Raw genomic sequence first — 576716 nt, 5'->3', positions numbered from 1 at the left:
TGCATTTCCCACCCTTGGCTTATACTCGAGTCAATAGGTTTTCCCAGGTTTTTGTGGTAAAATTAGAGACCTCGGCTTATACTTGGGTCAGCTTATACTCGAGTATATACTGTAAATCCCTAGATAAATGCTATTATATCCGAATGTAAGTGTGAGAGTTTGTACTGTATATTTGCATTCTGAACCGATTCACTTCTGTTTACTCTTCAGAAGATGTAGCGCATCCGCCGCTTCAGTATAAAATTGTTTATTCAGCCATGAGAACATAAAAACACAATTTTGCTGATAAAATATAGGCAGGATGCTGCAGACATATTAGAAATAAATGATTTGATGTAGGATGGCTGAGTAGGACCATTATTTCTGGCAAATGTTCTGTCGAAATATATTTGTTTAGTTTACTGTGAAAACTTTAAGATAATTTCACTCCAACTTTGTGCCTCCCATAAATAACAGTCATAGCGATTCAACTAAGTTATCAACCCAGTGACCGCCTTGGTAGATTTCGATATCTTGTACAAGTGCAGATATAACATCTTACAAAGTCACGATTGTCCGCAACGTGCTGCACCTAGCGCTTTCATATGTATCTAATCTAAAATTCATACCTGCTAAATATATTTGGGTCAAATCTAAGTAAAAAAGATTCAGAGAAGTGCAAAAGCATGATGCGACTATTACCAAGCTACATATTTATAATCCCTTAAAGGAAATATACCACCAGGATGAAGGATTGTAAACCAAGCACACTGACATATTGGTGTGTCCCATATGGGAGGATCCGCTGTTCTTTGAGCTTCTTCTTTACCAAAAAAAAAAGGCTTCAGCCATTTTATGGGCAGGAATGTCTGACTGGAGGCTTCACTTTACATATCAAGAAAGTAGCTTACCCAATATCCTGCCCCCCACACTTTTACATTCATTACAAAAACCTGAGGTAAAGTGGCTAGCATCTTTAATGTGTTAAGTAATAGCTACACCATCTAAGGTTATTATGTACTCTTGATTTCCTTTTTTTTATAATTGTGTCCAAAAAGTTTATTTCCTTGTGTGTAGTTCAAGGTAAGGTTTTTGGTGGAAAACAATGTAAATAATCTTTTATGAAACAGCATTACGTTTTGGTCATTGTCAGTCCTGGATGATTAGGATATCATCTTTGTAGTGTATCAGAAGAAGAACAAGAATTCAATGTCTTTCCAATGTCTCTCTAAGGAACAGAGATTAAGGCAGGTCTGTTAGGGAGATTCGGGACTGTAAACCCTCAACAGGTCCATGTGGTTGAGTGTCCCAAGTTGCCTTATATCAGTGGTGGCAAACCTTTTAGCGGCCGAGTGCCTAAACTGCAACCCAAACCCTCCCTTATTGATCGCGAGGTGCCACCAAAAATTAAAGCAGTAACTTATTGGCCTCCTGAAGACACCAACACAGTAGAAAGATGGAACATTTGAATTATTCTAGCTTCTTTCCATTGTCCCTCTGTACACAGAGAATCGTTGGGGCCAGCAGGAGGTCCTCCAAAGATAATTTGGCCCAGTCTACTCATTCTCCCTCTTCCTACAGTCCCAAGTAGCGAAGTAAATATCACTTTAAGATTCTTTGAGTCCTGTCTGGTGTGCTGGGGCGATGACCCGGGTGCCCACAGAAAGGACTCAGAGTGCCACCTCTGGCACCCGTGCCATAGGTTCGCCACCACTACTTTATATCATTTCTGTACACAAAATGTGATCACTTATGCTATCCTTGGTGTGCAGATCCTGGAGGCTGTGCAGTCAGTGTGTAAAGCTGGTGTAGTACACAGCCTCTTCAGTGCGCATGCGCCATAGGTCCAGTGCTTACACAATGAAGCCGGGTGCACTTTGCCGACCGCATTGCACCAATGCACAGGTCCCAGAGATGGATCCAGTGTAGGGTTGGACTGATACCAGAATTTTGATACCGATATCTGGAGTAGGATCACGCTACTTTATACCAATACAATACTTTTCAAGAAAAAAAATACATAATCTATATTTAAAATTTTTACTCAACACACAAATATCAGAAACAGAAATCTGATTTCTTCTTTGCAAGTAAGTGACTTTTAAATAATTTACTAAGGTTCTATGCGCCAGTTATCTGTCGGAATTTGCACGTTCTTTAAGGTGCAAACTGCTTGCACAGGTATTTAAGAAATGTCAGCGCCACATTTGTGTCACACACATTTGTTTTGTGGCGCTGCTGCATTATTCTTCATGTAACACAAATTTCTGCACTGAAAGGACCATGTGCCAGAGGTGTGTCGCATGCCCCATGTTAAAGGTGCACTGAAAAAAAAGTGGTGCACTCTGTTGGGGCAGTGCAGGGGGCGCCAGATTCATGAAGAATGGGCACCAGAAATGCGAATCTGGCGCCCCCTGCACACTACACAAGCAAACTGCACATAGTACACACTGCACTGTTTTTAGTAAATGTGGTGTACCCACTTAACCTTAAATTACACATACAATGGGGGTCATTTGCTAAGGGCCCGATTCGCGGTTTCCCGACGTGTTACCCGAATATTTCCGATTTGCGGCGATTTTCCCTGTATTGCCCCGGGATTTTGGCGCACGCGATCGGATTGAGGAGCATCGGCGTCGGCATGCACGCAACGGAAATTGGGGGCGTGGCCAAACGAAAACCCGACGGATTCGGAAAAACTGCCGCATTAAAAAAAAAAAAAAGTATTGCGAAAATTGCACTTACCTTCACTCAGCCCGGCTCGGTGTATTCCAGTACGTTCCGATGCTCTTCAGCGCAGCAGCGCCACCTGGTGGACGTCGGAGGAACTACCTTAATAAATCCCGTCCGGACCCGAATCCACCGCACAGAACGCGCCACTGGATCGCGAATGGGCTGGGTTAGTAAATCTGCCCCATTATATAACCTATATTGTAGGGATTTGGCAACATACTAGTTTTAACCTCTTAAGGACATAGCCCTTTTTCCTTTTTTGCAATTCCATATTTCACTCCCCACTTTCAAAAATCCATAACTTTTTTATTTTTTGCATGCACAGAGCTGTGTGCGGACTTGTTTTCTGCATAACATAATATTGCATAACAAAACAAATAATCCATGCCATGTACTTGGAAGCTAGAAAAAAATTCCAAATACTGTGAAACTGAAGAAAAAGCACATTTTCTCAATTTTCTTTTGGGACCCGTTATTACACCTTTCATTAAGTGTTCCAAATGACCCCTCTGCTTTATTCTTTGGGTCAGTGCAATCATGGAGTGCAAATTTGTGTAGTTTTTATTAAGTTTTAGTCAATTTTTTTTTTTAAATGTAAATCCTTTTGTGCCATATTCTGAGGCCAATATCTTTTTCTAATGACGATGTGTAAGCTGTGTAAGGTGTCATTTTTTGCTGGACCTAATTACATTACATTTACATTAATACCATTTTGGGGACTATATGACCTTTTGATTGCTTTTCATAAAAAATTTTATGTGTTGCAAAATAGCAAAAAAAAATGGCATTTCAGACATTTGGGCACTATTTTCTGTTATCGGTTCACCAACTGGAATAACATTTTTATATATAGATAGATCTGGACTTTTGGACACGACAATGCCTAAAATGTTAATGATTTTTATTGTTTATTTATTTTTATATCCGTTCAAGGGAAAGGGGGGTAATTAGAACTTTTAGGTTTTTTTATTTTTTTAATTTTTTTTACTATTTTTTAGAAAAACCCCAGGCTCTCATGGACATGGATCATAGCTCCCCAATGAAGTCACAGGGAGTCACAATCCCAGCCAAGATGGCAACTGTTACATCCTGCCGGCAAAGCCAGCAGCGATTGCCAGTGTAAGCAATGTAACAGGAGTAGAAGGAGAGGTATGCTTAAATTCTTTTTTAAAGCCCCATCCAAGCCTTATTTTTAAAAAAAAAACAGATTCCCGGATAGCCCTTTTAAAGGTAACCTGTGTGTTAACTGACCCTCAAGTGCTTTATTTAAGTGTCATGCGCCATCATAGTCCACCGAGGTCTGGAACCAGAGCTTGGTTAAACTGATCAGGGGATCATTAAAAAGGCAGGGGCTCCAATAACTGCATTTATATATTTTTCCAACGTGAACCAACCTTCTGGACCCCCTTGAGCATGTACATGCAACCTGCACTAAGTTCCTTGTCTCTTATTGGTGGAGCTCCGTAAAAAAGAAAAGATCTGACTGTGCCAGAACTGATAAGGTACCGAACGTTAATGCATTATGCAACCCTAATCCAATGTCGTTTATTGTACCAATTTTTAGGCAAATGTTTTTTATTATGATGGTCAGGTACAGAAATAATATTGAGCGATTTGGGATAATAAACCTCTGCTCCATATGGTGTGTATCCCAGATTGCCCTGACAGGTCCACTTAAAGTTAACAAAACATCTAAAAGAATGATTTTCCTAAAGCTGAATGCAGAAATAATGGGAAAATGTCTTTGCACAGTTTTCTGCATCCTCCATCCTTTTTTATTATCTTAGGAAACATTAGCGGCTGCTGGAAAAAGAACAAGGAGATGGTGTTACATTAATTGCAGATGCAATTTCTTCTAGACCGTGGAAGGTACATTCTGTGAGCAGCATAACTATCTTCCGTCATACAAGCACCAGAACGGCTCCGAGATTCCCCTCCAAAATGTGAGCGTAGAATATGTACTAAAATATGTTCTGCTTTCATGCGATAAAGACTGAGAAAAAGGAGATACGAATAAAATACATAAAATAGGCAATCTACATTTATTATAGCATATTATGTATATTTCTCATGAGGATAATGGGATCCATGGTAAAATTCTATTATTTCTTACAAGTGCTTCATATATATCATACATAACAAGTACAGAGCTTATGGGCCTGGAAGTATTTCTGTATTCATGCAATATGGGATTATTTGGGAGATGGAAAGGCTCCATTCACACACAAGTGCCACCCTATTAACTTCTATGGTGCAGTAAAGCTGGGGGATAAGTGATAATGGCATGCTGTGTTTTTTGAACCAGTAAGACCTATTCCACACTTGTGAGTGTGATCCGATGAATTCGCATCATACTCACAACAAGTGCTGCCTGCAACTCCCATCCCGAACGCTGCAAACCTGGACTGAACTCAGCATGTCAGTTCAATTCTGGTTTGCAGTGTTCGGGCCGGGAGATGCAGGCAGCACGCGTTGCGAGTATGATGCAAGTTCATCGCATCACACTCACAAGTGTAGAGCGGGCCTTACACTTTCTCTATGTTCTCACCACATAGAGACTCCTCAGGGGCGGTTCAAAATCAGGACACACCCCTAGCAGCCTCTAAAAACGGTGGCTGTCTCTGGTTTATCACACACCATAAGGAATTGTATTAGATGATGGGACAACCATTTAAAATCATAGGAAGACATTTATAATATGGAAGACAAGGCATGAAAAAGTCACAGTTCCTGGCAACCAGCCAGTTATTATGACTTTTAGATGGTTTCCCGCACAACACTTGAGAGTTTGAGACTTTTGTGTGACTTTTGAATAAAAAGTTGCAAAAGCCATATAGGCACAGGAGCCTGATATATAAACCCTTAGATAAATCAAACAAGTTCAAAAGTCTGAAAAAACCAGAAAAGATACACACAAATGTCCCGACTAAAGATAAACGACCCCTGTTGATTTGTGAATTGCTAAAAATTAAGGCTTTTGTTCAAATGCCACAATAGTCACATGACAATGGCAGGTAAAGGCGATGAAGACCCATGCTCAAGAACAATATATGGGCCCTCCACCAGTGGTCATCTAGGGCCCAATGTACTAATAGCAATATCTTTCTGCAGCCAGAATAGCCCTCCTCACCTGTATTGGCCCTCCTTCATCCATGTCCTAGGCTTAGAAAGTGTGAACTGTACAAAATTTTAGATGCGTTCTGATACAGGTAATAAAGTAAGAGGAAGTGTGTAATGCTATTCCCATTGACTACACAACAGATTTAAACTTGGGATAACTCCTTTACCCATGGGCCTTTCCGTTATAATGACCAATCAATGATTCTCTATTCTTATTAACAGGAGCAATGTCTGGTCTCTTTGTGCCTTCAGAACCATGGACAGTTGATAAGTGTATCCGAGGAACTCATTTTTATTTTTTTAGCCATTATGCTTTCACCTTGGTTACCAAAACATGGAATTTTTTTGAGTGGATTTATCAAATTCTGAAATTTCTACTTACATTTCTATTGTGCTGCTGGAGAATCATAATAAATCAGGCACATCCTCTGTCTGTCTGTGGGGGATTGCAATAATTGCAATTATGTGTAAAACACCATTAATTGCAGTTATTTCCCCCTTTATGTCATCTCCACATCTGCACCCTAGTTACACCATGTACATGTTCACCTTGAACCTTTTATGGGTTAATGGTCCCTTTTTTGAGAAAATTTTGCCCAAAGACATTTTTTAAGCACATGGGACTTAGAAAACTTTAAACCCATGAACTTTGTTCCTGTGGTGAAGCCCACCGTCACGGGTATTACTAAGATCCATGTATCGGATCACAGTCACACCTGTGCCCCTCTCTGTGGCGGCACCTGAGCCCACTTACCTCTCCATGCTCCTGCTCCCATCTCGGCTGGCTACCTTGCTACCTAGGGCTTGCGCGCGACGGCACTCGCAGATTTAAAGGGCCAGCGTGCCACTGATTGCCGCTGGGAACTTATTGGTTTTATTTGTAAGCCGAATTCTCCCAGCAAACCCTACCGGATCTTAGTGCTACTTGCCGATGAGAAAGCTTCCTGGTTCCCGGACCTGACCTTGCTCCTTGCCAGCCTTGACCCCCTGCTCCGTTCCTGATTTTTCACCTTTGCCGCCTGTCCTGACTATCTGCCTGTCCCTGACCTCGAGCCTGCCTTGAGTTCCTCTACCTCAACCTTGGCTGCCACCGCGGACAAGTTGCACCTGTGGAACGACCTGGTGGTACCACGTAGCAACAAGACCATCCTGGTGGGCTCTGGAGAAGACCGGGTGCCACTTAGATTCCGGTCCCAGGTGTCGGCTGGTGTCATCGTCCACAGTGGTCCAGGGGGTTCACTGACACCCATATTTTTTTTGTGGAAAGACAACAGAAGAGCTGCGACCATTGAGTCCTCTGATTGGCTGCAGCAGCTACTGCATCCCCTGCACTTTCACTCCAGCCAAGAGCATATACACAGAGACCTGGATCCACAAGAACAGGAACATTTTTCATGTATATCTTTCACGTTTTTTAAGAGATTGGGGCACATTTACTTACCCGGTCCTGACGCGATCCAGCGGCGCTTTCTCCGTCGAGGATTCGGGTCTTCCGGCGATTCACTAAGGTTGTGCCCCCGATGTCCACCAGGTGTCGCTGCTGCGCCTAGGTCTGCCGAGGTCCGCCGGAGTTCACCTGGTTCTTCTCGGTGCATGTGAGTGCTTGATTTTGCGACACACTTCGTTTTTTAAATTCCGAGTTTTTTCCGAATCCGTCGGATTTTCCGTCAGCCACGCCCCCGATTTCTGTCACATGAAAGCCGCCGAAATCCGATCGCGTGCGCCAAAATCCAGGCGGAATTCGGCGCAAAGCGGAAAAAGTCGGGAAACCCGATGTAACTGCGGCCGCAGAGCCCTTAGTAAATGAGCCCATTGTCTCTGTAGGACAACCACTTCTTTTCCGCCCTGTCAACCAAAATTATAAAAAAAAATTGGTCTGTTTAACAGCTGGCAAATGTATGTAATAACAAAGGATTTGTTATATGGGCCCACATTTACTAAAAGCAGTGCAAACTGTACTATGTGCAGTTTGCCTGTGTAGTATGCAGAGGGCGCCAAACTCAGGATTTCTGGCGCATGTTCTGCATGAATCTGCACTGCCCCGACAGATTGCACCACTTTTTTTTGCATGATAAATGTGGCGCATGTGCGGAACACCCCTTTCAGTGCAGAAATTTGTGTCGCATGAAGAATAGTACAGCTGCGAAACATCTTTCGTGCAACACATATGTGCTGTGGACACTTCTTGCCCCTCAAAGAATGTGCAGAGTCTGACGGAAAACTGGTGCATCGCCCTTAGTAAATGTGGGCCATAGTTGGGAATAACACACTAAATGGGGTGTCCAACAAGACAACAGCTTTATGGGAATTTCTAAAGTCAATCTATTGGATAGGTGATGGATTGTTGGGTTGCAAAACTTGGAAACCCACTAATAGACACTATGGACAGAGGTGGAAGCAAACAGCTACACCAAGGTGGATAAGTGATTAACCGTTAAAAGACCCCTTTTTAAATTGAAAAAAGATATGCACATTAGTTACTTATGATGCACACAAACACAATCCCCGGATAGATTAGTCATACACACTGCATTGCTTAACCACATGTCTAGCAATTAGCTCTGAGAGATATCTTTTTCATGAAAAAACTTTAATTATTAGGGGGTGGAAACTCTTATAATATGGAAGGTAAATTTAGCCCAGACAACACAACAGCTTGTTATACTCTTATTTAATCAGTTTGTATATGACTAAGCGGCCTGTAAGAAGAACTGTCCTGGGTATTCCCACTAAGACAAGTTTCCTATATGTACTCAGGATAACAAAATAACACATTTCCTATTTCACGGTTATTAACAAAAGTGCAGCATTTCACAGATATAAGTCTCTATCAGTCCTGGTGTACACAATTTCAACTTCCCCAAGACACGACCCAGTAATTTCTCACTTGCACGGAGCTCGGAGACTCTCACTGATGGTGAGCAGAAAGAGAGGCTGCAAGCTACAAGTGACAAGGAGATAAGTGACCCGGGGCAGGGGGAAGCAGGCACATATCTGTGAGATGTAGCAGAGCTCACAGTGTAACACTGTAATGGTCTATCAGCCTCTGTGTAATCATCTCATGCATCTCTGATCTGTCTCATCTCTCCTTCACAACAGATGAAAGTGTATTTCCACCTGTGCCCTGATAATCTAACCACATTGGGGCCCTCCAGAACTAGATGGATAATACAGTAATGTGCCTAGTTAGAGAGGGCCTGCCCTCACCCTGGGATTTTATACTGAACAGCAGGAAGAGAGATAGGAGCTAAAACAGCAATAAAACTGAGTAAAATTGTAAAGGGGTTAAAATTATCTTTATTGTGTTAACATCACTAGGGGATTGAAATCTGAAAATTTTCTTTCGTGGGAAAAGTTATATGGACCATATTTATAATTTATATAGAGATAGTCGTATTTTTGGTGGAGGACACCCAAATGTCACACTGACTGTGATTTACATCAGGTGGGGGGGGGGGGGGATCCTGTTACTAATGTTACAATGGAGACCCGGGGCTTTAAATGGGTTTTCTGAGTTTAAAAATATATATATATATACATATATATATTGGTGAACCAAATGTCCAACTTCTTGACCCCTGGAGTAGATAACTGGGCCACCAGTCCCAGGTGCGATCAGCTCTGTCAGGGTTAAGGGTCTGTGGACCCTCTAGACCACAGCAGGAGATGGTACTAGCCAACACTTGGACCGGAGTCTAAGTGGCACCTGGTCTTCACCAGAGCCCGTCACAAGGTAGTACTGCAGGGAACAGTCCGAACTTGGATTGACAGCAGGAGAACAGCACTGGAAGGAACACTGGAACTCACAGCAGGAACACAGGCGCAGGCACACGGAACAGAAACACAGGGACGGACTGGCACATGGAACAGAATTGCAGGAACGGATGAGGGGAACACTGGAGACATGGGAACACAGGAAAAGGATAACGGGAACTCAGGAGACACTGGAGTTCCTTCACTTCACAGGATAAGGCTGAAGATCCGGGGGGGCATGATGGGAGCAGCCGGATTATATAGCAGAGTTGGATATGACCAGCGCCAATCACCAGGACGCTGGCCCTTCAAATCCTGTAGAGTCAACGGCCTAGTTGGATCCGGAGCAGGAGCGTGGAGAGGCAAGTCTGAGCCTAGGGACGGAGCAGCGGAGGCACCACGGAAAGGAGCACGGGTGGGCACACGTGACAAGCTCTACATCAGCTGCAGGCCTGTTGCAATCTTGGATATATACAAGTGAGAAATGGGATAAGGATTAAAAAAAAACATTTGGAGTACTCAAAAAAATTAACTCTATACATTGCATCTCTGGATAACAATACATGTCAAGATAATAAGTGAATGATCTCAATAGACTTCCTACACATTTTATATCCTCATCCAAACAGCTTTTCTTTCTATTGTGTGATTGTTTCGATGGGTCTCACTCCTGTATTTTTACCTTAGCTTCTCCCAGTTCCAAGAAATATCTTGACTTCCCAATCACAGACTGTCTACAGTACAGAACCATCTGATCAGATAGAATTACCAGGTGACCACTGACTGAATGCTGACATTCTCTCGTTTCTCATAACTAAGCCCCATCTGCTTTGATCAGATTAGAATCACTATAATTAATTCCTATTGTAGATTAAAAAAAAATTGTCTTCCAACATAGGACATAGTACCTGGATATAGACACTGGGGGTCATTTACTAAGGGCCCGATTCGCGTTTTCCAGACGTGTTCCCCGAATATTTCCGATTTGCGCTGATTTTCCCTGTATTGCCCCGGGTTTTTGGCGCACGCAATCGGATTGTGCTGCAACGGCGCCGGCATGCACCCGATGGAAATCGGGGGGCGTGGCCGAACGATAACCCGATGGATTCGGAGAAACCGCCACATTTTTAAAAAAAAAAAAGTGGCGCGGGACACGCGCTTACCTTCACCAAGTATAGGATGGTGCACTCTGGCGACCTCGGGGAACTTCAGCGCAGCAGCGACATCTGGTGGACGTAGGAGGAACTGCCTTAGTGAATCGCCGGAAGACCCGAATCCACCGCACAGAATGCGCCGCTGGATCGCGAATGGGCCGGGTAAGTAAATCTGCCCCACTACTTTCTGGTAAATGTATTTAAAGGGACAGTTCTTCTGTTCCCAAATTTTCCCCACATATAAAATGTTTGGGTCCCCATAGCATTTCAGATAAACCTTTCCCCTCTCCCATTGATTTGTGCAAATGATTTTATTAGTGCAATTGAGGCATGACTATTTCTGCTTTCACACCAGTAGATATGTCCATACCCCTGATACATTCAAGAAGTTCATTTGCACACTAAATTTTCTTTAAATGTCAGATATCTGGAAAACAAAAAAAAATGTCTGGAAAACTGATAAAGTTCTCTAAAAAAAAGTAAAAAAAATTGCTGTGGTCACCCCAAGCTTTAAAATCTATCACTTTATTCAAGAAACACTAAAAACCGCACACAAAACTGGCGCAGTGGGTGAAAGTACCTGCAAAATCTCATGTGTTAACAATTAAAAAGCAACACCTGATCAAAAAAAGAGCACTTATTTACCCTGCTGCAACTACCACTTCCTTCTACACTCTGGTACTTCTGGTTTTAGAGCTTTTGCCCAACCGGAAATTATGTGTGGTGGGTCACTAGAGTGGCCTTCTCGGACACAGGATGCCAATTCTTATTTTTCCATAAGGACTTTGCTTCCTGGATTGTCCCCTGTTCGGAAGAACCCAGTCATTGAATGAAGCAAGTTCTGTGAACTTCCAATCATATGCAGGGCCATAAGTACCAGAGAAACCAGACCCAGGTAAGTATGTGTTCCTTTCTTGACCAGGCTGCATAAACATGGAAATACATTGATATCCCAGTATTGTGTCAAAAACACCATGTAGCTTGAAAAATATGTATGGAAGATCATTTTTGGAACTTATTTCATTAGGGGATGTGGAATTTTTTGTGAGAATCCTTCCTAAAGTGTCGTTACACAAGTACCTACCTCTAGTAGTGGGATTACTCGTTCCACACTACAAATGTATCTTGGTTCAGAATCAGTAAGTATTTCTGTATTATTTTTTAATTGCATTAGATTGTAAGCTATATGGTAGACAAAAGGTGATATACCCTTGTATTTTCACTCTTTTTGATATGTAACAATTTCTTTTTGGTTTTTACTAGAGATGAGCGAACATGCTCGTCCGAGCTTGATGCTCGTTCGAGCATTAGCGTACTCGAAACTGCTCGTTGCTCGGACGAATACTTCGCCCGCTCGAGAAAATGGCAGCTCCCGCCGTTTTGCTTTTTGGCGGCCAGAAACAGAGCCAATCACAAGCCAGGAGACTCTGCACTCCACCCAGCATGACGTGGTACCCTTACACGTCGATAGCAGTGGTTGGCTGGCCAGATCAGGTGACCCTGGGATAGACTAGCCGCTGCCCGCGCTGCTCGGATCATTCTGTGTCTGGATGCCGCTAGGGAGAGAGCTGCTGCTGGTCAGGGAAAGCGTTAGGGTGTTCTATTAGCTTACTGTTAGGCAGGAGTGATTCTCCAAGAACCCAACAGCCCTTCTTAGGGCTACAATAACGTTCTACTTTTTTTTTTTTTTATTTGCATCTAGTACCATTTTGTGAGGAATTAGCAGGGGGACTTGCTACCGTTGTGTTTAGCTCTTAGTGGCACACATATCCACCTCAAACACCAAAGTGGGAAATTTTAGTAGGGGTTGGATTTCAATTAGGCACAGTCTGCCATTTTTCCTTTTTTATTTTACGTTTATTTTGTTAATAACTCAGTGTCATCTCATCTGGCATAGTAGTGTGCTTTCATACTTGGCTAGAAAATAGCCATAGGAGAATCCAAATGGCTTACGCCTACAGTAGCGTTATATATTTGATTTCTGGTTGATCTGCTGGTGGCTGTACTTGCTGCAGTGCATCTACTAGCCAATTGTGAGCAATTTGTAGTGAGACTTGCGACCGCTGTGTTTTGCGCTTAGTGACGCACATATCCATTGCAAAGACCGAAGTGGGAAAATTTAGTAGGGGTTGGATTTCAATTAGGCACAGTCTGCCATTTGTCCTTTTTTATTTTACGTTTATTTTGTTTAATAACTCAGCGTCATCTCATCTGGCATAGTAGTGTGCTTTCATACTTGGCTAGAAAATAGCCATAGGAGAATCCAAACGGCTTACGCCTACAGTAGCGTTATATATTTGATTTCTGGTTGATCTGCTGGTGGCTGTACTTGCTGCAGTGCATCTACTAGCCAATTGTCAGCAATTTGTAGTGAGACTTGCGACCGCTGTGTTTTGCGCTTAGTGACGCACATATCCATTGCAAAGACCGAAGTGGGAAAATTTAGTAGGGGTTGGATTTCAATTAGGCACAGTCTGCCATTTGTCCTTTTTTATTTTACGTTTATTTTGTTTAATAACTCGGTGTCATCTCATCTGGCATAGTAGTGTGCTTTCATACTTGGCTAGAAAATAGCCATAGCAATAGGATAGCATTGTTTGGTTTTAAAAACTCAAAAACACAAAAAAAAAAAAAAAAACACAAAAAAAAGTTAAAAAAAAATTAATGCTATAACTCTCATTTTAAAAATGTTTAACCCGAGGGCTAGGGGTAGAGGACGAGGGCGGGGACGTGGGCGTCCAACTACTGCAGGGGTCAGAGGCCGTGGTCCTGGCCGGGGTGAGACACCACCTGCTTATGAGGGAGCAGGGGAACGCCGCAGAGCTACACTCCCTAGGTTCATGTCTGAAGTTACTGGGACTCGTGGTAGAGCACTGTTGAGGCCAGAACAGTGCGAACAGGTGATGTCGTGGATTGCTGACAATGCTTCGAGCAATTTGTCCACCAGTCAGTCTTCCACGCAGTCCACCCATGTCACCGAAATCGCCACTCCTCCAGCTCCTGCACCTCAGCCTCCTCCACCCCAGTCTGCCCCCTCCCAGGAAAATTTGGCATTTGAACCGGCATACTCTGAGGAACTGTTTTCTGGACCCTTCCCACAGTCACAAACCACTTGTCCGGTTGCTGCTGAGCAATTTTCCGATGCCCAGGTTTTCCACCAGTCACAGTCTGTGGGTGATGATGACCTTCTTGACGTAGTGGAAGTGTGTAAAGAGGTGTCCGACGATGAGGAGACACGGTTGTCAGACAGTGGGGAAGTTGTTGTCAGGGCAGGAAGTCCGAGGGGGGAGCAGACTGAGGGATCGGAGGATGATGAGGTGACAGACCCAAGCTGGGTTGAGAGGCCGGGTGAACACAGTGCTTCTGAGACGGAGGAGAGTCCTCGACCAGAACAGGTTGGAAGAGGCAGTGGTGGGGCCAGACGGAGAGGCAGGGCCAGAGCTGGTGCATCAGCGCCAAATGTGTCAACTAGTGAAGCTCCCGTGGCGAGGGCTCTTGCGGCGAGGGCTAGATCTTCAGAAGTCTGGAGGTTCTTTAAGGAAACACCGGATGACCGACGGACTGTGGTGTGCAACATTTGCCAAACCAGGCTCAGCAGGGGTTCCACCACTACTAGCTTAACTACCACCAGTATGCGCAGGCATATGAATGCTAAACACCCCACTCAGTGGCAACAAGCCCGTTCACCTCCGGCCGTGCACACCACTGCTCCTTCCCCTGTGTCAGCTGATAGTCAGCCCCCTGCCCAGGACCCTGCCACAAAAACCCCATCGTCGCCTCCACGATCCTCCACAGCATCCACCAGCGTTCAGCTCTCCATACCCCAGACGCTGGAGCGGAAACGCAAATATAGTGCAACCCACCCGCACGCCCAAGCCCTTAATGTGCACATCTCCAGATTGCTTAGCCTGGAGATGCTGCCCTATAGGCTAGTAGAGACCGAGGCCTTTCACAACCTCATGGCGGCCGCCGCCCCTCGGTATTCGGTCCCCAGCCGCCACTACTTTTCCCGATGTGCCGTCCCAGCCCTGCACCAGCACGTGTCAGACAACATCACCCGTGCCCTGACCAACGCCGTTTCTGACAAGGTCCACCTGACCACGGACACGTGGACGAGTGCTGCCGGGCAGGGCCACTATATATCGCTGACGGCACATTGGGTTAACTTGGTGGAGGCTGGGACCGAGTCTGACCCTGGGGCTGGTCATATACTGCCGACGCCGAGGATTGCGGGGCCTACCTCGGTCCAGGTGTTTCAGGCCTACTATGCCTCCTCCTCCTCCCACCCCTCCTCCACCTCCCCCTCCGAACTACCATCCGTGGGCACGGCGCCATCAGTCGGTAGCTCTAGGCACAGCAGCAGTGCCGTTGCTAAGCGACAGCAGGCGGTGCTCAAACTGCTGAGCCTAGGCGATAAAAGGCACACCGCCCAAGAGCTATTACAGGGCATCACGGCGCAGACTGATCTGTGGCTGGCACCGCTGAACCTGAAGCCAGGCATGGTTGTGTGTGACAACGGCCGTAACCTGGTGGCGGCTCTGCAACTCGGCAGACTGACACATGTGCCATGCCTGGCCCATGTGTTAAATCTGATAGTTCAGCGTTTCCTCAAGACATACCCCAATCTGTCAGATTTGCTCACGAAGGTGCGCCGCATCTGTGCGCATTTCAGGAAGTCCAGCACAGATGCTGCCACTCTCAGGGCAGCGCAGCGCCGCCTCCAACTGCCCGCTCACCGACTGTTGTGCGACGTGCCCACGAGGTGGAATTCAACACTGACCATGTTATCCAGAGTTTACCAGCAGCGCAGAGCGATTGTAGACTGCCAGATGTCAACTTCCACCAGAACTGGTAGTCAGGTCAGTCAGCTTCCTCAAGTCTACAATGAGGAGTGGACGTGGATGTCTGATATCTGTCAGGTGCTGAGTAACTTTGAGGAGTCAACACAGATGGTCAGTGGCGATGCCGCCATCATCAGCCTCACCATCCCGCTGCTTGGCCTGTTGAAAAACTCTCTGGTCAGCATGAAGTCGGAAGCTTTGCGCTCGTCACAAGAGACGGGGGAAGAATATTCCCTTGTTGATAGCCAAAGCACCCTGAGGTCTGTTTCTCAGCGCATATCGGAGGAGGTGGAGGTGGAGGAGGATGAGGAGGAAGAGGAGGAGAATGTTGGCGAGACACAAGAGGGGACCATTGTTGAGTCCTTTACTGTTCAGCGTGTATGGGCAGAAGAAGAGGAGTTGGAGGAGTTGGAGGAGGAGGAAATGGACAGTCAGGCCAGTGAGGGGAGTGAATTCTTACGCGTTGGTACTCTGGCGCATATGGCAGATTTCATGCTAGGCTGCCTATCCCGTGACCCTCGCGTTCAAAGAATTTATTCCAGCACCGATTACTGGGTGTTCACTCTCCTGGACCCACGGTACAAGCAAAATCTTTCCACTCTCATCCCTGCAGAGGAAAGGAGTGTGAGAATGCATGAATACCAGCAGGCCCTGGTGCACAAGCTGAAACAGTATTTCCCTTCTGACAGCGCTAGCGGCAGAGTGCGTAGTTCTGCGGGACAAGTAGCGAGGGAGAGTAGGCGAGCAGGCAGCTTGTCCAGCACTGGCAAGGGTACGCTTTACAAGGCTTTTGCCAGCTTTATGTCACCCCAGCAAGACACTGTCACCTGTCCCCAGTCTCGGCAGAGTAGGGCTGATCTTTACAGAAAGATGGTGAGGGAGTACGTAGCTGACCATACCATCGTCCTAAATGATCACACAGCTCCCTACAACTACTGGGTTTCAAAGCTGGACATGTGGCACGAACTGGCGCTGTACGCCTTGGAGGTTCTTGCCTGCCCTGCCGCTAGCGTCTTGTCCGAGCGGGTTTTCAGTGCAGCTGGTGGCATCATCACCGATAAGCGTACACGCCTGTCGACTGACAGCGCTGACAGGCTGACGCTTATTAAGATGAATAAAGCCTGGATTTCTCATAATTTCCAATCTCCACCAGGTGAAGGAAGCTCAACCTGAATAATTGATCCACTCCTCCTCCTCCTCATTTTCCTCCTTCTCCTCCTCTTTGTACAGTAAAGCAGAGGAAACTGGCTATTTTTTGACAGGGCCCACTGGCTCTTGCTATAGTACTTTATGCATTTAATTTTTCTGGAGGGCCACCGACCCGGTCCTCTGTTTTAAACAATTTTTGGGAGTGCCACATACAGGCACTCAATCTATTCAATTTTTCTGGAGGGCCACCGACCCGTTCCTCTGTTTTAAACAATTTTTGGGAGTGCCACATACAGGCACTCAATCTATTCTATTTTTCTGGAGGGCCACCTACCTGCTCCTCTGGTTTGAAAACTTTTTGGGACTGCCACATACAGGCACTCAATCAATTCCATTTTTCTGGAGGGCCACCTACCTGCTCCTCTGGTTTGAAAACTTTTTGGGACTGCCACATACAGGCACTCAATCTATTCAATTTTTCTAGAGGGCCACCTACCTGCTCCTCTGGTTTGAAAACTTTTTGGGACTGCCACATACAGGCACTCAATCTATTCTATTTTTCTGGAGGGCCACCTACCTGCTCCTCTGGTTTGAAAACTTTTTGGGACTGCCACATACAGGCACTCAATCTATTCAATTTTTCTGGAGGGCCACCTACCTGCTCCTCTGGTTTGAAAACTTTTTGGGACTGCCACATACAGGCACTCAATCTATTCAATTTTACTGGAGGGCCACCTACCTGCTCCTCTGGTTTGAAAACTTTTTGGGACTGCCACATACAGGCACTCAATCTATTCAATTTTTCTGGAGGGCCACCTACCTGCTCCTCTGGTTTGAAAACTTTTTGGGACTGCCACATACAGGCACTCAATCTATTCTATTTTTCTGGAGGGCCACCTACCTGCTCCTCTGGTTTGAAAAATTTTTGGGACTGCCACATACAGGCACTATCCAAATTAAATTGTCTCCATAGCAGCCTCCACACGTTGTCTCCATTGCTACCTCCAAAAGTCGTCCATATAGCTGCCTCCATACATCGTCCCTTTATCAAACGAGGTGTGTCAGGCAGAAATTTGGGTTGTTTTCATGGATTCCACATCAAAGTTGTTAACTTTGTCGCCACCCAGCTGTGTTATCCACAAAATATACTAATAAACTTTTATTATTTACCAATATTATTTCAGCGCTTCTTGCGCATCAGTTTACATTCCCCTCACCCGCCATATCCTAAACTTATAAGAACGCTACTACACTTGATCTTATACAAAAGGTTCTTAGAAGTGCTGTTTGGGGAGTAGCCTAGAGACAGGGGCTTGGATTGGCGAAAGCTCGCCTGGCAGCGGAGCGCCAACTCCATGCCAAGATCCAACTAACATAGTTTTAACTGCAGAACCTTTAATCTACTACTAGTTCACTGCCTCCATACATGGTCCCCTTATCAAACGAGCTGTGTCAGGCAGAATTTTGGGTTGTTTTCATGGCTTCCATGTTAACTTTGTCGCCACCCTGCTGTGTAATCCACAAAATATACTGGCAAACTTTTATCATGTACCGATATTATTTGAGCGCTTCTTGCTCACCTCCTTTGGTTCCTCTCTGCCACCCATTGGTTTGAAGCCTGAGTCCATTTAGGGTATGTCGCCATGCCACTCTCTAGCCTGCTGCCGCTGCCTCTGCATGCCGTCCCCTATAGTGTCAGGGTCAATTATTGCATGTTTTAGATGCTATCTAGCTTCATTCTGTCACTCTGTCATGGCCATGCTGTTGCCCATAATTTTGGCATAATGGTGCGATTAAGCAGCCTCAGAGGCATCCATGCATGCTGCCCCTGCTGTTTCCTGTCCATTTCCGTGGTGTTTCCATCCTTTTCTGAGGTTCCCAGGTGTTTGGCCAAGCTTCCCTGTGCAGAGCCTTGGCCCCCTTGAAAAATGCTCGAGTCTCCCATTGACTTCAATGGGGTTCGTTATTCGAGACGAGCACTCGAGCATCGGGAAAAGTTCGTCTCGAATAACGAGTACCCGAGCATTTTAGTGCTCGCTCATCTCTAGTTTTTACCCTTTTTAATGACTGGGTTGGTGAGTAATCCCTTTTCATCAATTTAAGTTTGGTGATATCAAGTTTTTTTTTATCCGGAACAAAATCACCTTAGGGGATGGTCCTCATAATATGCATTGGGTGACTGCTAGAAGAAGATACAGTAGAATAGAGTTTCCTGCCAATGGTTTGAAATACATAGTAGTTTCTATCCATTATCTACATTAGTTATGAGTTTTATGTCAAGAATTCGTCATCAGGGATGGTCTTTCAAATATAAATTAATTCAATTTAATTGGTATAATTTACAAAAAAATTCTCAATACAATGTTGGTTTTATGTGTGGCGTGGTTTGGGAGTTGGTCGGAGCATATAACATTTATAACTAATTAAAAATATATTACTCTTTCCTGTAATTATTTTCTGATAATAGATTTCTTAATTACATTTTTGTACATAATTATGGGGGAGGACACATGGCCTAAACTGCTGTTAACAGCAGTGAAATGCACAACGGACAGCGGTAGTCAGGAGATCTGTTTTAGACATGGACAGAGGTCATTGTTAAAGAGGAGGAGTGTGTTGACAACTTGGTGTTACATTGCTAGAAAAATAACAGTAAAATGTAATTTAGGGTGACTAGATGTAGTTACTAAATATTTAGGCACTGACACGGACAGAGGTATTAGCGAGGAACCTTGAGAAATGAAGGCAACACAGTGAATTGTACCTAGACCTTATATCAAACAAGCCTCTAAGGAAATAGACACCCAATTAAGTGCCGTGCAAGTATCCCTCACAAAGATCCCTATGAGTTTGAGGGAGCCCAGGAGGCTGGTGGTCTTTTAAGATTATACTGTATTATGCCAGTAGAGGCACTGAAGCATCTTCAGAGTTCAGAACTATGCTCCTTATACAATACTATACAATAGTAATTTATTGATTCCCTGGGAGGAAATTCTTTTGTACATATTGTCCCAGCAATTGTTACGTTCAGTTAGAGATAGGCTTCACATTACAGTTCCATATATACACTACAAGAGGCATGTTCTTACATGTTGCTAGTTCTATGTTTGCATACAAATATAGTTACAGGACATCGAGATACAGCACAATACTTGTTAACATGAGCACATTACATTACATATGGGGAAACGATTACGGTACAAAATACACTTGTGACAATAACAAAAAGACACAGGGCAGACAGACAATGAATAGGTGGTACTAGAGTAGGGGTGCAGGTGTGGTGCTAACCAGTGGCGTAACTACCGCCATCGCAGCCGTAGCAGGGCCCGTGAAGTTCAGGGGCACGGGGATGCACGCTCCCTGCAGTGCTTTGCCACGGCCTGGGGTAAGTGGTCCAGGGCTGCACTGCCGGGTGTCTGCCGGATCGTGCCCCCGGGCCCCTCCCTCTCTGTCCAGCTACCGCGCACATCTCTCCTTGCCCACCCACCTCTTTCTGGGATCGCCTGCCCGCTCATCTCCCTGACCCGCCCGCTCATCTCCCAGACCCTCTCCCACATCTCCCTATATGGCCCGCTCATCTCCCTGACCCGCCCCCACATCTCCCTTACCTGTCCGTTCATCTCCCTGACCAGCCCGCCAGCCACCTCGCTGACCCGCCCGCTGACTCCAGCGCGTCCAACGTATGCCTGCTATATTTTAAGGGGAAGGGGGGCCCCACACAGAAGTCTGCTATGGGGCCCAGCCTCTCCTAGTTACGCCCCTGGTGCTAACAGTGATTGTGGTGAAACAGTGGTGCGCTGCTGTTGGTTTTGCAGTAGAAATACTGCCCATAGCTCCATTATAATAAGAATAATAATTCTTTATTTATATAACGCACACAGATTCAACAGCGCTTGCCAAATCTCCATTTTTGCCAAGTAGTGGTGTTGAAGCTGCCTGGTGCTGGCTACCAATATAGCCTCGTTCCTCCTGACTTGTGGTAAGGCACTGGTTGCAATCACTTACATTTTAGGTGCTCCGATAAGGCCAGAACTGCGGCCTCGGACTGAGAACCTATAGCATTATCATAGTGTCAAATTCAGGGGAATAACCAAAGACTCACAGGCAGTAGGTCACACCTTTAGATTGGGTCCCCAAGCAATTCTTCATTATGCCCATCAGTACCTTTCACCAGATCTCATGACCCAGTGAGGCAGAACTAAGAAACAGGTTTATTGTCAGGACCTCAAAAAGTCAGGGCCAAAGGCCCATAGACATGCTTTTCATCTTCCTCCTCAAAATTCTACTTGTATTGTGAATATAGAATATCAATAAAACATACTTTCTAACAAGGCAGCTTAGATAAAGCATCTCAGCTCGGGGCAGCCGGCTGCGCAGCCAGCGACTTTTCACATATGAAAAGTCGCCTGCGGCAGCGAGTGCGCAGGCTCGGGGATAGTAACGCCCCACCCGGCCCACTCCCGGCCGGTCGCGCCCTCCGCACGGCCGGCCGCGCTGCCCCTGGCGGATCCGGGCAAATAATCGCAAGTGCTAGCAATAAGCGTAGCGCAGAGGTCCTGATAAATATGCCCCAGTGTCTCAGCTCCCTGTAAGGTGTATACTTATATAATGTCAGCTTATATACAGTGTTTAAGCTCTCTATAAGGTGGATACCTATATAATATTAGCTCAGATACAGTGTTTCAACTCTCTATAAGGATAATACCTATATAGTGTCTCAGCTCCCTGTAAAGTCGATACTTATATAATGTCAGCTTAGATACAGTTTCTTAGCTACAGTGTTTCAACTCTCTATAAGGTTAATTCCTATATAATGTCAGCTTAGATACAGTGTTTTGGCTCTCTATAAGGTGGGTACCTATATAATTTCAGCTTAGATAAAGCATTTAAGTTCTCTGTAAGGTGGATATCTATATAATTGCAGCTTAGATACAGCAGGCTCATTGTATGGTAGATACCTCTAGAATATTGTTGATATAACAGCTGTATGTGAAGAAATAAAAGGAGAAAACTGTAAGCAGTGAAGCTGCATATTTCTCTGTCGCTTCAGTTACTTGACTATATTCTGACTTTAAATGGTTTATGATGTCCTAATGGAATGTGGGGGGAATTACTAGCAGCATGTGCCATATATATTGGTGCACAGAGTGAGGTTGAAGGTTTACTGATGTTTACATTGCTAAAAGTCAAAGGAGATCAAAGTGTTGCATAGGGGCCTGTGTTTTCCCCTGGCTTATGGGCCCAGTTTCAATCCTTACCAGTGGGACCTGAATAGTTACACCACTGGTCATATTGGCTGTATAGGTATATAGGTATACCTGTATACCTAATCCAATACCTACATCCACTCCACCCTGTTGTATAACAACAGTTTTAACAGTGGCTTCATATTGTAGATGCATTTTCTTTTAGAGGTTAGAGGGTAAAGATGTTAAGGGGTCTATAGGGACTTTCCCTAACTTTCCCTATTGACTTGGTTCTTATTCAATAGATAATATTAGTAATCACACACCTGTAAATTGCAGTAATAGATATAATATTATTTCATTTTTTAAATTAATAACACCCACCAGATCCATCAATAATAAAGGAATTGCCTCACACTACAGAGAAATACCCAGAGGTCCTTGCAGGAAAATGACTACTCCATGCTTTCTAATTATACTGACTGTGAAGAGACTATTAAGATTTACGTTACAAGTTCTTCTCATGTCTCTGGTGTAAGCGGGAAGGATATTAGATTTTATGTTTAATGTATTTTGCAGAATAAGTAGACTTAGTAAGAATTTAGAAAGCTCTTACTTGTAAACAAATTGCTAAGACATCTCCAAATATTTATTTGGATTCTCAATTCCCAATAGTATTGTTGGGTGTTGGTAACACTATGCATACTATATATTTACATCTTTACATATCTATAGATGAATAAAGAGAGCAGCACAATTTGTTAAAAATCAATAACTCATGTTCCAGCCCAGAGCCCAAGCAAGGTTCACCCAACAACAGGCAAGCGGAAAACGGCAACACTCCGAGAATTTCAGGGGGAAAAGATTATACCTTCATACATAATTACATAATATGGGATGAAATAATGAAAAACAAATAAAACAAATAAAAACAAATTGAATGTACTTAATTTGGAAGAATTTAGGATGAATTGTTATCAGTTGCTTGCTCTACATAGCACCAATATACTCCAAAGTCAATGACTCCGTAAACCATCATTTTATATCCCTATCCCAAGTAAACATATAAAAACTAAAACCCATATTTCATAGAAACCAACTTGCATTTTTTATGGGTTTTTTATGATGGTGGAAGCCAAAGTACCTGGAGGAAATATATATTTCTTGGAAAGGGGGGTGATTTGAATTTTTATTTTTATTTTATTTATTTTACTTTTTTATTAAAATTATTATTTTTTTACTATTTTGCAGACCCCCTAGGGTACCATACTAGAGTATGACAGTATATGGTGATTTTACTAATCATCTATTACAATATGCCTTTGGCACACTTGTAAATAATGGCCAGAAAACATACAGCCTCACATCTTAAAAAGACCCGAGGTGGAGACACTTCTTGATTCTGTCTAGCCACAATTTCCGCCATTTTATTTCATGTGCTGCATCATATGACTGCAATCCATAAAATCTCTACGTGATTGTCTGTCAGGATCCAGTTTATTTGTTTGTCAAATCCAGCCCATTCCCACAATGACTACAGTAGTAAACCAGAAACCATGCCGCCAGCATGTCCCATAGTCTAGAGCCTTATATGATAAAAAAAGCTGTGTGTTCTTCTTTAACCCCTTAACGCTCTGCGCCGCAGCTCTACGGCGCAGAGGTACAGGGAATGTATGAAGAGGGCTCACGGGCTGAGTCCTTTTCATACAAGGGTGGGGGTTGTTGCATATTGCAGCAAACCCCCACCACTAATAACCGCGGTCGGTGCTTGCACCAATCGCGGCTATTAAACCTTTCAATGCCGGCGGCAAAGTCGGCGGCGGCATTTAAAAGACGGCAGCGCGTGGGCGCCGCCATCTTTATTACGATCGTCGCTCCCCCGAACGTCATCGGGGGGCGGCGATCAGTTGCCATGGTAGCCTCGGGTCTTCGTTTGACCCGAGGCTACATGGCTTCTGCAGATTCGTTACAATGAGCCAGTTGCTCATTGTATTGAATGAGCTGCAAAAATGCCATATATTGCAATACAGAAGTATTGCAGTATATGGTAGGAGCGATCTGACCATCTAGGATTAATGTACCCTAGATGGTCTAAGAAATAGTGGGGAAAAAAAGAAAAAAAAAGTTTAAAAAAGAAAAAAAATTAATAAAATATTAAAAATTCAAATCACCCCCCTTTCCCTAGAATTGATATAAAACATAATAAACAGCAAAAATCACAGACACATTAGGTATCGCCGCGTCCCAAAATGCCCGATCTATCAAAATATAAAAACGGTTACGGCCGGCGGTGACCTCCGAGACGGGAAATGGCGCCCAAATGTCCGAAATGCGACTTTTACACCTTTTTACATCACATAAAAAATTATCAAAATATCGCACAGACCTCAAAATGGTAGCAATGAAAACGTCGGCTCATTTTGCAAAAAATTACACCTCACACAGCTCCGTGCACCAAAGTATGAAAAAGTTATTATCGTCAGAATATGGCAAAAAAATTTTTTCTTTTTTGTACACATTTGTTTAATTTTTGAAAATGTATTAAAACACAATAAAACCTATATAAATTTGGTATCACCGCAATCGCACCGAACCAAAGAATAAAGCTGAGGTGTTATTTGGAGCGCACAGTCAAAGTTGTAAAAACTGAGCCCAAAATTTTTCCACATTTGGAATTTTTTTTCAGCTTCCCAGTACACGGCATGTTAAAATAAATAACATTACGGGAAATTAAAATTTGTTACGCACAAAATAAGCCCTCACACCGCTCTGTACACTTAAAAATGAAAAAGTTATGGATTTTTGAAGGTGGAGAGCGAGAAATGAGCGAAAAAACCCTGCGCCCTTAATGGGTTAAAGACGTTGACAGCTGTCAGAGCTTGTGTTTTGTTAGGAGCACCTAATAATTAGTGGCATAGCCACATAATAATAGTGTTACTACATGAAACCATTACAAGATGATGATCTCTACAGATGGAATTCACTGAATTCAAATAATCATTTCATTCAATAGAAAGATGATGTGACTGTCGCAATAAGTGCTGCTTGGTTGTCATATTATTATCATAGTAAGGAGAACTGGGAAAGAATTACAATGGCATTGAATTTGCAGGTGATTAAGCGAAAAAATTGAAAACTTGATGTACCGTATAACAAACTGAGGGCTAATGCAATATTCAGTATCTGACATTCTGGTGCGGCTATATTATTAAGTAGAAGACGTTACAGAACTTCTATTAAAGACTATTATTCATCACTACACGCACAGGCTCCACACTGCTCTACTTTACATTATCTTATTTCCAAAAATGCTAAAGCTTAAAGAGGACCTGCCACAGCCCCCAGGTCCTTATGTGTCCCTACCTAGAGATCACATGAGTAACATCAGACCCATCACTTGTGCTCCCCGTGCCTGAGTAGTAAAGCAATGAATTCGGAGCACTACACCCCGGCTTCATCGAGCAAGCACCGTAACCAAGTAAGTACGGTAGTAATGTTTTCTTTTTTAATAGCTGGAACCTGGGGACAGTCTAAAGGGCAATTTGGGACAATAAACCACCAGTCCATAGAGACCTTTGGGTGGTTTCGTTTACCAAATCGCTGTGACAGGTCCTCTTTAAAAGGATTACCCACGAATACCTTATGTCAAACAATTCCCTAATAGGATCCCCCATACTGTACTTACCCTTTAAATTTTTCCCCTTCTGGTTTTACGAGCTGTAGGTCAGATGATCCTGTGCAGTCGTCTGTAGACCATTGGTCTTCAACTAGGAACAATGTTATGATTAAGGACACTCAGTACTGGAACTTATCTACCTATTTTCTACTTGTACCTTGCACGTTGGCCCAAATTTGGTTCAGAGGCAAGAGGTTTACATGGGGATATATTGCTCTGTGGTGAGTTAATTTGGACTTTCTTCATTTTTCTACAATCACTATGAAATTGTATAATAACTACATTTTAGATTTTACTACTTTTGCACAAAAAAAGCACGTTGACTTTTATATAAATGTGTACCATATATACTCGAGTATAAGCCAAGTTTTTTTCAGCACAAAAATGTGCATGAAAAACACTATTATGTCAGCAAGCGGCTGACTTCAGTGTGTGTGCCAAAGACCGGACACCAACAGGAAGCAAGAAGAAGACCTGCAGGGGGCGTCGCAATGCGCTGGGCAGGGGCTGGCTGGCTTAATACTGGGTGGCAGCTGGCAGGATATGTATTTAGTGGCAATAGGCTTGCTATATACGGGGGGCTGGCTGGTTACATACTAGGGCAGGATGCAGGCTATATATATATTGAGCGGCAGTAGGCTTGCTATATACTAGGGACTAGCTACATACTAGGGAAGGATGCAGGCTATATACTGGGGCCGTGGACATGCTGTATACTGGAGGATGGTTGACTAGCTATATACTGGAGGAGTAGGCATGCTATATACTGGGGGGCAGGCTAAATACTGTGGGATAGCTGGCTATATACTGGTGGCAGGCAGCTATATTTTGGGGGGAAGGGGCTGGCAAGTTATATAATGTGGGGGAGACTGTGACAAATGCTTTTCCCACCCGAGTCTTATACTCCAGTCAATAGGTTTTCCCAATTTTTATGTGTTAAAATTAGGTACCTCGGTGTCACGGTTACACCCACGATCCTCGGTACGGATCACAGGTGCACCTGTGCCTGCTGCTGCTGTCCCCACTCCCTCTGGCCTTTACTTACCTCTCCGGGGTCCAGGCTGTGGTCTTCGGCCAGGCCGCACGCCTGTCTCATCTGGGCCGTGCGCTCCCGCTGTTAGGTTGCGCGTGCAACAACTCTTCTGGCATTCCCGGCTCTGCTACATAATCCAGCGGCTCCCAGCACGCCCGCCCAGATCTACAAGTCCTTCTACTGAAGTGAAAGCCTCCTGAGCATTTCCAGAGGCCTCCATGTTTCCAGTGGATTTTCAGACGCCTCCCTGTTTCCTGTGTTCCTGTGGTATTCCCCTGGTTCTGTGTTCCTGTGGCAGTCCTGTGTTCCTGTTGCAGTCCTGTGTTCCTGTGGCAGTCCTGTGTTCCTGTGGTCGTCCTGTGTTCCTGTGGTGATCCTGCATTCCTGTGGCTGTCCTGTGTTCCTGTGGGGGTCCTGTGTTCCTGTAGCGGTGCTGCGTCCCGGTGGCCATCCCAAGGCCCTGCCATCCCGAGGTCCTGCCTACCCAAGGTCCTGCCTACCTGAGGTCCAGGTTACCCGAGGTCTGCCTTCCCTGTGTCTCTACCTTGGCTGCCACCGCGCGCCTAGTCGCACCCGTGGAGCGACCTGGTGGCTCCCCGCCGCAGCAAGACCATCCCGCTTTGCAGTGGGCTCTGGCGGACGCTCCCGGTTAGTGGCTAGCACCATCATCCCCCGTGGTGGTCCAGGGTGTCCACTGACTTTAGCCTCAAGAGACTCTTCCCACACCTCCGGGTGACACTCGGCTTATACTTGGGTCGGTTTATATTTGAGTATATACGGAATATTTATTTTGCTGCTCCATTCCAGTACAAATTTTTTTTTTTTTAAATACTTAAAAAAACACAAGATCTGCCGTGATAACCAGGTAGCATCTTGCAATAAAATTGAGGAATCATGAGAGGTGTAGCAGAACCACTTTCCTCTGCCTAACCACTAAGGCTATCAGCACATAGTGAGTTTTCATGCAGATTTAATGTGGATTTGTCTATTTAGCATTTCTATGTCTGTGCTTTTTTCATGCAAAATTTCCGCATGTTTTTTTTCTTGTTTTGTTTCACATGATCTGATGTAATTTAAAGCAAATTTCTGTTTCAAATCCGCATTATGGTGCGTATGGGATGCAGATTTGTTGCAAATTTTCACTATCCCATTGACTTCAATGTAAAAGAATGCTTGCAAAAATCCTTGAGGACACACAAAAAAAGCAACGTGATTATTTTATTTTCCTCACTGAGCAACTATTTGTCTACATGACTTTTTTCCAAATCATATTCACTTTAATGCTACAGCATTACTCTGCTGATTTTCTGCACCAAAATCCACATATAGCGGATGATTTACTAAGGATCCGCGGACCCCACTATCGTCGGATATTCTGACGATTTCTGATTTGCAACGCATTTAACTGGGGATTTTGGAACATCTGCGCTGGCTTTCATGCGACACAAATCAGGGGGGGCGGCCTTCGGACAATGCGACTGATTCGGACTAAGCGCGGGATTTAATATTTTAATTGTGTCGCAAGCCAAGCACTTGCTTCTTGCACCGGGAAGAAGAAGGTGAACTCCGGCGGACCTGATCGGGGAAGCGACACATGCAGGACATCAGGTGCACGCTCATAGTGAATCGCGGCACAGTGTATTCTCATTGGGGAATGCACCTCCGGAATCGCGCAGGGAAAGGTAAGTAAATCAGCCCCATAAAATCTGCATGATAGCCCTAGATGCCTTGGTCCCTTATTTTCTTAATGCTCTATCCAGATATTGATCACAGTACAAATGTTTTGAAAATGGAGCCCAAATTCTGTTTTAAATATATATGTATACATTTATGTATGTACTGTACATTCCTGGATAATTTATCTGTGTCTACAGATTCTGTGCAGAACTATGTGTCTCTATAGTTACAGACTACAAAACTTGAGCTGTGTAATTTTAGGCTCAGTCTGGCATGTTCTGCCATTATAACAGAATTGTAAACTTTGGTACATGGAAGTCAACGGGGTACAAGAGGAGACCGAACACTTTCCTCTCACCTTCCAACTTCCACCTCAGCTAATGTTGACCAATCAGAGCTTGGCAGTTTTGTCATGTGACATAATAGCACTGCTTTGGATCTTTTGTTACTCATCAATAGTTGTGTGCAGTGAAAATGTGACCAAAGATGTCAAAACTATCTACAATTAGTCAGGTATCATACAGTGGAAAAGTTTCTTGACTATAGGGGGAATTATAACTTTCAAGGTGAACCCAAGGATTTTCTGAGCTGTTTACCTTCCACCACTTCTGTTGAATGTCTTATATATTTTAATGCTGTTTGGCTGAGCCTGATAAGTATAGATTGCCTATGATATTCACCTGGTGCCCTCACAATGAGTATAATCCAGCAATAGCATACTTCACAGGCACAGCGATGGCCTTTAATTAGGAATCAGATTTCGACAATACGTGCACACCGGGTGATGAATAGGATTACCTTCTAGACCAATGGTTATTTCATATACAACACGATGTTCTTTCTTAAGGCTAAGATTTCAAGGTGTCCTTATCCCAAGAATATCACAAACTGCTGGCAATGTCACAGAGAATAGTGGAGTAAAAACCATGTATTTAACCCATTCCCAACCATGTACTGTAAAAGATATGGCAGCCAGCAGTGTTCCATTTTGTAGAACTTCTATGTTTCTGAGATCCTTCTTTCCGCCAATGACAATAGTATTAATACAAGGAGTATCCAATTTGGCAGGTTCCATCAGCACAGCAGTGGCACGGTCTGACAGTAACTAAATGCAAATGTTCAGGTCTGGCTGCTGTCATCAGAACCTGAATCTATCAGGTCCCAATAGTGGCTCCCAACCAAAGAATTCTTGCAGCACAACTTTTGGCTATTTTCATCCATTTAAAGGGGTACTCCCACAAAGATAAGTTTCTTATATGTACTCAGGATAACAAAATAACACATTCTCTAATTCACGGTTATTAACAAAAATGCGTCATTTCACAGAAATTAGTCCAGCCTGTCTCTATCAGTTCTGGTGTACACAATTTCAGTTGCCCCTAGACACGACCCTATAACTTCTGACTTAGGGTCGGGTGGCCGCCATTTTGGATTTCTGTGTGAGATCGTGCAGATGAGATTTCTGTCTGTCTCAGCTCTGAGCCTGTAGCCCCGCCCCCTGCAAGGAGCTCAGAGACACTCACTCATCACTTCCTGCCAGCACATTGTGAGAAGAGAGGAGCTACAAAGAGATAAGTTATCCGGGGGAAGGGGGAGGCAGGCACATCTCTGTGAGATGTAGCAGAGCTCACAATGTAACAGTGTAAAAGTCTGTCAGCCTCTGTCTGTTAGCCTACATGTAATCTCATGCATCTCTGAACTGTCCCATCTCTTTCTATGTGTCAGTGTGTTAGTACAATGTCTGAAGCCAGATGAAAGTGTATATACACCTTTGTACCCTTGGATTTTGGACTGAGCAGCCGAGGGAGAGATAGGAGCTAAAACAGCAGTAAAACTGAGTAAAATTGTAAAGTAAGTGGTTTAAAATGATCTTTTTTGTGATAGAAATGTGAGAATTTTCTTTCGTAGGAAAACCCCCTTTAAAGCACTTCTGTTTTAGGCCTTCTTTCCCTGCATCTATTTCAAGATTGTTGCCTTTCTGCTGGAACCTCTGGTGCTGCATCTTTTAGCATTCATGGCCATCTTTAGGTTGCCTAAAGGGCCATCACACACCATTTTCCTCTCTTCCCAACCAACACTCAGCTACCCCTTGCTTCCTAAGAAGCCATACCTAATTGCTCGGTGCAAAGTGTCAACAGCTCCAGGAAGCACAAGAGCATAACACATGTAGCAAAGGAAGCCTATTAATATGACAGAAATCCAGTGAATGGTGGGATCATTTTAAATTTAAAGGGAGGGGGAGAAATTACAGGGTTCAAGCATGTGCAAGGGGAGGAACCAACAGTGATATAAACAGTGACACAAGGGGCAACAATTGCTGGAGATAAGAGAGCAGGCAAATTTTTAGGCCTGCTGTCCCCTAGAATGGTTGTACTCATAATGGTTAACATCATTTTGTATCTTTGTTGATAAAGACTTTAAAAAGAAAAAAATGACAAAAAAAATTGAGAAATAATAACTGTCGGGATTGAAAACACCTTGTTTTCCCACCAAGCAAGTTAAGCCCTATCCCAAGGATATGGCCTAAGTTGCTGATCGGTAGGGGTCTCCGCCAGACCCCTCATCACTCCCTGAGAGTAATGGAGGAGATGTCTGTTCTGCTCCATTCTCTATGGAGCTGAAGGAGATTTCCAAGCGTGGCACTCGGCAATCTCCATCAGCTCCATAGAGATGACTGGAGCAGAATGGTCATGCATGGCCATCTGCTCCACTCATCTCCGGGAGCAACAAGGCGTCTGATGGACATACCTGGGACCCCATCGGAAGGCAATGAGCAGTATTTAGCTAGAATATTTTTCAGGTACAGGGATGCATTTGCAAAGCGCCTGAGGTACCAGAACAGTGCAGATTTACAAGAAAAGGCCCCAGTTTGCAAACTACACCCGACATCAAAATATGAAAATTTTCACCTTACAGATGTTGAATATAATTGGGCCATACCAATAAAATATTCTCTTTTTAATTATCACTGTGAATTTCACACCTAGTTTGGAGACGTATTTAGCATTGACTTATACTTGAAGTTATAAAGGCTGTGAGATGAAGTAAAATAAATCCCTTAGTGAATGACCACATTTTTGAAATTACACCCTCATGTAATTTATCCAGGGGTATAGTGAACCTTTTACTGAATAAGTGCTTTTCAAAAATTAATGAGTAAGGGTTTATTTTCTATAATGGCCCCATTTCAGTACACAGCATGTCGCACACATCTAGTATTCATCAAGAGATGTAAGGGATATGTGGAAATAAAAAAACGTTGAGGGTTAGAGGGACACGGATGGCAATAAAACCGTGCATATCTCTGTGTGTTCCATTCTTGCAGCAGTTTTGTGGATAATGTTTATGCCCAGCAGGGTTAAAGGGTGTATAAAATGACTATCCACAAGACGTCCGGCATCTTCTGACTCATAGCTGACGGTGGGCTCAGGAGACTGAATTAAAATGTCCTCTACTATAGTTTCTAGAAATTGAAAATTAGACTCCTGACAGCTTACAGCACAGTGAATGCTGCCACTTGCAACAGGCAGACGGCCACCTTACCAGGTGTGGGATATTCTTTGCACCTGATATTGCTGCAGCGCCTGGTCAGCCAAATCGACTGCCCCCACTGAAATGTATTGTAGTCTGTGAAGTAGACCGGCTTCTTTTTGTCAGAGTGGGCGGAAGGTGGAAAGCAGAAAGACGTCCTTGTGGTCATTATATTTTATTGCAAGGATGTTGACACTGCTTTCACATTATTTGTAGACTTTAATTCCAGGTTTCACCCCTTTGGATGACTGACGAAATGACAGCCTACCTTTATAGCTCATGAAGGATTCGTCAACCGCAACATCTTGGTCAGGGATATAAGCCATCTTGAATGAATCCACCAGAAAATTTGTAAGGTATAACATATATTAAACAAGCGGTCATGACCAGGATCATTTGAGGGGGAAGGGGGCCTACTGGTTGTCATTGAAATGGAGAAAGCGCATAAGCTACTCAAATCTACCTCTGGGTGTTACAGCTGCAAAAGATGGTATGTGTAGGGATTGTTGCCAAGTAAAATCTTATTGAAGGCATCTTTTACCCAACCCATATTTAGTATAAATTTTTCATTTCTTTACTCCTTATGGTGGTCGAGTTTCGTGCCTACGTAGATGGGCGATTTTGGGACAGGAACTGATGAGTAATAGAGAGTTTAAGTAACAATATGTGTCCATTATGAATGTCTTTAAAAAATCAAGGTGGGCGGGTAGGGGGGAGATGGAATTTTCCCCATTTTTTCCAATAAGGGAATGGACTTATAATATACTTGGAATGCTGAAGTTTCTAAGTACTAACTGTAAGCCTAACCCTAACTGTAACCCTAGTTATAACCCTAACCCTAGCTGTTACCATAAAGCCAACTGTAACACTAGCTAGTCTAACTTGGGGCTAATTTGGTGTGGTTTTTTTCACAGTAGGCTCCACTTCAGCTTTCCTCAGGTCTCGTCTTTTCTCACACAAAGTAACAAATGTATGGAGAGACAGAGAGTTCAGGAAAGTTGAATCTTTGTAAACAAAGTTTCTGTAACCACTGTGATTGGTGGTCATGTCATCGGAGAACAATTCTGTTGGTCTCCGATCTGAGAACTGAATGCCAGAGGCAGGGTGTCAATGTGCAGCAGAGGGAGCGTGATCTCTGCACCCACTTATGCACTCCAGTTCATGTTTGACCAAAATGTCTAATGGGTTATACACCAGCATTGGAACACAGCCCAGCCATGGCCCTCGCAGGATGTGAGGTCCTGAAATCTTCTGAAGAAGAAGTACCCTTAATGACTAGAGATGAGCGAGCACTAAAATGCTCGGCTACTCGTTATTCGAGACGAACTTTTCCCGATGCTCGAGTGCTCATCTCGAATAACGAGCCCCATTGAAGTCAATGGGAGACTCAAGCATTTTTCAAGGGGACCAAGGCTCTGCACAGGGAAGCTTGGCCAAACACCTGGGAACCTCAGAAAAGGATGGAAACACCAACGAAATGGACAGGAAACAGCAGGGGCAGCATGCATGGATGCCTCTGAGGCTGCTTAATCGCACCATTATGCCAAAATTATGGGCAACAGCATGGCCATGACAGAGTGACAGAATGAAGCTAGATAGCATCTAAAACATCCAATAATTGACCCTGACACTATAGGGGACGGCATGCAGAGGCAGCGGCAGCAGCGGCAGGCTAGAGAGTGGCATGGCGACATACCCTAAATGGACTCAGGCTTCAAACCAATGGGTGGCAGAGAGGAACCAAAGGAGGTGAGCAAGAAGCGCTCAAATAATATCGGTACATGATAAAAGTTTGCCAGTATATTTTGTGGATTACACAGCAGGGTGGCGACAAAGTTAACATGGAAGCCATGAAAACAACCCAAAATTCTGCCTGACACAGCTCGTTTGATAAGGGGACCATGTATGGAGGCAGTGAACTAGTAGTAGATTAAAGGTACTGCAGTTAAAACTATGTTAGTTGGATCTTGGCATGGAGCTGGCGCTCCGCTGCCAGGCGAGCTTTCGCCAATCCAAGCCCCTGTCTCTAGGCTACTCCCCAAACAGCACTTCTAAGAACCTTTTGTATGAGATCAAGTGTAGTAGCGTTCTTATAAGTTTAGGATATGGCGGGTGAGGGGAATGTAAACAGATGCGCAAGAAGCGCTGAAATAATATTGGTAAATGATAAATGTTTGCCAGTATATTTTGTGGATTACACAGCAGGGTGGCGACAAAGTTAACAAGTTTGTTGTGGAAGCCATGAAAACAACCCAAAATTCTGCCTGACACAGCTCGTTTGATAAGGGGACCATGTATGCCTACAGTTCATGCCAGTCGCTGCACTGGCTGCCAGTCTCCTTTCGAATACAGTTTAAAATAATAACCCTCATCCATAAAGCTCTGTATAATGCTGCACCCCCCTACCTCTCCTCTCTTATCTCAGTCTATCACCCAACCCGTGCTCTTAGATCCGCCAGTGATCTTAGATTAACCTCTACCCTAGTGCGGACCTCCCACTCGCGTCTCCAAGACTTCTCTAGAGCTGCACCAATTCTATGGAATGCTCTGCCCCGGACTATCAGACTAATACCTAAGCTCTTAAAACCCATTTCTTTAGGCAAGCCTATAACACTCATTAACTGCATGAAGTTTTAACTCTTCTACTAACCCGTCCTGTGTCGTCCTCCCATCTGTTATCCAGCAACCAACAGGCACCAGACTTCTCTGCAGTCCCATTCACCCTGGACCTGGTATATAAGATGACGGCTGAGTGGTTCAAGCGACAGCAATTCCATTTATTATATTTTGTTCTATTCCCTAAGAAGAATGGCTTGACCATTAAATATTCTTTTACCTCGTGTTACCCCATCATCTTCATAAACCGTAAGCTCTGGCGAGCAGGTACCTCACTCCTGTTGTTCCATACAAATGTTGTGCTCTGTTACATTACATTTGTATTTGTTTCCTATGATTTGTAAAGCGCTACGGAATATGATGGCGCTATATAAATAAAGATTATTATTATTATTATTATTATTATGGAGGCAGTGAACTAGTAGTAGATTAAAGGTGCTGCAGTTTAAACTATGTTAGTTGGATCTTGGGATGGAGCTGGCGCTCCGCTTCCAGGCGAGCTTTCGCCAATCCAAGCCCCTGTCTCTAGGCTACTCCCCAAACAGCACTTCTAAGAACCTTTTGTATAAGATCAAGTGTAGTAGCGTTCTTATAAGTTTGGGATATGGCGGGTAAGGGAATGTAAACAGATGCGCAAGAAGCGCTGAAATAATATTGGTAAATGATAAAAGTTTGCCAGTATATTTTGTGGATTACACAGCAGGGTGGCGACAAAGTTAACAAGTTTGATGTGGAATGCCCTGTAATAGCTCTTGGGCGGTGTGCCTTTTATCGCCTAGGCTCAGCAGTTTGAGCACCGCCTGCTGTCGCTTAGCGACGGCACTGCTGCTGTGCCTAGAGCTACCGACTGATGGCGCCATGCCCACGGATGGTAATTCGGAGGAGGAGGAGGTGGAGGAGGGGTGGGAGGAGGAGGAGGTATAGTAGGCCTTTAAGACCAGGACCGAGGTAGGCCCCGCAATCCTCTGCGTCGGCAGTATATGACCAGCCCCAGGGTCAGACTCGGTCCCAGCCTGCACCAAGTTAAGTGTAGTAGCGTTCTTATAAGTTTGGGATATGGCGGGTGAGGGGAATGTAAACAGATGCGCAAGAAGCGCTGAAATAATATCCGTAAATGGTAAAAGTTTGCCAGTATATTTTGTGGATAACACAGCAGGGTGGCGACAAAGTTAACAACTTTGATGTGGAATCCATGAAAACAACCCAAATTTCTGCCTGACACACCTCGTTTGATAAGGGGACGATGTATGGAGGCAGCTATATGGACGACTTTTGGAGGTAGCAATGGAGACAACGTGTGGAGGCTGCTATGGAGACAATTTAATTTGGATAGTGCCTGTATGTGGCAGTCCAAAAAAGTTTTCAAACCAGAGGAGCAGGTAGGTGGCCCTCCAGAAAAATGAAATAGATTGAGTGCCTGTATGTGGCAGTCCAAAAAAGTTTTCAAACCAGAGGAGCAGGTAGGTGGCCCTCTAGAAAAATGAAATAGATTGAGTGCCTGTATGTGGCAGTCCAAAAAAGTTTTCAAACCAGAGGAGCAGGTAGGTGGCCCTCCAGAAAAATTGAATAGATTGAGTGCCTGTATGTGGCAGTCCAAAAAAGTTTTCAAACCAGAGGAGCAGGTAGGTGGCCCTCCAGAAAAATGAAATAGATTGAGTGCCTGTATGTGGCAGTCCAAAAAAGTTTTCAAACCAGAGGAGCAGGTAGGTGGCCCTCCAGAAAAATGAAATAGATTGAGTGCCTGTATGTGGCAGTCCAAAAAAGTTTTCAAACCAGAGGAGCAGGTAGGTGGCCCTCCAGAAAAATGAAATAGATTGAGTGCCTGTATGTGGCAGTCCAAAAAAGTTTTCAAACCAGAGGAGCAGGTAGGTAGTCCTCCAGAAAAATGAAATAGATTGAGTGCCTGTATGTGGCAGTCCAAAAAAGTTTTCAAACCAGAGGAGCAGGTAGGTGGCCCTCCAGAAAAATTGAATAGATTGAGTGCCTGTATGTGGCACTCCCAAAAATTGTTTAAAACAGAGGACCGGGTAGGTGGCCCTCCAGAAAAATTAAATGCATAAAGTACTATAGCTAGAGCCAGTGGGCCCTGTCAAAAAATAGCCAGTTTCCTCTGCTTTAGTGTACAAAGAGGAGGAGAAGGAGGAAAATGATGAGGAGGAGGAGTGCATAAATTATTCAGGTTGAGCTTCCTTCACCTGGTGGAGATTGGAAATTATGAGAAATCCAGGCTTTATTCATCTTAATAAGCGTCAGCCTGTCAGCGCTGTCAGTCGACAGGCGTGTACGCTTATCGGTGATGATGCCACCAGCTGCACTGAAAACCCGCTCGGACAACACGCTAGCGGCAGGGCAGGCAAGAACCTCCAAGGTGTACAGCGCCAGTTCGTGCCACATGTCCAGTTTGAAACCCAGTAGTTGTAGGGAGCTGTGTGATCATTTAGGACGATGGTATGGTCAGCTACGTACTCCCTCACCATCTTTCTGTAAAGATCAGCCCTACTCTGCCGAGACTGGGGACAGGTGACAGTGTCTTGCTAGGGTGACATAAAGCTGGCAAAAGCCTTGTAAAGCGTACCCTTGCCAGTGCTGGACAAGCTGCCTGCTCGCCTACTCTCCCTCGCTACTTGTCCCGCAGAACTACGCACTCTGCCGCTAGCGCTGTCAGAAGGGAAATACTGTTTCAGCTTGTGCACCAGGGCCTGCTGGTATTCATGCATTCTCACACTCCTTTCCTCTCCAGGGATGAGAGTGGAAAGATTTTGCTTGTACCGTGGGTCCAGGAGAGTGAATACCCAGTAATCAGTGCTGGAATAAATTCTTTGAACGCGAGGGTTACGGGATAGGCAGCCTAGCATGAAATCTGCCATATGCGCCAGAGTACCAACGCGTAAGAATTCACTCCCCTCACTGGCCTGACTGTCCATTTCCTCCAACTCCTCCAACTCCTCTTCTTCTGCCCATACACGCTGAACAGTGATCAGAGAGTTTTTCAACAGGCCAAGCAACGGGATGGTGAGGCTGATGATGGCGGCATCGCCACTGACCATCTGTGTTGACTCCTCGAAGTTACTCAGCACCTGACAGATATCAGACATCCACGTCCACTCCTCATTGTAGACTTGAGGAAGCTGACTGACCTGACTACCAGTTCTGGTGGAAGTTGACATCTGGCAGTCTACAATCGCTCTGCGCTGCTGGTAAACTCTGGATAACATGGTTAATGTTGAATTCCACCTCGTGGGCACGTCGCACAACAGTCGGTGAGCGGGCAGCTGGAGGCGGCGCTGCGCTGCCCTGAGAGTGGCAGCATCTGTGCTGGACTTCCTGAAATGCGCACAGATGCGGCGCACCTTCGTGAGCAAATCAGACAGATTGGGGTATGTCTTGAGGAAACGCTGAACTATCAGATTTAACACATGGGCCAGGCATGGCACATGTGTCAGTCTGCCGAGTTGCAGAGCCGCCACCAGGTTACGGCCGTTGTCACACACAACCATGCCTGGCTTCAGGTTCAGCGGTGCCAGCCACAGATCAGTCTGCGCCGTAATGCCCTGTAATAGTTCTTGGGCGGTGTGCCTTTTATCACCTAGGCTCAGCAGTTTGAGCACCGCCTGCTGTCGCTTAGCGACGGCACTGCTGCTGTGCTTAGAGCTAGCGACTGATGGCGCCATGCCCACGGATGGTAGTTCGGAGGAGGAGGTGGAGGAGGGGTGGGAGGAGGAGGAGGCATAGTATGCCTGAAAGACCTGGACCGAGGTAGGCCCCGCAATCCTCGGCGTCGGCAGTATATGACCAGCCGCAGGGTCAGACTCGGTCCCAGCCTCCACCAAGTTAACCCAATGTGCCGTCAGCGATACATAGTGGCCCTGCCCGGCAGCACTCGTCCACGTGTCCGTGGTCAGGTGGACCTTGTCAGAAACGGCGTTGGTCAGGGCACGGATGATGTTGTCTGACACGTGCTGGTGCAGGGCTGGGACGGCACATCGGGAAAAGTAGTGGCGGCTGGGGACCGAATACCGAGGGGCAGCCGCCGCCATGAGGTTGCGAAAGGCCTCGGTCTCTACTAGCCTATAGGGCAGCATCTCCAGGCTAAGCAATCTGGAGATGTGGACATTAAGGGCTTGGGCGTGCGGGTGGGTTGCACTATATTTGCGTTTCCGCTCCAGCGTCTGGGGTATGGAGAGCTGAACGCTGGTGGATGCTGTGGAGGATCGTGGAGGCGACGATGGGGTTTTTGTGCCAGGGTCCTGGGCAGGGGGCTGACTATCAGCTGACACAGGGGAAGGAGCAGTGGTGTGCACGGCCGGAGGTGAACGGGCTTGGTGCCACTGAGTGGGGTGTTTAGCATTCATATGCCTGCGCATACTGGTGGTAGTTAAGCTAGTAGTGGTGGAACCCCTGCTGATCCTGGTTTGGCAAAGGTTGCACACCACAGTCCGTCGGTCATCCGGTGTTTCCTTAAAGAACCTCCAGACTTCTGAAAATCTAGCCCTCGCCGCGGGAGCCCTCGCCACGGGAGCTTCACTACGTGACACATTTGGCCCTGATGCACCTGCTCTGGCCCTGCCTCTCCGTCTGGCCCCACCACTGCCTCTTCCAACCTGTTCTGGTCGAGGACTCTCCTCCGTCTCAGAAGCACTGTGTTCACCCGGCCTCTCAACCCAGCTTGGGTCTGTCACCTCATCATCCTCCGATCCCTCAGTCTGCTCCCCCCTCGGACTTCCTGCCCTGACAACAACTTCACCACTGTCTGACAACCGTGTCTCCTCATCGTCAGACACCTCTTTACACACTTCTTCCACTACGTCAAGAAGGTCATCATCACCCACAGACTGCGACTGGTGGAAAACCTGGGCATCGGAAAATTGCTCAGCAGCAACCGGACAAGTGGTTTGTGACTGTGGGAAGGGTCCAGAAAACAGTTCCTCAGAGTATGCCGGTTCAAATGCCAAATTTTCCTGGGAGGGGGCAGACTGGGGGGGAGGAGGCTGAGGTGCAGGAGCTGGAGGAGTGCCGATTTCGGTGACATGGGTGGACTGCGTGGAAGACTGACTGGTGGACAAATTGCTCGAAGCATTGTCGGCAATCCACGACATCACCTGTTCGCACTGTTCTGGCCTCAACAGTGCTCTACCACGAGTCCCAGTAACTTCAGACATGAACCTAGGGAGTGTAGCTCTGCGGCGTTCCCCTGCTCCCTCATCAGCAGGTGGTGTCTCACCCCGCCCAGGACCACGGCCTCTGACCCCTGCAGTAGTTGGACGCCCATGTCCCCGCCCTCGTCCTCTACCCCTAGCCCTCGGGTTAAACATTTTGAAAATGAAAGTTATAACTTTAATTTTTTTTTAACTTTTTTTTGTGTTTTTTTGTGTTTTTTTTTTTTTTTGTGTGTGTTTTTTAGTTTTTAAAACCAAACAATGCTATCCTATTGCTATGGCTATTTTCTAGCCAAGTATGAAAGCACACTGCTATGCCAAAAGAGATGACGCTGAGTTATGAAAAAATAAACGTAAAATAAAAAGAAAATGGCAGACTGTGCCTAATTGAAATCCAACCCCTAATAAATTTTCCCACTTCGGTCTTTGCGATGGATATGTGCGTCACTAAGCGCTAAACACAAAGGTCGCAAGTCTCACTACAAATTCCTCACAATTTGGTAGTAGATGCACTGCAGCAAGGACAGCCACCAGCAGATCAACCAGAAATAAAATATATATAACGCTATTGTAGGCGTAAGTAAGCCGTTTGGATTCTCCTATGGCTATTTTCTAGCCAAGTATGAAAGCACACTGCTATGCCAGATGAGATGACGCTGAGTTATTAAAAAAATAAACGTAAAATAAAAAGAAACTGGCAGACTGTGCCTAATTGAAATCCAACCCCTAATAAATTTTCCCACTTCGGTCTTTGCGATGGATATGTGCGTCACTATGCGCTAAACACAATGGTCGCAAGTCTCACTACAAATTCCTCACAATTTGGTACTAGATGCACTGCAGCAAGGACAGCCACCAGCAGATCAACCAGAAATAAAATATATATAACGCTATTGTAGGCGTAAGTAAGCCGTTTGGATTCTCCTTTGGCTATTTTCTAGCCAAGTATGAAAGCACACTGATGAGATGACGCTGAGTTATGAAAAAATAAACGTAAAATAAAAAGGAAATGGCAGACTGTGCCTAATTGAAATCCAACCCCTAATAAATTTTCCCACTTCGGTCTTTGCAATGGATATGTGCGTCACTAAACGCTAAACACAACAGTTGCAAGTCTCACTACAAATTCCTCACAATTTGGTAGTAGATGCACTGCAGCAAGGACAGCCACCAGCAGATCAACCAGAAATAAAATATATATAACGCTATTGTAGGCGTAAGTAAGCCGTTTGGATTCTCCTTTGGCTATTTTCTAGCCAAGTATGAAAGCACACTGCTATGCCAGATGAGATGACGCTGAGTTATGAAAAAATAAACGTAAAATAAAAAGGAAATGGCAGACTGTGCCTAATTGAAATCCAACCCCTAATAAATTTTCCCACTTTGGTGTTTGAGGTGGATATGTGTGTCACTAAGAGCTAAACACAACGGTAGTAAGTCCCCCTGCAAATTCCTCACAATATGGTACTAGCTGCAAATAAAAAAAAAAAAAAGTATAACGTTATTGTAGCCCTATGAAGGGCTGTTGGGTTCTTGTAGAATCACTCCTGCCTAACAGTAAGCTAATAGAACACCCTAACGCTTTACCTAACCAGCAGCAGCTCTCTCCCTAGCGGCATCCAGACACAGAATGATCCGAGCAGTGCAGGCAGGGGCTAGTCTATTCCAGGGTCACCTGATCTGGCCAGCCAACCACTGCTATCGACGTGTAAGGGTACCACGTCATGCTGGGTGGAGTGCAGAGTCTCCTGGCTTGTGATTGGCTCTGTTTCTGGCCGCCAAAAAGCAAAACGGCGGGAGCTGCCATTTTCTCGAGTGGGCGAAGTATTCGTCCGAGCAACGAGCAGTTTCGAGTACGCTAATGCTCGAACGAGCATCAAGCTCGGACGAGTATGATCGCTCATCTCTATTAATGACTGTTATGAAAACACGATACTGCGGCCATTAAGGGGTTAATGGGACAGCGATGCCAAGTTTGGAAGTAGTTAAGCTTGTTGTTCCTATTACTTTGTTTGCAGAATTGTACATGCCGTCACGGTGTTGGTAAGAGGAGTTGTTAAAGGCAATGGAGTTCTTTAAGAAGGGTGAACTGTTAAAGGGGTTGTTCAGTTATCTTAATTTAGTAGTTGCACTTTAACCATTGCACCCAGTGCATTGGTGGTATTCCTGTGAGCAAGGACCCCAGGATGGGTTTTAATTCTTCAAAGAAATGCCCATGGCTCTGCTGGTGAAATGCAGAGGGCAAAAGAGCACTGACAAATTGTTAAAGTTTATGTAAATCTTCATGACTTTAAGTCAATTTTTTAAGTTAATTTTGAATGTTATGTATGTTTTTGTTTATTCAATAAATGAAGGTCTCTGTGGCATTTTAACCACAAATTTTGTAGTGCCATTTAAGGGTAAGTGAGTGGCCATAATGAGATGGGTGGTGGTTACAGCACTACTATCTATGGAGTAATGCTGTGTGAAGGCTGTTAAAAGGCAATTCCCAAAGCACAGCATGAAAACAGTCTCTTTTTGAGATTCATGATATCTCAATGTTTCAGAAAACATTTCAACAAATTTGACCTAGGAATTGCAGAGTATCCAGTCTTCACATTTATGTTAACCATTCGTAGCAAATGTTTTCACCTTCGAGCATATGAAGCAACTTAAAGGCTGAGGTGTGTTCAAATACTGATTTGGAAAGCTCTATGCAGCGCTGCATAATTTGTGCTATATTAATAAAGGAATTATTATTATTATTATTATTACAGTTATTACAGAAACTAAAAATGACTCCCTGCTAAGAACAAAGCTTTACCTGACAAGTGTATAATCAGAGAATTTTACATCTACACAGTGTCAGCATAAACATGAGTGACACCAACTAATGAAGATTAATTTCTGGGGTTGCCTAATCCTGCCCTGTGGTGTCAGGTGTACAGGTTTTTGGCTACAAAGGTGATTGGGTTGGGTTGGCGCATGTGAATGGAGCCTTAGACTAATGACTGAACATGCAGCAACATGAGTACAAAGTACAAAGATAATTGATGTTCCCTTTGATCATTTTTTATGTGACTTAATGATATGATAATGATAAAGTCATTAAGAATATAAACATATTACATATTTTACAGTATGTGACTTGTATTTTAGGGTGTATAGATAATCCAAGCTAAGCTTCACTGATCGATGGCGCCAGGGGAGGGATAGGTTTGGGCACATTTACTTACCCGTCCGGAGGAGTTCACAGAAAGTGCATTGTCCGATGATAATGCACTCTGCCGCAATTCACTAAGATTGTGCGCCTAATGTCCTGTATGTGTCGCTTCCCAGCTCTGGTCCGCCGGAGTTCACCTTCCTCTTCCTGGTGCATTTAAGTGCTTGATCTTGCGACACAATTTGAAAAATAAATCCCATGCTCAGTTCGAATTAGTCGGATCATCTGATGGCCTTTCCCCCGATTTCTGTCGCATGAAAGCCACCACAGCTGCGCCAAAATCCGTTCACGTGCGACAATCCTCTGTTACACACCTGTCACAGTGGTGCAAAACCTGAAAACATTGGGAAGTCCAACGAAAGTGCAGCCACAGACCCTTAGTTAATAAGCCCCGTTGTCTCTGTTCTTATTGTGGTATTTTATAGGGTGCAACTAATTCTCTAAATGATGGACAATTATCGACCCATAAAATTTATACTTATATAAGAAAATACTGTGATTGATAATCAATGGGGTCCTGCTTGGTGCCCATAGTGGGCAAAAAGGCCGGATTATGGATGGTGATCGTTAGCTGGGTTACTTCCTTATAACAATGTAAGAGATGTTTGCAGGTTATATTAGTGTTTTGTGAGCCCTGATTGTCCAATTTGTCCAATCATGTGTGTAATGTATATGGTTTGAGTGCAGTGTGTTCCAACTTGTGTGTTACATGTGCAAATTTTCCAATGTATAGTGTTTATTGTGCCCCACGTGTTCATGACATGCATGTGTCTAGTGTGTGAGTGGTATGTATGAGACTCTTATCTAGAAGGTGAATGGTGTATTTGGAATTTGTCTAAACACAATAAAGGGGTTGCCCACTTTACATCATGTTTTTTGTAATGTATCTGTATGTAAGCGTGGAGTGGGTTAGGATATTAGGAAATTTACAAATGTACATCTTTTAAAAGTTCAGCACCACTTTCTTGATATGTAAAGTGAAGCCTCCTGTCTGTGAAACCTCATCAGCCAGACATTCCTGTACATAACATGGTCATTGATGGAGGGTCATGTGATCTTATTTGTCCATGAACTATCGCCACTTAGAGATCACATGACCCTCTATCTGCAGCCATTTTATGGACAGGAATCTGATGAGGTAAAAGACAGATTACCGTATTTTTCAGACTATAAGGCGCACAAAAAATCCTTTGATTTTCTCAGAAATCAAAGGTGCGCCTTATACTCCAGTGCACCTTATATATGAACCGTACTTACAGACAACAGCTGCCTTGAACTGTGCACAGGTCTGCCACCTGCTGGTCATTCATCCTTATAATCAGGTGCGCCTTATATATGAACCTTTTTTTATTATAAAGAGATGGACCAAATGTCACGGCAGGGATTTTTACTTGAAAGAATACAAAACTGCTACTGGCAGACAAAGATACAAAAACCAAAACATTTGTCAACCCGGCCAATGGAGAAACCATCACAATTAGGCGACTCATGAACTGCAAAAGCACGGCAGTTGTCTATGTGGCACAATGTACATGCCCACGCTTATACGTGGGCAAAACCGTACAACAATTACGGAGGCGCATCTCCAGCCACTTGAGTTCTATTACAACAAACAAAGACACTCCTATCTCCAGACATGTGCGGTTGCATCATGATGGCAAAGTAGACACTCTCAAATTTTGGGCTATTGACCAGGTCATAATGGGTCCTCGGCAGGTTAACATTGATCGTAGACTTCTACAGATGGAAGCCAGATGGATTCATAGACTCAAGTCTCTGAGCCCCATGGGCCTCAATGAAGGATTCACTTTTGCTGCATTCTTGTAAATGTTCATTCGAGTATACGAATCACTTCATTTACTCACACACCACTATATCTGACTTTTATTATAACCCTCTACTGTTGTGCTCTAATTATGGGAAGTAATTACCTCCCCCTCCCCTCTTCACTCATGCTCAAAATCTATTTTTGCATAACAATACTCACCGCTCTTCTATAACAATGATAGTTTTGTTCCTCTTAGTCCAACTCAGCTTACTCCTGACACTCTGTGGGAAGCCTTCTCGACGAAATATACATATACTTACCACCGATCCATGTAGTGATCTGTCCTTCTCACCCTATACTACGACGCCTCCTAAAGCTCATAAATACATACCATCTCTGCTTCCAACACTAAGTCCAGGAGCATGCGCGCTGCAATATACAGCCGCATGGAGTAAAACTCTTCACGATTCCTACACTAAGTCCAAGAGCATGCGCGGTGTGTATTAACACAGCCTATACCTTCTCGTCTATCATGCTAAGTCCGCGCGCATGCGCATACCGCAACACTCTATGGACACATCAGCTGACACGATCAGCTGACACTGTCACCTGACAGTGACGGTCACATGACCGTGATGTCGTAGCGCCCAAGACACCACCTCTTGGCGTGCTACGCCCTCACCCGGACCAATTACATGCTTAGCAGCGGTAGGTAGAACTAAGAATACTATTCCTATTGGCTTGAAGAGAGATTAGTGGGAGGGGCCACATCTTTAAATGCTTGGCGTGGAGGCGCCGCAAACACTAATAGCCCTACCCCTGATGAAGCCAGCTTGCTGGTGAAACATGTCGGGGGGCTAAAGTGCATCTTTTTTAATTTGCAGCTAGGTTAGGCTCTGAGCTAGTTCATACATTAGCAACCACGAATAATGATCTATCAGGGAGAGTGTAGCATTCTACCTAGATATTAAACTATTATTGTCCTTCTACGGTGTAGAGCTCTGGTCACAATATATGACCAATCAGTATCTGTCTCCAGAGGACTAACAACTACTATGGTCATACTCTGCAATTTTCTAGTGTTCCTCTAAGATACTCTGAGGGTATAAATACGCACCACTGTAGTGTCTGGCAACAGACAAACAGAGATACATTTACTACCATACCTCAGTAGGAGCTCTCACAGATATACAAAAATATCGCCAAATATAGTAGGGACACCAGTCCTTTGAGAACTACGATACTGATATCCTGGTCATTGTTCGTGGCCTATTCGTCGTTCATGGGAGTTTGGTCCACTACTCATGAACGCTACTTTTGTGACTCAATGAACCTACCCTACTGTGCTTTTAACACACCTTCCCTTTGAGCACTTGGTAGCTAATGCTACTACACAACATACTCTCTTAACTTTGAGACTAAATAAACGTTAAGTTTTATCATGTGTTAATAATATATCTATTGTCCGGATATGGGTATCTTTGTCTGCCAGTAGAAGTTTTGTATTCTTTCTTATATATGAACCTAGAACGTTTTAGCAGGCATTTATTGATGGTGCGCCTTATACTCCGGTGCGCCTTATAGTTCAAAAACAGTTTTTAAAACATACTGAATGATCAAAACTTTAGAAGGTCTACATCTCCATGAACTATATACTGAATGTACCGAACACAATATATGATTTATAGAAAAAAAGAAATGGCCATTAACTTCTGTAAGTCTATATATTACAGCTGCTATCAGTTGCCTCCATTTGTCATGACCCCACAGGCCACTGGCAAACGGAGACTAATCCATATACATCATCTTCAGGTCAACGCCCTGACAGAGGGATCGTTTTTCACTCTAACTTTCAGAAGACTGCCATTTCATGAGATAGTATTCATTTATGCTAATCTTTAGGAAGATTCTTGGTTATTTTCCACACTCTTGTCACTATTAGATGTTGATATATTAGGTATTAATGATAATGTCCCGACATTGCAGACATAAAACATCATTCATCTTTTGTTGTTATATTCAGCTTTTGAGTCATGGACTATACGAAGTACTAAAATTAAGTAATCACACCCTTTGCTCAATATTCAGTAGAAGAAGCTTTTGAGCTAGTACAGCCATGAGTTTTCTTGGGAATGTTGCAATAAGTGTTTGACACCTGGATTTATGGGGATCCTCTGCTATTGTTCCTGGCAGATCCCCCCCCTCCCCCCAGTTTCCTCAGGTTGGATGGTGAATGTTGGTGGTAGCCATTCTCAAGTCTCTCCAAAGATGTTCAATGCAGGCTCAAAAATTGTCAAAGAATAGTGAAGCCAATGTTTTTTTATTTTATCTGTGTCCATAGCGTAATTGTCTTGTTGGAAGGTGAACGTTCCGCCCACTCCGGAAGCGTTTTTCATCCAGGATATTTCTGTACTTGGTCGTATTTTTTTTCCCTTCAATTATAACCAGTTGTCCTGTCCCTGCAGCTGAAAAACTCCCCCATAGGATGTTGCTGCCACCACCATGTTTCATTTCTGGAATTGTATTTGGCAGGTGATGAGCAGTGCCCGGTTTTCTCAACACATACCACTTGCTCTGAGGAGAGGCTTCCGGTGGCACTCTCTGCCACAAGGCCCCAAACTAATGGGGAGCTGCAGTCCCCCATTGCCCTACTGCATCTCTGGTGCTCGGCCACAGTGATCTTCTTCTGTACTTCTCTCATCAATGCTCATCTCCCATGATTGCTTAGTTTGGCTGGACAGCCAGGTTGAGAAAGAATTGTGGTCATCCCAAACTTCATCCATTTAAGGTTTATGGAGGCCACTGTGCTTTTAGTGACCTTGAGTGCTGTAGAAATTCTTTAGTAATCATGGCCATTGGCCATAATCTGTGCATTGCCACAATTCTGTCTCTGAACTCCTTTGGCAGTTCCTTAAATCTCATGATTCTCATGTTCTCTGTGCAGTGTGAGCTGTGAAGTATAATATAGACAGGTGTTTGCCTTTCCTAATCAGGTCCAATCAGTTTAATTAAACACAGCTGGACTCCAATGATGGAGTAGAACCATCTCAAAATGCAACGGACAGCATGTTAGTTAAATATGAGTGTCACAGCAAAGGGTCTGAAAACTTATGACCATGTGATATTTGAGTTTTTTTGTTGAATAAGTTAGCAAAAATATCTACAATTCAGTTTTTTTCTCTCAAATGGGGTGCGGAGTGTACAATAAAGAGCAAAAAAAAGGACTTTTTTGATCTTACCAATTGGCTGCAATAAAACAAAGAGTGCAAAATTTAAGGGGAAAATTTCTGTACCCCTTTGTATAGAGCACTTCACAGGCCTTGTTTATTTAACAGTAGGCTGAAGACAACATTCCCTTGGATGACGCAAGAACACTAGGACTGGCCTTACTGCCCTAACATGTTCCCTACAGAGCCGAATAATGCTAACAATCTAATAATTCATGAAACTGCACCCAATTTTCATCGTGGTAAGGTGCTAAAAGTACATGCTCAGACAAAAAAATATCTAATCAGTAGATTGTCAATCTTGTGTAACTGCACATGATTCTTACCCCTAAGACCAAACCTGTAGGACGTGCTCCACGTTGGGCTATGTTAGCAGAGTACATCAGGTGGATGTCATAGTAATTATCCCAAACTCATTTGTTACTAATTTGCCAAAATTTCTGGTTTTCTAATACATTTTATTTGACATTCCTCCATAAACGCTCAACATACTTTTTTTCTCAGGAATGTATCCAAATTCTTAACTTTTAGGTTACTCAGATGTCTACTAGAATTTCTTCTTCAAAAGAGATTAAAATTTACAAAGGGTCCGTCGGACGCATTTTCGTCGGATTTCCCAACGATTTCCGTCTTGCGCTGAATTGCCCCGGGAACGGATTTTGGCGCACCAGTGCCGGCTTGCATGCAACAGAAATCGGGAGGGGCTGGCCGTCGGACGACCCGACGGATTCAGACTACGCACAGGATTTAACATTTAGCACTTACAAGCACAGAACGAAGAAGGTGAACTCCGGCAGACCTTGGCACAGAAGCGACAAATGCAGGGACTAGGGTGCACAAGCTTAGTGAATCACGGCAGACCCAAATCCTCGTCGGACAACGCACCACGGGATCATGACGGGATCAAGTCAAAGTTGCAACACCATTTCACTTGTTGGACGATTTTTCCTATGTTATCTAAACCAACTACAAGGAGTCACATTATGCATTGTCCGACTTTTAGGTAGTATTAGTCACCTGCCAGATTCTATCTATTGAGTTTGAGCTGTGGGGAAAACGTGACATGAATTAAAGAGAGGTAAATATTCTTTATTCCTTCTAGATTCAAATGAAGGGATAATAAACATATGGCATGACCCAATCTTCCCGAAAAAGGACAAAATTTCTTCCCCATCCAAACTTGTGATCATAATGAAGCCGCAATGTGGAACGCACTGTTTATTTTTCGCTCCTCATCATACAAGACAATATTACAGCCATACATAGACACTTGACAATGTAATACCATCTCAGTTTTGAAAATGATGGGTTTTTTTCCAGGTCACAACAGCACAATCTCAGACAGCCAAATGTTGAAGAGACAGACACACGCTGTGATTTTATCCTTTATATGGCTTTTGTGAAAGAGCAGAACATTGTGAAATAATGGGAAATACTATCGATATGATAGACGCTGCAAGATACAAAGTAAAGAGAAAAATTCCTGATCCTTCTCTCCAAGTCATATGAGTCCATAAAACATCCAAATAATTGGATATTGATTACCACAATAGGTCCTCAGTGTCAATTTGGTGGAAGTCTGGCACCTTGGACTCCACTTATTAGTGTAAATTCACAAAGAATTGGACACGTAGCAGATAGTTCCATTATCAGTGTAGTGGCCGAGCCAAGTAATTGCAGCTAATTTTCCTTTAAGGGGTTGTCCGCTTTCAGCAAACAATTGATATTGTTTTACCTAATGAAAAGTTTTTCAATCTTCCAATTTACTTTCTGTATCAATTTCTCATGGTTTTCTAGATCCCTGCTTGCTGCCATTCTCTAAAAAGTTTCTGTTTTTTACTTCCAATTGATAGAATCCAGTCCCTGGTGTGATGGACCTGCAGGTGCACGAGCTGTTATTATCACATAGAGTCACCAGATCTGTGTGATAATAACAGCTTGTGCATCTGTGTGATATCACATGACCATGAACAGGTTTCTATCCACTGGAAGTAAACATAGAAGCTTTCTATAACAGTAGAGCAAGCAGAGATCTAGAATTGATACAGAATGTATCTTGGAACATTACACAGCTTATTATTACACAAACAAGATCAATTATTTGCTGAAAGTGGACAACCCTTTAAAGTCAAGGGGAACATTTCTGCAATAACCAGGTCTGTCCACTACACAGAGAATGGAGGTGTCTGCTTCCTGTTTGATGCATTGTAATTCTCATTTAATTTTAATGAGATATTCTAAGGATAGATTGTCAATGTTTTTTGCCTGGAAGTCCCCTTAAAGGAAATCTACAATTTGTTTTTATGCATTGTGAATAAAAAATACCTTGAGAATGCTGTAGCTACACTGATGCAGAAGTATATCGTGTTTAATTAGTTTTGCTCAAAAAACAATTATAAAATTCAGGACCCTGGGAAAACTGGGTGCAGACTGGCTGCCGTACATAAAAGAGCTGCCTGAACTGTCCAAACACGACTAATCGGCCTGAGCTGGATGAATCGTACACAGCAGCTGGGGGATGGTGCTGATTGATTACTTATGCCTGTCAAGGACAACACAGTGATTACATCATTCTTTGAAGCAGTGGATAATTAGGGTAAGAGGAGAAGCGCCGAGCAGCAAAACCTCTTGTAAAGGTATTACACAAGATATGTTTCTGCATCAGTGTAGCTACAGCATTCTCAAGGTAAGTTTGCTTCAAAATGCATAAAAGCAAATGGTAGCATAAGTTAAACCTTCAATGAGACCATCACAAGCCATGTCGAAAGGTAATATGAGTCTTAAGAACTGAACATCTTTATAGCCCTTAGCTTTTTATTTCTAAATTACATTTCCTATCTGGACTGTGGTCTTAGCCTTTGGCTCATTGACTACCTGATACTCTGCTAAATGATAAAATCAATACATCTGCTCATATTTAGTTGGTCTTTCCTTAATACAGTTACTAGATTTTATTGATGCTTCTGAAGTGTTGCAGTCAGGTCGCCTTAGAAATATATTTCTTTCGAGGTCATAAGTGCTCCATTTTGTGTCGTTAAACTCTGAGCGCCATCTGCACTGTGTGCCTTTATTTCTATGGAGGCTGAGACGCAGTAATACAAAGTAAATCATCATTTCATAAGTAATATTCATGCTCCCTGCTTGTCCTATGCAGATCCTTCAAGACAGCGATATTTTCCAATGAACAGAGTTATAAGAAAAATTTCTTAGTAATGGGGTGTTATTATAGGAAGGGCACAGCTTTGAAGAGACCATACCTGAGACCTGAGGCCCAAGGAAGGTTCCATTAGTCCCTCTGTCTTATTCAGGTATCAGGAAATAGGGTCAAAGGAGCAATTCAATTATTTGCCTGAACACAATTTTGCTCATAAAGATTTAGGAGCTGTAGGAGATTTTAATGTATAGTACAGTTTTTGTAATCCACTTTTTGCTTTATGCTCAATAAATGCATCTAGCAACTTAAGGTTTAGAACACATCTGCAACATCTGTAGCTGTTAGGGTTCTGGAACATCCTCTGTCAGTGAAGTAAGGAAGAAGATGTGCTGTGAATTTTATTTTTGTACTAAGTTTGCAATCTGTCCTATGCTAGTCTGATCTCTGTTTTATTTCATTCCTGGGCTGTCTTTATTTATTTATTTCCAGCACACCCATCTGTCTCCTGTTGATTTTATTCTGGGCTGCAGTTACACTAGCTTTTGTGGGACAGATGCCTCCTCCAATCACTTTTCAGAAACAGATTCTGATTTAGGGAAGAGGGGACAATTAGATAAGGTCAGCTAGTAGGTCGTAGCTTTAGGGGTTTTCACACAAACGCAAGTTAGGCCCTATCCACATGCCTGTTAATGAGTGGGGGTCTCAGTGAAGAGACCCCCACAGATTACGAAAACCAGTTGGACCCCTCGTCGCTCCGTCAGACTAATGGAGCAGGCGGCTGTGCATGACCGTTCTGCTCATTTATCCTCTATGAGCTGGAGAAAATTGCTGGCGCCCCATGATATCCTTGCGATATCCGTCAGCTCCGTAGAGATTAACGGAGCAGAACGGTCATGTGCGGCCGTCTGCTCCATTAGTCTGACAGAGCAACAAGGGGTCCGACGGAGGTAATTGGGACCCCATCGGACCCCTTGTTTTCGTGATCTGTGGGGGTCTCATCACTGATCAGACAGGGCCAAACTTTGATTAATGGGAAAACCCCTTTAACCTGTAATTTGGTGCACATTTGTAGTGTGTCAGGTCCTCAGTCCTGTAGATTCTGCCATTAACAGGAACAGAGCTAATCATTTAATTATACAAATTACTTCAATAAACCTTTCAACACAACACCTTCCTGAGTGAACATTACTGAATATCTTAAATACGTAACTATAGCAATACAACGTCTAACAATTAGCAGGAGCAGGGCTATAATTATAGTCTAATGGATTCTATACCTTTTCTTACTAAAACAGACACTTGTGTAGGTCAAATCCATCAGATATTCCACATGAAATAATAGTTACTCCCCTTTTAAAGGGAATGTCACCTTTGGAATAGCAAGAGGAAGGAAGGGGGGTACTAAAACATTGCCACAGTCCTCCAAGCAATGCAAAATATTTTTCTATTCAATCCATTTTCACAGCCGTCACCACTTAAATTACCAGTTAATTTACGAACCATAGGAAATGACAGACATGAAACATGCTTTGGATTTTGAAATGATGAAGAATTGAAACATCAAATTCAGTAAATATTTTATGATTCACAAATAGGGTTTCACACAGATTCCAAAATTTTACAGAGTCGTAAATAACAACCATAAATCAACTGTACGTTTTGAAGTCTTTAAGTTCCCGTAGTGTTTGTCAGATATTGTGGGAATTCAATAGAAAAAAAAAGAATGTGTCATGTTAATTGCTTTTAATAATACAAAATAATTTTGTAGCACAGCACCATACATAGTATTTTATGGCAGCCTATGATTTTGTAGCACAAAGCCATAAAGACTAAGTGCAAATTCATACAGTGTCTACCGTACTTTGCATATCAGTTCTTTTAAAAATAAAACTATAAAACCCATGGGTATAACTACTAATATAGCAACCGTAATGGCTACTATTGAGACCAAGGTCTAAGGGGAGGCCTGGGTGACACAATAGTGATGAGGGAAGGATGTATACAGCACCTCCTCCACTCCACAATCCTCTTCTTTTTGCATAAACAAATTTTATTAGAGTGGTCAGGAAGGCAACATTAAAGTGTCCACCCTTGTGAATTTGCACTTTTGGCCAGCGTAAAGCAATGCTTTTATTGTTTATGTAGTGTATAGTATATAGTGTATACTGTCTGCCGAGATGTACTACACGTGGGCAGCGGTAGGTGACAAATAGACAAATTTTACCTGTGAGGAAATCAACAGCCTTTCGTATTCAAACCCCTGATAAAAACTCTTTAAAATTAAATTGTACAACAACGCTTCCACCATCTCCATATTCTTTCCTGTGGTCCTATTTCGTTCCATTTTAATTTTAATCACATTTTAGAATAGCTTTAGGGAGGTGTCACAACAGAGAAAGAGGTGCAGGCACTGAGCTAACCCCCAACCACAGTCCAAGCCTGCTTGCCAGGCACAGCGCTAACTTACAGGTGGAAACTGGTTGACGTTCCCTACTGTTAGTATGTGCTCAGAACAGATGTACAACAAGTATCAGGTGACCACCAGCACAAAATGGAGGGAGGAGTGAGTATGAATAGAGCTTCTGGATGCCTCCCCAGAACCTTACTGGTTCAGCCATCCATCACTCCAAATTACACCTGTGACACATCCCTAGCTCAGAAACAATATGTGATCACCCAGCTTTTCACAGAAAAAAACACCCAGCTTAACCAAAGGAACTTTGCAGAGCAAACTGTCAATCACAGCCTCAAACTGAACACTGTGTTAACATTCATTATACATTTATTTTTATTAATATACGTGATGCAAACCGGATGAACCTGAGAAATCTAAATCAAATAAATATTTGGAGTCACCACCATTTGCCTTCAAAAGTGCCACATTTCTACTTACTCTAACACATAGGACAGCTTGCACAAGTATTTATAAAGGTTAAAAATTATCTTTATCATGTTATCATCAGTAAGAGATTAACATTTGAGGACTTTTTTCAGGGGCAAACCCCTTTAACCCTGTTCCTCCAGCTTCCAAAGGATAGCTGCACAGCCAGTGAATTCACTAGAATTCACCGGAGAAATGCACCATAACCGGGGCCAGGAATCCAGGTTACACTGCCTATGTTAAAGATGCACCACAAAAAAGATGGCAAACTCTGTCGGACCATTGCGGGGAAGCGACAAATTTATGATTTCTATCCCGGAAACAGGGGTACCGCACTCCCAGTCGGGTACTCAGCCCCAATATACAGTGGAGAAGAACGTAACACACATCCTATGTTAATTTTTATGTTTTCATCTTTTAATTCATAATGTCAATATTTACAGCTCCACCAAAAAGTTTGCAAAAAATCATATAGAGAAACAACAGATCATAGATTGTCCTTAGCGACGTTTCGGTCTAAATCGACCTTTGTCCAGCCCGATCTGAAATTGATACAAAAGTAGAGCAAAATTAACATCCTAGTATATTGATGCATCCCAAATAATTATATCGGATCTCATGGATAAATACATTATAAGTAAGTATATCAATGTGCCAATAATCTACACCTCTTGGTCTACTAAGACCGCCTTCTTTACTTCATTGACCCTATTTGGACATACCAATATGTTACCATCATAGTAGACACATATCTCTTGTAGATTATTGGCACATTGATATACTTACCCACAATGTATTTATCCATGAGATCCGATATAATTATTTGGGATGCATCAATATACTAGGATGTTAATTTTGCTCTACTTTTGTATCAGTTTCAAATCGGGCTTGACAAAGGTCGATTTAGACCGAAACGTCGCTAAGGACAATTTATGATCTGTTGTTTCTCTATATGATTTTTTGCAAACTTTTTGGTGGAGCTGTAAATATTGACATTATGAATTAAAAGATGAAAACATAAAAATTTACATATGATGTGTGCTAAGTTCTTCTCCACCAAATTTATGATTTCTGGCGCACGATTTTGGTGATTCACCACACGCAAAATTATAGACAGACAATGCACTTTAGTGAACTTTTTTGTAAGTAAATGTGCCCCAAATTCTGAGATTATACTTAGCTAATTCCCACCCTTCTAGTCAACCAGCAGCCAAAGATGTGCTGGAAAGTGGAATACCAAATAATTATAAATGTGCAGCCAATGACGGTCTACTCAGGTTGTATTGATGAGAAATTTCCTTTTATTAGATTTTTTGCGTGTGAGAAGTGGATCATTCAGAGTCTTTAGAAGCTTGTAGGATGCCTAGTTCTGACCTGTGAGATACCAAGCTCTGGAAATCTAATATAAGGAAATTTCTCCTCAATGCAACCCAAGAAGACCATCATTGGCAGTACTTCTATACTTACCTGGTTTTCCACTTCATCTACAACACATCCTCTGGCCGCTTGCCCTCTGGGTGATGGCACACGTGGCGTTTTGAACAAATTTTTGGCTCGTTTTTAAGCAGTCCATTAAAAATTGCATGCGTTGAAAAACGCTTGCATTTTTTGATAACGCATCCGTTTTTGACTGGTTTGACAAATTATCTTAATTTAAACTGGTCAAAAACGCATGCGTTTTTTTACAGACTGCTTAGAAACGGGCTAAAAATGCGTTCAAAACGCCATGTGTGCCATCACCCTCACTGGAGGGGCAGGAGACAGAGCAGCCATCATCCTAACCCTTATTTTGCCCAAGTGCCTCTAGCACAACCTCTCAAGGTGAGCACCTTACTATTGCTGGCCATGCCATTGCCAAATATTACTACCCTACAGTGCGTCATGTGTTTCCACTTCTTATTAAACTCCCGGTGTTACCTTAAACTCATGAAAAAAGTATACTGAAGAATACTGAAAAACAATTAAGGAAAATATATATCTTAATTACTTTTGAGGTTTACTTTTTCCTAAAGTCAAATAAATGTCTTTAGAAAGGAAAGAAACCATATCCATAATCCATGAAGAAATGAGCGTTCATGTTACATTGCTTTCACACTGACTGGGTAAGATGAGGAAAACATTCACATAAGAATCACGGGGGTCCAGATGTTTGTTTTAAAATACTGCTGTTAAAATACGGCTATATTACAGGGTATTACAATGAAATTATAGACCGTATTTTGGGAGTTATTGTGTGTAGTTCGATACATTTATGCTATAAATCACATAAATTACATTGTGGTTGTAAAGCCAGTAAACTTATTATGGAGCTTAAAAAGTAAACTTTCAGGGAAAAACTAGGTAAAAATGTATTTATTTTAATTATTTTTTTCTTTGTGTCCAGAATTAGGATATAAATTCTACCATATCATTGTACTGCAGCGTAGGCATGCATTGTGTTCAGGCTCCTTACAATTTCACCGCTTCCTTGAGTGTATTCCAATTCTTCCATTTCCAAGTACACGGCCCAATTTATCTTTGTAAATGAGACAAGTCAAGATTATTATACTTGTAGAAGTTTCCGCTTTATGCTATTTCGTTTTTTTCTATGGTTCTTTGAACACATATACACCGTATATACCCGAGTATAAGCCCAGATTTTCAGCACAATTTTTTCATCCTCTTCTTCCCACAGAACCTCTTCTGGTTCCCAGCCGGGCCGGCAGATGCACGTCTAGTTGATCTGCCGGCACTTAGAGGCTGCTCTGTTGCCGCTTGCTGAAAGTTTGTGTGCCGACAGATCGCATAGATGTGCCTGGGGACCCAAAAAGCTAATGCAGGGAGAGGAGGGCGCTGGGGGTCTGAAATGGAGGGTAAGTATTAAGTTTATTTTTTCAAGTGGATATTATAATAATGGGGGCTCTCTGGTGGACATTATACTAATGGGGGCACTCTGCTGGATATTGTAATAATGAGGGTACTCTGCTGCACATTTTATAAATGGGGGCACTTTGCTGGATATATAATTGGGGGGCACTCTGCCAGACATTATATTAATGGGAGCACTCTTATGGACATTACATTTATAGGGGCACTCTGCTGGATATTATAATAATGGGAGCACTCTGCTGGACATTATATAAATATAATAATGGGGGCTCTCTGCTCTACACAATACTAATGGGGACAATCTGCTGGACATTATACTAATTGGGAACTCTGCTGGATATTATAATAATGGGGGGCACTCTACTGGATATTATAATAATGGGGGTACTCTGCTGGACATATTATTAATGGGGACACTCTGCTGGACATTATACTGGGGAGACTTTGCTGGATATTATTATAATGGGGGTACTCTGCTGGACATTAAATTTATGAGGGCATTCTGCTGCACATTATATTAATGGGAGCACTCTGCTGGACATTACATGTGTAGGGGCACTCTGCTGGATATTATAATGATGGGGCTCTCTGCTGGACATTATACTAATGGGGAAACTCTGCTGGACATTATACTGATGGGAAACTGTGCTGAATATTGTAATAATGGGGGCACTCTGCTGCACATGTTATAAATGGGGGCACTCTACTGGATATTATAATAATGGGGCATTCTGCTGGGCATATTATTAATGGGGCACTCTGCTGCACATTTTATTAATGAGGACACTCTGCTGGGCCTTTTATTAATGGGGAACTCTGCTGTACATTTTACTCTGCTGAATATTATAATAATGGGGACACTCCTCATTTCATTCATGAGGGGAGACTGCTGGACATTTTATTATAGCATAGCGTTTCCCACCCTAGGCTTATGCTCAAGTCAAATACCCAGTTTTTTGCTGTAAAATTAAGTACCTCAGCTTATACTTGAGTATATGCAGTACCTGCTTTCTTCTCTTTGTGTTATGGAAAGTTTTATACTATGTCACAAGTTGCCTATTAACTTTGTCATAGTCTGCATGGATAGATAACACAGCAGTGAGGCAGGGTGGATATTAAAATTAACTTTATTTGGATTATTCATAGAGTTTAAACACTGATATTACTCTGTAATGTACAAAAGGAACACTGTTTCTATCATTTTATAAGGAAATAATTACACAAGACGTTGCCTCATTTTCATGCATGGCAGAAGCAATTGTGGTAGCAATTACAGAACTTCTGTAAGTTTATTTCTATAATTCTCAGTAGTTTTGCATTGTTTTCCTTTGATATAATTGATCGATTTCCTTAAGTCTGGTTGGGATCATTTTCTGCATTTTAAATCGAGCTTAGGCTTTCGGCTTTAAGGGGAAACTGTTTGGAAATTTGTTTTCATATTTATTTAAAAAATTGAAAGTTGATAGATTGTTAGTTCAACAATAACTGATTATGGGGGGGGGGGGTGCTAACATTTACCCCCCACACAATAAGGTGTTCAGGGCTACCACAAAATAGTCCATGAAGCTGTATAGAGCATTGCTTTACTGTAGGGTGATTAGGATGTGCACTTACTTGCCGTTGGGATGTTCTATTTAGTTTTTTTTGGAGTGGATGATGCATTATGAGACTGGCCAACTCCCAACACCTGAAAGATTTTTTTTTCATTTACCCTCCTGACAGCTCAGATCGCTTGTAGTTGTTGTCTGCTTTTTGTTTTTGCATTTAGCATTTTGGCATCCCGCTGTCTGGAGAGAAGACCGAGGGTCCTTGCACGATCATGAACTTTTTGGGATTCTGGCTTGATTTGAATACCATAGTTTCACCTGGCCAGCAAAAAAATTGTAAAATTGTATCAGTTGTAATCGTTGTTGGGTTTATTGGCTTTTGTGTTCAAGATTAAAAACTTGGGCTGCTATTTTAATGGCATTTGTCGTTGGCTTCCCATGGGGCATCCAAGCCGAATCCCAACTTCACGATTACTGATTTCCTAAGTGTGGGTTTTCTTGTCGACTTACAATGGCTGGACTTGCTATCCCTCCCCTAAGCCTCCTAATAATGAGTTTATGTTTGCTAAAGCCACCAATTTAGAAGGTATTGGGGCAATTTTCAGCAATGCACTGCTCCTTTGCATGAGCATTGGTATGAGGAGGTCTTCGTAAAACATGACTCTTTTGGAGCTACCCCCTAGTGTTGTTGCATTTGAGCCCTGTTCACATAACTTTAGACTATTGTGAGATCGGATATTGAAAGGCTATCTGCTTTCTTTGATCATCTTCCTTTGGCCCTTACAGGGGGATCAGACTGTCCTTGCCTCCTGTGGAACTCAACTCCAACCTGAGGCCCTTGTTTATATGTGGCCCCATGTATCTGGTGTCTGTATGGTAAGGCTTGGGAGTATTGTTTTTCTTACATTGGTAATTGGGAAATTGCTACTGGTATTTCTGATAGGTTGGCGGTCATATGCCAGGCTTTTAGCGGTGATCGGGTATGCCGTTTCATTTTTAGCTTTTAGGTTGGCCAGAATGCACCGAAGGTTTCATAATCAGGCAAATCATAAAAGGTTAGAAGAGGAAAGTGGTTGTAATTCCAGAGGCCAGTCCATACCTTGTGGTATGTTCTTACTCTCATGAATTACTGTTACTGTCCCTGGTCTTGAACCTTTCCCTCTTCAGGGCTTTCCATATTGGAGAACTTTTTTTCATCAGCCGCTTCACAGACTAATTAGAACTATTGTAGTTTTGGCCTCCAATGTGATTAGGCTCCACCATTCTAACATAAATACTTATGGGTGAGGTCCATAGGTTAGATTTCAGGCCATATCTGGCGCTGCTTGTCCAGATGCCCTTTCTGGTACTTTCCTGTTCCTTCCCCTACTTGATGACTGTTTTTTTGTCCTTGATGGTAGCTCTCCTCTTACACAGTTTTGTTAGATTTTTCTCGTGTCTAGTGATGGCATCTGAATATGGCACACATTTCTTTTGTATTGTGGTTAAAAAGGAGGCTGTTCATGCTTGGCTTCCTAATATGGTGGTTATCTATATTGGGTGTTATAGTTCTTATTTTTTTTTATTTACCTTAATGATTTCCTTGGTTAACATTGTTCATATTTTAGCTCTTTATTGCCATTCCTACCCCTGTCCTCCAGGGACATTCTGATGTATTCTTGGAGAGAGCAAGGAGGTTCAGTGGGGTGGCAGGAACCTTGGTTTCTATGGTGTAAATGTATCCTGGTAAAGAATCCGAAATTTTTAGTAGATCATTATTTGTCATTGTCAGTTGGAGGCTGGTGATTTTTATTTGATGCTCTCTAACCATGTCCATGACATTGCTTAGCCATCGGCAGGCTATTAGATTTCAGTATCCATGGCAGGTCTACGAGACTCCATGATACTGTAGGCTACCATGGCAACTGACATCACAGGGGGCACCGATCGGCCATCCAAGATGGTAGAGCACAATGGTAGCACTGTTAGATGCTGCGGTCAGGTTCGACCTCGGCACTTGACAAGTTAATTGCCTCAATTGGTGCGTCAGTAAGAGCTGGGTGACTGCTGTATAATACAACTGAAACCTGCTATGTATGAAGAGAGCTCAGCTAGTGAGCTTTTTTCCATACACCCCTTGGTGTTATGTAGGTTGTGATGCATGAAGGAGTTAAGCATTAAGGAAGTGTCTCTTGATGTTATTTATGTTTCATGTGTTTCAAGTTTTTTCTTCCATCAATCTACTGATCTTTGTGGCCTCCGGGCGCTATTGTATCAGATGTGGCATAGGCAAATCCACGTCTGACTGTATAAATAATACATATGGCCCTTTTTATAAAAAAGTTAAGTGAGTGTGTGAAGCTAATATTAACCAAATGCTTAAGAAAACTTCAGAGATCAGAATAAAAAGCTTTTGTCATGTTGAACACAACAAAATTTCCCTTGATATATTTGTCTTTACACTCTCTTAGAATTCCATCAAATAATTTATTTCCTGTTATGTCAGACACACAGCCCATAATTCCCTCGGTTTGATTACAGTCTTTTTGAACAATAAGATCTCATCTGTTGCCTGTCAGTTCTCTGGTATTGATCTTATTATGTAGGTCTTATTAACCACAATAAAAATTGGCATAGCGGTTACAAGGCAGTGTTTTTTCATAACAGTGGTTTGGGTACCACATGGGCCATGAGGGTTATATATATTATTCCTGACTGAACTTTCTCCTCAGTTAGACATTATTGTACAGGAATTATATGCTTTGAAAGCTTTTTCCCAAGCAATTATATTTCCTTTGAGAAAGAGCGTGGGGCTCATTTACTAAGGGTCCGAATCGCGCATTTTGTCAGTTTTCCCGCCGATTTCCGATTTTCCCTGAATTGCCCTGGGATTTTGGCGCATCAGCGCTGGCTTTCACGCGACAGAATCCCAACGGATTCGGAAAAAAAGCGTAATTTAAAAAATAATTTGTGTCGCAAGATCGGCACTTACATGCATCGGGAAGAAGCAGGTGAACTCCGGCGGACCTCGGCGCATTGGTATTGGCTTGAAAGAGAACCTACGTCAAGATTTTCACTGATTAACCTAATGACAGCATAGGATTTTGCTAACTGTTGCCCACAATAGTATTAGCTAAAAATACATAGATCCTATCCCCAGAAAATGAACTTTGTAAGCCTACTTGGTACCCTGCCAGTAGGAACAGTGAGTCGCAAGTGGCAAGTATTATTTATAAGAATCACACTGAGACAAGCAATCTCCTTCTTCCCCCTTCCCATTGGCAGAGTAGAGGATGACATCAACCGGCGGAGATGGAAGAGGGTGATGGCGGAGATATGGGCTGAGCTACAATAGGGTAAATCAAATGTAGGAAGAGGGCAAACACTAATAAATAGTCTAAGAGACTAAGAGTATGATAGTTATACATCTTACTGATATTTTCTTCCTGGGACAGTTGCATGAAGTATAAGTGGGTGGCTCACTGACCACAGGGTTTGAATACCAGCCCAGGAATTGAGGTGCAGGGTGTGTATCGGCAAAAAAACTTCTTTGTGCGAGAGACGCTGCTTTGTAAGACAGATATACAGTGGTGTTGAAATACTGTAAAGGTCAAGGAGCCCACGCATGTGTGGTGATGATGCACCAAGACAAAGTATAAGGGAGAAAAAAAAAAGAAAGATATAATAATAATAATAATCTATATTTATATGTTGCCATCATATTTCGTAGTGCTTTACATATCATAAGGGACCGATACAAATATAATATTACATTACAGGGAACAAATAGTCATATGGGACAATAGGAGCCAGTACTCACAAGAGCTTACAGTCTATGAGGATGAAGGGGTGACACAAGAGCTTACAGTCTATGGAGATGAAGGGGGTGACACAAGAGCTTACAGTTTATGAGGATGAAGGGGGTGACACAAGAGCTTACAGTCTATGAGGATGAAGGGGGTGACACAAGAGCTTACAGTCTATGAGGATGAGGGGGTGACACAAGAGCTTACAGTTTATGAGGATGAAGGGGTGACACAAGAGCTTACAGTCTATGGAGATGAAGGGGGTGACACAAGAGCTTACAGTTTATGAGGATGAAGGGGGTGACACAAGAGCTTACAGTCTATGAGGATGAGGGGGTGACACAAGAGCTTACAGTTTATGAGGATGAAGGGGTGATACAAGAGCTTACAGTCTATGAGGATGAGGGGGTGACACAAGAGCTTACAGTCTATGAGGATGAGGGGGTGACACAACAGCTTACAGTCTATGAGGATGAAGGGGTGACACAAGAGCTTACAGTCTATGAGGATGAGGGGGTGACACAAGAGCTTACAGTCTATGAGGATGAGGGGGTGACAGAAGAGCTTACAGTCTATGAGGATGAAGGGGGTGACACAAGAGCTTACAGTATTTGATGCTGTCATGTAAATATTATTGAACCTGAAGAAGGGAACAGTGTAGTCCAATGATTTAACATATTTGACCATCACCCTCTGTCTTTTTTTTATGCTGGTAGCGCGACAAAACTCAATCTTGCTTTTGTACACAATATATACATACATACTTATACCATTACCCATTGGGACCCAGGAGACACAGCAACATAGTCCAGTTTAAAAAAAGCCATTGACATCCACAGTGTTTTATCCATAAGCATCTACCTGTACCATAAGATAGAGTGCCGTGCACCCATGCTAAAAAAAAGAGTCAATACACCTTAAAAAAGTCTAGGCAGGCTTTAGGAGGAACTGAAAGAAAGCAATTGAGCAGACCTGTATGAAACCAAGAAAAACCAAGAACAGACTGGGAAGAGAACTAGATTTCAAAGAGAGAAGAACTAGATTTCAAAGAGAGAAACTACACATGGATCAGTGGGTACGGAAGATACTGAGCTGGACTAAAAAGAGGACTGTGATTTAAAGGAACCTACAAACTTATCTAAATAAAAACAAATGAACTATAAACACCTGAAAATTTTAGAACATATGTAAGTCTAATAATAATAAAGGAAATCTGTCATCAGGAAGGAATTTTTTACATGATGATTTTAGACATGTTGATTAAAAAATTGCCTTTTTTGTGCATATATTCCACTGCTTTTTAATTATTTATTTAAATAAATATTTATTTAACATTATCTGGCTCCCTGACAGCAGTGTGTGGTGAGCCCTGGGGAACGGGGGTAGTTAAAAAGGCACTAGACATCTTCTCCTCAATGCCTTTCCCCTTCTCCTCACTCATTGCCTTCCCCATCCCTCAGCCTTTCTCCTGCTCCCTCCCATCTCTTATGTCAGCTCACCTCTACAAGCAATTGTGGTTTGAACTTCTTTCCACCACCCGCTGGTTGGAGTATCCTCAGTTCTCCCACAGATCCATCGTTCCTCTCTTTGAAATGATTGAAAAAAAATTTGTTGCATAGTTAATTTATTTTGAGTTTGATTTAATATGAAGGTTCCTTTAAATAACAATAAATACCAAAAGAGAATACCCAATACTAGGTGAAAGCTCCTATTACCAATCAAAATATTAATACCAATATAAGTATATAGGACCTGAGTATTCATAATAAATAAATCATACACATTACCACTAACTTCAATTAAATAATTATACACACTTGATTAACACAAAATATGGCCATCAAAAAATACCAAGTTAAAAACATACAATAAAATCCACAACAACAAAGATGTGCCGATGGTCTCCAGTTTTCAGATGAATAACAAGCATTTCACAATGCACAAGTTTACAATTATCAGAGTAACCAATTTTGGCAGTAAACAATCACATTACCCAGCCGGGTGTTGCACAATACCAAAATTCCAAAAAATAGTACAGGACCACCACCACAACACCCCGACGTACATTTCGCCATTGCTTCCCCCTGGAGGAGATAGAGTTGCCTGAAGTGACACTCCCCTTAAAACTTGCAAACTTGACTCATCTTGAGCAAAATATGAGCAAATTTTCTGCTCATTTTTACATGACTTCAGGGAAAATTTTATACAGGTGAACAGATGAGATTTCACATTCTAGAATGGTTATTTCATACCCTACCTGAAGGAGCTAGATTAATGGAGTCAAATCTGGTGGAAGTGTCGGAAAACTCATTTGATGTAAGAACGCCCCTGCATATGCCACCTTACAGTACATATGCATTAAACCCCAGCATATGACCCTCCATCATTTCACATAATGAAATATTTCTGCTTGTATTCCTGACCTTGGACATACATTGGGCTTGGATTTGCTTTAGTGGTTTTACTTATTCCAATACCGGAAAAAATGTTTATTTTATCTGACAGAAATGTTAATTTTTGGCCATTTGATGCATATGTTCCCTTTCCATTCTTCCATGAGATATTGTGGAAGTTATTGGAGTTCTTCACTACTGAAATGATGCACACAGCCAATTTTCCATACATGTTATAATGGGATACCACATTAGTATGAATGTTCAATAAATCATCTGGTAACCAGAAGCCAGCAGATGGACAGTGCAGGGGCAGCCAACTCTACTATCCAGCTCAGCGGCTGTAAATACAATTGTCCTGTGCTGATGGAGAAATCGACATGTCAAGGGGTTAAATGGCAGAAATATTGAAATATTTTACAGATTTAAGTTCCCAGAATTAATTGTCTGAATTTTTTTATTGTTAAAATGTAGAATTTAACATAAAAGTTTTGAAGCCTAACATAGATGCAGGAAAATAGCTGGGAAAGATGAAAAGACATGTTATTGCTAAGAGGTAGTCTATCAAACCCAAAATGTTTCCCAAGCCAATAGTTGTCTTATAGTAGTAAAACATAATTTGTGGCCACAAAGTGTTAGATCAACGCAGAGTTAACCACCATACTCTTGTTTGTAAATCATCATGTCAGATCACGTGGGGGTACTGGGAAGGATCAACAACTGTAGTGTGAACTTAAAAGTTTAACTTTTAGTTACATTATGACATACAGAAGCCACGACGCATGTGAACAGAGCAGGAGCCTGGAACCCAATATTTATTCCACTCAATGGTAGAAGTAGAGCTATTTTGTGTTGAAGGTACCCAAGAGGGACACCAATGAACGTGACAGCTCACCCCACATACAAGCACTCAGAAGTTATGACTATGACAATTGTCATGAAAGAGGTAAGACCGAAACTACCCACAACCTTCCTTCCTGACTACTTGCCAGGCCCTGCACTAAACCTCAGACAACTAGACTGGAAAGTCCCTACTCGTTATATGTGCACAAAACGGATGACAAAAAACAGAGAGGCAGACACAAGTGCAATCAGGCAAATGAGATCAAAACCAAGATGGCAGCAAGGTACAGAATCATCAGGCAAAGAATAGTCAATAACAAAACAAGGGTCATAAAACAAAGCAATAAGCACAAAAGAGAAAGTAGTACTTCAGGTAGCATAAGACTAGCGTAACCAGCACTGACTGGATTTTCTGGATGCAACCCTGTCTGGATTGGCTGTCCAAAACAAATGCCCAAATTTAAGATGTAACAAAGCCCTCTGAGGATTTAAAAATATGAGTGTGAACAAGTTATAAACAGAGTTATAGTTGCAGCAATTTAATTATAGTTTAATGAAGAAAAAAAATTAATAATTTTTTTTCAATTAGGAGTTTTAAAACAAAGCGAAATGTCCGGGGCTCCGGGCTGCTAATTATGCACGTCCCTGTCACCTCCCTCTACTACGCTGGGAGAGAGAGGTGACATCATGTGAGGGGTGTGAATTCACGCCTCTCGCATGACACCACCTTTCTCTCCCATCCTTTCAGCATGGGAGAAGGAGGTGCGAGGGTGTGCATAATTAGCAGCCCGGAGCACCGACACTCTGTGCTGCTTATTATAAGTTTGTTTTAGCTTAGAGAAAATCATAATTTGAGTGAAGATACTGCCCCACATTCAACAAGGTTTTTAAGGAAACCTACCACGAGGAGTCCACTAACTGAGGATTTCCCAATGGTAGATTCCTTTCTCTGTTCTAAACGCTTTATGAAATCTGTTGGCCCTATCTAACTAAATAAAAACTATATCTTTATTTTATGTAAATTAACTTCACAGGCTACTGGGATGAACTCCAGCAGAGAACCAGGAGCTAAGGTTCATCTCCCTGTGCATCCCTCTGAGCGCTCTTTAACCGGTGCCCATGCATGCACAATAACTTCTAGTTCACCACCTTCTCCTGTGGAGCATGGGCAGAGCTCCAGAAAAGAGAAGGAAGTTATTGTGCATGTGTGGGCACAGGATGAAGAACCAAAGAGCACTGTGGGGACGTGCCAATTGCTGAGAAAAGATTAGATAAGGAAAATGTAGGGCTTAGAACAGAGAAAGGAATCTACTACTAGGAATATTAAAGTTAGTGGATTCCTGATGGTTGGTTTCCTGTAAGAAAACTTTTAGACTTAGTATGACAACGGGCATATGACTGTTTAAAAGGGGCAGGGCTTAGAAAAAAAGTGACAATAGCCCCAAATTATGTGAATGCATCAGATATCAGTGGCCTTAATCACCCCTTCCTTTAGGAATTCTCTTCAGTGAGTCACACAGCAAGAGTCTCTCTCATTGCTGAGGGAGGGGGAAGAAGCTGGGGGCATGGCTGAGCAGGAAGGACATGAATATGCTGGATTCAAAGAAAAAATGATGAGATCACACGTGGTCATTTGCATAGATGGTGGGGTCATTTGCATACATTATGAAAGTACTGCAAAACTTTACGGGCATGGGAAGGAACAATATAGGGATAGTTGTACTGCAGTTATCAAAGATACATAAGTGTGGGTTAATTTAACAGAGGGGCTCTATTTAACCCCATTGTGTCCTGAAAGCTAAAATTGGTGTCACCCTTAGGGGTTAACATCACATCAGTAATGGTGTTAAGATATATAACGCTGTACTTTATGGTAAAACAAACTTGTGAAGTGGAATATAAAAACTCTCACCATTTCAATCATTATGTGAGTCATCTTTTTGTTCTTCCCCCGAAAGAGAAGGTTTAAATATAATATTTCTTTCAAGTATAATTTACACATATAAATCTGTGTGAATATTCCGCTCAAATATTTATATAAAGTTATATCAGTGCCTCACAATGTTAAAACATTATTCATAATAATTGCTTAAAGGAATTATTACAGTCTGCCGTACAGTCTGATGATATTACAGTCATGTCAGGGTATGTTCTGTTATGACTTCAATGAGTTGGGGGAATATTTTACATTTTGCACCAATTTTGCCTCTTTGCATGACACCAATGACCAAAGTGTGATCCAAGATATTACTATCAGGGGTTCAGAGATGGCTGCAATTGCATCTGGTTCAGGGAATCTGGGGGACCCAAAATGACTTTCTGCTATAGAGGAGACCAATGCTTTAGCTTATGGGTAATAACTCGGGTTCCTTTTCCCTGGAGCATTGGCAACAACCAGTCATCATGAAAATAATAGAGCTTATTTAATTAATAATAATAACAATGATTCCTTTATTTATATAGCGCAAATAGATTACACAGCGCTGCACAGAGTTTGATGGGGCTCACAATCTAATCTAATCTTATTTACTAAAGGTCTGCAGATGCACTCTCATCGGACTATCCAACGGGTTTTCAGCGGCCGTGACAGATATTTAAAAGGGGATTGTGTCGCACCCAATCGGATTTTGACGCAGTTGAGCTGGCTTTGATGCATCAAATCCGGCGGACCTGAGCGGGGAAGCGACACATGCAGGATATCGGGCGCACAATCTTAGTGAATCGCGGCAGGAACTTCGGACAGGTAAGTAAAAGTGCCCCTATGTATTGTAACCCCCACCAAATTGCTTCTTATGACCTATCATAAGGATAGGTCATCAATATTTGAAATGTTTTTTACTTAAATACTGAAAAACCTATTAAAGGTTAGAGACAAGTGGTATAAAGGATTCAGATATTCAGTAATACTTCCAACATTATTACTGAGCCAAAGGTGTTTCCTAATTATTTTTTTTACAAATTCCTAATTTATCCTCAATCCTTTAAATGTATGATTGAGGGTCTAACCACTAAAGCCCCTAATGAACGTACCACTGAGACCAGGAAGGAGGAGATATCTCCGAAACGTCACAGCACAACTAGTACGTTCATGGTCTCAGTGGAGCCAGGAGTGCAGTGTGAACTGTAAACAATGGATGATTACTTTCCAGGAAAAAGAAGACTGGTGATGTACTAATGTATTCATATTCTACTGCATTTGAAGAATATAAATGAACATTTTGCAAATATACTTCGGATGATCTTGATTGTTTGTATAATACTAAGGGACTATAGATCCTGCCATTTGTATACCATTTTTATACTTGCATTTAATTGCCAGAATCTTTAATCCCATTTTTGGAGGATTAGATCGTAAAAAAACTTTCTAAATTATAACAAGAGTTATCCAAAGACATATTCTGCAGGCTCCACATATACAAAAAAAGAAGACAATATTATGAATTACTTGAGAGGTTTTGGAAAGTCGAGGCTGAAGCGGCTTCAAACGCTTTCTACTTGAAAGATTTTACGTTCCTGACCCATTTCCATTTTGTATTTCTGCATCACAGCAATAAACCTTGTTAGTACAGACTCCGTGTGCACCAAGAGAAATAGAGATCTGTCGTGTGTGACATCATCCATTCTGCTTCTCATTTTTGCCAGATTGTATGCAATTATTCAAGGTCTCGAATGGAAATGGAAAACACAAGAAGGGTAAGTATCAGCTGCTTGTGATTTGTATGTTCCACTATACTTAAGAGGATGAGTAGAAAATGAATGTTTAATCTTATAATGACCATGTGGCGTTCATAGATGGGGCTTGGTCTTGGGCTTTAACCAGGGGAGTCGCTGGTCAAAAGATTCAGGGCCCGTGAGGGGGAGGCACATTAAGGGGGCTAGGTGGGGCACATTGCCGAGGGGCTGTGTGGGGAACATTGCTGGGGTGTCTCGAGCACATTACCGGATGGCTGTGGATGACATTACTGGGGGGCTGTGTGGACACATTGCTGGTGGGCTATGGTGGGCATTACTGGGGGGCTGTGTGGAGGACATAACTAGGGCCTGTGTGGAGGACATAATTGGGGGGCTGTGGGCACATTACTGGGGGCTGTGTGGGGGACATTACTGGGGGCTGTGTGGGGGACATTACTGGGGGCTGTGGGGAGGACATTACTGGGGGGCTGTATGGACTACTTTATTGAGGGGCTGTGGGTACATTGCTGGCGGCTGTGTGGGGGACATTACTGAGGGACTGTGTGGAGGACATAACAAGGGGCTGTGTGGAGGACATAATTGGGGGGCTGTGGGCACATTACTGGGTGCTTTGTGTGGTACATTACTGGGGGCTGTGTGGAGGATATTAATGGGGGTTGTGGGGAGGACATTGCTGGGGACTGTGTGAGGGACATTACTGGATGGCTGTGGGCACATTCCTGGGGGTTATGTGAGGGACATTACTGGGGGAATGTGTGTGGACAGTACTGGGGAGATGTGTGAGGGACATTACTGAGGGCTGTGTGAGGGACATTACTGGGGACTGTATGAAGTACATTACTGGGGGGCTGTGGAGGACGTTACTCAGGGTTTTGTGAGGGACATTACTGGGGGAATGTGTGTGGACAGTACTGGGGAGATGTGTGAGGGACATTACTGAGGGCTGTGTGAGGGACAATACTGGGGACTGTATGGAGGACATTACTGGGGGGCTGTGGAGGACATTACTGGGGGCCTGTGTGTGGACAGCACTGGGGAAATGTGTGAGGGACATTACTGGGGACTGTATGGAGGACATTACTGGGGGCTGTGTATGATACATTGTGGGGGATATGGAGGCCATTACTGGTGGCTGTGGGAACATTACTGGCAGCTGTGGGGGGGCATTACTATGGGGTGTGGGGGCAATTACTGAGGGCCTTGGGGGCCATTACTTCGGGCTTTGGGGATATTACTAGCAGCTGTGGGGGATATAACTGGGGCAGTGCAGACAAAACTGGTGGGTGTGGTGGACATTACTGGCAGCTATGGAGATATTACTGGCAGCTGTGGTGCACATTAATGCCGGCTGTGGTGCACATTAATGACATTGTCGACTGGGGTGAACATTAATGGTGTATGTGGGGACAAAACTTGGGGCTGTGGAGGACATAACTGTGGGCTGTGGGGACATTAATGGGGAAACAACTGTGGGCTTTGTGAGGACGTTAATGGAGAAAAATCTGAGGGCTGTGTGAGGACATTACTTGGGGCTGTGGGGGATATTAGGGGGCTTGTGGAGGATGCTAATGGAGGCTGTGGTGACATTTCTTAGGATGCATTCACATGTGGCACTAGCGTAGCGTTAACACAATTCTAGCACCCAGGGGCGGGCCTCGGCTTGATCCTATTTGAAATGTGAAATGCAGGCAAGCATGTGAGCGGTGAACGGTGAGCATCACCTGGTGTCTTGTTTAAACACAAGGCAAACATCACGTATGAGCGCAGCCTTACAGTATTTTGGTACAGTGTTAGGGGTAGCAGAAGGAGAATACTGTCAGGAATCCAAGATATAGGGACAATGAAGAACATAAGATGTCTGTGTGGTGAACTCCACAGAAAACACAAGTGGATGAAGAGGAGACAGGATGATGCTGGACCTAATGGAGACGATAGAGAACAACTACAGTCCGAGGACACATCATCTGCAGTCATTGGGTGTAACAAGTAGGGATTTCTCCTATGTTTTCTGTAGCTGCATAAAGTTGCACAGCCAAATGAGAGGGAATTATGTACAGGAGGGGGCATTACTGAAAGTGCGATACATATGCATTAGGGCCTGTGTCCCGGATAGTTTACCACCCTATCAATGCCCATATCATAGTGTTGTTCTGGTGTAAAGATCCAGTTCTGTAATCTAGGTGGAACAACTAGTGTCTCCGGTCCCAGAGACAGCCAAGATCCACTTTTAACTATGTTACACAAACAAATGGTGAGAATAGTGGAATTGGAAATGCCCATCACAAAATTGCTTGGTGTCTTGGAATGTAGAAGATCTATGCCCCAGTTGCCCTGAAATGCAGACAGCATTTAAAAAGTGAAGACCCATGGTTGGTGGCAGCAATGGTGTTTTAGGTGGGGGTTACAGTTTGGTACCCACCACTGAAATACATTTTTAGGTTCTTGGGGTAAACTTCTTTTGCTCTGCTCATCTCTATAGCAATCCATGATTGTACCACAAGGCTTAACATCAACCAGCACTGCTATCACCTAGCTTCTTACTCATCATTGACTCTGAATTTGAGGTTGGTAGTAACTGGGGGTAGGAGAAAAAACCCTGCACCATGATTAAAAGAGGTATGGAAACCATTACGAGTGGTCCCCGACTTAAGGATGCCGGACTTACAGATGACCCCTAGTTAAAGACGGACCCCTTTGGCCACTGTAACCTCCGGTGAAGCTCTGTGGATGTTACTATAATCCCAGGCTGCAATGATCAGCTGTAAAGTATCTGTAATGAAGCTTTATTGATAATCCTTGGTCCCATTAAAGCAAAAAAAAAAAAAAGTCTGGATCTACAATTATAAAATATACAGTTTCGACTTACATACAAATTCAACTTAAGAACAAACCTATGGACCCTATCTTGTATGTAATCGGGGGACTGTCTGTATAGTATTGGAGAATACGACAAATGTGTTATTTAACTAAACTGTAAGGATATGCTTCCATGATAAATGGGTGGCCCAATCTCACATGCTTCAGCAACAGCATGGACTTCAACAGGCAGCAAATCATCCTAAACTGTCAGATTTAAGGTAAATAGATCACCACTTTAAGTGCAAGTAAAAAAAAACTATTGTCTATAACAGCTTCTACAAAAATGGCATTACAACCAAGTAACTGCAATTCTTACCGATTTTTATAAAGTGAGCGGAATAAAATCACAACATAAAAATGATGGATGGGACACACCGCTGCTTGTTCAATTAACCGCAGGCTGGGCCAAAAAAGCTATTTTTTTTTTCTTTTACTATTTTGTTCAAATGGAATTTGGAAAGAATCTCAGTAACTTTATTTTTCCTCTTTATACCATAAAGAATTCTCCAAGACGTGGTGATGTATACGCATTATAGGAACAGTAAGTAAATACACCTTGAATGCTTTTGGTCATAACTCCTGGTGGTTAATGTGTATGTGCAGTGTCTGGTATTCATCATGACAAATATTTAATGCCACTGATTTGATTATTTTCTCTTCGGAGCTCAGAATTTTGCGCTACGATAATATTATTACTGCGTTTTCTGCATTTGATGATCTCACCCTAACATCTAGGTTACAAGTATTTCTGGCGTCATGTATTTATTCAACCCATTCTGTACTTTATATATTATATAGCAGTGGGAGTTTTTTTGTTTGAAGAATTACATAGACCTATATAATTTCATTGTTATTGCCTACGTAAGGACAAGTTGGCATGGAGACCTTGTGGCAGGGGCCTTACTACAATGGTAGCAGCCATAACAGCCGCTATGGGGCCCACAGTGTCAAGGGGGCCCCATCGTCCAACCTGACAATAAAGAATAGAGGATGTGCACCACTATATATATGTTGTACATCTGTATATGGCACTGTATGTGTGTATATGTGATGTGTATGTGTGTAAGAGTGTATAAATGTGTGCGTATGAACTGTATGTTTACGTATAATGGTATATAAATGTGTGTGTAGATATGTGAGTGTAATATGCAAAATTTAAAATGCAAAGGCGGGCCCCATTCAGAAGTCTGATATGGGGCCCTGTCTATCCTAGTTACGCCCCTGCCTTGGGGCAGTTGGAGGAGTGTAACCAGTGTGCCCATAAACTCATTACTATGAAGACTAGTGTTGCTTACATTAAAGGGAACTTGTCAGTAGATTCCTCCATATTCTCATCAAATAAAGAATTTACAGGTTTCTTTCTCTTTGTATATGAGGAGAAATCAATTAATTAACCTGGTTTGGGGAGAATCCGGAGGAAAACATGGAACATGGAAACACTTAGTGGTTAAACGTAGTTATAATGAGAAGCCCGTCTGTATTTCATTCAGCCCATGGGACGTACCACATGAATCTGCTGACAGGTTCCCTTCCGCTTTATCAATGACGTTACTATTATGAATTTATTTTATTATTTGTGTAGTGATTTTTTTCTTGTCCTGGCCCTGCAGACCCTCAGCTTTCCACACGTTTCCTCCTACTGGTTGATACTTTGCTGTGTATGCAGAAATACAGAAGTCACCACTGAGAAACGAAGGAGAAGGCGGTAAGTGGCAGGAGAGGTCCGTCACTCATGAATGCACTGTGATAATTATCATGTGTCCTGTGTACTCTTTAGTTGCTCCTATCAGCCAAACGGCACAATGTTTTTGTTACTTTACATTGGGCCATTTCAAAAGGGACACTATATGACATATTGGGGCTCATTTACTAAGGGTTGCGGATCTCACTTGTGTTAGACTTTGCACCATTTTCTGGATTTGCGCATCTACGACAGGTATTTAACAAGTGTCTGCGTTGGGATTGTGTTGCACGCAATCGGTTTTTGGTGCAGCTGCGCTGGCTTCCATGCGACAAAAATTAGGGGGCCGTGCCGTTGGACGATCTGACTGATTTGGACTGAGCGCGGGATTTAACTTTCAAATTGTGTCGCAAGCCCAAGCACTTACATGCACAACTAAAAAAATGGTGAACTCCATCGGACCTGAGCGGGGAAGCGACAGATGCAGGATATCGTACACACGATCTTAGTGAAGCGCGGCACAGTGCATTATCGTCAGACGTCGGTGAACTCCGTGGACTGGGTAAGTTAATGTGCCCTATAGTGTTAAATGAATTGTAATAGACATTACACATGTACAAGCAGACTGGTGTCCTAGTGACATTTTATGGTGTTTTAATTTCAATTATTTATACTTTTGTTATTTAGTATATGTGTTTTTTGTCATGTTATATAATGAATTGTCTGGTTAGAACATACAGTTTTTTTATTAAACAATATTAAACCCCCCAAAAAAACTCATTTGCCAAAAACTAAAATACTGTGTATGTAGGCCTTCTCACGTATTACTTTAGCCTTTTATATTTTGTAAGAGTTTGTGACCTTCCAGTAAACTATTAAAAAATGCCACAAAAAACTGCTTAACACAAGTAGTTAGAAGTTAGAATAGATTAACCATATAATACCTCTCTTTACTTCTGATGCAGGGTAAAAAAAATCGATCACATTAATTGACCGTTTGAGGTCACTTTACAGATCTTTATAGGCTTGTTTTGCAGCGGAAAATAGTATTAACCCCTTCCCCAAGATGCCCTTTTTTGTGTTTCCATTTTTGCTCCCCTTCTTTACAGAGCTTTGTAACATTTAAATTGGCCTTCACTATGTGCTACAAAAGACACCTCCACTTTAATCTTTGGGTCGGTGCGATTCCGGGGGTACCAAATTTATATAGGTTTTATTCAATTTAAACAATGAAAAACTTTTATACGAAAAAAAATTTCTTTATTTTGCCATATTCTGACACTAATAACTTTTTCATACATTAGTGGATAAAGCTGGTTAAGGTGTCATTTTTTGCAGAACATGACGTTTTTTGCAGAACATGACGTTTATTTTTCATTACGGGGTTCACCTTCGGGAATAACAGTTTTTATATTTTGAAAGATCTGGACTTTTGGGACGTGGCATTATGTAACATGTCTATGAATTTTATTGTCTATTTATTTTTAAATCAGTTCTAGGAAAAGGGGGGTGAACTTTAAAGTTTATACATTTTTTAAATTTTTTAAATATATTGCTTGCTATATTTCAGACCCCACCCCTAGGGTACATTACCCTAGGTTGTCTAATCAATCCTAGCAAATAGTGCCATACTACAGTATTGCTATATTAGGATTTTGCACATGATCTGTTACAAAGGGGCAGATTTACTTACCCGGCCCATTCGCGATCCAGCGGCACCTTCTCTGCGGTGGATTCGGGTCCGGCTGGGATTCACTAAGTTCCTCCGCCGTCCACCAGGTGGCGCTGCTGCGCTGAAGAGCATCGGAACGCACTTGAATACACCGAGGCCGGCTGAGTGAAGGTAAGTGCAAGCTCCGCGACACATTTTCCATTTTTAAATGTGGCGGTTTTTCCGAATACGTCAGGTTTTCGTTCGGCCACACCCCCCGATTTCCGTCGCGCGCATTGTGTTATTATTTTCATTTCTGTATAGTAGATCAATTTAAATAGTAACATGTTTCTATTACATTACATATGAAAGAACAGATATAAAATATTCATCTGTTTTTAATAACTAGATACAATTACCATCTACATATAATATTCAAAGTAGTGGAGTAAATGCGTTCTCCTGAAGAAGCTCCCTGGTAATATTCATTTATACTGGCTCGTTGCTTAGGAACATTTCATTAGCTTCTTAACTTGCCAACCCTTGAGACAGAACATAAAGCACAAGTCTTACAAGCCGCATTCAAACAGAAAGGTCTTGTAGACCTAGATTTAGAGGAGTCCTGTTCAACGACATATGGATTACCCCCCCCCCCCCCATATAGGAGATGTACTGTGCAACATATCATTACTGGCTGGTTAGCAACATACCTATTTATAGCTATGGAAGCATTATAATTGTGCATCATCATTAATACTGCCATATAGGGACAAAACATGTTAGCACATATTGAGAATTACAATGGTTGATGGTTAAAGTTAATATATTGCATACAGAGGCATGGCTATGATTTGTTGGAAAGCTTTATGATTTGTTGTAAACATCTTCTAGAAATGCACTGTGATCATAAAAATATCTTTGTTATGTCTGTCCATTATGTGATTCCTGAGAAATTCCCATTATAATCCATATGCTAATGAGGCAGTTGTTGCACTGAAGTGTGTCCTTAGCACCTAGAGCACTGCTATTCCTGCCTGGACAACTACCCTCTCAGATAAGTAAGACATTTGTTTTGATTTTGTTTGGTTTGAAGCATGAGGCAACACTGGAAGAAGAGGGAAGTGATTTAGGCACAAATAGCAGTGTTTTGGGTTATGAGCACATGCCCTGGATGCACCATCTGTCTCATTAGCAAACGGATAAAACTGGGAATATCTTGGAGATGGCACAGAAATAATTATAGTATGTTGGAAATCATAGTACCTATGCTTGATGGAGGTAGTAAACTACTATTAAGTTCTGCCTCTGGGCATATGAATATGCATAAGATTTATTTTATTAGTATTTATTATATGAATTAGAGAAGGGCAACTCACTTTCAACAAAAAATTTCTTACTATTCCTGTAGTTATGTTTGTGTATTAGATTGATAAAACCCATTCCCATCTCTGGTCTTATAAATTATGAAATCGCTACATAAATTAGCGAATGTGACAGATTATACAGAGACATGTATCAAATAGTAAATGTGCTCATTTTATTATAAAATGCTATATTTTTGCCATGGTCTGTACTGTACTAGTTGGAGAACAGATTTTCTAAATTGTATCTTTCTTAATACATGATAAAAAATGCTAAAACCTACAATCCCCACAGAGAGTTACACAAAAACTAATAATTAGTATTTTTATTTTATCGCATCTTTCAGATTTCAATCTGTTTAATACAATTTTATAGTTTGGGTTGCCTAGAAACTACTTGTTTTCCTATCCATTTAAATGCCAATTAAGTGCATTGATAAGTGTAATAAACGTTACTCTGAGTTCTAGAAGCTGAAAACATTTCTTTTTCCCTGTTTGTTGCTGATTGTGGGCTTGGGTTTTATAAGACAAGTTGTATGTTGTAATGATGTACATTCAAAGTACCCATAACTTCTTGACTGAATTTTATTAAATCCTTCTGGACAATAAAAAAATGAAAAATGCTCTGAAATTTTATTATTTATATATTTTTAATCTCTCCTTTACTATTACATAAATAACATTACTTTAAAGTATACCACAGTGGCTCAGTGGGTAGCACTACAGCATTGCAGTGCTGCTGGGATCCTGGGTTCAAGTTCCATCCAGATCAACACCTGCAAAGAGTTTTATGTTCTCTCTGTGTTTGCGTGGGTTTCCTCCAGTTTCCTCCCACACTCCAAAGCATACTGGTAGGTTGATCAGATTGTGAGCCCCATGGGGACAGGAACTGATCTGGCAAGAGCTGTGGAATCTCTGTGCGCTATATAAATAAAGGCATTAGGTCAGTACGATTTCAACAATCCCTAATTGATAGGTATATATATATATATATATATATATATATATATATATATATATATATATATATATATATGTGTGTGTGTGTGCACATATTGTTAATGTTATTGTAGCTATTCATTTTTCCACCACTGGAGAAAGTTTAGGACCTTTTTGCTTGAAAAGCTGTGATTTTCATTGGTACCTTTTACAGGTTTACGAAGCTTTTTGAAATTTTTGAGATGAGGTGACAAAAAAGGTGCCATTTTTACAGTTAGGGATTTATTTTATGTTGTTTGCTAAGCAGGTTGAGTAATGAATATATTTATAGATCTGGTTGGAGGACCCAGTAGTCGGATCTTCACCATTCAGCTAGTTATCCCCTATGCTGCTATCTTAGTGGCGAGGGGCCTCCTACAGTATATGTGGCTGCAATAGGGATAGGTAGGATTTGAGTTTCATGTTAGGTGCCAATCACATAAATTTGTCTCAAAGATAATTGACTAATGCCTAAAAGGAGTTCATTTCCCTTCCACTGTATCAAGCTAGAAGGACTAATAACTCTGTCACCTTTTACATTTGGGTAAGGTACCTTATCCTAGACATTGGAAAGCAAGATAAAGTTTCTCTCTCGTGCTTTACAAGGTTCCTAGGTCCTTTTGGTCTCTCAGGTTGTCCTACAGCCAAGCAATATCTAAATATTACTCATTCCTGAATGTGTTCCTGCCCATCTTTCCTGGGGGAGCTTTGACTCCCCTACTGTTAGCATCCTTAAATCTTTTCCTGTTGTAACTAACCTTGGCTTTGATCCTTGACCCAATCTCTTCTATGTTTAATGTTAACTAGCTGACTACTATTAATGACTTCCGCCTCGTTACGGACTATATTTAGTTTTTTTTTTTTGCTGCACTGCCACCGCCACTCTGAGACTAGTGAACATCAGGGGGACTCTCAGACTCCAAATTCCACTTTAGAATATCCAGATTCATCATTATTGTAAAAGCTTAGACTCAAGTAATTTTTGTGCTGAAAAAGCCCCACTTGGCTTATACTCAGGTATAATTTAAAAAAAAATATATATATATAAATAAATAAAAACGTATCATCATTCGGCCCTACCTCTCGGCATCCTTTTTTCCCCCAGCACCTCTTTGGGTTCCCGGTTGGGCCATTTCTATGCGAGGCTATGATGCTGCAGTGTCGCCGTCTGCTGACGTCATAGTTTGTGTGCTGGCAGATTGAATAGACGTGCATCTGCCAGCCCAGTTGGGAACCCAAAGATGTGTTGCGGGGAGAAGAGGATGCCAGGGGTCAGCGCCGGAGGATGAGTACTAATTTTAAGGGAGCACTCTGCTGGACATTATACTAATGGGGGCACTCGGCTGGACATTATACTAATGGGAGCACTCTTCTGCACATTATACTAATAGGAGCACTCTTCTGGACATTATACTAATAGGAGCACTCTTCTTGGACATTATACTAATAGGAGCACTCTTCTGGACATTATACTTATAGGAGCACTCTTCTTGGACATTATACTAATAGGAGCACTCTTCTGGACATTGTACTAATAGGAGCACTCTTCTGGACATTATACTAATAGGAGCACTCTTCTGGACATTATACTAATAGGAGCACTCTTCTGGGCATTATACTAATAGGAGCACTCTTCTGGACATTGTACTAATAGGAGCACTCTTCTGGATATTATTGGAGGGGCATTTGTAAACATTTCATTTATAAGAGGAGACTACTGGACATTTCATTGCAGCTGCATTTCCCACCCTAGGCTTATACTCGAGTCAATAGATTTTCCTAGTTTTTTGTGGTAAAATTAAGTGCCTGAGCTTATACTCGGGTCAGCTCATACCTGAGTATATACAATAGTTTAAACATGTACAATAATAAAAACTACATCGCTTGTATCGTTGTGTAGTTATACTCAGTGATAATAGCTTAAAGCAGCATTTCTGAGTGAAAAGTGTGGTTTTCAGGTGCGCTCTATAATTGCCAGTAGTTAGCAAACCTTGGTTGATCAATATGCAGAACATAGAAAAATATGCAAAAACATAAAAACATTTACTAATTCTTATCTCCTCAGGGGAGCCAAACAGAGACTTTCATCTGGATCCCATCCCAGAACCCTTTATATTCATTCCTATTATCCATGTCAGTATTGATAGTCAGCGTACTCACTACAGTAAATATCGAGAGTTGGAGAAAGAGGCTCTATCTGTACTTTTTGTAAATTGCAACTGCAGACAAGTGTTCAGAGATGGCACGGCTGTCGCCTTCGCTTAAACCACTGCTCCAACCTGTACCCCACTTGGCATACATGTCGGATGTATTTTATCTACAAATGAAATACAGGCAGTCCCCGGGTTACATACAAGATAGGGTCTGTAGGTTTGTTCTTAAGTTGAATTTGTATGCAAGTCGGAACTGTATATTTTATCATTGTAATCCCAGCCAGAACTTTTTTGGTCTCTGTGACAACTGGATTTTAAAAATGTTGGGTCGTCATAAGAATCAATATTAACACTAAAGCTTCATTACAGACACATTTGATAACTGTTATAGCTGATTATTGTAACCTAGGACTAAAGTACAATAAATTACCAATATCCAGAGATCCGTTTGTAACTAGGGGTCGTATGTAAGTCGAGTGTTCTTAAGTAGGGGACCACTTGTAAAGACAACATTTTTATGGGTGAGTGCCGATTTCCCTCTTATTTTTATTGCGTACTCACTACAGTACATGGATTGTTTTATGGAGGCTGATCATACTATACAGGCAGTCCCGTACTTAAGAACACCCGACTTACAGACGACCCCTTATTACAAATGGACCTCTGGATGTTGGTAATTTACTGTACTTTAGTCCCAGGCTAAAATAAACAGCTATAACAGTTATCACAGGCGTCTGTAATTAAGCTTTATTGTTAATCCTGGTTCTTATGACTGTGGTTACAATTATAGAATGTATAGTTCCGATTTACATACAAATTCAACTTAAGAACTTATGCAGAAGTTATGCAGAACTTATCTTGTACGTAATTTGGGTTTACTGCCTGTACTTCTCCAATCTCCAATCCCCAGTTTTAGATATCATAACAGTTTTCCATATTTATTAGTTACATGTTCTTTCTTTACAGAATTAGCGGATATATTACTTAAAACAGGACTTTTTTTAGTTTTTTGTTATTTTTCCCATTAAATTTTTTGAATTGATAGTAAAATTTAAACTTACAAAGTGTACATGTACTTCTGCTAACTAATTCCCCCTGTAACTCCTCCCTTCTACCTTAATAATAATAATTCTTCATTTATATAGCGCACACAGATTAAGCAGTGCTGCACAAAGCATGACAAATCAGTTCAGCAGAAAGACGAAAGAGGGCACACTTCAAATGTCTGGAAACACGGTTCTGGTGTCATGTTAAAGAGATTCATCTCCTCTTTTATACTGATGAGGATTGTGTTTTAAGGTGTCACAGAATCAAAGATATATACTGTTAAAGTTACTATAATCATAGGGACAAGGACAGGGAGCCCTGATACTGACCCCCCGCCATACTAGGACAGTGACATCACTGGGGGACACCCTATTCATCAGCAAAAACCAATCACTGGCGGGCAAATGCTGCCAATGTACACTCCTCCCCCTGCACTCAGGGGGGAGGGGGGTCCCCGGGTGATGTATACGTCAGTGCTATAAGTTGTAAGGACATGTCAATATCCTCCTAACGTATGTACAAAAACGTGGTGTGTACCAAACCTTACCGGTACAGGACAACTAAAAGACAGAATGTCCCTGCGCCAAAGTGCAAACATGTAACAGGACCAAAACACCAACAGAGAAGGATAGTCAACAAGTCGGGTCACAACAGAAACAGCATCTAAGTACAGAATCACAGAAGCAGAAGATTAGTCTAAATGGGAGCCAAGATTAAAATTTCGGCAAACAGTATCTATTTCACAAGGTACAGAGCAGCTCAAAATAAACTTTAACCAGCATCAAACTGAAAGTACCGTATATACTCGTGTATAAGCCGAGTTTTTCAGCACAAAAAATGTGCTGAAAAACCTCATCTCGGCTTATACACGAGTCAATAAAAAAAAATTAATACTCACCCTCCGGCTCCCGGTCCTCGGTGGCGGCTCCCGGTCCTCGGCGGCAGCTCCCGATCCTCTGCGGCGGCTTCTCTCTTCTATCTTCACGTGCCGGCAGTCCCATCTATGCGACTTGCCGGCGGGCACACAATATGATGTAGCGGTGTCGCCGCTGATGAAGTCATCAGCGGCGACACCGCCACATCGCACTGTGCGCCCGCCGGCAAGTCGCATGGGCGCGACTGCCGGCACGTGAAGATAGAAGAGAGAAGCCGCCGCAGAGGATCGGGAGCTGCCGCCGAGGAACAGGAGCCGCCGCCGAGGACCGGGAGCACCGCCGAGGACCGGGAGCCCGTGCCGAGGACCGGGAGCCGCCACTAAGCATCAAAGGTGAGTATCGTCGGAGGGTGAGTATTAAGTTTATTTTTTTATTATTCGCTAGGCATACTGAGGGCATGCTGTATACTTTTTGGGGCAGGCTGTATACTTTTTGGGGGCAGGCTGTATAGTTTTTGAAGGAAGGCTGTATACTTCATGGGGGCAGGCTATATAGTTCTTGGGGGCAGGCTGATTGTATACTACTTGGGACAGGCTGTATGCTACAGGGGCTGGCTGGTTGTATACTACAGGGGGCTAGCTGGCTGTATACTACACCCTCGGCTTATACTCGAGTCAATAGGTTTTCCCTTTTTTGTGGTAAAATTAGGGGTCTTGGCTTATACTCGGATCGGCTTATACTCGAGTATATACGGTAAGCTGAATATTTATGCCTCTGCCCTAAATGACTGAAGCACCGCTCTGTCCATCACAGCAGATTTACTAATTCTGGAACAGAACAGAGCTGCAGAGGAGATGCTTGTGGTGTAATTAACTCAATACAAACATCAAGGCAGATAAACCCGTGTTCACACACAGCATTATAATACTACCATTTTCCTGAAATGGTGGCTTTTGTGCTCCATTAAACACCAACCCCCAGTTGAAACTATTAGCTTTGCATGCTTTATATTATAGTTTTCAATAATCGCATTGGCTTTGAAGGAATCCGGACAAGGAGAGGTTAACATAATAATGAGTATTAATACCAAAAAGATGAGCTTGTCGCCGAGTAGGACTGTCCCTCCTCTCCTTGTCTGAACATTTCTCATAAAGCTATTGTAAATCACTCTCATTGTAACGGAGCTGGAAAGCTGTGATCTATTATCTGTTACAAAGACTCCCCTGACATGAGTTATTTGGCGCACAATTATACTCATCTACTTTATAAGATGATCAGAACAGTTAACTGCATATGACAACAGTCTAGATTTGTAGATGCACAATCGGCTGAATTCCTTGGGTAAACCCATTAGTTCATAAAAATTGCTGACATCACTTCCAATGAAGATTTTCAGCCATTGTCGTAAGCACAAAACTTCAGCAACAGGTAATGTTCACTCTAAATAACATGAATAGATTATCTTTGTAAGGAGGCCACTTATGAAGAATAAGGCAATGACATACTCCTGGTACATCAATGATGTGGAACTGGCAAAAAAATGATGAGACGTGAGACAGGCCTGAAGTGCGTCTGATTCTTTGCACTGCGTGTTCTTTCTTTGTCTTCAAGTTTACTGTTTTTGTATCTCTGACCTGAGAAATCTGAGAAAAAGGCAGAAGAAGACAATAGTTCTCTGGCTACCCTTTTATCTTTCACCTTTTGGTGACTTGACGTCAACATGATAAAGATACCCTATTCCCAGAGGATGGTGAGACAGAAGTCATCCATTCTAAGGTTTTGTATATTATGACTCTTCATGGAGCAAGAGCAGAAGTAACTTAAAAAGTACCAAACCTATAGAGAAACTTTGCAGGAATTAAAATTCCAGTGTGTTGTTTGAGGAGTATTACTGTTTCTGGTCATTATGTGATATTTAAACTATATTTATGAGCTGTTCTCGTCGCTGCCATTTGCATTTATATTTTGCTGTAAGCCATCCTACAGGTATCACCCACTGTGTATCTCTCTCACACCCTGTCCACAGAGGGGAGGGGAGGTGGAGGAAGAGTCTCATGCTACAGCTCCTCCTATTCAACAGAGCTCAGAAATGTAAAGAACGAAGCACAGAGGGTCTGCATACAGTACAAAAGTTAGTAGCACCAATGATGATAGTTGATTTAGTAAGGAAGGAGGCCATGGATAACAAATATAAGAATATTCTGTATCTCTCACCAAAGAAATCTGAGAAAAAGGCAGAAGAAGACAATAGTTCTCTGGCTACCATTTTATCTTTCACCTTTTGGTGACTTGATGTCAACATGATAAACATACCCTTTTTCCAGAGGATGGTGAGACAGAAGTCATCCATTCTAAGGTTTTGTATATTATGACTCTTCATGGAGTAATAGCAGGAGTAACTTAAAAAGTACCAAACCTATAGAGAAACTTTGCAAGAATCAAAATTCCAGTGTGTTGTTTGAGGAGTATTACTGTTTCTGGTCATTGTGTGATATTTCAATTATATTTATGAGCTGTTGTCTTTGCTGCCATTTGAATTTATAGTTTGCTGAAATATGCTGTTCTAGCAATGAGAAGCAATAAAAGTCTATGGGAAGGGGGAAGAAAGAATCTAACTTCTGTTACTCATTGCTCTAAAGAGTTAAAGGGGTGGGCCACAGGTATATGTACCTGTGTCTTTGAAAGCTTCAGCCTTTCTCTGTTCACACCATGCTTACCTGCAGCCCTATATATATACAACATCCTCTCTCACTACTGTAAGCAATCCTATAGGTGTCACCCACTGTGTCTCTCTCTCACACCCTGTCCACAGAGGGGAGGGGAGGTGGAGGATGAGTCATAACTCTCCTGCTACAGCTCCTCCTATTCAACAGAGCTCAGAAATGTAAAGAACGAAGCACAGAGAGTCTGCACACAGTACAAAAGTAAGTAGCAGGATTGATGATAATTGATTTAGTAAGAAAGGAGCCCATGGATAACAAATATAAGAATATTTATACAGTCACCTGTCTTGGTCTATGAGTGAGCATCAGTGGTAGTAATGGGCTGACACAAATGTGCAGCACAGACCTGAACATTGCAGGTTTGTGTCCCTTAACCAGGTCAGAAGAAAATGCCAGCACCGATCAAGAGTGTTCAAGATCGATACGGGTTTCGGTACCTGAACCGAACGCACCCAACCTCAATTGAGTCTGCTCATCCCTAGTCCCTGGTTTATCATGCTAAATTTTGATGATAGATGTCCTCTAATTAAAAAAAAAACCTTTGCAAACTGTAAATAGCGCCATGTAAGCCATAAGCCATAGTATTTTAGTGTGTTAAGGTGTAAAGTCTCCATTTAAATTTTGCTAAAACATAGCGTACAAAAATCACATCCATCATCATTACAGAGATTGCTAGGCAACAAGAAAGGATATATTAGGTAATTTAAATTTAGACTAAACAATAAACCAGAAAGACTGATGGCATAAATCCGACGTAAGTGTTTTCATCGTGACAGAGGCCCAATGTAATGTAACAATCTAGTACAAGAACAAAGACCATTAATCTCAATTGGGTTTTATACAATTAGAACAACAAAATATACAATGTGAAAACAACACTATCAATCACAGCTGCACATAGGTTCCTCCAGCTGCATTAATAGCACAAAGAAGGATGTTTTACATCAGCATGTTTTATTGCCAACATGAAAGAATCGGAAGTTTACAGAAAAGAACAAAATGATTTAGTAAAAATATAATTATTTAATTGTGATCAGCAGGAGGTCATATACATATCAAAATGTTGATGACATTGCAGTGGTGTGAACCTCATTTTCACCCTATACAGGTATCAGGATATTTGTACAGACCACAATGGGATACAATTAGAATCCAAAGTGAAAGATACCATTACAACTTACCCCCTTCTCAAAGTCTTGTGGCCATGCCCATGTGACTCCAGAGTATCCACCGATAATCCAAAGAGGAAGTGAAAGTCATCCAGCACTGTGTTAAAAGTTTCCAAACTTTCTTTCTTCAAATATTAAAATATTTTCGATACAAAAAAGCGTATTGCAGCTGACGCGTTTCAAGCCTTCACATGGCCCTTAGTCACCATGGAATATTTCTGAGTAGTTCAGTAGTTGAGTAGTGGTTCAAATCAGACAGATGGACGGAGGTGGAGCATTGCAATGAGAGTCAAATAGGAATAAAGTCACAGAAGGCGTAAAAGATTGTGAAAGGATAATAAACAGGTAGATGATGACAACACAAACTAAAACCAGTAAACACCTTAGCAATACACCTTAGCAACTTCTTGTAGAGGAAGCTGCCTTACATAGTCACATAGGCAGCAGATTAGTCTTCAGACTAATGGCCCAGTTCCCTGCAGGCAATAAAAAGAGCGGTTAACCCCCAGTCAGGAAGTACAATGCAGCAGGATAATACCAGCAAGCACAGCCAGAGCGCATCATACTCTTACTCAACAAGGGCCCCACAGCAGCTCTATGATCTGCTTCCATATTATTCTTGCCAGTGTTGAGTGATGAATACTGTTTATGTCAGAGTCACATTATACCTTGTTAATTAGCCAAGGGTATAACTAACAAGTTTAGCTTTGGGCTCCCATGGAAATTTTTCTAAAGCCCATAAGTACCTTTCAGCTGCTCACATGCTCCATTAATGCAGTTTAAAGGAAATCTACCATTTTTTATGCATTGGGAAGCAAACATACCTTGAGAATGCTGTAGTTACACTGATGCAGAAACTTATCTTGTTTAATCCCTAAACTGAGTGGTTTTCCTCAAAAAAGAATTATAAAATTCAGGACCTTGGGAAAGCTGGGTTCTCTGGCTGCCATTCACATTACTCCAAAAACACAGAAGCTTCCTAAACTGTCCAGACAGGACTAATCAACCTGAACTGGATGACTCATATACAGCAGCTGGGGGATGATTACTTCTGTCTGTCAGGGACAACACAATGATGATGTATGCTTATGCGGGGAAGGACAAGTTTAGAGCAGGGAATAATTAGGGTAAGCGCTGAGCCAGCCACAGGAGCGACAGAGCCGCATTATCATGATTTTATAATTGTTTTTTCAGTAAAACCACTCAGTTCATGGATTAAACAAGATATGTTCCCGCAGCAGTATTCAGGCTTATGCCTAAGCTGTTTTTATCACCAGAATTCATTCATGGCTTACATCATTAAATCAAGTTTAAATCTGTACCTGGCCCCTTAATAGCATATATTCCAGAGTCAAGTGTGTGTCTCTCTTATGCAGACGAGTCATGTAATCATTTGGAAACCTTTGTTGCCATTAGGTCAACTAACATTTTTTGATCTTTAAAGCCAAAATTTCCCTGGTTAAGGTATTAGATGTATAGCTCCTTCATATTAAATGAGTCAGGAGAAATTTAACATATCTTAATCATTTAATTGGAAACAGGTTTCTAAGGTCAAGATATTGATAGCCCTGGGTAATGGGGAAAATAAGGTGATAAGCCACTTCTCCAAGGTTTTTAAATATTAATCTAAGGTGTCAAACTACTTCATGACCAAGTTATTAAATTGTGGCCACATATTTTTACTAATATTGATAATTTTTCCTCATTTCTGCTGGTGTTTTCAAAGTTTGTGAGATCGTCTCATTAAACTTTTTAATTCTCTTCCAAAATTCTAATGTTTCAAGCCTCATTCTGTTTGAAATGAAGTATGGGAAATAGCAGGCATTGTCTTTAATTGCACATCTCACTTAGGTGCATTTTAATATTTCATGGTAACATTCCTGAAGATATAGACTTCTCAATTATAATATCAGTATTAAAGCTTATCAATAATACACTACACAATGCAAATGAAGGATAACTCAAAGCTACCGACCAAAAGTCAGCAATATCCAGAATATTGGCTTTGCCTTCATTTTTCAGTTATTAGCAACAATGAAAGTCAATATGCAGGAGAAGCCTTTAACTTAAATGGAGTCATAACAATCAGCAATCACTGGTGAAGTCGTGGGGGATGCTAATTGCCAACAATATGGCCACATCCATGTCATATTTATGTGAAATTAATGACTTTAACCACTGCAACTAACAGGTTAACTGCCACAACTATTGCTGCAGTTAGCCACATGACTCTACTGTATAATACAGCCTGTGAACCATCTTTGTACAGCCTTAACCTATTGAGGAAATACATGTATTATTTACAATCCTTAAAGATAATCTGTCATCACATTCGCACATATACAGCCGGTGACAGGTTCCTTTAGAGACATATTAACTAACTGACAGCCTTCTTTTAGCTGATAATTGTTTTGTTTACATCCACATATATCATAATTTATCTTATTTCCTGGCATCAGAGTGGGCGTGTCCTGCTCAGCTAGCCCCTCCCATCTACTCCTTCACATGCCTTATGTCTCCTTACTGGTTACAGTTCATGTCATGTGACCAGAGTGACATCATCTCAGGTCCTTTAGCCTCTTAAATATAGCAAACTGTACCACATGCATGTATGTGACCACATGAAGTCACAGCAGCCTCCATGTATTTCTTCTCCTCTCCAGCCTCCATGGAGATTGCTGTGATTTCAAGTAATCACATACATGGTGTATAGTTTGCTTTAGAAGGCTAAAGGACTTGTGATGATGTCACTCTGGTCACATGTCATGAATGTAACACAAGGCACCATGTAAAAAGATTGACACAATATTTCCTATCTGCACATGGAGCTTTATATGTCTGTAGTTGAATATTAGCAGATGGTCCCTAAGTACAAGGAGGCAGATCAGGGATTTGAAGAGACAGAGAGTCAGAATTCTGTCAGTCAGAATAATGGGGCGTGGTTCTCTGCCCACCTGGGAGAAGAGTCACATATACCAGACACGAGTCAGAAAAGATAATTTGCTTTACTTCTGTGATTAAGTTACAGGGCCCCACTGGCAGCTAATTTTAGGACTCGTAACCCTTTATCAGCAGGCATTGTCAGTCAGGGTGGTCAAAATCTGGTGACAGGTCCGTTTTAGGAGGTAAAACCGATATTTTTTTAAATCATATCATTTTTTATTGAATTGATCCAGTTATGTATTCAAAAACAAGGAGGGTATTATTCCACTTCAAGGTGTATTGGGTCTCTGACATTCCCTTTCATCTGGAATCAACTTGGGTATACAACTATAAAAATAGTTGTTTTAAGTCTAAAATACAACTTTCATCCGCAGCTAGAGGGAACATAAGACTCACTAACAAAATTGACAGTTTCAGTCCTCTGGAATCCACACCTATTTCAAAAACAATGGTCTTGTGGCCCTTGTTTCCCAGTTGAGAACAATAGAGCATTGGACGCACATGTGCGGCCACTCTTCATTAAAATACAATCAGTGGGGATGTGATAACTGGTGCTCTGAGCTGCTAATTATTCACACGTTTCGCACCTCCATCTCTGATACTTGGAGAGGGAGGTGACGTTGTGCAAGAGGTGTGAATAATTAGCAGCCCAGAGTGCTGGACATCTCATCCCCAAGCTCCGGGTTGCTCATCATAAGTCTTTTTTTCCCCGTGTGTCAAAATCAGAAAAGACAAGAGCCGTGATTGGAATGAAGAGGAGTGTAGGTGAGTATATATAGGTGTTTTTTTTTCCTTTTTTTAAATGGTAGATTTATTTGAAAGTCTGTGGGAGCTTTGACCTGATTAAATAAACTTGCCTATTTTCATACTTCCTATAAACCAGGATGCCAACCCTTTTGTATGTTATCCGAGCACAAAAGCTATTCAAATATTATATAAAAGTTTACATTTTGTGTCATTTGTTGAATTTTTTAAGAATCAAGTTTTCTGATTTTGTGTGAACACTGAAAATCTTTAATACAACACAGGCTGAGATGTAAGACATCAGTGAGGTGATCCAAGGATCTAAGGATCAGTAGAAATAAATCACGGCGTTGTATGAAAGCAGCAATGTATCCTCTACAGTAATGCAAGTCCTCAAAAAAAAAAAATTAAACTTGAATGTAGCAAAACCCTTTCTGACAGGTAATCAAAACCTATTAAATCTGTTTATTGATTCCGTTGCTTTCTATAAGTTAGATAAAAACTGAAAAACCGAACCCTCTGATGAAAACTATTTTCAAGCAAGATAAATTGTTCTTATGGCAAGAAAGAGTTTTACTACTGATTTCTGTCTTTTGATTAATAGCGACTGTCGTATAGTCACACATCCCTCCCGAAGCGCTGGTTTTATCTTTCTTCTTTAGGATTTGAAATACATTTGCAGAATGTAGCGAGGGATCGGTGGTATATTTAGCCTTAAAGGAGCCAAAGAATAAGCAGAGCAGAAAAGCCGCTTCTGTGCAACACAGCAAAGCAGATGGTTTATCTACTACAGAGAGAAAATGATATAATACATAATAAATTGCAATAATCATTACCAAATGTAGGAATTGTACCCCATAATGGTCCAAGAAATTAGGAAATATAGATCTCATACATACAACATCAAACAGATTTTATTTAATCCCTGAAATGCATGGTTTTACTCAAAAAAGGATTATAAAATTCAGGACTTTGGGAAAGACTGGCTGCTGTACATAAACATATTACTTCCACATACAGAGGAGCTTCCTGAACTGTCCAGACAGGACTTATCAACCTGAGCTGGATGACTCACACATAGCAGCTGGGGGATGGTGCAGCGATTGATTACTTCTGCCTGTAAGGGACAACACAGTGATGATGTATTTTTGGCTTGTTATGGACAAGGCTGGAGCATTGCATAATTACGGTAAAAGGAGAAGCCACAGGAGCGACAGAGCCTCATTATCATAATTTTATAATTGTTTTTTCAGCAAAACCACTCAGTTCAGGGACTAAACAAGATATGTTTCTTCATCAGTGTAGCTACAGCATTCTCAAGGTATGTTTGTTTCACAATGCATAAAAGCAAGTGGTAGATTTGATAAAAAAAATGCAATATATTATAATAAAAGAAACATACCAGCACTTCCAACCTTCATCTTTTCTTGGTTGTGTACTTTTAGGGCTAATGCACACGAAAGGAGGTACGATGCAGGAAGGAGGATAGGTGAATAATAAGGGAACTTCTTCTGCTACATTAGCTCAAAGTAACCACACAACATACTACACATACATCACATAAAAATTGCATAAAATCACATAAACATTTTAAAAATATACAATTATATCCCTAAAGTAACATATTGCTAATCCCTTATCAAATTTCTTGAATTTATCTGAGTAACAGCAGCTGGGATAAAAAGATCTCTAAAAATGTTCAGTCAACATCTGAAAAGAGTTTGTATGTTCTCTCTGTGTTTGCGTGGGTTTCCTCCAGATCCTCCGATTTCCTCCCACACTCCAAAACATACTGGTAGGTGGATTAGATTGTAAGCCCCACTGGGGACAGGGACTGATTTGACAAACTCTGTGCAGCGCTGCGTAATCTGTGTGCGCTATATAAAGGAATTATTATTAGTCTTACATCGTAAATGTTTGTAAACACTCTTTTAAGGGGAAATTATTATGTTGAAAAAAATTTACTCTACTTTATAATGACTCAAAAATACTTTTTGCTACCATCCTAAGAAGTAGAGTTTTTCTTTTTTTTTTTTTTTTTAAAAAGATTCCGAGAGAACCGTAACATCAAACCCATATATAAAAAAGCTGGAAGCAAGTGATCAATAAATGCAATTACTGTAAGTTTTACCACTTGAGCACGGAGTAGTCATATATATGCATGAACTGACTGCTCTTCTTAAGGGGAATTAGCTCCTTCTTTACTTTATTTGTTTTTAATGAGACGCCGTAAAGTCTCATTTAGTGTACTTGGATTATTTATGTAACTTTGTTGAAAGAGAAATCTTGTGAGTGCAGAGCTAAGTCCTGTTAAGAACTGATAAAGCTAGAAAGGAGCAGCTTCTGTGCCGAGGCAATGTGCTGTGTATAAAACATCCCCCACACGCTGGCACATTGCTGCTGGATACAAGACGCTGTAATAGGGAAAAACTTTTACTGACTAAATGACCTACACTCTGATTTTCCCTATATGTTTTCTGTTGTATTAACTGTTTGATAGTATTTGGAGGGCACAGGAATTCTGTGCAATATCGCAGAACCCCTTCCTCTGCTGTAAGTTTTTTTTTTTAATTAATGCTTTTGCTACAAAGGGGGACATGTGTCTTGGTTTTTTTTTCTTTTTTCTTTCTTTTTTGTGACTTTTAGTTTTTTTGTGACTTTTCACTGTGACTATTCACCTTGGTCTCCACCTTGAGCAGTCTGCCTTGTGTATCTTTTTTTCCCCAGATGTTCTGTGTGATTTTTCACTTGCGTATCATTTTTTTCTCAATTTTCTCGACTTTTCAGGCAGAAATCTGCACCCAGTCCAGGGCAGGTGCAAAGAAGGATTGTGTCCACGTGTATTATAAGTCTGACTTTTCTGCTGGTTAGATGTATCTTAGTGGTTTCTCCTTATTGATATATGTTTGATCTTTAGTGAAATTGTGACTTCACAGTATCATAGTTTAGACATGTCCATCAAGAACTGGGAGGTAGTGAACATTACCCATTTAACTCTACATTAAGGCATTTTATTTAGGATACTTAATCATACCCGTAACATTATCCCCATCAACCATTACTAACTAAACACAACTATAAGAAATGATCACACAAGATTTCATGTTGGGCAGAAAAGGTCACAGCTATTTATTGCTGATAAACTCAATTATTATTATTTTTAATATTCTCAAAATTAACCGTAATCTCTGTTCGTTTCTTCATTCATAGCTGCCTGAAGTGGTTTGCTCATCCAGACTCCCGGACCAGCACTTCGACTTCCGGGGATAATCCACATCAATATTCTTTTCCACCAGCTGTGACTTTAGATGATCACTGAAAAACAATTATTGTTCCTATAATAATTAAAAATTAACAACAATCTCAGTCCGTTTCTTCGGAAACCATAGCTGCCCAAAGCGGTTTGCTCAGCTGGACTCCCGAACCATCACTTCGACTTCTGGGCAAAATCCACATCAATTCTCATTTCCACCAGCTGAGACTTGAGGTGATCACCGAAAAACCGAAAACATCAAAACACCAAATCTAAGTAGCAGTAGGAAGAGAGGGACAGCTCAAAGATGGTACGGGCAAGAGGAGGCAAGAGGAGGTGCACACCCATTGCGTGCCCTACAAGGGCTCAGTTATGGGAGGAGTTGAGGAGCAGCAGGGTGGATAAAGGGAGCAAATACCACCCCTATTTAAAGTGCAAATGCTCCATGTAATAAATTGCAAAATCAGGAAACCCCCAGTATGTGGGCACCCTCCTTATACAGTCGGAAGGGATTGGATGAGGAAGGGATTTAGGGGAAACAATTCTATATAAAATAACCATCAAAGTTATTTAGGTATAAAAAGGCATCTAGATCCTTTTTGAAGATCTCTGCTGTCCCTGCTGTGACCAGCGCCTGAGGCAGACTATTCCCCAGATTGACAGTTCTCATAGTAAAAAAGCCCTGTCGCCTCTGGTTTAAAACAAAAGTCACAAAATGTCTCCCAAAAGTTGTAATCAGTTCTTAGCTGATTTCCATTTCTGGTTAGGTGCAGCCATAGATTTGAGCCAAAATGTAGGACTTTTTTGCTACTTTTTTAAAAAGTCGCAACTTTCACCTCTGGATTCAGGTGATAACTCTAGGGACACTGCAGAAATCTAGATAATGACGAACTTTAAAGGAGACTGTTTTAGGCTCAAAAATAGTCACAAATAAGCACAAGCACCATGAAAAGTCTTAAAAATTAAAGAAAAAGGCAAGCCAAAAGTTTGATACATGTGATCCAATGGCATAATACGGTGTATGGCAGGATGTGGAATGTTTTTTTTCTTGGGCCCTCTTTTGACATGTAAATTGGAATTATTTCACAGGCTTTAAATGTTTAAAATTATGCACATAAACCTACTGGGCATCAAAAGTTTGGGTTGTTTTTTTTTTCAAATTTATACATTTTTACTTTCACAGCAAATGTAGCTAACATTTTAACCTGCCTTTGGCTAGTTAGAAAGTATTTTTTCTTTATTTCTGTAAGAAGTGTAAGCAGTTGTGAACATGTTAACCAAGATGCTTACATTTCCAACAATTAAGAGAAACACTTTCACACCAACCAAATACAGTGTAAAATGTAAAACGCATGTGTTTTTGCAATGCTTTTAAAAACACCATGTGTGACCACAACCTTACATGTCGTCATCTCCTTTAGGTGTATGCTTAAAAATGCTGGCCACAGTCTCATATATTGTCAGTAGTGATGTAATGATGGGTCAGTTATATCTATATAGAGGTCATTGTACAGGGAGGGGGAGGAGATAAGCTGTGACATCATCTATTGTCAGTAGTGATGTAATGATGGGTCAGTGTTATCTATATAGAGGTCATTGTACAGGGAAAAGGAGGAGATAAGCTGTGACATCATCTATTGTCAGTAGTGATGTCATGATGGGTCAGTGTTATCTTTATAGAGGACATTGTACAGGGAGGGGGAGGAGATAAACTGTGACATCATCTATTGTCAGTAGTGATGTAATGATGGGTCAGTGTTATCTATATAGAGGTCATTGTACAGGGAGGGGGAGGAGATAAACTGTGACATCATCTATTATCAGTAGTGATGTAACGATGGGTCAGTGTTATCTATATAAAGGTCATTGTACAGGGAGGAGATAAGCTGTGACATCATCTACTGTCCGTAGTGATGTAAAGATGGTGTCATTTCCAACAGTTTTGGTGTGTGTGTTTTTTTAAATCATAAATATATTTTGATAAATAGTAACAAAGTTACAAGATGTAAAAAATAATTGAAAATCCTTATAAATTTCTTAAAAACAAATCTACCACTAGGAATGTATATTTTAGCTGGTTACAGCATGTGGTGAATCCCCGAGTGAGGAGGTTAGGGGTAGAGCAGCCTGTTTGTGTCAGTCTCCTCTCCTCCACACTCATGCAGATCCCTTTCCCCTCCCGACCTCCTGTCACATGCATCGAGCAGACATTGGAGAAGAGGGGATGGTGTGGAGGAGAGAAAGAATACAAGACTGGAGCTGCCCCTCCCCCATACCCGGGACTAACCACACTCTGCTGGCAGGGAGCCAGGTAATGTGAAATTATCCATTGACATTCCAGGTTGCATTAACATTATAAAATATATTACTGGTATACTATTAACGTAATAGTTTAAGAAACCTTCATAAAGAAACATTGTTAGTTCTGTACATAGGCTTTGTCTTGTGTTACTGATCATCCCAATTTTTATTTCAGTTTTGCAATAAATAACATAAGGTATTATCAATGGAACCTTTATGTTTGAATATGGAAGGCTTGAGGTGTTCACACCTTCTCCATCTAATTCTCTAGTATTCAAGATATTAATACCCCCGGGTTACATACAAGATAGGGTCCATAGGTTTGTTCTTAAGTTGAATTTGTATGTAAGTTGAAACTGTATATTTTCTAATTGTAGTTCTAGACAAAAAAAAAAAATTTCTCTCAGTGACAGTTACAGTTTCAAAATTTTTTCCTGTAATTGGACCAATGATTATCAATAAAGCTTCATTATAGACACCTTACAGCTGATCATTGCAGCTTGGGACTATAGTATAGCATTCAGAGGTCACAGTGGGCAGAGGGGTCTGTCTTTAACTAGGGGTCGTCTGTAACCCGGGTGTCCTTAAGTAGGGGACCGCCTGTACTTTTATTAGTGCTATTTTTCTGGTTATTATATCTACTTGTTTGTTAATACATTGATAAAAATTTGATTTGCTGTAACTAGTTTCAGAATATTTCTTGTAAAACCTATTAAACAGTCTAGATTGTAAATATGAAATATTCCTCAGTTTGCTAATAAGCTACATGGGAAATGCTCTGTATTTTTTTGTATAACTGTCCCCTCTTTTGGGCATGAGGATTGGAAATTTCATCCGAAGCGATTGATGTGTATTCTACATTGATTTATGATCTTATTTTGTTGCATTTCAGTTTATGTCCTGCTGATTCATGTGTGAGCTCTGCTCTAATGATGTCTTCAGGAAGATACCAGATAAAATATAGATTATTCAAAGTCACTACATCATTTTAATGTCATTGCTTTATTTATTAGATGAAGCCAGCTGGAATGGCCAGAAAGTAAACCACCCAGCAGCATGCCTACAATAAGACTAGTGTTCCCTTCCCCAAGGTGGAACCAAGAAGAACATGGTGATTATTACTTGCGGATTGGGAAATAAGGTGATGCCACAATGTGGGATTGTGAATTTTTTTTAATTAACAAAGATAAATTAAAAGTTAAGTGTGATCCTGAAATATTTTATATCACTCCACTGGGTCTAAAATATAAAAACAAATCAAATCAGCAATAGAAATCATGGAAATCTTATGGCCATGGCCATGTTCCACATGGTCAGTGTCTCTATTTTGTTTCCTCGCTTTGGTTTTATCAGTGCATCCCCTGGCTGAAGGTTGGTTAGTCACCACGTAGGTCATTAATAACAATCTTTATATATATATATATATATATATATATATATATATATATATATATATATAGTGTCGTAGCAGTTTACAAATCATAGGGGATATATACAAATAAAATACTACATTACACAATACAAAAAGTCAGGAATAATAGTAGTGAGGGTCCTGTCATTCTCCGGACACTAGTCAACAAGCCATTCTAAAGCAGTGGCCGAACGTCTGCATTGCCTTTAAGGGGTTGGCCACTTTACCTCATGTTTTTGTAATGTGTGTTTAAGTGTGAGGGGCAGGATATTAGATACCGTATTTTTCAGACTATAAGACGCACAAAAAATCCTTTAATTTTCTCAGAAATCAAAGGTGCGCCTTATAGTCCAGTGCGCCTTATATATGACCCATACTTACAGACAACAGCTGCCTTGTACTGTGCACAGGTCTGCCACCTGTTGGTCATTCATCCTTATAATCAGGTGCACTTTATATATGAACCTAGACGTTTTAGCAGGCATTTATTGATGGTGCGCCTTATAGTCTGAAAAAAAACTGTAATTTACCAATATATATCTAGTAATAGTTCTGCTCTGCTTTCTTGATATGTGAAGTGAAGCCTCCTGTCTTTTACCTCATCAGCCAGAGATTCCTGTCCATAAAATGGCGGCAGTGATGTGATCATGTGTCATGTGATCTCTAATAGTCCATGAGCAATCACCCTGCCAGGACAGTATGATAGTATTAATGAATATTAATGAATATAACATCAAGGTCCTTACCAGAGAGATTGCTCATGGACAGTTAGAGATCACATGATCCTCCATCTGCGGTCATTTTATGGACAGGAATGTCTGGATGATGACAGGAGGCTTCACTTTACATATCAAGAAAGCGGAGCAGAACTTTTAATTGATGTATATTGGTAAATTATCTAATTTCTTGCCCCCGCCCCACTCACACGCACAATATAAAAAACATGAGGTAAAGTGGCCTATATCTTTAATGCCGTCTTATTCGATTCATCTATTTATCTGTGCTGTTTTATACCCGGTATAAATAACTCTTAACCTACCAACATACTCGAAAAAGTATATGTTTTTCTGAACATTGAGCCTCATTTATTAAAACTGTCTGATAACAGAACTGTTCTAGCTGCTCATGGCAACCAGAGATTAGCCTTCATTTTAGAAGCAGCTGTGGTAAAATGAAAGCTGAGCTCTGATTGGTCGCCAAGAACAACTAGAACAGTTTTGCTCTCACTTTTGATAAATCTCCCCCATTAAAGGGGTATTCCAGGAATCAGCATATTTCATAAACAAATGGGTCCTTAACCCCTTAACGCTCTGCGTTAGAGGTATAAGGGATGTATGAAGAGGGCTCACGGGCTGAGTCCTCTTCATACAGAGGTGGGGGTTTTTGCATTTTGCACAAAACCCCCACCGCTAATAACCGCGGTCGGTGCTTGCACCGATCGCGGCTATTAACCCTCTAAACGCCGCCGTCTTTTTTTCGATCGCCACGCCCCCGAACGTCATCGGGGGGCGGCGATCGGTTACCATGGTAGCCTCGGGTCTTCTTTTGACACGAGGCTACATGGTTTATGCAGGTTCGTTACAATGAGCCAGTGGCTTATTGTAATGTATGACCTGCAAAAATGCCATATATTGCAATACTGTAGTATTGCAGTATATGGTAGGAGCGATCTGACCATCTAGGGTTAATGTACCCTAGATGGTCTAAAAGATTTTGAAAAAAAAAGAAAAAAAAAAGTTTAAAAAATAAAAAAAATTAATAAAATATTGAAAGTTCAAATCACCCCCCTTTCCCTAGAACGGATATAAAACATAACAAACAGTAAAAATCACAGACATATTAGGTATCGCCGCGTCCCAAAATGCCCGATCTATCAAAATATAAAAACGGTTACGGCCGGCGGTGACCTCCGAGGCGGGAAATGGCGCCCAAATGTCCGAAATGCGACTTTTACACCTTTTTACATAACATAAAAAATGAAATAAAAAATGATTAAAATGTCGCACAGACCTCAAAATGGTAGCATTGAAAACGTCGCCTCATTTCGCAAAAAATGACCCCTCACACATCTCCGTGCGCCAAAGTATGAAAAAGTTATTAGCGTCAGAAGATGGCAAAAAATTTTTTTTCTTTTTTGTACACATTCGTTTAATTTTTGAAAATGTATTAAAACACAATAAAACCTATATAAATTTGGTATCACCGCGATCGCACCGAACCAAAGAATAAAGTAGGTGTGTTATTTGGAGCGAAGAGTGAAAGTTGTAAAAACTGAGCCCACAAGAACGTGACGCACGTGCGGTTTTTTTTAAATTTTTCCACATTTGGAATTTTTTTTCAGCTTTGCAGTACATGGCATGTTAAAATAAATAACATTACGGGAAAGTAAAATTTGTTACCCACAAAATAAGCCCTCACACAGGTCTGTACACGTAAAAATGAAAAAGTTATGGATTTTTGAAGTTGGAGAGCGAGAAATTAGCCGAAAAAAACCTCCGTCCTTAAGGGGTTAAAATATAAGCTAATGTGTAATTAGTTGTTATTTAAAATTTTGCTCCCCTTAGCAGAAAATGCTGGTGACATAGACTGTAATGGAGAATTAAAATGCTACTGGCCCTTTAATCAGTCCGTTAATTTCCTCCGCGCGGTCTGTTGCAGAGCATACACAGGACAGAAGATGGCCGCTGGTCACATGTCCACATCACATGTCCTGCACCTGCCTGGGCAGGTCATGTGATCACTACTTGTTTGGCTGTAGTTGGTTGGTTGCAGTGCATCCAGTATGGCCAGTGTTGTGGTGATGGCAGTTACACATCATTACTATGGTAACAGAGCAAGAAAACCTGTTAGATCATCACTGGGAGTAGAGCATAAGAGGGAGGAGGAGTTACTGAGAACTAAAGGATCTTGGGACTTGTAGTTTTAAGTGGCAGCCATCTTGGTGATAACTTTAGAGAGGCCATAAAATTTTGTGAATCATAAAATCAAACTTTTTAAGCTCCATTTTGTGACTAATGACATTGAGTTTTGTTTCATTCATTTATTTATAGAATTATGTTTTTTTGTATCAGACGTTCATATTCCTGGAATATCCCTTTAAGTATAGTTTTAGGTGGTTAGACAGTTATTATTCTGACAGGTTAGAATATGGGATGTCCTCAGGTGAGTATCTTAACCTAATTGAAGTTAGCAGAAGTGATACATGGGGACACAAATATACCTAGAGTCCTGGCAATAAATAAATTATGATGTATGTGGGGATGGATATGATTTCTTATGCTCCGTTCAGCAAGGAGCCAGTATAGTTACCCTGTTTCCCCTAAAATAAGACATCCCCCGAAAGTAAGACCTAGTACAATTTTGTTCAGGCTTAGAAATATAAGGCCTCCCCTGAAAATAAGACCTAGCAGCAGTCATTGCAGCAGCTCCCCCAGCGCCATACATTAGTATTAGTAAATCTCGTAGATGCTGTAGAAGGTTGTGACATGTGAAAGATTCCATGGAAGTAAATCACTGGCTGTTGTGCTGCAAATGTGATACCAACAGCTACCAGAATAAGAAGGGTCATTTATGGAAAGGGCTTTTACTTAACATGAGAGATTGGGGCCCATGATTCTAATAGAAATGAGTCACAAGAAATACAGCACGAAATTCAGAGTTTGGAGAGTCATAAGGATGTTAGAAAAGTTGATTTTTTTGTTCAATGATAAATATAAATTCTTGTTCATGGAAAAATAAGACATCCCCTGAAAATAAGACCTAGTGCCTCTTTAGGAGCAAAAATTAATATAAGACACTGGGGCAAATTTACTTACCCGGCCCATTCGCGATCCAGCGGCGCGTTCTCTGCTCTGGATTCGGGTGCGGACGGGATTTAAGAAGGTAGCTCCTCCGCCGTCCACCAGGTGGCGCTGCTGCGCTGAAAGTCATCTCATCGCGCCGGAATGCACCACCTCGGACCAGGTGAAGGTAAGCGCTCCCCAAGCGACACTTTTTCGGTTTTTAAATGCGGCGGTTTTTCCGAATACGTCGGGTTTTCGTTTGGCCACGCCCCCCGATTTCCGTCGCGCGCATGCCGGCGCCGATGCGCCACAATCCGATCGCGTGCGCCACAATCCCGGGGCAATTCAGGTACAATCGGCGCAAATCGGAAATATTCGGGTAACACGTCAGGAAAACGCGAATCGGGCCCTTAGTAAATGACCCCCACTGTTTTATTTTCGAGGAAACAGGATATCGATACTTACCTCCATCTTTACTGCTGAATGAGAAGTCCTGTTTGAAAGGTCTCCTTGACAACCTAGTTAGCTTGAGGTCCATATGATCTAGCTAAACTCGGCCTAGACAGGTGGATCCGGAATAACGTCAATGATTCTGGTGATCCAGCCTTCCTGGAGGATGGACGTAGTGATGACATCCATCAAAACAGCTACTATGTAGCAGTCTCTTTGTTCCACAACAGGATTACATATTATTGTAATTTTAACACCTCTGATGAAGCATCTTGAGAATACAATAGCTGCAGAAACGTGTTAGGTCTTATATCACATAAAGCAGGCTGATGATTCCTTTCATCACTGCTCTCAATCCAGTTATGTGCCACTACTTAAACTGTGTCCTGACAAACTGAGGGCTTGTGAGGCTCATAGGTTAGGGATAGTGCATAGGCAATGCTGGCATACTTTATCCCAATATAACATTACTATTACTAGTCCACAAAGCTGGCCAATGCCTGTGAATTTAGAATTTTTCTAGTGACTAGTCATAACATTTTAAGGAAAAAAATAATAAAGTAAAATTCATAATTTTTAAACGTTTCTATCCAGGCAGATGTTTTTCTATATTTGATGTAAGAACCTTATTACCAATTGTGTGTTTTTCTTACATTAAGTTTAACCTCCCAAATAGGTTACTAACGAACATTAACCATATGTCTGCTTTATATTGACATCATTTTTTTAATGTTATTTAATTTTATTAGGATGTTAGGAGGCTTTTAAATCATACTGAAATTTTACAGATTTTCAATTAAACCTTAGATTCAATTATTTTAGAGGTCTATTCATATTTATAGTTGTTTTAAAAGTTCTATTTATTTGAAACTCCCCTCAAAGCACATTTTTAAATCACACCCCTTAAACTATTCAAAACAGCCCTTGTTAAGCTTGTTAACCCTTTAAGCATTGAAGGTGATGTAAAACAAAATGGGGGTTCTAAACAGAATTTTCAAATTTTGACAATAAAATGTTTAATTAGCCCTAAAATTTACATATTCACGCAGGACAAAATGAGTCTGGCAATACCCCACTTATGGATGTAAACCACTTTATGGGCCCATAACAGAGCACAGAAGGGAATAAGCGCCCTCACGCTTTTGGAGGGCAAATTTTGCTGAAACAAATTTCAGGTGCTATGTGACATTTGCTGAGTCTATAAGATAACAGAACAAGAGAAACTTAACCTCTCATGGAATACAGTAACACTGTATTTGGAGTGGTTATATCCCATTGATAACATTTAATGAACATTTTTGGCGGGGATGCGAAAAAAAAATTAATTCTTATATTGATTCTTTACTTTTATACACCATATAGATATAGGGGCTTATTTACTAAGGGTCCCACGGCCGCATTTCTGTCGGTTTTCCAAATTTTGGGTGATCGTGCCATCGCGACAGGTATTTAGAAGGGGATTGTGTCACACGCGATTGGATTTTGTCGCAATTGCGCCGGCTTTCATTTGACACAAATCGGGGGCCTGGCCGTTGGGCGATCCGATGGATTTGGACAAACCGCGGGATTTAACTTTAAAATTGTGAAGGTGAACTCCGGGGGACCTTAGAAGGGGAAGCGACACATGCAGGATATCGGGCGCACGCTCGTATTGAACCGCAGCACAATCGCAACGTGGACACGTAAGTAAATGTGCCCCATAATGTTATTTATATTCTATGGGTCAGTACTATCATGGCGATATCCCAATTATATTTTTTATAGCAGTTTTAATGGATAAAACCTGGTAAAAGTTTTAATTTAAACCATTTTGAAGACTTATCAGAATAATAATTATATTGGAATTTTACAATGTAGTACTACAATTTATACTTTTTACAAACTGCACTCAACCCAAATCTATGAAAAGCAAATAGAAAAGTAAAAAGCCAAAAAATAAAAGTATCACCGCAGGTGTAACTCATACACAGCTACAATGACATTTCAGTGAAGCAAAACTACATTTTTCCGTTCCAAAATTTGTTTGTTTTTGTTCACTTCTGTAAATGTCAACCCAACACTTTGATACGTTGAATATTCAAACAATTTCTGCATTTTAAAGATCAGAAAATTGAGATGTATCTAATCTAATATTCCCTTTGGAAATTCCAGGAAAAAGTAAGCCCATAATAGGTCCCAGATCAGCAGTCACAGACAGCCTGCAGGAGAGCGCGGGACGCCATCGCTGTCTGCTAGCGGAGATGAGAATTACACTGAATTCCCCTTGGCCACAGACAGGGAGCTACTACAAGACAATAATGACACTTGTGTAATTTCAGATGTAATGATATGCTAGACAAAGCCTCGCTCCAAAACGCTTTTTTATTTGCCTGAGAGAATTAGAAAACTTAAAAAGAATTAGAGGATCGTTTTAAACAAAGAAGACGCTGAATGAAGAATAAAGTGTTTTAATAAAATAAATTCAATTTGTCCTTTCATTTTCTTATTGCTCATATGGCGTTATTGTATTCCACAGCTCTATATAGTGATACTACTTATCTGCATCTGTCACTGTTATTTTCTTATCATACAGTCAGGTGAGTGAGGGCTGTGAGTGGTGTAAGCTCCATAATCTTAAAATTCATTGGATCCACTATAAAAAATTAATAAATAAAAAATACTCTTAAACTTTATGGATTACAATACAGCATATTGATACCTCACATTACAAAAAACAATAAGATTTATAGATCTCCACTAACCCAAAAGTAGCAGATCAAACACAAACAATAGGATTCTTTTTTGGTAAAAAGTATTAACCAATTTTTATTATATTTACCAATAATACAGGTGGTTTAGTGGCTATCCTTAACCCTTAATTATGTCTACTGGTGAGTATCAACATTAACAGTTACATGTATTGGCACATCCAGCGGGAGGTACCTCCACTGGTGTGCTGTGTTATTTAGGACATCTAAACTCACCTCCTATATATTTTATATATTTTTGTGACTACATAGTCTATATTTAGGTTACTATAGGGTTGGATATCAGAGGGGGCTTATGTATGTTGTGTAGCCTATTTCCATTCTGGGTTTCCTTGTCCCTGAGTAGGAACTGTCCCATTATTAATTTTATCTTTAATAAATTGGTGGATTGTAATATTGTATTGGTATATGGAATAAAAATGCGTTTTTTACTTTTTACGAACATAAACTCCTATTGTTGCTGTTTGGTCAACTTATTGATACTTCCCTTCCTTTTAAAATGGTTTTTAGTGCTCAAAAGAATGAGGTGATAACTAGAGATGAGCGAACATACTCGTCCGAGCTTGATGCTCAGTCGAGCATTAGCGTACTCGTAACTGCTCGTTGCTCGGACGAGTATTTCGCCCGCTCGAGAAAATGGCAGCTCCCGCCGTTTTGCTTTTTGGCGGCCAGAAACAGAGCCAATCACAAGCCAGGAGACTCTGCACTCCACCCAGCATGACGTGGTACCCTTACACGTCGATAGCAGTGGTTGGCTGGCCAGATCAGGTGACCCTGGGATAGACTAGCCGCTGCCCGCGCTGCTCGGATCATTCTCTGTTTGGATGCCGCTAGGGAGAGAGCTGCTGCTGGTCAGGGAAAGCGTTAGGGTGTTCTATTAGCTTACTGTTAGGCAGGAGTGATTCTACAACAACCCAACAGCCCTTCTTAGGGCTACAATAACGTTATACTTTTTTTTTTTGTTTGCTTGTGGCTGGGCTTGCTGGCACTAGTAGTGCAGCTAGTACCATATTGTGAGGAATTAGCAGGGGGACTTGCTACCGTTGTGTTTAGCTCTTAGTGACACACATATCCACCTCAAACACCAAAGTGGGAAAATTTATTAGGGGTTTGATTTCAATTAGGCACAGTCTGCCAGTTTCTTTTTATTTTACGTTTATTTTTTTAATAACTCAGTGTCATCTCATCTTGCATAGTAGTGTGCTTTAATACTTGGCTAGAAAATAGCCATAGGAGAATCCAAACGGCTTACTTACGCCTACAGTAGCGTTATATATATTTGATTTCTGGTTGATCTGCTGGTGGCTGTACTTGCTGCAGTGCATCTACTAGCAAATTGTGAGCAATTTGGAGTGAGACTTGCGACCACTGTGTTTTGCGCTTAGTGACGCACATATCCATCGCAAAGACCGAAGTGGGAAAATTTATTAGGGCCCGGGGTTGGATTTCAATTAGGCACAGTCTGCCATTTCCTTTTTTATTTTACGTTTATTTTTTTCATAACTCAGCGTCATCTCATCTGGCATAGTAGTGTGCTTTAATACTTGGCTAGAAAATAGCCATAGGAGAATCCAAACGGCTTACTTACGCCTACAGTAGCGTTATATATATTTGATTTCTGGTTGATCTGCTGATGGCTGTAGTTGCTGCAGTGCATCTACTAGCAAATTGTGAGCAATTTGGAGTGAGACTTGCGACCACTGTGTTTTGCGCTTAGTGACGCACATATCCATCGCAAAGACCGAAGTGGGAAAATTTATTAGGGCCCGGGGTTGGATTTCAATTAGGCACAGTCTGCCATTTCCTTTTTTATTTTACGTTTATTTTTTTCATAACTCAGCGTCATCTCATCTGGCATAGTAGTGTGCTTTAATACTTGGCTAGAAAATAGCCATAGGAGAATCCAAACGGCTTACTTACGCCTACAGTAGCGTTATATATATTTGATTTCTGGTTGATCTGCTGGTGGCTGTACTTGCTGCAGTGCATCTACTAGCAAATTGTGAGCAATTTGGAGTGAGACTTGCGACCACTGTGTTTTGCGCTTAGTGACGCACATATCCATCGCAAAGACCGAAGTGGGAAAATTTATTAGGGCCCGGGGTTGGATTTCAATTAGGCACAGTCTGCCATTTCCTTTTTTATTTTACGTTTATTTTTTTCATAACTCAGCGTCATCTCATCTGGCATAGTAGTGTGCTTTAATACTTGGCTAGAAAATAGCCATAGGAGAATCCAAACGGCTTACTTACGCCTACAGTAGTGTTATATATATTTGATTTCTGGTTGATCTAATGGCTAGGGGTAGAGGACGAGGGCGGGGACGTGGGCGTCCAACTACTGCAGGGGTCAGAGGCCGTGGTCCTGGGCGGGGTGAGACACCACCTGCTTATGAGGGAGCAGGGGAACGCCGCAGAGCTACACTCCCTAGGTTCATGTCTGAAGTTACTGGGACTCGTGGTAGCGCACTGTTGAGGCCAGAACAGTGCGAACAGGTGATGTCGTGGATTGCCGACAATGCTTCGAGCAATTTGTCCACCAGTCAGTCTTCCACGCAGTCCACCCATGTCACCGAAATCGGCACTCCTCCAGCTCCTGCACCTCAGCCTCCTCCCCCCCAGTCTGCCCCCTCCCAGCAAAATTTGCCATTTGAACCGGCATACTCTGAGGAACTGTTTTCTGGACCCTTCCCACAGTCACAAACCACTTGTCCGGTTTGCTGATGAGCAATTTTCCGATGCCCAGGTTTTCCACCAGTCGCAGTCTGTGGGTGATGATGACCTTGTTGACGTACTGGAAGAAGTGTGTAAAGAGGTGTCCGACGATGAGGAGACACGGTTGTCAGACAGTGGGGAAGTTGTTGTCAGGGCAGGAAGTCCGAGGGGGGAGCAGACTGAGGGATCGGAGGATGATGAGGTGACAGACCCAAGCTGGGTTGAGAGGCCGGGTGAACACAGTGCTTCTGAGACGGAGGAGAGTCCTCGACCAGAACAGGTTGGAAGAGGCAGTGGTGGGGCCAGACGGAGAGGCAGGGCCAGAGCTGGTGCATCAGCGCCAAATGTGTCAACTAGTGAAGCTCCCGTGGCGAGGGGCTCCTGCGACGAGGGCTAGATTTTCAGAAGTCTGGAGGTTCTTTAAGGAAACACCGGATGACCGACGGACTGTGGTGTGCCACATTTGCCAAACCAGGATCAGCAGGGGTTCCACCACTAATAGCTTAACTACCACCAGTATGCGCAGGCATATGAATGCTAAACACCCCACTCAGTGGCAACAAGCGCGTTCACCTCCGGCCGTGCACACCACTGCTCCTTCCCCTGTGTCAGCTGATAGTCAGCCCCCTGCCCAGGACCCTGCCACAAAAACCCCATCGTCGCCTCCACGATCCTCCACAGCATCCACCAGCGTTCAGCTCTCCATACCCCAGACGCTGGAGCGGAAACGCAAATATAGTGCAACCCACCCGCACACCCAAGCCCTTAATGTGCACATCTCCAGATTGCTAAGCCTGGAGATGCTGCCCTATAGGCTAGTAGAGACCGAGGCCTTTCGCAGCCTCATGGCGGCGGCCGCCCCTCGGTATTCGGTCCCCAGCCGCCACTACTTTTCCCGATGTGCCGTCCCAGCCCTGCACCAGCACGTGTCAGACAACATAATCCGTGCCCTGACCAACGCCGTTTCTGACAAGGTCCACCTGACCACGGACACGTGGACGAGTGCTGCCGGGCAGGGCCACTATATATCGCTGACGGCACATTGGGTTAACTTGGTGGAGGCTGGGACCGAGTCTGACCCTGGGGCTGGTCATATACTGCCGACGCCGAGGATTGCGGGGCCTACCTTGGTCCAGGTGTTTCAGGCCTACTATGCCTCCTCCTCCTCCCACCCCTCCTCCACCTCCTCCTCCTCCGAATTACCATCCGTGGGCATGGCGCCATCAGTCGGTAGCTCTAGGCACAGCAGCAGTGCCGTCGCTAAGCGTCAGCAGGCGGTGCTCAAACTGCTGAGCCTAGGCGATAAAAGGCACACCGCCCAAGAACTATTACAGGGCATCACGGCGCAGACTGATCTGTGGCTGGCACCGCTGAACCTGAAGCCAGGCATGGTTGTGTGTGACAACGGCCGTAACCTGGTGGCGGCTCTGCAACTCGGCAGACTGACACATGTGCCATGCCTGGCCCATGTGTTAAATCTGATAGTTCAGCGTTTCCTCAAGACATACCCCAATCTATCTGATTTGCTCACGAAGGTGCGCCGCATCTGTGCGCATTTCAGGAAGTCCAGCACAGATGCTGCTACTCTCAGGGCAGCGCAGCTCCGCCTCCAACTGCCCGCTCACCGACTGTTGTGCGACGTGCCCACGAGGTGGAATTCAACACTGACCATGTTATCCAGAGTTTACCAGCAGCGCCGAGCGATTGTAGACTGCCAGATGTCAACTTCCACCAGAACTGGTAGTCAGGTCAGTCAGCTTCCTCAAGTCTACAATGAGGAGTGGACGTGGATGTCTGATATCTGTCAGGTGCTGAGTAACTTTGAGGAGTCAACACAGATGGTCAGTGGCGATGCCGCCATCATCAGCCTCACCATCCCGCTGCTTGGCCTGTTGAAAAACTCTCTGATCAGCATGAAGTCGGAAGCTTTGCGCTCGTCACAAGAGACGGGGGAAGAAGATTCCCTTGTTGATAGCCAAAGCACCCTTAGGTCTGTTTCTCAGCGCATATCGGAGGAGGTGGAGGTGAAGGAGGATGAGGAGGAAGAGGAGGAGAATGTTGGCGAGACACAAGAGGGGACCATTGTTGAGTCCTTCACTGTTGAGCGTGTATGGGCAGAAGAAGAGAAGTTGGAGGAGATGGAGGAGGAGGAAATGGACAGTCAGGCCAGTGAGGGGAGTGAATTCTTACGCGTTGGTACTCTGGCGCATATGGCAGATTTCATGCTAGGCTGCCTATCCCGTGACCCTCGCGTTCAAAGAATTTATTCCAGCACCGATTACTGGGTGTTCACTCTCCTGGACCCACGGTACAAGCAAAATCTTTCCACTCTCATCCCTGGAGAGGAAAGGAGTGTGAGAATTCATGAATACCAGCAGGCCCTGGTGCACAAGCTGAAACAGTATTTCCCTTCTGACAGCGCTAGCGGCAGAGTGCGTAGTTCTGCGGGACAAGTAGCGAGGGAGAGTAGGCGAGCAGGCAGCTTGTCCAGCACTGGCAAGGGTACGCTTTACAAGGCTTTTGCCAGCTTTATGTCACCCCAGCAAGACACTGTCACCTGTACCCAGTCTCGGCAGAGTAGGGCTGATCTTTACAGAAAGATGGTGAGGGAGTACGTAGCTGACCATACCATCGTCCTAAATGATCACACAGCTCCCTACAACTACTGGGTTTCAAAGCTGGACATGTGGCACGAACTGGCACTGTACGCCTTGGAGGTTCTTGCCTGCCCTGCCGCTAGCGTCTTGTCCGAGCGGGTTTTCAGTGCAGCTGGTGGCATCATCACCGATAAGCGTACACGCCTGTCGACTGACAGCGCTGACAGGCTGACGCTTATTAAGATGAATAAAGCCTGGATTTCTCATAATTTCCAATCTCCACCAGGTGAAGGAAGCTCAACCTGAATAATTGATCCACTCCTCCTCCTCCTCATTTTCCTCCTTCTCCTCCTCTTTGTACAGTAAAGCAGAGGAAACTGGCTATTTTTTGACAGGGCCCACTGGCTCTAGCTATAGTATTTTATGCATTTAATTTTTATGGAGGGCCACCGACCCGGTCCTCTGTTTTAAACAATTTTTGGGAGTGCCACATACAGGCACTCAATCTATTCAATTTTTCTGGAGGGCCACCTACCTGCTCCTCTGGTTTGAAAACTTTTTTGGACTGCCACAAACAGGCACTCAATCTATTCCATTTTTCTGGAGGGCCACCTACCTGCTCCTCTGGTTTGAAAACTTTTTTGGACTGCCACATACAGGCACTCAATCTATTTCATTTTTTTGGAGGGCCACCTACCTGCTCCTCTGGTTTGAAAACTTTTTTGGACTGCCACATACAGGCACTCAATCTATTCCATTTTTCTGGAGGGCCACCTACCTGCTCCTCTGGTTTGAAAACTTTTTTGGACTGCCACATACAGGCACTCAATCTATTTCATTTTTCTGGAGGGCCACCTACCTGCTCCTCTGGTTTGAAAACTTTTTTGGACTGCCACATACAGGCACTCAATCTATTTCATTTTTCTGGAGGGCCACCTACCTGCTCCTCTGGTTTGAAAACTTTTTTGGACTGCCACATACAGGCACTCAATCTATTTCATTTTTCTGGAGGGCCACCTACCTGCTCCTCTGGTTTGAAAACTTTTTTGGACTGCCACATACAGGCACTCAATTTATTTCATTTTTCTGGAGGGCCACCTACCTGCTCCTCTTGTTTGAAAACTTTTTTGGACTGCCACATACAGGCACTCAATCTATTCCATTTTTCTGGAGGGCCACCTACCTGCTCCTCTGGTTTGAAAACTTTTTTGGACTGCCACATACAGGCACTCAATCTATTTCATTTTTCTGGAGGGCCACCTACCTGCTCCTCTGGTTTGAAAACTTTTTTGGACTGCCACATACAGGCACTCAATCTATTTCATTTTTCTGGAGGGCCACCTACCTGCTCCTCTGGTTTGAAAACTTTTTTGGACTGCCACATACAGGCACTCAATCTATTCCATTTTTCTGGAGGGCCACCTACCTGCTCCTCTGGTTAGAAAACTTTTTTGGACTGCCACATACAGGCACTCAATCTATTTCATTTTTCTGGAGGGCCACCTACCTGCTCCTCTGGTTTGAAAACTTTTTTGGACTGCCACATACAGGCACTATCCAAATTAAATTGTCTCCATAGCAGCCTCCACACGTTGTCTCCATTGCTACCTCCAAAAGTCGTCCATATAGCTGCCTCCATACATCGTCCCTTTATCAAACGAGGTGTGTCAGGCAGAAATTTGGGTTGTTTTCATGGATTCCACATCAAAGTTGTTAACTTTGTCGCCACCCAGCTGTGTTATCCACAAAATATACTGGCAAACTTTTATCATTTACCAATATTATTTCAGCGCTTCTTGCGCTTCTGTTTACATTCCCCTCACCCGCCATATCCTAAACTTATAAGAACGCTACTACACTTGATCTTATACAAAAGGTTCTTAGAAGTGCTGTTTGGGGAGTAGCCTAGAGACAGGGGCTTGGATTGGCGAAAGAAAGCCTGGCAGCGGAGCGCCAGCTCCATGCGCATCATGCGCTTCTTGCGCATCTGTTTACATTCCCCTCACCCGCCATATCCCAAACTTATAAGAACGCTACTACACTTGATCTTATACAAAAGGTTCTTAGAAGTGCTGTTTGGGGAGTAGCCTAGAGACAGGGGCTTGGATTGGCGAAAGCTCGCCTGGCAGCGGAGCGCCAGCTCCATGCCAAGATCCAACTAACATAGTTTTAACTGCAGCACCTTTAATCTACTACTAGTTCACTGCCTCCATACATGGTCCCCTTATCAAACGAGCTGTGTCAGGCAGAATTTTGGGTTGTTTTCATGGCTTCCATGTTAACTTTGTCGCCACCCTGCTGTGTAATCCACAAAATATACTGGCAAACTTTTATCATGTACCGATATTATTTTAGCGCTTCTTGCTCACCTCCTTTGGTTCCTCTCTGCCACCCATTGGTTTGAAGCCTGAGTCCATTTAGGGTATGTCGCCATGCCACTCTCTAGCCTGCCGCTGCCTCTGCATGCCGTCCCCTATAGTGTCAGGGTCAATTATTGGATGTTTTAGATGCTATCTAGCTTCATTCTGTCACTCTGTCATGGCCATGCTGTTGCCCATAGTTTTGGCATAATGGTGCGATTAAGCAGCCTCAGAGGCATCCATGCATGCTGCCCCTGCTGTTTCCTGTCCATTTCTGTGGTGTTTCCATCCTTTTCTGAGGTTCCCAGGTGTTTGGCAAAGCTTCCCTGTGCAGAGCCTTGGTCCCCTTGTAAAATGCTCGAGTCTCCCATTGACTTCAATGGGGCTCGTTACTCGAAACGAGCACTCGAGCATCGGGAAAAGTTCGTCTCGAATAACGAGTACCCGAGCATTTTAGTGCTCGCTCATCTCTAGTGATAACCCATTATATAGGTGTTCAGGTAATTTTCTATGGATAAGCCAAAAATGTCTATTTTAGGAATACAGACAGTTCCCAATATAAGGACAGTGTCAGGATCAGTGGATCCTCTGGACCACCGCGGGAGATGGAACTAGCCGACACCTGGGACCGGAGCCCAAGCGGCACCTGGTTTTCACCAGAGCCCACCGCAAAGCGGGTTGGACTTGCTGCGGCAGGATACCACTAGGTCGTTCCACAGGTGCGACCAGCCCGCGGTGGCAGCAGAGGTCGAGGTACCTTAGCGGATGACAGTCTCGTAGTCAGGTCCAGGCAGGGTCAGGGCAGGCGGCAGAGATGCAACGTCAAGTCCAAGTCCAAGGTCAGCAACGGGAGGTCCAGGCAGGTGGGAGCGGGAACAAAGGCACACGGAACACAGCAACACGGAGGAACTCGGGTAACACAGGACTCAGGAGCGGGAACACACAGGAATACATAGGAACGCAGGAATACACAGGAACGCAGGAATACACAGGAACGCAGGAATAATCGCTTGGAAGCTTTCTCTAAGGCTATGAGGCACAAAGATCCGGCAAGGGTAACAGGAAGAGGCAGGCCTATGAAGAATTGGGCAATATGGCCAGCGCCAATTAATGGCGCGCTGGCCCTTTAAATTTGGAGAAGGTGCCGCGCACACGCCCTAGCAGTCGGGGACGCGCACGCACGCACAGCGGAGGGGAGCGAGCCAGGAGCCGGGACGGGTGAGATGCGCTGGTGGCGCGCTGGCGGGGGCAGGGCGGCACGGGTGAGCCCGCGACCCGCAAGGTGGGTCGCGGGACCGCCCGTAACAGTACCCCCCCCCTTCGGCCTCCCCCTCCTCCTAGGCTGGAGTAACCTCTGCAGAAGATTACGATCCAATATGTTGTCCTCTGGCTCCCACGACCTTTCTTCAGGCCCAAACCCCCTCCAGTCAACCAAGAAGAACCGCTTCCCCCTCACCGTCTTCATGTCCAAGATCTCTTTTACCTCATAGGTGTTGGTAGAGTCCGCCACTGGAGTAGGAGGAGGATCTTGCTGGGAGAAGCGATTCAAGATGACAGGCTTGAGCAGGGAGACATGAAAGGAGTTCGGGATGCGCATGGTGGGAGGAAGGCGCAGCTTATAGGCCACAGGGCCTATACGCTTCAGCACCTCAAATGGACCCAGATAGCGAGGGCCAAGCTTGTAGCTGGGAATCTTCAACCGGACATATTTTGAAGACAGCCACACTTTATCCCCTGGAGAGAAGATGGGAGGAGACCTGCGTTTTTTATCGGCCTGAGTCTTGGTGCGGGCAGACGCCTGAAGCAGGGACTGACGAGTCTGTTCCCAAATAGCTTTAAGGTCCGTTACCAACTCTTCCACAGCAGGAACATCAGCAGACATGGAGAGAGGTAGGGGTGGACGTGGATGTCTTCCATATAGAACAAAGAAGGGTGATGCACCAGCAGACTCCAAATCCAGGGAGTTATATGAGAACTCTGCCCAAGGTAGCAAAGTGGACCAGTTGTCCTGACGGGCAGAGACAAAGTGACGCAGCTAACAGCCCAAAGTCTGGTTAACTCTTTCAACCTGTCCATTAGACTGAGGATGGTACGCAGAAGAGAAGTCCAGTTTCATCTGCAGTTGATTACACAGGGCTCGCCAGAAGCGGGAGACAAACTGGACCCCTCGGTCCGAGACAATGTGCAACGGAAGTCCATGTAGGCGAAAGATGTGGGTGAAGAACTGGCTGGCAAGGTGTGGAGCAGACGGCAGGCCTGGCAGAGGAACAAAATGAGACATTTTGGAAAAGCGGTCGGTTACCACCCAGATAACGGTATTGCCAGATGATGGTGGCAGATCTGTAATAAAGTCCATAGCCACGTGAGACCACGGGCAGGTAGGCACGGGTAATGGCAACAGAAGACCAGATGGTTTTTGTCGTGAGGGCTTATTACGAGCACAAGAGGTACAGGACCGCACAAAATCCTGAACGTCCTTGACCAAATCAGGCCACCAATAGAATCGGGAAATTAGGACCACAGAGCGCTGCACCCCAGGGTGCCCAGCCACACGAGAAGAATGTCCCCAGGTCAGAACCCTCTTTTGAAGTCCAGGTCGCACATAAGTCTTGCTGGGAGGTAATTGCCGGAGGTCCACCGGCGCTGCCAGCACAAGTCTCTCAGGAGGAACCTTGTATCTCGGGGCACAGTCCTCCCCCATAACATCCGAAGCATGGGACAAGGCGTTAGCCTTGATGTTTTTCTCGGCAGGACGAAAATGGATTTGGAAGTCAAAACGGGAAAAGAAGAGAGACCACCGGGCTTGACGCGGGTTCAACCGCTGAGCCGACTGTAGGTATTGGAGGTTCTTGTGGTCAGTGTAGATGCTGACTGGAAATCTGGCTCCCTCCAACAGATGACGCCACTCCTCCAAGGCAAGCTTGATGGCCAGAAGCTCACGATCTCCAATAGAATAATTCCTCTCTGCGGGGGAGAAAATTTTGGAGAAGAAGCCACAGGATAGAGTTCGGCCCCTAGGCCCCTTCTGAGTAAGGACCGCTCCAGCTCCTGCGGAGGAGGCATCAACCTCCACAAAAAATGGCTTCTCCGTATCTGGTCTGTTAAGGACAGATGCAGAAGAAAAAGCAGACTTTAGTCTCGTGAAGGCCTCGTCAGCCGCTGGGGGCCAGGCACGAGAATTGACACCTTTCTTTGTTAGCGCCACCATAGGAGCTACCAGAGTCGAGAAGTGAGGAATGAATTGTCTATAATAATTTGCGAAGCCCAGGAATCTTTGAATAGCCCGCAGTCCCACTGGGCGTGGCCACTGAAGAACCGCAGATAACTTGTCAGGATCCATCTGCAAGCCTTTATCGGAAATAATGTAGCCGAGGAATGGAAGGCTTTTTTGATGAAACAGGCACTTCTCCAGTTTGGCATAGAGATGGTTGACCCTGAGGCGGCTGAGCACTTGCCGTACATGGGAATGGTGGGAATCGAGGTCAGCAGAATACACAAGGATGTCATCCAGGTAAACCACAACACAGCGGTACAATAAGTCCCTGAAGATATCGTTGACAAACTCTTGGAAAACGGCTGGCGCATTACAGAGTCCGAAAGGCATAACTAAATATTCAAAATGCCCATCACGGGTGTTAAAGGCGGTCTTCCACTCATCGCCCCTCCTGATGCGGATAAGATTGTAGGCCCCACGAAGATCCAGCTTGGTAAAGACTCTCACACCCCGTAGACGATCAAACAGCTCCGTGATCAGCGGCAGAGGATAGCGATTCTTAACGGTGACTTTGTTAAGACCGCGATAGTCAATACAGGGGCGGAGAGAGCCATCTTTCTTGGTGACAAAAAAGAAGCTGGCGCCTGCCGGAGAGGTGGATTTGCGAATGAAGCCTCTTTGCAGATTCTCCTGGACATACTCAGACATGGTGGCTGTTTCAGGTACCGAGAGCGGGTACACCCGACCCCAAGGAGGAGAAGATCCAGTCCAGGGGCATGATGTTGCAACCAGGGGAGGCCCAGCAGGAGAGTGGAAGTGCACTGGGGCAGCACAAAAAAGGACAGTCTTTCTCTATGTAATGCTCCAACTTGCAGGACCAGGGGTTCCGTGCGAAACCGGATGGGCACGGAGAGAATCTGACCACTGACCGAGGCAATGGACAATGGCTTCCTGAGATGAACCACTGGGAAGTGATGCTGGGAGACCAGGGCAGCATCCACAAAGTTCGCTGTAGAGCCCGAATCCAGGAAGGCGGAAACTTGGATCTGGGTGCCAGTGCCAACGCTGAGGAGTATGGGGAGAGTCAAGCGTGGAGAAGCTTTACTCACACCTAGGGACGCTTCTCCCGAGAAGCCTAGGTGCTGACGTTTCCCGGACGTTGGGGGCGGAGAGGACAAGCCCCGATGAAGTGCCCTGGGCTGGCACAATACATGCACAGGTTCTCCTGACGTCGCCTGGAACGCTCTTGTAGAAAAAGCCGGACTCGGTCCACCTGCATAGGTTCATCAGCAGAAGATTCAGCCGGGGGCTGAAGCGGCTTTTGGAATACAGGTGTCAGGCGAGGAAGACGTCTAACACGGCCTTGGGGGTACTCGGAGCGTAGTTCCTCAGCGCGCTCCTTAAACCGCACATCAATTCGAGTGGCCAGGGTGATAAGACCACTCAGAGTTGACGGCAGGTCCCGTGCTGCCAGCGCGTCCTTGACCTGCGCAGAAAGTCCTTTCTTTAAGGTAGCAATGAGGGCCGCATCGTTCCAGGCAAGTTCAGAAGCCCGGGGAGCGGAACTGAACTGCGTACTCTCCCACAGATGAGTTGCCCTGGCGCAGGTTCAATAATGCAGACTCCGCAGAGGAAGCTCGTGCCGGTTCCTCGAAGACTGAACGGAACTCTGCCAGAAATTCCGAGAGGGTAGCGACAACCGGGTCATCCCTGTCCCAAAGAGGAGTAGCCCAGGCCAGGGCCTTTCCGGAAAGGAGGCTGAGGACAAATGCCACCTTGGACCGCTCTGTGGAAAATTGTGACGGCATAAGTTCTATGTGCAGGGAGCACTGGGTGATGAAGCCCCTGCACATCTTGAGATCCCCGTCATACTTGCCGGGCAAAGAGAGACGTAGCCTGGGTTCAGCAGAAGGAAGATAAGCCGGGGTAGCAGGAGTCGCAGCGGCCACCTCAGGAGACTGTTGCTGATGCTGGGTGGCTAGCAGCTGTTGCAGCATGGCGTTGACTTGCTCTAGTTGATTCCGTTGTGCAGCAATCTGCCGGGACTGGTGGATCACTATGGTAGCGAGGTCTGGCTGAGTGGGAGGCGGAACCTCGGCGGGATCCATGGCCGGATCTTACTGTCAGGATCAGTGGATCCTCTGGACCACCGCGGGAGATGGAACTAGCCGACACCTGGGACCGGAGCCCAAGCGGCACCTGGTTTTCACCAGAGCCCGCCGCAAAGCGGGTTGGACTTGCTGCGGCAGGATACCACTAGGTCGTTCCACAGGTGCGACCAGCCCGCGGTGGCAGCCAAGGTCGAGGTACCTTTGCAGATGACAGTCTCGTAGTCAGGTCCAGGCAGGGTCAGGGCAGGCGACAGAGATGCAACATCAAGTCCAAGGTCAGCAACGGGAGGTCCAGGCAGGTGGGAGCGGGAACAAAGGCACACGGAACACAGCAACACGGAGGAACTCGGGTAACACAGGACTCAGGAGCGGGAACACACAGGAATACACAGGAACACAGGAATACACAGGAACGCAGGAATACACAGGAATGCAGGAATACACAGGAATGCAGGAATAATCGCTTGGAAGCTTTCTCTAAGGCACAAAAATTCGGCAAGGGTAACAGGAAGAGGCAGGCTTATGAAGAATTGGGCAATATGGCCAGCGCCAATTAATGGAGCGCTGGCCATTTAAATTTGGAGAAGGTGACGCGCGCGCGCCCTAGCAGTCGGGACGCGCGCACACAGCTGAGGGGAGCGAGCCAGGAGCCGGGACGGGTGAGATGCGCTGGCGGCGCGTTGGCGGGGGCAGGGCTGCACGGGTGAGCCCGCGACCCGCGATGTGGGTCGCGGGACCACCCGTGACAGACAGCTGACTTTTAGCTGACCCCTAGTCAGATACCGACTACTCTGCAAATTATGACCTCTAATGAAGCTCTCTAGATGTTGTACTTTAGTCCCAGGCTGCAATGATCAGCTTTTAGGTGTACGTAATGAAGCTTTATTGATAATCCTTTTTCCCATAACAGCACAGAATTTTGAAAATTCAATTGTCAAAGGGGCAAAAATAAAATATGTCTGGAGTTAAAATTATAAATAATTACCAGTTCCGTCTTTAACTTAAGTACAAACCTAAAGATCCTATCTCGTATGTAACCTAAGGAAGGCCTGTACAACATACTGTAGATTTAAGAAGTAGGGCAATTAAGTTTTACACTTTGCCCTCATGGCTTATGTGTTGGCTTTGTAGAATTTTTCATTCTAGAAAAGTCTACAAAGCCAAGTAATCTTTTGGTAAGTTTTTACAGTTTCAAACAGGTTTTCAAACAGAGCCAAAAGTTGACCATCACTAAGTGGAATAGTATAAGAAAGAAATGTATACTAAAATGTTTACCCACTACCATGTTGTCCTGTGCCTAGGGCCTTGGATTCAGCAATGCTGTGCCAATACCACCATTACTAATGCAACCAGATAGGAACTCAAGTAGTTTTTTTTTTTTTTGGTTTGTTTTTTCTATATTATTACAATGACTAGAAACTTAGCAACTTTTTGAAAAAGTTTTAAAGATTACACTCAAAGCTTTCCTGTAGAATCTGATTAGTCCATTACTTGTCGTATACATCTTACCGGAAACTTCTAGTTTTAATTGTGCCCTAAGAAAATGCCTGCTCCTTGCCCTTACTTAACAAAAACACAGCTCTAAATCCTATCAATTAGTAATCTGATTTGCATCAGCACAGAACTTTGGACCTATTTAGAAAAAAAAAAAAAGATCTTCAAAGGTTGATATTGACTTTAATTTAATCAAATTTTAATTAAGTTTTAGTGCGTTAGGACTGGAGAAAAATTGAGCATTTTTTTCAGGTAGCACTAGGTCAGACAGGATACATCTGGGCAGCAATTAGCTATGTTAATCAGAATGTTTTTCCCCACTTTCATTAATATTCCATTGAGTGAATCAGGTCATATACCTAAATCGCTGTCAGTCACAGAGCCATCGTCTTCTCGTATTCTGAAGTTTTTCTGGTTATTATAGCATTTGTAGCCAATCTGGGCCATGTTTGTATAGTATATAAAAGCTGAAAAAAATGAGTTTTATCAACTAAAGTTATGTCAGTAAAGGGAACAAGTGAAGTGTTATTATAAAATGTAAAATATAAAAAATGCATATATCACATTAGAGCAAAGTGTTGCTTTCATCACATCCTTTGGCTCTAAGAATTTTCGCAAATTCCTTTTTCATCTGATTAACTCTACTGAGCTCTGTGACAGAGTCATGGCAGTTAGGTCTCCACTTAACAGCTCAGAGAGTTCTGGAAATTTGCAGGCAGAGACTGCAGAGAGGAAGACGTAAAGACAAATATTGTCTACAGTCAGCGGCGTAACTTAAGGCGGTACAGGTGGAGCAGTTGCAATCAGGCCCAAGAGGCTTAGGGGGCCCATAAGGTGTCACTTTCCTCTATGACAAAACTAGTACTATGAAACATACTTTATATGAGGGGGCCTGACACAGACTCTGCACTGGGGCCCATAAGCTTCAAGTTACGCCACTGGAAACAGAGTTATACCTCATTCTCACTAACTGAACTACTGATGTCTGTAAAGTTTGATGTCCGAGGTAAATTTTATAAGGTTATTTCATGAATGTTCTCCCTATTTTCTGCATATAGTATAAAGTAGAAAAATTGAGTCATAACTTTCCTTTTTAGGTTGTAGAGGATTCTATCTTTGATTTCTAGAAGAAAGCAAATAGTATCACGGAAAACTTTTCATATTTCTACCAGCCTATAAAAATGTCTTACCCTGCCAACACTAAGCTATCCAAAAATAGAATACAAAACTTCTGTGTAATGCTGCTGTAATGTAAAATACAAGGACGGGAAGGTAAGGCAGATGTCACGGGTGGACCCGCGACCCACATCGCGGGTCGCGGGCTCACCCGTGCCTCTCGCTCCCCGCAGGCGGCACGCCAGCGCATCTCACCTCTCCCCGCTCCCGAGTCCCGGCCTCGCTCCGTGCGCGCGCGGTCCCGTGCCTCTGGGCGCGCGCGCGACACTTCTAGGAAATTTAAAGGGCCAGTGCGCCATTAATTGGCGCTGGCCAAATTGTCCAATTCTATTTAAGCCTGCCTCTTCCTGCAAGCCCTGCCGGATCTTTGTGCCTCGCGCCCTTGAGAAAGCTGTTTTGATGCCTTGTGCTGTTCTTGAGATTTCCTGTTGTGACCCCTGCTCCGTTTCTGACTACGCTCCTGTGCCGCCTGTCCTGACCTGTTGCTACGACTCTGACTACGAACCTGTGCTGCCCGTCCTGACCTCCTGCCTGACCCCGACTACGAGATTGCCTGCCGATTCTGTACCACGACCTTGGCTGCCACTGCGGACAAGTCACGCCTGCGGAACGACCTGGTGGTACCACGCCGCAGCAAGTCCAACCCGCTTTGCGGCGGGCTCTGGTGAAAACCGGGTGCCACTTAGACTCCGGTCCCAGGTAGTGGCTTGTGCCATCGTCCGCAGTGGTTCAGAGGATCCACAACCTCTAAGCCTGACAGTAAGATCCGGCCATGGATCCCGCCGAGGTTCCGTCTCCTAGCAAGCCTGACCTCGCTACTATTGTGATTCACCAATCCCGGCAGATTGCTGCGCAGCGTGACCAGCTGGAGCAGGTCACTGCCATGTTGCAGCAACTATTGGCCAACCAACAACCGCAACAGGTCCCGGAAGCTGCTCAAGCGATTTCTTCAGCTCCGACTCCTCTCCCTGCTGTTGAACCCAGGATGCGCTTGTCCATGCCCAGCAAATATGATGGTGATCCTAAGATGTGCAGAAGTTTTTTAACTCAGTGTTCCCTGCATATTGAACTTATGCCGACCCAGTTTTTTTCGGAACGATCAAAGGTGGCGTTTTTAATCAGCCTACTCTCAGGGAAAGCCCTGGCCTGGGCCACACCCCTGTGGGACAGAAGCGACCCGGTTACAGCTTCTCTCTCAGCCTTTGTGTCCGAATTTAGGGCCGTGTTTGAGGAACCAGCTCGGGCCTCCTCCGCTGAGTCTGCCTTATTGAACTTGCGCCAGGGGAATTCCTCCGTGGGAGAGTATGCGGTCCAGTTCCGTACTTTGGCGTCAGAACTTGCCTGGAATGACGCCGCCTTGTCGGCCGCTTTCAAGAAGGGTCTCGCCTCTCATGTGAAGGACGCTCTGGCCGCTCGTGATCTTCCGTCTACTCTGTGTGGTCTCATCTCCTTGGCCACTCGGATAGACGTGCGATTTAGAGAGCGTGCGGAAGAATCTCGCTTCGAGCAACCTCAAGTCCGTCCTCGACGCCTTCCCCGCCTGGCCCCGGTCTTCCAAAGACCACTCCAGCCTCAGGACTTACCATCCGCAGAGGAGCCTATGGAGGTGGACAGAGCTAGACTCTCCTCCCAGGAACGCATCAGAAGGCGCCAGGGTAACCTTTGTCTTTATTGTGCTAGTCCGGAACACTTCATCGGGTCCTGTCCTATCCGTCCTCAGCGTCCGGGAAACGCCAGCACCTAGGGTTCTTGGGAGAAGCGTCCCTAGGTGTCTGCCAAGCTTCTCCACGTCTGTTGATTCCGGTGCTTCTCAGCGTTGGCGCCAGTCCCCAGATCCAAGTCTCTGCATTCCTGGACTCCGGCTCTGCAGGGAATTTCGTGGATGCCGCTCTGATCTCCCGGCATCACATCCCAGTGGTTCGCCTTGAGAAGCCGTTGGTCATCTCATCCGTAAGTGGCCAGATCCTCTCTGACCCGGTCTTGTACCGCACCAAGCCTCTGACCTTGCAAGTCGGAGTGTTACACAAGGAGAGACTGTCCTTTTACGTGCTACCTCGCTCCACGTCCTCTATCCTGTTGGGTCTTCCGTGGCTGCAGCTCCATGCTCCTGTTCTCAATTGGATGACAGGGGAGATTCTTCATTGGGGTCCTGAGTGCCGGTCCCGCTGTATGGGAGCTTCCCTGCCTGTACCTGTATTGGCCTCCTCCCTGTCTAAAAAGCCTTTGGAGGGTTTACCCGCGTGCTACCAGGACTTCTCTGACGTCTTCTCTAAAAAGCAGGCTGAGACCTTGCCACCGCATCGACCCTACGATTGCCCTATTGAGTTATTGCCGGGCACTTCTCCTCCCAGAGGTCGAGTGTATCCACTCTCCGTTCCTGAAACCACAGCCATGTCAGAGTATATCCAGGAGAACTTGCAAAGAGGTTTCATACGGAAGTCCTCCTCTCCTGCGGGTGCAGGATTCTTCTTTGTCTCTAAGAAGGACGGCTCCCTGCGTCCTTGTATTGATTATCGTGGACTTAATAAGATCACGGTTAAAAACCGCTACCCTCTGCCACTGATCACTGAACTGTTTGATCGCCTGCGCGGTTCGAAGATTTTCTCTAAGTTGGATCTTCGCGGGGCCTACAACCTTATTCGTATCCGCAAGGGCGACGAATGGAAGACAGCATTTAACACCCGAGATGGTCACTTCGAATACCTTGTGATGCCTTTTGGATTATGCAATGCTCCAGCTGTCTTCCAGGAGTTTGTCAATGACATCTTCAGGGACCTTCTGTATACGTGTGTAGTGGTCTACCTGGATGATATCTTGGTGTTCTCCCCAGATCTCAAGACTCATCAATCTCACGTACAGCAAGTCCTAGGCCGCCTTCGAGCCAATTGTCTCTACGCTAAGCTCGAGAAATGTCTCTTCCATCAACGGAGTCTACCTTTTCTTGGTTACATCATCTCCGACAGGGGTCTCCAGATGGATCCTACCAAGCTGTCTGCCGTTCTTCAGTGGCCTCGTCCAGAGGGTCTTCGCGCCATTCAGAGATTCCTGGGCTTCGCAAACTACTACCGTCAGTTCATTCCTCATTTCTCTACCCTTGTTGCCCCCATCGTGGCACTAACCAGGAAGGGCGCTAATCCACGCCTTTGGCCTCCAGCGGCTGAAGAGGCCTTTGCAAGGTTAAAGTCCGCCTTTGCTAAAGCTCCGATCCTCTCTAGACCGGATACTGAGAAGCCTTTTATTTTGGAGGTGGACGCATCTTCTGTCGGTGCAGGGGCTGTGCTTACCCAGAAAGGACCCAGGGGGCGAACTCTTACGTGCGGTTTCTTTTCTAAAACCTTTTCTCCTGCAGAGAAGAACTACTCAATTGGTGACAAGGAACTTTTGGCAATCAAACTTGCCTTGGAAGAATGGCGATATCTTTTGGAGGGTGCCCGCTATCCAGTCTGTGTTTATACGGATCATAAGAACCTTTCGTACCTCCAGACTGCCCAACGTCTTAATCCCAGACAAGCCCGTTGGTCACTATTCTTCTCCCGCTTCAATTTGATGATTCACTTCCGGCCAGCAGAGAAGAATATCAAGGCAGATGCCCTTTCCCGTGCCTCAGATGTTGTTGGAGAAGAGCCGGTTCCTCAGTATATCATCTCTCCGGAACAGTTGGTTGCAGCCGCTCCTGTGGATCTTCGGCAGCTTCCCCCTGGCAAGACGTATGTCCGACCTGCTCTGCGGAAGAGGATTTTGTTTTGGGGACATTCTTCCCGCCTGGCTGGGCACCCTGGGGTGCAACGCTCCGTGGCCCTCATCTCCCGCTACTACTGGTGGCCTGACTTGGTCAAAGATGTTCGGGACTTTGTGGGATCCTGCACCTCCTGTGCTCGAAATAAGCCTTCTCGTCTAAAACCGGCTGGTCTCTTGCTTCCGTTGCCGATACCCAGTCGCCCGTGGTCTCACGTGGCTATGGACTTTGTCACGGATCTTCCATCTTCTTCGGGCAATACTGTCATCTGGGTGGTAACAGATCGGTTTTCGAAGATGTCTCATTTCGTTCCTCTTCCAGGTCTACCGTCTGCTCCACGTCTTGCCAGTCTCTTCTTCCAACATATATTCCGGCTACATGGGCTTCGTCTGCACATTGTCTCTGATCGCGGAGTTCAATTTGTCTCCCGTTTCTGGCGCTCACTCTGTGGCCAATTGCAGGTGAAGTTGGACTTTTCTTCAGCCTACCACCCTCAGTCCAATGGTCAAGTGGAGAGAGTTAACCAGAGTCTGGGCTGCTATCTGCGTCATTTTGTCTCTGCCCGTCAGGACGACTGGTCCACTTTGTTGCCCTGGGCAGAGTTCTCCTACAACTCTCTGGATTCTGAGTCTGCTGGTGCTGCTCCATTCTTTGTTGTCTATGGAAGAATTCCACGCCCTCCACTCCCTCTCTCAGTTCCCTCGGATGTTCCCGCGGTGGAAGAATTGGTGCAGGACCTCAGCTCCGTATGGAGACAGACTCGTCTATCTCTACTTCGGGCATCTGCTCGCACTAAAATCCAGGCCGACAAGAAACGCAGATCTCCGCCCGTCTTCTCTCCTGGAGACAAGGTCTGGTTATCTTCCAAATACATCCGGCTGAAGATACCTGGTTACAAGCTCGGTCCTCGTTTCTTGGGTCCTTTCGAGGTCCTGACCCGTATCAATCCTGTATCCTACAAGTTGCGCCTTCCTCCCACCATGCGCATCCCGAACTCCTTCCATGTCTCCCTGCTCAAGCCTGTCATCCTGAACCGCTTCTCCCGGCAAGTACCTCCTCCCTCCCCTGTGGCTGACTCCACCGACACCTATGAGGTAAAAGACATTCTCGATATGAAGACTGTAAGGGGGAAGCGGTTCTTCTTAGTCGACTGGAAGGGGTGATCTTCTGCAGAGATTTCTTCAACCCAAGAAGAGAGGGAGGCCGAAGGGGGGGGGTACTGTCACGGGTGGACCCGCGACCCACATCGCGGGTCGCGGGCTCACCCGTGCCTCTCGCTCCCCGCAGGCGGCACGCCAGCGCATCTCACCTCTCCCCGCTCCCGAGTCCCGGCCTCGCTCCGTGCGCGCGCGGTCCCGTGCCTCTGGGCGCGCGCGCGACACTTCTAGGAAATTTAAAGGGCCAGTGCGCCATTAATTGGCGCTGGCCAAATTGTCCAATTCTATTTAAGCCTGCCTCTTCCTGCAAGCCCTGCCGGATCTTTGTGCCTCGCGCCCTTGAGAAAGCTGTTTTGATGCCTTGTGCTGTTCTTGAGATTTCCTGTTGTGACCCCTGCTCCGTTTCTGACTACGCTCCTGTGCCGCCTGTCCTGACCTGTTGCTACGACTCTGACTACGAACCTGTGCTGCCCGTCCTGACCTCCTGCCTGACCCCGACTACGAGATTGCCTGCCGATTCTGTACCACGACCTTGGCTGCCACTGCGGACAAGTCACGCCTGCGGAACGACCTGGTGGTACCACGCCGCAGCAAGTCCAACCCGCTTTGCGGCGGGCTCTGGTGAAAACCGGGTGCCACTTAGACTCCGGTCCCAGGTAGTGGCTTGTGCCATCGTCCGCAGTGGTTCAGAGGATCCACAACCTCTAAGCCTGACAGCAGACATGCACAGTGAGCCATAAAGCTTGAGCCCTCCCCAATGTACTTATCTAATTGTTTATATTTCTCTAAGTGATAGGTGACAACCGGTCAGCTTTTCCTAACTGCAAATGCTCCCTTGAAGCAAAAACATGAAGACACAAACAGGACAAAATAACACAGAAGAATAGCCATATAAATATGGGTAAAACAAGGAGGACAATGCAGTACAGAATCTAGAGTCAAACATGCAAGTCAGAAGACAATGGTCAAAGAATCCAAAATACTGAAGTCCAGAAAATGTAAGCAGCCTCCACTGATGACTTATGGCACAGGGAAATGGGTAGAAAAACCTCTTATGTGATATCAGGGTCCCTGCCAAGAAAGTGATTCGAGGAGGCATCTACAGTCCAGCAACAATTTAACAGGAGACAAATGGGTGTGGAGTTCAATCCAGGGCATGACAGAATGTAAACTATGTAAACCAACCACAAAGTTACAGTCACCGTCTATCTTCTGATCTACAGTAAGCTAGCAATCCCCAAACATTTTTTTTCATTTCTATTTTTCACTCCCCACCTTCAAAAATACATAACTTTTTTATTTTTACACATAAAGAGCTGTGTGAGTTTTTTCTGAATAACAAATTGCAGTTCATAGTGACGGTATTTAATATTCCATGCCGTGTACTGGGAAGTGGGAAAAAATTCCAAATGCAGTGAAAATGGTGAAAATCTTGCGGACTTAGATTTTACATCTTTCACTGTGTGCCAGAAATGACATGTCTACTTTATTCTTTGGGTTTTTATTCTATAGGTTTTATAATGTTTTCATACATTTACAAAAATTAAAACCTCCTATACAAATTTTTTTTTTGATTGTGCTAACTTTTTCATACTTCAGTTTACAGACCTATGGGTGGTGTCATTTTTTGAGACTTTTGATATAATTTTCACTGCTGTCATTTTTAGGACCGTGCGGCCTTTTGGTCACTTTTTATAGATTTTTTAATATTTTTCAAAATGGCAAAAAAGTGCCATTTTCGACTTTGGGTGCTTTTTCTGTTACAGGGTTAAACGCAGTAAAAAAACATTATTATATTTTGATAGATCGGGCATTTTCAGACGCGGTGATACCTAATGTGTTTATAATTTTTATTTTTATTAATATTTATATTAGTTCTAGGGAAAGGGGGTGATTTAAATTTTTAGGTTTTTTTTAGTTATAATTTTTTTTTTACTTTTACTATTTTCCAGACTACTTAGGGTACTTTAACCCTAGGTTGTCTGATCGATGCTATCATATACTGCCATACTACAGTATATGGATCGCCGCTCCCCGATGACGTCACCGGGAGCAACGATCCTCGGCAAGATGCCGGCGCCCAGCATTGCCAGCAGCGAATGGCGAGAAAACAAACACGCACCTCATAATTGCTCTTCTCTGTGACCCAAAACACCTCTATTTTAAATCTATGTGTTCACCAATTTTACAATTTTCCTACAAAATTAGCAACTTAACAATTTGCAATGACGCAATTTAGCAGACATGCATCACAGAGTCACCTTTTCTCTGATGAAACTGTTTCAGTTCTACTACTTGACTAACTACATATATATTCTACCACAACCCTTTAAATTTTTTTTTGACCTATTGCCTTTCTGTAGCTTTTTATTTTTCAGATTTTTTCACAATAGTAGAAGTAGTGAGATGCAGCTACCTTTTAATTGCGTAATTTTATAATCTGTACTTTGAAACAAGAAAATTGGAAAAAAAATCAGATAATTGTAATTAAAAAAAAACCTGCTGTGCAATTTTATTATCGGGTTTCTTGTAAGAGTCTTTGCCATGCAGAAAGGATTATCTGTGTATAGTAATATTTCTAATAATGTTTTGTGAAGCAAAATGTCCACCCCCAAAAAAATAATATTTTGGCCAAGGGATTAACCATATTGGTTATTTTTTTAAATATTTTAATAAAGTATGACTTCTTATATTAGGTTACCTGCAGTTCATATATTTTAATGACAAATTACATTTGACATTGAGTTACCAGTGGTTTTGTGGTCCTAAGCAACCTGTAAGATTTACACTTTATACATTATATGAAAACAAAACTGAAATATAGTATTAGCAATTTTAAACAATGCCCAAGCTTATAAAATGACATTAGTATAGAGCCACACAGCGATGCTGGGACTGCATTACAAATGTGTCCACCAAAAAATCTGAGCATTAACATTTAATTTAATTCATCTGCAATATACATACATTTCCTGAATTGGATTTTATTTGAAAAAAATGTTCCTAAGTGATGATAATTCCCATGAATGTCAACATTTTGTCCCTTAGAAACAAAACTGTTGTTCTTGGACATGACCAGCACCACATTCTGACAATGATGGCCAGACATGTGCTATTGAGGCGCCCAACCACCTGGGTTCAGTGTCATTTCATATACAAAAAAAGAATTGGGGCATATTTATCATACGTCGGCGCTCATGCTTTTTTGCAGCGCGATACTTCAAGAGGCTTCCGCCTCTTGACGTATCGGGGCAGGCGGCTGTGCACATTTATTCTATGCCAGGCTCCTGGCATAGAAAAAAACGCAGCCGGCGAGTTTTCACACATGAAGAGTCGCCGGCAGCAGCGAGTATGCCGGCATGGGGACAGTAACGCCCCGTGCCAGCCCACTCCCGGCCGGCCGTTTCCTCCGCTCATCTGGCCGCGCCCCCCCCCCTTACGCCCCTTAACACCCCATTGGCATGAAGGTGGTGGAGAAGGCAGGATAATTGCAAAAGCTAGAAATAAGCACTGATGTGGCACAGAAGCCCTGATAAATATGCCCCATTGTCTCTTTGAGCAACTTTTGCTAATACAACACTGTGCAAAGTCATCATGACCTTGGACTATTGCAAAAAGTCCCATAAAAAGTCTCATAGTCACTCCAGTCCCCTCCTGGTGTATGTGCTGGGACTTTTTATGCATTTTTAAACTATTATAGGACTTTCTGAAAAACAAAATCCCAGACAGAAAGTAGACCATAAGAACATTAATTAACCCCTTTCACCGAAACCACTTCCACTTCACCTTAAATCTGACAGTGGTTAAAACTTTGGAACGCTGTAACATGTCCAGGTGATTTTGAAAATGTTTTCTCATGGCACATTGTAATTCATGTTAATTGATACATTTTGGTGATATGTTTTGCATTTATTTATGAAAAAACAGATATATAAAATGTGGAAAAATTTGTAGTTTTCGAAACTCAAATTTTTCTAAACATAGTTATAACAGCAAAATAACTTGATAACTAACATTTACCGAATGTCTACTTTACGTGGACATGTTTTTTAATGCAATTGTTCACATTTTCATAAAAAACGCTAAATCATGCATTTGAGGGATCTGCTCAGCTTTCATGTCACTTTGAGAGGCCTAGATTATAGTGAAACTCAATTAAGTGCCCCATTATAGAAACTATATACCTCAACGTATGGTATGGTAAACAATTTTTATGAAGTTTGTTTATCCTTTAATTGTTTTACAGGGGTAAAACAAAATCGGGTGCAATTTTGATATTACATTTTTTTGGGCTAAGTGAATGTATTTTTTAAAAAATGTACACATTCGCAGTGGATAAAAACCAAAATTCCCCAAAAAAGTTTGATCCCCAATCTGCAGTGGTAACTTGCTGTCTGTAAGGATTTTTAATATATATTTTTTTCTATTTACTTTTTTTTTCACTATTTCTTAGACCCTCTAGGGTACTTTAACCCTAGATGGTCTGATCGTCCTACCATATACTGCAACACTACTGTATCGCAGTGAATGGCGTTTTTACATAGGATTAATTACAATGTAGCGAATCTTCAGAAACCATGCAGCCTTGGGTCTGACGAAGACCAGAGGCTGTCATGGCATCTGATTGCTTCCCCCCTGATGACATCAGCGGGAGCGGCAATCTTGACAAAGATGGTGGTGCCCATGCCAATGCCACCGGCGTCTCTATAAACCCCACCTCGCGGGCTGAGCCCTCTCCATACACCCTTCATATCTCCCTGACGTATATATCAGATGGATGTGCATGATGGGGGATTAAACGGTAACACTAGAGGGGGTAAGCGTTTAGGTTCAGTACTTGAGCCAAATATGGCCAGGTCCGCTCATTGCTAATCTTGATACATTTTGGAGCCAACAATATTAGCTGCAATTTTGGTAAATAAATATGATTGTAGGATGAAAACTTTACTATTTTCTAACACTTTCTGTGTGAATGGTGTCTTTATCAGGCAGCCATGCACTAGCTTTATCCATGGAAAGTTAACAGAAGAGATCTAGAAAATAATGAAGAACTGATACAGAAAGTATATTTGGGAATTGTAGAACTTTAAATTAGACTGGACCTTTGAGGTTGGACGCATCTGTGTAATAATTCTCCCACGTACCATATCATGGATCAAAAGGCATTAACTATTTGTGCCATAAATCTTTCTAGTTTGCAGCAATGTTTTCATTTCCCAAAGTTCATTAAGCAACACAAATTGTAACATCCAATTACCTGATGGGATAAATTAACATATATTCGTATAATTCACATATTAATTTAGTTTCGAGGTGGTGATGCTATAAAATACACCATCAGTTCATTGTAGAAAGTCATTACACACTTCCCGAGCTTCTTAATTTCCTCATTATAAAAATGGGTCGCTCATTAAGTTTCATTTATTTTGATTGTTCTAGTAGCATTTAACCATTTTTGTAGTCATTAAATAAAGAATAAAAGTTTCATAAAAAAAGAAGCAATAAAATGCTGGTTGTAATATATATATATATATATATATATTTCTTTTACATTGTAGACATGGGAAACCTTAAAGAATAAGATGGTTTTACAGGTCTGGCTGAGCTCGGTAGGCAGAGACTGTTAAAGTGATAGTATGATACCAAAAGCATGTTTTTAGGTACTATAGAGCCAAAAAATGGACATATGAATTGCCCCCCTTGATCCTCTATAGGTGATACATCTCAAAAAGAAAAGTTACTTTTCTCAGCTCATTTGCAAAGGGTATTCTCAGCATTTACATTTAATCCATATACATACATTTCTTCAATTGCACCTGTGTGAAGATAATTTCCCATGTAGTCCAATGGTTGCTTAGAAAAGGAGGACAGCTGTCCTTGGACACAACCACCGCTGCTGGAATTACTGCACAAAGAAAAAATATTATTTTTGCATATGAAATGCATAGTAGTTACTGCATGTTCCACAGCCTTCCTGTAGTGACAAATGCCATCTTGTTTCTAACATGCCTTCATTTATGGCAAATTACCCATACACAAGTACATGCAATCAAAGAAATGTAACCATATGGAAGATGAATTAGTGATTTATTGTTTAGGTAAATGGGGGAGATTTCAAATTATAAAAAGTTTTCTGTTTGATTTACTTTCGAAAATTCAATAAGCAAAAACTTGAAAACAAAATTTTTCTGCAATTACCATATCATTACTTCTTCAGCTGCATCTAAACATAGAATCTCTGAAAATCTGTTAATTATCTGGAAAGTAATCATCCGACTTGAATTAACATGTTTTAGCAGTGAGATGTATACAGTATATTCCATCTCATTCCTCACTTCTTGGCAGCAGAAAGCCAGAGCTGATATGAACAGAAGTCTTTTTGGACATTTGCCTTCCTCCCATTACTCTGAAACAACAAACAGTTTGACAACAGATTCCAGATGTCACATGTGCGGTGTCCATCTTCCTGCATCTTGTGAACATTCAGCATATTTAATTGATATTCATTAGGAACAATTAATTGGTCACAATAATTAGTTACAAAAATGATTCATGGAACAGAAATATGGATTGTGTAGATATAGCAGGCACCAATAAGTGGAGCTGTTCACTGTAGAAAGTAATTTAGAGCCATAAAACTAACTAATTGTTGTTATATATCATCTATGGAAAAACCTCTGGAAGTTGACAAATTATGTGATTGCATTTCAAAATTTCTTGAATTTGAGGAGAGACAAATGAACAGTGCTCAGCTATCAATAGTTGACAGTAGCATCTAAGGTTGTAAGGAAACGTTGAGAGTCCACTTGGCATATCCTTACAGCAGAATGCAAACAAGAAGTGATTTATACAGTGAGATATGTCCTCAAGTTTCTCCCCTCCCCTCCAAAGCAGGAGGAGGAGAGAACATTGGCATTGTTCAGGCCAGTGATGGAGAACCTTTTGGAAATAGAGTGCCCAAACTTCAACCAAAACCCACTTATACGTCGCAAAGTGCCAACATATGACAATTTTAGCAGTAACTTATTGACCCCTTCTCTATCACAAGTTTAAATCGTATTGGCGTCCTGAGTTCACCAATATAATCAAAATATCATGGAGAAATTTGGATTAAAGTTTCCTTGCAGAGTCCTCTGAAAGGGAAGAATACGGGTTCCCACAGCAAGAGCTCCAAAAATACTCTCTACCAAAACCTTCTTGTTCCTCCTGTGGCCCTGGCAGCCTAGGATGTTGCTTTAAAATGGCGCTGAGCATGGCACGTCCTGGGCTGTAATGGACCGTAGGAGAAAGCCTTGAGTCCTTTCTTGTAAACTCTGTTGGGGTGAAGACCTGGGTGCCCACAGAAAGGGCTCGGAGTGCCACCTCTAGCACCTGTGCCATAGGTTCCCCACCACTGGTTCAGGGTGTTTGCCTAATGATGATGTCACTGCTCGTAGACAATGACATTTCTGCTGAGACATGTGCTTCTAATAGGTTCCTGAGGAACTATGCTCCTCAGGATGTTTTTTTAATAAATCTCTATATATGCCATTATCGCAGCAATATAGAGTTGTAAAAATTATGCTAATCAGTCTGGGGCCCTTAGCTACGTCACCGGAGCACCTCAGAGCAACTTGGCTTTTAATTCATTTACTGCCACATTTTGATCCCACCTGGTCCTGCTTGTCCACAATGCGTAGAGCAGCTGATATGTGGGACCAGGTGGGACTAGTATCATACAGGGTAGTGAAATTAAAAGACGAGTCACTGTGAGGCACTCAAGTGTTGTAGCTGGAGTGCCCCAGACTGATTAGCATAATTTTTAGAACTCTAAATTGCCACAATTGCACCAAATAGTATTATAGTAAGAGAACTCCTCAGGAACTTCTTAGTAGGACAAGCCTACCATCAGTAAAACTGTTGGTCGATGTCCATTAAATGTGATGTGAATGTAGGCTTAGCCGTTCACAATAAGTTGGAGCTACTTATGCTACTCCATGATTACAGTGTGGGGATGCAAATATTTTCTATGACAGTCAGCGGACTTAAAAAGGCATCATTTTTTAGGGTCAACCTGATGTTTTCATTGAAACCATTTTGAGAACGTTACTACATTTTGATCACTTTTTGTTGCAATATTTAGTGGTGTCAAAATGGTGAAAAAGAGTTAATTTGGACATTTAGGAATATTTGCAGTCACTTTTATCATTTTTATAATTTTTATATTTTGATAGACAGGGCATTTTTGGTCATAGGGATATATACATGTTTAAGCAACCTTGAAATGGTGTGCTTCAAATTTTCACAAACAAAATATATAAACAATAACCCAAAGTGGCTCATAATTAAAACATAACTTTTAATATCTTACTATTAAAATGGACACAAATATGTAGTGCAACTTGGATAAAATATTAATCTTTATGCACACCTCAGTTACACTACTAGGTCCTACACCGGTTTAAAGGGGTATTCCTACAAAGAAAATTTTCTTAAATATAATTCCAACCCTGTCTCTATCAGTCCTGGTGTACACAATTTCAGTTGCCCCTGGTTTCCGACCCTGGATCTTCTAAAAACAGAAAAACCTATCTGTCGCTGCGGAGCTGACATATTCTCTGCTCTCTGCCTCTGGCCCCCACCCTTGCTTTCCTCACACACACTTGCTTCCTGCCTGCAAACAGCAAGTCACATCGTGAGGAGAGCTACAAGCTACAGGCAGATAAGTTCTTTATCCAGGGGAGGGGAAGGGAGGCACCTCAGATCTGATAGTGTGTTGTGGAAGAGCAGAGATGTAGGAGAGCTGACTGTGTCATTGTGTGTAATACGCATCTCACGGAGCTCATCATCTCATATCTGATCTCTCTCTCTATGTGTCAGATACTAGTACAATGTTCCGAAGGTAAATGACAGTATATATACACCTGTACTCTGATAATCTAACAACACTGTCAGCTCACAGCACTAGATGGATCATAATGGGGCAGATTTACTTACCCGGTCCTGTCGCGATCCCTCGTTGCATTGTTCGATGAGGATTCGGGTCTGCCGTGATTCATTAAGATCATGCGCCCTCGTTCCTGCATCCATCACTTCTTCGCCAAGGTCCGCCGGAGTTCACCTACTTCTTTGCGGTGCTTGTAAGTGCGTGTCTTGCGGCACATTTCTAAATGTTAAATACTGCGCGTTGTCCGAATCCGTCGATTGTCTGAAGGTCCCCCCGATGCGCCAAACTCCGATCGTGTGTGCCAAAATCCCGGGGCAATTCGGCGCAAAATGTAAATTGTCAGGAAACCCGTCTAAAATGTGCTCCGCTGACCCTTAGTAAATGAGCTTCAATGTGTCTGCTTAGAGAGTCCCCGTCCACACTCTGGAATCTTACACTGACCATCTCTGAGTGATAGGAGCTAAAACAGCAACAGATCTGAGTGAAATTGTAAAGTAAAGGGTTATAAATTATCTGTATTGTGTAAACAATCACTAGGGGATTCAAATTTGAGAATTCTCTTTTGTGGGCTAACCCCTTTAATAGTAAGATATTTTAATTGTCAGCAACTTTGGATTATTGTGTAAAACGTACTGTAATACAACTGTTTTATGAAAATATTGTATATTTATTACATACTGCCTCTGGTTAAAAACATTCTTTTCATCCACCCTATCAAAAAAATTAAGTCCCATCGTACTTTTCAAAACTAAATATGGATCTGCAAAACATAAGCTGCAATGTTGGGAAGGGCTCTTTCACACTGGCCTTGTTTCTCTCATTCTTTTCCATGGGTGTTTTAACATTTCTTTTTTTTTTCCACTGATCCGTCGTCTGTAAAAGAGAATTTTAGAACCCTACTATTTTTTGAAACATGTTATCACTGACGGCAATACCAGAAAATGGGTCTGCAAAAAAAATAGATACATTTTTTTCACTGATGATGCCGGGTGTCAGGATCGGTGGTAGTGGATCCTCTGGACCACCGCCGACGATGACGTAAGCCGACACCTGGGACTGGAGTCTAAGCGGCATTCGGTTTTCACCAGAGCGGCGTGGTACCACCAAGTCGTTCCACAGGTGCGATTTCGTCCGCAATGGCGGCCAAGGCGAAGTACAGAGTCGTGAAGCAGAAGCATGGGGACAGGCAGAAGGTCGAGACAGGCAGCCCAGGATCAGAGTCTGGGATGTAGCAGAAGGTCAGGACAGCGGCACGGAAGCCAGGTTAGGAACAGAATCAAGGTCACAGCAGGAAATCAGAATAATCGCACAGTGAATCAGGAACAAGCTTTCTCTAAGGCTATGTGGCACAAAGATCCTTCAGGGTGTGTGGGGAGAGGTTGGGTTAAATAGAATTCTGGGTAAGGCCAGCGCCAATTAACGGCACGCTGGCCCTTTAATCTCGAGAAGCCGGCGCGCGCACCCTAGAACGCAGGGACGCACGCACCGCTCGCGGACCCAGAAGCAGGAACAGGGACGGGTAAGTGGATGTGCCGTGGAGCGGGAGGACTTGAAGGGGCACGGGTGAGCCCGCGACCCGAGACTTGGGTCGTGGGACCACCCGTGACACCGGGTAATTAAACCATCATGTTTTTTGGCAGACATGAAAAAAACATCAAACCTGACAGCAGAGAAGAATGGCAGAAAATCCAGAATCAAGGTGTGGTAGACTAGAAGCAGAACGATGGAGTAAAACTTGTGTGCGCATATTGTTGCAAACAGGGATAGAGATACAGTTACATACACGTTACATCGGATAACAAAGACTATGGGGCACATTTACTTACCCGTCCGGAGGAGTTCACCGAAAGTGCATTGTCTGGCGATAATGCACAGTACCGCAATTCACTAAGATTGTGCTCAGGTCCGTCGGAGTTCACCTTCATCTTTTTGGTGTATGTAAGGGTATTGGATTGCGACACAATTTAAATGTTAAATCCCGCGCTCAGTCCGAATCAGTCGGACAGCACGCCCCCCCCCCCAATTTCTGTCGCATGAAATTTGGCACAGCTGCGCCAAAATCCGATCACATGCGTCACAATCCCCTGCTAAATACCTGCCTTAGCCGTGCAATCCCCGAAAATCCGACTAAAGTGCGGCCACGGACCCTTAGTAAATAAGCCCCTGTCTCCTTTGCTTGTTACTTACTTGCTTAAAGTTCCTAGTTGTTAGGTTGTTTAGATTGTGAGCCCCATTGGGGACAGGGACCAATTTGACATGCTTTGTGCAGCACTGCGTAATCTGTGTGCGCTTTATAAATAAAGAATTATTATTATTATTATTATAGTTACATAGCTACGTACATACATACAATATAGACATATAGGATTGTAAGACAGCTTACTTTACTCTGTTCTAGGATAACAGTGAGACCAGGATTGTAGGGACACTGTCCACTGCTCCTGAGGCAACACGGTGCCGACGCATTAAGCTACCAGGCTGATATTCCCGATCAACTGGAACCACGTATTCCCTCACGTACTGCACTGATACACTGAAGTTTAAAGTATTGCATGTCTACAACATTAGTTGCTGCAATTACCTTTGGGGATAGGACCCTTTGGATGGGGAAGGCGAGACGTTATGGGGTGTTTAGGGTATTTAGGGGCACAGCTTTCTGGGACCAGGAACAGGACTTATATGTTGGTGTCAGGATCAGGTGCTGTGTCTAGCCAGAAACCTGGAAATAATGTAGCCTGGTCTGGGTCATCATTCAGGCCTGATCTGGATAGGGAATTAACTCAAGAAAGATGATTCCATTTCGAGCTATGTGGTCAAGATACAGATCATATCAGTTTATTTACTAGTCATACATAGTATTGAGCACCATAAGCCATAAATAAATAACCACAGACAGAACTAACTTTCCAAATGTCATTTTTGGAAAGCGTTAATGTGAAATGTTGCCAGCGCTCTGTTATCTCCGGGTGTCGAGGAGCTTCTGAGGGAAGTCGTGTAGACAGTGTTTAGAGCGGTGGAACCAAAAGTGTCATGAAATATGACATGGGCATAATACATCTAAAAGCAATCCATGTGAGTGATATGAACAAATGAGCTGAAGTAATCCTGCCAATAAAACTCTAATTAGCAAGTAGATTTGTGAAATACCCGATGGCTCATTATGAGCTTAGCATACCATGGAGAGCTCACATCACATCTCAGCAACGTAATTCACTGTCAGATCTTCCCACGTCTCTAGATTCAGTTTATTTGTCCCTAAACCTTGTACATTAACAATGTACAAATCTCATCATTCCTTTTCTGGTTATAATACGGGCAATCAGCAGTGACAGTCATTGAATTGAGGCTTGTGTTTACTTACCTACAAGTGTTAATAGAATCTAGGCCACACACTGACACACAGTCATTCATACAATGTGTATTGAAATGTAACTGGAGCAGAACATTTTTTACAACAAAGTTTTCCTTTTACGCCATGCTTTGGTGAAAGATGAAAAGGAATGTATCTTTGCCGTATTCTATTGTTCACAGTGGATAAACCATGGATATTAACCATGGAGCATTAAAGGGCTGCCGTCTCTTCCGTATTCACTTTAAAATAATAACCCTCATCCACAAAGCTCTGCATAATGCTGCACCTCACTATCTCTCTTCTCTCTCAGTCTATCGCCCTTCCCGTTCTCTTCGATCTGCCAGTGATATTTGATTCATCTCTACCTTAATTCAATCCTCTCATGCACGTCTCCAGGACTTCTCCCGAGTTGCTCCAATTCTCTGGAATGCCCTTCCCCGGACTCTCAGACTAATACCCACCCTCCAAAGCTTCAAACATGCTCTTAAAACCCATCTCTTTAGGCAAGCCTATCACACTCGCTAACTGCATGAAATGTCTGCTCTCCCTTTCTAATCCATCCTATGTCCTATCTCCCATCTGTTTTCCGGCAAACACCAGATATATACCAAGCTCCAGGCTTCTCTGCAGTCTTTTTCACCTTGGACCCTGTATATAAGATGGCGGCTGATAGCTGGTTCAAGCAGCAGAATTTTTAGTTATTAAATTATTTATTAAATTATTTTATATGGTTCCCTTATAAGGATTGGCTGGACCATTCTACAAGTTCTTTTACCTCTTGTGTCAACCCCCTCATCCTCATAGACTGTAAGCTTTTGTGTCACCCCCTCATCCTCATAGACTGTAAGCTCTTGCTAGCATGGCCCTCACTCCTATTGTTCCATATGACTGTTTGTTCTTTGTAATGTAATATAGTTGTATATGTCCCCTATGATTTGTAAAGTGCTACGAATTTGATGGCGCTAAATAAATAAAGATTATTATTATTATTAAAGGGGTTTTCCCATGTAATTTTAGCTGGCGACAGGTTTCAATAGCCTATGTTATGCTGATTTTAAAAAATGCTTTTTTTCAGCATTCTGAATACTGACACTACAGTATAAAACTTTATTTCACATTACATGGCTCCCTACCAGCATCGTGTTGTGAGTCCCGGGAAGGTGGCAGCTGCAGCATGTGTGCCTGTGTCTCAGTCTCTGTATTCTTCCTCTCCTCACTCATAAAGCTCCTTCCACACCTCCCCTATTCCTATCATGTACTTTAAGCAGGGGAGGAGGAGAGGAGAGAAATAATGAATGAGGAGACTTAGACACAGTCCCCCTGGGACTCACCACATGCTGCTGACATGGTAATATGAAAAAAAAAGTTTTATAATGTAGTAGCAGCATTCACAATGCTGACAAAGGCAAATCAGCATAGCACAGTGGTGGCGAACCTATGGCATGGGTGCCAGAGGTGGCACTCAGAGCCATTTCTGTGGGCACTCAGGCCATTGACCCCGAGACAGAGCACTGAATCTTGCTGCAGCCCCAGGCAATTTAAGAGATGCTGCATTCAGCACTTTTTTAAAACGACACTTCATTGGCTGTTTGGAACTGCGGTAAAAGTGTTGATAGAACTGCAGTATCTTTGTAGGTCATCCTACTGGTCCCTACATTCTTACTGTACAGAGAGACCCTGGTGAGAAGCTACAATGATAGTCTGAATGTGCCCTCCTTCTTTCAACTGTATTAGTGGCCTCAAGGGGCCAATACGATTGATAGCTGTTGAAGAGCAGGTAGCAATAAGTTACTGCTTAAAATGCCATGTTGGCACTTTGCGGTAAATAAGTGGATTTTGGTTATAGTTTGGGCACTCGGTCTCCAAAAGGTTCGCCATCACTGGCATAGCATATGCTATTGGAACCTGTCAAAATTACATTTTTGGTGACAGGTTCACTTGAAGCAAATAAATATTATTGTTTGTACAATGAAAACTTGTACATTTTATGATTATACTTTCTGTATCAATTCCTAGTAGTTTTCTAGATCACTACTTGCTGTCATTCTATAGAAAGCTTGTATGTAGAGATGAGCGAGTATACTCGTCCGAGCTTGATGCTCGTTCGAGTATTAAGGTACTCGAGACGGCTCGTTGCTCGGACGAGTATTTCCCCTGCTCGAGATCGAGCATTTAATTAAAAAAACACAGTGAAGAACAATGAAGAATAGAATAAAAACAGTGAACACAGTGAACACAGGATCATTTAAGTGAAAAACACAGTGAAGAACACAGTGAAGAATAGATTACAGATGTTCGGCACATCTGTTTACTTGTCGGAAGATACGCGCGGAACGGTGCGAACAAAATAGTATGTGAAGAACAATATATATGTGTGAAGAACACGGTGAGCAGCACAGAGACAAGGGGCAGCGGCAGCACGGAGACATCAGGGAGCGGCACGGAGACATCGAGGGGCACGGAGACATCGAGGGGCACGGAGACATCGAGGGGCACGGAGACATCGAGGGGCACGGAGACATCGAGGGGCACGGGGAGACATCGAGGGGCACGGAGACATCGAGGGGCACGGAGACATCGAGGGGCACGGAGACATCGAGGGGCACGGAGACATCGAGGGGCACGGAGACATCGAGGGGCACGGGGAGACATCGAGGGGCGCGGAGACATCTAGGGGCGCGGAGACATCGAGGGGCGCGGAGACATCGAGGGGCACGGAGACATCGAGGGGCACGGAGACATCGAGGGGCACGGAGACATCGAGGGGCACGGAGACATCGAGGGGCACGGAGACATCGAGGGGCACGGAGACATCGAGGGGCACGGAGACATCGAGGGGCACGGGGAGACATCGAGGGGCACGGGGAGACATCGAAGGGCACGGGGAGACATCGAGGGGCACGGAGACATCGAGGGGCACGGAGACATCGAGGGGCACGGAGACATCGAGGGGCACGGAGACATCGAGGGGCACGGAGACATCGAGGGGCACGGAGACATCGAGGGGCACGGAGACATCGGGGAGACTTCAGTGGAAGAAGAGCAGCGGATCCCGGGACAGCGTATCTCCCGACAAGTAAGCAGATGTGCAGAACATCTGCAATCTATTCTTCACTGTGTTTTTCACTTAAATGATCCTGTGTTCACTGTTTTTATTCTATTCTTCACTGTTCTTCACATCTGTTAACTTGTCGGGAGATAATATACGCGCGGAACAGTGAAGAATAGATTGCAGATGTTTGCATACATCTGCTAACTTATCAGAAGACATTCTTTTTCAATTAATTAACACATTTTATTCCCGAACCATGGTCCCTTTGAAAAATGCTCGAGTCTCCCATTGACTTCAATGGGGCTCGTTATTCGAGACGAGCACTCGAGCATCAGGAAAAGTTTGTCTCGAATAACGAGCACTCGAGCATTTTAGTGCTCGCTCATCTCTACTTGTATGCTTTCTTCTAGTTGACAGAAATCTGGCCATGGTCACACACAGGTGCACAGATCATTATAAAATACAACACTAATTAGTCTCTATGATACTAAAGATACTAAATAGAATGACAGCAAGCAAAGATCTAGAAAACTATGAGGAATTAATATAGAAAATATATTGGAAAATTGTATAACTTTTCATTATACAAACTATAACATTTATTTGCTGAAACCAGGATATCCAATTAATAATTTAATTTAACACCCAACCATTTAGTATTTTGCCTAAACCAGGGAGAAATCAGTATTGCTATACACTTACAATTATTGGAAAATTATTTTACCATGACTTAGGCCGCATTCACAAGACCATAGGGGGATGGTTGCGTGGACCGGCAATGGGCGCGTGGAGTGATACGGTGCCGCACACGTGTTCCACTGTATCGATCTATGCATGGGTAAAAGATAGGAAATGTCCGTAGCCAAGTCCGTAGCCGTGCAGACCTACGTCAGTGTGAATGCGGCCTTACAAGCATGCAGCTTTACAAGCATGGGGCGCCAGCATTTGACGAAACCCAGCCTCTTTGCCATGCCACCTACTCTGACGACTTTGCTAGGAATTGCAATTATTTAAGGGTTGTATGTCAGAAAACTGGCATACAAGTCCTAATAAATGTCACCCTAAGGTATATGATATGTTAATAATAAATTGTAGTATAATCCTAGTGTCGATCAACGTATCATCATATTCTGCAGCACTGTACACATCATGGGATACAGATACAAATGTAAATAAAACTCCATCTAAAGAATGTACAGGAACATAAAACTTCAATATTTATTATGAAACTTCCATTAAAAATACTTATTAAGCACGGAAGCACACCACGGATAGACAGGAGACATAAAAGCCTACGCGTGTCACGGCTAAACTAAATGGGTTGTGAGATTCATAGAATACAAACACAATGAAATAAAGCAAGTTCAGAAACATGAAATAATAATTAGTATTTTAATATTGATATATCACGTCCTCTCTCTTATTTAAACCAACTTGAATCCAGTTAAGCTAAAGTAGATTTTCACGTTTAGGATCTTTCTTCTGTGATCTCCCCCTTCGAGTTGGAGGTTTCACTTTCTCCATTCCCACAACTGTAAAGTGAATATACTGAATGGTAAGTTAGTACAGTCGTGGAATTGGAGAAAGTGATGCATCCTATTCAAGGGGAACATCACAGGAGAAAGCTCCTTAACCAAGAAAAATACTTGATCTTCTCTTTAGATACCAGGGTTCCAGTTTCTGTGAAGGAAACCAACCACTGAAAAAAAACAAAAACCTAGAAATACTCAAGTACACTCCTCTTTATCTTGACACCGATGCTGTCTGTCGCTAGTCTTGACACGCCGGGATCACCTAGAAAAGAAAGTTATAAATAGCAGCTCGGGGACAAGATGTCCGGCATCCAGGCTGCTAATTATGCAGATCCTCATCATGCACCTGGCATGGGAGAGGGAGGTGCGGGGTGTGCATAATTAGCAGCCTGGAGTGCTGGACATCTTGTGCTGCTAATTATAACTTTCTTTTCTAGGTCATACGGTGTGTCAAGACTAGCAGAGGACAGCGCCAGGATAAACATAAAGAGGAACATTTGTGAGTATTTGTAGGCTTTTTATGTTTTTTGAGTGGTTGATTTCCTTAAAATGAGAGACGATGTGATATATCAATATTAAAATACTAATTATTATTTCATGTTTCATGTCTGTTTCTGAACTTACTTTTTTTTACTGTGTTTGTATTCTATGTCGGTTTGGATGGCAGTAGTCTAATTGATTGATGTGACTAATGTGGGAGTGTAGAAATAAATCTCACAACCAGTTTAGTTTAGCCATGTATAAGGAAGTTATCTTCTGAAACGCGTAGGCTTTTATGTCTCTTGTCTAACCGTGGTGTGCGGCCTAATATGTATATTTAAAGGAAGTTTCATAATAAATAATGAAGTTTTTATATTCCTGCAGATTCTTTAGTAGCTGGACTTAAAATTTTGCATTTCAATCGCCTGGAGTCGAGGTTTCCTTGCTCAAGTTTCCGCTTGGAGTTGAATAATCCAACATTCTGGTGAGCTGAAAAACTCTTTTTTTGTACATGTAAATAAAACAAGACACTACAGAGAAATAACTATCAGATTAAGCAATAGTAGAGGGCCCTGCTCACAAGAGCTTACAGTCTATAAACATGATATGGTAATATTATTTAGAAGGGGTTACCGAGCCATGGATATAAATATATATAAAAACAACACAGCTTAGAATGTTCTAAAATACTAAAAACACTCCTATACATCATATGCCAATCAATAAAACGATCCTGATGTGGAATTCAAATCATATGATCCCAGGGATGGTAGTGGTTGAGATTACAAACACCCACAGTTACATTAGAAACCACAGGCTTTAGGCATTTAGGGAATTCTTTTTTTATACTTGCTGGGCAACCAATGTCTGACATGTGTATGTGAATAGAACAGAAACACCTACAGAGAAAACTACACAGAGCAAAGTTCTAACATAACAAAGTAATATTCACATCTCAGGTTCTGATACGACCATAGTCCTTTGCTCTATTTCTGCTCCAGTGATGATATAGCAATACAGATCATGTGACTGCTGCAGCCAATCACTGACAGTGGCCGTTCTTGTCTGCAGTTACTTGTCCTGTCATGGAATTTCAACTTTAGACTGGACCCAACTACATAAGCAATAGATTTCAAGATGTACAAATTTACAAAAAATGTTTAGCCCTTCATCATCTTGGTGACATTAAATATGTGGGACGACACAGTTTCATTAAAGGACATCTACAACCACATTACTGGTGGCAGATTGTCCTTATTAGGCTGCGCTTTCAGGCTAGGGCGTGGGGGGAATGTTTTTTAAAAATTTTCGGGGAAAGCCGGGAAAGCCAAGAGGTGCTCGGGCGCCTCCGGCTGTTTTACAAAGTTAATATTTCTTATAAAAGATGCCAGAAAACTTGTAAAAAAACAGTCCCTCCACCCCCAAGATGGAACAATCAGCCTAATTAGGATACTGGTAATTAGTACTTAGTAATTAGTACTTAGTAATCTGGTGGTAGATGTCTTTTAAACAATTTGTTACATTTTTCTTAGTCCGTCTACCCATTACAACCCTTGTCCCCAGTGGGGTTTACTATTTACATTCTCTATCACCGATACAATTTTTAATGTAATGTGTGACCCTTCCAGCCACCTCCTCTTCCCACCTCTCCATAGACTTGTATGTAATAATCAATGCAGGAAAGAGGAAAGCCGAATAATAAGAGATAAAGAATCATTTTTCTTTAAGAAGATATATTATTATGTGTCTTATCTTCTCCTGAACTATTTATTTTTGAAAAGTTGTTGCATAAGCGGTGAAACACTTTAGCATTTGATATCATACAAAATTATCATTATTAAGCATACATTTTATCTTCTTCCTGGCTAAGAGGGCCCACGCTCTGTGGATAATTAGAATCAATTCTGGTTACACGCTTCCCACACCTCTGCCATAACTGTATTGCGAGTGATCGCTACGTCTAAGAACCTAATTGCAAGCATTTCTGAAAGTGGCTGCTTTACGAACTCTCCTAATTGAAACTGCAGTCGCTAAGACATTGACTTGAATGCCATCATATTTCTTTTTGGAGGACTTTTTTTTTTATGACATTCATTATTCTGCTGTCATAGAAACTGCTAGCTGTCAAATAACATGAGTGGTAATAGCTAAATAAATGGTTAAAGAAAGACTAAAAATGATCATGTATTTCTGCTGCCTGCTTGAAAAATGCTTTAGATGTCAGAGTAGTCATTATCCACACTTCAATGTCATGACCCTATTTTTGGGGAATTTTATTAGAACTCTAAAAATGTCTGCCCCTTGACCATTCACATTTGGCATTGTATTTTAATCTATTTAGTTTGGCCATAAAGGGAATCCCTCAGCAGTTTTGTTCCTGATAGTGTTAGGTAGCAGTCCTTGAAAGCTATATAATTATACTTTTGTTAGTAGCCACAGGACTGTGAAAAATGGATTGTAGCCAGACTTGGTGCACTCCGTTGCACTGGGGTACAGGGGCTGTATGAATATTATAGCCCCTACAAGTCTGGAATTCACTTCCTACATATGGTACCATATCCGTATCAAGCATCTTGGGAAATTGAGGGTGTGACCTTTCTGCCTGCTTTCTATCCGATTTCCGGGCCTTAGGAAGACCTTAAAAGGTCATGCAATGGCTTGTGTACATGTTTATTGAGAGCATGAACAGATGTACAAAGATTTCATGGGTGAAGCTCCTTCTTAGTAGAAAAATTGGTTGTTGGTCGGGTGGCCATGGGCCCCCTAGAAGTCTTGGGCCCTGGGCTACTGCCCAAACCGCCTATATTATAAAATCTACTGCAAGCGTGCAAGATATTACAGCACAGCACCCCCCCCCTGCTCTGAGTTACTGCTGTAGTATTCAAACTGAATCTTACTACAGTTTGAAGAGATAAAAAACTGGAGAGACTAAAAAAATAGCTGTAGCAGGGAGTCTCAATTCAGACTCCATCCTTAAAAACCTTACCAATCTGATGTGCCATTTATTCCCTTAAATGGGTTTTCTAACTAATCAAATTTGGCCCTATCCACAGTAAAGGGCCTAACTTGCTGATTGGTGGGGGTCTCAGTGATGAGATCCCCGCAGATCACGAAAACTAGGGTTCAACAATTACCTTAGTTGGACCCTTCTCCGGGAGATTAATGGAGCAGGCAGCCTAGCATTACTGTTCTGCTCCATTCATCGCTATGGAGCTGGCGGAGATCGCCGAATACGGTGTTCGGCAATTTCCATTGGCTCCATTGAGATGTAAGGAGCAGAATTGTAATGCTCGGCCATCTGCTCCATTAATCTCCTGTAGGGACGAGGGGAGCGACTGAGGTACTTGGGACCCCATTGGACCTCTCGTTTTCGTGATCTGTGGGGGTCTCATCACTGAGACCCCCACTGATCAGCAAGTTAGGGCCTTGAATTCATGGGAAAACCCCTTTAACACTAAGGGTTAAAAATGTATTTTCTAAAAACAACGACACTAACAGAGAGCTTTACAGAATTTATATATCATACAATGCAGTATTTAATAAGAAAATACATTATTTAATAACAAGGTAAAAAATTAATAAAAAAATAAGACATCTCTAGGATCCATCCTTCCCAGGTTATAATTGTAATTTCAATATATGACAACTTTGTCCAATACATAAAATACTTAAACAATGTTTATTATATGTGTGAGTAATTAGGAGAATATTTAGGAGAATTGTGGAGGTAATTCAGTAGCGGGCTCCCTGTTGCTAATGCATTAGTGTCCTATGAGTCCTGCCGTATATGGATTCAATTACAATACACTATACAGAGGTGGCGTCATGTCCATTGATGTGCTATATTCTATTCATTGGATTCCCTATTTGTAGTTTAGCAATTCTGGGAATATAGAAAATCTATTTCCTTTGAACATTTTTAAGAAATTGAAAATGCATTTCTATAATGAAAAACATAACTCATTCTGATGTTCAGAACCTACAAACAAAAAGCAATGTAAATTCATTTCCGGATAACAGGATTGCATTTATAGTCTTTTCATCTACAGTTATCTGATCTATATCTATATTTAATTCAATTAATACAAGTGACACGTGCCTGACGTCATGACATTTGTATACTTTAGTATTTGTGTTGTATTTTAACCACTTCACTTCAGTACACTACATTGGATTCAGGGTCTGATGAAGAATAGGGTCTCAGCAGCAAACAATGGACTGTATGGGTGATAACTCTCTAATTAATGGGGGTCCCACCACGCTAAACCCAATTAACGGGGGCTCATGTACACTATTTTAACGGAGAGATGGTCGCACATGCACATTGCTACCGTAAACCATTGAGTCTTGATGGAACTGATGAATACAGCCAAGTTAGGCCTCTTGCACTTTATGCACTTTATCCCTCACTATAGGGCCCTCACTCCTATAATTTCATGGGACTATGTTATGACTCAGTAATGTCGTTTCTTTAGCATATGTACTACAGATCTGAAAAGCTGTGCAGAATATGATCCTTCATAGAAATATTACTTTCTTTTTGTATTTATTGTAGTCTATCGTAGGAGTGATCGGAGGTAGAGACAATAAGATCCAAATTTCAAGTCTGGGGTTCGGGTGCATCCCGCACGACCCAGCCATATTGCCGGACTAGCAGCCGAGCAGCCTCCTGACCAATCACAGATATGGCTAGTAGCTAGGGGTGTCAATTTGTCTGATTGGCTGCACTTGAAGGTCGGATCTGCTCATCTATAATCAGAAGTAAAAAAATAGATTAAAATCACCCCTCTAGAACACACATAAAAATAAATACAAAAATAAAACCAGACAAGGGATTCACTGTAAGAAGATGATATGGTCCTACCTATATTGTCTTCATACTAGTAAAAAATAAAGAACAGATTAGTTATTCTTGCAAACGACAATGTTTTCTTGCGGTTTTACCTCCCAAAATAATGAATAAGGACAACGTATGCTACTTGGAACCAACCTGGAACTACTAAAATAAAAATCCCAAAAATGAAAATAACCCGAACAGATCTCAAGACATGAAAATAGCGGCAGTATAAGATAAGAGATTTATCAGAAGTTTCTGATATAAAACTGATCTAGTTACCAATGGAAACCATTCAGAGCTCAGCTTTCAATCTATAGACCGCAATGGGAAAATGAAAGCTGAGCTCTGATTGGTTGCTGTGGGCAACTAGAAAAGATCTACTTCCAGACACGTCTGATAAATCTGTTCTTAAGTTGCATTTCTATTTAAGTCAGAACAAGTATAGTTTGTTAATGTAACTCCAGACAAAGTTTATTTCATCCCTGTGACAATTGAATTTTCTGAATTTTTGGATGTCATGAAAAAAGGATTAGCAATCAAGCCAACTCATTGCTGGTTGGAGCCAAAGTTCAGTGAATTACCAGCATCCTGAGAGCTTCACCAGAGGTCACAGTGGGCAGAGAAGTCTGTCTGTAACTAGGGGTCGTCTGTAAGATGAGTGTTCTGTAAGTAGGGGACTACCTGTATTAAAGAAAAAATGCAAATGTCAAAATATGACCATAAAGATTTTGTTCTTCAAAACCTTTTTGCTTTTTAAATGATCAAACATGAGAAAGCACAGAGATCATACTAACACAAAGATTAAGGGTAAAAAGTCACTTTTACAGCACTGTAAGTAGCTTCCCAGTACATACATTGCAAGGTATAATAAAAAGTGTCTTGGTAAAATAAAAATAGGGCTGTAAAAAATAAGCTGCTTTAGAGTTCAGTGAACAGAGAAATTATAATATATGGTTTTTAAAAGTAAACCAAACAATAAAACATATATATATATATATATATATATATATATATATATATATATATATATATAATTTAAATCCAGAGAGGCACTACTTAAAGCTGTATATATGGGTACAAGCCAACAGAGTCCTGGCCACCTGCCTACGTGCAATATAACCCAAAAAGAATGCAGCACGCCACAATTTAGAAAGTAATAAGTGGATTTATTCATACCACAACGCAACGTTTCAGCCTCTATCGAAGCCTTTGTCAATATATAGAAACGTGAGCATTCCAGTTTCTGGTAAGCTGGTTTCTACATTTCACAAACCTGTGGTTTCGGTGTAACCTCATGGACCTCATACTGATGGGTCATGGCAGGGGGCTTACACAAGGATTAGATCCCATATTTGAAGTATAGTAAGTATAGCAGTAATATAATAAGCAGCCATTCATTTATTTCATGTTTGGATATATCTTAGCGCCTACAGAGACTGCATACTTTGCTTTTCTTACTTTTCTATTTTTATACCTAAGGTCTTTCAGTAAAAAATCTACCAGAAAGTAGAAGTGTGTTCCAGCTCATTTCTGTGCATAACAGGAGCTCAATTAGGATGTTACTGTATGTATGTTCCTTCCAGGATAGTGTCTACTAATCTATATCTATATCTGATTGAGGACAATCTAATTTAGGAATAGGAAGACTTATAGCTCTACAGAAAATGTTATATACTACCGTACATTGCTTTACTAACTTTGTATTGTACTATGGCAAACCATTTGCCAGTTTTTTTCATTGTTTCATTGTTAATGTGAAGATAAAATGTTTGTATTTCACATGTATATTCTGGCAGGTTCGGGTATTTTAAGGGGGTCGGAGTGAAAGCTGAGATAAATGTGACCAGTGAGTGATGTGTGGGCTGCACGTGTATCTTCGCCAAATGGATCCGAGGTCCAATGCGTGGGAACAGCTTTAGGCGGCTCTCTCAACTTGGCAGGGCTCACAGAGAAGGTCATATAAGGTGCATACGTGTGTGTGACAAGTCTGAGAGAAAGACCGTCCTCTAACGTTCAGGATAATATAGCGCCCAAGATGTTGGACAACCCGTCTATCACTTCAATGACCCGAGAATAAAGGGGGAGATAACTGCTTCTACGTCAGTTTTCTGGTGTAGAAGTACTGAAATCATCACAATTTCTTGCCCACTGCAAAAAATTGTGATTATTCTGGCGACTACACCCCCTTTGCTCCATGTAGGCGTGTAGGGGTGTGATGGGGCAGCATGGGCAGGCACAGGGGTTGGCCTGCGCACTTTCTAAAACCCTACAAACATGCCTCGCTGAATGTTCACAGGATTTTCACTCAAAACTACAGCAGGTCAAACCTGGCATAGTTTTGCCACCAGTGCAGCATGGTCGGCAGATATAGGATGCTGTGTAAGCCTCATGATGTATCCGCTGTATGGCAATGGGGCCTTAAAGAGAACCTGTCACCCTCAAAAATGGCACTAAGTTACCCCCCCCAGTCAGTTCCAACAGTGCGGGCCTCAGTAGAAGTCTGGAAACAGATATCTCTCACCACATCCCCTAGAACAAAGCTGATTGCTATACCCCTGACAGTGCTAAAAATTATAAATCCAAATCTTCCAATACAACATAGGTTACAGAAAGGAATTCAGACGGCGGTAAGCGAACTGTGGAAGGGTAATTCAATCAGCTCATTCGACCATTTAAGAGATAAATATTCACTAAATGCATCTGACTTTCTTTTATATGCACAGATCAAGCCTATCATTAACAAACTTCAAAACCCATTAGCTATCATACCGGTTAGCCTTGCAAATTACCTAGAAGGCACCCCCTGTAGATCCCTAAAGAAAACAAGAGCAATTTACGAGACATTGAGAAGCGCAGACTTCCCAGGAAAAATTTCCTCACTGTCCAAATGGGAAAAGGATTTGGGTAAAACTATATCTGAGAAAGAATGGAAACAGGCTAACTACTGGGCATCCAAAGCCTCTAAATCGGCGAGTCTCATGGAAGTACAGCACAAATTGATCACCAGATGGTAAATGGTGCCGAGTAAACTGGTTAAGCTGTTTCCAAACTCCAAGAGTGAATGTTGGAGGGACTGTGGGGGAGAGGGAACTTTGCACCACATTTTCTGGGGTTGTAAGGCTATCAGTTCCTTTTGGAAAGAAGTGTTTGACCTTTGCTCAAAATTAACTTCGACTCAGCTATTTCCAAGACCTGCCTTAGCCCTCCTAAATATAGGAATAGGTAAGATTCACACTAAATTCAGAAGATTGGTGGGCCATATCCTACTTTCAGCCAAACTACTAATCGCCAGGAACTGGAAAAAAAACACTCTTGAAATCGTGGCAGAACATTGCTCATTAGAAAAACTTTTAGCGATAAGGGAAAACGCCACATTAAAGTTTCAAAATATGTGGGATCCTTGACTAAAAACCTTTCCTAGGCTTGATCCAGGCTTACCGGGTCTTTCAGATTAAAGAAAGTCAAGATGCTAACATTGTCCGCATTTAAATCCTAATTTATTCCCTAAGGGAATATTCTAACTGGTACCGAAGAAAATATACAATACAAAACTTCCTACTCGAGAGTACACTTGTGACATCCCCCTCCCTCGGGAAGGAGGTGGGTAATTAGAAAGGCCCTTGTTAAAGTTAAAAAGGTTGATGTTGTTTATGGTTTACAAGGAAATATAGAATTAAGCGTAGAGTTTGATAAGATGAAGAAGAGCAATGTTAACATTCTCACCTAGCTAAGTAATAGAAGAATCATAAAGAACTTCATGGTTAAGCTGGGGAAATGACCAAAAAACAATGTAGAAATGTTTACTCTCATTGGTAACTTGCATAATAACAGAATCTGTATTATTCCCAGAAATGTACAGAGATTGTATGAGTTGTCAATTGATTGTATATAATTGTCAATATCCAACTATACAACTTAATTGCTGTGTATATCAAAAACTGTTCAATAAAAAGTTATTGATTAAAAAAAAAAAATGTCACTAAGTGTGGTAAAACAAACGCAGCATTGTTACACTGCTAGTGTTATGGGAAACCTCTGATAACGCTAACAAACACTGCTGCGCTGTACACTAGAAACACCGAACTGCTCTCAAAGCATATTCATGAGGGGGCGGTCCGAGGTGCTGCCTCTTCCCCGGACCGCCCCGCCATCTCCATAGGCCAGATGTGACTGCTGCGAATCATGCGGCAGTCACCGGCCCTAATCCCGCCCCCTCATGAATACGTTGGACCGATTTGAGAGCGGTCTGGCATTTCTAGTGTACAGCGCAGCAGTGTTTGTTAGTGTTATTGGAGGTTTCCAATAACGCTAGCCGTGTAACACTGCTGTGTTTGTTTTAGCACTAGGAGCTGCTTACTTTAGTAAGCAGCTCCTAGTGCCGTTTTTGAGGGTGAAAGGTCCACTTTAAAAAGCTTAGACTTAACATTCCCTGTCATGAGTTCGGAGTTTCTACTCATTCCAGAAGAGATTTCTTATAATCCTGAATTGCATGGCGATAATAACTCTACTTGAGAAAGCACCTACAAAACATTGGGGCTCATTTACATCCCAACCATTTCCATTTTGCGCAGCTGAGACAGGGATTTAAAAGGGGTTTTTGGTGCACGTGATCGGATTTTAGCGCAATCGCACTGGCTTTCATGCAACACAAATAGGGGGGGGGCGTCGGATGATCTGACGGATTCGGACAAACCGCAGGATTTAACTTTAAAATTGTGTCAAAAGCCAAGCACTTACATGCACCGGGAAGAAGAAGGTGAACTCCGGCGGACCTGATCGGGCAAGCGACGCATTCAGCTAGTCAGGTGCACGATCTGCTTGAATCGTGGCACAGTTCATTGTCATTGGACGGGTAAGTAAATGTGCCCCATTATCTTCTGAAATACATTGGGGGTCCTTTATCTTATGGTGCAGCCACACATTGGGGGTCATTTACTAAGGGCCCTATTTGCGTTTTCCCGACGTGTTACCCGAATATTTACGATTTGCTCGAATTTCCCCTGTATTGCCCTGGGATTTTGGCGCACGCGATCGCACGCAAAAAAAAAAAAAATCTGTTGCGGAGCTTGCACTTATATTCACTCAGTCCGGCTCGGTGAACTCCAGTGCTTTCCGATGCTTTTCAGCGCAGCAGCGCCACCTGGTGGACGGCGAAGGAACTACCTTAATGAATCCCGGCCGGACCCGAATCCAGTGCAGAGAGCGCGCCGCTGGATCGCGAATGGACCGGGTAAGTAAATCTGCCCCATTGAGTTTTTCAGATGCAGTTTTTGATGCCCAAACCAGGAATGGAGTAAAAGGAGGAGGAGCAGAACCTTCTGATTATTTGTCTCAACACATTATCATCTACACCTGATTTTGGCTTAAAAAACTGCATCTGAGAAACTGAACGTGCGGTTTTTTTTTGTCTGTTACATTTTCTCTTCTTTTGTGTATTTAAACCACAATTTGCAACATTTTCCAGAATCTTTCAGTGTTGGGGCAGGTATATATATTTAAAATCCACATGTAGACAAGTTGCAATTTTGGTGCAAATCACGGTAAATTGCTCAATTTTGGTGCAAATAATTTCCAGACCCAAGCAGGTGTGGGCAAAAGTTTTGATGGTAGTTGAAGAAGAACTGGTGACTTTTGTGTGAGTTTTTAAAAATAAGACACAATAAACTGAGAAACACAAATATATCACGCTCTAAGATATATGAAACAAGTCAGGAGTAGAGATGAGCGAGCACTAAAATGCTCGGGTGCTCGTTATTCGAGACGAACTTTTCCCGATGCTCGAGTGCTCGTCTCGAATAACGAGCCCCATTGAAGTCAATGGGAGACTCGAGCATTTTGTAAGGGGACCAAGGCTCTGCACAGGGAAGCTTGGCCAAACACCTGGGAACCTCAGAAAAGGATGGAAACACCACGGAAATGGACAGGAAACAGCAGGGGCAGCATGCATGGATGCCTCTGAGGCTGCTTAATCGCACCATTATGCCAAAATTATGGGCAACAGCATGGCCATGACAGAGTGACAGAATGAAGCTAGATAGCATCTAAAACATCCAATAATTGACCCTGACACTATAGGGGACGGCATGCAGAGGCAGTGGCAGCAGCGGCAGGCTAGAGAGTGGCATGGCGACATACCCTAAATGGACTCAGGCTTCAAACCAATGGGTGGCAGAGAGGAACCAAAGGAGGTGAGCAAGAAGCGCTCAAATAATATCGGTACATGATAAAAGTTTGCCAGTATATTTTGTGGATTACACAGCAGGGTGGCGACAAAGTTAACATGGAAGCCATGAAAACAACCCAAAATTCTGCCTGACACAGCTCGTTTGATAAGGGGACCATGTATGGAGGCAGTGAACTAGTAGTAGATTAAAGGTGCTGCAGTTAAAACTATGTTAGTTGGATCTTGGCATGGAGCTGGCGCTCCGCTGCCAGGCGAGCTTTCGCCAATCCAAGCCCCTGTCTCTAGGCTACTCCCCAAACAGCACTTCTAAGAACCTTTTGTATAAGATCAAGTGTAGTAGCGTTCTTATAAGTTTAGGATATGGCGGGTGAGGGGAATGTAAACAGAAGCGCAAGAAGCGCTGAAATAATATTTGATGTGGAATCCATGAAAACAACCCAAATTTCTGCCTGACACACCTCGTTTGATAAAGGGACGATGTATGGAGGCAGCTATATGGACGACTTTTGGAGGTAGCAATGGAGACAACGTGTGGAGGCTGCTATGGAGACAATTTAATTTGGATAGTGCCTGTATGTGGCAGTCCAAAAAAGTTTTCAAACCAGAGGAGCAGGTAGGTGGCCCTCCAGAAAAATGGAATAGATTGAGTGCCTGTATGTGGCAGTCCAAAAAAGTTTTCAAACCAGAGGAGCAGGTAGGTGGCCCTCCAGAAAAATTGAATAGATTGAGTGCCTGTATGTGGCAGTCCAAAAAAGTTTTCAAACCAGAGGAGCAGGTAGGTGGCCCTCCAGAAAAATGGAATAGATTGAGTGCCTGTATGTGGCAGTCCAAAAAAGTTTTCAAACCAGAGGAGCAGGTAGGTGGCCCTCCAGAAAAATTGAATAGATTGAGTGCCTGTATGTGGCACTCCCAAAAATTGTTTAAAACAGAGGACCGGGTCGGTGGCCCTCCAGAAAAATTAAATGCATAAAGTACTATAGCTAGAGCCAGTGGGCCCTGTCAAAAAATAGCCAGTTTCCTCTGCTTTACTGTACAAAGAGGAGGAGAAGGAGGAAAATGAGGAGGAGGAGGAGTGGATAAATTATTCAGGTTGAGCTTCCTTCACCTGGTGGAGATTGGAAATTATGAGAAATCCAGCCTTAATTCATCTTAATAAGCGTCAGCCTGTCAGCGCTGTCAGTCGACAGGCGTGTACGCTTATCGGTGATGATGCCACCAGCTGCATTGAAAACCCGCTCGGACAAGACGCTAGCGGCAGGGCAGGCAAGAACCTCCAAGGCGTACAGCGCCAGTTCGTGCCACATGTCCAGCTTTGAAACCCAGTAGTTGTAGGGAGCTGTGTGATCATTTAGGACGATGGTATGGTCAGCTACGTACTCCCTCACCATCTTTCTGTAAAGATCAGCCCTACTCTGCCGAGACTGGGGACAGGTGACAGTGTCTTGCTGGGGTGACATAAAGCTGGCAAAAGCCTTGTAAAGCGTACCCTTGCCAGTGCTGGACAAGCTGCCTGCTCGCCTACTCTCCCTTGCTACTTGTCCCGCAGAACTACGCACTCTGCCGCTAGCGCTGTCAGAAGGGAAATACTGTTTCAGCTTGTGCACCAGGGCCTGCTGGTATTCATGCATTCTCACACTCCTTTCCTCTCCAGGGATGAGAGTGGAAAGATTTTGCTTGTACCGTGGGTCCAGGAGAGTGAACACCCAGTAATCGGTGCTGGAATAAATTCTTTGAACGCGAGGGTCACGGGATAGGCAGCCTAGCATGAAATCTGCCATATGCGCCAGAGTACCAACGCGTAAGAATTCACTCCCCTCACTGGCCTGACTGTCCATTTCCTCCTCCTCCAACTCCTCCAACTCCTCTTCTTCTGCCCATACACGCTGAACAGTGAAGGACTCAACAATGGTCCCCTCTTGTGTCTCGCCAACATTCTCCTCCTCTTCCTCCTCATCCTCCTCCACCTCCACCTCCTCCGATATGCGCTGAGAAACAGACCTAAGGGTGCTTTGGCTATCAACAAGGGAATCTTCTTCCCCCGTCTCTTGTGACGAGCGCAAAGCTTCCAACTTCATGCTGATCAGAGATTTTTTCAACAGGCCAAGCAGCGGGATGGTGAGGCTGATGATGGCGGCATCGCCACTGACCATCTGTGTTGACTCCTCAAAGTTACTCAGCACCTCACAGATATCAGACATCCACTTCCACTCCTCATTGTAGACTTGAGGAAGCTGACTGACCTGACTACCAGTTCTGGTGGAAGTTGACATCTGGCAGTCTACAATCGCTCGGCGCTGCTGGTAAACTCTGGATAACATGGTCAGTGTTGAATTCCACCTCGTGGGCACGTCGCACAACAGTCGGTGAGCGGGCAGTTGGAGGCGGCGCTGCGCTGCCCTGAGAGTGGCAGCATCTGTGCTGGACTTCCTGAAATGCGCACAGATGCGGCGCACCTTCGTGAGCAAATCAGACAGATTGGGGTATGTCTTGAGGAAACGCTGAACTATCAGATTTAACACATGGGCCAGGCATGGCACATGTGTCAGTCTGCCGAGTTGCAGAGCCGCCACCAGGTTACGGCCGTTGTCACACACAACCATGCCTGGCTTCAGGTTCAGCGGTGCCAGCCACAGATCAGTCTGCGCCGTGATGCCCTGTAATAGTTCTTGGGCGGTGTGCCTTTTATCGCCTAGGCTCAGCAGTTTGAGCACCGCCTGCTGTCGCTTAGCGACGGCACTGCTGCTGTGCCTAGAGCTACCGACTGATGGCACCATGCCCACGGATGGTAGTTCGGAGGAGGAGGTGGAGGAGGGGTGGGAGGAGGAGGAGGCATAGTAGGCCTGAAACACCTGGACCGAGGTAGGCCCCACAATCCTTGGCGTCGGCAGTATATGACCAGCCGCAGGGTCAGACTCGGTCCCAGCCTCCACCAAGTTAACCCAATGTGCCGTCAGCGATATATAGTGGCCCTGCCCGGCAGCACTCGTCCACGTGTCCGTGGTCAGGTGGACCTTGTCAGAAACGGCGTTGGTCAGGGCACGGATGATGTTGTCTGACACGTGCTGGTGCAGGGCTGGGACGGCACATCGGGAAAAGTAGTGGCGGCTGGGGACCGAATACTGAGGGGCGGCCGCCGCCATGAGGTTGCAAAAGGCCTCAGTCTCTACTAGCCTATAGGGCAGCATCTCCAGACTGAGCAATCTGGAGATGTGGACATTAAGGGCTTGGGCGTGCGGGTGGGTTGCACTATATTTGCGTTTCCGCTCCAGCGTCTGGGGTATGGAGAGCTGAACGCTGGTGGATGCTGTGGAGGATCGTGGAGGCGACGATGGGGTTTTTGTGGCAGGGTCCTGGGCAGGGGGCTTACTATCAGCTGACACAGGGGAAGGAGCAGTGGTGTGCACGGCCGGAGGTGAACGGGCTTGTTGCCACTGAGTGGGGTGTTTAGCATTCAAATGCCTGCGCATACTGGTGGTAGTTAAGCTATTAGTGGTGGAACCCCTGCTGATCCTGGTTTAACAAATTTTGCACACCACAGTCCGTCGGTCATCCGGTGTTTCCTTAAAGAACCTCCAGACTTCTGAAAATCTAGCCCTCACCGCAGGAGCCCTCGCCACGGGAGCTTCACTAATTGACACATTTGGCGCTGATGCACCAGGTCTGGCCCTGCCTCTCCGTCTGGCCCCACCACTGCCTCTTCCAACCTGTTCTGGTCGAGGACTCTCCTCCGTCTCAGAAGCACTGTGTTCACCCGGCCTATCAACCCAGCTTGGGTCTGTCACCTCATCATCCTCCGATCCCTCAGTCTGCTCCCCCCTCGGACTTGCTACCCTGACAACAACTTCCCCAGTGTCTGACAACCGTGTCTCCTCATCGTAGGACACCTCTTTACACACTTCTTCCACTACGTCAAGAAGGTCATCATCACCCACAGACTGCGACTGGTGGAAAACCTGGGCATCGGAAAATTGCTCAGCAGCAACCGGACAAGTGGTTTGTGACTGTGGGAAGGGTCCAGAAAACAGTTCCTCAGAGTATGCCGGTTCAAATGCCAAATTTTCCTGGGAGGGGGCAGACTGGGGGGGAGGAGGCTGAGGTGCAGGAGCTGGAGGAGTGCCGATTTCGGTGACATGGGTGGACTGCGTGGAAGACTGACTGGTGGACAAATTGCTCGAAGCATTGTCGGCAATCCACGACATCACCTGTTCGCACTGTTCTGGCCTCAACAGTGCTCTACCACGAGTCCCAGTAACTTCAGACATGAACCTAGGGAGTGTAGCTCTGTGGCGTTCCCCTGCTCCCTCATAAGCAGGTGGTGTCTCACCCCGCCCAGGACCACGGCCTCTGACCCCTGCAGTAGTTGGACGCCCACGTCCCCGCCCTCGTCCTCTACCCCTAGCCCTCGGGTTAAACATTTTGAAAATGAGAGTTATAACTTGAATTTTTTTTTTAACTTTTTTTGTTTTTTTTTGTTTTTTTTGTGTTTTTTAGTTTTTAAAACCAAACAATGCTATCCTATTGCTATGGCTATTTTCTAGCCAAGTATGAAAGCACACTGCTATGCCAGATGAGATGACGCTGAGTTATGAAAAAAATAAACGTAAAATAAAAAAGGAAATGGCAGACTGTGCCTAATTGAAATACAACCCCGGGCCCTAATAAATTTTCCCACTTCGGTCTTTGCGATGGATATGTGCGTCACTAAGCGCAAAACACAGCGGTCGCAAGTCTCACTCCAAATTGCTCACAATTTGCTAGTAGATGCACTGCAGCAAGTACAGCCACCAGCAGATCAACCAGAAATCAAATATATATAACGCTACTGTAGGCGTAAGTAAGCCGTTTGGATTCTCCTATGGCTATTTTCTAGCCAAGTATGAAAGCACACTACTATGCCAGATGAGATGACGCTGAGTTATGAAAAAAATAAACGTAAAATAAAAAAGGAAATGGCAGACTGTGCCTAATTGAAATACAACCCCGGGCCCTAATAAATTTTCCCACTTCGGTCTTTGCGATGGATATGTGCGTCACTAAGCGCAAAACACAGCGGTCGCAAGTCTCACTCCAAATTGCTCACAATTTGCTAGTAGATGCACTGCAGCAAGTACAGCCACCAGCAGATCAACCAGAAATCAAATATATATAACGCTACTGTAGGCGTAAGTAAGCCGTTTGGATTCTCCTATGGCTATTTTCTAGCCAAGTATGAAAGCACACTGCTATGCCAGATGAGATGACGCTGAGTTATGAAAAAAATAAACGTAAAATAAAAAAGGAAATGGCAGACTGTGCCTAATTGAAATACAACCCCGGGCCCTAATAAATTTTCCCACTTCGGTCTTTGCGATGGATATGTGCGTCACTAAGCGCAAAACACAGTGGTTGCAAGTCTCACTCCAAATTGCTCACAATTTGCTAGTAGATGCACTGCAGCAAGTACAGCCACCAGCAGATCAACCAGAAATCAAATATATATAACGCTACTGTAGGCGTAAGTAAGCCGTTTGGATTCTCCTATGGCTATTTTCTAGCCAAGTATGAAAGCACACTGCTATGCCAGATGAGATGACGCTGAGTTATGAAAAAAATAAACGTAAAATAAAAAAGGAAATGGCAGACTGTGCCTAATTGAAAAACAACCCCGGGCCCTAATAAATTTTCCCACTTCGGTCTTTGCGATGGATATGTGCGTCACTAAGCGCAAAACACAGCGGTCGCAAGTCTCACTCCAATTTGCTCACAATTTGCTAGTAGATGCACTGCAGCAAGGACAGCCACCAGCAGATCAACCAGAAATCAAATATATATAACGCTACTGTAGGCGTAAGTAAGCCGTTTGGATTCTCCTATGGCTATTTTCTAGCCAAGTATTACAGCACACTACTATGCCAGATGAGATGACGCTGAGTTATGAAAAAAATAAACGTAAAATAAAAAGAAACTGGCAGACTGTGCCTAATTGAAATACAACCCCGGGCCCTAATAAATTTTCCCACTTCGGTCTTTGCGATGGATATGTGCGTCACTAAAACACAGTGGTCGCAAGTCTGACTCCAAATTGCTCCCAATTTGATAGTAGATGCACTGCAGCAAGTACAGCCACCAGCAGATCAACCAGAAATCAAATATATATAACGCTACTGTAGGCGTAATTAAGACGTTTGTATTCTCCTATGGCTATTTTCTAGCCAAGTATTACAGCACACTACTATGCCAGATGAGATGACGCTGAGTTATGAAAAAAATAAACGTAAAATAAAAAGAAACTGGCAGACTGTGCCTAATTGAAATCAAACCCCTAATAAATTTTCCCACTTTGGTGTTTGAGGTGGATATGTGTGTCACTAAGAGCTAAACACAACGGTAGCAAGTCCCCCTGCAAATTCCTCACAATATGGTACTAGCTGCACTACTAGTGCCAGCAAGCCCAGCCACAAGCAAATAAAAAAAAAAAAGTATAACGTTATTGTAGCCCTAAGAAGGGCTGTTGGGTTGTTGTAGAATCACTCCTGCCTAACAGTAAGCTAATAGAACAGCCTAACGCTTTCCCTGACCAGCAGCAGCTCTCTCCCTAGCGGCATCCAGACACAGAATGATCCGAGCAGCGCGGGCAGCGGCTAGTCTATCCCAGGGTCACCTGATCTGGCCAGCCAACTACTGCTATCTACGTGTAAGGGTACCACGTCATGCTGGGTGGAGTGCAGAGTCTCTTGGCTTGTGATTGGCTCTGTTTCTGGCCGCCAAAAAGCAAAACGGCGGGAGCTGCCATTTTCTCGAGCGGGCGAAGTATTCGCCCGAGCAACGAGCAGTTACGAGTATGCTAATGCTCGATCGAGCATCAAGCTCGGACGAGTATGTTCGCTCATCTCTAGTCAGGAGCTCATAAAAAGCAAAAAAAGATGCATACAAATGTCCTGACTAAAAGATAAATTACCCCCATTTAATCTATATCATCACCCAAAAACTTGTTTTTCTTTTTTAAAGTTTCAAACCAAACTTTATTACCGTAGTTAAGATTACAGCTTAGCTGAAAATTGTTAAAGGGCTTTGTGTCATGTACTTTTAAGCAGAGCGTATTCAGGAGCTCAAAGGATGGTGACAAAACTACAATCGAAATCTAGCAGCAAACTGTACTAAAACAGTGTAGAGGCGGTCCCCGACTTAAGAACACCCGACTTACAGACAACCCCTAGTTACAAACGGACCTCTGGATGTTTGTAATCTACTGTACTTTAGCCCTAGGCCAGTGGTGGCGAACCTATGGCACGGGTGCCAGAGGTGGCACTCAGAGCCCTTTCTGTGGGCACTCAGGCCATTACCCCAGGACAGAGTTCACCAAACAGGACCAAACCCATCAAATCTTCCTGCTGTCCCAGGCAACTTGGAGAGAAGCTATAATGAAAGTCTGAATTTGCCCTTGCTCTTTCAACTGTATTGGTGGCTTCAGGTGGCCGATACAATTGAAAGAAGTGGAAGAACAGGTAGCAGTAAGTTACTGCTTAAAATGCCATGTTGGCACTTAACAGTGCCATAAGTGGATTTTGGTTGTAGTTCGGGCACTCTGTCTCTAAAAGGTTCGCCATCACTGCCCTAGGCTATAATAATCAGCTGTAGGAGTTATTAATGGTTTAATTGTTAATTTTGGTTCTTATGACAATCCAACATTTTTAAAATCCAATCTTCACAGAGACCAAAAAAAAATATGTCTGGGGTTACAATTTTAAAATATACAATTCTGACTTACATACAAATTCAACTTAAGAACAATCCTACAGAATCTTGTACGTAACCCGGGGACTGTGTCTATAGCAAATGGAGATGGCTGAAGGACAGGTTTAAAGGGGATTCTCCACAAATAATTTTGCTTGTAGTTAAATTGGGGCCACAATAATAAAAATGATTTCAATGACATTTATAAATGCACATATCCACATCTATTTATGGATATGGATAATGTTAGAATAGCACCACCTGCTGTTCTGTTCTACTTCTAATTCAGCAAATGTTCCATGGTGAACACTAATCCCAACTTTTACTCTTTTTTTTTTTTTACTCTGTAAGGTATTAGGTTGGTTTCACATTGGCATTTTATTTCACATTAGTGATTTTTTACTGAACCCATTTTGGCTTATGGACACGTAGATTGGTTTTCTCTTCCTGGTTTCGAGTGACTTCTCACTGATGGCTTACTGACCCATTCTTTTCAATGGTTTTTTTCACGCTTCTGTGGCTGGAGTTGCCCGGCCACAGCACTTCAGCTCCTCACTCTCCCCTGTGTCCAGATCACAGTACAGTTCTACTGGTACTGAGGGTATTGGATCATGTAAGGGGCAGAAGCACACGTGCCAAGGCATCCTCAGTCAGACACTCTCTAGCTCATCATCCTCCTGCACATTCGGGATCTGCTCCGGACCGGGTAAGTAAATGTGCCCCAATTTAGCTTCAATAACAAAATTCTGCACACAGCTGCATTTCTAGTTCTGACAGACCTTTGCTGAAGCACCAGAAAATTGTGTTATCAGTGCTTAATAGCTTTAATAAAGTCTTTACTCTCTGGCCTTAATAACTGCAATAAACCACTGTCTACATATTTCCTAATAAATGTAAGGCAACCACAGGGAAATTAGACTGCTTGTTACTACTATAGTCTATGTTTAGCTATTGCAGGAGTGTTCTGCTTTCAGCAGATAAATGCTGTTTTTCAGTATCATGAAAGGTTTCCTTATTCCTAATAAACTTTGTGTTAGACTGTCATTATTTCTGCTCTTGTTATTAAGCGGGAACCTTCAATGTCTACATCCAGTGATTATCTGTCCATTACAGCTTGGAACAAGACCCAGAGTAATATTTGTGCCATAGCAACATAACCAGAACAGATGTCTCTACAATGGATCGGTTACGGACCAGGGTCAATAGGGCCTTTGTCCATTAAACTCTAACCATCTATTATCTAACCTCACTCCCAAATTCTTGCCCATATATATGTATTGCCCATAGACAGCAATAGGCGCCATGTGTGGTACGGTGAGCACGAGTGCTCCCCATACAATGCTGTGGCAGAAAAATTAATAGGACATGCTCTATCTTTGGCCGTAAGATCAGCGATACAGCAATTTTTTTCTATGGAAAAAGAAACATTCATCCCTCCTCGTCTCCAGCGTGCTGGCCGGATGGGCATACGTTCGTGTGCATGCAGCCTTACTAGTATCCTTGCCTGTTGTTCCTATTGTAGAGACTCTTTAAGTAACCTGAATAAGAAAAAGTAATGTATTTTTTAAGAACAAAGTGCTTCTTTTTTCACTTACTTCCACTTTCATCATTGTCTTTCCTTCCCTCCCAATCTGAATTCACTCTGTTGAATTCCATCTTGCTAGTATTTCTACCATTTTCGTTTTTCACTCTCCAACTTTAAAAATCCATAACTTTCATTTATATAGTTATATGAGAGCGTACTTTCTGCATAAAAAATATACTTCCTAGAGGCAGTATTTTATATTCTATGCCATGCACTGGGAACTGGAAAAATATTCCAAATGCGGTCAAATTAACAAAGAAAAATGCATTTGTGCGGTATTCTTGTGAACTTTGTTTTTATGGCTTTCACTTCAAATTACACCTCTTACGCCGTTTTCGGGGATTATACGGCTAGGACAGGTATTTAGCAAGCAATCGGTTTTTGGCGCAGCTGCGCTGGCTTCCATGCGACACAAATTAGAGTGCATGCCGTCAGACAATCCAACTGATTTGGTCTGAGCGTAGGATTTAAGATTCAAATTGTGTTGCAAGACAATGTTCTTACATGCAACACAAAAAAGATGGTAAACTCGATCAGACCTGAGCGGGGAAGTGACACATGCAGGATATTGGGCGCACAATCTTATTGAATCGCAGCACAGTGCATTATCATCGGACAATGCACTTTCTGTGACCTGAGTGAAGCTGGCCCCCCCACCTCGTCCAAATCAAACAAAATTGGTGTCAAACGTTTGTGCTACGTTTGTGCTGGTTTGTGCAGCAGAAATTTTCGTTTGTGCCGCTATCATTTTTAAGATATTCATGAAAGTTTCCAGAGGTCATCAGAGGTCAACCAGCCCCCCCACATTGCCCAAACCAAACCAAACTGGTGCCGAACAATTCTGCTACGTTTGTGCTGGTTTGTGCTGCTCAAATTTTTGTTTGTGCTGCTTTTGTTTTGAATAAATGAACAAAAAATGAAAGTTCAAAAGTTCAACTAGCCCCCCCACATTAACCAAATCAAACAAAACTGGTGTCAAACGTTAGTGCTACATTTGTGCTGGTTTGTGCAGCAAAAAATTTCATTTGTGCCGCCATCATTTTTAAGGTATGTTCAGGTGTTTACATAGGTTAAAGGAGTTTAGGATGAACTGGTAAAAAACAAACCTAGTGACACTTCCCTGGTTTGATCACCAGGGGGAGCTAGCAAACACATTGTACTTTGGAAGAAATGAACTCTGATGACCTCTGGAAAAAAGTATGAATATATTAAAAATGATAGTGGCACAAACGAAAATTTTTGCTGCACAAACCAGCACAAACGTAGCACTAACGTTTGACACCAGTTTTGTTTGATTTGGTTAATGTGGGGGGGCTGCTTGAACTTTTGAACTTTCATTTTTTGTTCACATATTCAAAACAAAAGCAGCACAAACAAAAATTTGAGCAGCACAAACCAGCACAAACGTAGCAGAATTGTTAGGCACCAGCTTTGTTTGGTTTGGGCAATGTGGGTGGGCTGGTTGACCTCTGATGACCTCTGGAAACTTTCATTAAAATCTTAAAAACGATAGCGGCACAAACGAAAATTTTTGCTGCACAAACCAGCACAAACGTAGCACAAACGTTTGACACCAATTTTGTTTGATTTGAACAAGGTGGGGGGGCCAACTTCACTCAGGTCTTTCTGTGAACTCCAGCGGCTGCCTAAGTTAATGAGCCCCATAGCGTAGAAAAAGGTAGATCAGAAGAGGGGAGTGCCAGGACCGATGGATAATGAAAGAGCCAGATGAGTGTCAGCTTTGGGTATTTGCTGTATAATTCAGCGGACACCTGCTGTGTCTGGAGGGGGTTCAGCCATGAGCCCACTCCATACAGCCTTCGGTAACATATGATGTACAGATAAGTCACATGTCTTTAAGATTTTAAAAGTTAGGTACTCTTTCTGAACAATGATCTTTCAAACCATTACAATTTAGATACAGAAATGATATTACAAATTATATTACACTGTACAGGAGGCCTTCCCATCCTGAACAGTATACCAACCTGTGAAGCCACAGCATAGAAGGTCTCTAGTAACATCATCTTTATTTTTGAAGGAAGGAGGTCATGGATAAGAAATATAACGGTGCCTGGATCTGTTAGTAATTGTCCTTGGTATATCATGTCTGATTTTGACTTTCTTTAATGTATTGTAATTGCTTCCAATGAAGAATGATTATTTATTAATGAACCAAAACCAAATGTAAATCTGGTAATTTAAAATGAAATTTTCAGGTATCATCTCTGTAAACGGTGTACCGTGCAATACAAAAAATTACAATAAATTTACAGGACAAAGCTGGCAATCAGCAAACACATCAAAGTCGACATAAAAGAAAGCAAATAATACGACTCATGTAAGGTCAGAGTGACCCGTAGAAGCGTTAGATGCCAATCAAAAGTACCCCAAGGAAAATGAAGCCATCTGATCGAATGTTATTCTTCCTAAAGCCAACTTGCAGGATATAAGATGTGCCCTAGTGGGTGTCAGGGATGATCTATAGGTTGTCATTAAATCCTGAATTCTATGGATGTTTCTGTGCAGATAAAGCCCACACAGGCTCAAACAATTGTTGACAAAGCTCTTCCTCTGCATATGAAATGTGGAATATTTTTCTTGCCTGGAAGACGTGAAGTTCGTGATTCCCATTATAAAAATATAACTGTATGATAATCAGGAACATTTTGCTCCGAATTTATTTGCTCTGTTGAAAAGGAGCACTGCACTAAACTTCTATTTCTATCTGCCGTGTTTTGTGTAGTGTTTAAGGAATAAATGCATAAAATATACTTCAGAAATTGTTAAGAGTGCTGGCACCGATGAGAAGAGCTCCATGAACTAAGTGCCCCATTACAACTGGTCTATCTCCAGGATAAATCTACACTCTTAAAGTTGTCAGTCAGCAAGGTTACAGTCTTGTGTTACCTTGTAACCATGTGAGGGCTTGTTCTTTGCCAGTTGCGTGGAATTTTTTAATGGCACCGTTATTGTTTTTTCAGAAAGGGTTATAGTTTTATTGTTGTTAAGTTGTGCAGTCATTAAAGGGAACGTGTCACCAGCGGGATGCCTGTCAAACTCCTAATCATACCTAAAAAAGTGTAGTAAATGCTGTCCAGGTATGATCCTTATAACGATGGTGTGTGGCCGCATGGCAAAATACAGGCGGTCCCCTACTTAAGAACACTCGACTTACATACAACCCCTAGTTACAAACGGACCTCTGGATATTGGTAATTTATTGTACTTTAGTCCTAGGCTACAATAATCAGCTGAAACAGTTATCACAGGTGTCTGTAATGAAGCTTTAGTGCTAATAGTGATTCTTATGACAACCCAACATTTTTAAAATCCAATTGTCACAGAGATCAAAAAAGTTCTGTCTGGGATTACAATGATAAAATATACAGTTCCGACTTACATACAAATTCAACTTAAGAACAAACCTACAGACCCTATCTTGTATGTAACCCGGGGACTGCCTGTAACTTATATTCCAAATCAGCTACCAGTCAGGCGGGTGGGCTTCGGGCTGAGTAGCTAAGCGTGCACCCAGCCTCCAGTCAGCTGCATCGTCAAAACTTTGCTTACATTTCTCTTTTTTTTGCCGATTCCTGCCCTGCCAGATAGCAGAGGATGGAGAGGCGCTGGAGGCAGGGCAGGAATCGGCTGCAAAGAGAAATGTAGGCAGAGTATTGATGAAGCAGATGGCCGGAGGCTGGGTACACGCTTCACTACTCGACCCCGAAGCCCACGCCTCTGACTGGTAGCTGAATTGGAATATAAATTGTTATTTCATCATGCGTCTGGCACACCTCTCCATCGCGGTAGGCGTATGCCCACCTGGCCATAGCTGTGCGGGCATAAGTCAGTGTGCATGCGGTCTTAGGCCATGTTTTAAGTGATGTCTAATAGGCAGGTGTTGAGGGCAGACCTAGAGGCCTTCCTTAGGCACCTGACTGTCCACCAGCATAGATGGCACCTGGTGATCTCTTAAAGGAACACTCAAGTCACAGCTGATTCACTGAGTTATACCTTGTGCTGGGCCTGAGTGGAAGGAGGAACATTGCACCAAGTTCTTGCAAGGTTCTAGGAATGCAATGACAATGAGTCCTGCTCCTCCCTTCAGGCCCTGCACCATGTATTATTCAAGAAAATCCAAATCAAACATGATCCATGATCCGAAGAAACATTATTCATAGATCCAGGTACCATGACTGTGGTAATCGCCTTAGATTTGTTACCGATGGCCTCCTTCCTTCTACAATCAAATTTTAAAATTATGCTAATGAGCCTGAAAAGGTCCAGGGGGCGTTACCAGATCCCCTCAATTCTGCAGATTTACATCCTGGATCTACCAATTTGACATTAGGGAAACAAAAGTAGGGCAGCACGGTGCCTTAGTGGGTAGCACTTCTGCCATGCAGCCCCGGGGTCAACATCTGCAAAGAGTTTGTATGTTCTCTCCGTGTTCGCGTAGGTTTTCTCCGGGTACTCCGGTTTCCTCCCACACTCCAAAACACACTGTTAGGTTGTTTAGATTGTGAGCCCCATGGGGGCAGGGACCAATTTGACATGCTTTGTGCAGCGCTGTGTCATCTGTGTGCACTATATAAATAAAGAATTATTATTATAAAAGTAATTACATTGATTGCACACAGAAGGGCAACAGAGAAAATCCCACTGTGCCAATATCTGCTGACTGGCAAATTTTAAAGGATAAGAGTTGGAGTTGGTGGAAGTAGTAAAAGGTCAGATGAATGAAAATAAATCTTAAACGGGAACTAGGCAGCTAGATAGCGATCACCCTATTATACCCTAATACCCATAGAAAGTTGCTCCTGCCCTTACAAGGGCAGTCCCAATCTCACCCTTGACTAGTGTGTTGAGAGCCTTTAATACATGACTCATAACCACGACAGATCCTGACTAGTGATGAGCGAGTATACTCGTCCGAGCTTGATGCTCGGTCGAGTATTAGCATACTCGGACCGGCTCGTTGCTCGGATGAGTATTTGTCCTGCTCGATAACGAGCATTTTAATTAAAAAAAAAGAAGTGAAGAACAGTAAAAAAATACAATTAAAACATTTAATTTAATCATTTAATTGAAGAAAACAGTGAAAGAACACAGTGCAGAATAGATTGCAGATGTTCGGGAACATCTGCGATCTGTTCCGGAGACACGCGTGCAGAACGGTGTTCTCCGCAATAGTATTTGAAGAACAATATGTGTGAAGAACAAGAAACATCTGCAAATTGTTCTTCACACATATTGTTCTTCAAATACTATTGTGGAGAACACCATTCTGCACGCGTGTCTCCGGAACAGATCGCAGATGTTCCCGAACATCTGCAATCTGTTCTGCACTGTGTTCTTTCACTGTGCTCGTTCAGTTTGTAATTTTACTGAAAAATGCTCGGGTCTCCCATTGATTTAAATGGGGCTCGTTACTCGAAACGAGCACTCGAGCATCGGGAAATGTTTGGCTCGAGTAACGAGCACCCGAGCATTTTAGTGCTCGCTCATCTCTAATCCTGACACGTTTCTGGTGGTTAAATATAGCAGTTCAATAAAACCGATGATGGAACCAAGCTGGGCCATGAAAGATACTTGATCTGTAAGGTCTAAAGCTGCCATACAACATACTGGTAACCTTCTGACGACAGGTTCCCTTTAAAAGTCTTTATCTGCCTTTAGTAAACATTGTAACTCTTATGTCAGCAGTGGAGCTGTTAACACAAACCAGTAGGATATTTTTATATCTAATAAAAAGTTGTTTAATTTTAGGCTTTAGATAATTTGTAGCAATAAAACATGAAAACAGAAAAAAGAGAATATATTATTGAATCTCAAAAAAGTCCTGTAAGTCAGTATCTACAGGAGGTGATTAACTACTTAATATTTTCCTTAGATCTTTTTGCTGGCCTGATCTTTGCTGACAAAGTTGTAATATGTAACTATAGTTTACATATGTGCCAACCCTTTAAAGGGGTTTTCAATATGGGAAATTTCATCCCTATGAATTTGGTGGCAGACTCCAATTCCTAATAATACAAATCCATTACTATATCACAACATGCTAACAAAACCTTTGCCAGTGTGCAACACACAACATAACCACTGGGTGGCCACACAGACAATATCACTTTGTGACACTGTTGTGAAATAATATTGTTTTTACTAGCTAATCATCTCATGAAACATATGTCTGAACATGTCCAGCCTAGTAGAAAAGGTAGTAAAGACAACTCATCCATCCAGTGGCATAACTAGGAATGAGTGGTCCACATAACAAACTTTTGTCTGGGCTCCCCACCCCCAACCAGCAGCAGCCTCCCCTCACTAATAACATGTCCCAGCAGCGGCCTTCCCTCACTAATAACATGTCCAGCAGCGGCCTCCCATCACTAATAACATGTCCAGCAGTGGCCTCCCCTCACTAATAACATGTCCAGAAGCAGCCTCCGCTCACTAATAACATGTGCAGCAGCAGCCACCCCTCACTAATAACATGTCCAACAGGGGTCTCCATTCACTAATAACATGTCCAGCAGTGGCCTCCCTTTACAAATAAAATGTCCAAGCAGAAACCTCTCTTTACTGATAAAATGCCCCAGCATCAACCTCTCTTTACTAATAAAATGCCCCAGCAGCCTCTCTTTACAAATAAAATGCCACCAAAGCCTCCCTTCACAAATAATAAACTTATATACTCACCCTCCGATGATCGTGTCTTCTTCCCTGTGTCTTTACTTCAACCAAAATGGCTGCTCAGCTCCACCAGGCTGCACTGGTCACAGCCAAGGTGTGCGCAGTGCAGCCTCGAAGAGTTGGAGGAGCTCCAGACAGTGGGCAGACTGGACCGTCGATGCGGCGCCAGCCGGTTAAGCAGAAGGCAGGAACACAGGGGTGGGGTGTTGTAGGAACACAGGGGTGGCAGGAACAGAGAAAGGGGGCGGGACGGGATGATTGTTTAGACTGTGTTGGGCTGTATAGCAGGGCTTGGGCGGCAGTTGGACCAGGTTGGGAAATCCAGCGCAGCAGTCTACAACCATTGTGATTGTGCCGCTGCCCGGGCCCCATAGAAACCACTAAGGCTGCTACAGCACTCGTTACACCACCGCATCCATCTGTGCATGGTATTTATGGAGTCACAAGTTATTCGTTAAAGGTCCCAGATAAAGTTAGGATCCGAGAGTAGTTGTACTTTAAGGTTAACTTTCATTCATCCCATTTTGTTGAAGATCATATTTGAGTCTTTAACTTTGGAATCACCCAAAACATTAATTCGGCAGATTTATAGATGTTACTATCATGCCAGACACTCCTGCTTGACTCATTCTTTGTGAAATAAATGTACTTGCAGGACACATTTTTGGCATTATTTGTGGCTATTTATAACCTTTGAGGAAATCAGTGCAAGTCTGTATGAAAAAAGAGCACAGTTTGTCTCTACATCTCACATGGATTAATGGATCTCCGGTGGGTTCTTTACGGTGATTTGAAGGTTTGTGTTTATATTAGCAGTAGTAAGAGTTTGTAATGAAAACCACATTTTGCTGGATTGAGAAGAAAACGGCATGGTCAACACATGGATAAAATACTACAACCTAGACCCTAGAGTGTCCTTCTTAAAGGGGTTTGCCCACGAAAAAAATTTCTTAAATTTCAATCCCCAAGTGATGTTGACACAATAAAGATCATTTTTAACACCTTACTTTACAATATTACTCAGTTTTATTGCTGTTTTAGCTCCTATTGCTCAGTGATGGTCAGTGTAAGATTCCAGAGTGTGGGCAGAGATTCTGTAAGCAGACACTTCATGATCCCTCTAATGCTGTGAGTTGCCGTGTGCTGACAATGTGCTTAGATTAACAGGGTCCAGGGTTTATCTACACTTTCATTTACCTTCTGAACATCGTACCACTATCTGACACATAGAAAGAGAGATGAGACAGATCAGAGATGATGAGATCCATGAGATGCATGTTACATACAATTACACAATCTTCCCTGCTACATCTCTACTCTGCCACACTATTGGATCTGTTGTGCCTCCCTCACCTTCCCCAGATAAAGAACTTATCTGCCTGTAGCTTGTAGCTCTCCTCACCTGTGATGTGTTGTTTGCTGACAGGAAGTGAGTGTGTGAGTCCTGGAATGCACCAGTACACCAGGACTCAGAGACAGGATAAAATTATATCTGTGAAATGCTGTTTTTTGTTAATAACAGTGAAGTAGAAAATGTGTTATTCTCTCATACTGTTGCGTGGTGATATGAGTTGATGCTCATTGCCGCAAAAAACACTAAGAAGAAGTCCCCATACTGCACCAGCTGCTCAACCTTAACATTCAAGAAAACTTAGCCACAAATATTGACTGGGAACCATTACAGTAAACCACAGCAGCAGTTTTCTTTGTGTGAAAATACCCTTATAGCATAGCACCTCTATGTAGGAGGCATGAAAGTTAATTCTGCTTTTTACCATCTAAAATTCTGTTATCAGTGCTAATAAGGTAAGTGATTATAGAGAGAGGTAACTCCTTTTCTCACATCCTCAGCCACTCAACTAGATAAAGAACCTAACATGTGTAGATACCTATTGGGCCCAACCAGGAGCAGGGTCTAATAGGCGTTTGCAATGTTGAATATTTTAGCAGAATGTAATGATCAAGCCATGAAATATGTCACATGTGACTGTAACAAATATAATAAACTTAGCTAACATAACCTAATTTACCTGTTGCCAAAGAAGTGACATATACATCCATGCTATTCAATAGTAATGTAAATAATACTATAGAAACAAGATCATGAAAACTACTATTTCTGTATGTGTATAATGTGTATAATGCGTTAACTGTATGTGTTCACGTGGAAATTGTGTGTACTGTGTGCTAAAATGCTTGATTTACATTGTATTTTGCATGTATATATAGATACATATATACAGTAACCAGCTCAGGTGAATTAAACAAGATAGGAAATAAGTACCAGATTGATAGATGTCTGTGAAGAACCTCAGTAACTGGACAGTGAGAGCAGGGTCCCATACAGTCCCATGCAAATGGAGTACAAGGGCAAAACTCTGATCTGTGCTTCATGTACTTCTAGAATGGTTATGTATCATAATCCTTAAAGGAACCTACCATGAGGTTTCTACTATCAAAATTAGATCTGATGGTAGATTCTCCTGCCTGCCTCTGCAGTAATCTATAATTTAATGATCCTAGAACCTAACCTTTATTTTAGTAATATGTAAATTAATATGTAAATTAACTGCAGAGGCTACTGGGTGTGTACCAGCCTGGCCGGGCACTGGGAGCTAAGGTTTCTCCACGCCCCAGTAGCCTCTGCAGTTAATTTACATATTACTAAAATAAAGTTTATAACAGGTTAGGTTCCAGGATTATTAAATTACATATTAGGGCACAGGCAGGCAGGAGGTCTACTTCTGATGTTAGATTCCTCATTGTAGGTTTTCTTTAAGAAGTAAATAGAGACATACAAACCCCCATTCTATTGATTTTTGGACTCTGACCCCATTCTCGTTTTCCTAAAATCAAAAAACAGAAAGAAATAGTCTTGCTACAATACCTGCCCTGAGTGTACTAGTGTAAGACAGAAGATCACATAGGCAGCGAAGATCACATAGGCATCGATGCAGTAAATTAACATCTAACTGTACTCTCCGCAGACATACTAGGTCAACCGTGCAATGTAGTTGTGTCTTCCTCGGTTCAAGTCCCACGTCAGTGTGTTGCTAGATGCTGGATTTGTAGCACGTAGATGCTACATTGAGGACATACACTCATATAATAAGTAATCAAACTTTGATTAAAATAGAGCATGTTTCTAGTAAGCACGGATACAACATCTGAACTGAGATGACAAAGTGAGATCATTGATATTGCTTCTTAACTCATAAGAGAACATAAGGACTTATAGGAAGTGAGGGCAGTATATAGTGTACTCACTTCTAGGGCAAAGAGAGGAACAATATAACCCGTCCGCAGCCCTACTTTTGTTCAAACACAGACACTTCTTTGCTGCCAAGACAGATTTTTGACAAATAGTCTTACAGGAGAAGAAATGCCATACCGCAGAAAATAAAAAGATGAGCAAATCCAATATGGGCGTCCTCCTGTTTGATTTGTAAGAAGGAATCCGATCTTTGTTTTTTCCTATTTGTGATTTGGAAGATATTCCAACTTCCCCTTAACACAATGGGGCACATTTACTTACCCGGTCCTGTCGCGATCCTGCGGTGCGTTGTCCAACGAGGATTCGGGTCTGTCACGATTCACTAAGGTGTGGCTTATGCGCCAAGGTCCGCCGGAGTTCACCTTCTTCTTCCTGGTGCATGTGAGTGCTTGATCTTGCAACACATTTCGTTTTTTAAATTCCACGGTTTTTCAGAATCCGTCGTGTTGTCCAACAGCCACACCCTCCGATTTCTGTTGCGTGTGCCAAAAACCTGGGGCAATTTGGCGCAAAACGGAAATATTCAGGAAAACCCAATGGAATCGTGGTCCGTGGACCCGTAGTAAATGTGCCGCAGTGAGCCAAATTTACTGATTGGTCTCCATGAATGTGGCGCATGCTGCACACGCCCAAGGTGCAGGAACTGTGTGCACCAGATCTTTGATGCACCAAAAATGTGGAGACCAGTGCAAATACGAACCGGAACTGCCCTTTCTGTGCACAGTATTGTGTTGCGGTGTGCACAGTGCAGCCATGACACTATACTAGAGCAGACTGCATCGTAAATCCGGGTCAATGTCTTATGATTGTTTTATTGAGAATGTGTAGGCGATCTTTTGAGAGACATAGAGGAAGATATTTTTTAGAAGTGTCTGAAAGAAAAACTGTTCTACCTGCTCAAGGTAACTAATCTAAAAAGATTCAGCTCACCTTCCAATGAGGCCAGTATCAGAAGAGGTGGATACAGTGTAGTCTGTGTGAGGACTAGCAGAATAAAGGAGCTATCACTAAGAACCCCTTGGCTCATAACGTGGCCGACTACTGGAAACATCCCTGCTTGTTTTCATTTTTTGGTTTAATAAAACCTGGATTTTAATTGAAGTTCCTAATGTCTTGATGGTGGAGTTTTTCTACAAAATGTTTCTACAAAATACAGTCTAAAAAGAAATTGGTGCAAGAAGTCTGCCTAATAATAAATCCCCCATAGTGTGTAGAATCAGTGTATGAAAGAAATCATAGCAGATGGTCCCCACCCACTTAGGGACAACTGAAAGTTAGATATAGAACCTGTTGGACTATAGATGAAGAATAGAAGGCATGTAGGAGGGAATTTATTTGTTTTAAACGCCAGTCATAATTTTTACCTTCACTGGCATAGCACAAGCCAGACTAACTAACAGGTTCCAGCCTCTAAGTATGTCGGGAGAAAATGGGGCACATTTACAAAGAACAGTGCAGTCTGTACTAGGTGAAGTTTGCCTGTGTATAGTACAGGATGCGCCAGATTCAGGATTTCTAGTTCAAGTTCTTCATGATTCCGGTGCCCCCTGCACTGCCCCGACACTGTTCACCACTTTTTTCTAGCGCACCTTTAACATGGGGCGTGCAACACAACTCTGTTGGACTTTGCATGATATTTCTAACGCAAGGTCCAACTGTGCACCGGAACCCCCCTAATTTGTGTTGCACGATGACTAGTGTAGCTGCAACACAAAAGGGTCACGTGTGACACAATTGGGGTGCGGACAATTCTTTAATACCTGTGCAAGCAGTCTGCACCTAAAAGAACGTCCAAAGTCAGACAGAAAATTGGTGCACGCCCCTTTGTAACTGAGCCCCAATGTCTACTTTAGACTAGGTCTGACCTGGCTTTCAATATGATAGTATAGGTAATATGGCGGGTCGGGGCATTCACAGTAAAAGCACTTATAATTATGTGAGTTTTCCACCAGAAAACTGGTAAAGTAAATGACCCTGATAATATCTAGAGACGTGTATATTTATATATCATTAAGTTAACATTATACACAAATATTATACTATAATTTTAATAGATATATACATTTTAATAAATATATAATTTTAATAGAAACATGGAAACTTTAAATTAAGTCTATGGAACCGAGACAGGACAGGTTAATATATTGGTTATAGACTAAGACTGAAAAAATACTTCATCTCTAATTCATAACTTTATAGTCTCTGTAGTATTTGGAGCATAAACAACAGGAAGCATAAACCACATGGAGCAGTTTTATCTTTGCAATATAGAAAGGAACTGTTCAGGCTCATGTTCACAAACAGAAAATATATGTGTTTTGTGATCATTGTCAATTATAGATGCAGTATACAAGTATACACACGGCCGATCTGTACCTACATAGTTTTTTCAACCGAGGGCAAAGTTTTATTTCAGTTTATTTCAATAATAAGAAAAAGAGAAGAAACATCAAAAAGAAAGCGAGAGAGAAGAAACTTAAGAGAAATGTACCATCGGAGTGAAGCATGTATAAACCAGGGACACTTACTCATAGATCCAGGCACCGGGACTGTGGTAATCATCTTATATAATTGTTCTTAAAAAATGGGATAAGATGGAGTAATCACTAACAAGTATAAAACGGGTTACACATCCCAAAACAATGAATATTATATATTTGTTATCCATGGCCTCCTTCCATCTAAAATCTACTTTTAAAATTATGCTGAACGGCTATAGGGGTGTCACAGTAGCACTCTGTGCTCTGGCTTTACAAGCTGTTACACTGCAACCACAGATCTTAATTTCACCCTATCCCCTGTTCTTTCTGTAATCTCAGCAGCAGTGAGCACATACTAGGAGGGGGGAAGTGCTCCTTCAGAGTGTAACAGCCTGTACATCTGCAGCACAGAAGGGCTCTGATAACACTTCCATAACCTTTCTGACTCATTAGCATAATGTAAAACGTTGATTTTAGAAGGAAGTATACCATGGATAACAAATATAAGAATATAACCACAGTCGCAGTGTATGGATTTATTAATAAGGGTCCCTGGTTTGTACAGTAGCATATTCCATATATATTACTGATCTCTTTCCATGTGGCCAAGAGGCTTTTTTACATCCACAGGCATGAGGGGCAAGTTGTAACTGCTACCTCTGTACACCAAATGCTTATGCCCTTGATAGAGGCCTAGGGTGTAACTAAAGACTTTCAGTTCCCAGGGCAATAGTTTGGGGCCCCCATGCAACTTTTTATTTTACCTATAATTACCTTTTGCAGTGCCAGGTTCATTGCCAGGGTCTAACATTAGGGCAAACATATTACATATTTTCCAACAAGATAACTTACTTTCTCAGCTCAGCATTCTGGATTTAAACTGGCAGCTTAGGTTCATACATCTACGCTAGTTAGAGACCTGGACTCCCCTTCCTCTCTTTATAAAGCTCCTATGTAATCAGGGACATTTCAAGTAAACCACAAACTCCGCCCAGATAACATACAGTTTACTAAAGTGTGTGCAAAGTTTATGCAAAGTGTGTTGAAAATTAACTGACCTTTGTTGGAGGGGAGAAGGGTGTGTGTCAGGTCTCCTGAAGCTGGGTGAGATATACTATATCAAAACTGTTCTGAAATGTGCAAAGTGTTAAAACAGAAGGCAGTTGGCAGGTCCTCTTCAGCAATGTCAGGGCCTTGTATCTGGACTCCTTCTAGAACTTCACTTGAGATGTTCTGGAATGAGATCATTTGGCTTGAATCCAGTACCTGCTATATATCCCGACAATTCTACTACTGACAGCTGAATAAGGTTCAATTGGAGCAAGTGACTGACATTGCCGGAGCTGCCAACAGAAATTCTCTCTCAAATGCTTTGACAACCCCATCACCACCAGATGTCTTTGACATTATTGACTTTAGAGGCCAAGGATTAAAGTCAATCTCATCTTCTTAAACAAAATAAAATGGCCCTTGTGCTTTCTGGAAACTATCATACGGATAATTTAAATGAAATCTGTGGGTTAATGGGCCAGATGCCAGTGCAGAACATACTCCTAGTCCATTCTAGCCACTACATTACGTCATGCCTCCTGCTGACAGTACATAGGAGTTGTCTTGCTAGACTCACGGACAAGTACAAATGCCAATGTAATGTCTCATTCAAACAGAGTACATCCATTGTAAGGGTACTTAGTGCCAGCCAACACTATAAATTATGGAAACGCAGTGTATTGCTGCCCATACATTCTCCATCCATGGCAGTAACAAAACACTTTACATTCTGTATGTAACACAGTACAGGCAGTCCCCGGGTTACATACAAGATAGGGACTGTAGGTTTGTTCTTAAGTTGAATTTGTATGTAAGTCGAAACTGTATATTTTATCATTGTAGTTCCCGACAATTTTTTTTTTTGCCTCAGTGACAATTGGAGTTTCAAATTTTTTTGCTGTAATAGGACCAAGAATTATCAATAAAGCTTCATTGCAGACAATTTTAAGCTGATTATTGCAATCTGGGACTATTTTAAAGCATCCAGAGAGCTTCACCAGAGGTCACAGTGGGCAGAGGGGTCCGTCTGTAACTATGGGTTGTCTGTAAGTCGGGTGTCCTTAAGTAGGGGACCGCCTGGTACTTGTGGCGATCACCTTACCCAGAGTCACCGCTATTATATCTAAAGCATCAGTGGCTCTGGAGTCAAAATCTACATAATCACTCAATATGGGATGTTTTTGTTTACCAAGAACCTTGAAGAAGAACCTTGACCATTTTTTCCCACATACGTAAAAATAACTATTCTGTGTAGTCAGATGTTGTCTGTTCGTCCCCCTCCCATAGGTATTACTGTAGTAAAGTCTTGTTGCCTCTGACACAGGACACTGTGCTGGAGGTCTGGTTTCTGTTCTATAGTCACAGTCCGGGAGGGGAAATCAGCAGGACATGACATCACCTTTTAACGCTACTCTTCCTCACTGCAGATAAACTGCCTCTGACTATAATGTAAAGATTTTATTGAAGGTACAGGCAAGAGATAATATAAAGTTTCAACAGTTGCAACAGTTCCAGTTGCGTAATGTCAGCACTTTCACCCCTGACGTAAATGCTCCCCATATTGAGGCATTTGGGTCGGCGGTGAGACTAGATGTACATAACTTGCGGAATATAACACAGCTAAATGGCTTCTCTCGCCCTAACCTTACACAGTCTGAGATCCGTGCATTGGACATGCTGGCCCATGACGGCGACATCACTATCTTATGGGCGGCATGGTGGCTGAGTGAGTAGCATTTCTGCCGTGCAGCACTGGAGTCCTGGGTTCGAATACCACCAAGGTCAACATCTGCAAAAGAGTTTGTATGTTCTCTCCATGTTTGCGTGGTTTTCTCCAAAACGTACTTTTAAGTTGTTTAGATTGTGAGCCCCATGGGGACAGGGACAAATTTGACATGCTTTGTGCAGCGCTGCGCAATCTGAATTATTATTATCAACCCCGCCGATAAGGGTGGTGTTGTCGTTGTCATGGATACCAGCTCATACCTTACGGAGATCCATATACAATTATCTGACACTGCTGTTTACCAGAAAATTTCATTTAACCCTAAGTTCACTTTGACTAAAAATATTAAAACCATACTTGAGAAAGCTAGATCCGAAAGGATTATAGACAATGATATGTACAAATTTTTGGTAATACAACATCCAACTATACCTGTGCTGTACGTACTGCCTAGGATACATAAAAGCCTTGTATCTCCGCCTGGCAGGCCGATTGTATCAGGCAGTAACTCAATTTTCTCTAACATTGCAATGTTTCTTGACAAGGCATTACGTGATATATCGATCTATGGACAGTCGTATATACAAGATACTACTGATTTCATAAATAAACTTCAGAAGGTTGAAACAAATGTTACAAGCGAGGTCCTCCTGGCATCTTTCGACGTGGTGTCTCTGTACCACCAGAGATGCATAAATGCGCAAATTAGCTATTGGACATTATACACCCAAAGTACAAAAGTTTATTGTGGATTTACTGGAACTAATATTGAGAAATAACTACTTCCTGTTTGGGAACGAGTTCTATTTGCAGTTAATGGGGGTGGCAATGGGTGCCAATATGGCACCCACATACGCCAATATTGTAATGAGAGTTTTGGAGGAGGATGCCATCTATGTCTCCACCCACTTCAGGCATTGCCTGCGGTGGTGGAGGTGCATAGATGACGTCTTCCTCCTCTGGACAGGCACGGAACAAGAGCTTTTTGAGTTCCATGCATTCTTGAATACCATTGTTGACACCATAACATTCACATTAGTACATTCTAGGAGGATGTTCAAGTTTCACTTAGAGATGGTACCTTAGAGACAGATTTATATGTGAAATCCACCGATAGAAATACACTGTTAAAGAGGACCTGTCACCACCCCAGACTTCCCAAACTGAACATACCAGCATGTAGGCGCTAGTATCATGATTCTGGGGCACTTGGAATTTTCGTTCTAGCCCCCTCCGTTCCCGAGATATGCCCCCCGTGATCTGACGATTCCCGAGGTCTGTATCGTCAGAAAGGAGGAGCTGCAGCACGAGTGGGGGGGTGTGAGTATGCTAAAATATTCTGACACCATCCAATCAGCGTCAGATGGTGTCAGCTAAGGGTGAGGGCTGCAGTGCCGAGTGCGCGCAGCCGCTTGTCCCTGGCAGCACACGGAACACAGTGTGATCTCGCGAGATCTCACAGTGTGATCTCGCGGCGCCATCTTGCCTAGGATCGCACATTGTAATGAATGAGAAGGAAAAAATACTGTAGTATGGCAGTATATGATAGGATCGATCAGACAACCTAGGGTTAAAGTACCCTAGGGAGTCTGAAATATAGTAAAAATAAAAAAGAGTTTAAAAAAATATATTAAAAAAAACCTAAAAATTCAAAAAATCATAAACACATTAGATAGTGATGCATCCGAAAATGCATCCGATCTATCAAAATATATTAACCTTTTTTTAATGCGTTTAACCCCGTAACGGAAAATAGCGCCCAAAGTCAAAAATGGCACTTTTTTGCCATTTTGAAAAATATTTAAAAAATCTATAAAAAGTGATCAAAAGGTCGTACAGTCCTAAAAATAATATAATTGAAAATATTATCAAATGTCGCAAAAAATGACACCACCCACAGGTGGTTTTAATTTTTGTAAATGTATGAAAACATTATAAAACCTATACAAATTTGGTATCCCTGTAATCGTACCAACCCAAAGAATAAAGTAGACATGTCATTTGTGGCGCTCAGTGAAAGCCGTAATATCCAAGCCCACAAGAAAATGGCGCAAATGCGTTTTTTCACCATTTTCACTGCATTTGGATTTTTTTTCCTGCTTCCCAGTACATGACATGGAATATTCAATACCATCACTATGAAGTGCAATTTTTTATGCAGAAAACAAGATGTCACACAGCTCTTTACGTGTAAAAATAAAAAAAAGTTATAGATTTTTGAATGTGGGGAGTGAAAAATGGAAATGAAAAAACAGGCAATGGCCCAGTCCTTAACCGGTTAATACCTCAATTTCCTAGGTTGTGTGACCATTCGAGTATAATTGGTATTGACATATAGTGATAAGACCTAATTAACATATTATATTTTGTTATTTTTAGATAAACATTTTAAGACATTGGTCTAACAGTTTTTTCTGTTTTACAGATTATATGAATATATTTGAAGCCGAATCGGGATCACTCTCACCTCCTTCTTCCACTATTCTTCGTGCATTGTTCTTCCTCTTACATATGCCGCCAGAAATTTGATTTGCATTGTTTCTTCGCTTCTCACTGCCATGCTTGTGTAAACATTTCTTAATAAATCAGATTTATACTTATAATTTTTTAGGTGGTCATGCTATGTGCCATGAGAGTGGTATCTTACAGTAGTATCTATACAGGTCTTTCTTTGGGGCTAAGCGGCACTAGATTTATAACTCCTGATGACTATCGGCTATGGGGGTACTAATGTTGCCTTTATGGGTTCTTGTCTCCCCAATTAATAGGGGTTGACTTGTTACCTTCCCTTTTAATATACTCTGACTCACTTAATGCATATTTGAGAGCCTTAATGGCCATAATTGTACATGCCCTCCGCTGTGCCATTGACCACTTAATATATGAACCACATGAATTACAACTTGTGCCAATTAGGCATACATTACCACCTTTGTTGCTTAAAGTTTGCGCCTTGTAGCATGACTTATAGTCACAGTCCGGGAGGCGAAATCAGCAGGACATGACATCGCCTTGTAGCGCTACTCTTCCTCACTGCAGATAAACTGCCTCCGACTATAATGTAAAGATTGTATTGAAGGTACAGGCAAGAGATAATATAAAGTTTCAACAGATGTGAACACCAGAGCTAATACCATTTCTGCTCAGTCCACAAAGATCTCTCCCAAAAACTGTGTTACTTCAAAGAGGTCTAACCGTCTCAATGGCAAGTCCACTACTATACTAGATTCTCAAAGGATCCCAAAAATCTCCCTCCAAATTCCCAGTTGTAATATATATGCCATACCCTGATCTAGTAGGTGTGTTCAATGTTTCTCTGCTATGCAATTTAATAAGTTAGGCCTTCTCACTGCCACTGTTCAAAGTAGAATGCTTAAAGGGGTTGTCCAATTTCAGCAAATAATTGATATTGTTTGTGTATCTGTATGGTTTTCTAGATCTCTGCTTGCCATCCTTTCAAAGAACGATTCTATGTTTACTTCCAGTGCATAGAAACCTGTCGCTGGTCATGTGATGGACACGCAGGCACACAAGCAGTTATTATCACAGAGAGTAATCAGAGCCGTGTGATACTAATGACTTATGTACCTGTGTGGCATCACATGGCCAGGGACTGATTCCTAGTCAGTGGAAGTAAACATAGAAGCTTCCTATAGCAGGACAGCAAGCAAAGATCTAGAACACCGTGAAAGTATATTGGAAAATTGGACTGCGCTAGCGTACAATTACACTATTAGGAGTCACCTTTCAGGCTTGAATATGGGCAGGCTAAATTGAGTGCACAGGTTAGCCCAACTCACTTGCGCCTCCATGCCCACTTGGTGTGGAGGTAGCGTAAAGGGGAAAATAATCGCAATTCCTGGTGGTTCGCACAATTATTTCAATTTCTGACAAATGTCCCTCTTTGTTGAAGATGTTTTGTTTGAAAATATTTTTTAAGAAAACTGTTGACTCTCTGTCGAAGAGGAAAGAGAGTCAACAAGCAGACTCCATATCGGCATGTCATCACCACATCATGTTACAAAGAGGAATGTCAGTTCTCATTTTGCGACGAGGAACATAAATATATTTTTGTTCCCCCTGAATAGGTACATAACAACATTAACACCCCCATGCCAACCTGCTTCATATAAAAAATGATCCTGTCTGGGCGCATGGTGTGGCATTGTACACTCTGTCAAGGCAGGAGCCAGTGTGGATGAATGTACCCTGTGTACAGCTGGTTGGAACAAGTATCACTTCTATGCACAGTCCTGTGCAATCCGATCAACTCCAACGAGAAAATAGAAGGGTGCAAAATACTGGGTGGTAAAATATGGCAGTAATAGGATAGACTGAAATAGGTGGGCAGCATGTTTCCTACGGAACAAGAACAAACATCTCTAGGAATCTGTCATAAGAAGCTGTCAATTTATAAAAAAATAACTGAAAAATGATATCATAAAAAACATAATTAACCAAACTGATGAGTACTTAGGTGTTCAGTCCTTAATGTGTCAGCAGGCACCAGCACATCCAAGTCTGAATTCACTGGAATAGTTATTATTACATAGTGAACCTTATTAATTCCATCGTTTTTATTTCCAGTTTTTCTTGGATTACATCCTGAAGTATCAAATCAATTTAAGCTTTTAGGAGCTCATTTTTTATTTTAACCTTTTTTTTAAATATATAAAATAGCAAACAAGAAAACAGAGACTGATGACAGAGGTGCCGCACCAGGCGGGAGTAAGTTGCGTATAGTGTTGCAACGTTCCCTTTTGCTAATTTAATTTGGAGAAAGGAAGAATTACACACCATGTTTTGCTTCTTTTATTGTACTTGGACTTCTCATCACTGATCAAAATAAAAGGAAATGATCAGTGTTTTTGCAAGTTTTTTAAAACTTATCTTACATTTTGGTGATCCCTTGCAGGCAGGTCCATATTTATTGTCTATGCTGCCCTAGCCATGTTTTTTGCATTTCAGATCCATTTATGTGGTGGGCTGGTGTGGCCTACATCGATCACCAGGATTTTTAATAAAATGGTTAGCCAGGATGTTTTGGTGAGTTATTACTTTAATAAAAAAGATGTTTTAAAAATATAAATTTTTTAACTTGAATTTTACCTTAGTAATGGCACTGTCTGATAGCACATTACTAAGGTCAGGGCTTAGTGTTAGCTAGTAAAAAGGACTTACACTAACCCCCTTACAATCCAGTGCCGGACCATCTATAAATGGGTCAGTACTATGGTGGCTGCAGGGTGGTACTATTAGACTGGGAAAGCCCCAAAACTGTAGAATTTTCCACTACAGTAATGTGCTGTTCATTTATTGTATCTGACTGCTTTTAGAATATAGAGGGGTCCACATTGATTCTGTCCAATAAAAAGAAATTATGTTGACCCCGCCCCCATTTTCTATATTTAGCCAAGCTGACATTACTGGAGTGGATTAGTCCACAGACTTTGGACTTTCGCAATAAATAATCAATAATACCAGCCTACAGCCACTCCAATACCTGACCATCTATAGATGGTTGAGTACTGGATTGTACCCAGCTCTTCCCAGTACCCCTGATGGTTGAGGGTATTGAGGGAATGGTAAGGAGGTTAGTACAGTGTAAGGCTTTTTTTCTACTGGCTTAAATTAAGGCTGACCTTTGTAATGTCATCTATTTAACTATAGAAAAAAAACACATTTTTAACTTTTTTTTTTAAAATAAAAACTTCCTGTTTAAACATAAAAAGCTAACAAGGCAATGAATACAACAATTTTGGAAAATCCTAATTAATATGTTTAAAATCAAAAGCAAAAAATAGAAGACAATATAATGGAAAGGTCTTGTTAAAAATTGAGAATCAAATAAGACTGAGACTTGGGAGAGGGTCAAGAAGCACTGCCACTGCACCCCTTCTCTCGCCACCAATAGGGTTGCAGGCTGTTCTAAGCTTGGAACACAGTTTGCACACAGACTTTACTTTGGCATTGAACTTTTACCTTTACCTATATTTTGGCTGGAGGTTGACTTGTCTCTAAATATATATGCTGCTTACCTGTGTTGCATAAGTTCAGGGTGCTAAATCCGGGGCCCAGAACTGCTGGGGGGCCTACACAGTGTCCAGAAGGCTGGCAGTGGTGTGAAGGGCTGTGTATCATTCAAGTATGAGGTGGCTGTATACAGTTAAACTATAAGGGGGCTGTATAGAAAATAACCATGACAGGTCTGTTTGGGAATGATAAATTAGGGAATATTTTAGTTAGTTTCTGAATTTTTGATGCCGCTACATGAGTTCACTATAAAAGGGCCCACTGTTGCCCAGGTGCCTACTGAAAAATGGAGTACCCCCTACTGGGTCCCAATCAGAGTATAGAGAACAAGCCCCAAGCAAACACTAGGAGAACATTCATACTACATGCATATGTTGCCCTTGGTAGGCTGCAAACCTATCGTATGACCCAAACACTTCAAGGAAATATTGCTAACTAGGGAGTTCCCTTGCTTACAATTCCTTTATGAGGCATCCCATTTTGTGCTAAAATCTCGTTTTCCTGGAGGCATTCTTGCTCCAGTTATTATCACCCAAAATGAATAGGACCTCCTAGGCACAAGGACCTTGTATCACCTCTGTAGTACACGTGCTCTAATGCTATTTTTCACACTGTCTACTGCTATGAAGATGTTTCCATAAGTGATAAACCGCTGAAGCCTTTATAAATATCTCCTGCTCTTTGATAAATGACTTCTGATAAACTTTATACTTGTATGTTTGTCTTGTGTCTCTAAATTATGTCCTGCACTCCAAAAACTCAGACAGAAGAAACGATGAATGCTTTCTCCTGATAAAGAAATGGTCAATTACAGGACAGAAGAACAAAAATGTAGGCGCACAGTGATCATTATTAATTGTCAGGGAAAATGATGAGGCGTGTACCTCACTGGTGAGATCAAAACTTACAGACACTCAGCTCCCCCACTGATAACCTGAAAATCATGGACAGAGATCACATGACCCTCCATCTGCGGCCATTTTATGGACAGGAATGTTTGGCTGATGGGGTAAAATACAGGAGGCTGCACTTTACATATCAAGAAAGTGATGTAGCGAAAATAGATCTATATTGGCAAACTACCTAATATCCTGCCCCACACACTTACACACATAACAAAAAAACTGATGTAAAATGGCCAACCCCTTTAAGGTGTAGGACTGTAATTAACATAATGATTAATGTTTAAGATGTGTATTTGCTGTCCTACTTGTGACCTGATTCCTTATTTGTCTTAAAAAACAGGTAGTGGAAGCCCATGTGTAGTTTTGGTATATGGTACCATTAGAAGACATTAAAGGGGTTGTATTGCAGTTCTAGCTCGTCCTCTGTTAGGTGCTCCTCTTTTATTTTCCAAGGTCCTCCAATTTTTTTGTCTGTGAAATTGTTTTTTTAAACTGCCTTATATCGTTTAATCCTTCTGGCATGGAACAAAGATTAACATGGCCGCGGCGCATAAAAACTGCAACTCCCAGGATCCTCGGCTCCCACTAAACTGAGTGCGCATATACACTGCACGCACAGTTCCCCGATTGGCTGTTTCAGCATGTGCTGATCTATAAGCAATGGAGCGTGCGCGCACCCTCTCATGTGTGGATGTGAGCGAACGGCCGTGGGGCAGAGACATCACAAGACGCACGACTGGGATCTGCAGGAAGTCTCCATATCGTATCCTTGGAGATTGGGGAGTACACAAATGCTGACTGGGAATAAAACATTTGTTTTATAATTCAGAAAATCCTAGGAATTGCTTATAACATTAAAATAGTGATTGTTTTATTATCATTAAGGGTAATGTTTAACCCCTTCCCACCGCAACCCTTTTTCGTTTTTGCGTTTTCATTTTTCAGTCCCCACATTCAAAAATCTGTAACTTTTTTATTTTTCCATGTACAGAGCTGTGAGATGGCTTATTTTCTGCGTAACAAATTACACTTCAAAATGGTGGTATTTAATATTCCATGCCGTGTATGGAGCTGTGGGTGGTGCTGTTTTTTGCGGATTTTGATGACGTTTACAATGTTATCATTTTTAGGACTGTATGAGCTTTTGATCACTTTTTATAGAATTATAATTTTTTTTATAAATGGCAAAAAAGTGCCATTTTCAAATTTGGGTGCAGATTTTCCCTTACGGGGTTCAACGCAGTGAAAAACCGTTATCATATTTTGATAGATCGTGCATTTTTGGACGTTTTTTTATTATAATTTTTTATTTTAACTTTTTTTAATTTTTATTTTTACTATTTTTCAGACTCCCTAGGGTACTTTAACCCTAGGGTGTCTGTACGATCCTATCATATACTGCCATACTACAGTATGGCAGTATATGGGGATTTTACTACTCATACATTACAATGTGTTGATAGCACATTGTAATGAATGAGTTAACCCGAAGTAGCTTCGGGTCTTTGTGAGATCCGAAGCTACCATGGTGATGGATGGCGATCGATGGCGATTGGTGCCGGCACCAATCGCGGGTGTTACCGGTAAGCCTTTGTTGCAATATGCAGCAAAGACTTACCGGCTATGGAGAGTCAATGGGGCAGATTTATCAAGCAGTCTGAAAGTCAGAATATTTCCAGTTGCCCATGGCAACCAATCACAGCTCAGCTTTCATTTCACCAGTGCTCATGAATATTTTAAAGGGGAGCTGTGATTGGTTGCCATGGGCAACTGGAAATATTCTGACTTTCAGACTGCTTGATAAATGTGTTTGACTGTACAGCCCCTTTAAAACTGTGACTGTGGTACAGATTGTAGACTCCCTTGAAGTCTACTATGGTATCCCCCCAAATAATAGCACAGAATAATAGCCCGATAAAGCACTTACTCATAGATTCAGGTACCATGGCTGTGGCAATCTTCTTGTATTTGTTATCCACGACCTCTTGCCTTCCAAAATCAACATTTCAAATCATGCTAATGCCCCTGAAGGGCTACTGGGGTAGTTCCCACAGCCCCTCCATGCTACAGCCTCACAGATTGTTTGACTGTATCCCTCTGCCTGATGTAGTATCACTGCATCCCAAGTTTGAGCACACAGTGGGAGGGGGAAGTGCTCCTGCACAGTGTAAGGCTAAATTCACACACGTGTGCCTGCTCTACCATAGCACGGCGGGCACATTTGGCACTGGGAGAGAAGGAGGGGGTGAGCACTGCTCATAGAGATACATGGCGCATGTGTGCTGCACCGTAGAACCCTGTACGGCACCATGCGCCCATTGCCGTCTATGGGGGAAATATATACATCCCCCTATGGCCATGTGAGTGTAGCCTAAGGCTGTAAAGTGCAGCCTGTAAAACCACAGCATGGAGGCGGTCTGAGAACAGCCCCAGAAGCACTTTGGGCTCATTAGAATCATTTTAAAAGTTGATTTTAGAAAGAAGGAGGCCATGGATAAAAAATATAACTTGGCTTCTGCTAACTTGGCTTCAGCAGTTGCCAAGTTCTCCCAACTAATAGGAGTCCGAAAAGTGGAACTCACAGTTGCTTTTAGTGCTGGCCTTAAAAAACTTCAGTAGCATGAGAAACACCAGAATTATTATGACGGACGTTCCTTTTTATTTTTCTGCTTTATCAATCTGACCAGAGCCGGCTTAAATTACAACCTTTTTGCCTGTGATATCACAGGGGTGGGTAGCAGCTGATTGCCACAAATGCACATCCTGATGTGTGATGTAGCGTTTTCGGGATTCTTATTTTGCCGTCATTTTAGGGAATTTAGTTTCCATGGAACTTACATTCGTAAAGTTCATGGGCAGTTTATTGTACAGTGACAAAAAGATCCATCATGCCGTTCTTCCTAGACGCTGTAGAAGAAAGACATCCCAACAATATACAATAGGTCTCCGTGGCTGCAACCTAACTCTGAAATTTTGCTCTTTAAAATTCATAATCGCAGGAATCTCTATATTTTAGACATGGCGGTTATTGCGGTGAGATTATCCTCAGCTGTTCTGAAGATAAAGTTTCATGATCCTGACTTTTCACCCCTGTGGTTACACTTCATATTTCACAGAGATGTTGGTAATGTTATATCATGACTTCTTGTGTTACATTTCACTTGTATTTCAGGAGTCTTGTGGTCGGCATCGTGACTCCATTGTTAGAGCTGATCACGTTTCATTAGCACCTGGATTTCTGTCCTTTCATACATAATGAGACATAATTGGACTTACTTGTGTTGCCGCTTGACTAAAACAAAACAGACAAGTAAAACTTAATAGTTCTACAATCTACTGTACTGAGTGGGAAACATACAGCTTCACTCTGAGCATATTATCCAGCCGCGCCTCATTAATCTGTTTTGTGCCAAGTAAACGGCAAGTCTATACAAGGTTAGGGGATCTGGATAAAAAGTTCTTACCGGGGCAAACAGGTTAAAGAAAGACTTATCTTATTCAAACTTGATGGTATACACTCCTTTGTACGCAGGGCCATCTTAACCATCAGTTGCACAGTGCTCCTACACCTGGCCCTATAACTGCAAGGGCTCCTACCAGTCCCAACTTCAAGTCTATCTGTATTTCTCAGGGGTTCAATACAGTCTTTCTTCCCCTATATCAGTGATGGCAAACCACAGAGTGCCCAAACTACAACCAAAACCCACTTTTATGTCGCAAAGTGCCAACATGACAATTTGAGCAGTACCCTATTGATCCCAGCTGTATCACAAGTTTCAATCGTATTGGCGTCCTGAGGACACCAATACAATAGAAAGCAGGAGACATTTGTATTGTAGCTTCCCTCCAGGCTCCCCTGAACAGGAAGAATCAGGGGACCCAAAGCAGGAGCTCCAAAGATAATCTATCTCTGCCCACACCTTCTCGCTCCTCCTGTAGTCTTGGCAGCCAAGTAGGTGTCACTTTCAAATAGCACTGAGTGTGGCGCACCCTGGGCTGTCTTGGACTGAAGGAGGAAGCCTTGAGTCCTATCTGGTAAATTCTGTGCTGGGTGCCCACAGAAAGGGCTCCGAGTGCCACCTCTGGCACCCGTGCCATAGGTTTGCTACCACTGGCCTATATGCATATAAAGATTGGGTACAGCATAGTTCATTATTCTCAACTTGCATATATGGGTACAACACAGTGGTACTACTTCTGTCTGTCTGTATATGTAAGCACTGTGCAGCACTACTCCTATCATTTAAATATTGGTACAACTGAGTACTACTACTCTAGTCCTGCATATACTGGCACTGTCCAGTACAAATATGGTATATTGCCCATACAGAATACACAGGTTACCACTAGTATAACTAAGCTTATTCTGTACTGCAAACTAAAAGTCCTTATATCCTGCATAAAGTGGGAACAGAAAGAATTCCAAATGAGGAATCTAACATTAGAAGTAGATCTGATGGTAGGTTCCTCCTGCTGCCTCTGCCCTAATCTGTAATTTAATCATCCTGGAACTTGTTAAAAACTATATTTTAATAATATGTAAATTAACTGCAGAGGCTACTGGGGCATGGTGTAGCCTTAGATCCCAGTGCCCCCCAGGCTACTCCACGCCCCAGTAGCCTCTGCGATTAATTTACATATGACTAAAATAAAGTTTTTAACCAGTTATGTTAGGTTCCAAGATTATTAAATTAAAATTACAGAGATACACTTCTGATGGTAGATTTGTGTATTTTTTGTTAAACAAGAAAAACTGAAATGTATTCACCCCCTTTTGCTCAGTATTGATTACAAGCACCTTTGGAACTAATACAGTCATGGGTTTTCTTGAAAAAGAAAGTTTTTCACACCTGGATTTGGGGATCCTCTGCCTCTTCCTTGCAGATTCTCTCCTGTTCCCTCAGGTTGGATGGGACCATTGGTGGAAGCCATTTTCAAGTCTCTCCAGAGATGCTCAATTGAGGTTAGGGCAAGGCTTAGAAATGGTCACAGAGTTGTTCTGAAGCCACTGTTTTGTTATATTTTGTGCTTAGGACAATTTCTATTTGGAAGGTGAACCTTCAGCCCAGTCTGAGGTCCAGAGCTCTCTGAAAGAGGTTGTCCTGTTTTTGCCCCCATAAGCATGATGCTGCCACCTCCATGTGTCACTGTTTGGATTATATTTGGCAGGTGATGGGCAGTGCCTGGTTTTCTCCTCCCATACCATTTAGAATTAACTTAAAAAAAAGTTCAATCTTCATCTCAGCAGACCAGAGAATCTTATTTCTTATAGTCTGGGAGTCCTTTACTTTGAGGAACTTTCTCCCTACTGCATCTCTGGAGCTCAGCCACAGTGATCTTTGAGTTCATCTTTATCTCTATCACCAAGGCTCTTCTATCACGATTGCTTAGTTTGGATAGACGACCAGGTCGAGACTTATGTACCTATATAGGTATGCCAATGGTTATTACTGGTGGCATATGACTGATTTATAGATGTTCTGTCATTGGGTTGTGGTTAGAGATGAGCGAGCACTAAAATGCTCGAGTGCTTGTTACTCGGGTAGATCTTTTCCCGATGCTCGAGTGCTCGTATCGAATAATGAACCCCATTGAAGTCAATGGGAGACTCGAGCATTTTTCACTGAAAGAACACATTGAAAGAACACAGTGAAGAACACATTGCAGATGTTCCGTAAATCTGCTAACTTATCTGAAGACACGCGTGTCGAACGGTGTTCTTCACAATAGTATGTGAAGAACTATATGTGTGAAGAACACATTGCAGATGTTTCCATACATCTGCAATGTGTTCTTCACACATATTGTTCTTCACATACTATTGTGAAGAACACCATTCATTTACTACTGCTCAATTTTCAATGAACAAGTTGGAGAACCCTTTCTGAAATTTTTAGAAGACCTTCTGAATTTTTTGTTAGACACTTAAGGTAAAGATAAAAGGACAATTAAACACAACCATTGGCAGGTGTGAGAAATCCAAAGGCGTGTGATGGAGTAGAGATGAGCGAGAGGCTCAGTCTGAGGCTTTGGAACAGGTTTAATGTTTATTGAGTAAGTAATTTTATAGGCCACTGCCAAATCTACTACATATTTCATTACTTTGTGTCAATGGATATGTCTCCTGCATTGACTTAGATACACAATCATTGTGGGAGCCAAGTGATTTCTACTGCATAAATGTTCTTGTCATAAATAATAAATACAAAGTGTATAAAAACCACCTCAAACAGCAACATCTTTAAATATTAAAAAAAAAACACTTAGAAATGTGCATAATTTTGCATGAGGTCTACAGTGAAAGTACAAGTATTCATTTACCAAAAACCCTTCAGGCTATGATGTGATTAGATCCATTTTTTTGCACATATTTTAAATGACTAAACAAACTCTTGACTGGAAACTGTCTGGTTCCTGTACTGGCAGCGCATTAACATTTTTATTGACTTCAAGAAAAACTATGTAAAATATATTGCACCGAAACAACTAAAATAACAGGGTTGTCTAGCAGCTGCAAAAAATTTTTTTTCTCAAATGTGCTTCAATTATTCAATCCTAATATTTCAGACTTTGCCACTTTTTAATCACTTTAAAAGGAACAATGGCACCTATGGAGGTTCCTTCGGTTTATCTATGGTAACAGACCTATACAGCCAACTCTGTGAAACAATGTCATAATTGCTGTTATTACTTAAAAAGCCTCCCAAAAAAAATCTGAAAAAGTCATAATAGGGCTAAATCTACTCTACATGAGGGCATCCTACAAAATTGCTCTTCCTACTTTTCTCTCATGTTATCCCACATGCATACATACCAATCATGATGAGAACACTATTAATATTTTGGGAGTTATTTCATTTCTCTCTGTTGCTTTGGAGCTATCCCATGTTCTTCACCACAGTAAATGCAGAGACCTGAATGGGGTTAGTAGGGAAAGTATGTGGCTGAAATATGAGTTCTGCCACATATTCAATTGATGTGTATAGGAGAGGGAGGTTTTCGAGTTGTGACCGACACTATACAGGACATCACCCGTTATAGACCTTGTTAATGGATGTTGAGAGAATCTCATGAATGCAACATTAATTTTATGATAGGATCTGGTTGTGGGAGATAGTGATTTCATTGCCCAAGTATCCTGGCCTAGCTTAAAGGAAATCTACCTGTACCTGTAATTATAAGTAGATTGGAAATACTCACCTCTGCTCTTCTTCAGCTTGATTCCGGCGATTGTCTTTGCTAGTCTTGACAGGCCAGGATCACCTAAAAAAGAAATTTATAATTTGAAGCATAGAGTGCAGTGACAAGATGTCCGGAACTCCGGGCTGCTAATTATGCACACCCCCTTTGTCATGTCACCTCCCTCTCCAACATGGAGAGGCATCTATCACGCAAGAGGACAAAAGTCACGCCTCTCATGTGATGTCACCTCCCTCTCCCAGCATGGCAGATGTCGGGTTGTGCAAAATGAGCAGCCCAGTGTGGCGGAATCTTGTCCCCACACTCCGTGCTGCAATTTATAAGTTTCATTTTTCGGTGATCCTGGCATGTCAAGCTTATTAAAGAACGTGGCCAGGATCAAGATGAAGAGGACTGGAGGTGAGTATTTTCAGTCTAGTTTTCATTACCTGTACTGCTAGATTTAATTTTAAGATATTTCAGAGGGGAGGGGCACCTACCTCTTCAAATTTTGAGATATTCTTACTTTTTCACAACAAAATATTATGTTTCTAGTAGTATGTTAACATACATCTGTCCTCTGTTACTTTGCCTCAACTGGACATGTCCAGATACATAGCTCATGATTTGAGCAGCTTTGGGAGCCAGGTAAAAAAAAAGGATTCACATAAAATAAACCATTTTTAAAGAGGTTTCTATTTCATGTTGGTGGGAATATATAACAATAAAAATAGATTTAAATAGAAACAATAAAAATAGAAATAAATTCAGAAATTATTAGAGGTAGTCCCCGAGTTAAGTGCAAGATGGGTTCTTTAGGTTTGCTCTTAAGCTGAATTTGTATGTAAGTTGGAAAAGACATATTTAAAATTGTAACTCCAGAATTTTTTTTTTATTTGTACCTGTGACAATTGGATTTTGTCGTGGGAACAAGGATTATCAATAAAGCTTCATTACAGACACCTTACAGCTGATTATTGCAGCCTGGGATTAAAGTAATATCCAGAGAGCTTCACCAGAGGTAACGGGGGCAGAGGGGTCTTTCTGTAAATAGGGGTCGTCTGTAAGTCAAGTGTCCTTAAGTCGGGGATCACCTGTTTCTCCAGAGGGCCTCTGATGGCGAACCTTTTAGAGACCGAGTGCCCAAGCTAAACCAAAGTCCACTTATTTACTGTGAAGAGCCAACATGGCATTTTAAGCAGTAACTTATAACTACCTGTTCTTCCACATTTTTCAATCGTATCAGCCCCCTGAGGCCACCAATAAAGAAAGAGTGCAAATTCAGACTCTCATTGTAGCTTTTCTCCAGGGTCTCTCTGTAGAGGAAGAATGAAAGAAGTCCAGCAGGGGGAGCTCAAAAAGAGACTGCAGCCCTGTCCACACCTTCTCACTGTTTCTGCAGTTCCAAACAGCCGATGAAGTGTCCCTTTAAAATAGCGCTGACAGCAGCATCTCTTATGTTGCCTGGGACTGCAGAAAGATTTGGTCGATTTGTTCCTGTCTGGTAAACTCTGTCCTGGGGTGCCCACAAAAATGGCTCTGAGTGCCAGCTCTGGCACCCGTGCCATAGGCTCGCCACCACTGCCCTAGTGCTTCTGTAAGTGTAGGATGATAAAAGTGGTCTCAAACATCACAGGTACAAAGCATGTGACATCTCCTACGATCTCATAGTACTGGCATCACATGAGGAAGGGGAGCTGCTGTTGGAACCAAAATGTGGTAGATATCATTTTTTTCTGAAAAAAAAAACCCTTTGAGCTACTTAGTCTACTGAGTATAAATGTGATTTCTAACTTCTAAATTCTCTTTAGCCAAGCGCTAAAACAGATAATGGAATTTTTACAGCAGCTCTCTATGGTTTTGCAACAAAATATTTATATCTTTGTTCCATATTAACCAGTAGATAGAAAAGCTGGAGCTAAAGAGTCATCAGTATTTGACACCTTTTACTGGCTAGCTATTTAACACCATCTCAGTTAGCCATTAAAAAAGAGTATTTCATCGAATCAGGACTCAATTTTTATGTTTAGGGCAGCGAGAGGATTGAGCCGTGCTGCTAGGCACAGTAAATTAGTCAAATTGCTCTGTCGTTAAATATTGTGGAGACTGTATTGTAGGAGTCAGTAGAAGTCCTGGCAGAGGTCAATGGGGGCCGTGTGCTGAAATGCTCAGAAACCAACCTGTGAAAGAGTAGGAGAGAATATATATACACACTCACCGGCCACTTTATTAGGTACACCATGCTAGTAACGGGTTGGACCCCCTTTTGCCTTCAGAACTGCCTCAATTCTTCGTGGCATAGATTCAACAAGGTGCTGGAAGCATTCCTCAGAGATTTTGGTCCATATTGACATGATGGCATCACACAGTTGCCGCAGATTTGTCGGCTGCACATCCATGATGCGAATCTCCCGTTCCACCACATCCCAAAGATGCTCTATTGGATTGAGATCTGGTGACTGTGGAGGCCATTTGTGTCCAGTGACCTCATTGTCATGTTCAAGAAACCAGTCTGAGATGATTCCAGCTTTATGACATGGCGCATTATCCTGCTGAAAGTAGCCATCAGATGTTGGGTACATTGTGGTCATAAAGGGATGGACATGGTCAGCACTAATACTCAGGTAGGCTGTGGCGTTGCAACGATGCTCAATTGGTACCAAGGGGCCCAAAGAGTGCCAAGAAAATATTCCCCACACCATGACACCACCACCACCAGCCTGAACCGTTGATACAAGGCAGGATGGATCCATGCTTTCATGTTGTTGATGCCAAATTCTGACCCTACCATCCGAATGTCGCAGCAGAAATCGAGACTCATCAGAACAGACATTTTTCCAATCTTCTACTGTCCAATTTCGATGAGCTTGTGCAAATTGTAGCCTCAGTTTCCTGTTCTTAGCTGAAAGGAGTGGCACCCGGTGTGGTCTTCTGCTGCTGTAGCCCATCTGCCTCAAAGTTCGACGTACTGTGCGTTCAGAGATGATCTTCTGCCTACCTTGGTTGTAACGGGTGGCGATTTGAGTCACTGTTGCCTTTCTATCAGCTCGAACCAGTCTGACCATTCTCCTCTGACCTCTGGCATCAACAAGGCATTTCCGCCCACAGAACTGCCACTCACTGGATGTTTTTTCTTTTTTGGACCATTCTCTGTAAACCCTAGAGATGGTTGTGCGTGAAAATCCCAGTAGATCAGCAGTTTCTGAAATACTCAGACCAGCCCTTCTGGCACCAACAACCATGCCACGTTCAAAGGCACTCAAATCACCTTTCTTCCCCATACTGATGCTCGGTGTGAACTGCAGGAGATTGTCTTGACCATGTCTACATACCTAAATGCACTGAGTTGCCGCCATGTGATTGGCTGATTATAAATTAAGTGTTAACGAGCAATTGGACAGGTGTACCTAATAAAGTGGCCAGTGAGTGTATATATATTTATATTAATTAAAGAGAAAACAAGTAGCACACCAAAAATAAAGTGAAAAATGCGTCAGTGTAATTATTCAATATTGAAGAGCAATGTTTCGGCTCAAGGAGAGAGCGCTGCTCACACCTCACCTCTACATAGTGAGACATGGTACCAACCGTACATACAGGAAAAGATGCATGGTACTGTATGGTGACACACAATTGTACCACGGCCCGGCGCCATAGGCATCTATGGGGACGTATACCGCAAGTATGTCCCAAAAACTTCAGTGTGAAAGGGGGTCAACACTGTTTGCACCTGTTGATAGGGGTCGCTCCACTGATTCTGATCTTGTAGGAATTTTTTTCTCTGACGCCTTCCATTTCTGAGAAATCAATGCAGTTAGTTCCAAATCATAATATGATAATTACTGTCTTTACTGTGACTTGGGCTGCCCTTGGCTGTGTACTTTAGGTTTGTGGATGCTAGGAGCATCCACCTGACACAATAAAGAGTCTAATTAGCAAACTAGGTTCCAAAAAGAATGGATGACACTCTGTAATGAAATTTCTCTGTAATGATAAGTCTAGAGAGAAATATCCAAGTGCTCCAGAAACAGTGGACTGGAACCCATTAAAGGAAGTGAAAAGTCCTCTATAAGAAGTCAGATATCTGGTTTGAGGTTATAAAATCACTTTCAAAACTGTAGAAGTTGGCTATTAATTTGATAGTCCAGGAACAGAGAACAGAGGTAACCTGAGATTTAAGAGGAGATCTAGGAATCAGAGCTCCTCTACAAAAACTAAAGTGCAGAACTTTAGGACTTGAACATTTGGCACCCGTCCTATTAGGGTATAATCCCTATTCTAAGTTTTGCTAAGGAGACTATTGATTTCTGTATATATCTCTAAATACATTACTTTTATCTCAAAAGAAAGTAATAAAAGAGAAGATAGATTTTTGGTTTAACATCTGTTAAGAACAATGAATTCAGAGATTTTAGTTGCGTATTCCATTCTAAACTAACTAAAACATGAATGTGGTTATTAGTTTTGTGTTTTATCCAAACTATGATGGATTGAAATGAACATCATCACGTAATAGATTGCCAACTTGCTGCACAGATCATTAATAACTGCATGCATTAGTAACTACGCATCCCCGTTAAATGTGTGCCGATGGATATGCAAACCATATGGACATCCTGTGCTAATGTTACGAGCTTCCAACTGATTTATCCAAAGGGTGGAGAATTACATCCAGCCAAAATCAATAAAATCAGCATCTCCTCCTAAGTAATTGAAGGCTAAACATGTATTGTTAAAGGGATAAAGGCTAAACTGAAAACCTGCTGGGCATCTCTTGGAGCGGAGCTCATCAGGGTGGAGCAATTAATGGAAAATTTTCCCAAACGTGCAACTGTTTAAAATGAAAAATCTAAATATTTTTTTTAATTACTGATTCCTTAAGGAACACAGATTAATAATGAGTAAAGTCATGTACCTAAAAATGTACACTTAAATGTATGGACATAGACATTTCTAATGGCCTTTTTACACCTAGACCTAGCAACAACAAAGGACATCTTTACTGTAAGTGCAGTGAGACTATGGGACTTCCTAAAGTGATATGTTGGACTGGTTTAAGGTTACATTTACACCGCGTTTTATGCATACGCTCAGCATATTTGCTAGAAAAGCTTCCAGTGTATATGCTGAACATATACATACACAGTGGGAAAGATTTATCATACGCTGGTGCAATGAGGGGGGGCATGACTGCTATAGTAGGCCTCTTGATGTATCTAATGGGAGGCAAAAACTACGCCAGGTCAGATCTGTAAATGAATGCAGACACAGGGCTGGATCGGACTTCCAGCGGCAGCGGCACCTGCTACTCTCCCTCAACGACCATGGACCACAAGAATTTGTGATTATTCCACTGCTTCTCATGAGAAAACTGGTGTAGAAGCAGTGGTAAGTCCCCTCCATTGACTTCCAGACCAAGTCATCCCATTCACCTCCTTCTGCACAGTATAGGTTGCATACTATAGGTTGCCTGCACCCTCCTGCTAAGCACAGCATCTCCAGTAATTATTATTATTCATTTATAGAGCAGTATTAATTAATGATTCTGTACAAGCCATAGGGGATTCCCAGATATTACCTTAAGACAAGAGTAATTGCAAGTACAAATCCAAGATTACAGTGATCAGGAAACTTGTGGAAGGAGGACCCTGCCCGTGAGGGCTCACAATCTATATTAGAGGGTTGATGGAGACACGAGGTATTATATGGATAGTGATGTCACTCTCCATAAAGGACATTGACATCACTGGGGAAAACAGCCTGATCATCGTCAGGAGCCAATCACTGGCTGATGCCGATCTTCACTCCTCCTCCCGCTTTCAGGGGGAGTGGAGGAACAGGACAAGGTATCCTCCACTATGTTCTAGACCTCCATTGTAAGGGTACGTTACAATGAAGGAATTAAATGTGATGTGAACCTAGAAACCTTTAGCACCAATAATGAAATTAAATGTGGATGTGATATAAATAATAAACATGCATCTATATCATAGGTACTGCTATGGCCACTGTTATTATAATGCCTATTGTTTGGGAATTGTTACTATATTGGCTACTTTAGGGGCACCGTTACTAAGTTGCCTTCTCTGGGGACAAATTAGTGATTTCTACAAATATTAAGTTTGTTATAAGAAGGTGGAGGAAGTAATAATGAAGTGAGGAACCTAAAATGTCTGTGTTGTTAAACCTGCAGAGGCGAGTCAAGCCTGGAAGAAGCTGACATAGCAGCCAGTTAAAAAAAGAAAATGAAAGAGAATACCTCCAATTAAAGATGTCATCTGTGAGTTATCCAATTTATAAGTGCCTGAATTACCTCTGAATTCCCAATTTTGCAGCATCCTATCTGTGATTGATTTCTTCTCCTAAGATGGGATCTACATGGAGACATACATTATACTGTATCTATGAAGTAATTTTGTTTCTGGTAACGTATCTATGTAGAAATCTTGTTTATGGTATAATATCTGTGTAGTCCCAGCTTAATATGTTTAGATATTTTATAGTTTCTATGTGTCTAGGTAGGACAATCAAAGAGGCTACTGGGGCGTGGACTAGCCGTGCCATGTAGTCTCAGCTCCGGCTACTCCACACCCCAGTAGCCTCTCTAGAAAATTTGCATATTACCCTGATTAAAGATTGGAAAAGATAGAAGGGAGTAAAGGATTAGCCCTAAAAAGGGTTAAACTTACATAAGTTAGATGCACCTACCACCGGATCTACGTTAATAGGTAGATCTGTAGTGGTAGGTTTCCTTTAATGTTTTGTGAAATAAACATCTGACCACTCAAGACCTGATTTAAATTGATGATTGGTCCTTTGAACCAACACTTGTGATTGGTCAGAACTACGTACCATTTCTATATTGGGATTAGCGAGATTTTTAAGAATAGGAAGGCATGAGGGTGAGGTGTAGAAATTAATGGATAAGAACTGTAATCTCTATATAACTATGGATAACTGCATTTTGAATTGGTAGGTATAAATATAAAAAGAGGTGAGGAATGGCTTGTTCATATTAGTAGAACAATGTTGAACTAGGTCATAAATTGACACCAGTATGATATGTTTTCCTTCTGGATCTTGTTTTTAGAATTTTAATATGCAGAAATTATGCAAATTTTGTACTTAAACACATGTGATTGCGCCAAACGCCATGCCCCGGAATAAAGCCTGAGAAGGCGAAGCTTAGGTCAGTCGGTGTTGGGCGTTTTTATTGATTGTGCCGTGCGTTTTTATTGTGATCTAGTGAGTACATACAATAAAATCGTTTTACCTTTATCTTGGTGATCTGCACTATCTACCGGTTTCTCCCATTATAGGACCAGCAGTGAACCACGGACACGGAAGTGAAACGGGGTCCACGCTGAGACAAAGTGGAGTGCAATGGAGGGAGAAGTGAGAAACCGAGGAGATCTTCTATTTTAACCTTAAGAAGAGGTGGTGAGATTGATCATTGACTTTTATGTATACAGTAGAGCACTGACATTTCTGACTGAAATAGTTAACTAGAGTTATATAGAACTACTATCACTATATGTATTAGACTTGTCACAAAAAATAGAATGGCAAGACACTGCCAACGTCTAGGTCAATACAGTCCAGCTAGGGGCAGGAAAGTAGAGGCAGAGAGTACTGAACACCATTGGTAGTACTCAGTAGAAAACCATACAATACAATCCAGGGAAGAAAACAGGACGGTGTAACGTCCGTGCCTAAACGTCGCTATAACCGCAGTTGGCAGAATAGATGGCGTTTATTTGTGTGTGAACTGTGGCTTAGTGTTTGTGTTTGGATTAACTAAGCCACACCCGGCTCCTTGTCTTTCAGCCTTGCCCAGCAAGGGTTACTAGCCTGATGGACAGTTTCCCTAGTGTGCTGCTGGAGGCGTGTCTGGGAACTGCCTTATATACCTGCCCATTCCCATCAGACCTTGCTGGTTAATTTAGTCTTAGCTGTGTATCTAGTGCTCTTGCTATCTTGTTTGCTCTTTTGTGTTTTGACTTCTGTTTTGTCTGTTGACCTTTCTATTTGAATGTTGTTTGTCCCTCAGTGTTGTCTCTCCCGGTATGACCTGTCTTAGACCTGTGTTTGCTTTCTGTTACCAGTGTGAACACTGGTCTATTCCTGTATTCCGGTTACCTGTCCGCTCCACCATACAGCAACTGCCAGATGAAGTAAGTCTTCCCTGTCATCTTGTAGGGTCGCTTAGGGACCATTAGTTAGGTTCCTGATAGTGGGTTTGCCCTTATCAGGGCGGTTTATCTGCTTTAGGCAGGGCCTTAGCCCGCAGGGACATCGCAGGGTGAGTTCGCCACCACTTACCCAGTCTGACAGCTAGCGCTAAGCCTGGTTGTGGTCGCGCGGTTGCTGGACAGGTGCTGACAGACATTAAAGATTTTCTTTAATTCATAGCATGGAGGCGCAAACCAAAATAGTAATTGGCTGTTGAGCTCCAGACCTCTCTTTCTCAAGTTGATGACTTGTAGTCATTTTATTGATTGTGTTAATAATTATCTTTATTTATATAGTGCCATCAGGTTCCATATATACAAATAAAATAAGACATTACAGAGCAACAACAGTCATATGAGACAATAGAATTGAGGGTCCTGCTCACAAGAGCTTACAGTCTATGCGGACGAGGGGGTTATTAGTCATTTTTATAAATTGTCATTGGATTATTAAATTTATCATATTTTATCATAATTTTTACCTCACTACCATTCTCGTATGATCATGTGTGGAACGTACTTTTAAGTGATGCTTTAGATAACATTGTTTATTGAATGAAACAAATTAGGGTTTTTTTTTATTGTTTTAATATTCACCCCACAAAATCATGCAGCAATCTTACCATGATAAGTGGTTCCTTGTGCCAGGAATAGTGATGAATCAATTAAAACTAGGAATCAATAAGTAAATTATTGCTAAAATAATTTCCTTTCCCGTTTTAGTCTTTAAAAGCAGTAAAACATTAACCTGTATGATTACAAAATACATTTACTCTCTGCATTACTATAAGTTTTCTTATGAGGAGAGAGGCATAAGATTAAAAGTCCAGAGCCCCATACACATGTGTGACAAAGGCCCTAAACTACCATGTGCCCCCTGTAATATTGATATAGGGCAAATTGGCCTCAAGCTTCAGGTATGGGACTTGGTGCAACACAAGAACAGTGTCACCATCATTCTCAAGATAGGTTTCGTAGGAATTAGATCCTCATTGATCATAGAGTAATCACATCTCCCAGCAATTTACCATCACTTTGTAGAACACAACTACCCATTTAACAACACAAGACACAACAAAAAGCAATATTTACTATGGTATAGTAAAAAAAAACACAAGAATCCATCAAAACATTAAATGAGACCTGTCATCATGTCTCTGTCACTTGTCCTGTTACCTATAACTGTTGGAGCAGCTCACAAGAATCCCATCACAGCATTTATTTAGTCAATTCATACATTAATCATTGCAAAATCATCTATTCTTTATTATGTAAATGAGGCTGGTCACATGGTCAGAGGCAGTGATGTCACCCGTGTTACCCCTCCCCTCTCCTCATGTCTGTGTGTAATGTATAGTATAGTCTGCTGACATGCTGCATCCTCCTAATACACATGTGAGAGACACAGACATCATCTACACAAGTACCTGACATGTTCAGCTATAACATGGCTGCCTGGAGCTGTTGCATCTCTCCTATACACACACAGGCTGCGGGCGCCAGCACCAGGAAGCTCATCATTATACAGCCTCACATCATTATACAGGCTGTCAGTCAAGCACTGGGGGTGTGGCTGTGCCTCCCACTCATGAATAAGCTGGACAGCTTGAATATGCTAATGACTCATTGGACATCTCACAGGTCATTTGCATACAGCTTTAGGACCTCATTGCTTAGGTTTACAGGCATGTAGGGGGACAATGGCAGTTTATGAAAATATATTTAGTTAAGGGGGTTAATTTGCCTCACGGGTTCTCTTTAAGTTATAACAGAGTTGTAACAAAGTTACACAGAGGGGTTAAAAGGGGCAACCTAGTCTCGCCTGCGGATGTAAAAGGCATTTTGATGTAATGACAAAGGTGCCCTTTGAATGTCAGCCGCTATTTTTTATTATCCAATCAGATCAACACATATTTATGTGTCCATTTATTACCACTATATACAGTACACAACTTAGCGTCTCCAGTCTGTGACCCACACAAAACAGACGCGCAGGTTCTTCTCAGCCGGAAAGTTTAGGTGGTATTCAGTTTTATTTGTCTCGATCGTATCACATAAAGGTTTCAAAATGATATAAATTATTAGTTGAGCGATGCAATTTCTTCCCTTCGGTTTATTACATTTGCTATCTTCACAGTGTAAAAAATGGTTCAGATGTTGCCTAGCGTGGGTCAGAGGATGAATAATGCGAGCTCCGGAGCGAGATATATCACTGCTGAAATGCAAGTGTCAGTGCGGTCAGCGGAATTGGAAAAAAATGATGGCTATCAAATCGCTGTAATCTTTACTTTAGCATCTGATTCAGGTCATTCCGCAAAATTTTCTCACCTTTTACATCGATCACGGTATTTGCCTTATGACTGATGCATTGGATTAGCCTAATATAGAAATATGTTATGTGGTATTGTGTGTTCTCAAAGGATATAGTAGATCTTGATGCCTATAAAAAGTTACTGTTTATTGAATGAGCTTCAAGAAGACTGTCCGAACAATATGGGCCCCACAACATTAAAATTGCAGCATGATGAAGAACAAGTCGAAGATGTGGGAGACATTGTTCCTCCTCGCTGCAATCTGTACTATGTAGGTGGGGGAATAAAAGCTAGATGGAAGACGAATTCTTTTAGATGTATAAAACCTCAGAAATCAGATCCAGTCTTGTGGTATCATTGTGTGAGGCCAATTTAAGAAAAAAGGTCTTCCCATATTCTGACACCGGTAACTTTTTCATACTTTGGTGAATGGAGCTGGGCAAGAAGTTACTTTTTGCAGGACCAGCAACCTGTGATCACATTATATCAAAAGTTTTACGGAAGGCAAAATGGAAAAAAAGGTGTGGATTTTAATATTTGGAGTTTTTTTTCCCCCCCTTATACAGTTCCCAGCATGGGATTATCTAATTTATATTTTGACAGATCAAACATGGGATGCGGGGATACCTAACATTTATGTTATGTTATATCATTTTTCTAAATCATGGGGAGGGGATTTAAATTTAAACTTTTTCCATATTTTTTTTATCTTTTTTTCCATTATTTCAGACCCACTAGGGCAGAAGTGTCGTACCTATGGCACAGACGCCCTCTCTTAGTACACAGACCATTACCAGAGCACAGAGTTCACCAAACAGGACTTAAAGACTCCTCCTGCAGACCCAAGCAGCCCAGCATGTACCAGAATCAGCACTATTTAAACCAACACATCAATGGCTGTCAGAAACTATAGGAGAAGCGAGGAGGTATAGACAGAGCCAAATTAACATTGGAGCTCCTGCTCCAGGCCTGTGATTCAATCTGTTCCGGTGAGGGAAGCTAAAATGATAATCCAAATTTCTCCTTCCTCTTTTATTTTATTTGTGTCCTCGGAACGCCAAAACGATTGAAAGCTGTGACAGAACAGGAAGCATTAAGTTAGTACTTAAATTGATTTATTTGCAGTTTTTGAAAAAACTGTGGGTTTTGCAGTTTGGGCACTTGATCTCTGGGCACATGGAGGCAGACATCCTCCATTAGTCACAGAAGGGCGTACTATGTTGCCAAATGACATGTGCATGCACTATGACTGAGGAGCTGAATTTCTTCAGCAGTCTAAAGGTACTGCTTCCTCATCCCTTCAACTAAATGAATTATGTTATAAGTGGCAAAGAAGATTGTAAATAAACTCACTCAACAATGAAAAAACAGCTGAGCATTTATATTCCCTAAATAGCCCCTTTACCCCTTGAAAATGAACCAGAATATGCATAAAAACCCTTCCTTCATGCTGTGCACTCCATTTTTGAATGGTCTTAAACACTTTTGATGAATGATAAAAAAGATGTTTCGGCTGCACAGAAATTGGTGTCACCTCATTGAAAAGAGGAAGAGTTTAGTGGAATTAAGGCTAAAATAGGCAGTATAAAAATTTGCCACATTTATCATAGTACCGAGCTTTAGACTGTTTAACGTTCACATGGTATTCGTACATCTGGTTATTATTTGCTATTCCTATCCCAAAAGTACAATTGGTCTCCATTGCTTTAAAAACCTATTATCATTTAAAAAATATAAGGCAAAACAACTAAAATATTTATTTTATAATTTAGACTTCATTTTACTTACTAAATATTTGAAGGGAAGCAAAAAGAGCAAGAATGTGCCCAGATCTCAAAACAAAATGAGCCAAAAAAATACATACCATAAAGTACTGCTGTTATCACCGGGCTTAGATGAATGCAAAAGTTCATCTATTTTTCAATGACTCCAAAGTCTTCTAACTTAATATTTATTCCTTAAATTTTCCAATACCTCGGCAATGCATTCCTCCGGGCTCCTCCAGGCCGCTTGTTTCCGCAGGGCTGGACAATTTACATGATATAAGTCGGATAATGACCAACTAGTTTCCTATGATTTACCAGCCATGTCTCGCCTTTAGCGTATTTACTGCTAGTCTGGGAATATGATGCTTATCTTCAATTACTATCATCAGAAATCCCATTTCGGAGGCTATTCAGATCGGCACCAATACTGTGTGCAGTCCTCAATAATTCTGGACAATAAAGCAGGACTGTAATAATTCAGTTGAAGCTATGAGGTGTTATGTGCGTTGAGGATAACACAATCGTTGCCTAAGAATATCCCAATTTACTCGGGTGATAGTAAGACAGCAATTTTGTGCGCTGCACATTTATGAATATCCATTATCTAGTAATTCTATATTCCTTTCTAGGATGTAGCCGCCTTGAAGGTAACAAAGAGCTCTTTACACCAGACTGCAGACATATAGAGCGCAATAGATCACATCTACAGAAAGATGTTCTATCGAGTAAATTACAGAACAAGTCTATCACGGTCATCTGCTACATTTTCCAGACCGAAATCATATAAAGATAGGATATAGTTGCTTATGAAATTGACCGTGACCCAAAATTTATGTCTTTATTTCTCTATTTTCCGAGGAATTTAGCAAAATGTTTCTGCAATTGAAGAAGATGTTAATATTCAAGCTATACTGAGAAGTTTTAAGGTTTGTTACTTTTACAATGTGATGTGATTACTTTACATGTATTGATAGAATTGTCTATTGTTTCATATAAAATCTGATGAAAGAGGATTGGGGGAGAAATCTGAATATCCATGCGAATATTCAAAATCAAATTCCACCTCCAAAAGTAAGTAAGCTGACATTGGGGCATTTACTTAGCCGTCCGGAGGAGTTCACAGAAAGTGCATTGTCCGACGATCATGCACTGTGCCGCGATCCATTAAGATCGTGCGCCCAATATCCTGCATGTGCCGCTTCCTTGCTCAGGTTCGACGGAGTTCACCTTCTTCTTCCTGGTGCGTGTTAGTGCTTGATATTGCAACACAATTTGAAAGTTAAATCCCACGCTCAGTCCGAATCAGTCGGAATCAGACCCCATGCGACACAATCCTCTGTTAAATACCTGTCACAGCCGTGCAATCCCCGAAAACCTGGGATAATCCGACTAAAGTGCGTCCGCACACCCTTAGTAAATAAGCCCCATTGTCTTTCGTGAATTGACCCCCATTTATTGCAGCTGCCATAAAGCACACTCATCTTGCCGCACAATATATGGACAATACAGGAAGTAGGGACAGCCATCTTTCCATAGCTTAACTGGAAACTTTTATTCATTTTAGTTACAGGGATTAGGGGTTGGCAATTCATATTACTACCTATAGTAGCTCCCTATGCTGTGGAAACTGTTGGCAGTACAATTTGTAGAAACAAGAGTTGGACAATTAATTATACAATATGTCAACATTGATTATACTGTACAGAAGGGGTTTGTGACAAATATGTTTGTGACAAATTTGTTCTAATTCATAACAAAGAAAGATTTAGGCTAAGATGGAGACCAGCAGTTGGGGAAGGATTCTTTTCTGAGCTGGGAAATGGTTTTGGAGTCCAGAATAGTAAGCTATTCTCCTACTTTCAGCTGCACCTTGATGTATGCATGCAGTTTCTCTCCCCTAGGTGTTCTTTGGGGCCCCTTGTCCATACCAAACCCGGAGGTATCTGCATAAGTTTGAAAAGATTTGGTCAAGATGATTGTGTCTTCCCCCGATTCCCCAAAAGGAGACGTAATGTGCTCATACTTCTACTCCTTACATTGTAACAATTATCTGTTTCTGTATTTTCCCAATATTTAGCCATAACTAAGAACAGCTAGTTGGTTTGAAACGTGTTGGCCAAATACTTGCTATGGATTTTAATGATTTGCCTAAATAAAGAAAGAGTTGCTCCTGACACGGCTGGATCTGGAAATTCTTTTGCAGAGGGACACACTGGTACATTTTTATTTTAATAACATCCAATTGAAGAAATGTATGTATAAGGTAAATAAATTATATTAAATGTAAATGCCAGGTGAGAATAACCCTTTAGGGTCAGGACATTATGGAAGTCAGAGTTGGGTATAGAAGTCAGAGTTTGGTTGAAGCTGATAATAACAATCACCAATCCACCATTGATCTATTTGCTAGGGAAGGGAATATTAACCTAAGAAATTGTTATCAGAATTGTGGTAACAGTTTATTTATTTGATCTTTGAAACCCCCAGCTTTGTGTCTATGCCTGAATATAGTGAAGTTCATCTTTGTTTAATTTCTTAAGATTTTTACTAAAAAATGTTCTGTTATTTTAGCAGTGTTGCCAGTATTGTCGCTTTGATGGAAATGCCTTTCAGATAAATCAGAGTCTTACAATAAGTGTAATTTTCTCTGAATTTTGGGGAATGTTTGCCAGTTCTCTCTTTTTTCAATGTAACAATTAGCACTTCTGAGGACTGGGGGCAGCTGTTAACCTTACGATAGAGAATAAATGTCTAAAGGCAACCATATTTTTATTCAACAATGCTGGCCTACAGAACAGAGAAAAATGTCCCGGGAACTGTATGGAAATTACACAGGGAGCGATTAAATTCTGAGAATAAAGAGCGATACATTATTTATCACCATCTGCACGCCTCGCGTCAAGAAAATATGTTGATAACACTGCATGACAAGAAAAATTACTCCATCTACTAGTATCATAAGTAAGCTCGTAGGAAGAAACACACAGGGTACAGAAGGTAAAGGGTAAGAGAGGATGTGATTCCTTCACCCTAATTACCATGCTGTATCCAATAGACATCCTGTTGGTCTCATATTTTGCCTTTAATCTAAGTTCTATTATTGAGTATAGAATTCAGGGGGATTACAGATGGCAGCCTAGAACAATCTAATAGGCATTGTAGAAAATGTGCAGTATTCTGCCATAAATTAACTTTTTGCGCTGAAAAAATCCCTACTCAGCATACTCGTGTATATAAAAAAAAATAAACTCAGTACTCACCTTTCCAACACCCCCCAAAGGTCCTCTTCTTGCTTCCTGTATGCCGGCAATGAGAGGTCTGTATACGCTGGTCGTGCACACACTATGATGTCATAAAAGAGTAACTTTAAATAAATCCTATATTTAATTGCCTTAAGGGCACAATAGACAAACAGTACCCACTATATATATATATATATATATATATATATATATATATATACACAGTTAGCAGAGTACAAAATACAAGATCCTCTCTGCACTTGTGATGGTGAAAAGTTCCCTAGTTCCCCTAGGCAAAGCCAATGGACACAAGTGATGCCCTGTTACTAATAGATGCAGACACACCCCTGTAAACCCATCGGAGGGCTCTAGGAACCCTCCTACATGGTCCTTAACATTGGCGGAGTTGTAGATTTTTAATGGGAAGTCATAGGGTCAGGGTTCTGGTCTCTTTGGAAACGGATTTATCCCTGGATTGCATTGATACAAGATATTTATATCTCTGTGTCCGAGAATGCTAGAACCTAGTTAGACACAGGTATACAATGCCCTGGCTATCCCGATTCCATAGATGTTTCTAGCCTTGAGCGGAGATGGATGATAACACCATTAATATCCATAACAGATATATTGGTCTGGGATTTATATGACACTTTGTCTGAAAGTGGAGGGAAACTTCTGAGACAGTCAGTGACAACACATCTCAGGAAATCCTTTGAGGCTTTACCTCCCGGAGAATTAATGAAATTTAAGCTTTAACTCAATTAAACTATTCAAGATGAGGCTAGAGAAAGTGGGAGACTTTTACTAGCACTGATGACTATGATGTCCCCTCCCCCAGGTACACCTATTTTCCTATATTTTCATCACATTAACTTTTATTGATTAAATATAAAATCGGAAGCTGTGTAACTACACACGGGCTGATAATAAACACTATTGTTAAGTCCTAGTGAGTGACCAATACCCCCTGATCACAGGATTCCTAATGTCATACACTAGACAATCCAATTTACACCTTCTGCTTGGGCAGTGTTTGATATCACACCCTCAATTGGGGTCAGTATCTGTGTATCACATTGGGAATCCAGTGACCAAGACGTATTGGGTACTCACTAGGACCCAACAGCTGTGTTCTTAATCAGCACCTTATATGGTTACACAGCTTCCATTTTTAGTTTTAATTAATAAAAGTTGAGTTTTAGATGGTGGTAATTGGCCAAAGAACTAGTCAATTAGAGTATATTTGGTATAACCAACCAGATATTCAGTTTACAGCTCAGCCGAAATATATATAGAGCTTATGAGAATACTGTCCATCCCATTTCTAGATTTGAAGTATCAGATAAAATGTGGAACAGACAGATGTTTTTTTTTTTTTTTTTAAAAGACAGTGATGTTTATAATAAACAGGACTAGAGCATTTCCAGTGGGTGATACAAGACAGTTGGGAGCCATAAGGAAGAAGAGGAAGAATCCAGCATCTCCATTAAAATTCCATTTTTATTGTATTTTAATCATAAAATTCACCAGATCAATAGTAAAAGAAAGTTCCAACAAATCACTTGGGCCAATTTTGCGTAATGCGATGTCGTCACTTCTGACATACATTTTTGGAACTTTTTTTTACTATCGATCTGGTGCATTTTATGATTGAAATACAATAAATAATGGAAATTTTAATGGAGATGCTGGACCTTCTCTCTCACTCCTTACGCCTGAATTTCCCTGTGGCCACTGGTTGGACCTATGCATCACTTACCTCAAATTGGAAGAGGATGTACTTTACCTTGTGGAATTAGTGGTGAGCATTTACTTTTTCTTTATCTGAATCCATGTTTCGCTATATTGTATATCGCATTATAATGGCGCCAGTACTGCACACAGGGGTCAGGAATTAAAGGACTGCACAGTGAGGATTGTGGCTCTAAAGACTCAGTCCTGTCCAAAATCCTCCCCCACTAATCACGTTATTATTTTTGTCTTATAGGCTGGAGTCAACACATTTGCCTTACACGTTCACATTTTAAAGTTTTTAATGAATTACTAACATGATCGTAACTACAACTGGGAAGCATCAGAAAGCCATGGTGCAAGTCCAATGTGGAATAGACAGGGATCTATAATAAAAAACACAGTGATGTTTATAATATACAGGACTGGGTGATACGAGTCAGCCGGGAGCCATAAGGAAGGAGAGAAAGGATCCAGCATCTCCATTAAAATTCTAATTTTATTGGATTTAAATCATAAAATTCATCAGATCAATAGTAAATAAAATATTACAACAATCATTGCAGAAGTGACAATAAAGTCACACTTAAGTCATTTTCCTTAATATTAAGTTATATGCTATTATTACTACTATAACTTATAGATTTTTTTTTTTATTATTGATCTGATAAATTTATGATGGAAATACAATGAAAATTGAATTTTAATGTAAACTGGAACCTCTCTTCCCTAAATCTGGATGAGGACTATTTTTTTTACAGTTAGGAGCCATGTTGTACCTATCTATCTATCTATCTATCTATATATATATATATATACTGTATATACACATATATATATATATATATATATATATATATATATATATATATATATATTAAGAAGTACATTCAGTTCTTCATAGTGACCATGTACCGTTGCACATGTTTGCGGTGCACCCGCAAAAACGTAAGCAGACCTCAAAATTGGTCATATTGGTTGCTGTCCCACACCTGTTTTTTTCTAGTTATTAAGTCCAATGCGGAACAGACAGGGATGTTTATAATAAACAGAACTGGAGCCTTTCCAGTGGGTGATACGAGACAGTCGGGAGCCATAAGGAAGGAGGGAAAGGATCCAGCATCTCCATTAAAATTCCATTTTTATTGTATTTCAATCATAAAATTTACCAGATCGATAGTAAAAACAAAAAAAAAACGTTACAACAATCATTGCAGAAGTGACAACATCACACTTAGGTCATTTTTGCTAAATTCTAAGGTCAATGCTGTCACTTCCGCCATAACTTTTGGAACTACTTTTCCCAATGATCTGGTAAATTTCATGATTGAAACACAATAAAAATTGAATTTTAATAGAAAGGCTGGATCCTCTCGCTCCTACTTTTTGTATGAAATTGGCTAGCGGTAGGAAGATTCTCTTTTTTTTTGTTACAGTTGGGAGCCATTAGTGCTATTGATATGAAGTCGTACAATGACCTCTTTTATAGTGACTCCATAATGCAACACAGGGGTCAGTAGTTAGATCGTCCCACAATTAGGATTAAACACAGACTTAGGCTACATGCACACTGCCGTAGCACGGAGGGCACACGGCAGCGCGGGGAGAGGAGGAGGAGGTGAGCGCAGCTCACCCTCGCCCCTCTCCATAGCGATATATGGCCATGGTGCCGTTATACGGGAAAAGATAGGACATGTCCTATCTTTTCCCGGGCTACGGAGCGGTACGGTGCTGCAAGTGTGCTGCACCGTACCGCTCCCGTAGGGCGCCGTGAGCCCATAGAAGTGTATGGGGGACGTGTATACTGTAGTGTGAATGTAGCCTTAAACAAAGTCTCGGTCCTGTCCTAAGACCTTGCCCATGCTCACTGCGTGTTCTAAACCTGACAGGTTTCACAAATCCCGTTAATAACTTTGTCTCCTATTAGGAAGTTGATAAAGGTCATATGACCTAAATGTTTACATTATTGAAAAATCTGAAAATAAATGACAGCGACAATGGTAGCTAGTGCTCGGGAGTATCAGAAAGCCATGCTAAATTATAGAAAAGGCAGCAGCACTCCATACGTTTTTGGTGAATCAGAAATGTCCTTTTTTATCAGCCAATAGGTATGATGTTTCAACAGTCTTTACCAAGCAAGTAGACTACTGTGGAAACATTGCACATGTTTAGTGAATACAGAAAGTTTCTGATTTTTCTTCTAACTTGTATGTAGTGGAATCCTGGCAGCTTGGATCACCAGCTGTGTGCATCCGAAAAAATGGAAGCAGACGTCAAACAGTCATATTGGTTGCTGTCCCGCACTTATTTTTCTCGAAAACAATCTTTGTCCAATGTGGAACAGACAAAGATACTTAATAAAGAAGACAGTGATGTTTACAATAAACAGGATTGGAGCCTTTCCAGTGGGTGATACGAGGCAGTCAGGAGCCATAAGGAACATGAGAGAGGATCCAGCATCTCCATTAAAATTCCATTTCTATTGTATTTCCATCATAAAATTCACCAGATCAAGAGTAAAAAAAAAGTGCCAACAATCATTGCAGAAGTGACAACTTCACACTTAGGTCATTTTGCTGAATCCTACGTGCAATACTTTTAGTTCTGCCATAAATTTTTTGGAATATTGTTTTACAATGGATCTGAGGAAACATTGGTACAATTACATTGTTTTATGATTTCCACATCAATATCTTAGTACGTACCGTACTACTGTCTGCCTATTAATTGCCATCTTTTTATGTCAACTTTTCTTTTTAACGTTCCTGTTTTATGTAAGGTTCGAAACCAATAGAATTTTTTATTTGAAAACACAAAAAACACTGTATAATGAAATTGTAATGAAAAATTTGATCTCCATAAATGTTGAGAACATAACATTGAATCAGCTATATTATGTAACTGTACATGATAAAGAGGTTGGTTGTAGCTGGAAACAAATTTGAACCAAAATTGTTATAGTTTTGACCACTAGAAACCCAATAAAAGTGATTATCAACAAAATTTTTTATCTATTTCTAAATTACGGCATTGATTTTATCTGATAATCTATTTATGTAAAATGTCCCACCAATTTAAGTTTATAGCAAAATGTCTAACCAGGAGCATAACTAAGAAATGGTGGGTCCTATGGCAGACTTCTGAATAGTCCTCCCCTTTCCTTTAATACACACAGTAATTACAGTGGCTACAAAAAGTATTCAAACCCCATAAATTTTGCACTCAAGATTTATTGCAGCCAATTGGTACATTAGAATTCAGACCCTTTGCTGTGCCACTCATATTTAACTCATATGATGTCCATTTTGTTCTGATCCTCCTTGAGATGGTTCTACTCCTTCATTGGAGTCCAGTTGTGTTTTATTGAACTGACTGTTGCTGTCTATCTCAGACCTCACAGCTTACAGTGCATGTCGGAGCACAAGAGAATTGTGAGGTTTAAGAAACTGCCAAAGGAGCTAAGAGACAGAATTGTGGCAAGGCACAATTTGGCCAAGGTTACAAAAGACTTTCCTGCAGCACTCAATGTTCCTAAGAGCACATTGACTTTATAATATATATATATAATATAATATAATAATATATGAGGAACCCCAAGATCACTGTGACTGAGCTCCAGAGATGTAGTTGGTAGATTGGAGAAAGTTCCACAAAGTCAACTATCACTGCAGCCTCCACCAGTCAGGGTTTTAGGGCAGAGTCTACCGACAGAAGCCTCTCCTCAGTGAGGCATAAGACATATGAAAGCTACATAAAGTTTGCAAAAAAACAAATGAAGGACTATGAGAAGATTCTCTGAGACGAAGATTGGAGTTTTTGGTGTTAATTCTAAGCTGTATGTGTTGAGAAAACCAGGCACTGCTCATCACCTGCCAAATACAATCCCAACAGTGACACATGGAGGTGGCAGCATCATGTTATGGGGCAGGTACAGGACAACTGGATGTAATTGAAGGAAAGTTGAATGTGGCCAAGTACAGAGATATGCTGGATGAAAACTTCTTCCAGAGTTCTCTGGACTGCAGACTGGGCTGAAGATTCACCTTCCAACAAGACAATGACCCTACACACACAGCTAAAGACAATGACCCTACGCACACAGCTAAAGACAATGACCCTACGCACACAGCTAAAATAACAAAGCAGTGGCTTCAGAACAACTCTGTGACCATTCCTTACTGGCCCAGCCGGATCCCGGACCCAAACCCAATTGAGCATCTCTGGAGAGACTTGAAAATGGCCTCCGCCAACGTTCCTCATTCAAAAGGGAACTGGAGAAGATCTGCAAGGAAGAATGGCAGATTCAAACAGACATGCATACAGTTTCTGCCTGCAGTATTTTTCAGACATGGCAGAAGTGGCCTCAAGGTACTCACATGTTACATGTATCAACGGATTTAAGAACTTCAAGACAACTTCTCCCAATTGCGATTTATCAGTGCAGAAGTTGCATATAGATGTCTTCAGCTCTGTACAGCACATCTCCACACTATGCACCTAAAGCTACTGCGCTCGATTACATTATAATGTCATCTGGATAACAATACTGCACTCCTAAACTAATGACATGAATTAAAGGGAATCTACCAACAGGATGAAGGACTGTATGCAAATGAACCTGAGAGGGTCCAGGCTCCATATGTGTGCCTCATCTTCCCTCGGATCAAGACCTTATCTTTAAGTTTGTAGAGCAGGTCCTTGCCTGATTCTTGCCTAAAGGAAGTGCCTCTCTCTGCTGGTCTAGTCTGAACACTGCAGTTTCTCTGCCTCCTGCCCCAGCATTACAAGAGAAGCTATACATGAGAAGAATCTGCCCGAGCATAGTCTGGAGTTTATGATCCAGGGACAACCAAAATGTAAACACTAGGACTCATAGAGACAAGTTTGAATAACATCTGCAAAAATGCTGTATTGGTGCTAATAACAGTGAATTAGAGAAAGTGTTATTTTGTTTTCCTGAGTTTATTTAAGAATCTTGTTTTTGTGGGAATACCCCTTTAAGTCTTTCTGTTAAGCATATAAAACCCTAAACTTAACCCTTTAAATCCTTTATTTAAAAAAATGGTTTTGGAAATGCAGGATATACTTTATACAATTATAGTTCTCTAGCCTGGGATGGTATGGGCTGACTGTGTGTTTTATAGGTGGGATAGCAGAGCTGAATGTGTCATTGTGTATTATATCTATCTCATGACTCTGATCTGTCTCATCTTTTTTCTGTGTCAGATACCAGTGAATGTTCAGAAGCTAAATAAAATTGTATATAAACCTGTACCTTGGTAATAATCTAAGCACATTGTAAGCACACGGCATCCCACAACATAGAGGGATCATGAAGGTTCTGCTTAGAGAATCCCCGTTCACATCTGGGAATTTTGCACTGAAATATAGGAGCTAAAACAGCAATAAAACTGTAAAATTGTAAAGTAAGTTGTTAAAAATGATCTTTATTGTGTAAACTTCACTAGATTGAAAGTTGAGAACTTTCTTTCATGGGCAAACCCCTTTAATAAAGCATTACCATATATTATATATAGTTGTATATGTATAATATGATTTGTAAAGCGCTACGGAATATGATGACGCTATATAAATAAAGATTAGGAATATTATACAAAAAAATTAAGGTGAAAAACACTTTGGGCCTCATTCACTTTTGTCAGACTATGCACCTTTTTCGGGGCTAATATAGCTTGCACGGTTATTTAAGAATTGTCTGTGCTGCTTGCGACTTTTTTGTGGCGCAGTTGCGCTGGCTTTCATACGACTGATTCCGACTGAGCGCGGTATTTAACTTTTAAATTGTGTCACACGCCTTATGTTTAAGATGCACCACAAAAAAGATGGTGAACTCTGTCAGACCAGTGCGGGGAAGCGACACATTCAGGATTTCTGGCGCACGATCTTAGTGAATCGCTGCACGCAGAATTATAGATGGACAATGCAGTTTCTGTGAATTCCAGTGACCGGGTAAGTAAATCTGCCCACTTGGCAGACTTTGTTAGCTATTTCTGGACTGAGTGAATCTGACCTCCAGTAGAGAGGATCCATCCCCAAGTATAAGTAGTAGTATTAGTCGTATTGTCACCTTCATTACACCCTATTTCTCTGACTGAACCATTTTCATGTCGATAGCAGAAATAAGTTTGACATTAATAGTGAGACACCATCACGTTTGCCTGCAGTGGTGGTGAACAAGGTACCTCATTAGGGGGGAATTTATCAAAAGCTGGTGCATCGGTGTTGATGTTGCCCCCACCCCATACATCAGGCTGTATATACTAAGGAATTCTGCATTCTATATTCATTCCTGCCTGCTGTAGAATTGCTTTATCCTGGCTCAGCATATAGTTAATGTGGCTGTTGGGGCATCTACGTAATTTTTTAAGCAGGATAATGTCTGTGCACAAGGCTTTCCCAGGAATGGCTTGACCACTTTACAACTATAGATGTAGGTTCGGATTTGGTAACATGTCCGATCAGTGCTGGCACATTAACATGATGGCAGTGCATGCGCGCCTCCATTTACATTAGAATCAGCGCTCCAGTGACATCAACAGTAAACAATGATGCTCAGAAAAATGCAACCAGCGGCTTTGCTGGCAGCATTTTAAGGGTTACCAGCAACAATTGGTGTTTCCGGTGGTGCCAAATGTGGACCTTCTGGTTGAACTCCAGGTTGGGGGACCCAAAACCGCAATGTTTGGCATATACCATAATTACAACACTTCCTTTGAGGGGCCTGTCACCAGATTCATCACCATTTAAGCATCTATGCTAACAAATAGGACAGCTTCAACTTCAGCAACCTATGAGGAGGATCTACAGGTCCAGCTCATCATCTACTGTACAGGCAAATTTACTGCAGAACACCATAAGAAACCTGGATGCTTCAGGCATCTCATCTTAAATCCGTCTAGAGATGTCAAATCGGGGTCCTAGAGCCTCCATTATATTGTTCAGTTTTCCCAATAAACTTTTTTGTTCTAATGTTGTAATTACTTACATATATCATCATTACAGTCACATTGAGAGTTATCTTCGAGTCTGAATTCTTGGTGTTTTTATCAATGGGTCTATTTGTACAATTTAGAGAAAAAGAAACAGTGGATTTGTCCACTAACGGCCAATTAAATCCCAGCATCCATTTTCTAGGTCAGGTTACGAATTAGAGGCATTAGTCAAAAAATTGCTTTGGCCACCTCTGTTTTCTATTACAGATTGTTATATAATTTAGAACATTACTTTTGTACTACCTACAGTCATTTGTACAGGACACATAATTATGAAGAAGGTATTTGGGACTTTTACCAACACATATGCCCCATCGAGTCAAATTTCAGTTTTAACTTCACCTAATGCCGAAAACTTAGTTTAGTTTATAAACTTTTTTTTTTTCTTTTTTCTTTTATAGTGTATATTTGCATAGTATGGTCTTTATGGTTTTTGTGTACATCAGATAGTTCACACAATTGTAATTGTAAATCTTTAACATCTGTTACTGTGAAATGGAATAAGTGTAGCCAACTTTGACTTTTCGGGTCTAGATTAAACTTTTACGGAGTTTTGTATTTTTAAAGCTCCCTATACATTTTAGTGATCATTCAGAATAGTTTCTGCTGTAGCATCTTCATTAATAATAAATGATGGAAGTTTTCTTGTGAAAGGTCATGGGAAAAAAACGGCAGCTCCTGCCGATTCGAATATCACTACATGTATAATGCTTTACCTACAGCATGTACGATTGCCAGGATTATTGCTTGGTGTTACATTGTCAATCATATTGTTGGTCAGTATGGAAAGCATGTATAGATCCTATGGGATAGCTATACAGAGACGGGCAAACTCTTTTGGATAAAAAATAATAGAATGCCGATAATCAGGTGACTTTTTCCATTGCTTTTCGTGTAGACTTTTATAACTTTGCTGTAGCATTTCGTGAATTACAATTTGTTGGCAGTATGAAGAGTCCATTTAAAGTTCCGCTAGGTGAGTGTTACCTACCGTCAATATCTGTAAGTGGCAACAGCACCAGTCGTATATGGACCCAAAATAATTAACATATCACTTTGTATAAAGCTTTGTAAACTTGTGATACACATGTCTCCTCCAGCTAAGAGGTCTGTTGAAGGGTGTGTACCATAGGATAGGCAATAACAATCTTCAACTATTTAGGTCCTCAGCAATAGGCCCCCATTCTTACTAATTAATGGAGCGCAAGGTGAAGCAGGCATCGTTCTACTCCATTCAATTCTATAGCACTCAGCCATTTCCACCACTCCATTAGTATTGAATAGAGAGGCAGAACCCGTGGGTCGGTGAGACCAGAATTTCTGATTGGTGGGGGTCCCAGTAGTCATCCTTCTGATGAGAGGTAAAAATCAAACTTGGTACAACCCCTTTCACCATGATAAGGATTTCAAAACTTTTTTATTATTATTTTTTTTATTTTTACTAATGCCAGGTACAGATCTAAAATAACTAAAGAACCCATACCTGCTTTTTGACTTTTGACTCTGGCACAGCTCAGGACCAAAATGCAGATACTGGGGCCTTAGGCTTCTTGCTTCAGTTAAAATAGCTCCATGCACTGAAGGGATCCCCTGACCCAAACTCAGATGTTGGGAACAGGAGATTCCTTCAGTGCATGGAGTAATATTCAATGACTGCACTCGCTCGTGGGCAAGGGGCCTTAAGGTAGGGTACATTCATTCTAGTCACATGTTGACCAAAAATAGTCTTCACCATGGTCTTCATCAATCACCATGCCCCCTTAATATAGTACATTCAAAGTCACTTTTCCGGGACTTGGTGCAGTATAGATTGACATCCTAAGCCCCTCTCCGTGAGATATTTATTCCAAAATGAGAAAGTTCGACTCATGTTTCGTACATTTTTATGATAAACCCCTCCATGCTCGTTAGCTCTGTTACAATTCGACTTTACAGTAATATATAAAATCTCTAATTCCAACATTAAATTGGATAGAGAGTAAGGGTGCGTTAAAGATTTATGCATATCACATATTCCTGCATATATAGTGATGATAAACCCCCGCAAGCTGCCGCCTACACAAAATGACCTTCTTATGCAAATCCTGGTCATTTATTATTCCGGATGTTAGAAATATCTATATCCCAGTGAAAGAACAACTTTGTTCTTGTACAGTGTTAAGAAAAAAATCGGAATTACTTTTAATGGTTAATTATTTTTTTAAAGTCGTAGACCTTTATTTGAAGCAGCAGCATAGATTTCATCATATTTAAGAGAATGCAGTCCAGAAAAAATGATGCTAGAAGCATTTAGTAACTGCTTAGTACTAAGTTTTAAAGAGGAATTGCCATCTAATAGGTTTGTAGCACAACCACTGGATATCCCATAGGTAAGTGATGATTGCCCATACAAGAAGCAGTCCCCCAGACAAGGCTCCCAGATTGTTGGACCTCCACCTTTTAGGTAATTGTTGTACCTTAATACCCCCAGACATGATTGCTTGAGTATATACCTGTATTATACCCAAAATAACGTCTCTGGATTATATCAAAACTTTGGTCAACGCTGTAGAATTCTGACCTGCTAAACAGAATTTTGTTTTTGGATAAATGAAGAGCTGGCCATCTCCAATCCAATCAACACTGATTGATTAGTGTCAGAATATGCATGACCACAACCCTCTGATAGGTAATGGCTATATCCAACAGCTACCGTATAATCCGGCGTATAAGACGACCTGGTGTATAAGACGACCCCCCTACTTTCCTGTTTAAAATATAGAGTTTAAGATATATTCGCCGTATAAGACTACCCCTTTTCCAACGCATACAAAACACCGGTAAAAATTTTAAAAAAACTGATTTGAATTTAACATGGTCCTTTTTTTAATTTAAATTCTTATGACATGCAGGTATATAGCAGGAAAACTGTCGCTCATAAACATAAGGCATTCAACAACAACATTACCATCGTCCATTTTACTGTAAATGTTACCATACTGTACCTTAAATTTTTATTTTATTAAATATTCCATGCCATGTACTCAGAAGCGGGAAAAAAAATTCCAAATGCAATGAAAATGGTGAAAAAACGCATTTGCGCCATTTTCTTGTGGGCTTGGATATTGCGTCTTTCACTGAGCGCCCCAAGTGACATGTCTACTTTATTCTTTGGGTCGGTACGATTAAGGGGATACCAAATTTGTATAGGTTTTATAATGTTTTCATACATTTACAAAATGAAAACTTCCTGTACAAAAATTATTTTTTTGATTTTGCCAACTTCTGGCGCTAATAACTTTTTTATACTTTGGTGTATGGAGCTGTGGGTGGTGTCATTTTTTGCGAAATTTGATAATATTTTCAATGTTAGGACTGTATGACCTTTTGATCACTTTTTATATTTTTTTAATATTTTTCAAAATGGCCAAAAAGTGCCATTTTCGACTTTGGGCGCTATTTTCCGTTACGGGGTTAAACGTATTGAAAAACTGTTATCATATTTTGATAGATCGGGCATTTTCGGATGCGTCGATACCTGATGTGTTTATGATTTTTACTGTTTATTTATATTTATGTCAGTTCTAGGGAAAGGGGGGTGATTTGAATTTTTAGGTTTTTTTATTATAATTTTTTTTTTTAACTTTTTTTTTTTTAATTTATACTATTTTTCAGACTCCCTAGGTTGTCTGATCGATCCCACCTACTGTAGTATGGCAGTATATGGGGATTTTCCTCTTCATTCATTACATGTGCTATCAGCACATTGTAATGAAGGGGTTAAAACGAAATAGCCTCGGGTCTTCGGAAGACCCGAGGCTACCATGGAGATGGATCGCTGCCCCCGATGACGTCACGGGGAGCGGCGATCCTAGGTAAGATGGCCGGGTGTTACCGGTAAGCCTTTGCTGCAATATGCAGCAAAGACTTACCGGCTATGGAGAGGGCTCAGCCCGTGAGCCCTCTCCATGCAGCGCGACCCGACCGCCGCCGTGAATACACGGCGGGCGGTCGGGATTACCGGCGTATAAGACGACCCCAGAGAAAACAGAAGATTTTTCTGTCTTCAAAAGTCGTCTTATATGCCGGAATATACGGTAATTTAATCAAAAATATTCTAGAAAAAAAAAGAAACAACGCTCCATAAAGTCATAAGAAAATATCAATCTGAATGTCAGTATTTTGTAAATTGGGAGAGCTTATGGTTCCTCCCATTGCGCGGTAAGTTAATCTATGAACAAAACTGAAAAAGAGTTATATTATAATATTATAATATAATAGCCCCAGGAAGGAGCCACGGCTAAGGTGAAAGTCTAGGCTCAAGATTAAATATACGAATAGAAGTCAAAATGCCACCTGCTACATTCAAGCCAAGAATTGCAGATAATGGGGAGTTTCTTACCGCACTTATCACTGCTGAAAGTAGTGGATAATGGAAGATACGGTACATCTCCACTTCTTGCTAAATTGCTAAGGCTCCATTCACACATGGAGTCACACATGGAGTCACTGTTGTCACATATGGAGTCACTGTTGTGTTGAGCCTAGAAGTGTCTAGGCTCCTTTCCTCTGCTCGCCCCACTACCTGCATCAGTGACCCCATCCCCTCACATCTGGTACAGTCTCTCTCCCCAGCAGTCACTTCTCACCTAACTAAAATTTTCATCCTCTTTCTCTTCTGGTGTCGTCCCCTCTTCTTTCAAGCATGCTATTGTTACCCCTTTACTAAAGAAACCTTCACTGGACCCATCCAATGCTACTAACTACAGACCAGTTTCTAACCTCCCTTTCATCTCCAAACTCCTGGAACGCTTGGTCTATTCTCGACTAACCCGCTATCTCTCAGCTAACTCCCTCCTTGACCCCCTACAATCTGGTTTCCGCTCTATGTATTCCACTGAAACTGCTCTTTCTAAAGTCTCCAATGATCTCCTCACTGCAAAATCCAAAGGTGACTATTCTCTCCTCATTCTCCTGGATCTATCGGCAGCGTTCGATACTGTGGACCACTAGCTCCTCCTTAGGATGCTTCACTCCATTGGCCTAAAGGACACTGCACTCTCTTGGTTTTCTTCCTATCTCTCTGACCGCACTTTCAGTGTCTCCTTTTCTGGATCTTTCTCTTCTCACCTTCCTCTCAGTGTCGGGGTTCCTCAGGGATCAGTCCTAGGTCCTCTTCTCTTCTCTCTCTATACTGCCCCCATTGGACAAACCATCAGCAGATTTGGTTTCCAGTTTCATCTTTATGCTGATGACACCCATCTATATACTTCTGCACGTAACATCAATCCTGCCTTAATCCAGAACACTAGTGAATGTCTCTCCGCTGTCTCTAACATCATGTCCTCTCTCTTCTTGAAACTTAATCTTTCTAAGACTGAACTTCTTGTCTTTCCACCATCTACTAACCAACCCAACCCTGACCTCTCCATCTCGGTCTGTGGGATCACTATAGCTGTCTTGCGGTTGTGCTGGACTCTGACCTTTCCTTTTCACCATATATTCAATCTCTTGCTCGCTCTTGCCGTATGCATCTCAGAAACATCTCCAGAATACGTCCGTTTCTGACATTTGAAACTACTAAAATGCTAATTGTCGCACTTATTCACTCTTGACTAGACTATTGTAACTCCCTACTAATCGGTCTTCCACTCTCTAAACTCTCTCCTCTTCAATCTATTCTTAATGCAGCAGCCAGGCTCATCTTTCAGGCCAAACGCTACACGGATGCCTCCAGTTTGTGCCAATCACTGCACTGGCTGCCCGTCTCCTTCCGTATTCACTTTAAAATAATAACCCTCATCCACAAAGCTCTGAATAATGCTGCATCTCCCTATCTCTCTTCTCTCATATCAGTCTATCGCCCTATCCGTGCTCTTCGATCTGCCAGTGACATTAGATTAATCTCTACCTTAATTCGAACCTCCCATGCACATATCCAGGACTTCTCCCGAGTTGCACCAATTCTCTGGAATGCCCTTCCCCAGACTCTGAGACTAATACCCACCCTCCAAAGCTTCAAACGTGCTCTTAAAACCCATCTCTTTAGGCAAGCCTATCACACTCGCTAACCGCATGAAATGTCAACTCTCCCTTTACTAATCCATCCTATGTCCTATCTCCCATCTGTTATCTGGCAAACAGCTGATATATACCAAGCTCCAGGCTTCTCTGCAGTCTTTTTCACCTCGGACCCTGTAAATAAGATGGCGGCTGAAGGCTGGTTCAAGCAGCAACATTGTTGTTTAGTAAATTATTTATTAAATTATTTTATATTGGTCCCTTATGAAGAATGACTGGACCATTATACAACCTCTTGTGTCACCCCCTCATCCTCATAGTCTGTAAGCTCTTGTGAGCAGGGCCCTCACTCCTATTGTTCCATATGACTGTTTGTTCTTTGTAATGTAATATAGTTGTATATGTCCCCTATGATTTGTAAAGCGCTACGGAATTTGATGGCGCTATATAAATAAAGATTATTATTATTATTATTATTATTATTACATGCTCGATGTCCTCGCTACCTATGGATACCATATAAAGTTGAATGGCTCCATGGTGCAGATCAGCAGGACCAATCTTTAATTTAAAAAGTATTTATTATACTCAGGAACATTGAATTGTTAAGCACTTTGTATGAAATAAGGTCAGAAACTCTCATGCCTGACCCTGGGTTTTGCCACTTGGCTTCTTCCAGGGCTAGAATGGTAGTTTCCACACTGAGCCGAGGACAGCAGTGATTCCACCTCTGGTTGGAGATGCATCTTCTACCTCTTATAGGGACTACTTCCAACACTGAAAACACTTAACGACAAATACTTTTCATAGGGCGTGGTTAAAAACGTACCAACATAAGGGTCCACAACATAAGGACACCCAACTTACAGACGACCCCTAGTTACAGACGGACACCTCTGGCCACTGTGAGCTCTGGTTAAGCTCTCTGGATAGTACTTTAGTCCCAGACTGCAATGATCAGCTGTAAGGTGTCTGTAATGAAGCTTTATTAATAATCCTTGTTCCCATGACAGAACAAAATGTTGAAGTCCAATTGTCACTGGGATGAAAAAAAAAATTGTCTGAAGTTACAATTTTAAAATATAACTATTTTGACAAAGGCTTAATTCACACTACCGTTCCTTCCTTCCTTCAAAAAAGTGAAGAACGGAGATTTAATGTATTAGCAAAAAATGCTGATAGGCTGGTATCCTGTATCCATGTTTTTTTCCAAATGGAGGAAAAGTACTGCAGTGTCCGTAATTTTTTCCATGCAGAATAACGCATGGAAAACGGATACCTACCTAAATAGAACATAATGGATGACATAACATTTATGTTGATGTCAATGGGGTTTTTAACTGATACGTTAAACCTCCATTCTTTACATTTTAACAGTGTTAAAGAACAGAGTTAAGGAACAGAGGTAAGGAATGGTAGTGTGAAATGAGCCTAACATATAAATTCAAGTTAAGTTCAAACCTTGGGGAAAATTAGCAATTCTTGGCTTGGAGGAAGCAGCTTGTCATTTTTACTACTATAAGTAAATCTACAGCATGATCTGAACAGTTTATTGTCCAATCCGTTACAGTAACAAGTGGAGGGGCTTAAGCCCTAACCGGCAACACCCGCATGTCTAATAAATTCCAAAAAAATTATGAATTAGATTACTCACCGGTAATTCTATTTCCGTTAGTCCACCATGACGGCCCACCTGGAGGATGCCCCTTGACCTCTGCAGGGACAGGAAGAAGAGAGGTTAAAGGTTCCCTCCCCGCATCCTCCTGCCAGTGTTTACAAAATAACCATGCTTGAGGAAGATACAACCAGATTTATTAGTATGTGTAAGTCACATACACTTTTATCTGCAATATAGAAACGGAAAAAGAAAGATTTTCGGAAGAAATGGGTGGGAATATCTAGGCCGTCATGGTGGACTAACGGAAATAGAATTACCGGTGAGTAATCTAATTCATAATTTCTGCTTCGTTCCCATGACGGCCCACCTGGAGATTTACAAAATAAGAATTCTACAGGGAGGGATCACTGCTTGTAACACCTTGCGCCCAAAAGATAAGTCCTTTGATAGATGCAAGTCCAGCGTATAATGTTTGGAAAACGTGGAGGAGGAAGACCAAGTCGCCGCCCTGCAGATTTGGTCCAATGAGGCTCCCCTTCTCTCTGCCCAGGATGTGGACATGGCTCTGGTCGAGTGCGCTCTTATTCCTGGGGGAACTGGTATTTCCTGTATCTCGTAGCATGACGAGATTGCCAGCTTCAGCCATCTTGCAATGGTTGCCTTAGACGCCTTCCTCCCCTTGTTTTTCCCCTGGAATTGAATAAAAAGATTAGTATCAATACGCCAGGATTCAGTGGCCTGTAAATATTTCATAACAGAACGTCTCACATCCAGAGTGTTCCATTCTAGTTCACTCGCAGAAGAAGGGTTCCCACAGAAGGAGGGCAGGATAATCTCCTGATTCCTGTAGAAGTCAGAAACCACCTTGGGGACAAAAGTTGGGTCCAGCGTAATTACAATTCTATCCTCTAGAATCTTCATGTAAGGTTCCCTAATTGAAATAGCCCGTAGTTCACCTAGCCGTCTGGTGGTGGTGATAGCTATCAGGAATAAAGTTTTGAATGTTAGGTTTCTTATACTACAGGAATCAATAGGTTCAAATGGTTCTTTTACTAATGCATTCAAAACTAACATTAGATCCCATGTAGATGTTTTCTTAACAGTCTGGGGTCTCAGTCTAGAAGATGCTTTAATAAATCTTTTGACCCACATGTGTTCGATGAGAGGATGGTCAAAGAAGGCACTGAGCGCTGACACCTGGACCTTCAGGGTACTAGTGGACAGCCCCAACTCCAGACCCCTCCGAAGAAACTCGAGCACCTGCAAAACATTTGGATTAGACTGGCAAGGTGGAGTGTCTTTACAGAAAGAAGAAAATTTTTTCCATATTTTATGGTAAATTGCAAATGTGACAGGTTTCCTACTTGCCTTCAAAGTTTTAACAACCTTGGAGGAAAGTCCTTGGGATCTCAGATAGCTGGATTCAGGATCCAGGCCGCCAGATGTAGTCTTCCTGGGTTCGGATGGTGGATTGGACCCTGGAAAAGCAAGTCCCTTGACAGAGGGAGAATGACTGGATCCTGCAGTGACATCCTTCTCAGGAGAGGATACCAGCTTTTCTTCGGCCAGTTTGGACAGATGAATATTGTCCTGGTGTTTTCCAGAAATATCTTTCTCAGGACTCTGGCAATCAGGGGAATAGGGGGGAAGGCGTAGGCTAGTGGAATGTCCCAGGAGTGGGAAAACGCATCCAGCTGTTTTTTACTCTCTCCTTTTGCTAGAGAAAAATAGCGATGGCATTTGGTATTCTCCTTTGTTGCGAACAGGTCCACCAGAGGGTGACCCCATATAGAAGTTAGCTTTTGGAATACTTCTTCCTTTAAGCTCCACTCGTTCTGGAGAACTTTCTTCCTGCTGAGGAAATCCGCTTTTAGGTTCTCCGTACCTTTCAGGTGTGTTGCCGAAATTGACAGGGCGTGGTCTTCTGCCCACGAAAATATTTGCTGGGTTAATGCACTCAGAAGTGGAGACCTGGTATCCCCTTGTCTTTTTATGTAGGACACTGTTGTCATATTGTCCAATAGAATGAGGAGGTGGTGGGATAGGAGAGGGGTGTTTCTGCTGAGGGTTTCCCAAACCGCTCTTAGCTCCCGATAATTTGAGGACCTCCTTGCGACTTCTTCGGTCCAGACACCCTGAGAGAAGTGGTGAGGCATAACTGCTCCCCAACCCGTCTGACTCGCGTCTGTTTGGATGGAGATATGAGGACTGTTTGTCCAAAAAATTCCTCTTCTCAGGTTCTCTTCCTTTAACCACCACAACAGGTCGTTCTTGACTGCAGGGGGAATCAAAATTTTCCTGTCCAGGTCCTTTTGTTCCTTGTTCCAGGATTTTAAGATCCACTTCTGGAGAGTTCTGGTGTGGGCCTGGCACCAGACCACTGAAGATATGCAGGCTGTTAAAGATCCCAGGATCTTCATGGCTTCTCTGATAGAGATTGTTGATCTTTTCCTGAATCTCTTCACCTAATCCTTGATGTGACCTCCTTTTTCCTGCGGAAGGAATGACATCTGATAATTTGAATTCAAATTTACACCAAGAAATTTTCTCTCTGAATCTGGTAGGAGTTCTGATTTCTGATAGCTTACTATCCATCCCAGCTTCTCTAGGGTCTCTATAGTAAGGTCTCTTGATAAGAGTAAAGTCTGTTTTGGGCAATGACAAGTAAATCGTCTAGGTATGGGACTATCAGTACATCTCGTAGCCTGAGGAAAGCCACCACCTCTGCCATCACCTTCGTAAAGGTTCTTGGGGCTGAGGATATTCCAAAGGGGAGTGCACAAAATTGGAAGTGTAATGTCAGCCCCCCTGGAGACAGAACAGAGAACCTTAGGAATTTCTGTGAGAAAGGGTGTATAGGGATTTGATAGTACGCATCCTTTAAGTCTATGGTACACATTAATGCGTTTTTGTGAATAATGTGTGAGGCTGATCTTACCAACTCCATCCTGAATTTTTTGGTAGATGATGAACTCGTTGAGACTTCTCAGGTTGATGATTAGTCGGTTTGTGCCGTTCGGTTCCTTCACCAAAAAGAGAGAAGAGTAAAATCCAGATTATTCCTGGTCTTGAGGGACAGGAACAATTACACCTGATGATAATAAGGATGACACTTCTTGCCAAATTAAATTGTGTGATGTGGAAGAAATAGATGATGATGGTGGCATGTATTTTGTAGGAGGAAGTTTGCAGAATTCGATACTGTAACTGTGGTGCAATATCTCTAAGACCCATGGATTTGAAATGATGTCTGTCCATTTCTCCCTGAACCCTAGCAATCTTCCCCCTACCATGACATAATTGTTTTTTACTTCTATTTGTGTCTGTCGGGTTGGAGAAGAGAAAGCCTCTTCCCTTACCTCCTTTTGGGTAGCTCCAGCGTCCCCTTTTTCCTTTATCTCTATACTGCTCTTTCTGGTTTTTGAGGTCATGAAAGGGCAGCTTCTTGGGTGTAGATCTTTCAGGGAAGCCCTTCTTTTTGTCCGAAGCTCTATCCAGTATCGTGTCCAGTTCAGGGCCAAAAACGAACTCCCCTGAGAAAGGCAGGCTGCATAATTTAGCTTTCGAACGGATATCTCCAGTCCAATGCTTCAGCCACAGTGCTCTCCTTGTAGAATTAGTTAATGCTCCCTCCTTAGCTGAAAACCGAATTCCCTCGGCCGCAGAGTCTACCAGGAAGGTCATTGCTGATTTGAGCAGCTGGAAATTCTCTAGAATTTCAGATCTTGGGGTAGTATGGGACTCTAGTTCGTTTAACCAGTACAGCAGGTTTCTTGCCACAGACATGGCTGCTAAGTTAGAATTTAAATTAAGCATTGATGTTTCCCAGGCCTTCTTTAGGAGAGAATCCGATTTTCTATCCATCAGGTCCTTTAGCTGTGCTGCGTCCTCAAATGGAAGGTCAGTCTTCTTCACAATTTTTGTGACTTGAACATCCATCTTCAGACATGTATCCCAAACCTTGGACTCCTCAGGTTCAAACATGAGCCTTTTCCTAAAATTTTTAGAAACAATAATTCTTTTTTCTGGTTCTTGTCATTCTTCCATAACCAGCTCTTTTAACGTGTCATTCAGAGGAAAGACCCTCTGACGTTTTGCCTTCAAACCGCCAAACAACTCCTCTTCCGGATTTAGGGGGAAGGATCTCCTCTATCTCCAGAGTTTATTTGATAGCTTTCAGGAGACTATCAAGCTCTTCTATCCAGAACAGATGTCGTGTATCTACTATTTTTTGAGACTCTGTTGTATCATCCCCCTCTACAACTGAACATGAAGGAGTTTCTGAATCATTTCCTTCCTCTGATAGAAAGGATTCCGGCTCTATTCTGGGTTGTTTACTTGGCGGAGCCTTAGACGTGGCTGCTGCCACGGAGGATATCACTTTCTCCTCAATGAACCCCTTTAACCCATCCAGGAAAGACATTTTCTCTTCTCTCATGAAGTTGTCAATGCGTGGCTTGCAAATCGTTTTTTTATAGGAATCCGACATAGAGTGAAAGCACATGTTGCATTTTTTTACTCTACTTTTTTCGGGTTTTTCAGACTTGCTCGTCTTATCCCCTTTATCCTCCTTGCCTTTACCCCTAGACCCCTGGTCTTTTTCCTAAAAGGCAAGTGGAGGATAATAAATGACCCGACACCTTCGCTAAAGTAAAGAGCCCATTCCTGCACAAATGACCCCACTTACAGAAACCGGAGGATGCAGGAATGTCGGGTCTGCTTCGTCATAAGAGAACCGGAGAAGCACAGCACAGTAGAAAAAATATGCGGTGTATCACACAGATCCTAAACCATAGATCAACGTGACTAACCTGCTCATGCTACCTGCTTTAAATACCTTTTCGGGGAGCCCATCCCCCTTGCAGAGGCCGCACGCCGGCGTCTCCGTTCCCAGGAGTGCTTTGCGGCCCAAACAACGCAACAACGGAGGAGAGAGGGCAACTCTCTTAACCTGACCTCAAGAGGGACAGGAAGAACACTGGCGGGAGGATGCGGGGAGGGAACCTTTAACCTCTCTTCTTCCTGTCCCTGCAGAGGTCAAGGGGCATCCTCCAGGTGGGCCATCATGGGGGACGAAGCAGAATTTATAATTAAGGAATAACCCAACGCAAAGTTGTGGGAAAAGATTTGAATTGATATAAATAGTTTTTGAACATAAAGATGGTTGCTGGTGACTACTTCCTACAGCATTTTCTATTAAGACGCCTTATAACAAGTGGCTGGAGCGTTGTACAAGCACAGTCACCTCCCGTGTCACCCCTTCATCCTCATAGACTGTAAGCTCTTGTGTCACACCTTCATCCACATAGACTGTAAGCTCTTGTGTCACCCCTCATCCTCATAGACTGTAAGCTCTTGTGTCACCCCCTTCATCCTCATAGACCGTAAGCTCTTGTGTCACCACTTAATCCTCATAGACTGTAAGCTCTTATATCACCCTCTCATCCTCATAGACTGTAAGCTCTTGTGTCCCCCCTCATCCTCATAGACTGTAAGCTCTTGTATCACCCCCTCATCCTCATAGACTGTAAGCTCTTGTGTCACCGCCTCATCCTCATAGACTGTAAGCTCTTGTGTCACCCCCTCATCCTCATAGACTGTAAGCTCTTGTGTCACCGCCTCATCCTCATAGACTGTAAGCTCTTGTGTCACCCCCTCATCCTCATAGACCGTAAGCTCTTGGGTCACCCCCTTCATCCTCATAGACCGTAAGCTCTTGTGTCACCACTTAATCCTCATAGACTGTAAGCTCTTATATCACCCTCTCATCCTCATAGACTGTAAGCTCTTGTGTAACCCCCTTCATCCTCATAGACTGTGAGCTCTTGTGTCCCCCCTCATCCTCATAGACTGTAAGCTCTTGTGTCACCCCCTCATCCTCATAGACTATAAGCTCTAGTGTCACCCCCTCATCCTCATAGACTATAAGCTCTTGTGTCACCCCCTCATCCTCATAGACTGCAAGCTCTTGTGAGCAGCCAATCAACTCCTATTGCTTCATCTGACCATGTTATTACTCTGTAATGTCTTATTTCTTCTTTACCGGATGATGTCATGGGATGGTGATATATAAGTTAAATTGAAAATTTGAGTGGGTGAAAAAAAAAACGAATCTTGATCGATGAAAAATCTTTCTTGTTTAGAAAGGCAAACCATTTCTCGCCTGGCTAATTTCCAGTAGACGCTACTGTTATCTTATGAATCTCATCCAAGGACCGTTCTAGACAAAGCCTTATCAGGGGATGACAATGGACCGCTGATGTACAGTTCTGCTTCTTAGAGAAACTCATTAAAACTTCACGCGGCCCGCTAAGTAGAATCGACATTATACACGAACACTATTTGTTGTGCGACGGACGTCATTCTTTCTTGGAGCTCCAGAAATGTATCGACTTTCATTTGTTCAATGTTTGTCCTGGTACTGGATATTACTTCAGTGACTATAGCGACAATATGGAATTTCCAACTTATAGAACAACCATTGCACCTCTTTATAGAAACCCTCAATAATGTAGCATTAGTTTGGGGGTTATACACAATATATGAAAAAAAAAACTTCTTTATGACTTTTCCATTAACAATTTTTCATTCGTAATGAAACTGAATAAACAAATCTCACGTGGGTGGTCCAGGAATGTAAGACACGGAGTTGCGGTAAGCAAGAAGAGTGTAAAGTAAAATAAAATTTAGGGTTTTAGAGGTTTTCGATGGTCAAGGTTAATGACATTAACTGTTGGGAATGATAGAAAGTCGAAAAAAAAATCGAATGATACAACAAGTTGGTGAAGACAGTGAAAGGTCCCCTTTCCTCATGTGTGCATCATATAAATCAATGTTGTGTGTATAGTGTTTACTGTGTATATATGTAAAGGTTATTGCACATCAAGTGTAATTATAATATGATATCAATAGTTTGTGACTATTTTTGGAATCACTTGAATAATTGAGAGGGGAGTGAGTAAAGTACATTTCACACCACTTTTGTGCAAGGCAATATTCTATCTGGGCAAAAGGTCTATTTCTCTCATCATTGCTGCAGCTTTGTGGATACCAATAGTTTAAAGAATGCAGGAAAGATACAGATCAGCATCCCAAATCTCCCTGGTTTCAAAAAGAGAATCAGCTACATCTCACCCTTGGCCCCCTACCCCCCCATTTCTGGTGCCCTGGGAAACTGGATTTGTTGCATTATGTAATCTGCTCATGATTGTGGGAGGTATTACTTGATTTAGACCTACCAAAACAAAAAGTTTAAGGAAAAAGAAAAAATAATACCAAAGAACTCTGCATTGTCTTTGGGAATCTTGTTGTGATGATGTCAAGTTTTCCTATAGTAAATAAATTAATGAATTAAAGCAATGAAATTACTTCCACTGATGGAACTATCCTCAGCCGCCCAGGAGGGTACATTCCATAATTTGTTATGGATATACAGTACAGGTTTCTGCTCCATAGTTTAGGTAATTAGAAGCCCACATAAAATGTAACATGTGTTCTCCGTGGCCCAGAATACTTTGTTCCTTCCTGCTGAGCTCTCATTGTCCTGCATTACAGATCCTTTCAAAACACATAAATCTCTGACATCTCACTACAACACTTAATCCCGGCCCAGGATCCTACTACGGTCAAAAAAGGTTTGCAGCATGTCCTAATAATAAAAACATCTTGCTTACACATGTGATTAAAAATCTTTGGCCAGAGTCAGAAATAATTGTCCCACACATGGTCGCACATCATAAGAGTGAAGAATGGAGGAAGATGTTCCGTAGCAGCAACCAACCAATGTACATGATCTGTGAGAAGAGATCATAGTTATGTCCAAAAAGTAATGTTCTGCCAATGTTGACTCCTGGTGAAAAATCATGTGGACAATGCTTTTATAGTAACTTGAAAGGCAAGAATTCTGGTCTTCAGAACCACCCTTCCAAGCTACACCTCTTTGGCTGCATTATGACACCACTAGCCTTATCCGAATATTTGGATGTGTTATTTTGTACTGCCCAAACATGGCATGGCACTGGGAAGGATGTTCCTGGACACAGCACTGCTTCCAGGAGTGACAAATATGGCCAGGGGGAAGGGGACCTTATACTACTAAAATCCCCCATTTCCCTTTTAGCCTTATCCCAATTAGCCTAATGGAGCTAGCTTACCCCCATTTTCAAACAGGAGTCAAAAAAATCTTAAACCAATACGTTGAGTAGGAACAGTTATGGAGTTATGGTCCATCTCATCACAAGGGCAGCTACATTTGTGGATTTCTTATCATCAGGGGATCACAGTGGCCCAATTCCCAAGGATCTAGCATCCTTGGGTCCAGAGTGTGCCCTTAAAGAAATTAAATATAAAATTTAACCTTCTATACATGTTACCTGGTTGGTTCCTCACCCTATATAATCCTGTTACGGACAGGGCTTATATTAACCCCTTAAGGACGGAGGGTTTTCCGGCTCATTTCTCGCTCTCCAACTTCAAAAATCCATAACTTTTCCATTTTTCCGTGTACAGACCTGTGTGAGGGCTTATTTTGTGCGTAACAAATTTTACTTTCCCGTAATGTTATTTATTTTAACATGCCGTGTACTGCGAAGCTGAAAAAAAATTCCAAATGTGGAAAAATTGAAAAAAAACTGCACGTGCGTCACGTTCTTGTGGGCTCAGTTTTTACTACTTTCACTCTTCGCTCCAAATAATATGCCTACTTTATTCTTTGGTTCGGTGCGATCGCGGTGATACCAAATTTATATAGGTTTTATTGTGTTTTAATACATTTTCAAAAATTAAACGAATGTGTACAAAAAAGAAAAAAAAAATTTTGCCATCTTCTGACGCTAATAACTTTTTCATACTTTGGCGCACAGAGATGTGTGAGGGGTCATTTTTTGCGAAATGAGGCGACGTTTTCATTGCTACCATTTTGAGGTCTGTGCGACATTTTGATCATTTTTTATTTCATTTTTTATGTTATGTAAAAAGGTGTAAAAGTCGCATTTCGGACATTTGGGCGCCATTTCCCGCCTCGGAGGTCACCGCCGTCTGTAACCGTTTTTATATTTTGATAGATCGGGCATTTTGGGACGCGGCGATACCTAATATGTTTGTGATTTTTACTGTTTATTATGTTTTATATCCGTTCTAGGGAAAGGGGGGTGATTTGAACTTTTAATATTTTATAAATATTTTTTATTTTTTAAACTTTTTTTTTTATTTTTTTTTTCACTATCTTTTAGACCATCTAGGGTACATTAACCCTAGATGGTCAGATCGCTGCTACCATATACTGCAATACTTCTGTATTGCAATATATGGCATTTTTGCAGCACATTCATTACAATGAGCCACTGGCTCATTGTAACGAATCTGCAGCTGCCAGATAGCCTCGTGTCAAAAGAAGACACGAGGCTACCATGGCAACCGATCGCCGGCGTCTTTTAAACGCCGCCGGCGACTTTGCCGGCGGCGTTGAAGGGGTTAATAGCCGCGATCGGTGCAAGCACCGACCGCGGTTATTAGCGGTGGGGGTTTTGTGCAATATGCAAAAACCCCCACCTCTGTATGAAGAGGACTCAGCCCGTGAGCCCTCTTCATACATCCCTTATACCTCTGCGCCGTAGAGCTACGGCGCAGAGCGTTAAGGGGTTAAAGGAGAACTGGTTGCAGCTTAATTGGGTTGATAAGGTTCTGTTTCAATGAGGCTAGTGAAAGGGGTCTTATACCTGTTTAGGGTTGTGATTTATTGTTGTGCCAGTTGTGTGGACAACTTCAAATCACTTCCTTCACCTCTTAGAACCCGTGTGTTCTGTGAGTGTCTAAAAAGGATAACTAAGTGACCTTGTGTACCCTTCAGGTGTCCGAAATGTCACGGTTTCCATCACACCAGGTACTAGTTTTTGATCACCAATTCTTATAATAGTTCAATATCCGATTGATGGGGTCTGACAGTTGGCACCCCCACCAATAAAGTGTTTGAGTAGTCACAGCTCTCCAGTATGGACTGTGATGCAAAAGAGACTATTTGTAGTTGAATTCTATAAATTAAGTTGCAATGCCAGAAACAGCCACTATTCAATGTAAAGTGTTGTTAGGTAGACTATGAAGAATCCACAGCAGCCATCAAAAAACACAATTCCTTCCTGACCGGTGGGGGTGCCGATTGACCACTGCCAATCTTCATAAGAATTACGCGCTCCATGAAAAATTCTGGAATATCCCTTTAATTAAAATAATCTTAATTATGGAATCCAAAATACCCTTATGTACAGGAGGTCATAAGATTTTGTCCATCCATGAATAGAACATTCCAGGTGACACGTAACAGTTCATGTGTACAGAGCAAGCATTCAGAGTGGAGATTTCCATGCTGCCCCCCCTCCCCCACCCGCAAGCTAAATGGAGCGATTCTGATAACACTATTAGAAAATTGCCATTAAGGTTTTGGCAGAATATACTGCCTCTCGCTCAGGTCTGGGTATAAAGTTTCCTTGTTGCTCAGTTTCCAAGTACCTTGAGTGGATCTATTCAATCATGAATTAAAGCACTGGCAGAGGAAAGACTATTTAAGCCTTTTTATTTAGTAAGGTTAATTTAGAAATTAGAGGTTTAGCCAAAAATGTTAGAAAAAGATATTAGATACGGAAAGGATTTAATAGGATTTTGATTACGATCAAAATGTCATGTGTTTGGACAGTGGTTTAATGCTGGGGTATATCCAGCACATCACATCCTAAATAGTCAGAATTTCCAGAGTCATAATAACTCTTAGAAGATCTGGCGAGATTCGTGTAAACCTGTGAAATGTGGAGACTATGGACCATTTTTTTATGTTTTCACTCATAACATGAAAACCATACTTTATATATAGTTTCATAGTTTATACAGTTGAAAAAAGACACTTGTCCATCAAGTTCAACCAAGGAAGGGTAGGGATTGGATGAGGAAGGGGTTTAGGGGAAACAATCCTATATAACATTACCATCCATGTTATTTAGATGTAAAAAGGCATCTAGACCCTTCTTGAAGCTCTCCGCTGTCCCTGCTGTGACCAGCGCCTGAGGCAGGCTATTCCACAGATTGACAGTTCTCATAGTAAAAAAGCCCTGTCGCCTCCGGTGATTAAACCTTGTTTTCTCCAGACAGAGACAGTGCCCCCTCGTCTTTTGATTTGATTTAATCTGAAACAACTTACCACCATATTTTTTGTATGGACCATTCATATATTTATATAAATGAATCATGTCCCCTCGTAGCCGTCTCGTTTCCAGACTAAATAAATCTAGTTGTTTTAATCTTTCCTCATAACTAAGACCCTCCATACCCCTTATCATTTTTGTGGCTCTACGTTGAACCCTCTCCAGCTCCAGGGCATCCTTTTTATGGACCGGTGTCCAGAACTAGACAGCATATTCCAGGTGTGGCCGAACCAGTGCCTTGTATAGTGGTAATATTACATCCCTATCACGAGAGTCCATACCACTTTTGATACATGACAAGATCCTACTAGCTTTAGAGGCAGCTAATTGACATTGCATGCTGTTATTTAATTTATGATCTACTAGTACCCCCAGGTCCTTCTCAACAAGGGACTCTCCCAGATTTACTCCCCCAAGGACATATTTTGCCTTTGGATTATTGGCCCCCAGGTGCATAACCTTACATTTATCCACATTAAACCTCATTTGCCAAGTGGATATCACGGTTACGTGTTATCTGTATCATAGGTAGTATATAACTCTTCCGTGGAATAAGTCTAGATGGGTTGGTCTTTGCTACCGATAGACATCATAGATCCTTGGACGGCCATAATTCTGTTTACACTGTGACCTTCCTTCAAAAACTTTTAGCGGGTGCTAACCATTAGATATTGGGAACCTGCCACTATGGAGATGTTTTGTCCAAGACATCCCCAGTAGCTATCCGATATTGCCCAAGGCGCTATTGCTGTAAATATTGAAGTCTTTATCCAAATAAGTTGATAAGTTGAAGGGGAATATGACTATATTGAATAAAGTAAGCGTCCTTACCCCAGCTTAAAGGGAACCTGTCACCAAGAGACCAATTTTTAGCACTCCCCCAGTCCCCACAGAGAATAGTACATACACTGCCAAAGTTTTTGTATAAAAAATTGGTTTTACAGCGAAAAAGATATGTTATATTGTTCCTTTCATTAGCATCTGCAGTGTGACTAGGCACTCGTCCCCTGGGAGTGGCTGAAAAGGAGCAGTTCCCCCCCACCCTTCGGAAACCTCTCCTCTCCTCCATGTGTACTTTTCAAATATATGAAAAACACCCATCACTTGGCTTAGCGACGCCCCCTGCTCCTCTACAGCCAATCCCGTGTGAGGGGAGTTATTCATATATTTGAAAAGGACACATGGAGAAGCAGTTTCCCAAGGGTGGGGGGGAAACTGCTCCTTTCCAGCCACTCCCAGGGGATGAGTGCCTAGTCACACAGCAGATGCTAATGAAAAGAACAATATAACATATCTTTTCTCTGTAAAACCTATTTTTTTTATACAAAAACACTTTGGCAGTGTGTGTACTATGCATTGTGGGAGTGCTGAAAATGGGTCTCCTGATGACAGTTTCCCTTTAAGCACTTGTATGTATTGTATATGATTGGCATATTGAGTAAATGATAGTCCGGGGGGAGGGGTTGTGCCTTAAGAATCTGGTTGAAATGGAAGCCATGACACAGAGAAGAAGCGCCATGACACTGCAATCACCTACGACACTAGAGCTCCTGTTTTCCAATGCTTTGATTTTAGACGCTTGATTATAGTTTTATTTCTGCCAAGTGGGGTCTTTGTGGCTAAAACAAGTAAGTAACAGCAATAGAATCCATAACAAGAACATGCTGCTCAGCACCAAGGTAAAGAAAAAGTCTTCTTTATTTAGTTATCATTAAAATCGTCATAAACCAGGGACACTTACTTATAGATCCAGGCACTGTGACTGTGCAAATCTTCTCATATTTGTTATCTATGGCCTCTGCCCTTTTAAAATCAACTTGTAAAATTATGCTGAGGGGCGTTACCAGACTACCTACATGCTGCAGATGGATACAATGTCTCCCCCCACCGTTAGCCCCTGCTCCCTCAGAAATTCCACCTCCCTCTACCTAATGTAATAGCAGCAGAGAAAGTTTCAGTACATAGAGAGAGGCATTCCTGCACAGTGTAACAGCTTGTGAAACTACAGTATGGAGGGGCTCTGATTCCTTGATTTTAGAAAAAAAGAGGCCATGGATAACAAATATAAGAATATTACTATAGACACCGTGCCTGGATCTACAAGTGTCTCTGGTTTATCATTAAGGATTTTGATGTTAGATTTGCTTTACAAGTTAAAGTAAAACTGTAATGTATAAAAACTTTAGCCTAACTATGCACTTAGAAAAAAAAACACTTCTCTAATTAGCTATCTGTAGGTGATTAGCTGCTAGCAGTAGCTTTACCTTGCCCCCCTGGCTGCTCTCCATTTGCCATGCTTTCTGGTAACCAATGGAAACCGTATAGGACGAGAGGCGGCTTGTTGGGAGGTGCAGTAATAGAGTAGTGCAAAAAAAAAGAGGACCTGGCCTGATGTCACAAACATGTGACTCATTAGATGTTTCAGGTCCTCCAATCACAAGCATGCTTTCCAGATTCTGGTAAAGGACCTGGAGTGATGTCACAAGCATGTGACTCATTAGATGCTTCAGGTCCTCCAATCACAAGCATGCTTTCCTGATTCTGGTAAAGGACCTGGAGTTATGTCACAAGCATGCGACTCACTTCACTCTTCAAGTTGGCCAATCACAAACATGCTGTCCTGATTCATATGAATGTCCTTAGCGGTTGTCACAACCAGAAAGTTCCGCCCACTTCAGGAATAGCTGAATATGATTTATAAGAAGCGATGATACGTATATCAGGCTGTATATCAGGCTAGGAAGAAGCCAGCACCATGATACAGGCATCATTGGAATTGTTCTCCAAGGCTCTCTGCAGCTGTGCTAAAAAAAAAAAATTGTCAGTAACGTTACAGTTACGCCTTAAAGTAAATTCAGGACACCTTGTAATCAGATTTTAGGACCTCTTTATTATTTTCTGGATTACATACAGTAATAGCAAATATATTAACACAGAACACATAGTAACAAGAACAAGAAACGCAGTAACATAGCACACACATCACATTCAGTATCAGTAGATCTGCCTACTGCATAAGGCACTGTGTTCTGGAATGAGAATATTATATTTGGCAATAGTCTCTGCCAGTCGTGAGTACAGTAGTGGTCAGGAAATCACAGCGAGACTTGTCTTCCATTCGTGTAATAATCGATATGGATGAATGATTGAATTCGTTATACCATCATCCCTGAGTGCGAACTGTATCAAGGTTTGGCTGTAAACATATATTGAAGTCCTCGATTTCATGAAAAAGTATGAAAAAGGGAATGAAACCACACAAACATAACACAAATATTATAAAGAAATATTAAACCAAATGTAAAAATATTTCATATAAGCAATTCAAGGAAAACAATGTGTAAAAATTATAATTGTAATAAGTATGTGGATACCCAAGTTTTCCTGGTATAAAAAAAACTGTGTCACTGTATACAATTTTAAAATCCGACATCTGTACATCATATCACACACTCAAACAGGTTTCCCATAATTAATTTAATAGTAAAACTTTGTCAATCCCAAATAAAGCTTAAGTGGAGACAGCACTGCAATACAGGACACAGTTAATGGAGAAGGGCAAGACTTATCGCGTACTCCAGTGTGTGTACATGAGAAGTAACAGTTTCTGAGCCTTACTATAAATTACTTTTTTTTTTAAAAGGACATCTACCACCAGGATGAAGGATTGTAAACCAAGCACATCGACATACTAGTGTGTGCCCCCTATGTCTGAGTCTGTTCTTCCTTTAGATACTTATTCCCTGTTTTTTTTTTTTTTTTACAAAAAAAGACTTTTAAAATTATGCAAATAAGTATGAGGGGCTCCATAGGTGTTAATGGAGCTGGAGCCCCTCAGGCTCATGTGCATAATTTTAAGCCTGTTTTTCTTAAAAACAAGGGCATAAGAATCTTAAAGAAGAGTGGGCACACATCATCATGTAAGTGGGCTTGGTTTACAATCCTTTATCCTGGTGGTAGATGTCCTTTAAGTAGTTTTTCCTCTCAAGGCTCATGAGTGATTTTCAGTCCTCCCTGCGCTCCTAGATTGAGACCTAGTTGCAGTGACTACTCACTCTTCTCCCTCTATTCTCTATAGAACCTCTGTGTAATCAGAGAGTATCTGTCTCATTAGCAAGATTAAATTCAGCAGAGAATTTACAGCATAAAATGGCTTAACCCTTCAACCCTGGTAAGGGCTCATTCAGACTGGCGTGTCTGCTGCGCATACGCAGATGTTCAGTCCGTACTGTTTCCGCATCCGTTTGTTTTATGTCTGCATGTCATTCGTTTTTTTTCCCCACATCGGCTAAAAACGGATGATTTTCTAATTTACTCTTTGCCCTGCGCAGTTGGTGGCCTAGCAACAATTGAGTCAAAAATGATGTCCTCAGTGTGTGGTCCGTTTTTTTGGGGGGGGGGATCTATTGACTTCTAAGGAGGTCTGTGGTCTGCATGTGAGAAAAAAAATAGCGCATGTTGCTATTTTTTTCTCAATCATCCGTGATAAAAAACGAGTGTGTGAACAATCCCATAGGAATCAATGGGTCATTTTGCCATACGTGAAAAAGAAAAACTGATAGCATATGGACATCAAAAACGTCCGTCTGAATGAGCCCTAACGTTGAGTGCATGAAGGCAGGACTGCAAGCACATGACCAATGCGACCAATGAGAGGCCTCAGTGACCATAGCCATGGCTTCAGCACCATCTCTGAGATACATCAGGCCTTGCTGGGAGTATACAAATACAAGGTGCTCGGGAGCTGTAAAAACTCGGACCTAAGATACTGTTTATTTCACCCGTTGGGAGACTATAGACATGTGAACAGGTCACTTCTGGTCCTGGTTGTACAAACAGAAGTTGTAGATCTGTGACTTTCAATTGCTGTTCCTTACAAATAGGTGATGGTTTTCACGAAACCAGAAAAAACACTTTAACTAAGGGAAAATAAGAGCGGGGAAGCTATATTCACAAAGTAATGTTGGATCTCAGCTTAGATTTTAGCTTAGACAGTAGTAATTGTTGGCCGTCCCTTTTAGGATGTTCCTTACCTCTGATCAGTGCTATGGTTCGGATACATCCAAACGTATGTCTTTCCGGTGCATATTCCTTAGAGAAACTACCTTGTTACCTTCCCCCTTACATCCGAGAAGTCTTCTGGATAGAGAACACACCATCCTACCATCCTCGGTGCCAACTTTGAGCTAGAGATGCCAGAAAGTTCTGATGGTAATGGATCTGGCACCATCAACCACAAACCGCCCAAGCCGATTGTGACGTTGCTTCATTGTAATTGCTGAGAAATAATACAATGGCTGAGGATGAATGAATGTTAAACCAGGAAAATAGATTGTTAATTTGCCTTTATCCGCTACCATTTCCATAACGGTCCCAACTCTTGATACTTATACAAGCCCATAATGTAGCACTTTATCACTATTAGGGGCATTAGAGCCTCCGCACTGCTCCACTCCGAATAGGAAAGCCTACTTATGGACAGCGCCAATGGCTGTGTGTGGGAGGTAACTCAGTTATAATAAAAAAAAGGAGCCGAGTTGCAATACCAACAACAGCCACCGGACAGTAGTGGTGCTGTTTTCAGAAAGAAAGCATATCCCTTTTTTTTTTTTAAATTTCACACAAACCCTTTAACATTTGCCAGGATTGATGATTTCGTTTTTACTGTACGATGTCTAGACCGAGAAAGAGACATTCTGTCTATGGAATCGCAACAAGAACAATATTGTTCTAAGAACTGGCCGCATTTAATTAACAAAATTAAAGACTAAATATAACCGACGGGGAATAGACAATGCAGAGTAATGAATCGTCTGCTCATTATTGAGCACTTCTATCTCTCTGTGGTTAGACCCTACAAGATCTCCCGGCAACCTCTGTCCTCAGCTCGGAGGATGATCCGCTGTTTGGACCTAGAACATTCTGTTTATATATCCATCACCCTGTGTATGAATAAATTATGTCCCGATGTGACTCAGTGTGTAAATCATCCAGCCCTGCCAAAACTGCAAATAATCAGCATCGAAGGAGGACACAAGGACAACCTCCAGAGCCGAACAAGACACGGTTAATAAACTATAATGAAAACAACAATGGTTTGGATCCCCTTTAAGAAGAACCATATTGTACATTTTGCAGAGAAAGTTGTTAGAGAAGCAGCCTGACATCATGTATATCTGAATTCCATGATCATTTCTGGTTATTAGCGCTCAATTAAAGGGAACCTGTCATCAGAAATTGACCTAATAAACCACTACCAGTATCTTATTGAGCAGATGAACAGCTTATAGATCATGTTTCTCTTATGACCCAGCGTGGTGGCATCACCCAGAAAACTAACTTTGAAGTTAGATATATAAAGTCAGGGAGGCGGAGAGTTTAACACTGAAGTCAAGCTCTCCCTGCCTCTGAATACCTCCTCCCATGTGATTGACATTATGCACCGGACTTCAGAACATCTGATCAATGATGTCTATGGATGCAGGACTTTAAATTGCAGTCATGAGGGCATTGTAAGGCAGGGAGAGCTTGACTTCAGTGTTAAACTCTCCGCCTCCTTGACTTCATAAAACAAATTTACATCCCACTTCAAAGTTAATTTTCTGGATGATGCCACCACACTGGGCCATGAAAGAAACATCATCTAGAAGCAGCTCAGCTGCTTGATAACATACTGCTAGTGTCTATGACGGATTGTTCTGCACTCAGGAAATAGAAGCCTGCTGTGAAGTGTGTGAGGAAGCTTCTACAGTAGAAAAAAAATTAGTTTTTAATAAAAATGAATAATTTCTTACACTGTAAAAGCAAGGTCATTTCCAGCCCCTTTCAGGCGCTAAAAGATTATTTGAAACAATTATGAGAAGATTGCCCATTTGCACATTACCATTGTAGAAACAATAAATCATGTTATAGATTCAGGGTAAAAATGAAATTTCTAAGTAAAATTTCCAAATGTTAGAAACCAGGTGATACACGGTTCAGCATACACTGCTTGGAAAGACCGGCTACAACAAGGTTCCTTTGCTATTGATGTTGCATGTCACAACTATGACAGCAAACTGGAATAACTAGAAGATGTTTTCTGGTGAAAGGGGGTCTTGCTGGAGGCCGCTAGAATGATAGATGCACCCCTCCGGCTATTTTAGCATCGCTACAGTTTACTCTGCACTCCACTTCCTAGGAGTCTCCGGAGAACATTAGGGAAGGCAAGTCAGCCAATCACAGGCTCGTGTGAATCATTGCTACAACCACTGATTGGCTTATTTGTCTCCAATAGTGTTTCCCATGATATCTGGAGACACACAGGAAGTGGAATACAACAGGAATCGGTAGAAATTCTAAACCCACCCATCTTCAATAAGTAACTGGCTTCGAACTGGCTTCGAGCAGACCCTCTTTCAATATATTTACAACACAGGAAACCCCTTTAAAGGGAAACTCCTGTCTAAAACACTTGTTTATAGTTATTTTAGAAAAACTTTAGGTCTAACTAAAAGTAAAAAGAAATAGCCGTCTTGCTTCTTCTCCACCTTTGGTAAAATCTGTCCTGCATTGCAATGAACTGCTGCAAATGTACACAGAAAGAAAACCTTTGAGACGCCTGTCATTGAGAATTTTTTAAAAAAAAACTTTAAACATATCAGGAGGAGCTTATTTTGGGGCTACCTTTAAGAAGTTGTCTGGGATTAATATGGATCTTTTCATGTGACATTACAGATCAACCATATTCACATGAATTGACATGACCTGTAGTACCAAGTACGACCAATGGACAAAAATGGCGCTATTGCTAAAAAAAATAAAAATAGAGCCCCATTGGAGGGAGACAAATTATTTTTAGCGTCAGCCATTAGAGCACTGATTGTAACACAAGGTGATGGTATTATACCAAGAAGCCTCACTTCTTGGATTACCATTATGATCCATCATGTGAACAAAGTGGGTTCATCCCGCTAAATGTTGTGAACTTCAAATTCCAGCTGTGGTTATTTCTGCAGTACATGGGGTGTTGTGATCATAGATCCTCCTTGACATATTTTCTTTTTTGTGGTTTTTCGCTTTTTTCTTGTGCCAGCCAGGACTTGTACACTTTGATGGGGTCAATGTTCCAGTGTTTGTGGAATGATACGGGGACTTGGTGGGAAAGGAAATCCTTAGAGTAATCGGCGGGCCGGGCCTGAAAATGCAAAATATTACAATATATTGAGTGATCTTTATGTTTTTACTTCACTTTTTGAGAACATTCAGAAGAAGCCACATTTTACCCGAGAGCTAACAAGTAAAGAGTAGCAGCAGCATTGGTTTTAATGGCTTATTTTATCATGGTGCAGCCAGGTCTGTATTCACAGCTCTCACTGCTCCCGGCAATGGCCTGAACCCCCCCCCCCCCCATTACAGGCCCTTTTATATGTCACAATTATCATAACATTTACAATGATATTTAGTCAGTGTGCACAAAAGACTCGTATAAGTATAAAAGTACGGTGGCTTAGGGGTTAACACTTCAGCCTTGCGGCGCTGGGTTCTGGGTTCAAGTCCCAGGGTCAACATCTGCAATGAGTTTGTATGTTCTCTCCGTGTTTGCGTGGATTTCCTCCGACTCCTCAGGTTTCCTCACACACTCCAAAACATACTGGTAGGGTGATTAGATTGTGAGCCCCATTGGGGACAGGGACTGATTTGGCAAGTTCTGTGCAGCGCTGCGTAATCTATGAGCATTACATAAATACCTTATATACTCGAGTATAAGCCTAGTTTTTCAGCACAAAAAATGTGCTGAAAAACCCAAACTCGGCTTATACTCGAGTCAAAAAAATAAATATATCTAAACTCACCTTTCCGGTGACCCCTGTATATCTTCTGTGCGATCTGTCTGGCAGCGGCGGCAGGCTATATACACTGGGGCAGGGTGCGGCAGGCTATATACACTGGGGCAGGGTCTGGCAGGCTATATACACTGGGGCAGGGTCTGGCAGGCTATATACACTGGGGCAGGGTCTGGCAGGCTATATACACTGGGGCAGCGTCTGGCAGGCTATATACACTGGGGCAGGGGCTGCCAGGCTATATACACTGGGGCAGGGGCTGGCAGGCTATATACACTGGGGCAGGGGCTGGCAGGCTATATACACTGGGGCAGGGGCTGGCATGCTATATACACTGGGGCAGCGGCGGCAGGCTATATACACTGGGGCAGGGGCTGCCAGGCTATATACACTGGGGCAGGGGCTGGCAGGCTATATACACTGGGGCAGGGGCTGGCAGGCTATATACACTGGGGCAGGGGCTGGCAGGCTATATACACTGGGGCAGGGGCTGGCAGGCTATATACACTGGGGCAGGGGCTGGCAGGCTATATACACTGGGGCTGGCTGGCTATATAGACTGGGGCAGGAGCTGGTTGGCTATATACTGCTGAGGCTGTGACCAATGCATTTCCCACCCTCGGCTTATACTCGAGTCAATAGGTTTTCCCAGTATTTTGTGGTAAAATTAGGGGCCTCGGCTTATACTCGGGTCGGCTTATACTCGAGTATATACGGTAATTATTAAAAGTATCTTAGTGATATTCATTGGATAATCCCATAGATAACACCCCACTCCTAAAGACTATTACTGCCTATAGACCCCTTCCTTTAGACTGTGACCCTCCTGTGCTCCTCTCCACCACCTCTGTGACCCTCAAAGAATAAAACTACAGTATTTTCCGGACTATAAGGTGCACCGGATTATAAGGCGCTCCATCAATAAATGCCTGCTAAAACATCTAGGTTCATATATAAGGCTCACCGATTATAAGGATGAATGACCAGCAGGTGGCAGACCTGTGCACAGTTCAAGGCAGCTGTTGTCTGTAAGTACGATTCATATATAAGGCGCACTGGACTATAAGGCGCATCTTTGATTTCTGAGAAAATCAAAGGATTTTTTGCACAAAACTACGGTAATGATACTGGAGGCCCCCCCTCCCCGTGCAGACAAAAAATACATAATTCCCTTCCTTCGCTGGCTTCCCCTCTCCTCCATGCTGTGCTAGGAGCAGGAAAGGTCAGATCATCTGACAAGTACTTACCACTCCCGGGTCCTCTCCTGTGGATGTTTTGCTCTGTGTTCTTAACCTGACTCCTAAAACCAGTGTCAGGAGTGAGCAGAGCAGCAGGAGTGAACTCTTGAGCGGTAGGGACTTCTCAGCTGCTCTCACTGCTATCCAGCCTTCTGCACCAATGACAGTTATGTTACATCCGCTATGTTACATGCGTTATGTCACATCCGTTATGGAAAAGCTCATTGGACTCTGGCATTGGACTCATTGCAACCTGTAGGCGTGAGCTGTGCACCTCTGATCCATCTTTTAGTTTAAATGAATGTGGCTGCACTTTATGTACATGCTCAGTAGTGAAGTTCTTTTGTTACAGATCAGAGGCATAAGGCAATGGGAATGAATTTATCTCAGCACTGCTAGAGTGACCAGGACTGTGGAGTCAGAGTCATGGAGTTGGTGACCATTTTGGAGAAGCTGGAGTTGGAATGGAATTTAGTTCGGCTTACCAACGCCACAGTCCTTGGTCATACACACACAGTAAACAGACTCCAGACAGATCACCAGTAAAGATGGTCCTAAAGTTTCACTATCCACCATCCAGGCAGTGGTATTAGCGTGTATGAAAAAAAACGGACAGATACAGACTGAAATGAATCCAGGTTCAGTTTAGGATACAGGACAATACCAATCTGTCAATGGGACTGAGAATACGATGAATACAGCGAGGTCTCTTGCAGGTTACAATACATCCTTGGCCTACAACATCAGATTTCACTCCAATGGAGCATTTATGGCACCAACCCTGAAGTCAGCTTCCCCACTGTACGAGAGTGCAGGATCTTCAGGCCCAGCAGCAACATTGTCCCACAGAATACAATGCAGCCCCAATACCTGTCCGTATCTAATCTTGTATCCTGCAAAGTCCATTCAACAAAATCCTTGAGTATATTTACAATTGTACAATTTCCCGCAGTAAACTTATCTTTTTACTGTAAGTCCTTAGATGTATCATCATGACCCAACTTCTTGATGCGTTACGAGTGTAGGTCCTACAATGTTTCGGCACACGTGGCAGCCTTAGTTCTAGCTCTGTTGTCCCTGATTATCCCTATTTGTCATTATGTCATTATGGATTCAACAACATCTATTCACCGTTTATTTGGTTTCATTAATTATAATGAGCCTCCGCCACCATCTCTCGACCATTTTAGCAATTTTGATAATAGCGTCCAAAACTAATGTGTGTGTTAAGGTCAGTTCAACATGTTCTCCGCTGTAGATATCAGTGACACGGCAAATAGTGTAGAGTGCTAAATGATGAGACGGCCTCCAAAATACATGCAATTACTGCATTAGCATGTAGCTGACCTTCTCCTGGTAATAGTATTAGGAAAAAGGCCAACAATTTGACATCAATTTTAACTGTGGACAAAGCATTTATAAGTAAGGCTCAAAGGACACTGCGCAAATAGAAAAACATGGTTCCTATCTTAAGAAATACGACAGGGCAGTACTGGAAGTAATTTGTCACATATTATGCAGCAAGTTATAGAGCAGGAGGAGCTGGACAGAAACATTAAAATAAAGGTGTGTGAGCAGAAATTACAATTTATAAGTAAGTTATCTGCATATTTATCAATAAAGCTATATATTAATCTGTTTACCTCCTACTGTCCTACAAAGAAGACAGCTGTTAATCCTTAGTGCTCACACAGCAAAGACTATACACTACATGTAACTATTTCACTACTGATTTCTACTATTTATTACATTCTCCACGTTCCTCCATGTGATTGATGCTTGTGGGCTATTCACTATATATAACCTGTATGTACACTATATAGATTTACTGCTAAATTAGTTAAAGAGAAAACACAAGGCATCATGGCAAATGTGGGCAGCCTAAATTTGACTGAGCTTCAGGGCAGATACAGAAAGAGGTTAGACTTTGCCCTCTTCACTGCTGCTCAGGAAGATTTTTGACAAGCAGCTTCCATACAGAAAATGTCATAACTCTGGAAAGAAAAGGGCGAGCAGCACAATATGGACATTGTCATATTGGATCCCCAATTTAAAAACAATTTGGTAAAAATCGAATTATGAAATCAGAGTTAAGCTTTAGCCCCTTTTGCTCTATAAAACACAAGTTACTGGAAGCACAGAATATCCATTGTGATAACTTCTTTTTGAAATCTTGATATTAAAGTGGCATTATGAAGCTTAAGGAACATTGTTGGTAATTATTGGTGCAAATACTGCCATGACATATGAAGTGAGTGCTGGGTCACCTGCTGAGTGAAGGTTTTAAATTAGTATCTGCAACTAATGTATTATCCTAAGCATGAAAGATTAAGCGCTAAAAAGTGCCATGTAAATCACAGAAATAATACTTGGGCAGTGGAGCGGCACCAGTTTTACTAGACATTCATGCAAATTACCATGTACCAGGATTTGAAAGATGTGAATTGTCATTCAAAATTCCCATGGTAGCATTATCAATTTAAAGCTAAAAGATGTTAATATATTCAAGTTATTAAGAAAGACAGCTGCCGAAACACTAAGATGAACAATCTTATAATACAGTATTCCACCATATGTGTCTTAGGCTAGTTTCAGACAAGTGTGTTTGGTTGGAAAAACATGGGGGCTCATTTACTAAGGGCCCAAATCACACACTTTTGTTGGGTTTCCTGAACTTTTCCGATTTGTGCCGAATTGCCCCGGGTTTTTGGCGCACGCGATCGGAAATGGGGGGGGGGGGGGGCGCGGCCGTCGGAAAGCCCGACGGATTCGGAAATGCAAAATTTTTTTTAAAAAGCGTTGCATGACACGCACTTACCTGCACCCAGCAACGGATGGTGAACTCCAGTAAACTCCAACGGACTTCAGCACAGTAGCGACATCTGATGGACATCGGGCGCACTACCTTAGTGAATCGCCGGAAGACCCGAACGCGCCACAGGACCGGGTAAGTAAATCTGCCCCATGTAATCTGGGCTGCATTTAAAGGACCAGACAACTCCAACGAAGAGTCTTCAAGCAACATAGTTATATATAAGGAAGGAGTCCCTGCAGCATCATGGAACATGTCCTGTAAGGTGGCGGGAGCTCTTGGTTTCACATATTTACATATAAGGCGTCCTATGTGTAAGTAGCATGCGATGGAGCATTAGGAGATTCTATACAGTGTTCAAACTGCAGGCAGTGTGTTATAGAGCAGGGACAGCTAAGCAGATTGTGTATAGAGTCAAATCTGCAGGTAGCATGTTATACAGCAAGAGGAGCGGACCAGATGGTATATAGTGACCTATCTGTAGGTAGTATATTATAGAGCAGGAGGAACGGATCAGATGGTAAGTAGTCTTTCTCTATGTAGCATGCATAAGGAGCTGATGATATTGTATACAGTGTGCTATTTGAAGTCAACATTTGATAGAGGAGAAGCTGAACAGATTGTATGTAGTGTCCTGGTGTCTGCAGGCACCATGTTATAACATAGGACGCACATTTTAAGAAGGGATCTATCTGTGGGCAGCATGTTATACAGCAGGAGCAGCTGACAAGATTTCAGAAAGTGTCCGCTCTTTAGGCAGCATGCTATAAAGCAGAAGGAGCAGCATGTGTAGGATGTTACAGAGAAGGATAAACTGAGGAGATTATACAGAGTGTCCTACCAGCAAGTAGTATGTTGTAAAGCAGGAGAAGATGAGCTAGAACATGTGTCCTATCTGTAGGCACCGTGTTATACATCAGGTGGATTTCTACTATACGGATTCTGTATACATACAAACATATGTGGCATTTATGGTGACAACCCTGCGACTTTTTTAGAACATTTGTAAGAGAATTAAACAAAGGAACAGCACAACATATAGCAATGAGCACAACATTAGCCTCTCACCTGATGGAATAGTGGGCTGTGGGTGACAGAGATGCCCAGGCCACTGGCGCACATCCCGAGCACCATATCATCGGGGGCATCGTTGCTGTAACACCGACATTTACTGCCAATAAATTCCTTCACAGCTGCTTTGCTAAACACCATTCTAGGAGACAGAGCAGAACGAATGGTGATCATAAAATTGTGTACAGAAACAATGACATAAATACGTATTAGCTAATTAAACTTATATACATATTCAATAGACATTATGTAGGAGATAGTTTTCTTATTCTATGTTATCCACATGATTATGGGGGGCACTACATTGTACCGGAGCGGCTACTCCAAGCTTTGAGACCTGTTAAAGGAAATCTACCATAAAAATCCATCATGATAAACTAAGGGAATCTGCTTATATTTCTTATCCATGGCCGCCTCCTCTGTAAAATCAACTTTTATAATTATGCTAATTATTCTGTAGCTTCACAGGCTGTTACATTATCCAGCCTAAACGCCTTCTCCATCAGCATGACACTCCCTCTGTCTGATGTAAACTCACAAGTGGGAGGGGAAAGTGCTCTTGCACAGTGTAACAGCCAGTGAAGCTGGAGCAAGGGGGATTTCTGGTAAAGCCCGTTGAACACTCTTCTGGCGAATAAGCATAATTTTAGAAGTCGCTTTTAGAAGGCAGGAGACCATGGATAAAAAAAAATAAGAAAATATTATACAACCTTATGATATTTTCACATTCAACCTCATAAAACAGGATACAGTGATCAACAAGCAACATTTACCCAAACATAATACTCGTCCAACACAAAACAAGTTCAAAAACATAACATAAAAATAAAAATGATATGCCCCTTAGAACACGGTGATGGAAAAGCTTATGAATGTCTCCTTAAATGTGTTTTGTATTCTGTAAAACAAGTCAAACATAAAAAACGCCATATAAACATCGCTGTAATTGTGCTGACACATAGAATAAAGATAACATGTCATCTATGCAATGTGGTGTATAAAAAATTTAAAATTAATTGGCAAAGTCTGAAAACTCCATATAGAACCTCCTATTGTTTTTAAATCTCGTGAGATGCTTAAAGTCTGGTTGAAAATAGTGTGCGGGTACAGTTTTAGAAATGGGGTGATTTGTGAGGAATCTCTAAGAAAAACAAAACTTTTAAAACTGCTATAAAAGTAATCCTTTAATTAAAATTAACTCACTGTTCCCACACCGGACGGGTAAACCCATCGGAACCCCAAGAGGCTGCAGACCGCTCCAATTTTAACAATGCAGGCGGTCCCCTACTTAAGAACACCTGACTTACATACGACCCCTAGTTACAAACGGACCTCTGGATGTTGGCAATTTACTGTACTTTAGCCCTAGACTACAATAAACAGCTATGACAGTTAGTATAGGTGTCTGCAATGAAGCTTTATTGCTAATCCCGGTTCTAATGGCAATCCAACATTTTTAAAATCCAATTGTCACAGAGACCAAAAAATTTGGCTGGGGGTTACAATGATAAAGTATACAGTTCCGACTTACATACAAATTCAACTTAAGAACAAACCTACAGACCCTATTTTGTATGTAACCCGGGGACTACCTGTACCTGCTATATGTGTTGTGCCATTTTGCGCAACTCAACAAGGTGAGTGCACACCTATACAAATTATTGATATCCAGCTATCCTGAGTTAACCTACACATTCAGCGCCCTTTTTTCTAGTCTCCTGTCCCCACTTTAATTAAAATTAAGTAATTCCTTGAAAATATGGAAAATTGCCGTTCGATTTGTCCAAAGTCCGAATAAAATAAAAATAATTGTAAAAATTTGAATCATTTTCAGAATAAACTACGTAAACATAAAGTAGCCATATGGTTAATGCTAATTAAAAACTAATTTGGGCTGTTAGACTAGCTTTATGATGAGAAATCAGAAAACGACATTTGTAAAAATTTTCACCAAATTTACAATTTTCTTTAATAAATAATTGCAGAACAGATCTGGCAGTAATCGGGCCAGGCTGAGGCTCGGGAAAATGGGCTCTGCTTATCAAAAATGTGGGAAAACTGTTCTTTTTTGTTTTTAAGGGAAGGGGCAATTACTTTTTCATACAGGGAACCTGTTCCTCTAATGTGCAGTATACATTGGAAACAGGAGTTTATTCAAGCCTGTATTGTACATGTATCTGAAAACTACTACTAGTAGTCAACTGTGTTCCTCTTCTTGTCACATATCCAGGTAAGGCCTCATTCACACGCCTGTGTTTAGGGATGTATATGCGGCCGAAAATTTGTGCCCCCATAAACGTCCCCATAGATGGCAATGGCGGCCCGGCATGCTCTATCTTTTCCTGTGTGTGCGGCTGTGCGCCGCTGTTTTCTATGGAAGGGGTCACTCCTCCTCTCCAGCGCCCTAAGGATATATTCACATGAACGCATGCCCGGCAAAAGTCAGGCGGGCTGGAGAGGAGGAGGGATAAGCGCTTCCTACCCTTCCCAGCTCAATAGAAAATAGGTCCACACAGCCTTTCCTACGGGCGAAGACGGAGCATACTCTATTGTTTTTACAGCACTGTATGGCGAGTAGTTGTTGTGCTCACCGTACCGAGCCTGTGCACCATAGATGCCTATGCGGTAAATATATTTGGCGCCCCCCAAACATCCATGTGAATACACCCTAAGGCTACATTCACACGAACGTATTGGGGACGTATATTTGGCCGATGTATATACAGCGTATATACGTCCCCCATACACTTCAATGGCCTCACGACACCGTACAGAAGTGGTACGGTGCAGCGCACGTGCGGCACCGTACCGTTCCGTAGAAAGATAGGACATGTCCTATCTATCTTTCAACGGAATACGGCGCCGTTCGCTATGTATTCCTATGGAGAGGGGTTGGGGTGAGCAGCTCCCCCCACCCCCCCACCCCCGGTGCCGATGTATGCCCGCCGTACTACGCTACAGCGGGCATACAATGCGTGAATGTAGCCAGGACTTGAAAGAGCTCTTGGATTCAGTCAAGCTTTCTTGCCTTTTCTCAACTTTGGACCACTGTCCCTCTGCACCATTTCAATGAACCAAGAAATGGACTGTCGTACAGGCACGTGTGGCGCACCTCTAGAGCCGGCAGGGAGCCTCGGGGTCAAAAATTAAACAACAGAGACACTGAGCATGTGCGGGTATTACAGACTCAGAGTCAGTGACATGGAACGGAGGGGCAGAGCAGAAAGGCGGGGAACTGGATTCAAGAGCTCTCCGCCTCCTTGACTGGATATGGGACACACAAGAGAAGGAATGAAAGACTGGTGAAACGGAGAGGACACATAGTAGCAGCATTAAGAAACATGTAGAGGCATAAGATTTGTTTGTGGTTTAGAGGTGACAGGTTCCCTTTAGAAACTGCATTTTGGCTTTACTTGTGTTATGTTGTTTGGTGATACGAAAAAGGAGAAAGGCAGCAGTCCAAAAGACTGTAGTGGGTCAAATATAAGGTGCACGCAGCCCAGGGTCCGGGTGCTCAGCAAAACCCCATGCAGACATAGTGAATGGAGAAGACCACAGCACCGAAGGGGTTAAATTCCAACGATTCTTTATTTACAATTCATCCAGGTATAAAACAGCGACGTTTCGATTCTCATTGAATCTTTATCAAGCTTGATAAAGATTCAATGAGAATCGAAACGTCGCGGTTTGGTGATACGGAACATCGCAAATATCCCAAAGATTAAGAAATCAGGAAGGGGCAGATAATTCGGTATATGTATAATAATAATAATAATCTTTATTTATATAGCGCCATCAAATTCCGTAGCGCTTTACAAATCATAGGGGACATATACAACTGTATTACATTACAAAGAACAAACAGTCATATGGAACAATAGGAGTGAGGGCCCTGCTCACAAGAGCTTACAGTCTATGAGGATGAGGGGTGACACAAGAGGTTGTATAATGGTCCAGCCATTCTTATATTTCTACTGATAATCCTCCTGATATAATCTTCAAGTGTGTCATTCACAACGAGATCTGCATATTAGACAGTAAAGAGATTAGACAGTCAATAACAGAGCGGTAACACTCCACTGGTTGCTTCCCTGATGGTAGAAGCATCACAGCGAGATCCATAAATCATTGAGCTCCACATTAGGAGTTAATGGTCGCTTGCAATGCAGAACCATTCACAAACGTGTCTATTCCCGGCTCCCCACAGGCTCTGCAGTTATTTGCAACCACTGAAAAGTAAATGTAATTAAAATAGCGCCATCTGATCCCTGCTCGCCGTGAGCTTGGAATATATACCGTAAGACTTAGAATATTAAGTGGAAGCACTTTGGCGGATTTATATTTGAATGGCATCAAATAGATGGTATTAATCTCTTACCCGCCTCCACCGGTAATATAACTGTAGCCCCTCGCTCCCAATCCATAACCATAGCGTTCTCCCAAAAAGACAGGCTCATTACACTCATAGCAACTCAGCAGCTTCTGTAATCTCGGGAGGCTGAGCAAAAAGAGAAAAAAATGATTAAACACAACATTTATGCACCAAAGTTCACAAAAACATTATGTACACAAGAATACACTAAAACAACTTTATTTATAAAACTGCATGTTTACAGCGATGTTACTGCACTCCAAAGCTATAACCTTCAACTGAGACTACGGAAAACTTAGTTATGGGGATCTAGCATGGAGGAGCCTAAATGGTAGGTAAAGACGCGGACCTTAAAGGGGTTGTCAACTTTCAGAAAATATTTGATATTGTTTGTATAATAAAAGGTGATAAAATTTTCCAATATACTTTCTGTATCAATAAATCACAGTTTACTAGATCTCTGCTTGCTGTCCTTCTTTGTTTACTTCCAGTGGATAAAGCCCTGTCCCTGGTCATGTGATGTCACACAGGTGCACGGCTCGTTTTGCCCGTCATGTGATGTCACACAGGTGCAAGACGGCCACCTGCGATTGCTACAAGTGATAAATTGCCTATTACAACACTCTCTAGATTCTGCTCGGACAACCTTCACCAAGGATATAAACTATCCTCCTTGTTTTAGGTATTATTTGAAATTACATGATTTTTATTTAAAGAGAACCTGTCATCAGGTTTTACCCCACTAAACTACCTACAAAAAATCTCTCCCAAAGTCAGGCAAATATGACTCTTCTCACCTCATTTTTACATGAGATGAGTAAAGTTTAGTGGATGCAGGGGGGTGTCACTTTACAAGCCCCTACCCTCTGTTCTATAGCACCTAGAAACAAGCTTTTACGTCTTATAAAACACAGGGATCTCATCTTTCAGATCACATCAGGCTTATGGCTTTGTGAACTACAGAACCAGAGATACAGGCAGCTAAAGACATAGTTGGAAATGTGAGTTGCAGATAAAGATTGCCTATTTTTTAACTGCCTGAATGTCCAGCTCTGTAGCTCACAGAACAACGAGCCTCATGTCATCTGAGATTCTTCTCTTTAATATAACACAAAAAAGCTTGTTCCTAGGTGCTATGGAACAGAAGACAGGGGCTTCATAACTAACACTCCCCTGAATGCCCCAAACTTGACTCATCTCATGTAAAAATGAGGTGAGAAGAGTCATATTTGCCTGACTTTGGGGGGGATTTTTTGTAGGTAAACAGGTGAGATTTCCCACAAAAACGGCAAGTGAGGTCCGTGGTGACAGGTTCCATTTAAAGGGGTATTCCCACGAAGAGAAGATTCTCAACCCCTTAACGCTCTGTGCCGTAGCTCTACGGCGCAGAGGTATAAGGGATGTATGAAGAGGGCTAACGGGCTGAGTCCTCTTCATACAGAGGTGGGGGTTGTTGCATATTGCAAAAATCACAAACATATTAGGTATCATCGTATCCCAAAATGCCCGATCTATCAAAATATAAAAACGGTTACGGGCGGCGGTGACCTCCGAGGCGGGAAATCTAGGGTCGGGCAGAACATATTCTTCTCCTGTCTGACGCTACACTGAGCTCCTCTCTGCATCAGCGCATCCCCATGCATTCCAAGAGGAGCTCCCACACACACAGACACTTCCTGCCAGCGAACAGCAGTGTGACAAGACTTACTCTACAAGCTACAGACAGAGAAGGTCTTTATTCAGGATAGGGAGGCACAGAGATAGCAGAACTGAGAATGTCACTGTGTGCAATGTCACTGTGTGCAATAGGCATCTCATAGATATAATCCTCTCTGATCTTTCTCACCTTTCGTGTTCCCTTGTGTCAGATACTAAGGAATGTTCAGAAGCTAAATGAAAGTGTAGATAAACCTGGACTCTGATAATCTAAGCACATTATCAGCACACAGCATCTCATAGCACAAGTGGGATCATGAAGTGTCTGCTTAGAGAGTCCCCGTCCACACTCTGGAATATTACACTGACCATCACTGAGTGATAGGAGCTAAAACATCAATAAAACTGAGTAATATTTACAAGGGATTAAAAATGATCTTTATTGTGTAAACATCACTAGGGGATTGAAATTTGAGAATTTTCTTGCATGGGCAAACCCCTTTAAGCATTGATTATACTATACTAGAAATTGAGGATATTCTTATTATACTAAAGGGGGCATTTTTATCAAAAGGTTTTTTTATATTCGGAAATGTTTATATTGTATGAATAAGTAAAGATATAAACAAACTATATGATTGTATGTCCATTATAATAGTGTGTTCTATCTTTTTGTATCAGTCATAATAATTCTTTGGGGACACACAAGTGCACAGTATTTTGAGTTAACATAAAATTAGGGAAGTGCCACAGAATTTATTCTTAGTAAAAAAAAAAAAACATGGTTGGGAATTGGATCTTTGTGTGCAGCTCCCATTCCCAACTACATTTTTAGCTGCCTTTGTGGATTAAAAACACACAAAACTTGTTGCTCATGTCACAGAGTCCTGATATCTCTCAAAAATGAAGGTAGGCAACTTGTAGGGGTGCAGAAAGACATAGGCCCCGGTGCTTTAGGGCACCATAAGATGTCTATTCTCTATACGCGGAGACAATACTATGAAAGACACATCCTACATAATAGGATTCCAAAAGGGTTAGTTACACCTTTACATAGATTGGAAAGATTTGAGAGGTTAATAGTTATAATTTGACCAGATGAATATACACTCACCGGCCACTTTATTAGGTACACCTGTCCAACTGCTCGTTAACACTTAATTTCTAATCAGCCAATCACATGGAGGCAACTCAGTGCATTTAGGCATGTAGACATGGTCAAGACAATCTCCTGCAGTTCAAACCGAGCATCAGTATGGGGAAGAAAGGTGATTTGAGTGCCTTTGAACGTGGCATGGTTGTTGGTGCCAGAAGGGCTGGTCTGAGTATTTCAGAAACTGCTGATATACTGGGATTTTCACGCACAACCATCTCTAGGGTTTACAGAGAATGGTCCGAAAAAGAAAAAACATCCAGTGAGTGGCAGTTCTGTGGGCGGAAATGCATTGTTGATGCCAGAGGTCAGAGGAGAATGGGCAGACTGGTTTGAGCTGATAGAAAGGCAAAATTGACTCAAATCGCCACCCGTTACAACCAAGGTAGGCAGAAGAGCATCTCTGAACGCACAGTACATCGAACTTTGAGGCAGATGGGCTACAGCAGCAGAAGACCACACCGGGTGCCACTCCTTTCAGCTAAGAACAGGAAACTGAGGCTACAATTTGCACAAGCTCATCGAAATTGGACAGTAGAAGATTGGAAAAACGTTGCCTGGTCTGATGAGTCTCGATTTCTGCTGCGACATTCGGATGGTAGGGTCAGAATTTGGCGTCAACAACATGAAAGCATGGATCCATCCTGCCTTGTATCAACGGTTCAGGTTGGTGGTGGTGGTGTCATGGTGTGGGGAATATTTTCTTGGCACTCTTTGGGCCCCTTGGTACCAATTGAGCATCGTTGCAACGCCACAGCCTACCTGAGTATTGTTGCTGACCATGTCCATCCCTTTATGACCACAATGTACCCAACATCTGATGGCTACTTTCAGCAGGATAATGCGCCATGTCATTAAGCTGGAATCATCTCAGACTGGTTTCTTGAACATGACAATGAGGTCACTGTACTCAATGGCCTCCACAGTCACCAGATCTCAATCCAATAGAGCATCTTTGGGATGTGGTGGAATGGGAGATTCGCATCATGGATGTGCAGCCGACAAATCTGCGGCAACTGTGTGATGCCATCATGTCAATATGGACCAAAATCTCTGAGGAATGCTTCCAGCACCTTGTTGAATCTATGCCACCAAGAATTGAGGCAGTTCTGAAGGCAAAGGGGGTCCAACCCGTTACTAGCATGGTGTACCTAATAAAGTGGCCGGTGAGTGTAGGTACCGGTAATATGTCTTAGAAACCTTACTTGCATATCTCTCATGCAGAGAACGGAGATTATGAACGTATTGGGGAAGATTTATACTAAGTCTCTTAGAGCATAACTGTTTAACCAATCAGAGCTCAGCTTTCATTTTTCCACAGCTGCTAATGAAATTAAAGCTGAGCTCTGATTGGTTTCCATGGGCAACGAGAACAGTTTTACCTCAGAAACGTGAAGATAACTCTCCCCCATTCTGTGTACATCATAAGCGCGCCTTACACAACACCAAATAATAATGACGGAAATTGTGACAAAGTAAACCAGGGAATTAATTATCACAACAGCTCAACTTCCCCTTAAATATATTTACGCTTTCGTGAAGATATTAAAATGAAATTAGAAGGCGCTTCCAGAAAATCCATGAGTGTGGTGGAAGGCAGTAATATACTTTGTAACCCACTAATCTTTTCGTGTAATAATCTGCCAAGCCCCAAAAGAAATACTTTACTTTAATAATTAAAAGGCACTTGCCAGGAAAGGAGGCGGCAGATACTGCGTTTACTTTCTTTCTCACAGAAGCTTAACCCCTAAATGACGCGTCCCGGAAAAAGTTCTAATCATCCGGCATTTATAGAGAATTTTTGCATTTGGCGGTTTAAGGGCCAGAACTTTTTTTGCTGCTACCATATAAATCTTTGCAGTGTTTTTTTTTCCGCAACACATAGAGCTAGTTAAAATGTACCGTATTTTGCGGCTTATAAGCCGCACCGGACTATAAGGCGCATTAGTCCGATGCGCCTTATATATGTAATAATTACATATATAAGGCGCATCGGACTATAAGGCGCGGGGTCCGAGGGCGTGGCGGAGGTCCGGCGGCGTGGCGGAGACCCGACGGGACGTGACGCCGAGACGCGACGGGGAACGCGGGGAAGGTGAGCGGGAGGTGGAGGAGGGCAGCGGACCATACTTACATAGGTCCCCGCTACCGGAGACAGCAGATCTCCAGCGGGAACTGCAGACCACGCGGCAGAAGTTGTTCATGCCGCGTGGTCTGCAGTTCCCGCTGGAGATCTCCGGTCTCCGGTAGCGGGGACCTATGTAAGTATGGTCCGCTGCCCTGTGCCATAGATAGGGCGCACCGGACTATAAGGCGCACTTTGGATTTCCACGGAAATCCAAGGCTTTTAAGTGCGCCTTATAGTCCGGAAAATACGGTAATAAAAGTTTAAAGATTGCTTTTTTTTTTCATTTTTAGTTTTACTTAAAGGGAACTGTCACCAGGGACCTCATTTTCAGTAACGACAGGTTACAGGAGCTCATTACACCTGCAGTGTAAAAATGCATTTGTGCTCCTGTACAGCTCCTCCTTTCACAGAGGTCATAGCCTGGTGAAGGAAGTGAGGAGCTGTAAAAGAGCATAAAAGTGGGGGCTAGGATCTGAGGAGTGAGTAACACAGACATGTCACATGTTGTTTTTTGAAATGCATCCAAACCAAAGCCCAAACCCTGGGACTACCCCAGGATTTTGTCATGGTGCAAAGTAAATTAAAACACACAATTATACTGTAATCCAAATGCTTAAAAAGGCAGAGAGACATTTTTGTATTGCAGGTGTGATGGGCTTCTGCAACCAGTCTTTAGTGAAAATGAGGTCCCTGGTGACAGGTTCCCTTTAAGTGGAAAAAAGGCTTTTTTTTGTAATTTATAGTACATATTTCTCTTACTTTTTTAAATTAACTCAAATTTGTTATTAATCATTATGAATGAATTCCCCATTTTGTTTTGGTCGTCTTGACATATAATATGTATAGTCTCATGCAAATGGGGCAACTATGGCGATGTTTATTGTAATGTAGCAAGGGATTTATTTTTTTTATTATATGGGTTAATGCGAATGTATTTTTATGAATATTCATTAATATTTTTTGTGTGTGTGTTTTTACTTTTCCCTCATGAGGTCAAAAAAGACCCCTGGGGGAGATTTTCACAGGTTTTTTTTTCTTTTTGTTTCCTTATACAAGTTTTTTCCTGTAACTGATGCATCTATAAGATCTCTAGTTACAGGAAAAACAACCCCCTCTGTGACTGGTGATGCTGATCAGATCTTTACTGGGTCTTATTAGACCCACAGCAGCTCTGGTTAACCCCTTTAGACCCGGCCGTCACGTGAGTCTATAGAGATGGCTAAACACGGGGACAGCCTGTATATATATATTATACAGACAGTACCCGTGTCATGTACAAGATAGGTTCTGTAGGTTTGTTCTTAAGTTGAATTTGTATGTAAGTCAGAACTGTATAATTTATAATAGTAACTCCAGACTTTTTTGGGTCAATTGGATTTTAAAAATGTTGGATTGTCATAAAAACCTGGATTATCAATAAAGCTTAATTGCAGACACCTGCAGTTATAACTGTTTATTGTAGCCAAGTTATAAAGTACTTTAAATTACCAATTACTAGAGATCCGTTTGTAACTAGGGGTCGTCTGTAAGTCGGGTGCTCTTAAGTAGGTGACTGCCTGTATATGTAATTACATATTTTTAACCCACACAACATTCAAATCTGTTGCTTTTGTATCCTACAAGTAGACCACAGGTTAGTGTATTACGTATTTACATATGTTACAGATTCTAGTCTAGTTCCCTGGGATACATGGATATGCAGTGACAGTCTGTTTAATGGGGTTGTCAGCGGCATGTCTCCAACACCCGGTCTCACATTACTTAAGACTTAAGCTGAAGTTGTAATTTCTACTGAACTCGTGTCAAAGATTAGGCAAAAAAAAGCATCGTATAATGAAAACTTTCTAATAGGGTTTGTTTGAAGCTCCCTCACCAATCTTTCTTCCTCTGGTTCCTTAGTGGAAGCAAATATACACAATGGGGCACATTTACTAAGGGGCCATTTCGTCGTGTTTCCCTTCTTTTAAATTTGACCCAATCTGTACATTTTGGGGCTAAAAAGCACAGACAGATCCAACTGCACTTCAGCGTAAGGCATGTTGGGGACAAGGTCCAAAAGCCAAAAAGTATAGTGCATGGGTCTCATTATGTAGAACAAAACCTCTGCTTACAGCATAACTAAAGTCTTGACAACATTATATAAATGAAGATGGAAAATTTGTGATATACTTTATTGAAGAAATCTGTTTCTGTGTCCCTTTTTCTTCCTTATTTGGAGGAAATCTACCCACAGATTCACTGATGGTAAACTACTTGCACTCACAGGTTTGTTCTGTCATATTGATTGCGGATCTGTTATTGTTGTATCATAGATTCGTGTGATTATTAATAAAAAGAGTTTTTAAAGATATGCAAATTAGTCAAAGGGACTTAGGCTACGTCACAAAATCTCAGTGCTCTAGTCTTTTAAATTTATGCACGTCCCCCACTCTCGGAGGACCGTCTGGTCCCACCTGTACACCCGTCATTCAGCAAATCTTGCGCATGCACGTTTCAAATTTCCTTGCGCAGCCGGCTGATTAGCACTGCGGCTGCGCAATGTTCTAGGTATGGAAAGAGTTCATCTTTGGACTCCAAATCTATCTGAAGGTACACTGCTTACTATAGGAGAAAGAAGCAGAAAAAAAGACACAGAAAATCTGCTTTACTTAATGAAGTATATTACTATTATTCCCTGCTCTATTCATTTCTGCAATGCAAAACAAATAGCCTCAAAGGTTTAGTTACTTCAATATTCACCAAGTTTCAGACAATTGCCTCAAAAACTTGACCCTTCACTGCGCAGATGGATCTCTCCACAGCCAAACAGACTGAGCTGTAGAGTCCGCAAATTCCTTACATTTCTTAGGACGGTTAGCTCAAGTTTTAATATCATCGACAATAAAGGGAGTAACATTTGTGATGGGTCAGACAACTGGGACCCCTTCGACCGACAGTTATGTGGAAGGTTGCGCATGCGTTCTATGGGGGGACATTTATCAGAGCTTGTACAACAGTTTTCTAGCATAGATGACCTGAAATAGTGAACCGCCAGGCATTCGATTATCTTCCTCCTCATGCCACTTCCACGCCAAGCTGACCTAGAAGGACGTAAAGGGGGGAGGCATGACTGTTCGAACCTGTAGGTTAGGTAATAGTCTGGTAATAGCGCAATTCTATGCAGCCGGAGACCATATATACCGAATATTTAATCTCAGAAATTAGAGTGCTTAGCTATCTCCTGCAGTCCCCATAGATGGTGAATGGTTTGGGCCTTCACCCATCAGCATATTATCCCGGACCCTGTGGATAAGTGATAACTTTCAGATTTGGGAAAACTTTCCTTTTTCTTCTCATCTTGAAGGAGCCATGACATTTCTGCTTTTTCTCAACAGAGATGTACAAGAGCTTCTTTTTTTTTGTGAGAGGGGTTAAAAATTTTTTTTTTCATTACCACCGCTGATTGTACCATATTATATACCTATGTAACTCCAAAGTTTCATTGCAGACAGATTCACCAGACCATGGCATTGGAGAATCAGCCAAGAATTTTTATAGCAGTCACATGACATTTTACGAAATAGGTACGTAATATGTGGCCTATCCCTAAGGATACATTTACACGAACGTATGCCCGCCTGGCCGTAGCCAGAAGGCCATACATGAGCCACACTGTAGATGAGGAGGGGTGACTCTTTCCATTGAAAATAATGCTCCACGTCCGTGAATACGGGCAAAGATAGAGCCTGCTCTATCTTTTTGCGCCTACGGATTGGTACAGTGAGCACACGTTGTGCTCACTGAAACGTTCCGTGAGGCTATTGCCGTCTATGGGGATGCATGTACGGCACGGCCGTACAAAGGCCCCCCCGCGCGGTCATGTGAATTTGGCCTTAGAAAGCTTTCCTAAGCTCCTTTCTTAATCTGAACTATAAAAATTAAGTCTATTATCAAGGGACAAGTAACTAAACATATTCCCATTAATACAACTACTGTGGGCGCCTTCATAATGTAAAATTTCCCATCCTTCAGGACGTTCTTCCCATTACTCCACTGTACTGAGAATACACAGCCCTCTGATCGATCTCCTAATATCAAAAAGCTGTTACATTCTCATTGACCTCTCGCTAAGAGCATCATCAAAATGTATAACATGAGCGCAAATGTAATTTTTGGAATTATGAGCTATTTGAAAGGTCTCGGAAAGGTCTTTCCGGACTCCTCATTATCCCGTACATCTAAGGCAACACTTATTGCAGCTTACAGGGAAACGATTCATTTGTTATTAACTGCGGTCTCTCTCATTCTGCCAATTGTGTCAGTGTTCATAATGAGAAGAATGGAAGAGACCCTGTCCAAAAATTCTCTTCAAACAGCAGCCCAGTGGGGGGCTAGATTTTGTGCTCCAACCTGATATTGATGACCTTCTATAGGTCATCAATATTTTACACCCCCCCCCCAAAAAAAAAAACCTTCTAAATGATCCCACCCAATATTTTACTTTGGTTCCCACACAAATTCCAGACAAAAACCACAAATTCCAATAATCTCAGGGCCAAAATAACTAAGTAAACAAATTTTTCTAACTTAAAATGTACCACAAGCATAGCTAGCTGCCCCTATCTACCACATTTTGGGCAGATAGATACCCAGTACTTGATATACTGCACAAATGTACCAAAAACAAAAAATCAAAGGGTTAAACTACTCGGACGAGGATATAAAGACTAAAATGATTAATAGGTTTGAAAATTTAGTTTATTGGCAAAAAAAGGGGAGAAAAAAACCAAGTTTAATTATTTTTGTCCATAATTAAATAGTACAAATTGTACCTAATTTTAATGATTTTGTATCTGTTCATAATCTGGCGGCTCCCCTTGGCTCAGCGCATACAAAGTCCCCCTCACCTAATAAATTGTATGCTGACCATGTGGTCTGCCTCTTGGGATAAATCTTTTTGTTAGCAGATACTTTATTTCTCAGGGCAAGTCCAGGATTTTCACAAAATTCTGAAGATAAGTACTCAACAACCAATAAGAAGTACATCATGTGGATTGCTGCAGATTTTTGGATGTTTTATTATGTACTTTGACTTCCCCTTTGAACTTACGCTACAGGTACACGACCTGCTCTATAACATGCTGCCTGCAGATAAAATAGTATGTACAATCTGCTCAGCTCCTCCTGCTCTATAACATGCTGCCTGCAGATAAGACACTATGTACAATCTGCTCAGCCCTTCCTGCTCTATGACATTCTACATGCAGAGTGTTATGTACAATCAGCTCAGGGCCACCACCCGGCATACCTGGGCAAGTGCCCAAAGGTACTGGAGGAGCCCACTCAAGTGCCGGAAAAAATGGCAACCCCTTCATCCATCATGCCAGTGTTGCTTTAAGACATTGGTACAAATGATCACCATGGCACCGCTTACAAGTCTTTGCCCTGTGCACGCTGGCATTCACTGATGGGAGCGATGCGGTGACTTCACGAGTCGTCATATCGTGTGCATCTGCAGTCCAGATTCCACCCATGGTGCTGCCTTCACCACCTCACAGGCTGCAGTAATCCTGTAACCTGTGTCTCCTGTCTGTGCAGAGGAAGCCAGCAGCGGTTCTTTATGGGAACACTGGGGAACTGTGACTATTCTCTATGGGAAGGCACTTTTACTATTGGTTATTGGGAACATGTTACTGTTGGCTACTGTAAGATGCACTGTGACTATATTGGCTACTGTAGGATGCACTGTGACTATATTGGCTACTGTGGGACGCACTGTGCCTATATTGGCTACTGTGGGACGCACTGTGCCTATATTGGCTACTGTGGGACGCACTGTGCCTATATTGGCTACTGTAGGATGCACTGTGACTGTATTGGCTGCTGTAAGATGCACTGTGTCTATATTGGCTATTGTGGGACACACTGTGCCTATATTGGCTACTGTAGGATGCACTGTGACTGTATTGGCTGCTGTAAGATGCACTGTGTCTATATTGGCTATTGTGGGACACACTGTGACTATATTGGCTACTGTGGGATGCACTGTGACTATATTGGCTACTGTGGGATGTGCTGTGACTTTTAATTGAGACAGTTCATTTTAATATATGAGGTTGGTGTGGAAGGGAACAAAATTTGCTGGTCTGCGCATGTGTGAGGGGGGCACTGCTGTCCTCTTGTATCAATGCAGGGGTGTGAGTTTACTAAAAGAGGCCCACTGAAGCTCTGCCATCCAGGGTACTACTTACACCTGGAACTGGCCCTCAGTCAGCTCCTCCTCCACCTTTGTACCATGCTGCAGATATACACTGCCTTTCAATAGTCACAAGTTTCCTTTCCTGCTGGATTATTTGGAAACATACCTGATCAGCGTGTCATCATCCACTACCACGAGCCACCGTACATTCTTAAGGTTAGATTTTAGAAACCGTTCCAAAATAGCAAAGGTTTTCCCGCAGTGTCCTAAAGAATAGAAACAAGTGATTCAATTAAACAGTACATCACAAAGAACTAATGTGACATATGTATATTACATATCAGGAGACTAGCTTAGACACTGAATGAACTAGATGAAGGTCAGACTGATAGACTTTCTCTAGAGTCATGCACTGGGGAGGTTAGCCGTTGTTTGTATTAGATGTAGAAATTAACCCCTTATCACCGACACTAGTTTTCAGCTCAATGACCAGACTCGATTTTTCAAATCTGACAAGTCTCACGATAATTGGTTATAACTTCGGAACGCTTTAACATATCCCGGTGATTTTGAGAATGTTTTCTCGTGACACATTGTACTTCATGTTAGTTATAAAATTTAAGTGATAAGTTTTGCATTTCGTTCTGAAAAAAAGTGAAAATTTGGCAAAAGTTTGTAAAAATTCTTCATTTTCCAAGTTTGAAATGTTCTGGTTTCCAGACAAGATGTAAAACTACCCAAAAAGTTTGATAATTAACATTTACAGAATATCTGCTTTATGTTGGGATGATAATTTATGCTTCCGGTCATTTTTCTAGGATGTTATGAGGTGCAGAACTTTAGGTGCGATTTTTCTTATTTTCATGAAAATTGCCAAAACTCACATTTTGAGGGACAACTCAGCTTTCAAGTGACTTTGAGAGGCCTAAATAATAGTAAAACCCCATAAATTACCCCACTATAGAAAGTTCACCCCTCAACGTATGTAAAACAACTTCTATTAAGTCTATTAACCCTTTAAGTGTTTCACATGGGTTAAAAAATATGGACCTGCGATTTAGAAACTATAGAATTTTTTTGGAAAATACATTCATTTAGGCCAAAACTGACATTTTCAGAATAAATTAAATGATGAAACGCACTGCAACGCTTGATGCCCAATTCCTCCCGAGTGTACTGACACCCCATATGTGGTGGTAAACTGCTGTACGGGCACACGGCCGAGTATAGAATGAATGGAGGCGCCATTCACAGCAGATTTGTATTGTCACATTGTACGACCTATACATTTTTATTTTTTTTGGTAATGCGATCATATGAGGGCTTATTTTTTTATGGGATGAGATACAATGTATAGATAATTTATTTTGGGAGTCTAAAGCTTATTCTTGAGATTTTATTAACTATTTCCAGGGGGACACAAACAAAATCATCAATTTTTATTTTGGATTGTTAGCATTTTTTTTCCCCCGCTCACCGTAATGTAAAAATAATATTTTATCTTTATTCTCTGGTTCACTACGATTGCGGCGATTCCTCATTTATATAGTTTTTCTTATTTTTGCTTAATTTTCCTGAGCAAAACCAATATTGGAGAAAATCGCATTGTTTTTACTATTGACAACTTTTCAGGGCCATAACTTCTGTATTTTTCTGTTGTCAGATCTGGTTGAGGGCTTATTTTTTGCGAAAACAGTTGTTCTTTTCAGTCGTATCATATTAGGGAACGTAACTTTTTTTGATCACTTTTTAGAACATTTTTTGTGATGGTGTTTGATGAAAAATTGTATATTATGGGAAGTTTTCTGAGTTTTTTTTTGCGTAGTTCACTGAGCGGGTTCAATATTGATTTAGATTTATTGTACAGATTAATACGGACGCAGTGATACCAAATATGTATGTTTTTGTGTTTTATTTACTGTATTTGCATTTTATGTGTTACTGGGGAGATTATGGGACTTTTATTTTATTTATTTATTTAAATTATAAAAAGATTTAATTTTTTTTTTTTTTTTTTTAACTTTTTTACATTTTCTACTTCTTGGCTTGAACAAGCGATCATCCGATCGCTTATTCAAGCCTTTACACTGCAATACACTTGTATTGCAGTGTATAGTGTAAGTAACTGAGCATGCCGCGCCTGCTCAGTTACTTACAGCCGGGTCCTGCCAGGAAGGCAGGACCCGGCGAGAAGAAGAGCCGACAGCCTCGGGTCACTTGTCGGGACCCGGGGCAGGAGGGATCGGATCCCCCGGTAAGCACACCGGGGGGGTCCGATCCACGGGGGACAGACTTGCACGCCGCGGTCATGCTTGACCGCGGCGTGTAAGGGGTTAAACACCCGGGATCGGAGTTTTTCCGATCCCGGGTGTTAGTGCCGGGTCTGGGCTGTGATATCACAGGCCGACACCGGCACTATAATAACCCGGTGTCCCGAAAACTTCTTCTGACGCGCCGCCGTAGAAAGGCGCCGCGTCAGAAGAAGTACCCTTAATGACCGCTGTAAAAACCCGATAGGGCGGTCATTAAGGGGTTAAAGAACTCCGAGGCAGCAAACCCACTGTTCTGGGGTTGTGTTGGACTCTGACCTCTCATTTACACCAGAACTACCATCACATGCACGCTCCTGCCACATGCACCTCAAAACATTTCCAGAATCCACCCTTTTATAAATGTGGAAGAACTTAAAGAAAATCTACCACCAGGATGAAGGATTGTAGACCAAGCACAGTTACATATTGGTGTGCGCCCTCTATGGTAGGATCGGCTCTTCTCTTAGCTTCTTATGTCCTTACAAAAAAAATGGCTTTAAAAATTATGCAAAGGAGTCTGAAGGGCTCTGGGCTCCATAGGTGTTAATGGAACCCAGAGTCCCTCATGCACATTTGCATAATTTTTTACATTTTTAAAACCAAATACAGAGATATCCTGGATGAAACCCTCTTCCAGAGTGTTCCAGACCTCAGTCTGGGCCAAAGGTTCATCTTCCAACAATACAATGACCCTAAGCCCACAGCTAACATAAGAAAGCAGAGGCTTCAGGACATCTCTGTGACCATTCCTGACTGGCCCAGCCACAGCCAGGACCTAAACCCAATTGAGGGTCTCTGGAGAGACTTGAAAATGACCTCTGCCAATGTTCACCATCCAACCATCCCCAAATCCAGGTGTGAAAAACTTTTTGCATCATTCCCAAGAAGACTCCTGGCTGTACTAGCTCGAAAACTGCTTTGAGCAAAAAAAAAAAAAAAAAAATTTAAAGGGTTCTAAATACTTCCTGTACCCACTGTACAATCTGCTCAGCTCCTCCTGCTCTATAACAAGCTGCCTGCAGATAGGACAATATGTACAATCTGATCAGCTCCTCCTGCTCTATAACATGCTGCCTGCAGATAGGACACTATGTACAATCTGATCAGCTCCTCCTGCTCTATAACATGCTGCCTGCAGATAGGACACTATATACAATCTGCTCAGCTCCTCCTGCTCTATAACATGCTGCCTGCAGATAGGACACTATGTACAATTTTCTCATCTCCTCCTTCTCCACAACATGCTGCCTGCAGATGGGACCCTATACACAAACTTCTCAGTTTCTCCTGCTCTATAACATGCTACATACGGGCAGGATACTTATTACAATCTTCTCAGCTCCTACTGAGCTATAACATGCTGGCTGCAGATAGGACATTGTATACAATCTTCTCAGCTCCTTCTGCTCTATAACATGCTGCCTGCAGGTAGGACACTATGTACAATCTTCTCAGCTCCTCCTGCTCTATAACATGCTGCCTGCAGATAGGACACTATGTACAATCTGCTCAGTTTTTCTTTTTTTTTTTTAATAACGGGAGATCATCTAATATATTACAATATACAAAATGTAAAATAATGATAGCTGAACACTTTCCATTATCGTATCTGATTATAATTATCTTGCCCTTTTTATTCCTGCTCACCATCACCGTCCGCCGAATATATCCAACATCATTACAGGATACTAAAAAGGAAGTTCAACCAGAGAAGAGAACAAAAAAAAATGTGATCCGTATCGGGAGAGAAATACACGGCAGCTCTGTAACACAATAACTCACTCGGGGACAGATATGAACTGCATTATTCTGCCGTATTCCACTTGTAAAGCGCTAAGAGCCGGGGAAGTAGCACTTGGCACAGGGAAAGGTTTAGGCATTAAATTAAGACAATAAGAAAAGCAAAGAGGACGACATAAATCCTGGTAAAGTAACTATGTCACACACTCTCTGGCTCTGATCATTCACAACACTAAAACTAATGAGGCGGAAACATCGCTAACACCAAAGCCGCGCCGCACGTAACTAGAATATATACGCTGCACGTACAATAAAATACTGCGAATATAGAAGTGAGAACAACAAAACACCACAAGATAAGCCAACAATATAGTCAGACGTATCAGGAATTCTTATCAATCTGGATTTCTCCTTTTTAGGTTAGGTTATGTTGTGATCTTTATAAAACTAAAAGTAAAAAAAACTAAATAGGATATAACAGCTCTATCTGAATGACCCAGTTCCAGTATGAGTGGTCTGACTTAAAGGGGTATTCCCATCTGGACATTCACATTTAATGCAATCCATCTGCCCTATATATATATATCTATATATATATCTCTATATATATATATATCTATATATATATATATATCTATATCTATATATATATCTATATCTATATATATATATATATCTATATCTATATATCTATATCTATATATATATATATCTATATATATATATCTATATATATATATCTATCTATATATATATATATCTATATCTATATATATATATATATATCTCATTTATACATACAAACTCAACCAGTGTGAACATAAATGTAGCCATGTTGCGTCTTAGTAACGAGATAGCTGTCCTTGGATACGACCACCATTGCACTCTGGCAGCAGTGACCGAACATGTGCTATAGAGCCCTGGATTTAGCAATCATTACCACAGGACGGCTGTAGAATATGCAGTTACTCACGGGCATATTATATGCAAAAACTATTTGTTTCTTTGTGCAATCACAAATCACAGCAACAGTGGTTGTATCTAAGGACAACAATCTTATTTTCTAAGGGACATCATGCCTACATTTATGGGACAGTGGGGCACATTTACTTACCCGGCCCATTCGCGATCCAGCGGCGCATTCTCTGCACACGATTCGGGTCCGGCCGGGATTTATGAAGGTAGTTCCTCCGCCATCCACCAGGTGGCGCTGCTGCGCTGAAAATCATCTCAACGCGCCGGAATGCACCACCTCGGACCAGGTGAAGGTAAGCGCTTCCCGAGCGACACTTTTTCGGTTTTTAAATGCGGCGGTTTTTCCGAATACGTCGGGTTTTCGTTCGGCCACGCCCCCCGATTTCCGTCGCGCGCATGCCGGCGCCGATGCGCCACAATCCGATCGCGTGCGCCAAAATCCCGGGGCAATTCAGGTACAATCGGCGCAAATCGGAAATATTCGGGTAACACGTCGGGAAAACGCGAATCGGGCCCTTAGTAAATGACCCCCATTATCTTCACACAAATGAATTAAGTCAGGTAATGTTTAATATACTTTTATAAAGTACTGATATGATTCGGAATACAAACAAGGACATTTTTGAACTCATTGTTAAGGCTATTGGAACTTGTCAGTAGCTAAAAGTGACATTCCTGCTGACACATTCCCTTTAAAGAACATCTACCACCAAGATGAAGGATTGTAAACCAAGCACACTTGATGCAGATGCAGGTGTGTGCCCCTTTTAGCTTCTTAAAAGGAACCTGTCACCAAGGACCTCATTTTCACTAAAGACAAGTTGCAGAAGCCCATAAAACCTGCATTGCAAATCTGCCTTTCCACCTTTTCTAAGCATTTGCACTACAATATAATTGTGTGTTATAACTTACCTGGTATTCTGACAAAATCCTCAGTTTAGTCCCAGGGGTTAGGCTTTGGTTTGGATGTATTTCAAAAACAACATGCGAATTGTCTGTGCTGCAGACTGCTCAGCTCTTGGCCCCCACCTTTGTGCTCCTGTACAGCTCCTCCCTCCTACTCTTCATAGTGGTCACAGCCTGGTGATCTGATATCAGAGGGAGACGGTGGAGCTGTACAGGAGCACAAAGGTAGGGCCAAGAGCTGAGCAGTCTTCAGCACAGACAAGTTATGTGTTGTTGTTTGAAATGCATCCAAACTAAAACCAACCCCTGGGACTAAACAGAGCATTCTGTCAGGGTACATGGTAAGTTATAAAACACAATTATATTGTAATGCAAATGCTTAGAAAAGGCAAAGAGGCAGATTTGCACTGCAGGTGTAATGGGCTTATGCAACCTTCCCTTTAAGCCCTTGTTCTTGAAAAACTTTTGAAAAACTTGTTTTTGTAAAAATTTGAAAAAAAAAAGTTTAAAATTTGGGCTCCATTGATGTCAATGCAGCCTGGAGCATCTCAGGTGCATTTGCATAATTGTTTTTCGTAAAAATAAATGCATAACAAGCTAAAAGAAGAGCAGATCCTGCTAGTGGGAGCACACACCAGCGTGTAAATGTGCTTGGTTTACAATCCTTCATCTTGGTGATAGATGTCCTTTAAGATTCTTAGCCTTTTTAAGTCTCTTTCCAGGTGCATTGTACCTTCATTCTGACCTTGGCTTGGTTGTTGTCTTATCATTTCTGTCTCGCCCTTGGAACTGTTTGCCTGGAACCTTATGTTCTATATCTGGCCCTGACCCTTGGATCAAACTTGAAGGGGTATTCCTGGAATAATCATAAGGACAAACTGGTCCTTAAAATATAAGCTAATATGTAATTAGTTGTTATTTAAAATTTTGCTCCCCTTAGCAGAAAAATGCTGTGGACATACATTGTAATGGAGAATTAAAATGCTACTGGCCCTTTAATCAGTCTGTTGATTTTCTCTGCGTGGAGTAGACACAGGACAGAAGATGGCCGCTGGTCGCATGTCCACATCACATGTCCTGCACCTGCCTGGGCAGGTCATGTGATCAGCACTAAGTTTGGCTGTAGTCGTTTGGTTGCAGTGCATCCAGTATGGCCAGTGTTGTGGTGAGACGTCATCTCAGTGAGGTGATGAAAGTTACACATCTTTACTATGGTAACAGAGAAGGACAGTCTGTACCATCCTCACTGGGAGCAGAGCATGAGAGGGAGGAGGAGTTACTGAAAACGAAAGGATCATGGGACTTGTAGTTTCCAGTGGCGGCCATCTTGGGCATAACCCCGCCTACTTTAGGAAGCTCACTCTTAATATTTTGTGAATGATAAAATCAAACTATTTAATCTCCATTTTGTGACTAACGAAATTGAGTTTTGTTATATTCATTTATTTATATATAAATAAATAGGAATATAGATATTTCTAAATAATAGGAATTATAGGAATTTTGTATCAGATGTTCATATTCCCAGAATACCCCTTTAATTGTTTTTATGATAATAAGGCAGTGTTTTTTTCCCATCTATGCTTTTTCAAGTCTAATGGTAGTAGCTCCCGGATGAGCAAGTTCTTTTATACAGTCTATCTAGGAGTGGAAACAGTCTACCCATGCCAGGAAAACAGATTAGTGCGAGATGTTAGAGGGTAACCTCTAACCTGCATCAGGATAATAATAAATATCTATCATATTAATGGTGATTATTATGCAGTGTAAGAGATTAAAGGACAAGTAATGTAAGAAACACATTCTCATAAAAACAGAAATGTAATACTAATCCTTGAAGTGTGAAAGTTATTCTGTATACAATCCAACCCGAGTGTATGCCAGCTCACCGCCACTCGTATGCGTGCGTTCTGCTGCACAAAGCTGACCCGAGGCTCAATGGGTCACCTGTTATCCATAAACAGAGAAGATCCAGGACACGGAAATACAAATGAAATTTTCCAATCTTTATTTCTTCATAAGGCGTTCCTTTGTTGTTCAGCTATGCGGCCTTAAAGGAAACCTACCATTTGATTTCATGCATTGTGAAGCAAACATACCGTGAGAATACTGTAGCTACACTGATGCAGAAACATATCTTGTTAATCCCTAAACTGAGTGGTTTTGAAACAATCATAAAATTCAGGATAATGGGGCTCTGTCGCTCCTGTGGCTGCTCCGGGGCTTCTCCTCTCATCCTAATTATGCACTGCTCCAGAGAACGCTGCAATCACTGTGTTGTCCCTGACAGGCAGAAGTAATCAATCACTGCACCATCCCAAAGCTACTGTGTCTGAGTCATCCAGCTAAGGTTGATAGGTCCTGTCTGGACAGTTCAGGAAACTCTGTGTAATGTGTTTATGTAGGCAGCAAGCATGCAAACCAGCTTTCCCAAGGTCTAGTACTGTATAATCGTTTTTTCATCATAACCACTCGGTTCAGGAATTAAACAAGATATGTTTCTGCATCAGTGTAGATACAGCATTCTTAAGGTATGTTTGGTTAAGGCTGCATAGCTGAAATGATATGTACTTTTTCCGATACCTGCTTCTATACAATGTGATGAAGAAATAAAGATTGGAAAATGTAGTTTGTATTTACGTGTGCTGGATCCACTCTTTTATTCTTTATACGGTAATGGGAGGGGGGGTACATTGCATAGTTTTTTTTTTTCTTACCTCTTTCCACATTTGGAATTCCTAAGTCTATTGTAGGGATTGAGGGATCAGCGTGATCACTGTAGTATTCGAGGTGAACTGCGTTTTTTTCCCAAGTCTGTTTGACGACAGGTACTGCAAAATACCCCACAAAAACAAAGTAGAACTTTATTAAAGGTGACACGGAGATAGAAACAACAAGGAAAAGAACAATGGACACATGGAGAAACATAATGGATCACATGGAAATTTTTTTTTTTTTTGCTATAAATTAGGGATGTCAAACTTTTTTGTTGAGGGTCATATCATCTTTATGGTTTCCCTCAAAGGTCCGAAATTCTTCTATGGTACCAGCAAGAGTGTGAGGTTGCCTAGTTGACATGTAAGGATGGCGCTTTAGATTCCTGCATCAGAGCCGTTGCAGAGCCTGGAGAAGAAGATATGATACAGACGTGGCCCTGGCTATGGTGGCATCTAAAAACCTGAATCATAGTTTTATATATAATAGATGTTGAAGCTCACATAAAATTAGGTGGTGGGTCATATTCATCTTCTGATTGTCATGTGTTCTCTAAATTATACAATCCTCCCTCCCAAATCTTTTTGCACTTGACTTTCGTAGAAGAAATCTACCATTAAGATCAAGCTTGGATAAACCAGGGACACTTCCTCACAGATCAAGGCACCGTGACTTTGGTAATCTTCTTATGTTCCATCCAAAATCAACTTTTTAAAGTAAAATTATGCCAATGAGCCAGAAGGGCTTTTGGGGGGCGTTTCCAGATCCTCTCCATACTGCAGGTTTACAGGCTGTTACACTGTGCAGAGAAACAACTCACCTGCCTCCCTGTTGTAACAGTGTAATAGCCTGTGAAGCTGCAGCACAGAGGGGCTTTGGTAATGCCGCCCAGTGCTCCTGGCTTATTATCACAAATTTCTAAGTTGATTTTAGAAGGAAGGAGGCCATGGACAATAAACTAAAGAAGATACCCACAGTCACAGTACCTGTATCTATGAGTAACTGTCCCCGGTTTATCTTGCTTGATCTTCGGTTATGAGCAGTCAGCTGTCCGCCCAGAGAGGAAATAATTCCAACTGTAGCAACCCACAGCAGTTGTCAAAATGTGTCACCTTGTTCCCTATTCTTCCAGATGCAAGTCTATAGTACTAAAGTCGTTTGTAAACAAACAGATGCAGGAGGAGGGGTGAGTGCTCTCCTCCTCTCTCTATAGAAAGCCAAGCATCCACCTCTGTAATATGGCAAAATATAGGACATGTCCCGGATTTTGCACAGCGGTCACATGGCTTGGCCACGCTGCGTTGAGACACCAACTGATCACCACATTGTGACAGAGTGCCGTAGACCTCTATGGCCACAAATTGTGTGGCCAGATCAGGGGCCCCCATTTCTTTGAGTGCATAAGGCCTAAGGAAGATAGCCAAACACATTGGGGCACATTTACTTACCCGGTCCATGCGCGTTCCAGCGGCGGCTTCTCGGACGAGCGTTCGGGTCTTCCGGCGATTCATGAAGGTCCTGCGCCCGATGTCCACCAGGTGTCGCTACTGCGCCAAGGTCCGCCGAGTTGCGTCGGAGTTCACTGATCTCTTCCTGGTGCATGTGAGTATGGCCCGTGCGACCAATTTTTTTGTTTTAAATGCGGCGGTTTTTCCGAATCCGTCGGGTTTTCTTTCGGCCACGCCCCCGATTTCCGTTGTGTGCATGCCAGCGCTGATGTGCCACAATCCGATCGCGTGTGCCAAAAACCCGGGGCAATTCAGGGTAAATCGGCGCAAATTGGAAATATTCGGGTAACACGTCGGGAAAACGCGAATTGGGCCCTTAGTAAATGACCCCCATTGCTTTACTGCCACTCAAGTGTATTGGCGATCGAAGCCTAGTCTACTTAACAGCAACCATTTATTCACTGGTAGAGAAAGCAATAGACATATTGGTGGATGCCCGATCCACCAGTGGAGAGCAGAAAGCCTTGGTTCTCCATTATTCCAGCATAAATCCTTGCATTCAAGGTCTTTGGCACTGGCGCTCTAGAGCGCAGGGGATAAACATTTGCGAGTGTAATGCCCCTTTAAATTTAATTCATAAACAGATTGCAGTAAACTACTAAGCCCGATCCAGCAATGTATCGTTATAACTCTCCATGCATGGTGATGGAGGGAAGGTTTGGGCTCCGGGTCATAAAAGCAGCACTGCAAGCACAGCTAAGATATATTAAAAAAATCTGCAATTCATTTTTAAACTATTAAGAAAAACATTATGAAAGCATAATTTATCCCCAAGAAAAATCATGAGAAATATTCTGATTATTATTAAAAATCAATATCAAAATCAACTGATAACATTTCCTTCTGCTGTAAAGAATGATGGGCACGTGACATGCAGTAATGGGTGGGAGCTGCTAGTGATAAGGCACACGCTGAAATATTACATGATTTACTCTGTATTTCATAGTATTCCAAGTACATGTGCTACGCTAAGGTTTTGGACAGAATGTTAGTGGGTTTATTTCAGTTCATCATCTATCTGCAATCACTTACAACTGCAAACAGTTCTTTTTTTTCTTAAAGTGAACCTATCATAGGGATTTTAAATTTTCACCTAATGACAGTGTCCCGTAGCCTTTTTAATACTCAATTCCCAATGCTTTAACAATTAACATTAAAGATTCCAATCCCTTTAAAAAGTTGATACGTTTTAACCTGGCTCCCTGCCAGCAAACTGCTCGGAGTCACTGATTCATCATCATTATCTGCACACAGCTTACAGCTTTACATCCTGAACCCTCATCCCCCTCTCCGCATGCAAAAATGAGCTGACCCAACGCTGCAAACAAATTTCTTTCAGCTCAAGTCTGCATGAGGGAGGGGAAGGAGGGAGAAGGAAGGAGAGTTGTAAGAGCAGTGTGCAGATAATGATGATGACTACCACTCAATGCAGTTTTCTGGCAGGAAGCCAAGTCTATTTTTATTAAGTTTTAAAAATGAGTGGAACCATGAATCTTCATTATAAAACCATAGAAATTAGTATTAAACAAAACTATGGGAACCTGTCATTAGGTGAAAATGTGAAATCCTGATGACAGATACGCTCAATGTCCTAGTGTTTGTATATAATGTATTGCTGGCTTCTGTAATATATTGTTGTAGTATACTGCATTGTCATTGTCAAAATAGATATGAGAAATACCAGAATGCTTGAAATAATAGCCATTCTGATGAGCCTTGAATTTTATCAAAATGTAAGGTAAATACGTGCCTGACTTTGCAGCTCTAATCATTTTTTTTTAAATGTTCATTTTATACATTTTCTTTTTAGTCAGGGGAAATTACATTAATTACTTCCATTTTATTTAGTGCCAATTTTGATATTTTAGGCTAAAGACACTACTAAGATGATTTATTCTGATTTGCCACGTTAAGCAAGACGGTTGTTTCTACAAGACCTGGACCAGAGATCAGCAGTCACTATTATAAACAATTAGCCACCATGCAGACTGAAGACACAAAGGAATTTTTAGAAAATAAAAATCATCTATCAACTCTATTCGGCCATACACACTGGCTAGTTTAACCTCTTTTAACTGTGTATCATATTGTAGCCTCCCGTAGGGCAGGCATGTCCTTTCAAACTGATAGTTGGCTAATACAGACAGTCCCTGGGTTACATACAAGATAGGTTCTGTAGGTTTGTTCATAAGTTGAATTTGTATGTAAGTCGGAACTGTATATTTTATAATTGTCACCCCAGCCAAATCATTTTTCGTCTCTGTGACAATTGGATTTTAAAAATGTTGGGTTATTAGAAGAACCAGGATAAACAATAAAGCTTCATTGCAGACACCTGTGATAACTGTTATAGCTGTTTATTGCAGTTTAGGGCTAAAGTACAGTAAGTTACCAACATCCAGAGGTCTGTTTGTAACTAGGGGCGTCTCTAAGTCAAGTGTTCTTCAGTACTGGACCGCCTGTGGTCAGTGCTGCCATAGCCCCCTTAACCTCCTGCACTTTGAGGACCCCCAATATTATTATTCCAAAAGCATTTAAAAAGTCAAAGTACTCCAGAATAATGTGTTGCCGCAAAAAACCAAGCTCTTAAGTAGCTCCATCGAAGGGAAAAAAATAAAAATATAAAAATTTCACAAAAAACAATGTAAGTAATTAAAGAACAGTAGTTTAAAGGGAACCGGTCAGTTAAACTAGCCCACACTTTGAAGTTTGCTATTATAGAGAAGTAAACCTATGCCTATTTTGTTATTCCCAATGCCATAAAAGAAAAAAGCCCGTTTTTAAATTCAGACCCACCATCTATACATATTCATGTTCTTCGAGCTCATCTGCGCCTACAGCTTCCTGACTGACAAGGGGCCTGCCACAGAAGAGAATTCCTGAGGAAGCGGTGAATGAGGGGGTTGAGAGGGAGACGCTGTGATATGTGACTGGCTGAAGAGAAATCGGCTCACTCCTCCTTCAGGAATTTGTTTCAGTGGGTGCAATGTTCTGGGAGTGGCTGAGAAGGAAGGACATGAATATACCGGACACAGCTCAGAAAAATACGACGATTGGACTCACATGGGGTCATTTGTATAGATGGTGAGTCAACTTTACAAATGAACATTAGACATGGGAAATACCAATATAGGAATAGTTGTGCTGCTATATAATAGGAGTTTTCAAATATATATTCACTTATTATGGGTTAGTTTAAGTAACAGGTTTTCTTTAAGATATGAACGCACAAACATATGTCTGTATTTATTATCAAACGCTTTTACTACTTTAGACAAAATGAGATAAAAAATGACATACATTTCAAAGCAATCATCAAATATGTTTAACCAATTAGTATAATCAAATGGGAAAACATACCTCTATCATTGTGAAACTTTTTGCAGGTTTTCACAGCAACAAATATCTCCTCTTGCTTCACTGGTTTGCCCTAGAAAAACATAAAGTACACAAAGTTTATACAGGCGGTTCCCTACTTAAGGACACCCGACTTACAGACAACCCATAGTTACAGACGGACCCCTCTGCCCACTGTGACCTCTGGTGAAGCTCTCTGGATGCTTTACTATAGTCCCAGACTGCAATGATCAGCTGTAAAGTGTCTGTAATGAAGCTTTATTGATAATCCTTGGTCCAATTACACCAAAAATTTTGAAACTCCAATTGTCACTGGGGCAAAAGAAAAAAAATTGTCTAGAACTTCCATTATAAAATATATAGTTTCGACTTACATACAAATTCAACTTAAGAACAAACCTCCAGACCCTATCTTGTATGTAACCCGGGGACTGCCTGTATAAAGTTAAAAGATAAAATTTTAATTTCTAATAATTTCACAAATGTATTTTTATTTACAGGTATAAAATGGCTATACAGTTCAGAGGTCGTATTATGAAGCACAAGAATTTTTTGTACCGGCAACAGGAGGTGTAGAGCGGCCATGCAATATTGGGCAAGACTTTCCATTTTGAATGCCCCAGATTTGTAGTGCAATTTACGCCCCGAAATAGTCTTCATTCTGTGGACCAGATGTATCATGTGCTTTGGACAGATTCGGACCCTCTCCGATATGTGGGAGAAGGCATTGCTAAAGATGTGCCAAACATTTTTGTATCAAGACAAATTTTTGAATAGTTGCAGTTAATTAACACAGTGGGGCTTATTTACTAAGGGAATTGCGCCACACTTTAATCGGACGGTTCGTCGTTTTTGGGGATTGCACGGCTTTTGCAAACGTTAAAAAAAAAAAAGTTGTTTAATTAATATAAACAAAACGTTTTTGAGGGACCGCGTTCTGCTGGTAATTATAACCTCTCGTGTGCATTGCACATGTGAATGTAATAAGTGCATGAGTTACTTATTCTTCCCATCCCAGGCTCGGCTTTTAATTGTTTAACTTATTAAATTATTAAATCCGCCGACTTTCTTCCATCATTATTGTACACAGGGAAAAAAAAAATGTCTTTAATTGAATGTGTCATAAAAAAGCCGGGGAAATTATGCAGACGCTCGATGCTCCATAAAACGATTGAAATATTTAATCTCCCTCGGCGTATTAAATAATAAAGACAAACAGAAAAGAGCACAAACTCAGGGCGAGAGATATTTTTAAATGGCACAAAAAAAACAAAACAAAAAGAGCAACATAAAAGAAATCAAAATCCTAAGTAAAAAAAGAACAAACAGGGTCTGCCCTTCAAGCAGCAGAGACACGAATCATTCTGGAATGACAATAGAAAGAGCAGATTTACATTTTTGACTAAAACCGCTAATTACAGCAGAATCATAAAAATACTTAATGGGTTTTTTTTTTTTTTTTTTGAGACACAAGTCATTTTTCATTCAATTATTAGAATGACTGAAGGGATCCGCCAGTGGAAAGGCTGGTGACAATTACAAGCACAGGAGTAAAAATGATCTGGAATAAATATTGTCTATTGATAATCTTTCATGATCAAGAGATGTGTTCACCGTTACGTTATACAGTACTGGATATTATGCAGTTAGGTCCATAATTATTTGGGTTCTGTACATCCGCACAATGAATTGGGAGCAAAACAATTCCGATGCTGTCGGAGATCAGTCTTTCATCTTTAATTCAGTGGGTTGAGTGAAAAGATTGCAGAAAAATGTGAGGAACTAAAGCATTTCCCCTCATTTCAGGGGCTCAAAACTAATTAGACAGAATCTTTGACCTCATGGATACGTGAAATCAGATTGGCTGGATGTGGGTGGATTTGAGCAGCTGCGCTTTTGGGAATAGGTATTTAACTGGGGATTGTGTTGCAAGCAATCAGATTTTTGCACAGTCGCTCTGGCTTTTGTGAGACAGAAATCAGGGGGCGTGCCGTCGGATGATCTGACTGATTCGGACTGAGCGTGGGATTTAACTTTCAAATTTTGTCGCAAGATCAAGCACTTACATGCACCAGGAAGAAGAAGGTGAACTCTGTCGGACATGAGCGGGGAAATGACACATGCAGGATATCGGGCGCACGATCTTAGTGAATCGCGGCAGAGTGCACTATGTGAACTCCGCAGGACCAGGTAAGTATATGTCTCTGAATATCTCAGAATTCATCACTGAGTGCCAAGTCAGGGTGGAGTAGCGTGTAGTGAGTCATGCCAGGCTGCAGGTTATAGCGTAATTCCTTAAAGGGGGTTTCTCACTAAACAAGTGATGGATAGGGCCTTACTTGCTCTCAGATCACAAGAACGAGGGGTCCGGAGTAGCTCCATCGGACCCCTTGTCGCTCCTTGAGATTAATGGAGCAGACAGCCGCGCATGTCCGTTCTGCTCCAGTCATCTCTAAGGCTGGCGCCACACGTAGAGATTTGTCTGCGCTTGCAAACGCAAACAAAGTTGCGCCCACCGGGGCGGGCCCCGGGCCGATCGCATCGGCGTTCCTATGAACGAGCCGCCGGTGTTTTGCGTTAATTTAACGCGAAACACTGGCGGCTCGTTCCCGATCGCAGGCGTTTCCATAAAAACGCTGATGCGATCGGGCCGAGGCCCGCCCCGGTGGGCGCAACTTTGTCTGCGTTTGCGTGCGCAGACAAAGCGCTACGTGTGGCGCCGGCCTAAGGAGCTGGCGGAGATTGCTGAGCGCCGCGCTCTTGATCTATAACATGATGATTGTAGATGGGACACTATTTACAATCAACTCAGCTTCTCCTGCTCTATAAAATGCTGACTGCAGATAGGAAACTGTACAATTTACTCAGCTCCTCCTGCTCTATAACATTCTGCTTGTAGATAGGCCACTATGCACAATCAGGTCAGATCCTCCTGCTCTGTAATCTTTTCCTTGTAAGTAGGACAATATGTAAAATCTACTCAGCTCCTCCTGCTCTATAACATGCTACCTGCATAAAGGATACTGTAAAATCTACTCAGCTCCTCCTGCTCTATAACATGCTACCTGCATAAAGGATACTGTAAAATCTACTCAGCTCCTCCTGCTCTATAACATGCTGACTGCAAATAGGGCATTGTGTACAATCTGCTCTATATCCCTTTGCCTTCAGTTCAGACACTATAGTGAACAAGACAGGATGTCTTTATGAAATAAAAATTGCTTGGAAACAGTTCACATTGTGCCACTAAACACATAAACACCAGGAAAAAAAAACCCACGGTGAGATGGCAAAACTCAAGTTCTCCTAAATTCTCATTCATAATGTGCACAGCACGTCGCGTCCATTGTGCTATGATCGCAGCGTGTCTACTCCAATTACTCGTGTAATTATGTTAAAATATTAAACCAGCGCCTACTCCATAATGGGCGAGCGGAGCAGGAAGAGTCACAAGGAGAGAGAAAACATTTGTTGTTCTGATAAGTAACACAATCGCTTTGTATGTCGTCTGCCAATCAATAGGAACTTTAGTCAGAGGATAATTACTCGTCGGGATGTAATGAGCTTAATTCCAAGGTTTGGCTAATTTATTAGGAAAGACAGATGTTTGTTTAGATAAGACAGAATGTAACACTCAAGTCATTTACTCGCATTGTGGAAGTAAAGAAAAAGGAGATGAAAAAACAAAGGAAAAAACACTGTAGGCAGAAGTTGTCTCTGCTTTTAAGTAATAAACACTCGATTCTCACATAGCCGCAGCAGGAAAAACCTACAATGGGAACCTTATCTTACTTTTATTGTATTTTTATATCATTTTGTACATTATTTACCTTAATTATGTGCTACAGTGTATATACATAATTATAAGAGGTATACATGGTCCTACAGAAAACACCAGATACAGGCAGTCCCCAGGTTACATACAAGTCCCCAGGTTCTAGTGGTTTGTTCTTAAGTGAAATTTGTATGTAAGTCGTAACTGTATAATTGTAACTCCAGACAAAATTTTTTTGGGTCTCTGTGAACAAAGGATTTTAAAAACGTTGGATTGTCATAAGAATCAGGATTAACAATAAAGCTTAATTGCAGACTCCTGTGATAACTGTTACAGCTGTTTATTGTAGCCTAGGGCTGAAGTACAGAAAATTACCAATAGGGTAAAAGGTCCGTTTGTAACTAGGGGTTGTCTGTACGTCGGGTGTTCTTAAGTAGGAGACCGCCTGTACTAAATACTACATGAAAGAAATGCCATTGTGCCCCTGACCAATTTTGTGTATTTTTTTGTAGTTTGGTGCATTTTGTGATTGGAGACTAAGTGAAGTCCTTTCTAAAGGGAACCTGCCAAAGCGACTGAAGACAGTAAACCAACTACAGGTCTTTATGGGCCAGTGATTTTGCTATATACGAGTTCAGCGGACACTATTAAAATTAAATTAAAATTTCTACTTACCTAGAGCATCAGACTTATCTCTGGTGCTCTTGGCAGCTGTGCACTGATTCAGTGAAGCCGACGTAGTACAGCCGCGTTTCATTGGGTTGTATTTACAGCACATGCACAGTATAGTCAGAGTGTACTACGATACGATTTTTTAATCCCTGGGAAGGAGGGGGGATTCTTCTGTATATAGTGCCTAGCTTAGAATTGCATACACTTTATAGACTTACAGTTAAATTATTATTTACAGACATGTGGGGAACAGACAATTAACAAATTGCTTGGCATTCAAGGCCGCATGGTTGGGCATCCAAGGCCTGACAAAGGCCGCAGTTTCCTGCTGTGACCCGGCTGAAGGAGGTCACTGTTGACAGTCAGGCCTTCAATCAGGGGGACACAGAAGAGTCGGGAGAACAGCTGATCCACCGCGTCGGACTGGGGTACATGGAAAGGCCCCCTGAGCAAACGGATGCCGATGGGTGCCGGTTGATGTCGATGCACTGCTGATTGGTGGTTTCCCTGGAAAGCACCTAGACCACTTTCTTTGACAATATGGTTCTCACGACTTCTTTACGATAGTCACCAGTCCGGGGGTGATGGGAGCACCTGGGGACCCGATGACCGATGCTGCCGCAAGAGGACAAAAAGGAATCAGGGAGGGAGAATGGGGGGGATTTGCTGACATTGAGGCAGCCACTATGATGGCGCCATCTTGGAATACATCAGCTTCATTGAATGAATGCAAACGTGCAAAAAGCTCTAGGTCGAGGAATGTATAGATGCTTCTTTTCAATTGGGTTCAGACTGAAATACTATAGAGAAATGTGGGACATGTGGTTGGTTTAGTGTCCCAAATCTCCTAGACAAGTTCTTTTTAAAAAAGGATCTCATTCCTATACCTTGTAAATTTTAAGCTTACTATAATGAAATGTATGTAGTACAGCCGAATATTTGATCATCTTCTTTACATAATGATGCTATGCAGTAAATAGGACTCCATGGAAGCACTTCTGAACATCAGACCAGACCAGATAAAGTTATCTAACCAAAAATATGAAAAACTTTTCTGTCTAAGGTTTAAAATCTTAGCAATCGCCCACCCTCTGTCTGTACTTTTTATTGGCAGGCGTAAGGAGTTTTAAATGTGTAATATAGTTCTTTGTATATTTAACCGGTCATGTTACTACATCTCGTAACGATAAAGTAGACAACATAAAATAGTATTATATATAGTATTATGTATAGTATAATTTCCAAATCCATACTTACACAGACAGGTAAGGTGTTGGAGAAAGTGGTCGCACATCCGGCTGCTTGTAGAGAGTTAGGATCTTCTGTACAGAACTCTGGAACCGGTGTAAGCTCCAAGGCATCAACTTTCTGCCATATGTACAAAGCAATCTATAACAAAAACAAGATAAAGAATGTTTGGTGTTTTTTTTTAATTCTTTTTAATCTTTCTTGTTCACCAGGAGGAATTTCTAATTCTATTTGTGGTCATGATAGCATCGGCACCAAATGACAGGTAGATGGAGACATCCATAGGCTGCACATCACCATGACCTATTGGTGTTCCATCAGTAGCATCTATGGGGTTGAACTGTTATCATCAGTCTGTTCACAGCAGAGTATTAGCTCTAGGTCACAAGTGACACCGTATGCTGTGGAAGTATCACAATCTTGCTGTAATAGTAAGGGAGATCAGTAACAAAACGCCAAGGTGCACTAAATGGTTGAAGGGGTTTCCCCAGCATAATAACTTCTCTCCTAACAACACTGGGCTCAGTGATGGCTAGAATGGATTAGGATCTATGACTGTTCGCTCCATTCAAATGGGGAAAACAGGTTCCCCATACTAATTATTGGTAGGGGACCCTTAGTGAATGACCAAAAATATCCAGAAGCTTAAAGAAAATCTACCATTTGTTTTTATGCATTGTGAACCAAAAATATATTGAGAATGCTGTAGCTAAACTGATGCAGAAACATATCTTGTTTATTCCCTGAACTGAGTGGTTTTGCTGAAAAACTATTATAAAATTATGATAATGAGGCTCTGGCGCTCCTGTGGCTGGCTCCGCTCTTCTCCTCTTGCACTGCTTCAGAGAACGCTGTATTCACTGTGTTGTCCCTGACAGGCAGAAATAATCAATCACTGCACCATCCCCCAGCTGCTGCTGAGTTATCCAAATAAAGTTGATTAGTCCTGTCTGGACAGTTCAGGAAGCTCAGTGAAAAGCAGCAGCCATTATGTACCCAGCTTTTCCAAAATCCTGTATTTTATAATTGTTTTTTGAGCAAAACCACTCGGATCAGGGATTAGACAAGATATGTTTCTGCATCAGTGTAGCTTCCTCATTCACAAGGTATGTTTGGTTCACAATACATAAAAATAAATGGTAGATTTCCTTTAAGATGTTGAATGGGTAAAACAGGAATGGGATATTATCTTGATTTTGTTAAAACAAAAAAAAAAAACAGTCCAGCATATCATGACATTTATCAAGGAACATACATTAAAAAAAAGAATTTTCAACAGAAAATGAACTCTTGGATGCGGAGTCGATGGCAACAATGTCGTTGTTCGGAATAACATGATAAATCACCATAATTATGCTCATCGAAAGTTCAGGAGCGGCGGCTATAGCGGAACGTTAATTAAGACACAGAAAAAATTGTCACAATCAGAGGGAGATGAGCGCAGGTCACAATGTCCACAACAACCGAGGTAATGACAAAAAGGAGAAGCTTCCTTCCTGTAAATATAGCTCATCATAGCACAATATAATGCTACAAGGATCAACATTGCTCAAAACACAAGGAGCTGCGTTATTATCAGGACACAGAAAATACTGCGTTATTAAGGTTTCTTTGTAGAATGTAACAATATAAATAATATATAATGGACAGTTATACAACTTTTCAAATATACTGTGAAGTGTAGTGTGACAGAGCTCTATATAATCTTCAAGTCGCTTAGTTTTGATCCAAATTCATACCTATTATGTGTACATCTTTCAATAAAATCGCTTGTCCTATTGGACCATTAATGTCCCAAGTGAAAATAAGGCACCACCCAGACACGGAACCGCTCAAGTGTATAGTCCTTAAGATTCTCCTAGTAGCCTATCCCACTATACAGAGAAAAGAAGCCCCGGAAGAAGCTAAGGTGCGAATTCCAGGGTCGGGTAGTGACTTGCCATCCTCGTGGATTTTATATTGCGCAATTTTATCTGATTTTATGTGAGTAAATTCGATAATAAACTACTGAATGTTTTGGAACTGTCTACACTATGTCCGCATTCTTTTCTCTGTATAGTGGGATATGCTACTAGGAGAATCTTAAGGACTATACACTTGAGCGGTTCCGTGTCTGGATGGTGCCTTATTTTCATCTGGGGCATGGTCCAATAGGTCATGCGACTTTATTGAGAGATGTACACATAATATGTATGAATTTGGATCAAAACTAAGTGACGTGAAGATTATATAGAGCTCCGGTCACACTACACTTCACACTTACGGTACTTCAAACCTTCGGATGTCTTGGATCCATCCGGGGCCGTTGTTTGAGCTCTTCCTACAGATAAGATGCTGCATTACTTTGAACTTTTATTGACTATTCTAATATACGTAGACCTGCATTACTTCTGCAATTACAAAATATTAGATTACTGTGATCAAACAACACATTTGTCCATTTAAATGTGAGGGGGGGGGGGGGGGTGTGCAGACCAGAGCTTCTTGATGTAACAGGTTGTACCAGAGCAGCGGTGGGGCTATGATATGCCGGCACATGATAAATAGCCCCCTATATGTCCACCTATGCTAGCACTCTTCTCAGCCAATTAGAGGGACCAAACAAATGTGCTCCAAGGGTTAAATACAATAATCTTTAGAACCTGATAGGGATATTCATTAACACTTCCACATTTAAATATCCTAAGGAGTCCTATAACAATCACTATAAGATAAAGATTAATCTCTTTATAATAGGCTTTAAACTATTTTATAGGCCAATTTTATGGGCCATTTATTTCAAAGTCTAACCGAGTCGACAAAACTGAAGGCGGGTTTCCTGGGAATAAAACCGTTCCTTCAAAAGTACATTCGAATACATTGCAGACAATATTCATATGTAAAGTAGCTCTTGAAAATTTAATCAAAATTTCATTTTAAGAATCTCATCTACATAAAGTTTTGTCCTCATATACCAACAGTGGGAGAGCCATCCGAACATCATTGAGGGTATTATACTGAACTACGGTAATGCATTCTATTTCAGCCCTAATGGGGTTAGAGGTGCTCCCATTAACGACATTTAACCAGTGCCTTATGTTAATGGAGCAGAGGTTACCATTAGCGAAGGGTCAGATTATTGTAAAAATATTCCTCGGTAGATACTTTAAACATATATCGTAAAATCAAAAGGATCTCTGATGCTCAATGTACTCAATCTAAAAAAATGTAATGCCTATCATGCTTTTAAAGGGGTTGCACCAACTTTTGCCACAGTATAAAGGGATATGAAGCTGATTGGTCGGGTTCTAACTGCTAGGACCCCCGTTGATCCTGATCACAAGGACAGAAACCCAAAAATGTGGCTCCCATTTCGACAAAAGGGTGGAAGGGCATTACTGTACGGTATTTAATTATGAGGATGTGTTAAAAATTGCAGAGAACAGCATTTGGCTACCAATCGGCACTCCAACAGATAGTTAATGGGAATATTGGAGATAACTGGCCAATTGCCGACTCTATCATCACGAATGGAGCTCCAGGACATATGATCGACCGGCCACTCCATCGGTGAGAACAAGACCCCATTTTCTGGATTGCTGGACGACCCATTGTCGTGATCGGTGGGTGTCTTGAACAATACTGATTGTGTGATTAGTGAGTATCTCGAAACAAGCAGCATGTTCCGAATGTCACCTCTGAAACATAAGACCAAGTAGGTGACGACACTTGGCAGATTAGGCCAGCACAAAGGTGCTTTTAACTTTTTTTTTTGCTGATCATCCGTGTGCAATCCTCCTTTGTATTTGCTCATATTCCAGTCTTCAGCTTTATCGCCTCCCCGGAGTAACACCCTCGCCCTGTGTTAATTAGATCACCTTTGTGCTTTGTTCTAGAAGACATTATGGTTTAGATTGGATAATCCGACCCGGGCAATGTGCCATGACTGGGTTAATCACAGTACAAAATAGATGCCGGATTTATGCAGGAGAACAATGTATTCATGCAGTTCTGAGAAAATAAATGGAAGTGGTTGCAGTTCTGCTGAATTAGTGTCAGCTGTTGGCAGGGACAGGAAGGACTGTGATTCAGGGCTTCACTTCAAAGGGATCAGGAGATTAATATTAAAGATGGCTTATACAAACAGAAAATTAAGAGCTGTTAATGAGGAGACGTTATTTTTGTGCCAACCACTGGACTTGCACTATCTGGTCAATGGAAGATGGTGCAAAGCTTTAAAAGGGCATCTACCACCAGGATGAAGCAATGTATGCTAATGAGCCTCCAGGTTCTATAGGTGTTAATGGAGCCTGGAGCCCCTCAGGCTAATTTGCATACAGTCTTTCATCCTGGTTGAAATACTAGTATGTCACTCGTCGGCTGCGGGTGTATGGAGAGGGCTCACGGGCATTTTTATGCCATTTTGAAAAATATAAATCTATAAAAAGTGTTGAAAAGGCCATACAGTCCTAAAAATAGAAGCATTGAAAACTTCATCAAAAGCCACAAAAAAATTACACCACCATACAGCTCCGTACACTGAAGTATATAAAAATTATTAGCGGCAGAAGATTAATTTTTTTTTGTGCGGGAGGTTTAAATTTTTTGTAAAATGTATGAAAACATTATAAAACCTATACAAATTTGTTATCCCGGTGATCGCACCGAGCAAAAAAATAAAGGAGACATGTAATTTGGGGCGCACAGTGAAAGCTGTAAAATCCAAGCCCACAAGAAAACAGCAAATGCATTTTTTCACCAATTTCACTGCGCTAGGATTTTTTTTCCCAGTACACAGCATTGAATATTTAATACCGTCACTATGCAGTGCAATTTGTTACACGGAAAACAAAGCCGTACCCAGCTCTGTACATGGAAAAATAAAAAAAGTTATAGATTTTTGAAAAATGAAAAAAGGAAAAGAACATGAAAAATGAAAAAAACAAAAAGGGGTTAAATACTGAGTACTTGACTATCAATAAATAAGGAGAATTATTCTCACCGTTAATTCGGTTTCCATTAGTCCACCATGACGGCCCCAACTGGAGGATGACCCTTGACCTCTGTAGGGACAGGAAGCAGAGAGGTTAAATACCCCACCCCGGCATCCGTACACCAGTGGCTACCAAATAACTACACCGGCCTTGGATGCAACCCATTTATTGTATGTTATCAATGCACGCAGAACAAATAGGCAATTTTAACTTTTTCAAATTACAGGGTGGGAAATATATATGGGCCGTCATGGTGGACTAATGGAAACCGAATTAACGGTGAGAATAATTCTCCTTTCCATAGCGTCCCCCATGACGGCCCCAACTGGAGATGTACCAGATAAATAATTAGGGTGGGACAACAGCTTGTAAGACCTTCCTTCCGAAGGACTGGTCTCTAGCACTTTGAACATCTAGCCTATAGTGTTTGGCAAAAGTTAGGTGAGTAGACCAGGTAGCTGCTCTACATATGTCCTCTAATGAGGCGCCCCGTTTTTCCGCCCAGGAGGCTGCCACCCCTCTGGTCGAGTGGGCCCTAATAGTCCCTGAAATGTCCAGGTTGTTGGCATCATAAGCTTCTTTGATGACTGTTCTTATCCACCTGGCAATGGATGCCTTTGAAGCTTTTCTGCCCTTGCACTTTCCTTTAAATTGTAGGAGAATGTTGTTGTCTTTTCTCCAGGATTTGGTAACTTCAAGATAATGTAGAAGGTATCTTCTGACATCTAGCGTATGCCACTCCTGTTCTTTGGGATGTTTTGGATTCTGACAGAAGGAAGGCAGAATAATCTCTTGGTTACGATGAAAAGATGAAGCTACTTTGGGAGTAAAGGCTTTATCTAACATTAGTACAATCTTATCTTCACATATTTTAAGATATGGTTCTTTAATAGACAAACTTTGGATCTCACCCAAACGCCTAGCTGTTGTTATGGCTATGAGAAAGGTGAGTTTTAGTGTTAATTCTCTAAGCTTGACCGACTCTAGAGGTTCAAACGGTATTTTTGTGAGATAATCCAGTACTAATGAAAGATCCCAATTGGGGATATTCTGTTTTATTTGAGGTCTTAGTCTAGCCGTAGCTTTGACAAACCTTTGGATCCATCTATTTTCGGCTAATGGGGTGTCGAAAAAGGCACTGAGGGCTGAAATTTGGACTTTTAAGGAATTCGTCTTAAGGCCCTTGTCAAACCCTGCTTGCAGGAAGTCGAGCACCTGTGAGACATTAGGGGACATTTGGTTAGGAGGAGTCCTGCCACAAAAAGACACAAATCTTCCCCATATCCTGGCATAGATTTTGTGGGTAACTGGTTTGTGGCTCGCTTTGAGTGTGGAAATTACCTTGTTTGATAGTCCCCTGGATATCAGCAATCGCCTTTCAGGATCCAAGCCGAGAGCCGGAGAGCCTGTGAATCTGGATGGTAAACTGGACCCTGGAACAGAAGGTTGTTTAGAGGTTCCAGCATGACAGGTTCTTCCAATGCCATCTTTCCTAGCCATGGAAACCAGTTCCTCTTTGGCCACCAGGGAACAATGAGTATAACCTTTGCTTGGTCCTCTCTGATCTTCTGAATCACTCTCGCTATGAGAGGTATAGGAGGAAATGCGTACATTAGAGGTCCGCTCCAGGACTGGCTGAAGGCATCCCTTTGGCAAACCGGAGTATTTGGATCCAGAGAGAAGAAATGAGGAACTTTTGTATTTTTGCTGGTGGCAAAAAGATCTGTCACTGGTTGTCCCCATTTTTGTATGAGACTTGAAAAGATGTTCTCGTTTAGACACCACTCGTTGTGGTCTATCGTCTGACGACTGAGATAGTCCGCTATTTGATTCAATTCTCCCTTTAGATGGGTGGCTGAAAGAGAGCGGATGTTGGTTTCTGCCCAGATGAATATCTCGTCTGAAAGACTGAGGAGATCGGGGTTCCTGGTACCCCCCTGATGACGGAGATAAGCCACCGTGGTGGTGTTGTCTGAATAAATTCTTACATGTTTTCCCCTCAGGCTTTGAGCACTTGCTCTTAAAGTCTCTAGTACAGCTCTCAGTTCTCGGAAGTTCGAGGAACGGGATCTGGTCGAGGACGGCCAAAGACCTTGAACGGGAAGGCCTGCTATGTCCGCTCCCCATCCTGAATGACTTGCGTCCGTCCGGATATTTATCACTGGCCAGGGATGCCATGATATTCCTCTTCCCAGGTTGGAAGTATTTATCCACCACTCCAGGGATTGCTTGACCCCTTCCGGAATTTGGATCTTTTGATTTAGATGTTGGGGATCTTTGTCCCAGGAGGCCAATATCCAACTTTGAAGGACTCTGGTGTGACTCTGGCTCCACTGTACACTCTGTATGGAAGATGTCATAAGGCCCAGTATCCTCATGGCTTCCCTTATCGTGCAATGACTTCTTTTTTGAAACATTATAACATGTTGCATTAGTCTCGTTGCTTTCTCTGGTGGTAAGAAGGACATCTGCTGGATCGAATCTAATAACGTTCCTAGAAACACAACCTCTGTACTTGGGTTTAGTTTGGACTTTTCCAGGTTTATTATCCATCCTAACTGATGTAGGATCCTCATTGTGAAATCTCGGTGGTGTATAAGCTCTTGTTTCGAACCGGCCACCAGTAACAGATCGTCCAGGTAGGGGATGACTAGAATCCCTTTCCGCCTCAAGAAAGCTATCACCTCGATCATGATCTTTGCGAATGTCCTGGGGGCCGAAGAAATCCCAAAAGGCAGCGCCTTGTACTGATAGTGGACCTCTTCTCCCCAAGGTGATCGCACTGCGAATCTGAGGAATTTTTGAGATTTTTGATGTATTGGCACATGGTAATACGCGTCTCTCAGATCTATCGTACACATAGACGCTCCTGGTTGGATCAGAACTGCTGCCGAGCTCACTGTTTCCATCTTGAACTTCCGATATCGTATGTACCTGTTCAGATTCTTCAGGTTGCATATCATCCTGAAAGAGCCATTCGGTTTTTTTATCAAGAAGAGGGGAGAGTAGTGTCCTTCTTTTAACTGTGTCTGAGGTACCGGGATGATGACATCCAACTGAATGAGTTTTTGTATCTCTGACCACAGGGAGTTTGAGAGGTTTTCTGAGGGCTGCTCTGTCAAAACAAATTTTCTGGGGGGAAGAGAGGTTAGTTCTAGATGGTAACCTTCCCGAAGAATACTTAGTATCCAGGGATTTGATGTTATCTGAGTCCACTGGAAGTGGAACTTCAATAGTCTTCCCCCCACCCTGGCGTCATTGTTTTCTAAACGCTGGGGCCGAGTTGCTGGCACTGAGAAGGAAGCCCCTTCCTCTCCCTCCTTTAGGGTAGCTCCACCTGCCCTGTTTGCCTTTCCCTCTAAAGGGCTGTTTTCTGTCCTTAGAGTCTCGAAAGGGCTGCTTTCTTTGGTTACTTCTGGATTCCGGAAACCCTTTCTTCCTGTCCGCCGCTTTTTCCAAAAGCGTGTCAAGTTCAGAACCGAATAGGTATTCCCCTTCAAATGGAATACCACATAATTTTGACTTCGATCTGAAATCACCAGTCCACTGGCGAAGCCAAAGTGATCTTCTAACTGAATTTGATAGTGCCCCTTCCTTGGCACTTATTCTAACTCCTTCCGCTGAGGCATCTGCGATGAAGGCGGTGGCTGCTCTCAACGTTGAAAATGTACTCAATAACATCTCCCTAGGAGTACCATCTCTAACATGACCTTCCAGTTCGGTAATCCAATGAAAGAGAGTCCGTGCCATGGATGTTGTGGCAATATTTGATTTTAGATTCAACATGGCACACTCCCATGTCTTCTTTAGAAGGCTGTCCGCCTTTCTATCCAGGGGATCTCTTAACTGGATTGCATCCTCAAACGGGAGGTCCGTCTTCTTGGTCATTTTTGTGACCTGGATGTCTACTTTAGGGGTAGCGTTCCAAATTTTGGCTTCTGTTTCATCAAAGGACAGACGATTTTTAAATTCTCTAGATATGGAGATTTTGTTCTCCGGTTTTCTCCATTCCTCTAGTATTAGTTCCTTAAAAGTGTCATTTATGGGAAACACTTGCCTCTTCTTAACTTTAAGAAGTCCGAACAATTCATCCTGAATAGATTTGGTCTCTTCTATTTCCTCAATTTTGAGGGTATCCCTCATAGCTTTTAGTAAGGGTTCCAGATCTTCGGATGCTAACAAATATCTCGACTCCATTTTACTTGCTGAATTTGAGGGACCTGGCTCCATATCCATAGACTCCTTGGTCCCCTCTGAGTCTGATGTATAATCCGACATGGATTCTATAACTCTTTGTTTTTTATGTGGAGGCTGCTGAGGTATGAAAGCTGTTATGGATGATGCTATAGATGTTTTAACTTCTTCCCTGATAAAACTACGCATTTCATCCACAAATGAGGTTCTCTCTTCTCTGAGTAGATTATCTACGCAGGTTTTACAGACCGGCTTTTTATAGTCCGTAGGGAGTTTCTCTAAGCACATATTACACTTTTTGGAAGTGGTTTTCTTTGTGCCGGACTGATCTTTAGCTCTCCCTTTATCCTTCTCCTTTTCCCTGGGCTCCTGCCAAGGAGAAGGAGAGGTAATTAGTCCTTAACCGACACCTCATGTGATAATATAGGGACATGTGGGTGACCCACCACCCTATCCCCAATTGACCCTACTTACAGGGTTCAAGGATATGAGGTCCAGACTCGAAGCCTCCATGCCATGTGTCTCCATATTCCCAATTGTGGGACCACTGATATCAGCAAGCCTAAACATTTATAGAAATGTGAGATAGACTGTGACATTTAATCAAGTGGAATATAACAAGGGAGTACCTGAGGTATCTTGAGGGTTACACAGCACAAGCCCCTAAGAAAGATATACACATGTCTATATAGACCTGAATTGTATATAACACATATGACACACATGAGGCAACCATACAGCATGTTAACCGACCTTGTTGGCTGGAAAATGCTCAGAATAGCGTCCGATTTTAGCGACTACTCTCGTCAGGACCAGAGTGCGACTATTAGACCTCAGATCAACGTGAATACCTGCTTTTTCAAGCTTACCGCTCCACGCTCCTGCTTCCGGGTCGCGCCATCGTGACGGCACATCCGGTCCCGTCATTTCCGGCGGAAGTCGTCACCAGAGTCGGACGGCGGACGGCCCACGTGACTTCCGCAATGGACACGCTCCGGGTGTCCTTAGCTGCGCAGAGCCGCGGGCAGAGCCGGAGAAGAAGGCATCTCTGTCTTGTGGCAGAGGAAAGGACCGAAGTCCGATCGAGGCCGAGACTGCCTTAGGGTAAGGGACGATTCCCTGCGCCACACTGGTCCCCCCTCACCGTCCCAACTACTGGGGATGAGGAGAGACTTCTCTCTACTCCCTGCCCTGTGTAGGGACAGGAAGCCACTGGTGTACGGATGCCGGGGTGGGGTATTTAACCTCTCTGCTTCCTGTCCCTACAGAGGTCAAGGGTCATCCTCCAGTTGGGGCCGTCATGGGGGACGCTATGGAAAAGTATGTAAACACAGTATATTACAGACACAATCCTCCTCTCCTAAATTGTCCAATAATCCCAATAAACTTGCTGTTAAAAAGTGATGTCCACAGACCAAGGCTAAGTTCAGATCTTGTTTCATGTTTCCAATCAGGGTGTGTTCCAGGTAAGCGACATGCTGAAAGTATCCTTGAAATGTATTGGCAGACAGAGGCATCCTTTTGGCCTTTGTCTACTGAGTAGGAAACATAGGATTAAAGGGGTTATCTGGGTGTTAAAAATTAATTACGGCTGGGCTGGGGTTGGCTATTTAAAAATAATAAACATTTACTTACCTCCTCCGGCGCGCGCCGATGTCCCTCGCCACCAATGTTCCGCGGCGCGGTCTGTTTGATCCGCGCCCTTGTTTGTTTACAGGGGCACAGAAGCCGCGCATAGGGAACTTCCACTCCGCAATGTGGCCGGCTCCTCCCATCCGTCCCTATCTATCAGCGTTGTAAGTGCTGGGAGATGTTGTCGGATGGGAGCTTCCGGCCGTCAGGAATCTCCCTGTGCTCCCTTGTAATGAAACCAGCGCACAGATGAGACTGACCATGACGCGGGACATCAGCAGCGCTGGACGAGGTAAGTACACGTCTATTATTTTTAAATAGCCCACCGCAGCCCGGTCCTAAGTAATTTTTAACACCCGGATAGCCCCTTTAAAAGTGTAGACTGCGCTTTTTTGTCCTTCTTCATGGAAAAAAAAAGATCCGTTCAGCGGAGGCCATTAGAGGCTATAGGAGACAGATGCTTCTGCATGGCATCCATCCCCAGCCTCCACTGAAAGTAAACTGTGGGTGTGCCCCAGTGATGTAACTGTTCCCCACACATCACGTCCGGATAAACTAAGAGGCATCTGACAAGATCCCTTTTTAAAGGGAATCTACCACCTCCACTAATAATCTTTGGTCTGTAATTTCCAACATACCATTTTTATTTATTCTATGATTTTTATGGTGCCATCTCCAATATATTCCCAGTTTAATCCTTATGATAATGAGGGCCGTATCCTCAGCACCAACTGCTTTCCTTGCCTAATTCCCCTCCTTCTTTCTCCAGCGTTACCCCATGCTTCTCACAAGACAAATCTGCTCCTCATCTGACAGAGAGGTGGTGGTACAGGCAGGAATAGCTGTGTTCCGGGTACTATGAATACAACCTTGGTTCACAAACTGCATATGGATTAAAATAGGAATTTCTCAGAAAATGTAGAATAGACCAAAATAATAAAGTTATTTTTTAAATCATGCATTTCTCTACCACCCACTTTCAGTGGATTATAATGCTATAGTTGGTGGTAGGCTAGAAGAAGAATATTAGAGCTTTTATACACACAATACGGATTTATTCATTAGCAGTAGCGGCTTAAGAAGAATGCATACAATAGAAAGCGATAAAAAACTGCTGTAAAAGTAAAGTGAAGATTAGTTTTCACCCTTATTCGTAGAGCTTACAATATATATCAGTCTGCGCAGAGGTCACCATCGTATGCCTCAGAGAATACACAAAGACACACGGAGCATGAATCATTCCCCTCCAGCAATACAAAAATACTGTAAAATTCATATACTCAGACCGCCATAAGGCAGCCAAACTTAGTGTGAATACATTACAGCTTCAAAGTCAAGTCTGCAGGGATCAGCTCACTTTCCCAGGCTGGGATGTGCTGTAAAGATTTAGGATTCGGAGTACAGGTTATATTAGCTGTGGTTTATAACCTTCACACTTGACCATTATAACATCACACAGTAGACAAAAGTGTTACTTAATGATTGACATAATAAGAGCAAAATTGTGACAAGGCGAATAGACTTGAGAGATGAGCAGATCAGCGGGGATTTAAGTTCAGAGTCTTGATCCGTCTCCTCTCCTGACATGTCTATTTTATTAAATAATTGTATTTCTCAGACTATAACAATACTGGATGAGATTTTCTGTAAATTCTGATTTGTGTTGTTATTTGCACTTGGAAATGTGTAAATGTATTTTGCTGTTCAGCTTCCTGATTATAGCCTGTAATGATGAGTAAGCAACTTCATACTAGGTATGCAAAATTTACTCTTTCCCCTCTATTAGACCACCTGGCATACTGGTATTGACTGCTTTCACTGCACTAGACCACCAGGGACCATGACACTAAACACTATGACAGTATGATATCTACCACATTGATGCAGTGCTTCTAAACCAAGCACACTTAGGCTACATTCACACAAATGTGTGCCCGCCGCCCCATAGGCGCTTGGGAAAGGAGGAGGGGGTGAGCACTGGTCGTCCCGCCCCACTCCACAGAGATACACGGCGCACGGCGCCGTGATAAGGGGAAAGGTAGGACATGTCCTATCTTTTCCATGGGTACGGAGCGGTACGGCGCCCCCAACGGTCATGTGATTGTAGCCTAACACAGTGAAATGTGCCTCCTGAAACAGGAGAGAAATGTCTTTTAAAATAATGCAAAGGAGGCCCGGGGGCTCATGGCTACGTCAAAGAAGCCCCATCTGGCTCTGTTGCCTGCTTATTATTCACACCTACATTCAGCATCTCTGCTTGCCGCCTCCTCCCTTTCCTCCCCAGCCAGGAGTCAGAATGGGCTTTTGTGATATAGCCAGGAGCCCCTGAGGCTCATTTGAATTAGACATTTTTTTTTACCATTTACTATACTATTAGAAGCACACATTAACCATTTTCCTGCCCTAGACCACTGCTAAGTTAATAATAATAACAATGGGGGAGATTTATCAGAAGTGTCTGAGGTAAAACTGCTCTAGTTACCTATGGAAACCAATCAGAGCTCAGCTATCGTTTTATAAACAGCTGTTGGTAAATTAAATCTGAGCTCTGATTGGTTGTCATGGGAAACTAGAACAGTTTTACCTCAGACACTTCTGATAAATCTCCCAACACTATATAAAATATTCAGTGGTTTTGGATTCTATAATGTACAGTGAACCAGGTTTTGGCGCTCACCGTCTCCTCGTTAGATAACAAGTTTATGTCTATTTTTCAACAGGACAGAAAAAGGCAATAAAAAAAAAAAATCTCATTCACAGGCGATGAAGAAAATGTAGAGTGTGTCTGAAATCTCCCCCGTGGTGCAGAATTTTAGCAGAAGACTGATAATTATACAGGCAGTCCCCGGGTTATGTACAAGATAGGGTCCGGAGGTTTGTTCTTAAATTGAAATTGTATGCAAGTCGAAACTGTATATTTTATAATTGTAGATCCAGACAAAAAAAAAATTTGGCACCAGTGACAATTGGAGTTTAAACATTTTTTGCTGTAATGGGACCAAGGATTATCAATAAAGCTTCATTACAGACACTTTACAGCTGATTATTCCAATATGGGACTATAGTAACATCCAGAGAGCTTCACCAGGGGTCAGAGGGGTCTGTCTGTAACTATAGGTTGTCTGTAAGTCGGTGTCCTTAAGTAGGGGACCGCCTGTATTCATAAATGTGCAAAGCAAAGAGCTAAATTAGTGTAAAATCCATAGCATTTGGTGGTTTTTAGCCTCACCAGGACATATTTGAGGGTTAGAACACACATTGCAGCAAATAATGCCCCATCCACCCACAATGGCCAAGGGTAGGCACACAACCGTGGTTGGTTCGTGAATATGGACGGTGTTCTGGCCAAATCAATGTTGCATAGAGTACGGGAGCGGTATGGTGCCGCACTTGCCCCGGGAAAAGATAGGACATGTACTATCTTTCCCCAGCATATGGCACCATGCCCCATGTTTCTCTATGGAGAACGCCGGGGGTGAGCAGGCGCCAATGTGTGCCCGTCGTGCTGCGGTACTGTGGGCACACGTTAATGTGAATGTAGCCTAAGACTTTCAAGTTCTGCTTTTTATGTGGTCTAAACAGTGCACTACAATTTGACGCACCCTCCTTCATTTTTTGGCCCATGGACCAATTTCAATATGACAACACCCCTTTCCCCAAAACTACCCCCCTCTGTCGGACAAATCAGAAAAAGGCCAAAAGATGGTCTAAAAGCCTTTATAAAGGCCTCGGAAGGCATTTTAGACCAGTGCTTTTTTTTGGAGGAAATCCATCATTTTCTGATGCAGGAGCAATAATGAATAAGCCCCCCCCCCCCCCCAAGTCTGTTATTAATGGCCCAACCACGGTTATGTGCAGCCAGCCTAGCCTCAAGATGCAAAACATAGTTAAACAAGTTAAGGGGGTTGTTCACTTCATCAAATAATTGATATTGCTTGTGTAATTAAAAGTTGTCCAATAAACTTTCTTTATCATTTCCTCATGGTTTCCCAGATCTTTGCTTACTGTATTCTAACAGGAAGCTTCATTGTTTACTTCCTTTGGATAAAAATCGGTCACTGGGCATGTGATGTCACACAGCTGCAGCTCGTTACATAGCTGGTCATGTGATGTCACACAAGTGCGCGGCTCGTTACATACCTGGTCATGTGATGTCACACAGGTGCACGGCTCGTTACATACCTGGTCATGTGATGTCACACAGGTGCACGACTCGTTACATACCTGGTCATGTGATGTTACACAAGATCACGGCTCGTTGTACCCCTGGTCATGACCAGGTATGTAACGAGCCGTGCACCTGTGTGACATCACATAACCAGGTATGTAACGAGCCGTGCACCTGTGTGACATCACATGACCAGGTATGTAACGAGCCGTGCACCTGTGTGACATCACATGACCAGGTATGTAACGAGCCGTGCACCTGTGTGACATCACATGACCGGGTATGTAACGAGCCACGCACCTGTTTGACACCAACATGACCAGAGACCGATTTTTATCCACAGGAAGTCAAAAATGGAGCTTCCTGTAAAATGACAGCAAGCAGAGCTCTAGAAAACCATGAAGAATTGATACAGAAGTAAAATAGAAAATGGTACAACTTTTCATTACACAAATAAAAGTGGACCACCATTTGTGTCCATACCCTTAGGTTGGGTTGACAAAAATCTGCTTCATCCGATTCCATCAATGAAACCAGGTCATGTTGCTTTTTGGCAACTGGATTTTGGTAGTCATGTGGCACACTCACAATGAACGTGATGCGTTTACACCCTGATTACATAGGAATATTGCTATGGAAACGGTACTGGACACGAGGAATGACTCCTGACATAACCTATTCAGAAATATATGGATGGATTTACTCTTAAATTAAGAAAGATATATAAACGTCTAAGGGCTCCTTAGATATTCAAGATCCAGATTGGCGCATTCATTGTTTTTCCAGTAGGGATCAATGCTCCCTTGCGTATCTATAATGTATTCAGAAACTTGGAAAGCAAATCTTACCGCACAGGAAGACTAAAGCCTTCACTAGTAATTAGACCAATATAACCTTGTCCCTGTAAGCCAAAGTTCTGCCACCATCACATTCTGAAACACTCAAGCACAGATCATTCCTTCAGAAAACTTCATCGCTTTTACGGGCCCGAGTGATGTAAACTCCATGAAGATGTGTCCGTGCCGCTGTGTGAATAATGATTTATGAAGTATAGCTGAGATGTGACAGCCTTGGTATTTCATCCAATAAAATACACTAATAGGAAGCAGAGCTGAAGGCTTAAGTGTGGGATTTAGGGATTTCCCATGTAATTCCACATGACATTAATAGACAGCACTGTGGTCCTGTGTCCTCTAGGCTTTGTTTCACCAGACTCTTTCAGCTCCCTGGATTTGTTTAACGAGTGTGCAATGTATAAATATGCCGCTTGGCAATGGGGCATGTAATGGGCGACTATTAAAAAACATTTGTAGTAGTGTTTCTACATTTGTCACTGTCACCCCATAAAATGTGCCTTAGAAGGAAAACACAAGTGACATATTTTGCTTCTGTCCTGGGATTACGGAATAAAAAATAAGAAAGTACATAATAGAAGATGTAAGAAAACAACTGCAAACAAAAAAAAGCCCCACCCCTACTTACGATAAACTAGGCCCTTTTCACAAAGCCACACCCCTTTATCATAAAACAATCCCCCTTATTTGGGGATATCAGGCAACATTCCTTAAAAATCTTTGAGTGTACTTTAGCCTCATTGGTCCCCCGTTGCCTGTTATACCCAAATAAGGGGGATTGTTTTATGATAAAGAGGTTTATTGTAAACTCCCTTCGCCCTGAAATAAAGACATCTCCTGAAATGGCCCACATGATATAATAAGGTTCATTTGAACAAATAGACTAAATGTAGAATGGATAGGAATAGAAAATGTGGAGAGGTTAAAAAACACAAAAAAGTGTAAGTATATGCACCCATAACTCTTCTTATACACAAACTCTTAGTAGAGAATTGTGGGGAACACATAGGGGGTCATTTATTAAGGGCCCGATTCGCGTTTTCCCGACGTGTTACCCGAATATTTCCGTTTTGCGCCGCTTGTACTTAAATTGCCCCGGGATTTTGGCGCACGCGATCGGATTGTGGCGCATCGGCGCTGGCATGCGCGCGACGGAAATCGGGGGGCGTGGCCGAACGAAAACCCGACGTATTCGGAAAAACCGCCGCATTTAAAAACCGAAAATGTGTCGCATAAGGACCGCTTACCTTCACCTGGTCCAGCTCGGTGCATTCCGGCGCGATGAGTTTACTTTCAGCGCAGCAGCGCCACCTGGTGGACGGCGGAAGAACTACCTTATTAAATCCCGGCCGGACCCGAATCCAGAGCGGAGAAGCCGCCGCTGGAACGCGAATGGACCGGGTAAGTAAATTTGCCCCATAATGTGGGGTAGTCATAACTGTGCTTCATATATTGTGATAACATCTGTCTATAGCATGTACTGTACTGCTCTCTACCTGTACTACATGTACTGTACTGCTCTCTACCTGTGCTACATGTACTGTACTGCTCTCTACCTGTGCTACATGTACTGTACTGCTCTCTACCTGTGCTACATGTATTGTACTGTTCTCTACCTGTACTACATGTACTGTACTGCCCTCTACCTGTGCTACATGTATTGTACTGCCCTCTACCCGCAATACATGTACTGTACTGCCCTCTACCTGTACTACATGTACTGTACTGCCCTCTACCTGTACTAGATGTACTGTACTGTTCTCTACCTGTACTACATGTACTGTACTGTTCTCTACCTGTGCTACAAGTACTGTACTGCCCTCTACCTGTACTACATGTAATGTACTGCTCCCTACATGTACTACATGCACGGAACTGCCCTCTACCTATAGTACAAGTACTGTACTGCTCTCTACCTGTACTACATGTACTGTACTGCTCTCTACCTGTACTACATGTACTGTACTGCCCTCTACCTGTACTACAAGTACTGTACTGCACTCTACCTGTGCTACAAGTACTGTACTGCTCTCTACCTGTGCTACATGTACTGTACTGCTCTCTACCTGTGCTACATGTACTGTACTGCCCTCTACCTGTAGTACATGTGCTGTACTGCCCTCTACCTGTAGTACATGTACTGTACTGCCCTCTACCTGTAGTACATGTACTGTACTGCTCTCCACATGTACTACATGTACTGTACTGCTCTCTACCTGTACTACATGTACTGTACTGCTTTCTACATGTACTACATGTACTGTACTGCTCTCTACCTGTGCTACATGTACTGTACTGCTCTCTACCTGTACTACATGTGCTGTACTGCCCTCTACCTGTAGTACATGTGCTGTACTGCCCTCTACCTGTAGTACATGTGCTGTACTGCCCTCTACATGTACTATATGTACTGTACTGCTCTCTACAAGTACTACATGTACTCTGCTGCTCTCTACATGTACTACATGTACTGTACTGCTCTCTGCTAGTACATGTACTGTACTGCCCTCTACATGTACTACATGTACTGTACTGCCCTCTACATGTACTACATGTACTGTACTGCTCTCTACCTGTACTACATGTACTGTACTGCTCTCTACCTGTACTACATGTACTGTACTGCTCTCTACCTGTACATGTACTGTACTGCTCTCTGCTAGTACGTGTACTGTACTGCTCTCTACCTGTACTTCATGTACTGTACTGCTCTCTACCTGTGCTACATGTACTGTACTGCTCTCTACCTGTGCTACATGTACTGTACTGCTCTCTACCTGTACTTCATGTACTGTACTGCTCTCTACCTGTGCTACATGTACTGTACTGCTCTCTACCTGTGCTACATGTACTGTACTGCTCTCTACCTGTACTACATGTACTGTACTGCCTTCTACCTGTACTACATGTACTGTACTGCCCTCTACCTGTAGTACATGTACTGTACTGCCCTCTACCTGTACTAAAAGTACTGTACTGCCCTCTACCTGTACTAAAAGTACTGTACTGCCCTCTACATGTACTATATGTACTGTACTGCTCTCTACCTGTACTACAAGTACTGTACTGCTCTCTACCTGTGCTACATGTACTGTACTGTTCTCTACCTGTGCTACATGTACTGTACTGCTCTCTACCTGTACTAAATGTACTGTACTGCCCTCTACCTGTAGTACATGTGCTGTACTGCGCTATACGTGTACTATATGTACTGTATCGCCCTCTACCTATACTATATGTACTGTACTGCTCTCTACCTGTGCTACATGTACTGTACTGCTCTCTACCTGTACTACATGTACTGTACTGCTCTCTACCTGTAGTACAATGTACTGTACTGCCCTCTACCTGTAGTACATGTACTGTACTGCCCTCTACCAGAAGTACATGTACTGTACTGCTCTCTACCTGTACTACATGTACTGTACTGCTCTCTACCTGTGCTACATGCACTGTACTGCTCTCTACCTGTACTACATGTACTGTACTGCCCTCTACCTGTAGTACAATGTACTGTACTGCCCTCTACCTGTAGTACAATGTACTGTACTGCCCTCTACCTGTAGTACAATGTACTGTACTGCCCTCTACCTGTAGTACATGTACTGTACTGCCCTCTACCTGTAGTACATGTACTGTACTGCCCTCTACCTGTAGTACATGTACTGTACTGCCCTCTACATGTACTATATGTACTGTACCGCCCTCTACCTGTACTATATGTACTGTACTGCTCTCTACATGTACTACATGTACTGTACTGCTCTCTGCTAGTACATGTACTGTACTGCCCTCTACCTGTACTACATGTACTGTACTGCTCTCTACCTGTACTACATATAATGTAATGCTCTCTGCTAGTACGTGTACTGTACTGCTCTCTACATGTACTGTACTGCCCTCTACCTGTACTACATGTACTGTACAGTCCTCTACCTGTACTACATGTACTGTACTGCCCTCTACCTGTACTACATGTACTGTACTGCCCTCTACCTGTACTACATGTACTGTACTGCCATCTACCTTTACTACATGTACTCTACTGCCCTCTACCTGTACTTCATGTACTGTACTGCTCTCTAAATGTACTACATGTACTGTACTGCTCTCTACATGTACTGTACTGCCCTCTACATGTACTGTACTGCCCTCTACCTGTACTACATGTACTGTACTACCATCTACCTGTACTACATGTATTCTACTGCCCTCTACCTGTACTACATGTACTGTAATGCTCTCTACCTGTACTACATGTTCCGTAATGCCCTATACCTGTACTACATGTACTGTACTGCTCTGTCTGTACAACATGTACTATACTTCCCTTTGTGGTGTACAGCTCGCTACCAGTACTATATATACTGCACGGAACTGTCTCTATACTATTTTTTTGGACACACAGAGTATTTGACTAGATTTCATTTTTGGTATATAATAGTAATTCTTTATATAGCGCCTATAGATTATGCAGCGCTGCACAGAGCTTGCCAAATCGGTCCCTGTTACACAATGGGGCTCACAATCGAATCAACTTACCGGTATGTTTTGGATTGTGGGAGGAATCCAGAGGACCCGGAGGAAACCCACGCAAATACGGGGAGAACATACAAACTCTTTGCAGATGTTGACCTGGGTGGGACATGTACCCGGACCCCAGCGCTGCAAGGTTGTACTGCTGACCACTGAGCCCCCCTGCTCCCATTTTACAGGATACCTTATCTGTCTTCAATCTTTATTTTCCTTTTATTATTTTTTGGTACTTGACATTTTAGTTTTCCAGAAAGTTGTGCTCTCAGGTTACAGTAATTTTACATTATAATGTGTGATCCAGAACAAATATTAATGTGACAAATTAAACTTTGATGGAGCACCGAATTGGAAGACATTTAATACTGTGTAAACTGAAGTATAGGCCAAAATTCTATTTCTAATGGACATTGAAAAAGAGCAAAAAAAAATTATGTATATTATTTTCGATTAAGCAATTTCTAAACTAAAGAAATAGCAATTTATAGTAATATAAGCTGTGATCTATAAAATGAAACCGAATTTGGAGGAAGTCTTGTGTTACAGCTCCAAAAATTGATTTATTAACCAGAGCAGAACTTTCTTTCATTTTCTCTAAAAGAGTATAATACAAAATCCAGTAAATTGATTTGAGGAGAAAAGAACCAATTAATTTTTTATGAGACTTATCTTTCTATTATACAAGTCCTCCTTTTAGAAATCCTCAAAATTCGGTTATTTAGATGGTGCAACAACTCTCCAAAAAAATAAATGTCAAGATAATAGATTTTAAATATTAATATAAAACAATAACTCTAGTATCTGAAAAGTCCATTAAGTAAATTCTTCCAAGTATAAACTAATCTACTTAACTTTGAGTTTTACAACTTTTGTGAAATGTGAAATGAATTGGGAAAAAAAGAAAGTAAAATCACCTTCCAGTTCCAGGAAAAGTCACAGAAACAGCTGCATCTAAATGAACCTGTCACGATATAACTATACTAAAGGGAATCAGATGTCTGTCCGCTGTATAAATTCCATATTTTTTGAGATTTTTGGTACAGGTAGTCCCCGGGTTACGTACAAGATAGGTTCAGAAGGTTTGTTCTTAAGTTGAATTTGTATGCAAGTCGGAACGGTATATTTTATAATTGTAACCCCAGTGAAATTTTTTTTGGTCTCTGTGAAAATTGAATTTTAAAAATGTTGGATTGTGAGAAGAACCAGGATTATCAATAAAGCTTCATTACAAACACCTTTGCTAACTGTTAAAGCCAAAATTACCAACATCCAGAGGTCTGTTTATAACTATGAGTCGTCTGTAAGTTGGGTGTTCTTAAGTAGGGGACCGCCTGTATGCAATTTTCTTTATGTTTTCATACTAACCCTCATAGTAGGCTTCTGATGCCTGTTTTGTAAAGATCACTTTTCAGTAGTTATCGCAATATCACCACGGAAATAATTATAATGTCTGGTAGCACCAATTTATGATAACACAGGATCAACCACTGACAATAGGTAAGAGTCAAAGCTTTAATCTTCCCTGTATAAATAGTTTTAATCAAAATCCTCTCTGTGATGAAATTGCAATAACTGCTGAAAAGTCATCTTTACAAAACAGGTGTCAGTAGTCAGTATGAAAAGAAAAAATACTGCAGATTTTGCTACTGAGGATGTTTGAGAGAGGAAAGATTTATCTCTAGAGTTCCAATGCAAAATATGAGATTTTTTTTTGGACATTCAGATTTGAAGTGCCACTATTACAAAAACTTTTTTCCAAATAATCCAATGATGCAAAGGTTATTTTGTATATTTTGCAAGGGAATCTAAGGCTTAATTTTTCTTTCTCAGAGTTCAGAAACAGAAAAATCTACAGTAATATTTCAGTTTTCACACTGACCATTGACCCTCATAATAGGCCGATGACACCTGTTTTGTAAAGATCACTTTTCAGCAGTTACAGCAATATCATCACAGAGAGGATTTTAATGACAGGTAAAACCAGTAAATTGATAACACATGATTAACCACTGATAACAAGTAATCGCCAAAGCCTTCCTCTTCCCCTACCCTGCACAGGTCACAGAGCATGCTCACAACACTCACTAATAGCAAAGTTATTTTTAGTCTACACACTTCTATGGCCAATTTAGCTGCTTAAACCCCTTTTTATCTTCAGCATATTCTTCCAAGAACATTTTTGATTCTTCTTATAATGGACTCTATAGCTCTATGACTTACAGTAATTCTTTGTGGTGAAGAGCAAAAAAAATTACAATGATTCCATTTTACAGGCAATACCCGGGTTACGTACAAGATGGGTTCTGTAGGTTTTTTCTTAATGAATTGAATTTGAATTTGTATGTAAGTCGGAACTGTATATTTTAGAATTGTAGTTCCAGCCAAATTTTTTTTCGTCTCTGTGACTATTGGATATTAAAAATGTTGGGTTGTCATAAGAACCAGGGTTAACAATAAATCTTAATTACAAACACCTGTGATAACTGTTACAGCTGTTTATTGTAGCCTAAGGCTAAAGTACAGTAAATTACCAATATCCAGAGGTCCGTTTGTAACTAGGGGTCGTATGTAAGTCAGGTGTTCTTAACTAGGGTTCTGTGCAAATATGATGATTCCCATCATTACAGAAACTTTTCCCACAAAGAGCCATCTTAATATACTCAGTTCTTCTTCCTCTATAACATGCTACCTGCAGATTGCATTTTACATGTGATAGGCCTTACACCCGATTTTATTAACCTAAACATGTTTTTAATCAAATAAAGACAAAAGATAGCGGCACTCACCCGGAAATCTTCTTTATTCAGCTTAATGCATGAGACAGGGAGGTGCAGCACAAGAAAGGCTTCGGCGACGGGCCGTTTCGCGCACTCCTGCGCTTCGTCTAGCCGTATGAGGGACGCCAGTGGAGTCGGGGTTATAACCGTCCTCCCTCTGACGTCACTCATAGAAAAATCATGTGATCGAAGGTATCATGTGATCGGGAAACAGGGGTGTGTGTGTGTGTGCAGAGGTGTAGGCGGTGCCCGCACAAGACCGTCAGCTGACCAGTCAAGTTACGGACGTCGCCGTCATGCACAATCATTCAAACCGCAGTATTGTACAAAAAAACAAGGAAAAGTGAAACAAGAAACGGCAAGTTGCACATAATCCTATTAACATCGCATAATTAAAAACAATTTCCTTACAGTGTGGTATATCGAAAAGTTACAGAGGGCAAATTGGCTTAATCTCTCTTATAGCATCTGGTACATCTACAGAAACACTGCCATGTCATTTTTATCATTTAGTCCTACTGGACCTTCTGCTTCTGTCTTGAGGATCCATCTAGCCTCGCACCGGACGAGCTCTCTATGTCTATCTCCTCCATTAGTATTCACTGTTACCCTTTCTATCCCCGCAAAGGACAGTGCATCAGGGTTACCTGCATGCACTGTATGTACATGTTGTATCAATCTAGGGGAACCTTTTCCTGTGATAACTGAGCGATGGTGCTCCCTGAACCTAATGTAAAGAGGTCTGATGGTTTTGCCTATGTAGAATCGTCTACATGGGCAAAAGACGAAATAGACTACGTAATCAGTTTTGCAACTAATAAAGTGTTTCACAGTAGCTGTGACTCCTCCCATCTGGAGAGTCTTGTCCCTTAAATGAAATTTACAGAAGTTACAGTGGTGGCATGGAAAATTACCTTGTGGACTCGCTTTGTCTAACCATGTACCGTATATACCGGCGTATAAGACAACTTTTGAAGACAGAAAAATCTTCTGTCTTCTCTGGGGTCGTCTTATACGCCGGTAATCGTCTTATACGGCGGGTCCCGGTGCATGGAGAGGGCTCACGGGCTGAGCCCTCTCCATAGCCGGTAAGTCTTTGCTGCATATTGCAGCAAAGGCTTACCGGTAACACCCGCGATCGGTGCTAGCACCGATCGCGGGTGTTTGCACAGCGATGGCTGCCGGCAGCCTCAAAAAGCTGCCGGCAGCCTCAAAAAGACATCGGGGTGCATACTCGCCCTCCGTTGGCCCCGATGTCCGCGCGGATCGTCTTCCGCGCAGTCTTCTTTCTTCTGCGTCATACTAGGCGCCGTCCAGGGGAGAACAATGGCGGCGCCCGGCACGAAGTTTGTGAAGACAGAAGACGGGCGCCGAAGCCAGAAGAGGACCCACGCGGACATCGGGGGAGCAGCACTGCACGTCGGGGCCACCGGAGGGTGAGTATATAAGTTTATTATTTTCTATTAATGCTGGGCTGGCTGTATATTACTGGGGGCAGTGCTGTATACTACTGGGGGCTGTGCTGTATACTACTGGGGGCAGTGCTGTATACTACTGGGGGCAGTGCTGTATACTACTGGGGGCTGTGCTGTATACTACTGGGGGCTGTGCTGTATACTACTGGGGGCTGTGCTGTATACTACTGGGGGCTGTGCTGTATACTACTGGGGGCTGTGCTGTAATGGTAATGTTGTTGTTGTATGCCTTATGTTTATGAGCGACAGTTTTCCTGCTATATACCTGCATGTCATAAGAATTTACATTAAAAAAGGGCCATGTTAAATTCAAATCTGTTTTTTTTTTTTTTAATTTTTACCGGTGTTTTGTATGCGTTGGAAAAGGGGTAGTCTTATACGGCGAATATATCTTAAACTCTATAGTATACACCAGGTCGTCTTATACGCCGGAATATACGGTAGTTTTATCATCTCCAAATCTACTTCTGGCAAGTAGGTTCTTAAGAGTGGGATTACGTCTGAAGGCCACCATAGGTCTATTGGCCGCGAGTATTTTAAGCTCCGGGTCCCTTTCTAATATATTCCAGTTTTTCTGGATGGCCTTGCGGATATTGTTCTCATTGGGTCTGAAGACTTCTATGGTGGCCTTCAGACGTAATCCCACTCTTAAGAACCTTCTTGTCAGAAGTAGATTTGGAGATGATAAAACTACATGGTTAGACAAAGCGAGTCCACAAGGTAATTTTCCATGCCACCACTGTAACTTCTGTAAATTTCATTTAAGGGACAAGACTCTCCAGATGGGAGGAGTCACAGCTACTGTGAAACACTTTATTAGTTGCAAAACTGATTACGTAGTCTATTTCGTCTTTTGCCCATGTAGACGATTCTACATAGGCAAAACCATCAGACCTCTTTACATTAGGTTCAGGGAGCACCATCGCTCAGTTATCACAGGAAAAGGTTCCCCTAGATTGATACAACATGTACATACAGTGCATGCAGGTAACCCTGATGCACTGTCCTTTGCGGGGATAGAAAGGGTAACAGTGAATACTAATGGAGGAGATAGACATAGAGAGCTCGTCCGGTGAGAGGCTAGATGGATCCTCAAGACAGAAGCAGAAGGTCCAGTAGGACTAAATGATAAAAATGACATGGCAGTGTTTCTGTAGATGTACCAGATGCTATAAGAGAGATTAAGCCAATTTGCCCTCTGTAACTTTTCGATATACCACACTGTAAGGAAATTGTTTTTAATTATGTGATGTTAATAGGATTATGTGCAACTTGGCGTTTCTTGTTTCACTTTTCCTTGTTTTTTTGTACAATACTGCGGTTTGAATGATTGTGCATGACGGCGACGTCCGTAACTTGACTGGTCAGCTGATGGTCTTGTGCGGGCACCGCCTACACCTCTGCACACCCCCCCCCCCCCGATCACATGATTCCTTCGATCACATGATTTTTCTATGAGTGATGTCAGAGGGAGGACGGTTATAACCCCGACTCCACCGGCGTCCCTCATACGGCTAGACGAAGCGCAGGAGTGCGCGAAACGGCCCGTCGCCGAAGCCTTTCTTGTGCTGCACCTCCCTGTCTCATGCATTAAGCTGAATAAAGAAGATTTTCGGGTGAGTGCCGCTATCTTTTGTCTTTATTTGATTGCATCCATCTGGTTGAACAAGCAGTGCACCACCCATATATCCTGGTCTAATCAAGCCCGAAGCATTGTACCTGTGCCCCAGCCATCAACTACTCACTCCTGGTCTGGCAGTGCCGACATCCCGCTAGGTGACTTGCCAGTCTCCGGCGTTTCTTCTGTTCTATTGACTCTAAACATGTTTTTAAACAATAGCATCCGTGTTGAAGGGAATAAAGCTAGTAACAGGTTCCCATAGAGCTGTAAATCAACCTTATCAGTTTCACTAACATTTTCCAGAAGGGTACTAATAATCCTCTTACCATTTTAATGAGTATTTTTAGGTAAGGAGGCGCATGATGTTTTCAGTAATACATATAGGTGGATAAGATATAAACCAGAGGGGGTCGAACGACCAAAATACAGGGGTCGCGATTCGCAGCAAAAACGGAGTATAACATGTGTGATAACTCACTGCTTGAGTTCCTGCTGTATACAGGGGAAGCTTGAGGACCTGTGGTGATGTCATCATCACATGACCCTCTGGCTCCTCCTCTATACAGACTCCCGCGGAACAGACTGCTCTGCTCACAGTGAGTAGAACCTGAAGCAGCAGGAGGGGAATCACCAGAACTGGGGGCAGGAGAAGGGGAAAAACTGGAGACAGGAGGGGGGGGGGGCACCAAAACTGGGGGCAGGAGGGGAAGCACTAGATCTGGGGGCAGGAGAAGGGGCAAAACTGGAGGCAGCAGGGGGGGGGCACCAAAACTGGGGGCAGGAGGGTAGGCACTAGAACTTGGAGCAGGAGAAGGGGGAAAACTGGAGACAGGATGGGGGGGGACACCAAAACTGGGGTCAGGAGGGGAAGCACTAGATCTGGGGTCAGGAGAAGGGGCAAAACTGGAGACAGGAGGGGGGGGCACCAAAACTGGGGGCAGGAGGGTAGGCACTAGAACTTGGAGCAGGAGAAGGGGGAAAACTGGAGACAGGAGGGGGGGGGGGACACCAAAACTGGGGGCAGGAGGGGAAGCACTAGATCTGGGGGCAGGAGAAGGGGCAAAACTGGAGACAGGGGGGGGGGAAATGACAAAAAAAAAAACACAGCTGTGCCACATTCTCCGGTGATGGTTGTAATCATCGGGTTTCCTGAATATTTCCGATTGCCCTGGGATTTTGGAGCACGCGAATGGATTGTGGCGCATCAGCACCGTCTTTCACGCTACAGAAAGTGGTGGTGGGGGGGGGTTGGGGGTGGTCATCGGACAACCCAACGGATTCGGAAAAACTGCAGAATTTTAAAAAAGAATTGTGTCGCAAGATCACATGCACCGGGAAGAAGCAAGTGAACTCCGGCGGACTTCGGCACAGCAGCAACACCTGCTACATATCGGCCGCACGACATTAGTGAATCCCGGCAGACCCGAATCAGTGTCGGACAATGCGTCGCAGGATCGCGACTGGACCGGGTAAGTAAATGAGTAAATGTCAACAGAACCTCACATGTCATACAACAAATTAACCCCTGCAACACCTTAAAATGGGGAAACAAACGGTCAAGTGAAAATATTAACTTACTTGAGGAAGGGTGGTTGCACTAAAAGGGTTAACATTTACATGACAGCCCATAGATGCTGAAGCAATGCAGGAGATATGGGTCAGGTCAAGGTGCTTGCTCATGTGAGAGAGTAGGGGACATGGAGGATGGGAGTGTGGGGTGCCAATAAATAACTGCTGTCAATTTAAATCAAGGAGGAACAGACACTAATTACATGATATACGTGTCTGTCCAGCCCCGTTGCAGCATAAATCAACTACATCATGGATAGAGGAGAGAGCGCTCAGCTGTGCACAAGAGCATCCATCCCCCAGTGCCCGGCCTCCAAGCTGAGTGTGACCCTCTCTCCTCCGAGTTTACCAACTGCTTCCCTCCCCTCATCAAATCGCAATGATGGGAGCTGGAAAAAGACGAGGGGCAGGACAGGTGGTACCGGCCTCACCCCAGGGTATGCAGGCTGAGGCTGCAACAATACGGAACATGAATGAGTGGTATCTCACAGATCTGAAAGAGGGGGAAAGGTTAAAAATCCTGTGTTGATTTATCCAGTTGGGACGTTTTTAATGGATTAAATCTTCCTGTACAAGTGTAATATACGCTTAATGCGATCCCTGAACCTTATCTTAAATTAACTGACATCAGAGGCGACATGTCCTGCTTTACCGTCACCTCCCATATACTCCTCCATATGTCTATGCCTCTTCTCAGCATTTGAATATGGTGATGTCATCCAAGGTCCCGGTTACATTTGCAACGTCCACACCACGTATATATCTGATCACAGTATGCCTCCATGGATTTCTATTCCTCCCCATCCTCCATGGACTTCTACTCCTCATCATGCCTCCATGGAGGCATGCTGTGATTTCATGTGATCAGATACATACATGGGGTAGACATTGCAAATGTAACAGGACCTTCAAAAGACATCACCCTGGTCACTTGGCATAAAGTGCCCAATGATGCAACAGAGCTTTCTCTCGATGTTCCTCACAGCAGCATCAGTGAGACCTCTCAATCAGAAACAAGCAGGGAGGGGCAATGCAAGTAAAATTTAAAAGGCAAGGCTCATTGTACTCACATCAGGGGAGTTTAAAAGTTTACAAACATGTCAAGGAAACATTAAGGGATATTGGCAGTTCTTTTTAACCATAGTTTTTAATGAAGTATTTATTTTGGGTAACTTAAATGACAGGTTTTCTTTAAAGAAAGCCGTCAACCCATATTTAGATTATACTGACAAAATCTTTTTACCGATTCCAAGCACTTGGGGATTCCCGACACCTTTATGGGCAAGTGAGAACAAGTTGGAATAACAAGCAGCGATTAATCCTGTAATCTTGTATTGGCAACATCTAAGAGGTATATAAACAATGTAAAAAGGAACATAATGGTCTGTATTATAGAAGCATGAAGAATGGACCTAAGAAGTAAGACAATCACAGGTTTGTCCAGAGAAACATTAGCTTCCAGGTAGGAATCAATAGCTATAAATGGTATTAAATTGCTTCAATAACTTGGAAATGACTTGGATCTTTATTTTTCTGATCATTTAGATTTAAAGTGACACTAATACAAAAATATTTTCGAACCTGCTAAATAGATGCGAGATGCTAATATTAGTGGGTTTTATTAAACACCACAAGTTATTTTGCATGAGTCTCTACAGAGAATTGTTTTGTTCTGCATGCATATACATGCAGCCAATACACTTCCAATCCTGATTACGTGCTGTGACTCTAACCAGTGCCCAAATTATCCCGCTCCTTCGATTATGTGACCAACAGGTTTTTCAACTGACAAAAGCGCCTTATATGTAAACAGGAAGTCGACCTCAGAGGAATCAAAAGAGAAACGGACTTCCTCTTTACAAATAACATAGTTTATTAGATGAAGAGTAACTTCATCAGTTGGTCTAGACCAGAAGAAATTAGGTAATGTACATACCAGGTACATAAAATTACCATCTCCATAATCAACACTATGCTTGCCGAATGTATGACCATATCTCAGCACCTGATATAGCGCTGGGAATAGGGAAGGTTGGAGCATGGGCACCTCAGCCTGGCCCGGAAGCCGAGCTCGCAGAGCTTCGGTGCCCCTGAAAACAATCAGGGAAATTGCCTAAATTGCCTTGTGGGATTGGCTGCATGGCTGCCAATTGAATGCTGATTTTCCACCCTGGCCGATTACAGCCATGGCTAGTAGGTAGGGACATAGGTACGTGTCCCCTGTGGCCAATAACAGCCATGGCTAGTTGGTGGGGACATAGGTACGTGCCCCCTGTGGCCAATGACAGCCAAAGCTAGTAGGTAGGGGCGTTAATTTTCCGGATTGGCTGCCAATCTTACAATATGTCCGGCTCGTGTGGAATGCACACAAAACTTTACGTTGGGTCCGCTCATCTCTAGTCCCGACCTTTTTGTTACACCCTGTATTACACAGCTTATAGAGGTCACCAGATAAGTTCAAGTACAAACTTATAGAACCATAAAACCAGTTTTCTGACGGACTTTGCACATTCTTTTCAGTGCAAACTGCCTGCACACGTATTTAAGAAGTGTCAGCGCCAACTATGTGTTACACAAGACCATTTTGTGGCATGGCTCTACTAGGCATCATACAACACAAATTTCTGCACTGAAGTTGGCGTTCCGGTGCTTATTCGGATCATGCGCCACATTTATATAACAGAAGTGTGTTACACAGCCCATGTTAAAGGTGCACCAAAGAAAAAGCAGTGCACTCGGTCGGAGCAGTGCAGGGAGCTCTAGATTCATGTAGAACGTGTGCCAGAAATCCCGAATCTGGCGCCCTCTACACACTACAAAGGCAAACTGCACATAGTACAGACTGCACTGTTCTTCGTAAATGTGCCCCAAAATGTTTACTTCTTCTCAAGGATAGAAAACTGCCAGAAAGAACTTGCAAAGTAAAAGCCAAAATGTCAAAGCCAGGAATGTGCTCAATAGGAAAAATACACTTGCCCCTAAACAAACATTTGCAGACCTTTCCTTCCTCTCTACCCAGCGTAATTCATCCAGCAGACCAGGGTTGCAAGGTCTTATATATTAATGACTCTCCTTACCCATATCATTAAATTACTCTTAACAATGTGAAGGAAACCCTTTCAATTTACTTTCGACTCCAAGAGGAACCTTTGAGGGGCTTTAAATACCATCATCGACTATAAGAAATCTCTTTTGTGGTATTTTTTATTGCAGGAGACCTAGTTAACCATCTTGAAGATACTGTTTAAGGCATTTTTCACATGTCTATGGCAATTCCTAGATGCAGATAAAAATGATATATTCTTGAAGCAATTTTTTTAAAAACAGGTACACTTAGGACACCCTCTGGTTTTTAGCCAAAAGAAAAATAGTCTTGTGAATAGATGTAAAAGCTAGAAACTGATTTGAGCTAAATGTTGAATGTTAAATTCAACATCATGTTTTGCACGTTCATGTGGAAAAAAATACTTGAAATGTTGAACTTCAAAATTGAAACGGGCAAAACACTCACTGGGGCAGATTTACTCACCCGGCCCATTCACGGTGTCGCTGCTGCGCTGAAGAGCATCAGAACGCACTGGAGTTCACCGAGCCTATACTTGGTGAAGGTAAGCGCGAGTCCCGCAACACTTTTTTTATTTAAATGATTTCTCCGAATCCGTCGGGTTATCGTTCGGTCATTTCCGTAGCATGCATGCCGGCGTGACGATCCGCGCGCCAAAAACCCAGGGCAATACAGGGAAAATACTGGTTATATACTGGAGAGGACACAAGCCATGTGAGGGGGTTATATACAGGAGAGGATACAAGCCATGTGAGGGGGTTATATGCAGGAGAGGACACAAGCCATGTGAGGGGGTTATATACAGGAGAGGATACAAGCCATGTCAGGGGTTATATACAGGAGAGGACACAAGCCATGTGAGGGGGTTATATACAGGAGAGGACACAAGCCATGTGAGGGGTTATATACAGGAGAAGATACAAGCCATGTGAGGGGGTTATATACAGGAGAGGACACAAGCCATGTGAGGGGGAGTATATACAGGAGAGCACACAAGCCATGTGAGGGGGTTATATACAGGGGAGGACACAAGCCATGTGAGGGGGTTATATACAGGAGAGGATACAAGCCATGTGAGTGGGTTATATACAGGAGAGGATACAAGCCATGTGAGGGGGTTATATACAGGAGAGGACACAAGCCATGTGAAGGGTTATATACAGGAGAGGACACAAGCCATGTGAGGGGGTTATATACAGGAGAGGATACAAGCCAAGTGAGGGGGTTATATACTGGAGAGGACACAAGCCATGTGAGGGGGTTATATACAGGAGAGGATACAAGCCATGTGAGGGGTTATATACAGGAGTGGATACTACTGTAAATTCAGATTTGAGGCTGTGTCCTGCATTTTTAAGCACTGTAATCACACCCCAGGGTGATGACGACATATGAGGTCAGTCAGACTTGGTGTTAAGGGTGAGGTCACACGTTGTGTTTTGGTTGAATTTCATTGCATTTTGAAAGACATTACAGCAGCTGAGAAGAGGTGATTTTCCTATTTACATGTTAACGCATCCCGTTTACATCGCGTTTTGTAAACGTAAATGTCAACAGTTATGTAATTAATCAAACACCTCTCCTCAGCTGTTGTAATGAGTTTCAAAACGCTACAAAAACTCCACGTGTGACCTCACCCTTAGAAGTTACCAATACATTTTTTAAAAATGCAAAAATTTATGAATTTTTAAAAAAACAGTTTCATGTGAAAAATTTAAAACATTTAAAGCATGTGATATAATTTCCATTTACATGTTAAAACTGGGTCCATAACAAATTCTTCCTTTGCACCTGCCCTGGACTAGCAAATAAGCAAAAAAAATTATACATAAGTGAAAAGTCGCACAGAATATCTGGAAAATAAAGATACACAAAGCATACTGCACCAGGTGCAGAAAAAGGTGTACTTGAAAAACTAAAGCAAAAGTCGCAGTGAAAAGTCGCAAAAAGACAAAAAGTTACAAAATTGACACAATTTAACTAGCAGAAATAAAGATACATGTCCCCTATTTATGGTATGTAGGTTAAAAAAATCTTGTCCCAAGAACTCTCTTAGCAACAAGCAGTGTTACTATTCACATATGACAACTATTTCTGAACAGCAAAACTTTGAAGTAAAATGCTCCATTAAGATTTCACAATTAATTTTTTATTAGCTTTTCCTCACTGATTGAAACAATGAGGAATAGTCTTCCACCTACCCAAGTATTATGATCAGCTGGCCACACGTTGTAGAATAATGCATTTTTAAACCCAAACATTAATTAAGTCCACTATGCAGTTTCTGAGAAATTACCATTTTAATCCATATGCTAATGAGACAGTTAGTGCACAAAGAATATGCTGTTAGCGCACGAACACTGCTATTTCTGCCTGGACTATAACCCTCCATTAGTTAAGCAAAAGATTTGTCTTGTGAGAAGCAAGGAAGTAATTTAAGCTGTGCTCTGGGCGCCAAAGGCACCTTAGTGCACCAACTGCCTCATTAACATATGGTTTAAACTGGGAATATCTTGGAAAATGCATTATGGACAGAAATAATAAACGTTATGTAGAAAATCACAATGCATTTGCAATATACTAATAGCAGGCAATGTCTAATAGATAAAGAACAGGGTGACAGATTGTAGGGACCACTGTTCTTGCGGAGTTTCCAGTGGTTGATCCCTTACTGATATTATGTAAGGATAATTATAAAAAATAAATTTAGATTGCCCCCTGTATGAAAATTGTACAACTATGTGTCTGGCGTTATTGTGGGACATTTTTTAAACATTTTTTGTCCAATTTGTTATGCTGTTAAAAAAACAGACAAAATATAACATACCTCATGCTTCAAATCTATAGTAAAATCGGAACTAGGAGGGTCCTTAGTTAGAATTTCAGCAAGTCTAGAAAATACACAAGAAAAAAAAAGTCTCATTAACAGACCATGGAAAAAGCATGCAAATAAAAACCAACAAAGTTATACACTGGGAAATGTTACAGAAACACAACTAATCTATAATGACTTTATTAGATCGGGTTCATTTACTCTCTGTTCTGGTTCTAATACCCACACAGATGCAAACAGGAATAAAAGTGAAATTATACTTAATCTAATAAAAGGATTTAATTGCAAAAGTGTTTAAATTAAAGTATCTTGGGGAAAAAAAATCAATGAAAAGTACAAAAGTATTAAAAAAAATGAAAAAGCATTACATTTGTAGAAATGGAAAACAAAAATCATGAAAAACAGATTGTACAGAAAGACTTTTTTTTTCGTCTTGTATTTCCAAATGAATTAAAGGTATAATTAGTGGAACAGATGAGAGCTGACATCATGCCGCAGTGGGACAAATACCACTTAACTCAATAAGGATTTTATATAGAGGCTTTTCTGTATAAACCTCACACTCTTGTTTGGGAAGACCACCTACAAAAATAAATGTATAAACCAGGGCAAAGGAGTGCGCCAACATGGTCACCGACTTCACAGTCCTGTTTTCCTGGTCACACTAACAATGCAGAGACAAATGCAGGAATTTCTTCCTAGTGTCTTATTCCTCTGATCTGTAGCAGATGAGCTTCAATACTGAGCATGTACATAATGTGCACATCTTAATTAAAAGCCTAGAAGAGCATGCACAACCCGTGGCACAAATGCAGCCGTCAAGCTTTGAGTTGCAGCTCGCACCCTTCAATGAGTGGTTCCATAAATGAATGAAGGAAACATTAATGCAGGAGGACAGGTAGCGAGTACTGCTGAGAAATCCTCACTCTCCCGAGTCCTCTCCTGCCGCTCTGCTCGGTGTCCTGACTTTGCTTTTGCAGCAGCATCAGGATCCAGAGCAGAGTGGTAAGTATTTGGCTGCTGTATTGCACTGCTCCTGGGTAGAGATGAGCAGACCCAAACTCAATTGTGGTCTGGACATATTGCAGGATTGACTGCTGAAAAGCCAGAGCTGTATTTGCCCCTAGGCTGCTGGCTACTGGGACATGGGGGCAGGCAGCACTGGTTACTGGGGCATGGGACCAGGAAGCACTGCCTACTTTAGCAGCATGGTGACTACTGGGGCATGGAGGCAGGTAGCACTGCATACTGGGGCATGGGGGCAGGCAGCACTGGCTACTGGGGCATGGGGGCAGGCAGCACTGGCTACTGGGGCATGGAGGCAAGCAGCACTGGCTACTGGGGCATGGAGGCAGTCAGCACTGGCTACTGGGGCATGGAGGCAAGCAGCACCGGCTACTGGGGCAGCAGTGTAAATACTTGGGGCAGAACTGGCTACTGCTGGGGAGAAGGGGCAGCACTGGGAGTATTTGGGGAAGAACTGGCTATTGGGGCATATGGGCAGCACTTTGACTACTTGGGGGCAGAACTGGCTACTGGGGCATAGAGGCAGTCCTGTGACTAGTTTGTGGCAGCCTTGTGACTGTTGGAAGCAGCCCTGGCTACTGGCATAAATGTAATGGCATAACTGTGATCTCTAGTGGAACAACAGAGCACTATTAAATTTGCCATAAGAAGGTAGAGGAGATGATGATAAAATGAGAAACTTCTTCAAATTTGGGAAGAAGGCATGTGTGGCAATACCAAGGGTCAGGCAGACATGTGAAGCTGACGTCCTAATTGTCACTTTTATATGCAACTCAATGTTTGTGAGTATATTTTATACTGAATAAATCTTAACTATCAAGAACATATCATGCTATCCATGTGCAAATTTCTTCCAGCGATCTGCTATGATGATCAGTGTGAACGGAGGGAGATAGAGTATAGTGGTGGTGGTCTGAATAGTGGCCTATTCTAATCGGAGAATCTTTGAAATTGTGCTAATATTCTGGAGAGAGTTCGGTCATCGAGTGATAACCTGCTGAATTTGCTCCTGAGAATAAAAAGAAACAGTAAGAAGACTCAGGAGCTCCGGTCATAGTAACTTTTTAACGTTTTAAATTATGACTTTTTGTTGGATCGGTCCTCGACTGTTTGCAGCTCCTACGGGAAAAGTGTGCAGCGCGTCGTTATAACTTTTTACTTTAATTGGTGCAAAACGTACCACAAAAGACTGGAAACTACTGCAACCAGATACTCTTCTAAAAGGGGGGCAGAGGCAGAGTGCATGATCGACGGACAACCTCCAGACGGGTAAGTAAATGTGCCCCATTGTGTGCTCAGCACACCATGACCGGGTGCAATAGACCCTAATATGGTCATGTGTATGGGACCTAGAGCAGTTAATCCATTTAGCCACTATGCTGAAAACAGCAATTTCAATTGTTCTTCCTGTTCAATTCTCTATATTTAAACGGGGGATTCCCACAAACACAAGATTCTTAAATATACTCAGCATAACAAAATAACAAGTAATAAATAAATATTTTCACCGCTTCCACGTTCCAAAAGACGGCACAACAATTTTAGAGACAGTACCTTTGTAACTCCAGTTCGAAGCGCAAGAGTAGAGGCAATCTCCTGTTGTAATCTTACAACGAATGACCCCAGCAAGATGAAGTACCGTGATAGACTGGTTCTATTCCACAGGACTGGCGCATAGCAAATGTGGTACCAATATACAAAAAAGGATCAACAAGCGATCCTGGAGACTGGAGTCTAACTTCTGTTGTGGGGAAAATATTTGAGGAGTTTGTTAGAGATGTTATCCTGGAGTATATCACTGCACATAACATTATAACCCAGCGTCAGCATGGGTTTATGAGGGATCGGTCCTGTCAGGCTAATCTAATTGGCTTCTATGAAAAGGTAAGTTCCAGACTGGATCTGGGGGACGCTGTGGATGTTGTATATCTGGACTGTTGACACAGTGGCGCATAAAAGGTTGGTACATAAACTTTTTGGGTAAGTTATTGGCTTAGTGATAGAAAACAGAGGGTCATCATTAATGGCACACTCTCAGATTGGGTAGACGTTACCAGTGGAGTGCAACCATGGTCAGTATTGGGGCCACTTCTTTTCAATATTTTTATTAATGACCTTGTAGTGGGTTTACATATTCAAGTTTCAATATTTGCAGATGATACTAAGCTGTGTAAAGTAATAAATACTGAGGTCGATAGTTTAGCATTACAGAGGGATTTGTGGAAGCTTGAGGAGTGGGCAGAGAAATGGTTTGATGAGGATTAATGTAGATAAATGTAAAGTTATGCACTTGGGCCATGGAAACAAAAGGTACAATGTTCTAAACAGTCAATTACTTGGTAAAACTGCTACTGAAAAAGACTTGGGGGTATTGGTGGATGGTAAACTTAATTTGAGTGACCAGAGCCAGGCGGCTGCTGCTAAAGCAAATACAATTTTGGGATGATTCAAGAGAGGAATAGATTCTCATGATAAAGACATAGTTCTGACCTGGTCAGACCACACATGGAATATTGTGTACATTTTTGGACACCAGTGTATAAAGAGACATAGTAGAACTGGAACGGGTGTAGAGAAGAGCAACCAAGATTATTAGGCGACTAGAATACAATGACAGGTTACAAAATTTGGGGTTATTCAGTTCATAAAAAAGACGACTGAGGGGAGACCTCATTACAATGTACAAATACCTGAATGGACAGTACAAGGATCTCTCCAAAGATCTTTATATACCTAGGCCTGTGACCAGGACAAGGGGACATCCTCTGCGCCTAAAGTAGAGGCGATTCTACCATAAACATAGACAGCACCAGGAAGCACATGGAGGAGCCATTACACCATTATACCTCACACACACAAAGGCTGCAGGGGGCGCCAGCACCAGGAAGCACACAGAGGAGCCATTACACCATTATACCTCACACCATTATACAGGCTGTCAGTCATGTGTATAGGGTTATCTGATATACACACAGGCTGCAGGGGGCGCCAGCAACAGGAAGCACATGGAGGACACCTTGAATATGATAATGACTCATTGAACATCTCTCAGGTCATTTGCATACAGCTTTAGTATCTGATTGCTTAAATTTACAGGCACGTAGAGGGACAATGAAGGGATAGGGGCAATGCTTTCTTATGGCAGTTTGAGAAAATACATTTAGTTATGGGGGGTTAATTTGCCTGACAGGTTCTCTTTAAGGCTGTCTCTGTGCGTAACAACTGCAGGAACACTATGTACAAAACAATTTATCCCCCGGGGATCAATAAAGTGCTATTGTATTGTATCGTATCCTCCATGGAGGCTGCTGTGATTTCATGTGATCAAATATATGCTGGCTAAAAACTGGCTGTGTCTTGAAAGGGTTAAGCATAAATAACAAAGTATCTACTACAAGGCCTTAGGAGGCATGCAAGAAGCCGAAAAAATATAATTTTGATTGAAAGACTTTTTAATGGTCCTGGGATTGAGTGCAGAAACTGAACAAGACTTAAAAAATCACAGATACAAATCTGTGATCCCTGAATCATCAGCTAATTATAAAAGCAAACACTTCAATTATATCCAGCAGATATCCAGCCAAAGTTTTACAGAGAGATATCTATTATCCCTAGGCTTCAATCATCCAAAAGATGTCTAGAGAAGACAGGACATGCCATAATAAAGAGGAGAAATACGGATATTGGGTGGAAAAGGCATTATTTCGGTAATAACTTACATAACATATATGACACAATCTGAACTGGAGCAAAAATGAAAAACCAACATAAATTTTCTCTTTCTCACGCCCTTAGAAGTGCTCTTCAATGTCCCTTTCTGCTCACGCAGACATAAATCATCTGGACAATGTGCAGGCGCTGCGGACTGCTGGCCGCCCATAGAAGCCAGAATGCCAGATCATCAGAACATTAGTTGGAGAGCACTTCTAGAGATGGTTAACATTCATTAATCCTTTGGGAGAGCTCTTAAACAACAGAGCAATACATAAAAATTCAAAAAGCTCAAAAAGTTATACAAAAAGAGAAATGAAGTAATCTTTTCCACAATTTACACTACACGTGAGCATTATTAATTAGCTGCCTAATACTCTTGAATAATAACTATACGATCATATGCGGTTGACTCCCATTTATAAATTACAACGGGTTATGTATCCCTGGAACTTTACTTTCTTATATCTCAACTTCTAGGCAAATTCTGAAAAAATTGTCTCCCACAAAGAAAAGTTAGGCCCCATCCATGGGATGGGGCCTAACTTGCTGATCAGTGGGGGTCTCAGTGCTGAGACCCCCGCAGATCTCGGAAACGAGTGGTCCATCAGACTAAGATGGCCGAGCGCAGCTTCCGACAATTTCCGTCAGCTCCATAGAGATTAATGGAGCAGAACGGTCATGCGCGGCCGTCTGCTCCATTAGTCTGACAGAGCGACGAGGGGTCCGACAGAGGTACGTAGGACCCAATTGGACCCCTCTTTTTCGTGATCTGTGGGGTCTCAGCACTGAGACCTCCACTGATCAGCAAGTTAGGCCCTATCCCATGGGGAAAACCAATTAGTAAAAAGTTCAGGGGTCATAGATTAGGGCTATGAACCTTGATTAATTTCTTTATATACCGCTGAGACCCCTAATTTTACCATCAAAAACTGGGTAAAACTATTGACTCGAGTATAAGCCGAGGGTGGGAAATGCATTGGTCACAGACCCCCCCAGTATGTATAAAGCCTGCCCACCGTAGTATACAGCTTGCCCCCAGTAGTATACAGCCAGTCCCCAGTAGTATACAGCACAGCCCCCAGTAGTATACAGCACTGCCCCCAGTAGTATACAGCACTGCCCCCAGTAGTATACAGCACTGCCCCCAGTAGTATACAGCACTGCCCCCAGTAGTATACAGCACTGCCCCCAGTAGTATACAGCACTGCCCCCAGTAGTATACAGCACTGCCCCCAGTAGTATACAGCCAGTCCCCAGTAGTATACAGCCAGTCCCCAGTAGTATACAGCACTGCCCCCAGTAGTATACAGCACTGCCCCCAGTAGTATACAGCTTGCCCCCAGTAGTATACAGCACTGCCCCCAGTAGTATACAGCACAGCCCCCAGTAGTATACAGCACTGCCCCCAGTAGTATACAGCACTGCCCCCAGTAGTATACAGCACAGCCCCCAGTAGTATACAGCTTGCCCCCAGTAGTATACAGCACTGCCCCCAGTAGTATACAGCACTGCCCCCAGTAGTATACAGCACTGCCCCCAGTAGTATACAGCACTGCCCCCAGTAGTATACAGCACTGCCCCCAGTAGTATACAGCACTGCCCCCAGTAGTATACAGCACTGCCCCCAGTAATATACAGCACCGCCCCCAGTAATATACAGCACCGCCCCCAGTAATATACAGCACCGCCCCCAGTAATATACAGCCAGCCCAGCATTTAAAGAAAATAATAAACTTATATACTCACCCTCCAGTGGCCCCGATGCGCAGCGCTGCTCCCCCGATGTCCGCGCGGGCCCTCTTCTGGCTTCGGCGCCGGTCTTCTTTCTTCTCTAACTTCGTGCTGGGCACCGGCATTGTTCTCTCTCCCTGACGGCACCTAGTATGACGCGCCGCTGCTGACGTCATACTAGGCGCTGCCTGGAAGAAAAACATGGCGGCGACCAGCATGAGGTTAGAGATGACAGAAGACGGACGCGGAAGCCAGAAGAGGGCCCGCGTGGACATCGGGGGAGCAGCGCTGCAGGTCGGGGCCACCGGAGGGTGAGTATATAAGTTTATTATTTAAATATTTTTTATGACTGTATGACTTATGTATGACTCGTGTATAAGGCGAGGGGACGTTTTTCAGCACATTTTTTGTGCTGAAAAACTCGGCTTATACACGAGTATATACGATAACTAATTATTCTTTTGGCATGGGCATTTTAAAGAAATCGTCCCTAGTATGAATTAAACTTAAACTGGTGACCCCTATCGGAGCCTATACAATATTGTGACGCTTTATAATAAAAATGGAATAAAATAAGTCCCTGGCACTATATCTTGTACAAAAACTCTTTAATTGTGACTAAATAGCTATTTACACCTATGGCAACTTTTTCCTTTACTGCCTACCATATTCATAAAGAGAAAATAAAGTTTCCTCAAGAAAATATGTCTAGGTAAGATTCAGATGATCCACCCCCTCCCTCTTCATATACTGGATTCTTTTATAAGCTCTATCAGTCCGGCAGCTCAACCATGTCTCAATAGACAGCTCAACTTAAAGGGAACCTGTCACCAGGAGACCCATTTTTAGCACTCCCCCAGTCCCCACAGAGCATAGTACATACACTGCCACAGTGTTTTTGTATAAAAAATTGGTTTTACAGAAAAAAATATATGTTATATTGTACATTTCATTAGCATCTGCTGTGTGACTAGGCAGTTGCCAATTGGGAGTGGCTGGAAAGGAGCAGTTCTCCCCCACCCATGGGAAACAGTTTCTCCAAGTGACCTTTTCAAATATATGAAAACGCCCATCACTGGACTTAGCGACGCCCCCTGCTCCTCTACAGCCAATCCCGAGTGTGGGGAGTTATTTGTATATTTGAAAAGGTCACATGTTTCCCAAGGGTGGGGGGGAACTGCTCCTTTCCAGACGCTCCCAATAGGCAACTGCCTAGTCACACAGCAGATGCTAATGAAAGGTACAATATAACATATCTTTTTTTTCTGTAAAACCAATTTTTAATACAAAAACACTTTGGCAGTGTATGTACTATGCTCTGTGGGGACTGGGGGAGAGCTAAAAATGGGTCTCCTCGTGACAGGTTCCCTTTAATATAGATCAATACTTCTGTATCCCTCCCATCTCACAGCATACAGCTCCGTATATTACTTTATCCCTCCCTAAATCATGACCCCTCCTCTTAAATCTCACAGTAGACAGCTCAGTCAAATACAGCTCACTATTGCTGCATCCCTGGTGTATTATCTGTTGTTTTACGCATGTGTGATACAGTCAGACAGCAGATAACATGTGACCAATGCTAGAAAACCTCCCTACTGGTCAGAAGACCAGAAGGATTTATGAATGCATGAGAGGGAAATATCAGTGCAAAGCAGTTAAGTGCATATTATTTTATTAAAGGAACCTGTTTTGTAAAATGTCACATCAAACAACCTTTAAATGAGTAGTGTCCTCCCCACCAATTGACTGTTTTAGGTTAAGAGAGGCTTCATGACCCACGAAGAAAAAAAATATCATACCTATCTGGAGGCCTCCTGGTGGTTACAATGCCTGATCTCTGGGGCTTTTGGACCCTCTGGGGCTTTTGAAATTTAATGTCAGACATTGTAGACATGTCAGGTTAGCCAAAATCGGATTCTCGGCCATCGTGGCTTGGCCATCTTGTGCACAATAAACATGATGTTATGATGTGGGTTCCTACTAGAGCAGAAGCCCTGGAAGCTGGAGAGTTGGTTCTCAAAGCAGTAAACACCTTTCATCCACCTCGAAAGCCTTCCAAAATAATCATAGCGGCATTACTGTACATATAAAACAATCTTCAACAGAAAAGACAATGCCCAAAATGTTTTGGGTTTCTAGGCATACATCCAATGGTTTTATAGTCCGACTCATTTTTTGATCCTACTTTAGCATGTAAAAACATCCTAGCGGGGGCCTACAACGCATCTGCCTCTCCTCAACTATGCTACAATTAAAGCATCGTTAGGAGCATGTATTGTTTAACCTTTAGATTTCTTACTGGCAGCACATTTTGTTTCTGGCATCGTACAGTTCATACATTGTTTAGTCTCATTTAGAATAAAGTGGTCTTGGTTTCCACGACTTTGAGCGACACCCAAAAAAACCTGTTAAAATTAAATTGCGTTGTGTTGAATAAAACATAGCGGGCTTGTTAAATGCAGAAACTGCGAACATGAACATTCCGGATATTCTATGAGAATAATAGAAGGATAAACATTTTCTGCTCAGAACAACATGCACAGATACATTCTTATTTTTGGCTTGAGATACACTGGGACTAGGCACAAGATAACCAACTTTAAAGAAAAGTCATATATAAGTTTGTGAATCTGTAAGTCATTTTTTACCACACAGTTCAGGATGACAACACTAAAGGAAATGAACAATTCACAGATATAGAAAAGTTCTTCAGTTCTAAAGTCTTAACTGGAAGCAAACAACTCGAACACCTATTCAATGCACGCAGTGATCGTAAAGGGAATCTGTCAGGAGGATTTAGCCAAAAAAATCGGTAGCAAACGGTCTTGCACTTGTCTTACGGGACAATACTCAAGACAGGAGGAGACATCTGAGAATGACTTGGACGATGTGAATCCTTACAGGTCATCAGTCAAGCAGTTTTTATTTATTTTTGCTTAGTGCTGGATCTCTCAACATTCAGAAGGACTTACGGTGATCCTGTGATCCTGTGACCATCCAGGTAAAGTCTTGTGGGCCCAAATCCTCACGATAGGTTCTCTTTTAAAAACTTGAGATCTTTGTCAACAGTGGGCCCCTTTGCAGTAAACTCAGGTGGCGGCATTAAACATTCAGAAAATAAAACAGTCTCCTGTTCCCTAGAATATTCCCTAATTTAGAATACCATTTAGCCACCTCATGGTTAATTTTATATAAAGCCCCCTTCATATGTACAGCCTTATGTGCCCCTCCCAGCAGCCCTGGTCCCAGCACTTGCCCAGGTATTCCCAGTGCTGGCGCCAGCCCTGCTCCTGCGAGTGGATAAGGGCACAAACCCAACCAGATCTGACCTGTAGACAAAATCAGAACTGGCACAGCCTTTGTTATAGTCCCTGCCCATTTTCCGCCCACCAGTCCCACTGTCCACCCATTTTTCACCCCAAACATGCCCATAGTGGCATGCAAGTGGCAAGGGAGAGTCCCGTGCCTTCTTTGCCAGAAAAATGAATCTCCACCACTGTATTTTCAAAAAGTACATTTTTCATATGCCACAAATGTGAACCCGTCTTAGAATATACAGTGCCATTGAATTAATGTTACTCTATTGTAGAGAATACGGGAAATATTAAGTCACAACATTCGTCTCATGTCAGGTTGTTGATTAAATAATATGGGACAAATATAAGTTTGTACTCACCTTCTGTGTTCCAGGAATAGGCATAATGCATATACAAATGGGTCCTTAACCAGTTAAGGACCGGGCCCTTTCCTGTTTTTTCATGTCCATTTTTCACTCCCCACCTTTAGGACTGTACGACCTTTTGATCACTTTTTATTGATTTTTTTAGATTTTTCAAAATGGCAAAAAAGTGCCATTTTCGACTTTGGGCGCTATTTTCCATTACAGGGTTAAACGCATTGAAAAACCGTTATCATATTTTGATAGATCCGGCATTTTCGGACGCATCGATACCTGATGTGTTTATGATTTTTACTGTTTATTTATATTTATGTCAGTTCTAGGGAAAGGGGGGGGGATTTAAAATTTTAGGTTTTTTTATTATAATTTTCTTTTTTAAACTTTTTTTTATTTTTATTTATACTATTTTATAGACTCCCTAGGGTACTTTAACCCTAGGTTGTCTGATCGATCCTATCATATACTGCCATACTACAGTATGGCAGTATATGGGGATTTTCTTCCTCATTCATTACAATGTGCTATCAGCACATTGTAATGAAGGGGTTAAAACGAAATAGCCTCGGGTCTTCAGAAGACCCGAGGCTACCATGGAGACGGATCGCCGCCCCCCGATGACGCCACGGGGAGCGGCGATCCCAGGTAAGATGGCGGCGCCCATGCGCCGCTATCTGTTTGAGGCTGCCGGCAGCTTTGCCGGCAGCCCACGCTGTGAAAACACACGCGATCAGTGCTAGCACCGATCGCGGGTGTTACCGGTAAGCCTTTGCTGCAATATGCAGCAAAGACTTACCGGCTATGGAGAGGGCTCAGCCCGTGAGCCCTCTCCATGCAGCGCGACGCGACCGCCGCCGTGAATACACGGCGGGCGGTCGCGAACCGGTTAAAATATACGCTAATATATAATTAGTTATGTAAATTTAGCTCCCCTTAGCAGAAAAATGCTGTGACATACAATGTAATGAAGAATTAAAATGCTACTGCCCTTTAATCAGTCAGTTGATTTTGTCCACGCGGAGCGGACACCGGACACAAGATGGCCGTTGATCACATGTCCTGCACCTGCCTAGGCAGGTCATGTGATCACCACTAAGTTTGGCAGTAGTCGGTTGCTTGCAGTGCATCCAGTAACAGTATCCATGCTATTTAAAGTTTTACAGGCGCGGTAGCACACGGGTATGATTAAGAGCGATACTGCATAAACGTGTCACCTTTTCAAGAAGATGTATTTTACATGAAATTGTAGTCTCACATTCACCTAACCTGTGCCCGAGTCCCACCTGTTTTACTGTGGATTAAAAACTTCATTTAGGATGTGATGCGAGGATAGACGTCTGGCTCAGCATGAGGTCCAGTTTCAAAAGCTCCAAGCGATAAAACTCACATACCTTGCTGCCTAGCAAGAACCAAGGTGGGAAACCAAGAGCTCTTCTTACGGACTTTGCTGATTAAGACTGCCTTGCTTGCAAGTTGAGACTTACAGCCATTGATTCTCCACTAGTATAGGGGGAACAACCCATGCTTAAAAGAATCTCTGTAGACAGAGGGGACCTGCAATTTCATGAGTTATAGAGATATTGTACTCACTAGGTGTTAATTGATTAGATTCTCTAGATCTTGCAAACAGAACTCCCACCTGAGCCTAGAACTGCTAGTGGGTAGCCAAGTTGTGTTTGGGCCCGGCCAAATCCAATTTCACAAATACCACCTGTATATGAACTTCCGTTAAAAAGTTATGATCCGTTTAGGTTTCAGCTACCCCACACAATGTTTGGGAAATTAGAACCTCCCATGGGTGGGCAGGGAGTGTCCAATCAAGGGGTGAATTGCATGCGTGAGGCAGGGGCTACATTCTGCAATCTCTTAGCAAGCTGTAAATATATATATATATATATATATATCCAACAGAAAGTTTTCCAGCTGCACATATATATTTAACCAACAGAAAGTTTTCCAGCTGCACCAGTCTATGCAAATTCAGGTGCTCGACCAGCAATGGTGTAACCAGTCTAAAACCATTAATAAACGCAGAGTTCCTAAGAGTCACTAGTAAGGAGATGTAGAAAACCCTCAAAAAATATTTGACTTCCGTTGACAATGAATATTTCATATTAGTCAAATATTTCTAAATCTTAATGTCTGGTCAATATTTCCTAAGATGTGGTAATTCTGCATGACATATTCCGGAGTGTGTTACTGTTAAAAACAAGATACCTTTGGAAATGTTTTAAAAAGAAAAATACATTACAGACTTGTACAAGAATGTTCTATGTGGAAATCTGTTCCAAATAAGAGCACAAGAAGTCAATTTATATTACAAATTACTAATATGGGATAAACAAAAACACACTACTCTAGTAGTGAGTGTGATGCTACAGAGCATGTGACGACATCTGAAAGAAATAAAAAACAACAACAACAACAAAAAGATTCTAAGATCAATCTAGACAGAAATCTAAATGTTGCAAACAAACTCCCCTTCAATGGGTTTTCAGACACACAAATGTGCCGCACCTTGGCCTAAATTTAGTCATGAACTCCAATTTCTCCCTTTGCAAATTCCAGACAAAAGTCACAACAACCACAACAAAAACAGACAAAACAAACAGTGGTTGGACGAAAATACACATATTGGTCAGATACCTGCGAGTGCTGGATTCCCCTTGGATTCATCTATACTGCACTGTAGTAAAGTTCTCAAATTATAATCCCCTAGTGATGTTTACACAATAAACATCATTTTTAATCCCTTGTAAATTTTACTCAGTTTTATTGCTGTTTTAGCTCCTATGATTCAGTGATAGTCAGTGAAATATTCCAGAATGTGGATGTCCGGAGTATTATTGGCTTGCCCTTGGATCTACAGCATTATTGGCTGGGTCTGAGGTCTACAGTATCAATGGCTGGGTCTGAGGTCTACAGTATCAATGGCTGGGTCTGAGGTCTACAGTATCAATGGCTGGGTCTGAGGTCTACAGTATTATTGGCTGGGTCTGAGGTCAACAGTATCAATGGCTGGGTCTGAGGTCTACAGTATCAATGGCTGGGTCTGGGGTCTACAGTATTATTGGCTGGGTCTGGGGTCTACAGTATTATTGGCTGGGTCTGGGGTCTCCAGTATTATTGGCTGGGTCTGGGGTCTCCAGTATTATTGGCTGGGTCTGGGGTCTCCAGTATTATTGGCTGGGTCTGGGGTCTCCAGTATTAATGGCTGGGTCTGGGGTCTCCAGTATTAGAGGTCAGGTCTGGGGTCTCCAGTATTAGAGGTCAGGTCTGGGGTCTCCAGTATTGTTGGCTGGGTCTTGGGTCTCCAGCATTATTGGCTGGGTCTTGGGTCTCCAGTATTATTGGCTGGGTCTGGGTTCTCCAGTATGATTGGCTGGGTCTGGGGTCTCCAGTATTAATGGCTGGGTATGGGGTCTACAGTATCGATGGCTGGGTCTGAGGTCTACAGTATCAATGGCTGGGTCTGAGGTCTACAGTATCAATGGCTGGGTCTGAGGTCTACAGTATCAATGGCTGGGTCTGGGGTCTCCAGTATTATTGGCTGGGTCTTGGGTCTATAGTATTGTTGGCTAGGTCTGAGGTCTACAGTATCAATGGCTGGGTCTGAGGTCTACAGTATTATTGGCTGGGTCTGGGGTCTCCAGTATTATTGGCTGGGTCTGGGGTCTACAGTATTAATGGCTGGGTCTGGGGTCTACAGTATTAATGGCTGGGTCTGGGGTCTCCAGTATTAGAGGTCAGGTCTGGGGTCTCCAGTATAAGAGGTTAGGTCTGGGGTCTCCAGTATTAGAGGTTAGGTCTGGGGTCTCCAGTATTAGAGGTTAGGTCTGGGGTCTCCAGTATTCTTGGCTGGGTCTTGGGTCTCCAGCATTATTGGCTGGGTCTTGGGTCTCCAGTATTATTGGCTGGGTCTTGGGTCTCCAGTATTATTGGCTGGGTCTTGGGTCTACAGTATTAGTGGTCAGGTCTGCAGTCTCCACTATTATTGGCTGGGTCTCGAGTCTCCACTATTATTGGCTGGGTCTCGAGTCTCCAGTATTAATGGCTGGGTCTGGGTTCTCCAGTATTATTGGCTAGGTCTGGAGTCTCCTGTATTATTGGCTTGCCCTTGGGTCTCCAGCATTATTGGCTGGGTCTGGTGTCTCCAGGATTATTGGCTGGGTCTGAGGTCTACAGTATGAATGGCTGGGTCTGAGGTCTACAGTATTATTAGCCGAGTCTGGGGTCTCCAGTATTTATAGCTGGGGCTGAGGTCTCCAGTAGGGTCAACCAATAAAGGTGCTGTACTCCTGCTTTAAATAGTGTGTGTCACGTCCTTTTAAGGTTCCTGGTTCCTCCAAAGGGTGTGTCAGTATTAATAAATGTACCAGTACATCAGTGCTGCTGTCTTAAGACATTTACTTTTCCAAGTTAATGTTCATTTAATTTATGGTGAAATCCTCTTAGGAGCGTTTCTATCTTGCTTAAATGTTTTAGCTGTTATATTCTGACATTCGTGACCTTTATTATCATCAAAATTAAAATAATGAATTACATAGGTTAGCCCAGGGACACTACTGACGTTCTACTAATGACACATGGATAGTCGAAGCCTGATACAATTCATTGTGTTCTGTTGTTTTTCATGTCTTTAAAAGGTCACTTGAGCCCGATGCGAGTTCTTCCCGAAATATCATTTCATACATGGCAATGGGTTGGGATTCCTTATAAACACTGTGGTACAATCTTTCTAGAGCCATCTCTCGTCTTTCATAAATGTTCCTATAAACCACATATTGGTCTCCAGTGGCCTAAGAAAGAGATGATTGTTTATTTTGGAAGGGAAGGAGTTTATGTTTCATTCACAGAGGAGACTTTTTGATAAAGATGGAAGACCCAACGTTCCCTCGCTGCAATTTGTATAATATACATTAGGCTGGCATGGAAAATATTCCAAACCCATAACCTCTAGAAATGAATATAAAATTTCCCAATAAATGCAATGATAAATAATTCCAGAAGAAAAAAATCTTCTATCTTCCTTAAAATGCTCCCTTAGGCACTTGTAAAGCGCAGACCCGAAGCTGGCAATAAAAATAAATACTGACTTTGCTTCAGAAATTCATCTAGTCAGTAGTTTAGGTATAAAGGTCACAGAGGTCACCTAGGCTCATTAAGCCAAGGGGAACACACAAGTTGCTCTAACAATTATTAGATTTCTATTAAAGTCTGGCAATTTAAGCATTGTAAATCCTTTACTCCAAGGTCTCATACATGCAAGCCGCAAGCAACAGAAATGACAGCTGATGCCCCAAATTAAGTCTTCTTAATACATACTGGGTGTTAAGCTGCATAAAGCAGTACACCAATTGTGGGTAACCGTGTAAATGCTCAAGTCAATGGGGCAGATTTACTTACCCGGTCCATTCGCGATCCAGTGGCGCGTTCTCTGTGATGGATTCGGGTCCGGCCGGGATTCACTAAGGCAGTTCCTCCGACATCCACTAGGTGTCGCTGCTGCACTGAAGACCATCGGAATGCACTGAAGTTCACCGTCCTATCGTGGGTGCAGATAAGCGCGTGTCGAGCGACACTTTTTTTTAAAAAATGCGGCGGTTTTCCTGAATCCGTCAGGTTTTTTACGGCCACAGGCCCCGATTTCCAGTGCGTGCATGGCGGCGCCGATCCGATCGGCCACAATCCGATCGCGTGCGCCAAAATCCCAGGGCAATACAGGGAAAATCTGCGCAAAATGGAAAAATTCGGCTAACCCGTCGGAAAAACGCAAATCGGGCCCTTAGTAAATGACCCCCACTATCTGAATTTCCGTAGCCATACTGCTTATGTTCGTCTAGGTTCAGCCTTACTACAAGCAGAGAAAACATCTCTGGTATCTACCATGAAGCAACTACCCACGAAGACAAGTTTCTTATATGTACTCAGGATAACCATATAACACATTCTGTAAATCACTGTTATAAACAAAAATGCAGCATTTCACAGATATACGTCCAACCTCTCTCTATCAGTGCTGGTGTACACAATTTCAGCTGCCCCTAGACACGACCCTGTAACTTCTGACTTTAGGGTGGGGCCGCCATCCTGGATTTCTGTGTGATGGCCGTGCTGCTGAGATTTCTCTCCCTGCTCTGTGCCTGTAGCCGCTCCCCACTGCAGTCCAGCACGGAGCTCACACTGACACTCACTTCCTGCCAGCAAACATAACATCATGAGGAAACAGAAGATGCAAACTCTAGGCAGATAAGTGATCCGGGATAAAGGGGAGGCAGGCCTCTGTCTGTCATGCCTCTGTGTAATAGGCATCACTGATCTGTCTCATCTCTCTATGTGTCAGTGTGTTCGTACAATGTCAGAAGCCAGATGAAAGTGTACATACACCTATACCCTGATAATCTAACCACATTGTCACCCCACAGAACTAGAGGGATAATAATATGTCTGCTTAGAGAGTCCCCGCCCACACCCTAGAATTTTGCACTGAGCATCACTGAGTGATAGGAGCTAAATTTGAACGTATGGAGAAAAAGTATAGATCACAGTAGACGTTTGCAGATCTGGGCAGAGTTTTCATCTCTACTTGTGGTATTTAATATTATTTTATTAATATTACATTTTACTTTTTTTTGCAGACATGGAAAAAAAAGAAGCATAACTGAAGCATAAAAACAGATACGGGACAATGGAAGCAAAGCGGAAACAACACGCAATGGACATGCCATTGTGGATCCGCACCTTAGTCTCATAGAAGTACAGGCGGTCCCCTACTTAAGAACAACCGACTTATAGATGACCCCTAGTTACAAACGGACCCCTGGATGTTGGAAACTTACTTTATTTTAGCCTTAGACTACAATGATCAGCTGTAACAATTACCAAAGGTGTCTGCAATTAAACTTTATTGTTAATCCTGGTTCTTGTGACAATCCAACATTTTCAAACTCAAATTCTCACATAGACCAAAAAAATTCTGGGTGGGGTTACAATTGTAAAATATACAGTTCCGACTTACATACAAATTCTAAGAATAAACCTACAGACCCTATCTTGTACATAACCCGGGGACTGCCTGTAAATTGAGAAATTTGTGCATGCGCGGACACCTCACTACTCAGTACATTTGTGAGGCACAAGTTTGTGTTATAGGAATATCCCTTTAAATTCTTCATCACACATAGATTATATATAAAAAAGGACACATTCTGTGCTATTGATAGGAAAGATTTGAGAAAAACATTGAAAACACATCTACAATGCACAGAGATTCATCTAAATTCACAATACATTTATTTCTGGCTCAATAAAACAAGTTTTGTCATTGCGACAGCTAAGAGAACAGCAATTCAATTGCTTACATTAAGTATAATAAAGAACACTTCATCTCACCACATAATTAACTAATTCTCATTCTTTCAGGTTAAAAGAAAAGACAGATCCGATATCTGCAGGTGCCAGATTCCAACATTGACAATTCCTATTATAAGGCACAATTATACATGAATGAATACGGCAATGTCTATCACAACGGGGAAGGTGCGAGTATGGACGACTGCGGAGAACGTCTGACCGATAACCCATCACAACAAACGGCGAAGTAATAAAGCACTTTCGTTTTTTATAAGGAACAGCATGTGTTTTTTTAGAAAAATAGAAAAAAAGTTTCTTTTCTGTAGAAAAATAATAAAAGCAAAATTAAAAAAAATATATATAGACAAAAAGTTAAGAAACTGACTATAACCAAAAAGAGTTGGCTAGAGTATTCAGTACAACGCAGTGCGGGAGATTTACTATTCCTTGTTTGCATGGGGATTAAGACTGCTGTTTAAAATGCCAGTCTTCATAGATTCCACCCAGTATACACTAAGCTTCTTAGCTCCCTCTAGCGGTGGGGTCAGGTAGTTAGTCTTTTTTTAACCCCTTAATGACACAGTATGTTACAGTGCCAATAAGGATGTTTGAAGAGGGCTCATGGGCTGATCTCTCTTAGCTCGTTGCCTCTGCAGTCGATTTTGGCGATTCTTAAAGTGAACCTGTCAACAGGATTTTTAGCTGGTAATTTTTAGCTGGTGACAGGCTCCAAAAAGCCCATGCTATACAGATTTTAATAATGCCTTTGTCAGCATTCTGAATACTATGAATAGTTTAATTCACCCTCTATCTGCGGCCATGTTATGGACAGGAATGTCTGGCCGATGACGTAAAATACAGGAGGCTTCACTTTACATATCAAGAAAGGAGAGCAGAACTATTACTAGATGCAAATTGGTAAATAACCTAATGTCCAACCCCCAATAATGGCCAACCCCTTTAATGATTAAAAAAAACCAAAAACACATTCATAGTCCTAGCATTCTGCAATGAAACATACATAATCAAAGAAAGAACCTGTTTCTACATTGTACTTCCCCCTATATCAAAAAGGCTTTATCCATTTCACCATTTTTAAATAGTGATTGTTTCCGATTGTCTGTCTGGTCTGCATTGAAATATATGTTCATACCAAAGAAGAGTGAGCTTAGTTCAGACAGATAAGGGGGTTTATTCCCCACATGTGCCAAATGTTACAGCTCCACAATGAGACAATTGTCAAAGACATTATTCACATGTGGCGAATAAAACATCATAATTGATATGAACTAAAAATCTGTTCCATCTTTGAATGGAATTTTCTCAAACGACTGGATCCATCATTGTAATAATTTGGATACAGGCGGTCCTCTACTAATGGACACCTGATTTACAGATGACCCCTAGTTACAGACAGACCTCTAGTGAAGATCTCTGGATGCTTTACTTTAGGCTAAATTCGTGCTAACGTGTGCCCGCTCTACCATAGCATGGCGGGCACAAGCCGGTGCCGCGGAGAGGAGGAGAGGGTGAGTGCCGCTTACACCCGCCCCTCTCCATAGAGAAACATAGGGCACAGTGCCATATTCTAGGGAAAGGAGGGACATGTCCTATCTTTGTCCCAGCTACAGAACCCATACGGCACCATGCGCCCATTGCCGGCCTATGTGGGACGTATATATCCAACGTATATACGTCCCCCAACGGCCGTGTGAATGAGGCGTTAGTCCCAGGCTGTAATGTTCAGCTGTAACGTGTCTGTAATGAAGCCTTATTGATAATCTTTGTACCCATTAAAGCAAAAAAGATTAGAATATTGCTACTGGGCCAAAAAAAAAATTGTCTGAAGTTGCAATTATAAGTTACGCCTTACATACAAATTTAACGTAAGAACAGACCCAAAGAACCTATCTGGTACGTAACCTGAGGGCTAACTGTATAGCCCTAACCTTGACTATTGGTGAGAATGTTATCTGCTGTATAGGAAACCAAAGTAGTCACATTTCTGGGTTTAATGGAATCCATAAATGGGAGAGTTTGGGACAAAAGTAAAACAGGATCAGTGTTTTTTTTGCTTAATATTTGCTGGCCGACAACCAGGAATAATCATACAGGGTGGAAAGTCACTGTTATGTTGGTGCCCAGGACTTTTAAATTAAAAATCCAGGAGAAGTTTTATTTTTAAATTGAACCATATAATAATGGATATCAAACATGGGTGAACTATCAATTCTTTTTTTCTTAAGAGGTTCATAGAAATAACAAACAAAAACTGAAAAATGCTAATCCGGCAATGTTATTTGTGTTTTCTTCCCCTTCTATGATCATATGTTAGCCCCTTAAGCCACCATAACATTCCCCAAAGTCATGGGCAGCAGTGCATGAAGACACCATGACGTTGTGGAACTTCATGGCTTCTGTTTGTCACCCTGACAGTCACCCTACAGTGTATACTACTGCCCTCAGTCCCAGTAGTATACAGCACAGCCCCCAGTAGTATACAGCACAGCCCCCAGTAGTATACAGCACAGCCCCCAGTAGTATACAGCACAGCCCCCAGTAGTATACAGCACAGCCCCCAGTAGTATACAGCACAGCCCCCAGTAGTATACAGCACAGCCCCCAGTAGTATACAGCACAGCCCCCAGTAGTATACAGCACTGCCCCCAGTAGTATACAGCACTGCCCCCAGTAGTATACAGCACTGCCCCCAGTAGTATACAGCACTGCCCCCAGTAGTATACAGCACTGCCCCCAGTAGTATACAGCACTGCCCCCAGTAGTATACAGCCTGCCCCCAGTAGTATACAGCACTGCCCCCAGTAGTATACAGCACTGCCCCCAGTAGTATACAGCCTGCCCCCAGTAGTATACAGCACAGCCCCCAGTAGTATACAGCACTGCCCCCAGTAGTATACAGCACTGCCCCCAGTAGTATACAGCACTGCCCCCAGTAGTATACAGCCTGCCCCCAGTAGTATACAGCACAGCCCCCAGTAGTATACAGCACAGCCCCCAGTAGTATACAGCACAGCCCCCAGTAGTATACAGCTTGCCCCCAGTAGTATACAGCACTGCCCCCAGTAGTATACAGCACAGCCCCCAGTAGTATACAGCACAGCCCCCAGTAGTATACAGCACAGCCCCGAGTAGTATACAGCACTGCCCCCAGTAGTATACAGCACTGCCCCCAGTAGTATACAGCACTGCCCCCAGTAGTATACAGCTTGCCCCCAGTAGTATACAGCACTGCCCCCAGTAGTATACAGCACAGCCCCCAGTAGTATACAGCACTGCCCCCAGTAGTATACAGCACTGCCCCCAGTAGTATTCAGCACTGCCCCCAGTAGTATACAGCACAGCCCCCAGTAGTATACAGCACAGCCCCCAGTAGTATACAGCACAGCCCCCAGTAGTATACAGCACTGCCCCCAGTAGTATACAGCACTGCCCCCAGTAGTATACAGCACTGCCCCCAGTAGTATACAGCACTGCCCCCAGTAGTATACAGCACTGCCCCCAGTAGTATACAGCACTGCCCCCAGTAGTATACAGCACTGCCCCCAGTAGTATACAGCACAGCCCAGTCCAGCATTTAAAAAAAAATAAACTTATATACTCACCCTCCGGTGGCCCCGATGTGCTGCACTGCTCCCCCGATGTCCGCGCCGTCTTCTTTCTTCTGCTGGGCCCGCCATTGATCTTCCCCGGCAGGCGCCTAGTATGACGCGCCCAGCAGAAGAAAGAAGACGGCGCGGAAGACTGAAGACGAGACGCGCAGACATCGGGGCCAGAATCGAGGGTGAGTAGACATCAAGGGTGAGTATGCGCCGCTATAGCTGTGAAAACACCTGCGATCGGTGCTAGCACCGATCGCGGCTGTTACCGGTAAGCCTTTGCTGCAATATGCAGCAAAGACTTACCGGCTATGGAGAGGGCTCAGCCCGTGAGCCCTATCCATGCACCGGGACCCGACCGCCGCCGTGAATACACGGCGGGCGGTCGGGATTACCGGCGTATAAGACGACCCCAGACTAGACAGAAGATTTTTCTGTCTTCAAAAGTCATCTTATACGCCGGTACATACGGTATATGTTCTTACAACCCAAACCTTGATCTCATAATAATCTTTATTTATATAGCGCCAACAAATTCCGTAGCTTTACAAATCATAGGGGACATATACAGATATAATATTACATTACAAAGAACAAACATTCATATGGGACAAGGAGTGAGGGCCCTGCTCACAAGAGCTTACAGACTATGAGGATGAGGGGGTGACACAAGAGCTTACAGTCTATGAGGATGAGGCGATGACACAAGAGCTTACAGTCTATGAGGATGAGATGGTGACACAAGAGCTTACAGTCTATGAGGATGAGGGGGTGACATATGAGCTTACAGTCTATGAGGATGAGGGGGTGACACAAGAGCTTACAGTCTATGAGGAGGAGAGGGTGACACAAGAGCTTACAGTCTATGAGGATAAGGGGGTGACACAAGAGCTTACAGTCCATGACGATGAGGGGGTGACACAAGAGCTTACAGTCTATGAGGATGAGGGGGTGACACAAGAGCTTACAGTCTATGAGGATGAGGGGGTGACACAAGAGCTTACAGTCCATGACGATGAGGGGGTGACACAAGAGATTACAGTCCATGACGATGAGGGGGTGACACAAGAGCTTACAGTCTATGAGGATGAAGGGGTGACACAAGAGCTTACAGTCTATGAGGATGAGGGGGTGACACAAGAGCTTACAGTCTATGAGGATGAGGGGGTGACACAAGAGCTTACAGTCTATGAGGATGAGGGGGTGACACAAGAGCTTACAGTCTATGAGGATGAGGGGGTGACACAAGAGCTTACAGTCCATGACGATGAGGGGGTGACACAAGAGATTACAGTCCATGACGATGAGGGGGTGACACAAGAGCTTACAGTCTATGAGGATGAAGGGGTGACACAAGAGCTTACAGTCTATGAGGATGAGGGGGTGACACAAGAGCTTACAGTCTATGAGGATGAGGGGGTGACACAAGAGCTTACAGTCTATGAGGATGAGGGGGTGACACAAGAGCTTACAGTCTATGAGGATGAAGGGGTGACACAAGAGCTTACAGTCTATGAGGATGAGGGGGTGACACAAGAGCTTACAGTCTATGAGGATGAGGGGGTGACACAAGAGCTTACAGTCTATGAGGATGAAGGGGTGACACAAGAGCTTACAGTCTATGAGGATGAGGGGGTGACACAAGAGCTTACATTCTATGAGGATGAGGGGTAACATAAGAGGTTTAAGAGGTTGCATAATGGTCCAGTCATTCTTTATAAAGGAACAATATAAAATAGCTTAATAAATAATTTAATAAAATTCTGCTGCTTGAACCAGCCATCATCGGTCCAAGGTAAAAGTGACGACAGAGAACTTGGTACTTGGAACTGGAACTTGGTTTATATCTGGTGTTTGCCGGATATGCAATAGGAGGAGGACATAGGATGAATTAGTAAAAGGGAGAGTTGACGTTTCATGCAGTTAGTGAGCGAGTGTGATAGGCTGCCCAAAGAGATGAGTTTAAAGAGAACATTTGAAACTTTGGCTTGTAAGTTTTTTCTTCTAGATAATTGTTAGAGGTGGTCACCAAAGATGCTAACCAAAGTTGTTATGGGTGTCCATGGCACACCAAAACATCAAAGCAAAAAAAATGTGTGTATATAGATTCATAAATCATAACATTGAACCCCCTGCTGTTGGCCACATCTTGTACAAGAACGTTAAGCAGTTTAGAAACTAGCAGTGTGTTCCTCAGTAGCGAGAAGCCATTGCTGACCTCATCATAATCACCTCTCTACAGAAATCTTTTTATGGATATCTTCAATGAAGTTGCATAAATCTGTTTGGAAATGAGAAGCCAGCTTCCCTCTTGCCAGGAACATGGCTAAGAGACTAAATAGATATGCGAGAAGAACAACCACACCATGTATGGGCCGGATTAGCATGAAGCATTAACTCTAAAACAAAGGTCACACCTGACTATTTAACCTCTGTCAGATATCCATCACTGTGGGCAAAGTAACCAAATACAATGCCAAGATGAAATGAAGAGGAAAAACGATTCCCTGGAAATTTATAGACCAGCGGATTCCATCCAAAGACAGACAAAATCATTTTTTCCATTTATAATAGTTCAATAGTTTAGGGTTGGTCTGATGATGCCTAATTCTCACAATTTTCCACATAAAAGCAGGCAATTGATTAAAGGGATATTCTGCTGATAGAAGGCTTCCTCCTTTCCATTGATTTGGTATGTGCCTGACCCTTTTGCCCCAAACCCCTTCACCCACAGCTTGCCAGACTGGGAGGTCCAATGTCCACCAGTTTACCCACCTAAGAGAGTGAAGAAGCTTCTTTGAAGGTCCATGGCACTAGTAAAGATAGTCAAGAGCTGCCCCCTGTTATCTCCATCTGCCCCAGAGCTGAATGCTCCGAAGAAATGATTGGAAAGATGAATACAGTATCCAATACTGTGGTGATCGTAGGGTGGACACCTATCATCCTAGCAACCTTTACTGGATTGTACCTTCAAGGGGTTTCTGACTTTCAGAAAAATAATTAATAAGGTTTTTGTAATGAAAAGTTACACAAATTTCCAATATACTTTCTGTATCAATTTCTCATAGTTTTCAAAAACTCTGCCTGCTGTCCTGTCATATAAATCTTTATTGTTTACTTCCATTGGATAGAAACCTGTCCATGGTCATGTGACGTCACACAGGTGCAGGAGCCGTTATCATCACTGAGAGTAATCAGAGCCGTGCACCTGCGTGTCCATCACATGACCATGGACAGATTTCTGTGCCTCTGGAAGTAAACATAGAAGCTTCCTATAGAATGTCAGCAAGCAGAGATCTAGAAAACCGTGAGAAATTGATATCGGAAGCATATTGGAAAATTGTATAACTTTTCATTACACAAACCATATGAATTATTTGTTGAAAGGGTACAATGCATTTAAGTACCCTCTTCTAGTACTATATAATACACTCTACGAGTTCCTGCTCTTGAAGGGACCAGACACTGCTGACAGATCTTTTGGGTAAATAAGTATTTTTCAGACTATAAGGTTTACAAAAAATCCTTTGATTTTCTCAGAAATCAAAGGTGCGCCTTATAGTCCAGTGTGTCTTATACATGAACCGTACTTACAGACAACAGCTGCCTTGAACAGTGCACAAGTCTGCCACCTGCTGGTCATTCATCCTTATAATCCGGTGCGCCTTATAATCCGGTGCACCTTATATAGGAACCTAGACCTCATACTCATTTTGTTATGTTGTTAGCAGTACGTGACATACAACAAGGGCAAACACAAGTCCTCTTACTCATACAAAATACATCAAGAGTATCATTTTCTCTTCAGTTTACAAATCTAGTGGCGATAAAACATATGGGAGATATAGAAGTTCTTCTTTTGTTAAAGTTCTAACATCCAAATCGAAGAATTCCAGTCTACCGTACAATCCGCCAGATCTGACACATCTAACAATGTACTGGCTGTCACTTCAAATGCCTGACAATAGATAAGAACTGGATAAGTTGTTGGAGCCCCAAGGCAAAATAAAAGAAGGATAAAACTTGCTTATTTTTACAATTTTGACTACCAGTGGGATATGTTAGAATTTATGTTAGATGAAGAATAGGTTTCCTTTACTCAGCAGGTCAGCGCCAGTAACGTATAACATCTCAGATCTTCAAACAAATTCATGTTCTGTATGGGGTTTTTATCAGTTAATGTAAAGGAAAATCCAAATTTAGCTTTTCAGTCTTTTATGAGAGGTAAAAATAAAAAAAATAAAAAGTAAAAAAAAAAATAAATTACCTTCTGACAAGTGGCATGCTGAGGGCCCAGCCAGCAGCAAAATCTGGATACTTAAAAAATGTAGGGTCTTCAGCAAAGGCATAATGGTGAATTATTGTAGACTCCTCATCATACAGTGCTTTTCCCAAAAAATATTCCTAAAAGAAACAAAAGAAGATAAAAGAGAATATAAATTTACGAGAATATACACGCATGCACTTTTCCCAAAGACTAAACATCATGACTACACGTTGGGACCAAGGTAGACTCGGTGATTGAGCCATGACATGAGGTGTTGTAAACCAGCATGGCATCCACATGGTGGCTGAAGCCACTGTAGAATACACCCACTACACTAATACACTAATAGTCACCTAAATTGTTCTACATATTCAGTACAAGGTTAATATTTAATATTAGAACTTGATATGTTAATGTTGAAGAATTTTATGTTCATGTGCTACGCCTTTATAGAGTAATATTACTCTGCATTAAAGCACAAAAATAAGTGGCAATTTAATATGAAGTTTTATGGGACTTTAACATCAATATTCTAATTGTTTTATTTTATGTATAACATGTATAATATTTTATGTATAACATCCCCAAACCTCTAATCCGTATATTCAAGTATTCATTCTTGTGGAAGAGCTCATCAGAACCTTACATTACTTTTTTAAACAAATTTAGACTCTACCCATGGCCCAGACTCTACCCATGGCCCAGACTCTACCCATGGCCCAGACTCTACCCATGGCCCAGACTCTACCCATGGCCCAGACTCTACCCATGGCCCAGACTCTACCCATGGCCCAGACTCTACCCATGGCCCAGACTCCACCGCCGGCCCAGACTCCACCGCCGGCCCAGACTCCACCGCCGGCCCAGACTCCACCGCCGGCCCAGACTCCACCGCCGGCCCAGACTCTACTCTCCAGACTCTACTGATGGTCCAGAATCCAAGTGGTCACCAATATTGTGTAAAAGCATACTGACATTGTAGACATTGACAAAACAAACCTTAGATTTGTCAAATCTCTCCAGTGTTTCCAGTAGTTTTCGAAGGTTTACTGAAGTGTCTTCTTCACAAAAAAATATCCAGGAAGAATTGCTGCCGTAAGTATCTGCAAAACTACAAAAGAGATGACTATAGTTAGGATGATGTTGATAAACATTGACTAATATTGAAAAAGAAAAGTTAAAAACACCCAAAATTGAAACCAAAATTTGACATATTCCAAACTCCCAATTCCATGTAGCAGTAAATGTTTTCTTGATATGCAATTGTACATGCTTTTTGATCACTTGATGGCATAATAATTCCCTAGGGATTGTACCCTAAACCTGGCCAAAGCCATTACATCTGCTGTGTAAGGCTACATTCACATTGCTGTTGCCCGCTGTACTGTAGCACGTCGGGCATATGGCACTGCCGGGGAGAGGAGGACGTGTAGAGTACCGCTCACCCCCGCCACTCTCCATAGGAATATATTGTGCACGGAGCCGTATTCCAAAGAAAGATAGGAATGTCCTATCTTTCTACAGGGTAGGGAGCAATACGATGCCGCACGTGTGCAGCTCCCGTTGGGCGCCATGTCCCCATTGCCATTTATGGGGGACATATATCACCCGTATATACGTCGGCCATATAAACGCCCCCCCCCCCCGACCATACGGCAGTAAGAATGTAGCCTAACTGAATTGCCTGATGTCAGCAGAATGAGCCAATCATATGTAAAAATTTCAGAATTCCAGACCTTCATGTCTACAAGGTAAGATATACCGTAGTATGGTAACATGGCTGTTATTCAGACAAAAAAATAACTCTTCAACAATAGTTCTTTAACATCTTTTACGATTCATGAGTGCGAGTCTCCACTCGATCGCTTCCCCCTTTTTACCCCAGGTGGATTTTCTGTTTGCTGGTGTGTCAAAAACCGGCAACGGCCTTCCACTACAATCAATTGTTGGATTTTGGACAAGCAAAATAAAAAAGTTCAAAGATTTCTCACATTAGCACTGACAGTTATCATCTACCAGGTAAAATGACATAAGAATGGGACAATGACAAAATGGAGAAGCCTCAAAGTGTGTAACACGACATGTGGCAGATCAATGCCAAGAAGTTCCAACTTGTACCCCTAATGCAACAGCCAACATACGGGTAATGTGAGCGCTTACAGCAAGTGTAAGGAATGTGACCAGGATAAAAGATGTTTAAAAAAGCAACAATATTTATTTGATTTAACCTGAACTACACTACTGTTGTGTCCTCTATCGTCCTGGGACATCCATCTGAAGGTGCCCCGGGATGAGAGAGGACACAGGAGCAGCAAGGGATGACGGCTTATAGAAAGTCTTGGGTGCAGAAGATCAAATAACAGTTAGATTAGGGTTTAAAAATCTCTTTATAATGAAGCTTTAAAGGCAGGGAGAGCAGAAGAAGACTGGGAATCCTTCTGCTCCATGATATAATAAGCCATACACAGCACCTCATACCAAACTTCACTTTAACTTTGATCAAAGTGCCATTAAAACAACTATCATTACTACATCTAATGCACTGAAAAAACACACATGTAAAAGCATCTAACACAAACACATAATACATTTAGCACATCATATACAATTATTTCAAGTACAATTTGCACTAAATTTCTGGCATTCTTCGTTTCATTAAGTGAAAATCTTCCAGTTTGTCTTAATAAGTGCAGCTCTGCCCAGAAGATTGGGCCAGAGGTCCATATTTTTATATAAATCTATTCTCTATTAATGTTCCCCCTCTGAGAGTCCACAGAACACTTCCTTAATGAATACAGAACACAAAGCTAGGACTTCCATTACTTTAAATGTGACCTTGGGGTTCTAACAATGTCATCCTAATTTACGCATAAGATATTCATCAGTCTGTGACTAAGAAAACAATCAGATAGATCAATGCCAGTAACAGATCAGTAGATAAGTGCAGCAGTCACTGCCGTCCCTCCATCCTGGCTGATATTGAGTCGTGTGGTGTCTTGAACAGGTTTCTATTTAGTTTTTTTATTATAATTATTTACCTACCGACTGCTAAATGAAAAAAAAAAAATAGTTTAAACTGAAACAAAAAATTTACCTATTAAATACCACTCTTTCATTTTTCTATGGACATGGGTATCCGAGGGCTTGTTTTGTTGCAGACAAATCATATTTTCTAATGTCACCATTTCATTTCCAATATAAAAAGTATTTGTGGTTTGAAATGGGAAAATTATGAAACTGCACAGTTGGATTTTTGGTGTTGTTTACAGTTCGGTTAAAAAAAAATTACTTCTATTCTACCTTTTGTCGGGGTCAATACAATTGTAACAATATGAAATTGATATATTAAATTAATTGATTTCTTACTAGATTAAAAATTCAATAACTTAAAGGAAATCTACCATTTGTTTTCATTCATTGTGAACCAAATAAACTTTGAGAATGCTGTAGCTACACTGATGAAGAAACATATCTTGTTTAATCTGTAAACTGTGTGGTTTTGCTGAAAAAACAATTATAAAATTATGATAATGAAGCTCTGTCACTCAAGTGGCTTTTCCATGCTTCTCCTCTTACCCTAATTATGCACTGCTCCAGAGAATGATGCAATGACTGTGTTGTCCCTGACAGGCAGAAGTAATCAATCGCTGCACCATCCCCCAGCTACTGTGTATGAATCATCCAGCTCAGGTTGATTAGTCCTGGGCAGAACTGGGCAGTTCAGGAAGCTCTGTGTAATGTGTTTATGAATGCAACCCTGGCTTTCCCAGGTCCTGAATTTTATAATTGTTTTTTTTAAGAAAAACCACTCAACAAGATATTAAACAAGATATGTTTTTTCATCAGTGTAGCTACAGCATTCTCAAGGTATGTTTAGTTCACAATGCATGCAGAGAAATGGCAAATCTCCTTTAGAATTCTAATAATCTTGCTTTGCACAGCCATACTGTATCACCAATAATAATTTTAATTAATGGCCTTTATCCCACAAAACAACACCCTCTTTTCCAAGGCCCCACCCCTATCATCATACTAATCATAAAATAAGTCTCAAAAAAGTCTAAACCCTTAATCAATGAGTCACAAGGTATTTACATTTTTTGGCATTAATAAATACTAATAAATATGTAGTATCCTACATGTGGACAGAAAGACAAATTTGAGACTTCCTATCCACCATTAAGATTAGTCGAAGAGCCTTACTGCCGATCACATGACTTGAGGTCCAAAAATGGAGTAGATAATCCCCAAATGCAGGTACTTGTAAGATGATTACTGTCCACTGGACAACCGCTGACAATGACATAAGCCAACAACTGGTAGGAGAGTCTAAGTGGCACCCGGTTTTCATCAGAGACCGCGGCAAAGCGGGTTGGACTTGCTGGGGTGTGGTGCCACCAGGTCGCTCCACAGGCACGACTTTGTCCACAGTGGCAACCAAGGCGTACTACAAAGTCATAAGGAAAGATTGTGTTCATGGACAGGAAGGAGAGCGAGACAGGCAGCACAGGATTAGAGTCGGGGACGTAGCCTGGGGTCACAACGGCTATTTGGAATACAAGCACGGGGCATCAGACAAAGCTTTCTCTAAGGCTGCAAGGCAAAAACTGACTGGACTGGAACAGTCACGAGTTGATGTATGACACATCACACATGTAAAAAGGTAAACAATGACCATTGAGGTCTTATGAGGCATAACATTCCCTTTTAGCTTGTTTATTTTATTCCCATTGCGCCCCCTTTAAATATTCAGAAATATTTTCAGGCAACAAAGCACAAATCCACATCACACAAGTAGTCTCAGAACCATTACCCCTCTGTAATACAATGTTCTTTTCCTATAATGAGAACACTAAATATTTGACTTCTTTCTCTAGAAACATAATCATCAGTAATTGTATCACTTCAAGTTTTGCTCCGCTCTATAATTGAAATAACTTCCCCACAAGAAACAGCCTTATATTGCTGCAAAATTCTTCAAAAATGAATTTGCTTAAAGTACAGATCAAAAACCCGTGATCACAAGAACATAGCAGACACACAATTTTCCCACAATGTGTTTGCAAAAATCAAACATGATGAGATGTGACAACACGAAACAACCTGCTGTGTGACCGCTCAATTTACGTACAATTTTTAAGGTTTGCGCCAAGGCATAAGGAATCTATTTGTTACCTCCTAAAGGCACAAAAATGTACCATGAGAGCCGAAATTCAGATGTGATAATCAAGAGAATGAAAAAAATGTGAAAAGCACTTCAAAAGATTCCAGAGTGAAAAATAAAAAATGAAGGTCTAGAACAGTGAATGACAACCTTTCGAGCTCAATGCGCCACATTTACTTTTACTTTTCACTGATGTGCAGCGGGTGACACATTCATGAAGACCGGAGCTCGGTCAAAGTGCATGAACTGCGTGCACAAGGTTTTTTTTCAGATGCACTCAGTTCAAAGGGCGTTCACCATATTTCTGTCAGTATTGTCGACAAATGTGGAGCAGAATTCTGGCACAGACTTCATAGTAAATCTGGGCCAACAAGTTAAAAATTGTTAAAAAAAAGCTCTGAAGGTGGTCACTTCTACAAAAATCGCTAAATGTGTACTATTTGTAGCTCTACGGTTACATTCACACTGCCGCAAGGGGAGCGTATATACGGCCGATATACATTCCCCATAGACAGCAATCGGCGCACGGCGCCCTACGGGAGCGCTCACCTCCACCTCCTCTCCCCCCGCGCTGCCGTGTGCCCGTCGTTCTTCGGTACGGCGGGCAACGGCAGTGTGAATATAGCCTAATAAGGTTTTCTTCCCCCAGTATTGCTGAGTAACTGTGTTGGGTACACTGGCAGTAGGGTGAGATTTTGGTAGCTGCTATAAGATAATAGCCGGGGTGTAAGCACCACACAAGAGTTGAATCCTATCCCCCCCTAGTCACTGGATTGGACCTTGGTCCAGCCGCCTGCAGTTGACAGGGCTACTGTGGGATTCAGTTCTAGTTTTCCCAGCTGTCTGGGTGCAAGGCGGAAATAAATTTAGTGCGGTTGGGAGCTCCGGCTTCACTTCCTAACTAACTGCCGTTACTAATAGCTGAAAAATAGCCATTCATGCCGCTCTCTCAGCAGAAGAGTTGACCTGCCGCTGGATGCTGATGCTGTCAGGAAGTCAAGGCAGTGTAGCAAGCAGACAGTGTCAACATCGGAAGGTGGGGCAACTCTCCTGCTGAAGAAAGCAGCACGGAACAGCGTCCATCTTACCTCCGTTATTGAAGGGCAGGAGCAGTAGAGTTGCCACTTCCCTGGATGCTGTCAGCTTTCTGTGTGTCACCTCTGACATGCATCTCATACTTTATCCATCACTAGTATAGAAGTTTGTCAACATGATTGCTATTAATGGAAGATTTAGGTTCCAAATGATTGTCTAGAACTGGCATCTGTTAATAATCAGGACCAGTACAAAGGTAAGCAAGAATAGGCAGCTGTCTACAGCACTGTTAGTAGGTGGGGGGCTATACAGTCTCTCAGTTAATAGTAACAAAGATAATTATGCGCTATAAAAATAATTATTATAATTATTAATGATGCCGGTTTCAAAGCTATATTTGCTTTTGAGATTTACATCCATCAACTAAAGGCCAGATGGAGAGATTTTGGAGGTTGTGGTAAAACCTTTAACTCTTCATCCTGTTAAAAGAGAGCAGTGGAATTAGGGAAGTCCTCTGCTATATATTGGAAAATTTTTATTATGACCATAATGAGGTTATAAAACGGGGACATTTGAACTTTATATGTATTTAAATTTTGTTATTTTATTTTGTTACAAATTTCCTTTGGAGCGGAGTCCCAATTACAGGGGGAAAATTAACATTACTAGTGCATGACTTGATGTGCCTGACCTTTCTAACCGCTTTTGTTATCGGTTTTCTGTATGCAAATTTGAATTTATTCCATAGCATCTAGAAGAAAACCTAGCTGCTGTACCGCGCTGCTCCTCCTCTCCATGGAGCTTTGGAACACTCAAAAAGCTTCTATCCATCTTGTTAGCAAGATGGAATTGAGCAGAGAACTCAGAGATAGAAGCAGGTTATGGAGAAAGGAGGGAGGATAATACGAGTCAAAGTAATGGAGGTAAGAAGCACTTATAGTAAACTAAAGAGTGATCTAAAATATTGTCACAGTAACCTATTAAAAATGCACTTCTTACTCTACCTACATCATTTAGAATAGCTTTGGGGCATTTTATTCTCGGTTAAATTGTCCTATTATAGTTAATTCAATAAATCAGGAAACTGGGCCACTTGGACGTCATGAATGTCATCTCATTACCGAAACTGTATTATTTTTATTTAATGTATTGAAATGCAATCTAAGCCACCAAAAAGATATTATACTGCAGGAAGGTGAAGCCTCTCAATGCCAATGAGCCATGAAGAATAGAAATGGAAGAATTATTTGACAGGTAATGAGAAAAATGAGCAGCGCAGGTCCCTTTGGGTGAAACCTACTGAACATCCATCTACCCATAACTTCAACAATGGAGAGACTATCCTTTGGCTTTGTAGAAAGTGAAGACGTCCAAGTCTCAAAAAGTTCTTCCACATCATTAATCCAATGTGACCACAAAGATGCCAAGTTTTAGCATAAGTGTCATTTATTGTGAAGGCTGCTTTTTTAATCATTGAGTTGTGCAACTGAATAATTTGTTCAGAAATAGGTCTGCATCTCAGTTGGATAACGGAAATCAAGAATCCAGGAATAGCATGACACCATCTGTTATGTCTCTTGACTATGTGATGCAGAGTCTGAGGAATATCCTGGTTTCTACTCTTGACCCCAACAAGGAGGTAGGAATTTTGCTTAAGTTTGATCCCTTGGAAAGTCACCAGGCAAAAAGACATAGCAGATATTATCAGAAAAGTAGACATGCTACAATAGGCTAACGGACAAGAAATGGGAAAATGGAGCCTTGTGTCAGAAAGAAGTGGACCACATACAGAAAGTAAAAGAAATGGACCACAGGCAGAAACCAGCAGCAAAAGCAGAACATTTTGCCCTAAACTCCTGCTATCGGGAATGAGCAAAACTTGATTTGCATTGTTTACAAGCAAACATGTGGTGATTTTTAAACCCCCTTAAGGACGCAGGGTTTTTTAGCTCTCCACCTTCAAAAATCCATAACTTTTTCATTTTTCTGTGTACAGAGCTGTGTGAGGGCTTATTTTGTGCGTAATAAATTTTACTTCTCAGAGATGTTATTTATTATTCCCTGCCATGTACTGGGAAGCTGGAAAAAATTTCAAATGTGGAAAAATTGGAAAAAACCGCATATATGCACGCATCTTGTGGGCTCAGTTTTTACGACTTTCACTCTACGCTCCAAATAACACCTCTACTTTATTCTTTGGTTCATTACGATCACAGTGATACTGAATTTATACAGGTTCTGTTGAGTTTTAATACAATTTCAAAAATTAAACGAATGTATACGAAAAAGATAAAAAAAATGTTGCCATCTTCTGACGCTAATAACTTTTTCATACTTCGATGTACGGAGCTGTGTTAGGTGTCATTTTTGCAAAATGAACCAACATTTTCATTGCTACCATTTTGAGTACTGTGCATCATTTTGATCACTTTTTATTACTTTTTTATGTGATCTAAAATGTTGTAAAAGTCGCGTTTTGGACATTTGGGCGCCATTTTCCATTATGGAGTTCACTGCCGAAGATAACCGTTTTTATATTTTGATAGATCGGGCATTTTGGGATGCGGCGATACCTAATGTGTGCCTAATACCTAATATGGGTTTTTGCATAGGATTCATTACAATGAGCCACTGGTTTATTGTAACAAATCTGCAGTAACCATGCAGCCTCGGGTTGATCGCCGTCCCCAGATGACGTTCGGGGGAGCGGCAATGTCAATAAAGATGGTGGCGCTCATGCGTCACGGTGTTTTAAATGCCGCGGGCCCACAAGAGGTTAACAAACACGATCGATGCAAGCACCAACCACAGGTGTTAGCGATAGGTCTTTACCGCAATATGTAGCAAAGCGCATCTCTGTATGAAGAGGGCGCAGAAGTCTTTTGTTAGTTACTCACAAGGCTTCCCCAACCTGTGACCCTAGATTTTACACAGGGTTGCTGCAGCTTATTTCCTTACTGCTGTTGTATTGCCCTCCATGTAAGGCTGAATTACATCCATAGAAATGCACAAGACGCGTGCACGGGGAAAGATAGGACACGAGCAAAGACTCTGCGTGCCCACTGACGTCTATGGGGGACGTATGTACGGTCTCAAGCTTGAGGCCGTGCACACGTCCCCCCATACGCCTGTGTGAATGCGGCCAAAAGTAGACACTCCTGTGTAAAGTGTAAGTGTTAAACTTTAGACATGACTGCCTGATATTCATGGAGGGTGAGGCAGCAGTTGTATTTAAGTTATTTTGTATTGCTGTTTTTCCCTATTTGTAAAAGAGATAGTCCTGTGTTAGAATGATAGTGTTTTACACCATACTTTCTGCTTTGGATTGATTGTAGCAGTCACATGGAGTGACTATAGACCAGGGCTGTTTGTGGTGTTGGATGACACAGGAGACACACCAAGTGGCATGAGGATGAGCAGCAGTTGAAGCTCACCTGTTCAGTTCTTCTCACAACCAGCTTTATCTCTCGTCTGCAGTTCATTCCATCAACTTTTGGGAAGGGCAGAATCGGCAGACGCTGTGACAGCATCCAGCATCGGAGATACCTGGCACACTAAACATTTGACCTGTGGTTTGCTGGACGCTACTACTTGCTGTACTTCATGTGACTGTCAAGCTGAGAGCAGACAGCAGCAGCGTGCCGACAGAGAGGGCTCTGCGTGCCATGTCTGGCACTCGTGCCATAGGTTCACCACTGCTGCTCTATACCACGGCATGGGCGTATGTCCTTTCAAGAGGTTACATCACTGTGTGCTCCCATGCTCCAAGCAGTTGACCAAAATGTAACCGTCTTGTCTTATGTTCTCAGGTCCAGTTCTCGAACATTAGGTCCATAGCAAGCCTTGGGCGGCTCATTCTCTTACCAATGGGGTATGTAAGACGGGTCATCACTGAATTCAGCACCTTTAGAGCAGAGTTTCATCTGGTCTATATTAAAGGAAACCTACCACTTGAAGTGGCAGGTTTCAGATGGAAATACCGAGCACCAGCTCAGGGTGAGCTGGTGCCGGAGCTGATTTTTGTTAGTGATTTTTGTTAGCTCGGCGCTTACCATGCGCGCAGCTGCATAGGAAGTGAAGGAGAGCCGCACGCATGGTAAGCGCCGAGCGCGTAGCGCCCTGCGCCGGTTATAAAGTTTAAAAAGTGTTTTAAACCGCAATACAGCGGTTTAAAACACTAACAAAAATCAGCTCCGGCACCAGCTCACCCTGAGCTGGTGCTCGGTATTTCCATCTGAAACCTGCCACTTCAAGTGGTAGGTTTCCTTTAAAGCTATCTTGCACAAAAGGAGCACTTACATCTGTATTACATCATGCCACTATGTCACTACAGAGTTAATGGGCTACTTATGATAAGTCTGAAATTAATGTAACTTTTCTGCAGATTGGTTGGAAGGCTCAAAATATTCCAGAACTGTCCAGACAGAGTAAGTCTATAAATTCAAGCTGTCTGAGGCTCTAGATCTCACCCTTGAGATTTTTGTGTGTCTGTTTCCCTGCACATAGGCTGCTGTCAAAGCAGCAAAGCCAACCTGGCTCCTATTACTGGCCTTCTGACCACTGGATTAAGCCTAAAGTACTCCTAAATTCCTGCTCTGTAACAGAATCCTCACCACAGCCAACCAATCCACCACCTTGTGTGTCCTTGCAGGAAGGACCATTTATATTACCAGCTCATCTTCTGGACTGGACTAAAAGAAACCGTGAGTTTTACAAAGAATTCAGTAGTCCAGTGTGATCCCTGGCTTGCTGCATACACCACGGGCCTCCCCTTTAACAACTACCCAAGGAACCATTACCACACGCACATCAGGAGTGCCACTGAGGAATCTATTCTCTATATTGTGGCTCCTTTCTCTTGCATCTCCTTTGTCCACATTTAATGGACCTGTTCCTGTGGGCCAAGCCACCATGACATATCCTGGTACTAGACCACAACTACAACCAGCATCTCTGATCCCTTGGATTCTGGCTGCCCCCCATACTGTAAATTGCATATACATGTGAATTTGGCTCACAATAACTGTTCATTACAGACACAGTTTTTTCACTTTAGGACTCCTTTCATCATCAGAAAACACATCCCCCGCCCATCTCTCTCCCTACCCCCTTCATAAAACACTAGATCTCCCCCAACATTAATCTCTCCTCCTGACAAAAATAGATGGATGTCCAAAATAGCCTAAATACTATAATTAACCATTCTTACCCAAGACATAACTGACGGTGGATTATTTGACATCCAGAGTTTAACTAGAGAGAACCTAGCAAAAAATAATAATTTCTTTACCCTATACTTCCACTCTTGAGCAGTCTCATTTTCTATTACTCCCAAAATACAGCTTTTCAGATCAAATACAATCGCAATATCAATAAACTTTCTCATTTCTTCTTCAATTCCCTTCCAGAAAGCTCTTGTCTTGCAGCAATACCAGAGTAAGTACACATCATCCACCCCCTCCAACCCACATTTTTTTACATTTATGCTTCCAGGAGGAAAATTTTGAAAGTTTTTTTAGGGTATAATATGCTCTATACAACAAGAAGAGTTGCGCGAGTCTGTGTTCCGGATTTTTTAAAAGCCAAGCTATATCCCTAAATGCATTAACCCACAGCCGATCATCCGAAACGCCTATCTCCTCCATCCACCCACACGCAATTCCTTCTTTATTGGATATTTCCTCTCCTTCATAAAAATAACTTGCTCTTAAACTTAACACCAAAGATGATCTCTAAGAGGGGATATACATTATCATTTATCTTGTTAGATATACTCATTGCATGCCACCAATGAAACAACTGTATATAGGAGAAGTACACTTTTTCTGATACCCCAAATTCTGCTTTTATCTCTTGGAAAGATTTAAGTTTCCCTTCTGATAATAATTGATGAATATATTTAATATCCTTCTCCAACCACAACTCGGACTTAATGTTTGAAACCTCCCAATTTTTATTCCCCCAAATTGGGGTGTACCTAATAATTTAGTTTTAATATCTTCCCCTATCCAAGTCATCAATACCATTGTAGGCCAATTCTTTCTTTTTTTCCAATTTTTCCAGATGCCAGTCTCAAGAATATTATAATTATATCCCTCTATTCCCGCAAGAATCACACTCCTCAAAGGTTCCTTATCCCAAAGAACTATATATTTCACCTGAGCTGCAATAAAATAAGACCGGATATCTGGCAATTTAAACCCACCCTTTTTATAGGGCACTTTTAATATCTCCCGCTTAAGTCTTGGATGTTCTCCTCTCCATAGTAGTTCTGAAAAAAGGCTCTCTACCAACTTAAAATTGAACCTCCAGGCATAAAACCTCTTTGGTCTTCATGTATAATTTCTTTAATGTATCTTTTTAACCTTTCTGCCACAATTTTAGCCAATAATTTAGTATCCATATTTATTAATGACATTGGTCGATATGAGTCTACCAATCTGTTTTTTTAATAATAATATGTTTATAATTTAGTTTTTTAGTAAATAATTTTCAATATAGGGAAAGAGGGTGATATTTTTTCCGGCCCCCCTAGGGTGCTTTATCCCTAGGTTCAAGGAGACTACTGGCTGTCGCTGCAATGGATCGTCTCCTTAAGAAGATGCAATGGGGAAGTAGGGGTGGGATGCTTTGTGCCAAGATGCTGGTGGCTTAACAGGTTATCACACGCGATTGGTGCTGGCAGGTTTGAATCATGAACATTTACTATTGTCCATGATTTTACTTTTTAATATGCAGAAAACATCAGGACTGTAAGGAGAGGGCTCAGCTATCAAAATAAAAAATGATTAACCAGGGACACTTACTCATAGATCCAGGCACATGATTGTGGTAATCTTCTTATATTTGTTATCTATGGCTATGGCTTTCAAAATAAACTTGAGTTAATGTGCCAGAAGAGCTAAGGGGGTGTTACCAGAACCCTTCATCTCCTGTGCTCTGGCTTCCCATACTATAACACTGTCTCCCCTCCCCCTACTCCATCAGCACTTTTCCACTCCCTCTAACTTCTGTAAACTCACCCAGTGGGAGGGAAAAGGGAGTTCTCTTGCACAGTGTAACTGCCTGTGAAGCTTCACAATGCAGAGGGCTTTGGTAAAACAACCCAGACTACTTCTGGCTAATTAGCATAAATGTAAAAAGCTGATTTTAGAAGGAAGGAGGCCATGGATAACAAATATAAAAAGATTACAACAGTCACGGTGCCTGGATATATGAGTAAGTGTCCCTGGTATATTATGATGGATTTTTGATTTCCTTTAACTGATCTAAACTACTGAATTTACCAAACCTATATGTATTTTCATATCTAATTTAGCAGTTGCTTAAAGTTTTATCATTGATTTTTTGTAATTATAATGTATTCCCAATTTAATTTTTTTTTAAGTTCTAGGCCCGTTTTTTGTACGTTTATTACTGTATACCTAGAAAAAAGATCCTTTGTTCAAAGTTTTAACTTGCGTGAAAAGAAACCAAACTCTGACAACTGTGATGGCATCTTGTCATTCAAAGTCATCGTACATCAGCATCAACCCACTCTTACCAGCACCACCATGACATCTAGCCTGGAGAAATCACTTCATCGTATGTCACCTGTCAGATGCCATTTACATTCAATGTAATAAAAGCCACTTTAGAAAGTGACTAGAAACTGTTACAAGATAAGAACACCCAGGACAACAAATCATATAAAAGACTTGTGAACTGGAGGACTGTTAACTATCAAAGTATACAACTATCTAAACAGTTAACTGTACCCCCAACCATTCAGACTACAAGATATTCCACATCTAAACAAAGTCTATTGATTTACAGCTGACTAAAGCTTCTCTGTATGGTGGCTTTTTGATTGGACTTAAAGGGGTTGTCCACTTTTAGCAAATAATTGATATGGTTTGATATGGTACATAATTTTCCAATATACTTTTCATATCAATTCTTCATGATTTTCTAGATCTCTGCTTGCGGTCTTTCTTAAAAAAAAGCTTCTATGTTTACTTCCTGTCACTGGTCATGTGATGGGCAGGCAGCTGCACAAGCTGTTAGTATCACACGGCTCTCTGTGATAATAACGGCTCCTGCACCTGCATGACCATCACATGACCATCACATGACTATGGACAGATTTCTATCCACTGGAAGCATAGAAACTTTCTATAGCAGAACAGAGAGCAGAAATCTACATACAGAAAGTATGTTGGAAAATTGTATGACTTTCTCCTTCTCAATTATCTGCTGAAAGTGGACGACCCCTTCAACTAGGTAAAGGATGCTTAAAAAAAAAAATACAAACGAAAAACAAAAAAAGATGACTGCCCCTTTATCTATATCCCCTCTCAGCTCTCTCACACCATTGCTAAGATACCATTTCAGGCTAGTTTTATGATTAATATAATAAATATAGAAATAATGTATATGGCAAAAAAGTTGTTTATAAGAAATTCCCATTTTAATTCAGTATGCTAATGAGGCAGTTGGAGCACCTACAATGCGTCCTTGGCACCCAGAGCATTGCTATTTCTGCCTGGAACGTCACCAGGAGCAGGAGAATTGTCTCGTGAGAAGAACGGGTGACACACTGGAAGGAGAGGGAAGTTGTTTAGGTGGGAATAGCAGTGTTATATTTGCCGATGACACACCACGATGATCCAACTACCTCATTAGCATACAGATAAAACTGGGGATATCTTGAAAATAACATAATGGACATTAATTATAAAGGTATGTCGTGAATCACAGTGCATTTCTCTATCTTTAAATAGTACAGGGTATGGATACCCCTGTATAAATACATGAATACACCTAACTAAAGTGGGAATGGTTGGTCATATCAACTTCCTCTTTGTGGCACATTAGTATATGGGAGGGAGATACTTTTCAAGAAAGGTGTTGACCATGGCAGCCATTTTGAGATGGCAGTGAGAACAGGGATATTTTTCCTGATCTTCCATTCCCATTTTATATCGGTGTATCCTAAATAAAAGGAACTGACTGCAAGCCTATAGTCGAATATGCATGCTTGCCTATTTATGTCACTCCCATTGACTTGAATAGAGTGTATGTTCAGATGTGACCACCACTCCACACAAGCTACCACTTCCCAGAGGAGCTGCACCCATCAGATATTTATGACAAATCAGATGGACGTGTTGTAAATACCTTTAATCAGACAAAAAAATAAATAGCAAAGAAAGAACAAATATGTCTGTACAAGTCCTGAGGATGAAATATATTAGGATAATTTTCATAGTTTATACGGCTGAAAAAAGACACATGTCCATTAAGTTCAACCAAGGAAGGGAAGGGATTGGATGAGGAAGGGATTTAGGGGAAACAATTCTATATAACATAACTGTCAATGTTATTTAGGTGTAAAGAGACATCTAGACCCTTCTTGAAGCTCTCCGCTGTCCCTGCTGTGACCAGCGCCTGAGGCAGGCTATTCCACAGATTGACCGTTCTCATGGTAAAAAAGTCCTGTCGCCTCTGGTGATTAAACCTTAATTTCTCCAGATGGAGACAGTGCCCCCTCGTCTTTTGATTTGATTTAATCTGGAACAACTTACCACCATATTTTTTGTATGGACCATTCATATATTTATATAAATTAATCATGTCCCCTCGTAGTCGTCTCTTTTCCAGACTAAATAAATCTAGTTGTTTTAATCTTTCCTCATAACTCAGACCCTCCATACCCCTTATCAGTTTTGTGGCTCTACGTTGAACCCTTTCCTGCTCCAGGGCATCCTTTTTATGGACCGGTGCCCAGAACTGGACAGCATATTCCAGGTGAGGCCGAACCAGTGCCTTGTACAGTGGTAATATTACATCCCGAGTCCATTCCACTTTTGATACATGACAAGATCTTGCTGGCTTTTGTTACATTTTATTGTATTGAAGCGATAGCATAAATAGGTTTGCGAGAAGAACAACGAGAGAGAGAGAGACAGAGAGAGACATCTAGAAACATCGAGAGACACAGAGAGAGAGAGAGATATTATACCTACGGTATGTTCTGCCCCAAAAACTCACCCCCTGATCCCATCTTAAAAGAAATTATTATATTTATTGCTAAAAATAGGGTTCCTTTCTCCAGTACCAGCAATATTATAGTATTTCATGATGTACAGTGCAGAACGTATTGTTTCCAGTTTTCTTACTTGCCATTTGTTCTCCCTATCAATCTGAAGTAACCGCAGGGTACGCCGAAATATCTCAAATCATAAGCCAGAGGCTGTCAGAGGCAATCACATAATACAAGGGTGAATGTTCTGAATGACGCTGCTTTGTTTTTCTGCCTTTTACAAATTATTTTGTGAGGACACAAATCAGAGACATTCGAGTATCACCCTGTTATCCCTCACTTAAAGGGTATGTCCAGATGACAAATTCAGTTAGATTCATGAGAAATTAAAGGAAATGTACCATTTGATTTCCTGTTTCACATTGTTGTGTAACCTGTGACCTGCCTCCCTGCTGCCTCGGTCTCCCGGAAATCTTATAGAAGCACAGACAGCACATACTCCACAAGATCGGTAGACCCCCCCAAAACTTTCGGATTGCCCTATTTTGTTGTTGGGGAATATATATCTATTCTAGCATAATCCCTTTATTAAAATAAAAGCAAAGGTAAAGAAAGACATAAACAGAAGTTCCTTATGTAGTGTAAAGGAAACAAAGCACAACACAAGATCATCATACACACCGAGAGCCAAACATGGCAGTGACTGTATAGAGGACTGTAATAATGGAGACACCTTCAGAAATCAGCTCTGGGGGTCTCCAGTATTAAAGTCCTGCTCTGAGGGCTCTTTAGCATTATAGCCCTGCTCTGGGGGTCTCCAGCATTATAGCCCTGCTCTGGGGGTCTCCAGCATTATAGCCCTGCTCTGGGGGTCTCCAGCATTATAGCCCTGCTCTGGGGGTCTCCAGCATTATAGCCCTGCTCTGGGGGTCTCCACTATTAAAGCTCTGCTCTGTAGATCTCCACTATTATAGTTACACTCTGGGGGTCTTCAGTATTAGGAGATTTGCAGTATTATAGTTCTGCTCTGGGGGTCTCCAGCATTATAGTCCTTTCAAGTGAACAAAAACAAACGCCACTATGTGAGATACAAGTCAGATCATACCACCGTGTCTCCTTACTAACAAATCACCAGGTGATTAACACCCCACACGTTCCGTCACATAAGGTGCCTTTATCAAGGAAAGCCCCCTGATGTGCACCCCTCATGTAAAGTCTAAAGACTAAAACAGAGAAGAGTAAAGCCTTAAATGGGTTTTACCGCCAAACAAGTTAGGCACTATCCACAAATAGTGGAGGTCTGATGGGTTCAAGAGAGGGGGGCTTGATGGGGTCCGAGGTACCTTTGTTTTGCTGTATTCATCTATATGGAGCTAATGGAGATTACCGAGTGTTGCACTCGCCAACCTCCGTCAGCTCTATAGAGATGAATGGAGCATAATGGTCATGCGAGGTGGGGAGCAATGAGGGGTTCAACGGAGGTACCTCAAACCCCATGTTCTTGTTCTGTCAGCTCTCCGGTCATATATACACAAACAAGTCTTTATAGGTAATTAAAGTGAACCTGTCAGGGCGATTTGGGACACTAACCTACTAACAGGTGCTCATGAACTGGTAGTTAGTGTCTCAAATTGCCCTGTATGATTTTTAGGCATTCAGGAAAAAAAATCTAAACTTTATACAGGTGGTCCCCTACTTAAGGACACCCGCCTTACAGATGACCCCTAGTTAAAGACGGACCTCTCTGCCCAATGTGATCTCTGGTGAAGCTCTCTGGATGTTACTATAGTCCCAGGCTGCAAGGATCAGCTGTAATGCAGTTTTAATGATAACCCTTGGTTCCATTATGGAAGAAAATTTTGAAACTCCAATTGTCACTGAGACAAATTTTTTTTTTACTACAATTATAAAATATACAGTATAAAGTATACAGTAAAATATACAGTTTCAACCTACATTCAAATCAACTTAAGAACAAACCTCTGGAACCTATCTTGTACGTAACCTGGGGACTGCCTGTACTAACCTAAAGCGAAGCTGGCGGTAAAGCCCTGGCTTCACTGTGCAAGTGCTGTAGGTACGTTGCATGTGCACTAAATTCAGGATACCGTTCCAACGTCACTTCTCAGATTGTGCGATTAGGTACTGGGGCTGGATCTACTGATGTGAGTCTGATGTGCCTCATTGAACTCACATCTAGGAAAGTATAACATTTTTTTTCTTCATTTTTCTCCTTCTACAGACCTCAAAAAGGCCCATTTGGTACACTAAACAAAGGTGCATAAGGACTTGTAGTTGGTGCAGGGTCCTAAATCAACCCGACAAGTCTTCTTTAGGTAAATGTGCATTATGTTGCACTGTGGGTATAGTCACAATGTTCCTTGCAACCTGTCTTGAGCAAGAAAACAGGGAGAGCCTGGGTTAGAAAGGTTGCGCCATATCTCGTGGCCTTGGCCATGGCGCACTGAAATTCATAGGCCATAGATTTTCTCCAGGACGTCATGTCTCTAATGGAGGACACTACTCGTAGAGGAGCACTTATAGTTTACATGCGACTTGGAAGCTGACAGAATGTGGCAGATTTATCAAGTGTCTGAAAGTCAGAATATTTCCAGTTGCCCATGGCAACCAATCACTGCTTTCATTTCACCAGTGCTCATTATTATTTTAAAGGGGAGCTGTGATTGGTTGCCACAGGCAAATGGAAATATTCTGACTTTCAGACACTTGATAAATCTGCCCCATTCTCTTTAAAAATAAAAAAATAAACTAAACCTAAATCCACTTCTACTATAGCGTAATACTGTGGTTTATGTAGTCGGTAACACTTTGCATTGTTGCTTTATGCTTTTTATTCGATTACAGTGCTGAATAACACCATGGTGTTTGTCCATTAAAAGTCTATCAGGCATTGTATGTTGTTTCATTATAGCCATCACCATAAAATATGAAGCTTTATACAAAGTAAGGTCTTTGTGGCTTCGCTTTACTAATGGTGTCTAAAATACTAATTGCATATATACCGAAACTGTGCACCCTGCCGGGAAATGTACTTTACTTTGCTTTAATAAGAGCTAACAGCTACTCCAGTGTTCTACAAATATAGATAAACGCTGTACTCTATGAACATTAAATGCAGGGCTTTAGGTTTTGGGTTTTTTAACTTTTCACTACTTTTTTTTACTCAACAAATGAGTCATTTCACCAGTGTACAAGCCCCATCTCTAATCTCTCTAGCAAACACACGACATCAGTCAATATCTGTTTCTTAGAATTCTACAACGAATAGGCAAAATGAAACCAACAAATAATTAAAAGTATGCAGAGAAAAAAAAAAGTAAAAAAAAAAACACACACACACACAAACAAAAACATGTTATAGTCAAGAGGGGAAAGGTTCTGTTATAATTGTGTAAAGGATTATAAATCCTACAATGTAGCATAAGGGACATTTTTGGAATTTAATGAAGTTACCCGATTTAGGTCTGATTTTATAGAGGAAAGAGCTTTCCTTTTTATTGTTCTAGAATAAAAAACGACAAAGTGGGATCAGCCGCGAATACAATCCTCTACAAAGTGGGATCAACTATGAGTAAAATCCTCTACAAAGTGGGATCAGCTGTGAGTACAATCCTTTACATAGTGGAACCAGCCGTTAGTACTATATTCTACAAAGTGGTAAAAACCAAGAGCATAATCTTCTACAAAGTGGGACCAGCTGTGAGTGCAATTTTCTACAAAGTGGGACCTGCTGTGAGCACAATCCTCTACAAAATGGGACCAGCCCTGAGTACAATCCTCTACAAAGTGGTATCAGCTGGGAGTACAATCCTCTACAAATTGGGACCAGTCACGAATAGAATCCTCTACAAAGTGGGCCCATCCACGAGTACAATCCCCTTAAAAGTGCCATCAGCCATGAGTACTATCCTCTACAAAATGGGATCAGCCGTGAGTACAATCCTCTACAAAGTAGGACCAGCCGTGAGTACAATCCTCTACAACAGTGATGGCGAACCTTTTTGAGACCGAGTGCCCAGACTACAACCAAAACCCACGCATTTATCACAAAGTGCCAATATAAGCAGTAATTTATTTATTTGTTGAACTGTTCTCCTAACATAGAAGCCTCCTAAGGACACTGATAAAATCGAAAGCAGGAGGGCAAATTCGGACCATCACTGTAGCTTCTCTCCAGGTTCCCGCTGTACAGGAGGAGGTGTGGGGACAGCAGGAGGACCTTCAAAGATATTTTGGTCGCCTCCGCACCTTCTCGCTTTTCCTTTAGTCCCAAGCTGCCAAGAGATTGTAGGTGCCAGGGATCTAAAGTTATCGCTCCTATTTTCCAGGATGTATCTCGTACATGCTTGGCCACTGAGGTGACACCCTGTGAGAACATGAGATACTTCCTTGGCGATTAAAGGGTTAAAATAGCACTGAGATTAGTTAATCTTGACTTGTGTGGAACTGCAGTTAGATTATTTGAGTCCTGTCTGGTGAACTCTGTGCTGAGCTTAAGTGCCCACAGAGAGCACTCTGTGGTATAGGTTCGCCGCCACTCCTCTACAAAGTGGGACGAGCCATGAGTACAATCCTCTACAAATTGGAACCAGCTGTGAGTATAATCTTCTACAAAGTGGGACCAGTTAGAGTACAATCCTTTACATAGTGGAACCAGCCGTGAGTACAATCCTCTACAAAGTGGGACCTGCTGTGAGTACAATCCACTAAAAAATGGTACCAGCTGTGAATACAATCCTCTACAAAGTGGGACGAGCCATGAGTACAATCCTCTACAAATTGGAACCAGCTGTGAGTATAATCTTCTACAAAGTGGGACCAGTTAGAGTACAATCCTTTATATAGTGGAACCAGCCGTGAGTACAAACCTCTACAAAGTGGGACCTGCTGTGAGTACAATCCACTAAAAAATGGTACCAGCTGTGAGTAAAATCCTCTACAAAGTGGGACCAGACGTATGTACAATCCTCTACAAAGTGGGACCAGTCGTAAGTACAATCCTCTACAAAGTGGGACCAGCCGTAAGTACAATCCTCTACAAAGTGGGACCAGCCGTATGTACAATCCTCTACAAAGTGGGACCAGCCATCAGTACAATCCTCTACAAAGTGGGACCAGCCGTGAGTATAATCTTCTAAAAAGTGGGCCCAGCCATGAGTACAATCATTTACATAGTGGAACCAGCCACGAGTACAATCCTCTACAAAGTGGAAGAGCCACGAGTACAATCCTCTACAAAGTGGAAGAGCCATGAGTACAATCCTCTACAAAGTGGAACCAGCTGTGAGTTCAATCCTCTATAAAGTGGGCCCGGACACGAATACAATCCTCTACAAAGTGGGACCAGCCACGAGTACAATCCTCTACAAAGTGGGATCAGCAGTGAGTACAATCCTCTACAGAGTGGGTCCAGCTGTGAGTAAAATCCTCTACAAAGTGGTACCCGCCATGAGTACAATCCTCTACAAATGGGATCATGTGCAAGTACAATCCTCTACAAATTGGGACCAGCCATGAGTACAATCCTCTACAAAGTGGGACCAGCCATCAGTACAATCCTCTACAAAGTGGGACCAGCCGTGAGTATAATCTTCTAAAAAGTGGGCCCAGCCATGAGTACAATCATTTACATAGTGGAACCAGCCACGAGTACAATCCTCTACAAAGTGGAAGAGCCACGAGTACAATCCTCTACAAAGTGGAAGAGCCATGAGTACAATCCTCTACAAAGTGGAACCAGCTGTGAGTTCAATCCTCTATAAAGTGGGCCCGGACACTAATACAATCCTCTACAAAGTGGGACCAGCCACGAGTACAATCCTCTACAAAGTGGGATCAGCAGTGAGTACAATCCTCTACAGAGTGGGTCCAGCTGTGAGTAAAATCCTCTACAAAGTGGTACCCGCCATGAGTACAATCCTCTACAAATGGGATCATGTGTAAGTACAATCCTCTACAAATTGGGACCAGCCATGAGTACAATCCTCTACAAATTGGGACCAGCCATGAGTACAATCCTCTTCAAAGTGGGTATTGCCTGGCCAAACTTATTAAACTTTCTACTATTACAAGTGCCCTGTAAGTAGGAGTCAACACTGCTAGATAGATATCCATATCTATATTTACAGTTTTTGTAGATATTTGTATGTTTTATCACTGGTATTGTATTCCCTATGGTCTTTTTTACATATTTTTTATTACATAACAAACAGTATTAAAACAATTAAAACAACTCAGTGGTAAAGATGGTAAAGTTAGGGGCAGTCTCTTCATTACCTCCTTCTCTTTCTGTTCTGCCTCCACCCTCTCCTCCTGTTGTTCTTTCAGTACCTCTACCTCCTTCTCAATTCTCTTATGGTTTAGGTATGCAAGTTTCCTCCTCGGTTTCCCTTGTTGAATGGATTGCCTCCCCCTCCATCTGAATGGTTACTATTTGATCAGGTTATTTAGTCCCATTACATGCTCAAATTTTTGTAATTTTTTAAAAATACAAAATAAAAATTCAATAAAGAACAAAGAAAGTATTGCAAAATATATAAAATCCCTTTATTCCCCCATAATGCATATTTTAACCATCTACCAATTTACTATTGAGGGTAGAATTTTAGCCTCAAAGTGTTTTTGTAAGAAATGTATACCAGCTGACCTAAGCACAGACCGATATACACAACACCTACTAAAGCAAAATCTTCCCCATGTGTAGAATTCCTACGCGTCAGTAACGTCTATGTCTACACGCACATACTATATCTTCATCTACTCACCAGAGCAAGAGGTACAAAAACTCTCTGCCGTCCAGGTGCCGGTAAACATTCACATCACGGACACGAGAAAGGCGCAGCCACAGCCGCAGCCATAGTCAAAGTGCTTTTATAAGTTAACAGAAGGTTACTACTCTTGTCCCCCCCTTCCAAAACCATCGAAAACACATGTCGATTTAGACTGTGCGAACTTGGCCTACAACTTGACATGAAATATTGACTGTTTGGTGAACTCCTAAACTTAAGGGGCCTTCAGTTTCCCATCATGAGTTACAGTACAACACACAATAAAAATAGTCTTACATTACAGGACCGCTCTGCCTTCCCATGTTGTGACTGCCTAGGAAATATGTTAAATCCTTCCAGTAAGGAAGTTATAGATATTTTCTACCGGTACAGGAGAAATATTATTCAGATACAAAAATTTATAAAAATTCTACTTCCTGTTCAAATATATGTTTAGCAATGCTGCCAGATATATTTAGGGAATAGATATATTGCACCCCTTTGTGCAATTAGTAGATACAGAAGGAGTTTGGTTTTATGAGAAGAGTTACAAATAGGACTATGTTATAATGAAATAATATATTAAAATATGATAATGTGTAGGGAACAAGTTGAAAACTTGGTACAATCTCTTTTAGAGTTAGAAGGGAGAAAGCAACTAAAAGACATATATACTCAAGTATAAGCCTAATTTTTCTGCACAAACAAAATGCGCTGAAACCCCGAACTCGGCTTATACTTGATTAAAAAAATATATATCAAACCTCATCTTTCCGGCTTCCCCCGCTGCTGGATATATACTGGGGCAGGGGGCTGGCTATATACTGGGTCAGGGGGCTGGCAAACTATATACTGGGGGGGCAGGTGCTGGCAAACTATATACTGGGGGGCAGGGTCTGGCAGGCCATATACTGGGGAGGCTGTGACCAATGCCACCCTTGGCTTATACTCGAGTCAATAGGTTTTTCCAGGTTTTTGTGGTAAAATTAGGGGCCTCGGCTTATACTTGGGTCGGCTTATACTCGAGTATATACAGTAACTGGAATTCACAGCCGTGGCGCTTTGTCCTGATAAACAAGGAACTGTCCATTAAGGTTTGCCCTGAGTGATACAGAAATATTGACGGATTGCCTGCTGGTCACCCAATCCGTCGTATTAACTCCCCTAGGCCAATCACAGACGTGTCTAGTAGCTAGGGGAGTAAATTTTCCAGATTGGCTGTTCAGCAGGCAAACACGACCCCCGAACCGGAATGGAGAGTTCGGGTCCACTCATCTCTAATTAGGGAAGTGGCATTGGAGCCAGCGTTGAGACTGGATGGTCTGGAGTGAGGTTTTGAGAAAGTATTTTGGAAACATTTTTCTTCCAAAATACATTGGATATATGCACATATACGTAAACTAATATTTGACCTTTTTCCTTTCAAATACTTTAGACCATTTTATGGGAATTATTAGAAGGTAAAACCCATTTTTCTCATTTGTGGTTCCCGATGTGATGAAACACTATGGTGTATTTTATACTGTTTCTTAGACAGTGAAGGAAAAGTATTTTTTTTAAGTATGAAATGACACAATTTTTCATGTACGGCTCCCGCAGTGATGAAACGCGTTGGTTTAGCTGCATGACTTTGAGGAGTTCATGCTTACAATGGGATAGAATTTATTTAATCCCCAGTGGGTGCTTTGCCGAAATATTTTTAAAAAGTGGCCAACTTTTTGTGTTCGTTACAATGACAGCAGCTCTTACTCATGTTATAAGCAGCATTAATGAGCCTTTGGTGGAGACTGTTAGGAGCGTTTTCTATGAGAGAAGTGTATTTAAAGTCATCGACTGGGTTATATAGGGCCACAGAGAAGCAGTAAAATAATGAACAAATTACATATCACTCCCCGCTAACTTTCTGCTACATTACAACCATTCCTGAACCCTGATTCTTTGATTCTTCTTCAAGGACTTTCAAGTAATATGTAAGAAAAGAACCAACTAATAAGGCAAAGAGATGAGGCACACAAAATAATGAAGCAATTATCGTGGAGGACTTCAACAAACGGGATCGATTCTATACTAGGAGGAAGAAAGTTGCAGGTCCAACAAAAGAAAACGGTTCTGACAATAGTAAAAGACAGTTGCCGGTCACAACGTAATCAAAGGAAATCTAAGATCAAAATCAACTTTGATAAACCAGGGATACTTACTCATAGATCCAGGCACTGTGACTGTGGTTATCTTCTTATATTTGTTATCCACTGCCTCCTTCCTTCTAAAATCAACTTTTAAAAATATGCTAATAAGCCAGAAGGTCTCTAGGCGGCGTTACCAGAGCCTGTTACACCGTCTCCCCCTCTGAATTCTACCCCTCCCTCTGTCTGATGTAATCTCACATAGTGGGAGTGCTCATGTACAGTGTAACAGCCTGTGCAGCTGCATCACGGCGTGGCTCCGGTAATGCCCCTAGGGGCCTTCTGTATCTAGTATAATTTTAAAAGTTGATTTTAGAAGGAAGGAGGCTATGGATAACAAATTTAAGATGATTACCACAGTCACAGTGCCTGGATCTATGAGTAAGTCTCCCTGGCTTATTATGCTGGAATTTGATGAAAGGACAATTCTTGGCCGGCTGGTTATATGTTTTTGATTAAACACGGACAACCCCTTTAATGGCAGCCACAGAAAAAGTTCATATACACTAAGCCACTGCTTCATAAAGACCTATAGATGGATTAGCATCTCAAACAACCCTCCCAGAGTGCTAGTTCGATTTTACATTCAGGTGCAGACACAGCGATTGGAGAGAACATGGATGTTGCAGGCAACAGCCACAGGGAAATCTAAGGGTTTGAAATATTGCCTGCTGATAGCAGAGAAAGATTATTAAGTGCCCAACACAATGATCGCTGTGGTTGTGTGGGGTGATTTTGGAGGTGGCAGACTATGTGTCTATGCAAGGAATCCAGTGGAAGTAAACACAGAAGCTTTCTATAGAACTAGAGCAAGTAGAGATCCAGAAAACTGAGAGGAATTGATACAGAAAGTAAACTGGAAATTTGTATAACTTTTCATTATTCAAACAATATCAATTAATGCTGACTCGTCCAATTCCTCTGTCCTGCGGATCACTGCCTTATCAAGGGGGACGTGCAGTCGTAATGGTAAATGCCAAGGGCATCCGCATGCCCCTCCAGCCACTTACACTGAGGTGGTGTTCAAGGAGCATAGAGTAATGAGTGCATGGCCCCCATGATCTGCCAGGAGAATGCAGGACCAAGGATGGCACTGGAAGAGGAGAGACGGAGGAGAAAAGTATATAAAGAGATAACAGCATGATGTAAGTAGGGGCTTCCTTAATATAAATAAAGATTGCAAAGATAAGCAGAAATGGTGGTCACTACTTGTATAAAACAGCAAGAATTTTGGCTTCTTTAACATCAAGGACGATTGCAAGGCACTTACTATGGTATGACGGGGAGGATCGTCCATGCCCCTTCGTTTTCAGCAACTTCATGAAGCAGCAGCACTTTGGGCAACTTCTGAAAAATAGGCATAAAATAACATTTTTATAAAGTCATGTTTATATATATATATATATATATATATTTATTTATTTATATATGTGCTATCATTATATTTTTGTATGTATATTTTTTTTTACATTTTTTTTAAAAGTGGTATATTAGTTTTTTATGTTTTTTACTTGTTTTTACGCAAGTGACATACTAACAGACAAGTTATCAGAAAGGGAAAATTAGCACTCAGGCAGTGAGACAATGAATACAGGCTACGTACAGAATAGGTTCTGTAGGTTTGTTCTTAAGCTAAATTTGTATGTAAGTCGGAACCGTATACTTTATAATTATAACCCCAGCCAAATTTTTTTTTGGTCTCTGTGACAATTGGATTTTAAAAATGTTGGGTCGTCATAAGAATCAGGATTAACAATAAAACTTCATTGCAGACACCTGTGATAACTGTTACAGCTGATTATTGTAGCCTAGGACTAAAGTACAGGAAATTACCAATTACCAGAGAGCCGTTTGTAACTTAGGGTGGTCTGTAAGTCAGGTGTTCTTAAGTAGGGGACCGCCTGTATTTAGATCAATAGTAATATTTTACAGTAACTTTCTCCATTCTATTTAAGATTTCCGATGATCTAGTGGAAAAATACGAATGAACGGACATAAAAAACCATTTCAACACCCATGTGGTCAGAAAAGCAATTTCCAGCATGCCAAGTTCCAGTATGAGAAAATTTTAGTAATTCATTTTAAAACAAAAGAAATACGAGATATTAGAAGCCTATGACTTTATCTCATCTAAAACCTCCTTATAGTAGAGGAAGATAAAGTCTCAAACAGTTCCCAACACTGCACACGTCGGCACCCAGGAGAGGAGGAGCGGGTGAGTGCCGCTCACCCCCGCCCCTCTCCATAGCGATATATGGCGCACGTGTGCTGCCTCGTGCCACTTCCATACGGCGCCGTGAGTCCATTGCTGTCTATGGGGGATGTATATACGGCGTATATATGTCCCCCATACGGCTGTGTGAATGTAGCCTAAAGGTATTTCAGACAGTTTTTTTTCCCCTTTTTTATTTTATTTAGCAGTGGTCTGACAATTGGCACCACCATCAATTAGATTGTCATTTACAACTTTCCAAAGACCACAAATAAGGCCAAGTTCACGTCTGTGTTTGGACTTCTGTTATTATTTTCCATCAATAAAGGGATAGAAATGGAAATCCAACAGATCTGTTGAAAAGTAACACTACGGCTTCTGTTTTGCAACCACTTGAACCGCTTCCTTTAGTGTTTCTGTTACTCAAATGGAAAATTGGATGGAAGCTGCAGTGGGATTTTCTATTTTCCCCATCTCAAGTAACAAGCATAGTAATGGAAGCAGTCGAGCAGGCAGCCACCCTCAAGGCCACCTCCTTACATAGCCTCGTACCTGCTATCCGGTGGCGCTGCCTCGTGCACGTTGTGGCAGAGGATTGGCCCGCTGGCATTGGATCCACCAAGCTCCTGCTTGTTTCTTCCTCCAGGTACGCACAGGGCAGGAGCAGAGATGACAGCCGCACTGAGCATGAGCGATATTTTAAAAAAATTACTGCAAGGTGACGGGGAGGTACCGAAGATTAGGGTCAGGGCCTGAATCAGTTCCACGGAGGGAAGGAGGCATGGATTAAACTAACTAGGTGGCCATAAGGGTGGCTGCCTGCTTCACTGCTGTTCCCTGAACCCCACCCCCCTGACTAGTGGATGTCCACGTATAAAACTTTAAAGGATAAAGGCAACACTCTCAATTTATAAAGACATGGCTAGAAAACAGTTAACAGCACATAAAAATTACATTTGCTTGTTTAGAAGTGATGCGGCTGGTGACAGGTTCCTTTTAACGTTGCAGACTAAAGTTGCAAATGTGGCGGACTGTGGTAGGTACTTGGAGTTTTACTTAATGGTCACTTTGATGATTGCAGACACGTACAAGGACACATTAAGAGCCTTGCTTCTCGTAACGCTGAATTACTTCCTAATGACGTGCACAATATGATGGCCTATTACTATAATACACATTTCAGGAGGATCTTAGCCATGGAAATTGCCCAATTCCAATCGATCGGTTCCAATGGTTATAATTAGAACTAATAATAATAATTATACAATAATACTGCGATAGTTAGGAACTCCAACCTTCTTTCATCAAGGAAATTTTTGCATTATTTTCCTTTTCTCAGTTTTAGATTTTTAAGAAAGAGTTTTTAAGACACACAAGATTGAGCTATGAGGGAAAACCAAATGATATACTCCATTCCCCAAATTAGTTTGTCAATCCCCCTCCCGTAAAAATATTTGCCAATAGGGAGGGCAGCATGGTGACTGGGGTCCTGGGTTCAAGTCCCACCCAAGTCAACATACGCAAAGAGTTTGTATGTTCTCTCTGTGTTTGTGTGGGTTATTTCCGGGTTTCCTCCCAAATCCAAAAACATACTGCCATTTTGATTAGATTGTGCCCTCCATTGGGGACAGACACTGTTCTGGCAATTACTGTAGGCTCTATATAAATAAAAAAAATTAATAATCATATTCTTATTATTACTACAGACCTTTTAAAAATAGCTTGGTAAATCCACAAAAATGGCATATTTACTTTGTGGGATACCACTTTATCTTATGTAAATTTTTTAAAAGCTTGTGGCATACATAAGGATCATTAGTTTTGAAGCCCTGTCCCCAGAAGTAAGTTTTGTCAAGACAGGACTCAAGGCGTCATAAGTAGAGATGAGCGAACATACTCGTCCGAGCTTGATGCTCGTTCGACCATTAGCGTACTCGAAACTGCTCGTTGCTCGGACGAATACTTCGCCCGCTCGAGAAAATGGCAGCTCCCGCCGTTTTGCTGCCAGAAACAGAGCCAATCACAAGCCAGGAGACTCTGCACTCCACCCAGCATGACGTGGTACCCTTACACGTCGATAGCAGTGGTTGGCTGGCCAGATCAGGTGACCCTGGGATAGACTAGCCGCTGCCCGCGCTGCTCGGATCATTCTGTGTCTGGATGCCGCTAGGGAGAGAGCTGCTGCTGGTCAGGGAAAGCGTTAGGCTGTTCTATTAGCTTACTGTTAGGCAGGAGTGATTCTACAAGAACCCAACAGCCCTTCTTAGGGCTACAATAACGTTATACTTTTTTTTTTTTTATTTGCAGCTAGTACCATATTGTGAGGAATTTGCAGGGGGACTTGCTACCGTTGTGTTTAGCTCTTAGTGACACACATATCCACCTCAAACACCAAAGTGGGAAAATTTATTAGGGGTTTGATTTCAATTAGGCACAGTCTGCCATTTACTTTTTATTTTACGTTTATTTTTTCATAACTCAGCGTCATCTCATCTTGCATAGTAGTGTGCTTTCATACTTGGCTAGAAAATAGCCATCGGAGAATCCAAACGGCTTACTTACGCCTACAATAGCGTTATATATATTTTATTTCTGGTTGATCTGCTGGTGGCTGTCCTTGCTGCAGTGCATCTACTAGCAAATTGTGAGGAATTTGTAGTGAGACTTGCGACCTTTGTGTTTAGCGCTTAGTGACGCACATATCCATCGCAAAGACCGAAGTGGGAAAATTTATTAGGGGTTGGATTTCAATTAGGCACAGTCTGCCAGTTTCTTTTTATTTTACGTTTATTTTTTCATAACTCAGCGTCATCTCATCAGTGTGCTTTCATACTTGGCTAGAAAATAGCCAAAGGAGAATCCAAACGGCTTACTTACGCCTACAATAGCGTTATATATATTTGATTTCTGGTTGATCTGCTGGTGGCTGTACTTGCTGCAGTGCATCTACTACCAAATTGTGAGGAATTTGTAATGAGACTTGCGACCGCTGTGTTTAGCGCTTAGTGACGGACATATCCATCGCAAAGACCAAAGTGGGAAAATTTATTAGGGGTTGGATTTCAATTAGGCACAGTGTGCCATTTCCTTTTTATTTTACGTTTATTTTTTCATAACTCAGCGTCATCTCATCTGGCATAGCAGTGTGCTTTCATACTTGGCTAGAAAATAGCCATAGCAATAGGATAGCATCGTTTGGTTTTAAAAACTAAAAAACACAAAAAAAAAAAAAACACAAAAAAACACAAAAAAAGTAAAAAAAAAATTAAAGTTATAACTTTCATTTTCAAAATGTTTAACCCGAGGGCTAGGGGTATCATAGTATCATAGTATATAAGGCTGGAAGGAGACGCAAGTCCATCAAGTCCAACCTTCAAGAATTAAATAAATGTTTTATCCCCATAACCCGTGATATTTTTTCTCTCCAGAAAGTCATCCAGGCCTCTCTTGAACATGTACATAGAGTCGGCCATAACAACCTCCTGCGGCAGAGAGTTCCATAGTCTCACTGCTCTTACAGTAAAGAACCTTTGTCTATGGTGATGGTAGAATCGCCTCTCCTCTAGGCGTAGAGGATGCCCCCTTGTCCTGGTCACAGGCCTAGGTATAAAAAGATCTTTGGAGAGATCCTTGTACTGTCCGTTCAGGTATTTGTACATTGTAATGAGGTCTCCCCTCAGTCGTCTTTTTTCTAAACTGAATAATCCCAAATTTTGTAATCTGTCATTGTATTCTAGTCCCCCATTCCCCTAATAATCCTGGTTGCTCTCCTCTGCACCCGTTCCAGCTCTACTATATCCTTTTTATACACTGGTGCCCAAAACTGTACACAATATTCCATGTGTGGTCTGACCAGGGATTTGCATAAGGGCAGAACTATGTCTTTATCATGAGAATCTATTCCTCTCTTGATACATCCCATTATTTTATTTGCTTTAGCAGCAGCCGCCTGGCTCTGGTCACTAAAATTAAGTTTACCATCCACCAATACCCCCAAGTCCTTTTCAGCTTCAGTTTTACTAAGTAATTGACCGTTTAGAACATAATTATACTTTTTGTTTCCATGGCCCAAGTGCATAACTTTACATTTATCTACATTAAACCTCATCAACCATTTCTCTGCCCATCCCTCAAGCTTCCACAAATCCCTCTGTAATGCTAAACTATCGACCTCAGTATTTATTACTTTACACAGCTTAGTATCATCTGCAAATATTGAAACTTGACTGTGTAAACCCACTACAAGGGTAGAGGACGAGGGCGGGGACGTGGGCGTCCAACTACTGCAGGGGTCAGAGGCCGTGGTCCTGGGCGGGGTGAGACACCACCTGCTGATGAGGGAGCAGGGGAACGCCGCAGAGCTACACTCCCTAGGTTCATGTCTGAAGCTACTGGGACTCGTGGTAGAGCACTGTTGAGGCCAGAACAGTGCGAACAGGTGATGTCGTGGATTGCCGACAATGCTTCGAGTAATTTGTCCACCAGTCAGTCTTCCACGCAGTCCACCCATGTCACCGAAATCGGCACTCCTCCAGCTCCTGCACCTCAGCCTCCTCCCCCCCAGTCTGCCCCCTCCCAGGAAAATTTGGCATTTGAACCGGCATACTCTGAGGAACTGTTTTCTGGACCCTTCCCACAGTCACAAACCACTTGTCCGGTTGCTGCTGAGCAATTTTCCGATGCCCAGGTTTTCCACCAGTCGCAGTCTGTGGGTGATGATGACCTTCTTGACGTAATGGAAGAAGTGTGTAAAGAGGTGTCCGACGATGAGGAGACACGGTTGTCAGACAGTGGTGAAGTTGTTGTCAGGGCAGGAAGTCCGAGGGGGGAGCAGACTGAGGGATCGGAGGATGATGAGGTGACAGACCCAAGCTGGGTTGAGAGGCCGGGTGAACACAGTGCTTCTGAGACGGAGGAGAGTCCTCGACCAGAACAGGTTGGAAGAGGCAGTGGTGGGGCCAGACGGAGAGGCAGGGCCAGAGCAGGTGCATCAGCGCCAAATGTGTCACGTAGTGAAGCTCCCGTGGCGAGGGCTCCCGCGGCGAGGGCTAGATTTTCAGAAGTCTGGAGGTTCTTTAAGGAAACACCAGATGACCGACGGACTGTGGTGTGCAACCTTTGCCAAACCAGAATCAGCAGGGGTTCCACCACTACTAGCTTAACTACCACAGGCATATGAATGCTAAACACCCCACTCAGTGGCACCAAGCCCGTTCACCTCCGGCCGTGCACACCACTGCTCCTTCCCCTGTGTCAGCTGATAGTCAGCCCCCTGCCCAGGACCCTGGCACAAAAACCCCATCGTCGCCTCCACGATCCTCCACAGCATCCACCAGCGTTCACCACCACCAGATGTCTGATATCTGTCAGGTGCTGAGTAACTTCGAGGAGTCAACACAGATGGTCAGTGGCGATGCCGCCATCATCAGCCTCACCATCCCGCTGCTTGGCCTGTTGAAAAACTCTCTGATCAGCATGAAGTCGGAAGCTTTGCGCTCGTCACAAGAGACGGGGGAAGATGATTCCCTTGTTGATAGCCAAAGCACCCTTAGGTCTGTTTCTCAGCGCATATCGGAGGAGGTGGAGGAGGATGAGGAGGAAGAGGAGGAGAATGTTGGCGAGACACAAGAGGGGACCATTGTTGAGTCCTTCACTGTTCAGCGTGTATGGGCAGAAGAAGAGGAGTTGGAGGAGTTGGAGGAGGAGGAAATGGACAGTCAGGCCAGTGAGGGGAGTGAATTCTTATGCGTTGGTACTCTGGCGCATATGGCAGATTTCATGCTAGGCTGCCTATCCCGTGACCCTCGCGTTCAAAGAATTTATTCCAGCACCGATTACTGGGTATTCACTATCCTACACCCACGGTACAAGCAAAATCTTTCCACTCTCATCCCTGGAGAGGAAAGGAGTGTGAGAATGCATGAATACCAGCAGGCCCTGGTGCACAAGCTGAAACACTATTTCCCTTCTGACAGCGCTAGCGGCAGAGTGCGTAGTTCTGCGGGACAGGTAGCGAGGGAGAGTAGGCGAGCAGGCAGCTTGTCCAGCACTGGCAAGGGTACGCTTTACAAGGCTTTTGCCAGCTTTATGTCACCCCAGCAAGACACTGTCACCTGTCCCCAGTCTCGGCAGAGTAGGGCTGATCTTTACAGAAAGATGGTGAGGGAGTACGTAGCTGACCATACCATCGTCCTAAATGATCACACAGCTCCCTACAACTACTGGGTTTTAAAGCTGGACATGTGGCACGAACTGGCGCTGTACGCCTTGGAGGTTCTTGCCTGCCCTGCCGCTAGCGTCTTGTCCGAGCGGGTTTTCAGTGCAGCTGGTGGCATCATCACCGATAAGCGTACACGCCTGTCAACTGACAGCGCTGACAGGCTGACGCTTATTAAGATGAATAAAGCCTGGATTTCTCATAATTTCCAATCTCCACCAGGTGAAGGAAGCTCAACCTGAATAATTTATGCACTCCTCCTCCTCCTCATTTTCCTCCTTCTCCTCCTCTTTGTACACTAAAGCAGAGGAAACTGGCTATTTTTTGACAGGGCCCACTGGCTCTAGCTATAGTACTTTATGCATTTAATTTTTCTGGAGGGCCACCTACCCGGTCCTCTGTTTTAAACAATTTTTGGGAGTGCCACATACAGGCACTCAATCTATTCAATTTTTCTGGAGGGCCACCTACCTGCTCCTCTGGTTTGAAAACTTTTTTGGACTGCCACATACAGGCACTCAATCTATTTCATTTTTCTGGAGGGCCACCTACCTGCTCCTCTGGTTTGAAAACTTTTTTGGACTGCCACATACAGGCACTCAATCTATTTCATTTTTCTGGAGGGCCACCTACCTGCTCCTCTGGTTTGAAAACTTTTTTGGACTGCCACATACAGGCACTATCCAAATTAAATTGTCTCCATAGCAGCCTCCACACGTTGTCTCCATTGCTACCTCCAAAAGTCGTCCATATAGCTGCCTCCATACATCGTCCCCTTATCAAACGAGGTGTGTCAGGCAGAAATTTGGGTTGTTTTCATGGATTCCACATCAAAGTTGTTAACTTTGTCGCCACCGTGCTGTGTTATCCACAAAATATACTGGCAAACTTTTACCATTTAGGGATATTATTTCAGCGCTTCTTGCGCATCTGTTTACATTCCCCTCACCCGCCATATCCCAAACTTAAAAGAACGCTACTACACTTAACTTGGTGCAGGCTGGGACCGAGTCTGACCCTGGGGCTGGTCATATACTGCCGACGCAGAGGATTGCGGGGCCTACCTCGGTCCAGGTCTCAAAGGCCTACTATACCTCCTCCTCCTCCCACCCCTCCTCCACCTCCTCCTCCTCCGAATTACCATCCGTGGCCATGGCGCCATCAGTCGGTAGCTCTAGGCACAGCAGCAGTGCCATCGCTAAGCGACAGCAGGCGGTGCTCAAACTGCTGAGCCTAGGCGATAAAAGGCACACCGCCCAAGAACTATTACAGGGCATTCCACATCAAACTTGTTAACTTTGTCGCCACCCTGCTGTGTAATCCACAAAATATACTGGCAAACTTTTATCATTTACCGATATTATTTCAGCGCTTCTTGCGCATCTGTTTACATTCCCCTCACCCGCCATATCCCAAACTTATAAGAACGCTACTACACTTGATCTTATACAAAAGGTTCTTAGAAGTGCTGTTTGGGGAGTAGCCTAGAGACAGGGGCTTGGATTGGCGAAAGCTCGCCTGGAAGCGGAGCGCCAGCTCCATCCCAAGATCCAACTAACATAGTTTTAACTGCAGCACCTTTAATCTACTACTAGTTCACTGCCTCCATAATAATAATAATAATCTTTATTTATATAGCGCCATCATATTCCGTAGCGCTTTACAAATCATAGGAAACAAACACAAATGTAATGTAACAGAGCACAACATTTGTATGGAACAACAGGAGTGAGGTCCCTGCTCGCCAGAGCTTACGGTTTATGAAGATGATGGGGTAACACGAGGTAAAAGAATATTTAATGGTCAAGCCATTCTTCTTAGGGAATAGAACAAAATATAATAAATGGAATTGCTGTCGCTTGAACCACTCAGCCGTCATCTTATATACCAGGTCCAGGGTGAATGGGACTGCAGAGAAGTCTGGTGCCTGTTGGTTGCTGGATAACAGATGGGAGGACGACACAGGACGGGTTAGTAGAAGAGTTAAAACTTCATGCAGTTAATGAGTGTTATAGGCTTGCCTAAAGAAATGGGTTTTAAGAGCACGTTTGAAACTTTGGAGGTTAGGTATTAGTCTGATAGTCCGGGGCAGAGCATTACATAGAATTGGTGCAGCTCTAGAGAAGTCTTGGAGACGCGAGTGGGAGGTCCGCACTAGGGTAGAGGTTAATCTAAGATCACTGGCGCATCTAAGAGCACGGGTTGGGCGATAGACTGAGATAAGAGAGGAGAGGTAGGGGGGTGCAGCATTATACAGAGCTTTATGGATGAGGGTTATTATTTTAAACTGTAGCGACTGGCATGAACTGTAGGCATACATGGTCCCCTTATCAAACGAGCTGTGTCAGGCAGAATTTTGGGTTGTTTTCATGGCTTCCACAACAAACTTGTTAACTTTGTCGCCACCCTGCTGTGTAATCCACAAAATATACTGGCAAACTTTTATCATTTACCAATATTATTTCAGCGCTTCTTGCGCATCTGTTTACATTCCCCTCACCCGCCATATCCTAAACTTATAAGAACGCTACTACACTTGATCTTATACAAAAGGTTCTTAGAAGTGCTGTTTGGGGAGTAGCCTAGAGACAGGGGCTTGGATTGGCGAAAGCTCGCCTGGCAGCGGAGCGCCAGCTCCATGCCAAGATCCAACTAACATAGTTTTAACTGCAGCACCTTTAATCTACTACTAGTTCACTGCCTCCATACATGGTCCCCTTATCAAACGAGCTGTGTCAGGCAGAATTTTGGGTTGTTTTCATGGCTTCCACATCAAACTTGTTAACTTTGTCGCCACCCTGCTGTGTAATCCACAAAATATACTGGCAAACTTTTATCATGTACCGATATTATTTGAGCGCTTCTTGCTCACCTCCTTTGGTTCCTCTCTGCCACCCATTGGTTTGAAGCCTGAGTCCATTTAGGGTATGTCGCCATGCCACTCTCTAGCCTGCCGCTGCTGCCGCTGCCTCTGCATGCCGTCCCCTATAGTGTCAGGGTCAATTATTGGATGTTTTAGATGCTATCTAGCTTCATTCTGTCACTCTGTCATGGCCATGCTGTTGCCCATAATTTTGGCATAATGGTGCGATTAAGCAGCCTCAGAGGCATCCATGCATGCTGCCCCTGCTGTTTCCTGTCCATTTCCTTTTCTGAGGTTCCCAGGTGTTTGGCCAAGCTTCCCTGTGCAGAGCCTTGGTCCCCTTGAAAAATGCTCGAGTCTCCCATTGACTTCAATGGGGCTCGTTATTCGAGACGAGCACTCGAGCATCGGGAAAAGTTCGTCTCGAATAACGAGTACCCGAGCATTTTAGTGCTCGCTCATCTCTAGTCATAAGTTATTATATACCATATAATACAAGGAGTCCATTCTTCTTGCTGTGATCATGATTACAGTTCTTTGCAGTTTTGCGAGGAAGATGAGGCTCATCATATCACATACAGGCGGTCCCCCTACTTAAGAACACCCAACTTACTTATGCCCCCTAGTTACAAACGGACCTCTGGTAATTGGTAATTTCCTGTACTTTAGTCCTAGGCTACAATAAACAGAAATAACAGTTATCACAGGTGTCTGTAATGAAGCTTTATTGTTAATCCTGGTTCTGAAGACAATCCAACATTTTTAAAATCCAATTGTCACCAATTGTCACCAACCTCCAGATCCTATCTTGTACGTAACCCGGGGACTGCCTGTATAACGATGATGCTTGAAGTCCTGTCCTGGACACTGTAATTGGGCCGAAAACTGGTTCAAATCTGCTCAAAAAAAGTTTCCTGCTGAATAATAAAACAGAAAAAAAGCCTATGCTGTGCAGGTTCTATTACAAAAGAGAGACCTCACTGAATTTTTTTTTGTGCTTTTATTCTAAAAAAAATTTTGGAGCAGAACTGGCAAAATTTGAGAGGCTCCTAAAACACTGATATGGACCTAGCCTTTCTTTTCTACAGTTAGCATACAGAGTGTGAAACTCCTCACCCTCAAACTTTTTTATTTTTCCATATAGAGCGCTGTGTGAGGGCTTGTTTTCTGCACAAGAAATTGCGGTTTGTAGTGACGATATTTGATATTCCATGCCTAGTACTGGGAAAAGAATTCTACACTACACATGTAGTGAAATTGGTGAAAAAAAACACATTTGCGCCATTTTCGTGTGGGCTTGGTTTTTACAGCTTTCACTGTGCACCTCAAATTACACGTTCCCTTTATTCTTTGGTTCATTACAACCACCGGGATACTAAACCTATATAGGTTGTATTGTGTTTTAATACATTTAACAAAAATTTCAAGCCTTCTATGCAAAAAAACCCGGAGCTGTGCGTGATGTCATTTTTTGTGACATGTTATATGTTGTAAAAGAATTATTTTGGACTTTTGGGCAATATTTTCTGTTACGGGGTTAACCGCTGGGAATAACTTATTACATTATGATAGATCAGACATTTTGGAACGCAGTGATAGCCAAGATGTTTATGAATCTTACTATTTTATTATTTTTATATTAGTGAGTGAGTTTTTTGGTTTTTTTATTTATTTTATTTCTTTGCTTTTTTTTTTTTTACTATTTTTCAGAAGAAGTTATAGTAAGGGTTTGTCAACATAAAAACAACTTTATGAATGCATATGTTTTAATTTATTTATTTTTTTTATTACTGAAAACATGTACTCCTCCTCGGCTACAAAATACTCCTGAGAAATGCTTAGATGAATATTTTTACTTAGCAGGAATAAATTTGATCCGACCAATGGATTTATGCGATCACTGACGATTACTGAAAACATTAGCAATGGCATTCTGACCTGAACAGAATTGAGAGCACTTCAGAAGTTTGAAGCGTAACACAACCTTTGAAGATAACCTTTTAATATTGCAATAGTGAATAGTATATAGTAATATAGGATAAAAGGAAAACTTTTTAATATTCTTTATTAAGAAAAATATGTCATCTCTGCGGTGTGTCTACTTTTTCCTCTTGTAGTGAGCAGAGTATTTCAAACCCGTGTAAGGTCCATCCATTTCAGACAGATAAGGAGGCTAAGGATTAACCCTTTCCATACCTAAGGAGTATTTCCCTTAAGGAATAAGCTCTCTGAGTCATTGGACAATCATTATAATCATTAGACCCTCTATCAGGTACTTTTCAGCTGCAAGTGGACACAGGACAGAAAACCGGTTTGCACAAACTGCTTAAAGGGTAACTGTAAAGTTACTGACAAAAAAAAAGTTTTATCACATCTGGAGAGAAACTTTGACAACAATTCCAACGATACATGTATGATGCTGCTGGCTTCTTCCTCGCTGTGGATACAGGATGGTATTATCCATCATCATTTTTTATTAAATTAAATTCAGCTATTCCTGAAGTGGGTGGCACTTCCTGGTTGTGAAATCAGCTAAGAGCAGTCATATAAATTAGGCCAGCATGTTTGTAATTGGCCGGTCTGAAGCATGTGATGAGTCACATGCTTGTGACATCACCAAAGGTCTTAATTTCTTGCATTCCTCTACTACTGCCCCTCCCAACAAGCCTCCTGTTGTCTCTAGCTGTTCTATACGGTTTCCATTGGTTACGAGGAAGCATGGCAAATGAAGGGGACAAGCTAAATCCTCTGCTAGAAGCTAAACTAGAGTGAATTAGAGAATTGCTGATTTTCGCTTAGTGCAGAGTTAGGCAAAAGTGTTTATACTTTACAGTTGCACTTTAAATAAGAAAGAAAAACAGGGGAAAAATAAGAACACCGGAACAGATTTCATTATAAATAGTATTACAAAGTTTACTATTATCATCTGCAATCCATTTTGTCAAATATTTATGACTCTAAGAAAACACTGGATATGACCATTTAAAGAGTTAATAGTGTGTACTGAAACACACCTGTTACTAACTGAATGGTGACACACTGGGGACAATTCAGACCCATTACCCAATGAAGGAATAGGGTAATAAGTTAAAGGATGTAGATTAGTGATGGCGAACCTTTTAGCGGCGGAGTGCCCAAACTGCAACCCCAAACCCGCCTCATTTATCCCGAGGTGCCAACCAAAAATTAATGCAGTAACTTATTCATCCATCTTCTTCAACAACTTTCAATCATATTGGCCTCCTGAGGACACCAACACAGTAGAAAGAAGGATGGGAAATTTGCATAATTTTAGCTTCTTTCCAGTGTCCCTTTGTACACAGAGAATCATGGGGCCAGCAGGAGGTCCTCCAAAGATAATTTGGCCGTGTCTACACATAATCCCTCTTCCTACAGTCCCAAATAGGGAAGTAAGTATCACTGAAAGCAGCATCTTTTAAGTTGCTTGGAACTGCAGGAAAATTCTTTGAGTCCTGTCTGGTGTGCTGGGGAGATGGCCCTAGTGCCCACAGAAAGAGCTTGGAGTGCCGCCTTTGGCACCCGTGCCATAGGTTCGCCACCACTGATGTAGACAGTTGAAGGTGGGGAAAAGCTGTGTTTTCTGTAAAGAATCATCAATCCCTCTTACTTTACGATATGTCAAGTTTACAATCGTACAAATTACACCTGTGTGGTACTTTCTACAAAGAAAAACTACTTAAGGGTATTTGAAGGTGCTGCATTCTAAAATTATGGAAAATAATATTAGCTCTGTATATCGAAGATCGACACATCTAAACAACCCAATAATAAGTCTCAAAATGCACGTAGGATCACTTCAAGATGTAAAAAAAAGGAGAAGTTTTGATCTCCAAAGCATAACTAGCGCCAGGTCCTCTTATCTTGCATGGCCCTCTAAAATTCCCCAAGACTTGGCAGTATTACTGTCAGCTGTAAATATCATCTTAACCACCTCATTTATTTAATGTTGCCTTTGGCTATGGGCAAAGGAACAAAAGGAAAATGATGATCCTACAAAAGTATTTGTGTTCATGTAAACCACATTGTAAATGTTAATGTCACATATATCAAACAAGACACAATCATGCTATAAAAACTAATCCAACTGGCAAAATGTATACCACATGAGGAAAATATGTGATGTCAGAGGGTCCATGGTATGAGTAAAAATCGCCATAGATTTCAACACGTTTGTACATCCTGTCTGCACAGCTTGTGAAATGAACACTCTGGTCCCCATAGAGAGCCTTGATCTAAGAGAGAGGTGCTAACGCAAATACAAGGTAGTATAGAAAGCTTTTTCAGGATGAGCTTGCATTTTACAAAAAATTAAACTTGGTAAACAAGCTAAATTTTGTAACATAGGTATTATGTGAGCCCTCTCCAACCTCTACTGTACTGTGCCTCCCTCTGCTGCAAATTGGTATAACACAATACAGACGGTCCCCTACTTAAGGACATAAAACTTACAGATGACCCCTAGTTACAGACATACCTCTCCACCTCTGGTGAAGCTCTATGGATGTGTTACTTTAGTCCCAGACTGCAATGATCAGCTGTAAGGTGTCTGTAATGAAGATTTATTGATAAGCCATGTTCCCATTACAGCAAAAAATTGTGAATCCAATTGTCACTGGGACAAAAATTTTTTTGTCTGGATCTACAATTTTAAAATATACAGATTCTACTTACATACAAATTCAACTTAAGTACAAACCCAAGGAACATATCTTGTACATAACTCGGGGATTGCCTGTATTGAAGGAGAAATAATAAGCTTAGATGCTGTACTATATAGGACTTAAAAAGTAGCTGTAAAGTTTATTAAGTTGTTTCTATAGCCCTAATAGTTGAAAACTATTATTTTTTCATTGTACAATCATTACCTGCTAATGCTCAGTTCAATAATCTAGTGTGCACAGAATACAGGGGGCCCCCTACTTAAGAACACCCGACTTACAGACAACCCCTAGTTACACCGGACCTCTGGATGTCGGTAAATTACTGTTACTTTTGCCTTTGGCTACATTGATCAGCTGTAAGAGTTATCAACGGTGTCTATAATGAAGCTTTATTGTTAATCCTGATTCTTATGACAACCCATCATTTTTAAAATCCATTTGTCACAGGAGACCCAAAAAGTTTTGTCTGGAGCTACAATTACAAAGAATACAGTTTAGACTTGCATACAAATTCAACTTAAGAACCAACCTACAGAACCTAACTTGTACGTGCCCTGTATCACCGTCCCCTTTTGCTGTTGATCAGCGCTTCCCCAGTCCCTCTGCCTCATGTAATCTCACTGCAGCACAGAAACTATGAGCATATAGTGGGAGGTGAACACTGTATCCATCTGTAAAACCCCCTAAGTAGCTCTTCAGACTCATTAGCATAATTTTAAAAGGAAGAAGGCCCTGGATAACAACTTGAATAACCAGTCACGGTGTCAGGATCTATGAGTAAGTGCCCCTGGCATATGATGGATTCTTATAGTCTATTTCCTTTCAGTAAATAATTTTGTGGAGTTTATTAGGAGTTTCTAATTATAAATAAAAATAAATATTAATAAACCTTTAAAATAATTGAAACTAAAATTTTCTTGAAAATCTGGAAAATTGCTGATCGATTTGTAAGCCTCCTAACACAAAATTAAAAATGTAAAAATATTACCGTATGTCAACATAAGACATATGCTTCATGTTAGTTCGCAAACCATTTGGGAGGTTAGACTAACTGTGCAATGAGCATAATATTTAGAAATATTGCACTAAAAAAACAAAAACAAAACTGAAAATCGCTTCGGTAAATTAAAGCGTTATAAAGTTATAAGGTTTGAGAAATTGGGCTGGGCTTTTAAGATGAAAATGAGCTGGGTACATAACAGATTAATAAGCAAAGGAACTTATTCATTTCCTCTCTAACCATTAATGAACCAAAAACAAGCTGCTCTCTAATGTGACTTTAAGCCGCACCTCTGCTGCAGAAGAGAGGTGGAAGTCAAATTTAGCATTAAAAAATGCAGTTCCATTTGTACCAATTACTACAAAACACATCCATGTAAAAGTATCCACAAGGGGCGGTTTACATTTCATTTTGGATACATACCTCGGTCTGCATCATCCAGTGATTCATTACAATTTACCAAAATGCAAAGTCAATTTAGAAAAGAGAAATCTAATTAATATTTGGTGTAACCACCCTCTGCCTTCAAACAGCATCGATTATTAGGTACACACAGGGATTAAAGGAACATGGATGGGAGGTTGTCACAAACATCTTGGAGAACTAACCAAATGTTGTTTGTAGATGCCAACTTGGTCAAATCCTGATGTTTCTTCATGATTTTCCAGGCAGATTGGATGATGTTGAGATTTCTGAGGGGGGACATATTATCCCTTCCAGGAGCCCTCTTTCTTTATTTAGAAAATAGTTCCGAATAACATTGGCTGGATGTTTGGGATGACTGCTCTGACGCCAACCAAATCCCATTGTGATGTTATAGCTATAGTATGGTGGATAAGCACTCGCCCGTCTTTACTAGCATCAGATACCTTTAATCCTGACCAAATCTTGAATTCCATTTTGCTGAGACACAACCCCCAAATTTGCATGGGACCTTCACCATCATTCGCTGTCTCCAACAGACTGATTTACTATTGAATCACAACCATATCCTACGGGGAATAAACTACCTTCTGCTACAGCTAAATATTTATTAGTCGAGCGCTCCTTGAGCAACTTTTCTACACCTTTCTACATCCTTTTGTTTTCATGCATAACTCTGTCTCTTGGCCTTCGATGTTGATCAATTGTCATTTTGGCCACAAATATTCCTTAGAGATAACTTCTGGGCAATTTCTCATAAAAGCTAATGGGAGCACCTGGGCCTCACTTTTTGCTGCCAGTTCTCTACTGAGGCACTACTGGGCGTCTCACGAAGAATGGGAAACGAGATTGATTTGCCTTTCATCTTCTGTACCAAGTCTCCTTTGTCGAATATAGTGTTTCCACCCGTCAACATTGCTCATTATTTGTGCTTCTTTAGGCTGGGTTCACACCATGTTTTTTTTTAATACGCTAAGCACATTCATCGGGAAAGCTTAGTGTTTACATGGATAAATAGTGGTAGATGGAGGCGTAGTTGTTGCCTCGGTCTGGCCATTATACGTCCTGTCCGTCAAAAAATGCAGGATGCAAAGTCACAAAGCCACATCTTTTCATTCCAAAGCCTTCAGCCCAGCAAAGTTTTTGCTCAGCAGAGGCAATAGAAGGCTATGGAGAATAGATGAAACGTATCACATCTCTCCCCCCAGCCTCGCCAAGTGCAGGAGGGAGAACCCGGTAATGTCATTGTCCATATAAGGACATCACTGGCGAACACACTGTTCACCGGGGAACACCCTGCTATTGGCTGCTGGCAATGTACGCTCCTCCCCCAGTATTCAGAGGGGGTAGCAGGGTCCCTGGGAGACGTATCCAACTGTATGGACATTCGTCTGTGCCATACTTTGTAAGAACATGTTTGAATTCTCCTGACGTGTCCTTACAACATATGGCAAATAACCTGGTGTGAACCCAGCCTTAAAAGACCTAAAATCGGACATCCTCAGTCCCAGTCCGTTTCAAAATCTTATTCAATAATACGCAGTCAAGTTTTTTTTTTTTAGAACATTTGTAGTATTTCTTGGCAAAAATTATTACGTACTAAATCTACATCATTAGCATCAGCCGAGTGCACAAAAAGAGGACAAATAATACATATATAAACTTAGCCAAATATTAAGAACACAAAAACAATAAGGTCTGAAGTGCCTTTTTTTTTTTTGCTATGGACTATAAAAGAATATGTGGAAACGTTACTTGGTATAATGAAGAACACTACTTAAGCTTTATAGAGGGAAATGAATTTAATGACTGGAGTAGATTAAATACTGAATGAGCTAGATGGACTTATAATAGGATATCAGTAATGTGCTCAGACTAGAAACAGGCAACAGAAGATCTATCTGCCCTCTCTATCTATTATTCAGGGACCTAATGTATCTTGTGAGAACAGTACATTATATTTTTATCCCCTACTATATATTACTTCATGTACCCAGAATCCACCATACAAAGCATATAATGTACCTGACCTACCCTACAGCAGGTCAGCGTGTCTCTTGCCCACCCTACTCCACATGGTCCCACTACTAGTAATAAAAGAGACATAAAATAAAGTATATATTAGTCATGGAAAAGTTTAATGCTGAGCAGAGAACACTTCACAAAAACTTTTTCCCCTTCAAATAAAAATGGCAAGTATTATAACAAATGGCAAGGCATAGCGTGCGGTAATAAGGTCTGTAAGAGGTTTAAAATCCAAACCCAGGCTCGGCAAATCCATAAAGAGAACATTAGCTTACCTGATAACACATCTCATTTGAAGGTGTTTATGTGAGGTCGCTGCGACCTATCATGCTGCTCGTGGCTACTTAATTTCTTCCCACCATTTTTTATTATGGACAAGAAAAAAAAAAAAAACCTGTTACAAAATTCAGCCTGTAAGGGCATAAAAGTTGCAAATGGAACAAAATAATAATAATTTAAAAAAAACATAAATTGATTTTTATTCCTCCGGTAAGATAAGCCCTTAAATTATACGCAGATTTCTTTATTAAAACTAATCATCGGTTCATGCCCGACGCTTCTGCGATTCAATCACGGCAATACAGCAAAGGCTTGATATTTGTAGTACATGAACCTGGTCTTGTCAGAAGGTGGGAAGAAATGCTTTGCGCCTCTAAAGTTAAAGTCAAGAGTTTTATTAAGATTCACACTCTGTTTGGCAGAATTCTTACTTCACCATTTATTTTTCCCTTTCTATTTTATGTTAGTCTATCTTTTTTTTTATACTATGTAAGATGATCACCATTGACAAGTTATCCGATTAGTATAGGGGATGTTTTCCCTCTTGGAAAACTATGGTATTCCCATTGATGGCCACCACTGAACAGGTGAACAAGCTCCTCAACCCATAGTATTCTTATTTAGAATGGGTGCACGGAGAAACCCCCGAAAGCCAAAGAACATCAAGGTAGAAGATACTTCAAAGATACTTCAAGATACATCAAACTTCTTGATTGAGGTGGCTAAAAAAATCAGGGTACATAGTAAAATTACAAGAATTATAGGTTTTAGCACTTGGCCTTGAGTAAGGCCACTTACGTAGGTCCTCTAGGATGTCCATGTGTGATTATTATGTTCCCTGTTTTTAAACCTTAATAAAGAAGAAGTTCCTTCTACCACTGAAGAGTTTTTATCTTAGGTGACTCTGATCTTGCGCCACTTTGTGGAACTAGAAGCTAGGAAGGAAATAGAGATTTTTCATTAGGCGGCTCCTCAGGACAGTTCTATGTCTGTTTTTGGAGCTCCGCTACCCATCAGATTCATTAAAGGGGCTTGGGCCCCATTAATGAATGTTCTTATTTTCTAATTGCTAATCGTATGTAGAAAAATGGTGGTGCTATGTGTTCAAATTTATGGAGAAGGTTGAGGGTCAACATAAATACTTTGACTGAACTCCAAAAATAGGTATTATTTAATAGTTAAAATAAATAAAAGGCCATAGTAAAAGACAAACATCAACCTAGTAATGTGTTTCAGGGAGGCAAACCCTTTCTCAAACATAGGAATAAAGCTTGATAAGAGAAATGAGCATATAAAAGGCCAAACACTGATCCCCTAATATTGATCGAATTAATGGGGAGATTTTTCAGAAGTGTCTGAAAGCAAAACTGTTCTAGTTGCTCATGGCAACCAATAGGAGATCATTTCATTTTGGTTGCCACGAGCAAATGGAATAGCTTTGCTCTTAGACACTCCTGATAAATCTCGCGGACCCCACAATGGAAGAAGGCCACCTTCTCTTGGTGTTCACTACCAGCGCACAGGTAAAACAGATGAGGGAAAAAGCAAATGGAAACTATTTGTCAGCGCCTCTATCTCCAAAGACTGTAACCCTGATAATCAACCAATTATTTATATTGCTAAATCTGATGAAGGGTGGAGAGTCTGACATGCGTTATCTAGAAATGTAATCTGATAATAAACAAGATTGCTTTATTATCAGGGTAAGACTCTTCGGAGATAGTGGCGCCGATAAATACCATTATTTTTCTTTAAATTTGTTCTGCTATTCTGCTCGTCACTTGTGAAGCCAACAACAAGTCGTGCTGTGACCTCGACATAAAGGCTGCAAAGGTCACCCAAGAGGCATTTGGAGCAGCTGGGGACACCTCACCGTCCCCAGCCTGGGAATTTCCATCTTCTGTGAGGCCTCGGCTGAGGACCCCTTACCTTCCCTGGCCTGCAAATTTCTATCTTCTGGGAGGCCTCAGCTGGGGACCCTTCACCGTCCCTGGCCTGCTAATTTCCATCTTCTGGAAGGCCTCAGCTGGGGACCCTTCACTGTCCCTGGTCTGCGAATTTCCATCTTCAAGGAGGCCTCAGCTGTGGACCCTTCATCGTCCCTGGCCTGCAAATTTCCATCTTCCCGGAGGCCTCAGCTGGGGACCCCTTCCAAACAGGGTCAGTGACAAGGTGCCTTATTTCTATGTCTGAAATATTCCACCCCACCACTTCCGGGGTCAAACACCTAACACAGAGGTTCCTGAGATTGGGGTTCCAATGGTACGGCGGTTTTACCAGTCTATCGAAAGAGCCCTTTTGGCAGCTGCAGAAAGAAGTTTTGACCAGTGCAATCTAAAAACAGAACAAGATAGAGGCTGAAAGTTAAGAAGTGGGGAAAAGTGTCAATTTTTGTGTCCCTTAAAGATGAAAATGGAAATATCCTAGCAGCACCTGCTTCTTTTCTTTCCAAAACTAGCAGGCAAAAAAAACTTGTTTGGATCCAAAGAGAACATCAGGCCGTGATTTACTGTGTATTATAAAATGTGTTGCCGACTTCGGCGGAACCAGCTGTTTTTTCTGACTTCCCATCCTCCCACAATGGCAGATGTGGAGTTAAGGAAGGGTTTGTAAATGTAGGATTCATACAAGCCCCAAATTTTTATTCTCAGTATAAGTCACTGCTAGAAATGTCAAGTAGTGGATAACGCTCACATGCATAACATATAGACACTTAGCTGTGCCAAAAGTGTATCAGGAATCGGGAGAGTTACTTATAAAGTTTATTTTTTGTTTGTAACATGTGGATATATCAATTTATCTTAAAGGAAATTTTAAAAGCAGATGATCTGGTGGGAAGCATTTAGAATTAAAAAGTTGTTCCAAAACATTTTATGTAATTAAAAAAAAAGTCTGCAACAATATTTATTATATCTAAGTAAAAGATACAAAGATCTTTCATTCCTTAGAACAGTTGTAACGTCCATGCCTAATTCGCACTATCCGCAGTTGGCGGAATAGATGGGCTTATTTGTGTGTGAACTGTGGCCTACGGCTTGTGTTTGGATTAACTGAGCCACACCCGGCTCCTTGCATTTCTGTCCTGCCCAGCAAGGGTTACTAGCCTGATGGACAGTTTCCCCAGTCCGGGATCGGCCTTATATACCTGCCTACTCCCATCATACCTTGCTGTTATTTTGAGTCTTGTCTTACCTGTGTTTCTAGTTCAGTTTTACCTGTCTCCGTTTGTCTGCCTGTATCTGTACCTGACCTGTATATTACCCGCTTGACGTTGATCTTGACCGGACCTCTATATAACCCGTTTGATCGACCTGACCTGTGTATATCCCGCGTGTACCTGTATCTGGACCTGACTATATCTGTTGTTTTGTCCCTGTCTCAGTCCTGTGTTTGTATTCTGTTACCAGTGTGAACACTGGTCTATTCCTGTATTCCGGTTACCTGTTCAGTCTTGTGTTGGTTTCTGTGCACCAGTGTGCACACTGGTCTATTCCTGTATTCCGGTTACCTGTTCAGTCTTGTGTTGGTTTCTGTGCACCAGTGTGAACACTGGTCTATTCCTGTATTCCCCTTACCTGTCCGCTCATCATCCAGCAGCTGCCAGACAAAGTAACTTTCCCCTGTCATGTTGTAGGGTCGCTCAGGGACCGTCAGAACGGTTCCTGATAGTGGGTTCGCCCCTTACCAGGGCGGTTTATCCGCTTTAGGCAGGGCCTTAGCCCGCAGGATGAATTCGCAGGATGAATTCGCCACCACCTCCCTTGTCTGACAGCTAGCGCCAAGCCTGGTTGTGGTTGCGCGTTTGCTGGACAGGTGCTGACAACAGTACAATTGTATCTCATTTTGGCCTCTGTTGTAAGGATACATCAGGAGGATTCCCGACATATCCTTATAATAGAGGGCTTCAAAGTATCACAATGTATACTTGTACAGTGGGATATGTTCTGCGGATCAGCTACACCCCCCCCCATCCCCTCCGAAAGGGGGAGCGAACATCGGCAGTAGCAAGTGATTTGCTGTTGCAGATGTTTAGGGTGTTTCCCAGGAGATGTTACTATCCATATTTGGACGGTTACATCACTGAGGGAACAAACACAGTTAACGTTCAGCAGAAGCCGGGGATGGATACATACAGTGGCATCTGTACCCATTGTCTGTGCTACATACTGGTATCTCCAAGTATCCAGTATTGGGGTACAATTATCAAAGTGTATCTTTGCTTTACTACATCAGTACTGTAGCAAGTAACTGTTCACCAACATTTTCTAGATATCGATTCACATCATAAAAGACCTTTAATATGAAAGTGATATGATTATTTGTTAAAATGTCTTTGTCATTTAAAGTGGGAAGCAGAAATAGTTCATGGCAAATGACTATTCTAGCTGCAAACAACTGGTTTTTAATGCAATATCTACATAGGTGCATATAAGCATATTTCCAACAACCCCCACCTCAGTGATTTTAATGGTAAATTGGGGCAGATTCATCAAGTGTCTGAAAGTCAGAATATTTCTAGTTGCCCATGGCAACCAATCATAGCTCCCCTTTAAAATACTCATGAGCACTGGTAAAATGAAAGCCGAGCTGTGATTGGTTGCCATGGACAACTAGAAATATTCTGACTTTCAGACACTTGATAAATCTGCCCCATTGTGTTTGCTAGCTGTGTAAGAAGGCTTATGAATGTTTAGAAAACCCTTGTTCAATTATGCTAGCACAGCTAAAAACAGTTTGGCGCCTGCTCCGTGCGCACAGCCCCTAGACAATGCACAAGTATGATGTCAGCTGCCGCTGACACCACAGAGTGGTCTTGGCGGGCCGTGCACACAGAGCCGTCACAGTCCTGGCACCAACCTGAAGAAAGAAGAAGAGCTGACCACAGAGCTGCCGCAGACATGATGATAGCCGAGGAGCTGCCCGGGCCGTCAGAATGGTGAGTACGGAGTTTATTTTTTTTAAGGGCAGGCTATCTACTACAGGACAAAAATTGTGTTTATACTCGAGTATATACAGTAATTTGATGGTCTGGTGTTGCTTTGGTGCTGGTAAGGTGAGAGATTTGTACATAGTTAAAGGGTTAAAGGTTTTGAATAAGGGGGGTAATAACTGCATTTGACAATGTCATGCCATACCCTGAGGACAGCGCATGATTAAAGCCAATTTCATCTTATAACAGGAAATGACCCAAAGCACCTCCAAATTATTCATGAACTATTTTGGGAAAAAGCAGCAGCTGGTATTATATCTGTAATGGATCGGCCGCCAGTTCACCAGATCTCAACCCCATTGAGCTGTTGTTGGAGCAGCTTGACTGTATGGTACGCAAAAAGTGGCCATCAAGCTGATCCAACTTGTGGTAGGGGCTTCTGGAAGCATGGGGTGAAATTTCTCCAGATTACCTCAGCTAGAGGCCAAAAGGTCTGCAATGCTGGAATTGCAGGAAAAAAAACATGTTCAATGCAAACAAAGTTTGAAAAAGAAAATGATTTCAAATGAAAAAATATATATATTTCAAACCTTTTCAATGTCTGGACTATATTTTCTATTAAATCAACTCATTGTAACTCATTTGAAAAATAAAAGTTTGTGTTTTCATGGAAAACAAAAAATTGTCTGGGTGAGCCTATACTTTTGCGCGGTAGTGTGTAAACAGGATGAAATTATTTTAAAAAAAAAAACATCCTAAGTGGGTTACATTAAGTGGAGGCCATTATAGCCTGTTGATGACAGATGCCACTGTATGGTATCCATCCCCGATCTTATTTGCCCTTTTAGGAGAATTGGGATATGCTGTTGACCTCCATTGCAACGATACGTCAAGAATCCTCCCAACATATTCTTGCAAAAATGACATGTGAACCTTGCCCATCTACTCTAGAATATAATATCTACTTGGCAAAATAGTGGTAAATATTAAGAATGTAACATTCCGTATATGATAATCTGAAAATTTTGATATGACCAAATACAAATTGTACAATATAAACTATTTCTCGTTTATGCAGTGTAAATTGCCTTAAAACAGACAACCTTGGGAATAATGGGTCAATATAGATAAAAAATAGCTACCGTTGCGCTCCTCCAGACGGCACATTTACATACAAGGATGGATCCACCTACTTATTAGCAAGTCACAAGTAATGTCACTAGATAATTAACTTGCAGTAGCCCTGCATGGCTTTTCGTCAGGTCAGCAAGACTTGAGTGCTCTCACTATGCATCATTTGTTTATAAGGTCAATGTGGTCAATTATGTCTGCAGGCAAAAAGTATGAAGCAATTAATATTTCTTCACTTCAGAGTCAAATCACTGTTTAGAAACAAAAACTAATTACATATGCACTTAATTAAAGGATATTTCCTATAAAAATAAATTTAAAGGGACCTGTAAAATAATAAAACAGTAATTCCTGGGCGTCTCTATACTACAGGAAACAGTAGGGGACGCCAATCCCAAGCCAAGGTCATTCTCTGTGCCAAAAGGTGAATTGTGAGTGGTCTAACCTATTGTTTTCTGTGGTGGGGACCCAGGAAGTCCAACCCGTCCAATGCCGCACGTAAGATTGTTTGTTACCACTAGAAACGTGTTGGCCATGCAGTCTTTTTTTATTCGTAATTGCCTACCAGCTATGACAGTGTTGGACAACAATTCTATGGATCATTTGCCATTAAAGGATATATTTTAACCTTTTGACTGGCGCATACCATGTTGGATCAGATTGTTCTTTCTTCTATTGGATATACCACGTTGGTCTAAGTGTAATCCGTGTAGCAAACAGAGGCCCCAGACAGGAATTGAGATGAAGACTATTAATACTTGATACGCCATCCCAAGTCTCCCTGGCCTTGGTGGGGTATCATATAAACACTAGCGACCCACTGGTTATCCTTAAAGGGAACCTGTCAGCAGAAATTAACCTAATAAACCACAAACAGTATGTTGTTAAGCAGCCAAACACCTTGCAGATCATGTTTCTTTCATGGTCCAGTGTGGTGGAATCATCGATAAAACCTACTTTGAAGTGAGATGTAAAATGGTTGTATAAAGTCAAAGAGGTGGAGATTTTAACAATGATGTCAAGCTCTTTTTTGCTCATAGAGCCTCCTTCACTGTAATTGATGGTCCTGCATCCAGAAAAATCCCTAATCAGATCTCCTGGAGTCCAAGGCATGATGTCAATCACAGAGGAGGAGGGGTTCAGAGTTAGCCACCTTGACTTCAGTGTTAAACTCTCCTTCTCCTTGTTGATTTTTTGGATGATGCCACCACACTGGGCCATGAAACAAAAACTAGAATGTATTACGCTGCTTAACAATATTCTGGTACTGGGTTATTAGGTCAATTGCAGATGACAGGTTCCCTTTAATAATAATGTTAAATCGATTTTCTATTAAAATTAGTCCTGGAATATAGTTGGGGTCTACCATCTGTCAATTTGCCAAAGGTCTGTCTGTCCTGATCCCTATCAATTTTTATACAGGAACACTGCTGCCTCCCACCTGTGCAAAGAACTACAGCCCAGATCCTTTCTGATAGAGAAAATGATCGGGGTTCAGTCTCTTTGAATCAGAAAAGCTAAAAGGACCTTGCTCCCATCGCTCTTCATAACTAGCAGGGGGCGTAGAAAGAGCACCCCCAATGTTAATAATTTCATGGCATATCACTGGATGTAAGATCCCTTTAAAGTTATGAATCTTTTCTTTCCTGTTATGTCTTGTTATCTTCTAAAGTAAATCTGGGAACCCCACTGCTGCCCTGAATGAAGGGGTGTCAACACTCGGAGCATCCATATTCTTTCCTGCTGGCTGCTTGATGGGAATTTAATGCACAAGAGAAATTTGAACAATATGGTTAACACGCGATTTTTCATATGTGGCACTTCTGACTGACAGAAGTGCTCGTTATCTTTACAAAGTAAGCGGGATTCAAGACAAAAATAGAACTTCGGGTGAACAACAGCGATACAAACACAAAGTAGAATGAAGTTTTGTGTTAAAAAAAAAAAAAAAAGAAGAATAAAGTAAGCACAGACAGTTAGGGGGGTTACGTATAAGATGGGTTTTGTAGGTTTGTTCTTAAGTTGAATTTGTATGTAAGTCGGAACTGTATATTTTATAATTGTAGCCGCAGCCAATTTTCTTTTGGTCTCTGTGACAATTGGATTTTAAAAATGTTGGGTTGTCATAAGAACCAGGATTAACAATAAAGCTTCATTGCAGACACCTGTGATAACTGTTACTGATGATTATTGTAGCCTAGGGCTTAAGTACAGTAAGTTACCAATTACCAGAAGTCCGTTTGTAACTAGGGGTCGTACGTAAGTCGAGTCTTCTTAAGTAGGGGACCGCCTGTATAAAAAACAATGTAAATATTTGAATACCAATATTTAGAAAACACTCACGAAATAAGAAAAATAGCTTTGCAAGACATCGACGTAAAGAATAAGCGCTTTGTGGCGTGCAGTAATTCGGAAATTCGATTTCTCGTTTACAAATTAACTCAGCAGCCATCAGTTACAACCGGCGAAGCAAAGCTACACAACGGCAGCAAAGATTGAGAGCTGAAACGGACTGCGAGCCGCCCAGCGAGCTCCTTCTAATAGTAATGTCATTCCCTCATTAACACAGAACACAAAGAACAGAAGGGATTGTTTGTATCGTCTCCCATTAATCAAGTGTCTGGCGAAAACGAGAAACTTCATCAGCTTAAACATTTCCAAACACAGACCTGTCCCTGATCACATCTCCAACAAAGAAGAAGAAGACAAAGTTAAGCAATCTTATGGAGATTGCCATATACCGTATTTTCTGGACTATAAGACGCACTTTTTTTCCCCAGAAAATGGGGAAAAAACAGTGGTGCGTCTTATAGTCCAGATGTAGGGAATGGAGGGCATCTGGCTGCGCTCTGCCAGCTAATGCTGGCAGTAAGCGCAGCCCTTCACAGTGAAGCGCAGCGGCTGTGCTGAGTGCCGCTGCGCTCCTCTCCTCTTCTCAGCCCTCCACTGCTGGAGGGAATGGAGGGCTGCACCCCTGCGCTCTGCCAGCTCTGATGTATATCATGTATATCAGGGCACTGATATACATGATAATTATGGCAGCAGTGGAGAGAGAGAGGGGGAGGAGAAAATCACTGACAATCCCCGCTTGTAAGTAGCCCGAGAGGAGCCGAGCCTGTACAGCGCTGTGTCTGACCTGTAACTTCTCTCCCAGCACAGGATCAGATAAGTGATTAGTGCTCCCTTCCCCCGGGTCTCTGCTCTCACACTCTTAACCACTTGTTGCCTGGTATGTAGTGGCTGCTGTCCCCCTGGTAGATTGTAAGCTCTTGTGAGCGTTGTACAAGCACTGTCATCTCCTGTGTCCCCCTCCTCATAGATTGTAAGCTCTTGTGGCCATTGTACAAGCACTGTCATCTCCTGTGTCCTCCTCCTTATAGATTGTAAGCTCTTGTGGCCATTGTACAAGCATTGTCACCTCCTCTGTCCCCTCCTCCTCATAGATTGTAAGCTCTTGTGACCATTGTACAAGCGCTGTCATCTCCTGTGTCCCCCTCCTCATAGATTGTAAGCTCTTGTGGCCATTGTACAAGCACTGTCATCTCCTGTGTCCTCCTCCTTATAGATTGTAAGCTCTTGTGGCCATTGTACAAGCACTGTCATCTCCTGTGTCCTCCTCATAGATTGTAAGCTCTTGGGACCTTTATACAAGCACTGTCATCTCCTGTGTCCTCCTCCTCATAGATTGTAAGCTCTTGTGGCCATTGTACAAGCACTGTCATCTCCTGTGTCCTCCTCATAGATTGTAAGCTCTTGGGACCTTTGTACAAGCACTGTCATCTCCTGTGTCCTCCTCCTCATAGATTGTAAGCTCTTGTGGCCATTGTACAAGCACTGTCATCTCCTGTGTCCTCCTCATAGATTGTAAGCTCTTGGGACCTTTGTACAAGCACTGTCATCTCCTGTGTCTCCTCCTCATAGATTGTAAGCTCTTGTGGCCATTGTACAAGCACTGTCACCTCCTCTGTCCCCCTCCTCCTCATTGATTGTAAGCTCTTGTGACCATTGTACAAGCACTGTCATCTCCTGTGTCCCCTCCTCCTTATAGATTGTAAGCTCTTGTGGCCATTGTACAAACACTGTCATCTCCTGTGTCCTCCTCCTCCTCCTCCTCATTGATTGTAAGCTCTTGTGACCATTGTCACATATACTCATACCTATACAACCCTGGTAACTCTTGAGACCCCCTGACTACGTGCCAGCATAATTCTATCTAAAGATAGGCTGCTCGCCCCTGCCCCTCTCCAAAGAGGAACATGGCTGCACTGCCCAGTTATTTACTGTTACTTTATTAAATACTTTGAAATACTATTTGGGGAAAAAACATTTTTCTTATTTTTCCTCCTCTAAAACCTAGGTGCGTGCTATGGTCCAGTGCGTCTTATAGTCCGAAAAATACGGTACACTACAGATCCGTGTGCGTTTATAGAGGGGTTTTAACATTTGCTTTTCGGAACATGGGGAATAGAATTGAGCGCAGACAAACTACAGGTCAGTGAAGAAGACGCCACCCGGTAGATGAAAACAGTAACTCCCAATCATCACACATCTGGAAGGACAGTTCTAGATTTCTGGTGCCGTCTCCCTATATGTACCAAAACATGTGCCTTTTTCATCTAGGAAAGAAGAAGTTAAAGTGAGAAGTGATTCTTAACCCAGTTACACTGTGAATAAGAGATGTATGCTATATAAAGGCCGAGTATACCAGATGTCTAGTAAATCTGGGTGATAAAGAACGTAGGCTGTATACAGGGGATGTACAATAACTCATGGAAGTATTTAGGGCATATATTTTTTGTATATTGTATATACTGTACAGTGTGTTAATGGTATTGTGACATCATTGTGTGTATTATCCCGGTAGGGTGACATCACTTTGTGCATTATCCCAATACTGTGACGTCACTGTGTGTATTATCCCGGTACTGAGACATCATTGTGTGCATTATCCCAATACTGTGACATCACTGTGTGTATTATCCCTGTACTGTGACATCACTGTGTGTATTATCCCTGTACTGTGACATCATTGTGTGCTTTATCCCAATACTGTGACATCACTATGTGTATTATCCCGGTACCGTGACATCATTGTGTGCTTTATCACTGTATTGTGACATCACTATTTATTACCCCTGCACTATGCCATCTTTGTGTTTATTATCCCTGTACTGTGCAGCTACTGTATTTACTACCCCTGTACTATGCAATCACTGTGTATTTTATCGCTGTACTGAGACATCACTGTGTGTATTATCCCTGTACTGTGACATCTCTGTGTTTATTATCCCTGTACTGTGACATCTCTGTGTTTATTATCCCTGTACTGTGACATCTCTGTGTTTATTATCCCTGTACTGTGACATCTCTGTGTTTATTATCCCTGTACTGTGACATCACTGTGAATATTATCTCTGTACTGTGACATCACTGTGTGTATTATCCCTGTACTGTAACATCACTGTGTGTATTATCCCTGTACTGTGACATCACTGTGTGTATTATCCCTGTACTGTGACATCACTGTGTGTATTATCCCTGTACTGTGACATCTCTGTGTTTATTATCCCTGTACTGTGACTTCTCTGTGTTTATTATCCCTGTACTGTGACATCTCTGTGTTTATTATCCCTGTACTGTGACATCTCTGTGTTTATTATCCCTGTACTGTGACATCACTGTGAATATTATCTCTGTACTGTGACATCACTGTGTGTATTATCCCTGTACTGTAACATCACTGTGTGTATTATCCCTGTACTGTGACATCACTGTGTGTATTATCCCTGTACTGTGACATCACTGTGAATATTATCTCTGTACTGTGACATCACTGTGTGTATTACCTCTGTACTGTGACATCACTGTGTTTATTATCCCTGTACTGTGACATCACTGTGAATATTATCTCTGTACTGTGACATCACTGTGTGTATTATCTCTGTACTGTGACATCACTGTGAATATTATCTCTGTACTGTGACATCACTGTGTGTATTACCTCTGTACTGTGACATCACTGTGTGTATTATCTCTGTACTGTGACATCACTGTGTGTATTATCTCTGTACTGTGACAACATTGGGGCACATTTACTTATCCGACCGGAGGAGTTCACCTAAAGTACATTGTCCGATGATAATGCACTGTGCCGCGATTCACTAAGATTGTGCTCCCAATATCCTGCATGTGTCGATTTCCCGCTCTGGTCTGACGGAGTTCACCTTCTTCCTCCTGGTGCATGTAAGTGTATTGTCTTGCGACACAATTTGAAAGGTAAATCCTGCGCTCAGTCTGAATCAGTTGGATTGTCCGACGGCATGACCCCCAATTTCTGACGCATGAAAGCCAGCGCAGCTTGATTATAAGGTCAAGCACTTACATGCACCAGGAAGAAGAAGGTGAACTCCGTCGGACCTAAGCGGGGAAGAGACACATGCAGGATATCGCAGCACATTTGTGTAACCAGGGCTAATGACAAAGCAAAAAGTGTACAAGACATTTAAGAGGTCCTGGTGCAGCCCGCAAACACAAAATGACAATTGTAAATGCTACATTACTGTCCTGCTCATCCGGAAAATCTTTGATGAGGATATCACATAATACAAGCAATCACATAAACACTAGATCCATACATAAAAGGAACGGCAGCAGGATATCGTCTAGAAGGACAATGGCTCATCTGCAAACTTATAGATGAGACAATTAAAATGCAAATTACCCAGGTTTTAGAAACTCGCAATCTAAGAGACAGAATTACAGTATTTTATGGCTGCTGTATCGCGGTGATGATAACGGCTCGGCTGCCTCTCAGGGGTTCCTTATAAAATATCTGAGCCACAATATAACAACCACATATCTGTTCTAGTCTTCTCCGGACACCTTTCTACAAGTAAAAAAAATGCTATGGCCAACCAATTATCTATGTACAGAGGCCTCCCCGAGCATGGTCGCTGATCCTGCTCAAAATTTGTAATTCTAAATTTATTTTGGCTCTTAGAGCGAATACCTGGGACTACAGGGATACCTGGGACTGCAGGAAGAGGCCTTGATTCCATTTTTTCAAACTGCCTTAGTTGCCCACAGAGAGGTCTCTAAGTAGGACCCCATAGCGCACACAGGTTCACCACCACTGCCCTATACCATCTAACATAATATCAGACCCTTCAGTCAGAGGTACGTGTCACAACTAAGTCTCTCTATCGGTTCATTCACACTGCAGAGCGAACTCATCCCCTCCCTATATAATAGCGCGGCCCAGCCATACGTACGTGGGCAGTAAGGGCAAGCTCTATTGTACCGCTGCCGGTTCAACATAGGCATCTATGGGAACGTATATCCGGCAACAGCTGTGTGTATGCAGCCTAACTAAGGTGTCCAGGGGCCGCAGTGTCATACTGCTCACCCCCTAGATGCGCCAGCAACAAATCACACAAAATGCTCCTCGGAAATTACAAATGCTGGACACCCCCAGGGCAGACAGCAAATACTGGGCACCCCCAGGGCAGACGGTAAATACTGGGCACCCCCAGGGCAAACAGCAAATACTGGGCACCCCCAGGGCAGACGGTAAATACTGGGCACCCCCAAGGCAGACGGTAAATACTGGGCACCCCCAAGGCAGACGGTAAATACTGGGCACCCCCAAGGCAGACGGTAAATACTGGACACCCCCAGGGCAGACGGCAAATACTGGATACCCCCAGGGCAGACAGCAAATACTGGACACCCCCAGGGCAGACGGCAAATACTGGACACCCCCAGGGCAGACGGCAAATACTGGACACCCCCAGGGCAGACGGCAAATACTGGACACCCCCAGGGCAGACGGCAAATACTGGACACCCCCAGGGCAGACGGCAAATACTGGGCACCCCCAGGGCAGACCGTAAATACTGGACACCCCCAGGGCAGACGGCAAATACTGGATACCCCCAGGGCAGACGGCAAATACTGGACACCCCCAGGGCAGACAGCAAATACTGGATAACCCCAGGGCAGACAGCAAATACTGGATACCCCCAGGGCAGACAGCAAATACTGGACACCCCTAGGGCAGACAGCAAATACTGGATAACCCCAGGGCAGACAGCAAATACTGGATACCCCCAGGGCAGACAGCAAATACTGGACACCCCTAGGGCAGACAGCAAATACTGGATACCCCCAGGGCAGACAGCAAATACTGGACACCCCCAGGGCAGACAGCAAATACTGGGCACCCCCAGGGCAGACAGCAAATACTGGGCACCCCCAAGGCAGACGGTAAATACTGGGCACCCCCAGGGCAGACAGCAAATACTGGACACTCCCAGGGCAGATAGCAAATACTGGGAACCCCCAGGGCAGATGGCAAATACTGGGCACCCCCAGGGCAGACGGTAAATACTGGGCACCCCCAGGGCAGACGGTAAATACTGGGCACCCCCAGGGCAGACGGTAAATACTACGCACCCCCAGGGCAGACGGCAAATACTGGACACCCCTAGGGCAGATGGCAAATACTGGACACCCCTAGGGCAGACAGCAAATACTGGACACCCCTAGAGCAGACAGCAAATACTGGACATCCTTAGAGCAGACAGCAAATACTGGACATCCCTAGGGAAGACAGCAAATAATGGACACCCCCAGGGCAGATGGCACATACTGGACACCCCAAGGGCAGGCGGCACATACTGGACACCCCCAGTGAAGATGACAAATACTGTACATCCCAAGGGAAGATGGCAAATACTGGAGACCCCAGAGCAGGCAAAATAAATAATTACCGTTCCTGGCTCCTCTTCTCACACCCCATACCATACAGGACCTTCTTTTATGCTCCAGGTGCTAAGTTGCTCAGGATCCTGATACTAATAGTTTACACTGGCGTCAACAGCAGAGCAAGAGAAGAAGCAGAAGCAGTAAGTACAAAACATGTGACAAGTACTCCCTGCTTCCGGCTCCATTCTTACTCCAAGTCCCAACTTTGGTACATACCACCAGTGCCAGGACATGCCAGAGCATCAGGAGAAGACCGTTTAGAGGCGAGTTTATGTAAGCTGTACTCACCGCTCCCAGCCTCCTGCACTGTTGTAAGTGCTCATTAGTCTGCCGGACAGCAGGTTGCAGACTGAAACTTGAGGCACTGGGGGTGGCTACTTGTTGGCATTTGCTTTGGCTACCTATCTACTGGGGGCATTTGCTGGGGCTACCTATCTACTGGGGGTATGTGCATATTGTATGGCTCTCACAGAATTACATTTTAAAATATGTGGCATTCATGGCTCTTTCAGCCAAAAGGTTCTTGACCCCTGGTCTACTGGATGAGTCAAGTTTACATAATTATACCTTCAAAAACAGTATTCACTGTATTCCATTGGTGGACAAGGGGCCAGGTCCTTAAAGAGAACCCGTCAGGGAAAATAACCCCCCTAAACTAAATATATATTCATAAACTGCCATTAGAGAGCATTGCCTCTATCCCTTCATTGTCCCTCAACATGTCTGGAAACCTAAGCAATGAGGTCCTAAAGCTGTATGCAAATAACCTGTGAAATGTCCAATGAGTCATTAGCATATTCAAGCTGTCCAGCTTATTCATGAGTGGGAGGCACAGCCACACCCCCAGTGCTTGACTGACAGCCTGTGTAATGCTGTGATGGCTTGTCCATGTGCTTGCTGGCGGCCACGCCCCCTGCAGCCTGTGTGTATATAGGAGAGATACAACAGCTCCAGGCAGCCATGTTATAGCAGAACATGTCAGGTACTTGTGTAGTTGATTCTGTGTCTCTGTGTATTAGGAGGATGCAGCATGTCAGCAGATGCAGCACACACACCAGCAATGCTTTACTATACATTACACACAGACATGAGCAGGGGGAGGAGAGGGGAGGGGTAACAGGGGTGACATCACTGCCTCTGACCATGTGACCAGCCTCATTTACATAATAAAGAATAGATGATTTTATAATGATTAATGTATGAATTGACTAGATAAAGGCTGGGATGGATCCATGTGAGCTGCTCCAACAGGTAGTAGTGACAGGACAAGTGACACAGACCTGATGACAGGTGTCCTTTAAAGCCTCTTTTTTTCCGATGCATAGTCCTGGGTTTGGTTCCATCTCTCTATGATCAGGAACCATGTGCAGAAAGTTCTCCCTACACAGTGCTGATGGCACAGCTGGCAGCGCGCAACTAAAAATTTGCACTTCGGAAACTTCACACTTTAGTACCACTTTGGTTTTGTATCTAGTCTAAAGTAGGTACTAAAAAGTACCAGATACATTCAGATACTTTATTGCATTGGAAAAGTCCCTAAAAGTGGTTAAAGCCTTCTGATGGTAGCCTAGTACATGCAGTGGAAAAGAGGTCTATATACCATTTGTACTATGAAAGCCAAGAGGCTAAATTGACTATGACGTAGACTAGGTTTGAGGACGTTGGGGATGTTTCTTTTAGGTTTCCTTTACATAAAATCTATATGAAACTGAATATCCTTACTTTTAACTGCGGACATTAAACCACGGCTACTATAGCAGTAAAAAGAAAAAATTTATGAGGTGCACAAAATATCACAGAGAAAAAAACGGTGGCTAAATGTTATCCATGTAAGACAAGCAGTTAAATGAAATGGATGCAATTAATATCACTTCCACTTAGACGTCCGGCTTCATAGTTTTGGAGGACACAGTTTTTATGCTTAACAGATATTTAATAGAACAAAGTTATTGTATAGTTGTGAGGTTGTTAATGGACCAGTGCATTCACTTAAGGATTTCAGAGAATCAACTTTAATCCAATACATTATTTTGATGCAACGTTTAGAGCCTCATAAACATCATTAAGCGGAAATGTCAGCCTTTAATATTTATGAAGGATCCCTCTCCAGTGAGCGCTCTATCTAGTTTCTCCTTCAATCTCACCTTCCAATAATGGCACTTTTATTAAAAAGTTCTACAATGCTTTATAACTGTATTCGGAAACACTCAATGAGCGGCATATATTAATAGAACAAGGTAATTTCTAATATACAATGTCCTATCCGGAGCTCAATGACAAATCAAAGAAGCTTGTAACCGGTTTCTATGCATAATTCATAATTGCCGACCAATCGTCTGCCTAGTTAGACCTAGACCCCAATGGGCTCTCCACTAGTATAGAAAAAGTCCTAAAGTTACTCGATAAGGATAAATCGGAAATGTCTGATCGATGATTCTGGTCCCATCTCTATGTGTTCCCTGAACCATCCGAGTCACATGGAGTGAGCCTCTCTCTATTCCCTGGGTATCTGATAAACGCGAATGAGGAGAGACTTGTTTGAAGGGACTCCTGTCCATTTGTCTGCTTTATGCGTCAGGAAAACACGGCTCTCCACACGTCATAGTGAGATCTCGCAAGTTCACATCTTGAGTAGGGGTGTCTTTGTTTTTACACATATTTCACAGAGTATCACAAAAAGGCGTGAAGGTGCTCCTCTGGATAAATGGATGGCTTTCTTTTTCACAAGTATTGGGTGTCTATTTTTAGGAAATATGAGGGTATGATTTTGTTCATTGTATAAGTGTGGATTCATCGCATCAAAAGTGTAAACATTGGGGCAGATTTATAATAAAAAGTGTCCTGAGGTTAGACGGTGCAGAGTTGGACTAGACAGACTTATCCTGCACCAGATTCATATAAGTGCCTGGTGCTGTGTCTAGCTCTGCCAGCTCTTCCTCCCCCCTCCCTCCTGCCAATGTGAACCGATTGAGATTTGCTTACGGCACAAGGTCTACTCACATCTGCATAAGAAGGGGGGAAAGTTGTCATGGCACAGGACTATAACAGACCAAACCTCCGTGACTCGATCCTCATTGCTGGCAGGGAGCCAGGGATACTTATTTATACTTTAAAAACTGTATGGAACTAATAATGCTGATTATAAAAGAAGTCTTTTAGTTAGTACTAAAAAGCCTATGGAAAGATGTCATTATTGCAGGAAGTGAAATCCTGATAACAGGTTCTCTTGAAGCTCCTGAAAAATTTAAGAAGACGCTATGGAGCCATAGAGGCAAGGATGGTCACAAAAAAAAACTTCATTCTCCAGCTTAGACTTGTGTGGCTCCCAAAAACTTTCTGCTGGTGCCTGTGGCTATTACGTGGTTTTGGTTGGCCCCTGGTGACGCCTTCACACACAAGACAACTGATTTCTAAAAAAAAAGTTTCTTTGCTTTACCTGGTCTCTGGATTACCAAAATACTTAGGAGTGATTAGCAAAAAGGTCTGAAAGATTGTTATTCTCACAAAAAAATAGAAGATGTGTGCTGATGTCCAGTGAGGAGACAGACCTGGAGGCCATCAGGTACCAATCTCCACAATATAAACTAAAACAGGGAACACTGCATTTTTATTACATATGGATTATGGGTGCACATGTTGGCCTTGTACACATAAGTAGAAGACAGACCAATTAAATGGAAGATCTTAGAATAACGACACCTTGAAAATAAGGGGTTGCAACCTTTGGCAAGAATCGTAAGAAAACCATTAGAGAACAAAAATGTATGGACCCCCCCATAATAATAATAAGGAACAGTAATGCAGGAAGACATGATGTGATCCAGCTTCTTTTTTGTAAAGCACTTTCTTTATCTTTGGATAGAAGTTTACTTTCACTTACTAATGATTTTCCAACCACATCTGCTTTACTTCAAGCATTCCCAACCCCTAATTCCTCCTCTTCTAATGTCCCGGTTAGAACAGAACCGCCAACACAATATTCAGAGATAGGTTTCAGTCTCTCCACGTTGATTGTTTCACATCTGTAAAACCTTGAACTGCAGTTTCCATTGCTTGGAGCATTTTTCCAGAAAAGCCAAAAACTTACCAAGGTTGTCTACCTTCACGTCAACATGCCCATAACACATGACAGCTGTCTGATGGGATCGCACTGGCTAAAGGTGAACTACTTAACCACTTAGTGAATACCTGTTCCAAGAATTTTGTGGTGATCCCAAAAATAACCCACAAAGGGGAAGCATTTGGGAGGAAATTTAATAAAATGCTAAACTTACCCCTGAGGAGGAAGTCTTTGGCTTCACGTATAAGTCCGAGAGTTGGCCAACATGTCACTTATACAATGAATGTTCCAAAGGGAAGCAAAAGTGCAGGGATTAGATAATTGCCACAGGCAAGCGAGACATTTGTGCACCAGAAAACTTATGTAGCTGCAGTGATACCCCCCCCCCCCCCTGTATCTAGATGAGCATTTCAAGAGGGGTGTGGAGAGGTTGAGCGGAGATTGTCTTAAATTATGGCCTCTTCAATGTCTGAACCTATTCACATCCTTTACTACAAACTGAATAGGGATTTAATATCTAAATCTGGTTTGAATTTAACCCAATCTCCAAGTAGTTTAATTTAATGCCTGCAATTATCTACAGTCACCAAGTTAAACCTTCCCTATGGAGAATGTATACCGGGAAAACACGGATCTTGAGATCGGAGGTCCGACCTACTGCCAAGAAAAATGTGATCTAAAACACTGCCGCGGAGGAGGAAAACTCTTTTTCTTAATCAATACTATTCCCTTTATTTTGCCGATCGCTGCCAAGCCCATTCTTGTAACTTTATTTAAACCGACGGCTGATTAATTGATCCCGGGAGTCTTGCACAAACTTAAGATTTATTTTTGGAGAGGTTTGTATTACACATTTAGTTAAGTACAGCTGTGGCTCTTTGTGATGTATTTTTTTTTATTAAAAAAAACGTCCGTCACAAAATGCATCCTCAAATAACCAGCATGCTACCCATTCGTCAAAATGCTCAGAGGACCCCCCAGGACTTTGGGAAATTTGGTGTAAGAATGAGAATTTTTTCTGTATTCACATTTCAGCTTTAAAGGAAATCTATCATCAGAATTTAGGATGATAAAACCAGTGTCAAGTATGTTTACATCTATATATTAAAAAAGGGGGTATATGCACTGCCAAAATGGTAAAGCTGAATATAGATAGAGTCCGCACACCCAAAAGCACAAATTACTCTACTTAAACAAGGAGTGCGCATGCAGGGACAAAAGTTCCAAAAATATACATCTTTATTTCCTATTCAAACCAGAATCGGAAAACAATCCATGTGATAGTTAAAAAACCTTTAAAAGTACAAATACATAGGCAGAAGTGGTCGGTAAGGGGACTGCGCCTCAATCAACACCCTCAACCCACACAGAGAAAGTGGGTCACATTATGCCAGAATACAAACCAAAGCAGTGGATAGGGTAAACGGTGAATTGCCCAGCTAGCATGGCAATGTATGGTCTAGTAGCAACAGTCTAAGTGATCTTAGTAGGAAAACAGGTATTACATAACCACATAGAAAACACACTAAGCCTATAATACAATCCAAGATAGGCCAGTACCAAAACAAGGTCAAGGTGTAAAAGGGTACAAAATGCCTACTGTATACGACCAGGTTCTGGGGAACAAACCATTGCAAGTAATAAACAGTGGGACGGTGGTGGTAAGCAAGACCCAGGACTAAGGTTGGAAGGCTCCCCAGGGGTATCGTTGTATCAAGCGACTCTTTTCCTCAGCTCACCTTTATACGTCTCTCCCCTCTAGTGATGGGTCGTTCATGAATAAGCCAGCTTTTCAGCGTGAACGACGGGAGTAGGCTGCCTTCGGTGAGCTGGTAGCTCACTTAACTCCGCCCTGAAATGGCTCACCACGCCCGCTGTGACCCAATAAAATCGGGTTAAAAGTGGTGTGGAGTGTGAGACTGGCTGGACTGAGTCTCTCTATTATATACCTAATAGGGAGCCGTTAGGAAGGCAGAAGAGCCGTATATTAGAAAAAAAGTATATTAGAAAAAAGTTCAAAACACGGCAACCCAGAAAATATAGAAAATCCTCATAAAGGGGATACACTTTAAGTTATATAATACGAAAATGTCCTGTGAAATTTCCCTAAAATACCAACCTTTACCCAGGCAAGTCCTTCCTGTGACAAATGTTCAATCCATCATACACTAATATCATATCTAATATCAGCAGATATCATTTTGTTCCCTAATTTCCCTAATGAAATTACAAAGTCAAAGTTGTATAATGCACAATCCAATTCCTAATAACAGGAAACCATTAGAAGAGACAGATCACTTAGAATATTGGTGAACGCTGACATCAAGATTGTTTGAATCAAAATCCATGAAGATTTAAAAAACTTAACACATGTAAATTTTCACATAACAAAGAAGGCCGCTGTTGTGCATTACGTGCTGCTATGCTCCAATTTTAAAGGGATTGTCCAGGAATTAAAAATTTGTTACACACAGCTGGGGGGAGGGGGGACTGCAAAAATAACAAAGAGCTTATACTCACCTCCTCCGGCGCTCCTGCTGCCCGTCTCTGGCAGCCCTTGTTCATCTACAGTGGCCGGCGCTACGGTCTTGACATATGCCGTGTGCCTGATACAGCAGTATTGTTAGTGTGTAGTAGTCGCGCAGCTGTGGTCAGGACAGAAGCACCGGTATCTGTAAACAAACAAAGCCCAGCAGAGCCGGCAGTGGCACCGCAGAGCAGGAGCGCCGGGGTCGGTAAGTATAAGCTCTTTGTTATTTTTTTACAGCCACCTCCAGTCGTGTGTAAAAAATTTTTCATTCCCGGACAAACACTTTTACTATCATAAGGCTGACGTCTGTCTGTACGATTAGGTGTCCTACAATAGAGCCCCTGGAGCTGGTGTAAGGATGGTATAGATAATTCCTTTTATTTTATATAGCACACACAGATTACGCAGTCCTGCACAGTATTTGCCAAATCGGTCCCTGTCCCCAGGGAGTATGGGAAGAAACCGGCGGAAACCCACAAAACACAGAGAGAACATACAAACTCTTTACAGACTAGAACCCAGGTCCCCAGCGCTGCAAGGCTGTAATGCTAACCACTAAGTCATTGATAAGTGAGCAGATGCAGATACTCTGCCTATGTTGTGTAATCCTCATCAGACGAGCTTCACACATAAGGATTTCAATGACGAAATGATAAATGGGTGATTTATTAGCGCCAGGGTGTACACACTCTTCATAAGCTCATTGTAACCCCCCTGATCTCCCATACATGCTTTGAATTTACTCTGAAATGTGTAAATCGGCAAACATATGAAGATGACAAGATCATCTATTATGCACACACAGTATGCAAGATTGAGGATTCTTTGGACACGATTTATTACTCCCTTCTTGGTGTAAAAGCCAGGACATGGTACACGCCAGGCCGGCACAAACAAGTAAGACTAGGATTTTATTTTGGTAAATTGGGAATTGAACACATATTCAATAGAACTGTTGCCAAAAAAATGCCAAAAGGAATGTCTGAAGTCTATGCCAGTCCCTGACAAGCATAAATTCTGGCACACAGAACCTCTTGAGATGCACCAAACTCTACTTATTCTCCTGTGCAAGACTGTGGCCTCATGCACACATTAGTTTTTTTTTTTTTTAGATGTAACAACGGCCACCACAAGCCCTCTCTATACATATTGCTGCAAACACCCACCGTAACACCCGCGATCGGTGGATAACACTAATCACGGGTGTTTAATGTCGGCAGTATGGGCGCCCATATGTGTAGTATAATGGTAGGTTCTGCTCTTCTTTTAACTTCTTTTGCCTTTGATTTTTAAGAAAATAAGTTTTTAAAACTATGCAAATGAGCCTGAGGGGTTCCGGGCTCCATTAAGTTTTATGGCGTTTTGGAGCCCCTCTGGCTCATTTGCACAATTTTTAAGACATTTTTTTCGTAAAGACTAAGGCAAGGCATAAAAGGACAGAGCGGATCCTGACAGAGGGGGCACCCATCAGCATGTTAGTGTGCTTGGTTTATAATCCATAATCCTGATATCAGATTTCCTTTAATTAAGTAAGAGATGAAGCAACCTGAAGTGTCCAATTTATTCCTTAGGCGGGTCTAGCAGATCACCTTATGCTCTCTTTTTGCATGTCCTGGACAGGAGGGATTTATTCACGGTTGGAAGCTGCTCAAGTGTAAAGGTTTAGGCTACATTCCCACAAACGTATGTGGTGGGCATACGTTCACCACGATGGAGACGAGGAGTGGTGACCCCTCCCCTCTCCATAGCCGCTGCACAGCGCCATAACACGGGGAAAGATGGGACATTTCCTACCTTATTCCTGTGTACAGAGCATTGCGGCGCAGCACGTGTTCCGCAACGCGGCGCTCCATGTGCCCATTACCGGCTTTTGGGGGGACATATGTATGGCCACAAGCTTGCAGCAGTATATACGTCCCCCTATGGTCGTGTGAATATAGCCTTAGGTCTATGTTAATTTACTAAGGAGCCTCCAAGAGAGAAATTTCCCAGGAGGGTTTTCCTAAAAGTTGCCCTAGCCTATCATTACCCGCCGTCCCCCTCTTTCCCCCTTTTGTGAACAGAAGCCGGAGGCTGGTGTAACCATAGCCCAGAGATGACATTTAGATCACATTCACGGCTCTTTCAGTGATTTATAATGCAGTGTACTTCCAGCTCCGCATCACTGGCAGGTCAAGGGTTGTGTTACAGCAAGTCATACTAGTCCCATGGTGGACACTAGCACTTCATAAATTGTACAGCCATGCACAAATAGCACTGTAACAACATACAGAGGAAGCCACGAAGAAGCAACTGAGGAAATACAACAAAGACATAAAATAAAACACTATGAAAACTGCAGGACAGGAGGTGTCACAACATGCTACAAGTTGTAGGTGTCCCAGACTTGGGCAGGCACCATTTACAGATGAACAATTTGGGATTTTCTCGAGAGAATAAGGATTATATGTAAATTTCATTCTTTATAAAGAGAAGTAATTTGCATACAGTTTTAGCTCCTTGCAGCTCCTCCTCCCTCTCTCTGTCCTGCAGAGGTTAGAACAGGGGGATACACAACCCATGACCCGCACAGCCTTAAAGGGAACCTGTCATCTGAAATTAACCTAATAAACCACTTCTAGTATATTGTCAAGCAGCTGAACACCTTCCAGATCCTGTTTCTTTCATGACCCAGTGTGGTCATGACCCAGAAAATCATCTTTCATCATCAAGTGAGTTGTAAAAGGAGGTGGTGATTGTAACACTAAAGTCAAGCTCTCTCTTCCTCAGAAAGCCCCCTTCACTGTAATTGATGGTTCAACATCCCTTACCAGCTCTCCTGAAGTCTGATGTATGATGTCAATCACAGTGGAGGAGGTGTTCAGATTTCCCCTCCTTGACTTCAGTGTTAAACTCTCCTCCTCCTTGACTACAAGTTGATTTTCTGGATGATGCTACCAAACTGGACAATGAAAGAAACAAAAAACTTGCAGGCATTAAGCTGTTTGACATCATACAAATAGTGGTTTATTGGACCAATTGCTGATGACAGGTTCCTTTCAAGTTGTGACCTGTGTCTGACAAAGACCAATGAGAGCTTCTATCATTGATGGAGCTGCCGATTGGTGCAGGTGGCCGGTGAGGCCGCTCCCAGGTCCTCTTCTGTTGACCTGGAACCTAACAATGATAGTAAGTGCTAGAGCAGAGGGGTGACTGGTGCAGTATAGTATGTGTCAGCTCTTCTGTGCTCAAGGCTCTTACATCCTCCCCTGCTTCGCGCTCCACTTAGCTCTGGATCCTGACAAGTGCCGAAGAAGCACCGGTGTGCTGCAGGGAGGAGTCAGGAAAGATTATGGCTTTCTATGGTTGACACAAGGGGCGTCCAGAATAATTAGGTGGCTCTATCATTATTAGTGGGCCCTGGAGGGGCTCCAGCATTATTGGGGGTTCTGGTAGATTTCCAGTATCATCAGGCAGCCCCGAGGGTCTCCAGTATTATTCAGGGTTTCTGAGGGGTCTTCAGTATGTGAGGGGTCTTCAGTAATGTTATTGTCTGTTCTGGGGTCTCTATTATTATAATGCTCTGAGGTCTCCAGTATTTGTCTGCTCTGCGGGGTTCTCCATTATTATAATTTACCTGCTATGGGGCCTTTATTATTAATATCCTGTATTAGTTATTGTCTAAATTTGTTTTTTGGGATTGTGTTTTTATTGCTGTACTGTGGTATGTATTATTTTTGTGTTGTATTGTCGTTGTTGGAGATGTATGGTTTACACTTCGGTCCAACTGAAGTCAATGGAGCGCGGGGTGAGTTTTGCTGTGGGGCTTCCACTATGGCCTCGTGTACCCGGCCGTATAAGTGTGCCGTGAGCTAGCCCCACAATCTGCACACACAGTTACAGTTGAGTGCATACACCTTCCCTTACCACACCTCCACCAAGACGATTGACCCGACTATCCATCAGGTCCTATTCCTGCCCCCTACTTGCCTATAGCAGGAAGGCCAACATTTACCACACGCATAACTATTGTCCCCAAATACTTTCCTTCCTGGGACAGAAATAGTTTTAGGTATATTTAGTCCAAGAAAAAAAATAAATTCAAGATAGAAGCTGAGAATAGGAAGAAGGTGTCAAATATTATTTATTTAGAAACCAATGAATCAAACCTGAACTGTAGCCCGAGTATTCGAGTATACGGCACCATTGCACATAAATTTAATCTGCATATTTCTAAAAAAAAAAATGGGCTTTAAAAAGAAAATGTGGCATCTCCCTACAAGGACTGATGGGGCACTGCGCTGGATACAGAGCCTCCTGCTTCCCTGGGTGTAACATACAGACATGTCACAATACCGCCATCTAGTGGCAAGAATTAGGTAGTGTTATTCTTGGATTGTACCATCACAGCGCGGCTCTTAAAGCATTGTATTTTTTATGAGGAAATCTTTTTCTTTCATAGGAAAAACCCTTTAGTAGCCAAAGGGGCTTAGATTATCAGGGTACAGGTTTATCTACACTTTTTTTAGTTTCTGGATCTTCTACAGGGTGAGCCATTTATATGGATGCACCTAAATAAAATGAGAATGATTGGTGATATGAACTTCCTATTTGTGGCACATTAGTATATGGGAGGGGGGAAACTTTTCAAGATGGGTGTTGACCATTGACCAACTTTTTTTTTTACTAAATGGGAAGAAGGTCATGTAACACATCAAACTTATTGGGAATTTCACAAGACATGGTGTGCTTGGTTAATGTAACTTTATTCTTTCATGAGTTACCGTGTATACTCGAGTATATAGCCAGCTGCACCCTTGTATATAGCCAGCAGCACCCTTGTATATAGCCAGCTAGTGCCCCCTAGTATGTAGCCAGCGCCTGCCCTTCAGTATGTAGCCAGCGCCTGCCCTTCAGTATGTAGCCAGCGCCTGCCCTTCAGTATGTAGCCAGCGCCTGCCCTTCAGTATGTAGCCAGCGCCTGCCCTTCAGTATGTAGCCAGCGCCTGCCCTTCAGTATGTAGCCAGCGCCTGCCCTTCAGTATGTAGCCAGCGCCTGCCCTTCAGTATGTAGCCAGCGCCTGCCCTTCAGTATGTAGCCAGCGCCTGCCCTTCAGTATGTAGCCAGCGCCTGCCCTTCAGTATGTAGCCAGCGCCTGCCCTTCAGTATGTAGCCAGCGCCTGCCCTTCAGTATGTAGCCAGCGCCTGCCCTTCAGTATGTAGCCAGCGCCTGCCCTTCAGTATGTAGCCAGCGCCTGCCCTTCAGTATGTAGCCAGCGCCTGCCCTTCAGTATGTAGCCAGCGCCTGCCCTTCAGTATGTAGCCAGCGCCTGCCCTTCAGTATGTAGCCAGCGCCTGCCCTTCAGTATGTAGCCAGCGCCTGCCCTTCAGTATGTAGCCAGCGCCTGCCCTTCAGTATGTAGCCAGCGCCTGCCCTTCAGTATGTAGCCAGCGCCTGCCCTTCAGTATGTAGCCAGCGCCTGCCCTTCAGTATGTAGCCAGCGCCTGCCCTTCAGTATGTAGCCAGCGCCTGCCCTTCAGTATGTAGCCAGCGCCTGCCCTTCAGTATGTAGCCAGCGCCTGCCCTTCAGTATGTAGCCAGCGCCTGCCCTTCAGTATGTAGCCAGCGCCTGCCCTTCAGTATGTAGCCAGCGCCTGCCCTTCAGTATGTAGCCAGCGCCTGCCCTTCAGTATGTAGCCAGCGCCTGCCCTTCAGTATGTAGCCAGCGCCTGCCCTTCAGTATGTAGCCAGCGCCTACCCTTCAGTATGTAGCCAGCGCCTACCCTTCAGTATGTAGCCAGCGCCTACCCTTCAGTATGTAGCCAGGGCCTACCCTTCAGTATGTAGCCAGCGCCTACCCTTCAGTATGTAGCCAGCGCCTACCCTTCAGTATGTAGCCAGCGCCTACCCTTCAGTATGTAGCCAGCGCCTACCCTTCAGTATGTAGCCAGCGCCTACCCTTCAGTATGTAGCCAGCGCCTACCCTTCAGTATGTAGCCAGCGCCTACCCTTCAGTATGTAGCCAGCGCCTACCCTTCAGTATGTAGCCAGCGCCTACCCTTCAGTATGTAGCCAGCGCCTACCCTTCAGTATGTAGCCAGCGCCTACCCTTCAGTATGTAGCCAGCGCCTACCCTTCAGTATGTAGCCAGCGCCTACCCTTCAGTATGTAGCCAGCGCCTACCCTTCAGTATGTAGCCAGCGCCTACCCTTCAGTATGTAGCCAGCGCCTACCCTTCAGTATGTAGCCAGCGCCTACCCTTCAGTATGTAGCCAGCGCCTACCCTTCAGTATGTAGCCAGCGCCTACCCTTCAGTATGTAGCCAGCGCCTACCCTTCAGTATGTAGCCAGCGCCTACCCTTCAGTATGTAGCCAGCGCCTACCCTTCAGTATGTAGCCAGCGCCTACCCTTCAGTATGTAGCCAGCGCCTACCCTTCAGTATGTAGCCAGCGCCTACCCTTCAGTATGTAGCCAGCGCCTACCCTTCAGTATGTAGCCAGCGCCTACCCTTCAGTATGTAGCCAGCGCCTACCCTTCAGTATGTAGCCAGCGCCTACCCTTCAGTATGTAGCCAGCGCCTACCCTTCAGTATGTAGCCAGCGCCTACCCTTCAGTATGTAGCCAGCGCCTACCCTTCAGTATGTAGCCAGCGCCTACCCTTCAGTATGTAGCCAGTGCCTACCCTTCAGTATGTAGCCAGCGCCTACCCTTCAGTATGTAGCCAGTGCCTACCCTTCAGTATGTAGCCAGTGCCTACCCTTCAGTATGTAGCCAGTGCCTACCCTTCAGTATGTAGCCAGTGCCTACCCTTCAGTATATAGCTAGTGCTTGCCCCCCCTTCCGTATATAGCCTACAGCCGCCTACCCAGACTTAAAAAAACGCAAAAACAACGTTCCCCACAGGTCCTCTTCTATCTTCAGCTCCGGCTCAATCTTCGGCTCCACGCGTGTTCCCGTCGCACACACCATGATGTCAGGCACATCATTAGTCGATGGTGGCATACACATTATGCTTCGGCAAGCAACTGGTGTCATAGTGTGTACGACACAGCTGCAGAGGACCTGAAGATGGAGCCAGAGCTAAAGATCAAAGAGGACCTAAGGGGGGGGGGGGGGGGGGTTGTCGGAAAGTTGAATATGGAGGTTTTTTTCATTGACTGGAGTATAAGCTCGAGTGTATGTGGTATTTACAAGTTTCTCTTTGTTTACAGCAGAGGTTACACGTTAGGAGCGGATAGAAATTGTGTTGATGTCTGGTGAACGAAGCGCCCAGGTCACCTGCAGCAGATTGACCCTACGAAACCACACAACTCACTTTCTACAGTTGGCAAACTTTGTGAAACAGGTTCAGAGTTGGATTTGCCAAAATGTGGACTTGTGAAAACTGTCACATAGGAACAAATATCAGTGGCTGTCCCAGCTTCATTCAGCAAGAGCCCACAGCGCTTGCCGCACGTTACTGGAGAGTGGCATCAGTAGTTACTGACAAACGGCACCCTTACAAAATCCAGCTGCTGCAGTTTCTCAACGAGGATGACCCGGATTGAGGCACTGAATTTGCAGAATGGGCAATACAAAAATTGCAACAGGACCTTCAGTTTACACAGAACATTATATTCAGCGATGTGTGTCAGGAGTAGGAGAAGAGGGAGCAGAGGGGTGGCATTGACACAACAATGGCCAGCACATTGTACACATTTTATAAGTTGTCATAAACTTGTTAGTAACTCATTAAAAAATAAAGTAACATTAAAACCAAGCATTATTGTTTTTCTTGTGAAATGCTCAATAGGTTTGAAGTGTTACATGTGCCACAAACAGGAAGTTGATTTCACCAACCATTCCCATTTTATCTAGATGTATCCATATATATATATGGCCTACCCTGTAACAGCATCTGACAGATAGAAAAAGAGAGATGAGACCGATCAGAGATGATGAGAACCATGAGATGCATATAACACACAGTGACACACTTCTGCTCTGCTACATCTGAGCTAGAATACAGACAGAGTGCCCCCCCTCCCCTGGGTAAAGACCTTATCTGTAGCTTGTAGAGCAATTTGATGCTGTTTACCAGCAGGAAGTGTCTCAGCTAGCCTTGAAATGGAGCGGCAAGGTGCTGGAGGCAGATAGGAGAAGCTATTTATGAGAATAATCTGCCCTGTCCGACCCAAGAAGATAGAAGATTTACATTCCGATCCCGAAATTTTATACACCAGGACTGATAGAGACAGGTTGGAATGGTGCATTAGAGAATGAGTTATTTTGTTATCCTGAATATATTTAAGAATCTTAAAGAACCCGTAAAGCTACCCTGGAGACAGAGGGGTCACAGGTTCCACTTTAGCTAATAATAAGACCCATATTCACCAATGTCACCAGGGTAGCCAGCTTTTCCAGTACTAACAGGAAAGGCAGGAATCATCTTCTCCAGCACAGTCAGGGTGCCCAGGAGCCGTCTTCTTCAGCACCACAGGAATACCAAGGAGTCCTCTTCTCCAGAACCATCAAGCCACGAAGAAAACATCTTCTTCAGAAGTACCTAGCAGTCATCGTCTCCAGAACCAGCAGGATATAAAGGAGCAATCTTCTCCAGTATCATCAGGACACCCAGGTGCCATTTTCTCCATTCTCATTAGGACACCCAGGAGCCATTTTCTCTAGCACCGCCAAGATACCCAGGAACCATTTCCTTTAGCACCCCCGGGATATCCAGGAGCCATGTTCTCCAGCACTGCCAGGATATCCAGGAGCCAGTTTCTCCAGCACTGCAAGGATACCCAGGAGCTGCCTTCTTCAGCACCGCAGGAATACCCAGGAGTCATCTTCTCCAGAATCACCAAGATACAAAGGAGCCTTTTTCTTCAGCACCGCAGGAATAACTAGGAGTCATCTTCTCCAGAAACACCAGGATACACAGGAACCATCAAGAACTACTGGGGTGTTTGATCCCTAGGGGTGGTCTGTTCACTCAAGCAATACACTGCATTACTACTGCTCCTCCAGAGGCAGGCTGTAATAGGAAATGTCAACAGGAAGCCACAGATGCCTCACAGAGGTTTTAATGGCTATGCCCATAAGTCACTGCTGCCGTCACTTTGCCAGCCCCGTTAATGGCAGCAAATGGTAAGTGTAAAAGTAGTAGAATGGTAACAGAAGCACTGGATGTGCAAAAAAGTATATAATGCAATTAAAAATGAGTATAAGATATGGAAAATAGATGTGTAGAAAAATAATGTTAGGCATCAGGTGAAAATGTTAAAAGAAATTTCAGAGATTTCGTGGTTAGAAATTGATGTAAAATGTGCCAAAATTTGAAGATATGTGGCAAAAAAGGCTGTATCTATTTTTTTCCAGACAAGATTGACAAGTGGGTGTGGTTAAAGAGAAAGGGGAGTGGCTTAGTGTGGAGGAATGTAATTTGAAATGCATCATTTTGTGGAAAATTGTTGGCACAAATTTGGTTATTATATGTAAACCCATAGACAGGCAGGCAACGTACGAGATTCAGAATATATGTTTTTACCACTATAAACATAGGAGGACATTTATCACGGCTTCTATGCCGGAAAACCATTGTAGGTGCCCTGAAATAATTCGCAATTGTTAGTGGAGCACCAGCAAAGCTTCACATCATCTCCATGCCAAAGCGGGAAGGAGGGGTGTGAATGGGGCGCAGCTGGTGGCAGAATGGGGCGGCACAGGGCGCTACAATTAGAGACATTGCGCAGCTCGGCAGCCAGATACATTGAGACACCGTCCTTCCCAGAACTCCCTCTTTCATGTGAAATCTCACACATTTACCTACCTATAATAAAAATCTTCCCCAAAGACAGGCAAATATGACTCTTTTCACCTTATTTTCACATGAGATGAGTCAAGTTTAGTGGTTGCAGAGATAGGGTCATTTCAGTAGCCCCTATCTTCTGTTCTATAGCACCTACAAACCAGCTTTTTGTGTCATATTAAAGATAATAAAGTCATATTTCAGACCTTATGGCTTTGTTAGCTTGAGAACTAGATACAGAGCCAGCTAAATGCTTATTTGGAAATGCAAACTGCAGATACAGATCCAGTTCCTTTGGTTACTGCCAGTATGTCCAGTTCTGGAGCTTACATAAGACCATAAGTCATATGGAAGAGCCATATTTGCCAGACTTCTGGGGATTGACCCTTGCTGTAGCTTATAGGCTTATAAGCTTACAGGCTAAGCTTTTCCTACTTGTTTAATTGGTAAAAATTATTTTATGGGGTTCTATTCTTATAGGGTCTTATCTGATCAACTTCCCAACTTCTGATCAGCTGATCAATGTGGGTCCAATATATAAAACCTATAGGCAGATGGCTGCCAACAATATGGATATTCAGGAGACACGTTTTACCAGATGGGGTCCATTCCAAAGAACAAAGGACTTGTAGTATAACACATGGTCCCACTGAGTCATGTCTGCGATGTTAACACCAATATAGACCTGCTGTAACCTACCTGGCGTGTCCAGGATCACATGACATGTACCTACCTTACTGATTTCAGCAGCCTGCTTCTGGATACTTTCCTCCAGGTCTTTGGCTCGCTTTTTGTGGAATGGAATACTCTGGCTTTGGATCACAAATACAATTTCTTCCAGTTCTATAATAGTAGAAGATGGATCATTTACAAATGCGGCAGAAAATGACTGAAAGTGTTTTACAGAAAGAAAGAAATCGCTGCTTTTCATACTCAGGACAAAACACTGACAGTAGTTCTAAGATATTATGAAAGAAAATTGCAGGGAGTCCATTGCCGGGTCACTGTGACAGACCCCTAATATGTTGGACGGTGTCAGGTAAGGAACACAGGGCCACATTTATCACTTGTTTTTTCTGTTGTTTTTGCGCCTTTTCGTTTAGGCGCACCGTTTTTGCGCCATTTTTGCGATTAAACATCAAATTAGCCGCGCAGCAAAAATAACCACCTTTCCCTCATCTATCGTTCAGTTCCAGATGTTTTGTTGCGCCTAATGATATTCATCATGTGCGACTTTTGCATTTAGGCGCAAAAACGGGCGCAAAAACACTCCAGCCCGAAGGTGGCGTTATCTGAGAAGAAAGCACTGAGCCCCTTTGCAGAAGAGCTCATTTCTAGCAGCAGAGCTCAGCCAGACACTGGAACATATAATAGATACATTAGATACATTACAGACACTGGAACATATAATAGATACATTAGATACATTACAGACAGGTAACAAGTGTCCCCCATATAATTCTGCACAGTGTCTGAGGGGGATACTGTGCAGAATTACAGGGGTGCAGCAGGAGACCAGCACTGGGGGATCCCCTCCAGGAGAAGCCCCTGCTGAGGAGGTCACTGGGTGCTGGGTGTCACACACCTGGGTGCTGCTGTGAGTGTTATCTTCATTCTGGGATGTGGGAGAAGCAGAGAGGAGCTTGTAGCAGGATCACATGTAAGTGCCCGAATCTAACATTGCGCCTAAACTGCGCATAAACTGTGTTAAAGTAAAGTGATTAATAAGAGGCAGAAAATATACTTATCACAGATGGTTGTAGCTTGTGATAATTCTGGCAAAACAGTGCGCCAGAATTTAGGCGCAACTACTACACTTAGGCGCACAGAAGTGATAAATGTGGCCCCATGTCTGCAAACAGCAGCATGAAGAATTAACATCATGTTAAGGGTCAACTCCAGAGGCAACTTTATACTGATCTATGAAATCTATAGCAACACTGCCACCTAATGCCTGGAAGTGGGAACTGCATCTCATCCACAAATATATTTCATCATGCTATGCAAAATCAGCTCCTCCTGCTCTATAACATGCTGCCTGCAGATAAGACACTATGGGGGACATTAATCATAGTCTGTTAGACTGTTTTGAGCGTTTTTTAGCGCAAAAATCTGGCGCATCGCAAAGTTTGGCACTTAGTGGTTTTGAGTCCCTGCGCCTTATCTGACATAGTGAGAGCCTCCTATACAGATGTTTGCATGGGATCTCTCACAAATTTGCGCCTAAAAAGGCGCAAAATAGGCGCAAAAATGCACCACCTACTCTGAGCAGGTGCACTTCCAAAAAAAATCACTTTACATTACTAAAAACATAAATTTTAGGTTCCAAAATGAAAAATTCCCTCTATGCAACATGGAAAATACTTGGGAGCCGTTTTAAAATGTAAAATTTCTCCAGTAACGACTTCATCATTGTCTATGGGATCATCTCTGGGAGTGATTATTGTCTTATTGTACAGATCTGAGAATATTATCAGTCTCCATTTACTGTACATTATAATAAAAAAGGCAAAGACTCGTTTCAGCAAGAATTTTTTTTTTTTTTACATCCCTGTCACTTTTAGTCCCTGCAGTTACATCACAATGATAGTTTTTGTGCAGAGATGAAGCCCTGAACTTTCTGTCACATTTTCTCAGTCTCCTTTCATTATTGCTCACAAATGAGATCTAACAATTTGAGACAAATTTGGCGCAAATGAATCAGACATGAAACAAATCCAAAACGCATTTACTAAGGCAGAACCAGGTCATTCATAGATCTCAAGCCAAAAAAAACAAACAAACCAGGTGCAAAAATAGGCAAAGCTGAGACCCACTATGATTAATGTCCCCCTATATCCAATCTGCTATAGACTAACAATCAAATTTACTAAATGTCCGATCTGCAGATACCATATTGTAGAGCAGGAGCAGCCGAGTAGATTGTACATAGCAATTTATCTGCAGTAAGCATGTTATAGAGCAGGAGAAGCTGTTATAGAACAGAAGAAGCTGTCCTATCTACAGGCAGCATGTTACAGAGCAGCAAGAGCTACGGCTATTGTACATATTGTCATATCTATCAGCAGTAATTAATAGAGCAGGCGGAGCAAAGCAAAATGGACAGTGTCTTATCTGCAAGGCAGCATGCTATAGATTAGCAGATTAATCTTTAGCTTTATTGGAAAATTCATTCACAGGATCACAGTCTGCAAACAGCAGCATGAAGAATTAACATCATTTTAAGGGTCAACTCCAGAAGAAACTTTATTCTCATCTAAGAAATCTATAGCAACACTGCCACCTAGTGCATGGAATTGGGAACTGCATCTCATCCCCATATATATTGAATTATGCTATGTAGAATCTGCCCAGCCACTCCTGCTCTATAACATGCTGCCTGCAGATAAGACACTACATGCAATCTGCTCAGCTCCTCTTGCTCTATAACACTATATACAATCTTCTCAGCTCCTTTTGCTCTATAATATGCTGCCTGCAGATAGGACACTATGTACAATCTGCTCAGCTCCTCCTGCTCTATAGCATTCTATCTGCAGTTAGGACACTATATAGATGCAGATGACATTGACACCAAGTTCGATGTGATTGGTAGATTTTCCCTGCATCACACTCTGACCCGGAAGACTCAGTGGTGTCAGTCCAGACTCCGGCAGAATGCAGAAACGTGGCCAAAGGTAAGTAACTTTTTTTTTTTTAATAGAAAAACATAAGACGACAAGAACGGGCACAGTATGGAAAATTAATTGGGGGTACTGTGGCCTCTTCTGTATAAAATGATACTATTTTTTTCCATATGTGCTTTCTATAAACTGTACAATAAATTCATATAAATTTACAATTTACAGAGGACTATATGTAAATGAATAATTGGCACGGGAATATATAAATAATCATAATAGGGCGTTCTATGTGGGGATTATTTCTATAAAATAGCTGATAAGGGAGTACCAAATATTAAGATAATAATTGAGGAAAGCTTTAAATAAAACATATTTCATTTATAGGGATCTTGTATAAAAAAAAATTAGGGGAGGCATTACATTGGTAAAATAATTATTTTTAGGGGGTTATATAGGCACTGTGACTATACTGGCTTCTACAGTGGGGGCACAGTGACTATACTGGCTACTACAGTGGGGGCACAGTGACTATACTGGCTACTACAGTGGGGGCACAGTGACTATACTGGCTACTACAGTGGGGGCACAGTGACTATACTGGCTACTACAGTGGGGGCACTGTGACTATACTGGCTACTACAGTGGGGGCACTGTGACTATACTGGCTACTACAGTGGGGGCACTGTGACTATACTGGCTACTACAGTGGGGGCACAGTGACTATACTGGCTACTACAGTGGGGGCACAGTGACTATACTGGCTACTACAGTGGGGGCACAGTGACTATACTGGCTACTACAGTGGGGGCACAGTGACTATACTGGTTACTACAGTGGGGGCACAGTGACTATACTGGCTACTACAGTGGGGGCATAGTGACTATACTGGCTACTACGGCGGGGGCACTGACTATACTGGCTACTACGGTGGGGGCACTGTGACTATACTGGCTACTACGGTGGGGGCACTGTGACTATACTGGCTACTACAGTGGGGGCATAGTGACTATACTGGCTACTACGGCGGGGGCACTGACTATACTGGCTACTACGGTGGGGGCACTGTGAATCAATTGGCTACATTGAGGCCATTGTGACTATATTGGCTGCTGTGGAAGCACTGTGACTATATTTGCTACTGTGAAAAACCTGTGACTATTTTGGCTACAGTTCGGGCACCGTAGCTATAGGCAACAGTGAGACACTGTTACTATATTGGTTACTGTGGTAATACTAACTGTATGTGCCACTGTGGGGGGGCACTGTCACTATACTGGCTACTGTGGGGGCCCTGTGCCTATATCGGCTACTGTGGGGACACTGTGACTATATTGGTTACTTTGGGGGCAATTACTATATTGGCTACTGTGGGGGCACTGTCACTTTAGGCAACTGTGAGGCACTGTGATTATATTGGTTAATGTGGAGGTACTGTGACTAAATTGGCTACTTTGGGGGCACTATGACCATTGGTTACTGTTGGGGCATTGTGACTCAATTGGCTACTGTGACTATATTAACTGATGTGGGGGCACTGTGACTATATTAACTGTGACTATATTGGCTACTGTGGGGGCACTAGTGGAGGCACAATGACTATACAGCTACAACAGTGGAGACACTGGGGCAGATTTACTTACCCGGTCCATTCGCGATCCAGTGGTGCGTTCTGTGTGGAGGATTCGGGTCTTCCGGCGATTCACAAAGGTAGTTTCCCCGATGTCCACTAGGTGTCGCTGCAGCGCTGAATTCCATCGGAGTGCACTGAAGTTCACCAAGCCAGGCCGGGTGCAGGTAAGCGCTTGACGAGCAACACTTTTTTTAAATGTGGCGGTTTTTCCGAAACAGTCGGGATGCCACCCCCCCACCCCCCGATTTCCATCACATGCACGTCGGCGCAGATGTGCCACAATCCGTTTGCGTGCGCCAAAAACCTGGGGCAATTCAGGGAAAAATCGGCGCAAAACGGAAAAATTTGTGTAACCCGCCAGAAAAACGCAATTCGGCCCTTTAGTAAATGACCCCCACTGTGACCATATTAGATACAGGGGGTGCACTGTGACTATATTGGCTACAGTGAGGGTACTGTGACTACATTGGCTATTGTGGAAGAACAGTGACAAATTTGGCAACTGCTGGGGTACTGTGGCTATGAGCAACTGTGTGGCACAAATACTTTATTGGCTACTGTGGGGGGCACTTTATGGTTACTATTGGGGCACTTTTACTATTTGGCTACTATTGGGAATTGTGACTATATTAGCTACTGTGGGAACATTGTTACCATGGGCAAAAATGGTGCACTGTGACTACATTGGTTACTGTGGGAGAACTGTGACTTTATTGGCTACTTTGGGGGCACTATTGGTTACTGCTGGTGCATTGAGACTGAGCAACTACGGGGCACTGTGACTATGTTGACTACTGTGACTATATTGGTTATTGTGGGAGCACTGTAACTATATTGGCCACTGTGGGGGCACCGTGACTATATTGGTTACTGTGGGGGCACTGTGACTATATTGGCTAAGTAGGGGCACTGACTCTATTGACTACTGTGTGGACACTGTATATTGGCTACTACGGGGGAACTGTGACTATATTGGTTACTGTGGGAACACTGACTATATTGGCTATTGTGGGGCACTGTGACTATATTGGCTATTGATGGGGGGCTGTGACTTTATTGACTAAGTAGGGGCACTGACTCTATTGATTACTGTGTGGACACTGTATATTGGCTACTGTTGGGGCACTGTGACAATATTGGTTACTGTGGGGACACTGACTATTTTGGCTATTGAGGGGAACTGTGACTTTATTGGCTAATGTTGGTGCACTGACTCTATTGATTACTGTGTGGACACTGACTATTGGCTACTGTGGGGGCAATGTGACTATATTGGTTACTGTGGGGGCAATGTGACTATATTGGTTACTGTGGGGCCACTTTATGTAGACATGGTAATGTGGGCATCAAGCCAAAAAAGTAAAAATTAGTTTGGGAGCAGAAAGCCACAAAATCTGATAAGGGGCATAAGGGATCTATGAGATAAGCAAATACAGTATTATGGTAGATGGTACAATGCTGTCAGATGCACCACATTAGGGGCATGGCCATAGACCATGTGTGTCCATATACCCGTAAGCCATAGTGTGTTGGTCACTAGAATAAAATATCCATTGTGCAAACGGGGGCACAACAGTCTAAATGTCTTATAACACAAACGTAAAAATGCCAGGAAAAAAAACTTACCCAGAGGCACAGGAGCCAGTGATCTGCTTTCTGGATTCTGTGACAAAAAGAAAAAAAAATAGACATATAAAATGAATAAAGACAAAACAAGCAAATCACACAACACATTATACGTCGTCATACGTCTGACATCACATCAGGGTGACATGTTTTACACCAATTCACATGGAGGCAAAAACCGGACTCATTTTATTACATATTTGCCACATAACTTTAAGCAAAATCTTTGGTAATATCTGAGTTTTACATTTGGATTTTGTTGTGGATCTGTAGAAGATTCTGCCCCTTCGGGGTCATTGTATGGGTGTAGATAATCTACAGTATCCTATGTAAAGGTGCGAAAGGTCTGAGCACTGGGGGGGTCTTTACAGCACCAAATACCTAAAACAGGGGATATCCCTTACTACACAAGGATATGGATAGAAATGGTATGAGGACAAGGAACCTTGTTATTCCTATTGTCTCCTAATATTCAATGCACATTATAAAGCCATTTATAGATGCAGGTTTCTTGTGCTCATAGCCTTCAATTATTGCCAATTATAATTTCACACTCATAGCACTAATACAATATTAATTGTAAGAAGATCACAATGTGAATCCATATTACACCCCAACACAAACCCTTGTCCAAGCACATCCCCTCTATATAAAATACTGTTCCTGTAATATTGAATCCTACCACAAGAGGGCAGACACGTCCCTTTAATCATGAGAAAATAACTCATAAAATTCTTCTATTCCGTTCTATACCATTGAGACACATCAAAGGGAAGCAAAACGTAGACTTCATAGACCGCAACGATTTACTGGAAAATATATTCATGTTAACGATTCCTGCAGCTTTGTGGGCAGCGATATCCCCAGGGGACAAGAGTAACATCTCTCCTCACCATTAATGTTTACTCTGTAGTCCACTGCCCATCCCTCAAATAGTTTCTTATCCGTGTACCCCACCCTCAGGCTCTGTGTGCTTATTCCCCTAAAAATAAGATAGATAGATGTATGGTTTGGATATTGATGATCTATCCATAGTATGGAACATCTATATAAGCTGAGTGGAGCCCCTGATGATCTAATATTGATGGCCTAACCTGTGGATAGATCATCAATTTGGAAAACTCCATGAATATATACACTGCGCAAAAAAAAATAAAGGTAACACAATGGGGAACATTTACTTACCTGTCCTGCGCGATCCCCGAAAGTGCATCTGACTGGAATGCACATCTGCCACAATTCACTAAGATCGTGCGCCGGATATCCTGCATGTGTCGCTTCCCCGCTCAGGTCCGCCGGAGTTAACCATCTTCCTGGTGCATGTAAGTGCATTGTCTTGCGACACAATTTGAAAGTTACATCCCGCGCTCAGTCCGAATCAGTCAGATCGTCCGACGGCCCGCCCCCAGATTTCTGTTGCATGAAAGCCAGCCAAGCTGCGCCAAAATCCGTCCGCGTGCGATGCAATCCCCAGTTAAACACCTGTCACAGCGGCACAAATACCCGAAAACTACGCAAAATCCAACAAAAGTGCAAAACGCGAACCCTTAGTAAATAAGCCCCAATATAATTTCAAGAAAATCAAACATCTGTGAAATAAACTATTCACTTAGGAAGCAGCACTGATTGACAATCAATGTCACAGGCAATTAGCAAGTCACACTTAATAAAGGAGTGGTTCTGCAGGTGGGGACCACAGACCACTTCTCAGTACCAAAGCTTTATGGCTGATATTTTTGTCAATTTTGAGTGCTGGTGGTGCTTTCACACGCATGGTAGCATGAGACGGACTCTACAACCCACACAAGTGGCTCATGTAGCTCATCCAGGATGGCAAATCAATGCGAGCTGTGGCCAGAAGGTCCGCTATGTCTGTTTGGTAGTGCCCACAGGCTGGAGGCACTACCAGGAGACGTGGAGAGTGCCGAAAGGAGGGCAACAACCCAGCAGCAGTACCGCTACCTTCACCTTTGTGCAAGGAGGAACAGGAGGAGCACTGCCAGAGTCCGGTAAAATGACCTGCAGTAGCCACAAATGTGCAGGTGTCTGCACAAACGGTTAGAAACGGTTAGGATGGAATGAGGGGCTGACGTCCACAGATGGGGGTTGTGCTCACAGCCCAACACTGCAGGATGCTTGGCATTTGTCAGGGAACAAATGCCAACAAATGCCAACAATTCAGCACTGGTGCCCTGTGCTTTTCACAGATGAAAGCAGGTTCACACTGAGCACATGTGACAGACGTGACAGAGTCTGGAGACGCTGTGGAGAGTGATCTGCTGCCTGCAACATCCTTCAGAATGACCAGTTTGGCAGTGGGTCAGTAATGGTATAGGGGCTGCACAGCCATCCATGTGCTCGCCAGAGGTAGCCTGACTGTCATTAGGTCCCGGGATGAGACCCTCAGACCCCTTGTGACACCATATGCTGGGTGCGGTTGGCTCCTAAAGCAGGACAATGCTAGACCTCATGTGGCTGGAGTGTGTCAGCAGTTAAAGCAGTTGAAGACATTGAAGCTATGGACTGGCCCGCTCGTTCCCCAGACCTGAGTCCGATTGAGCACATCTGGGACATCATGTCTCGCTCCATCCAGCATTGTCCACCACAGACCCGGGCAAGTGCCGGGGCCCCGGGGTACTGTAGGGGCCCACTCGGGCCCCTGGATCAATTGTACCAGTGTCGCTATATTCTTTCAGATATAGGATGTGTTATTATAGTGTTCCCTGTATTCTGTGCAGTGTATATAATAAGTCTGTAGGTGTCCTGGTCACTTCCTGTAACATCTCCGGTTCTGTGGACCTACAGCAGAAAAAGGGGGCAAGTGGCACCCAAATCAGGGGATGGATGGGAGTCAACATGACACAGAGAAGCCTCTTAGTATATGGGGCACAGCGCAATGAATCACAAAGATGCTAGAAATCCCAGCGACAGATATCAGTCTATAACTGTATGGGCACATGTGTCATTGTATTTCTGCTGCCGGCACACGTCTTCTTATGTATCTCAGCCGGACATAAACAAGAACATATTTTGCTTTGTTTTTTTGGTGCTGTTAGTTTGCGCAACTTTTTTGCGACTTTTTAGGCGCATCTATGGAAGTATAAGTCAATTGTATTTTAATTTGCGCCTAAGTTTTGCTAATTTGCACAAAAATAGGGAGCAAATTAAAAGGAAACATCTGTCTTGCCATATTCTACAATATTCTACTATACACACACACACCGGCAAGCTTCTTAACACCCTGCTGTAGATGCAAAAAAGATTTACGATTACACTTAAAAAGGGTACAAAAAGTAAAAAAGAAAAACAATTTAAAATTAAGGTACATGTCCCCCTAAAACTTGATTACTACAAATTGGACACTATGTAAAATCTGCTTAGCTCCCCCTGTTCTGTAACATGCTGCCTGCAAATAGGACACTACGGACAATCTATTCAGCCCCTCCTGCTGTATAACATGCTGCCTGCAGATAGGACACAATGTACAATCTGCTCAGCTCCTCCTGCTCTATAACATGCTGCCTGCAGATAGGACACTATTTACAAGCTGCTCATGCTTTATAACAAGTTGCCAGCAGAAAGGACACTATGTACACTCCGCTCAGCTCCTCCTGCTCTAAAACATGCTGCCTGCAGTTAGGACACTGTGTACAATCTGCTCAGCTCCTCCTGCTCTATAACATGCTGCATGCAGATAGGACATTGTACACTCTTGCTCATCCCCTCCTGCTCTAAATCATGCTTCCTGCAGACAAGCTCCTCCTGCTCTATAACATCTTCCCTGCAGATAAGACACTGTGTACAACCTGCTTAGCTCATTCTGCTCTATATCATGCTGCCTGCAGATTTCACAGCAGGTGAATGTCATAGGTTTACTATAAAGGTAGCTACTTCCCATGATGACAACAGACACAATAGTCCAGGGAGAAGGCTAATATGCATTTGACTAATAAACTCTACTTACTAAATGACTGTTTCCTTAACCTCAACCTACACAAATCCTTTATATATAATGATTCAGGGTGCAGCACGATTACAATGTATGCTATTATATCCATGCATTCCCTTAAGGAGGAGTAAAACGCTTCATTCTGACAAGTCGCTTTAGAAGAGACTGGAGAGACAATTCCCTCCGTGACTTATCCTGCATTATAGGAAATTACTCGCCTCGCTGAGAACCTGATTGGTGTGAGTGCAGGAGGCGATAGACATCCGTCACTGCCATCTCCAGGTGACACCAGTGCGCCCCTCTCCAAAGGAGACTCAGCCCACAATTACACTTGAATAATAATAAGCCGCTAGGTGACGCTGAGCATTCCATCAATTTCTTCTCATACCCCAATGTTTCTACAACCCTCTAAAGAGATCTCGAGAGCTCTCGACATGCCGAGCGTTCCAACAAAATCTTTTCAGAGATCCTCACATTAATAACGCTTTCTGGGAAGCGGCCACAGTGGAAATGCTATTCATTACCAGAGCGGTCACGGTACAAAATTTAGGTTAAAAAAAATCTATTTTACAAGAAGAGTCATTAAAGGGGTATTCTCATCTGGGCATTGACATTTCATTTCATCAATCTCCCATATACATACAATTCCTCAATTGGATGTCATTAAAAAAACCTAATGTGCCTGTTTGAAGATTATTTGCCATAAATGTAGCCAGTTAGTTAGAAAGGAGATTGCTGTCCTTGGATACGACCACCACTGCTGGTTTATGGCTTTATTTTTTTCGCACAGTTCTTGTTCTCATGCTGCAACCACATTAACAGCCCCCTCAGGTAGGGTATGAAATGTTCTTTCTAGAATTCCCTCTTTTATGTGAAATTTAACCTCTGATGCAGTAGGGGGAGTATAAAGTAGGCTTACAACCTGAGCCTCTCCATAATGCAGCAAACCCCCGTCGCTAACACCCATAATGGGTGCCGTCACTGACCGGGGGTGATAACCATCTAAATGTCACCGGAATAGGGGCGTTTAAATGTCGTCGGCGCATGGGTTGTGCCATCTTCAATTTGTTTGGCACGCCTGGTAATGTCATCGGGGCACACTGATCGTTTACCAAGAACGCAGACCGCTCTTTAGGGCAGCGCAAAATCCCCATATCCTGCAATACTGTAGTATTGAAGTATATGGTGGGTAACCTCATAACCGAAAATAGTGCCCAATATTATACAAATTGATCAAAAGCTCATACAGTCCTTAAAATGGTAGCAATAAAAAACAAAAAATACACCTTATATAGCTCAGAAAACCAAAGTATTAAATAGATTTTAAAAAAATTAAAACCTTTTACAAAAGGTTTTTTTTTTTTTTTTTTTTTTTTTTTAAGGTCTACTAAAACATAATAAAACCTGCATAAATTTGTTATCGACCAAATTAAAATATCATACCAAACCAAAGAATAAATCTGAGGTATTATCTGGAGGGCTCGGTTAAAGTTGTAAAAACAGAGGCCACAAGAAAATGATGCAAATGTATTTTTTTTACCAATTTCACCACATTTGGAATTTTTTTTTCCAGTTTTTCAGTTTACGGCATGGAATATTAAATACCATCACTAGGAAGGACAATTTGTTGCGTAGAAAACAAGCCCTCACACAATTCTGTACACAGAAAATGTAAAAAAGGTATTTTTGAGGGTGGGGAGCACAAAATGGAAACTTAATAATGAAAAAGGCCAGTGGTGTTAAGAGGTTTACCTATAAAAACCAATCCCCTGTCAAGAAAATTAGCAGAGAAGAGTCACTTTTTGCCTGAGGTGAGTTAAGTTTAAAGGCTGCATGGGGAGTGTCACTTCAGATGCTGTTATCCTCCCTTCTTAAGCACCTACAAACATGCTTCTGGTGTCATATTAAAGATAAGAATTTCATCATTCGGGTCTACAGAACCAGAGATACAGCCAGGGAAATACACCGCTTGAAATGTGGCTTGAGATAAATATCCTGTAACCCTTGATTTCATTAACTGCCTGTGTAACTCACAGAAGCAGCAACCTGAAAGATGAAATTCTTATCTTTAATATGACACCAGAAGCATGGTTATATAGGGATTATAGAGGATATGATATGCGCATACGCTCATTCTTCAACCTCTATGTCACTAATTTTGGACAAAAGTGACTCTTTCTAGCTCATTTACTTTGAACTTTGTAGAAGATTTTTTACCGGTGAGATTTCACACAAAAAAGAGGGAATTCTAGAAAGGACATTTCATACCCTACCTGAGGGGGGCAGTAGTGTAATAATATAAAACCTGTAAAAGAAGGCTTTCCTACATGTCCGGGACATTAAGTTGTAGGCCTCATGAGTGCAGCACTGTACCATCATATAATACCATAATAACGGTCACATGTAAAGAGCCCTGCACTGTACAGCCACGGATATATTGCAAAGAATCTGAGGATCTAAAAAAAATATCCAAATTTCTCCAACGCCTCTAAATAATCCCAATTACAGAACAATCTACACAACACAGACGGAGCAGCTGCAGGTTTGATCCCATATGATAGACCTAGAGGCGCAGAAGGTTCCCCTTTGATCCTTCTGTAGCTGCTCTCCCTTAATTGGATCCGTAGATTGGCCCCATGTGACAAAGAGAGGAATCCGACTGTCTCCTCCTAATCCAACTCCAGGTCCCGCTTAGCGTTTAAGGTGAGTTGGGTCTTTTAAAGAAAAACATAATTGACATAGATATTACTCCCTTGAGCCTGTGTATGTAAGAGAGGGGCAGAAAGGCTTCTCCCTAATCCTGGACAGCCGCCAGGAAATCTACCTTTAAAATCCATCAAACGGGAGGAGGCGACGGATATATTTTAACTGCCCTGTGGTCCGATGATAAAATAATACATTTTAGTACCCCACACAAACAGAACATTTTAGATGTCTTTATACATGCCCCACTGATGCCTCTATCCATGGGATTAGAGACAACATTCTTCTAAAAAAGACTTATTGGTGTCCTGTGTTGCAGTCATGTAGGCGGGATCTGCAGTATGTAGTCAGACTACCCCTCCCTCCTCACTGACTGCTAACCAGCTGAAGAGAATTCCCGAGAGAGGGGTGAGGAAGAAGTGAGAGAGACAGTGGCTTAGTCATCATTAATCACTCAGTCAGGAGGGTGAGGGAGCGGGTGAGAGTGACCCTGGCTATGTGAAGAGAATTAAACTTCCTCCTTCCTCAAGAATTCAAGAACTGAGTTAGCAGTGTCAGCCTCAGTGAGGAGGTATCCTCCCAACATATCCTTACAACAGAGGGAAATAAACTTAATGTGAACCTAGCCTTATTAACCTCATTTCTCTGCAGGTAATACAGCATTGCTCATGAGGCTCAGAACCGCTATAGCCAATCAGAAGCTTAGCAATGTTCCATAGCCAGTGTGTTGGGATATGCAGGAGTGCTGAGCCTCCCTATTAATAATAAAGACCAGTGAGCATCATAGGAGGTTCATCGCTGGATCCACCGGATGGAAATGAGCTATGCTTTGTTATGGTTCTGGGGAACCATAGCGGTATGTAATAATTATGTAGGGGTTTCTTCACAGATTCAGCAGCAATTAGAATTTTCTTTCCAGCCCCCACGGTTGCAGAGATATCAGTCCCAGTATTTGACCATTGCATTTACTTTAACATGGCATTTACATCGCATGTGTGTTTACAATACATTAGCGTTTACACTACGCTTACATTTCCATAGCGTTTGCATCCTTATGGCATCACATTTTGTAACATTGCATTTTTGTAAACACAGTGTAAACGCAATGTTAACTTATATTAGCAGAATCTTAACACAATGTATGAACACAGCGCTAACATGAGCATAGATAGAGAGATCACACACTGTCTCACACTAATTGGACAGTATAATAATTATTTATTTTTATAAAGAGATCACACGCTGTCGGACACTGATTGGACAGTATGAGAGAAAAATAGCATAACACACGCCTCCAGCTCCTCCTCTGTAACAGAACACAGATTATAATGGTCAGGTACTGGGACTGATCTCTTCACAACCGTGGGGGCTAGAAATAAAATTCAAAGTGCCCCTGAATGGTATATTAATCACCAATGTTTGAGGTGGTGAAAGGTCCTATAATAAAATAGATATATTTTATCAGAAGAAGATTCTAGAGTAAAAGAAAAAATAAAAACGACTCTGATATTCTTAGGTTTTCACATGGTCTTTTTTGTGCTTGAACTTCTGACTTTCATCACATCTTCCCTTCCATCACTTTAACAGGAGGAGGAGTGGCCTCTCAGAGCCAGACAGATTTATTAGTGATGGAAATGATATGTCGGCTAGAAGCTGGCATCTTCTTCATCTACAGGAGATACACCTAATTCATTAACAGCACCTCTTACTAAATTAAGTGTTATTTTCTCTAGGGCAGAGGAGATCAAAACTAATACAGGAGAGCCAGTCTTTATAAAATATTCCTCAATATTCAGCAACATTCAAATGGGGCAAAAGTGAATTGGTCTTTTATGTGACCACTGTTATGGATGGTAAATAGTGTAACTTTTTAATGAAGCCATCCACCTCAGGCGTATGCTACAACAGGCGGCAAACCAGGGCAGCCCATTTTGGCTGGGAGGAGATGGGCGGGGTGAGTGCTCAGCACCCTTCCCCTCTCCATAGGAGTAGGACGGCTCTCTGCAATATGGGCAGGAATAGGACCTGCTCTATCGCTTGTGGTGTAGGCGCACCCGACTTGGGCACAGTGCAGCGTGAAACCGTGTGCCAACCACTAGGCCTCAATGGGGACTACTCAAGGCCTCTACATTGTATAGGTCTAAGGGATAAATCATACGGTTAGTCTCTGAGTCATGGACATTTAGCGGGGGGATTTCACAAACTAAGCACAGTGTAACATATGGCGCAAGGACCCCCTGCTTCCTCGTGGAATACTAGCACGTACTGTAATCACGAACACAGACGTGCGTTTTACTCATATGTGACCTTTCCAACCTCAAGCCTCACGGGAGATTCAATGAAAGGGGCATGGAAGGACACATGGGAGTTGTTGGGTGTCAAAGTTTCCAGAGCAGACAGTAATAAAACACAGTAATACACTAGCAAATCCCAAATCTACGGAACTTAACTAAGTCCATGGCTGATACGGTACGTTGTTTCGTACTAGAATTCGCTTTACCAGTCATTTCACGTAAAATTGCGATACAACATTGTATAAATATGTAGCTGTATAAACGTAATATAACGCTTGATCTTTCCCCAAGGCTGGACATGTCCAGATGTTATCATCTAGTGATATTAGATTAATGAGAAATTACAATCTTTCATCTCTTCTTTAGAATTTCTTGCAGGATCTATGATTCCCATTTAATTTCCTGTTTGGGTGACCACTACTGCCCTTCACGTATCTACCAAATAACAGAAGGAAAAATTTTTTTTTTTTTTTTTTTTAAAGAAATCTGTCAGGTGCATGTGTTTTTCTACCTACAGAGGGCACAGGTGGGTGGGGGTGTGATGTTACCATAGCAGGGCCAAGAGAAATGCATTTATGCTCCAGGATTGTAGCTGAATATGAAGCTTGGTGCACTGGATTGTTGGATCTCTTCATTGTACTGCTTCACAGCCCCACCCCCCTTATGTAGCAGCTTCTGTTTGAATACTACAGCAGTTACTAAGAGGGGAGGGGCTGTAGAGCAGCACAATGAATACTGTTCACACGTCAGTGAACCAAAGTGCTCCATGTAGGGCAGCACGGTGGCTGAGTGAGTAGCACTTCTGCCTTGCAGCGCTGGGGTCCAGGGTTCAATTCCACCCAGGCCAACATCTGCATAGAGTTGTATGTTCTTTCCGTGTTTGCGTGGGTTTCCTCTTGGTCCTCCAGTTTCTTCCCACACTCCAAAACATACTGTTAGGTTGTTTAGATTGTGAGCCCCATGGGGACAGGGAACAATTTGACATGCTTTGTGCAGCGCTGCGTAATCTGTGTGTGCTATATAAATAAAGAATTGTTATTATTATGTCCAGCTACAATCTTGGAAGATAAATGAATTTTTCACAGTCCTGCTGCTAACACCACCACACACAAAGGTATGGTAACACAGATCTCCAGGGACAATGCCTAACACTGACTGCAGCTTTAAATAGCCTAAACTTCTGACAGATTCCCGTTAAGGTTATTCAGAAAGACGTTGAATAAAGAAAAAGGGAAGTGTGGAATAAACAACACAAGTAATATATTTTTATCTGCACTTGGGAGAGAAGTTAAAAGCTAAATTATGAAAAGTGGATTCACCCTTTAAGTGTAAATTGCTGAGCTATTATACCCCTCATATCAATTCAATACTTGAACACCTTTACAGTCAAATCATGAGACACTTTGCAGAGAATTTCAGCTCCTCTAATGTAGTGTATTAACCTGGAGAAAATCGTTTTCAAGCTGCCACATGTAATGGAATTCTGAGCTAAACAAACGGAATAAAATTAGATCATTAGCGAGTAATAAGAAATGCGCGGTGACCCGGGTCAGTAACAGAGTCCAGCATCGCAACGATGGAAGCTGAAAACATGCACTTCACCGTGTGCCGGTGGCATCTAATGAAAGGAGCGCAGAATGATGAGCGGGAGCCGAGAAAGGATGAAAAAAAGCGCATTCATGGTGCGGTCTATGGGGTTTGTATATGGTATAACCTTTACTTCACGTCTTTAAGAATAAAAATACGTTGTAAATCACTGAAGAGCACCTTCCCCATAGGAAAGCTTCAGGTCAAACGCCAAGTGGTTTAATAACTCATGAAACTCCAAGGTCAGTGTGTAATACTGGAAACAGAGGTGAATGTCTCATAATGGAATATGGAAAAGTAAACTTCTTCTTGCTTTAAAATACCGTATTTTTCGGACTATAAGGCGCACCATCAGTAAATGCTTGCTAAAACGTCTAGGTTTATATACAAGGCGCACCTGATTATAAGGATGAATGACCAGCAGGTGGCAGACCTGTGCACAGTTCAAGGCAGCTGTTGTCTATAAGTATGATTCATATAGAAGGCGCACTGGACTATAAGGTACACCTTTGATTTCTGAGAAAATAAAGGATTTTTTGTGCGCCTTATAGTTCGAAAAAAAAAACAGTATTCAAATAAATGAGGCAGAAATGTCTCAGCGCTTACAGGGAACCTGCCATCTAAATTAACCCACCCAAAATAAATACTTCACGAAAAAACAGGTAAATCATTGCATTTCCCCCAAATGGCTCCTATTCATGTAATCCAGAACAGTTTGCAAACTTACATGCAACTTACCTGAAGTGAGTCCAATTATATTAATTTAATCATATACATATAAAATTTTACTTGCATTGTCCTGCCTCCTTGATCCTGACAGGGCTCCCTACTAGGACATGCTGCTGTATAGAACTAGTACTATTACTATAACAGGACTATTCAACTTCAGACATACAACTGTTTACTTATTATTAGAGGTAGGTAGAAAATGTTTTACACAGCGCACGTCGAGAGAGAGGGTGATGTAATCTAAGGTCCTTTACCTAGTGACATTTGGGTTACCCAGTGACATTACAAGATCTACCTCGGCTATGTATCTGATCACATAAAATCACAGCAGCGGCCATGGACTTTTACTCCTTCCCACCCTCCATGGAGGATCCTGTGACTTCATGTGATCAGATACATACATGTGGTAGACTTTGCAAATTTTACAGGGTCATGTACCTTAGATGACATCACCCTGGTCACATGACATGAAGTGCTATATGGTGAAGAGGGAAGGAGTACATAGGGGGGCAGGCTGAAGAGGGCATGCCACCTTTGATGCCAGGTAATATAAGTAGAGTGGCTTTTATGGATGTAAGGGAAAACATTTTAGCTAAAAGAAGGGTGTCAGTTAGTTAATAAGGGAACCTGTCATTAACTACATTTGTGAAAAAAGTGGTGACTGGTTCCCTCTAACATTGAGTCCCTGTGGCATAGATTTTCAGGATTCTCATGGGTCCAAGGACAACAACATGGAATCTCCATATTCTCCAAATATTTGAAGCGTTTAAATCCAAAAATAATGGAGGGAATATATTAAGATCTTGCGTATCACGCATATTTCACAGCTTGCTCTGGCTATTGTAAAGGGCCCCAGCCTTAATCACGGCTCCGATCAGGCCCTAAATCAGAGGATGCAACATGTTGGAGGTGGTAAAAATCTAGTGTTGGACTGGATACACAAAATACAGGATAATACACATGAATTAGATATTCATCTACAGACACACACACAAGACAAATACAGGTTCTTAAAAATAAACTACAATACAAGAGAAAGTACAATGAATGGGAGAACAATTCTCCACTGCCGGCAGTCTTGTTTTTCCTAGTTTTTCAACAAAAAGGAGTTTTTTTATCCTCGTAGTTCAGTGTCTCAGAGGAAGAATACGAGATACACATACACCCCTTTATATCAGACAAGTCACCATCCAGATATCATTGCACCTACTCTCAGCTTACGGCTACATAGGTCTCTCTGTAAAGCTGCACACATCAAAGAGCACAGAGCTGTAGGGTTATCGGTCATGTCGATCCCTGGAGATGTTCAATACCAATCTCTATGTATCCAATGATGGATTACAGATCCTACCCCAAATATCTCTCTGTTGCAATTCAAGGATGGTAGCTACCAACTATTTCAGTTATCTCCTATCCATAAGCTGATCTGTGGATCTGTGAGGGGATGACTGCTGGAACCCCCACCGATCACGAGAACGGGACCCCCAGGAATCTGGGGTATCAGGTTCTCGGTCCCACTAATGGGTGGAGTGGAAGGACCAGCATGCGTCCTGCTGCTCTGTTCAATCTCATAGGAGTGTCGATAATTGGCAAACATACTACTAGCCCATCACCAACACTTACATAAAATTGAATTGAGCAGCAGGGCACAAGCTTGTCCTACCACTACACCCACCATGGTGCACAAGACCCCCTTTATCCAAAATACTGGGGGTCCCGTTCTTGTGATCATTGCGAATCCCAGCAGTCACAACCTCCCCAATCAGCTTTGTATCCTCTATCTTGGGAACTTAAAGGAAACCTACCATGAGGAATCTACCATCAGAAACAGATCTGTTGGTAGATTCCTCCTGCCCGTTTCTGCCATAATCTGTAATTTAATAATCCTGGAACCTAACTTGTTAAAAATGTCATTTTAGTCATATGTAAATTACCTGCAGAGACTACTAGGGTGTGGTGTAACCTTAGCTTCCAGTGCCCAGTCAGGCTAGTACACGCCCCAGTAGCCTCGGCAGGTAATTTACATATTACCAAATAAAGTTTTTACCATGTTAGGTTAGGTTCCAGGATTATTAATTTACAGATTAGGGCAGAGGCAGGAGGAATCTACCATCACATCTACTTCTGAGAATTGAATCCTCATGGTATGTTTCCTTTAAATGGTTTGGACCCAGAAATTTAAGTGTAAGGATAATGTATATAACACTATGTACAATGTACTCCTCCTGCTCTAGAATATGCTAATTCATTCCAGGCTGCATGTTTAACCTGTTAGGTTCCCCTTACAGATGTAGTCCCACTACCCCTTTTTTACTATCCCAAAATTTGGAGAATATAGGATGGAGTTGTCCCTGTGTGACTGGTGCTCCATACACTTCCATTCAGGGACTGCTTCACTCCCCTGTTCTACTGACTATTAGGGGTCCCATTTTTTGGGACTATTGATTTAAGCTGTGCTCCGGTCAGGGCAAAACCTCCATGATGTGGGCCCATTTTTGGGACCCACTCCTTACTATAGCTGCCATTGACTATTAGTAAAATCCTGAGATCTGTATTATCGTCCCCCATATTTCACTTTTATCTAGTGAGCAGGTCATTGCATTAAGAAAACGGTTTGGTTCTGTGACTATTGACGAGATAGTTTGGAGCGGCCTCCATGTATTTTTCAGTACCAGCAGTAAAAGGATTCTGCTCTCCATAAGCATACAGGTCCGTGATGATCATCGTGTATGGACGTATAGTCCTAGAAAACACAATGAAACCCTTCCAGGAAGCAGAATGTAATACATACGTCAGACACTATCATATGAGTCACACATATGACAAATTCTATAGAAGGAGAACTCCTAGAAGAAGACATGACAAATTCTATAGAAGGAGCTTTGTAGTGCGTCCGCGCATAATGAAGATACAGTGCACAAGCATCAGTGCTTCCGAGAGGTTGGTGAAGTCACCGGCTCTCAGGAGCGAGGGTGGGGGAGAAGTTCCCAGCACGCAAGGCACGTGCATTGTTGTGCAAGTGACTGAGCGCCCTGTTCATTTGGCTAGTGTATAAATCGGTTTTAGGTCGAAACTAAAGATTTCTGTGCCATATCAAGACCACCTCCAGCATCAGCTAATCTACCACTAAGTACAGGTATGTTTAGGTCAGAATGAACATTTTTAAATGGTAGATTTCCTTTAAGCACCAATCCCTATATTTTAAATCTGCCGATTATCACTAAAAGTAGTTATAACCTTCAGGTGCAGGAACGGCGGGCAATCTCGTGGTCAGAAGCAGGCAGATGTTCAAGGCAGGCGGCAGAGGTGCAGAGTCAGGGTCAGGTCCGTGATCACAACGGTAGGTCAGAACAAGGAATGCTCTCAGGAAGCTTTCTCAATGGCACGAAGCTCAAAGATCTGGCAGGGGTTGATGGGAGCAGCCAGCTTATATGGAAAACCTGGAAGTGGCCAGCGGTGTGCTGGCCCTTTAAATCTTTGAGAGCCGGTGCTTGAGCACCCTAGGGTGCGGGGATGCACGCACCGACCAGACGAGGAGGAAGCAGGAGCGTGGAGAGGAAATGAGGGTTGGGACGGGTGCCGCCACGGAGAGGGGCACGGGTGTGCCTGCGATCCAAGGCGTGGGTAGCAGGCATAACCGTGATATTAGTAAACTGTTGAAGCGCCATTCAGAGCAGTTTTGCATTGTCATATTTTATATGTTATAAAATGTGTATTTTTTGTGATGTAAACATTTGGAGGTTATTTTTTCCGGGTTTGAGAGCCACTTTTTAGGTACATCAATTAGGGGTTTTAAAGAGCCAATCATGAGATTGTATTAACTGAGGAAAAGAATAATTCTGGTTTTAGGTTTTTAAGCTTTTTTGTTGGCTGTACACCATACCATAAAAATTATTTATTATCTTTATTTCTAGGACTTATTTTGCAGAATATAGAACTCATTTGTTGAGAAATTCATTTGTTTTTGCATTGCCATGTTCCAAGAGGCATAACATTTTTATTTCTTTGTATATGGAGTTGTTTTAAGGATTGTTTTTTGGGGGACAAGCCATACCTTTTATTAGTAACAAGTTGGAGTAAATGTTACTTTTTGAGCATTTTTTATTGTTTTTCTGAGGTTGGATGTGAAAATATCGTAATTTTAGTTTTTTAAAAAAAAAATTACAGCACTTACTGTACGGTTTCAGTGCATATTTTATCCTACTGTATGGGCTGTTACAGACATGGTAATACCCAATGTGCAGTGTATTGTGGTGATTTTCACTTTTTTATTGTGAAATTTGATTTTTAGATCAGATGGGTAGTAGGGGATCTTTATTCATTATTTCTTTTTACTTTTTTTTTTTTTTTTTTATTAGGGCGAAACATGAACCAGTCATCATTTGATCACTTTTTTATTCTAATATACTGCAATACTAATGTATTGCAGCATTTTACATAGTCAGCCTATGCAGAATGCATAGACTAACACAAGCAATGTTGCATTTACTGCTCACAGCCCTGAGGTCCTTCATCGGGCCTCAAGACAGCCATGGAAGCAGTCAGCACCTCCATGCCATGAAAGCAGGATGCCATCTTGTCGGACTGGTACCCGGCACTGCTCCATAGACGTCCATGGGGTTAAACAGCCGGGATTGTGAGTAACACCATCCCAGCAGTTAGTGTGGGAGCCCGGCGTTCACATACAACTGAGCTCCCATGGCGATTGCATGGGCTCTGCTACTGAGCCCGGGCGATTACCGAGACGTACAAGTACCTGCAGAAACTGACAGCATTTCCCGACATACAAGTACGTATTAATGCACAAAGGGGGTTAAAGGACATCTAGCACCAGGATGAAGGATTGTAAACCAAGCACACTGACATACTGGTGTGCACCCCCTCTGGGAGTATCTGCTGTTCTTTTAGGTTTTTATGCCCTTGTTTTTAAGGCAAAAAATTATGCAAAGGAGCCTAAGAGGCTCCAAGTGCCATTAACATCTATAGAGCTTGGAAACCCTTCAAGTTCATTTGCATAATTTGCATAAAAAGCTTTTTGTACAAACCAGGTGTACTGGTCACTGTCAGCAGGGATGTCCCGTCCAGGCTCACAACATCTGATGATCTACCTGTATGATGTTGCTTCTTTTCCTAAGAGCCCGCAGCTTGTGACTGCCTCTATAAGCAATCTTGATGAATAGACCAGCATGTCATATCTTCTAAGCTTAAAGGATGAGCTTCACCAAGGTCATAGAACAAGAAAATACACCAGTCAAGGACAAGCTCCAGAAGCCAGGACATTGCGCTTCCCACACAGGTCCGGTTCTACTTCACAGCGCTGCTCCGATGCATATATTTATTTCCAGATCTCTTGATCCAGGAACCGTCAGTAGTTAAGCAGGAGAGCTCTGGCCCCTGCAGATGTCTTCTATCTTCTGATTCGTGATGCTGGTGGCTGTCCAGCTGTCTTCTCCCGGGTCCTCTTACTGCTTAGAATGCATCACAGACAGGAGAACTTGTAATTACCTCCTTCTACATCTGTTCACTGTAGAGAGAAATCCAATACTTCTAGCTCCACAAACTCCGCGCTCCGGGATTATATTCACCGACACCGCAGCTTTTACGCTCGCACATAAAATTACAGAACTCACTTCTGGGAAGCCCCCCGTTTTATCCAGCTCTTCTCTCTTGCATACATTTCTAGTTCTGTATATTTTCTTAAAACCTCTAAAGCCTATTTAACATTCAGCAAGACATCTAACAGATCCCATAACTTTGTTTTAGAGCTTTACGAAAAACTATATCATGCATACAGGTACCGTATAGATATAACCAGGAATGTAAAATCGGTAAGCCAAACTTACGACTCCAACTCTGAAACCTCAATTTCCCTAGCTCCACCAAAATGGTCACTGACGCACAGTCCTGTTTTCCTGGTCACTCTAGCAGTCATGAGACAAATGCAGGTAATCCTTCCCAGTGCCTTATTTCGCTAATCTACAGCAGAGGAGCTTCACTCCTGAGCATGTACATAAAGTGCAGCCACATCCATCTTAACCAAAAAGGGGATCAGAGATGCACAACCTGCACTGATAGCCTACATGCAGACAATCAAGCCATGAGTTGCGGTCCCCACACTGCTGAGTTCCATAACTGATGGAAGTGTTCATTGGTGCAGGTGGTCGGGTAGCGGTGAGTGCAGCTGAGAAGTCCCCACTGCTCCCTCTTCTGCCACTCCACTCTGTGTTCTGACACCGGTTGTAAGAGACAGTGTCAGGGTGCAGAGCAGAGTTGCCCCACAAGAGAAATTGTCAGCTGTACCTTTCTGCCCCTGGGTCCTCTCCTGCTTCTAGCACAGATCTGCTCCGGGGCCTGATCCTGGCACATACAACCAGTGAAGTAAGAGAGTGGCAAATAGAGGAGAAAAGAAGCTGCAGTATGGAGCAGCATGACAATTTTTTGTTAGCATTTTTTATTTGTTTGTATGATTAGTTTTATACTCTGGGGGTCTCCGGTATTATTGCCTGCTATGGGGTCTCCGGTATTATTTTCTGCTATGAAGTCTCCGATATAAGTAGTTTTATGCTCTGGGGGGCACAAGAAGATAAGATAAAGGACATAAACACCTATCCAAAAGGCTTGTAAAAGTTTACACAATAAAAAATTGTATTAAAAACCTGATAGTGGACACCATAAATTAAACAATTATTTACCCGGGAGGCCTGGAAAGACCTCAACAAGATTTTTGCCTTTGGCTTTTTCAAAATGTTGATACATTCCTCCGGTGAAAAGCAAAAAGTGCATTGACAGCTCATTGAGTCTCCAGGGAAATCCTTAATTTACTATGTACATTATGCTTTCTTCAGGCCACTTGCATAAAGTTTTACTTTTTTTCAATCAAATTTAAGATTTATGGGCAGCAGTATTGATATTTATTACAGTGTTTATAGAAGAGATATAAGAGTCAGGTGGTTGTTTACCATGTGCTAACATTTTATCTCTTTTTATAGATTTCATCTATTGAGAACTGCCAATGTTTGGTTTTCAAGTTAATTGCTGTAGCTTCAAAGGCTGCTACACTGTTTGCCCTTTGCTCCCTCAGCACTTCCCTCCTCCCTGCTTGCTGTAATCTCACTGCAGCAGAGGTCAATCCTGTGTGCCCACACGGAAAGCAGTACTAATAAACACAACCTCTGGAAGGCACTAGTTAAGAGTAGGGCTGCATTTTACATTTTCGCACGAACAAAAGTTAGACTCCATCTAAGGCTACATTCTCGCGATGTATGCCCGCCGTACCGTAGTACGCATACATCGGCGCTGCGGAGAGGAGCAGGGGATGAGAGCTGCTCACCCCCGCCCCTCTCCATAGGAAGATACAGCGCACGTCGCCGTATCACAGGAAAACATAGGACATGTCCTATCTTTTCCCGGGCTACGGAGCGGTACGGTGCCGCGCATGTGCTGCACCGTACCGCTCCCGTACAGGGCCGTGAGCCCATAGAAGTGTATGGGGAAGTATATCGACCGTATATACGTCCCCCATACATGTGTATGAATGTAGCCTTAGTGCGGTGATCCCCACAGATCCCGAAAATGAGGGGTCCCTTGGACACCTCGTAGCTTTGTCAGACTAATGGAGCAGACGGCCTCGCATGACCGTTCTGCTCCATTAATCTCTATGGAGCGATGGAGATCGGTGAGCGCAGCACTGAGCCATTTCCGTCAGCTCCATAGAGATAAATGGAGCAGAACTGAGACCCCCACAGATCAGCAAGTTAGGCCCTATGCCGTGGATTGGGCCTAATTTTTGTTTGTGGGAAAACCCCTTTAAGAGCCTAGTGTGTTCAGGGATAACTTCAAGAACAGAAATTGTTTTATAATATAGAGGTGTAATGGATAACAGTATAGTTAAGAGGGGCAAAGTCTACAGGAAGAGGGACTCTTTCAGTTGATAAATAAATTTAGGACATACTTTTATATTTTTTATCCTTTGTAAACATTGAATAAATATCAAAAACCTTACTTAAAAATTGGCAAATTTGACATATAAAATGGTCCTTAACCCCTTGCTGCAAACAGACATAATAGAAAGTAGTGCATGCGGAAAGGAAAGTATGGAGGGGCACTTCTTGGGGGCTTGACATATAAAATGGTCCTTAACCCCTTGCTGCAAACAGACATAATAGAAAGTAGTGCATGCGGAAAGGAAAGTATGGAGGGGCACTTCTTGGGGGCTTGTTGCTAGGAGGCGTTCAATTGTGGGATTGGCTGTTTAGCCACCAATACGTCCGGGGCTGACAATAAACGCGGTCACTAAGTCCGCTCATCTCTACTCATGGGCTGAGCCCTCTGCATACAGACCGGGTGTTTGTGTCAGCAAACACCAATCACTAACAACAGTGATCAGGGCCAGATTGTTGTTAACCCTTTACATACCGCCTTCAAATCAACATGTAACAGGCGGCAGAGCATGGGCGCGGCCATCTTGGATCAGATCATTGTCCTCTGGCGTGTCATCTATTAACTATAAAGTAAAACAATCTAATAAACATAATAAAACCTCTACATGGTATCCATGTGATTGATCTGAGCCAAAGCATAAAGGGGGGGGGGAATCTTTTGGAGCACAAAGTCCAAGAGGTAAAAACAGAAACCCCACTGCTTTGGATTTTGTTTTAGAATTTTGGTATATATATTAATATAACAACTGTAATAGCAGAAGACTGAATGATTACTATATATACTATGTTGTGTAGAAGATGTAGGATTTGTACATCTCCGTGAAGATTTCACTTTCTGCCTTCGTACATTACCTATTATTGAATATTTTATGTTTCACGGTTCCTTCTGTGTTTTGTTGCTTGTAGTCATATAAATTTACAGCGTCCTCTTTCTCATAAAGAAGAAATCACAGAGCAGAATCTTTTACTGGACGGAGCAGAATTATGCTGGCGGCAAGTGCCAGCAGATTATCACATCAACCGTCAATTATAGCAGATTCCTAATGCAAATTGTGGAGCCTTGGAGGTTGTTTTATATCACAATTTTGCACAATTTCTTACTATATTTCAATTCCATCTCAACATTAGTTAAACACAAATACAAATCTCTAGGCAAAGGCTACGCTGATGCTGGCCTGACTGCCCAAGCAGCCTCCCCCAGTAATCCAATTCCTAGAAGCCTCCCCCAGTAATGTAATACCCAGCAGCCTCCCCCAGTAATGTAATACCCAGCAGCCTCCCCTAGTAATGTAATACCCAGCAGCCTCCCCCAGTAATGTAATTCCCAGCAGACTCCCTCAGGAATATAATGCCCAGCAGACTCCCCCAGTAATGTAATACCCAGCAGCCTCCCCATGTAATGTAATTAGAGGTAAAAACAGAGCCCCGCTGCTTTGTATTTTTTTTTTAATTTTGGTATGTATAGTAATATAACAACTGTAATAGCAGAAGAATGAATGATTACTATATATACTATGTTGTGTAGAAGATGTAGGATTTGTACATCTCCGTGAAGATTTCACTTTCTGCCTTCGTACATTACCTATTATTGAATTTTTTATGTTTCATGGTTCCTTCTTTGTTTTGTTGCTTGTAGTCATATAAATTTACAGCGTCCTTTTTCTCATAAAGAAGAAATCACAGAGCAGAATCTTTTACTGGACGTAGAAGAATTATGCTGGGGGCAAGTGCCAGCAGATCAACCGTCAATTATAGCAGATTCCTAATGCAAATTGTGCATTAAAGGTTGTTTTATATCACAATTTTGCACAATTTTCTTACTATATTTCAATTCCATCTCAACATTAGTAAAACACAAATAGACAAAGGCTACGCTGATGCTGGCCTGACTGCCCAAGCAGCCTTCACCAGGAATGCAATTCCCAGCAGCCTCCCCCAGTAATCCAATTCCCAGCAGCCTCCCCCAGTAATCCAATTCCCAGCAGCCTCCCCCAGTAATCCAATTCCCAGCAGCCTCCCCCAGTAATGTAATGCCCAAGCAGCCTCCCCCAGTAATGTAATGCCCAGCAGCATTCCCCAGTAATGAAATGCCCAGCAGCCCCCACAGTTATGAAATGCCCAGCAGTCCCCCAGTAATGTAATGCCCAGCAGCTTCCCCCAGTAATGTAATGTCCAGCAGCCTCCCCCAGTAATGTAAAGCCCAGCAGCCTCCCCCAGTAATGTAAAGCCCAGCAGCCTCCCCCAGTAATGTAAAGCCCAGCTTCCTCCCCCAGTAATGTAAAGTCCAGCTTCCTCACCCAGTAATGAAATGCCCAGCAGCCTTCCCTAGTAATGTAAAGCCCAGCTTCCTCCCCCAGTAATGTAAAGTCCAGCTTCCTCACCCAGTAATGAAATGCCCAGCAGCCTTCCCTAGTAATGTAAAGCCCAGCTTCCTCCCCCAGTAATGTAAAGTCCAGCTTCCTCACCCAGTAATGTAAAGTCCAGCTTCCTCACCCAGTAATGAAATGCCCAGCAGCCTCCACCAGTAATGTAATGCCCAGCAGCAGACACATACTAATGGATTGCCCGATGCAGCCCCCAAAATTCTTATCATAAAATGTATAATGTAATGCCCAGCAGCCTCCCACAGTAATGTAATGCCCAGCAGCCTCCCCCGGTAATGTAATACCCAGCAGCCTCTACTAGTAATGTAATGCCCAGCAGCCTCCCCTAGTAATGTAATGTCCAGCAGCCTCCCCTAGTAATGTAATGTCCAGCAGTCTCTCCTAGCAATGTAATGCCCAGCAACCCCTGCCAGTAATGTAATGCCCAGCAGCCTCCCCGAGTAATGTGATGCCCAGCAGCCTCCCCTAGTAATGTAATGCCCAGCAGCCTCCCCCAGTAATGTAATACCCAGCAGCCTCCCCCAGTAATGTAATACCCAGCAGCCTCCCCCAGTAATGTAATACCCAGCAGCCTCCCCATGTAATGTAATACCCAGTAGCCTCTACTAGTAATGTAATGCCCAACAGCCTCTCCCAGTAATGTAATGCCCAGCAGCCTCCCCATGTAATGTAATGCCCAAGCAGCCTCCCCCAGTAATGTAATGCTCAGCAGCATTCCCCAGTAATGAAATGCCCAGCAGCCCCCCAGGATTGTAATGCCCAGCAGCTTCCCCCAGTAATGTAATGCCCAGCAGCCTCCCCCAGTAATGTAAAGCCCAGCAGCCTTCCCTAGTAATGTAAAGCCCAGCTTCCTCCCCCAGTAATGTAAAGTCCAGCTTCCTCACCCAGTAATGAAATGCCCAGCAGCCTTCCCTAGTAATGTACAGCCCAGCTTCCTCCCCCAGTAATGAAATGCCCAGCAGCCTCCCCCAGTAATGTAATGCCCAGCAGCAGACACATACTAATGAATTGCCCGATGCAGCCCCCAAAATTCTTATCATAAAATGTATATATCTGAAAGTATTTTTTTTTCTTAATAAACATTAGGGGATAAGTGGCAAACAGAGCCGGGAAACACGGGGGCACTACCGCCACTCCACACGGTTTGCAGCCGATATATATCTTCAGAGATGGTGTAATAATATAAAATATTAACATGGGTGGTGCTCAGCATATAGAATAAAGATGACGGAGGATAACATGAAAAAAAGGAGACATCTGCGGCACTCACCCGTTAAAATTCTTCTTTATTGTAGTTTTCACATAAGATCAGTCCGACATAATACAGCCAAAGTGGGGCAGAGGTAGGAGCAGGGGGTCAAAAAGGAGGCGACAGCCGTTTCGCGCCGTCTGGCGCTTTCTCTAGCCTGTGGAGTGTGGCGTCCTCACCTGGTTCTTAATGCGGCCGGCGAGGCGTCACACCCCCCCGTTGCTCAGCAACCGGGACGCTGTTAGGCATAGCGGCCGGAAGTGAGCCGAACAATGCACTAAGGCGCTGTGCGGACAAGGCAACATATACAAAATTAAAAAACACATAACAGGATTTACTCAGACGGTAAACATATTTCTACTGGTTAACATATTTCTACTGGATCATGCATAAGGAAACACAGAAAGAAACGTATGGTAAGAATTGGCCTGATATAGGCAGAGAGATGAAACGGAGCGTGCGCGCTAATATGCGCAGTCGCAGGGAAACGGTTATTACAAAGCATAAGAAATAGGTTTACAGGAACACCCCCATGTCATTCTTATCGTTTAGTCCTAGGGGGCCCATGGCATTGGTTCTCAAAATCCATCTTGCCTCTTTTCTCAGGAGTTCCCTATGGCGATCCCCGCCGTTAGGCGGCATCGGAACATATTCGATGCCACCAAAGCGGAGGACGCCGGTATTTCCTCTATGTGCCCTATTGACATGCTCAATGAGTCTAGGGGCACCCCTGCCGCTTTTTACTGACTGGCAATGTTCGCTAAATCTGATATTCAAGGGGCGGATGGTCTTACCGATATAGAAGTGGCCGCAGGGACAGAGAACCACATACACCACATATTGTGATTTACAAGAGATAAATTGTCGTGGAGCTATTCTGACCCCTCCAATACTCAGCTCACGTTTTTTAACATTTTGGGGGCAGAATTTGCAATGACCGCAGCAGTGATTGCCATTTGGGATTGTTCTATCAAGCCAGTTCTTTTGTACGGGGGGTAGACGACTGCGTACTAGATGGTCTTTGATACTTTTGGTTCGCCTAAAGGAGATCAGGGGGGGTGCAGTGATTAAGTCCCTAAGCACTGGATCTTCGGTCAGCATATACCAATTTTTATAAATTGCATTTTTAATTTTTTGGGCCATGGGGCTAAAGTTAAAAGTGAAGGTGAAACGCTCATGGTTCTTATGTCTGTGTCTAGTATGTTTGGGATGCAGAAGATTTTCGCGTTTGAGGGCAACTGCTTTTTGAAAGGCTTCATCAATGGTTTGAGGGGGATAGCCCCTTTTAAATAGCCTTGTTTTTAAATCTTCCGCTTGGGACAAAAAGGCATCATCTTCACTATTAACCCGTCTAAGCCGTACAAACTGTCCGTATGGGACCGCTGTTTTAACATGTTGGGGGTGATAACTGTTATGATGTAGAAGGCTATTAGTCGAAGTACTCTTTCTGAAGACTGTGGTGGTTAGTGCAGAGTTTTGTACCCGGACTAAGACGTCAAGGAATTCGCATTCTGTATTAGAGGTTTTGAATGTAAAGAACATATTCATGTTATTATTATTGATATAGGTAATAAATTCCTGAAATTGCGCCTCTGTCCCTGACCATATGACGAAAATATCGTCCACGTACCTCAGAAATGAGTGTATGTGCTTAGCATAAGGATTTTCTTTTGAAAAGACATATTTGTCTTCAAGAACGGCCAAAAATATGTTGGCATAAGTGCAGGCCATGGGCGTACCCATGGCCGTGCCATCTCTCTGCCTATACCAGGTGTCTTCAAACTGAAAAGTGTTATTAGTAAGAATAAAATGTATTGCATCACAAATAAAGTTTATGAAACTTACATCTCTGTCAGAGTTGACCAGGACTTTGCGAACGGCCTCTATCCCTAAATGGTGCGGAATTCTCGTATACAGGCTTTCCACATCTATGGTGGCTAGTATAAACCCGTCTTGCCAAGGGGCGTCTTTTAAGTTACGCAAGAAGTCGTTAGTGTCCTTCAGGTATGTGGGGATCTCCTGCAAAATAGGTTGTAAGATCCAATCCACATACCTGGAGAGAGACTCGGTGACAGAACCCACTCCAGCCACTATGGGGCGCCCTGGGGGGGATTTTAGGGTTTTATGGATTTTCGGTAGGAAGTACCATGCTGGTTTTTGAGGGAAGGGAGGTAATAATTTTTCGGCCATAGATTTACTCAAGATATCCTTTTCAACTCCTGTTCTGAGAAAAGAGCAGAGCTTATTTTTAATTTTTAACGTGGGGTCAGAGGTTAGTTTAGTATAGACGTCCGGGTTTTCTAGTTGCCTGTAAGCTTCTTTTTTATAATACTCTCGGGTCATCACCACCGCATTACCGCCCTTATCTGCTCTTTTAACTACCAGGGTCTTGTTATCTTTGAGCCAATTCAAGGCTGCTTTTTCCTTTTTTGTGATGTTGTCGGGATCTCTCTCATAGACTAGGGCTTTTAAGCTCTGTGAGAACCTTTTTTGAAACTGGGAGAGGGCGCCTCCCGGGACTAGTGGGGGATTAAACGTGGACCTGTTCCCTCCTCTAAAGCCTGCCCCTGTTTCGGGTTTAGTCTGGTGGATCTGTAAATCATCGAGATCCAGGAACAGGTCCACGTTTAATCCCCCACTAGTCCCGGGAGGCGCCCTCTCCCAGTTTCAAAAAAGGGTCTCACAGAGCTTAAAAGCCCTAGTCTATGAGAGAGATCCCGACAACATCACAAAAAAGGAAAAAGCAGCCTTGAATTGGCTCAAAGATAACAAGACCCTGGTAGTTAAAAGAGCAGATAAGGGCGGTAATGCGGTGGTGATGACCCGAGAGTATTATAAAAAAGAAGCTTACAGGCAACTAGAAAACCCGGACGTCTATACTAAACTAACCTCTGACCCCACGTTAAAAATTAAAAATAAGCTCTGCTCTTTTCTCAGAACAGGAGTTGAAAAGGATATCTTGAGTAAATCTATGGCCGAAAAATTATTACCTCCCTTCCCTCAAAAACCAGCATGGTACTTCCTACCGAAAATCCATAAAACCCTAAAATCCCCCCCAGGGCGCCCCATAGTGGCTGGAGTGGGTTCTGTCACCGAGTCTCTCTCCAGGTATGTGGATTGGATCTTACAACCTATTTTGCAGGAGATCCCCACATACCTGAAGGACACTAACGACTTCTTGCGTAACTTAAAAGACGCCCCTTGGCAAGACGGGTTTATACTAGCCACCATAGATGTGGAAAGCCTGTATACGAGAATTCCGCACCATTTAGGGATAGAGGCCGTTCGCAAAGTCCTGGTCAACTCTGACAGAGATGTAAGTTTCATAAACTTTATTTGTGATGCAATACATTTTATTCTTACTAATAACACTTTTCAGTTTGAAGACACCTGGTATAGGCAGAGAGATGGCACGGCCATGGGTACGCCCATGGCCTGCACTTATGCCAACATATTTTTGGCCGTTCTTGAAGACAAATATGTCTTTTCAAAAGAAAATCCTTATGCTAAGCACATACACTCATTTCTGAGGTACGTGGACGATATTTTCGTCATATGGTCAGGGACAGAGGCGCAATTTCAGGAATTTATTACCTATATCAATAATAATAACATGAATATGTTCTTTACATTCAAAACCTCTAATACAGAATGCGAATTCCTTGACGTCTTAGTCCGGGTACAAAACTCTGCACTAACCACCACAGTCTTCAGAAAGAGTACTTCGACTAATAGCCTTCTACATCATAACAGTTATCACCCCCAACATGTTAAAACAGCGGTCCCATACGGACAGTTTGTACGGCTTAGACGGGTTAATAGTGAAGATGATGCCTTTTTGTCCCAAGCGGAAGATTTAAAAACAAGGCTATTTAAAAGGGGCTATCCCCCTCAAACCATTGATGAAGCCTTTCAAAAAGCAGTTGCCCTCAAACGCGAAAATCTTCTGCATCCCAAACATACTAGACACAGACATAAGAACCATGAGCGTTTCACCTTCACTTTTAACTTTAGCCCCATGGCCCAAAAAATTAAAAATGCAATTTATAAAAATTGGTATATGCTGACCGAAGATCCAGTGCTTAGGGACTTAATCACTGCACCCCCCCTGATCTCCTTTAGGCGAACCAAAAGTATCAAAGACCATCTAGTACGCAGTCGTCTACCCCCCGTACAAAAGAACTGGCTTGATAGAACAATCCCAAATGGCAATCACTGCTGCGGTCATTGCAAATTCTGCCCCCAAAATGTTAAAAAACGTGAGCTGAGTATTGGAGGGGTCAGAATAGCTCCACGACAATTTATCTCTTGTAAATCACAATATGTGGTGTATGTGGTTCTCTGTCCCTGCGGCCACTTCTATATCGGTAAGACCATCCGCCCCTTGAATATCAGATTTAGCGAACATTGCCAGTCAGTAAAAAGCGGCAGGGGTGCCCCTAGACTCATTGAGCATGTCAATAGGGCACATAGAGGAAATACCGGCGTCCTCCGCTTTGGTGGCATCGAATATGTTCCAATGCCGCCTAACGGCGGGGATCGCCATAGGGAACTCCTGAGAAAAGAGGCAAGATGGATTTTGAGAACCAATGCCATGGGCCCCCTAGGACTAAACGATAAGAATGACATGGGGGTGTTCCTGTAAACCTATTTCTTATCCTTTGTAATAACCGTTTCCCTGCGACTGCGCATATTAGCGCGCACGCTCCGTTTCATCTCTCTGCCTATATCAGGCCAATTCTTACCATACGTTTCTTTCTGTGTTTCCTTATGCATGATCCAGTAGAAATATGTTAACCAGTAAAAATATGTTTACCGTCTGAGTAAATCCTGTTATGTGTTTTTTAATTTTGTATATGTTGCCTTGTCCGCACAGCGCCTTAGTGCATTGTTCGGCTCACTTCCGGCCGCTATGCCTAACAGCGTCCCGGTTGCTGAGCAACGGGGGGGTGTGACGCCTCGCCGGCCGCATTAAGAACCAGGTGAGGACGCCACACTCCACAGGCTAGAGAAAGCGCCAGACGGCGCGAAACGGCTGTCGCCTCCTTTTTGACCCCCTGCTCCTACCTCTGCCCCACTTTGGCTGTATTATGTCGGACTGATCTTATGTGAAAACTACAATAAAGAAGAATTTTAACGGGTGAGTGCCGCAGATGTCTCCTTTTTTTCATTAGGGGATAAGTGTCTGATAAGCTGCTGACCCATCATCTGGAACCCCAGTAATTAGGAAAAGTGTGGATGAAAAGTCTGAAGAAGTGTCCCATACAGAATGGAGCGCATACACAACCTGTCCTCCATTCTTCTTTATGGGACCACCAGCACATTTCAGGGGTAACTATCAATGATTAAAAAACTGTGCCTGTACTCCACTATTACCTGAATTGATCTCATTACCAAAAGAAAAACTGAAAGATAAAGGAAGTAGATTAGGATCTCATAGCATCAGAACAATAACTGATCATTTATTGAAATATATGGGAACGTGTGAATGATGTTGAAATTCTAAGGCTTATAAGGACACCAGGATTTCACATTAAAGAAGATGAAGGGTGGAATTACAGAAAGGCTACAAGTCAATAAGCAGCATGTACTGTTTATCACAACACTATCAAGAAAACAGGGATTACGCTGGTAGACACTAATCTATACACCGCACATTATAGAGACAGCATTAATCGTCTATCCAGACACATCCGTTATATCCGAAGCACTTTCCACCATAAATTCACTCAAAAATGTCTTAATGCATTTACTCCATTGACAGCCACCAGGTATATATTGACAAAATTGGACAGCGACAATGTAAGCCATGGATGAGAAATGAGGAGCCATTGCTGGTGTTTAATGCACTTTCTACTGGAGAAATAGAACTTCACTATAAAACAGATGAATCGGCAAGACTATCCAAAATTAATACATTTGAGATGACAAAGTAGAGGGAAAGAAACACACAAACCTGCCTTATCCACAGTCTGATAGGATTCTGGAAACAAACTCTTCCGGCTGTAACTTTTCCCATGCATTTGTGTGTAGAGGAGGGCAATAAAGGGAAATAAAACAGGGTACTACAAAATGGTTTGCACAACAAATGCCCCTGTAACGTGGAAGAGGAGCTGCAGGCTGAGTGCCTGTGTCTTTTCTCTCCTTCCCCACTTCCTGTCATGTGCACTGAGCAGGAAGGGGAGGGGGATGAGTGAGGAGGAGAGATAGAATGCATGAGGAGACCGAGACACAGACAGACAGGCTGCAGCTTTCCCCCGGGACTCACCACACACTGCTGACAGGGAACCAGGTAATGTAAATTAAAGGAAATCTACCACCGGTATATGAGGTTTTTTTGCTTAAGGCACTTACAGTATTTTTCAGACTATGAGGCTATAAGACCAGTGCGCCTTATATATGAACCATACTTACAGACAACAGCTGCCTTGAACTGTGCACAGGTCTGCCACCTGCTGGTCATTCATCCTTATAATCAGGTGCGGCTTATAATCCGAAAAATACGGTACTGGTAGGCTCTGTGCTGCTGATCCTGGAACATATGGTGGTTGGGCACAAAAACATCGCTTTTGTCATAAAAATCAACTTTAGATATTCAAATGTAGCTCAGGCGCTCCTGCTACGTCATAGCTTACATTCAGTGGTCTGCTAAATTGTATTTATGCACACCTCCTCTTTCGCTGGCCTGTTCCACCTGCTTCTGAGAGCCGTTGACGTCACCCGGCTCGCTGCACTTCTCGCACATGCGCATTATATACTACACTTGTGTGGCACGAGTGTAGTATATAAGGTGCATGTGCAAGAAGTGCGAGAACTGGGTGACGTCACCAGATCTTGGAGGCGGGGGAAGGAGGCCAGCAAAATTGTGCATATTATAATTTGCGGACCGCCGAATGTAAGCTATGACGTGGCAGGAGAGCCTGAGCTTCATTTGAATATCATCTAAAGTTGATTTTTTTGACAAAAGCAACGGTTTTTGTGCCTAACCAAGATATGTTCCAGGATCAGCAGCCCTCCAGTAAGTGCCTTTTTCTAAAAAAAAAATCTTCATATAACAGTGGTAGGTTTCCTTTAAATTTATAGAAACTACTGAAAGGATTCAGAATGCTGACAAAGGCATTTTTAAAATCAGCATAACAGAAGCTATTGGAACCTGTCACCAGCTAAAAATCACAATCCTGGTGACAGGTTCACTTAAAATATATAGGTTCAATGCACATATCCTTCCCATCCCTAGTGATCCATGGTGATAAAATGCACCTTTCCCCATTGGAAGGTATCTGAGCATAAAGTTTGCAGGTTCCTAGTGATCTGTAAAGGTATTGCAGTTCCTGAAGGCCAATGGTTCCCCACATATCTACCATCTGGATAGCATTTCCATTTTGCTGTGCCACACTGAACTTCAGCTTGTTTTCTTACGACATTTCGACTGCATTTTATACATCTTGTTCCCAACTTTTCTCTGTCTAACCTGTGCTGCTTCACAGCGTTGTCTGAGGCTACTGCAATAAGAGGGATCCTGCTGACATGGGCCCAGGTAAGTCCAGATCCCTGTACAGGGGTTAAAGGGTGAATACTGATGGGATAGACAACTTGGATAATGCCCTCAGGAGATTAACAGGGACACTAGGGGCCCACTATCCGCTGTCCATTATAGCCACATAGATGCCCAGGCATACCCATAACAAAAAGCTCATAGTCCTAAATGCGAAATCTCAGGTAGGGACTTAGATAACTTGCCATTTATAGTATCAATAATCCTTCTATGGGACCAAAGGGAGCTCCTGGACCATTCCATGGATGATGAAGGGCTCCGACGCAACTACAACCTCAACACCTTCAGGAAGGAACAATAGTAGAAGAGAGATTTATACTTTTTGAAAAGAACAGTTTCTCAATGCACTATTTTTTCCATTGAAGATAAGGTCTGCACCTTCCCCACATGCTAGCCCAGCGATGGCGAACCTTTTAGATACCGAGTGCCCAAACTACAACCAAAATCCACTTACTTACTGCAAAGTGGCAACATTGCATTTTAAGCAGTAACTTATTGCTACCTGCTCTTCAACATCTATCAATCGTATCGGCTCCTTGAGGCCACTAATACAGTTGAGAGAAGGAGGGCACATTCAGACTATCATTGTAGCTTCTCACCAGGGTCTCTCTGTACAGTAAGAATGTAGGGTCCATTTGGATGATCTACAAAGACACTGCAGTTCTATTGACACCTTCTCACTTTTCCCGCAGTTCCAAACAGCCAATGAAGTGTCATTTTAAAATAGTGCTGATTGCAGCATCTCTTAAATTTCCTGGGTCTGCAGGAAGATTTGGTGAATTTGGTCCTGTTTGGTGAGCACTGTCTCGGAGTCAATGGCCTGAGTGCCCACAGAAAGGGATCTGAGTGCCTCCTCTGGCACCCATGCCATAGGTTCGCCACCACTGTGCTAGCCACTAGTAGGACTGGTGGACCATGTTAGATGTTACCTTTATCCATCATAGGGAAAGTCTCTCTAGCAGGAGGGTCCCAAGTGCCAGATACTCCATATGATAGCCATAGCCACAGTCCCCTATTCTCAATAGGATCTTATACTCAACTGGATTCTGGCTTTCGTTGGGATATAAAAATGAAAAACTATAACTAATCATCTTGATATAGGTTATTTCACAGATCTTGTACATTTGCAATGATTTGGATTAAGCAAGACGCACAAGGGCTTCAAAGCCTTGTATATTGGTCCAAATTACAGCAATCTGCACACATTGAAACAACAATCACATCCCATAGCCAAATTCGGTCACCGGCTTCTTGCGTCTGGATAAATGTGATCATTGTAAAGGAAAGAAGAAGATAAGAATGCTATTGGGAGAACAAGTTCTGAAGCCAGAGAACAGTCATACACTTCCGGATTTCCTTTCAATCTCTTGACACTTTGATCAAGGACAGGATTCTGCGTCCTCCAGCGTGGCATCTTCATGGCCATTATTTATAAGGTGTCATACGATTGTTCCAGGTACCAAGAGACAGTCAAGGCTGAAGATATAAAGCATCTTCTGTATTAACAAAAAGGAGACATTCGACTGAAACTTATTTCTAAGGAAATTGAAGAAGAATGTCTTTAAACATGAACAAGCTGCCGCACAGAAAATACGTGCAAATTCTAGTTTAAAGATTCACATGGAAGGGAATCGCACAAGAATGGTGCCATATATAAAATAAAATCTAATCCAAAAAGTTGTACATAGGTTCTTTCTGTATACAGACAATGACCCACTTATTAGGAATATGGAAATCAGTTTTCCAGGTTGGGAACTAGAAATCTATCCTAAAAATCCAGGGACACTTACTCATAGATCCAGGCAACGTTCTTGTGGTAACTTTTTTATGTTTGTTATCTATGGCCTCCTTCCTTCTAAAATCAACTTTTAAAATTATTATGCTAATGAGCCTAAAGAGCTCTAAGAGTAATACCAGAGCCTCTCTGTGCTGTAGCTTCAAAGGTTGTTACACTGTTTTCCCCCAACTCAGCCCTTTTCCCTTCTCTGTATTCTGTAATATCCTGGCAGCATAGGAATTTGCAGCACGAAGTGGTGCTCTGTACAGTGTAATAACGTGTGATGCTCCCTATAGATCAGGATGACTTCTTGAGATATGAGATATCAGACAAACCAGTCGGAAACAAATGAACTAAATGAATTGTATCCATATTTCGACAGTCTAAAAAAGTCTGTAACATGCTACAATATAGCAATTGTGGAGCACTTGGATATTAAAGGGGTCGTTCCAGCCAAAAATAGTTTATGAATTACCCAAGACAAAATAGTGTACAACAGACCTTAATTTTTCTTTTCATAATAAAAAATAAAAAAAATTTAGAATATTATCAAATCAGGAAACCATATACTAACGATCCTCAGCCAGTCCATCCACTTTTATGCCTTATTAGCTTCCAAGCAACTTTACTTCCTTACTTCTATGTGTTGGATGTGATCGCTTCTTGTGATTGCTGCAGCAGCGGCCTGCCATAGACATCAAGAGGCTACAACAGTCACATCATCCTATGTTTTTCCATATACAGGCGGTCCCTTACTGAAGAACACCCGACTTACATATGACCCCTAGTTAAAGACGGACCCCTCTGCCCCCTGTGACCTCTGGTGCAGCTCTCTGGTTGTTTTACTATAGTCCCAGACTGCAATGATCAGCTGTGAGGTGTCTGAAATGAAACTTTTATGGATAATCCTTAGTCCAAAATACAGCAAAAAATTTTGAAACTCCAATTTCACTGGGGCAAAATATTTTTTTGTCTGGATCTACAATTATAAAAAATACAGTTTCGACTTACATACAAATTCAACTTAAGAACAAACCTATGGAACCTATCTTGTACATAAACCGGGGACTGCCTGTACAGGTTAATTTGTTGGTTGCAAAGTGTGGGCAATGAGCAAATGCAATGTGTTAGGGTTCATGTGGTTCACAAGGACCATCAAAACTTGGAATAGTGTGACCTGCCGACCCCCAGCTATAGCGCAGTATCCAAAGCTTCCTCGGGCCCAATTAGTCTATACTTGCTTTTGCATTGTTGATGACAATACACGGGCCATTGTCAGGTTAGTATCACTGCATGTGATTGCTGCAGACCTACAAGAGCCAGTGATCGGCTATAGCAGTTATGTCCCTGATACGCAATCGGTGCCGCAGCAGACGGTAGAGACTGTTGAGGTCCAGAAAATATTAGTATGGCAGAATATACACTTTGATCAGCTGATTTTTAGAAAAATTGGACAACCCATTTTGCATATAAAATGTACATAACATTACTGCCCTGGGCTGGAGAAGACTGATTGCTTTGTTTGTATCCATATTAAATCGAATCGAGTATTTTTTACGGATATTATATCGTCACTCAAGAAAAATCTGTATTTTACCAAAAACAGTTGGACCCTTTAAGAACCGCTTTAATTCAAGAAATATATCAGCAAATAAACCGCTGCAGGGAATCCTGGAATAGAGCGACCTGCTGCATTGTGAATAGCACTAGATCATTCCTCACTACTTATTTCATTCATACAGAAAAATTTCAATCTCATTTTGCAGCTATTTGACTAGAGGGAATTCAGCGCTGCTTACACAATTTTAATATATAGACTGTTCGACAGCAAACTGTTTTTTTTTTTTTTCATAGAAGAAAATAGACAGACATTCAATCCATCAGCCAAGGGTAGAACACAAAAGTAAATTTATATTCCATTTAAAATAAATAATAATAAAGTCCCACTTACCAGAGGAGGGTGTGCACTCTCTTTGGGGTTGTTCGAGGCGGTTACACCAATAACATCTGTTAAAAAGAAGAAAAAACACAATAAATAAATAAAAAGTGCAATAAACAGTGTGAATAATAAGAAGCGTAGTAAACTTTGGAATATATTTTATTAAAGAAGACCTGTCACCAGTATTTTACCACCCTGACTAACAATGCCTGCTGATAAAGCATTACAAGTCCTCCCCATATAACTTAAAATTAGCTGCCAGTGGGGCACTGTACCTTAATAACAGCCATTTTTCTGATATGCAAATTAGCTTTTCTGACTCAAGTCTGCTGGCTCTGACTCTTCTCTGTCTCAGGCTGGCAGCGAGTCACGCCCCATTATTGTGACTGACAGCTCTGTGTCTCTTGAAATCACTGCCCTGCCTCCTTGTACTTAGGGATCGTCTGCTAATATTCAACTACACACATATAAAGCTATATGTACAAATGGGAAATATTGTGTCAATTATTTTACACAGTGCCTTGTGTTACACTCATGACATGTGACCGCTAGACTGACTAGAGTGACATCATTGCAGGTCTTTTAGCCTTCTAACAATAGCAAACTGTACGCCATGTATGCCATTACATGAAATCACAGCAGCCTCCATGAAGGATGGAGAGGAGTAGAAGTCCATGGAGGCTATGACTTCATGTCATCAGATACATACATGGGGTATAATTTTCTATTGTTAAGAGGTTAAAGGACCTAAGATGATGTCACCCTGGTCACATGACATGAACTGCTTAATATTAAGGAGGCATAAGGTATAGAGGAGGATTTTATCTTTTACTCTTTTGTTCAAAAGGGCAACTCCTTTAAGGTAAACCACGATAACAATACTACAAATGCATCAGAAATTCCTCAATATAATATCATGTTAATATATTTGTATAACATGGGGATTCTACACCCCTTGGACTAGACTTAGCAAGATTATGGACATGCACAGACATTTTTGTTGAGCAGAAACAAACCTCGGAGTTCTGATACATCCCCTACTACTAGATTTGCAAAACTTGGAAGTACCCCATATTGGCCAATAGCATAACATGTACCATCTCCACCTTTGGAAGTAAAAGTTTGCCTTACGAAGAGCTTGCCAATTATTATAGCCATTAAATCTCCACTAGGGGATTAAGGGAAATATGCAAATAGGTTTTCTTCCATTGGACAACATATTTGCATATTTCCCATCTCCACCTTTTTGACCAGTTTCCAACACTAATATTTAATCTTATGCTTCGTTATGTTAAAATGCTAAGTAATGCCCAGTTCACATACGTATTACAGGTTTCAGTTGCGCTCTTCTGTTATAGAAGAACCGAGAAGATAAATACAATAGGTAAAAGTCTCATTTTCACCTTCCATTCATATAGGCTTCCATATTACATCCAGGTTACATTCCATCATGCTTCTGTTTTTATGAATAACTTTAATTTACGAACAAAAAGTTTTTGCATCACTTACTGCAATTTACCTGTTGGATATGGCTTACAGATTGTAAGCTCATATATGCAAGGACTCTCTCTTTTTTTGCTCATTAATGTACACTCTGCAATCAGAAATGTTTAATAAATTATCAAAAATATCTACAAGAGAAACTGGAATATTACATGGTCATAAATATTTAGACCCTCTGCTGTGACACTCATATTTAACTTGCATGGTGTCCATTTCATTTTGATCCTCCTTGAGATGGTTCTACTCCTTCATTGGAGTCCAGCTGTGTTTAATTAAACTGATTGGACTTGATTCAGAAAAGCACACATCTGTCTATATAAGACCTCAGAGCTCATATGTTACTGCCCAAGGAGCTCAGAAACAGAACTGTAGCAAGGCACAGATCTTGCCAAGGTTACAAAAGGATTTTTGCAGCACTCAAGGTTCCTAGGAGCACAGTAGCCTCCATAATCCCTAAATGGAAGAAGTTTGGGGAACCACAACCAAATACTTGACATGACCGTCCAGCCAAACTAAGCAATCGTGCGAGGAGAGCCTGGGTGAGAGATAAAGAAGAACCCCAAGATCACTGTGACTGAGCTCCAGAGATGAAGTATGGAGATGGGAGAAAGTTCCTCAAAGTCACCTATCACTGCTGCCTCCACCAGTCGGGGATTTATGGCAGAGTGTGCAAGACATACGAAAGCCGCATACAGTTTGTAAAAAAAACCACATAAAGGTCTCCCAGACTCAGAGAAAAAAAGATTCCCTGGTCTGATGAGATGAAGATGGAACTTTTTGGTGTTAATTCTAAGCGGTATGTGTGAGAAAACCAGGCACTGCTCATCGCCTGCCAAATACAGTCCCAACAGTGACACATGATGGTGGACGATTGGTTGCAAATGAAGGAAAGATAAACTTGACAAAGTACAGAGATATCCTGTATGATACCTCTTCCAGATGCTCTGGAACTCAGACTGGGCTGAAAGTTCAACTTCCAACAACACAATGACCCTAAGCCCACAGCTAAAATAACAAAGCAGAGGCTTCAGAACAACTCTGTGACCATTCCTCACTGTCTGAGCCAGAACTCAGACCTAAACCCAATTGAGCATCTCTGGAGAGACTTGAAAATGACCTCTGCCAATGTTCACCATCCAACCTGAGGGAACTGGAGAGGATCTGCAAGGAAGAGGCAGAGGATCCCCAAATCCAGGTGTGAAAAACTTGTTGCATCTTCCCAAGAAGACTCATGGCTGTACTAGCTCAAAAGCTAATAAATTAGCAAAAATATCTACATTTCAGTTTTTTTCCTGTCAAGATGGGGAGCAGAGTGCACATTAATGAAAAAAAAACTTTTTTGATCTTACTAATTGGTTGCAATGAAACAAAGAGTGAAAAATTGAAAGGGGTCTGAATACTTTCCGTACCTAATGTATATCATATAAAATGTATGCTACAATGCTCAATAAAATGACTCAAAATACAGCGCTATTTACTATACAGAAAGAGAATAAATACTTCCTGAAAGTGGACATGAAATGTAGAAGATAAATGTAGGTTACTAAGATTTAGAACCATCTGTGTGAAAGTGACCTGAGAGATAAAATATGATCATGGCCGCATGTAGCATACGTTCTCATTAGGATATTAGCAGACTAATTAATCATATCACAGTAGGTAAACTCTTTCATCCACTCACTTCAAATTACTTTTACTATGAAGATTGAGCAAACAACTTTGTTATTGAAGAATCTAAGTGGTGCTGCCATTATAGAGAGCGGAGATGGGGCTGGGTGCCGGCCGGGTGCCAGTGATGCGCACCATACAGTCCCCGCAGACTACTCACAGCAGCTGCTCCCAGTATGGGTTAGTACGGGGTAAGCAGTGGGAAGCTCGGAGACAGCTGGTACATTGTAGGCACAGCAGGAATTGAAAACTATCAGATTTGTATAATAAAAGTCATTTACAATATTATAGAAGATCCTTAAAAGTAAAAAAAAAAAAGCTTTATTTTATTATTAAAGCTCTTGGAAAAACAAAAAATCTTCACTTTCCACCTCTTTCTTCAGGTAGGCATTTTTCCTGATGGTACAATGGGGGTATCAATCCTGAAATATCATTATGAAGAACCAGCACTACTACCATTACAACTTAGACCTATTGGACTGGATTTATTATACACTTTGTGCGTTGGTGTATCATGAAACACTGCCCCTCCGGCACCGCCGGATATAGCAGGACTGGCTTCAGTCTCCTGATGTATGGGGGGGGGGGGGAGCACTTGCATGGGTGTAAAACTCTACGGCAGGCCCGAAGGACAGGAGCACCCAGAAGTGGCCCATGTTGCCAACTGTGCCTCTTTCATATGCCCCTCCACACCCACTTGGTGTGGAGGTGCAAAGTCATTGCAATTATTTCAGGGCTTGTACAGCAGAAAACCATTTTGTTTCCCTAAAAAGTGCCACCATAGTCCTGAATTGGTTTCGTGGACTTAACTCATAAAATTAAAAGGGTTGTCAAAAAAATATAACCAATAGTAAGAGGACAGTTGAAGATCTCATTCCGACTCCAAGGGAAAAATGGATTTGGTCAGCCCTTTAAACAGTGCAAAACCTTTCACCAATGAGTGTACATGAAAAATAACACTATGTCTGGTCATTATGTGACTGCTTAGAACTATACAATCTGCCAGGAACTTCTGCTTTGTTGCTAGCAAGACAGAATTCAGGAGACATTTTAGTGACCAGCAGATAAGGTGGATACAAGGAAGATGATAAGAGCCAAAGTAAATGGAGAAGAAAGCACTTTAATCCGATATACAGAGATTACTGTGCACCAGTGATTTATTAAAAGATTGTTAGAAAGTTACAGACTATTGCTTTGTGGTGAGAACAGCCATATATCATGGAAGGTTTTCTACCACAGCTATAAAGAGTAGCATCTGATGAGCTGAAAGAGTTAAAGAACATCTACCACCAGTAGTCCCTAAGCTCATTGATGTGGTCCCAAGGATGACCTATCCTCTAAAAAAACACAGTTAAAGAGATCTACCACCAGATTACTGGTGGTAGAGTGTCCTAAATAGGTTTGTCGTTATGATGGGGGGGGGACTGTTTTTTACATGTTTTCTGGCTTGCCTCTCGGCTTTCATGGACCACCACCAACCCAAGCCTTACAAGCCTCCTCCTGCTGCCGGCTGGGGAGCTAGGATCCGGCTGGTGACGTCAGAGCCAGGGCATGAAAAGAGCGGGGCTGTGACCTCTCCTAGTTCCCAAACCAGGAGCAGGAGGAGTCTATCAGCAGGCGGCATGAATATATTAAATATATTAGAGTCTGTGGAAGTTAAGAGGCAAGCCAGAAAACTTGTAAAACAGGCCCCACACCCCCATCCGCTAGACAAACTGAGCAGCCTATTTAGGACACTCTGTCACTAGTAATATCCTTTGAAGGTGTTTCTTTACAAAATAGGTCACCCTTGGGACCACATAAATAAGATTTGGGACTACTGGGATTCCCACTGATAAGCTAATTCTAGTTGCTTCCAGAGTTAGAATCAACACAGAGAACAGAGCGGGGAGAACAGCTCCAATCTTGGTTTGGTGACTGATCTGTCTCACTGCAGCTCAGCTCCTATTCACTTAAATGGTACTTCAAAGAATGTGGGGGTCCCAAGTGTTGACCCTCCCACCATTCCAATGATGATATTCAGATCCTGAGGTTGTCAAGGATCTGTCAACTCCTGCCACATGAATAACTTTGTTATTCTTGCTTGCTCAAACCATTTTTTACAAAAATCGGTCATGTATAATTTACTGAAATGTCATGGTACGCTACAGAATTATGATTCACTCAACAGGGACTAAGGTATCAAAAACATCAATGTTATAACTCATCTGTCAAATTCTTCGTATATTCTTTGCCAAGTCCATATGTATTTGTAATTCTGCAGATGGTGACCCGAGATGTGTCACTCCAGAGAACGTTTCCACTCTAAGGTCCAAAATCAGCATGCTGTACCCCGCTCCAGCTGATGCTCGGCTTGTGTGTGGTTATAGTATATGCAGCTGCCATGAAAATAAAATTCATCAAGATCCCCATGAATAATTCTGCTGCTGATGTGGCTTCCATAGTATTCTTGGAAACTGGTTGAGCGAGTCTAACAAATGCAATGTTTTCTTTTATAAAAAAATAAAAAAAGGAATTTCTGCAAGCTAAAAATATTGATACCAAATCCACAGAACCGGTCATCCATTTCAGATTTGTATAAAAGTTGCTACTATGTCTTGCTTTAGCGTTGGAAGGAGTGGGTTCTATTTGTTAGTTTAGCTTTGGATTTGGGTTAGGAAACTATATATATAGAACACACTACAGTCCGTGGACACTAGATTCCCTGGTGAAGAAGACAACTCAGTCTTTGAAACGCGTTGGAAGGAAATTAGTCAGTATAATATCCCCGAGTGTGGGTGGGGACTCTCTAAGCAGAGACTACATGATTCCTCTAGTGCTTCGAGATGCTGTGTGCTGACAATGTGCTTAGATTTTCAGGGTACAGGTTTAAATACTTTTATTTAGCTTCTGAACATTCAAGTTTCTGATAGATTGAAAGAGAGATGAGACATATCAGAGATGTTGAGATCCATGAGATGCCTATTACACACAATGACATCCTAAGCTCTGCTATTACAGCACATGCAGTCAGCTCTGCTTTATGCCTCTCCTGGATAAAGACCTTATCTGCCTGTAGCTTCACCCTCCTCTTGATGATGTTGTTTGATTGCAGGAAGTCGGGGTGTCTGTGTGAGCTCATCCTGGAATGCAAAGGTGGGGGCTAGAGAAAGAGAGCAGAGAAGAGCTCAGTTCTACAGTGTCAGACAAGAGAACAATATATCCTCCTGACCCTAAAGTCAGAAAATCCAGGGTCAGGTCCAGGGACAACCAAAATTGTGTACACCAGGACTGATAGAAACAGGTTGGAATTTTATCTGTGAAATGCTGTATAACAGGGACCTAGGGGCGTCTCTAAAAGCTTGCACAAAACCAGAAAGTTTTCTTCCTTTTACAGGAGTGCTTACTTGTATGAGTAAATTTAACTCAAAGTAAGAAGTTTGCAAACATCCAAAGCTGGAAAATTATCCATTACTCAGAAATTCCATAATAAATGCACATCACGATCAGGTTGATGTAACATCACATCCCAATCCGACAGAGAACGCATCACCTTCAGTTAATTTTCCGGATCTTTCCACTTCTTTGGTCTTTCATCTGCCTTCACATTGGCGTTGATGAGTCTTTTGAGTAATAATTTAATTTCCAGACAGATGTTTCTACAGCTGCAAAAACTAAATCTGCATTCTGATCTGGTAAAATAGTCATTAAGCGAGAAGGGCGAGGAGGGGGGCTGTCAATTCTATTTCCATACATAAATAACGACATTGTTAGAAAATGTCTACATTCAGTGTTATGCTTTAAGCATGGATTATATAAAAAGAGGCATCGGAAAAGATATTCTACAACATATTACCATATTAAAACTGGAAATTCTACTTAAAAGGGTCATTAGCTTATCTTAACAAGCCAGCAGGGGATGAAATACTCACAGAATATAAGGAACCAGGCATGAGAAATTATCCTGGCGGACAAGCTCACAATCCAGTTGATGCCAGAGAAAAAGTTCTGATATGACTCAACACATTTACTTTATGGCAATAAAAAAGCTATATGCTTGAAAGAACGCAAATGCTTTAATAGAAAAATACAGAAAAAAAAAAAAACATTCTCCAGACTTTTCTACGAAAAAGCTGTGCTGACTAGGCAGCGGCTGAAAATAGCCTGCATAGCAAAGACCAGTGTTGCCCATAGTAGACGTAAAAAAAAAAACTCGAAGATCTCTTTAGAAATGTATGTGTTTTGTTATAATATTCATTTACTTTTAAAATATTTCAGAATTTTTTTTATTAATGGAAATCTACCATCAAAATCCATCATGATTAACCAGGGACACTTACTCATAGATCCAGGCACAGTGACTGTGTGGTAATATTCTTATATTTGTTATCCATGGCCTCCTCCTTTCTAAAATCAGCTTTTAAAATTATGAAAATGAGCCAGAAAGGTTCTTGGGGGTGGGGGGGGGGGGGTTACCAGTGCCCCTTCATACTGAAACTTCAGAGGCTGTCAAACTGTGCAGAAGCAAGTATTCCCCTCCCACTGGGTGCCAAAACTTCCTTTGCTCCACATCTTACCCTCCCACCTGCTCCGTCAACCCTTTCCTCCCTTCCTTGGCCTGCTGTAATCTTACACATAGGGAGGGGCTATGTGTAAGATTACAGCAGGCCAAGGAAGGGAGGAAAGGGTTGACGGAGCAGGTGGGAGGGTAAGATGTGGAGCAAAGGAAGTTTTGGCACCCCGTGGGAGGGGAATACTTGCTTCTGCACATTGTAACTGCTTGTGAATCTGCGGAACGGAGGGGCTCTAGGAACCACTCCAGTAGTCTTTCAGGCTCGTTAGCATAGTTTTAAAAACTGATTTTAAAGGAAAGGGTTACAAATATAAGAAGACTCAAACAGTCATGGTGTCTAGATCAATGAGTATGTTCCCCTGGTAGATTTCCTTTAACCCCATACCGAAGCGTGACGTCTGCAATGAGTCCGATTCACACAAGGACCAAACCAATGTCGGATGTTAACCCTTGATTGCCACCACCATCTTTCCTGAAATCGTTGTTCCCGGTAAAGTCATCAGGGAGCGACGATCTGCAGCCATGAAAGCCTTGGGTTTTTATAACCTGAAGTTGTATGGTTTATGAAGCTATGTTACAATGTGTCAGTTGCACATTGGAATAGATCAGTATATCATAGTATCGATCAGAAAACCTAGTGTTAATGTACCCTAGGAAGTCTGGAAAAAAAAGTCTGTAAAAAAGAAAAAAAATTCAGACAAAATAGCAGAGCTGACTGCATTTTATTGATTAGGTGAGGGAGAAAAGCTGAGTGTGTCATTGTGTTTTGCATCCATCTCATGACTCTCTCATCTCTCTTTTTCATGTGTCAGATACTAGTGAGTGTACAGAAGCTAAATGAAAGTGTAGATAAACCCTGGACCCTGATAATCTAAGCACATTGTCAGCACACAGCATCCCACACCACTAGAGGGATAATAAGGTGTCTGTTAGAGAGTCTCCGCCCACACTCTGGAATCTTATACTGACCATCCCTGAGTTATAGGAACTAAAACAGCAAGAAGAGTAAAATTTTAAAGTAAGGGGGTTGAAATTATCTTTAATTTATGAACAAGACTAGGGGATTAAAATTTGTGACCTTTCTTTCAAGGGAAAATCCCTTTAAGGGGTTAAGATTTAGTGTGAGTAAGAACAACAGGACGGATTAGAAATCAAATAGCCCAAAGCAGAACACCTGGGCTATAATATAGAAATAGACAGCACATGAAGTGAGAACACAGTGGAAAGAACCATTATCTGTCAAAAGCTTTAAACCGATTCAAAACCGCTCTGCCTTCACCGGTAAATGTTACGACAGATACTAGAGAATATATAATAAAAGGCGCTTTTATCTTAAAACGGACCAAGCTTTTTTTATGCAGCTGTTCTGATGTGCATTCAGGAGCTTCTAAGGCCTCTCTAATAGGAACGTTCCTTCTGTCATTGCTTTAGAAGCAAATAACAGTTTCCGATAACGAAGAGGACAAATTAGGTAACGAAGAAACACAAAACATAGATTATAAAACTGTTATTTTATGATTAAATGATGATAACCTTCTCTGATGAATTAACAAGGTCATAAGGCAAGTGGTGACACAATATCGGAACATAATACACAAATAGAATTCTGTCGAAAAAATTAATTGGGGCCTAAACTAGAACTAGCTTAAAGGAGTTGCACCAAATTTTACAGTTACCCCCTATTCATAGTATTGGGAATAACAATCTGATCATGGGGGGGAGGGGGCTATCTCTGGTCCTGCAGATAGCAGAGCACCGAGCTCTCTGGTCCTGCAGATAGCAGAGCACCGAGCTCTCTGGTCCTGCAGATAGCAGAGCACCGAGCTCTCTGGTCCTGCAGATAGCAGAGCACCGAGCTCTCTGGTCCTGCAGATAGCAGAGCACCGAGCTCTCTGGTCCTGCAGATAGCAGAGCACCGAGCTCTCTGGTCCTGCAGATAGCAGAGCACCGAGCTCTCTGGTCCTGCAGATAGCAGAGCACCGAGCTCTCTGGTCCTGCAGATAGCAGAGCACCGAGCTCTCTGGTCCTGCAGATAGCAGAGCACCGAGCTCTCTGGTCCTGCAGATAGCAGAGCACCGAGCTCTCTGGTCCTGCAGATAGCAGAGCACCGAGCTCTCTGGTCCTGCAGATAGCAGAGCACCGAGCTCTCTGGTCCTGCAGATAGCAGAGCACCGAGCTCTCTGGTCCTGCAGATAGCAGAGCACCGAGCTCTCTGGTCCTGCAGATAGCAGAGCACCGAGCTCTCTGGTCCTGCAGATAGCAGAGCACCGAGCTCTCTGGTCCTGCAGATAGCAGAGCACCGAGCTCTCTGGTCCTGCAGATAGCAGAGCACCGAGCTCTCTGGTCCTGCAGATAGCAGAGCACCGAGCTCTCTGGTCCTGCAGATAGCAGAGCACCGAGCTCTCTGGTCCTGCAGATAGCAGAGCACCGAGCTCTCTGGTCCTGCAGATAGCAGAGCACCGAGCTCTCTGGTCCTGCAGATAGCAGAGCACCGAGCTCTCTGGTCCTGCAGATAGCAGAGCACCGAGCTCTCTGGTCCTGCAGATAGCAGAGCACCGAGCTCTCTGGTCCTGCAGATAGCAGAGCACCGAGCTCTCTGGTCCTGCAGATAGCAGAGCACCGAGCTCTCTGGTCCTGCAGATAGCAGAGCACCGAGCTCTCTGGTCCTGCAGATAGCAGAGCACCGAGCTCTCTGGTCCTGCAGATAGCAGAGCACCGAGCTCTCTGGTCCTGCAGATAGCAGAGCACCGAGCTCTCTGGTCCTGCAGATAGCAGAGCACCGAGCTCTCTGGTCCTGCAGATAGCAGAGCACCGAGCTCTCTGGTCCTGCAGATAGCAGAGCACCGAGCTCTCTGGTCCTGCAGATAGCAGAGCACCGAGCTCTCTGGTCCTGCAGATAGCAGAGCACCGAGCTCTCTGGTCCTGCAGATAGCAGAGCACCGAGCTCTCTGGTCCTGCAGATAGCAGAGCACCGAGCTCTCTGGTCCTGCAGATAGCAGAGCACCGAGCTCTCTGGTCCTGCAGATAGCAGAGCACCGAGCTCTCTGGTCCTGCAGATAGCAGAGCACCGAGCTCTCTGGTCCTGCAGATAGCAGAGCACCGAGCTCTCTGGTCCTGCAGATAGCAGAGCACCGAGCTCTCTGGTCCTGCAGATAGCAGAGCACCGAGCTCTCTGGTCCTGGAGATAGCAGAGCACCGAGCTCTCTGGTCCTGGAGATAGCAGAGCACCGAGCTCTCTGGTCCTGGAGATAGCAGAGCACCGAGCTCTCTGGTCCTGGAGATAGCAGAGCACCGAGCTCTCTGGTCCTGGAGATAGCAGAGCACCGAGCTCTCTGGTCCTGGAGATAGCAGAGCACCGAGCTCTCTGGTCCTGGAGATAGCAGAGCACCGAGCTCTCTGGTCCTGGAGATAGCAGAGCACCGAGCTCTCTGGTCCTGGAGATAGCAGAGCACCGAGCTCTCTGGTCCTGGAGATAGCAGAGCACCGAGCTCTCTGGTCCTGGAGATAGCAGAGCACCGAGCTCTCTGGTCCTGGAGATAGCAGAGCACCGAGCTCTCTGGTCCTGGAGATAGCAGAGCACCGAGCTCTCTGGTCCTGGAGATAGCAGAGCACCGAGCTCTCTGGTCCTGGAGATAGCAGAGCACCGAGCTCTCTGGTCCTGGAGATAGCAGAGCACCGAGCTCTCTGGTCCTGGAGATAGCAGAGCACCGAGCTCTCTGGTCCTGGAGATAGCAGAGCACCGAGCTCTCTGGTCCTGGAGATAGCAGAGCACCGAGCTCTCTGGTCCTGGAGATAGCAGAGCACCGAGCTCTCTGGTCCTGGAGATAGCAGAGCACCGAGCTCTCTGGTCCTGGAGATAGCAGAGCACCGAGCTCTCTGGTCCTGGAGATAGCAGAGCACCGAGCTCTCTGGTCCTGGAGATAGCAGAGCACCGAGCTCTCTGGTCCTGGAGATAGCAGAGCACCGAGCTCTCTGGTCCTGGAGATAGCAGAGCACCGAGCTCTCTGGTCCTGGAGATAGCAGAGCACCGAGCTCTCTGGTCCTGGAGATAGCAGAGCACCGAGCTCTCTGGTCCTGGAGATAGCAGAGCACTGTGCCCGCCAACCTCCGTTACTTCTGTAGTACTGAAGGGAGCAGCAGGACAATGTAATCCCGTATCCTGGACTATGACTCTCCCAGACTTCTAGGACTTTTTCTAGAATCAAAATGAGTTAAAGAAAGGGAGAGAACGCTATTCTGTAATATCTAACCAGAACCCTGCTTATGCTCGTGGCAGAGAGAAGGGCTTTGCTGCGTTTAGTGAAGAGATCTCACTAACAGTGCACCGGCATGCACCAGCTACAATCCGGGAACATAAATGCTTTATTTTTCACCTTCTGTTGCTGTCAACACAGCTATGGTTACACAGACATCCAGGGCTAATACACTGTCTGCAGGGTTATATGGTCAAAACTGCTCGTATCCTCTCTAATCCAATTCAGCCATTAGGATGTTTATTCCACGTTACAGGGTACACCACAGGGAATAATAGTTTTGATAGATCTGACATTTTGGCATGTGAAGGTAGAACTTCAAATACAAGAGACAAAGTGTGAAAAAAAATCCAGAAAATCATATTGTCTATTTTTTAAGGAATTTATTTGAAAATTATGGTGAGAAAATAAGTATTTGGTCACCTACATAAAAGAAAGATTTCTGGCTCTGATAGATCTGTAATTTCTTCTTTATAGGGCATCTACCACCAGGAGGAAGGGATTTATGCAAATGAGCCTGAGGGGCTCCAGGCTCCGTTCACACCTATGGTGGCTGGAGCCCCTCAGGCTGATTTGCATACAGTCCTTCATCCTGGTGTTAGATACCCTTTAAAGTAAATCTACCATCACGGATCTACTTACTAAGGTGGATCTGGTGGCAGGTTCCTGTAATGTCTAATACTCTTTTTGTGCCCCAGATCCTCATAAAACTTTTATCAAAGATATGTGCAAATTTTCTTAAGAGGCTACGGGGGCTGTGCTGTGGAGCGGGAGCTACGGCTACTCCTACCCTCCTGCCTTCAACGCATAGCTCACAGCAGCAGCGCACACTCGTCTGAGAAGATGGAGCTACTGCCGGAGCCTTGCCAATCTGTGGCTGTTATCGGCAGGTGTTTGCTGCATAACGCAGCAAACTCCCACTAATACATATATAAAAAGAGAGCTTAGCCCTCAGCGTGAGCCCTCTTCATACCTATGGACCCTTTCCTTTTGCTAATGAGGCAAAAGTGCAATGGGGGTTTTACCAGAGCCCCTACGTGCTGTAGCTTCACACTACCATGCAAAAATGGGCTGGTAGTTCGGAAGAGCATCAGGCTGACACCAGATAAAAGACATGTCACTAAGAAGATGTAGATGCCAATATGAAGCTGCTCCCTCACCATGTGAGTAGACAAGGAGGTTTTAAAAAACTATAACTTATTATCCACATAAAGCTTAGTCAGGGGCACCATAAAAAAGGGCATATGATGACAGGTTCCCTTTAAAAAAGAAAAAAAAATACAACATCAGGCCATGAAGCCATGTAGACAACTCCTGGGCCATCTTCAGGGCGAGCTGCAAGCCAGACAATTGGAGAGAACCTACCACAGTTCCCAGTGCATCCCATTTACAGATAATGGCTTGTATGTGACGGACAGCCAAGGCCCTTGAAATCCATTAGCAGAAATAGAGGACTCTCATATGTTTTATCTACAGAATGACTTTTTGCTTTAGAAACCTTGTAGGTTGTCTTCACTTATTCAACCGAATCAATTTGTACTGATTCACTCAGAAAAAAGGCACATACTTATGTTAAAGTGAGTCTACGACCTCCCAACTCACCCACCAGCTGATACAGATTTACTTAGGGCTCCTTATAGGATTTACATACACACTTTGTTTCCCAGTGATTTGTGTTTTTCGAACAAAATCAGTTTTTATAATTAATGTAAAGGAGCCTCTCCGTGCACCGGGGGCGGGGCCGTGCCTGACCGTGCATCTACTGGCTATCCTTCCCAGCACTGACCAGCATGACCCCTTTAAACAAGGACTGACATATTTTATGTAAAGCAGGCGTAAAAAGAAAAAAAAACAGGTACTCACTTGCAGACCATAGACCTCCATAGAATTTAAGGGATCAACAAAAAAACGATCCATTTTTTTCTCAAATATAGGCAACCAAATGGGCAGGGCAGGAGATACAATAGAAAATCAGGGGAAGAAAAGATGGTTTTCTAATTTATTTCTTGCCCTGACATATGGATGTGAAAAAAAGGATGCAGATACACATGGATACACCCTGCACATGGGTCTCACACATCTGCATTTTTTGCGGAACACCCATCTGAATGAGCCCTGAATTCTGCAAGCCCTGCCACCGATCGCACCAAGGATTTAATCCAGACTTACCCTTATTACCACACATTGAAGGATTATAGAAAATAAAAGCTTAAAAATATGTAAAATTAGGCTATGGCTAAATTTTTTTAACTGGCTTTGGTCCTGATCCGTCCCTTACCTCTCCCTAGTCACACATCCTACGGCCCCAACATCTTAAATGTGTGTGCTAAAATCAGGCGCATGATCAGTTTGCTGACTAGATGGTGAATGCACAGTCAGTCAAGTCTCTTCTGCGAGGCAGTAACCAGCTCTGGCACATACACCTGAATTTCAACATGCAGCTGGCGCATGTGCAGTATTGTGGGTTGCCAGTTTCTGGCAGTGATTAGTTATGACCCATGTGACAGAACTTCAGCATGTAGCTGGTGCATGCACAGTAGTTGCTGTAGTAAGCAGGTCTCCGCTTCCCAGCAGTGATCAGCAAGGGCACATGTGCCCGAATTTCAACATCTAGCTGGCACATGCACAGTTAGTAGGTTCTTCTCAGCCGGGCAGTAAATCAGCTACGTCAACATGCTCCTGAATTTTTACAACTATCTGCTGCGTGTTACCTCTTATTGGCAGTGATCAGCTACAGCACATGCAACTGAATTTCACCATCTGGCTGATGCATGCGCAGTAATTGCTGTAGTAAGCTGGTCTTCTCTGCCCAACAGTAACCAGCTTCAACATCTAGCTGACGCATGTGCATTAAGTAGATTCTCCTTTGCCTGGCAGTAAATCAACTACATCAACACGCTACTGAATTTTTACAACAAGCTGGTGCATGAGCAGTAAGTCGGGGTGCCTCTGTCTGGCGGCAATAAACTAGAGCCTATGTGCCTGAATTTAAACATCTAGCGCATGCTCAGTTGTTGCTGTAGTAAGCCAGGTCTCTGCCCAGCAGTAACCAGCTATGACACATGCGCCTGAATTTCCACATCTAGCTAGCGCATGTGCAGTTGTTGCGGAAGTAAGCAGGTCTCTTCTGCCCAGCAGTAACCAGCTATGACACATGCGCCTGAATTTCCACATCTAGCTAGCACATGTGCAGTTGTTGAGGTAGTAAGCCAGGTCAATTTCCACATCTAGCTAGCGCATGTGCAGTTGTTGAGGTAGCAAGCCAGGTCTTCTCTATCCGGCAGTAACCAGCTATGGCACATGCGCCTGAATTTCCACATCTAGCTAGAGCATGTGCAGTTGTTGCGAAAGTAAGCAGGTCTTCTCTATCCGGCAGTAACCAGCTATGGCACATGCGCCTGAATTTCCACATCTAGCTAGCACATGTGCAGATGTTGCGGTAGTAAACCAGGTCTTCTCTATCCGGCAGTAACCAGCTATGGCATATGTGCCTGAATTTTAAATATTTAGAGAGCGCATGCACTCAGTTGCTTACTTCCACACATGCCAAAGGACACTCGGTTTATTCACAGAATTTTACAAATACATACAATAAAAATAGTTCTCCACTGATTAGACACCGATTTTATATCGTATATATATAATTTTATATGAACTTCTACATATCTGAGTGACCACAGTATAAATGGACAGATACATCAGATTGCAGAAGATGAGTGGAGTGGTAGGAATTGATTTCCCTCTACAGCTTTGCAGGACGTCTGCCATAAATGAAGAGGAGCTAGAAAATTACAGTAATTAATGCCAACTGCATTACGCCGAAACAAGATAATGAACTGATGGATTTGTGATTGCTTGTAATGGCTGAGAAATGGCTCCTCATTTAATAAAGTACCTGACATGCTAAAATCTCAGTGCGGACCAGTGAAAGAAGTCTCTCCAGGCTTATCCATCAATGTAATAGCTCAAGCAAATAGCAAATAACTACTTAAAATAAAATATACAGATCTATGCATCCAAAACCAATGATAAAGCATAGCTCACCCTTCAATAATAACGGGCAGAAACCAGCAATCTGTTGTGTGTACATGAGCAGTGATACTGTTTCTGGCCTTTATGTGACTTGTATTCCCTATTTTCTTTGGGTGGGGTGTGGGTAAGAGATTCAGTTCCCAATTTTTCTTCCCATAATAAAGATAACCAAGATATCTATAGGAGCTTTTCATTTGGTCTAAGTACATGAGTAGTATGGTGGATCCTCGTCCATGCTGAAAATCAGCTTACGTTTGCTCCAATGCATTCACGGGCTATTAACTTCAATTGGTGAAAAAGTAAAAAAAAATTGGGCCGAAATTTCAATCCAACGTCCGCACACTGCTGAAAACTATGGTAACAAAGTCTGGATGCTAAAGAGGCTGTGCCAAGTTAGAAAATTATCTCTTTCTGTAGGAGAGAGGATATCAAGGTGATCGATTAGGGTCCTACTGCTGGGACCCACCACCCTGATCACAAGAGCAGAGCCCCCAGCTGTCCGGAGAACAGGTTTCCCGTTTTCACTAATGGATGGAGCGGCAGGATAGGCACCGCTCAATAATATGGGAGTGTCGGGAATAGCTGCTGCATGCGCAACCTACCTCTCCACCCAGTGGTGAGCAAAGGGACGCCTGTTCTCCAGATTGCTCATGGTCCCAGCAGTAGGACTCTCACTAACCCTGGGACCCACCACCCTGATCACAAGAACACAGCCCTGGTGAGCAAAGGGACCCCTGATTGATCAGGGTCCCAGCAGCAGGACTCTCACTAACCCTCATCCTGTGAATAGAGGATAACATGTAAACTAGATACAACCCCTTGAACAATTCAAGCACAAGTAGAAATTAGGGAAAGGGATGACACAACAAGCAAAGAGGACATGTGGAAACTCAAGTATTCACATGTCAGGAAAGCTGATGGGTCGTCTTCAAGGAACAGTCTTTATATCTTGGAATTTCTTGTTAAATGTACAATAGGCAACACATTCAGTTATAAAGAATAAGTTATAGAATGAAAACGGAGAAAGAATCCCCAGTCAAAACATACAATTACTTAATCAACGGAAAGCAAGGCAAAAATAAGTCACAGTCCGTTGAGCGGTAATGAAAACCTAATCAGCGGTGATAGTATGATAAATGGCGCTAACAGTCCGCTGGCCAGAAGAATGAATAAAGCACTGTGCACCCTCAAGATAATATAAAATAATTATAATGAAAAGCCAGCTCAGCACAACGCGCGGGCGCCCAAAATACACCGAGTGCGCTGAAAATTTCATCTAATCATAAAAATGGTCAATGCACTTGGAGAAAACCGGTTCAACGCAACAAAAAGATTAATGAAATGGGATTACGGAGGAAACATTCCGTAGGAATAGGAAGTAGAGGACGTGGAGAACGGGACGTGTGAATCATATGGAGGCAGCTCGCCGGAGATGAGCCCAGATATATATGGCAGCTGTCACGGATTATGGAGCTTATAGCACAAGTTGTAGCTTATATAGAAAAGAAAGCAGCGCAGGAGCTTCTGGGGGAAATAAGACAAGACTTCGGATACAGGATTATTACCAGAAAATGGAAAAATTCATAACCGTTGCGCAAGCTGAAAATGGTACATCTAGAATGACTGTATGCAGAGCTATAGGACGGGTTATACATTTCTTTTATTGTGGCATATGTCAACCCGTCGGCTTCAAGGCAAAGTTAATAACCAGGAACTGTAGTAATAATGCAGATACAGTGCAAGTTCACAGAATGGATGAAGAGGAGAGGTCTCAAGAAGACGACATGGCCATCGTCAATGGAAGCTAGTAAGGTTCAGTAACCACAACTGCTATCATGGGGTGAAGACTTGTCTGCCTTCTTAATAACGAAATGCAGTGCTTTGTGTGGGCCAATTAGGTGATGAAAGAAACCGCTCTTTAAAAGGTGTTTTCCCAGAAAAGAAAGTTCTCAAATTTTTATCCCCTAGTGATGTGTACACAATAAAGATCATGTGTTACTCAGTTTTATTGCTGTTTAAGCTTCTATCACTCAGTGATGATCAGTGCAAGATTCCAGAGTGTGGCCGGGGACTCTCTAAGCAGACACTTCATGATCCCTCTACTACTATGAGATGTTGTGTGCTGACAATGTGTTTAGATTATCAGGGTCCAGGTTTATCTACACTTTCATTTAGCTTCTGAACATTCTTTTTCTCTGACACAGAGACAAAGAGAGATGAGACAGATCATAGATGAGAGATGATGAGATCCATTGAATGGATATAAAACACAATGGCACTTTCAGCTCTGCTAATTTACCTACAACACACACACACTCAGCAATTCTATATTCCACCCTCACCTCGGATAAAGACCTTACCTGTCTGCAGCTAGTAGAGCTAGTATCTGCACACTGTTGCTTGCCAGCAGGAAGTAGCTGTTTCTGGATCGTCTTGTAACGCAAGGGGAGGGGAGGTAAGCAAGAGGCAGAGAGCACTGCAGTGTGCAGATGAGAGAAGCTATTCGACCTGGATCCTATAGTTGGATCCAGGAGCAACCAAAATTGTAAATACCAGGACTGAAAGGTTGGAATTATATCTGTGAAATGCTGTATTTTTTTATTAACAGTACAGAATGTGTTATTTTGTTATCCTGAGTATATTTAAGAATCATGTCTTCGTGGGAATACCCCTTAAAGTGCTCGGTCACTTTACCTCATGTTTTTTGTCATGCGTAAGTGTGGGGGACAGGATATTGGGTAATTTACCAATATACATCTAGTAATAGTCCTGCTCTGTTTTCTTGATATGTAAAGTGAAGCCTCCTGTCTTTTACCTTATAATCCAGAGATTCCTGACCATAAAATGGCCGCAGATGGATGGTCATGTGATCTCTAACTGTCCATGAGCATTCGCCCTGCCGAGATATTGATCTCATATTTATGAATAGTATCATAAGGTCCTGTCAGGGCGATTATTTACAGGCAATTGTATTTTATGGACAGGAATGTCTGGACGATGAGGTAAAAGACAGGAGGCTTCACTTTACATATCAAGAAAGCAGAGCAGAAATATAAATAGATGTATATTGGTAAATTATCTAATATCCTGCCCCCCACACTTACACACACACACATTAAAAAAAAAACATAAGGTAAAGTGGGCAGCCCCGCTAAGCCTTTGTTCACTTGTCTTAAAAGGACATCTACCATCAGATTTACCCCCAAATGATTAGATATGCATGCCCTCTCTCTCTCTTCATGATATCATGGTCCCACCGGCCGATCGTGACATTGCAAGTTTTCTGTAGGCGGGACCTGGCTAACATGAAAAGCGAGGGGGAGTATATATCCGAAGATGTAAACTCTCTCCTGTTTACCTCATTTTCAAACAAGATGAGTCAAGTTTAGTGGTTGCAGGATTAGTGTCACTTCCAAAGCTATACAGGCGGTCCCCTACTTAAGAACACTCGACTTACATACGACCCATAGTTACAAACGGACCTCTGGATATTGGTAATTTATTGTACTGCAGTCCTAAGCTACAATAATCAGCTGTAACAGTTATCAAATGTGTCTAATGAAGCTTTAGTGTTAATCCTGATTCTTATGACAACCCAACATTTTTAAAATCCAATTGTCACAGAGACCAAAAAAGTTCTGGCTGGGATTACAATGATAAAATATACAGTTCCAACTTACATACAAACTCAACAAACCTACAGACTCTATCTTGTATGTAACCCGGGGACTGCCTGCATTTGGTTCCATAGCACCTAGAAAAAAAGCTTTTTGGGATAAGTATCTCATCATGCTGAGGGTTCTGAGAGCTACAGAAGTGGACATAAAGGCAGTTAAAATAATATAGGGGGAACTGGATCTTTATCTGCTGCTCATATTTCCAGTTGCGTTTTCCATGTCTGTAGCTATCTATCTCTGGTTTTGTAGCTCACAGACGTGATATAACCTGTAAGATGAGATTCTTATCTTTCTATGTCACATAAACTTGTTTCTAGGTGCTACAGAACAGAAGATAGAGGCTTCCGACATGACTCTCCCTCTGACACCACTAAACTTGACTCATCTTATGTGAAAATGAGGTGAAAAGTGTCATTAACTTTGGGGAAGGTAAAATGGGGTGAGATATCACAAAAAAAAGAGGGAATTCTAGAAAGGACATTTCACCCCTACCTGAGGGGACAACTAGTTTAGTTGGGTAAAATCTAGGGCGGCACGGTGGCTGAGTGAGTAGCATTTCTGCCTTGCAGCACTGGGGTCCTGGGTTCGAATCCCACCCAGGTCAACATCTGCAAAGAGTTTGTATGTTCTCTCCGTGTTTGCGTGGGTTTCCTCCGGGTACTCCGGTTTCCTCCCACACTTCAAAACATACTGGTAGGTTGTTTAGATTGTGAGCCCCATGGGGACAGGGACCAATTTGATATGCTTGTGCAGCGCTGCGTAATCTGTGTGCGCTATATAAATAAAGAATTATTATTATTATTATTATTATTATTAATCTGGTCATAGGTTCTCTATAGAAGTGAAGCAATTTCGGAACAATGGCGAAATTCAAAATAGATTTCTTTTTGCCAGGGAGTGGTATTTTACATCTTTTAGCAAGGCAACTAGTTTCCCACGTGAAAGGTTTGTATACATAAAACCTCTTCATCAGGCTTTAATTCGCTGCCACTTCCGTGTAGACGTTCATGGTGTATTAGCACAAAAAGTACATAGCATAATACACAAAATATAAAGGATGAAATAAAGAAGAAGAAAAAACAGCAAGAAAGCAACTAACTGCTTGAGAAAATGATAATCACTTCAGGGATTTCTGAGCTATCTTGGTCTCCTACTGAGCACTAGATGGGTGACAACCACTAAAAGCAGCTATTACAATGCATCGTAGGGGTCCCCCCCCCCCTGTTTCCACAGTACATGAATGACATATAAATCTACAGAGGTATAGGATGTTGCTAGGCAAACACACATACCATTCAGTCGTGAAGATCGTCGAGCTGGGAAATCTACAGGCACTATAAGTTATGGCTGCTTCTAGTGATCAGCGCCCAGCATCTATCGCCCGATAAGACCTAAAACACTTGTAGATTTTAGTGTCATTTATTATTTTATGCATAGATGTGCTTTATTTTACTTTTGAATATTGAAACATAAAACCAATATACATGCAACACCCCTGCCAACGCATAGACAGGGTGGTAGTTGCGAACAGCCCCCTCTTTATATCAGGATCTATGTGGTGAGCCTGCGTGTAATGGCAGCTGGAGCTACTGCCTGGCAAGGCAACAGTTAACTGGTGTATGTTATTAGCCTATGGTGTTTCTGTTATGCAAGCTGGAAGGTGATTGGAGAGGTGCTACCACCTGACAAGAAGAGTAGATAAACCCCTGCTGGGCAGAAGCACATGGTTCAGTCTAGTCAGAGTAAGCAACCATCTAAAGAGAGAGTGAGCAGCACACCTTCAGTGCTGCAAAGCCACTAATCCCAGGAACTACTAGTGCCTCAGGCCTATTGCCTGGCACACAGGGCAGATCCGGAGACTTAAGCCCAGAACTGCAGCTCCACCACTTGGACTTCCATCTGAACCAGCCCAGCCTGCATCTACTATTATGCTGCTTGCACCTTTCCTCCAGACCCTCTCCATGACCTTTCCAGCTTGAGAATCTGCTGTTTCCCATTTCTGGCCGTTGCCTGCTATTTAATAAAGAACTAAGTTGATTTGAACAGTGTTGCCTCAGTCTTATCCAGGCTGCTTATCACCACGGGCTTCCCCATCCATTACCCTGGTACCTATCTTACAGACACTTAGGAGTTGCTCCAGGGAGATCCAGTACTTCAGCCTCTCCCTCCATATTTCTTGCACACACCACCTGCTGGAGACCTGCCAGGCTGTAGGACAGTCCTCCTGTCCCCATACCAAGCACCATGACACTAGCATGAATAGGCCGCAATAGCCAGCCACTCCAGTATTCTGGGCCCCGGCTGCCTCCAGGCCCCACAAGAAAAGGTTAGGCCCCGGTGGGGATGTTGCGCACATGTTTAGGTACAAAAGTAAGTGAAACCTACAAAAGTCCTTGCAACTAGACGTCTCTTAACAATGTTCCAAACATCATTATTTTCTGTTCCAGGAACACGTACAGAGGAGCAGCGCAAGGTCTACAATGACCTGCGTCGCCAGAAAGGTTAATAAACACAGCTGTCTGTCACATCTGAGGGCAGCGGCAATCTCCCGGTCTCCTTGTTTTGTGCAGAGAGCATTTCCAAGTGTACCATAATTAACATGTCAGCGGCTGTTCCCTCGGAAAATTCTCACCTCTTGAGGAGGCCATGTAAAAAGCTACAAAAATGTGTATTTTAGGTGTAAAAAAAAGCTTAAAAATGTAAACTAGAAAATGTTTTATACTGGGTAATATTGTTTGAACTTGACGGTCATAAATCACTTGGATATATAAAAAAAATATTTATATTCAAGTTTTTAGTGATGAAAAACTGGTTATGAGTTAAAAAAAAAAAAAGGAGAGGATTTATCAATTTCCTCAGTTCCCTACTTAAGAACACCCGACCTCCGATTTTGAAGGAGGAACACTCTGAAAAGCCTGAGTCAGTAAAATTTAAACGCCTATTTATTAGCACGTGATTTTTTTTACTAAGCATTAAATAAATAAAGATTTTCTATTTTAAACGTTCAGGCAGATAATATAACTTTTGAACAAATACGGTTGTCAGCATTCTGAATCATTTCAGTACTTTATAAAATGTTATTTCACATTATCTGGACGCCTGCCAGCGGCCGGTGGAAAGGGAGCAGCTGTAGCAGCCGGTGTGCTGGTGTCTCATTCTCCTCACGCAATTTTCCTCTCCTCCACACAGCTACCAAACTAGTCCCCAGGTGAGTCCTGGGGGCAGGGGGGCAACTGCAAAAGTCTGTGCCTGTGAGCCTTATGCATTCTTCCTCTTCTTCTCACCAGCACCCTCCCCTTCCTTCTCAATGCACATGACAGGAAGTTGGGAGGGGGAGGGAGTGTGGAGGAGAGAAGACTGATGAAGGCACACTCTGGCTGCAGCTGCCCCCCTCCCCCTAGGGACTCACCACATGCTGCTGGCAGGGAGCCAGGTAATGTAAATGAAACTATTACAAACCAGTAAAATGGTCCTGAAGGTTGACAAAGACATTTTTAAGATCACCATAGCATAATCTGTTGGAACCAGTCACTAACAAAAAATGACATTCCTGTTGACAGGTGCGCTTTAAAGGACATCTATGACCAGAATGAAAGACTGTATGCAAATGATCCCGAGAGGCTCCATGCTCCATTAACACATACGGAGCGTGCAACCCCTCAGGCTTATATGCCTACACCTTTAAGGTTACTTCATTTATATTGTGTTAGAGCAAATCATTTAAAATTATACAAGCACAAAAAAATAATAACCACTATAGTAACCAGCCCGGTTTGAGGAGTCAGGCAACTACTTGCTTGGTGGAAATGTGAACAATTTTTGCTACAATCCTTTCTACATATGATGTGACTGTGTCGTCCTTGCAATGAAAGATCCACGTTTTTTCCTTCGGTGCAGCTTAGAAAATATAAGCTTAACTCAATCTTTTTTGTCCTTTTTTTGTGTTCATTAACAATCCTGCAGACCATGTTGCTCATGGCAACTAATCATATCAAAGACTTGTATTATTTTTCTTATTGCTTTATAGATGGGAACATAATATCAGGGACAATGTTCCCAGTGTATTTGTATAGATTTCTTAATAAAAGCATTATTATAGGCAAGCAACATAGCTCTGGAATTGCAAACTGAGGCCTACTGGTCACGTGGTCCCTGTACAGAGGGAGATGGGGGTCATGTATATACATTGTATATGTGCAGATTTCATAATTTAGATGCATTCTCGGACTATATAACATATATCCTCATGTTAGAGGACCCCCCACCCCACCCAAAAATTATTAGAACAGATTCCCGTATTCCTATACACTGCAGAGCAGCAGGATGGAGAAGTTTTATTGTAGCAGTATTCCTGCTATACCAATGAAAGATCAATTGTTAAATATAACATTTAGCTGCTTACAATGATACAAAGATCTTATAATACATTTTTAATTACATATCACTTCAGATTCTGCAGCAGTTTCCAAATCTTGGGGTACAGATACAGACAACAGTTTTAGAAGTTGGGTTTTAGTCTGATAGTCCAGGGTAGGGCATTCCAGAGATTAGGTGCAGCCTGGGAGAAGTCCTGGAGATGTGAGAAGGAGGTTCAATGGTCTTTTTGTCAGATTAAATATTAAGCTGGGGGAAGGGGGTAGTATTTAGTCAGTCACGAATTGTGCAGGTTCTGCCACTTAACCCATTAAGGAAGCAAGACTATATAGATCGTCCTCATCAGCCGGCCGTTGCCGCATGAGGATGATTTATATAGTCTTTGGAATCGTGCTGGCACTGCCAGTGTGCCAGCGGGATCCGCAGCAGGAGACCCTGCTTTTAACTCCTTAAAGGGATATTCTGCCATATATCAACATTTCTTCAATTAGATGTTATTGAAAAATGTTCATGTGTGAAGATAATTTTTCATAAATAGTCCCTTAGAAATAAGTGCTTGGATACGACCACCTCTGCTGGAGTAATTGCACAAAGAAACAAAAAGTTTTTGTATATAAAAAGTCCAGGAGTTACTACATGTCCCACACCCGTCCTGTAGTAATGATTGCTGAATCCAGGAGGTCAGGCAGGACTCAATAGCGCATGTCTGGCCACCACTGCCAGAGTACGGGGTGGTTGTATCCAAGAAAGCTATCGTGTTTCTAAGGGATAACATGACTACATTTATGAGAAATTATCTTCACACAGGAACACTTTTTTAACAACATCCAATTGAAGAAATGTTTACATATGGCAAATGAATTAAATTGAATGTGAATGCCAAGATGGGAATACCCTACAGCAAATGAGTACGAACACAGCAACTAAGAAGAGAAACAGAGGGAACAAATTTGCCAAGGGGTTTGTTTGCCATGGCCAATGAGATCCAGTGCAAGACCAATTTGGCAACCTCTGTGTAGTGCTGCGTAATCTGTGTGCTATATAAATAAAGGAATTTTTATTATTATTATTAAGACTAGATCTCATAGGCAAAATGTCAGTAAAACACTGATAACCACAATACATTGCAGTACAGAGGGACTGTAATGTATTGTATAAGGGATCAAGGTATCCGCAGTGTAAGTCCCCTAGTTGGATAGTAAAAAAAAAAAATGTTAGGATTTGCTCATTTACTAAAATATTTCCATTTTTTTAAGGAGCCCATTACAATTTCAATACGTTTACTGCTGCTTGTAATGCATTTTTCTTTTGATGTTGAAGTAATCCTAAATGAATATGACGGTGCTACAATAATTGACACCTCCACATTACCTTGTCACACAGCAGCGGCTGATGGAAGTACTCCGCTGCTGCCAAGACAATACTGCTAATCACTGTTGGTGTAATTAATTAAAGTGTTATTGCAAACTTCCTTCCCTGTATAATCATACGATATAATCAGAGCGGAAGGACCTAGAAGAGGAGAGTGACAAGAGCCGCTTCTGCTAAATACACTACATATTACTGATTGCAGAAATAGAATGAAAAAAAAATCATCAAAAATTAACAAATTGCTACAGGTTGGGTAAGGGGATTGGAAGAAATTGAATGCAAAAAGAAGGCTACACTTTGTTTTTGCCATCCATTGCAAGTATGATATCAGCAGGCTGCTGGGCATTACGTTACAGGGGGAGGCTGCTGGGCATTACGTTACAGGGGGAGGCTGCTGGGCATTACGTTACAGGGGGAGGCTGCTGGGCATTACGTTACAGGGGGAGGCTGCTGGGCATTACGTTACATGGGGAGGCTGCTGGGCATTACGTTACATGGGGAGGCTGCTGGGCATTACGTTACATGGGGAGGCTGCTGGGCATTACGTTACATGGGGAGGCTGCTGGGCATTACATTACATGGGGAGGCTGCTGGGCATTACATTACTGGGGGAAGCTGCTGGGCGTTACATTACTGGGGGAGGCTGCTGGGCATTACATTACTGGGGGAGGCTGCTGGGCATTACATTACTGGGGGAGGCTGCTGGGCATTACATTACTGGGGGAGGCTGCTGGGCATTACATTACTGGGGGAGACTGCTAGGCATTACATTACTGGGGGAGACTGCTTGGCATTACATTACTGGGGGAAGCTGCTTGGCATTACATTACTGGGTGAGGCTGTGACCAATGCATTTTCCATCCTAGGCTTATACTTGAGTCAATTAGGTGCATTCATATATTAAATACATTCATTTAGTCAAAATGAATTTATTTAGTCAAAATAACAATTTCAAAATCGGACCTCCATTTTGTTTTAACCCATGTGAAACACTTAAAGGGTTAACAGATTTAGTAAAGGTCGTTTTTACACAGGTTGAGGGGCTTAGTATCTATAATGGATTAATTCATAGGGCTTTACTATTATTTAGGCCGCTGAAAGTCACTTGAAACCCAAGCAGGTCCCTCAAAACGTGAGTCTTGGCGATTCTCATGAAACTGTGAAAAAAACGCACCATGAATTCTGAACACAAAAATGAGAGGACGCATCAAAAAAAAAAAAACATGCCAACATAAACCAGACATTAGGGAAATGTTAGTTATCAAGTTATTTGTCTGACTATATGCCTGGAAAGCTGACAATTTCAAACTTTGAAACTGGAGAATTTTCCAAATTTTGGTCAAATTTGCATTTTTTTTCATAATGAGCTTCAGCTAATAAGCTAAAATTTTTCAACTAACAATGTACAATGTGTGACAAGAAAATCTCTATATCACCTGGATGCGTTTAAGTCTTCCAAAGTTATAACCACACGTGTCAGATTTGAAAGAAATGGACCGTGTCAGGAAGGTGCAAAATGGCCAAGTCGTTAAGGGGTTAAGGGGAAAAATGTGAAATACTGTGATATTTGTTGGTTTAGTTATAGTTCTTTTTCCTACTTTATACTCAGTAATTTTGCTATGCTTCTGCCCCCCCCCCCACTAGTCTTATCTCAGACCACTTATCCACCATATGAGTACTTGTCTGCATCGATCCAGTAAGTATAACCTCAGCCCCAGAATTCTGAAGACTCTCCATCTGTATTCGGATCACCGCCTTCCTTCAGTAACCTGAAACAATCCTAGCAGTTCTGCTACTATAGTAACCAATACTACCATTTGTTTCCCTCTCTCGGCTATAATTATAAGTACATGACAATTGTTAGATCCTAAATGAGTGACAAGCCTTGGAAATTTACCCCGTGGGGCTAAAAACCAAGTCATCATTCAAGCGGAGTGCGATGATGAGAAGCCGTACAATATGCCAGACGTGGCACGTAAATCGCCATTCGCGAAACAGTAACGTGTAATCACATTTGATAACTTGGAGTGTTTATGTCGAGCGTCTTATTCGTATGAGTGTTCAATTTCCACAGGTCTCTCACAAAGATCTTGAAGTAACGAATTAATGGGGGGGGGGGGGGTGTAATACTCATCATTCAATGTAGAGATGGTTACTATGAGGCATTGGTGTAAAATTTATGTGAATAGCTTAAAAGCCGAATTTACCATTGTACAATTTTATAGAAACAACAAAGTCTCTTAGAGCAGAACTGTACTAGTTGCCCAAGGCAACCAATCAGAGCTCAGCTTTCATTTTCCCACAGCTGTTTATACAATTAAAGCTGCGCTCTGATTGGTTTCCATGGGAAACTACAACAGTTTTACCTCAGAAACCTGATGATAAATCTCTAACAATGTTTTGAGGTACCCGACCCAGCTCTACTCATTTTGGTGGATGATGGGGAATGTGCCATCCAATGTACAGATAACTCTTATAGGAGACGTGAATTACTCAAGAAGTCTTTAGGGATTGGATGGTCCTCGCACGACCCGATTCCAGAAAGACCATATCTAACTAAAGTGGACAACCTATTGAGGTTTTATCATATTTTCACCAACTGCAGCTCCAAACCAGATCCTGTGAAGGGAACTGCAGCGCAATCTCTGCACATCATGTTTTACCCAAATGTAGTAGTAGTGTGTTATGTAGACACCCAAATGCAAGAAAGGAAAAAAAATAAACTCTCCAATACAGCTTAGCTTTGTCCTCAACCATCCTATTAGTTCCACTTTCATATGCAGCTGGAAGGAGAAAACCAGTGGAATCAGACTTCTTCACTTTACAAGAGTCAATTCCCAGCACATGTGGTTAAAAATGTTTCTCATTACTAAGCCTTCAGTAAAAAGTATACAGATCCACCGTTAAATTTAGTGACAGAACTAGATGAATCATAGTGGGGGTCATTTACTAAGGGCCCGATTCGCGTTTTCCCGACGTGTTACCCGAATATTTCCGATTTGCGCCGATTGTACCCGAATTGCCCCGGGATTGTGGCGCACGCGATCGGATTGTGGCGCATCGGCGCCGGCATGCGCGCGACGGAAATCGGGGGGCGTGGCCGAACGAAAACCCGACGTGTTCGGAAAAACCGCCGCATTTAAAAACCGAAAAAGTGTCGCTTGGGGAGCGCTTACCTTCACCTGGTCCGAGGTGGTGCATTCCGGCGCGATGAGATGACTTTCAGCGCAGCAGCGCCACCTGGTGGACGGCGGAGGAACTACCTTCTTAAATCCCGGCCGGACCCGAATCCAGAGCAGAGAACGCGCCGCTGGATCGCGAATGGGCCGGGTAAGTAAATTTGCCCCAATGTGTCTGCTTAGAGAGTCCCCGCCCACACTCTGGTCTTACACTGACCATCACCGAGTGGTAGGAGTTAAAAGAGCCATAAAACTGAGTAAAATTGTGAAGTTAAGGGTTAGAATGATCTTTATTGTGCTATCATCACTAGGGGATTGAAATGTCAGAACTTCAAAGAATTCAAAGGACCTTGTATTTTCTAAAGGCTTTTTTTATTTTGTTTTTAGAAAACAAAACCTTCTGCTTTGGGCTCCATATTTTGTATGAGGGTATCCAGAGTATAGGTCAGTGATGGCGAACCCTTTACAGACCGAGTGCCCAAACTACAACCAAAATCCACTTACTTACAGTGAAGTTCCAGCATGGAATTTTGTACAGTAACTTTTTTTGTACCAGTTCTTCCACATCTTTCAATTGTATTGCCCCCTTGAGGCCACCAATATAGATGACAGGAGGGCATATTCAGACTATCATTGTAGGTTCTCTCGAGAATCTTTCTTTAGAGAAGGAATGGTGGTCTAGCAGGAAGACCCCCAAAGATAATGCAGTACTTACCCTTCTTACTTTCCCCACAGTTCCAAACAGCCAAAAAAAGAGCAGAATCCCAGTTGCCTGGGACAGCAGGAAGCTTCAGTGTTTGGTGAACTCTGCCCTTGGACGATGGCCTGAGTGCCCGCAGAAAGGGCTCTGAGTGCTACCTCTGGCACCTGTGCCATAGGTTCGCCACCACTGGTATAGGTCGTATAGGTCATCATATGAGACCTCAATGGGCGACCAGAAGATTGTTACGACAAAGTATACAACATGCTGCTTATCAAGTTCTAGATTGCTAAATTGGGAACTAGGTGACCCAACAGGAGTCCTCAGTAGAGGCCAATATCTGATTTTTTTTTCTATTACTATGCAAAAACCGCACCCCAGAGGGGGCTCTTCGATCTTGGAAAGCCCTTTATATTCCTTGCAGAAGGATTATTTATCATGATCAGGCTAAAAATACCACTGCACCAGTCCCATCTTTAATCAGTTACAACTTCATCCTTCCTCGGCTTCTTTGTGTGCTCCGACGCTGGTCCTCGCCGTTGTTGCTTTCTAGCAGAATACTGTCAGCAGATAAATGGAAGCTAATTGTATACTAGCTTCATCTTTTCATAGCTCAATAAGTCTCCCTGGCATCTCCCGTGAAGCTCGGAGCTCAATATTCAGACCTAAAGCTCAGCAGCCCGTCCACAGAAACCTTACAAAATTGCTTTTTATATAGTCGTTGAGATGTTTGATATCGCTGCGCTAATCCCCGCACTTTATTACAGGCGCAGACTATTAGGAGTCTGCTTTTATCAACAGTGCCGCTCTTTAGTGTGCACATAAATGAGCCACCCATCACTCAAGATCATTTTATTGAACCCATTCGTCTCCCAAAATCTAGCGACTTTCCACCTTCCGCTCGATAAACGTGAAGGGCAAATATTACTATAAAGAAAATGTAGTCTCTATAAAATTGCTGGAGGCTGCCTCGAGGCGTTTTAGTTTATGGTGTTTTTTATGCAGTTTTTGTTTCTGCTCAATTCAGGCAGTTATTAATGGAAATGACAGGCTTCTGCCGCTCACCCCCTTATTTGCTTTCGCGCTCTATATTTGTAGTACATGCCGTACCTAATAGAGAGCACTTTGTCAATCAGAGGTAGCATTTCACGAAATTGAAGCTCACGCTACGCATTATATGAATCTTATTTCAGATGGGTTTTTTTTTAGTAGTGTTAGGAGAATAAATATTGATTCTAAATATATAATGAAATCTGTCCCATAATTTGTGTATGCTTTACGTTTACATTGGAAACCACAATAGTGTGAAGCATCCCTCGCACAGCAGGCCCCATGGATGGGATCATTGTGAGCAGGGCCTAAAAGTGTAGGGCCGATGCATATGTTACACAGGTACCACTGCATTACCCCCCACAGGGAAAGCCATATACAGGCAGCCCCCGACTTAAAGGATTCTACCATTTGATTTTATGCATTATGAAGCAAACATACCTTGAGAATGCTGTCGCTACACTGATGCAGAAACATATCTTGTTTAATCCCTGATCTGAGTGGTTTTGCTCATAAAACAATTATAAAAATAAAAAAATTGGGCAAGCTGGGTGCTGCTGACTGCCGTAAATAAACACGTTAGATGGAGTTTTCTGAACTATCCAGACAGAACTAATCAACCTGAGCTTGATGACTCATACACAGCAACTGGGAGATGGTGCAGCGATTGATTACTTCTGCCTGTCAGGGAAAACTCAGTGAGGACATATTCTCGGCTTATGCCAGACAGGACAAGGCTGAAGCAGTGCATAATTAGTAATGTTTCCATAAATACAGGATAGGAGCAGTAGTACTATGCTATGTAGATATATACACAACAGGAGCAGTAGTACTGTGCTATGTACATATATACACAACAGGAGTAGTGGTACTTCGCTGTGCCAATACATACCGGACAGGAGAAGTGGTACTGAGGTCAGGGCCCATTTATACACGATATACAGAATACAAGTACAGTGATGTGTCCATGCTGTAAATGCAGGATAAGTTTGGCAATACACACACAATAGGCTGACCCCCTGCTGCCATGAGGTCTAATGAATGCTGTACCCTTTTCTTTATGGCGATAAGGTGTACATTGCTTTGATGGCACTCTAGGCAGCACTATTTATCAGCATAGAATCATGTGAGGCAGCACGTGGATGGAAGGTGTATTAAATGTACTTGCATTTTTTCTCCTTTTAAAGAGGATTTCCAGTTTAATCCTAGCGGAGCCATCAGAATCGGCTCCGGGTGGAGCCATCAGAATCGGCTCCGGGTGGAGCCATCAGAATCGGCTCCGGGTGGAGCCATCAGAATCGGCTCCGGGTGGAGCCATCAGAATCGGCTCCGGGTGGAGCCATCAGAATCGGCTCCGGGTGGAGCCATCAGAATCGGCACCGGGTGGAGCCATCAGAATCGGCTCCGGGAGGAGCCATCAGAATCAGGACCGGGAGGAGCCATTGGGTGAAACTAGAAGAGCAGATCCATTATCTGTGCTGTGGCAGAGCTCTGTTACTGCAAACCCAGCTTCCTAAACCAATATTATTAAAGAGTAAAAAAAACTTTCAAACTATTTTTTCATTTAAATAATTACAGTATTCGGATGTTCCCCCTGTGAGGGGTTTATGTCTGGCCTGTTCGATTGTAAGGTACTTTCTTGTTCTCCAAACAATAGCATTTGTGTTAAAGCTAAAAAGAAAAGTAATGTTGTAAAAAAAAAAAATACTTACAGGACTTTTCTCAGAAAAAAAGCAACAAATGTCCCATTACTGACCTCATGGTCCCTTTCCTTGCCCATACTTTTTGAGACTTCTTGGATCAACCATCCTATAACCTGTCCCGAAAGTAGCATACAATTCAATCAAGTGGAGGTGAGGCAAAGGGATAAGTAGTGTTTGAGATTAAAACCCCTCTAAAGACAACAGCTTCTTTATTCAGTTTGTCCTACCCCCTTCTGCCATGATCTGAAAGCAATTATGAATACATATATAGCAGACATATGTAGAGAAGGCTTAGTCTTCAGTGGGCTTACCTTCCTTCAGACATATATAATAGTTCACTATATAATCACCTATGTAAGTAGATAAGTCTATCATATAATATTATTCAGGTCCTCTCCTCTCCTCTCCTCTCTCTTATCACTGTGTCTTAGTACACTTCCCTTATGTAGTCCAAATACAGCAAGAAGTGCTGGTTAATATGTTACCAAATTCATTTAAAGGGAACCTGTCATAAGGTTTCCCCGTCAAACTTAAAGGACACCTGTCATCAGGTCTGTGTCACTAGTCCTGTCACTACTACCTGTTGGAGCAGCTCACAAGGATCACATCCCATCCTTTATCTAGTTATTTCATACATTAATCATTGCAAAATCATCTATTTTTATCATGTAAATGAGGCTGGTCACATGGTCAGAGGCAGTGATGTCACCCCTGTTACCCCTCCCCTCTCCTCCCCCTGCACATGTCTGTGTGTAATGTATAGTAAAGCATTGCTGGTGTGTGTGCTGCATCTGCTGACATGCTGCATCCTCCTAATATACAGGTGAGAGACACAGACATCAGCTACACATGTACCTGACATGTTCTGCTGTGACATGGCTGCCTGGAGCTGCTGTATCTCTCCTATATACACACATGCACACACAGGCTGCAGGGGGCGTGGCCACCAGCACCAGGAAGCACATCATTATACAGCCTCACATCATTATACAGGCTGTCAGTCAAGCACTGGGGGTGTGGCTGTACCCCCCACTCATGAATAGAGTGGACAGCTTGAATATGCTAATGACTCATTGGACATTTCACAGGTCATTTGCATACAGCTTTAGGACCTCATTGCTTAGGTTTACAGGCATGTAGAGGGACAATGAAGGGATAGAGGCAATGCTTTCTAATGGCAGTTTATGAAAATATATTTAGGTTAGGGGGGTTATTTTGCATGACGGGTTCTCTTTAATGACAGATTCTCAGTTAAGTCTTCATGTATTTTTATACGAGAAAAGCATGGGGTAGAGTATGAACACTTCTGTAGAAACATGACATTAGGTTTAATGGTAAAAAACGCATGACAGGTTCCCTTTAAGTAGCTGTATTCAATGAAAACGCTATTTAGAAGATTCCCCAACACATATAAGGTAAAGCTTTAATAGCCCTCCAGGGACAAAACCAAACACAGTCTCCAGTTTTATTAGTCAGAATAGCTGACAAATTTCTTTTTATAAAATGGTCGAGTCAGGAGAGGCTCATACACGTTCAGAGACTAATTCTCCCTGCTACTGACACAAGAGGAAACCGCACTTTCTATCAGCTACACCTCAAGTTTGAGTTCAGGTTCGGGTGCTTCCAGGACGTCGACTGAGAGAGCAGAAGGGCTCGACTTTGTCCGCTGGTCGATTTTGCATAGTTTTTCCATTAAAACTTGGTATGTACAGCAAACAGAAACACATAGAATTATTGCCTTTATTGGTCAAAGGTTCTCTTTAAAAGGGTTATACAAATTATTTAAAGGACATCTACCACCAGGATGAAGGTTTGTAAACCAAGCACACAGAAATACTGGTGTGCGCCCCCCCCCCCCCCCTGGCAGGATCTGCGCTTCTTTTAGCTTCTTATGCCCCGATTTTACGCTTTTAGAGTCATGTAAAGGAGTCTGAGAGGCTCCATAGGTGTTAATGTAGTTCCTCAGTCTCATTTGCATAATTTTTGAAGCCATTTTGTTTTCTTAAAAATAATGACATAGTAAGCTTAGAGAAGAGCAGATCCTGCCAGAGGGGACACATGCCAGTATGTCAGAGGCCTTTGTTTACAAACTTTGGTCTTGGTCGTAGATGTCCTTTAAGCCACTGTTCCTCAACCTCCGGACCCTGGTACCGGGCCGCAGCGAACTGTGTAAGAAAAAAAACAGGACCCCCAGCAATCTGGAAAACAGGGGTTCAGCTCTCAGGAAAGGTTAGTGCGGCATGAGGAGTATGTGTCCTGCTCCTCAATTCAATCAAAAGGGAGTGTCGGAAATGGCTATGGGAGTGCCAGAGATACCGGAGCGCTGTGTTCTGCAATTTTCAAAATCTGTTACAAATGAATGGAGTGGAAGGGCACATGTTCAACTTTCCGTACTATGAATCAGAAAGAGTGGAACCACATAACCAAAATAGTTTGTACCCCTTTAAAAAGAATTTTTAGGCTACAAATATTGATGATCTCACTTTAGGATAGGTCCTCAATCTTAGATTGTTGGAGTCCCAGCCCAGCAATCAGACGACACACCAAAATAGAAACAGGAAGCAGGCAGCACCGTTCTCTTTGTAGTGGAGGAATCAAGTTACTACAGTTTACCTTCCACTATAATAATAATCTTTATTTATATAGCGCCATTAAATTCTGTAGCACTTTACAAACCAATGGCGCTGTCTGCTTGTTTTATTCTCTGTCAGATGCTGATCTGTAGGGGTGCTCGGTACTAAACCCCTCCATTCTATAGATATGTTATATTATATCAGTGGTGGCGAACCTATGGCACGGGTGCCAGAGGTGGCACTCAGAGCCCTCTCAGTGGGCACTCAGGCTGTTGCACCATGGCAGGGTTCGCCAGACAGGGATCCTCCTGCAGTCCCAGGACTTGCCATGTTTAGCATTATTTTAATGTGTAGCATCCTGGTATAACTGAGGCTGCAGGAAGAGAGAAGAGGTGTGGACAGGGTCAGGTTATCATTGGAGCACTTCTGTGCAACCCCTGAATCTTCCTGTTTAGGAGGCTGTCAAGGGAAGTTCAAGTGACAACCCAAATTTCCTCTCCCTCTGACAAAGATATTGGTGCCCTCGGGCCCATTGAAAGCTGTGGTACAGCACGGAGCAAGAAAATTGCAATGAGTTACTGCTTGAATTGCTGTTTTGGCACTTTGTAAAAAATATGCAGGTTTTGGGCTGCAGTTTGGGCACTCGACCTCTAAAAGGTTCGCCATCACTGATATATATGATATATATTTTTAGCCTAGAAATCCCCTTTAAAAAGTCCAAATCTTAGTTCTTTTACCAGCAATCAACACTACATCAGAAGCAAACACAACTCTATATCTCCTAAAAAAAAAAAATTATGTTTATTAAGTAATTCATCAAAAAAATCATAAAAATATGATGAATTTACAAAATTGGCAGAGAAAATAGCAGTAACATTTAATCAAATTCAGAAGGACCAATATTCATTAATTAAAGAAGGAAATCTACCATCAAAATCAAGTATAATAAACCAGGGACTTACTCATAGATCCAGGCACCGTGACTCTGGTAATATTATTATATTTTCTATCCATGGCCGCCTTCTTTCTAAAATCATGCTATTATTACATTATGCTAATGAGCCTAAAGGGTTCTGGGGGTGTTCCCAGACCCCTCCTTGCTATAACTCCACCAGCTGTTACACTGTGCAGGAGCACTTGCTCCTACCACCGTGTGCTGAAACTTCCTCTTGCAGTGAGATTACATTAGAGGTAGGGGGAGCAACATCGTGTGAATGTAGCCTGACCCTGTATTTTCACTTCCTCTGGGGTAAGATGGGGGGAAATCAATTTTTTTGTGAAGAAACTTCATTCAGTATAACCCATAACAACTACATGGACGTTCAAGTAGTTCACTGTTCTCTTCGGGGGCTCGTTTAACGCCAGTCCCACTGCCTATAAAGTTGATTTGTTGGGCTCTGTGCAACTCTGCCTAATCTGTTTGCACTATTTAAATAAAGGATTATTAACCATGGAACGCTCCATATTATGTGCTTGAATTTGGTAAAAATTTAATAGCTATTAGAAAAAGATTAGCATATGTCCATTTTAAAATTTTGGATTTTATGTGTATTTTCCTGAAATATTCTCTTTATCAATGTTTTTGCACACATTTGGATGTTTGGCGATTACAGCGTCATCTGTCACCAAAATGGAAAAAGACCTAGGGTCAAATCAATGTAATTTTTCCTGGGGAATCCGAATCTTATAGGCGGTAGGGGCAGGTGCCTGGATTTTTTGGCTTCCGAGGAGCCCACGTCTGCCCAAACCTAGGCCATATATGAAGATTTGGCAGCGGACTTAAAAGGAAAAAAAAAACTATACTCACCTTTGGCTTCGTCTCCACAGCCCGAGGCTCCGTCTTCTCATTCCTGCTCGGGCGCATACCATATAAAGCGGCAGTGTCGCACCTGTGTGACGTCACAGTGTGAGGGCGCATGCGCTGCAAGAGTAGGTAGAGGAGAAGATGGAGCCACAAGCCGGGGAGAGGAAGCTGAAGAGGAATACAGGCAGTCCCCGGGTTACATACAAGATAGGGTCTGTAGGTTTGTTCTTAAGTTGAATTTGTATGTAAGTCGGAACTGTATATTTTATCATTGTAATCCCAGCCAGAACTTTTTTGGTCTCTGTGACAATTGGATTTTAAAAATGTTGGGTTGTCATAAGAATCAGGATTATCACTAAAGCTTCATTACAGACACCTGTGATAACTGTTACAGCTGTTTATTGTAGCCTAAGGCTAAAGTACAATAAATTACCAATATCCCCAGGTCCGTTTGTAACTAGGGGTCGTATGTAAGTCGAGTGTTCTTAAGTAGGGGACCGCCTGTATAGAGGATTTCTTTTCCCTGAAGAAAGCCCTGCTGTGGACATTTCATTAATAGGAGTTGGGGAACGTCTGCTGTGGACATTTCATATAATGGGAGGCTGTTGTGGACATTTTATTTTTAGGAGGGCACTGCTCTAGACATTTCTTTAAAGGGAACCTAGCACCACGATTCTACCTATAAAGGTAGATCGGGTGGTAGGTGGATGTAAGGGACGTGAGGAGAGCTCTTTTTAGAGCTAATCCTCACGTCCCCGCTAACTTTTGGGAAACTTTATTGACCTAATATGTAAATTTCGTTATGCGGCTACTGGGGCGTGGAGTAGCCGGCACGAGGCTACACAGCGTGGCTACTCCACGCCCCAGTAGCCACATTACTCCTCCTACCCTGTTGTGTGCGTCGCGCAGCTCCTCGTCCGACAAGCCGGCTACTGCGCATGCGCAGTAGCTCCGGCCTCGGAGCTGGGACTGCTCAGCCGGCGTTCTGCGCATGCGCAGAACGCAATCATGACGGATGAGGGCAACAGGGTAGGAGGAGTAATGTGGCTACTGGGGCGTGGAGTAGCCGCGCTGTGTAGCCTCGTGCCGGCTACTCCACGCCCCAGTAGCTGCATAACGAAATTTACATATTAGGTCAATAAAGTTTCCCAAAAGTTAGCGGGGACGTGAGGATTAGCTCTAAAAAGAGCTATCCTCACGTCCCTTACATCCACCTACCACCCGATCTACCTTTATAGGTAGATTCGTGGTGGTAGGTTCCCTTTAAAGGGGGCTCTGCTGTGTGGACATTTCATTAATCAGGTGTGGCTACTGTTGGACATTTTATTAGAGTAGGAGCTGCATTTCCCACCCTAGGGCTTATCCTCAAGTCAATAACTTTTCCCTTTTTTTTTTTTTGTGGTAGAATAAGGAGCCTCTGCTTATATGCAAGTATTGACAGTATGAGGGGGAGTTCAGCTGCAGAGCACAGAGACTGGGCCAGCCAGGGGCAGCATCCACATCTGAGAGATCTAGTCTGGACGGTAGTCGGGGTGAAGGGTTTCATGCAAGTTGGGGATTGTGATTGGCTTTCCTAGATCGATGGGTTAGAAGAGCAGGTTTGAACTTCATTATTAAATTATTTTCTAAACCTACAAGATTAAGGATATGGAGTAGTACTTGAGTCCTAACACCCGGGAACATGTTTTTGGAAGCTAGGGAGCCCTAGTCGTGTGAACAGCCCAGGGCCATGGGACACTTAATCTGCCACTGGGGGAAGGGGATGAGTTTGGCATAATTTGATAGATGACGCTTAAATTTTTAGTTTTTTCGATGCGATGTGTATTTCCTGACCTTTTCTTTAGACACTGTGTACAATGATCACGGCTACTTCTGTCAAAAAGCACCCACATGGACAACATCACATTTCAACTAGAGTCAAATTCATCCAAAAAGATCAAACAGAATTCAGGCTCATACATAAAAATACAGTCAGCAAGTCAAACGTGCGAAAGTAACACATGCATAAAATATAGGAGGAGAATGACAACTGGGTGCGCAGCCGGCAGGGAAGAAAAAAAATCTCCAGGCTATTTATTCCATTTTGCATTTTCACAAAATAATGTCGGCAACTTCAAATTCTTGATAGGTATTCGAGAAAATACTGTGGCTATCGTCACCGAATATACATTCTAAGCATAGAAGAGCTCATATACAACCGCAATGACTCATGGGTAATTATTCTGGAATATAACAACAGGTCATACAGCATATGGCAATGATATTTAATCATGTAGATGGCAACAAATCTCATGCATATTACGAAGACACAGCAATCTCATCTACTGCCACGAGAACACAAAGGAACGGGATTCAATCTCTACACCTATCACATTCACTGCGGAAATCCCGCATCATCAAATCCAGCCATAGATTACATTACACCAAACATTGCTGAAATTACAGAAAATGTTCGCATAAACCCCACGACACCGTGGCCAATGTTAGCCATTAAGAACAAATAATTATTAGAATTTTTACCTCCGTGCATACGGTTTAAAATTTTTATTTGACAAATACACAGGTTTGGGCTCGGCTTTTCAGCTGGATGGGTCATGAGCACATCGATTCGCTCTGAAATAGGACAAAAAGGTTTCGATGGACCCAAATTCGAAGATGGGGGCCAACCTGTTTCTTCCACCCACAGATCCTTATTGACAGGTGGTTTAGTGTCCCAAATCGCCCTGTATGATTTTTGAAGTGAAGTGAAAAGACAAAATAAACTTAACACTCCCCACCGTCGCCTGCATGTTGCGGGTAGTGAAGCCAGCATAGTACATCCCATTGTACAAAATTTCGGTTGCCCCCGGACCTGACCCTGAATCTTCTGACTTTAGGATCGGGAGGACATATTGTTCTCCTGTCTGACACTGCACTGAGCTCCTCTTTGCCTCCAGTCCCTTCCCTTGTATTCCAAATTGAGCTCACACAGAGAGTCCTGCTGGTAAACAACAGTGTGAGGAGAGTAAAGCTACAAGCCACAGAAAAATAAGGTCTTCATCCAGGAGAGGAAAGCATATAGCAGAGCTGTGTATGTTATGGCTGTCATAGCAAAGCTGAGAATGTCATGTGTAATATGCATCTCATGCATCTCTCATCTCTGATCTGTCTCATCTCTCTTTTTCTGTGTGTCAGATATTTGCAGAATGTTCACAAGCTAAATGAAAGTGCTGATAATCTAACCACACTGTAAGTTCACAGCATCTCACAGCACTAGTGGGATCATGAAGTATCTGCTTAGAGAGTCTTTATTGTGTACACATCACTAGGGGATTTTTCTTTCATGGGCACACCCCTTTAAGGCCCATAAACAAGGAACAATCCTGTGTTTGCAGCCATTTGATATCTGCAGAGGAGCATCAGAGGTTAATAGAAAATGTCTGCTCAGGCCAAAACGATTGGAAGGAATAGGACCTACCCAATAATTTACATTGTGGGGCAGCTCCTCCATCAACGCCACAGCAAATGTATCGGTCTTGAGCATGAGAACCTAGAAAATCCCCTTTAAACCACATCGGACTTATGGTTCTGTGAGCTATAACACCGGATACATGGACAGATAAATTCTTAGTTGGAAATGCAATCTGCAAATACAGAAACAATTCCTGCCTTTCAACTTGTATCTGTATAGTTCTGTAGCTCACAGCACCAAATGCCTGATGTAATCTTAAAGATGAAATTCTGATCTTTAATCCGATACCAGAAGCACGATTCCAGCTGCTACAGAACCCAATGTTTCTAAAGTGACTAAAGCGTTACTCTTACACTTCACAGTAACATTCATAATGATCAGACACTAGAGATGAGCGAACACTAAAATGCTCGGGTACTCGTTATTCGAGACAAACTTTTCCCGATGCTCGAGTGCTCGTCTCGAATAACGAACCCCATTGAAGTCAATGGGAGACTCGAGCATTTTTCAAGGGGACCAAGGCTCTGCACAGGGAAGCTTGGCCAAACACCTGGGAACCTCAGAAAAGGATGGAAACACCACGGAAATGGACAGGAAACAGCAGGGGCAGCATGCATGGATGCCTCTGAGGCTGCATAATCGCACCATTATGCCAAAATTATGGGCAACAGCATGGCCATGACAGAGTGACAGAATGAAGCTAGATAGCATCTAAAACATCCAATAATTGACCCTGACACTATAGGGGACGGCATGCAGAGGCAGCGGCAGCAGGCTAGAGAGTGTCATGGCGACATACCCTAAATGGACTCAGGCTTCAAACCAATGGGTGGCAGAGAGGAACCAAAGGAGGTGAGCAAGAAGCGCTCAAATAATATCGGTACATGATAAAAGTTTGCCAGTATATTTTGTGGATTACACAGCAGGGTGGCGACAAAGTTAACATGGAAGCCATGAAAACAACCCAAAATTCTGCCTGACACAGCTCGTTTGATAAGGGGACCATGTATGGAGGCAGTGAACTAGTAGTAGATTAAAGGTGCTGCAGTTAAAACTATGTTAGTTGGATCTTGGCATGGAGCTGGCGCTCCGCTGCCAGGCGAGCTTTCGCCAATCCAAGCCCCTGTCTATAGGCTACTCCCCAAACAGCACTTCTAAGAACCTTTTGTATAAGATCAAGTGTAGTAGCGTTCTTATAAGTTTAGGATATGCCGGGTGAGGGGAATGTAAACAGATGCGCAAGAAGCGCTGAAATAATATCCCTAAATGGTAAAAGTTTGCCAGTATATTTTGTGGATAACACAGCAGGGTGGCGACAAAGTTAACAACTTTGATGTGGAATCCATGAAAACAACCCAAATTTCTGCCTGACACACCTCGTTTGATAAAGGGACGATGTATGGAGGCAGCTATATGGACGACTTTTGGAGGTAGCAATGGAGACAACGTGTGGAGGCTGCTATGGAGACAATTTAATTTGGATAGTGCCTGTATGTGGCAGTCCCAAACATTTTTCAAACCAGAGGAGCAGGTAGGTGGCCCTCCAGTAAAATGGGATAGATTGAGTGCCTGTATGTGGCAGTCCCAAAAATGTTTCAAACCAGAGGAGCAGGTAGGTGGCCCTCCAGTAAAATGGAATAGATTGAGTGCCTGTATGTGGCAGTCCCAAAAATTGTTCAAACCAGAGGAGCAGGTAGGTGGCCCTGCAGTAAAATGGAATAGATTGAGTGCCTGTATGTGGCAGTCCCAAAAATGTTTCAAACCAGAGGAGCAGGTAGGTGGCCCTCCAGTAAAATGGAATAGATTGAGTGCCTGTATGTGGCAGTCCCAAAAATGTTTCAAACCAGAGGAGCAGGTAGGTGGCCCTCCAGTAAAATGGAATAGATTGAGTGCCTGTATGTGGCAGTCCCAAAAATTGTTCAAACCAGAGGAGCAGGTAGGTGGCCCTGCAGTAAAATGGAATAGATTGAGTGCCTGTATGTGGCAGTCCCAAACATTTTTCAAACCAGAGGAGCAGGTAGGTGGCCCTCCAGTAAAATGGGATAGATTGAGTGCCTGTATGTGGCAGTCCCAAAAATGTTTCAAACCAGAGGAGCAGGTAGGTGGCCCTCCAGTAAAATGGAATAGATTGAGTGCCTGTATGTGGCAGTCCCAAAAATTGTTCAAACCAGAGGAGCAGGTAGGTGGCCCTGCAGTAAAATGGAATAGATTGAGTGCCTGTATGTGGCAGTCCCAAAAATGTTTCAAACCAGAGGAGCAGGTAGGTGGCCCTCCAGTAAAATGGAATAGATTGAGTGCCTGTATGTGGCAGTCCCAAAAATTGTTCAAACCAGAGGAGCAGGTAGGTGGCCCTGCAGTAAAATGGAATAGATTGAGTGCCTGTATGTGGCAGTCCCAAAAATTTTTTAAAACAGAGGACCGGGTAGGTGGCCCTCCAGAAAAATGGAATAGATTGAGTGCCTGTATGTGGCACTCACAAAAATTGTTTCAAACAGAGGACCGGGTAGGTGGCCCTCCAGAAAAATTAAATGCATGAAGTACTATAGCAAGAGCCAGTGGGCCCTGTCAAAAAATAGCCATTTTCCTCTGCTTTACTGTACAAAGAGGAGGAGAAGGAGGAAAATGAGGAGGAGGAGGAGGAGTGGATCAATTATTCAGGTTGAGCTTCCTTCACCTGGTGGAGATTGGAAATTCTGAGAAATCCAGCCTTTATTCATTTTAATAAGCGTCAGCCTGTCAGCGCTGTCAGTCGACAGGCGTGTACGCTTATCGGTGATGATGCCACCAGCTGCACTGAAAACCCGCTCGGACAAGACGCTAGCGGCAGGGCAGGCAAGAACCTCCAAGGCGTACAGCGCCAGTTCGTGCCACATGTCCAGCTTTGAAACCCAGTAGTTGTAGGGAGCTGTGTGATCATTTAGGACGATGGTATGGTCAGCTACGTACTCCCTCACCATCTTTCTGTAAAGATCAGCCCTACTCTGCCGAGACTGGGGACAGGTGACAGTGTCTTGCTGGGGTGACATAAAGCTGGCAAAAGCCTTGTAAAGCGTACCCTTGCCAGTGCTGGACAAGCTGCCTGCTCGCCTACTCTCCCTCGCTACTTGTCCCGCAGAACTACGCACTCTGCCGCTAGCGCTGTCAGAAGGGAAATACTGTTTCAGCTTGTGCACCAGGGCCTGCTGGTATTCATGCATTCTCACACTCCTTTCCTCTCCAGGGATGAGAGTGGGAAGATTTTGCTTGTACCGTGGGTCCAGGAGAGTGAACACCCAGTAATCGGTGCTGGAATAAATTCTTTGAACGCGAGGGTCACGGGATAGGCAGCCTAGCATGAAATCTGCCATATGCGCCAGAGTACCAACGCGTAAGAATTCACTCCCCTCACTGGCCTGACTGTCCATTTCCTCCTCCTCCAACTCCTCCAACTCCTCTTCTTCTGCCCATACACGCTGAACAGTGAAGGACTCAACAATGGTCCCCTCTTGTGTCTCGCCAACATTCTCCTCCTCTTCCTCCTCATCCTCCTCCACCTCCACCTCCTCCGATATGCGCTGAGAAACAGACCTCAGGGTGCTTTGGCTATCAACAAGGGAATATTCTTCCCCCGTCTCTTGTGAGGAGCGCAAAGCTTCCGACTTCATGCTGACCAGAGAGTTTTTCAACAGGCCAAGCAGCGGGATGGTGAGGCTGATGATGGCGGCATCGCCACTGACCATCTGTGTTGACTCCTCAAAGTTACTCAGCACCTGACAGATATCAGACATCCACGTCCACTCCTCATTGTAGACTTGAGGAAGCTGACTGACCTGACTACCAGTTCTGGTGGAAGTTGACATCTGGCAGTCTACAATCGCTCTGCGCTGCTGGTAAACTCTGGATAACATGGTCAGTGTTGAACTCCACCTCGTGGGCACGTCGCACAACAGTCGGTGAGCGGGCAGTTGGAGGCGGCGCTGCGCTGCCCTGAGAGTGGCAGCATCTGGGCTGGACTTCCTGAAATGCGCACAGATGCGGCGCACCTTCGTGAGCAAATCAGACAGATTGGGGTATGTCTTGAGGAAACGCTGCACTATCAGATTTAACACATGGGCCAGGCATGGCACATGTGTCAGTCTGCCGAGTTGCAGAGCCGCCACCAGGTTACGGCCGTTGTCACACACAACCATTCCCGGCTTGAGGTTCAGCGGTGCCAGCCACAGATCAGTCTGCGCCGTGATGCCCTGTAATAGCTCTTGGGCGGTGTGCCTTTTGTCGCCTAGGCTCAGCAGTTTGAGCACCGCCTGCTGTCGCTTAGCGACGGCACTGCTGCTGTGCCTAGAGCTACCGACTGATGGCGCCGTGCCCACGGATGGTAGTTCGGAGGAGGAGGTGGAGGAGGGGTGGGAGGAGGAGGAGGCATAGTAGGCCTGAAACACCTGGACCGAGGTAGGCCCCGCAATCCTCGGCGTCGGCAGTATATGAGCAGCCCCAGGGTCAGACTCGGTCCCAGCCTCCACCAAGTTAACCCAATGTGCCGTCAGCGATATATAGTGGCCCTGCCCGGCAGCACTCGTCCACGTGTCCGTGGTCAGGTGGACCTTGTCAGAAACGGCGTTGGTCAGGGCACGGATGATGTTGTCTGACACGTGCTGGTGCAGGGCTGGGACGGCACATCGGGAAAAGTAGTGGCGGCTGGGGACCGAATACCGAGGGGCGGCCGCCGCCATGAGGTTGCGAAAGGCCTCGGTCTCTACTAGCCTATAGGGCAGCATCTCCAGGCTAAGCAATCTGGAGATGTGCACATTAAGGGCTTGGGCGTGCGGGTGGGTTGCACTATATTTGCGTTTCCGCTCCAGCGTCTGGGGTATGGAGAGCTGAACGCTGGTGGATGCTGTGGAGGATCGTGGAGGCGACGATGGGGTTTTTGTGCCAGGGTCCTGGGCAGGGGGCTGACTAGCAGCTGACACAGGGGAAGGAGCAGTGGTGTGCACGGCCGGAGGTGAACGGGCTTGTTGCCACTGAGTGGGGTGCTTAGCATTCATATGCCTGCGCATACTGGTGGTAGTTAAGCTAGTAGTGGTGGAACCCCTGCTGAGCCTGGTTTGGCAAATGTTGCACACCACAGTCCGTCGGTCATCCGGTGTTTCCTTAAAGAACCTCCACACTTCTGAAGATCTAGCCCTCGCCGCAAGAGCCCTCACCACGGGAGCTTCACTAGTTGACAGTGGCGCTGATGCACCAGCTCTGGCCCTGCCTCTCCGTCTGGCCCCACCACTGCCTCTTCCAACCTGTTCAGGTCGAGGACTCTCCTCCGTCTCAGAAGCACTGTGTTCACCCGGCCTCTCAACCCAGCTTGGGTCTGTCACCTCATCATCCTCCGATCCCTCAGTCTGCTCCCCCCTCGGACTTCCTGCCCTGACAACAACTTCCCCACTGTCTGACAACCGTGTCTCCTCATCGTCGGACACCTCTTTACACACTTCCACTACGTCAAGAAGGTCATCATCACCCACAGACTGTGACTGGTGGAAAACCTGGGCATCGGAAAATTGCTCAGCAGCAACCGGACAAGTGGTTTGTGACTGTGGGAAGGGTCCAGAAAACAGTTCCTCAGAGTATGCCGGTTCAAATGCCAAATTTTCCTGGGAGGGGGCAGACTGGGGGGGAGGAGGCTGAGGTGCAGGAGCTGGAGGAGTGGGGATTTCGGTGACATGGGTGGACTGCGTGGAAGACTGACTGGTGGTGGACAAATTGCTCGAAGCATTGTCAGCAATCCACGACATCACCTGTTCGCACTGTTCTGGCCTCAACAGTGCTCTACCACGAGTCCCAGTAACTTCAGACATGAACCTACGGAGTGTAGCTCTGCGGCGTTCCCCTGCTCCCTCATCAGCAGGTGGTGTCTCACCCCGCCCAGGACCACGGCCTCTGACCCCTGCAGTAGTTGGACGCCCACGTCCCCGCCCTCGTCCTCTACCCCTAGCCCTCGGGTTAAACATTTTTAAAATGAGAGTTATAACTTTTTTTTTTTTTTTACTTCTTTTTGTTTTTTTTGGTGTTTTTTTGTGTTTTTTTTTTTTTTTTGTGTTTTTTGTTTTTTTTTGAGTTTTTAAAACCAAACAATCCTATCCTATTGCTATGGCTATTTTCTAGCCAAGTATCAAAGGAAGCACACTACTATGCCAGATGAGATGACACTGAGTTATTGCCTAATAGAAATCCAACCCCTACTGAATTTTGCCACTTCGGCCTTTGCTATGGATATGTGCGCCACTAAGCGCAGAACACAGCGGTCGCAAGTCTCACTACAAATTGCTCAGAATTGGCAAGTACATGCACTGCAGAAACTACAGCCACCAGCAGATCAACCAGAAATCAAATATATAGAACGCTACTGTAGGCTTCAAGAAGCTGTTTGTATTCTCCTATGGCTATTTTCTAGCCAAGTATCAAAGGAAGCACACTACTATGCCAGATGAGATGACACTGAGTTATTGCCTAATAGAAATCCAACCCCTACTGAATTTTGCCACTTCGGCCTTTGCTATGGATATGTGTGCCACTAAGAGCTAAACACAACGGTAGCAAGTCCCCCTGCTAATTCCTCACAAAATGGTAAAAGATGCAAATTAAAATAAAAAAAGTAGAACGTTATTGTAGCCCTAAGAAGGGCTGTTGGGTTCTTTGAGAATCACTCCTGCCTAACAGTAAGCTAATAGAACACCCTAACGCTTTCCCTGACCAGCAGCAGCTCTCTCCCTAGCGGCATCCAGAGACAGAATGATCCGAGCAGCGCGGCCAGCGGCTAGTCTATCCCAGGGTCACCTGATCTGGCCAGCCAACCACTGCTATCGACGTGTAAGGGTACCACGTCATGCTGGGTGGAGTGCAGAGTCTCCTGGCTTGTGATTGGCTCTGTTTCTGGCCGCCAAAAAGCAAAACGGCGGGAGCTGCCATTTTCTCGAGCGGGCGAAGTATTCGTCCGAGTAACGAGCAGTTTCGAGTACCCTAATGCTCGACCGAGCATCAAGCTCGGACGAGCATGTTCGCTCATCTCTATCAGACACATTCTATGGTCACAAACAGACGCATAAGTAAGACAATATTCCTGCATTCTTTCCTCCTTCACGTTTTATGTGGCTGTTTGTTGCTCTTCTACTCAGAAGACGAGGCTCTGGGCGCATCTCATTACCGCATCAAACGCGACCCGATACATTGTCCCTGTTTGTTCTCGTCTAAATGATTTTGCTGAAATTACATTTTAATGTCCTGAGAGCCAAGCAGCCATTTCTCCTATTGTTCTAGGAGATATTCCAAAACGGCTTTCTCTGTGATAAGATAGATATTTCATTATCGCTCCATCCTTCTATGGAAGTACATTTAATTTTCAGCTCGTAAAAGCAGCATAATATTAGTTTATATATAAAATTAGACGTTGTGCCAATCAACTTGGCGTTTTCCGCAGTAGCACATTGGCATTTCTTGAGCTCTTGCAGGGTTACTACAGTGACAGAGTATATGATTACTTTTAATCTTAAGGCCCGACCTGACCATGTGGTGAGGTGACATCTTCTTACATGCCAGGCAGTACAGTTCCCTTGGCAACTGAAGCGAACCAGAAGTCTAATAGCTGGATCTAGACTTGTCATTTCACAGCGGTTTCACTATATAGTGTGGGCGGAGTTTAAATTTTGAATTTCAAAGTGCTTCTCCGCCCATTTCCTGTCGGTTATTTAAATTTGGAATTTCATAAAATGCCCTACTTCAAAAAAGTGCAGCTCCACCCACTTCCTATCGGTTATAATATAGACGCTGGCTTCAACAGTAATGTCTGTGATACCACCTCTATTTTTTACTCTCTACTTAATATGGAAAACAAAACCTGACGCATAACCCGATTGTGTAAAGACGCCCACATCTTTAAACTCAGTGGTACAGCATCCTCATACATGCTAATGCACAATACATATATAGGCAATCCCTGGGTTATGTACAAGATAGGTTCTGTAGGTTTTGTTCTTAAGTTGAATTTGTATGTAAGTCAGAACTGTATAATTTTATAATTGTAGCTCCAGACAAATTTTTTTTTTGGTCTCTGTGACAATTGGATTTTAAAAATGTTGGATTGTCATAAGAATCAATATTAACAGTAAAGCTTAATTACAGACGCCTGTGATAACTGTTATAGCTGTTTATTGTGGACTGGAGCTAAAGTACAGTAAATTACCAACATCCAGGGGTCCATTTGTAACTAGAGGTCGTCTGTAAGTCGGGTGTTCTTAAGTAGGGGACCGCCTGTATTTGCCGTCATTACACATTCAGAGGATTAGTTTTTAGGTAAATGTTACTCAATAATAATAATTATCTTTATTTATATAGCGCCATCATATTCCCCAGCGCTTTATAAATCATAGGGGACATACAGGCGGTCCCCTACTTAAGAATACCTGACTTACGGACGACCCCTAGTTACAAACGGACCTCTGGATATTGGTAATTTATTGTACTTTAGTCCCAGGCTACAATAAACAGCTATAACAGTTTTCACAGGCGTCTGTAATGAAGATTTATTATTAATCCTGGTTCTTATGACCACCCAACATTTTTAAAATCCAATTGTCACAGAGACCAAAAAACTTTGACTCGGGTTACAATAATAAAGTATACAGTTCCGACTTACATACAAATTCAACTTAAGAACAAACCTGCAGACCCTATCTTGTACGTAACCCGGGGACTGCCTGTATATAAATAGAATATACGGTAATATTATATATAATATCTAATTGCAGGGTACAAACAGTCATATGGAACAATAGGAGTGAGGGCCCTGCTCCCAAGAGCTTACAGTCAATGAACAAACTACAGTACTGAAGACTAGAGATGTGTGGACCCAAACTTTAAAGGACATCGACCACAAGTTTATAGGTAATAGAGTGTCCTAATTAGACCGCTCGTTCAGTCTAGGGGATGGGGGGACTGTTTTTAACACTTTTTCTGGCATCCTTATTAATGAAATAATAACTTTGTAAAACAGCCGGTGGCGCTCAGGCAGACAGCGTCCTAGAACCTCTCGGCTTCCCCGATTTTTAATTTATGCACACCCCCTCCTGCACCCAGCCGGAAATTACTATCTGGGCGGGGAGAGAGCGGGGCAAGTGCTCTCTCCTAGATCCCCAGCTGACTCAAATGGTTCCCCCATCCCCTAGACTGAACAAGCAGCCTAATTAGGACACTCTACCACCAGTAAACTAGTGGTAGATCTCCTTTAAGGTCCATAGTTGTTCCATGCGACCCAGACATAATGCCTGATTGGTGGCCATGCAGCCAATGTGGCAAATTCACACCCTGGCCACTAGCCATGGCTGGGATTGGCCAGGGGTATGCCCCCCCAATGAAGACCTACAAAGGTAAGTGATCCAATTTTATATCATTATAAATGTTATGTTTCACCACAAAACTACAAAGAAATTTTGAAAAGAAAGCGGAAGCAACATATATGAATACCCCAAGCAAGTACAGTCGGTCCCCTACTTAAGGACACCCGACTTACAGACAACCCATAGTTACAGACAGACCCCTCTGACCTCTGGTGAAGCTTTCTGAATGCTTTACTATAGTCCCAGACTACAATAATCAGCAGTAAAGTGTCTGTAATGAAGCTTTATTAATTATCTTTGGTCCCATTACAGCAAAAAATGTTTAAACTCCAGTTGTCACTGGGGCCAAAAAATTTTTTCTCTGGATCTACAATTATTAAATATACAGTTTCGACTTGCATACAAATTCAACTTAAGAACAAACCTCCGGACCCTATCTTGTACGTAACTCGGGGACTACCTGTAATGGGTAAGGGGCCTAACTTTAAGGTTATGTTTGTGAAATGCCCGCCATCTTAAAAGCTGTCTTATAGGATCAAGGGCAAGTAATTCCAATGAGAACGTGGGCATGGGTATAGAAAAACAGGAGAATTGGGTCAGAAATCGATTGCCACAATCAGATTTGGAATATCATTTGTGGTTTAAAGCTTTTATATCAGCGATTCTCATACAGATTCATAAGACTGATCGGATTAAGCTCAGTGTTGAGCGCCATGGAGAATAAGCCAAAAACTGTGCATTACATGTTGTTACACCATGACACATCTAATTATGGCTGGACCCTCCCATCACATGACCACATGATCACCTTCCATTTGATCTAAATGGCGGCTTTCAAGGTGGTGGCCATGTACCAGCTATAGCCTAAAAGATCGGCCCCTTTCGGATTACATACTGGGTATTCCAATGTGTAATTATCCCTTTAGTTTCTGCCAAAAGGTTTTTTTGACTTTGTTTTTTTTATTAAACCAATCATAGCTATTTTTATGTTAAAGCAAAAGACATTTCCAAAGAAAATACCACAATAGTTATTATGTAGACGTAAAACACTCTACACAGTAGTATGCACGGTGCTAGCGAGCGCAGGTGCCCCATTTTTTCCATAGTTCGCATTGACTTCTTAATCAGATGTAACAGGTGGGGGTGTCTTCCACTTATCCCCCCTCCACTAGCCGAGCACGGCTTTCTCCAGCGGCAAATTGGTTTCTGTAGACATCACAATGCTTAATTTTCTGTAGGAGAAATAAAAACAGACAATCTGGGAACTTTCCTGAAAGAGCCGACTAAAAAGTGGGGTGTTTTTTCAGCGGCCAAAAAATGGAAAGGACAGATGTAAATGTCGTCAGAGTTTTCACACCAAGAAAACCATGTACCGTTTCGGAGTGGAGTTGGAGGAGGCCGCAAAATCAAATTTTTTCTAGTGGCGACCACTAATAAATGTGCAAAAAAGGAGAAAAGGTGGTGGGAGCACTTAGCCAGTGTTGTTGTAGACAGATTAGATTATATTTGATGCTCCAGTCACATCCAGAGCTGCAGTTTTATCCTTGCCATTATATCATCTCTGTAGCTCTAGTCTCATCCAGACAAAGCAGCAGTCTTATATCTGCCATTAGACAATCTCTATTACTCCAAGCTGCATTTATTTACCATTATAACATCTCAGGTAACTGGAGCTCTGGATGTGACTGGAGTATCAATCTATAAAACTTCAGTCACATCAAGAGCTGCAGTCTCATATCTGAATTTACTTCTTGAATTCTCTCCGACAATTCCTTGCTCTAAGGTATGAGAATAAGACTGTATCATGTGACTATTTCTTCCAAGTTTGGTAAATTATGAATAGAGTACAGGAACTACGATGAGGACGCAGAGGCAGAGCAGTGGGAGAAGGGAAGCTATCACAGAGTTGATAACACTCTGCTGTGGGACGAGTACAGTAACAGCACTACCCTCCGATGGGACACATTCCTGGAATAACTGGGGAGTTGACGTGAAGACACATACCGGACTACAAACCGTATAGTGCCCCCGCCACAGTGTCACAGACAGAGATTTTATTTTCTCCATAGTTTTCTTAAAGGGGTTGTCCAGGATTTACAGTTGATGGCCTATATATACCAGTTGTCACCTATATACCGTGACAAGCAAAAGGGTAACAACGTTTTGAACGTCTGAGTTTCAGGATCCATATCTCACCGTCCTCTACAGCTTTGATTGTGAGACTACAATCTTTTTATAGACAATCATCTTGCCCATCTCATACATAAATTTGACTGCCAACTATTTAGCATATGCTTAGCTATGCAGATTCTTGTCATGTAATCGCATTGTTTTCAATCTTTTTCTTACAACCTCTTCTCACATTCCCTCATAGCTTATTGTGTTATAAAGTTGATTCCCTGTTGAATCTAGGAGCATTCGTGAAAAAAAAAATATCCTAAGAAAAAACATCAACCAGCTCATCGACAGCTGTATCTTAGGCAAGATAATTGCCAAAATGCAAAATCCCAACGGCAAGAGATGGACATCCAGGCAAAATACCGGAGTCAACAAGTCGTCTCCTCACAAGGTCTTTCAGTTCTGGAGCTACAAACACTGCTTCATAATAGCGATATCACAGAAGTCCGTACAAACGTGTGTAACGCTCATTAACCCCTTATCCACCTGGCCTTTTTGGGGGGGGGGGGGGGTTTCATTTCTATTTTTCACTCCCCACCTTCAAAAATCTATAACTTTATTTATTTTAACACGTAAAGAGCTGTGTGACAGCTTGTTTTCTGTGTAACAAATTACACTTCATAGAGATGGTATTTATTATTCCATGCAGTGTACTGGGAAGCGGGAAAAAAAAATTCCAAATGCAGTGAAAATGGTTAAAAACCGCATTTGCGCCGTTTTCTTGTGGGCTTGGATTTTATGGCTTTCGCTGTGCGCCACAAATGACATGACTACTTTATTCATTGGGTACGATTATGGGGAGACCAAATTTGTATAGGTTTTATAATGTTTTCATACATTTCACAAAAATGAAAACCTTGTTTTTTTTTTTTATTTTGCCATCTTCTGGCGCCAATAGCTTTTTCATACTTCTGTTTACGGAGCTTTAGGTGGTGTCATTTTTTGCGGCTTTTGAGGACGTTTTCATTGCTACCATTTTTAGGAAAGTGCAACCTTTTGATCACCTTTTATTGATTTTTTTTAATATTTTTCAAAATGGCAAAAAAGTGCCATTTCCGACTTTGGGCGCTATTATTACGGGGTTAAACACAGTGGAAAAAATTTTATTATATTTTGATAGATCTGGCATTTTCGTACGTGAGGATACCTAATATTTTATGATTTTTACTGTTTATTTATATTTATATCAGTTCTAGAGAAAGGGGGGTGATTTGTATTTTTTTTTTTTTTTACTTTTACTATTTTTCAGACTCCCTAGGGTACTTTAACCCTAGGTTGTCTGATAGATCCTATCATATACTGCCATACTACGGTATGGCAGTATATGAGGATTTAGCACATTGTAATGAAAGGGTTAAAACGAGCCCATCATTGCGACGGGGAGCAACGATCCTCGGAAAGATGGCGCCCATCTTTTTTAAGCCGCTGTGATCGGTGCTAGCGCCAATTGCAGATGTTACCGGCAATATGCAGCAAAGATTTACCGGCTATGCAGAGGGCTCAGAAGCTTCGACTTCAATATGGTCATAAGAAGTGTCGGCAAGTGTCGAGTAGATACTTCAACCACTATCGAAAAAGAACTCAATACTGAGCTCTATGTGGCTATACTACAAAGAGTTACTTCATACACTTGAGTATTATGGTATGAAATGGATGTCCAGCAGGACAAAGGCCCGTAGAATACTTCGAGTGTTGAAAGCCAAAGGTCGATTTACAAAATACTATGGGGTATATTTATCTTGTGCCGGCGCATGATAAAGCCCGGTCTCCGGCCTCCATGGCGGATGCATCATGATGCTTAAACCTCATCATGTATCCGCCGAAGGTGTTGCTTTGGTGGCAAAACTACGCCAGATCAAACACAGCGTTATTTTGAGTACAAACCTGTGAATATTGATTGTCCCACTCTGACTAGAAGGTGATCACATGACTAGAAGGTGCCACAGTCACCAAAATAATCACAATTTCTTACATTGCACAAGAAATTGCAGTTATTTCATTGCTTCTATACAAGAAAGTGGTGTAGAACCACCAATAAATCTTCCCCATATACAGTTACCTACAAGATACGGTGTGTAGGTTTGTTCTTAAAGGAAACCTACCACTTGAAGTGGCAGGTATAAGAAGAACATACCGAGCACCAGCTCAGGGTGAGCTGGTGCCGGAGCTTATTTTTGTTAGTGTTTTAAACCGCAGTATCGAGTGGGGGGTGGGGGAGGGATATCTGTTACCGGGGCTGTGCTCCTGATCGGTGTACGATCGTGCACACAGCCAGTAACAGGATCGTGCGGTCTATGTGACAGCCCAATCGTGTACTGTGACAGGGGACTGATAATAATCGGCCCCCTGTCACAGCAGCCCCTGTATACAGTGAGAGGCTGCAGGGAAGGTGCTGTGCATCCTCTCTGCAGGTCTCTGTATATAAATCACTGATGACACTGATCCAATGGGCTCTTACCATTAGATCATTGTTATCTGTGATCTATATTTGAGTATATTATATGTTCCATTTCTAAATGTGCCCCTGTAAAAAAAAAAAAAAAAAAAAAAGTTATGTTCCCAAACTCCAGAAAATAAATTAAATAAAAATTCAGCAGCATCAGCCCCGGACTGGTCTGGGGGCCGCCATCAGCCATAGTCCGCTCTGTAGACAATAAGGCTGCATTCACACAAACGTATGCCCGCCAGGCCGTAGCCGTGCAGACATGCGTTTAGTGCCATGGAGAGGAGGAAGGGGTGACCCCTTCCCTCTCCATTGAAATGCATTGGGTAATGTCCTTTTCCCGTGTACGGAGCGGTATCGCTTCGTGCGACCATTGCCTTCTACTGGGGACCTAACATACGTCCCCCATATGGTGTGAATGTAGCCTAAGAGCGATGCCACACTTGGCATTTTTGGTCCGTTTTTAGTCAGTTTTTCCCAATTATCTTAATAGAAAAACAGGTTGTAAGCAGCCAAATGCATGGTAAACGGACTGAAAACGGAGGTTTAAAAACGGACATAAAACGCCATGTGTGACATCACCCAAGGGTGAGGTTATTACATACATTTTCAAACACATCACAACAGATCTGAGAAGAGATTTGCCTAATTGCATTGGCCTATCCCGTGGATATGGCCTAACTTGAATTTGTGGGAAAACCCTTTTAAGCACAGAAAACAGGAGCTGTAACTTTTTCCTTGTATTAATAGACGTCTCTTAACACTATATATACGCCTAGGAGTTATATATTTATTAATGAAAATTTTGTACTCCTCCTCGGTTAAAAATACTCCTCAAAAATTGTGAGAGGAGTATTATTACCCTTCTGGAAAAATGTTAGTGCGACCTCTGGCCGCGCGCATGGTAAGCGCCGAGTGCGTACCTCCCTGCGCCGAAGCAGCTTCGGCTATAAAGTTTAAAAAGTGTTTTAAACCGCGATACCGCGATTTAAAACACTAACAAAACTAAGCTCCGGCACCAGCTCACCCTGCGCTGGTGCTCGGTATATCCTTCTTACACCTGCCACTTCAAGTGGTAGGTTTCCTTTAAGTTGTATGCAAGTCGAAATTGTATATTTTATCATTGTAACCCCAGCCAAATTTCTTTTGGTCCTTGTGACAACTACATTTTAAAAATGTTGGATGGTTATAAGAACCAGGATTAACAATAAATCTTCACTGCAAACACCTGTGATAATTGTTACAGCTGTATATTGTAGCCTAAGGCTGAAGTACAGTAAATTACCAACATCCACAGGTCCGTTTGTAACTAGGAGTCGTTTTTAAGTCGGGTGTTCTTAAGTAGGGGACCGCCTGTATATATTAAAAAATTATGTCGATTTTGTGGATTTTCAAAACAGCAACAATATAGTCATGTGACAAGAATCGGCATGAGCATAGCCTAAATAGTTTCAAGTCAAAATTATGTATACAATAGGGGTGAAGGATTTATTTTAAAATAAAGGTAGTCTCACGTTCACACTTGTATTGGATGGTGAGATGAAAATACTGTTACCCATTTGATCATTAGTGAAGGAGTGAAAGAGTCATGGATCATGTGACCAATTAGTAACCTCAGGGTGGGTCTTGTTCCTGTGATTGGTGCAGTAACACAGGGGAGTACATTTACCAAGGGTCCACGCATTTCCATCGCGTTTCCTGAATTTTTACATTTTGCACCGCATTTAACTGGGGTTTTTGGCGCATCGGCGCCGGCTCTCACACGACACAGATTGGGGGCGGGCCGACGGACGATCTGACGGATTCGGACAACGCTCAGGATTTAACATCTCAAATTGTGTCGCATGACATGCACTCACATGTCGGACCTCAGCGGGGAAGCGACACATGCAGGATCTCGGGCGCACGAAATTGATGCATCGCACCGGACTTCACCTTCGTCGGACCATCCCGAACGGGGATTGCAACAGGACCGGGAAAGGAAATGTGCCCCAGTATGGCCACTGCACAGAACAGGGGGGTACTCCTGGCTCTAGTGGCAGGTGCAACTGATTCATGTTGGGAGGGGGTAAAGGGGTGGGTCTACCCTGAAAATAATGACCAAAGTTATAGATGGGTCATCAATATACACAAAGTAGACAACCCCTTTGAGGAGATAATCCCTTTAATGATTACCGTTTCATCTACAAACAACTTGTGAAATTTGTCTGACCATTTGTTTCACAAACGCTATATCCGGCAAGGCTAAAAGGTTGTTACTTCTATTAAGCCAAAAGATGGGGATTAAGCTATTTTCTACACCCCGGTCATGCATTTCCCTTCATACCTCATAAGCCTGATGTGTGCTTTGCAGAAATGGAAAGTGCCTATTAATCACCATCAAGTTATGCATGCTAAGGAACTCGCCGGGACTGGGAGAAAATGGAATGTTCCCGCATACATTCTAAGGTTTAAAAATAAATAAATAATAAGAAATCCACAATTGTTTCATGGCTAAACAGAAGCAGAAAAAAAAAGCTAACAATCACATGACGTATATTAGGATTTAGCCGCTTATTAGGATTTCTTTTTTTTCTATTCTTATTCTTGCAAGCAAGCTGCAGTCTGGATTAAATAACCTATACTTTACCAAATTGAGCATGAAATGTATTTCATTGTGTAATCAAGCTTTATTCGGAAACACAGGATTCCACGACGAACACAAACCCAGCTTTTATTCTGGGATCCTGCGGTAAAACACAGGGCAAAGAGAGAGGAGAAAATAATGTACAGCAAATAAAAGGGAACCTGTCACCGGGAATATAACTTTTAGCTGGTGACAGGTTCCAATAGCCTGTGCTGTGCAGATTTTCACAATGTCTTTGTCAGCATAAAGAATCATTTCAGTAGTTTATATAAATATGATTTATATTACCTGGCTCCCTACCAGCAGCATGTGCTCCATCTGGAGGAGTGTGGAGGAGAGGAGCCTGACACAGGCACACACAGATTGCAGCTGCTTCCCCCTCGGGACTCAACACACGCGCTGGCAGGGAGCCAGATATGGGCAGCACGGTGGCTCAATGGTTTCATAGCCTTGCAGCACTGGGGACCTGGATTCAAGTGCCAGGGTCAACATCTGCAAAGAGTTTGTATGTTCTCTCCGTGGTTACATGGGTTTCCTCCGAGTCCAACGGTTTCCTCCCACACTCCAAAACATACTGGTAGGTAGATTAGATTGTGAGCCCCATTGGTGACAGTGACCGATTTGGCAAAGCTCTGTGCAGCGCTGCGTAATCTGTGTGCACTATATAAATAAAGAATTATTATTATTATTATTATTTTTATGTATAATACATAATTCTAAGCTACTGAAATGATTCAGAATGCTGACAAAGGACATTTTAAAATGAGCATAGCAGGGGCTATTGGAACATATCTCCAGCTAAAAATGACACTCTTGGTGTTCCCTTTAAAATCTGTGAAAGGTAATAAAAAAAACAAAAACAAAATACACTACATAAATAAACAGACTACGACCGGCCCAATGAGGGCTCCTGTCCCAAATCTACTTCCTGACCCCATTTCAAGACATAGGACTCAACTTTTAAATTACACTATTGAGCATTAGAGGCTTCCATCTGTGATCTAGTTTTACAGGCTGTTACACTGTCACGTCCTCCATCCGTGCTTCCCGTGAGCAGGTAGTGCTCACTGCACAAGTGCTGAGGAAGCAGAGGGAAGGGTTAGACAATGTAACAGCCCGTACAGCCAGATCACAGAGGGGCTAGGATAGCCTCTTTGGCTCATTAGCATAATTTTAAACGTAACTTTTAGAAGGAAGGAGGCCATGGATAACAAATATAAGAAGATTACCACAGTCACGGTGCCTGGATCAATGGGTAAGTGTCCCTGGTTTATCATGGTGGATTTTGCTGGTAGACAGTGAAAGAAGCACTTCTAGAAACTTATATTGTGTGTCATCTCAGCCCGTTTGTCATTGGCGTGTGAGATCCACTCACACACTATTGACAGTAGAAGATACGGTCTGATCCATACACTATAAATGGAGCATCATATATGGGGAAGTATGAGACAATCTGCTATGCATTGGATGTCCCATTCTGTGTTGCAGTAATCATTTACATATGTGCCTGAGACATAACTGCACGCTGAGTGCTGCAACCATGTTTTTTTCTTTCTGGATGAGTTTTTTTTTTATATTCTTTACTTTCTTTTCTCTACGAGTGTAACCACTAAATGTCTTTTCAGGGGACATATATATAATTTATGTCATAGGAAGCCGTTCAGAGCAGCTGCTGGCACCAGAGGACTGCAACTAGAAAACAACTGGCAGACACCATGTCTGTGGGCATCTTGTCATGTTTGTTTTCTCTGCGATGCTACATAACAATGCGACTTCGCCTCCAGCAAACAGCTGATCGTGGGAGGTCCTGGCAAGACCCCCGGAGCTAATACATTACACTACTGACAACTATTTAGAAATGCTAATGGCCACAGGTTTTTTTGTTATGCAAAAACACCAAAAGTAGTTTAAACAACAACAACCAGGGGCTACATAGTTACGCAAATTGCACTTTATCGGAATCCATTTTACTCATTGTAAATGGTAAGCAGAAGGCAAAAAATCTGACAAGCATCAAATAACCCCCATCAGACGCGCCGGCTCCTGGTAAATATGATGGCCGCATACACGGAGATGATTGTGTGTGCACGTGGCGTATGTCACGCTATAATAGCTGTCATTTTACACCATGGATGCTTCAGTCTAATTGGGATGTCTAGCACAATATAAAAAGGGACGTCACCACGTGAAAATGCAGAGTACCAGGCTCCATGTCTGAACAGTCCATGAAACTCCACCACGCTGTGACTGCGACAATGGCGGATACTGGTGCATCAAGTCACTTAGGGATGTTGTCAGAGTTTCTGTAAACTGATATTAAATACAGACAAGGTCACCCTCATGAGAGGTGCCCCCCCCCCAGGAGAGGCCATCCTCAGAGATGAGAGGCTTCCCCCCCAGAAGAGGCCATCCTCATCAGAGATGAGAGGTGCCCCCCCCCCCCCGGGAGAGGCCATCCTCAGAGATGAGAGGCTCTCCCCCCCCCCCCCCCAGAAGAGGTCATCCTCATCAGAGATGAGAAGCTGCCCCCCCAGGAGAGGTCATCCTCATCAGAGATGAGAAGCTGCCCCCCCCCCAGGAGAGGCCATCCTCAGAGATGAGAGGCTTCCCCCCCAGAAGAGGCCATCCTCATCAGAGATGAGAGGTGCCCCCCCCCCGGGAGAGGCCATCCTCAGAGATGAGAGGCTCCCCCCCCCCCCCCAGAAGAGGTCATCCTCATCAGAGATGAGAAGCTGCCCCCCCAGGAGAGGTCATCCTCATCAGAGATGAGAAACTGCCCCCCCAGGAGAGGTCATCCTCATCAGAGATGAGAAGCTGCCCCCCCCAGAAGAGGCCATCCTCATCAGAGATGAGAGATGAGAGGTGCCCCCCCCAGGAGAGGCCATCCTCAGAGATGAGAGGCTTCCCCCCCCCCAGGAGAGGTCATCCTCATCAGAGATGAGAAGCTGCCCCCCCAGGAGAGGCCATCCTCAGAGATGAGAGGCTTCCCCCCCCCCCCAGAAGAGGCCATCCTCATCAGAGATGAGAGATGAGAGGCCCCCCCCCAGGAGAGGTCATCCTCATCAGAGATGAGAAGCTGCTCCCCAGGAAAGGCCATCCTCATGAGAGATGAGAGGCTGCCTCCTAGGAGAAGCCACCCACTGGAGAGGCCACCCTCATGAGAAGCCACTACATGAAAAGGCTGCCCCCCTTGGAGAGGCCACCCCCTGACAAGGCCATCCTCCTGAGAGATGAGAGGCCCCCCCCTGGAGAGGACAACTTCATGAGAAGTCGCCCCCAAAAAAAGGTCGCCCCCCCTGGACCCTGGAGAGGCCATACTCATCAGAGATGGGAAGCTACCCCCACAAAGAAAGTATTTTTGTCTCCTGAGGTACTCCCAACCCTGCTGAATACTTTACACTTTATCTGGACAGCCGGCTCGGCTCATAAACACACACACTTAACAAAGCAGGTATATTTATTAAATCTAGATGGAGGGAAAATGTTTGACAAGCGAAAGCTAATTTTCGGGAAAGACCCTTCCTAACCTTTTTAAGAGTTTGACATATTTTTAAGTTTAAGTCATACGAAAAAAAAGGAAAAATATATTTGTTACCAATTAAAAATTCCCCATTGGTCACACACAAGGATAACACACACATCTCTGCTACATCTATACACATACACCTTTGAATATATGTAGCAGACCTGAGTGAATGTAGCCACTCACACTGCACGGCAACATCCATTCAATCTCTCAACTCACACACCTCTTCTTCAAACCACGTTCCAGCTTCTTCTCTGTCTTTTCTGGCCCCATCAATGGCAGCATGAAATGGTTACAGGACATTGCAACGATGCTGGCCACACCTCTGCTTTCTCAGAGATTGGGTGAAATGCTTTGTAAGCGCTTCCCCTGATCTCCATGACATTGCTAAGGAGGGTCTGGAGAGACTTTTTAACAAGATTTTTTTTTTCTAGCTCAAAAGTTTATCTTATAGACAATACAATAAATTAATTAAAAAATCTGAATCCAGACCTTACTGAAGAAGAAAATACACTTCAATAACTTAGAGACAAGCCCTTTAAAGGGATTCTGTCACCATAAATGTGATTTCTAGCTGTTGACAGGTTCCAATAGCCTATGCTTTGCCAATTTAAAAAATGCATTTTTCTGCATTCTGAATAGTTTGTAGGTTTTAATTTACATTACATGGCTCCCTACCAGCAGCATCTGGTGAGTCCCAGAGGTGAGGGCGGGTCACCTCCCTACCCACTTCCTGTCATGTGCATTGATCTAGCAGGGGAGGGAGGAGAGTAAGAATGGATGAGGAGACACAGGCTACAGCTGCCACCCCTTCAGGACTCACCACATGCTTCTGGCAGGGAGCCAGGTAAGGTAAATTTAAATATAAACTAAAGAAACGATTCAGAATGCTGACAAAATAATTATTTAAATCAGCATAGCAAAGGCTCCTCCTGGAACCTGTCACCATCTTTAAAAAAGCTTGCTTTGAAGGACAGTTTTACTTGTCTCTTCTGTGAGGGGATTGTTTCTTTAAAATCAGAACTTATCAAATTTATTTTTTCATCTCTACATGGCAACCTGGTGTTCTTGTTGCTCTTAGCATCCTCCTCTTAACCTTCAATTTGTTTACTATTTTCTGTATATTGAAAACTACTTCTATTATAGGAATCCACCGAGCATTCCCCAAGGGGAAAGTCAACACCTTGTCAGAGGGTTTTAGGGTCAACAAGTGGCAGTCCCTTATCAGCCAAATGTCCCATTATTCGTGAATCTGCAAGTCGTCTAAAGTCTCAATGCCATGGCCAGCTGAACAGTGACACTAAACAGGTCGTATCATATTGTGTGGAGATCTAGGACAAGATGTCTTTCTTCTACTAGTTCTGTAATGAGCAGAAGTTCAGATACTGGAAGTTCTGGAACCAAGACAATGCAGAGGGGAGTCAATAAATAATGTGAACATGAATAACGTTATCAGCAAAATGTACTGCAGTATGCACCAAGGCATTATAAGTACTATTAGTACGTCCACACTGCAGTATTCTGCTAAATACGCTCAGGGTTTAGAGATACTAGAAAGAGAAAACAATAGAAAAATATGCAAGTGCCCCATGGGCATGGCTAGGAGATCTGGATCTGAACCTATATCTCCCACTTAACCTTACTGTCCTAGGAAAAAGGTGGTGCAGCGGGCCCACAGTGCACAGAAAAGTTTCTTTCTGTGTAGATTCTAAATGTAGATTTCTTCACCCAAATATTTACTCAAAATATGCTTTAAGCTTCATGCGACTTTACATACAAAACAATAAATACCGTTATACCACAGAACAATGCTCATATTTTGATTCTCACCTTTTTGTTATGACTTTTATATGCTCTGAAGCTACTTGTCAGAGATCTTCCTCAGCAACAGCTAAGTAGGGGGGGGGGATAGTAACCTCTTCCTGTCTTTACCAGAGTTGAGTTCATTACAAGATGCCAATAGTTCCATTATGCTTTGTGTTCTCTCATGAAATAACTTAGCAGCAAATCCAATGAAATTCCAAGAAGTAAATATACTGATCTCAGCATAATGTATACATACAGCAGGGAATTTATAAAAACTGGTGTTTTAAATGCCCATCTTAAAATTCCCCCTTCCTGCTCTTGGGCATAAGATATTACTAATACCTAATATCTTATACCAGATTAACTTGGAGGAGTCTTATGGTAAAATCTCCGACTATAGTAAATCCGGCGAGCGGAAGTTCACGCCCCTTCCCACCCCACTCCCGGCACACCCAAAGTGACATGTAGGTTGGAGAAGCCAGGAAGTCATAATGAATTTCCCTCAAAGGGCCGTGTGCTGGGTATTACAGACCAAGCCTGAGACTCAATACACGCCTCTACTAATTCCAATATTCATTGTGCATAGATTTTAGGCACAGTCCAAAAGCACATCCCAAAAATACATGCAAAACAGCGATGCTTCATAAAAGGTTTATTTAACTTCATGCTGATTGGCATCCAACAACATCCGGCTGAAGGCACCAGTATTTAGAGACTGCTAAAATTTAGAAAAAAAAACCATAAAAAAAAAAAAAAATCTCACTGCAACAGTGGAGTATGAAAAAAAACACCTCGGATCTGACGGATTGAGATACGGAATTAATTAATTAGCTTTAAAGGCACAGAGCGCCGCCAGTGTATATAAAGCAGAAGTGTGATGACTGCCAACTAAAAGTAGTGTCTGCCTTCTGGGCCAAGCCGTATAATCGACATGTTTACAGCCAAATATTGGAAAGCAAATTTTTGTATACAAGAGTCCAGGATACTGTGTACAAAGTCCAGAATATCGCCAGGAACCATCTCGGATCCCGCTGTAAATTCAATTATAACCCTATTGATCTGGTAAATACGGGAGTAGTTGTGAACACCATAAATCTGCTACAGCATACAGCACACTGATAAGCCGCCACGCTACCTACAAAAGCATAAAATATAGCAAAGTAGGTTCCCCATACAGAAAGAGAGAAAAAAAATAAAAATCAACCCGCCTAATGCATTTGGAGAACAGAAAAGGTGGCAGCAACCTCAGAATCGGCTCCAAAAATGCTTCCATTACATAGATGAGGTTTAATTATTGTATAGAAAAAGATCCTATCGACTCCAGCTTTAATGATATTGTACTGAAGCTTTTATACAGCGACAGCCCCCAGCCCCCAGTGCAAATTCTAAATCAGAAATTTGATTGAAGAACATTATAGCTATGCCGTTCCAGCTAGTTCAACCGGTTTTTGTAGACAAATAACATTACACACGTTGCAGTATGTTTAGTATGCATTTTTTTTTACGCAAAATTTACATCAGATCAACAGATATGAAAGCAGATCATTGCCCTTAGCCCTTGTTATGCAGACGCAGATGGGCTTTCATGCCCTTTACTCACTATGCAGATTAGCAATCCACACCCAAATTGTATGTGCTGCCTTTGGATTTAAAGGGGTTTTCCCATTTCAGCAAATTAATGTTATTGTTTGTATTATAAAAATGTATGCAATTTTCCAATATAGTTTCTGTATCAATTTTGCACCGTTTTCTAGATCTCTGCTTGCTGTCCTTCTATAGAAAGCTTCTGTGTTTACTTCCAGTGGAGAGAAATCTGACCATGGTCACACAGGTGCACAGCTCGTTATATCACACAGCTCTGATTACCCTCTATGATATAACGAGCTGTGCACCTGTGTGACCATGGTCAGATTTCTCTCCACTGGAAGTAAACACAGAAGCAGTTTTACTTAATACAGGCGGTCCCCTACTTAAGAACACTCGACTTACATACGACCCCTAGTTACAAACGGACCTCTGGATTTTGGTAATTTATTCTACTTTAGTCCTAGGCTACAATAAACAGCTGTAACAGTTATCACAGGTGTCTGTACTGAAGCTTTATTATTCATCCTGGTTCTTATGACAACCCAACATTTTTAAAATTCAATTGTCACGGAGATCAAAAAAGTTCTGGCTGGGATTACAATGATAAAATATACAGTTCTGACTTACATACAAATTCAACTTAAGAACAAACCTACAGACCCTATCTTGTATGTAACCCGGGGACTGCCTGTAGTATACTTTCCATAAGAATTTCTATGCTGACCGTGGCTTTTGCTTTCTTTGACAATAACCTTTATCCCATGAGTTATAATATTAGTTACAGAAGGTCTTATCCCACTCACTCAGAAGACAATGGGTTTGGACAATCTTACACATTCTTATACCTTTAATTTAATAGTCTTGTACTCTTCAATAGTTCTATTCCCATTCTAACTTTTGTTTCTTTCTATGATCAGGGATTAGGCTACATTCACACGTACGTATAGGGGACGTACTGTATATATGGCCGGTATACGTCCCCCATACATCGCAATGGGCGCACAGCACCCAACGTGCGGCACCGTACAGCTCTGAACCCTGTAGAAAGATAGGACATGTCTTATCTTTCTCCGGAATACGGCACCGTGTGCCATATATTCTTATGAAGAGGGGCGGGAGTGAACGGCATCCTCTCTCCCAACACTGCCATGTGCCCGCCATGCTACGATACAGGGGGCAATGGCAGTGTGAACATAGCCTTGGATTCCAGGATTGGCAAGAGACTTGCTACTACTAATAGTCCGCTCAGGAATAGGTGACAGAACGCACCAACAACAACCTTGGAGTTGAAGTACAAATTTTGGAAATGGTATTTAATAAAGACCATAATAAATAAACGTTTTGTATGAATAATGGCGGGAAATCACTGACGCACATTTTTAACAGGGAATGGAGAGGACCAAAAGGAAGAAAGGAAAGAGTAAATCTAAAAAAAAAAAAAATCTATAGACTTTGACTCAATAACGTGCTTATTATACCAGCAAAAACAGCAAAAACATGAAAAGAAAAATAGACGCCGGAGGCCGAGTACAGACACAGCTTCTACATCCATGTTATTGGCTGCAAAGAAATGAAGGTGCCAAAAGTGTCACCTCCTAAAGCTTATGATGAAAACATCTCCGAGCAAAAGTCTCCTTTTGTGCATGTATTTTTCAGCTCCACTTTGTCCATCTATCCCAAATTATTGAGGCGGTGGGTGTTTATTTCTTGTGGTTTGTCAAACTGCACTAAGCCATTTGTATTTTTATATTGTTACTGAAAAATTCAGCCGCCCACATAACTACTTTTAGGGGTGGAAGGGGGGAGGTAACGGCTGCACCTTTTTGCATAAATGACTATTTACATATATATATATTTCTATAACTTTCAACTGGTACAAACCATACCCGTTTTTCTTTAAATTAAAAAAAAAATAAATAAAAAAAAGGCTTCTGCTCTGTTAAGCAGGAAATTACCGTATATACTTGAGTATAAGCCGAGACCCCTAATTTCAACACAAAAAACTGGGAAAACCTATTGACTCGAGTATAAGCCGAGGGTGGGAAATGCATTGGTTACAGCCTCCCAGTATATAGTCTGCCAGCCCCTGTAGCATACAGCCTGCCCAACCCCTGTAGCATATAGCCTGCCCAGCCCCTGTAGTAGGAAAAAAAAATAACACTGTACTCATCTTTCCGAAGTCCCCCATAGGTCCTCTTCTGTCTCAGACAGAAGAGGACCTACGGGTGACGTCAGAAATGTGAGTTTTGTCTTTGTTTTTAGTTGACTCGAGTATAAGCCGAGTTAGGGTTTTTGAGCACAAATTTTGTGCTGAAAAACTAGGCTTATACTCGAGTATATAAGGTAAGTTTAATGTAGCTAGAGGGCTGTCTGGTGAAGAAGAGCCATATCGATGGAGATCCCTTCAGCTCCCTCCTTTTGCAATCCAGCACCAGGCATGTGCATCGTGGAGTCTACATCTATTTGATGATATTGTGTACACCATCTCCATGTCTGTAGTTTTTTTTTTTTCTGGTACTATGTTTAAGGTTTTAATTGATTTAAGGGCTATTTTTACACTAAAACGTATCCTCGCCTGGCCATAGCTGGGTGAGTACACGGCAGCGTGCTAGAGAGGAGGAGGGGTAAGCAATGCTCACCCCTCCCCTCTCCATAACGATGCATGGAAAAGCTAATAGCACGGGTTTCTGACGCTACTAATTGGAAATTAAACTTAGAATCAAAATACTGAAAAAAAAAATGGATGGGAGATATTGACCATGGCAAAAACCAACAAAAAAAAAAAAACATCTGGTCTCTGCCGCATCTTTCTTACACTAAGGCCACTTGATTGTGCCACCCTGTAAAACCACACTGGGTCTGTAGTTTTGCGGAAAAACTTGGAAAAAAATAGTTCGTAGGTTTGTAGAAAGTGCGCAGCCACAGAGAAGGAACACCGCGTACCAGCCCACTCAAACGGTGTTCGTGCTACTCCATGCCCACATGGCAGGACGTTAGCGTAGTCACAAATATAATGGCATTGAAGCACCGATAAATCTCCCCCTTTGTCCTACAGCAGTGGCTCCGAGTTTAACCCTCGCAGTGTGTCACCTGCTTCCAGAGTAGTTAATGTAGTGAGCTGTAGGGTTTCTAACATTTTGCGTCTGTAATTTGGGCTAGAATATGGAACATCATGGAGACCGGCCAAGTTACTGCCATTACTTCTCTTTTTTTGAGGCGCTTAATTGCACAAATCGTAAGGCAAAAAAAAAAAAAGGCTTTAGTACAATATTTTGGGTAAACTATAATAAGCAGCAGGGGAGCAGGAATGAAAGACGGCACAAAACTGAAAGGCTTCGATTTTCTGGGGAAATTATAAACAGGGAGCGGACAATCTGCCTGGCACTGGATTCATTGTATTATTGCTTTAAAATCTGTTCTTTAAATTGTGAAGATTTGAGAATGGAGTAAAATCTGTGTCCGTCTGAGAAAGCCATAGACATTAGTGACCTGCTGGATGCAGTTTAGAGGGTTGTTAACAAATTACCTACAATTCACATGTACAATTCATATGAGGAAGGAGGTAGTATCTCCAGGAACAAGAGGATGGTCTGAAAAAATTCAACACAGAATCCCAGGATGATACTCCAGACACTAGACGCCGATTCCTTGAACTTAGCTGTCAACGATAAGACTACATGCACATGAACATGATTTTTCGGACACCTTCATAATTATGTAGCATAAAACCTACCACCAGCAACAACTATTTTGCATATAACGTGCTAAAACTATCTGACATCAGGTATAAAGTTTGGGGCTAGAGAGGAGCGGACCCAAAGTTTCCATTAGGGTTCCATTCTGGCCAATCATAGCCATGACTAGTTTGCGGTTTGTCCACTAATATGGCAATATGTCCGGGTCGCACAGGACGCAACCGGACCCGAACAGAAACTTCAGGTCCGCTCATCTCTAGGTTGCTTGCTTCAGACCAAGCTCGCCCTAAAGTAGCGAGTCGAATTGTCATACTGGTGGCACTGACTGCTCGTGAGTATGGTGGAGAAAAATCCCAACAGCGTTGGCATCAGCGGAGTGACCGCAATTAAAGACTGAGAGTTTGTGAAAGTTGTGAATGTTCTTCTTGAAAAGAGTTTTCCACAAACCAATGTCTGGTTGTTGGGGGGGGGGTATGTAAGGACTACCAATATAAGGACTCCAATCCGCAGAATTTGCGCAAATTGGCAGTCATGCATGTCCGTCACCACTCCGTCAATCACTGGAATGGACCATATTTAGCAGCTTAATGAACATGCAAGATCATTACTTCTTTCATGCTGGGGCATGGAGCAGCCGGAGCTGAGGCTACTCCACGCCCCAGTAGCCTCTTAGATCCTCCTACCCAGATATCTTCAGCACACACAAAACACAGGGCGGCGGGAGCACAATCTCGGCTCCAAAGCCGGAGCTACTGGCATGCACAGAACTCCAGCTTCACGGACTAGTGCGCGCAGCTGCTTGTAGCTGCACGCTGAAGATGTCTGGGAAGGAGGATCTAAGAGGCTACTGGGCCGTGGAGAAAAATTTTGAAAATTTGAATATTACCCTGATTAAAGATTAGAAAAGAAAGAGGGGAGTAAAGGATTAGCCCTAAAAAGGACTATCCTTACATAGGTTAGATGCACCTACCACCGCATCAACCTTAATAGGTAGATCCGTAGAGGTAGGATTCCTTTAAAACATCTAAGGAGATTTGGCAATTTGCACTATAGATTTGTTCTCTTTTTAGTCCACATAGAAAAGCCGATAAAACCACACAGGATTTGTCCGAAACCCGTGGTGCGTTTCCTTGAACACAGTTTGAACGGACACCAATGGCTTTAGTGGATGAAAGAAAAGAAGACGGTCTGCAAGCTCTTTCATTGCATATTCGGAGCACTCAAAAGTGCTTTTATTGATATCTTCGACAGGAATTCCACACGTTGATTTGAGGTAGTAGCTTGGCACCTTTTTGTTTTATCTTGTGTGTAACCATGGTTACACATTAATTAGCACAGAGGCTGTAAACTGGTAGGAACCTAATCAAGATCTATAAATATCTTAGTTTACTCCGCAAAGCATCAAAACACCTTCTACTACACTTTATTTTTCCATTTTTTTGGAATAATAGCAGAAGAATGGTGCAATTCAACAGCTTAAGAAAAGATGCTCCTCAATTGTTATTTCTTGGGGAATACAAGTATTTACTGGAAGAGAAGTGTCAGGAGAGGTGACAGCTCCTTTTTAATTTCACACCTTCCTCCTCTTCCTCGCTCTCGCTACAAGGCTTTCCCTTTTGTCAGATTTTATTAAGAAAACGGTTTTGTTTTCTCTAAGAAAGCAAAAGGTCTGACAACCGCTTCCTCGCAACAAGACCTACGGCGCCACGAAGCAGAACGAGATGAATTTACACCAGTCAGAAAAAGAGTACCTGCGCTTTAGTTCTCCCGTATGATCTGACACTAGAGGTTAGGTGTGCAAAAACACATGATGATATAATACAAGAAGATCAGCACAGAATAAGCGGAGGGCTCATGCTTCATGAACAATTTGGCACATTTGGTCTCATTTTTGCCACCTTTGTGTTTAGTTTGTTGAATTGGATGTGGCTAAAATACTTCAGGTTTGATCATTATCAAACCCGATCATCCAACTGCAGGGACCCCCACCAATCCACAGAACAGGTCCCCCACCGATCCAGAAAACAGCCCCCCCCCCCCGATCCAGAAAACAGGCCTTTCTCCCCCCCCACGATCCAGAAAACAGGTCCCCCCCCGTCCCCCGTCCCCCGATCCAGAGAACAGGTCCGTCGATCCAGCGAACAGGTCCGTCCCGCCCCCCCCCCCATCCAGAGAACAGGTCCGTCCCGCCCCCCCCCCCGATCCAGAGAACAGGTTCCCCCCCCCATGCAGAGAACAGGTCCCCCCCCGATCCAGAGAACAGGTCCCCCCCCCCCCCCGATCCAGAGAACAGGTCCCCCCCCCCCCGATCCAGAGAACAGGTCCCCCCCCCCCCCCCGATCCAGAGAACAGGGAACAGGTTCCCCCCCCCCCCCCCCGATCCAGAGAACAGGATTTTTCGTTATCCACTCAAACTTGGTGAAGCCCCTTTAAAGCATAGCTCAGCTTTCTATCAAATTTTGCAGATAGTTGCTCCAGTGTGTACATGAGTAGTTACAACTAAGACAAGAAAAGAACACAGGCGCTTCATGGTGGAAATAAAATGTGGTTTCAAGATTAGGAAGAAAAAAAGGACCTATTACAGTGCAAGCCGAAAGGTACGATGCTACATAGACAACAAAATTGTTTTATTATATAGAAATATATAACTAAAAGAATATAAAAGGAACAACGCGCTCCACGCCTTCTACCGGTCGTTTCGTCACCCGGTTGTTTACATAAATAGATAGAAATAATGTCAAAATGTATACTGCATGGAAGGGGGGGAGCTGGCCGTCTGGATACTGCATGGAAGGGGGGGAGCTGGCCGTCTGGATACTGCATGGAAGGGGGGGAGCTGGCCGTCTGGATACTGCATGGAAGGGGGGGAGCTGGCCGTCTGGATACTGCATGGAAGGGGGGGGAGCTGGCCGTCTGGATACTGCATGGAAGGGGGGGGAGCTGGCCGTCTGGATACTGCATGGAAGGGGGGGAGCTGGCCGTCTGGATACTGCATGGAAGGGGGGGGAGCTGGCCGTCTGGATACTGCATGGAAGGGGGGGGGGAGCTGGCCGTCTGGATACTGCATGGAAGGGGGGGGGGAGCTGGCCGTCTGGATACTGCATGGAAGGGGGGGGGAGCTGGCCGTCTGGATACTGCATGGAAGGGGGGGGGGAGCTGGCCGTCTGGATACTGCATGGAAGGGGGGGAGCTGGCCGTCTGGATACTGCATGGAAGGGGGGGGAGCTGGCCGTCTGGATACTGCATGGAAGGGGGGGGGAGCTGGCCGTCTGGATACTGCATGGAAGGGGGGGGGGAGCTGGCCGTCTGGATACTGCATGGAGGGGGGGGGCTGGCCGTCTGGATACTGCATGGAGGGGGGGGGCTGGCCGTCTGGATACTGCATGGAGGGGGGGGCTGGCCGTCTGGATACTGCATGGAGGGGGGGGCTGGCCGTCTGGATACTGCATGGAGGGGGGGCTGGCCGTCTGGATACTGCATGGAGGGGGGCTGGCCGTCTGGATACTGCATGGAGGGGGGCTGGCCGTCTGGATACTGCATGGAGGGGGGGCTGGCCGTCTGGATACTGCATGGAGGGGGGCTGGCCGTCTGGATACTGCATGGAGGGGGGGCTGGCCGTCTGGATACTGCATGGAGGGGGGGCTGGCCGTCTGGATACTGCATGGAGGGGGGGCTGGCCGTCTGGATACTGCATGGAGGGGGGGCTGGCCGTCTGGATACTGCATGGAGGGGGGGCTGGCCGTCTGGATACTGCATGGAGGGGGGGCTGGCCGTCTGGATACTGCATGGAGGGGGGGCTGGCCGTCTGGATACTGCATGGAGGGGGGTTGGCCGTCTGGATACTGCATGGAGGGGGGGGGCTGGCCGTCTGGATACTGCATGGAGGGGGGGGCTGGCCGTCTGGATACTGCATGGAGGGGGGGGCTGGCCATCTGGATACTGCATGGAGGGGGGGCTGGCCGTCTGGATACTGCATGGAGGGGGGGCTGGCCGTCTGGATACTGCATGGAGGGGGGGCTGGCCGTCTGGATACTGCATGGAGGGGGGGCTGGCCGTCTGGATACTGCATGGAGGGGGGTTGGCCGTCTGGATACTGCATGGAGGGGGGGGGGCTGGCCGTCTGGATACTGCATGGAGGGGGGGCTGGCCATCTGGATACTGCATGGAGGGGGGGCTGGCCGTCTGGATACTGCATGGAGATGGAGGGGGGGGCTGGCTGGCTGGCTATATACTACAGGGTCGCTAGTTATATACTGGGGGGGGGGCTGTGACCAATGCATTTTCCACCTTAAGCTTATACTCTATTCAATAGGTTTTCCCTTGCTTTAAAAAAAAAAAAAAAACACATTCTCACAAAAAAGTTTCTTTTTGAGTATTTACTTGTGCTAGAAAGTTGTGCCAAGTTTTTGGAAAGGTTGCTTACTTGTTAACACGTGGGACCTGGCATAATAATTAACATTGTAAAGGGCTTGTCAAAAAGATGTAGGCCACAAATTACCACTAACCCCTTATCCAAGACATTGATGGGATCACAATGATGTCATAGTGCATTCTGGAAAATTCAGCTCAACGTAGTAATAGAACTATGAAAGCTCTATATGAATTACTAGTAAAGAGTCACAGGGGCGGAGATGAGTCACACTAAGATGTCCACTCCTAGCTTAATTGATACTCCATGGGCCATGTGCGTCATCACAAATCTAGGTGGAAGCTGCTGAAGGGATCTTACATATTTGCTCTTTTAAATAGAATTCAATCCAGGAGGTCACATCCTATCATGACTCATCTCCGCCTCCAGGACTCCTTGCTGGTCATATATATGCAGCTTTTAAAGTCCATTCTTTGAATAATGCGATATATCCCAAAATATAGAAGGACATCATTTGTTCCTGCCATTGTCCTGCATAATAGGTTGGCGGCAGCATGGACTTAAATCCTAATGAGAGGTTACCTTAAAGGCACTAATGGCAGAATACATTCACACGACCGTATGATTTCTACAGTCCCGTATTTACGGGCCGTATATACGTGACGTTTTTCATCCGTATGCAGCATGTATGTAACCCGTATTTTATACGTCCCCATAGACTTTAGGGCATACGGAACTGAATACGGGAGAAAATAGGACATGCTCTATATTTTTATACGGCCAGTATACGGTACGGTACGGAACGGATTTAACAACGGCAATATAAATGGTCAGACGTATTGTCCATTGAAATGAATGTGGCCGTATGTAATCCGTTAAAAAAACGGTACGGTACGGTACAGATACGGCGTTTCATACGTCCGTGTGAATGTAGCCTAAGGTATGGCACAGCAACTTAAAGGGGTATCCCCACCTGGGCATTTAAATTTATTCTAATTCACCAGTCATAAAAATTGCATGCTATTAAAAAAACATGCACAAGTGTGAAGATATTTTCTTATAAATGTTGCCATGTTGTCCCTCAGAAATGAGATACTTGTCCCTGGATACGACCACCCCCACACCATACCAGCTGTGGCCAACCATGTGCTATTGAGGCACCCAACCACCTAGATTCAGTATTTGATACCTCAGAACACCAGTGGGGCAAGTAGTAAATCCCAGACATTTCATATGCAAAAACTATTTACTTCTTTGTGCAAGCACCCCAGCAGCAGTGGTTATATCCAAGGACATCAATCTCATTTCTAAGGGACAACATGGCTACATTTATAGGAAATTATCCTAACACGCGTAAATTTCTTATTAATATCCAATTGAATAAATGTACATATATGGCAGAAGAACCCAAATGTAAATGTCCAGAAGAGAATACACCTAATGCATGATGGTGATGGTGTGGGGGGGGGGAAGCAATAGTTTATCCCCAGTTCAAGATGATATGAATTAGATGACCACTAGAGACAACCGTTTCCAATTGCCTACTGGTCCATTTCCGTCACAGACACCCGGAGTGTACCTACATACAGCACTCATTATACACAGGGGAGACATTCAGCCCAGCTGCTCCGTGTGTTGCGGCTTCTTCGACCTCCAGTCCCGAGTTTCCTACGGCCGACATTCCTTTCTTCACACCATGACAATGAGAATATCAAAGACATGGCTTTCCACAGCAACAATAAGACGCGGAGTAGTTACTGCCCACACAAGATCAGTGGGTTATACAGAAGCAATCTGTGCTGTAAGAACCTTCCATCAACAGCCGGTGAAGAGTCATCACAAGACTGTGTGCACACTGACCAAGTAATGCACATTGCACTCCGCAATCTAAGCTATTAAAGTGGAGCTCTGCTTCTGAAGCAACTTTACATAATCTCACAGGGAAACGCATAAACAGTTTTCTGAAATAATGGTATTACTGGAGCGGATCCAATAATAACAATCAGCAGGACTACAGAGAATATCACAAAATATTTTATGTAAATGGCAGCTTGTCATCCGCTAAGCCGGCAGAGTGACAGCAAGGAATTATTAAGTAGTTGTGGGCCATTCCCCGTACCATAAAAATAATATGTTATCTTTATTCTATAGATCACGACGATTACGGTGACACATCCTTTATATCGTTTTTTTATAAACTGTATATACTCTTGTATAAGCCGAGTTTTTAAACACAAAAAACGTGCTGAAAAATCTCACCTCGGCTTATACAGGAGTCAATAAAAAAAATAAACTTACATACTCACCTTCTGATACCCCAGCGGGCTGGCTGGCCGGATACCCCAGCGGGCTGGCTGGCCGGATACCCCAGCGGGCTGGCTGGCCGGATACCCCAGCGGGCTGGCTGGCCGGATACCCCAGCGGGCTGGCTGGCCGGATACCCCAGCGGGCTGGCTGGCCGGATACCCCAGCGGGCTGGCTGGCCGGATACCCCAGCGGGCTGGCTGGCCGGATACCCCAGCGGGCTGGCTGGCCGGATACCCCAGCGGGCTGGCTGGCTGGATACCCCAGCGGGCTGGCTATATACTGCGGCGGCTGTGATCAATGCATTTCCCGCCCTCGGCTTATACAGGCAGTCCCCGGGTTACATACAGGATAGGGTCTGTAGGTTTGTTCTTAAGTTGAATTTGTATGCAAGTCGGAACTGTATACTTTATAATTGTAAACCCAGCCAAAATTTTTTGGTCTCTGTCACAATTGTATTTTAAAAAAGTTGGGTTGTCATAAGAACCAGGACTAACAATAAAGCTTCATTACAGACACCTGTGATAACTGTTATAGCTGATCATTGTAGCCTAGGACTAAAGTACAGTAAATTACCAACATCCAGAGGTCCGTTTGTAACTAAGTAGGGGGCTGACTGTACTCGAGTCAATAGGTTTTCCCAGTTTTTGGTGGTAAAATTAGGTACCTCGGCTTATCCCTCTATATTTGTACTGTGGAGTCTTTGCTTTGAACTTTGGTACAGAAAGGGAATGTTGATTAGTTGTCTCCTACCGCTAAGAGCAGGTATGGAAATTAGTCTGAGACAGATGTAAAAGGGATTTACCATATCTGTCTCTTCCTAGACACTACAGTATTTCAAAGTGCACAACTGTATGATAAATTTTGGACAACTTTCTAAAGAACTTTGTAACTTTACATCCCCTAGTGGTTTGCCTCAATTCCCTGCAACATTCTGGCACAAATTTTGCAAATCATCTTTGGGGTGATATAAAATAAAACACAAGATCAGCAGCCAATAAGTTACCACACAGTGTCTTTGTTGCAGATAACATATATATCCATCAGTGCCTCCTTGATGAGCCCGACCCAAGAATCCCAGGAGCGAGCCACAGCTGTAAAGATTGCCAGCAGCTTAAATCTTACAATCCCTCCGGAATGAGCGACATTGATATGAATGGAAATGACTGACACCGGAGTGAAACAATCTGAAATTTCCTTTGACTCAGAGAGGAAACTTCCACTTAATATTTCAACGTTACGATTGTAAGATTAACGACAAGCAAGGATAATCTCCAAGGATCTTCAGCGAATGTGCAGGTCGTGAGCAGAGAGATGGAGGGATGACGGAAACATCTGGCTCATGTATACGATGGGACCTGCTCGTAGACATTAACTACGGTGACTCTAGAAACCATGATTGGGACACACTATAAAGCCATAATTACAGTCTGTGTCCGATGATTAATATGTTTTCCTAAATACTTCATTAACTACACAATTGACGTCCCTTTAAACATGACAATAATTGCATTTAACATCATCATATTCACTTTATCCTAAGACATTAGGCAAGAAATTCACATTTTACTCCCAACCATACCATAATCTCAAGTGTCCAGTAGGTGGCCCATTCCTAAATGACACTACCATCCCTTCTCCTGTGCTCAGATTGACAGCTCTTGTGCCCAATCAGAAGATCTCTAGATCAGGTCACTCAGAGCAGAGAACCCTTGATAATAGATCAGCCCCCATGACACGTCCCTTTAAATTGCAAAAAGAGGACTCTTCACAGAAACTGGGCTGCTGTATGGCAAACAGATGTGTGTGTGGTCTTCACTGTAAGTTTCCTACCTAGTGATGGGCTAAATGGGTAAGGCCGAATTGACTTGGAACACTTTCTATAAAATAATCTTCATTTCTAAAACATGCAATGTCATATCCATCAGATACAACTATGTTTACGCTGTCCTGTCTTGCTCTATAATGTGCTGACAATGTACAGGTGATAAATACTAAGAGTTGTGGGGACCAAGTTCTATGCCCCCTATTGATTATTAGGATGGGGGACCCTTGTGCCCTCCCGATGCCTCCAACCAGAGACCTTGGCTATAAGAAGAGCGGCAGTGAACCACTAGTGATCCAGTTTTGTGACCTCCACTGATCTACACCCATCATTCAGTGGATAGCTGCTTTGAGCTGGACTATCCCTTTAATGCAAACCCATCATAAAGGACAAGCATGCTGTGATTACTGCCAAATTGCTTTCCTCATTCTTGACTGTCAGCAGTGACAGATTCATCATATCTGAGAGTCTCGATAAACCGTCCATAGTAATCGACTGTAACACATCAAGTGCATCGTAATTTAGCTGCTCAATGTAGGTCCTTAGCTCATACACCTGAAGACCAAGGAGAAGGACATCTCAAAAGCTTTTACTGCCCCAGATCAGGGCTCCCCCTACACTGAGCATCCTGCAATGCAATCAGCAAGGCAGGGCAGAAGGGGCACATTAGTAGAAGGGTTAATATAATACGGGTGACTGCTATAAAGAGGGAGCAGCCAGTTCACCCGCAGTAAAAAACATTGCGAATAAATTACTATCACAACAGCAAAACGTTAACCCCAAAACCACTGTCAACGTCTATTCCAGCATGATCCCCATAGAGAAGACAACAGCTAATGCTAGCCACAGCCTGACAACACAGACTGCTGACAACCTCAACGGGGGGGTGACAGCTCCATCCTGACAACCTCATCCCTGAAGTGATCGGACATCTCGAAAACTGACAACCTCTATAACATAGAACATGACTTGGACAGCTGACAACCTCAACTCAGACAGTCGCAACACCAGAAATAATGACAGCATCGATCTGACAACCTCAGCACCACAGAGATCCGACATCTCAAGAACTGACAACCTATATAACGGAGAACATGACAACCAATGCCTTCCCCAGCCTGACAACCACCGGTGACTGCTGACAACCTCAACTGAGACAGCCACAACATCAGAGAAAGTGACAGCATCGATCTGACAACCTCAGTATTACAGAGATAAGACATCTCAAGAACTGACAACCTCTGTAACAAAGATGCTGACAACCTGTTCTGGCTTCCTGACAACCTGAACATCAAACTGACAATCAAAGCGCAGAAGACATTGACAGCTTCATCCCGACAACCTCTGCCCCACAGAGAGCAGATACGTCCTGACAACTTCTGAGAACCTGACAACCAGTGACAACTCAGCTCTCATCACACTGAGTGTATAAGATAACTCCGGTGAGTTCTCCTCCATCACACACAGGAGGCTGCGGTGACATGGAGCAGCACAGGGGACGGTGCATCTCATCACCAAAGTTTCTTCTCTCTGCAGTGAACATGGGAAAAAGTTGCAGTAGCGGCGGCAGCGGAGACATAAGCTGAGTGCGCGCTCGTACTCACAGCACAGGAGCAGCAGAGGCAGGCAGCACATCCCGGCCGGCATTGTCCCGGAGCTCAGACCCGCAGCGCCCCGCACATCCCGCAGCCACTGAGCTCTGCCTGGCCGTGCACTGACAGCAGCCCGCCCCCGCCGCAGCCAGAGCATGAGAGCCGCCGCCGGATTGGCCGCCTCTTGGAACATTCTAATTGGACGCTAAGAGACGCGCGGTGATTGGCTGAGAGCTGCCCTTTGTGAGGCGGCAGAGGGAAGGGGAGAAAGTTTAGGCTTCTGAGGTAGCGGAGGGGGAGAAGTCATAGAGAGACGGCCCGTGCTCGGCTGCGGGGCAGCGGGAGAGAGCAAAGTCATTATAAAGCTATACCTGGGGGGCTACATCCACACGAACGTTATAGGGGAGATTTATTACAAGTGTTTATCAGCAAAATTGTTCCAGTTACACATGCCAACCAATCATGGCTAAGCTTTCATTTTCCCACAGCTGTTTATAAAATGAAAGCTGAGCTCTGATTGGTTTCCATGAGTAATTAGAACAGTTTTACCTCAGACACTTCTGATAAATCTCCCCCATAATCAGAAACTCTAATTCTGGGTGAAAAATCCATCTTAGATATCACCATGTGAAGATCCCCTAAGGCTACCTGCACATGTTGCGGAGTATCCGACGAGAAAGCACTGTGCCGCAATTTACTTACATTGTGCATGTAAGTGCATGGCTTGCGCACAATTTTAAAGTTAAATCCCGCACTCTGTCCAAATCAGTTGGACCCCCCATTTCTGTGGCATGATGCGCCAAAATGATATTGCGTGCGACACAATCCCCTTCTAAATCCCTGTCCCAGTGCCCCGAAAACCCGACGGATATGCGGCCGCGGGACCCTTAGTAAATAAGCCCCATTATGTGCAAATTTTTAATACAGTAGCATTAAAGTGAATTTGATTTGGAAACAAATCGTGTAGCTCAGTGCAGAAAATAAAATAATGATCATGTTGCTTTTCTTGTGCGACCTCGTGGATTTTTGCATGTGTTTTTTTTACATTGTAGTATATGGGAGAGTGAAAATCAAATCTGAATAAATATGCAGTTTTCAAATTAAGTTTCCTCCGCCTGATGGGATGGGAAAAATAGATACAAATGCATGCATAAAATCCACATAAAAACACACAAGTTACTCAACACTAAATAGGCAAGACATCTACCACCCGAATAAAAGACTACATGAAAATGCAAAACACCTATGGAGCCTGGAGCCCCTCAACCTCATTTGCATACAGTCCTTCATCCTGGTTGTAGATGCCCTTTAAAACTGTGACTATTGAATGCAGATTTTCATGGGGGTATCATGTACAGATAGCATAAGAGCGCACACCCACAAAGCATATTTTGTGTGGATTTTCTGTGCATATTTATCCAAATCCCATATACTCGGTGTCAAAAAATCTGCAGCCGTATCTACAGTCATTTTTGTGTTAAAATTCATCTACCATGTATAAACATTTCTGTTATTAAAAAAATGTACTTGTGTGAAGATAATTTTCTATACATGTAGCAATATTGTCCCTTAGAAACTAAATAGCTGTCCTTGGATACAACCACCACTTCCCTCTTCCAGCAATGGCCAGGCAGGCACTATAGAAGCACACGAACATCTGGATTAAGCATTCATTACGACTTTGGGGCATGTAGTAACTCCCAGACATTTCTTTTGCAAAAAACGATTTGTTTCTTTGCGCAATCCCGCCATCAGAGGTGGTCGTATCCAAGAACAGTTGTCCTTGGATAACATGGCTACATTTATGGGAAATTATTTTCACACAGGTACATTTAGTTTAATTACATCCAATTGAAGAAATGTATATATATGTTTAATGAATTAAATTAAATGTGAATGCCCAGATGAGAATAGTCTTTTAACTTAACTCATGGCCATTACTAAAAGGAAATCAACCAGTGAAAAAAAAAAAAAAGTACAAATACTCACCTGGGGGGCTGTATATAGTTATAATAGGAGGTCTGTATATAGTTATAATAGGTGGGCTGTATATAGTTATTATAGGGAGGCTGTATATAGTTATAATAGGAGGGCTGTATATAGTTACAGGGGGCTGTATATAGTTAATGCTGGGGGCTGTATATAGTGATTGCTGGAGGGGCTGTATATAGTGATTACTGGAAGCTGTATACAGTTATTGCTTGGAGACTGTATATAGTGATTATTGGTGGCTGTATCTAGTTATTGTTAGGGGCCTGTATATTGTTATTGCTGGGGCCTGGAAATAGTTATTGCTGGGGGCTGTATATAGAGACTACTGGGAGCTGTATATAGTGATTACTGGGAGGCTGTATATAGTAATTTCTGGGGGGCTGTATATAGTGATTACTGTGGGCTGTATACAGTGACTCCTAGGTGGCTGTATATATTTATAGCTGGGGGTTGTACATAGTGATTACTTGGGTCTGTGTATACTGGGAGTTGTATATAGTTATTGTTAGGGTGCTGTTTACAGTGATAACTAGGTGGCTGTATATATTTATTGCTGGGGGTTGTATACAGTGATTACTTGGGGCTGTATATACTGGGAGATGTATACAGGCAGTCCCCAGGTTACGTACAAGATAGGTTCTATAGCTTTGTTCTTCAGTTGAATTTGTATGTAAGTCTAAACTATATATTTTATAACTGTAACCCCAGCCAAATATTTTTTGGTCTCTGTGACAATTGGATTATAAAAATGTTGGATTGTCATAAGAAACAGGTTTAACAATAAATCTTAATTTCAGACACCTTTGATAACTCTTACAGCTGATCATTGTATCCTGGGACTAAAGTACAGTAAATTACCAACATCCAGAGGGCTGTTTGTAACTAGGGGTCGTCTGTTAGTCTGGTGTTCTTAAGTAGGGAACCGCCTGTATAGTTATTGTTAGGGCGCTGTATATAGTGATTACTGGGTGGCTGTATATATTTATTGCTGGGGGGGGGGTTGTACATAGTGATTATTAGCGGTTGCATATAGTTTTTGCTGGGGGCTGAATATAGTGATTACTGGGGGCTGTACATAGTGATTTCTTGGGGCTGTATATACTGGGAGCTGTATATAGTGATTGCTGCAGGAGCTGTATACAGTGATTACTGGGTGGCTGTATATATTTATTGCTGGGGGGCTGTATACAGTGATTACTTGGGGCTGTGTATAGTGATTACTGGGGGCTGTATACAGTGATTGATGGGGGCTGTATATAGTGATTAATTGGGGCTGTATATAGTCATTACTTGTGGCTGTATATACTGGGAGCTGTATATAGTTATTGTTAGGGCGCTGTATACAGTGATTGCTGGGAGCTGTATACAGTTATTACTGGGAGGCTGTATATAGTGATTACTGGAAGCAGTATACAGTTATTACTGGGAGGCTGTATATATTGATTACTGGGAGCAGTATACATTTATTACTGGGAGGCTGTATATAGTGATTACTGGGAGCCGTATATAGTTATTACTGGGAGGCTGTATATAGTTATTGCTGAGGGAGGTGTATATAGTGATTACTGGGGGCTGTATACAGTGATTGATGGGGGCTGTATATAGTGATTAATTGGGGCTGTATATAGTGATTACTTGTGGCTGTATATACTGGGAGCTGTATATAGTTATTGTTAGGGTGCTGTATATAGTGATTACTGGGAGCAGTATACAGTTATTACTGGGAGGCTGTATATATTGATTACTGGGAGCAGTATACATTTATTACTGGGAGGCTGTATATAGCGATTACTGGGAGCCGTATATAGTTATTACTGGGGCTGTATACAGTTATTGCTGAGGGAGGTGTATATAGTGATTACTGGGGGCTGTATCCAGTGATTGATGGGGGCTGTATATAGTGATTACTTGTGGCTGTATATACTGGGAGCTGTATATAGTTATTGTTAGTGATTACTGGGAGCAGTATACAGTATACTGGGAGGCTGTATATATTGATTACTGAGAGCAGTATACATTTATTATTGGGAGGCTGTATATAGCGATTACTGGGAGCCGTATATAGTTATTATTGGGAGGCTGTATATAGCGATTACTGGGAGCCGTATATAGTTATTACTGGGAGGCTGTATATAGTTATTACTGGGAGGCTATATATAGTGATTACTGGGAGCACTATATAGTTATTACTGGGAGCAGTATACAGATATTACTGGGAGGCTATATATAGTGATTACTGGGAGCAGTATATAGTTATTACTGGAAGGCTGTATATAGTGATTACTGGGAGCAGTATATAGTTATTACTGGAAGGCTGCATATAGTGATTACTGGGAGCAGTATACAGTTATTACTGGGAGGCTGTATATAGTGATTACTGGGAGCAGTATACAGTTATTACTGGAAGGCTGTATATAGTGATTACTGGGAGCAGTATACAGTTATTACTGGGAGGCTGTATATAGTGATTACTGGGAGTAGTATACAGTTATTACTGGGAGGCTGTATATATTGATTACTGGGAGCAGTATACAGTTATTACTGGGAGGCTGTATATAGTGATTACTGGGAGCAGTATACAGTTATTACTGGGAGGCTGTATATAGTGATTACTGGGAGCAGTATACAGTTATTACTGGGAGGCTGTATATAGTGATTACTGGGAGCAGTATACAGTTATTACTGGGAGGCTGTATATAGTGATTGCTGTTCCCTGTCTGGACTACATTTTTTCTTTAAATGGAAAAAAAACCTGATGAATGGTGTCTGGAGGCAAGGCTAGGAAACAGCAACTCATTTCCCATTCAAGTATATGTACGATGACCTGCAATAACATAACTTGCCCACTATACACAGATCAGAGCTGTGTAAAATTTCAGCACCAGATGTAGGGTCCAATATTATACCCACGGATCTGATATTAATGACCCATCCTAACCTTTGGTTAGTCATAGTAGTCTCTCCTCATTACACTTTATACCCAATTCTAGGCTAATAATTCACACTGTCACTGCCCTCCTGGATCCAATGGTCCAGATATAAGCACGCTCCAGTTCTCACATGCCGTCTTCTGCTGACCTCGGCTTACCGGAGCTTGTTTCCTCACAGCTAAACCCAGGCGTTCTCTTGTAATATCCTCATAGAAGGTGTCTGTGACATGTCATGACCTTCTCCGTGTGCAATCATGGCACAGCAATACAAAAACAGACAAAATCGCTTACAGGGACAGTATTTTATAGGTGGAGAGAATTTTGCCTTTGTACATACATGTATATACAGAGATTGTAGGCAATTTAAAGACAGACGTCCCCCATCAGCTTCAACAATTTGCATCCTTTAACCCCTTCCTACCGATGCCCTTTTTCAGTGTTTATATGTGTTTCCATTATTTGTTACCCTTCCTTAAAAACCCATAACTTTTATTTTCCTACGTACAGAGCTTTATGGGGGCTTGTTTTCTGCATAACAAATTGTTCTTCCTAGTATCGCTATTTCATATTCCTTGCTGTGCTCTGGGTAGCGGGAAAAAAAAATTCCCAACAAAGTAAAATTGACAAAAAGACACTTTTGCACCATGTTCTTGTGAGCACTCTAAATGACACCTCCCCTTTATTCTCTGGGCCGATTCGATCGTGATGATACCCCATTTATATAGGTTTTATATAATATACTTAAATTTCATATAATAACCTAAAACCTTTTGTACGAAAAGGAATTTTTTCATTTCAACATATACAGACGCTAAAAAACGTTTTCACACTTTGGTGTAGTGTCACCTTTTGTGGAAGGTGATATGGGGTTCATGCACAGGCCACTAAGGCTTCACTTTTGGCCTTGGTACTCTGACAGCACCAGGCAACCACAACAGAATGGTAGCGACCCAATTCACCATTATGTGCTGCTATGGGTTTCACCGTCTACATTTGACCATCCCAATGCTAATATATTAAAAACAGCATTCCTGTAGGTAAACACACCCATTTTACAATGTATTTTGCTGGTGCCCACCGGAGGTACATGCTACCAAATTATGAAAATGACCTTCTACAACCACCCGAAGGCTGCTTTCACACTGGCCGTGTGGGGATGTTTATCCAGCCGCAAGTTTGTGACCAGATAGACAGCTACTGCGCCCTATTTTTAAGACTCTTTGCTGTTCTTCTCCATGGAGCAGCGCTCTTCCCTCCTTCTCCAGCATGCTGTTGTGTGAAAATAGCCTAAGGCCGGTGCCACATGTGCCGCTTTGTCTGCATTTGCAAATACAAATGCAGACAAAGCTGCACCCAACGGGGCGGGCCGCGGCTTGATCGCATCGGCGTTCTACGGAAACGCCTATGATCGTGAACGAGCCGCCGGTGTTCTGCGTTAATTTAATGCAAAACACTGGCGGCTCGTTCCCAATCGCAGGCATTACCATAGAAACGCCGATGCGATCGAGCCGCGGCCTGCTCCGGTAGGTGCGGCTTTGTCTGCGTTTGCAAACGCAGACAAAACAGCACCTGTGGCAACAACCTAAGGGTACATTCACATGGCCGTATGCCCAGTAGAGCGATAAAGCATGTTCTATCTTTTCCCAGTGTACAGCGCAGAACGGTGCCACACATGTGTGGCACTGTACTGCAGCCGGGCCGCCATTGCCATCTATGGGAACGTACACTCACCGGCCACTTTATTAGGTACACCATGCTAGTAATGGGTTGGACCCCCTTTTGCCTTCAGAACAGCCTCAATTCTTCGTGGCATAGATTCAACAAGGTGCTGGAAGCATTCCTCAGAGATTTTGGTCCATATTGACATGATGGCATCACACAGTTGCCACAGATTTGTCGGCTGCACATCCATGATGGATCTCCCGTTCCACCACATCCCAAAGATGCTCTATTGGATTGAGATCTGGTGACTTTGGAGGCCATTTGAGTACAGTGAACTCATTGTCATGTTCCCTGTCTCGGATCGCGGGTGCACACGTGCCTCTCCAGGTTCCGGTGCCCGGCGGCACTCACCTCTCCCGGCTCCAGCGGCGTCCTCCGCAGCTCCCGCGGCTCGGCGCGCGGCCCTGTCTCCTAGGGCGCGCGCGCGCGCGACGTCTCGCTGAGATTTAAAGGGCCAGTGCGCCAATAATTGTCGCTGGCCTGATTTAAATTCCAGCCTCTTCCTTTTGCCCTTGCTGGATCTTCAAGTCTTCCCATGAAGTGAAAGCTCTCCTGTGATTCCTGTGATTCCTGCGTTCCTGTGATTCCTGTGTTCCTGTGATTCCTGCGTTCCTGTGATTCCTGCGTTCCTGTGATTCCTGTTTGCCAGTCCGTACCTGTGGTTCTGCGTTCCTTTGTGGCGGCTCCTGAGATTTCTGACGTGAGTGGTGTCTCCTGTATTACTACCTTGGCAGCCACCGCGAGCTAGTCGCACCTGTGGAACGACCTGGTGGAATCCCGCCGCAGCAAGTCCATCCCGCTTTGCGGCGGGCTCTGGTGAACACCGGGGTTCCACTTAGACTCCGGTCCCAGGTCAGCTAGTACCACCTCCCGTGGTGGTCCAGAGGGTCCACAGACTTCCGGCCCTGACACTGAGATGATTCCAGCTTTATGACATGGCACATTATCCTGCTGAAAGTAGCCATCAGATGTTGGGTACATTGTGGTCATAAAGGGATGGACATGGTCAGCAACAATACTCAGGTAGGCTGTGGCGTTGCAACGATGCTCAATTGGTACCAAGGGGCCCAAAGAGTGCCAAGAAAATATTCCCCACACCATGACACCACCACCACCAGCCTGAACCATTGATACAAGGCAGGATGGATCCATGCTTTCATGTTGTTGTGCCAAATTCTGACCCTACCATCCGAATGTCGCAGCAGAAATCGGAATCATCAGACCAGGCAACGTTTTTCCAATCTTCTACTGTCCAATTTCGATGAGCTTGTGCAAATTGTAGCCTCAGTTTCCTGTTCTTAGCTGAAAGGAGTGGCACCCGGTGTGGTCTTCTGCTGCTGTAGCCCATCTGCCTCAAAGTTCGACGTACTGTGTGTTCAGAGATGCTCTTCTGCCCACCTTGGTTGTAACGGGTGGCGATTTGAGTCACTGTTGCCTTTCTATCAGCTCGAACCAGTCTGCCCATTCTCCTCTGACCTCTGGCATCAACAAGGCATTTCCGCCCACAGAACTGCCGCTCACTGGATGTTTTTTCTTTTTCGGACCATTCTCTGTAAACCCTAGAGATGGTTGTGCGTGAAAATCCCAGTAGATCAGCAGTTTCTGAAATACTCAGACCAGCCCTTCTGGCACCAACAACCATGCCACGTTCAAAGGCACTCAAATCACCTTTCTTCCCCATACTGATGCTCGGTTTGAACTGCAGGAGATTGTCTTGACCATGTCTACATGCCTAAATGCACTGAGTTGCCGCCATTTGATTGGCTGATTAGAAATTAAGTGTTAACGAGCAGTTGGACAGGTGTACCTAATAAAGTGGCCGGTGAGTGTATATACAGACTCAAATTTGCAGCCACATATACATTCCCACAGACTGGCGTGTTAAGGAGCCCTTAGGATGAGAACATGTGATGTTTTTGGCGTAACTTTTTTATTTTTATTTTCCACATACCACTGTATGCTTGGGTCAAAGAACTTCTCTTAAATCTGCATCAAAAAATACAGGGAAGAACATGACAAAAACGATTAAACAAATCTGCATAAACTGAGAAACAAACCTGTAATAGAGGAGGAAGAGGAAAAAGCAGCTTGTGTTGTACAGGCCAAAAATAGATGTGTGATGAAAAGGTTAATTTAAAAAGCAATCTAGGTGTGATGTGCGCTGCCAGATCCTACTCATTTCTGCTAAATGGAAGTTTACACATTATTTCCTGTTTATGATTGACTTACATATTACATTAAATTACCATCACAATATGGGGTCTTATTATCATTATTATTGTCGTCTATTATTATGGTGCTGAGGATGCCGGCCATAAGAAAACAATAAAACCTGCAATAATAAGCTGAAAAAATTACCTCTTTATTCAAAAGCTAAACATTCAGGCAATACTATACCCAGCATCTGACCCTCAAGGCGACCATTTGGGTAATCTCTGTGTTGTGTTAAGTTGTCCATTAAAGATTTATATTCTTATTAATTTTTCTTCTTTGGCCATTTTACGTATAAGCGTGCTCAGTGGTGGCAGGGACCGAGGGGCATTTGTGACCCATGACTAACACTACGAGGTTGCCTGCTCCTGATGGGCCCAGAAAGCTATTTGGCATCTAATACCCACCACAATGGGCTGGATAGGAAACATCCAATGGAGAGAGGAGCTGTTATCACTGTACGTGAGAATGTCAGTGTCTGTGGGGGTGAAATTTAGACAAATAGAAAGGCAGAAAGAATAGGTCCAACGCGGAGGAGATTGTCAGGGAGAGATGCAGAAAGACAGGTGACACGGGATGTCTTGCTGCTTACAGCATCCAAGTTACTTTATGTATACTTTATGTATACTCCTAGGACTGTGAACATAAGCGTTCACATATTACCATATAAGCGCTTACTTAAAACTGATGATGAAACTCAAAGGGGTTTTCCCACAAAACAAGTTAAGCCCTATCCATAGGATAGGGCTTTACTTGCTGATCAGTGTGGTTCTGAGTGATGAGAAGATCCCCACAGATCACGAGAACAGGGGGTCCAATGGAGTCTGATGGAGTCGCTCTCCCAGATGAGCCGTGCAGCCAGCCACGCATGGCCGGGCTGTCCCATTCATCTCTATGGAGCTGACTGAGATTGCAGAGCACCAAGATGCGTGTCCTGCTGCTCTGCTCATCTCTGGGAGTGACAAGGGGTCCGACTGTGGGGGTTTTATCACTGATCAGCAAATTAGGCTCTGTTTCGTGGGAAAACCCCTTTAAACAACTAAGGGGGAAGAGTCCAAGCTGAAGATTTTAACAGTGATGTACAATGTCTATTCTTAGGAAAGGTCTATGGCCTACTCCAGACACATGGCAATAATTGTGTACAAACAGAGGCAGATGTGGTATTTTGGGAGGGCAAACAAAGAAAAGTCTTGAGGCCCAAATGCAATATTTTGCCTGGGATGTGGTGCCACCGGATTCTTTTCTCCTCCTCTTCCAGTCGTTTGAATTTCTTCCTCTCTGATTTATTGATAAACTGTCTCTATGTTGCAGATAGATAAGCGAACCAAGTCATTCTCACTTGAAAAAGGGTCCTTAGCCCTGAAACGCATTATGCTCTAAATAACCTTTTGCAGAAACTGACTCTTGCATTCCTACTATTGGTGTGTACCTACCAGCCACTTTCATTTGTACCTACTAAAACCAGTGTGCCTACTTAGGTTTAAGGATCCCATGAAGGCAGCCACCTTACACATTCTAGAGTTGTGCCTATAGTGTTGCACACTAGACAAAATTGTTGTCTAGTGGCTTGGAAGACACTGGACTATTCTGAAGTGGCTTCTACGAGCCCTGACCTAAATCCTTTGTAGCATCTTTGGAAGGAGATGAAACATGTTGTCACATGTCACACCCCAGACAACTGGAGCAGTTTGCTCATGAGGAGTGACCCAACATATCTGCTGAGAGGTGCAGAAGTCCCTCAGAAGATGGGAACCATCATTTCTTTCCAGGCCTGTTTCATGAGTTTTAGTTTTTAAAAAATTCTGTTGAAGCATTGTTGAAAAGCAATATTTGCCTTTCATTTATTCCTTTTAATAGAAATTTAATTTATTCTTACTCCGTAATGTGTAAGTACTTAAGGCAGCCACCTTAAGTACTTACACATTCTAGAATTGTGCCTATAGTGTTGCACACTAGACAAAATTGTTGCCACCCACAATGGTCACAGAAGGAACTTGAATCTTACAAAAGTAAAAATAAATAAAATTTCTATGAAAATTAACCATGCTTCAACAGAAATTTAAAAAAACCCCCATGAAACAAGCCTGGACAGAAATGATGGTACCCCTGAAAAAAATGTGAGCAAAAGAATATGTTAAATAAAAGTGTGTCCACTAATTAGCATCGCACGTGTCTACAATCTTGTAATCAGTCAGTGGCCTGCATATAGGATACAGCCACTCATTGTGCTGTTTGGTGACATGGTGTGTTCCACAACCAGAGGAAGCAAAGGAAAGAGTTGTCTAAGGAGCTTTAAAAAACAAAATGTATAGACAAGCATGTTAAAGGTAAAGAGATTAAAGGTGAACTTCAAGTTCAAGGAACATCAGTGTCAGATCGCATAATCCGTTATTGTTTGTGCCAAAGGTGAACTTATTGGGAGATGACCAAAGAGGACACCTTTGGTGAAAATAAATCTTAAAAAGCAAGACTGAAATTTGCAAAACTACATGTTGACAAGCCACAAAGCTTCTGGGAGAATGTCCTATGGACAGATGAGACTAAAATCATCAAACTTTTTGGCAAGGTATATCAGCTCTATATTCACAGAAAGAAAGATGAAACATATCTTATAAAGAACACTGTCCCTTCTGTGACACATGGATGAGGCTCTGTTATGTTGTGGAGCAGCTTTGCTGCATCTGTACAGGGTACAATGAAATCTCAAGACTATCAAGAGTCAGAAAGCTTGGTCTCAGTCACAAGTGATGGGTCTTGCAATAGGATATGACCCAGAACACACAGCTAAATACACCTAAGAATGGCTTGGAAAACATTGGACTATTCTGAAGTGGCTTCTATGAGCCCTGACTTAAATCCTATCGAGCATCTTTGGAAGGAGATTAAACATGTTGTCACATGTAACTCCGTAAACAACTGGAGTTTGCTCATGAGGAGTGACCCAACATATCTGCTGAGAGGTGCAGAAGTCTCATGGACAGTTACAGAAATTGTTATTGCCTCAGAAGATGGGAACGATCATTTCTGTCCAGGCCTGTTTCATGAGTTTTAGTTTTTAAAAAATTCTGTTGAAGCATTGTTGAAAAGCAATATTTGCCTTTCATTTATTCCTTTTAATAGAAATTTAATTTATTCTTACTCAGATTCAAGTTATTTCTGTGACCATTGTGGGTTTTTCTTGCATTAAACGAGGGGTACCAACAATTTTGTCCACGTGTGTATCTGGTAAGCTTCTATTCCTCTTTTTAAAATACCATATTAACACAGTATTGTCCTGACCCCCATATACGAAGATGCTAAAGAAAGAACATTCTGTGGACAAGCTCCTTTATGCCTGAAACTTGCCACAAATCCATACATTCTTATACTAACTTATCTGTATACAAGTGAAATTGGATGGCCTCCATATGTGTATACAAGAATGACTCATACATGATATCTCATTTACATCTCCATCTGCTTGTTGTCTTTGTCTACATTTCTGGGAAGGCTGCTGTTGAATGCTATTTTTCAGCAGTAAAATAACCAGGACAACCCAAAATTACCAGGGCTGTCCCATCAGGCAGCAGCATCAACCCCTGTGTCTGTGTTGTGTAAGGTGCTGTGCTGAATTTGCAATGGCTGATTTGTACAATCACACACATTTTCATTTTACTTCAGTCTTCTCTTTGTAATTCTAATGGATCAACAGGGTGGTGTGAACATAGAGCAAGAAATTTCTAATTTAAAAGTGAGTTAGCTAGCATCTTCTGATCTATGCTGCTTGCAATAGGATACTATGTACAATTTGTTCAGCTACCTCTGCTCTATAACATCCTGCACGCAGATAGGACACTATAATAAATCATTTATTTATATAGTGCACACAGATTATGCAGCGCTGACAGAGCTTGCCAAATTGGTTCCTGTCCCTATGGATCTCACAATCTTATCAACCTACCAGTATGTTTTTGGAGTGTGGGAGGAGCTGGAGGACCCAGAGGAAACCCACGCAAACAAGGAGAGAACATACAAACTCTTGGGATTTGTTGACCTGGATGGGACTTGAACCCAGGACCCCAGCTCTGCAAGGCTGTACTGCTGACCACTTTGTCGGCTCCTCCTGCTTTATAAATGCTGCCTGGAAATAGGACACTGCATACAACATGCTCAGCTCCTTCTGCTATATAGCATGCTGCCTGCAGATATGACACTGGGGCACATTTACTTACCGTCCCGCTCAGGTTTACTGAAAGTCCATTGTCCGACGATATCCTGCTTGTGTCGCTTCCCCGCTCAGGTCTAACAGAGTTCACCTTCTTTTAGGTGGTGCATGTAAGCGCAATTTGAAAGTTATATCCCGCACTAAGTCGGATTGTCCAATGGCCCGCCCCCCCCCGATTTGTGGCGCATGGAAGCCAGCGCAGCTGCGCCAAAAAAAGCTATCATGTGCGCAGAGGTCGCACTAACATTTTTACCGAAGGGTAATAATACTCCTCTTACCATTTTTGAGGAGTATTTTTAGCCGATGAGGAGTATGAAAATTTTGGTAATACATATACACATCTAATAGGTGTTTATAATGTTAATAGACGCTATTTATACAAAAAGAATCATCTGTCTGCTCACTGCACACACACACTGGCACAACACAGCGCGCACACAACACAGCGCGCACACAACACAGCGCGCACACAACACAGCGCGCACACACACACAACGGCACAGGGCCGGCTCTAGGTTTGAGTAGGCCCCTGGGCAACAGAACCTCAGTGGGCCCCTTTGCTATAGCTCCCAAATTTTGTGGCAGATAACGTGTCCTATGGCCCCACTTTTGCCCCCTCTCAAGCAGTTTGCACCTTCTTTTCAGTGCAAAGTCAGACAGAAAACTGTCGCAGACACTTTAATAAATGTGCCTTGTGTGAATGCACCGCCAGGGTTAATGTAAGGAAGCATTGATAGAATGGCAGCAGGGACATAATTTGGAGGCAAGGTGACCTGGCAAATATAGTTAGGTGGTTGTACATGGGAAAGAGATAGGAGGTCAAGAGGAAGGGAGTGGTGGAACAGGTGGCACACAGGTAACATTGCAGGGGGAAGAAAGTGGGCATAAAAAAACACAACCGACTCTGTCAGAGTCAAGACTGAAAGGGTTAATTACACACACAGGGCTTGACTCCTACCATGCTGTCCTCCTCAGCTAGGTCACAGGGTCACCATACATCAAACAGGAGTGGGTTTTGCTTCCTGTCTGTTTCTGTCTGAATAGCTGCTTCTCCGAACGCTGATAATGCTGAGGCCGATCCGAACAGCGCTGGTGGCTGGAGACACTGGGGGACATTTACTATGGCGTTTCCGCCAGTTTTGTGGCGCTCTCACCACATGTTCTGCTCTCCGACCTATTTATTAGCTGTCGGGGACAGAAAAAATGCCTTTTTCCGTCTGCTCCGACTCTTCTCCGAAAAGGGGCGTGGCTTTGGCGGAGTGGAAACTCAGACACAATTACTATGTGTCGCAGACCTTTTTGGGCGGTGTAAACTGACGGAAAGTAGACCAAAAGAAAACTGGTCTAGCAGGGACTGCAGGACACATTTCTGGTGCTCGGGACAGATTTTGTCCCAGGGACAGAAAATAGTCTCGGCGCCAGAAATGTCTCTGCACAGCTCTACAATATTAAATGTGTGTCTTCTTACCGAGAGCAGGTCGGTAACAAAGCCAATGCAGACACCGCCACTGTAAGTAAATGTCCCCCACTGAGTGCTCGGTATATCACACAGTGGGAGGCCCGGCCATGGCCCGTACGGGAGTGCACGGCTGTAACACAGACACTGAGGATGCAGAGAGTAACCGCTCTCTGTATCATTATTATATCCCTGTCACACACCTCCCCCGCCTTAAGTGGGCCCTGCACTGGCACAACACAGCACTCACTCACATACACATAGAGTGCAGTGTACCGCGGCTCACACTCACCCAGGATCACATAGTGTCAGCCTATGCATCTGCATAGGCTGGCACTGATAATACCCTGCAATACATTAGTATTGCAGAGTATTATCAAGAACAAGCAATCAGATGATTGCTTGTTCATATCCCATGGTGGATCATGTAAAAAATGTACAAAATAATGTTTTTCAATAAAAAATTACTTTATAAATCACTAAAAATGCCCATAAGCCCCAAAACATATAAAGAGACATATAACGCTCAAAAAGTCTAAATCATAACACAAACCCCACATATATAGTATCACCGCGTCCGTAACAGTCCATAGAATAAAACTAAATAACTATTGAACCCATATGATGAACGCCGTAAAAAAAACGTCAAAAACCCGCCAAAAAATATGATTTTTACCTATTATATCCCACTAAAAATGCAATAAAAAGTGATCAACAAAACATATGTACTCCAGAATGATATTGTTGCAAAGAACGACATGTCCCGCAAAAAACAAGCCATCACCCAGCTCTGTAGCCAAAAACGTAACAATGTTATGCCACTTGGAAGACGGCGATGCAAAAATGATAGATTTTTCCCCACATTAGGGTTTTATTTGGCAAATTTAGTAAAACATAAGAAAAAATATTCATGTCTGGTATCCCCGTAATCGTATCGACCCATAGAATAAAGATAACAGGATTATTAGGCTATACGGTGAACACGAAAAAAAAAAAAGTAAAAAATCCAGTACAGAATTGATGCTTTTCTACTCATGACCTCAAAAAAAGTTCCAAAATTTTCAACAATAGGTGATACCAACCCCAAAATGGTAACACTGGAAAAAGCATCTCGTCCCGCAAAAAAAGTGCCGTCACATGGCCCAAATAACGGAAAAGCGAAAATTTTATAGCCTTCAAAAGGGGGCAACCAGAAAACTAAAATCCTGGCAGCTGCAGGGTGCTCCATCCCTTCTGTGCCTCGCTGTGCCCCCATAACACAAGTAATGTCCACATGTGGGGGGTCGCTGCACTCAGGAGAAATTGTAGAACAAATTTTATGGTGAGTTTTCTCTTTTTATCTTTTGGAAATGTGTAAATTTTAGGGCTAAATGAACGTATAACCGACAAAATTTGACCATTCTAAATTTCACCGCCATTTTGATTCAATTACTATGAAGATCTCAAGGGGTTAACAATCTTTGTAAATGCTGTTTCTGATAGTTTGAGGGGTGCAGATTTGAAAATGGGTTGGTTATATAGGGGGTTTTGTTGCTAAATATGTAAAATTTGATTTCAAACAGTATTTATCCCCAAAATAGTCAATTCCGAAAATTCGGAAAATCGCTATTCGATGTCAAAATAAATTATCCAAACATTTCAAAAATTATGAAAATGTAAAGTAGACAAATGGGAAATGTTATTCTGCAAGTTATTTAGGTGGTAAATCTATCTGCCTGAAAACGCGGTGATTTTGAATTTCGAAAATGGCAAATTTTTCTAAAAATTCATCATTTTTTTCTTTTTTTTGTAAATAAACGCAAAACTTATCAGCCAAAATTTACCACTAAAATGAAGTACAACATGTGGGGAAAAAACAATCTCAGAATCGCTTTGATAAGTAACAGTGTTCAAAAGTTATTACCACAGGAAGAGACACTGGTCAAATTTTAAAAAAAAGTTGCGAGCCTTAACCTGCAAACAGGCTGCGTCCTTAAGGGGTTAATTTATACAATTGTAATTGTTATTTTCTTTCTATGCCTTGTCTCAACTAGCAGTCAAAAACATTACATTATTTTGATTTCGGGACCTTCAACACCAACACTTCATCCTCTAAACTTTCATATTTGCAATTTCAGATTAAATCTAAAAAAAAGCAATCAAATAAAATAGCAAGGCTACAATATAATGAATTTACAACCAATTGCGCCCTATCTGTGTGTATGAAGGCAGATGGATAGACGCAGATTAAATATTTGTATAAGGCACATAGTTCCTATTTATGACCGCTCCAGGGTCAGCGCATTTCGCATTAGACTCCTAGTAATGGTGGTATATTCGCTGCAAACCCTTCTTCTACTTCAGCTGAGGTCGCATCTTTTATTGAAGAACTGTTAATCGGGGACATTTATAAAACTGTCATCACAAGGTTTTCTGCATCATTATTTCTTGCATGTTGTTTGCACAGATGAACCGCTAAGTGATTTTTTAGATATATTAGAGATGATGTGAGCTCTAGGAAATGAGCTGGAACAAGTTATTTTCCAGATTTCCTAGTAATTTTCCATTCTAAATAGAAGGCCACAGTAAATAAAAGAGCCATGATTGTCCATAGATGTAGAGGGGGCAACCCAATATATTTTAAAGCATGTTGTAGCATAATTGAAACGTCTAGTTGTCAAGGCGTAAGCGGCTGCATACAGCCGGCTCATCCTGTATGTTTAAAGGAATTTGTTCGGTAATTCGGACACATTTACAATAATTGGTCAGACCTCCCCTCCCTGATCTTAGCAACATGCCATCACTTCCCTGGACTGAAAATAACTTTTAATGAAGTATTCCTATCTGAGATATGTATGCTATACCCAATAGAATCAGGTCCCATGATCTAGGATTCACATTTTCTAGCAGGGCAGGTTCCCCAGACACAAGTGAAAAATCTACTCAGTTGCACTTTCTAAAGCATCTCAGCCCCATTCACTTGAATGGGATTAAGGGCTCATTCAGACATCCATTTTTTTCTTCAGTATGCTATCTACCATTCTTACCAATAGCATACTGGCCCTTTAATAATAATTCTTTATTTATATAGCGCACACAGATTACGCAGCGCTGCACAGATCTTGCCAAATTGGTTCCTGTCCCAATGGGGCTCACAATCTAAACAACCTACCAGTATGTTTTTGAAGTGTGGGAAGAAACTGGAGGACCCGGAGGACCACCACGCAAATATGGAGAGAACATACAAACTCTTTGCAGATGTTGACCTGGGTGGGACTTGAACCCAGGACTCCAGCGCTGCAAGGCAGAAGTGCTACCCACTCAGCCATCGTGCTGCCCTGTATTTGTCTTTGTGCCCATATTTTGAGCATTCATATGCGACCCATTTTTTTCCCCAGATGGTGCTGGAGAACCATGGTGGTAATCATGGCTTGTACAGAAATACACGCCATCATAAAGTCGCAATCCCTGGCGTACGGCCATAAATTGCAACATTTACCCCCATGCGCCACCTCCATGCCAAGTGGGTTTGGACGGGCATGGTTTAATCCATGCTGCACCACGGAGTCGGCTGCACTGAGGCGAAGAGGTCCAATACCCATGTACTAGCAATTGCGGATACAATACTGAAGACTAATGCTTTTTATGGACTTTTTATAGACACCTGTGTGATTGCACCCTAAATCTCAAAGAGTTCATGTTACTAATGAACATGTCATCACTGGCCCAGTGCGCAGGGGTGCAGGGTGTGGTTGAAACTGAGCCCACAAGACAAAAGGGGCCCGTATAGTGTACATTTCCTATATGAGAAGACTAGTACTATAAACAGTACATAAAATTATAATTTCAGAACCATAACAATCTCCTGGTGATTATATATTTAAAGCATAACCACTCTAAAGGAAATATACCTTCAAAATATATTATGAGGGAGCAAGGAGAAAGGGTGAGATAGTAGTACTAAATTATAATATAGGAGGTTTGGGTGGTAGCCTGGGGCCCAAGCCTTCTAGGGGGCCCATGGCCACCCAAACCACCTCCAAATTTTGAACTGAGAAGGACTTTCACCCATGAAATCCTCGTACATCTGTTCTTGCTCTCAATACACATGTACAGAGGCTATAATATACCGTCCAGGGCCCATAGCATCTTTGATCCACTCCTCTGTAACAGCCTGTGAACCTACAGCATGGAGGATCTCTGGTAACACCCCCCCCCCCCAGACCCCAGTAGGCTATAGATAACAAATATAAGAAGATTACCACAGTCACGGTGCCTGGATCTATTAGTAAGTGTCCCTAGTTTATCATAATGGATTTTGATGGTAGATTTCATTTAACTCTATAATTAGATTATTTTTTTTTTAATATTTCCAGTATCTAGTATTTCTAGTGTCTAGTATTGCAGCTGAATTTCAGTAAGGTGCATAGGGCTGAGCAGACCTTTTTTCATCCTAGACAATTACCCCTCCCCGGCGGTCTTCCCGGGCGGTGGAACGCATCCACGTTGAACAGGTATAAACTGTTGGCTCAACTTATGTATTTCCTGTATGCAGATTTATAATCTTAGGGACTGGTTGTCCATTACATTTGTACTGATTGTGTACAACCTCTGAGGACATTTTTTCCCTTGACCAACAGTTATCATATACATATTCGAATATATTAGCTCCACTTAGCCCGGTGTTAGATCGCCACTTTCCGTCTCTGTGTTCGTACCACCCGGTACTATACTGTATCCTGTGGATATCCTCTATGGTGAGGCCACAGTTATTGATTTCATGGTTTTTTAATTGTGTTATGTACCTTGCATCAATAAAAGTTATTTCTATTTTATCATTACATACTGCATCAGTGCCCTTTCTTTCCCTCCTTCTGGAGGATATATGTGGTTCTTATTTTATGAGCCTACACTATAAATATCAGTGACAAGGGGCTGTGGATCGATCACTCATTTTAGTGAAGAACTGATGTTATTTTATAAGAAACCACTCAGAAGAACATAGAGTGTGAGGAAGGTTGGAGAAGATATAATATGTATTAGGTGCCTTGTAAAAAGCAAATTCATCTAGACAAGTGATACCTAATTGTCGGTATGGGATCACTGTTCCATAAATCTATGATGCAGACACTTGCACATTGAAATATTAATACTTGATGTGGGATTTATTACATTCTCTAGGAACCTATTATGCTGAAACTTCAGAAAAACTGAAAGTGTAAAACATCCTGTTGGTACTTGGCTATAATGATTTTCTCATAGGCATAATTACCTAATACAGACATTGGAGTCACTAGAAGGTGCCCAACTTTTCAGTATAGGGGTAATGTTATGGAAAAGGTGCCTAAATATAGGTGTACAGATTCTACAAAATCCATCCATTCCAGTACTAGATATTACAGATATAATATATTAATATTATATTATTATTATTATATACAGGCAGTCCCCAGGTTACGTACAAGATGGGTTCTGTAGGATTGTTCTCAAGTTGAATTTGTATGTAAATTGGAACTGTATATTTTATAATTGTAGTTCCAGACTCATTTTTTTTTTTTGGTCTCTGTGACAACTGGATTTTAAAAATGTTGGATTGTCATCAGAACCAGGATTAACAATAAAGCTTAATTTCAGACACCTGTGATAACTGTTATAGCTGTTTATTGTAGCCTAAGGCTAAAGTACAGTAAAATACCAACATCCAGAGGTCCGTTTGTTACTAGGGTTCTTCTGTAAGGCGGGTGTTCTTAAGTAGCGGACCGCCTCCCTCTATTATATTCTTGAATGGCTTTCCTTTTTAGGTCAGAAATACAGTCTGGATAAACTTCATCATTTTGAAGGTTAGGGCCATGTATTAGACGATCACTGATGTAATATTGATGACCGAACCTAGCATCATCAATCCTCATTCGTCATTAAAATGTTGTCCAATATTTAAAAAAACGAATAGCTATATTTATGTATATGACCTTTCTTCTTGACACACATCAAAATTAGAAATCAATATTGCTACAAACTGGAAAAATTCTAATCTGTCTGTCACCCATCTTAACAGGGTATTCCCATGAAGACAAGTTTCTTAAATATACTCAGGGCAACAAAATAAAACATCCTCTGATTTACTGTTAAATCAGATATAAGTCCAACCTGTCTCTATCAGTGCACACAAATTTGGTTGGCCCTTTACCAACCTCTAAATACAAAAAAGAACACAAATGAATACAAAAAAACACCAGAATCAAGTTAAATACAGCACCAAGATCATATAATAAATACAGCACCAGAAGCAAGCACAGTACTTACGATAAATATAGCACCTAAACCAAGTTAGTACATATTTACAACACCAGAACCCAGCTCAGTACATTAAAACAGCACCAGAACTCAGATATATAGTAAAAATACAGCACAAGAACCCAAAAATGCAGCATCAGAACCCAGCTCAGTACATAAATACATTACCAGAACATAGTCCAGTAAATAAATACATTACCAGAACCCAGTTCACCCAAGGAACAAAGTAGAGGGGGTACTGCTCATAGAACAGAGAGAGGGTGAGCCATGCTCCTGCATAATGTAACAGTCTGTGAAGCTACAGCATGGAGGGGCTCTGGTAACGCATCATTTTAAAAGTTGCTTTCAGAAGGAAGGAGGCCATGGATAACAAATATAATTAGATTACCACAGTCACGGTGCCTGGATCTATGAGTAAGTGTCCCTGGTTTATCATGATGGATTTTGTTGATACATTTCTTTTAAATTCTCTACTTAATCCCAAAGTAATCCTAACACCAGCAATATTATGGCACGATTTATCTGAACTGGACCTTATGATCCTGTCCAACAAATTTTAGAACTGAAAGAAGCAAATATTTCACGGCTTCTCATTTGCATTGCCTACGTTGCCATTCCACATGATTTCATTTATGAGTTTGAAAAGTCAGGTCTGACAACACCTTAAACAGCGAGAGAAAAGAGCCATAAAACTCTTCATTACACTCGTCTCTTTAATAATGCATTGGTTAATAAAACATATATGAAGTTCTGTACTTCCTTGAATATTGAATGGCTGCTGTTAATATTCACAGCAAGTTCTGCCGCTAATTTAGTATCCAATATTGTAGTAATAGGCATGAACTGCATGCAATACAATCTAAATTTAATTAAAGATCTAATATAAAATCCAGTCCTTGCATTTCATTCTGAGATACAGAAATACAGAACATTTAAAATGAGAGATTATATTCCAGCTGATTCATCAAACATTGCTGTTTACCACACAATGTCAGCATCTTTTGTGGGAACATTGAGTATAATAGGATTGGAAGAATATGCTGAGGACAAATAGCAGGGGTGTGCTGCTGATTTTTCATCGTGGAAAATAACAGGTGTGTTTGTCTGATTCCAACATTACAAAATGACTATAATTCCTTTCCTATGCTGCAGATACAGTAATGATGAGAATCTGCAGGTTTTATAGTCACACTATGCTCCTCTTGAGCTGCAGCATAGTGGATGGGATATGTATAAGTCTGCTGCGGGTCTGTAGCATGTTAAAGATAATCTATCATTTATTTTTATGCATTATGAACCAAACATACCTTGAGAATGCTGTAGCTACACCGTTGCAGAAACATATAGGGGCAGATTTACTTACCCGGTCCGTTCGCAATCCAGCGGCGCGTTCTCTGCGCTGGATTCGGGTCCGGCCGGGATTCATCAAAGCAGTTCCTCCGCCGTCCACCAGGTGGCGCTGCTGCGCTGAAGTCTGCTGGAATGCCTTGAAATACACCGGCCTATCCAGGATGAAGGTGAATGAAATTTTCGCGACACAATTTTTTTTTGTAAATGCGGCGGTTTTTCCGAATACGTCAGGTTTTCGTTCGGCCACGGCCCCCGATTTCCGTCGCGCGCGCGCCGATGCGCCACAATCCGATCGCGTGCGCCAAAAACCCGGGGCAATTCAGGTACAATCGGCGCAAATCGGAAATATTCGGGTAACACGTCGGGAAAACGCGAATCGGGCCCTTAGTAAATGACCCCCTTATTGTTTAATCCCTGAACTGAGTGGTTTTGCTAAAAAAAACAATTAGAAAATTCAAAACCTTGGGAAAGCTGGATCCAGCCTGGCTGCCGTACATAAACACATTACATCCACATGCCTGAACTGTCCAGACGGGACAACCTGAGCTGGATGACTCATACACAGCAGCTGGGGGATGGTGCAGGGATTGATTACTTCTGGCTGTCAGGGACAACACTGTGATTACGTATTCTGTTTATGCTGGGCAGGACAGGGCTGGAGCAGTGCATAATCAGGGTAAGATAAAGTGCAGGGCAGCACAGGAGCAACAGAGTCTAATTATCATAATTTTATATAATTTTTTATAATTTGCTTTTATTGGTAGCTGGAACACAAGAAGAAGACAGGAACGCAGTCCGTGTCACATTAACAGTAAACACGAGAAAGAAGAAAACAGTTTAACAATACACTACACTACACTACATACAATCACATCATAGTCCTCAGGAACCTTTCTTTAGCCTTGGTTATCTGGGCCCAGACCAACCATTGGGGTGTCTTAATTTGCGTACGCTTGTTTAAGGAAAAGGAAGCCTAATGCCAGAAGTACCTACTCCACTACCTGGGGGGAGCTGCAATCATTCCAGTTGCAATCTGTCCACCATCTGCTTCCTATGAGATGTGGCTCTACCTAGTGGAAGGTGTTATGTTCAGTGACAATACACATGAGTGCCTGCTTTCTAACAGCAATCCCCGAGTCTCTGTGCTTACTCTGCACTGATGTCGGCATAACATCTAGGGCCTCCTCACATAACACCATCCACGGGCCACTACCAGAGGTAATCCCTGAGGATTTTTAAAGCTTGCAGTGTGTGGCCCCCAAAGATCACTGATGCACCTGGAGACTGCAAGCCCTGAGGATTTCTGGTGCTCCTGAAAGTCAGCGTGACACCTAACGGAGCTCTAAAGGACAGGATCAACCATCCAAGATACAACAACTTACACTACCATCCTCCTGCCTATCACTGCGACTACATGGCAGCTGGCCAGGTCAACACTGCTGGATCGGAGGGAGTATGACCTCAAGGAACTACACCAAATTAGAAAAGAGAGGTTCTTAGGTCCACTGCTACCCTCACAGACCGGTTTCTCTTTTTTTCTTTATATTTTTTTATTATTTGAATTTTCATAACATAGAAAGAAAACAGGCATTGAGAGTGTGTCCTGCCCTTTCGTTTTCATATGGATGACCGGTACTGACAATGGATCATTAGCAAGAGATCAGCAGAGGTCCACATTCAGACCTTATGCCAATCAAGTTGGAACTGAAAGCAAATGGCTTCAGTCACTCTATAAGGCCATCCTAGGGAACTACTAGGTGACGTGAGCTGATGTTTCCTGTCCTGGCCACTATACATGGATTATACAGACATGAAAACCCCTTTCACTCCCATGGATTCTCCCCCACCTACTGGGACAGTGAGTGACAGACCAATGAATAAATACAGTATTAAGAAATTAATCATCAGCGGATTTTAAGAAATTAACAACATGATGATAAAAGTTGTAGTTTAAAAGTTTAAACGAAAGCTGGAGAACATGAATTATAAATGAGAAGTAATGAGGGTTTTGCAATGGATATAATATTGTAATTACTATGGCCCAGTTGGAAGAAAACCAGACAAGTCATATGCTCAGTGTAGTCCCTTCACCGCTGTACCATCCAGCATAACCACTAATACAGCTATTCTAAGCTTTAATAATATAACTGGACAAGCCAGGTCTGAAGACATTACACTACTGGGCAAGTAGCCCAATATCAGAGAGGGTATCACACCATATGTGACTTCCAGTAATAATGGCAATAATGGCAGTCTGTTAACTGTGTACTCACATTTTCATGATACATCATAATATTACTCCTGAATTTCGATCAACATCGCTGCTGCGGGAATGCACAGTACAATGCCATCATGTAACATTCATAAAGAGCAGAGGCTAAGAAGTGGCCTAATGTTAAACATGAAAAACCAATAATGAATGTTAAAGCCATAGACGCTAAGTTTTTCATACTGAAGCACATACAACTTTATAACTGTGTCATTTAGCATTATGCATTTAATGTAAATTGATGTATAATATATATATATATAGATACTGTATACTCAAGAAGTGTATGGATGGGTTCCAATACTTACTGTATGTCTTTATATTTCATAAAAATAACTAAATAAAATGATAATGTCACAGCTTATCTCCCTCCCTTCCCTGTACAATGAACTCTATATAGATAACACTGTCCCATCATTACATCACTACTGACAATAGATGATATCACAGCTTATCTCCACCTCCCTGTACAATGACCTCTATATAGATAACACTGACCCATCATTACATCACTACTGACAATAGATGATGTCACAGCTTATCTCCTCCTCCCTGTACAATGACCTCTATATAGATAACACTGAGCCATCATTACATCACTACTGACAATAGATGATGTCACAGCTTATCCCCTCCCCCTCCCTGTACAATGACCTCTATATAGATAACACTGACCCATCATTACATCACTACTGACAATAGATGATGTTACAGCTTATCCCCTCCCCCTCCCTGTACAATGACCTCTATATAGATAACACTGACCCATCATTACATCACTACTGCCAATACATGATGTCACAGCTTATCTCCTCCCTGTACAATGACCTCTATATAGATAACACTGACCCATCATTACATCACTACTGACAATAGATGATGTCACAGCTTATCTCCTCCCCCTCCCTGTACAATGACCTCTATATAGATAACACTGACCCAACATTACATCACTACTGATAATAGATGATGTCACAGCTTATCTCCTCCCCCTCCCTGTACAATGACCTCTATATAGATAACAGTGACCCATCATTACATCACTACTGACAATAGATGAGGTCACAGCTTATTTCCTCCTCCCTGTACAATGACCTCTATATAGATAACACTGACCCATCATTAGATCACTACTGACAATAGATGATGTCACAGCTTATCTCCTACTCCCTGTACAATGACCTCTATATAGATAACACTGACCCATCATTACATCACTAATGACAATAGATGATGTCACAGCTTATCTCCTCCCCCTCCCTGTACAATGACCTCTACATAGATAACACTGACCCATCATTACATCACTACTGACAATAGATGATGTCACAGCTTCTCTCCCTCCTCTCCCTGTACAATGACCTCTATATAGATAACACTGACCCATCATTAGATCACTACTGACAATAGATGATGTCACAGCTTATCTCCTACTCCCTGTACAATGACCTCTATATAGATAACACTGACCCATCATTACATCACTAATGACAATAGATGATGTCACAGCTTATCTCCTCCCCCTCCCTGTACAATGACCTCTACATAGATAACACTGACCCATCATTACATCACTACTGACAATAGATGATGTCACAGCTTCTCTCCCTCCTCTCCCTGTACAATGACCTCTATATAGATAACACTGACCCATCATTACATCACTACTGACAATAGATGGTGTCACAGCTTATCTCCTCCCCCTCCCTGTACAATGACCTCTATATAGATAACACTGACCCATCATTACGTCACTACTGACAATAGATGAAGTCACAGCTTATCTCCTCCTCCTCCCTGTACAATGACCTCTATATAGATAACACTGACCCATCATTACATCACTACTGACAATAGATGATGTCACAGCTTATCTCCTCCCCTCCCCGTACAATGACCTCTATATAGATAACACTGACCCATCATTACATCACTACTGACAATAGATGATGTCACAGCTCATGTCCTCCCCCCTCCATGTACAATGACCTCTATATATAAACACTAACCCATCATTACATCACTACTGACAATAGATGATGTCACAGCTTATCTCCTCCTCTCCCTGTACAATGACCTCTATATAGATAACACTGACCCATCATTACATCACTACTGACAATAGATGATGTCACAGCTTATCTCCTCCTCCCTGTACAATGACCTCTATATCTTTAGCAATACTTCAGCACTCAAAGGATCCAATCAAAAATGTAGCTTTATTCCATTAAAATCTATAGAAAGTACAAACATGTATGTCAGAATGATGTATGTCAGAATTAAATTTACTTTTTCTTTCCCCGCTCACATAGATTATATCCAGACTATGCGGTTTTAGGATAGACATGTTTTTAACATTGTATTATACCTACCCAGTTAGACTCGTATTCCATGGGGATCACGTGAACTTCTCAGGTGTGAGTGACGTCACTCTGATTTTTGCCGCGAGGATTCAAATGGAAACGAGACTGCTGTTTGTTTAGACCATGACTAAGCTTCTATAGCGAAACGCGTAGGTCGATTACCTGTGCCGATCTTATGACTGTCACCACTCCATGTTTGTACTTTCTATGGATTTTAATGGAATAAAGTTACATCTTTGATTCGATCCTTTGAGTGCTGAAGCATTGCTAAAGATTCGTTTGGACTGGAGGTTCTCGGAGTTTGGCTTCCTTGCACCAGGACCGGAGGGAGGTAAGCTGGACTATTTACTTTATACGTTTAATGACCTCTAAATAGATAACACTGACCCATCATTACATCACTACTCTCAATAGATGATGTCACAGCTTATCTCCTCCCCCACCCTGTACAATGACCTCTATATACATAACACTGACCCATCATTACATTACTACTGACAATAGATGATGTCACAGCTTATCTCCTCCCCCTACCTGTACAATGTCCTCTATATAGATAACACTGACCCATCATTACATCACTACTGACAATAGATGATGTCACAGCTTATCTCCTCCCCCTCCCTGTACAATGACCTCTATATACAGTAGATAACAGTGACCCATCATTACATCACTACTGACAATAGATGATGTCACAGCTTATCTCCTCCCCCTCCCTGTACAATGACCTCTATATAGATAACAGTGACCCATCATTACATCACTACTGACAATAGATGATGTCACAGCTTATCTCCTCTTTCCCCTGCACAATGGTCCCCTGACCCATCATTATATCACTATTGACAATGCTCACCTTACTATATAAACTATATACAATTGGCTCAGCTTCTCCTGTTCGATAACATGGCACATGTCAACTTTTGCAACTTTTTTTTGCACTAGAGACGACCGCCCTTCAAAGTTGGCCATGGTCGTGTTTTCAGCAGTGTTCTCCGAGTTATCACCCGATGCAAGATAAAGTTGCAAATAATCACCTGCATCCTACCAGTTATAGAAAATAGCTTTTTGGAAATCAAGTAATCTTACCAGCAGAAAAGCCCCAAAAAAGCAGTTGCACAAAGCCACACTTAAAATACTTAAGCATGCTCTCAATATACATGTATACAACAGCCGTTTCAGGATTTTTAAGGTCCTACAATGGTCATGCTTGATGCCAAGGGAGCTGCTTTACAAGGTAGCTAAAAGAGGTGTGGTTTTCCTTAAACCATCCTGGAAAACATATTTGCCAGAATCCCCAAGTGGAGCTTCATTGGCTATAAGTCTCCAAATGCCTACAATGCGGCTGTCACGGGTGGTCCCGCCAACCATATAGCAGGTCGCGGGCTCACCCGTTCCCCTCTTCCCCGCTGGTGCGTCACCCGTGCTCATTACCTTTCCCGGCTCCTGTCTCAGCTCCTTCTGCCATGCGCAAGCGTTCCTGACTACTAGTGCCCGCACGCCGGCTTCTCAAGATATAAAGGCCAAGAGCGCCATTAACTGGTGCTGGCCATATCAAGAAGAACATTTAAAGGGAACCTGTCACCAGGAGAGCCATTTTTAGCACTCCCCCAGTCCCCACAGAGCATAGGACATACACTGCCAAAGTGTTTTTGTATAAAAAATTGGTTTTACAGAAAAAAAGATGTGTTATATTGTACCGTTCATTAGCATCTGCTGTGTGACTAGGCAGTTGCCAAAAAGGAGGGACTGGAAAGGAGCAGTTCCCCCCACCCTTGGGAAACATGTGACCTTTTCAAATATATGAATAACTCCCCACACTCGGGATTGGCTGTAGAGGAGCAGGGGGCGTCGCTAAGCCAAGTGATGGGTGTTTTCATATATTTGAAAAGGTCACATGTAGTAGCTGTTCCCCAAGGGTGGGGGGGGACTGCTCCTTTCCAGACCCTCCCATTTGGCAACTGCTTAGTCACACAGCAGATGCTAATGAAAGGTACAATCTAACATATCTTTTTTTCTGTAAAACCAATTTTTTATACAAAAACACTTTGGCAATGTATGTACTATGCTCTGTGGGGACTGGGGGGGTGCTAAAAATGGGTCTCCTGGTGACAGGTTCCCTTTAAGCCTGCACTCCCTGCCGGATCTTCGTGCTATTGCTGATGAGAAAGCTGTTCCCTGCGCCTTGTGCTAGTGATTGGATTTCCCGTTGTGACCCCGGACCTGTTCCCGACTTTGCTCCTCCACTGCCAGCCCTGACCTCTTGCTTCGTCTCTGACCTTGAATCTCTGCCACCTGCATTGACCTACTGCCTGTCTGCGACCACGAGATTGCCTGTTGATTCTGTAGCTCGACCTCGGCTGCCAAGTTGCACCTGTGGAACAACCTCGTGGTTCCACACCGCAGCGGGACCAACCTGCTTTGCAGTGGGCTCTGGTGAAAACCGGGTGCCACTTAGATTCCGGTCCCAGGTGTCGGCTTGTTTCATCGTCCGCGGTGGTCCAGGGGGTTCACTGACCCCGAGCCCTGGCAGCAGCCTTAATTATCAAAATCTCAATAATGAGAACTCTTGTTTCCAACCTATGTACAGTCCGCTCAGCTTCTCCTGCTCTACAACATCTTGCCTTCAGGCAGCAGTGTATGTACAATTTGCTCAGCTCCTCCTGCTCTATAACATGCTGCCTACAGGTAGCAGTGTATGTGCAACACCCCTGCCAATGCATAGGCAGTCTGGTAGTTTCGAATAGCGCCCTCTCCAGGTCAGGAGGGAATAATGATCTCTCTAGGATGTTTCTAAAACATGGTATTTTGAGTAATTGCAGCTGTAACTACTGCCTGGTAAGGCAACAGTTAAAATTGTGATATGTGACTGTCCAATGATGTTCTTGAAATACAAGCTGGAAGGTGATTGGAGAGGTGCTACCACCTAACCAGGGGAGTATATAAACCCCTTCTGGGTGGCAGCACAGGGTCTACGCTTTTTTAGCTAAGTCAGTCAGAGTGAGAGACGCCATCTTTTGCTAGAGTCTGCATACAGAACTAGATCTCAGGGTCTGTCTGGGACAGCCACTGTCCTAATTCCAGGAACTTCAGATGCCTCGGCCATCTGCCTAGCACCCAGGGCAAGTCCGGAGACTTAAGCCCAGAACTGAGATCCACCACTCGGACTCAGTTCCATCTGTAGTAGCCAAGCCTGAACCTACTTCCAGGCTGCGTGGAACCTTCCTGGGGACCGGCTCTCCATGACTCTTCCAGCTTAAGAATCTGCTGTTATCGTTTGGCCATTGCCTGCTGTTCAATAATGAACTGTAAGCTGATTTGCACAATGTTGCCTCTGTTTGATCCTTGGATCCCCGTTGCTCATACCTCCCAACCGTCCCAGTTTCGGCAGGACTTTCACGGTTTTTCAGCTGTGTCCCGCCGCCCCGGGAGGTTAAGAGGTTGTCACGCTTTCCTCTGCATTGTCCCGGGCCAAGAGACTTTGTCCCGTCTCCTGGTCCCGGGACACACTGACTGCAGAGACAGAGGAGGCAGCGCGGAGGCTGTGAAGTCAGAGCTCACAGCACAGCAGAGCACGGCCCCTCTCCTCCCCCGGGCCGCCCCTCCCCCTGTGTGAGCTGCCGCGGGATGTGTGAGGAGGAATCAACAGGGGGGGAAGTGTCACCTGGAGATCTTGAGCTCCCAGCACAGAGCATGGCACAGCACAGCACGGCCCCTCCTCCCCCTTCCCCCCTGTGTGAGCTGCCGGCGATGTCTGAGGATGAATCTTCAGGAGGGTCACCTGGAGAGCGGCTGCTGTGTGACCCAGAGACCCTCTGCTCCTTCTCCTGAAGCTGTGGAGGTGGAGGGGGGCCAGCATGTGTGATGTGCTCCCCCCCTCCAGAGGCTACAGACATCGATTAGGAGAATCTGCACAGCAGGGATGAGGTAGGACACAGCCTGACCCTCACACTGACCTGTAGCTGTGTGACAGGACACATCTATCAGGGCTTGTATGGCAGCTTTGTGACATACAAGCCCTGAAATAATCACAATGTCTTGTGAACCGCCAGACATTGCGATTATTTTGCCCTTCTCCACACCAAGAGGGATATAGCCATCAGTGAGCCATTAACCCCTAAGCGCACCTGGACATTATACTACGTCCCTGCGGCTAGATACTTAGCGCACCGGGATGTAGTATAGCGTCCCGCTTCCGGCACCGGCTCACGAACAGAGCCGGCACCAGAAGCTGCGGCTGTCAGCTGTCTATCACAGCTGACACCGCGCTGTAACACCCGCGATCGGAGCTGACTCCGATCGCGGGTGTTAACCCCTTACACGCCGCGGTCATGCATGATCGTGGCGTGTAAGGGTGTTCCTCTTCTGGGCAGCCCCGAGGACTGCCAAGTGCCCGGGGCTGCACAATCTCCCTGGAAGACAGTTTACACTGCTCTACAACGAAGAAGTATTGTAGAGCAGTGTATTGGACTTGAACCAGCGATCAGAGCATCGCTGGTTCAAGTTCAAGTATGGAAAAGTAAAAACACTAAAGTTTACACATTAGAATAAATAAAAAATAAATACATGAAATTATAAGCCCCTAAAATGTCACTTTCCCATAAAAACACTTAATAAAGTATAAAACACACAAAAACACAACCCCCACACACATACACATACACATACACATATTTGGTATGTAACAATCTGTAAAAAAGAATTGTTACTGGACCTGCACGGTAAACGCCGGAGGAAAAAAACGCAAAAAACTTTCCAAAAAAAGATTTTTAATTAATACCTTTTAAAAAAAATGCTCTAAAAGTGATATAAAAAATGTTCTGCACTCTAAAACAAGACCACTAAAAAGAACAACTCTTCTCGCAAAAAAGAAGTCCTTAACCAGATTTGTGAGGCGAAAAATAAAAAAATTATGCATATGAATGACGGTGATGCTAAAATTAACAACATTTTCAACAAATTACTTTTTATTCAATAAAAATGGGAAAAAAAATCTATATAAATGAGGTATTTTCGTAATCATGGCGACCCAAAAAATAACAATAATAAACTGTTTTAACGGTATGGTTAACGGCCAAAAAAACCCACAAAAAAAATGTTCAAAAAAATTTATGATTTTCTTTTCCTCCACCAAAGAGTTAATAAAATCTCATTAATTAGATATAGATGCCCCAAAATTAAGTACCAGAAAAGTGCATCTCATGTGGCAAAAGAAATAAGCCCCTATAGGTCCACGATAAAAAAAACAAAAAAAATTATAGCCTGTACAATGTGACATAGCAAATCTGCTCTGGATGGCGCCTCCTTCCCTCCTATGCCCGGCCGTGCGCCCATACAGCAGGTTACCACCACATATGGGATATCAGTGTACCCGGGAGAAATTGGGTATCAAACTTTGTGGAGCTTTTTTCATTTAATCCATTGTAAATGTTTGATTTTCCACCCAAAATGAGTGTATTGTGAAAAAATATTACAATTCTGAAGGGGTTAAACCCTTTCCGACATTGGATGTAGTACACAGGCGGCAAGGACTTGCTGCAGGGTGACGTAGTATTACATCCCGCTTTTGTCAGCGGCTGCTGAACGCAGCCGGTGCCAGATCACTAACGCCCGCGATCGGAGATTCCTACGATGTGTTGGCGGTAACCCCTGAGGCCGCGGTCACACGTTCTGCTAGCGTCGCGTTCATAACGCACCGCTAACGCACAGGGGGACCTCCGCCCGATCACAAATGCTCCTGGGAAACTGATGCAATCGATAACCCGATCGCATGCGTGTCTCTGGAAATGCATATGTGATCGGGCCGAGGCAAAACACAACGCTAGCAGAACCAGTGACCGCTGCCTTACACGCCGCGGTGCAGGGGGAAGGGGGTGTCGCTCTGATGGTTGCATGCTCCTCCCCACCGTGTCTGAAATTGATCAAAATATAATAACGGTTATTCCCAGAGTTAAAACCCAAAAAATAGCAGAAAATAGTGCCCAAAGTGAAAAATGACACTTTTTTGCCATTTTGCAAAATATAAAAGATGTAATAAAAAGCGTTCAAAAGGCCGTACTGTCCTAAAAGTGTTAACATTAAACATGTTATCTGATCTCGCAAGAAATGACACCAAACACAGCTCCGTACACTGAAGTATGAAAAAGTTATTAGCATCAGAAGATGGCAAAATGAAGAGGAGGTTTTAATTTTTTCTAAAAGTATAAAATCATTATAAAACCTATAATTTTGGTATCCTTGGGGACAGGAGGAGGAAACTGGAGGAGGCTGGGGGACAGGATAATGCTAGAGGAGGCTGGGGGACAGGAGGAGGAGGCTGGGGGAAAGGCTGGAGGACAGGATGATGCTGGAGGAGGCTGGGGGACAGGATGATGCTAGAGGAGGCTGGGGGACAGGAGGAGGAGGCTGGGGGAAAGGCTGGAGGACAGGATGATGCTGGAGGAGGCTGGGGGACAGGATGATGCTAGAGGATAGGATGATGCTGGAGGAGGCTGGGGGACAGGAGGCTGGAGGACAGGATGATGCTGGAGGAGGCTGGGGGACAGGAGGCTGGAGGACAGGATGATGCTAGAGGAGGCTGGGGTACAGGAGGAGGAGGCTGGGGGACAGGAGGCTGGAGGACAGGATGATGCTGGAGGAGGCTGGGGGACAGGAGGAGGAGGCTGGGGGACAGGAGGCTGGAGGACAGGATGATGCTAGAGGAGGCTGGGGTACAGGAGGAGGAGGCTGGAGGACAGGATGATGCTGGAGGAGGCTGGGGTACAGGAGGAGGAGGCTGGAGGACAGGATGATGCTAGAGGAGGCTGGGGGACAGGAGGCTGGAGGACAGGATGATGCTAGAGGAGGCTGGGATACAGGAGGAGGAGGCTGGGGGACAGGAGGCTGGAGGACAGGATGATGCTGGAGGAGGCTGGGGAACAGGAGGCTGGAGGACAGGATGATGCTAGAGGAGGCTGGGGGACAGGAGGCTGGAGGACAGGATGATGCTAGAGGAGGCTGGGGGACAGGAGGCTGGAGGACAGGATGATGCTGGAGGAGGCTGGGGTACAGGAGGAGGAGGAGGCTGGAGGACAAGGGGCTACAGGAGGAGGTTGGAGGACAGGGGGCCACAGGAGGAGGATGGAGGACAGGAGGCCACAGGAGGAGGATAGAGGACAGGAGGCTACAGGAGGAGGATGGAGGACAAGAGGATACAGGAGGAGGCTGGAGGACAGGAGGCCACAGGAGGAGGATAGAGGACAGGAGGCTACAGGAGGAGGATAGAGGACAGGAGGCTACAGGAGGAGGATGGAGGACATGAGGATACAGGAGGAGGCTGGAGGACAGGAGGCTACAGGAGGAGGCTGGAGGACAGGAGGCTACAGGAGGAGGATAGAGGACAGGAGGAGGATGGAGGAGGATGGAGGACAGGAGGAGGATGGAGGACAGGAGGAGGATGGAGGACAGGAGCTACAGGAGGAGGCTGGAGGACAGGAGGCTACAGGAGGAGGCTGGAGGACAGGAGGCTACAGGAGGAGGGTAGAGGACAGGAGGCTACAGGAGGAGGGTAGAGGACAGGAGGCTACAGGAGGAGGGTAGAGGACAGGAGGCTACAGGAGGAGGATGGAGGACAGGAGGCTACAGGAGGAGGATGGAGGACAGGAGCTACAGGAGGAGGATAGAGGCCAGGAGCTACAGGAGGAGGATGGAGGACAGAAGGCTACAGGAGGAGGATGGAGGACAGAAGGCTACAGGAGGAGGATGGAGGACAGAAGGCTACAGGAGGAGGATAGAGACCAGGAGACTACAGGAGGAGGCTGGAGGACAGGAGGCTACAGGAGGAGGCTGGAGGACAGGAGGTTACATGAGGAGGCTGGAGGACAGGAGACTACAGGAGGAGGATAGAGGACAAGAGGCCACAGAATGAGGAGGATAGAGGACAGGAGAAGGATATAGAGAAGGGGGCTACAGGAGGAGGATGGAGGACAGAAGGGAACAAAATGAGGAGGATAGAGAACTGGGACCACACCATGTGAGAAGGGGTAGGTGTAGGAGTTCAGATAGTATTATGTGTAAGTTTGGGGAGATAAATAAAAGTGCAAAACCAAACGTAAAGGCAGAATAAAATTAAAGAGGGGATTTATATGGTCTACATGTTGCAGAGTTGCATTAGGGGATATTATATTGGTCCACTGGAAGGGGGGGGCCAAATTAAGGGGTGTTGTACCATGGGGGCACCATCAAGGTAGATATTATACTATGCCTGTGGGTGGGACAGTGGGCGTGGTTTAGAAAAAGGGGGATGGGCTTTGTGTCCCTCTTTCTCTTGCCCAAAAGTTGGGAGGTATGCCGTTGCTTACCACTATGGGCTCCCTCATCCATCACACAGGGATTCATCCTTAAGACACCTCGGAGGTTGCCCCAGGGAGAACCAGTACCTCAGCCTCTCTCTCCATATTTCTTGAACACACCACGTGCTGGAGACCTGCCAGGCTGTAGGTCAGCCTACCAGTCCCCATACCAAGCACCAAGACTACAGCGTGCCCTATGCTGCAACCGCCAGCCACTCCGGTATTCTGGACCTCGGCTGCCTCCAGGGCTCCAAGAAAAGGCTAGGCCCCAGTGTTACATATGTACAATCTGCTAAGCTCCTCCTGCTCTATAACATGTTGCCTGCAGGTAGCAGTGTATGTACAATCTGCTCAACTCTTCCTGCTCTATAACATGCTGCCTGCAGATAGCAGTTCCTTCTATATAACATGCTGCAAGCAGAATTTTTTGTATTGTTATGGTGTTAAGTTCCATTTAAGTTACTTTTCATTGAATAAAATATGAAAGACAACACTGGAGAGCCCAATCTCCAGAACAGAATGCATTCAGTGTCTATATAAACGCTATCACTCTGCAAATCTGTCTTAAGAAATGGTTTGAAAGAACACACTCGCAAAATGCTTTGCTCTGTTGGTTATTTGTGCATTCAACAAATCAAAAGAGTGGCGGGAAGCTGGGCACAATGAGGTGCTGTGCCACTGAGCTCCGTGTTTCACTAATGGTTATTTTGAAAATCTTCCAGGTCAACAGAGTGTCAGCGAAAGCGCCATGCCGGGCCCTAATCTCCAGAGAAATGACTTCATAACCACACATCAAATACAAGAGGAAAGCAGAGAGAGGATATCAACAGCAAAGCAGAATGCTAAAGTTCCTTTTTGAGCATATGTTCCCGTATAGCAGGAGAAGGAGCCCCTCCGCGTGCCGCCTTCTCTCCTGGTTAGCCATGCATGGACGGATGGGCACATAATTGCCCTGTGGGTGCAAGTTATGAGGAAAGTTCAGCTATTTTGACATCTTTGACATTTAAAATATTTCAATTTGTGCAGAAGAAAGGGTTTACGTTGGCAAATCGCTAAAAGATGAGCTGGTAACATTGACATTTTGCAAAGATGACAAAGGACTATCTCAAGCCCTTTTTATTTTTATACCTTTTGGCATATGAAGACAGATAATACCAACCTTTGCTGTGCATTGAAAGTTCTGTGTATACAGAGAGCTTTGTTTTTGGAGGAAAATGTAATATTGAAAAGCTAGCTATTTGCATATAGTAATGAATATCACTCTCCATTGCTCCCTGAGATAAATCTATTCTGTGTTATCTATGCATCACATAATATCAAGTACCAGGGAGCTCTGGATTGTTGCAAACAATAGATTGTTTAGAAACTTGTTGACATAAATGAATGTCCCCCATAGAGGTAAAATGCAAATGCTGCTTAGCAGAGAATGCATGTTATTTCAGAAGGGAGGGGTTTTGAAGGAATATACCACTAGTAGAATATTATAATATAAGCGGTTTGGGCAGTAGCCCGATTCTCAAGCCTTCTAGGAGACCCATGGCCACCCAAATCACCCACCAAATTTTATACTGAGAATGACCTTCATCCATGAAATCCTTGTACATATATTTCTGCTTTCAATACACATGTACACAAGAGCCACTTCAGGACCTTTAAAGGTCCTCCAAAGGTCCTGAAACCGCAGATTGAAAGCAGAAGGGACACATCCTCCATTCCTCAAGAAGCTTGATTCTGGTATCATAAGTTAATTTCAGATTTGTAGGAGCTAAACTTCATTCAGCCCAGGGCCCATGGCAGTCTTAATCCTCCACTGGAATATATTCATAACAATAACATCATAAGAGGTGTAACTGCAGCTACTAGTCCCTAATACAAATTCTGTACCAGGCCCTCTGACCATAGGGATATTTGCAGTACTGATTTCTTCACATGTGAAGGAGACACTTAATGGTTCTTGAGTAGAGATGATCAAATATATTTGTTGGTTTGTAAATTTGGTACAAATCTGCCATTATTTAGGTACCAGGGCCAATGAGAATCCTTTCTCCTTTACTTTGGACTAATCGTTTAAAATGGTGGCTTCTACTACTAACAGCATAGGTTGGATAGGATGAAAAAATCTGTGTTTTAGAGGACTAGTGTGCAACATCAGTTCAGAACAATTCACTTTGAACCCCAATTGAATATTTAGAAAAAATCTGAAAAGTTTTGGCGAAGCAAATCCTGGATGATTCGCTCATCTATACTCTTGGGACTTTTGCTCCTTCTCAAGTAAAACCCTTGATAATCAAAGTCCCTTGGGGACTCACCACACGCTGCTAGCAGGAGCCAAGTAATAATGTAAGGTATTACTGTTATTAGGTGTAGTGGTATTATTCAGTTATGATATAGTGTGGATGATGAGATGGTTTTAGACTAAAGGGGTTGTCCCAACATAGGAAGTTATCCTTAATACACAGGATAGGGGATAACTTCCTAATTGGTGAGAGTCAGACAGCTAGGACCCCATTGATCATGAGAACTGGACCACCAGCAAGTATCCCCTACTCACTAATGGGTGAATTCATTCAGTTCTCTGTAATCAACTACAAATAACAAAGTGCTGTGCTTCGTAATCTTTGCCCGTTGTTATAGAAGCGAATGGAGCGTCAGGGCACATGCTCGGCTTGCCACTCCGCCCATCACTGAGTACAGGATTCCCATTCTCCTAATTCCTGGAGGTCTTACTCATTCTCATGATCAGTGGGGGTTCAAGCTGACGGACCATCACCGATCAGGAATTTGTCACAGATCCCATGGATTTGGGATAACTTCCTACGTTAGGACAACACCTTTAAATTCCAACAAAACTGTTTTCGTGCTCTTTTGCTGCCAAAACACCCCTATTACAGACAGCTGCTTTCTGAAAAACATCCTGCTGAATTTCTATGATGAGAATTCAGCAGCGCGCCCACCCCAAGTGACCCCAGCCTTAAAGAGACTTTTATCTGCAGGTTGTAAATAAACAAACAGTTCTTCCATGTAAGAACAGGCAGCAGCGCTGGGTTTCCTTTTTTGTACATTATTTCTTAAGCTCCAAACATCAAGAGATTCAGAATACAAAAAAAGCAATTTTCAACTACTCTGAATTCATACAAAGAGCCAGATGCCCAGGGTTTGCAAAATTGAAAAAGTCCAGTGCCTTCAGGCCGTAGATCAAACCCGGACCTTCTTGTAGGTTTTATTAATTTTCTTTATGTCTAAGGATTAGCCTGCTATAGAACCAATGCCTAAAATTTTTAATTTTGTTAAATCCAAAAATACACTCCTTAATGCCACACCGCTATTCTGTATTTGGGGGATTTGGGGCATTTGGAGGGATTTGAAAAACCGAAATGGAAAAACAGAAAAACTGTTTCTGTTTTTCAAATCCCTCCAAATGCCAAAAATCCCCCAAATACAGTCTCCCGCCTTGGCTTAAGATGCTGCGCTGTACTCAATGTAGTTTAACTGATGGTAGATGTGTAGCACTTATGTGAGTGTTTTCTTTATGCACTAAATGAAACTGTTCTTAGTGAGTAAAGAAACAATTAAAAATTAACAAATTAAAAATATGTAAATTAGCTGTAGGCACTCATGCTGACATCACCTGAGCGCCTCTCAGCATCACCCGTTTTTAATTTATTCATGCTCTCTCCTAGCGCCTGAGGTGGGAGCAGGCAGCCCTAGCAGTGTGGGGCATGAATTAAATAAAATCCAGCTATGCTGATAGGCTCTCAGGTGACGTCAGGCTGAGCAACTCCGCTCAATTTACATGTTTCTTTAAAATGCATTTCTCCCAAATTGTGCTGTTTCTTTACTCACTGAAAAGTGCACATGCAAGTGCTACATACTACCATCAGGGAAACTGATGATAAATGGCCTTTAAGGTGTTAACAAAACAGTCCACTGTCATAAGCCTGCACTTTCCTGTCTCTCTATTGAATCATCCTGCACCCCATGACCTGCTCTTTCTCCAACCTGTGCCCCCTCTTTCTCCAACCTGTGCCCCCTTTCCTCCTCTCTAACCAGACTGCGCCATGAATGCCTATTCTCCAGTCTGAACCCCCATGTTCCCTCTTTCTACAGCCTGAATCTCCATGCCCCCCATGTTCACTGCTTTTTCTGACCTGCCCCCCTTCAGTTTATCAGTCAGTGTCTACTGTGAGTAAAATATCCTCTATGGCTCATTCAGGAAAACACAGTCCCTCCAGCTCCATTTCCTCCACTGCCTCCTTTATTTCATTAAAGTCTAACCTGCTAAAAAGTAAAAATGAACTAAGGCCACTGTACTCTTATTTATTATTCTCACATAAATTGAATCCATATTTAATTAACTATATATATTTTTTCGAATACTTATTATGAATTATTACTTTTCTTGTAAATGGATTTCCTGTAAATAGTTGCTATGATGAGATGTGTGTATATGTTTATTTGTCCATGCATTTATTATATATACTTGATATTAATTTTTACCTGACCCTAAAGCAGTTTGATATCTTTGATAATGAATGTTAATTGTTTATGCATTTATTATATATCTTAGTTTTTGAATTATATTATGAAATAGTAGTTTTATACCATATTTTTCATTCTCTTCAGGGAAACATTTTTTTTTTGAATGTTGTTCTATAGGAGATATCTTGGCTCTATTTACTATGATCCCAACAGCATTTGGAGGATAGCATTTCCATATAAAGGAATGTGCCCCCAAAACAGCAATTCAGTTGTTTCCTTTGTTTATTTTTATTTTAACCATGTTTACAGTTTTTATAGTAGGGTCATTTTGGAATATGGCTAAATGGTCACTTTATTTGGGAAAATTTAAATATTTTTGTTTTGTTTTTGTAATGCTTTACAGTATTTCTGCATTGCATTGTACAAGGCATTTTTAATTAAAGGGGTATTCCAGGAATCGGCATAATTCATATACAAGTGGGCACTCAAAATATAAGCTAATATGTAATTAGTTGTTATTTAAAATTTTGCTCCCCTTAGCAGAAAATGCTGGTGACATAGACTGTAATGAAGAATTAAATTGCTACCGGCCCTTTAATCAGTCCGTTAATTTCCTCCGCGCGGTCTGTCGCAGAAAAGAAGATGGCCGCTGGTCACATGTCCACATCACATGTCCTGTACCTGCCTGGGCAGGGTCATGTGATCACCACTATGTTTGGCTGTAGTCGGTTGGTTGCAGTGCATCCAGTATGGTCAGTGTTGTGGTGATGGCAGTTACACATCATTACTATGGTAACAGAGCAAGAAAACCTGTTACATCATCACTGTTAGCAGATCATAAGTGGTAGGAGGAGTTACTGAGAACTAAAGGATCATGGAACTTGTAGTTTCCAGTGGCAGCCATCTTAGTGATAACTCCACCTACTTTAGAGAGGCCATAAATTTTGTAAATCATAAAATCATATTATTTTAGCTCCATTTTGTGTCTAATGACATTGAGTATTGTTGTATTCATTTATTTATATCATCAAGGGCTTTTGTGTCAGTTGTTCATATTCCCGGAATACCCCTTTAAGGTTACAATTAGAGATGAGCGAACATGCTCGTCCGAGCTTGATGCTCGGTCGAGCATTAGGGTACTCGAAACTGCTCGTTACTCGGACGAATACTTCGCCCGCTCGAGAAAATGGCAGCTCCCGCCGTTTTGCTTTTTGGCGGCCAGAAACAGAGCCAATCACAAGCCAGGAGACTCTGCACTCCACCCAGCATGACGTGGTACCCTTACACGTCGATAGCAGTGGTTGGCTGGCCAGATCAGGTGACCCTGGGATAGACTAGCCGCTGGCCGCGCTGCTCGGATCATTCTGTCTCTGGATG

The 576716-nt window shown here is 42.6% G+C and overlaps 1 protein-coding gene across 1 annotated transcript; it reads right to left on the bottom strand.

Annotated features, from left to right (window-relative positions):
* Positions 1-236634: 236634 nt before the first annotated feature.
* Positions 236635-535891, bottom strand: B3GLCT (beta 3-glucosyltransferase). Its single transcript, XM_072134376.1, has 15 exons — positions 535770-535891; positions 458567-458622; positions 424449-424485; positions 418303-418412; positions 367950-368026; positions 342485-342596; positions 341486-341622; positions 316093-316156; positions 282415-282546; positions 276714-276783; positions 271848-271961; positions 263364-263463; positions 252089-252208; positions 247708-247852; positions 236635-241940 (listed from the first exon to the last, which is right to left on the bottom strand). Exons 1-15 carry the CDS (start codon positions 535810-535812, stop codon positions 241779-241781), a joined length of 1479 nt encoding a protein of 492 aa, XP_071990477.1. The 5' UTR covers positions 535813-535891; the 3' UTR covers positions 236635-241778.
* Positions 535892-576716: the final 40825 nt, after the last annotated feature.

Source organism: Engystomops pustulosus, chromosome 2 (genome assembly GCF_040894005.1).
Source record: "Engystomops pustulosus chromosome 2, aEngPut4.maternal, whole genome shotgun sequence".
Taxonomy (NCBI): domain Eukaryota; kingdom Metazoa; phylum Chordata; class Amphibia; order Anura; family Leptodactylidae; genus Engystomops; species Engystomops pustulosus.
This window is presented reverse-complemented; position numbering and strand designations above follow the sequence as displayed.

What these genes read in the sequence shown, in the direction of transcription:
- B3GLCT (XM_072134376.1), bottom strand. Translation starts at nt 535,812, where the DNA reads ATGCCGGCCGGGATGTGCTGCCTGCCTCTGCTGCTCCTGTGCT. An exon ending in AGAGTGCACACCCTCCTCTG is followed by an intron (nt 424,486 to 458,566) that starts GTAAGTGGGACT and finishes TTTTTGTCACAG; the next exon opens with AATCCAGAAAGCAGATCACT. An exon ending in ATCCTCCCCGTCATACCATA is followed by an intron (nt 342,597 to 367,949) that starts GTAAGTGCCTTG and finishes TCTCTTTTGTAG; the next exon opens with TTTTGCAGATACTTACGGCA.